This window comes from Anabrus simplex, chromosome 6 (assembly GCF_040414725.1).
Source record: "Anabrus simplex isolate iqAnaSimp1 chromosome 6, ASM4041472v1, whole genome shotgun sequence".
NCBI classification, from domain to species: domain Eukaryota; kingdom Metazoa; phylum Arthropoda; class Insecta; order Orthoptera; family Tettigoniidae; genus Anabrus; species Anabrus simplex.
In genome coordinates, this window is record NC_090270.1 from 49,523,680 (window position 1) to 50,012,814 (window position 489,135).

At 40.0% G+C, this 489,135-nt stretch overlaps 1 protein-coding gene across 2 annotated transcripts; it reads right to left on the reverse strand.

The window, feature by feature from the left end:
* Positions 1-150,320: 150,320 nt before the first annotated feature.
* LOC136875856 (uncharacterized) lies at positions 150,321-440,099 on the reverse strand. 2 transcript variants are annotated; one of them, XM_068228203.1, is made up of 17 exons: positions 439,803-440,099; positions 416,392-416,570; positions 415,792-416,302; positions 409,206-409,456; positions 397,072-397,247; positions 377,330-377,468; positions 363,641-363,870; positions 343,901-343,974; positions 319,195-319,412; positions 304,066-304,244; positions 286,351-286,480; positions 282,548-282,780; positions 260,661-260,770; positions 224,257-224,477; positions 220,360-220,541; positions 187,963-188,134; positions 150,321-152,216 (listed from the first exon to the last, which is right to left on the reverse strand). In XM_068228203.1, the coding sequence occupies exons 3-17, from the start codon at positions 416,283-416,285 to the stop codon at positions 151,990-151,992; spliced, it is 3,036 nt and encodes a 1,011-aa protein (XP_068084304.1). In that variant the 5' UTR covers positions 416,286-416,302; positions 416,392-416,570; positions 439,803-440,099; the 3' UTR covers positions 150,321-151,989. The 2 variants fall into 2 exon arrangements, with proteins under 2 accessions (XP_068084304.1, XP_068084305.1); XM_068228204.1 differs by lacking the exon at positions 439,803-440,099 and adding an exon at positions 425,769-425,896.
* Positions 440,100-489,135: the final 49,036 nt, after the last annotated feature.

Consider the following 489,135-nt stretch of genomic DNA (forward strand, 5'->3'; position numbering starts at 1 on the left):
CACTTCCTTTGATAGTTTATAAAATTATTGTGTGTCATTGTTTCTTCTCGTTCCTACTCGAACTAATAAAGGCAAATTCATCACTTCGGATCTCATTCGGCCTCTTGCTTTAGGTTTAATAATGTTATACAGACTTAAAAGTCTACCTACTTATTTGATCATAGCACTTCCAGGCGTAACAATGCAAATGTCGCCAGCTCTCGAAAAAGATTGGTGTTACTTGCATCGTTATATTTTATGACTCACACCAGAATCTACCAGTGTCCATAGTAAGAGACTATTTTAGATAGGACAACTATTACCACAGTTGTTAAGCTGGTATCAGTGGCCGCAATAAAGAGTCAACTTCTGACTTCAACAGATATGAAAATGTCAAGTCAAGAACTCCATAGGATGATGTAAAATCTGATGTTGACGTTTCAAAAGTAGCAAAGTCAAATAACAAGTTTTTCTGAAAGAAGGGATATCAACGAATTCTTAATAACTTTAAATGCACTTGACGGAGAAAGTGTTGGATTCCTTCCATTTTTCTCTCTGATTATTGTTATATATAGGATAATGTGCCGGCTTTCACCATAGCGAAGGAGAATGGAAAACAAACGACAGCCGATGGTGGAGACCAGCCCTTCTCCGTCTCCCGAATGCAGGGGTGTAGAGCCAGAGTAGAGTCTTGACCACCTGTCATCTACTCGGTTGGTCGGTTGGAGTGCAGAGCCTACTCTGCAACAGCCGACCTGATGAGTGTACGTCGTATCTTTGGCTCTATACGCTAGGCTTGACGCCTTGCGAGTACTGGAGCTCCGAAGTTGCCAAACTCTCTATGAGATGCATATTGAATAATAGAATGTAACGATTACAATTTCAACTCAAGAAGTACATTTAGAATAAAAACTACATTTTGTGAAAAGTTATGATTACAATAATATTTAGTAAGAAATTATTCATTACAAATATTTCGATTACTCTTACTCCATTACTTCGCAACTCTGACAACGATGTACGAATACGTATAAGTTCTGTTAGTGTTTCCATCTGCCCCGTATTATTAGTGTTCAGAAAAAATGTTTAAGCAGAACTTCATAAGGTATTTGATACAATGCGAAACTCTAAAATATATCCTGTCCTACGTTTCCTCTGAAGTCATCTTTGCAGCAAAGTTACAAGTGCTCAAAAACATTCGTCTTCCTTGTCTGGAAGGTATAGTCGAGAGGTTATGCATTTTTTTTCGGAGACATCCCTTCCAACTTACTGCAAAGTGGTGAAGATGTATCGCAGAAGTGTTTACAAAGCACAATGAAGTGCACAAATTAAAGTAACTTGTAAATCTGATGTGTTTTTTGCTTAGTAATCCAGATTCAAGTCAATTTGTCGAAAGTATATTTTCCTTGATGGCAAACAATTGAATTGATACGAGAAATAGATGTTCTGTGGCCCTAATAAAGAGTCAACTTCTGATTTCAACAAAATTCAAGTCAAGAATTCCATGAGATGATATCATCTTTTGCTGAAGTTTTAAAGGTAGCAAAGTCAAAAAACAAATTCTCTTGGATAAAGCAAGGTAATTTATTTGTGTTCTTAAATCATCGGTGTCCATATTTTCTCAGGATCTCCCGCACACTCATTGGCATGTTCATTATTTGGTAAGACGAAAGGTGGCAATTCTAAGTTCTGGAACGGAACATCTTTGCATGGTGAGGAATATTTCCTTTGTTGAGTGCCATGCGTGAACACGACGAGTAGATCTTTTGCAACTCTGATACATCAAACTGTCATCATAGCGTATTTTATGACTTCACAGTAAAATTTAATTTATAGCGTTGCAGGGGGACTACCAGCATATGTTACAAACACACGCCATTCGTTAGCATGTCATCATTTATGCTTTATGTTCACTGAAACCTACAGGGAATTAATATTTTTAAAGCAGACTGCAATTATTTAATATACCGCTGTTGTTTATTTATTTATTTATTTATTTATTTATTTATTTATTTATTTATTTATTTATTTATTTATTTATTTATTTATTTATTTATTTATTTATTTATTTATTTATTCATACATTTATTTCAAACTAGTGAAACGAAGTGATTATTTGAAGTTACAAATTGCACAAAGTACAAATCTTGTTTTGCAGAAGAGGGCTTTTATCTGGACTATTGTACAACATCCAACTTTGTCAAATTCAAGACTTGACAAGGTTTTTTAAATACCTACTTCACAGGTTATCTTGCCAAATTGCTTTCAATACTTGAGAAGTTCTGAGAAGTCTTCAGAAGTCTTGAAAGTGAATTAGAACGCTTTCTGATCGGTCAAAATATTGCCAAATCTTTGACAGAATTGACCAAGGAATTCCGGTATTAACGGTGCGCGCTAGGCCGCCTGGCATGCTGGGATTGCTTGAAATCGAAACAACACAAATGACTTCGTCTTCATGGCCACGGGTTGTTCTGTGTGTATTAATTGCTAAGTCAATGGCGTACGAGGAGATTGCAAGAGAAATATCTCATGATTACGGCGAACGTGGAGTCGCGACCACTCTAGTTCTAGGAAAGGTGATGACCACTGATCTCTGTACATGGATGGCTGGTAGCTTGGGTAGCAGTAAGCCGAATAGAAGATGACTGGCGTAGGAAGATGGCAGCGAGCGCACGGTGCAGTAGACCACGAGGAGCGCGCTTGCTTTGTTTATGCTTAAGTCAGTGACGCCAGGTCTCCCGACTGTAGTTCTACGGGTGTTCTGTGCTGTTTTATTGCAATACACCAGGCATTTACAAAGGAATTAAGATGAAATACACCAATGAAAAATCACTAGTTTAGATATATCATTCGCTGAATTGAAACCACATGTATTAAATTTGGATAAAAATCTGCTTTTCTTCAATCAAAGAGTAATGAAAGTGCACAGTACTAAATTCTTAGGACTGATTATAGATGAAAATCTGTCGTGGAGTAATCACGTGGAGACTATCTGTAATAAAATTATCCCTGTGATTGGTATCCTCAGTAGATTGCGATATAAGTTTTCTCGTGGGTTGTTGAAGGGTATTTACTATGCTCTTATTGAAAGCCACATCTCTTATATGATACATGTCTGGGCATGCTGTAATAAAGAATTATTTGGAAAGGTAGAGGTCCTTAGGAAGAGAGCACTAAAAATAATTTTCAAACTGCCCATTCTGACACCGACTAAAGATCTGTATAATATTGTAATATATTAACACTTCCAAACCTCCGCATAAAGGCTTCTATAATTATGATCTATAAAATTCAAAACAGTCCGCTCAAACACATCAGTAATTACCAATTCACAGATTCATAATTATGAAACAAGAATTATTTATAATATTCACTACAATCAGATTCATTCCACTAGTTATGGTCAAAACTCTCTTTGGCATTTTTCTATAACTATGTATAACTCGCTTCCAAAAAATATAAAAATGTTACCAACTTTATCTATCTTCAAAAGTAATGTAACTAAATACCTGAAGTAGTATGGTAATTATGGTTAGGAAGCTTTGTCCTATCTTATCTCTTACACCATGTTAAATTATATACTTACTGTATTTTATTTTGTAATCAGATTGTGAATATAGCTGCCATTGTCATTTATTTGTATTGCACCAAGAAGAGCCTTGGCTCAGGTGCCTATATTGAAATGAAATAAAAAAAATACTTCTGCATGTTAGTAAAATATAAACAAACAAGGGAGCCATGCTTGTACTGCTACGATTAACACAAATACGAATTCCTAAGTGTAAATAATACAAATACATAATATATTTAAACTATCAAAGTATACATGTGTGGCAGATATAAATTGAATACTATTTTGGAAGAGGTACAACATTCTCTCCGTCAGTTCAAATTACAATATTTCCTAACATAACGTAATTTTATTGATTACGTAGTGAACAAGTGACTGTCAGCAAATACGCCGCGAAATACTTGAATATCCAGCAAAAAACATAGTAAACTATCATTATACCGTTACAGGAGAAGTAGGTGTGGTTCTGGGCTTTTAAATGTCTTGCGGGCTCATATTAAATGGCTTCTACAAGCTTTAAACAAGCCAGAATTACTAAAATTAAAACATTTTCTGAAAGAGGAAGAATATGGCTTTTTTGTGTGAATAAAAAGAAAAACAGAATTTTTGGCTCAAAATACGAAAAATTCAGTCATACCTCCCCTTAAGAATGCATACTTTCGTGGCATATATGTATAAAATTTACAGCAATGTTTCCAGAAACTGTTTTTTCACTCGTATTGTATTACTGCTCGCTAACTGCATGTATTTAACACTTAAGTTAATGTTTGTCGGCCGTTATTATACACTCATTTTTATTGCTATCCCGGAGATTTACTGACCTCGGAATGACGTGTTGGTGTTCCCAATGTCCTTATGCTTTGAGTGAAGATGCCCCTATATTTTTAATTATTCCAATGCGCCATTAATTGCGATTTAAAATCAATTATATTATCATTGCTTCCCCATAAGGAGAGCTTTAGGGTGGGTACGCCAACATGGCGAACCGCGCGCTCAACTTGGCGTACTTTCTCCTGCAACGGAGAGCTGCCATCAGCGATCCATGTATAGAGATCAGTGGTGATGACACATGGTCATATTTTCTTAGACTGCATATATACCTCACACACGCATTTTGAGCGCGTTGTAGCCTTAGGGACAACAGTGGCCTCACATCATTGAAAACAACATCGCAATAATCGAAAAGTGGCATTACAAGAGCCTCGATTAATTTCTGCTTAAGTTTTATTGGAAATATATATTTATATAAAGAATGAAGAGCAGAGAAAACCTTTTGGCCGATATGTAATATATGCCCAGACCAAGTCATGCGTTCGCCCATGATAACGCCGAGGTTCTTCACTTCTGGTATAAAAGGAATTGCAACATTCTGAAGGATTACTCTCAGCAATTGACGTTTTATTAACACTTGCCATTTGATTTTGATGGCCAATAAGGATTACTTGTGACTTTGTAGGGTTCAGTTGCAGGCCGTGGGCAGCAGACCATTCACTAACAGTATGTATGTCAATGTTTAGTAAGTCTATATTTTCCTGAAGGTCTTGTGTTGTAGAGTCTATGTAGAGTTGAAGGTCGTCAGCGTGCATGTGGTATCTGCAATGCCTTAAATTCGATGATATGTCATTCACAAAGAGTGCGTAAAAGAGGTCCAAGTACATAGCCTTGAGGGACTCCTCTATTCACGTGGCGCCACGAGGAAACGATTCCACTATTACCTTTCACACATTGTTGACGTCCGTGAAGATGGGAATGCATCCAAGCAATCGACCTATGAGAAAAATGTAGAACCTTCAGTTTTACAAGTAATATGCCAATGTCTACCCTGTCAAAAGCTTTACTGTAATCTAGTAGTACTAGAACTGTGACTCGTTCTCTGTCTATTTCTTGTCGAACGTCCTCAGTCACTTTGAGTAAGGCTGTAGTTGTACTATGTCCTTGTCGGAAACCGGACTGGAAAGGTATTCTGACATTTGTGCATGGACTATATATTCTAAGATTCTAAGATTCTAAACACATTGGCAAACAATACATCTTGAAAACATGGCCTAGTCAAGCCATATGGTGTCAGTTCAAATCCATCGCCCTGACGCGGGTCGAACCCACGTGGCTTTTGAGTCTAGAGTTGGATGACAAGACACGCTGATTGAACCAAGGCTTGAGATGTATATAATTTTAGCCATTTGCCGTATGATCAGTCGTGCAACCATTAACGAATTATTCATTCACACTTGGAGTCCTCTTCATTTAGCACTGCATTAACAATCCCATGCCAATGATATATTGTGACTAGCGTTGAGAATGTTATATGTCTGTAAAGGACGCATTCCTCCTCATTTTTATCTGTTAAATTAGCTCGTGATAGGAGTTTCAGATTTTTGCACCTTGGAAGCTGGCGAACGGCTGCCGAGTCCTGTAGCAATCCTCTGGGGCAATGATTAATGACTGACAGATGAAATGAAATGAAATGATACTAGAGAGTGTTGATTGGAATGAAAAATGACAGGGAAATCCGGAGTACCCGAAGAAAATCCTGCCCCGCCTCCGCTTTGTCCAGCACAAATCTCACATGGAGGTTAGATAAGAGATATAGAACTAAAGAAGAACAAAAATCTAGCTACAATAGAGGATTCTGAAGGCGTTTAGTAAATTTACAGAGGCGTGCGGACTGAACATGAAAGGCAGCAGTCTATATTGAACATGAATGTACACTGACTGACAGAGCAAATGCAACACCAAGAAGGAGTGGTTCGAAAGGGATGAAAGTTGGGGAAAAAACAGAGACGGCACGGACGAATAATTGATGTTTATTTCAAACCGATATGCAGGTTACACAATGCGCACGGCATCGACTCACTAGGATGTAGGACCAACGCGAGCGGCGATGCACGCAGAAACACGTCGAGGTACAGAGTCAATAAGAGTGCGGATGGTGTCCTGAGGGATGGTTCTCCATTCTCTGTCAACCATTTGCCACAGTTGGTCGTCCGTACGAGGCTGGGGCAGAGTTTGCAAACGGCGTCCAATGAGATCCCACACGTGTTCGATTGGTGAGAGATCCGGAGAGTACGCTGGCCACGGAAGCATCTGTACACCTCGTAGAGCCTGTTGGGAGATGCGAGCAGTGTGTGGGCGGGCATTATCCTGCTGAAACAGAGCATTGGGCAGCCCCTGAAGGTACGGGAGTGCCACCGGCCGCTGCACATGCTGCACGTAGCGGTGGGCATTTAACGTGCCTTGAATACGCACTAGAGGTGACGTGGAATCATACGCAATAGCGCCCCAAACCATGATGCCGCGTTGTCTACCGGTAGGGCGCTCCACAGTTACTGCCGGATTTGACCTTTCTCCATGCCGACGCCAAACTCGTCTGCGGTGACTATCACTGACAGAACAGAAGCGTGACTCATCGGAGAACACGACGTTCCGCCATTCCCTCATCCAAGTCGCTCTAGCCCGGCACCATGCCAGGCGTGCACGTCTATGCTGTGGAGTCATTGGTAGTCTTCCGAGCGGACGCCGGGTGTGCAGGCCTCCTTCAACCAATCGACGGGAAATTGTTCTGGTCGATATTGGAACAGCCAGGGTGTCTTGCACATGCTGAAGAATGGCGGTTGACGTGGCGTGCGGGGCTGCCACCGCTTGGCGGCGGATGCGCCGATCCTCGCGTGCTGACGTCACTCGGGCTGCGCCTGGACCCCTCGCACGTGCCACATGTCCCTGCGCCAACCATCTTCGCCACAGGCGCTGCACCGTGGACACATCCCTATGGGTATCGGCTGCGATTTGACGAAGCGACCAACCTGCCCTCCTCAGCCCGATCACCATACCCCTCGTAAAGTCGTCTGTCTGCTGGAAATGCCTCCGTTGACGGTGGCCTGGCATTCTTAGCTATACACGTGTCCTGTGGCACACAACAACACGTTCTACAATGACTGTTGGCTGAGAAATCACGGTACGAAGTGGGCCATTCGCCAACGCCGTGTCCCATTTATCGTTCGCTACGTGCGCAGCACAGCGGCGCATTTCACATCATGAGCATACCTCAGTGACGTCAGTCTACCCTGCAATTGGCATAAAGTTCTGACCACTCCTTCTTGGTGTTGCATTTGCTCTGTCAGTCAGTGTATAACGATTTTGTAAAGCACAGTTGAGGATTGTCCGTTCAAAATGTGCTATTTCCACTTCCAAGAAATAAATCAGTATTTCGTCCAGATGCATTACACTAGTTGAATAATGATTCAAGGACGGGGTGATGCATTGTTCAAGATGCTCAATGGGGTTGACGTCAGGGGACTGGGGAATAGTATGAAGGTGTTTGAGAGTATTGTACAGTAGCCATATCTTGACATTGTGCGCCGTATGTTTGGGTCCATTATGCCATTAATGAAGTGAAGACGTCCTACGCCTGATGCTCTCATGCAGCCCCACGCACATGTGAATCCGTCCCATGTTTAACTGTTGGAATGAGATTCTGAACTTCCAATTAAGCATTCGTTTTTCGCCACACCTTTGGCCTTCCATCTGAACCAAACATATAAAATTTGATCTCGTCAGTCCATACAACCTCGTTTCAAAATTCCTCTCCCTTATACTGATATTTCATGGCAAATTCAAGTCGTTTCTTCCTATTCCTTTCTTTCACCAAGAACCTCCCACGTCCCACTCGAGCATGGTGTCCTGCGTTATTACATACTCCTCGCACAGTGCTGACTGAAGTAGACACACCCTTACTTTGTAGTTCAGCCACTATCTTCGGGGCACTGATTCTAGGGTCCTGGTTGATTGTTCGTACTATATATCGTTTATCGCGTGGTGTAAGAATTTGAGGCCGTCTACTCCGGGATCTATTTCGCACTGTTTTATCCCTGCCAAACTTATCTGTTATATCTATATATAAAATAACATGTACTAACTGAATGATTGAATGAATGAATGAATGAATGAATGAATGACTCATCATCGCCGAGCCAAAACTACTGGACATAAAGAAATGAAAATTTGAGGATACACTTATATTACATTGTAGGAGCTCACTAAGAGAGGATATTTGGATATTCCGTCGCTAAGGGGGAAGAAAAGGGATGTGATTTTTTTAAATGAGTGTATCTATATCTTAGACATTACACAGTTTAAAGACAAGAAAATTGGTATTTGGCATCTCCTGTAAAAGTAAAGGGACACGCATAATTTGTATTCTGAAAATCCACTTAAAGGCAAGTGTTAAAAGGGGTGAATTTTAAAAATGAGCATATCTACATTATACTGTATCTCAAAAACTTAATATATTACAGATGTGAACTATATAGTTGAGCGGGACTTACCAACAGTGCGAGCTAGCTCAGAAAGTGACTTTAGTTGATTATGTAGCCTAATAATCACCTTTCTTTTCTCTGGTGCGGTCTCCTGTTTCCGTCCCATTTTCTCTGATTGTTACTCACTGTACTGTGACTCGAGCACATTCAACGACTAAGCGCAAGCCTCAAGTCTCCACAGACATGTGTGGGGAACGACACACATTAATTTCAGTACCTGCTTCGTTGGGTCTACAAATACTTCACCTCACATTTTTTAAATGACACTGAATAACATGAGTACGAAACGTATTCTTATTCCTATAAAGCAAAGGATATTGAGATAAAATCTTTGGAAATGTATGTGGTCTGCCGCATATACATTTTCTACGCACAAGAATGGAAGTATTGACCATTTAACAAACCAACACCAAGTGTACGAATACTTTTCGTGTTGACTGTAACTCAGTTTCAGCTAGTCATAATTTAGTGATGTGTTTCAAGAACAAGCGGCCCTTATCTTCCAAAGAAATCGCAACCAATACCGCGTAATTATTATATACATACGTCTTCATTACATACTCGTACTATATTACCCTTCACCGTTCAGTCTGCAAGCCTCTGTGAATTAACTAAGTTTCTCCACAGTGCTCTATTTGCATCTAGCTCTGTCACTTCGTTTAGTTTCACACCTCTCATTACTAAATCATTAAAATGGATCTAGCCATCTTCGCCAAGGCTTTTTTCTACTTCTCTTACCCTCCTTACTTCTCCTAGGTAATCCTCCTTCATTTAGCACACATGATCCCACCATCGAAGCGTACGGCTTCTTCGATCTAGTTCATTCTTAATTCACCATATATCTCCTCAGTTCTAATATCATATTGCCATTGTTTCCATAACTTTGTAAGTTATCAGCAATCATTCCCATTACTGTAAGGTCTGTTATTTCCAGCCTATGAAATAATTAGACCTAGGTCTCTTAGGCTCTTAACGTTCAGGCACATAAAGTCTACAATATTATCAAACAGACCCTAAAAGTTCACCTTTAGGCCCTTAATATACAATTTTAGGCAGCTAAGACTGGATTTTACGGATATAAAACATGTTTCTAACCACTGCAATAGTTGTAATACAGTAATGCAATAAAATTATTTATTTATTTATTTATTTATTTATTTATTTATTTATTTATTTATTTATTTATTTATTTATTTATTTATTTATTTATTTATTTATTTATTTATTTATTTATTTATTTATTTATTTATTTATTTATTTATTTATTTATTTATTTATTTGAAAACCTACAACCTGTTTTCCAGTCAATGACCGGTTAAAGTTTGAAATGAATGAAGCCCCCAACTTGCGGTGTGGATAGGAATTGTGCCGGCTGCCGAGGCCTGTCGCACTCCTCTGGGGCAATGATTAATGACTGACAGATGAAATGAAATGATAGTGGAGAGTGTTGCTGGAATGAAAGATGACAGGGAAAACCGGAGTACCTGGAGAAAAACCTGTCCCGCCTACGATTTGTCCAGCACAAATCTCACATGGAGTTATCGGGATTTGAACCACGGTGTCCAGCGATGAGAGGCCGGCGCGCTGCCGCCTGATCCACGGAGGCCCTTTATTTATTTATTTATTTATTTATTTATTTATTTATTTATTTTTATTTATTTATTTATTTATTTATTTATTTATTTATTTATTTATTTATTTATTTATTTATTTATTTATTTATTTATTTATTTATTTATTTATTTATTTTATAGCACATTCATATTCAGACAACGCACCACACTACCCATCACCGCAGAAACACGCAATAGGGATTATATCCCTCTATATAGAGTTGACGCCAGAAAGGACATCCGGCCGTAAAACACGGCCAAATCCACACGTTGGACATAGTCCGAATCTGCAACCGCACAAAAGTGGGGAAATTGGGTAGAAGAAGATTTTTATTTTACTTTTTTACAAGTTCTTTACGTCGCACCGACACAGACAGGTCTTATGGCGACGATGGGATATAAAAGGGCTAGGAGTGGGAAGGAAGCGGCCGTGGCCGTAATTATGGTACAACCTCAGCTTTTTCCTGGTGTGAAAACTGGAAACCACGGAAAACCATCTTCAGGGCTGCCGACTGTGTGTTTCAAACCCGCTATCTTCAGAATGCAAGCTCACAGCTGCACGACCCTAACCGCAAGACCAGCTCACTCGGTAGAAGAAGATAGCACACACAGATTATTAATATTGAAAGGTTACGATAAATAGTGATGCAAACCGTAAGAAATTCGGACAGGCCTGCAAGTCGCACCGACAGAGATGGATTAGGAAAGGGCTAGGAGTGGGAAGGAAGCGACCGTGGCCTTAATTAAGGTACAGCACAAGCATTTTCCTCGTGCAAAAGTGAAAAACCACGGAAAAGCATCATTGAGGTTGCCGACTGTGGGTCTCGAAACCTCTATCTCCCGAATGCAAGCTCACAGCATCGTGGCTCCAATGGCATAGCCAATTCACTCGGTACATAGTTGTCTATAATGAATACGTACGTAGGCCTACGTAAATAACAACAATAAAGGGTAACTAAACACATATTAACAAGGGGACTATTTGTGTTTGACCAGATCGATTGCACCGAAACTTGTTAGAATGACCAATTAAATTGTCTCACCGTAAAAAAAAGACTATTAGGTCACAAAATATAGTTAATTAATCATCATAAATTCGTCGGCCTCATTGCCCTGTGGTTGTTGATATATTAATGGCAACATTAAACAAATCACGTGGCACTATAGCCCAGATAAGCCTTGGCCTACCAATCAACCACTCCTCAGCTTAAACATCAGAAGCTTTCGAGGTGATACGTGGTCAGCGTTTCGAATCCTCTCGGCCATCATTATTGTTTTCTTGACCGAGTCCGCTATCTGAAAGTCAAATGGCTCCTGAACTGTTCTCAGGTAGGCTGGGTAGTTCTTAAGTTAACCCTTAGATTAAGGTTAAAAACCCTAAAAACCCTTACGTTGCCACGAACCGAACCCGACTCCTCCAGGTCTAAGCGGGCTCACTACCCCTAGGAAGTTGCATGACGGAATGCTGTTTGCATATCAGCCAAAGGTAGACCTACATCAGAGTGAATGATACTTAGCGAATATTAAACAAGGCGTAAAGACAAACCACTGTTGGCTTGCAATGCTGTCCAACCTGTGGTGGTTTCACAAAGTTTCTAGTAGGAAGACTGACTGAATGGGTGACTATATTTCTAGAAAATAGAACTCAGAGAATCAGAAAAGGTGAAGTATTGAGGATTTCCTCAAGGCAGTATTATTTTTTTTTAATTTTTTTTTTTTTTTTTTGCTAGCTGCTTTACGTCGCACCGACACAGATAGGTCTTATGGCGACGATAGGACAGGTAAGGGCTAGGAGTGGGAAGGAAGCGGCCGTGGCCTTAATTAAGGTACAGCACCAGCATTTGCCTTGTGTGAAAATGGGAAACCACGGAAAACCATCTTCAGGGCTGGGGCTCGAACCCACGATCTCCCGGATGCAAGCTCACAGCCGCGCGCCTCTACGCGCACGGCCAACTCGCCCGGTAGGCAGTATTATTGGACCTCTATATTTTCTTATACATTGTATATAAAAGACATGATTAAAGAACTGGAATCAGAGATAAGGCCTTTCGTGGATGATGTTATGCTGTATGGAGTAATAAATAAGTTACAAGATCGTGAGCAACAGCAAAAAGACTTCAACAATATTGCGGGAGGGACAGCAAGCAATGATATGATGATAAACGGGGTTAAAAGTCATATTGTGAGTTTCACTAATAGGAAAAGTCCTCTCAGTTTTAATTATTTCCTTGATAGGGTGAAAGGTCCTTAAGTGGATCATTGTAAGTACATAGGTGTTAATTTTGTTTACTTCATTTTTTTTATAATTTGCGTTTCGTCGCATCGAGACAGATAAATCTTATGGCCACGAGGGGATAGGAATGGGAAGGAAGTGTTCGTAGCCTTAATTACGGTACAGCCCTAGCATTTGCCTGGTGTGAAAACGGAAAACCACGGAAAACCATCTTCAGTGTTGCCGACCGTGGGGCTCGAACCCACTATCTCCCGGATGCAAGCTCACAGCTGCGAACCACTAACCGCACGGCCAACTCGTCCGGTATAGGTATTAAGATAATTAAAGATGCATAAACGGGCTTGTAAATAAAAGGTACAGATCTCTGCACATGATTATGAGGGTATTTAGGGGTTGTACTAAAGATATAAAGGAGAGGGCATGTAAGTCTCTGGTAAGACCCTAATTAAAGTATGGTGCCAGGGTATGGGATCCTCACCAGGATTATTTGATTGGAGAACTGGAAAAAATCCAAAGAAAGGCAACTTGATTTGTTCTGGGTGATTTCCGACAAAAGAGTAGCGTTACGAAAATGTTGCAAAGTTTGAGCAGGGAAGACTTGGGAGAAAGGAGACGAACCGCTTGACTAGGTGGTATATTCCGAGCTGTCAGAGGAGAGATGGCGTAGCAAGAACTAACCGTTTGTGCCATAAAGCAAAGGGATTCTGATCGATAGTGTAACTCACTCGCGCTTTGATTTAAATACAGCGGTTTACGGTCTCTATGATGAATTCAATCACGGCAGTGAGGTTCACAACAACAACAACCGGGTTCGAATCGCGGCCGGGTCGCGATATTTTAATCACGCCTGGTTCCCTTCCGTTACTTGTAGAGTGAGTGCAGTTTTCTCCTTCTTTTCAATTCACCCTTATTCGTATACACACAGCACATCACAGTACCAAGCACTCGAGGAAAAAAAAAAAAAAGCACAAGTTCGTACATTACATCCACTTAGAGATGACGTCAGGAAGGAAATCAGACTGCAAAATAGAGGCAAGTCCACAGTTCGCATTTACGATCCTCTCAGAGTGTGGAAATAGTGCCAGAAGGCGAAGAAGATATGTATGAAAGCAAGTGGAATAAATATATTTGAAGTACCATACTAATCTACCCCACCAGGTGCCGAGGTTGCGGATAGCCAAAGCCTTTCCTTTTTACCTCTTTCACAGGCTCTTATGGCCTATACGGAGTTTATTACTTTAAATTTGGGCATACTTATCATAACCATAATTCAAATATTCGTAACTGTAACTTGTTTACTTTCTTTCTTACTAAATTTGAATTCACGACCAGGAGGTATGGAGACCGACACTGACCCATGAGAAAATAAAATAACAAAAAGTAAGAAGGTAACAGTCTGGGTTCGACCCAATGGACTGCAACTAAACTTGGTGAGGATAGATAGATAGATAGATAGATAGATAGATAGATAGATAGATAGATAGATAGATAGATAGATAGATAGATAGATAGATAGATAGATAGATAGATCTGGCATCTTACATTTAACCAACAGTTAAACATATTTCATAATTTATAGTAATATACACAGTAGAAAAATATTTATATTAAGTTAACTATGACCGATATTAAGCTAGGTGGTGATGTTGATGATAAAATGAGTTAATAACAATATAATTTCCATAATAGGCTAATAGATTTGTATGAACGAAGTAGAGCACGGAGTGAAGGATACATTTTTGGAATCGAAGAGTAGTCACAGGACAAGAAGAAGTTACTTATTGCCTTTCTGAACACTATTCTCGTGGAGGTATTTTGTACGAGCCCGCTGAAACTGTTCACGTACTGTATGATACCTTTCTGACCTCCAGAGGAAGGAGGTTCCATTCCCGGCTAGCGGTAACTGTGAAGGAGGACTTGAAATCTGACGATCTATATGCTGAAATGGCGATGTTACGCTCTGGTGTTCTTTTCATGGTGTTCAGAGAGGCTACAGAATTGTTCGAACAGGGACGATAGGGAGTGCAGTTTAAGCTTGCGGTGTAATTTCTCTTCAATTAAGAGTTCAGAAGATGACTTCACACAAATAGTTGTAACACATATTGTCAACAGCATGACAAAAAGTATGATTCTTAACAGGAAACCGGTATTTCCTTAGTTTGTGTCAATAAAAGGTTATATTAGTATAATTCACGTTTATATATGCATACACTAGATGACCAAGATTTCATACTTCATAATAGTTACCTCTAATTGTAAACGAAAGAGAAGTACTAAAACCCCAATGTGTTGATATATTTCTATACTTCACGTCCAGTTCCTTCGTTGAATAGTCAGGTTAGAGGCCTTGAGTTCGATTCCCGGCCACGTCGGGGTTTTTAAATAAGTGTATTTCATTCCTGTTTGCTCGGAGACTGGATATTCGTGTTCGCGTTAACACACTTCACTTCACCGACATACAACACACCACACCACACTACAAACCACAAGAGAAACACGCAATAGTGAGTACATCCCTGCACATCGGGTTGACGTCAGGAAGGGTAACCGTCCGTAAAACTGGGCTAAATCCAAACAGAGTACTAACTCCACATAAATGGGAAGAGTTCAGGATGAGATAAGATTCGTATTACTAAAGTAGGTTTGTAGAGCAAGAAATTATGTTTATATTGTCAAAATGCCATTTTTTAAAGGGTTTGATATAACTTGAAAACAGAACTATCAGTCTATTTCTGCTGTGCATACCCAAGATCATTCTATGTCAAAATCAGCTAACTGCTCCTAGGCACTCAACTACAACCAAACGAGTTCGCCGTGCGGTTAGGGGCGAGTAGTTGCGAGCTTGCATTCGGGAGATAGTGGGTTCGAACCCCACTGTCGGCAACCCTGAAGTTGGTTTTCCATCGTTTCCCATTTTTCACTTCAGGTAAAATACTGGGGCTGTACTTTGTTAAGACCACGGCTGCTTCCTTCCCACTCCTAGCCCTTTCTTTCGTTGCCATAAGACCTGTCTGTATATGTGCGACGTACAGAACATTAAAACTGCAATTTTTTATACGGAAAATGTATTAAATTTAGGATATGATAGGCTAACTGTTCAAACATCAGTCTGCAATGGTAAGAATCGAGAAGCACGAAAAAGAAGCAGAAGTCCAGAAAAAGAAGGAGACAACGCTGACATTTGTCCCCTATCCTTTTCAATGTGCCAAAGGAAATCAAAGTGGAATTCAGAAAGGCAATTGCAGTCCGAAGAGACGAGATCAAAACTCTCATATTTACCTATGATAATGTTATTTTATCTGAGTGTGCAGAAGATGTGGACAAATTGCTGAATGGTATGGACGTAGTCTGGAGAAGAAGTGCAAAATGAAAAAAATTCGAAAACAAAAGTAAAGGACTGCAGTCGAAAGACGTTAGGTGATGCAGGAAATATGCTACGAAATGAAGTCTTAAAGGAATTAGATGAATATTAACAAGCCTACTTGTATAGTAATATAACTAACTACGGCAGAATTATGGAGGACATAAAATGCAGACTAGCACAAGCAAGAAAGACCTTTCTTAAGAAAAGAAACATGCTTACTTCGAACATTGATACTGGAATTAGAAATATGCATTTGAAGACTTTCGTCTGTGGTGTGGTTTTGTATGGTAGTGAAACATGGACTATAACTAGCTCGGAAAGAAAGAGAGTGGAAGCTTTTGAAATGTGGTGTTACAGAAGAATGCTGAAGATAAGGCGGGTAGATCGAATCACAAATGAAGAGATATTGTAATAATAATGTTATTTTGCTTTGCGTTTTAAGGTTTTTGCAGACGCCGAAGGGCCGAAATTTTGTCCTGTGGGAGTTCTTTCACGTTCCACTAAATCTACTGACAGGAGGCTGACGTATTTGAGCACCTTCAACTACCACTGAACTAACCCAGGATCGAACCTGCCAAGTTGGGGTCAGAAGGTCAGCGCCTCAACCGTCTGAGCCACTCAGCATAACGAAGAGATATTGAATCGAATCTGTGAGAGGACAATGATTTAGAGAAATGTGATCAGAAGAAGAGAGAGAATGATAGGACTATGACACATCTTAAGACACGCAGGACTTGTGTAGTTGTTTTTAAAGAGAAGTGTAAGTGGTAAGAACGGTAGGGGTAGACCGAGGCATGAATATGGCAAACAGATTAGAGTAGATGTAGCATGTAGTAGTTACACAGAAATGAAAAGGTTAACACAGAATATGGTAGCATGGAGGGCTGCATCAAACCAGTCTTTGAACTGATGACCCAAACAACAACGATCCTTGGCTGAGTGGTCAACGTATTGGTCTTCGGTTAATAGGGTCATGGGTTCGATTCCCGACCGGGCCGGTGGTTTTAATTGCATATAGGTACTTTGCTCTGGCTCGGGGACTGGGTGTTCGTGTTAATACACTTCACTTCATCGACATACAACACACCACACTAGTAACCACCACAGAAACACGCTATGGTGAATATAATCCTCGGCGTAGGATAGGCGTAAGAAAAGGCATCCGTCCGTATTCAAACTTCCCTCACATAAAAATTAAGTTCCCAGAAAGAAACGATACTTTAATTTCATCGATTCCAAATGTTAAAAGCATTTAAGTGAGCCCACTGCTACGCTGGTGACTTCATGATTGAAAAGGCCTAAAGTGTTTGAATGTTTTTTCCTCAGATAGTTTCTTTGTTAATAAAATTAGCTTGGATGGCCAAAACAGGCAAATCAGGCACCATAAAATCTCTACCAAGTCCACTTCTGTGATGTAGTGGATAACGTGATTAACTGCCACACCCGGAGGTCCAGATTCGATTCCAGGCTATGCCACGAAATTTGGAAAGTTGTACGAGGGCTGGAACGGGGCCCACTCAGCCTCGGGCGGTCAACTGAGTAGAGGTGGGTTCGATTCCCACCTCAGCCATCCTCGAAGTGCTTTTCCATGGTTTCCCACTTGTCCTCCAGGCAAAAGACGGGGTGATACTTAACTTAAGGCTTCCTTCCCTCTTGCTTGTCTATCCCCTCTCCCCCCTCCAAGGCCGCTGTACAGCATAGTAGGTGAGGCCATCTGGGCGAGGTACTGGTCCATCTCCACAGTTATATATCCCGACCCAATGTTTCACGCTCCAGGACACTGCCTTTGAGGCGGTAGAGGTGGAATGCCTCGCTGAGTCCGGGCGAAAAACCAACTTCGGAGGGTAAACGGATTAGTAAAGGAAATGAAAAAGGAAGGAAAATCCCTACCAAAATATTCGTACTTTAAATAAAAGTTTAAAATACTTAACTAGTTTCTCTTTATCCCTGTAGGATAGAACTAGGCATTCGGATAGTCTGAAATAAAAGGTTTAGTAAGTGTGCATAGTATTCGTGCAGCCCGGTGACCCCCTCACCTGGCAGCTCAGGTGAACCGGGCTTGCCAACGCCTTTGCTACGTGACGTTTAAACAGTATGACGTCAGAATAACGTCGATTCGCTCACATCTGTAATATCAGGCCACAGGCGGTCAGTAATAGCTCACAATACAAAAGGCCTACTTACTAATTCTCGCTTGGACTTTTCACTAAATTTGTATTCATTACCCCCAACAAACTGTTTCTCTCATTAGTTACATGTATCATTATGAGTAAAGAGATCCCGGCAAGAGGTCACTTGGTTAGGAAGCAGAAAACGCGCCACTAACAAACAAATTATCGGAAAGTCTTATATAACTTAATGTTACTTACCTTTTGTTAATGGTTTGCTGGATCCTTTGTTGTTCACTTCCAAACAGCTGTGCACTTTGGTCACCAAAATTATCCTTCAAATATTGCTGATTTCTGGTTCCTTTTCGAGTATTATCTGAATATTCTACTTTCTAGCCTAGATCACCAGAAAATGTTTTAGGCTGTAAAATAAATATTCGAAATTCATATAGTTTAGATATTCTTCACAAATTACTTCGAAAAATTAGTTCAACCATTCCGACGCTAAGTTGAATTATAAGTATCGATTACTATTACACAGTAGTGTAATATTTAACATAGTATTTCTTTGCTATTTAGTATATTTTATTAATACATTTTGATGGAGATTTTATCATTGTCAAACCGAATAATTGTAAAAATTATTTTCTATTCAATTAGAAATTAAGTGTGTAGTTCATATATGCATCCGTAATTTTATATAAGGTCGTTGTGCATTAAATACTGTTTGTTTAAATCTGTCTGTAAAATCTGTATCTTGAAATCAATAACCAACTAATCCCATGGCACTACAGCCCTGAAGGGCCTTGGCCTACCAAGCGACCTCTGCTCAGCCCGAAAGCCTGCAGATTATGAGGTGTCGTTTGGTCAGCACGACGAATCCTCTTGGCCGTTATTCTTGGCTTTCTAGACCGGGGCCACTATCTCACAGTCAGATAGCTCCTCAGTTGTAATGACGTAGGCTGAGTGGACCTCGAACCAGCCCTCAGATCCTGGCCGGGAATCGAACCCGGCGTCTCAAGGTAAGAGGCAGGCACGCTACCCCTACACCTCGCGGCCGGCTCTTGGAATCAATAGTAATCTATAAAATAAGTCGAAGATAAAGTTGAAAACAAAACTCGCAGCACTGATAATCCACATTCCCTATTCTGCTAGTAAAGTTTCCCTTTCCGAACTCATCAACACGCTTGGAAGAAGATTACCTCTCTTTGAAAAGGTTTCCTTATCAATGTCAGAAATATTGAAACGAATGTTCAATTCTGTTAATGTCGATCAATAATATTAACATTCTAATGCTACTCTAATAGTAATTACGGCCACGAAATATGCGCAATACTTATTGTTCTACAGAAATATATTATTATCACGGTTTAGAAAATGTGTAAGTATGTGAAACAAAGAGTAGTACTATAAGCCCAACCCTATGAATTACCCAATTGCACACCGTATTTTTAAGTATCATTTTCGACGTAAATATTTAAGTTAGCCAACAATTGCCAACAATGCACTGAGAGGTCAGAAATATTTCCCGATATGTTCAGTAAGATGTCTTCATCAACGAACCCCACGGCGTAGACATCTCTTTAAACTTTCGGTTAGGCAATGGGAAAGGATCTAGAGGAAATTAGAAATAATTATGTTTATTGCAGAGGGATGTTTTATTTATTTTAATATCTGTTTGTAGGTACATAAGGGGCATTTTTATTGTTTGATTATTGCTTGTAGGTGTAATGAGGGGGATATTCTTGAAGAAGATTTTTAAATCAGTAATTTGAGATTAATTCACGTGATTTTTCGTTACAAATATTTAGCACGGTCTGGCATAAAGGGCCTACTCTGAATATTCAAAATAGTAATGAATAAAATTAAACATTTATAATTAGTAATTAAAATTTTATCAAGATTTGTACGTAAATGAAAATGAAATTTATAGAGAGTTACTTTATTAATTTATTTTTAAATTTTCCAGAGTAAAATTCTTCACAAGGAAATAATTCCAGAATGTTAGAACGAGAATTTGATTTATTAATCAGAAGCATTAATAATGGTAGGCTTATGTTCAGTAATTGCAGGTTAGAAAGGTAAGTTCTTTTTATTTTTTCAAAATGGCCGTATGAGTTTGAAATTACATTTAAAATTTTTATGTAATCAAGTTTTTCACTTTGAATGCTGAGTAATTAAATATCGCGAACCGCTAACATGTAAGTTTATCACGTAACTTAAAAGGCGTTTAAATTCACCAACACGGAACCTACAAGAAGTTCGACGATGGTCTCAAGAAGCTGGAAGGGTCCAGACACCTTCTTACCTGTATCCCGGGCGTGGAGACGCCGTCCGCCGAGACGCGAACTCACTCGAGTGACGACGGCGTTGCCCCCCGTTCAAACACGATGCTCTCTTGTTAGCCCGCACGACCGTCCCGCCATCTGCGCTATTTTCCACGAACTGATGTGTCTGGTCTTCGTACGGCCAGAGGGGCGGGTCGCACCGACACCACTACGCACGCACGGGGAGAAGGGGTAAGGGGCGGATGCGCCTGAATCTGACAACGGAAATTAGAAAATATACAACAGTTTACTACATCAGCCGCTCTGTTAAAGGACAAACATCTCTTCAATTTTAGCTTAAATGGCAGCAAGCGACAATTTAGTTTAAACTAGAGGGATGGTTTATAAGCCATTCTTACGATTAAAACAAGTGGCTTGCCTGATGCCCTCATACTTCAGCCACGAAGCTTGAGTACTCTTAAGCCCATTGTTAATTCTGTTATATGAATGACACCATTTAGAAACTAGCTATACACATATTTCAATAACTCGTTGTCAGCAAATGGGAACAATAAAACATGCTACAACTTCTATTTCAGTATTTCTAACAAGTTAGCAAATTATTTTTAATAATAATAATGTTATTTGTTTTACGTCCCACTAACTGCATTTTAAGGTCTTCGGAGACGCCGAGGTGCCGGAATTTAGTCCCGCAGGAGTTCTTTTACGTGCCAGTAAATCTACCGACACGGGGCTGTCGTATTTGAGCACCTTCAAATACCACCGGACTGAGCCAGGATCGAACCTGCCAAGTTGGGGTTAGAAGGCCAGCGCCTTAACCGTCTGAGCCACTCAGCCCGGCTAATTATTTTTACATCAGTTGATATGTTTAAATCAATCTCAAACATTCTTTCTTTCTAAATTTGCTTACCCTTCAAGGTTGGTTTTTCCATCGGACTCAGCGAGAGATCCCACCTCTACCGCCTCAAGGGCAGTGTCCTGGAGCGTGAGACATTGGGTCGGGGATTCAACTGGGGAGAATGACCAGTACCTCGTCCAGGCAGTCTCGCCTGCTATGCTGAACAGGGGCCTTGGAATCAATAGTAATCTATAAAATAAGTCGAAGATAAAGTTGAAAACAAAACTCGCAGCACTGATAATCCACTTTCCCTATTCTGCTAGTAAAGTTTCCCTTTCCGAACTCATCAACACGCTTGGAAGAAGATTGCGTCTCTTTGAAAAGGTTTCCTTATCAATGTCAGAAATATTGAAACGAATGTTCAATTCTGTTAATGTCAATCAATAATATTAACATTCTAATGCTACTCTACCCGGCACATTTGCTATCCTCGCCGCTAGTTGGGGGCTTCATTCATCCCATTCCTGACACGGTCGAATGATTGGAAACAGGCTGTGGATTTTTATTTTCATTTCACAAGTTTTGATCTGTTAAAATGGGAAAGACAAGTTTTGCTATGTAGACGTTTATTTTCATTTGTATTTCTTCTTAAAACAATAATCACGACCATTTATTTTCAACTACTTCTTTCTCCTTTACAATGATTTTCCGGCCCCCGGTCTAGAAGTAGCGTGCCTGCCTCTCGCCCGGAGGCCCAGAGTTCGATTTCCATCCAGTCAAAGACTTTTGCCTGGATATACGGGTTGGCTCGAGATCCACTCAGCCTACGTGATTAACAAATGAGCAGCTATCTGACGGTGAGAAGCCTTATCCCGCTCCAGATGACCAAGTGGTGGTGGTGGTGGTGATTATTGTTTTAAGAAAAGTACAACTAGGCAACCATCCTCTATATAACACTAATCAGAGAGAAAAAATGGAAGGGATCCGACACTTCGAAAAATGAAGGTATCGGCCAAAGGAATACAAGGGCCACGAAGGGCGTGAAAATGAAAGACTCCCTAGAACTTGAATGCTCTAATACCGTCGGGGTCGGAAAAGAACAAGTGTTCACCAAGGGAGGTCGGATAGGATAGATGAAAGTGAGGAGTCTGACACAAGTAAATGGATGCGATGCCAGGACTCAGCTAAGGCCCCCGTGGCCCGCCTGGTCACCATGATCGTTATAGGGTCACATCTACTGTACATGGTCTGGCACCGTAGTTGACTGACTCGAGTGCCGTTGCTGGAAAATTATTCACCATGAGTGTGTTGACCGGCAAGATAGGAGAGATGGTGGTACAGGCCTACAATTTCTAATCTTTAGATTGCGTGCCAAAAGTGTGTATTCATTTCCAAACTCCTGAGCAGTGCTCATATGAATTGAGGGCATATGGCGCTGTTGATAGTGATTCGTCAGTCGGATGAAGTTATGCCTTCACCAGGCCCCTTCGAGTTATTCGACAGAAGAAGGCATATTGCCGACAACGGGTTTCAACCTCTTCGTACATCCACATCCCACATCCACACGCGCAGGTTGCCCCTGGACGTCAAATAGATAGACCTGCACCAGGAGAGTAGAACATGTCCTCATACGATAAACAAAACAAATAAATAAATAAATAAATAAATAAATAAATAAATAAATAAATAAATAAATCTATATATTTAAAAATTTATGAAAACTAAAGTCAGTCAGTCCGGCCATTCTATCCGGTCGATTTCCTTCAATTTTTTTAACTGAAAGGTATTCATGCACAGATTTGTCATCGGGCACTATAAATCACTTAACTTTCGCCTTCCTCAAATTTTTGATTTTTTCAATTTTTTGTCTCTTTGAAGCTATCATATCATTGGCTCTAATTGAGGTACGGAGTGCTTTTTGACCTAAGAACACTCAGTGGATCAAGATATTTAATTTCAGCTCTTAACTATTCAAATTGGTTGATTCTGGGGACATTTTTTTTCTCATTGAAGCAATTAAATCTTTCGTTCTAATTGAGGTACGCGGTTCGTTTTGGTCTAAAAACACTCAATGGACCAAGCGCTTTCTTTTGAGGTAATAACTACTTAAATTTCTAGATTCTGTGAAAAGTTATGAGTACATTTGTCTCCATGACGAAGATCTCTCAAGGACTTTTCAACAATTCAGCGCGTAGTGTTGTTCCAAGGAACGTTTAATTCAATTTCTTTGTGTGATGTATTTTCAAGTGTTTTCTTGACACAATATTACATTCTATTACCGTAGCAGATCATGTGCTTTATTTCATTAAGTCGGAACTTTGCAAATACATCCGTGGGGAGGGTAACGAAAAACACCATACTTCGCACATTGCGGGCCGAGCCAGCGGGAAACTGCTAATCTATATATTTAAAAAATTTATGAAAACTAAAGTCAGTCAGTCCGGCCATTCTATCCAGTCGATTTCCTTCATTTTTGTTTTAACTTAAAGGTATCCATGCACAAATTTGTCATCAGGTACTATAAATCACTTAACTTCCACCTTCCTCAAATTATTTCATTTTTTCAATTTTGTTGTATCTTTGAAGCAATCATATCTTTTGTTCTAATTGAGGTACGGAGTTCGTTTTGGCCTAAAAACACTCGGTGGATCAGGTTATTTCATTTCAGCTCTTAACTATTCAAACTGGTTCATTCTGAGCAAAGTTATGAGTGCACATTAAATTTGACGTCTCATTTCTTCAACATTTTTTCTCATTGAACCAATCATATCTTTCGTTCTAATTGAGGTACGCAGTTCGTTTTGGTCTAAAAACGCCCAGTGAATCAAGCGCTTTCTTTTGAGGTAATAACTGCTTACATAGGTAGATTATGAGAATAGTTATGAGTACATTTGTCTCCATGACGAAGATCTTTGAAGGACTTTTTAATAGTTCGGCGCGTAGTGTTGTTCCAAGGAACGTTTAATTCAATTTCTTTGTGTGATGTATTTTCAAGTGTTTTCTTGACACAATATTACATTCTATTACCGCAGCAGATCATGTGCTTTATTTCATTAAGTCGGAACTTTGCAAATACATCCGTGAGGATAGTAACGAACAACACCATGCATTGTACATTGCGGGCGGAGCCAGCGGGAAACTGCTAGTAAATAAATAAATAAATAAATAAATAAATAAATATATAAATAAATAAATAAATAAATAGTCCGCTTCTGTGGTGTAGTGGTTAGTGTGATTAGCTGCCACCCCCGGAGGCCCCGGTTCGATTCCTGGCTCTGCCACGAAGTTTGAAAAGTCGTACGAGAGCTGGAACGGGGTCCACTCAGCCTCGGTAGGTCAAATGAGTAGATCTAGATTCGATTCCCACCTCAACCATTCTCGAAGTGGTTTTCCGTGGTTTTCCACTTCTCCCCCGGCAAATGCCTAGATGGTTCCCCCCAACAGACATGATGAACGTCATAAATGATAACTCCCCTATTGACTATATATGGATGAGGGAGTTCTTGTGAGTCAATAAGCAAGTTTTGAAGTGTCAATTATAATATTTTAAGCATGTTTTCGAACAGAACTGAGCTAGTATTGATGTGTTACACATGCAATACGTATTCAGGTCATTCTGGGATCAAGGAATAAAATGACGTCATAAAACGAATTTCGATTTGATAATGTTTACTATTTATTTACGATGTTTAAACTCTTATCTTTTTCAGGCTCTATTAGTGTTTCTTAAATTTGTATACTGGGTTCCACAGAGTGGAAAACTCAGGGAAGAGATTACAAATATATATAAGTAGGTTTTAAAAACTTTTATTTTGGGTGCGGTAAGGCGCATCGACCTCTGTGGTGTAGTGGTTAGTGTGATTAGCTGCCACTCCCGCAAGCCCGGGTTCGAATCCCGGCTCTGCCACGAAATTTGAAAAGTGGTACGAGGGCTGGAACGTGGTACACTCAGCCTCGGGAGGTCAACAGAGTTGAGAGGGGTTCGATTCCCTCCTCAGCCATCTTCGAAGTGGTTTTTCCGTGGTTTCTCACTTCTCCTCCAGACAAATACCGGGATGGTATCTAACTTAAGGCCACGGCCGCTTCCTTCCCTCTTCGTTGTCTATCCCTTGCTATCTTCGATCCCCCTACAAGGCCCCTGTTAAGCATAGCAGATGAGGCGTCCTGGGCGAGGTACTGGTCCTCCTTCCCAGTTGTATCCCCTGACCCAAAGCCTTACGATCCAGGAAACTGCCCTTGAGGTGGTTGAGGTGGGATCCATCGCTGAGTCCGAGAGAAAAGACAACCCTGGAGGGTAAACAGATTAAAGAAGAAAGAAAGAAAAATGTTTTTGAAGTTCTTTATGGTGAAGAAACTTATATGACTGGTCACCTGGCGACGCGGGTGGCTTATGTTTCAATACATTTTGTAATTTTCAGAATTTCGTAGATCATTTAACATCTCCCTAATTGTCCTAAGTCTATCGTACTGGCACCCTTATGTCGGGTGTATTATTATCTATTCAATAATAGGCTCGTCATTGTTCGGAATTTACATTCAGAAGTCGACATACCGAGAGAGTTGGCCGTATAGCTGTCGCATAGCTGTGAGCTGGCATTTGGGAGATGGTGGGTTTGAACTCCACTGTCGACAGCTCAGAATATTGTTTACCCTGGTTTTATTTCAAGTTCCCCTGTAGAGCGTCTTTTCAGCAAATGCGAAGATGTATTTTGGTTTGACGATGAGAATTTTAAGAACCAAATATTTTGTCAAGTTAATGAGGACTAATTCATCCGTTCTTCAGGAGCTGAAGATTTTTAAACGCCTTTCTTCTCGTATCAATGAAAGAATACTGCAATTCTTCGGACACCTTGCGAGATACCTGGAGAAAACCTAGAGAAGTTCATCATGGAAGGGAAGGTTGAGGGCAGTAGACAACGGGAAAGAACTGCAACCAGATAGACAGGACAAGCGAAGACTATCACCTTTTTATCTTTCTAATGTGCCCTGAGGAAAACTGAAGATCGTCCGGGATGGCTAAGCAGGGTTGTCAGATACCTGAAATCAAAATACGGGACAGTGGAAATCAACGGGCTCGTATTCTAAAAGTTGTAAACTTCGTTTCAAAATGATACGCTTATTATGTTGACATCATAGTGCATGTGATTAAATCATGGCTTAACATTTATACACAGGCTGAAACTTACAGTACTGATAAAGTTGGCTGCGCGGTTTGGGTCATGTATTTTACTTATGAGCTTGTATGCGAGAGACGATGGGTTCGAACCCCACTGTCGGCAGCTCTAAAGATGGTTTTTCCGTGATTTTCCATTTTACACCAGGCAAATGCTAGGGCTGTAGCCTGTTTTAAGGCCATGGTTGATTCCAATTCTAGCCCTTTTCTATTCCATCGTCATCGTAAGACCTGCCTCTGTCGGTGCGACGTAAAACAAATAGGAGGAAACTTAGTTTACTTAATTATTCATACCAGTTTTTTCAATTTCAATATATTTAAATTTCTCTAAAGTGCTGTTAACAGTTTCTTGTAATGCTTAGCAATTTTATAAAAATCTCTGCATGGCACTGAAGAAAAATTTTCAGAAATGAACAGCTCAGACCTAATCAAGCCAACAGAACATAATTATTTCTCACAGCTAACAGTTTCACACGAACATGTGGTAGCTGTTCTAGTTTCTTATTCACTAGGATGGACAACCCGAGAACTGCAAACAATAAAATAAAAAAACAATTTTAAAAATCTATGAACTCACACGAGATAAAGAAACCATGGAGTGAAGAAATCTATCCTCTTTGGAAGAAAGAGGAAAAGCTCTTGTTACTTGCAAGAGGTAAAAACTCTGGCATATTTCTCTCGAGGTTCAAAATACGAGACAGTTGCCATCCCGGATAGGAACTGTCCGGGTCGTGGGACATTTAACACGAATACGGTACTATCCCGTAAAAGTTTACGGGACGTCTGACAACCCAGTGGCGAAACTACAGCAGAGATGTAACCAGCAAAGCCAGAGGGGTCACGACATTCAGCAATCAGTAAATCGATTAGTGACGATGATGATGATGATGATGATGATGATGATGATGATAATGATGATGATGATGATGATACCCCTTTCACTCACCTCTTATAACAGGCAGGGGATACCGAGGGTGCATTCTATGAATCCCACTCACACGAGCAGGTGGTATCAGGAACTGTTTTAAGTGGAAGTAAAACTGGACAACCATACTCTATTAACACAAATCAGGGAGAAAATATGGAGGAGGTCCGAAACTTCAAAAATGAATGTACAGGCCAAAGAAAGGTGTGAAAATAAAAGGCTATGATACACAAAGTAATAATAATAATAATAATAATAATAATAATAATAATAATAATAATAATAATAATAGACAAGTGATTTACATAGCATTTGTAATAAATTTCTAGTCATAGGTGAATTGCTACTGAAAATGTTATAATAGTTCTTACAATCTAATCTTCAAGTAGTTTTTCTAATTCATATGCTTCCCCCCAATTTACAAACTCAAGTTTATGCGATTTCGGACGCTTGGTTATCATGGCTCTGACAGAGTTGTGATGCTTGATGCGTAGTAATTCCCCCTGAGGGCATTTCCCGAGCACGTGTGGAAGGGTTTCATACTCACTACAGTGTTTGCAATGCGCAAGGATCATTTTGGAAGTTCCAAGGTTTCATGTTTATTCTCCCTTAGTAATGATAGCCACGTATTGTATCTACCCTAAACCAAAGAGACCACATAAAATGAAGTAATGCCTTTTTTATGCTAACTTTGGTATCATTCCAGCCCCATCCGAAAAGAATGTCAGTGATCTCCGTTCCGCGATGTAATTTTACGGATTACTTGTTGTAAAAAGCAATTTGTAATTCAGTAAAATATTTCTCAGGTAACTGTAATTCAGTCAAATTACAAATTACAGTGAAACCGATATCTCGAATCACCTCTGGAGCTAAATTTTATTTCGAGTTATCGAAATTTCGAGATATAGAAGGTAAGGGTTATTCTGCCCGAAGGCAGGTCCGAACCTCCGCAGAGGTGTTCCTGAACCGAAGTTTACGTGCGGTAGGGTGGCCCGTTCCTTTCCGCTCCTCCATTCCCTTACCCCCACCAACAGCGCGTGGTAACCCATCCAACTCCTGACCACGCCCAATGTTGCTTAACTTCGGAGATCTCACGGGATCCGGTGTTTCAACACAGCTACGGCCGTTGGCTCGAGATATAGAGAATACCGTTTTTGAGCATGTATAGCACATAATTGAATCATATGTATCTAGGGGTCTTATACTGAATACTTTATTTTTAACAGTATTTAAAAATATGTCCGCCTCTGTGGTGTAGTGGTTAGCGTGATTAGCTGCCACCCCCGGAGGCCCGGGTTCGATTCCCGGCTCTGCCACGAAATTTGAAAAGTGGTACGAGGGCTGGAACGGGGTCCACTCAGCCTCGGGAGGTCAACTGAGTAGAGGTGGGTTCGATTCCCACCTCAGCCATCCTGGAAGTGGTTTTCCGTGGTTTCCCACTTCTCCTCCAGGCGAATGCCGGGATGGTACCTAACTTAAGGCCACGGCCGCTTCCTTCCCTCTTCCTTGCCTATCCCTTCCAATCTTCCCATCCCTCCACAAGGCCCCTGTTCAGCATAACAGGTGAGGCCGCCTGGGCGAGGTACTGGTCATACTTCCCAGTTGTATCCCCCGACCAAGAGTCTGAAGCTCCAGGACACTGCCCTTGAGGCGGTAGAGGTGGGATCCCTCACTAAGTCCGAGGGAAAAACCGAACCTGGAGGGTAAACAGATGATGATTTAAAAATATACAAACAAACTTTATTTTACGGCATCACTTTAATTATAACCGTTATTATAGTAACTTTTTATAAGACAGGACACAGTATATATACAATAGTGAAACAAGAAGTACTGTATCCCTCCGTTATCACCTTTGGCAGAAATATATTAGTATCTTCTGTTTGTTACTGTTAACCTTTACTCCCTTCACGTTGAAACTTCTCGTCAATATCACGCAGCCGAGATTCGTAAATGGAGCTTGTCATCCGCGACTTCGGGGTTTGCTTTCGTACGTGACCGGTAATTAATTCACACCCGAGAAACAGCGACCTATTTTCCGATCACTAGAAGTTTTAGTGTTTCGGTTCCCGTCGTATTAGCTCCCAGCGTCACTGTAACCCTTTCTTTACTTGCTAACTGTTCCTCACAAACCACAAATGCCGTATTACACAGTTAATGTTGCACAAAATTCGAGTTACAGAGAATTTTTTTTGCTTCAAGGGAGGAAATGTTTGCTTCGTGAAATCGAGAAATTCGTGTAACCGAATTTCGAGTAATAGGGAAATAAATACACGTCTAGAATAAGGACAAATGGCCGGGAAAGTTAAGTTACTTCTAGATACTGAAAATTCGAGTAATGGAGATTCGAGATATCGAGGTTCGACTGTACTTTTTTCTTGTACTCTTCCCATCAATGGTCTTGTCCCATCGTCGCTTTAAAGGCTCCCTCACATAGACGTGATATTCAGTTTGGCACTATATCTAATTACAATACACTAAATGGAAGCCCCATGCTGGTGCGGTGTTCCCGAGACTGCAATATTGTCGCAGTCGGTGATATCGCTAAGCAGTCATGGATCCATCTTTGGAGGAAGAAGTTTTACCCCTGACAGCCACTCTTCAATATTGATTGTCCTGCAAACTACCAGTTTGACATGTGCAGTGATGCATGTGAGAAAAACGTCATTCATTTCATCTCATTAACTCCTCTGATGAGGTTGACGTCAGGAAGGGCATCCGGTCATAAAAAACCGCCACGACAGATTCATCTCATCTCACCTCATACCCGACCCCGTAGAGAAATGGGACAAGTGTTGGACAAACACACACGTATGTGTGAAGATAGACTATAGTACTGTCTACTGCCACCAGACGGTGTTACTGCTTCCAATAGGTGGTGCACTGCAGCAGCACATGTTCTGGCTTGCGAGTATGCTGGTGGACATGGATAGGACAGCGGACAAACATGGGCAACGGTGGACAGTGTGGTTTCTCTGGAGGGAAGTAGTGACTGCTTCAGACATCCACAAGAGGTTAGCAGACATATGTGGGGAAACAGCACCAGGCCGCAGATCCGTGTTTCGTTGGGTATCAAGAGTTATGAGACAGCAGGGATGGTGCTGAAAAGCGCAAAAGCACTGGGCGTCCAGAGACTGTACGCAAACCAAACAATGCCCCAGGTTTCAATTACTTGATAATGGGACACAGGCGAATCACGTTTGATGGACTAGAGGATGCAACACGTCTATCATGCTAAACCCTCCACACCATCATCCATGAGAATTTGAAGATGAAAAAGGTGTGTACACAATGGGTGACCCATCCCCTCATCACTGCACAGAAACAGAATCATGTGAAGATATACCAACAGTTGGTGAAACAGTAGCCTACAGTGCAGATCCAGCGGAGTTCATGCTGTTGTCTATCAGGGCGCCGGAATACCTCCAAAGGATGGTTTGCTACGCAAATACGGAAGCAACCAGAGTGGTGGCAAATGTGCATACACATTGGCTGGAAATGCCTGTAATATAACAAGTATTCGTTTGTTCATTAAATGGTTCCTATGAACACGAAACAATCGTAGTGCCAATCATATCTGAACGCCCTAAGTAAATTTGCATAGATAGATTCGGTACGCTTGTATGTCTAAACATATTTCTAATTGCGCAGATTATGTATATGTTTTTGGGCTGGGGGTCTATATCTTTAACTTAATTTAACGCAGACAATTTACCGTAGACAGAAACCCGACACGCGGTAACCGCGCAACAAGTGTTCGTCATCTGTCTGTACTAAGACTTCGCCACCTTCTTCCTCGTGTTCCAGAACTCTACCGAGTTTCCACTGATCGTGACTGCCGTTTCGTCTGGGTCAGAGCAAAGTCCCTCACGCACGGTAACGTCACTGCAGGCAGAAGATTTTTTCTTACAATAAGTGTCTTGCGAATATTTGTGGCCAATAAAATTGTGTGCTCAATCAGCGATCATTTTGTTCCACGCAGATCTTGATAGGTGGTGCTATCTTGTGACATGGCATGGGAATGTTGCGAGCTGGACCAGTTGCCATATTGTTGGACGTAGATCTTGATAGGTGGGACTATCTTGTGACATGGCATGGGAATGTTGTGCTGGATCAGCTGCCATATTGTTGGAAGTAGATCACCATAGGTGGTGCTATCTTGTGACATGGCATGGGAATGTTGAGCGCTGGATCAGCTGCCATATTATTGGACGTAGATCAACATAGGTGGGGCTATCTTGTGACATGGCATGGGAATGTTGTGTTGGATCAGCTGCCATATTGTTGGACGTAGATCTTCATAGGTGGTGCTATCTTGTGACATGGCATGGGAATGCTGCGTGCTGGATCAGCTGCCATATTATTGGATGTAGATCATCATAGGTGGTGCTATCTTGTGACATGGCTTGGGAATGTTGTGCTGAATCAGCTACCATATTGTTGGACGTAGATCATCATAGGTGGGGCTATCTTGTTACACGGCATGAGAATGTTGTGTGCTGGACCAGTTGCCATATTGTTGGACGTAGATCTTCATAGGTGGGGCTATCTTGTGACATGGCATGAGAATGTTGTGTGCTGGACCAGTTGCCATATTGTTGGACGTAGATCATCATAGGTGGTGCTATCTTGTGACATGGCATGGGAATGTTGAGCGCTGGATCAGCTGCCATATTATTGGACGTAGATCAACATAGGTGGGGCTATCTTGTGACATGGCATGGGAATGTTGTGCTGGGCCAGCTGCCATATTGTTGGACGTAGATCATGATTGTACATATTTATTTCGATTTATTGGAACTCTTTTATCTCCCTTGGGGGTGAAGTGAAAGGAAAATGCTTTTAATAATGTTATGAAGTGAAAGGATGCATTATCTGTACCCCCTTCACGTCGTAAGATGCTACTAAAATGGGAACAACCAAAGAATCAGTACTCGCCCGCTCGTCTTCTAAGCCCGACAATATATCCATGATTATATGCGTTTCCGTGTAGCGGAGAAATGTAGATCTATTTCCTTTCTTTACATGAAGTTAGTTGTTTGTGGTGATCGTTATTTATGTTCTTACTACATGAAGAAAACTCGCTTCGCTTGGTTTTGTGTACATCCGTGCGGTTTTCTATATAATACAGAAGACGTGCATGAAACGACCACTCTCTTTCTGTTCCTTATGTTTTTTAAAGTCATTTCTTAAAAATACATTGAATTTGATGTCTTGTTGCCTGGCACATTCACAAACAGTTTTTTCTGCTTGTTCGATATGGGAGAAAGCAACGTTAAGCTGATCATGTGTGAAACAGGAATCCTTCAAATTAACTCCACAATTATTGTGGAACGTTTGACGCTGAGTCATATTGATAGTCATACTGTAAGTTAATCTCGCTGGAAATTGTAATCGTTTGAAACAAAGTGGCAAATCATTTGTGATCAATGGATTTCTTGGTATGAAAACAAAGCTTCCTCTTTCTCTGCCTGTTAGGATTATTGCCACAATGATATAGTTAAGGAGTTGTTTCAGTAAGTATCTGCTTTATATTCAAGAATTATTCAAGAAATATACTCAAGCAGTAAAGTGAGATCGCCATACCCCTGCCAGATGAATCTAATATGATATATAAAACAAAGGAGTAAATTCTCACTCCGATCCTTCCAGTACATTCTCGCTCATTTTAATACATTTAGTGACGAAGTCAGCCACTTTCAAGCTCCACATCTCCCACACCACCACACCTACCGACACGCAACCGCTATAGTGGACGATGGGAGACTCCAGGCTACTACCACATACAAACGCCAATGGTATGCGATGCGTAGTATGGCTGCAAGGTGTAAAATACGGACACAGATGTCTATATTTTGTATAGTCGGCCGCTTTCAACCCCCGCATCTCCCACACCACCACAGCTGCAGACACGCAACCACCATAGTGCACCATCGGAGACTCCAACCTGCTACCACACACAAACACCGGAGGTCTGCATCTGGAAGATGGGCCTACAAGGTGAAATATACGAACAAACGCATCTATATTTAGTTGGCCACTTTCAACCCCCCTCCCCCCATATCTACCACACCACCACACCTACCGACACGCAACCAAAATAGTGCACGATGGGAAACTCAATGCTACTACCACACACAAACACCAGTGGTCTGCGGCGAGTACTTGTGGCTCTAAGGTGGAAATATTCGGACACACACGTCTATTTTTGTATATAGTCGGCCACTTTAAACCCACACATCTACCACACCACTACACCTACCGATACGCAACCACCATAGTGCACGATGAGAAACTCGAGGCTACTGTCACACACAAACACCAGTGGTCTGCGGTAGATAGTTGTGACTGCAAGGAGAAATATTAGGACACACGCGTCTATTTTTATATGTAGTTGGCCACGTTCAACCGCCATATCTACCATACCACCAAAGCTACCGATACTCAACCACCATAGTGCACGATGGGAAACTCGAGGTTACTGCCACACACAAACACCAGTGGTCTGTGGTGGTTAGTTTCGCTGCAAGGTGAAATATACGGACACACACGTCTATTTTTGTATATAGTCGCCCACTTTAAATATATATATACTGTATATTATTTGGGTCTGTCATATAAACATGTATAGAGAGGAACTGGGAAAATTTCTCGACTCCTGAAGGATCAAAAGCTATTTTATATACACTTCAGAACGAATAATTAATATTTATTTGATGAATTTCTCAGAGCCAATAGAAGCTATATCCATTTTTCTGCTTCGTGGAAGTTCAGATTCTGAATGTCTTGAGTCACGACCATATGGTTATCAAATAGCCCCGAATGTGTGAGTAGTTCACTCGGTAAATAGCGATAATCGTCACGAATCTATATCGCCTCGAACTGATATCCCGTCAGTGTGTGGGAGCCACAAGACCCGTCTGCGCCAGTGCGATGTAAAAAGAAGAGCTTAAATTTTACATACAGGCCTTTGTAGAGTTTATGCCGTGGCCCTTTCTGTAGAGCTTCTGAAGTTCAACAATATTTCCGTGCTTACTAGGGGTCTATCGATGCAGATTTAGGCAACATCAACGAAGAAAGCGGTCTCATGACCGTTTTCTTCTTTGGCATCCTTCACAAAAAAACGCCTTTGCTCAGCTCCCTTTAGTTATAGATTAATATTCGAGACCTCTTAGAAAGAAAGAGCTGGTTATGATACATTTTGGTACTTCGGTAACTTTTTTCTTTTTTCTTTTTTCTTTCTTTCTTTCTTTCTTTCTTTCTTTCTTTCTTTCTTTCTTAATCCGTTTACCCTCCACGGTTGGGTTTTCCCTCTGACTCAGCGAAGGATCACACCTCTACCGCCTCAAGGGCAGTGTCCTGGAGCGTGAGACTTTGGGTCGGAGGGATGGAACGGAGGAGGAGGACCAGTACCTCGCCCAGACTGCGCTGCCTGCTATGCTGAACAAATGCCTTGTGGGGATGGGAAGATTGGGAGGGATAGACAAGGAAGAGGGAAGGAAGCGGCCATGGCGTTAAGTTAGGTACCATCCCGGGATTTGCCTGGAAGAGATGTGGTAAACCGCAGAAAACCGCTTCGAAGATGGCTAAATTGACCTACCGAGGCTGGGTGGACCCCGTTCCAGTCCTCGTACCACTTTTCGAATTTCGTGGAAGAACCGGGTATCGAACCCGGGTTTCCGGGGTTGGCAGCTAATCACACTAACCACTACACAACAGAGGCGGATACTTGGATCACTTTGAGAGATAAAAGCTGGATTTTACACATTTTACAACGTGGACTACTCTGGCAGAAAAAGCTGGAGTTGATGGAATTTGGCACTTACAGTAGATCACTTTACCCTGGCACCTTTCAGTTCGTTTCCTTTCAAATCCTTCTGAAAAATATTCTAGCTAAGAAACTGTTTTCCACAATGCGTACATTGAGCTTACTAAAAAGTGGGAAAACGTTTTTCCTAGTTCGTTAACTCTGTGAGACCGTTGCACGTGTTTGACGTTTGTATCTTGCGCTATTGTCAGCACTTGGGGAGGGAAGCTTAATATGGTTATTACTACTGGCGGAATTGTGTTATCAAGGCGCGACGCTGCGTAGAACGAGATAAAATAGAGAAGGACCAAGACGTTGGCAGAGGTGTCTCCTTTATACATAGGCTGTTATTCCAGGATAGTCATTTGAACAGTACGAAGCCTAAAGAGAGAGAATAATTTAAATAGGTTTATCACATGACTACCATGAAGAGTAACACGATATACAGGAAGGTCGTAAACAACGAGAACTGGGTATATGAGCGTTAGAGGATTGGTCAAAGTGATAAATAATTAGGAAAACATAATAGAGGGCCAAATACGGAAAAAGGGTGAAAGTGCCAGAAACATGTTTTCGAGTAATCGCCAATAATAGAGTTCCCGAGCACAATGACACTTTCACCGTTCTCCACCAGAGAAGACCAGGAATTAGTGATTACCTACGGCCTTTGAAATGCAAGTATAGTACATCCAATACATTTTATATAATTACATAACAATATTTAGCTTCTATAAATTTCATTTATTTAATTAAGTGGCTCAGAAATCAGAAAATACATGAGTGATAGCACACTGACATGATGGACAGCAGAGAAGAATTGCAGTGCAGTGCACCCATTGGAGGAAAAGATAATTTCTCCAGGGGAATGATACGGAAACGAACCTCCAAGCTGACAGGGTACGCTACAGTGACACTGGCTGAAACCCACGGTGTGTTTGTTTCTGATTTCTTGATATGGCTCTCAAGTAGGTCTAAGCCACCTGTAAATTTAGCAACACCGCCTCGTAAAGCCCATTTGAATTCGCCCGCGAAGCGATGTGATTGGCTAACTTCAGTTGCTGATGAAATGGCAACGGCGCGAGATATCATATTATATTTTTGAAATTATTTATCAGTATGACCATCCCTATAATGCTCATATAACACGATTCACGCTGCTTCCGACCATCCTGTTTTATACCAGCTAAAATATGACCCAAAAATCGAACGGAGCTGGGTCACGAACGCGGCCGCGAGTCTTGTCGTAAAATACGTTCCGCGTGGCAAGTACCTACGGTCGGAATAAAATACAACTTTTTTTGCTTTACGTCGCACCGACACAGGTAGGTCTTATGGCGACAATGGGATAGGAAAGGCCTAAGAATGGGAAGGGAGTGGTTGTGGCAATAATTTAGGAACAGCCCCAGCATTTGCCTGGTGTGAAGATGGGAAACCACGGAAAATCATCTACAGGGCTGCCAGCTACCTCCCGGATGCGTGCCCATGGCCGCACGCCCAAAACCGCACGGCTAACTCGCCCGGTGAATAAAGTACTTAGTCAGTATGCGTTTACCAACCTCCTTAATGTAATTTGCTACCGTTCCTCGGATGCCTGGACCTAGTTCAAGTTCCGTTGGTGGAAAAAATGTTCACCTTCAGAATGTTGGCCAGTAAGGTAGGAACGACGATGGCATAAAATAATCACTGGAACAGCTAGGACCTGTCTGGCCGAGACGGTAAAGGAGTTCTCGGTTCACCCGGAAGGACGTGGGTTTGATTCCCCGTCAGGAAGTCGAATAATTAAATAAACGATATTTCCACTTCCGGAGGTTCATATTGTACCCGACAGGGACATGAAACAAGGACTAGTGATCAAGTGAACGCACATTTCCTTGTCTGGGAGCGAGTTCACGGGAACTCGAAACTTGGAACGCCACGGGCGTGGCTAGAACGTATTTCCCCCAAGCAGAGCTAGGGAATCCCTGGATGAAACTAAGGAAGAAGTTATCCCCACCACAAGTTGTTGGTGAATGGGAGAGGTAAACGTTTTAGCATCGTAATCTTCAAACCATCCTCAAAACAGCTTGGCCAACTTCGTTTTCTGCGTTAAAGAAATTAACGACTTTAATAATACTGCCCTGTAGAACGATTCAAAAGAGCTGTCCGTGATTCGTGAATTTATTTTGAGTGTGTGTGACGTCCTTTATGGTGCTACTCTTCTGTTGAAAGAAGGAATATATGATTACATAACAGTGGAAAGTTACAGAGGCCATGTGTTAAATATCTTGACGCCCACTTGACAGGGGGAATCCCGTGAGCGAGCTGGAAATTGAAAATTGTTATTTATTCATTACTGGGGATTCTGCGATCACATTTCGTCCGGGCGAGTCGTAACCATACTATAAGATCACTGGTCACCAGATTATCGCACTAGTGTGCCTCTAATACACCGAGAATAGGGTGTATAGGAAATTTGAGAGTGGGAACTTCCCAGCTAATATAAGGTTTGGAAAGTGTCATCCCCAGGCAGTCTGTGTTTTTATCTCGCGAGGGACAGGCGTGTGTCAATCTCGGGCTAAAGTTTCCTTAGTGTGTGAACTTTTAATGCAGAGAATAGTCGAAACGACATAATTCAAGTGGTGTATGAGTAGAACTAAGATAGGGGATATAATTAAGTGCGCGGTGGAATTATTTAGACGATTTAGAACAATAAGTTGAACTCATAGAATTATTATAAGCATCACTATAATGAGCCGTGATACGGGGGTTAATTCGGATTCGTGCTATCAATAAGCTGTATGATACGACTAAAAGTACCCTGTATTAATATATATGATTGCGGGACATTGAATCAAAGATCGAATCGATTAGTGTGCGGTGACGCAGACGAACGGAACGGGTATTAAATGTGTGGGTATCAGTGCCCTAGATATTGAAGGTTTCCAGTGCCGAGGACTATGGAGTATTGCAGCAGCATTCGCAGCCATCAGACAGAATCCACAGCTATCAACATGGAGAGGAGTCAATACTAAAACCAGGATGGACGGCCCGTAGCTAACCGAGGTGTCATCGAGGGATAATAAGGCTGAGTAATACCATTCTGAGCCTCCCTGGCTCATGCAGCAGTGCGCCGGCCTCTCACCGCTGGATAGACTGGTTTAAATCCCGGTCACTCCATGTGAGATTTTTGCTGGAAAAAGCAGAGGCGGGACAGGTTTTTCTCCGGGTACTCCGGTTTTTTCCTGTCATTTTTCATTCCAGCAATACTATCCACTATCATTTCAATTCATCTGTCAGCCCATTCTATTATGCATGACGCGAATGGCACGGAGCATTCATATTAAAATTATGTAGCGAGTAACTGATAGAGATTCTTAGTTGTTAAATTGCAAATGTGCAAAGGCATGGCGCAGAGTTTATTTTAGTGACAAGTCTGAGTGACTTAATTTGTAGATATGGGAAAATTTGTTTGTGGGAATGTTTTCCTTTTCCATGTTATTTGGGGAGTACTGCTAGTATCCATTGTGGTTACTTTTCTGTGTAGCTTATTTGGATATAATGGTGAGTATCATTAGTTCTTGGGATCGGTTGTGTAGGGGAGCTGGTACTCAACCGGCTGACCTGTCATGAATGCCAAGTAATATTAGCCAAAGCGGCGACCTCCATTTCTTTGTGAATGACTTTAACATGTGTTTCCAATAACAGTAGGATCCTAATTACGAACGACTTTAACGTGTGTTTTCGATAACAGTAGGATCCTAATCACACTTTCAGTTGTGTTGAGTTACAGTTGTGCTTGTTTGTAATTAACGCGTGAGTTTCTATCGTCATGAAGCAAGTGTAAAGTAAGGAATTAGTGACCATGTAAGCCAGGTAGGCCCGCCAGGTAGAGAGTAGGCCCATTTTAAAGATTAATAATAATAATAATATTAATAGAAGCCGGTTTTTTTATATAGATTTCCGTGTCTGCTGGGTTACTACGGATCCAGCTGTGTGAAAGACTGTGTGGAAGAAAAGGAAATAATCTGCTGAAAAATGCGTCAGGCGACGATGCTAGAATGGAATTGAAATCAGGACTCACGGTGCAAATTTTCGAAGTCTGATTGTGGGTGGGCACATGTGAAGGCTTTTTGAAATGAGGAATAAGAAATGAATTATGAATCACCTCGCTGAAATGAGTGTGTTATTATGAGAAGCGAATTGATGGTAGAAAGTGATATTTAAAGGAACGAAATGATCTTCCCTTGACAGCGTAATGTTTTGTCCCGTTTTCCACGCCTCCAGCAGAGAGGGTGAGTGAAGGAAGGCTCGTCTCTAAGAGTGTGCTTTGTGTGTTTTTTGTGTGCGTCTCCGACCCCATACCGTTAAATCGCGGTCCGATTTGTGACATGTACAAGATTTCTAATATCGTTCCTGTGCGGAATGCTAATTGCTTCATTTCCTCAGCCGACATTAAATGTCAGAAATCAATAACCCGGTTCCTTTTTCTTAATTGTTTCCGTGTATGTAAAAATCATTAGTAGGGATTTCAGGCCCTCTGCAAACTTCGAAGATCCTGGGTTTGGCTCTGGGTGTGCAACTGGTAGACCCACAAATGTTGGGACTGGTGGTTAGTGTTCATCTGTGTTGTGTACATAATTTCTTTATGCCTTGAGTGCTTACGTGTTTATTGTATTGTAATGTAATTCAGGGTCGACATTTGTTTCAACCAGTGGTGCGACGGGTTCGTGTTTATATGGGTGGGGTTCGATTTGGACCCAAGGCATCTAAAGTTCGTGTTTGTTTATGTTGCAGTGGAAAATTTGTTAATGTTAGATTAGGTATCACTCAGATTTGTTTATCATCATGGTTTTGTCTGCCCAGTAAAACTGGGAGTAGCTTCAGTGATTAATAATATTCCGTAGGCCTACACGTGAGGTCATGAAATAGATTCTTCTTGAATGGTTATACTCGGTCTTATTACCAAAGCTTGAGCAATGCTGAAAGTGTCCAAAAATTTAATTTTGTGAAATGTGAAAATGTGTACTCTATGCGTGAGAAGTAAAAATCGGCGGACAAAGAAATCTTGTTCTGATTTTTGTGTTCACTTAAAATAGGTCACTTACACAATAATAAGTTAACCAGCGTCTCCAGTTAATATTGCTTCACGAACAACTTTAGTGGCCATTTTCCTCTTCAAGTCCTGTGCGTCGTATATTGCAGTTTGGCAGCGTGTTCTTGGAACAAGATTTCTTTGTCCGCCGATTTTTTCTTCTCGCGCATAGAGTCCACATTCCTTCGACATGCAGTGGCCTAGTTTCCTCCTCAACGTTGCCAGCAACACGCTTGATCTGCCGAACAAATATTAGCGCTGAGTTCGAAAGAGAAGCCCCTGTAACTTAGTACATGGAGTTTCAAAATTTCCATTGCTAAGTTCTTCAGGTAGGCACAGCGATCCAGTAGAGTTCCTATATTCGATTTGGAAATGATGTAGTTGTTTATGGATCCTACATTCATTGGTGTGAAAAATATCAATAATAATGTGTATGAGGTGTAACTAGGAAGATGTTACAAACTTTCAGCGAAGATAAAAAGACAAAGACACCTCCGTATAGGCTATGAAGGCCCTTGGACGAGCGGAAGGTAAAGGTTTCCACCATTGTTAACCGCGACACGTGATGGGGTAGAGTGGTTAGCTCTACGCTCGTCCGCCTTTGCCCCCAGGAATTAACCTGGTACTCATTTTTGGTGTAGGCTGAGTGAACCTCAGGGCCATATGCACCTCCGGAAGTGGAAATCTCGTTTTTTAAATTTTACGACTTCCTGACGGGATTCGAACCCACGTCCTTCCGGGCGAACCGAACACGCCTTTACCGCCTCGGCCAGGCAGCCCCTTTTCAGCGAAGATGGAGGACGGCAAATGGAACAATTTGAGATATGTATTCTTAGCGCATGTAGTATACAGTACAGTCGAAAGTACCAGACCGACCTTTGCTTTAACTTTTGCCTGCCGGCCTCAGTGGTGTAGTGGACACGGCGTTGGTCTGATAATCCCAAGTTAACGGGTTCCAACCCGACTGAGGTCGGTGGCTTTTAAGGGTGTTTAAAAGTGATAACTCCATGTTGTTGGCTTGCGGAACGTTAAAGAACTACCGTAGAATGAAATTCTGACACCGTGGCGCCTGTTAAGAACGGACGGACGTTAATCAACTTGGATTACTAATAACATTTGAATCGAACGTTTCTGGACTACGGTTCATCACGAATTGATCCATTTGCCGTCTTCCATCACACCCTGTATAGCAAAACTATAACGCACAGAATGTAGCGCGAACGCGAGTGGTCGTACGTGTATCAGAATGCCCCTGCCGATGGACGCTGATAATTTCTCCCTCCCTGTCCCTTCTCAAAGTCTCAGATACACGTGTCAATGCGCCCGTCCTTCTCACAAAGCTACATTTTAGTGATTTTCAATGGCCGTGGGCATTTTGCTCATAAAGCGACCACTGGCGGGTTAGGGTGTGAAAATGACAAACCACGGAAAAGCATCTTCAGGGCTGCCGACAGTGGGATTCGGACCCGATATCTCCCGAATATAAGCTGATGGCTACGTGACTAAAACCGCGCGACTACTCGCTCGGTGTATTATTAATTCTTCTGGCTCGGGGACTTGAAAGTTTCTGTTCTTCGTAGTACACATCTTCATGTACAGTAAATACAGCATATCACACTATCAACCGCCTCAGACACACTCAGTAGTGAACAGATCCTTCCTAATGGTTTAGGCGTCGGGAAGGGCAGCCGGCCGTAAGACAGGGCTTAATCCATACACCCCCAAGTAATTCGGTAAAATCCAGAAAGATGAAGAACATATTCGTGCCCTTATTCTGAAAGCAGATAATGCCAATGATAGATAGCAAAATGCTTCAAATCTGTTTATTCAAGCGGGATATTTTTACCCAATGTGTTTTCCTTGTAAACCCACGATACTTCTAATGCGTCGTGGGCCATACATGACCCGCGGGCAGCTATTTAGGCTCCTCGGGCCCCGCGTAACCTATTAGTTACCTAGGTTACAATATTTTTTCTCTCAGTCGCCAAGCAATATAGCCCGCTACTAATGATTCCAATACCATCTCAGAGAGTGCGGCACTGGCTACGCTGATGTTCAGAAATGTATCTCGCCACATTTGGTCACAATGAATATTTATAAAATGGAGTCCACTGATTATCGGCGGAAGTCACACTTTTCAAGTACACTTTTCAAATAATAATAATAATAAAAATAATAATAATAATAATAATAATAATAATAATAATAATAATAATAATAATAATAGTTGTAACGTTCTAAAAAGAACAGTGATGATTCTAGAAGATCACACATTCGTAATTCATGTATAATTTTGTAGGTATCATCAAAGTGTAACGAACATTGGTATCACAAAAGCAATTTTATTTAATAGAATCCACCTTTTCAATACATAATTGTTGCACATAAGTTATGTTACAACATTTTAATTATAATGGTACCGGTTTCGACACGTATACAATATCATCATCAGCCATAGATAAAACCAAGCAAGTGAATAGATTTGCATATAGCAACAAGACACATAGACTAGATAAAATTCGAAAATTGTCACAATTAAAATAGTTCATGTAAAATGTCTACACGTAGCTACGCGTTAGCAGCGTATTAGTCTTGTACATGAGCTGGAGCACTTTCTGTGAATTTTTGCTGTGATATGATAAAAAATTTGTGAACACGTTGCAACCGCTCCGGGTTAAACATTCTTTGCCCGATACCTCCATTTTCTAACTCGTCGTTGGGCAGCCTAGTTTGACGAAATGGAGTCGCTCAGCGGATACCTCAGGGTTTACTTGTGGCAAGTAGGACATGTAATCCTACTGTAGAATTCGCTTTACGTGAGTCCAAGAGAATTCCAACTCACGGGTGATAACCATCGTTACTCACGACATAATGATAATCATCGCCGACAACCTTATCAGAGTTTGACCTCGAGAAAACTTGCCATTGTTAAATGAATACTTAATTATACGGTATCTTTCTTAGCTATTAATTAACTTACAATCTAGACAGTAATTAAAGAACTCATGATACCGGCAATTAGAAAAATAACAAAATATTTATTAATAAAATATTAAATTACTAATTTCCAAATTATGCAACGCATTATTCAAATTAACTGAAAATACGTAATGAAAATGAGTCAGCGCTGGCTCGTATAATAAAATGAAATAATATTCAGTATTTAAATTATTTAAAATGATCAGTTCCTTTGTGAAGTTGGAGTTCAATATTTGGTCATTTACAATAATCACTGGACACATCTGTGGTCCACCACGCATTTGAAATGTAAGTATAACATCGACACAATTAACTCGTTCCGAAAGTTCACTTTCTTTAGTCTTATTTAAACCATCTCACTTGGATACAATATCCATCCGCAATGCGTCACAAATAGATTAATAAATTAAGTGTGAATTAATTGGAATACGTTAAGTAGTTCTGAGTGAATTATAGGAAAACGAAAATAGAACTGAGTATATTAAGTTAGGTTTTAATAAAATCCGAAGACATGATTTTGTTGCAACGATCTCGTTGTGCCTTGAAACTCCTTACGAACTAAGGCATTCTTTCCTAATGCCAGATAAATACGGCTCCTACTCTAGCCTTTCCCTAGCTGAAGTTCGTTAAAGAAATGTATGTTCAAAACGGAGAATATTAACCAATCTAGCTATCTATCTAACTTCAGCGTAATCTTTGGCTGTCTCACACATGCCCTTATAGGTTCAATGTCCCTTTTATTAGTTATCTTTCAATAACATTCAACCACAATGCAAGCTACTTAACTTTCTTGCAATTAACATGGAAGCGCTAAGTTGTGAGGTTCGGAAAACATAATCTCATATATATCGGTGTCGTAATGCTTCTGGTTAACTACAGCTATTCAAAGTCGTATTATTCTAAAGTTCATAATAAGTCATCTATACTGAGATACAATTACGTCACGAGCATACATCTATACTAATAAATCCAGTTCGTACCTTGGCTTATGTAGCTCCCGCGGTGTGGGCACTCTTACGCAAATAAATCATAAAACTAACTTGAAGTGTGGCATAATTAACTTGCAGGTACACTATGGTCCTGCGTCGCGTAAAACCTTCTCAAATCACTATACATAACTCGAAACTTCCATCCAATAACCATATTCATATTCTCATTACAACATAAATCTTATATAAACACCGTAGCCTCCATAAAAATATATCGCGTTTCCCAACTTGACGACTACGATAAAATACCACACTGATTCTTAATAATATTAACAAGTCGCAGATTCTCATAACCTACAGACGAAGTTCAATGCCCTCTCTATGAACCAAACAAATGCGTAATTCCATGTTTCTTTCAACACCGCGCACAACCATACGTGACGTCAACTTCATGCATTACTTCAATGAAATCTCTATAATCTCCCAGTATGTCATTTCAATCAGCTGTTTCATATTTCTCTACAAACCTCACGCTTCTTTCAAATGTTCAGGTCGATATAGCATAAACTATTGCTATATTATTAAATCGTAACTTCGAACTTAATTATCTTACACTTTGTTGGTAATCATCACTTGCATTGCTATATTATCGGTCTACAATTGCCATCAGCACATGCCTAAGGTACATGTGTAAGCAAACCAAAAATTATGCAATAAAATGTTATGAATGACTTAGCTCGCTCATGGTTGTCCCTGGTCCAGCTGTTCCATTCCCATTGGATGTAGATGGGTCTTCGGTTCGGTCACGGGTTAGACATCTGGAACGTCATCCGCTCCTTCGTTCTGGTAGTACAATCTGGTTACCCGTCGCCTTCTTTCGTCATGGCTCGGTCGGATGGTTACCCGTCGCCTTCCTCGTCATTTCCAGGTCGTATGGTAAGATGAATTGTTCCCAGGTCGGTCCATCATGTGAATTTAGCACATCATCTTGATCATCTTCTTGACAGTCTCAATGTTAAAGATAATATTCCAATATACTGCCATTTTAATATTCTTCTCTGACGTCGTTTATCCTTAATTTAATTTATTTTTATTTTTCTTCGTAGCTCTTCGTCGTATCCGCAATTTCTTACGTAACGACTTCAGTACGTTTATTTTCGTCACGACTGACTTTGAATTCTAGCGAAGACTTATATTTTATTCTTATTCAATCGTTGTATTCTTTCTTTTCTCATACGCAATCCTTTGCTCCTCCAAAAGAAATATTCCGATGACGGTAATTGCATCCGCTCTCGATGTCGTGAAAATTCTAGATGAAGATTATTTAATAATAATGTTTTTTCTATTTTTTTGAAAACAATACTGTAGACCGTCCACTGTCCGTTTTACTCGAATACATGACCATTCCGAGAAAAATATGGCCCTCTGAGACATCATAGCAGGTGACTATTCCTTGCTTGTTTTAGATTACAAGGCCCATACCTTCGGTCGGCGCCATTTTGTAATCTGTCGTGGACGTGCGAACGGGCACAACGTTAAAATCTTGTTCATAATACGGTACTGAGGAATAGTCCAGTCACTGTCTTGTTGCTATATGCAAATCTATTCGCTTGCTTGGTTTTATCTATGGCCGATGATGACATTGTATACGTGTCGAAACCGGTACCATTATAATTAAAATGTTGTAAGATAACCTATGTGCAACAGTTAAGTATTTAAAAGGTGGATTCTGTTATGTGAAATTACTTTCGTGATTCTCGGTTCAATACGGAACGGCCATGAAGTTTATAACTTTGGTACATCTTGCAACGATGTAGCCTTTAGGTTACCGTATACAATGTTTGTTTTTCTCTGTTATTTCAGGCCTCGATCCCAATGCGATTCTGGAAATTGTCAATGAAGATGTATCTGATATTTCAGACCTTTCTGACGACGACCGTTAACTTGACTAACTACAAAAGTTTTCATTCCATACCCTGACGGGGTAGGGCGGGCCTCTTAGAGGGTAAGGCCCACTCTCATGCCAGGGAGATTTGGGGCAGTGAAGAGGATATGTGGAGAAGGTGAGAGTGTTAGCGGTGGTGGCGTATGCTGTTTCACCTTACAGGAGAATTGAAAACCACGAAAATCCATTATCATGACAGACCCTCTTTTTCTCACGAATACTGAGTCGTGTCTTCTTGTTCTGCTACGCTCACTATTGAACTAACAATTTCAAGTTGAGATGGAAGAGGAAGATGATGATACGAACAAAACGACATTTGGAACGGTGCCCCGAAAACGGAAGGCAACAATATCTCTACATCCTGACAGTCTCCGCAAAAAAGAACACTGATCATCTGCCGAAAATCCTTGAATGTGAAACCTTCCCGCTACCGCCTACCAGGATGTGACAATCCAAAGTGTAGGGTCATGTGTTCCACTTGTAAGGTGTTTCTCTGTATGAACTGCTACAAACTTTTCTATGAGTTATGATTTGTTGTGTTCGGTTTGTGTACTTTTAGTGTGCTGTAAACTCATTTAACCTAAATCCGTAACAACTTTGTATGAAATAAATGTTTTAATCTATTTTATTTTGAGTTATAAATATAGTGAACTGACGTTTAACTTCAGTGCGTTTTGAAGTAACCAACAGCATTTCAAAGAAAATATCCCATACTTTTCCATCATAAACATTAAGTCCCACTGTAACCTATAGGTTACGTATGGTATTGGGGCAATAACTAGCTTCAAACTCGATGTCATATATTTTTCCTGAAAACCTAAAAATTGTATTCAAAACACTTTTACTTGAACCATGGGCCCGAGGAGGTTAAGCAGGGATGATTTAGAGGGTGAGCAATTTTCTTCTGTCGAACGGTTTACATAGCGAATGCTTATGGCACAGATTTAGTACTGTGAAGATGAAAAACAGTCAAATATAAAGAACGTTTGTGTTCAGTATGTAAATCACGTGCTGGCAGCTATCCTCTTTATCTCACATTTCCCAGATAGCAATTCCCTTCCTCTCTCTCCTGGCGCCGGGAGGACAAGTTACCCCCCTATCCAACCCTGCCCCAGGAGCTGATGACGTTGCCCACACGGTCACGTGATTTACGACTCTGCTCAGCTGTCGGAGAGAGGACTAAGTGCCGGACCCCAACCAACAGAGCTAACTAGGTGCCATTTGCAGGTGACTATTCATAGCCACCTAAACTATAGTATTTTATTTCCTCCTATTTGATAGGACGGCCATGTATGTCTACTGTAGCTTCTTCAGATGAATAGTGCTCCGGCGAAAGTGTAGTACTTCTGCTGATTTTCCCTTGTCTTCTGATTGGAAGGTATATCTACCGATGTATAAATAAGTACCATAGAACAGATAGAACATTACATATCACTGGTAGATAACCGTAAAAGTGATTTAATTTGTATTATTTATCAAGCAAACTGTGTGTAAACAGGCGGTCAGTGTTTCAAAGCTAACGAACTCAAAACACCGGAGTACGAATGATGAGATACTAAATCGAACTGATGGGAGAGGCCGAGGTCGATAGTTGCAGTAAATTAAGTGCGGCCAATATTTAGTATTCGGGAGACAGTTGGTTCGAACCCCATTGTCGGCAGCCCTGAAGATGCTTTTCCGTGGTTTACCATTTTCACACCAGGCAAATGCTGAGTCTGTAATACCTTAATTAAGGTCACGGCCACTTCCTCCCCACTTCTAGCCCCTTCCTGTCCCATCGTCGCTATAAGACCTATCTGTTTGGGTGCAACGTAGGTCTAAAGAAACTTGTAAGAAACATGTAAGAGGAGAACAAATTGGCGAAATTTGACCAGAGGATGAAATAGACACATATTAAGACACTCAGGACTTGCTCAGTTAGTTTATTAGGGAAGTGTAGGCGGTAAGAACGGTAGAGGTTGACCAACGCATGAATGTGACGAGCAAATTAGGATAGATGAAAGGTGCAGGAGTTAGGTAGAAATGAAAAGGTTAGCATATGACTGGGGTGGCATGGACGGCTGCATCAAACTGGTCTATGGACTGACGATCCAAGCAACAACAAACAACTGAAGATGAAAGAACTGCTCCTCCCGAAGTTATGTTGGCGATAGACAGTTCCATTCCCACCATCCTGAGAAAAGGTGCTCCCACAGGAATACTACTGCTTCCACACCGCTGACAACGGGTTCTGAACAAATCTGGGGACTGCATTGATGGACTGTAATAAAGAAACAGCCTCTGTATTTCCTTCTAATTATGGACATGGCACACACACACACACACACACACACACACACACACACACACACACACACACACACACACACATACACACATGCCTCCTTAATGTTGAAAACATGTCTTAGCAGACAAAGTAGGGGTCCCAATACTAGGAAAAACGTAAAATTAAGCAATTTCCTCAATTGTTCCAAAAATTGAAGGGCTAAGGGGCCCGGAAATGTTTCAAATTCCGAGTTTTGAGTATCTCTATTAAACTAAAAGAATCCATTTCGAAAATCACTTCCGGCCTAAATACAATTCCATAAAAACAGCCTAAAAACGCTTGCTCCTTTGCTCGTTTTCTTTTTTGTTCAAATCCTAGCCAAATTAACTTATTTACATAACAATTTCTGCAATGTGTTCCTTGGTTAATGCCCTCAGCATTTTTTATTTATCGAAAAATGTCCACACAGAATATAGTTATAAGGACGTACGGCACTGTCGGCAGCCCTGAAGATGGTTTTCCGTGGTTTCCCATTTTCACTCCAGGCAAATGCTGGGGCTGTACCTTAAGTAAGGGCACGGACGCTTCCTTCCCACTCCTAGCCCTTCCCAGTCCAATCGTCGCCATAAGACCTATCTGTATCAGTGCGACGTAAAGCAACTAGCAAAAAAAGGACTTACGTGACCTGTCTAGAAAGCCAAGAATAACGGCCGCGAAGGTTCGTCGTGCTGACCACACGTAATCTGCAGGCCTGAGGGCTGAGCAGCGATCGCTTGGTTGGCCAAGGCCCTTCAAGGGCTGTAGTACCATGGGGTTTGGTTTGGTTTGGTTTGGACGTACGTGAAACTCTGCATCTTCACACCAGGCAAATGCTGGGGCTGTACCTTAATTAAGGCCACGGCCGCTTCCTTCACACTCCTAACCCTTTTCTGTCCCATCGTCGCCGTAAGACCTATCTGTGTCGGTGCGACGTAAAACAAATAGCCAAAAAAAAAAAAAAAAAAAAAAAAACCACTCTGCATTGACTCACACTAGCGCTCGTAGTGGTAGTAGATGGTAAACTGTTAATCTAATCGACCAGATAACGATGATGAAGAAAAGGATTGTAACGATTATTCTCATACTTTATTATATTTTGTTTACCTAAAATTTGTAGCTCATATACCTAGTATGTTTAATCTATATAGACAATGCCGAATTACATTCCATAACGTTCTTCAAACTAATACGAAAGACTGAGTGAGTTGGCCGTGTGGTTAGGTTCGCGTAGCTGTGACCTTATATTAGGGAGATGATTTTCCGTGGTTTGCCATTTTCACACCAGACATTAATATTCCAATATTGTTGGTGTGGTTGACATCTCCGTTTATACGTGCCATTATTTTGGATATCTTGTCGGGGATTTCTTCGATGCCTTATGCTTGGTCCGTTTTAACGTCTCTAAGTCTGTTTTGTAAATGCTTACGTGGTATTTATCATCAAAGCTGTTTATTAAGGTCACGGCCACTTCCTTCCCAGTTCCCGCCCTATCCCATCCTTGCGTCGCTGAAACCCTCAATTTGTTAGTGCGGCGTTAAACTACTACTACCACCAATAATAATAATAATAATAAGGTGTGTGCCGGGCTGAGTGGCTCAGACGGTTGAGGCGCTGGCCTTCTGACCCCAACGTGGCAGGTTCGATCCTGGCTCAGTCCGATGGTATTTGAAGATGCCCAAATACGTCAGCCCCGCGTCGGTAGATTTACTGACACGTAAAAGAACTCCTGATGGACTAAATCCGGCACCACGGCGTCTCTGGAAACCGTAAAAGTAGTCTGAGCCACTCAGCCCGCCTGTTGAAATACAATGATCATCTCCAACTGGTCTTCTACCGTGGACAACATAGCTGGCCAAAATGTCATTAGATCCTTTCGCCTTTAACTTTCACGGTGGTATTATGAGAGGGTTACCTAACCCGGTGACGGTGGTCAGTTCAGTCCATTATAGATGCGTATTAGTCTACGAGACACAATGCGTAGTGCCCTGCGCGTATATACAAAATATTATCCGCTCCGCAACCACACTTCCTTCATCCGCTCCCGCGTCTGCGTTCAGGAATAGTTATCCGCGGATATTGTAAATATTTAACTATATTACACCCAAGGTATTGAAACGGATAGATTTGTTAACAAAATACATCAGGCCTGATACCTGGCACCAGACACCCTAGAGTCACAAGTTAATGACGGATGTCCTCTTCCGATAACTACAGACATACTGAGCGCGTCTCTTTCGGAACCTTCGTTCCTTCCAGTTAGGCTTAGACCAGATTTACGGCGTTATGTTCTCAAGGCCCTTTGTATATCTACATTCTCCCATACCAATGTCAAGTGTTCCCTAACCACAAGTAAATATAAGAGCATACCAGAGTGAAAATCAGTTTCATGATTTAAAAATTATCAGCAAAATTATCCGCAGTGCTATGCAATTTTCATCCGCCAAGACACTAACTTCGCGGGTATCCGCATCCATGCGTACATCCAGGCATGCACAGTTTTTCCACAGAGAATTTCCAGAACGTGTGTGGGGTCGTTCAGTTGGCCTATTAGTAGACCCGGTACTGTGCGCTAGACGCCAGGGTGTCTACATTGATTGTGCTGGCAGAAGACGGATGATAATGCCACAAGCGTGGTGGGAATGAGTGATGATCCTCATCCTCCTACACCAACTGAAGCTGAACGGTGTCATAAATTCTCCACTTTAAAGTTTAGCGACTTCTAAGCAGACGTACAGCCACTCGAAAAAAAAAAATCCGCGTATGGTATTGTATAAATTCCTCGTAGGTACACTTTTTTGAGAAACAATTGAACCTATACAATAGAAATCTATACTGAAATGTTTGTTGTGAGTATGCACAGGATTTGTATCTATATGAGAGATGCCGGGCTGTGTGGCTCAGACGGCTGACACGCTGGCTTTCTGGCCCCAACTTGGCAGGTTCGATCCTGGCTCAGTCCGGTGGTGCTCAAATACGTCAGCCTCGTGTCGGTAGATTTACTGGCACGTAAAAAGGACTCCTGCGGGACTAAATTCCGGCTCCTCGGCGTCTCCGAAAACCGTAAAAGTAGTTAGTGGGACGTAAAGCAAATAACATTATTATTATATGAGAGATGAATTTCTTCTTCTTCTTCTACCGATTTTCCCAAACCTGTGGGGTCGCGGGTGCGAACTCTGTCGCACATGTGAATCTGGCCTTGTTTTACTGCCACATGCCCTTCCTAACGCTGACGATATATGGAGGGAGGTACATAATCACTATTGCTTGTTTCTGTGGTGCTTGGTAGTGTAGTACGCTTTCTGAATATGAATAGGAGAGTGTTGGGACAAACACAAACACCCAGTCCCAGAGCCAGAAAAATTAATCAGACGCGATTAAAATCCCCGACCCGGCAGGAATCGAACCCAGGATTTTAATCTCAATTGGTTAATTACCTTTGCTCAAGAACTGGGTGTTTGTGCTGTCTCCAACATTCCTGCACACAAGACATACTTTTTATACACGGCAATTGCCGCCCATTGTCGCCGGAGAGTCCGCCTGACAAGAGCTGCACGAGACCAGCAATAGCCATACGATATGATTATTATTATTATTATTATTATTATTATTATTATTATTATTATTATTATTATTATTATTATTATTATTATTATTATTATTTCTTCTTTCTTAATCTGCTTACACTCCAGAGTCGGTTTTTCCCTCAGACTGAGCGAGGGATCCCACCTCTACCGCCTCAAGGGCAGTGTCCTGGAGCTTCAGACATTGGGTCGCGGGATACAACTGGGGAGGATGACCAGTACCTCGCCCAGGCAGCCTCATCTGTTATACTGAACAGGGGCCTTGCGGGGGACGGGAAGATGGGAAGAGATAGACAAGGAAGAGGGAAGGAAGCGGCCGTGGCCTTAAATCAGGTACCATCCCGGCATTTGCCTGGAGGAGAAGTGGGAAACCACAGAAAACCACTTCCAGGATGGCTGAGGTGGAAATCAAACCCACCTCTACTCAGTTGACCTCCCGAGGCTGAGTGTACCCCGTTCCAGCCGTCGTACAACTTTTAAAATTTCGTGGCAGAGCCTGGAATCGAACCCGGGCCTCCGGGGGTGGCAGCTAATCACACTAACCACTACACCACAGAGGCGGACATTATTATTATTATTATTATTATTATTATTATTATTATTATTATTATTATTATTATTATTATTATTATTATTATTATTATTATTCCACCCTTCTTCCCACATCTGTGGGGTCGCGGATGCGATCTGTCTTGCACATGTGTATTTGGCCCTGTTTTACGGCCGGATGCCCTCCCTGACGCCAACCCTATGTGGAGGGATGTAATTACTATTGCGTGTTTCTGTGGTGGTTGGTAGTGTGGTGTGTTGTCTGAATATGAAGAGGAGCTTGTTGGGACAAACGCAAACACCCAATCCCCGAGCCAGAAGAATTAATCAGACGTGATTAAAATCCCAAATGTGGCGAGGAACCGACCCCGGGACCTCTGAAGTGAAGGCCTCAACGCTGACCATTCAGCCAAAGAATCGGGCATGTGAGATGAATTATATTTTGATAAAATTAGGTCGGTATTCTCTGCTTGTCATAAGAGGTGACTAAAAGGGGCCCCAGAGGTTCTTAACCTGGGACCGTGAGGTGGCAACCATGGGCCTTTAGCCGAGTCCTGACATTGCTTCTACTTACGTGTGCCAGGCTTCTCACTTTCATCTGTCCTGACCTCCCTTGGTCAACTCTTCTTCTTTTCCGACCCCGACGGTATTAGATCATTCGAAGCCTAGGGAGACTTTCAATTTCACGTCTTTCATGGCTCTTGTCTTTCTTAGGCCCATACCTTCACTTTAAGTGTCAGACCCCTTCCATTTCGTCCCTTTGATTAGTGTTAATAAAGGATGTTTGCCTAGATGAACTTCCTCTTAAAACAATAATCACCTCAACCAGCTCCACCATCATAGATAAAATATTAATTGTGAGAAATGCGCAATACCTCTGAGCAACTATACATATTTCAGCATAAAATCATCCGTATCAGTCTAGTAAGAGAGAACCGACTGACATCAGTTGACTTACTAAATGGTTCCTTTTCTCTATTATTATTATTATTATTATTATTATTATTATTATTATTATTATTATTATTATTATTATTATTTTAAGATATGAATTGAAAAGTTAGTTATGCCAATTTTTTATTACTGTGATATAATTTACGTAGTCTGCCTGCTGTCATTTCTTTATGGATACAGTACTTTTGTATCCATATCTTGGCACAGGCCAGGGTAAAGTGTAGCTTCCACCGACGTCCCAGTCTCATCCATGGCTGTGACAGTATGGAAGCTGCTGGGGTATGGTTGGTGCTGGGTAATGACATTTGGAGCACAACTAGTGTCTGAGCGTTATGAAAGGTGTTGCTCATAGGGTCTGGTCCAGTGAAGAAAGCAATGGCAAACTACCTCACTCCTCGTTGTGCCTAGTACGCCTCATTTTAGTACTGCCATTGGTTTTTTGTGGTTTTCCTGTAACTGCATAGCCTATGGTTGTGCTATTTGAGGATCTAACCAGCCTTTGGGCTGATGGCCTAACAGACAGACAATTTACGTCGACTGCACTGATGAATCACTGCAGAAGTTACAGCGCACGCAAAATGCACGTGTGAAGTTCATCTGCAACATTAAATACACAGACTATGTGACATCGTCCTACACCAAAGCCGGAACGTTGCTGCAACGAACTTTAAATGCCAATTCTCTTCCTTATCTTAAAGAACATTTCTATAATCTCTCATTACACAACGATAAAAACACAAGAGCACAGAACATGCATATTCTTACCACACCCAGTCACAAGTCCTCAGAATATGGCAATTCTTTCACAATTACTGCATTCGTAAATGGAACAACCTGCCTCAAGATGTCATAGAGATATTAGCGTCCAAGGAATTTAAAAGTGCATGCACAACTTATCTGATGGAAAGGAACAAATAGCGAGGAAGCTAGGCATAATCACTTTCCTACTTCCACGTCCTCTTTTCTTTTTTAAATCCTCTCCCTTCTGTCTACTTTATCCTTCCCTTGTACCTTTCTTAAGTTGGATGAACGGGCGAGTTGGCCGTGCGGTTAGGGACGCGCGGCTGTGAGCTTGCATCCAGACAAATGCTGGGGCTGTATAAGGCCACGGCTGCTTCCTTCCAACTCCTAGGCATTTCCTATCCTATCGTCGCCGAAGACCTATCTGTGTCGGTGCGAAGTAAAGCAAAACAGCAATTAAATTGGATGGAAACTCACAGGAAAAGAGTTATATTTCGCAGATAATTCTATTTTGTTTAGTGATTTTACACAGTTTAAGTTTATGATAGGTTACTTTTTAATAATATGTCATTAGTTACCAACCTAATTTTGATACTGGTTAAGTGTAAGACAGGGACAGCCTGACCCTAAATTTGCCAAACCAAACCAATCCAAACCCCATGGCGCAACAGCCCTGACGCGCCATGCCCTACCAAGCGAGCGCTGTTCAGCCCGAAGGCCTGCAGATTACGAAGTGTCGTGTGGCCAGCACGACGGATCCTCTCGCATTTCTAGACCGGGGCCGTCATCTCACCGTCAGATTGCTCCTCAATTGTAATCACGTAGGCTAAGTGGACCTCTAACCAGCCCTCAGATGCAGTTAAAAATCCCTGACTGGCCGGTAATCGAACCCGGGGCCTCGCGGTAAGAGGCAGGCAGGCTACCCCTACACCTTGCCAAGATAAATAAATTATCTATTTATTATTATTATTATTATTATTATTATTATTATTATTATTATTATTATTATTATTATTATTATTATTATTATTATTATTATTATTATTATCATTATTGTACCGGGTGGTACGCCTCCACGCCGCTAATTCAAACTTTGCGCCAGTTGAAATTCCTCTACTGGAGGAAGTCTGAACTTTATCTACTGTGTTAATTCTCAAGTTTCTCAGAAGATGTCCCTACTTGTAAATTTTGAAGTTTCTGAACTGGGTCGTTTTCGATGTATTTTTGTTTTGCCTGTAGTAAGAAGTGTGGACATTCTCTTCCAGATGGCACTACTGAAGGACTACAATTATGCACCCTAGTGCGAAGTGAAAGAACTGTGTTTTTGGAGAAATTTTGAATTCATAAGTTTGTTCTTTGTTAAATTTCTTTCAGTTATTGTTTAAGTTGGCAATATTAACCCTTTCTTTCCGCCAGTTTTGAATTCGACCAATAAGGAATTTCTGTAATTAATTTTCCACCAATAATGTGTTTCTTCTTCATCTAGTGTAGGGGTTTTCGTTATTAGCCAATAAAGTGATTGTGGGGGGGTGTCCTCATTCCTGAAACGCCTCGAACATTCCACGAAGGTATATAAACTGCTGATTTTCGGGTCTCCGCACCACTTCAGTAACATCTTTCAGTGTGTAAAGTACGTAGCAGGGGGCGGGAAGCGCCTCTTTCTTCGGGCAGCAGTTCAACCACCAGGTAATGGCCGTTTAATAACTTCTTTTCTTGCTAGCTCAGCAGTTTAACTCTCGGGGCAGGTCCGAAGCCTTTTACCGTGTAATTTTCCCCTAAAATGTAAAGACACTTGGTATCAATTCTATCTTTTTAAACTACAAATTGGGATAGAGAGTGCTTAACCCTCTCGAGCTCCCACTCATATTGCTTTGAGGTGAACTTATTTTCACAACCGTTTCTCCCCTTCTAATGTAATGTAAATTGTCTCCTTCTATAAGTCACCTCTTTAGTATGGGATTAGCCCTTGCATTAGAGGCCTAGCGCCAAATAGGTTTAAATAAAGTGTAGTAGGAGTGCAAGATCGCCTCCTCTCAAGTTGGTATTTTAGAGGCCATGTAATTGACCTGTTTCTTTACTGAATAGGCCTCAGTAGGTTGGGTATTTTCACCCCTGTGTATATGTCCTTGGAGGACAGCTTGAAGGTGGAATTTGGTGTGGCCTTTGATAGGCTGGAACTTTGAGAGCGGTTTGCTCTTCCAAAAATTGTGATTTCTGTGTGCCTCGAGGAGGCTTTACTGTGTAATTGCGAGCAAGAGCTCCTGGGCATGATTGGGGTCTTCTGCCCCTTTGTTGAATCCTAAATATCGTAATGTTGGGCTTATAGCTCAAAAATTGTGTGTCTGGTTCTCGGAGCCCATATCCTGTAACACTGTAATTGTACACTCTCGAATTGGTTGCTTTGCTACTCTGTACCTGCCATTCTTGTTATTTCTCGATTTTCATAAGAAAATATAACCTTGTTAAATTTTATCTTAACTTTAATTTCGTATTTTGAGACCTGTTCACCCCCGCACCTTCTTTCACCTCTGCACATCCACAAAACTCGGTAACAACTATTATTATTATTATTATTATTATTATTATTATTATTATTATTATTATTATTATTATTATTATTATTATTATTACCGAGCAATTGACTGTGCGGTGTGGGTCACGTAGCTATCAGCTTGCATCCGGGCGATGGTGGGTTCGAACTCCACTGTCGGCAACCCTGAGGATGGTTTCTCATACCAGGCAAATGCTTGGGCTGTACCTTAATTAAGGCCATGGTCGCTTGCTTCTCACTCCTACCCCTTTCCTGTCCCGTCGTCGCCATAAGACCTATCTGTGTCGGTGCGACGTAGAGCAGATTGTATTATTATTATTATTATTATTATTATTATTATTATTATTATTATTATTATTATTATTATTATTATTGTTATTATTATTATTATTATTATTATTATTATTATTATTATTATTATTATTATTATAGTCCGACTCCGCGATTGAATGAACAGCGTAGTGTCCTCCAGTTCAGAGGGCCCCAGGTCCGATTGCCACTTGAGTCAGAGGTTTTAATTTCGTTTTCTCAGGGACTAGGTTCATACTAGACAACGCCCACCACAAAAACACGCAGTTTCCTATACACGGCAGACGTCGCCCGCTCTCGTCGGAAGTTCTGCATTACAATGGCCACACGAAATTATTATTTCTAGCGTACCCGTGCGAGAACTCTCGCATGTGGAAATCCTCCTCCCCACTCCCACCCCCACTTTCTCCTCACATCCGTATGAAGGATGAATTTATTTCTGACTTATTAAGCTTCTTTGCATACAATGTTTAATGTAGTATTATTGGCATCAAGTACCATTTAACCGTAACTAACCCGATGTATTATGCATACCTTATGCCTTAAAACAAACATGAGTCATTATTTCCATAAGAACATCAAACCGCACCAAACCAAGTATCGGTCAAATATTCGCGGACACTCAATCACAGGTCGAAAAACAAGGCGAACCACGGATTTTATTATTCCCCACCCCAAGTCCTCCCCTCTTAACCTATAATGGCTAAGTTTTGAAACACTCACTATGTTACCGTACTGCTGATAACACTCAATACAACATGATCAAGCTACGACTTGATTTTTTAAAAAACGTACGAGTATGCTTGAGCATACATCCATAACCTTGGTCATATTGGACATTCCGACTGGGGCTGAACTATGACTTTAAACGGTATCCAGAGTGTCACAGCTCCTCTCGGCGACCTTGAAAACTATTGACGTCAGAAAAGTTGGATGCCGCAGCCACGCGGTAGAATGTTGAAGCTGCAACATAGTGACTGGTGAGGTTTGTTTACATGGCGAAGCATTGACGTCGTGATGGAAACAGAAAGAAAATTGTCAAATTTGAGGAGGTACTGCTCTGTATGCGGTTGAAAATCGTATAAAACGGGTGCGAAATCTCTTTACTACTTTCCTGTACAAAAAATTCAGAGAGAAAGATGGGCTTCCGCGCTGTCAATTGGAAAACGCGTTACGCGATACATGACAGTGTGCAGTCTGCAGTCTCGTGAAGACGACTTCTTTCCACAGCGTAAGTACCGGTACTGCTTATTGTACTCATTGATAGTTATTGTCTCTAATTTGTATTCACAAAGTTTTAGCTACATCAAAAATACTGATAAACTTGTAGCCTAATACTTCTGTGCCGCACATAGAATGTAATCCGCTCTTTGTAAACGTCTTCATATATATAACAGCAGACAGTAAATTTATTATCTACATGTGAGTAATTAACTGGCAGTAATTAAGCACTGCATTTAAATTGCTCATAAAATACTTCTATCAATGAAAGAAAATATGTAGTATTTTGCCGTCATAAATTAGCTTTTATTGCTATTTGTTTTACGTCGCAACGACATAGATAGGTCTTATGGCGACGATGGGACAGGAAAGGTCTAGGAATGGGAAGGAATCGGCCGTGGCCTTAATTAAGGTACAGCCCCAGCATTTGCCTGGTGTGAAAATGGGAAACCTCGTAAAACCATCTTCATGGCTGCCGACAGCGGGGTTCGAACCCACTATCTCCCGGATGCGAGCTCACATCTGCACGCTCCTAACCGCACGGCCAACTCGCCCGGTCATCATAAATTAGAAGCCATAACCTAATTAGTTGGTAGGACTGGACAAACCACGTATTCTTCAACCCTGAACAGCTGTGACTGTAGAGGTTATAGTACTCTTAAATTATAATTTTCAAACTTTGCTCTGCATATTCTGTAGGTAGTTATAATTTTTATACTTACTATTGTCGGTTCTTAAGTTCTAACTTTTGTGCTGATGGTAAAAATAGAAGAACATTAAGATTATGTGGGCTGTTCCAACACAAGCCTGTATAAAGCCTAGGATTTATTTGCTTTATAACATTTACTTAGTAGAATTATTATTTTATTTCTTCCCCAAGATTACAGTTTACAAAACAGGTAACTCCCCCGTCACCTGACTAAGGCATTGGCATGGACCAAATCAACAAGAAATTACTCCATAACCTCTAATAGTGGAAAATTACAGTAGCTTAACTGTTAAGGTGAATTAGCGTGTCAACGGTGATATTTCTCTGACAAACCCGCTTTTGTAGAGTTGCACTTCACATTTTCACCCCCTTTGTTCAAGACAACATTAACTTTGTGGGGTTTTGAATCGATGTAGGATGATTGTAAACACAACGCTGCAACACCAGTTTCATTTTCTGTTTCAAACTTTTTACCTACACATATCAAGTAATTACGCTTGAATATTTCTTCCCCTTCCACTAATGGACGCGTGAGATCTCCGACAACTCTCAACAGTTGCGAATACGACAACAAAGACATTTTGAACACTTAATAAATCCTACAAACGCACACGCGATCACTGTCGTGTTTACTTCCCGTCACTATCTCGCCGCCATATTGGAAACAGCTAACCGTAAGCTCCTCCCCCGTTTCGGACGTCAATGGATTAGACATTAATATCCGGGTGCTAGGGGTTTCTTGCCCCACAGTCGTTTATTGTTTCAGATAATAAGTCGTATATGTACCAAGTTTGGTTGAGGAACATAGCTTCATCCGTAACCTCGACCATTTTGGACATATTCTTTTCCGCCCCTTCTCACTACCGTGTCAATGGGGCTGATCTTGGACTTAAATGATATCCGTAGTGTGACTATTCACCTCAGCGACCACAAAGACTATTGATTCTGCATAAGTACAGGTCGTTTTCTATTATTTTTATACTTCACCCCCTATCCATCCCCGCCCAAACGAGTCCTATGAGTCTCTTCACAACAATGAAGTCCAGGTGGTAAGTCATATGTTTACAAATTTTAGTTGGCAGCTATTCCCAAACGTACATGCACAATCTCGCTGCTGTAGAATCTTGGGGCTGACGTTGCCATGGTTACGGCAGTTCATTTCTTTATCCGATTCCTAGAGCAGGGGTAGTGTGGTGCCAATATCTCCATAACGGTTGGTTTTAGGACCTTTAAACATGGTTTCCGGGGCCGTAGGACTTACCGAGTTTTGTTCTTTGCGCCAAGGGGCTTAAAATGAGGTTTGTCTAGTCCTTGTACGACAAAATCGATATTTCACCTATATTAGCCTTGTATTTTTATATCCTCCTACTATCGCCCCCCCCCTTGAATTGTTCAAGAAATTCAAGATTTTCCATGTACTATTAAGACAATTGGAAGATTTTGGTACAAACCGCACCTTTTACCTCCTTCTGGTTTAAGAGCTTGAGTTTTGTGAAATATACAGATTAGCGTTTTATCTATTTATCTATAGATTATTCTTCTTTCTTCGATTTTAGCCATCTAAGGACCACGGAAGTAACCCTGTGCATTCATCTTAATCCTTCTATTCTTCAGTTCAAATAGTTTCTCATCCTTTCACTTTGCTGTTTCCTCCTCTCTTGTGTCGAGACGTTATTATTACCTTTCCTCTCTTCCTTCTCCTAGAAACCTTGAAATTTTGTATCAATATTCTAAATGTTGTTCTATCTTGTGTTATATCGTCTGTTATTCCAATCTCTGTCATTACTTTATTTATTTATTTATTTATTTATTTATTTATTTATTTATTTATATATATATATATTAATCCTTGGATCGACTGGTTGCCATTCTTGCTCTTGTGAACACGGTTAAACACTTGTTTTGTCAATCAACTGTTATCCACCCTCATTATGTGACAAAAAAATGTACTTCTCCTCTTTCTAATCGTGTGAAACAGCCTTTCATTTGCTTCATCCTTGTATATATCTTTATTCCTCCTAAGTCTAAACCCTCCTTCCTTCGTTTTCAATGGTTCCCAAATTTTCCTCAATATTTTCCTTTCATTTTTCTCTCTCTCTTCTGTTTCACCAGTTTTCATAGAGAACATGCATTATTTGGAATACAGACTCTCTGGTTTGATTACAGTGTTGTAGTGTTTGATCTTAGTTTTCCTTGAGAGATTCTTCTAATTGTAGGTATCTTCAGTGAGTTGGTATGTATTGAGGAAGAAGGTCTGCTATAATACGGTCGTGATAAGTGATCTGATGATCGTACAGGGAAGTATAATATGATATTAGCTATACCGTAGGAGCTCTGAGTACCAAAGTACAGTAGTGAGATAATATTATATGGATGATGATAATAATAATAATAATAATAATAATAATAATAAATGATATAAACCAAGGAAACGCGCAGTAAGAAATAGCTAGGCCAATAGGAAGTCCAAAAATTAACAATATGAATAGAATATATTTAACAATCAAACATTGTAACAAAATAAATAAATCGAAGAGAAATTTTAACAAATGGTGAAGATAAAAATACAAACTAGAGAAAAATCAGAAAAGTGTGCCACATTTACAAATTGAATTTGCGAAAAACCTATTGAACAAATACAAACGTACAGAAACTGAGTAAGAAAGTGGGAGTAAAGCCCTGAAAGAAAGAAGCGCGAAAGGGAGGGGAAAGGGAAGTGGGATAAGGATTAGAATGGGGAAAGGATTTTCTTCACCGGGTATTCCAGAATTTACAAATTGCATAGGTCTAGGAAGACATCTGAAATGATATTAAATAATTTTATATTGTCCGTAGCGCAATTCGTGTAGAGGTACAGTCTATGTTATGAGCAACGTATTAACTCTACGGAAGAAAAATATAGCGGGCAATAGCCCCGATGAAACTTTAAAGTCCAAATGAAGATAAATAACGATAAATCTTGCTCACCAAATAGCTTGAAGATATAGTCCAGATGGAATTGACATAATACAAGTAGGCACAGTATTTTGGTGCTCCACGACTCCGCGACGAAACCCGACTCAACTGTGGAGCAGCGGAGTGGGAAATATATAGTGGTGTAGAAAATTCCAGAAAAGGTGAGAAGGCTACAAGCCAGTGAGTTCAAGAAACATAACATCACGTGTTCACACAGCGCACAGGCAACGAAGAAGGCGAAGTGTTGCGAGGATGACGTAATAGTCACGTGATGAATGGCGCTGGCAGAGGACAGGTGAGCGGAGTAGTGGAATGCTTGATGCGGCGAGGACAAGATCGAGGCGAAGAGCAGTATGCAAGGTAGGGAATACGTGCTGTAAATACGGCGATCGTAACATATTCCTCACGTGCCGGCGAAAGCGAAGCGTCCAGATGATGAAGAGACGATGGCGTAGCATTCTTCACAACTGGCGCCAACTCGGAAGAGCGAAGATCGTGCACTAGAAGGAGAAAGCAGACGGGCGAGAAATGGTGTACCCAAATGAAGACAAAAAGGGCGGAGAAAGGAGATGGAGAATGGAGATGAGATGGAGATGAGGATGGAGATAAGGATGGACCGGTCCAAAAGAGGAAAAGGGAATAGGAGTGAGAAAAGAGGTTCAGAAAATTAAGCGGTGATAGATATATATACACGTTACATAAGTAGTACAATATAAAGTATAGAATACCAAAAAAAATGTATGTGGCACAGAAAAAGGTAATATAAGTGTAGTTGAGAATACATGAGTTACCAAATAAATTCCATGAGGGCAAAGTAAGAGAAAAGAAAGAAAATTATTTATCCTCTCATGGGGAGTCCGGGTCGAAACGGAGTGATGGAGACCACAGACTGATGAGCAAGAGATATGCAAGAAAAAGGTCGGAAATCCAAGGACCCCAAAACAAAGAAAACCTTAAATAACCGAACTGTGCTAGGACCAAAACAAGCCCCATAAAATATTGGTAATTGAAAGGAAACAATCATTCCGGGAAGAAAATCTTTTCCCAGTAAAAAAGGAAGGGGGAAAGGAGGGAGAGAGAGAGAAAAAATAGATTAATTATCAGAAGTGGGAGCATAGCATTTTTTAACTGGGAAATATGAACACGTTTGACATCAACAGGATCAGAAGTAGACTGTAAGAGGGCATTGGCAGGAGTAGGCAGGGAAATTATGCGAAATGGGCCTATCCACCGAGAAGCTAATTTAGCGGAAAACTGATCACTAGCAGAACTTTGGGGTGATTACGTAAGAGAACCATGTCACCAAGTTTAAAGGTAGAGGGTCGATGACGGGAATCATGTGTTTTCTTGGAAAGAAGTTGAACAGCACGAAGATGAGAAAGAGCTTCGGTCCAAAGAGATTGAAGAGATTTAGAATCATCAGAATCTGAAAAGGGGTGAAGATCCCAAGTAAGTGATAAAGAAGTATGAGGATCGCGGCCCAAAAACAGTTTAGCAGGGGTTTGTTGGGTAGAGGAATTTGTGCTCGAGTTTAAAGCAAGGACTAAAGCAGAAAGATTTAGATCCCAATCCTTATGGTAGGAGTTGTGGAAAATAGAGAGAGCGATTTTAAGGTTTCGGTGATAGCGTTCGACGTTGTTAGCCTGGGGATAATATGGAGAGGTATTTATCTTCTTAATTCCCAGTTGGAAACACACTTGAAAGAAAGCTTTGGAAGTAAAAATAGAGGCATTGTCGGAAACTAAATTAGAAGGCAAATCAATAAGGGGAAATATGACATTGGAGAGAAGATTGATAATAATGGAAGAAGAAATTTTGCGTAAAGGGTGAAGTACCAAATACTTGGAAAAACCGTCCAGTAAGGTAAAAATATAGGTGTTACCACGTGATGAACGAACAAGAGGTCCAACCAGGTCAATAAAAAATGTTTGAGCTGGAGAGGTGGGGGAAGAGCGGAATATAGACCGGCAGATTTAGAATTAAGAGGTTTAGCTAACTGACAAGGTTGGCAAGTAGAAACATACTGACGGATACCTTTACGCATGTTAGATCAGAAATAAAGAGAAGCAATGCGAGCATAAGTTTTGGCAAATCCAAAATGCCCGCCCACGGGAGAAGAATGATAACAAGAAAGTATCATGGGTTGAAGGATAGAAGAGACAACAAGTCTGGAAGAAGATTTAGGGGTAGGTTTAAAAAGAAGTAAACCTTTGGAAAACACAAAGGACCACGATAGGAAGGGTCAGAAAGCAAAGCCTTCGTCCGAATGCAAAATTTATCCTGAAGCTGATGAGACTGGCATGATTGAAAAGATAAAGGGAAATCAATGAATGAACAAATTAAATTATCCAAAGGCGGTGAATCAAAGGCGGGGAGCGATTGAAAAGTGGTAGTAGAAGGAGAAGCGTCAGAGGGTGAAAGATCAAAGAGACGAGACAGAGCATCTGCAACACAATTCTGGGTACAGGAGATGAATTTAATGGAAAATTTAAAGCGAGAAAGACGGAGCAACCAGCGGCCAGTTTTGCCAATTTTAGGAGCATTAGAGAGAATCCATGAAAGGGCTTGATTAACGGTTTTGACAAGAAATTCTTTATGATCGAGGTACTCAGAAAAATGTTCAAGGGTGGTGACTAAAGCCAATGCTTCTCGCTCATAGATGGAATAGTTACGTTCAGTAGGAGAAAGTAGTTTACTAAAATAAGCAATAGGCAGAGGGGTACCTTCAACAACTTGGTTAAGAACACCAGAAATAGCATGATCAGAGGCGTCAGTATGAACTTCGAAGGGTAAGGAGAAATCAGGGAACTGCAAAATTGGAGCTTTGATAAGAAGAGACTTAAGAGTAGAAAAAGAATGTTGTTGAGTAGGAGTCCAAAGAAATTTAACAGCCTTACGTTTGAGATAGTGCAATGGTTCAGTAATATGAGAGAAACTGGGAATAAAACGGTTATAAAAGGACACAATGCCAAGAAAGGTATGCAGTTGTTTGATGTTTTTAGGGGGAGAGAGTTGAGTAATAGCCGCAATACGATCAGGATCAACGGAAACACCTTGGGAGGAAATGATGTGACCTAAAAATTTAACGGAAGTTTGTGCAAGAGAAAGTTTCGAAGGGTTGATAGTGAGACCTGCCGTACGAAGACGAGAAAGTACTTCAGCAAGATGAATAATATGGGAGTCAAAATCAGGAGAAAAGATCAACAAATCGTCTACGTACGGATAAAGATATTTGTATTTAATATCGGAAAAAAGAGAATCAACAAGGAGTTGCATGACCTGGGTTCCAACATTAAGACCGAAAGGAAGCTTAGTAAATTGATAGAGACCATTAGGTGTAATAAAAGTAGTAAGTTTAGAACTAGCCGCATCTAAGGGAATTTGGTGAAAAGCGGAGTTACAGTCAAATACAGAAAAATATTTAGCATTAGCAAAAAATTCAAAAGCGTTTTGCAGCTTAGAAACGGGATAAGCATCATACTTAATCTTACTGTTGAGATGTCCGACTCGTTGGCTGAATTGTCAGCGTACTGGTCTTCGGTTCAGAGGGTCCCGGGTTCGATTCCCGGCCGGGTAGGGGATTTTTAACCTTCATTGGTTAATTCCAATGGCCCGGGGGCTGGGTGTTTGTGCTGTCCCCAACATCCCTGCAACTCACACACCACACATAACACTATCCTCCACCACAATAACACGCAGTTACCTACACATGGCAGATGCCGCCCACCCTCATCGGAGGGTCTGCCTTACAAGGGCTGCACTCGGCTAGAAATAGCCACACGAAATTATAATTATTATACTGTTGAGATGACGGTAATCAATGACAAAAGGCGTAGAATTATCAGGCTTATTGACCAGAAAAGCAGGTGAAGCATAATTCGAAGTAGAAGGGATAATGGTGCCATCAGCAAGCATTTGACATATGTGTTGCTCCAAAAGTTGCATACGAGGTGGACTAAGATGATAAGGGGGAGATCTGACGGGAGAGTAGTCCAAGAGATCAATATGAGCCTCATAACTGCGGACAGTACCAAGCTGTTCCGTAACCACGTCAGAAAATTTGTTAAGAAACGAGGTTAAAACTTCCTGCTGAGACTCGGTGACATAGACATGCGAGTTAGATAGATGTAATGAAGTAGGGTAATCAGAAGGATTGATCAAAGGAATGCTAGTCACAGCGTCAAAATGAAAAGATATAGAAGAGGTGTGAGTGTGGAGAATTAAGCCAGTATGTGAAAAGAATCATATCCGAGTATAAGGGGAATAGGAAGATCTTGAGCAACGTAAAAGAGAAAGGACCATGAAAATTTAGAAATCTTTACTGTAAGAATAAGTTGACCAAGAATGTTTAAAGGGTGACGTGAGACAGAAGTACATAATAAATCTGAAAAACGTAATTGAAGATGTGGATGCAATTGATGTAATTGCTGGAAAAAAGAGGAACTGAAAAGTGAAATAGAAGCCCCTGAGTCTAATAATGCAAGAGAGGGAATATTCTGAAGTACAGCAAGAATATAAGCAGATCGAGCCGGGCACGGAGCGGCAAGTGGCAGATTTTGCCCTATAGACCGAATGCTGCCTACATACGGAGGGAGAGAGCGTTTCCCGATCGTGGAGTTGGACAATTGCGAGCAATATGGCCTCGGCCTTGACAGCGAAAACAAGAGAGAGTGGAAGTAGGTGGATAAGGAGAAGAAGTAGGAGGAGAAGAGGGAGGTGGGATAGGAAAGGTGGGAGGAGGAGGGGGAACAGAAGCATAATATGAAGCATTACTATAAGAATTGAAAGTGTCCATTAGAGCCATATGATAGAGGTGATAAATAGATGTGGGAGGAGAAAAGGGTTAATTAATTGCCGAAACGGAGGAGCAGCTGAAAAACGCACGAGAGAGATGATTTCCTGAGGGTGTTCAGATATGGCAAGAACTTCAGAAAAATTAATAATAGAATCGAGAAAGTCATAAGTTGTTTCATCAGGACGTTGATGACGACGTAAGAAAACAGAGCTTAACTGTTGGCGAATTTCACAGGGAAGAAAGTAATTGTGTACAATAGAACGAAATTGAATCCAATCATGGCAATCAGACATGTGTTGTAACAGAAAATTATTAAAATGACCGGTAGTTTTAGAATACAAGAGGGAAAGTAATTGAGAAAATGGGGCCAAATTCAGATTTAAAAATTTACGAGCGGCAAACAAGCAGAGTGTAAGTACTTGTGGATGCGTCGAAGTGAGGTGGGGAACTAAGTCTAAAGATTTCTTCCGAGTACAAGATCGCAGCTACACGACCCGAACTGCGCAACTAAGTTGCTCGGAACTGCTCATGATTGCTTGAAAAATAAGGCTGAGGCTAGATGGGCGTTTTTATAACGTAAGAAATTTTAGGGAACTGAACGTAACGTCCAAACGTAACCTCCAATTCCGTTCACCCTGGCCAGACTACGTTAAATAACGCTATTGTTATGCGTTAAATGACGCAGGTTTGGGAACGCGCGGGTACACGATCTATTTTTAACGTTCTTTCCTTTATTTAGGGCCTCAGTGCTAGACCGTCGTGCATTTGACGTACGTGTTTTGTGAATAGTGGCAGAATTAAGAATTACAACAAAAGCGATTGTTTCGTTATTGGTTGTTAGACAACGATGTCTTACACAGAAACGACAGAGACATCCAATAATTGGTCTCAAAATACGAAATTAAAGTTAAGATAAAATTTAACAAGGTTATATTTTCTTTTCAAGATTAAGAAATAACAAATAGAACAGGTACTCAGTAGTAGGGATGGCAGTTTTTAAAAAAATACCGATATATCGATATTTCGATATATTGAAAACTTATTTTCGATAATCGATATTTATTGCGCATAATATATCGGTATATTCAAGCGATATCGATATATCGTAACCCAAGAGTAACTACAATATCATCACCAGACCTCAATGCATATACCGGTATATCAATATTGGTTTATTCTGCCTGTGCACGCGACTGGTTGGTTGAGTTTATCTTGCTACTGGAATTCGCGGTTTAATTATCCATGGAAATTATCCATCAACGGCTGCTTATTTCAGATAACCACTAGCCTGCACGGTTGCTAGGGTTATACTTCCATAACACAAATTTTCATTCACCCGCAGCCACAAGATAGCAGTCGAGGCATAGATCCTGAATAAATAGCTTTTTTAAGAGATAAATACACACGTAAAATAGAGTGAAAGAAGTAGTGTCAGTAATGCTTGATGAAGTTCATATAAACCTCGTAAATTAGTAGAAATGGCTGAAAATAGTTAAGAATATGATGCAGCATCTGCCGTGCAAGTATTTATGGTTTTATCATTGCATTGATAGGATAAACAAGGAAGAGGGAAGGAAGCGGCCGTGGCCTTAAGTTAGGAGAAGTGGGAAACCACGGAAAACCACTTCGAGGATGGCTGAGGTGGGAATCGAACCCACCTCTACTCATTTGACCTCCCGAGGCTGAGTGGACCCCGTTCCAGCCCTCGTACCACTTTTCAAATTTCGTGGCAGAGCCGGGATCGAACCCGGGCCTCCGAGGGTGGCAGCTAACCACACTAACCACTACACCACAGAGGTCTTACCACGCTTACGTCTCTTGGTGAACTGTTTTGTTGAAACATTCAAATTTACGTGCAAACCAGATTCAGAATGATATAAAATCAAATGAAATTTTCCAATCATTTAGTGATACATAGAAGCAGATTCGAACAAATCAAATCATTGTTGATGGCTTCAAGCATGCTGCACATTTTAGCGGACTTAAATTCTTAGCTGCCGCCTTACCTTATAAAGTAAGGAATCAATCAAATTCGGAATTATATACAAACAAATTAAAACTTTTAATCATTCAGTATTATGTACAGATAGATTCAAACAAATTAAATATTTATTGATGGCTTCAAACAAGTTGCATATTGTTAATAGATCCCCTTTTTATAGAACTTCAATATAATTTCAAATCCTTGTATTTTGGAAAAGAAATAATTTGATATCGAGATATATCGCTATTTTGTTTTGATAGTAGGATAATATCGGCATGTCGATATCGAATGAAATATCGATATTTATTATATCGGAACGTCCCTAGGTCTTATCGATGCCTACGAGATAAGTAAAGGCCTCAGCATGCACGGTCTCTTCAAGTACTAAATTGACAGAGTAGCAGCAGTTCAAATAGCGCCGCTGGATGTCAGGTTTTCCCTCTATTCCTCAGCACGATTCCAATTGGCATTACGATAATAACGTGCACATAAAAGCACATTACAAATATAAAACATTGCGTTTTGAGTAGGAAAGTGATATTTCTATGACATTTAATGAAGAAAAATAAATGTATCACCCAGTAATTCGAGATGAGCTCATACGAATCAGGTAGTATAATTGCAACCAGGAAATACACATCCTAATAAAAATGAAAATACTCCATAGTATATTTTAAAACACTGCCGTATTCACAAAGCCTACGTCGATGAATGCAGAGTGGGTCTCGGGCCACAAGTGGCCACGGCTGGTCCGTGGTCCAACAGCTCTGCACTCCGACCGGCCAACCGAGCAGAGGAAGGGTGGCTCTTCGTCTCTGTATTCGGGAGACTGGACAGGGCTGGACCTCACGGCTGGTCCCCACTGTCGGTTTTCCTGAGAATGGTCTTCCGTGGTTTTCCATTCTCCTGCAATAAGGCGAATGCTGGGAGGGTTCCTAGTATAGGCCACGGCCCCCAAACCCCTCACCATCTCCGAGCATCTCCTTCGCCTTAACAAATCTCCCGGCCTCAGAGACGGCGTCACCATCTAAAAGGCCCGCCTCCTCCTTCAGGGGAGGAATTAAAACATTTTAGTATTAGTACGTAACCTAGTCTTGCCATGCAAATACGATGGATACCCTGAAAAAAAGTGTTGGCATTGATTACGGCTAGTTTTAGTAGAAATGCTAAAACACGTGCTTTCAAAATGTTCGCTACATACTACAGACATCGTGGAAGGTTGCCACATGCTATTTTTCTCGTCAGCGCGACATGACATAATTAAGACCCATTTTTCTCGTAGTTCCACATTTGCTCGTGGAAATAAATGCCACTATCTTTCTGAAGTTTACTTTTGAAGAATGGTGCACAGCAATAAACCATTGTTTATCACGCGCAATAAACATTTGTGAATAGAATGTTTACAATAAATACTCTCTCGGCTCTTGTATATTTATCAATATGCACAAAACATTTTCTTAATGTAAATCCACAGCCTGTTTCACTGCCTTCGTAATGTCCAGGCCGCACTGTACCTCTGATGACGTCACGCTTTGGGGGGACTTGAAGGCGATACGCATACGCTCCGCTTGAATAACACACTCGTTTAAATTACTTAAAGAACTGTTAACACCTAATAAAACCAAAACCTATCCTCAAATATTTGTTAATTCTGACATACAATACATATCCTTCTCCGTAACGTTCTATTTCTCGCGTATATACGTTCGGTTGCGTGAGTACAGCCTAACACTTTGAGACATATTCTTGCGATTTTATCCATTTTCTGGTCAACTGGAACATTCACATCATACACACTGACAGAAAATATGCAGCCAATTACCATTACTATTTATTACAAATATAAATTATTTCAGTACCTCACTGTTTCCACTCCATGAACACTGCAGCTTTCCTGGACCTCTTACAGGAAGTTACACCAGTATGGAGTAGGTCTGCTCTCTTTGAAGCACTTTGTTGAATACACAAGTCGGTGTGAATTTTGGAAAAGTTATTTAAAAATATATTCACCCAAATATATATAGGCCTACACGGTCCGGCCAGGTCTTCCAATTTCTTCCCGCAGTCACAAATGACTAGGGAATCAGCCAACTGCATTGATTCCAAAGCCAGGGATTTTGTGACACACTTAGGATCGTCTGAATTTAGAAATACCATCTTATATATATATCTGACACCAACACACAAAATAATTTGTACACCTCAATTCCAAGTTCTATTAACATGTCTGATGGATACTTTGTCCGACTCGATGGCTGAACTGTCAGCGTACTGGCCTTCCGTTCAGAGCGTCCCGGGTTACATTCCCGGCCGGGTCGGGGATTATAACGTTAATTGGTTAATTCCAATGGCACGGGGGCTGGTGTAGGTGTTGTCTTCATCATCATTTCATCCTCATCACGACGCGCAGGTCGCCTACGGGAGTCAAATAGAAAGACCTGCACCTGGCGAGCCGAAGCACTAAAAGCCATACGACATTTCACTTCATTTCAGGGATACTTTAAGCCCCCTCGATTTAGGAAATTCAGATATCTTACTTCTGGAGACAGTTCATAAATAAGATCTGAATCTGTCAGAAGATAAGATTTACATAAATCACACTGCTGTTTGATACACAATTTTTTTCTATTTGCTTTTCGTCGCACCGACACAGATAGTCTTACGGTGAGGATGGGACAGGAAAGGTCTAGGAATGGGAAGGAAGCGGCCATGGCCTTAATTAAGGTAGAGCCCCAGCATTTGCCTGGCGTGAAAATGGGAAACCACGGAAAACCATCTTCAGGGCTGCCGACAGTGGGGTTCGAACCCATTGTCTGCCGAATACTGGATACTGGCCGCAGTTAAGCGAATGCAGTTTTCGAGCTCGGTGATACTCATAAATAAGACTTGCATTTTCAAATACACCAAATTCAGATAAGCCGTAGGTCTGATTACATAAAAATATAGGGCCTACCTAATGTTACCCATGTTTATGACATAATAAAAAAAAATTAACTCACCATCTGGACGGGACACTCTTATTTCTCTCAGGATGTGTTTTCATACAACTGTGTTGTGATTAACTATTAAATTCTCCCTGGGAATAGCCTTCTTCCATAACATAACTCGTTCTTCATCAGAAGGAAACACTAATACCGGAGTGTACTCTCCTTGTTTATAATTAGCTTTGCAGCCAGGCACACAGCAACTCTTAGGCATGGTGATTTCCCTCACTGATCATCTTAATTTAAGTATATACAATTCGTGGTTAATAATAAAACACAGAATGCACTAACTCAATTAATTTTACACTATAAATATAACTTTACACAAATAAACTACGAAATTAAATCACTGAAGAACGATCTTCTTAACCTATAGCTTCACATAAATACACGCTCACACTAAGTTTTCTTCACTAATTAACGACTTTCCACTTAATAATGCAGTCGATGATGACTCATTCTCACATATATCTGAGTGAACACGTGGCCATTGTTAAAAATTTCAATAAAACTGCGAAAATCTATGTTTAACTCTACTAACTCAAGTGCTAACTTCCCCCCTAACGATCAGCTGATTGCTTTCCCGCGCTCGTTACAGTACGGCCTGGACATCACGAAGGCAGTGCCTGTTTAGAGTCATTTGACCGGATCAGCAATGGAACGAATTAAGTCCCATCTAGCGGCGAGAATGAGAAATTTCCCGGCTGCCGAAGCCTGTCGCACTCCTCTGGGGCAATGATTAGTGACTGACAAATGAAATGATATTTGAGAGAGTTGCTGGAATGAAAGACGGCAGGGAAAACCGGAGTACCCGGAGAAAAACCGGTCCAGCACAAATCTCATATGGAGTGACCGGGATTTGAACCACGAAACCCAGCGGTGAGAGGTTGGCGCGCTGCCACCTGACTCGCGGGGGCTTCTATTTTCTTAACTTTACGTTTAAATATAAACCATGTACTCATCACAAGCTGAATACACAAATCAACGCCTTTTATAATGAATTTTAAGGCTTATCTCACCTAAAAACTCACTAACTTACCTTTTTCCTTCACAGTTTCTATATACGTCTGTGTTGTTAAACAGTGGAGGGCTAACACGAAGTCCAGCGGTGACTCTGGAACTAGAACGTATTTCGCGCTGTTCTCCAAAAACATAGTTCTTTCACTTCGCACTAGGGTGCACAATTGTAGTTCTTCAGTAGTGCCATCTCGAAGAGAATGTCCACACTTCTTACTACAGGCAAAACAAAAATACATCGAAAACGACCCAGTTCAGAAACTTCAAAATTTACAAGTAGGGACATCTTCTGAGAAACTTGAAAATTAACACAGTAGTAAAGTTCAGACTTCCTCCAGTAGAGGAGTTTCAACTGGCGCAAAGTTTGAATTAGCAGCGTGGGGGTGTACCACCCGGTACAGACCTCCCCCTCCCCAAAAGTTCCTCCAAGGGGTAACACAGAAGAAAATAAACTTTTGTTTCAAAATAAGGTCCAAGTTATGACGTTGATATAGAAGTTAATTGCGGAAGTATTTGCCAACAAGTTTTCTTAAAATGATTGGATCCAGTTTCAAAATTCTTTGTAGTTACTTTTAATGTAATGTCTTTATGCTTGTAGAAGTTGAATTCAGAAGGAAAACTTTTAATTCTTGAAAGTCGAAAAAAAATTTTTAAGTCCACCAGATATTGTCGTTGAATTCAAAAATAGTAGTAATGTTGATATTAAATGTCCATGTAGCTGATTACATATATCCAAGGTTGATTAAGTTAGACGGCCAGACCGGCCGCTGCTGCTTGTGTCCAGTGGAGGCCGCTCGGACCCCTCAAGTACCCTGAGATACCTCTCGCCCGCACTATGAGAGGAGCAGTGGAGTTGAAGCACGCCGCGCCCGCGGCAAACATGCAGGTCGCGGGCCAGTTACAGGCTGTGCGCCGCACATCATCCTTGGCCGGGAGGAGGACTCCGGCTCGCCGTACACTGGTTGGCCTCACTGGAGAAGGGCGGGCCCATACCCTACCTCAGTAGCGGTACGGCGCCGCGTCTGCGGGGGCACTGAAATATTAAAGCTCGGCGGCAGAATTTTGTTGGACCAGAATGATTTTAGGGTACATTCATTGTGGTGGAACTGAGGGGCCAGCGGCGTAGGAATATTTATTTCATTTGAAAGCCACTGTGTGTTGTTGCGCAGGAGACGGGAGCGTGGTAATGGCCGTGGTAAGGACAGGATGGCAATTTAACTGGTCGGGGAAGGTTTACAATAAATGGTTACACACAAAGGAAACAGATTCCAAGGGCAGAAGGCCTTAAAAGTGAAACCCCTCAAACAAAAATATAACCTTCATATTTCTTTCAAAATTATATGAAGCAAGTTAACACAGAAATTACACCGGTTTCACCTGTGACAGGTGAACCCTAAATATCCTCTCGGTGGCTGGATTGCTTAGCAATAAGGTAACGGGAGTAAGGAAATCGAGAATAGTACACGGCCCATGAAATCTGGGGGCAAGCTTGCCCGCGGGAACAAAATTCTTGACCATCACCTGGTCGCCTACCTTCAAATTGGTGGGTCTCCGTCCACGATCATATCTTTCCCTAACCTTTTCATGAGACACTTTAAGATTGGCTTTAGCCTTCTTCCAAAGATCTTTAATGTTATCGGGTAGAATGTCACTCAGAGACCAGAGGTTAGAGAGCGGCGTGTTGGGAACAAACTTGAACATCAACGAAGCTGGAGTAAATTTATGTGATTAATGAACAGCCGAGTTCAAAGCAAAAGCTAACCAATGCAGGGACGTGTCCCACCTAGAATGATCTTCATGATGATAGGCAATGAGCGCGGACCTGAGATTACGATTAACCCGTTCAGCCAGAGATGGTTGAGGGTAATAAGCAGAAGTTGTCACGTGAGAGATGGACAGGTCAAAACAGAATTTACGAAATAGATTAGATGTGAAAGCCCTAGCATTATCAGACACAATATATTGACACGGACCAAAAGAAGCAAAGATAGAATTTAGACAAGTAATGGTGGACTGAGCGGTAGCCAGCTTAGTCGGAAATAACCAGGAAAATCTTGTAAAACCATCTACACATACAAAGATGAACTTGTTGGCATGTCCCTTTGACTGGGGGAAGGGTCCTACATAATCAATATACAGGCGTTCCATTGGGCGCGAAGCCTGATGAGAAGACAAAAGGCCTACCTTGGTGGACATGGTGGGTTTACTAAGCAAGCAGGATTTACAAACCTTTACTAGTTCACGGATTTCACCGTCCATACCCTTCCAGATGAACCTTTCACGAATCTTTTCACGAGTTTTAAATATGCCTAGATACCCCCCTAATGGGGTCTCATGATAGTACTTAAAGATCATAGGTACAAGAACAGCTGGAACTACAACCTTCATCATCTTATCATGCCTCGAAGGGCAACATGAAACACCATTCCTCAGTACATAAGGGACAACATGTTCGCCAGAAGAAAGTGTTTCCATTATCGGAGCCAGCGTCGGATCTTCACGTTGATATTTCTCAATGTCCCTAAAGAGCATGGGAGCATCTGTTAAGATGGCATTAACCTCAGATAGTATGGACTCGGGAGGTGATGAACTGTCGACCGGTTCATGGGTCTCAACGTCGTTGGAAAACATACGGCTGAGTCCATCAGCAACAACATTTTCGGTACCTCTGATATGCCTAACATCAAATTGGAAGGCAGAAATTCGGATGGCCCAACGGGCTATACGACCAGTACGACGCGGCCTACCTAAGACCCAGCTTAAGGCTTGATTATCCGTCTCCAGGTAGAATATGACATGTTCCAGATAGAGACGGGACTTTTCTAAGGCAAATAAGACTGCCAAACCTTCGAGCTCATAGATGGAATACTTGGTTTCTTGAGCCGATAGAGTCCTAGATGCATAGGCGATGGGTCGCCTCCCTAGTTCAGTCTCTTGAAGAAGGACTGCAGCTACCGCCGACGACGATGCGTCGGTTTGGACGATGAATTTCTTCGAGAAATCTGGCATAGCAAATACAGGGGCATTACAGAGAGCTAATTTAAGATCTTCAAAAGCGGCTTGTTGAGAAGGTCCCCACTCAAATTTGATGCCTTTCCTACGAAGAAGGTTCAAGGGCGCCGCTCTATTAGCGAAGTTAGGAATAAACTTCCTGAAGAAATTCACCATACCAATGAACCTGGCGATACCTTTGATGTCCTTGGGAGGTTTAAAATCACGGATGGCCTGTGTTCTAGAATGATCGACTGCAACACCATCAGGTGACACAATATGCCCTAGGAATGACATGGAGGGCTTAGCAAAGGCAACCTTGGACAACTTCACAGTTAACCCGGCCTTACGAAGGCGATTGAGAACTTCTCGCAGATGATCTAGATGTTCTTCAAAAGTCTCCGAAAATACGACGACATCATCAAGATAGTGATATAAGTACTCGAATTTGATGTCGGCAAAGACCCTATCTAGCAGTCTAGTGAGTACAGCTGCTCCCGTGGGGAGCCCGAAAGGCACGCGGTTGTATTCATACAAATTCCAATCCGTGGCAAACGCTGTAAGGTGTTTAGACTCTTCGGCTAGGGGAATTTGATTATAAGCCTGATTCAAATCCAAGATGGTGAAGAACTTGGCCTTACGAAACCATGAAAAAACAAGAATGAAGGTCAGGAAGGGGCACAGATTGTAACACCACCTTCCGATTGAGAGCCCTATAATCAATGACAGGCCTGAAGCCACCTTGGGGTTTCGGGACTAGAAAAATCGGCGAAGAATACGCCGACTTAGAGGGCCTAATAATACCATCCTTCAACATTTGATCAATGATTTCTTTCAGAGCCTTCATTTTAGGTGGAGATAGCCTATAAGGTGGAAAACGGACAGGAACCGAATCCGTGACCTCAATTTTGTATTCAATAAGGTCAGTAACACCAAGAGTATCGGAGAACACCTCTGGAAACGACTGACACAACTTACGAATACTATCAGCCTGTTCCTCAGGTAGATGTCTAAGGTCTAACAACATCTCATCCTGGGTAGGTGAAATAGATGAACATGATACAGAATTACATTTTAACAAGGGGATTTTACAATTAGACGCAAATTTGAAAGTGCACGACCTACTCTGAAGATCGAGCACAAGACCAGTGTGAGAAATGAAGTCAGCTCCCAATATAATGGGGCAAGACAAGTGCTTGGCCACAAAGAATTTAACTTTCCAAGTAAATTTAAAAATACGAATTTTGGCTTTTAAGGAACCTAAAATTTCTAATGGAGAAGAATTAGCCGAAACATATTGAACAGGAGATGAGCAATAGTCAGGAAGTTTACAAATAGATTTCAATTTCGAATACCATTGAGCCGAAATAATTGAACAAACACTGCCTGAATCTAAAAGAGCTGTTACAGGTTCATTATTTAACTCAATTTTGAGGAAGGGCACAGGTGCGGGGGAATCCGCCGCAATCCTAAGACATTCTTTGGAGCATTCAAAAGATAAATCTGAAGACTGAGTTTTCCCTGAATTTTCGACCTGTTTACCAGGGGCTGAGCCTCGGGAAGATGGATTAGTCGACTCAGCCGAAGCCACTAGTCACTTTTTATTATTAGCATTGGTGGAATTTGCACCAGAAGTTGAGCAGGAGGGGGTGCTATTCGAATTTGGGCAATTCTTAGCGATATGTGAGAAAGCCCCACATTTAAAACAGCCTTGAGATGACCCTGCTCCATTCCTTGTCCCACTAGACTTGATTGATGGGCACTTGTTCCGAAGATGGTCAGGCGACCCGCAAGCATAACATCTACGGGGTGTGACTGGTCGGCGAGGTGGAGGCCGAGGATTACTAAAAGAAGGAGGGGGTTCTTTCGCGACACGCAAGGAATCGGCGTATCTAACTCCTTCAGCCGATACAGCCATAGCTACAAGCTCAGCGAAAGTTTGTGGACGCGACGCAAAACACAAGTATGATCGGTAAGGTGGTGAAATACCTTCTACAATAGCCTGTACAATCTGATCTTCAGGAAAATGAAGAGCAAGCACCCTGGTATAGAACTTAATATCTTGGATGAAATCTGCCAAGTTTTCATCCAACCGCTGTACACGATAATAGTACTTCTGAATCAGGGATGACCTCGCACGAGCAGGAATGAAATTTGCAAGAAGGTGTGCATGAAAATCTTCAATAGATGACTGTTCAGCTATTGCTCTAACAATTTTGTCTGAGAGAACACAATTGCATAGGGATAAATTATCTGCAAAATTTGACACGGAGAAAGAGAAAAAACAAGAGCATGGTCCTGAAACTCAACTAAAAACCGTAAAAATGCAATTACGTCACTGGTAGAGTTAACCGAAAACTTAGAGATACCTCTAAGCAACATAGCTAATGGATGGGGCAAACTGCTGAAACCCGGAGACGTAGTAGGAAGGGGCCTAAGTGGCGGAGAAGCAGATTCGGAAGGAGCATTATTTAACACAAAGGGTGGAATGGACTTGCGACGATCTGACATATTTTCTGATGGGGCAGATGTACGTTGTGTAGTCGCCTCAGTACTACTTCCTTCCTCTTTCGAGGAATCCTCCCCACTAACAATATTTACTACCATAGGTTGGTCGACTTTAGGGATAGCAGGTCCAGATAACAACTGACTAACTTTACTAGACATTTCGGACAAGTTTTCAGCTAGGGCACTAGCTTCCTTACCCTGAAGGTCATTTAACTTCAGAGAGAATAGATCACATACCCTATTATAAAAGTAGTACAACCTAGCCTGTACTCTTTTGAGTTGATTAGGAGATGGATCACTTACTTCAAAAAAACTAACTACAGATGCTAGCTCAGTAGTATTATTATTGATCGTGGAGAGAGCGTCGTCAATCTCTTTTTCTCCCAAAATCGGGATAGTAATAGGTAAGTCAAGGGAATCTTTTAGCTTATTGGAGTCGACTGCAACCGTGCCTCCAGATTGAACATTTCTAAGAGATAGTTCATAAATTAATTCCTCTTTACGCAAATAGAAAGGATGAAGAACCTCGCGAGGGCCGGACATGATGACAGAACAATTTTGAAAAAGGAAAAATCCAAAAAATTCCAGCAACAGAGAAAATTGTTAGAGTTCGAATCAAAGCAATGTTTAGCCGTCAAAAGGGGCTAAATTGAGACCCATTCAACCACGCTCTGCTACCACTTGTTACGGAGTATAGTGGACGTGCAGAGGTGAAAGAAGGTGCTGGAGTGAACAGGTCTCAAAATACGAAATTAAAGTTAATATAAAATTTAACAAGGTTATATTTTCTTTTCAAGATTAAGAAATAACAAATAGAACAGGTACTCAGTAGCCGAAACACAATTCGAAAATGTACAATTACAGTGTATACAGGATTTGGGCTCCGAGAGCCAGACACACAATTCTTGAGCTATAAGCCCAACCTTACGATATACAGAATTCAACAAAGGGGCAGAAGACCCCAATCATGCCCAGGAGCACTTGCTCCCAATTAGACAGTAAAGCCTCCTCGAGGCGCGCAGAAAACAAAATTTTAGAAAGAGCAACCTGCTCGTAAATTCGAGCCTATCAAAGGCCACACCAAACTCCACTTTCAAGTTGCCCTCCAAGGACATGAAAACAGGGGTAAAACTACCCAACCTACTGAGGCCTATTAAGTAAAGAAACAGGTCAATTTCATGGCCTCTAAAATACCAACTTGAGAGGAGGCGTTCTTGCACTCCTAATTCACTTTATATAAAACCTACTTGGCACTAGGCCGTTACTGCAAGGGCTAATCCCATACTAGAGAGGTGACTTATAGAAGAAGACAATTTACATTACATTAAGGAAGAAACGGTTGAGAAAATAAGTTCACCTCAACGCAATATGAGTGGGAGCTCGAGAGGGTTAAGCACTCTCTATCCCAATATGTAGTTTAAAAGATAGAATTGATACTAGGTGGATTTACATTTTAGGTGAAAAGTTACATGGTAGAAAGGCTTCGGACCTGCCCCAAGAGTTAAACTGCTGAGCTAGCAAGGAAAGAAGTTATTAAACGGCCATTACCTGGTGGCTGAACTGCTGCCCGAAGAAAGAGGCGCTTGTTCGTGTGTGTATAGGATGGTTTAAATATCGCAGAGTAATAGCGACCAGGACGCAGTGGAGACCCATCAAAATGGTCAAAAGTGAAGTGTTAATAATGGAAATTGAGAAATACAAATTGTACCGGGTGGTACACTCCCACGCCGCTAATTCAAACTTTGCGCCAGTTGAAACTCCTCTACTGGAGGAAGTCTGAACTTTACTAAGTTACTGTGTTAATTTTCAAGTTTCTCAGAAGAACTCCTGCGGGACTAAATTCCGCCAGCTCGACGTCTCCGAAAACCATAAAACTAGTTGGTGGGACGTAAAGCAAGTAACATCATTATTATTATTATTATTATTATTATTATTATTATTATTATTATTATTATTATTATTATTATTATATCAGATCCAGCGGTCTTTCACAGTGAGGCTGGAGAAAGGTACAGTAAGTCGAAGATGGGGTTGAATATGTATCTGTTTTTCAAAATTTCTGGCACTTCTTTCCAAGACAAGATATACTGTATACAGTTTGTGTTATTATTACAAGAAATTGGTGGAATCTATTCAACTCAAGAATGTCACAAGAGCAGCGGAAGAAAGACCATCTACTTCAGACATAAAGAAGAATGACGCAGACAGGCTGAAAAGAAAGCCGGCCCGGGATGAAATTTTGTTTCTATTTCTGCCAGGTGCAGCTACAGTACTTGAGAAGGGAAGAAAGGGATGGGTACTGTCGGTTGCTCAGTTTTGTTGCCGTGTTAGAAGGCGCATGCCATTTCCCGCGGGAAGAGAGGGACAGTCTACCTGCTTGCGTCAGTGCGACTACGAGCAGTTGGAATGTGATTAGGCGTACGGCGTATCGCTTGTGAATAAGCAGATAATGTTTTCCGATTGGACAGTACAACGCTTTCAGCATAGCATGAATACAGTGTGATGTGCTTTGCAGAGGTGTTTCGCTTTCCACACGGCCAATGATCCCTGCAACTAACGATAGTGATGGGCAGTACCACGCTTTCACCATAGCAGTAATACAGTGTGATGGGCTTGGCACAAGATGTTTACCTTTCCACACGGCCAATGATCCCTGCAACTAATGATAGTGATGGGCAGTACCATGCTTTCACCATAACAGGAATACAGTGTGATGTGCTTGGCACCAGGTGTTTACCTTTCCACACGGCCAATGATCCCTGCAACTAACGATAGTGATGGGCAGTACCATGCTTTCACCATAGCAGGAATACAGTGTGATGTGCTTGGCACCAGGTGTTTACCTTTCCACACGGCCAATGATCCCTGCAACTAACGATAGTGATGGGCAGTACCACGCTTTCACCATAACAGGATAACTGTGTGATGTGCTTGGCACCAGGTGTTTACCTTTCTACACGGCCAATGATCCCTGCAACTAACGATAGTGATGGTGTGTATCACGCTTCCATCATGGCAGGAATACAGTGTGATGTGCTTGCCACCAGGTGTTTACCTCTCCACACGGCCAGTGATCCCTGCAACTAACGATAGTGATTGGCAGTACCACGCTTTCACCATAACAGGATAACAGTGTGATGTGCTTGGCACCAGGTGTTTACCTTTCTACACGGCCAATGATCCCTGCAACTAACGATAGTGATTGGCAGTACCACGCTTTCACCATAACAGGATAACAGTGTGATGTGCTTGGCACCAGGTGTTTACCTTTCTACACGGCCAATGATCCCTGCAACTAACGATAGTGATGGTGTGTATCACGCTTCCATCATGGCAGGAATACAGTGTGATGTGCTTGCCACCAGGTGTTTACCTCTCCACACGGCCAGTGATCCCTGCAACTAACGATAGTGATTGGCAGTACCACGCTTTCACCATAACAGGATAACAGTGTGATGTGCTTGGCACCAGGTGTTTACCCCTCCACACGGCCAGTGCTCCCTGCAACTAACGATAGTGATGGGCAGTCTGAGACAGGGCTCGAAATTTGTCGAGATTAGCGCAAGTACTGTTTCTCTTGAGAAATGTGGGGAGATCACGGGAGCATTGTCCCCGCACTGTGCAACGGGCAGCTTGTCTTACGCCTACAGGAAGCCGGAGCTGAATATTGTTTGTGCCGAGTATGCGAATAGCCAACGACGAGACTTCTCCATTTCGTAAATACGTGTCAACAAGCGACAAGAGCGTTCATTTCTTTCTTTTCTACCGAGGTCTATTTTGACGCAGTATAACATAATTATAAATGATAAGCATCCTGGCACTGTATGCAGCTGTAGGTACACGAATTAGTGGGCTAAGTTCAAAAATTGACGGCTACTGTAGGTGTACACGCATACGCAGAAATGGTATCCCGACATAAACAATCATAACTGCCTCACTGCAGTACTAAAAAGGAGGGGAGGGAGTGAACGTGTAGTGCTGAAGGCACAGAGTGTGTGTCGCTATATATCCATCACTGTGCACATTTCAGTCACAACAGTCGTGTACCGGGCTGTCTACCTGCAGCAGTGTGTTAAGCGAGGAGGTGGAGGGACGCCATGCTTTATTTATATTGGGACACCATTTCTGTGCATGCGTGTACATCCTTATTGCTCGTAATTTATCAGACAACACGCTCAATATCCATTTGACCAGTGCTTGTGTTTATCGAGATTACGGTGACGAAGGGAATAATTCATTACAATATCATAGAGTATTCGCGTCATAATTCGTACTTTGGTATATGACAGTTCAATGTGTAATTGTGTCTAATTGTACGCGACAACTTTAAGACGATGTCCGAAACAAATACTTCTGGGATGATCCGGCACTTAAAACACATAATATCGCTGAAGGGGATTCGTCACAGGGAACACCTCAGGCCCAGCCTGCATCACTAGAAGCTACCATGTCGACAACAATTGCGAGGTATCCAGGTAGGTGAGCAGTATAATCCTATCTAGAGTTATTCACAAATTATGCAGGGTTATTCAGCTAAGATGTCCACCTCAAATAACTCGTGAACAGTTTAAGTTACTGACATTCTGCTTTCACTCTCGTTAAATGTATTAATGGGCTATAGTTAAACATGCAGTACTTTTCTAGACTTTTGACAAAACTGATCGGCACACACGTTTCCATATGAGAACGTTATTTCACTCAATGAAAAAAATGAAATGGCGTATGGCTTTTAGTGCCGGGAGTGTCCGAAGACAAGTTCGGCTCGCCAGGTGCAGGTCTTTCTATTCGACACCCGTAGGTGACCTGCGCGTCGTGATGAGGATGGAATGATGATGAAGACAGCACATACACCCAGCCCCCGTGCCATTGGAATTAACCAATTAAGGTTAAAATCCCCGACCCAGCCGGGAATCGAACCCGGGACCCTCTGAACCGAAGGCCAGTACGCTGACCGTTCAGTCAACGAGTCGGACATTTCACTCAATAATTGCTGATGATACACTATCAAGCTTACGCTCGTAGATACTGGGACGTCACACAGATCGCAGCACAGGAGAGTCGGTCTTGAGATTCTCGCAAGAGTCGCGGTATCTCTGACGTCAGTCTCGAGAGTCGAGAGAGAGGGAGCGAGGGAGAGAGGGAGAGAGGGAGAGAGGGAGAGAGGGAGAGAGAGAGTTGCCCATCATTAACTAATGACACGTTGCTTGTAAATTTGTCGCTGAATTTGTACACCTACCGTGGGGCAGACGACTCGATAACGCACGCAGCAGGATATTGACACAGGTCGCTCCGTGAGAACAGTTCACTAGTTTGTTGTCTCGACCGCCAGTTCGATATAAACCACACCGCCTGTCTTCAGCCTAACTCTTATAGGTTTTCGGCGACATTGGAAAGGAAAATTGCTAAACCTGAAGAGGTAGTGACTGTAGCTTTAATTAAAATATGGCTCAGACATTTGACTGGTTTGAAAATCAGAAACCTGGGAAGAATAGCAGGAGCAGTGTCTGATGTGTTCAGTCGCTGGTGCTGGGAAGTACAGTACACCGCCTACGCCCACAATCTCTGGATTATATCCCTGTGACTTCCACCTAATCTCTGGGATATGAGCAAGTGGCGGCGTGGTTTGGGACATGTAGCTGTAAGCTTCCATTCTGGAAATAGTGGGTTCGAACGCTACAGTTAGCACCCCTGAATATGGTTTTCCGTGGTTTCCCATTTTCAACGCCACGGTCGCTTTCTTCCCACTCCTAGCTCTTTCTTATCCTATCGTCGCCATAAGACCTGTCTGTGTCGGTGCGACGTAAAGCAAATTGTAAAAATAGAACACAACTTCTATCTGTGAAGAAGAAGAATAAGTAATCTCCTTCTTCAGTATCAAATCTCATATTTGTATTCCTTGCGTGATAATTTATTAAAAGCAGGATATTAAGGCGAAGTGTGTGGTGGAAGGTTAGAATCTAGATCTAGGGAGTAAATATGTTCTTGACCTCAGCCACCAACCAAGCAGTAAATAGCAAACTTAACTTCATGAATATTTAGATAATTCGCGCGCGCATCCTCTCCCTTGCTTGGGAGAAACCTCACACCGCTTGAGAGAGCATTTATTAATTATTTGATCATTAATTACATTATCTGCACTCCCGATCTAATTTTAGACACAATCTCCTTGGAACTTAATAATATTAACTTCTAATTTCATACCATTTCATTCCCAGGGCTCTCTGATTGCACTCGTGAAGATAAAAATGTGCTGTATGTCCTATAAATCAGGACAGAAAAAGCAGAAACTCTTGTGTGCTGTGTGAAAAGTATGCCTGCCAAGGCCATCCCAATACCGTGTATTGAGGTTTCCTCTACCATAAAACCGGAAAAGAGTAAAACAGACTAAACTTCAGTGTTCAAACCGTAATTAAGGGTGATCGATTTTTATCTTGAAGTCCACGAACCTACTACGTTGGCGTAGCAGGGAGAGAGGTGATACTCCCACGCGGCGCGTCCCAGGTGGCGGATAGAGGGGTCCTAACGGGCTTGCCGGCGGACTTGAGGGAAATAAAATACCTCTCGCCGACCAAACACACAACCCCCTGTGGGTGGGGGACGCAGACGAAGAATACACCCACCGTATCCCCTGCCTGTCGTAAGAGACGACCAAGGGATGATTGTATTAGAACCATGAAACTACATGTGATTAATACCACCACGCGAGGAATACCATGGGCCGCTTTTACTTGCACGTAGTACCATTGTGTTAGGTGCCAAATGGGTTTGTGATTAGTAGCAACAGAGTGCGTTGCCGGCTTCTACAGTACCTGTGATTAGTACCACTTTAGGAGCGACTCCATGGGTGAGCGACACCATCGTTCTGGCTTACCTATGATTAGTACCCACTATATGAGGAACACCACGGGATAGTGCGGGTCTCAGTGGTTAGTACACGTATGTGATGAACGCCATAGGTTTGCGTTGCCTGTAAATCGCGCTGCAACGTTCAAAACACCATAGGTCTGTATTTCATGTGCGAATTTCATTACCTGTGAGTAGTACCATATTGCGTGGCGTGCCGCGAGTCTATGCTACTTTTGATTAGTACTGCAACATGATAAATACCATGGTTCTACTTTCCTAGCGACAAGTACCATTATGAGGGGCCGATGATTTGGATTTTGGACCCCTTTAGACTAAAAGTATCATCGATTTAGTATTATGCTATAGACGCAGTCCCTTGGTCAGTAATACTTTTGTTTCACGTGAGTTTCTGTGAATGCAAGACATTACAGGTCGGATCCACTGATTGTTTTAAATTCATATCCATCCATTCATTCTCCGTCCTCACGTTTTGAATTCTGGGCAGTGGAGGAGTTTGGACTTCTACTTTGTCATTCCGTTTCGCATCATTTCGTACCATTAAGGGCCGATGACCTCTATTTTAGGCCCCTTTAAACAACAAGCATCATCATCATTATCATCTTGAAGTTATGTACGATATCTAGTTTCTGTATGGTGGATTTATTAATTGCAATACTACGAGTTATTTCAATTGGGTTCACTTCATTTATAGGGTCCTTACACAAAAACAACGTAAAAAGTACTTTTTTTTACATTCTGATGAATTTTCATGAAAGAATGGGAGCACTGGCGTGACAAAACTCTGCGCGAGAACTGAAGGGCTAAGGAGCGAATACCCAGTGTTGTGATAGTATCAAAATGATAGGCCTATGCTGTGTGTCATACTGTATGTTGTAACAAAGCACAGTAATAATAATGAACAAATCAGTGTACTACAGTATTACATGCGTCACTGTGGATAGCCGAGCGTCATGCGTAGGGAGATACAGGTAAGCTCTAAATATTATTTTTTTCCCGTGGTTTTCCCACTTCTTCTCCAGCAAATGACGGGATGGTACCTAACTTAAGTGGTAGCAGTTGCTGTTGTAAGGCAAAAACATCTATGTTTTGTGTAATGCGGGAACTTGTCTAATTCGGAAATTTCTTGATCCCTTGCGATTCTGCTTGGAGCAACTTTTACCGTATTATTATTATTATTATTATTATTATTATTATTATTATTATTATTATTATTATTATTATTATTATTATTATTATTATTGTATTTGGTCCGTTTACCCTCCAGAGTTGATTTCTTCCGCGGAACTCAGCGACAGATTCTACCTATACTGCTTCAAGGGCAGTGTCCTGGGGCATGAGACATTTGGTTGGGAATACAACTAGGGTGGAGGACCATTGCTTCGCCCAGGCGGCCTCATGCTGAACAAAGGCCTTGTGAGGGATGGGAAGATCGGAAGGGATAAGCAAGGGATAGGGAAGGGAACGGCTGTAGCCTTAAGTTAGATACCATCCCGGCATTTACTGGAGAAGAAGTGGGAACACCACGGAAAACCACTCGAGGATGGCTGAGGTGGGAATCGAACGCACTCTGCTCAGTTAACATCCTGAGGCTCAGTGGACCCCATTCCAGTCCTCGTAGCACTTTTCAAATTTCATGGCAGAGCCGGGAATCGAACCCGGCCCTTCGGCGGTGGCAGCTATTGACACTAACTACTACACCACAGAGGAGGACTCAAATTACTTTTCATATAGTAATTTCGTCTGCCGAAGGCAGACTTACATATTTGTAATATATAAATATTAAATACGCTTACCCTTCACACCATAACGTTATAATCAAAAATGGTTTATGGTTGCTATGAGAACACCAGTGTGTACGCATGCGCTATACGGCTGCTGTCCACGTGTAATTTATCAAGTAGGTCCTCAGTAAATGAAGTATTCTGCGTTAAAAATTTACACTCACACTCACTTAACAACTTTTTCAGAAATACCGTAAAATGGGGTGAAGAGGATCACTGGGGTGAATAAGATCATAAAGTGATAAAGTTATTGCCTTCACTTTTCAAGGAGTAAACGACTTTCTTTTTAAAGATTTCCATGTTTATACAATTATATGCTATTTTCTCCTTGGAATCCAGTAAATTTCATGTGTGGGGGTTGCCTGTCGTGACACCTGCACATTTTCCCGCCATTGGTGTCACTGTGACAATATATGGGAGTGAAATAACTTTGTCTGAATCTCAGAAGCTATTAGATTCCCCGAAATCACAGTTGGTATTTTGTATTCAAAATATCTTCCAGAATCATGTGTGAAATAGGCAATATTGTGCGTCTATTAGAGTTTCTGGAATTTAGGTTAACCTCGCTTTGTAATTTTTGTACGCTTGTTTGGGGTGAATAGGATCACCATGCCAAGACCTTTCAAACGAGATCCATATGCAAGGGCTTACAAGAACCATGATCCTGAGACCATACAATTAGCTAAGGATGCAATTAATAAGAAAGGTGTTAGCATAAGAGCTGCAAGTAAGCAGTTTGGGGAAGAGTTTTAAAAGTGTTGCCACTTCATGATGGGGTAAATGATCCTGATCACGTCAGAGAAGTGTTGGACGATTCTTTCAAGGCTTTTCTAATGAGCACCCGGCATGCGATATGAAGAGAACGTAGTGCGGAAGCAAAAGAAGAAGCTTGATGTTGCTCCAGACAAAAGCGTGACTTGTAGGTAAGAGTGACTCATCCTCAAATCCTAACGTGAGTGAATCTCAATGTGAAGTGGATGTTCCGGCAGCTAACAGTGATATTTCCGAACGTCGTTTGCATGAACGGAATTCAGAAGGGAATGCAAATAACACAATACAAGTTCCTGCTGATGAAGTTGAAAATGGGGACTGACTACTGATTTCCTTTCTGAACAGTATACCAGGCACTAGTTCCAGTATGAGTCACTCTTTTATTGGTCAAGTTCTAGAGAAGAAAGAGAAGGATCGATTTGTGGCCAATTTTGTGAGGCCGAATGTTACTCGAGATTATGCTGGTTACATTTACACTTTTCCTGATGTTGAGGACATGTGAATTTTCCTACACTCAGGTAATAGGAAAACTGGACAATCCACATATAATGAGAAGGGGCCAATTGAAATTCAATGTGCACTCTCAGACTCTGCTTTCATAGAATGTCATTCCTTGATAAAACAAAAACAAATGTTTCTCCTTCATATATGTTGTTGCCATTACATACACATTACAAGACATTTGAACTATGTACTATAAATAGCATTTTTTGTTATTATTTCATTTATGAAGGCACTATTCCTGCTACAATTTTCACAGATATTTTTTACATTGGCAACAATGTTTTTTTTACCCTAATCAGTTTTGTTTTAGTTACTTCAGAACATTAAACTGTAATAGAAAATGTATTTATGTGTTTTAACTATCAAATAAACAATCCCATTGACCCCAGTTTGATGTGAATCGAATAACTTTCATATTAATATGCCTGATCCTATTGACCCCAGTCAAGGGGTGAATAGGATCACTGAACAAATTGGTTAAAATCAAGGAAATATGAAGGAATTCTAGAATATTTGTGGATAAAGTTATAAAACATAGTAGGACTCATGTACTGAAACAAAAAAGTAGAATAATTCTGTATTCTTTCTGTTGGTAGGTTAATGTTCCTCGTGAAAGTGATGCTATTCACCCCATGTTACGGTACTTCAGTGGAAGTAGCTGATATTCGTGCCAAAAATCAAACTGTAATATTATTCTCAGACGGTGCAGCTTTCAAGTTTTTGCCATTCAGTATTCTGCGCTACGTCAATCGTGCGGAAAGCAGAAGAGACAAGAGAAGCAATCAGTAAATCTAAAGTGTTATTTACTAAACCCGTTCAGATGAAATAGAATGCAGGAAGTAGCTTCAATCACTAGAACTTTATTACATCTTATATTCTTCCTTTAACATTTAAAGTTCTTCTAGATATTCGTGAGGACAGCTAGTGAACCGTCACCTCTAAAACTGAAATGTAGAGTCAACAAGTGCTCAATATACTGCTATAAATAGTCAAGAGTTCCAAAGTTTAACTCAAGTAAATGGAGCGAGAGGATACCTCGAGTACGCAAAGCAAAATAGAGAATAAGGGCAAAGTTGTTCGAAGTTCCATAAAGAATGCTCCACTTCCAGTTTCCCATAGATGATGTATTATTATTATATATTTCCTTCTTTCTTTCTTAATCCGCTTATCGTCTAGGGTTGGTTTCTCCCTTGGACACAGCAAGGGTTACCTCCTCAACCACCTCAAGGACAGTGTCCTGGAGGGTGAGACTTTGGATTGGGGCATACAACTGGCAAGGGGAGAACTACTGCCTCACCCAGGCGGTCTAATAACGAACAAAAGCCTCGTGGGGAATGGGAAGATTGGAAGAGATAAGTAAGCCATAGAGAAGGACGCGACTGTGGCCTTAATTTACAGTAGGTACCATCCCGGAAATTGCTGGAGAAGAAGTGGGGAAAAGACGGAAAACCACTTCGAGGACGGATGAGGTGGGAATCGAACTCACTCTGCTCAGTTAACCTCCCGAGGCTCAGTGGACCACGTTCCAGTTCTCGTACCACTTTTCAAATTTCATGGCATTGCCGGGAATCGAACCCGGTCCTTTGTGGGTGGCAGCTATTCGCACTAACCTCTGCTATGCTGAACAGAGGCCTTGTCAGGGGATAGGAAGATTGGAAGGGATAGATAAGTAATAGGAAGGAAGCGGCCGTAGCCTTTAGTTCGGTACCATCCACGCACTTCCCTGGAGGAGAAGTGAGAAACCACAGAAAACAACTTCGAGGATGACTGAGGTGGGAATCGAACGCCCTCTACTCAGTTGACCTCCAGATGCTGAGTATACACCGTTCCAGACCTCTTGCTAATTTTCAAATTTCGTAGCAGAGCCTGGAATCGAACCCGGGTCTCTGGTTGTGGCAACTAATCACACTACCCACTACACCACACAGGCGGACATTATTATTATTATTATTATTATTATTATTATTATTATTATTATTATTATTATTATTATTATTATTATTATTGTACCGGAGGTACACCCACCCCGTACATCATGCGTACATTTAAATGAAGAGCCTTGGAGAATGCCATCTAAAATTTAAAACTCGCAACAACTAGCGCAAGAAGTTTGAACATTTCTCAACAGATGTCGCTACTATAAACTTATGTTATGCCCTCTGGTGTGAAGATGAAAATTGTAGAGTAATAATGTATGTTAAGATTTCCTGAAATGAATGTATTTTATTCTTTGTTTTTGGTGTGTTAAAGTTTACAACACTTCTATCTCTTCCCGCCAACTTAAGATGTTGGCCAATAGAAAATTTTGTGTATTCATTTTTCATCCTATCAAAATTTTCTGGTATTTATTTGATTATCCAATAAGAATTGGGGGTGTGTCGGGCCATAGCCCAGAGTTTTTTGGAACTTTCCCCTCGCGTATAAAAGCTGGCACATTTTTGGACGAGGTTGTATTTTTCATCGCTCCAGTCTTGTGTGTGTGTTTGCAAATGGGGCGGGGGTGCCTCGTGCATCTTCGAGAGGTCCACCAGCTCAAGGTAATGACAGTTCCAGTTTAAGTATGCGATAGTCTTTGAAAGCCAGTTCGAGGGGATGATTTCAAATTTTTAGCAATGTAACTTTATTTTCTAAAATGTAAACTTCAAACTTAAATGTAAATTTAAAACAAGCCGAAAGAACTTCACCGAAATTAGGGAATAGACAGTGAGGTACCCCGTCGCGTTCCCTCTCAACTTGATGTTGAGGTGACTTTGATTTTGTAACCTTTAAAATCTATCTTGTAATTCCTGTAACTTAAATATTTCTCTCCATCTAGTGACCTCAATAGTATAGGCTTAACCTCTGTAACGTCAGGCCATAAGCCCAAATAGGGTTTTAAGCTTTTCATTTCAATTTTCAAGGAGCGATATTGTCCGTCTCCTGGCCATTTTGATTGTTGGGCCAGTATCTTTAGCGTGTTATTTTCCACAAAGACCTGGTAAAATGGGTACTCGATACCCCTGTTAAACTCTATTTCATTCTTTTTATGTAAAGATGTTAGACTGATGAGCAGTCAAGACAGTGAATACTGTTTTATTTTGTAAAATGTAGGTTGTGCCTTTGATAGGCCTGTAAAATGTGAAATTTTGAATTTTGATTTCTCGTGTAAATTTGTAGAGGAGTGAGGCTCTTACCAGTTGTGTAAAAGAAATTGGGAGGTTCGTCTCCTTGACTAACGTTTTAAAGAAGCAGTAACGCTCAGGTGTAAATATTGTAATTGTGAGCTTCAAGCTCAGCCTGTAAGTTTGTTATCTGATTATTCTTGAACTCACTAAAAAATGTTTTTCAACCGTATGATCTAAGGTTCTGTAACTAATTGTTAATTGCTTGGCAAAGTATTAAGATTTGAAAATAAAAATATGAGAAGGTTAAGAAAAGAAATAAAATTGCCAACTTTTAATGTTTTAAATCAATCGATTTTTGCATATTCATCCATTCATGCCCGCACATTCTTTCATCTGTGTAAAGCACAGTATCCCCGTAACAGGTATTATTATTATTATTATTATTATTATTATTATTATTATTATTATTATTATTATTATTATTATTATTATTATTATTATTATTACACCTCTACGGCCTCTCCTCAGAGGTAGCCAACACCTTAAACGCCTAAATGTGAAGTCTCGTGGAGACAGACTGAACTTAATGAAAACCATATGGTTTTCAAGTTTATTAACAGATGTCACTACTTGTGATTTGGAGTGTCACCAAGGGGCTTGATATGAACTTTATTTCATAGAGAATTGTGACTGTTATGGGGTTGGCCAAAGATAGCACTAAGTTGCCAATACTGTAATTGTAACTTAAATCAACCAGTCATAACCCTGTCTGTCCCTATACATAGGAGTAATATTGGACCTTATGTGTCTATCTTGATCAGTGCTACTGACTGTGTGGTTCTCCTCACACAAGTCTATCGGCTAGCTGGGGCAGCTTTTAAGATAGGCGGCTAAAGAATTTAACATGTTAACTCACTTGCGTGTGGTGAGGGGAAGATACCAGCATGTAACCGTTAGGGTCGAGCCGCGTTTAGCTAATTCTAATTCTCTTAATCTGTGAAATGACGTGTGGCCTCCGGAGAGGCCTGGTGCAGGTCTTTTGATTTGACTCTCGTAGGCGACCTGCGCGCCATGATGAGGATGAAATGATAATGAAGACGGCACATCCACCCAGTCCCCGTACCAGCGGAATTAACCAATTATGGTTAAAATCCCCGAACCTGCCGGGAATCGAACCCGGAACCACTGTGACCACATGGAGCCGGACAACTTAATATGTAAAATGCAGGTTTCTAGGCTTTCTTGCTAAGAAGAGTCACCACCCGAGCGGGTACTATGTATTAAGGATGTACGAATGTCGACCCTCGTTACTCTTCACTTTTATGACTAAGGTTTTAAGAACTTGTCTTTTTCATTCTTGCTTTTCGGTTTATAAAGTTATTTTTCTCGGTTAGTCACAAATACAGTATGGCTTATCCTCTGTGCCAACGGGCCTTCTGTCTCATTAAGTTTTATTGTAAGACATGTCACAGAATAGCTTGAGTGGGTTCAGCATCCCAGTCAAATTCGTTTTCGGCCTTTACTATTAACCTTTAATTTTGTCATTTTCAGCCGTGTAGTATGAGCTTCTGCTCCTGTTTCTTATCGATCCTTGTGATCCATATATCGTGTTGTTGCTTCTCTGTTGAGTAAGGGCAGTGAGTATCAAATATGGTGAAACCTACTGAAAGGTACCTTGATGTGAGTTGTAGGCCCGTTTGGCCGACTATGGACCACATTAATTCAAATTCTGCTTCATCTGTTTCTGGGCTTCAATTCTTGACCAACACTCCTTCATTCTTTCACTCTGCAATCTCCTTCTTTCTTCTGTATATGGCGCTTTGGTTTCGGATCTAACTTTTTCTTGAAACCTCAGTAACCCTGATCAAGATACATACATAAGGTCCAAGATTGCCCCTATTTATAAGGACAGGCAGGGTGATGATTAGTTGATTTAAGTTGAAATCACAGTATTCGCTACTTAGAAACATAAGACATGTGCTATATTTTGCCAACCCCATAACAGTTACAATTCTCTACTATATAAAGTTCATACAAGCCCCTAGTTGACACTTCAAACCACAAGTAGTGGCATCTGTTAATAAACTTGAAAACTATGTGGTTTTCACTAAGTTCAGTCTGTTTCCGCGAGACTTCATATTTAGGCGTTCAAGGTGTTGCCTACTGCTAAGGAGAGGCCGTATAGATAATGTTAAATAATCTGTTACAATAATAATAATAATAATAATAATAATAATAATAATAATAATAATAATAATAATAATAATAATAATAATAATTGTACCGGGTGGTACACCTCCACGCCGCTAATTCAGACTTTGCGCCAGTTGAAACTCCTCTACTGGAGAGAGTCTGAACCTTATCTACTGTGTAAATTTTCAAGTTTCTCAGAAGATGTCACTACTTGTAAATTTTGAAGTTTCTGAACTGGGTCGTTTTCGATGTATTTTTGTTTTGCCTGTAGTAAGAAGTGTGGACATTCTCTTCCAGATGGCACCACTGAAGAACTACAATTATGCACCCTAGTGCGAAGTGAAAGAACTATGTTTTTGAAGAAATTTTGTGTTCATAAGTTCGTTCTTTGTTAAATTTCTTTCAGTTATTGTTTATGTTGGCAATATTAACCCCTTCCTTCCACCAGGTTTGAATTTAGCCAATCCCGAATTTCTTTAATTAATTTATGACCAATCAGGTGTATCTTCTTCAACTTGGATATGTTGCTTAATCCTAGCCAATAAAATTCTTGTGGGAGAGTGTTCTCATTCCTGAAACGCCTCGAACTTTCCGCGAGGGTTTATAAACTGCTGATTTTCGGGTCTCCAGGCCACTTCAGTAACGTCTATCAGTGCATAAAGTACGTAGCGGGGGGCGGGAAGCGCCTCTTTCTTCGGGCATCAGTTCAACCACAAGGTAATGGCCGTTTAATAACTTCGTTTCTTGCTAGCTCAGCAGTTTACCTCTATGGGGCAGGTCCGAAGCTTTTCCACCATGTAACTTTTCTCCTAAAATGTAAAGACACTTAGTATCTATTCTATCTTTTAAACTACATATTGGGATAGAGAGTGCTTAACCCTCTCGAGCTCCCACTCATATTGCATTGAGGTGAACTTATTTTCACAACCGTTTCTTCCTTAACGTAATGTAAATTGTTTCCTTCTAAAAGTCACCTCTTTAGTATGGGATTAGCCCTTGCAGTAACGGCCTAGTGCCAAGTAGGTTTTATATAAAGTGTATTAGAAGTGCAAGAACGCCTCCTCTCAAGTTGGTATTTTAGAGGCCATGCAATTAACCTTTCCTTACTTAATAGGCCTCAGTAGGTTGGGTATTTTACCCCTGTTTTCATGTCCTTGGAGGACAACTTGAAAGTGGAGTTTGGTGTGGCCTTGGATAGGCTCGTACTTAAGAGTAGGTTGCTCTTTCTAAAAATTTTGTTTTCTGCGCGCCTCGAGGAAGCTTTACTGTGTAATTGGGAGCAAGTGCTCCTGGGCGTGATAGGGGTCTTCTGCCCCTTTGTTGAATTGTGTATATCGTAAAGTTGGGCTTATAGCTCAAGAATTGTGTGTCTGGCTCTCGGAGCCCAAATCCTGTAATCACTGTAATTGTACATTTTCGAATTGTGTTTCGGCTACTGAGTACCTGTTCTACTTGTTATTTCTTAATCTTGAAAAGAAAATATAACCTTGTTAAATTTTATCTTAAATTTAATTTCTTATTTTGAGACCTGTTCACCCCCGCACCTTCTTTCACCTCTGCTGTTCCACAGATAGCTCGGAACAATAATAATAATAATGTCCGCCTCCGTGGTGTAGTGGTTAATGTGGTTAGTTGCCACCCCCAGAGACACAGAAACCTCCACGTGGCACTATTAACTTTCGAGTATTAAACGAGAATATCCCATACTACCCATCTTCACGTCCGGCTCCATGGCTAAATATTTAGCGTGCTGGCCTTTGGTAGCAGGTGTCCCGGGTTCGATTTCCGGCAGGGTTGGGAATTTTAACCATCGTTGGTTAATTTCCCTGGGTGTATGTGTTGTCTGCACCATCATTTCATCCTCATCACGACGCGCAGGTCGCTTACGAGCGTCAATTAAAAAGACCTGCACCTGGCGAGCCGAACCCGTCCTGGGATATCCCGGCACTAAAAGTCATATATTTCACTTACTTATCTTCACAACTGAATTTCCCAATCTCTTTCCACCAGAATAACACACGCTCCGGCAGCACACTTGCTATCCCTCTCAGTAGGTCAGCAGTATATAGCCATTCCTTTGTTGCGAATGAAGCTAGAATATGGAACTCTCTCCCCCCACCACATTACAGCCATAAAAAGCTTAAATTCCTTTAAGTCGTCACGCCGTAAACATCTCCTCGATATATGTGGTTAGACTGAATGAATCTTGTGGAGTGAATGTGTGCGTGAATCTGCTTATGTTATTTTGTATCATGTTACTTTTAGTTTGTATCATAAAATTACGAATATTTTTCTCAGATGTACACTGTTAAAGAAGTATATTTGAGTTTGAGAGGATCATGAGTCCCAACTTCGCCACTACAAATAAAGGCAAATATAATAATAATAACAATAATAATAATAATAATAATAATAATAATAATAATAATAATGTAATCCGCTTATGAGGCGTAGGGGTCAGCGTGATTAGCTGCCACCCACCGGAGGCCCGGGTTCGATTCCCAGCTCTGGCACGAAATTTGAAAAGTGGTACGAGGGCTGGAACCGGGTCCACTCAGCCTCTGAAGATCAAGTTCTCATCCTATCCCATATTCATTTCTGTGCGCAACCAAGGGTGCTATTTTCCGCAAAAGCTCTGATATTTCTCATAATTCTTGCAACGGTTTGTTTCCACGGTCTAGACCTGCCCTTATTGTGAGAATTGCACAGACTAACTTCTTCTTCCATGGCGGAGGGTTCGATTCCCACCTCAGCCATCCTCCACTCAGCCTCGGGTGATCAACCAAGCAGAAGAGGGTTCGATTCCCACCTCAGCCATCCCTGAAGTGGTTTTCCACTTCTCCTCCAGGCAAATGCCGGGATGGTCCCTAACTTGGCCACGACCGCTTTCTTCCCTCTTTCTTATCTATCCCTTCCAGTCCTCTCATCCCCCCAACAAGGCCCCTGTTCAGCATAGCAGATGAGGGCGCTTGGGCGAGCTACTGGTCCCCCTCGCCAGTTAAACCCCCCACCCCCCACCCTACGTCTGATGCTCCGGGACACTGCCCTTGAGGTGGTAGAGTTGGGATCACTCGCTGAATCACCGAACTCGATAGCTGCAGTCGCTTAAGTGCGACAAGTATCCAGTAATCGGGAGATAGTGGGTTCGAACACCACTGTCGGCAGCCCTGAAGATGGTTTTCCGTGCTTTCCCATTTTCACACATGGCAAATGCTGGGGCTGTACCTTAATTAAGGCCACGGCCGCTTCCTTTCCATTCCTAGGCCTTTCCTATCCCATTGTCGCCATAAGATATATCTGTGTCGGTGCAACCTAAAGCAAATAGCAAAAAAAAAAAAAAAAAAAAAAACTCGCTGAGTCTGAGGGAAAAGCCAAAAACCAACCATGGAGAATAAACGGATTAAGAAATAAATAATAATAATAATAATAATAATAATAATAATAATAATAATAATAATAATAATAATGACAATGGTTTTCCGTGATCCACAACTGGGAGAATACCGATCAGGGTTCGGTAAAGAATGCCCATGTGCCGAGCAAATTATGAATCTGAAATCTGTCCTCTAATATCTGAAACTAAGGAACAAGAATTTTGTGGTGACCTTCGTGACATCAAGAAGGCTTATAACTCGATTGATAGAATCACTCTTAATCAAGTCCTAAAGGAATTTGGCTTGGATAACAAACCCAAGGCTATCATCGAACGGACCCTAGCTAACACAACTTCCAGAATTAAGTTCAGAGGAAAAATTTCAGACGCTTTCAAAGTAAAGACAGGAGTTAAGCAGGGAGATGAGTTATCGTCCCTGCTGTTCAATTGCGTCCTTGAAAAAGACATCCGTGAGTGGTACAAATAAATTAACAACAATGGGCTCCAAACTGGTGTGAAACTGGGTTACAAGAACATGAAACTTTTCAATTGATTGCCTAGCTTTGGCAGATGATCTAGCAAATTTCACTGATTCTTTAGACATGGCTACAAAGCAATGTAATGACCTCAAGACACAGGCAGAAAAAATCAAGCCCAAAGATCTCTTTGGAGAAAACGCAATTCATAGCTAACATCAAGCCACCACCTAGAGAGCTAAAGTAAACTAAGGGGCAAACTAATGGACAGACAAGTTTAAATATCTTTGCGAGTGGATAGAACCAAACATTTCTGAAAAAGAAGCTTTCGCATTGTGAATAAAATGGAAATGGCTTATCAACTGACCAAAAGACGTTTACAACAATGCAAAACTCCGAAATCATTGCACCGTCATAAGACCAGAGGCTTTGTATGTAGCGGAATGCCTTGCTATGAACAAGAAAGACCTGATAGAAAAATTCGAAATGAAAGAAAGAAAGAAAGAAAGAAAGAAAGAAAGAAAGAAAGAAAGAAAGATAATAAGGAAAATTCTTAACCCAATTAATGAAAATGAATATAGACGTCGGCATAACTATGAGCTGTATACTAATGTCCAAAAGATCTCTGATGTCATGCGGAGAAGGAGAATTGCATTTTATGGCCACTTGCTAAGAATGAAACCCCCACGATTATCGAACCTAAACTAAAAGACCACCAGGGTTTTCAAGAAAGCTCAAAACTTGAAGACGGGAACGACGTACACGGAGGAAAGAAAAGAACAACACCGGCAAAGATCAAAGCCCAAAGAAGACAACAAGAACAAATGTAATGAGTGGCTCAAAGTGATTTCTTGCCGTAACTTCGTCCTAAACAAGAATTTTAATTTATTCACTAATTCGTTTCTTTTAATTGTGTAGTGATTTGCTTTTCTTTAACTGTGTTTGGAAATATTCGAATATGTATTGCACTTTTTTGTACTTCGAACAGGAAAAAAGGAGCAAAGGGACACTATAATTTCACGAATTCTCTGTAGACCGGGACAAATCTACGGAATGGCTCAAAGCAGTTAGCACGTTCATCTTAGTTTTCCGTTTCTATTTAGGGTATTTATCTTCTTTCTTTCTTAATCTGTTTACCCTCCCCCCAAGGTTGGTTTTTCCCTCGAAGAGATCTCATCTCTTCCCCCCTCAAGGCCAGTGCCCTGGAGCGTGAGATTTCGGGTCGGGGGATACAACTGGGAAGGCCAACCAGTGGGAAGATTGGAAGGGATAGACAAGGAAGAGAGAAAGAAGCGGCCGTGGCCCTAATTTAGGTACCATCCGTGCATTTGCCCGGAGGAGACGTGGGAAACTATGGAAAACCACTTCGAGGATGTCTGAAGTGGGAATCGATTCCCCCCCTCCCCCCTCTACTCACTTGACCTCCCGAGGCCGAGTCTTTCCATAAATGAAGATAAACCAACAATCAAAGTCAATATTAGGACGTCAGCTGGACTAATCCATCTCTCCGCAGTTCCATTTTACGACATTATTTTGGCAAATATCAACGAAAGTACTTTTAGGATTAATCATTTTAACAGTATTAACCTGCGTAACATTCTCCATACCTCTAAATTACGGTAAATCGGCAATCAAAGTCAGTGCATTTTCCATAGAGGAGTATGCATTTCTACCGTAAAAAGTTAGGTCGCCAGCGCCACGTGTCGAGCTATGAAACTACTCCGATTACAGTGCGTGGACTCGATTGTCAAGGCTGATAGGGAGCTAGCTACTTGAGCTAGCTAGAGCGACGCATTTAGTCGGCCGTGCTCACAGTAACAAACTCACATTCACGAACAGGAGGCCCTTGATTCTGGTGGGATAGAATCACTCATTTTCAATTGCATTATTGCAGGCTATATTATAGCGGTAAAGGGAGAGAAAGAGGTTTTGTCGAACACACAATTATTTTCCATTGTTCCATGTGTGCTTTCAACTGCCGCGCGATGTTCACTGAAAGAGGTAGACTTACTATTCGCACGTACTCAGCAAGTTGAGGAGACGTTAATTGAAAGTTAAACATTGTATACTGATTAGAAATCTTATAGAATAAATTGGAATTAAAAGAAAAAAGGGGAAAAGGTGCGTGAAGAATGCCTCTTGTCGCAACTAGAAACAAAATTTCACACTGTGATATCCTTCCGGACAGCTTTAATTTAGCCTAACATAAAAGGTGCGCACGTAAAAATCCTAACTCTGGTGACAATGAATATACAATAAAAAGTGTTGCCAACATTTTCGTTACTTTTGTCATGTCGTAATAGTAACGAACGTTTGTGAAATAAGGTAACTGAAGAATGTTTGTACTCCAAGGTTATATTGTTGCTGCTTTATGAGATTGTGCTACATCAGCGTAACGAAGTTTTCGCGATGACCGTAAAGGCAACTCAAGGACAATCTTTTTTTCTTTTACAATTTGCTTAACCTCTCACCGACACAGATAAGTCTTATAGCGACGATGGGACAGGAAAGCCCTAGGAGTGGGAAGGAAGTGGCCGTGGCCTTAATAAGATACAGCCCCAGCATGTGCCTGGTGTGAAGAGGGAAAATCACGGAAAACCATCTTCAAGGCTGGCGACAATCGCGCCCTTAACCGCACAGCTCAAGTACAATCACAGTATATTCTTAAAGAGAAATAAACATAAATATGTTTACTTTTCTGAATAATTGAGAGCGCTATTGATAGAATCTTAAGCTTTCATCCGGGAGATAGTGGGTTCGAACCCCACTGTTGGCAGCCCTGAAGATGGTTTTCCGTGGTTTCCCATTTTCACACCAGGGAAATGCTGGAACTGTACCTTAATTAAGGCCACCGCCGATTCCTTCCCGCTCCTAGCTCTTTCCTATCCTATCGTCGCTAAAAGACCTAGCTTTGTCGGTGCGACATAAAAGAAATTCGAAAGATAGAATCTGATGATGTTCTTTTAAGAACGAAACATGTCATCCTACTTTAACTAAATTGTTTATTTTTTAGATATAATTCTGTTACCATGTGTATTCTTTTGCTGGTAGTTTATATGTTTGTTAATCAAAATTAGTTTCAGCAGGCTGAAGGACTTGATAGTTATAAATTAGTAAATTAATTGAAAAGAGAAGGCTTCAGGTAATACAAAGTCGCATTTGAAATCAGTTCTGTCTCACTTAATGATAACGATAGTTATTTAATGTCGCTATGCTAAAAAAGAAAGGGCACAAAATGAAGTAATATTTTCTTTGCAAACTTTGCAAAGTTTGGTATCATTCCAACCCCGTGTGAAAAAATTCAATGATTTCCTTAAAACTCGCGTTCTGTGTAGTAATTGCAATTTTAATTTGACTGATTACTTGCTGAAAACGTAATTTACAATTATTGTAATTGAATAAAATATTTCTCACGTAATTCTATGAATTGTACTTGTACTTGTAATTGAATGGGTAAGAATAAAAAGGAAAAGATTCCACTTGTTGCTCAATTTAAACTAAGACAGCCATTGTGTAGCTTATACCCAGTCGCATCAAGATGTAGAAAGAAGGAAAAGAATGAAGTTATTTCTATGGCGCTATTGGAGGTTGAAGTTCAGAGCCAGGAATGTTTTCCTTCTTAAACTCAGCTTGTAACCAATTTGCTTTTTTTAACACCAGAAAAATATTTAAAGATAAAAATTTCATTGTTCCGTATTGAAATTATTGATGTTAAAAATTAAATAACTGGAGGTTCAACCTATTCAATACTCAAAAGAAAGAAACGTAGCAATCACATTTCTATTTAAATGGGACCGGTTTCGACCTTAGTCTAGGTCATCATCAGCCATAAAAAACATGTAAAATGTTTAAGAATGTTGGAGGTCAGTTTTTCACTGTTAGGCACAAAGACACGACATCACATTCTGTTCTGCACAAAGTCACAACATTAACAATCAACTTGCGAAGATCAAAAAGGCTTGAATTTGCAGACGAACAGATCTGTAGATGAAAGCCGCCAGCTCCCGGTGACTACGTGGCACACTCAAGGTCACGCGCTGCGGCCAAACACCAAAGCAGAGTGGAGAACGTTTCGAAGGTCCAGAACCTGTCACGGCTGCGGGAAGCCAAGTACGTATATAAAAATGTACGATGCCAATTAGTATTACCGAACGAGCACCGGGTGCTCGTTCGGTAATACTAATTGGCATCGTACATTTTTATATACGTACTTGGCTTCCCGCAGCCGTCGGGTGCTCGTTCGGTAATACTAATTGGCATCGTACATTTTTATATACGTACTTGGCTTCCCGCAGCCGTGACAGGTTCTGGACCTTCGAAACGTTCTCCACTCTGCTTTGGTGTTTGGCCGCAGCGCGTGACCTTGAGTGTGCCACGTAGTCACCGGGAGCTGGCGGCTTTCATCTACAGATCTGTTCGTCTGCAAATTCAAGCCTTTTTGATCTTCGCAAGTTGATTGTTAATGTTGTGACTTTGTGCAGAACAGAATGTGATGTCGTGTCTTTGTGCCTAACAGTGAAAAACTGACCTCCAACATTCTTAAACATTTTACATGTTTTTTATGGCTGATGATGACCTAGACTAAGGTCGAAACCGGTCCCATTTAAATAGAAATGTGATTGCTACGTTTCTTTCTTTTGAGTATTGAATAGGTTGAACCTCCAGTTATTTAATTTTTAACACCAGAAAAATATGACAAAATTACCACAGAGAAAAAAAAAGATATTCCATTTATTCTATGTTCACACAGTACTAAATGAAGAAATTAAGGACCACAAAATAAGGTGGCCTATTCCCTTCAAGAAGATGTCTAAGAGTTTACTCAGGTCTTGAAAAATCATTCAAAATAAGTAAGTACAAACATCTTACTTTCAAAATAGAGTATCCAGGGTATGTTGCAGTTAAGAAGTTAACTGATGGCTTGCTTACCGTAAACTTTAGACTCTTTAGAGGACATCTGAACCTTCCTTCGCAAAATACATATGATGGGAAAGTTCCCATTAAGAAAAAAATTAGATGTTGTCGCGAAAGTTATGCACTTATACCGGTCCCTGATTAACACAAACAGTTTTATGAGAACATTTTAACTTGTCTACCAACAAGTACTCTGGGCAATGATGACAGTGACTAGGGTTGCAAAAGATATACTAGACGTTCTTTGTATGAAATAAACAGTATAGCCCACTAACAAAATATTGTTTTACGTTATGAATATTTTAGAAAATGTTGACGGGTGCAAAAAGAAATGATAATATTGATGAAAAAAGTAAATTTCCAGATTAGATTAAATTTCAGTAGACCTTCGCATTTCCAATCCCAGTGAGATAAAAAAGGAAACACTGAGCCAGGGACGAGAATATCAATACTACTTAGTAATATAGATTACAGTGTAGTAACTAATGTACATACAAAAAATATGTAATTGTAGGTTTTTCAGTCTGAGTAATCATTTTGTATTAAAACAGGTTTTTTCTCGTTTTCCGAAAACTACTGCGAGTGGAATATTTTCCTTTCTAATATCACCCATTCAATTGTAATTGCACCGGGGTGACACAATAAATGCCGAGACTTATTGTGAGACCTTACGTTAACTCCGTCGTGCAATCCAAAACAAATGGCGTGGTATGCACAAAAGGGGGATTCTTCTGCTTCATGGCAATGCGCAACCTCACGCGGCTAACAACCCGAGGCCTCATCACTTCATTTGGTTGGTAACAATTTGATCATCCTCCATATAGTCATGACCTAGCACCTAGTGACTACCACTTGTTCCTGCATTTTAGGAGGTCAGCGCTTCGAGAATGATGATGACCTAAAACCGACCGTGCTGCAATAGGTGGCACATCAGGCGGCAGATTTCTATGAGGATGGATTTCGTAAGCTGGTTTCATGATATTACAAGTGCGTTAATATGCTTGGAACTTATGCTGAGAAGTAGTTTAAGGTACAGGCTTATATATTTTAAACAATTGTTAAAAAATTGCATTATATTTTTTATATCAAAACGACACTTACTTATAAAACATGCCTCGTAATTTTAGCCCAGTTCTTTCTTGTACGTTTCCCATCACTTATATTATGCAATGCAATATTTTTAAAAATTCTGTATTGCTTCGTCCTTACCTCATCTCGTTTATGTTACTACTCACATTCAACTTTCAGAATCAAGGTAAAGTTCACTGCTTTTCGCAGGCTGATTAATGTTCTGTATAAACCCCTACAGAATGTGCAACTACTATTTTGTCCATTCTTTGTACCATTCTCACTCTTATATCCAATATTTCTTCCGTCTTTTTTAAATGTAATGTGTCCTCCTAAGAATAAAGCCTCTTCCTAGGTAAAAAAAAAGGACGGATAACTTCCCGAACTCTGACGTCATACAACCATCCAATAAAGTTTTTAACCGAAACTTTTGTTATATTCTCGAGCAATAATTTTTATCTCGGGCAACAGGGAAGAGCTAACTTCCGCAACTTCCAAAGTGGCGCTTGCTTTCTAAAGCTCTCCGATACGTGCTGGCTAACACTTGAGCTGCAAAGAAAGGAATTTCCTTCTTCAATGTTACTCAAGGGATCTTTAGAAATCTTGGTCAACCTAATGTTGTACACTGACTTGTGAGTGTGTCGCTGGGATTACGATAATACAGATCAAAAATGGAAAAGTTGTCAGGAAATAATTTGATTTTTACAGATTTTGGTATGCTAGACAGAATAGCTGACGTTCCTAGCGTTTCAATTTCTAAGAAAACGTAAACACGCACCGTGATAATTTTTAAGGTCCTATAGCATTGCAGAGCTCTAGTCGACTCGCACTGAACAACAAATCTGCTCATATGAAAAATTACCTTGGTTCTGCCGACGATCAACCCGATTCTTTCTAATCTCCCGGGCTGAGTGGCTCAGACGGTTGCGTCGCTAGCTTTCTAATCCCATCTTGGTAGGTTCGATCCTGACTCAGTTCGGTGGTATTTGAAAGTGCTCAAATACGTCAGTCTCGTATCGGTATGACACGTAAAAGAACTCCTGCGGGACAAACTTCTGTCACCTCAGCGTCTCCGAAAACCGTCAAATAGTAGTTAGGGATACGTAGAAAACAATAACATTATATTATATTTTAAATTATTCAGCAACAAATTGACTTGTCTGCTTGGAGTCTCTTTTTTCATTTCGTCCACAAAATTTCCTCTGTGGGAGCTGTGATACTAAAATCTGACAAGGCCTACGGAGGGAGGAAATTTAGAAATGTCGCGTGATGTACTGTATGTAACCTTCGTTAGAGAAAAACGGGACATTTTACGTCCCGGTTTGACTTGGTAGGTACAACGGGACAAAACTGCTAAAAACGGAGGCAGGTGGTGAAATTCTAAGGATAGCATACGGCCACCAAATGAAAAATTAAAATGAGAATAACTGGGTGAGTAAACTATTAGATGACATAGGAATGGGGTACCACTGGGAAATAAATTTATTAGGGCTTGATATGGGATTGTGTAAGAAGATGGTACAAAGAGTCAAAGACATTGAAATACAAACAATAAGGACAGAACGTGAAAGCAAAAGAACATTAGTATAATAATTGTGTAAAATAATTTAAAAATATGCCAATAAGTACTAAAACGTTAACAAAGAGGCTGCAGAGAGGGACAATTTGTGGGCTCATGGAAATATGTAAGAATAAAGCCATACGGCAAAAAATAGGGAACTCAATGCATGTTTTGCAATAAAAGACTGCAAAGAAGGATGAGAGAGAAATATGTAGATGTTAAAGAGATAGATAAAGTAGAAAATGAACCTGAACTTTACACTCATGTTAACTTATTAAACAGAGAATGGAAGACAGCGGGTAGAATGGCAAATCTGTGCAATATTGTATGAGGAATGTGAGAAAATAAATCTAAAGAGGGTGAGATCAGAGAAGATTCAAGTAGCTTGGTGTACGCATCCGCATGTGGAAGGATCCTAGACTCAATGACTCAATTAAAGTAAAGGCTAAATTTATTTAATCATTAAAACTATGTCCAAGAAGTATTTATGGGACGTACAGTACATTAGCAAATTCTTTTGTAACAGTTTTTTAGTATTATTATGTTTAACACATTGCATTATAGAAAACTAACTGCATGTTTTAATAATAATAATAATAATAATAATAATAATAATAATAATAATAATAATAATAATTCATCATCATTATCATCACTGGTGGATTACAATAATGAATACCCTTACCCCAGTTGGTGGTCATCCGTCATTCATTCATATATCCCAAGTATAAGGGGAAAGGGCAGTCATTTTAACAGTATCATTAAATAACTAATTATTTCTTTCATTCTGTCATAATTCTTCGGATTGAAACTTGTACTTAGTCTGGTTATTCAGAAATTTCATGAAAAGAAAGTTTACAGCCAACTTTTAAAAACATGTTTTAGCGACGTTTTTCAATCTGTGATACTCATACCGTCCGTGGTACGTGAAAGATTGGTAGATAGTACACCAGAAAATTCACAGAAAAAGTATTAAAATAGGGTTTCGTTTCGAAAGTGCACCTAATCTGCAACTAGTTCGTGCCGTTAACGTCAATGTATCTGTATAAGTAGATAGACTGATATGATCTAATGGGGTAGGCCTACGAATATATTTTTGAGTCGGGCTGACTAGCTCAGGCGACAGAAGGCTGACCTGCTGAGCTCAAGTTGACGAGCTTGAAGGTGCTTAAATAAGCCAGCCTGGTGTCAGTATATTTACCGGAGCAAACTTCCAGCAGCTCGGTGTCTCCGTAAGCCATAAAAGCAGTTAGTGGGACGTACAATAGAATATCATTTCTATTAATATTTTCTGATTTAGTAACGTACTGGGTGCTTCATATACATACGCCGCAGTATGCTGGGTTGCCGCTTATGGTAGGCGCGGATTCCGCAGTATGTTGGGTTGCCGCTCCTGACAGCCACTCCACAGTATGTTGGGTTGCCGCTTCTGGTAGGCGTGGATTCCGCAGTATGTCGGGTTGCTGCTGCTGCTGGTAGGCGCGGATTCCGCAGTATGTTGGGTTGCCGCTTCCGATAGCCACACACTCCGCAATATGTTGTGTTGCCGCTTCTGGCAGGCGTGGATTCCACAGTATGTTGGGTTGCCGCTTCTGGTAGGCGCGGATTCCGCAGTATGTTGGGTTTCCGCTCCCGATAGCCACACATTCCGCAGTATGTTGGGTTGCCGCTTCTGATAGGCATGGATTCCGCAGTATGTTGGGTTGCCGCTTCTGGTAGGCGTGGATTCCGCAGTATGTTGGGTTGCCACTTCTGGTAGGCGTGGATTCCGCAGTATGTTGGGTTGCTGCTCCCGATAGCCACACACTCCGCAGTATGTTGGGTTGCCGCTTCTGATAGGCGTGAATTCCGCAGTATGTTGGGTTGCCGCTTCTGGTAGGCGTGGATTCCGCAGTATATTGGGTTGCCGCTCCCGATAGCCACACACTCCGCAGTATGTTGGGTTGCTGCTCCTGGTAGATGCATATTCCACAGCATGTTACGTTACCGCTCCTAGCAAGCGCATATTCCGCAGTATATTAGGTAGCCGCTCCTTGAAGGCGAATACTCCGCAGTATCTTCGATTGCCGCTACCAGTAGGCGCTTACCTCAGAGTATGTTAGGCTACCGCACCCAGCAGGTGCATATTCCACTGCATGTTGGGTTGCCGCTCCCGGTAGATGCATTGATGTGGGAAGGAAAGTGATAGGAAAATCACAATATGTATGAATGTTATTGCAGGTTTCATCACAGAATAGACTCCTCCCTGACCCATACAAAATACTATCCTTTACATCACTATTGTTAGCATTGCTTGTGTGATGATTACTGTTGCTACACACAAGAAGGTGAAGTTGCATAAGTTTGAATTGCACAAATAGCTCCACAAAAATGTCCATGGGAGCTAAATATTGGACTCGTAACGTAGTAAGCCAAAACAATACGAAATATAGCATACGCAAAATAAATTACTATATTCAAGTAACAACGTACTGTAATTTAAGATCAGGTGTGCGCTACTCATTTGCTCAGCGATCCACTCACATACATACAGAGTTCACCCAGAGAACCAGCCGTGGTGTAAACATGAGCACGTGCTTGGGTTAACGTTTATTAACGAACAGCCAACAGCGGAAAAAGTAATTGATTTTGTGAGTGATGATCCCGAATCGCCCGATCTTAAAGGAACAAAATTTCACAAGCTTCTTCGGAAAATAATTTTCGAATTTGTTAAAAGAAACTGGAAAGACCTTGGTTTTGATCGCGATGACATACTGCTTTAGCAGAGGATTATTTGGGGAAAATTCGTGCATTTAGGCAAGCTGGGCGTAAATTGATGAAGAGGAGAGATAGGAATCTGACTTGGAAGGAGTTCGTCCTTTATCAGATTCTGATTAGATAAAGTACTGCAATTTTTATTGTTTTAATATTGCCTTTTCTATGCTATAATTTTATTTTATTTTATTTTATTTTATTTTATTTTATTGGAATATTAAATGTGTGATGTTTTACTATATGCGCTGTTGTGATTGATTTATTACATATTTACGTTTCGGTCATAAATTCAAATCCACCTTTCTTTTCTGATATGTTAAATATTCAGATGTTGTTTGCCATTCGATTGTTGTTTACTTCTCGAGGGACAGTGAGTATAACTTGTCTCGTAATCTGCATCACAATTGCGTGTCAACTACACGTTGACATCAGTGGTATCCGGCAACGGTCTATGTAGAGCTAACTCTGATGTAATCGCCGCAATCAAGCGAAGTAACGACACTTTCAAGACAGCCCACATGGTTCTTGGCATGTGCTCGGGAATAGCCCAATGATTCTCCAATCAGCGTTCAGACCGCGGATGGATACATACGGACACACAATGTTCTTAGTTTACATCAGAATCGGTTCTCTCCGTCCTTACGTTCGTGATGCTTTTACCCTAAAAAGTACACAGAACACTCAGGCGGCGTTCCAGCAAATTGAATTCTTGGTTAGTCTGCAACCCGTTCAACATTCGGCATCTTGTCCGACATTAGGCCTACATTGTTGCGTTAGCTGCTTCAATCATTGCACAGAAAGCTCCTGCAGTGGATCAGGTAGAGTACCCATTCTACTGCCGAGTATATACTGAATCTGAAGCACACGGTACATTATTGATTCACATGCGAAGATAAATTAACATTTTTCTCATTTCCGTTCCTCCTAATTCCAAGCACTTCTTCTGACTAGCCTACTGTAAAGTCTAAGCATTCATTGTAAGTCAGTAAAATCCTGTATATAAGTATGTAAGTACTCATCCTGATGGATGGTTGGATCCTCAACAAATCTGCTGTCACAGATCCCAGGTTTTACTATAGAGGCGTACGTCTAACACGAGGAGTGAGGTAGTTACCCCATTGCTTTTCTCACTGAGAGTTGGTGCTACCTCCCGGTCTGGCAAGCACACTGAAATGAATGCACCAAACGACCCTATGATCGACATTTTCACACCGTTCGTAACAGGGAATGGCTGTATCATGAGTGACATAACCAGCATCGCTCATACCTCAGTCACTTCCCCCTTGTCATATCCAAGGATGAGACTGAAACAGGCCAATGAAAGAAACAAATTTGTTCTAGCCCATACCGGAAGACTCTCACCAGCGAAGTCATAGTAAAAGAGTAAGCCTGAAATAAAAATTAATAGAATTTGATTATTCCATTTATTTCCATTTTGGTGTAAATTATTCTTTACCTGATAGGTGATACTCCTGACATAAGCGCATTTGCTCAGTGGTACAAGGGAAAATGTTTTAAAAGGGGTATTTTTCTTTCTTTCTTAATCAGATTATCCTCCAGGGTTGATTTTTCCCTCGAACTTAGCGAGGTATCCCACCTCTACCGCCACAAGGGAAGTGTCCTGAAGCATGAGATTTTAGTTCGTGGGATACAACTGAGAAGGAGGACCAGTACCTCGCCCAGTTGGCTTCACCTGCTATGCTGAACAGGGGCCTTGTGGAGCGATGGGAATATTGGAAGGGATAGACAAGGAAGAGGGGAGGAAGCGGTTATGGCCCTAAGTTAGGTACCATCCCGGCATTTTCCCGGAGGAGAAGTAGGAAACCACAAAAAAAACCACTACGAGGATGGCTGAGGTGGCAATCGAACCCCACTATACTCAATTGACCTCCCTAGGCTGTGTGGACCCCGTTTCAGCCCTCGTAGGCCCCTACCATTTTTCAAATTTTCGTGGCAGAGCCAGGAATCGAACCCGGCTAAGCGGGGGGGGGGGGGGGTGGCAACTAATCACACAAACCACTACACCACGGAGGCGGACTAAAACGGGTGTTCTAAGGAAATAAATATTTTCCGGTACGATAGTCCAGTGCATCCTGGTCCAACTAAACCATTGTTTAAAATTATTTCAGAAACACCTTGCGTGGCCTATTAGAGCCTATAATTATGTTCTCATCTCGAATGCTGCCTTGTTATAAACCTCAGTGTCTGGTATGAGTAATAATAACTGCAGTCGATTGTATTCCCGCACCGTTCGCTCGCTCTTCATCTCTAGTGGCCGATTTGGAGACCGGAACATCTGTCGTGCTGATCGATGGTATAGTCAAACTTAAATCCAGAGCAAGGAACAGTTAAACGGGGAGAGAGAGGATCGTGATTGGCATACTTGTGTAATATGCATGACTCGAGCCAAATCTCACACAGGATATAACTCGGCGGCCATCAATAAAGAGATGAGCAGCTGGTTAGCGAACCACTTGACAATCAAATATAAATCATGAAACCCAGAAGCGCCGTTCAATGTGTTACGTCATTGATTAATCCTTAAAGTAGAAATGGATGGCATCCTAGTTACGCATGATACGTCTAATGCTACATAATATATCATCTAACGAATTCGTGGTTTCATTACCACCCAGAACAGTATGTTTTAAAAATGCACTCAGACGAAACCGCTTTCAATGGTGGTGGTGATTATTTTTAAGAGGAAGTACAACTAGGCCACCATCCTCTATATAACACTAATTAGAGAGAAAAAAAGGGAAGGGATCCGACACTTCGATAAATGAAGGCATCGGCCAAAGGGCATTTAAATTAAAGACTCCCTAGGCCTCCAGTGGTCTAATACCGTCGGGGTCGGCAAAGAACAAGAGTTGACCAAGGGAGGTCGGATAGGATAGATGAAAGTGAAAAGCCTGGCACAGTAAGTGGAAGCAATGCTAGGACTCAGCTGAGGGCTCCGTGGTTGCCACCCACGCTCCCAAGTTAAAACCCCTGGGGGGCCTTTTAGTCGCCTCTTATGACAGGTACGGGATAGCGTGGTTGTCATTCTACCGCTCCCACCCACAGGGGGAGCAACCGCTCTAAAATAGCTTACACAATTCATGCGTAAGGTAGTCCTATCCTATCACGATTTCATGAACGATTTGAAATTACAATAATTTCGCAGCTGTGTATCACACACGCGCACCGTGCGCATCTTTTTTTTTCAGAACATGCCCCTTCATTTGAGACTTCTGCGAGTCATTCTAAGTTTTAATATGGAAGCATAATTATCATAACAGCACAAAATAATTTATATAACAACGTGAACCACAGCAACATTGCAAATAGCACAGATTAGAATCTGTAAAATACGGTGACTTACGCGTGATAGAGGTGCAGTTATAAGATGCTGACCGGGACTTTTACGATATTTACAATGGTGTTTTCTAATGTTTGGTGATGGAATACCCAACCCTCTCAGAAGACTCCACATATGCTTGGTTACAATGCATCTACAACTGAATAACAAGCATTACAGACCGTCTGCCAGGACAAATACTGTCCAGAGTTCGTAGAAGTTCTTCTTTTCAGCGTCGATTTCGCTGACTTGTTTAACGTTCTTCTCAAAGCGGGACAAATATAGTTACAATACTGGCGATGCGACTGACCACGAATCGCAACGATGTCTGCTTTTCTTACAGACTCAATAGAAGATAGACAGTGAACTCATCCATGGGCTTGCCAATCTGATTCCCGCATTGCAGAGGCCAAAGCTGTCCTTAATTTGCGGTTGCGAACGTCCCTTTGCAAGTTTCCATTACGACAGAATCCTAACGGCATCAGCTCAGAATACCAGTCGATAAGCAGGCCTGGAGCACACTGCTTAACTGTCAGACCCCTCTTCTGAAAAAGAACGGTCTCGGAGATATACATGGGGGACATGAGTATTCATACAGCCTTATATATACAGTTCAGATCACCAAAACATAAACGGAGATGCTTCAACACAAAACGTCGTAAACGACACAAAGTGAATACATGGAAAAAGTTTGTAAATAATAACGAAATACGTAGTCTGGATTAAACCGGTGAAATAACTATTCATACACCTGGTTTGTACTTCAACTGTACAGGCAGTTGATACATCCCCCTCTCTATTCAGTGCCCAACAGTTGTTATCAAGACGTCGAAGAGCAGCACTGGTCTGGAGTACAAGCTGGTATTGTTATCCGAATGGTGTCCAAAACCAAGGAAACTACAGTTGCTGATAGAAAGATAATGGTATAGATTCATAATCAAAAATCATATTCTGAAGTCGCAGATGTATTATACAAACCGTGCTTCAGTCCAAAGTGTCATACGGCGAATTAAAAGAAACAGAACCCCTGTAAACAGCGAAAGCTCTTTTTTCTTGCTAGTTTCTTTACGTCGCACCGACTCAGATAGGTCTTATGGCGACGATGGGACAGGATAGGGCTAGGAGTGGGAAGGAATCGGCCGTGGCCTTAATTAAGGTACAGCCCCAGCATTTGCCTGGTGTGAAAATGGGAAACCACGGAAAACCATTTTCAGGGCTGCCGATAGTGGGGTTCGAACCTACTATCTCCCGAATACTGGATACTGGCCCCAATTAAGTGACTGCAGCTATCGAGCTCGGTACGAAAGCTCTGACCGACCATACAACCTGATGACTCGAGATAGAAGGATGGTAATGAAAACAGTCATGAAGAATCCTAAGATAATTGCGACGGAAATAAAAGCCCATGTAGAAGAATACTATGGTAAGCAAGTCATAAGTAATAACCATCAGAAGAATCCTTCAACGCGCGGAGTATAAAGCTAGTGTCCCCAGAAGAAAACCTTCATTAGTAAGAAAAATCAAGTAGCCAGATTGCAGTTTACCAATGAGTGTGTATGAAAAGATGGATTTTGGGACCGAGTTTTCTTAGTGACGACAGTAAATTTAATACACTGACTGACAGAGCAAATGCAACACCAAGAAGGAGTGGTCAGAACTTTATGCCAATTGCAGGGTAGACTGACGTCACTGAGGTATGCTCATGATGTGAAATGCGCCGCTGTGCTGCGCACGTAGCGAACGATAAATGGGACACGGCGTTGGCGAATGGCCCACTTCGTACCGTGATTTCTCAGCCGACAGTCATTGTAGAACGTGTTGTCGTGTGCCACAGGACACGTGTATAGCTAAGAATGCCAGGCCGCCGTCAACGGAGGCATTTCCAGCAGACAGACGACTTTACGAGGGGTATGGTGATCGGGCTGAGAAGGGCAGGTTGGTCGCTTCGTCAAATCGCAGCCGATACCCATAGGGATGTGTCCACGGTGCAGCGCCTGTGGCAAAGATGGTTGGCGCAGGGACATGTGGCACGTGCGAGGGGTCCAGGCGCAGCCCGAGTGACATCAGCACGCGAGGATCGGCGCATCCGCCGCCAAGCGGTGGCAGCCCCGCGCGCCACGTCAACCGCCATTCTTCAGCATGTGCAAGACACCCTGGCTGTTCCAATATCGACCAGAACAATTTCCCGTCGATTGGTTGAAGGAGGCCTGCACTCCCGGCGTCCGCTCAGAAGACTACCATTGACTCCACAGCATAGACGTGCACGCCTGGCATGGTGCCGGGCTAGAGCGACTTGGATGAGGGAATGGCGGAACGTCGTGTTCTCCGATGAGTCACGCTTCTGTTCTGTCAGTGATAGTCACCGCAGACGAGTGTGGCGTCGGCGTGGAGAAAGGTCAAATCCGGCAGTAACTGTGGAGCGCCCTACCGCTAGACAACGCGGCATCATGGTTTGGGGCGCTATTGCGTATGATTCCACGTCACCTCTAGTGCGTATTCAAGGCACGTTAAATGCCCACCGCTACGTGCAGCATGTGCTACGGCCGGTGGCACTCCCGTACCCTATTCGTCCGTGCCATCTCTGTTTTTTCCCCAACTTTCATCCCTTTCGAACCACTCCTTCTTGGTGTTGCATTTGCTCTGTCAGTCAGTGTACATTGCACAATGATGGGCGAGGGTTGGTCTGGAGAAATCCTAATACTGAGCTGGACATCAAAAATGTCCAGGCTACTGTGAAGTATGGAGCAGGTGGGGCAGTGGTATGGGGATTCATGGCAGCTTCAGGTGTTGGAAAACTCTGTAATTATGGATAGATTTGTTTACCTGAATATACTGAAGGAAAATTTGTAGAAGAGTGCCGACAAACTGGGCAATGGGAACACTTCCTATTTTCAGCATGATAATGACCCGAAACGTACTGCGGAAATTGTCCGTCTCTGGCAGCTCTATCATATACCACACACCCTGAAAAACCCAGCTCAGTCCCCAGACCTCAATCCATCGAGCATTTGTGGAACGACCTGGGGACAATAGTAAGGAAGCGTGACATTACCAGCATAGAAAGGTAAGTAACTGTTGCTACAGGAAAAGAACACAATTATTGGTTCCTATAAAAAAAAGTGAAATTGGTATATTCCATGCCAAAACGGCTTATACAAGTCATCCGTAACAAAGATATGCATATTAAGTATTGAAATGGCGTATGGCTATTAGGGCCGGGAGTGTCCAAGGACAAGTTCGGCTCGCCAGATGCAGGTCTTTTGATCTGACACCCGTAGGCGACCCGCACGTCGTGATGAGGATGAAATGATGATGAAGACGACTCATACACCCAGCCTCAGTGCTAGCGGAATTAACCAATTATGGTTAAAATTCTCGACCCTGCTGGGAATCGAACCCGGGGCCCCTGTAGCCAAAGGCCAGCACGCTAACCATTTAGCCATGGAGCCGGACATTACTAACTAAGTATTAAAAAACGATTTGGTGGAGGTGTTACTTACAGAAACAAAATAAGTATGTTCTTGTATGAATGCTTATGTCCTACGTAAAAATGATATTCCAATGAGTTGTATTTTTTATTTAACAAGGCATCATTTTGTGTTGATTTATGAATAAATATTTTTTAAGTCGAGATGTTAATAAACAAGTGTTCGTTAATTAATTACGTTCTATTGTATAATTAATTCTGACAAAATATTTTTTTTCTTTTCATATAAACCCATCTGTACGAATACTTATGTCCCTCACTGTAAATGATGTGTATTTTTGGACGACACCTCACACGTGAAATTCTCAAGCTTCAAAAAAAGTACTGCATACTGTTGAATTCCTTTAGCTTCATACGAATCAACAATGCAGCCGGGCTGAGTAGCTCAGACGGTTGAGGCGCTGGCCTTCTGACCCCAACTTGGCAGGTTCGATCCTGACTCAGTCCGGTGGTATTTGAAGGTGCTCAAATATGTCAGCCGCGTGTCAGTAGATTTACTGGTACGTAAAACAACTCCTGCGGGACTAAATTCCGGCACCTCGGCGTCTCCGAAATCCGTAAAAATAGTTAATGGTACGTAAAGCAAATACAGTATCATTATTCAACAGTATATACCACTCCCAAAAATAATCTACGGTCGTCTTTTAAAACGTCATCTTGTCACATCACTGATCATGGAAATATTTTCTAACAAAAAACTAAAAATATATCGTATCTGGAAGTAGTTTAAAACTTACGAGATTCCAAGAGAATGGAAAAGTTTAATACTTATAGCCATTCAAGAATCCCTATCAGCCGAGAAGAAAACACTTCGCCACAACTTAGTCCGGTCACCCTAGCGTAAGAAATGTGCGATTCAGACCAGTGACACACAACTCCACAGACACACCCGATGGTGGCATGCTACCTAGACGTCAAGCAATGGACACTTAACCTTTAGTTGGCATAGCATCTTACTACCTATTAACAGGTGTTGGTGGTATGTGGTGCCGCCCGCAATAGATTTCTGTATTACTTGACTGTAAACTTTCAAAACATGTTTAGTAGACTAGGAGGTGTCTAGGTGTTCTCTCCTGCGCTAGAAACGTTACTTTTAAACCAAACTATGGGCTTATAGTTAAACAAAATAATGTGTAAAATCTAGCCCAGAGCCCCTCAAACGCCCAAAATCTCACGCGTACAAACCGAGGCGCAGAAGCTCCATGCGCTGTGCATCGGTTCAACTCGGCTCAACTCGGCGTGACTCGGATGGTGTAGTGCGCTGAGAGCGACGACGCGTTCGGTGTTAGACGGCTTGTTTGTCGGTGAAATAGAAAAGCGCAAGACAATAAATAATGGAGCAACCTGTCTTGAAGAAAGCAAAGACTTTCGAAAGTCCATTTCAATCGCACTGGAAACTTTTGTAATTTTTTTTCTCAGTCGTGACGATAAAGCCAAATACTTAATCCGTGGGGTAATAATTACGTAATCACCAAAAAGATATATTTTTCTATACAAAGGCCTTGCTTGAATTCTACAATAATTTGTCGAAGGAAGATTTTCCTAAGCTGAATCGAGAAGCAGCTAAGTTTATTTCAATGTTTGGTTCCACATGCATATGTGAAGGGTTATTTTCTTCTGTTTTGACTTGTACGAAAACTAGATTGCGTGGGAGTATTTATGATTTAATTTAAAGTACGCTCTCAGAATTGCTGTCAGCCAGACAATACTGGTATAATTGCAAAGAAAAAGGAAAAGAAGAACTAGAGAAGATAAGTTATCTGTTCAAACCAAATTTGAAAGAAGAGTATTTTAACACCGGTAATATTGTCCTATACAACAGTGTGTGTCCGCTCATCACACATAACATTTCGCAGTGAGAGTAGAATCAGTGGAGAAGGTGAAGAAGGCGGAGACAGGCGGAACAGGTGGGACAGGTGTAGGGAAAGAGGAGTAGGGGTTTACACTCTGGTCAACCTAATGAAGTCGTGTCCTGCACCTTGCGCAGTGCAATGCACTGGCCCATGCACCCTGAGAGGCCCTGATCTAGCCAGTAAATCACCCTTTGGTGCTATACTTATGACCTAATGCTAAGCTACACTATACAATTACTGAGCAAAATGCCGAGAATATACCATTAACGCTACATAAACAATAAATATTTTTGAATTAATCAGACGCGATTAAAATCCCCGCGAATCGAACCCGGAGCCCTGAGTATTCTATATCTGCATTAAAGTAGAAAGTGCACTCGTGTCCTCGTCCCGAGATGATGCTGTTCTTTTCAGGCACACCCCTCAATGGCGTTGAGCTTGATGTACCATTTTAACCTCATACCAGCCCTCCTGCCAGTCTTAAATTCCTGGCAGTACTGGAAATTGTATCCAAGCCTCCGAGGACGGCACGAACCGTCAAACAACAGAGGTAGACTATCCCTGCTTTTAAATTGTCCATACGTGTTCGCTATAAATATCAGTCGGTCGCTACGAATCAAGAAGCGTACATTTTAATTGTCTATTGGAACTCAGTACTATATTCTCCAGTTTGCATACAGAGTATCATTTGATGTTGTATCACGAACATAAAACAGAGATGCGTGCATTTGCCACCGAGACCAGAAGCATGCTATTTGATTATTCATTAACCGATGATCCTCATCCTATCTAATCGAAGCTTCCAATTATACCTGACAACTTCACTCGTTATCAATATCTGTATTCACAGGTGAATTTTAGTAGACTATGTAATTTATGAGTCAGATTAAAAAGGTCTGTAAGTTACTGCGGATAATACAAAGGTATCGCGACGAGTTCCAGTCGTTAAACAGCAGTAGTTTCATAATGAACCCTTTTGGTCTCATGGGTTCAATATTTAACCTTCCAACTTCACTGATAGTTGCCTCGGTGGATCAGTGGTAGGGCCTAAGTTCGGGAGTCCGATATCTACAGAGATAGACAATTTTTGAAGGACGGTCAAAAATCTTGGCACCCTATCTCATTTTTGTTGGCAAAATGACGATCTATCCCGTGGTTCACTCACAAGGAAAGTATTTGTGTTCGAACGCTTCAATCTGCATGATTTTTTATTTTACTTCGTTTTTTTTTACAATTTGCTCTACGTCACACCAACACAGATAGGTCTTATGGCGACGATGGGATAGGAAAGGGCTAGTAGTGAAACGGAAGCGACCTTAATTAAGATACAGCCCCAGCATTTGCCTGATGATATAGAGACAAACAACGTAAAATCATCTTCAAGGCTGTTGACAGTGGGTTTCGAACCCACTATCTCCCGAAGGCAAGCAGCTACCTACGTGACTCAACCGCGCGGTGACTTGCTAGGTAAAATCGCATGGAAAATGGCAGGAAAGCTCAAATATGGTCGCTGAAAATGGCTGTATGGTTATTTTTCGTGTAAAATTACGCATTTGATCGAACGACTATCTTTAAGTAGTTGCGGTAAAAAATGACCGAAAAACATCCTACATAAATTAATCCTACTTTTACGTGCTCATGAGACTGGCATCCTTCTGGAAAACCCCTCCGCTATTTCCTGGAAGGTTCCATTGAGTCATGCTGAGAAGCTCCCGGCTGACCTAAAGACATGGAACACCCCTGCTTACATTGTACTTTTCATCGGGTATCTCCATGAATCTTCTAGAAGGTGAAACTATAACGTTCGTATTCTGACCGCACCCCGAAGATACTAGAACTGCATCACCAGGTACGGTACATAAAAGCAGGCTCGCCGCGAACAATGAATTGAATAGATCGTAGTTGAGTTACTGTTGTTGAGATGCGTTGTGTTATTGTCTTTTCGAGTGACATGCTCTGAGTGCGAAATAGTCACGTGAGTTGATTGTGCGAGTTATCGGTCTTGTCTGGAGGCGAGCCGAGTGAACAGCAGTCGTATGTTCTGATAACCGACGGACATACGTTTCAACCTGGCGACATTAAGCTGAGTAACGGTAGTGCGTGCGAAGTGAAGTGAAATGTGAGACCTGTCACTCGTGATCACGGACAAAATTTGAACTTGAATACCAACATTGATAAACAGGTCACCTAGCACCACTCCAGATGTTGTGCAGTTCGGTAGCCGAGTCCATGTTGTTATTATTATTATTATTATTTTTATTATTATTATTATTATTATTATTATTATTACTATTATTATTATTATTGAGTCGATATACCCAACTGAGGAGCGCGTTTGAAAGTATTAACATTTTTTTTCCTTCTTCTCTTTCCAATATCTCTTCATCCTCTCGTTGGGTTCCTTTTTACCTTGGTCAATCCATCTTGTATTTAGTCAGGCGGACTTTACAGAAAATTTGTGTTCGTGAATTAAGATTCTGAATTTTAATAATAATAAATAATGTTATTTGCTTTACGTCCCACTAACTACTCTTTTACGGTTTTCGGAGACGCCGAGGTGCCGGAATTTAGTCCCGCAGGAGTTCTTTTACGTGCCAGCAAATCTACCGACTCGAGGCTGACGTATTTGAGCACCTTCAAATACTACCGGACTGAGCCAGGATCGAACCTGCCAAGTTGGGGTCAGAAGGCCAGCGCCTCAACCGTCTGAGCCACTCAGCCCGGCATTTTGAATTTTATTCTATCTTGAATGCAGCAGTTAATGTGTGGATTGAGTAGCTCATTAACTGTTGTTGCCGGTCCCAAGCCCGGGTGAAGGAGGAGGTTTGACGTCAGAAAGAGCATCCGGTCGTAAAAATAACTGCCAAAAATCAAACCACAGCCAGAATACATCTTGAAGCACCCTCTAGGGCTCAAAACATTAGTTGTAATTTTGAGACCGACTACGATTGATCACCCCATAACCTTCAACTGATTATTATTATTATTATTATTATTATTATTATTATTATTATTATTATTATTATTATTATTATTATTGTTATTATTATTAAACCGATCGTCCGACTCGTTGGCTGAATGGTCAGCGTACTGTGCCTCGGTTCAGAGGGTCCCGGGTTCGATTCCCGGCCGGGTGGGGGAATTTAACCTTCATTGGTTAATTCCAGCGGCTCGGTGGCTGGGTATTTGTGCTGGCCCCAACATCCCTGCAAATCACACACCACATATAATACTATCCTCTACCACAATAACATGCAGTTACCTACACACTGCAAATGCCGCCCACCCTCATCGGAGGGTCTGCATTACAAGGGTTGCACCCGGCTAGAAATAGCCACACGAAATTATTATTATTATTATTATTATTATTATTATTATTATTATTATTATTATTATTATTATTATTATTATTATTATTATTATTATACCAATCGAGTTGCCCGTGCGGTTAGGGTCGCGTAGCCGTAAGCGGAGGGTTCGAAACCCACAATCGAAAGCCCCTGAAGATGGTTTTCCGTGGTTTCACATTTTTCACATCAGGCAGATGCTGGGGGCTGTACCTTAATTAAGATCCCGCTCGCTTCTTTCTCAATCCAAACCCTTTCCCATCCTTGAGTACCCAAAGACACTAGCAAAAATGCACAAAAGGGAAAATCACCTATAACTTGCACCCCAAATACTGTATTTCTGAGATGGGAGGTGCTATTGGTGTGCATTTTTCACAGAAATTAAGTGTAACCAAGGGCTTACAATTGTAATCCATGTACAGATTTTTAATAATTATTAGATTGTGTATTTATTTGAGAACAATGCCTATGTATTAGCAAAATAAAACTGAAGTAAATTGGAATGTCAATGGTGTCTTTTTCAGGATGCTCATACAAGTAGTTCACGAGCTATGGTAGTTTGAAAATTGTAAATACCGACAGTTGTTTGCTGCACGTGTCAGCACTAACTTAATAAAAAACATGAATAAACAAAATTCTTCGGATTCTGAAGGAGAAACAGAACTGTCCTTCAAATGTTACCTTCAGAATGACGACCGCCAGCTTCAGTTCAAGCTTCCAGTCTGCCATGTAAAGACTGATGCACACGTCCTAGCATTTCATCAGAAACGTCAGCGCAGGCAGCAGTAGAATGTCTTTTCATATCATCTGGTGTAGTAGGTATGTCCTTATAAGCAGTTTATTAAATTTCCTCCGAGAAAAATCCACAGTTCTAGACCTTCAGGCAAGCAATTCAATGTTGAAAACATCCCAAAGATATGATGTACGAATTGTAAGTAAATGAAATGTAATAAAGTATGAGAACGTATTCTTTATGTATTCCTAAAAATTATAATCCTTTTTTCTTAATCATCGTTATCCGGTCGATTAAATTAGCAGTTTGCCTTTTTCTACCACTCTGAACGGTAATGTGAGTCATGCATTGTTTCACTTAAGCACCACTACGAGCGCCAATGTTTAGCCAATGTGAGTCAATGCAGAGTTTCACTTAAGCCCTTCCACATTCGGTGTGGACATTTTTCAAAGAATCAAAAAACCGATTGAGGGTATTGAACCAACGAAAACATTACAGAAAAAATAGTGTAAATAAGTTCATTTGGCTGAGATTTGAATAAAAACGAGTAAAGAAACAAGCGATTCTAGGCTGTTTTCCAGGAACTGCATTTAGGCCTGTACATATGTTCTAAATTTATTTTTATTATGATAGAGCTATCCAATACTCACAATTTGACATTTTTTTGTTACGAGGTTCAGATTCTTTCGAGAATCTAGCTTTCCTTCTAATAAAAAAGATCCTATGAGTTAATGGTTCACTATTCTATATCACACGTCATTTAAACTCCATTCACACTGACGTTCCACCTGACGAATCCAATGGGGATTGTTTGGCCATGATTTGTAAATGTTTCTTTGTCAATAAACGAGATACATGATAAGTCTGATGTATCTTGTCTTAATTCCCAAGTACAAAAGTTAACACGATTCTTAAAATCGTTTCCATGCAGCTCTTGATTGAGAGGAACATGATACAGACTGAACTTACGACGGCGGAGACCGCAGAGTACACCTGCCTTATTCATGCCACTTCGTCGTGCGATTGCACGGAAAGTAACGTATGGGTCCATAGTAACAACAGCTAGAACATTAATTTCACCCTGTCCTCCAGTCACTCGTTTGATTCTGTTACGTTTTCTATGTGTTATGCTTCCAGTTTCATATAATTGGTTGAAGAGATTCACAAATATTTTCCAAGATGAGTGACGTCTATTCGAATATCGTTCCACGTACAGAGCACAAGAACGAAGAGCATTCATCTTACATTCTCCATAAAATGTCTACAGTCTGTTTACAGTCATTCGACCGGATCAGGCATGGAATGAATGAAGCCGCTTCTAGCGGCGAGAATAGGAATTTTGCCGTCAGCCGAAGCCTGTCACACTCCTCTGGGGCAATGATTAATGACTGATAGATGAAACGTTAGTGAAGAGTGTTGGTCGAATGAAGGATGACAGGGAAAACCGGAGTACTCGGAGAAAAACTTGTTCTACCTCAGCTTTGTCCAGCACAAATCTCGCATTGTGAGACCGGGATCTGAACCGCGGTACCCAGCGGTGAGAGGCCGGTGCGTTCCTTCTTGAGCCACGGAGTCTCACTTAGTACTGTAAATTAAACTTATTTAATATCACTACCGCGAATGTAAATTACTCTTATAGCTGTAAGTATAAGGAATGTAATTATGTAGTTGAGTACAATTACTATTCCAATTAAAGTGTATCTTCATGTATAGTAAAACATTATTTTTCCATGATTCCAAACATGCGGGATGGATACCAAAGCACCACTCAGTAATAACCACCATCACTAGACTATACGAAAATCTGATCTGGAGCTATACAGTCTCGAAATTCTTCACTGAACAAAACGCTGCAGGTATATTTTTTGTTTAGAATTTGGTTATGTTAATATTAAAGGAGCATTTCCGGATCTTTTTCTTTTCAGCCACTTGGATACGGTCGTAGTTTCCGTTGACTGTGACAACTGCCAGGCGCAAGCCGATTCCCATATCTCACAGCACACGAATTAACGAGCAGAATTAATCAGTCGTGGTGAGCGCTTTCATAACGCTCAGCTTTATGATGCATGATAATTGCATTAAATGGACCGAGCGTGTATCAACAATAGCCCGCTGTAAACACGCCAAGACTCGGAAAAGAATGCATGAGAGGTTTGTGCCTGCGTTCTTCCAAAATACTGCCATTATAAAGTACAATATATAATATATTTAAAATGGTGTACCTCAACAACAACAAAAATTCAGAAAGAGCTGCAGAATAGTAGTTGCTGCTGCTTGTACTGCGGCTGTTGGTCGTGTTCAGTCGTGCCCACATAATCCCTCAGGGTACTCCTCCTATCCTTATACCTTTCATGGTTTGTATTGAAACTATTATAATGAGAGCGACGGGCGATGTGTACATGTTTTAGAGCTAAAATCATATTATCATAATATAACAATATTACTTTCAAATCCACCTTCAAACGCACTACCTTTCAATGCAAGATCAATATCAATTTACTTTTCTAAAAATTTATTTTCCCCGACTTGGGGGAGCGGCCAAGGCCACTTTGCCCGACCCCCAAAACAAAATTATCCTCCTAGTTGTTAAGTCCCCTTAAAATGTGGAGTTTGGTAGTCTTCGAAGGCGTTAAGACGTTACGAAGGTGGTAGATGGTTTTATATCAAGCGGGTTCAAACCCGGCAGATGTAGTCGGATTTTTGAAGGGCGAAACTAAGTCCATTTGACACTCCATGTCGTACGGTATTGGCATGTAAAAGGTCTCTGGTGACACATTTGGCGTTTACCCGAAAAATTCATTAAATCTCAGCCACAGACGCCCAAGGGAGACTCGATTTACTCTCTCTGCCATCTAGTAGGCCTAAAGAAAAATGGAACGTCAAAATAGACGAGCAGACAGCCAGATGGCGTAAAACTAAAATATCTGCACATGGTAGCTGAGGCCAAACGATTATTATTATTATTATTATTATTATTATTATTATTATTATTATTATTATTATTATTATTATTATTATGTCAAGAAATGAGAATCGGAAGCGGGCATTTCTTCAGAGAACTATATTTCCCAATGGAGACTGTTCAGGCGGTATCATGAAATGAACAATAAACAGTAATAGTACATTTATTCAGAAAATGTACGGCATTTATGAAGCAAGTTCTATATTTTTTACTTGTGCTTATTTTTTATAGCTTTGTACATAAAGAATTTCTTCAAAGTGTTTATTTATCAATCAAGTTCTATTTTTATGTTTACTTGTGAATATTATTGAAAACCCCGTATTTCAGAAACAATCTATATTATTGTTCTGCTTTCATTTTCGGTTTGTTTGTGAATATTGCTAGTATACAGGAATGTTTTCATTAATAGTTGTTCCTCATTTTACATGCATGTGTTCGTGTTAATCATGTCCCACCAAAATTTACCCCAAGTTGGCGCGCCCGGTCGTGTTACTGCTCTTGTAGCTATTTGGGGATCGTGATGAGTAGAATCCGGAATTTTATGTAATACAGTCAAAACCGGTTATAATGACTCCGAAACGACCATCAATAACGGTACCTAGTTCAAATCAAATAAAAATAATTTATTTAAAACTGAGGTGTCTACCTCGGTGGCAAATGGTACACAAAAATGCATATCAAGCACTAAATTTTAAATTAACAAGAGAAGAAGGCGTTTTCCTAAAATACAATACTATAGAATTTACACTAATATTTTTCTATTAAACACAAAGCTCATCCTTTACAAATTTATATTATTTACAAAATTCTACTCATAATATCTTCTGTACTTATAAACATAATCAACTCAAATACAGCATGTTCAATAAATCTGCTATAAGATTAACATTTACATTGCATTTATTTGTTTATTTATTTTGTAGGCGATAGTAGTACAATCCGCTCTTTCTCTGTTGTTGATCAAAATGTTATAAATACTGTATCTAAGTTTTAGGCTGCGCATTTACACGGTTGATTAACAAAATAAGTTAAAACTTCAAAAAAAAAAAAAACATTAGTGAAATAAGTATTGTATTTGCAATACAGTATTTGTAAACAGTACAGCAAAATATACAATAATAAGTGAGGAAAAAGTAATAACAGTGTAAATTGATCAATACTGTCACACATAATCTTGGCTTAAATGACATGTTCTCTCTGCTCTTCCAAATCGTAGAAATCCTTGACTGATACGCCAATTCCTTCGCGATGCAGACGTTTGTGTTCCAATTTTCTAATTGCCATTTTCTAATGCGTGATCTTTCTTCCTTAATAAATATTTCCCCTTTATTTTCCGCCATATTCACAGCAATGCTTTCTTTGCCTATTTAACAGACAAACTGATTTCATGTCTACACCCTACTGAAAACAAAAGTTTGAAAATAAGCTTTACATTGTTGTCAGCAATCCCCGAAAGCGTTTCACGGGTATGAGGTGAGATGAATCTCTCGTGGTGGGTAGTAGTAAGTGGGTACGTTCATCGTATTTTCCATTTTCCGAAATTCCACTCATAACATCCCCGAAAATTGCCTGTTTCCCCAAAAATTATCCATTTTAGGTAAAACTGCGAAATATGAATTTTATAGAAAAGTGGAAAATACGCCAAACGTACCCATTTACAACAAATTAGGACTAAAAATCCCAGAAATCTATTTGAAAAGAAGATTAGGCGCTATCACTATTGCTATCGCTGTCATATAGGTCGGAAAATCACCTTACTTTACTTTCAACTAGGCTACCCCAATATCAACTACCTCTATTTTTGCGGGTTTCTTTAAAAGTTCTAACAAATACAAGTAAATAAACATTCAAAAATTTTCCGACTACTTTTTTCTCCGTAATAAATGGAAGTTGAAAACATACATTATAATGCAACAAATAAATACTCTATTACAGAGTTATTAGGCAATAAAACAAAACCAACCAACGAAAGATTTGAATTATGGCTACTTACAGAAAATTCAAATAACTCAAATCTTATTAAAAATATTGGAGATTTTAATTACACAAATGGTAAACAAAAATTACAAGTATTTAAACCAATTGCAGAACCATCTTGCGATAATATTATGGTTGTTAAAATTACATATTCTACAGATTACGAAGGAAACAACCAAGGAGAATTAGAAAACCGAAAATTTCTCATAAAAGAAGAGGCATGTGGTTCCTTTAATAGTTATCTAGATAACTCTGAGCACGTACCATCGATCCAATAGAGATCAGAGCTTTTCAGTACAGTAGTAGGAATTAAAGGACCCGCTTAAATCTTCCATACCATTAACACATACCGCTATAATAAGCCCGTATATCACAGTCGCATACTGTAGCGCGTTAATTGCTTTGTACTGCCATGCTAATAGTGAATCTAACTAGCACTAAGCCCGCATGGCCCTGTGATGATCATGAGTTTGTGATGGTCGATTGTGGAGAAGTGAAAATTGTGTTGGTCATATACCATGCTCGAGATTCCGAATTCTCCTTCAAAACAGTCATATTAGTAAGGAAGAGGATTAATTGAATAAACGCAACATTCCTCTAGGGATGGTAGGCACAATTGACACAATTTATCAGCGCAGTGTGTCATCAGGCAACAGCTGAGTTCTACCGTGCCTGGTCAACCAATCAGTGATCTGTATTTAGGGCTGTCGCCCAGATGGCAGATTCCCTATCGTTTGTTTTCTTAGCCTTTTCTTTAATGATTTCAAAGAAATTGGAAATGTATTGAACATCTCCCTTAGTAATTTATTCCAATCCTAACTCCCCTTCCTATAAACGAATATTTGCCCCAATTTGTCCTCTTGGATTACAAGTTTATCTTCATATTATGATCTTTCCTACTTTTAAAGATACCACTCAAACTTATTCGTCTACTAATGTCATTCCACGCCATCTCTCCTCTTACAGGTCGGAACATACCACTTAATCGAGCATCTCTTCTCCTTTCTCCCAAGTCTTCCCAGCCCAAACTTTGCAACATTTTTGTAACACTACTCCATTGTCGAAAATCACCCAGAACAAATCGAGCTGCTTTTCTTTGGATGTTTTCCAGTTCTTGAATCAAGTAATCCTGGTGTGGGTCCCATACACTGGAACCATACTCTACTTGGGGTCTTAGCAGAGAATTATATGCCCTCTCCTTTGCATCCTTACTACAACACCTAAACACCCCCATAACCATGTGCAGAGATCTGTACCCTTCATTTACAATTCCATTTATGTGATTACCCAAGATCCTTCCTTATATAAACACCTAGATACTTACAATGATCCCTGTTGTATACAAGATAAGGTATACTGGAACACAACATAAATTTATTGCTTCAATATGACTTTATACAATATATACATGAATTTAACTTAAACTTTCCTTGAAGCTGAGTAAATTCCCAAGTAATTAATCTTGATAGTAGACTGAGTGTCTGTAGAAATGTACACTTTATACACATTAACTTTATGCACACTCGAAGCTATCCTGATGAGATAGTTTGTAAAAAGGTAGAGTTCATGATAGTCGAAAACTATCGGTTTTATAAGCGTAACTTGCCATGAAAGTTCCTACTAACATAATGCAGTTATTTCTATTGGCTTGTCATGAAATGACATGAATATTCACAATTAGAGAATCTAATGTAGGTGTCGGAGCCTGAGTGAGGACTGAGGATGTGTAGAATACAGGCATCGGGGCTCGACGTGGCTTCAGGAACGGGAACTGAGGCAGTGGCCCGAGGTGAAACCTCATACAACCAGAATTCAGTCCACCTGGCCGAGACACGTGTTTAAGAGGGATAACCTCCGTGTTCGACGTTCAGTGTAATCTGGTGCTGAACACTGGGGAGTCCTACTAAGTGGCTGCCAGGTGCTCCTTTTATAGTGCAGACTGACGTCACAAGCAAGCGCACTGGAGTCGTCTCGTAGAGTCTCGCATAATCCAAGCTGCGGCGTGCGCGGTGCTGGCTGGCGCAGAGCTAGGAACGCGAAGGACACACAACAATCCCCAAAAGGAACTTTCACCCCATCAACGCAGTATTTAAAACTGAGAGGACTTTTGCTATTTGCGAAACTCACACTCTCTTGAATTCCAACTTTATCTCCATATTACGATCTTTTTTCTAATTGTAAAAGCTCTGCTTATGCTTATTCGTCGTTCCACCGGATCTCTCGACTGACAGCTTGGAACATACCACTTAGTCGAGTATCTCTTCTCCTAATTCCCAAGTCTTCCCAGCTCAAAGTTTGCAAGATTTTCGTAACACTACTCCTTTTTCGGAAATCGCTCACGACAAATCGAGCTGTTTTCCTGGGATTTTTTCCAGTTTTCGTATCAGGTAGTCCTGGTGTGGGTCCTATATACTGGAACTATACTCTAAATGAAGAGCCCAGCGCAAGAAACAGAAAGTTCCACTTTTTGTCCAATTTCGTTTCTTTTTTCTGTAAGCTATCATTAAAAATGCTCTATCTGCCGGTGTAAGAACTGTTCCGCTCCACTGATTTGGTGCTTAGTAAGAGTGTAAAGGGAGCTGTCGGGGTTGTTTTAACTGTTTCTGACGGGGCATGAACCCAGACAGCTCCTGGAGCTGTTAGTTTCTTGCAGCGGCTATAGTTCAATGTTCGACCACTGCGACCGGATCTTTGGTGTAATCGAGAAGGATAAACGAAAGTGAGAGAGAATATATTTGCCACAATATTATCGTAGCCTGGTATAGAACATTGTTCTTGATGTAACACGAACAATGTGTTTGGACTACATAACTTACTTCAAAACAAAGATCATTCGTAGTAAAGGTGAACGTTGACAGTGTCAGAATAGAGATACTTTGAATACAACAGCAATGGAAATTCATGCAGTGTCAATACACCATGGTAAGGGATGTCTTTGTTTTGGAGAAAGCAGGAGCTACTCTTTCCTTAACAAACGCTTCAAGTGTTCTACATCGCAGTATCTTAAAAGTCAATGCAAATAAGGCCAAGGATGTTCGAAATACGTTCTACCTGACTGTTTGTGGTTCTGCAAGTGATAGTTTCAACTGGGAGTGATGATGCACCCGGTGATGATGTTGGTGCTGAATAACGAACCTCATTTCCTTGGTGAATATAAATCTTGTAACGATATTTACTCTCATAGTAATCCTGTTGTATGTATCTTACATTGATAACTCAGGTAAACAGTACTGCTTATTGTATTATCCAGAGTAAAGATAGTTTACCAGCGCGTGAAACAAGACAGCTCCAGCGGTTGTGTAAATAAACTGAGAGGGGTCCAGAAACACAACCCGTATCATTTCCACTTCAATATGTATATTACTACTGATTCTAGCTAGTGTACGTAGATAATCCTTACTTTTTCAGCATATAATTATTTCATGAAGTTTCCTGTGTCTCCTGAAACGTTTTTTATTTTGGAGCTGTCTGGTGCTTGTACCGAGCTTTTCAATTGGGGTCTTTCCAGAGACGTAGACGGCCTCTCTTTTTCATCCTTATTGCAACACCTAAATACCCTCATAACAATGTGAACAGATCTGTAACGTTTCATAACAACCTCGTTAATATGAATATCCCAATAAAGATCATTCCTTACATTAACACCTAGGTACTTACAGTGATCCTCATGAGGTGCTATCAATCCATCAACAAAATAGTTAAACCTGGGAGGACTTTTCCTCTTGCTTAAACTTGCCCTGTGCCCCCTCCCCCCCCCCCCCCACCACCACCACCACCCTCTTAGTCATTACAGTATCAGAGAACATTTCACCTACATAATCTAATATTTGAGTTCTGTTTTCTAGAAATGTAGGCATTCATCCAACCACTCTTTTGTCTAGTCCAATAGCCGTCCTTTCCGTCAGTAATCTCCGATTATCTACCCTCCCAAAACATTTGGATGGGTCAATAGCGATACAGTACATTTGACCTCCTAAATCTAAAATATCTACTATATCTTGCTCGAATCCTACAAGCTGAGCCTCACTAGAATAAACTGTCCTAAACCCGAATTGTCGTCTATCAAACCAGTTAGTAATTTCGCGAACGTGTCTAATATAATCACAAGGAATGCTTTCCCAGAGCTTAGAAACAATACCAAGTGTATGCATAAGTCTTTTCCGGTTTCAATAAGAGATGGCGCCAGCGAGCAGTACGCAGCGTATGAATTTGACACATACGTCAGTTTGTTCGTCTAACATTAACCTACTAACACACACAAGTCAAGTCCGTCAAACACTAGCATCTGTGTTGTATCGTTCATTGATCATGTCGAAGTTTGTGCCTAAAAAGGACATTTGCGGCACGCATTGCTTTTCTTATTTAATCAAAAGTAAAAGGCTGTATATAGTCGTCGTTTGCTGGTAGAAACGTATGGTGAACACGCTCCATTAGAACATGTGAGACATGGTTTCGACAATTTAGGACCATGCTTTGTGTCTGGTGGGACTAGAGTGGTATTCTGTATTATGAACTCTTGAAGCCCGGGGAAACCGTTAATGCACAATGCTACCATCAACAAATAATTGATTTAAATTACGAGCGGAATGTACCCGAAGACATGGCAAAGTGATTTTGTTACACGACACCGTCTCACACAGCAAAACCAGTGGAAGACACCTTGAAATCGCTTGGATGGGACATCCTTCCACACCCGCCGTACTCACCCGACCTGGCGCCATCTAACTCTCATCTCTTTGCACCATTGGGGTACGCGCTCGCAGAAGCGCACTTCAGCCATTTCGAGAAAGTTGGGAAATGGCTCGACGAATGGTTTGCCGCAAGCAAGACAAGCAGTTTTTCTGGCATCGTATCCATAACTTACCTGAAAAATGGGCGAAATGTGTAGAAGCCGATGGCCAATATTTTGAATAAACAAAACATGAATTTCCCTTGAAAATTACGTGTTTTCTTTACAACAACCGGCAAAAACGTATGCATAGATCTGGCACATATCGAGCTGACTTGCCTGTAATTGTCCGCTTTATATTTATCACCCTTTCCCTACTACACTGGGGCTACTATTGCAACTCTCCATTCATTTGGTATTGCTCGTTCGTGCAAAAGGTAATCAAATAAGTACTTCAGATATTGCACTACATCCCAATCCATAGCCTTAATACACACTCAGAAATCCTTTCAATCAAGAAAAGATTCTAGGTTACATCATCAACTAGTGCATAGTCCCGACGGATGGCCAGACAAATTCCAACTCCAAGAAGAACTCATCCCATATTGGCAATACCGGGCAGACATATCTCTGAATAATTGTGTCCTGATGTATAGATCTCGCATCATTGTTGCCACGTCGATGAGTGAACGAACAGTCAATGACCTACATGCGAGACATCACGTTGCGCAAGACATTGTCTGGCGGCCGCAGAAATCAGCTCAGCTCAAGAATCTTGTAGAAAACTGCCGAGCCTGTGCAGAATTTAGAGCAAAGGAAGTAGAACCTCTGATACCCTCGGAATTTCCGGAAAGGCCGTGGCAGAAAGTTTGAACGGACTTGAAGTATGATGGTCATTGGTTTCTGGCAGTGGCCGATTACTATTCACACTACTTCGAGATGGCTAAGTTGCCAGATTGAAGAATGTCCACCATCGGGATGCATATCAAGTCAAAATTCGCGAGACATGGTGTTCCTGAAATTGTTCGAGCCGACTGACGACCACAGTTTGAATGCTCCGATTAAAACAACACTTCTGCGGATTACAACTTTAGACTCGTCACGTCTAGCCCTCACTTCCCACAAATCAATGGGTTTATCGAGGCGAAGTGAAAAACTTTAAATACCGGTACCACATGATGAAGAGCAAAGATTCTTACACAATGCTTCTGTTTCTAAGGTATACACCACTCGAAAATGGACTGAGTCCAGCTGAGCGGTTAATACGAGGTAAGCTGTGGGCTCATTTACCCACAGCATCTCAGAACTTACAGCCTGCGTTGGCTGATCGAAGCTACATTAGGCAAAGGGAGGAACATAGTATCGAGAGACAGAATAGTTGAGATTTCTCTGGCCACGCCTCGAGACTGTACACTAGATGATCGTCGACATGGAGCGCGACCGCTATGCCAACTGCCTATGGGAACATGTTTCTATCTCGGATGGGAAAGAAGAGGGTCAAGTCGTCACTCGGCATGAAGCTCCAAGATCGTACATCATAAGGACAGATGTCAGGCTCCATGGCTAAATGGTTAGCAGGCTGGCCTTTGGCCCAAGGGGTTCCGGGTTCGATTCCAGGCAGGGTCGGGAATTTTGGTTAATTCCGATTGCTCGGAGGCTGGATGTCTGTGTTGTCTTAAGCATTAGAAATCATCATAAGTAGCGCCCTACCCTCACAGACGGGCAGGTCGCCTATACGACGTCAAATCGAAAGACTTGCACCAGGCCTCTCCGGAGGCCACACGCCATTAACATTTAAATAAGGAATAATACAGACGTAACAGGTCCTGCCTTCACCCCTTGCGGTAGTCGTACTCTGATCCTACTTCAGATAACACTTAGGATCTGCCAGAGGAAACAACTCAACCGTCAAATAAAGATCAAATGGAGAGCACACATACCAGTGACGACTCCAGAACTCTGACGGTGACATCTCCGAAGAAGTACTCGGAAGCGGAGACCCGTCTAGGGCCTTGACCTTTAAAAGAGGGAAAATGTGTTGTGACCACACCATCACTTGTGCGAGCTATAGTTATGATCTCTTTGTAATGTAAATGATTGCTAGGACTCTAAGATGTTAAGATCGTAATGTTTATAAGAATTATGAATACGCGTTGTTTATTAATGTTTGTTCAACCCAGATTCCTTACAAATAATAGAGCAAATTGCCGTTTTTAGAACAACGAATTTTTGATCCCATTGAAACGGTGGGGAAGAAATGAGCACGTCTAATGTTCTATGCAGGATCCTCATGACTCAGTTCGTGTCGAAGATAAACTGTCAGAGAGAAGGGAACGCCATGGTACTGGAATTCTTCACCACTCTTTAACGCTCGAATTTCGAAATTTTAATCACTTATTAGAACGTTATGAGATAAATTCCCGCTTTCGGAACGTATTCCGGTACAATTTAGGGAGATGTATTTCAGGAATGATTTCGCTGAACATTCCCAAAACAATGCGTTTTGCCGAGATGAGTAGGTCTGGTGGTAGACCGCTGGCTTCTGAGCTTAAGTTGGTAGGTTCATACAGTTTTAGTCCGTAGTGTTTGAAGGTGCTCAAATACGTCAGCCTTGAGTCGGTAAATTTACTGCACGTTAGGAAACTTCTGCGGGACAAAATTACGGCACCTCCAAAACACCGTAAAAGTAGGCTAGTTAGTCAATTATTATTCAAGTCTGTAACATACGTCTACACACGCCCCCAGATGTTTCATATTGAACTAAGAATATCTCCTAGTACCCTGGGAGCAAAAATGGTGTCCTTTTCACCTAACTCTTACAAGTTACAGTAAAAATTAAAACCCCTAGAAGAATGTTTCATCCAGGCCAACTTCAGCCAAAGTTTCGTCAACGGGAGTTTTCAATTAGAGAAGACATTTTTCTCACCTTCGAAATTGACATAAGTCATCTCACACTTTAAAAATTGTTAACACAAAGTAGAACTTGGAATCTCTAAGTCCCTTTTAGGCTTAAAAGTGTTACGTCGTGTTTTAAGAAGGAACATAATATATATATTTTTAATTGGTAGATACTCAGTATTTTGAAAATGAATTTTGAATTTGGACTTAAGTTCCTTACAATTTTATAACTTTTACTTGGCAATTCAAGACTTGGTGAAAATTCCTTAAAATTACCTTCACTAATATTATATCAGGCCATACTTATTTTAAATCTCAAACCATCTAGCCACTCAATACGGCCATTTTGGTCTTGTGTTTTGTTTACGTATGTCTCCTCCACAGAAGACATGCACTTGTTCTTTGAACATTGACACAAACTCCTTTTGTACATTGAACTTCGGTGACGAAAATTTGAACCCAGAACATCATAATAATGCTATTTGCTTTACGTCCCACTAACTACTCTCTTACGGTTTTCGGAGACGCCGAGGTGCCGGAATTTAGTCCCGCAGGAGTTCTTTTACGTGGCAGTAAATGTACCGACACGAGGCTGGCGTATTTGAGCACCTTCAAATACCACCGGCCTGAGCCAGGATCGAACCTGCCAAGTTGGGGTCAGAAGGCCAGCGCCTCAACCGTCTGTCAGTCCGGCACCCAGAACATCAAGGTACTAGCAAGATTAAGCAGTAATTTAAGGAATGGTGTTACATTTTTATTCATTTTAAACTAGTGTTGTAAGAAGTGACCTCACACCACGCTTAATCATTTCAATCTCAACCCATTCAATCATTCACAAGATTATTATATATTCATGTGTACTGTGCATTGTTTTGTATGTTTATTTTAAATATGTCAATGTCTGTCTTCAAAGTGTTTTGGCTGAAGAAGACGCGGAATAACCGTTGAAACCGGTTCCATTTCATAATTAAATGCTGTAATTAATAGTATAGCATTGTTTTGTATTGAACAGGTGGACCCATTGTTTTGTTCCTATTTTAGTCAGTTATTATTAATGATGCGTGTTATTTCTAAACCTGCTTCTTTATTTTTACCGATTATGACAGTGTCGTCGGCGAACTCTTATAATATTGATAGGTTGTAACTGTCAACTGAAGTGGAATTGTCACTCAATATTCTGTGAGTAGACTTTCTTCAGTTCGTCTAAACATGAACGGTGGTGAGGTTGTACAGTGATGGTGAAAGAGGAGAGTCTTGCATAACGCCTCTTCTCAAAGGCATAGGTTTAAGTTTTACTTTGCATGTCACCACTTGTGACCGAGCGAGTTGGCCGTGCGGTTAGGGGCACGCTGCTGTGAGCTTGCTTTCGGTAAATAGTGGTTTCCAATTTTCACACCAGGCAAATGTTGGGGCTGTACCTTAATTAAGGCCACGGCCGCTTCCTTTCCTACTGCTAGCCCTTTCCTATCCTATCGTCGCCGTAAGACCTATTTGTGTCGATGCGTCGTAAAGAAAAGAGTTAAAAAAAGGTCCACCTGTGTCGTACTATCCGTTTAAAAATTGATTACCAAGTCACCTAGTTTCGACGGAATTCCTGCAGCCTTAAAGACCTGAATCCAAGTGTGAGTGTCCTGCGTTATCAAATGCGTTTTTAAGTCCATTTGTGACCTATCTAATTTGTTTTGTTTTGAAGTTTTAAAATTGCAGCAATAATGGCTGTATTAACGATGATTCCCGGCTATTATTCTACTTGAAGAAATATAGATATGATTTTATCGAGCAATAGTAATAATATTAATAATAATTTGTCGATCAATAACCTTCTTTAATATTATATTGTAATTATTTCCAAACTGAAAGGGATAATTCAGCTGGAATAGCATTCTCCACTTTGCGGTACCGGTGCTAATAATAATAATAATAATGAGATGTGGCTTCCAGATAGGTGACCTGCCCGTCTGCGAGGAAAAGGCCCTTCCTAGGATTATTTCTAATGCTTAAGACAACACACTCACCCAGCCCCCGAGCCATCGAAATTAACCAATTAAGGTCAAAATCCACGACCCTGCCGGGAATCGAACCCGAGACCCTTTGAACCAAAGGCCAGTATGCTAACCATTTAGCCATAGCGCCGGACCGTGCAAGTGCTAAGTAGGTAACCTTGTACTAAATGAACACAAAGGTATAATAGAACATCGACTCTTTTCAATTAGGAACTATGTGATGGAAATTTATGGAAGCTATTCATGTCAAATGACAGGAACCATCATTAGAATACAACAGCGATCGTTTCCATCCGCAACTTGGTTCTAATGCAATTATCTAATCCATTTCTGCTTTAACCATATTTCAATTTCATATTCGCAGAGAGGCAATTGCTTTTATCAGAGAGAAAAAAAAAGTATGTATCTGCCCTCGGTATGAAATATGGCTTTAACTAATGATGTATTTTATTGTTTCATTATTTCGTTTGACTCTGTTAACCCCGAGCAGAATGATTAATGCGTTTATCATTATAGTCCTCAGTAACGGTAATTTAGTGTCTGGGATAGTGTATCAGCACCAGGTCGTATCTAATATGCTTCTGAACAACAAAAATTAAAATACTCGAATTCAGTTTAATTCACATCATCCTTTCTTCCTTCCGGTCTCTCTAGCACATTTACTTACCAGCTCTGGGCGCGTGACATGTTCACTGGCACTTCACAAAAGCGGCCGCATTTCGAATTCCAGTTACGTCAGTCTTCATAGCTAAATGAGAATTCTCATTCCAGGACTAATTCCACGTAAATCTATAGGTATCATGACTGATAATCATCCCACTAACAGTCACGTAACCCCCAGTGGATGTGGGCAGTAGAATACATACAGAGTATTCCCCGCCTGTCGTATGAAGCGACTAAGAAAGGAACCCCAGGGTCTCTCAACTTGACAGTGTGCGCTGAAAACCAAGGGACTCCTAGAAGAACTTGTATTGCTTCCACGTACTTGTGTCAGACCCCACCCTTACATCCTTTCTATCTGACCTCCTATGGCCAACTTTTGTTCTTTTCCGACCCCGATGGTATTAGGTTTGCGAGGCCTATGGAGTATTTCATTTTCACGCCCTTCATGTCCCTCCGTATCATTCCGAACTAGTTCATGCGAGCGCTTAGGCCTACGTCATATGATTCTGTGCTGTTAAAATTCGTGAAGTTAAAGTCGGGAAAGGGTCATGATGCCACAGTCCAAATGTCTTTCCAGTTATACCAAACATTGTAATGTTTCTTGGTATTACTCGAAATTTTATATTCCATGTAACTTCTGCTCTACTTATCCTCAGTCAACTGCAGTGGTATGGTTATGTCGGGTGTAACATGCTCTATTCAATGATACACACGTCATGTGTTGAAATTTCCATTCGGAAATCGATATGAAGCAAATTATTCCCTCCAGACCCGATTCTTTGTGTGCTGTACAAAAAATTATTTCAGAACAGTCTTCCTACCATAATTTTCTACAGAATTTTATAAAATAATTATTTCCCCAAAAAGTGACATGGAAAATCTATTTTTTTCTACCTTCACCGCCTCAAGGGCAGTGTCCTGGAGGGTGACACTTTGGGTCGGGGGGATACAACTAGGAAGGAGGTTCAGTACCTCGCCAAAGCGGCCTCACCTGCTATGCTGAACAGGGGTCGTGTAGGGGGATGGGAAGATGGGAATGGATAGACAAGGATGAGGGAAGGAAGCTGCCGCAGCCTTAAGTTGGGTTTCATCCCGTCATTTCCGTGGAGGAGAAGTGGGAAACCACGGAAAACCACTTCGAGGATGGCTGAGGAGGGATATGAATCCCCGCTACTCAGTTGATCTCCCGAAGCTGAGTGGATCCCGTTCCAGCCCTCGTACCACTTTTCAAATTTCGTGGCAGAGCCGGGAGTCGAACCCGGGACTCCAGCTAATCACACTAACCACTACACAATAGAGCCGGACTATTTTTTAATGTGCATAATTATAATTTTAGTAGGATGAGTTTTGGTGCCATATATTAACATTTGATGTTTAGGTTATGCACAGCATATGCCACTTACACGATCATAGCAGTAACGACAAATTAAGCGGTTTTGTCTATTATAAAATAAAGCCTGTATGCTTACTACGACGAACTGAGCCATGGCCAACCATTTCTCCAACGTGTTGCTGTTCCGTATTATGAAGAGCACGTTTTGAGATTTCTAAATGATTTTCACAGCCAAACAAAAGCTTCAAATCCAAGTACATTATTATGCACGGAGGGTATGGAGGTGATAAGAAATTGCAGATGCGTAGCCCTTTGGGCTGTAGGGCAATCATTGTGGTACCATCACCTTGGATTTAGAGCGAGCTTTCTAACGGTACCGTACATGAGGATGCGGAATTGATATTTAAATGGTCTAAGAAAAAAATATTTAAAACAAGTTCTAACTCAAATTTTGGGCTCCTCCCTCGCCTTGTAATTCTGATAGGATTTGGACTACTTTGTTACGACAATGTAAGACATCAAATGCTCTATCCTTACACATCTTAATCTCCTTTACAGGTCTTCTGGTTTAGGAGTTCCTCTCGTATCCTACATTTCCAATCAGATAGTACCTCAATCATTAGTTCCGGAGTTGCAAGCCTAAAATGGAGCGTATGATTTTGTTATACTACAGTACGAATGCATGTAGCCTGATTTTACTGATGTCACGTTAAAATTATTACTGCACATCCGCCGTGTAATATGTATTTACTATTGCTTACCTGATACTCTCATCCTCAGGATGGGAAAACTACTCCTATTCTTCTTCTTTTATTTAATGTTTCTGATAGTATTTTTAATCACCATTTAAATTCTCGAAGTTTTCTCTTTTTGCTAATGGCTTTACGTCGAACCAACCCAGATAGGTCTTATGGCGACGATGGGATAGGAAAAGCGTAGGAGTTGGGAAGAAGCGGCCGTGGCCTCAATTAAGGTACAGCCTGGTGTGAAAATGGGAAACCATAGAAAACCATCTTCAGGGCTGTCGACAGTGGGATTCGAACCCACTATCTCCCGGATGCAAGCTCACATCCGCGCGCCCCTGACCGCACGACTAACTCGCCCGGTATTCTCGAAGTTTTAAAATGATGTGTTGTTTTTATTTGTGTCGCACAAAGAGTTAAATACACTGAGTGGCCAAAAGTCATGGGAAGACACTGAATGTGATGTTAATAACGGGTTGCTCCTCCGCAAGCCCTGAAAACGGCAGCAAAACGGCGAGGCATAGATTCTACAAGGTGTAGGAATCGTTCTGGATGGATCTGGACCCACGCATCTTGCATTGCAACCCACAATTGATCTTGTGTAGTTGGTGTGGGATTCGTAGAGCGTAGCATAGACAGCATCCCATAAATGTTCCACTGGATTAAGATCGGGGGATCTGGAGGGCCAATCCATGGTCGTAACTTCACTGGAGTGCTCCTCCAACCACTTGCGTACCACCATAAGCGGTGACAAGGCGCACTGTCCTGCTGAAACATGGCATCTGCATCAGGGTACACTAGCGCCAGAAAGGGATGCAGATGGTCCGAAAGAATGTCCACATAAGGTGCACTTGTCAGCACTCCCAGCAGCCGGACGGCTTGCTTGCTTGCTTGCAGAACCGAGACACCTCCCGCCTGGACATAATTTTTTTGAACACGCAGGATTCATAGCTTCATGAGACATACGCCGCACTCTTACGCGCCATCAGTTCGATACAAGTGGAACCGGGATTCACCGTACCATACCACATGCCGCCACTGTTCCATGATCCATTGCCGATGTTCGCGAGCCCAGGCACGTCGTTGAGCTCTGTGTCGAGGTGTCAGCAAAGGGACACGAGTTGGTCGTTGGCTGGTGAAGCCTATATGGTGCAGTTGCCTCCTTACAGACATGGTTGAAATAAGTTCCTGGCTCCCTACATTCAACTGGGCGGTGATCTGACTCACGGTAGCCCGTCGAATGCCCAGTATGGTTCTGCGGAGGCGACGAGATGTCCGTTCGTTAAACACCTGTGGTCTTCCCGAGCGTCGGTTTATGCGGGTGGTAACATTCCCTCTGCGATATTGGAGTTCTACACTCGACACTGTTGACTTAGGAAACCCGAACTTGCGTGTAATCTCCGCAATGCTATGACCCATGCGCCATGCACCGTGCGTCGATGATCATCCCACGTTCAAAGTCGGTTAACTCGCGGCGTGTTGCCATCTACACGACACAGGAGACTGTGACAGACTGCTCAGCTAAGTTGCAGCTAGCCGCAATGCTCAGGGGTCATACACACCACACTTTCTAATGGGACACCCCTTTCCGTGACTTTTGGCTACTCAGTGTATATCACAACAACGCATGCTGAAATACCTTGAAGTAGGATGGACTAACATTTTCCCAGAGCTCCTGAAAAGGTATTTGAGATATTCCATTCAGCATCATGTCTTTGATTTTATAGTAGCTGCAGAATGCAGGAACCTATTGCTACCTATTAGGTTTGTTGATTAAACAAGAAATTAAGGTTCATTCACAATCTTCAGTCACATTCTGGAATTTCTGTTCACATGATTAAAGATGTGTATTACAGCCATACTTTCTCCAGTTTATCTCACTTAACGTGGGAGGAAGTGAAAGTGCAGGAGTCCCACAGGAGTTGCCGTTCTTCCTGCATATCGCATGTTGGTAAACGAGAGCACGGTCGCCGCCACACCGTTTCTGTACGCCCGTAGAAAACCCAACAGCTTAGATGAGTGGGTAATCAAATAAATAGGTAAATAATGATTTATTTTTCCTGACAAGATAAAGGCCTTCAGTCCTAGCCCATCTAACAAGGCACAGAAACCAAGTGTTCTTCCAGCCCCGTACTTTCTACTTATAAGTGTCCTGCACGCACTAATGATGAATGGGATGCATAGTCACAAAGTGTTATACAGGATGTATCAGAGCTATACCGACAAATAAATCAGGGACGCTCTTCGTGTTATGTTAAGAACGATGGTGCAATCGGATAAGCGAAGAAAATTTTTCTCTTCGAGAAAGTGATGGTACTTGGTTACTTCTGGATGCGCGATTCAAACTGACGAACTCGCCATGTTTGCTATGCCAGAGAGCCAGCCACTCCCTGTTGCTGTACGTTAGAGGAGGGAGGGGAAGGAAAGTGGGAATGGGAAGACAGATGTTATGCTCGGTGTGAATGCACAAGTTTACCGTTCCTTTCGCACAGTCACTTCCATGCCCCAGTAGGCAAAGTACAGTTTGTTCTGCACTACTATGCGAAGCCCCTAGAAAGGGAAGATAACATGTACCAAGAATACAGGAAGCTTTACAGATCGTTCGCGACACACCACACATCCTGAACAGAGTTCAAAGGTCACTACTACATCATTGTGAACTGTGCATCGAAGCACGAGGGGGTCATATTGAACACCTACTGTAATCAAACTATTGGGCGTATTGTTTCTTTCGTTCAGCATTTCATTCCATTTACAATATTGTGAGTGAAGGAATACACAATCGTGAGGCGCCAGCGTTGCATCTACTACTACTAAAAACGTTTTCATTCCTCCCCTGAACAGGCAGGCGGGCCTCTTAGACGGTGACGCCGTCTCTCAGGCCGGGAGATTTGTTACGGTGAAGGAGATGCTCGGAGTAGGTGAGGGGGTTGGCGGCCGTGGCCTATACTAGGAACTGTCCCGGCATTCACCTTAGTGCAGAAGAATGGAAAACCACGGAAAACCATTCTCAGGACAGCCGACAGGTTGGGGCCAGCCCTGTCCCGTCTCCCGAACGCAGAAGTGTAGAGCCACGGTAGAGCCGTGGCCACCCATCCTCTGCTCGGTTGGCCGCTCAGAGTGCAGAGTTGTTGGACCGCGGACCAGACGTGACCGCTTACGGGTCGAAACCCACTCTGCATCTATCGACCCCATTGCAGCTTCGAGCATGTTAAATAATAAAGAACGTTACTGCGACCAATAGACGAGAGGGTAAATGATATGGTGCATTCCTTGATTGACAAGTGTGTCGTAATTCCAGTATGTTCTTGTCCTGTGCGTACAGTTATGTCTGTTTAATAAACGAACTGTGGATATTGCCTGTAAGATACAAGGACAATCCTGTGCGAGTCGAACAAGGAAACTTGTGCATTATCTCTGTCTCCATCATACACCCTACTTCCCCTCCCTCCCCTTCTCTTCCCTGAAGCATGGCAGAGTCTTGTGCTCTGGCATAGCAAATACGGCGAGTTAGTCAATTTGAATCGCGCGCCCGGAAGTAACAAATGAACCTCATTTTATCCACCAATCGAATTGCACCATCATTCTTAACATAACACAAAGAGCATCCCTAAATTTTTGTCGGTACAGTTCTGATACACCCTGTAATTTGAATGTGAAACAAGCAGCAGTCATTTCACTACACATTCTGTAACAGGGTGCATTTGCAAATACGCCAAAGGTGCAGAAAATAAAGTTTAATAATTCACTAATTTATACAAATACAGACATTCCACTCTACCAAAGAATTGCTTGTATGTAGCTAGAGTGATCCATTAACTCTTAATGCTGGGCATCAGAGGTAAACTATTGTAAATACAACTACGACAATTTTCAGGTTTTCACCGTATGTGACCGTTTGGTCGTGTCTTCTTATAGGTTCACTATTGTACAGTATGTGCATGTTCTGTAGGATTGAAGATAAGCTGAAGCTCACTGGACAAAAAAAAAATTAATCACCCCTGGCGAAATCATTACAAGCATCATTTAATACCATGTAACTCCACCTCTTTACCTGGAAACCACCTGGATGCTATTACAAAGTGAGTCCACAAGGTTGTGCAGGTACATCGCATCCAGGTTAAGCCACTCGCTGAGGATTTGATCGTACAATTATACCAAATTGCGGGAATAATAATGTCGGAATTTTACCGCCTGTTTTAACATGTCCCACAGATTTTTAATGGGGGGTCCAATTCAGGTGATTTTGCAGACCAATCGCGATGTAATAGGATGGGAGAGTGTTCATAAAACCAGTCACATTTGCTTCCAGCCCGATGAACTTGGCTGTTGTCATCTTGAAAAATCGGAGTATCAATAGCATACTTGTCATGCAAATTTTGACCTGGAAGGCAACACCAGATCATCCAGAATGTTTAAATAAACATGTGGTTGATATTAGTGGTCACCTCAGTGATACGAGAAACATCCCCAAAACTTCACAGACCCACTGTGACTTGAACCTGACCTTGCAAACATCCAGGATGAAATGCTTCATTTGGCTTTTAGTGCACTCGACGATGTGCGTCATTGGACTACAGGCAAACTATGTTTCGTCAGACCACATTACGTTCCGCCAGTCAGCTATTGTCTATGTTCGATGATTTCTAGCCCATTGAAGACGTGCAACTTTATGTGCCTGTGTAAACAATGGCCTCTTCCAAGGTGACCCACTCCAAATGTTCATTGCATGCAGTTCCCGTCCCAATGTTCTCTCGCTGAAGGGCTGGGATGGACCTTCATTCACTGATTTTGACTGATTTTGATTCACAAGCCATGAAACGCATCTCCAATCCCTCTTAGTCAAGGTTTTTTCCGACCACAATTCTGACGTCGGGTTTCGTGGCCACATGTAGTACACCAATGCTTGTAGACATGTTGAACAGTCCGCTGCAATACCCCAACAAATCCAGCAACTTCCGGCATCATATTGCCGTGGACATGGCCAAACACAATTGCCCCTTTTTGACACTGTCACATCCTTATATCTACCCATGTTTATCTATTTATTTAAGCATTGATATGAACATTATAGGTTTCCCCAATTACATTGATCACTACTTTTTAAAGTCCTGCTCCATGGCTAAATGGTTAGCGTGCTGGCCTTTGGTCATGGGGGTCCCGGGGTCGATTCCCGGCAGGGTCGGGAATTTTAACCATAATTGGTTAATTTCGCTGAAATGGGGCTGGGTGTATGTCTCGTCTTCGTCATCATTTCATCCTCATCACGACGCGCAGGTTACCTACGGGTTTCAAATAAAAAGACCTGCATCTGGCGAGCCGAAGTTGTCCTCGGACACTCCCGGCACTAAAAGCCATACGCTATTTCATTTTTTCACTACTTTTTAAATATTATCAGCAATAATACAGTAAAATAATGGTTTGAATGATTAATAGAAGTTAATTACAAAAGAAACAGATAGAGGAAAAGGAAATAATATTAATACTGGATACATCAAGATACCAATTTAACTTACAAAGACTGTAGCACTCTGTCACAGGATGTAGTAAACTGGTTTTCCGACATCCTAAAGATGTCTATATCAAGATGGTGTACTAGATTATACTGAGTGATAATTCTGTATAAAGGGGAGTTCTTGTGTGAGTCTGTGTTAGTTTTTGATATGAAGAATATATACTGGAATCTACTGGGAGTTAAATTTGGAACATAAATGTAAATTCTTTCTCTGATTTTACTATCATCAATTTTGCTACCTATTACTTTATGAAGGAAATACATACCCCGACAACTTCTTCTGTAAGTTAGTTCCCTAGCTTCAACAGCTTTGAGAATTAGGGCGTACGATTCATAGGATTTGTAGTAGGGATAATAACCAAACATCTTGTAATAAACATATCCGATAAATTTTCTTTGGACTTTTTCAATTAGATCAACAATGTGTAGAGATTCCAAATAATTGAGGCATATTCTAGTCCTGATCCTACAAGAGCATCATACAATATTATCAAGGTCCTATAAGAAAATCTTAAGGAATTCCTGATAACAAATCCCATACAATATTATCGATATGAGTTTTAAAATTTAGGTCACAGGTAAATGGAACACCTAGATCACATAAGGTACCGGTACTTCACTAACTACACGTAGTGGTTTAACCATCGATTTCGTATTGATTTTTTATACTAGATGTTCGCCGAGTGAAACACATTATTTTTTTTTATTTTTTTTACATTTATTAATATTGAAAGGTAGGTTATCATCTTTGGTCCACTTATGTAGTTCGCTCAAGTCCTTTTGAAGTTCGATGCAGTCATAATTACTTTTGATCGACGTAAATAACTTTACGTCGTCAGCAAACAATATAACTTCGGAAAATTTCACTCTTTCAGGAAGGTCATTCAAAAACAATAAAAATAATAATGGTCCCAAATTTGATCATTGTGGAACTCCTGAATAGTGGTGAACCTATAAGATAAGTGTATTTTATATTTTATGACTTGAGCTCTGCTCTTGAGATAAAACATCAGTAGTTTGACTGGTGATTCAGAAAAATTATACGTTGATAACTTCATTATTAAAACATCATGATCCACTTTATCAATATCTTTGCTGGTGATAACGAAACTACAAGTGGTCTATATTTGTCTATTTGAGCTGCGTTTTTGGTTTTTAATATTGGCGTTTCTTTTATATGTTTCCATTTGTTGGAAAAAGTACTGGTCGTAAGTATGAGATTATATGTTACCGTCAACAGTTTGCATAGATTCTCTACACATGCTTTAAAGATGTTGACGTGCACTGTCGGCTTGAAACATTGATGTATCACTGATCGCTACTGCCTTATGCTCATGTAGAGGCAGTGCGTGTGCAGTTGAGCACGGGACTGATTCGCTTGGCCATCTGTACAGGCTTAACGATCATCTGTGCGTGCGCACTAGGATGACTAACTTCTTTCCTGGTGAGCTGATGTACAAGGAGAACCCGGCAATAAACAATGGTAAGTGCCACAGTTCAACCTTATGCCGTCCGCTGCACTTCTTATCGTACAGTATTAGCTCTTGCAAGTTATAAATCCCATTCCGTATTGACGGTTGTCACTTTACAAATAAAAGTATTTATAAAATCCTCCTTATCAATACAAATCAACTCATCTGTTAGATGAAACAAAGTCTATACATGTTTCGGCCTATTCTCAAGGCCATTTTCAGTAGCAGAACAACTGAATGGATTATTCTTTGTTTTTGGTGTGTTAAAGTTTGCAACACTTTTCTCTTCCCACCAACTTAAGATGTTGGCCAATAGAAAATTTTGTATATTTACTTTTTAGCCGATCAACTGTGTCTTGTATTTATTTAATTACCCAATCAAAATTGGGGATGCGTTGGCCTTAGCCCAAAGTTTTCTGGAACTTTCCTCTCGGGTATACAAGCTGGCACATTTTCTCACCAGGCTGTCTTATTGATCGTTCCAGTCGACAGAGTATGTGTTAATAAAGGAGGAGACTTGTTCATCGTCAAAAAGTCCATCAGCTCAAGGTAAAGGCAGTCCTGGTTTAACTAAGTGATAGTCTTTAAAAGCTACCTCGAAGGGAAGGTTTCCAATATTTTACAACGTAACTTTAATGTAAATTCCAACTTTAAATGTAAATTTCAATCTTTTAATGTAAATTTCAATCTTTTAATGTAAATTTCAATCTTCTAATATAAATTTCAAACAAGTCAAAGGAACTTAACCAAAATCAGGGAATAGAGAGTATGCTACCCTCTTGTGTTCCCTATCTACTTAATTTTGAGGTGACTATGATTTTGTAACCTTTTTCAGTTTGTAATTTTAGTAACTTAAATATTTTCTCCATCTAGTCACCTCAGTAGTATAGGCTTACCCTCTGTAACTTCGGACCATAAGCCCAAATAGGGTTTAAAACTTTTCATTTCAATTTTCAAGGAGCACAAGTACCTGCCTCCTCACCATTTTGATTTGTGGGCCAGTAACATAACCTGTTGTTTTTCACAAACGCCTGGTAGAATAGGTACTCGATCATCATCATCATCATCATCATCATCATCATCATCATCATCATCATCATCAATGTCCCACTCCAGTCGCCCGGGTGTGGTTTACAAGCCTCCTCCACTCCTGTCTTTCCTTCCACTTTTCCTGCTCCATTACTTCCGCCACATCCAATCCCCCTGTTTGACACCGAGGTGTCATGTTTATTCGTCTTCCCCGTTTTGGTTGTGGGCTAATCGCCACTGAAATTTGTGTCAAACTATCTTCATTCCTTTTCTTTCCCGCTTCTGTTTAATTTAATACACATGTACTTTGAGCATCGCGCTCATTATCTTCATTGAACTTACGGGAAGTATAGCTCCTTGTACGTGCTGACCTCTACACGGAGTGTTCGTACCGCGATGCTCCCCCCCACCCCCAACCAATTAGAGCTCTCTGCTGGGAAAGTGATTCCTCGTCCATCCTTGCTAAGTGTTAGAGCGGCCATTATAGTGTTGTGAGTAGTAGGAGATGGACCTGTGCTCCGTGTGTCTCATGTATGAGAGGATTTGGGCATGTATCATGGACTACGGCTGAAGAAAACAGTGAGAGGGCTCCTTCTCTCGCCCTCAATATGTTTTTGAAGAAATCTTCATCTTGGGAGCATCACCAGACTGTATGTTTTTTTAAATTGTCCTTGTGATTTTATTATCAACTATGTGAGTATTAAAATGGCGCTATGGCGTCATCTCAATTCTGGATTCCTTCCGTCTCTTGGTGAAATGGAACTTCATGGGTATGAAGCTACTTTGAAAATTTATTGGATTATGTGGCGTGTGAGGCTCTAAATTGCTTTCAGTCTCCTCCTCTCGGCTTAACCTTTTAAAAAAAGTGTATTCTAAATATCATTCGGGTTCGTTGTAATAGAAGTGTTCATGGTATTGATTCTGTACTGAAAGTATTGTGATATCGATCTGGGGTGAAGCTGAATTATGATCTAAATTATTTTTTAAAAATTGGGCAGATACCAAACTATTTTTAATTATGTTTGTTACCAAGTCACTCCATTAGGTAAAGTTCTGAACCATTTGAGTTCTAACCAAGAGGACCATAATTTTAATTTAATTTTTCTCTGTATTTATTTTAACTTTCTTGATTCATTCTTGGTTCGTTTCTTGTAAAATTATGCTTTTCTCTTTCGTTGTTCGGATTTCTGTTCCCGTGGTAACCTTTGGTTATGCTTTGGCACATGGCTTTTGTGCATTGCTATGGCGACGGGTAATTATTGGGATTGTTGATTTAAAAAAGTAAAGTGAAGGAGGATGATGTTCTCTGCTTTCTCGGGGACTAGCTATCTTGTGTGACGATTCTATTTTATTGTATGATTTCCCCTTACATTTATGATATTTTTGACCTCGCATTGGAGCTACTTTTTTTTTAAAGGTGTTTATTGCTACCTGTGTGATGTGTCATCATGATAAATCTATCTGGACTGCCAGTAACCCTTCTTGTTGGTCAGAACTCCATGGTTGTGAAAGAAATTTAAAAGAATAATAATAATAATAAACAATGACTTGGCAGAAATAGGTATCAAGGAGGAGGATATAAAAGAAAGGACATCATTTAGGAAGGCGGTTGCAGGATTGAGGGATGCATCTAAAGAGCAACATGCGAAACCATGGAACATCTTGGTGGAAGAACGAGCAAGAAGAAGTCAAAGAATCTTTGGCGAGAGTGTAAAGAGAAGGGTATCAGTCTGCGTGACAGGAGGAAGATTGTGTAAACGTGGCCCACAGGTGGCCGTATCGATAAATAATAATAATAAAACAATATTATTATTTTATTCCCCCCTTTTCTCTGTTATGTTAAGGCCTAGCTTATGTTATGACTAGTTCATTTTTCCTTTTCTTTAAGCGTTGGTCGACCACGATTTATCATGTTAAACTTTTCCTTGGTATGTTAATTTAACTTAATTTGAACTGTTTCTTTTTTAATTTTCCTGTGTTGATGTTTTCCCTGTTAATATCTCAATTTATTTTATTTATTAAATAAATCCCATTCATTTCCTTTTCAAAAGATATGTTGTTCTTCTTTTAAATAGTTGGCAATTTGATACCAGGTACCTTTATTATTTTCCACAGGTTTTGATGAGACACTCTTCCATCAGTTCAGGTAAGTCTCTTTCTGGTTGTTTCGGTGATGTTTGAGGGTGTCTGATTACGCTTCCTGTTTTGCCTTTTGAACTAGCTCATTTGTGTACCAGCTAGTTTGTTTTCATTTATTTTACTGCCATTATCGTAGTGGTTACACGTTTGTCTACGTGACGGGACATGTTTAACTCTATTTCATTCGTTTTATGTAAATATGTTAGACTGTTGAACATATAAGACAGTGAATACTGCTTGAATTTGTAAAATGTAGGTTCTGCCTTTGATAGGACTGGATGTTTCTGGAAATAGGTCCCTAACTGCAAATTTTATAGAGCGTAGATGCTCTTTCTATTAATGTAGAGGTGTTAATGTAAATATTGAATGGTGCTTCGGAAGGCTGGAAAGGTGTAATGTTTGGAGAGTAGTCTCCTAGATAATTTTTCTGGAGCAAAGGTGCTCTTGTCACTTATTGTATTACTTCTATATCTCATTATTGTACCAGAAATCTTGATTTTGCTTAGCGAATTGTTTGTTAAAATTTAACATCTGAAAATAAACCAAAAATAGCAGAGAAAGAAATATAACTCTAATTTTAAAGTTTTAAATTAATCTTCTGATCGTCTTATATCGACCCATTCATGCCCACACCTTCTTTCATCTCTGTGATCCACACATACATGGTAACAGGAAGAAAGACTACGCATTGCAGGGTTGAAATGGTTTGGGCATGTGCAAACGATGGAAGAGACTAGAACCCCCAGACAATACTTGGAAATGGCAGTACCTGGAAGAAGACCTGTTGGACGTTCCAGAAGAAGGTGGCTGGACCAAATAAATGCAGACCTTATCGAAAAAGGAACAACACCGCAGGATGTGAAAGGAGAGGAACTGTATAATGACATGAACCGATGGAGGCATATTGTCAACAAAAGTCCTACCCGGCCTGCTGGAAGGATACCCAGATGATGATGAGGAGGAATATAAATATGAGGGTTGGCACATGGCAACTATTTTTTCCTCTCAAATTTGCACAGTGTTACCATACAATGCTTGTATGTCCTGGAAAGCATGACACTCATAGTACAGGGAGACAGCATGAGATGGCATTGCATTGGATAGGTACCTCACACAAGAAGATTGGACTGCATTAATGAGTCAGGCTCGGTGCAGAATGGATGTGAAGAGTAGGGCCCGAATTCTTATGTAATTAAATATTACATATTCCATTCCTTTACCTGTAGACAACTGAAAATGTCAGCAAATTTTAAATATATTTTTTCATATTCTTAGTTTGCTGGGCTGAGTGGCTCAGACAGTTGAGGCGCTGACCTTCTTACCCCAACTTGGTAGGTTCAATCCTGGCTCAGTCTGGTGGTATTTAAAGGTGCTCAGTACATCAGCCTTGTGTACGTAGATTTACTGACACGTAAAAGAACTATGGGACTATATTCTGGCACCTCAGCATTTCCAAGAACCGTTAAGAAAGTAGTTAGTGAGACGTAAAGCAAATAACATTAATTTTAACATATTCTTAGTAGTATTACATATTTTTACATATTATGTGAATGTAACATTTTTGTACATATCTAGGTAAATATTTTAAAAAATTACAAATGTGTCCGTTTGTTTAATTTTCAGACTGCAGTATAGGCCTAGTAAAATAACTGGCAAATTTCATCACATGTACAATATATTACAATTGGTAAATGTTGGCTTTAAAATTCATTTAGATTTGGGATTTCCCACCCTTTGTCTGTGAAATACAGTAGGTCTGAGTGCCTCAACTGCATTCAACAGCAATAATCCTTTCTCAGAATCTGGAATGGCTAGGTGCCTTTCATTGGTCAAAGTTTCTAACAAAGTCCATGCAGTTTTTTTTTAAATTGGCTTTATGTCACACCGACACAGATAGGTCTTATGGCGATGATGGGCTAGGAAAGAGCTAGGAATGGGAAGAAACTGGACATATGACCATTGTATGGTAACACTGTGCAAATTGGTGTGAAAATGGGAAACCACAGAAAACCATCTTCAGGGCTGCCGACGGTGGGGCTCGAACTCACTAACTCTCGGATGCAAGCTCATAGCTGCACGCCCCTAACTGCATAGCCAGCTCGCCCGGTACCGTGCAGTCTCGAAATGAAATCTAGGTTATTCAAACTCTCTATCTGTTTATAAGATCATCAGTGGTGAACACGAAAAGCCCTCAGAAGATATTTCACCCAGCTAGTTTTATCTCTTAAAATATCCATGTGTGATTTCCTGTGATGTTGAACTGTCCTCAGCCTACAAGAGAATTTTATCAGATCAGCACCAACACATCACAATTGAAAATATGGAGAAGTACTTGGTGACTCACTGCACATCACGATAAAGAAACATTACCGTACTATTTGTTACAACAATCCATTGTGTAATATACTCCATGATTTACAGTGCATAACAATATTTTTTAATATTTAAAGTATTTTTGATTATACCTTTAATTTGATTATTTAATACTGTCAAAATTAGAAAGTAGTACTCTGCATAAATTATCTAAAGCTACAAGGATGACTTCTGTCATAAAGTATAGAGATATTAAAAACATTTTTGTTGTCTCATATAATAACCGTAAGTTATAATAAAAGGAATATACAGTATGAATATTTTTGAAAATTTAGTGCTTCAATATTCTTATCTACCATCAAATCCTTGCTACAAGGAGAAATACCAGCTAGAGGAAATCAATATAGTGGGTCTGATGACTGGAGCAAGGGGAATCATTCCTGTTTTTGCCGCCAATTTTTAGAAACAGACGTCTCTGCCATCATAGTCTTAAGGGGTTCATTAATAATTCTAAGAAATCATTCTTACAATTAAGTTACCATCTAAATTCCTCAAGTATATCTATTTCTTCTGAAATTGAATGTAAAAGTATACTTTGTTGCAAGGCAGCCTCTGCATGAGAGGAAGTATTTCATAAAATAAATATGAATATTACATATTTCAGTGATATTTACTACATGTTTATGTACTTTGATATTACATACAAATCCGGGCTCTTAGTGATGGGGTAAGAACAGTATGTGTGCATACATCAAACTGGCCATTCCCTGGGGTTGCAGTGCCAAAGAATGTCATCTGTGGGGAAATAGTACCCTTCCATACAGAACCATTGCGAGACGGGCAGCAGCATTTCAGCACGGATGTGAAACAAGCAGTGACGCGCAGCAGCCTGGAAGACCTGTTAGTATCCAGACTGATGTATCACGTTCAGCATTTAACCAGTGCACGAATGTGGACAGAAGATGGATACTACTTGATTTTCAAGCTCAAACAATGTCCTACTCCATGACAACGCCAGACTGCATGCAGCAGAAGCTGTACGGAGGCAACTTCAGTTCTGTTCAGTATTGGAACAACTCACCAGACTATGTGATTTTGACCTCATCCCCAAAGTGAAAGGATATTGCGCGGGAGATGGTATGGGACATGAAAAAACATTGCCAATGTTGTGAAACATGAGTGAGGCAACTGGTAACCAATATCTCCTGCATTGTTGGCAACATGTAGGGGACTAATATAAAGGTTTGCTGTAAAGGTTACTCTACTCTCTAAAAAAAAACATTATGCAGTATTAGGATTTCATGGATGACAGTTTACATCCTACACCTGGTAAACCTACTCGGAATTATTCATACATTCCACAGCACCTAATGCTCCTCACTCCCATCTGTATCTGTATTTCCATTTGCTTGGTAGAACCTGCATTTATATGAAAAAGGAATAGTTACCATGACTTTTGCCCCAACCTGCATATGAAATTTCATTTAAACTGCTTCAACTGTTTTCCCATAAAGAGGTCATCAGCCCAGAGGCTGGTTGGATCCTCAAATAGCACCACCAAAGGCTGTGCACAAACCACAAGAACCAATGGTAGCACCAAAATGAGGCATACTAGGCAAGATGAGGAGTGAGGTAGTTTGCCATTGCTTTTTTTTTTTTTCCCAATTCGAGGTAATACACAGAGAAAATTTTTTTTTTTTAAATTATTATTATTGGTGCCAGTCATCATAAAATCTAATAGAAAATGCTTACATAAACTTATTTACAGTCAAAATAACCAACAGATAGAAAGATACTCAATTTTATTGACACAGGTAAGTTACTGCCATACTCCTCACCAAATAAATGTCAGCAAGAATCAGAGTATTTCCTTCTTACTTCGGAAATAAACTTTTGCTCTAAGTGTAGAGCGAAGAACTGGCATCTGTTTATCCCCATCCTGCGATTCAAAATCAAGAGCTACTCTGCGAGATGTCCGAGTCAGAATTTTTACCAAGTCGAGTGATTCATAACTTTTTGAAAGTTCGTCAGCAAGACTCTGAATGAAGCATGTGCCAGTCTCAGGATTCCTATAAGAAACAAAATCTGAAACAGAAACAGAATGAAACAAAGGTGAAGGTTTTGTTCAATCACAGAATTTAGCAATGATTTATATTTCATAATATTATTGCACTTGGAAAACATAACTGTGTGTCTTTTAAAACTGATGGTAGGAATGAGGTAGGGGAGTTTGCCCCCCACACCTCCTCTGCCACCCGTAATAAACTCAAAGAATTTAAACAGCATATAGGAGTTTATGAAAATTCAACCCATTAAATCAAAACTATTATATCAAGAATTAGGAAAATAAAACAGTTTAATTTAAAATATAAAACTGTACTCTATGATGATAACAAATTTACTGAAAAAATAATTTAAAATGTTGATTTTGGTAAGATCTGCATGATTTTCATTAAAAAAATAGAATCATTCAATTATTTATATTCCATATTACATTATTCTTGTCTAAAATGTTTTGCATGGGCCTCTTATTAGCATCATATAAATACAAAAACTGAAAACAAAACATATTTTCTTAATTTTACAAGGGGCATACTATACTGTTTTACACTTTATTTTTTGTATGTCCAGGTATGGTTCACATTTCACTTTTGAAGGTGGTAACATGTAACTAGCATCTTGTTCCACTGTTTGGTAGCAGCACACGCATGGGAGCAAACAAATGCACTCGTCATAGCCATTTCATAACAACACTGTCAGCATAGGAGCAGACAACATTGAAAGCAACCATCAGGGACAGCGCTATATGACTTGGTTCCTATGGAAAGAAGGCGTGACATTCATCGGTGCTTGGTAGCAGCCTGTGGAGAACATGAACTGTCACGGAAAACAGTTTACAACTGGGTGGAAAGCTGGAAAACAGGGTGCACATCGGTGGACAAGGGAACTAGTTCTGGAAGGAATGTGACAGTGTCAACACCAGCCAACATTGCCCGGGTCGAACAGGCCATCCAAGGAAACAAATGCATCACATTTACAGAAATGGAGGCAGCAATAGGAATTAGCCAAAACACCCTGCAGCGGATCATGCACGGCCACTTACAATTGGGAAAGATGTCATCCATGTGAGTGCCTAGACTCTTGTCTGCAAACGAAAAGCAGAGGCATGTGGACATGTGCAGAGAACTTTTGCAACTCCATGATCAAGATCCACCTAATTTCATGGCTAGGCTTGTGACTGGTAATGAGACATGGCTCCATTATCATGAGCCACAAACGAAACAATAAATGCAATAGAAGCATAAGGGCAGTCCACCGCCAAAGAAATGTAGAACAGTGCCATCAGTTGGCAAGCAAATGGCGACAGTATTCTGGGACACAAAGGGCATCATCCTCATTGACTGTCTGGAATTTGGGGCCACGATTAAGAGTGCTGCATTTTTTGGCAACCCTTAAGTGCTTATGTCGTGCCATTCAAACTAAGCTGCCAGGAAAATGGGCTAAAGGTGTGCTTCTGTAACATGACAATGCCCGGCCCCACATTAGCCGAGAGACCACCGCTGCCACTGATCTAATGGTATTCATGGTGCTGCCACACCCAGCATACTGTCCCGAGTTGGCACCAAGTGATTATCACCTGTTCGGAAGATGAAGAAACCTCTGCGTGGTCACCGTTTCACAGATTTTGCAGAACTGGACACAGCTGTCAAGGCATGGGTACGCAGCACTCTGAAAGAATGGTTTCAGGAAGGTCTGGAGAGACTGACACATCGATGGCAAAAGTGCATACAGTTACAAGGAGATTATGCTGAGAAGGTGGACGTAACAACTGATGTGTAATGTACTTCATTTGGGTAGAAAAAAATAAAATATAAAACAATATAGTATGCGCTTTGTATAATCCTCGAAATATGTATACACTATATTTGAATGGTTATAAGTCTAGAAACTCGATAAATTTTGCCTTCAGTTTTTGGCACATTTGTTACCAGTCCATGTGCATCATGTTTCAGCTATACTTAAGAGATGGTTCTATTTTCATGGCCTTTTTCTCAATTATCTGGGATCATCACTAATGTAAATTAATCCCTGTTTAACAGAGGGTGGATGCCTTTCCTGACACCAATCCTTAGAATAACTGAGTTTGTAACACCATTACCTGAGCTAGTTGATTAATAAAAGACCAATTCTCTTACTCAGAAGCACAAAAATGCTCACAAAAATAACCTCTATGTGGCACAGATTCAGAGCCAAAGAAAGTGGAGGAAAAACCAAAGAGATGTAGAGCATCTATTTCCAAGCATTCACATTTTAGTTGTTTTTTTTTGTTTCCCCATCTAAAGGGTCACTGATGCAGTAAATATACTGAAAAATGTAGCAAAGTTAGTTAGTCTAAAGCCATATTCAGAAATCATAAGTTTCACCATAGTATCGTTCTGATTTTGATTCTACTTCTTCACTGTACACATTTACTCAAAATATGATCTTGCGAGATATTTATTCTAACATTACAACACACCCGCAAGTTTTGTGAAAATGTATTTTAAACTACGGTATATGAATTGGTATTGTTACGGAACCACATTTATTCCATGGACTGCCGTGTCATATCTTACTGGCATATCTATGAACATTACAAGTGACACAATACTGTTTATCTTGTTTGTGTAATCTTTGGTTGTGGTGTAGATCATGGCGTACAATGTATCTCTTGGTCAGTGCAGTGAATTGTAAACTTGTTTTATGTAAATAAATTGGAGCATTTGTGTTAAATTGTGTTAACGTTACATTATAAGCACTTTTCTCAACATCTGGCGACCGTGACAGGACTAGTTTCCGCGTAAATATGGCAGAAATTACGAAATTGAAAAGTGAACGAACACAATTGCGCCGATTGTTTACACGTGCTGGCAATGACTTTGAACAGAAGTTAAATGCAGAACAACCCACAAGAGAAGAGGTCTCCGCAGGATTCAAGATCTTCGAGGACAAAGCTGAACGATTATTCGTGCTCGATGAAAAAATTCGTGATGTTTGGTACGCCGGAGAGCACGAAGAAGAAGAAGAAGAGATCGCTGCCGAATACGAAATCATGGAGGGATACCGCGAAAGGTGGTTAACCTTAAAGACCAGGTATGAGAATTTTTTGCATGATGGCACGCTCAGTGACAATGGGGCAAATAGTATTGCTAGTACTAGTTCTAGTAAATCCAGGAGTAAAAGAAATTTAAGATTGCCTAAATTAGAACTTAAACAGTTCGATGGAGATGTGCGTAACTGGATAGCCTTCTGGGGGCAGTTCAGAAAGATACATGAGGATGACGAAATCGAGGAAGAGGATAAATTCCAATACCTTTGCCAGGCTACTGTACCCGGGACGTCAGCTAGAGAGCTCGTGGAAAGTTTCCCACCCTCAGCTTCAAATTATCAGAAAGCTATAGAGCAATTAAAATCGAGGTTTGCAAGAGATGAACTTCTGATTGAGATTTACGTTCGTGAACTCTTGCAATTAGTACTTCAAAAGAGTAGCATGTTAAACGATATAAGTCTACGGAGTCTTTTTGATAAACTGGAGACCCAGTTAAGGGCACTAGAGTCACTAGGGGTTACTAGCGATAAATATGCGGCAATGCTCTACCCGCTTGTAGAATCAGCACTACCAGATGACATTTTGAAAGCATGGGAGCGGTCTCGTATGTCGCAGGCATGTAAGAAGGGTGACCAATCTAATTATCTCGAGACACTTTTGAGATTTTTGAGACAAGAGGTAGAAAGTGAAGAACGTCTCCTTCTGGCTCGTTCTAATTTCCTAGGTGGCTGTGGGAGTGCATCGCAAAACAACAAAGAAAAGCTACCGACAGCAGCAGTAATTTTCTCGAGTGAAGAGAAAAGGGGTGATAGGACATGTATTTGGTGCGATAAAGGGAACCACATGTCTCAGGACTGTTTTAAAGCTAGAGGTCTCACTACAGAGAAAAAACAAGAAGTTTTGAAAAAGAAAGGAGCATGTTTCCATTGCCTCAAGGTGGGCCATAGTGCAAAAAAGTGCAAAGTTGTGCTCAAGTGCTTGATTTGTTGCAAGGGGCATCACACTATTATGTGCAAGGGTTTAAAGGATATAATTCCAGTCGATAGCAGCAAGAAAAGTTCAGTTGAGAAAAGAAACGAACCAGGTAGAACAGAGAACTTACTGTCTCATCAAAAGGGTCAGACATTGTTGCAAACTTTGGTAGTTAAAGTGTCGGTGGACAAGGTTGTTAAGTTGGCAAGAGTGTTACTAGACTCGGGATCTCAAAGATCATACATCACGAAGGACAGTGTTCACAAGCTTGGGCTGAAGAAGATAGGGGAAGAGACGTTAATACATAATCTGTTTGGTGGAGTAGAGACAGGGCGAGAAGTGCATGGTATTTATGAAGTTACTCTTAGAAGTTTAGATGACAAATTTGAGTGCACCATTCCTATGTTGGACCAACAGAAAATTTGTGATTTTGTACCCCGGCTTGAGACACAGCGGTATTACCCAGTGCTTCGAAACCACAACATAATCTTATCAGATGTAGGCTATAATGTTCCTGAGGTAAAGATATTACTTGGGGCAGACGTAATGGGGCAACTGCTAACAGGCTGCAGATTAGTTTTAGATGACACGATGGTTGCTCTCGAAACTAAGCTGGGCTGGACGGTGATGGGGCAGCGTAGAATATTCAGCAACTGCAATACAGTAACTGACCTCTTTAGTATGGCAGGTTTTAATGTAGCTGATTTGTGGCGTCTGGAAGCCATAGGCATTAGCGACCCGGCAGATGTCAAAACCAAAGAAGTTCTAGAAGCAGAGACACTTGAATTCTTCGAGAAGACAGTGAAAGTTGACCAAGAAGGAAGATACGAGGTTTGCCTTCCCTGGAAAGAGGGACACCCGCAGCTGAGGGACAACTACGATCTAGCGGAGAAGAGATTGTTGAGTGTAAGCAAAAGACTAGAAACCATTGGCAAGTTGGAAGAGTATGATGAAATCTTTCGTGAATGGCTGCGGGAGGGCATAGTGGAAATGATACCCTCTGCCAGCAAGAATGATGGTCACTACCTCCCTCACCAGCCAGTAATAAAGGAATCTAGTATGACCACCAAAATTAGGCCTGTGTTCGATGCCTCAGCCCAAGATAAAAGAGGCAACTCACTTAACAGCTGTCTGGAAAAAGGGCCCAATTTGGTGGAATTAATACCCAAGCTGTTGATACAATTCAGAAAACATGCTATTGGAGTGACAGCTGATATCAGAAAGGCATTTTTACAAATCAAGCTAGCCCAAGGTGACAAGGATTTTTTAAGATTTCTTTGGTGGAAGGACTGTCGTAACAAAGAGGTGGCAATCCTCAGGCACTGCAGAGTTGTCTTTGGAGTGTCGTCTAGTCCATTTCTACTGGGTGCGACTATATCACATCACTTGAGACATGCGCCTGAGGAACTGAATAGTACTGCAGAGCGACTCAGAGACTCTTTCTACGTGGACAACTGTGTTACCAGTGTAGCCAATGAAGAACAGTTGCAGAAATTTGTGAGGGAAGCTACTGCACTGATGTCTACAGCACAGTTTGATCTTCGCGGATGGATCAGCAGCCCCGTTCATCAGGAAGACAGAGCTGCAATGCAAGATGGAGTTGTTCCAGTCCTGGGTCTCTTATGGGATGTCACTACAGATGAGCTTCTCTGTGATGTCAAAACCATTGCGATGACCACTTGTCGAGTTACCAAGAGGAATCTGTTGTCTGTGGCTCAGCGTGTTTTCGACCCAATTGGCTTCACATGTCCGTCTACCTTACTACCAAAGCTGATGCTGCAAGAAACATGGAAACACAAATTTCGATGGGATGAAGAGCTTCCGGATAGCATTACAAGTAAATTCAAGAACTGGGTGGAGCAGATGCAATGGTTAGCTAGATGTCGCCTTCCAAGGAGAATGGTACAAGTGGACTGGGGAGCGGAAGATATCAGTCTTCATGTATTTTGTGATGCGAGCAAACTTGCTTATGCAGCTTGTGTATTCTTAAGGGCAAGGAGAGGCGCAGAGGTATCGGTCCAGTTGGTCCAGGCTAAGGCGAGGATTGCTCCTGTCAAACATGTCACTATACCACGTTTGGAACTGTTGGCAGCAGTCATTGGTACCAGAATTTATACCCAAGTGAAAGAGGCATTGGGACTACAACGGTGCAGAACATTCTTTTGGAGCGACTCGTCAGTAGCCTTGACTTGGATAAAGCGGGCGGACAACTGGAGTACATTCGTGGGTAACCGTTGTCATGAAATACGACAGTACACCAATACTGAGGATTGGCGCCACCTACCGGGGACTCTGAACGCAGCAGATCTTCCATCAAGGGGATGCAGTCCAAAGGCACTCTTTGAGAGCAAATGGTGGGAAGGACCACGGTGGCTAAAGGATAATCCAGAGCAGTGGCCTTTTTATGAAATTGCCGCACCTGAAGACGAAGTCAATATTGAGAAACGGAAGACAGTTATATCGAGTGTGGCGTGTAGTTCACCTGACTTTTGCTCGCGTCTCTTGTATTTCTCAAGTTATGTCAAGATAGTCAGAATGATTGGTTGGATCATCAGATTCTTCCGCAACCTTACTAAGGCAAAACAAGCAAGAAGAGGTGAACTCACTGGTGAAGAAATGCAACAAGCCGAGAACACCTTGTTGAGAGTTGTGCAGCAGGAATGCTTTCGAGATCACGAGCAGGAACTTGAGAAGAAAGTCAGGGTATTCAAGGACGAAATGGGAGTTCTGAGGGTTGAAACAAAACTTACCTTTGGGGAAGAAAGTGAAGCATTCACGAAACCCGTCTTGTTGCCGTCAAACCATGCCATCGTGACCAGATTGGTTTGGGACGAACATCATCGGTCACAGCATGCAGGGCTACTGACGCTGTTAGCTAGACTCAGGGAAAGATTCTGGATTCTTGGAGTTAGGAAAGTGGCAGAAAGAGTTATTGCAAGATGTGTCAAATGTAAAAGGTACAAGGCTAGTCCTACAGCACCAGCTTTTGCTCCTTTGCCCAAGGATAGAGTGGGCTCAACAGCAGCTTTCGAGGTCTCGGGAGTGGATTATGCTGGACCGCTGTACCTAAAGTTTGGAGAAAAGGCGTGGGTTGTATTATTTACTTGTGCGGTGTATCGTGCGATACATCTGGAGCTGGTGCAGTCTTTGACAACTGATGCTTTCATTCTGGCGTTAAGAAGATTCATTGCCTGGCGTGGAAGAATTTCTGTGCTGTACTCAGACAACGGGACCAATTTCATAGGACTTAATAATGCCCTGAAAGCGTTGGATTGGGATGAGATTGTCACCCACTCGGCTGTGAGAAAGATTACTTGGAAATTTATCCCACCTACAGCAGCCTGGTGGGGAGGATGGTGGGAGAGACTAATCAGAACAGTGAAAGAACTACTGCGTCGAATCTTGGGACGAGCCTCTGTGTACTATGAAGAGTTATATACTGTGTTGTGTGATTGCGAGGCGACGATCAACTCTAGACCACTTACATACATTGCGGACCATTCGTCTGAACTAAAGCCTTTGACACCAGCAACATTTCTGCAGGGTATTGCTACAAATGAGACTCCAGATTTGGATGCAGTTGACAAGGTTGACTATGTTAAACGATGTAGGTACCTCCAGAAACTACGTGAGGACCTACGACAAAGATTCAGGAATGAATACTTGGCGCTCCTAGTTCACCACGGCCAGAGGAAGACCAACAGCATCAAGGTGGGAGATGTGGTATTGATAGGAGCAGATTCCACAAAACGTATCAACTGGCCCCTCGCGGTCGTCGTGGAAGTGTATCCAGGGAAGGATGAGGTAGCAAGAGTAGCCAAACTGAAGACATCTGAGGGAGAGCTGATCAGACCACTCCAGCGTCTCTATCCATTGGAGGTGCACACAACTCCAGAGGAGTGGAAGCAGCCTGAAACTGTGACTATCACTTCGCCTGAGACAAAGCCTCCACATGAAGAATTCAAATTGTCAAAAGGGGGGCGGAGAATTAAAGTGCCATCAAGACTTGATTTGTGAATACTCTTGATGTGACCTTGCTTTTGTGTTCATTTATTTATTGTGTTATGTGTTTTTGTTTCAGTTGTGGTACGGAGTATTTTGCAATTGAAAATAACAATTGCAAGGTGGGAGGATGTTACGGAACCACATTTATTCCATGGACTGCCGTGTCATATCTTACTGGCATATCTATGAACATTACAAGTGACACAATACTGTTTATCTTGTTTGTGTAATCTTTGGTTGTGGTGTAGATCATGGCGTACAATGTATCTCTTGGTCAGTGCAGTGAATTGTAAACTTGTTTTATGTAAATAAATTGGAGCATTTGTGTTAAATTGTGTTAACGTTACATTATAAGCACTTTTCTCAACAGGTATAATAAATGTTGTTATAATTTATACTGTATTTATTTGCATGAAGTGTTATACTGTAGTTTATTGGAGTGTAGGGATTATGTGCAATAAGATACATATTACATAAGTAGACATTAGGAAATTGTTAAATTTGCTCCATACTAATATTTTATACATTTATTTGTGCACAAAAGTGATGAAATATTAACCTTTTCTTACCAAAGTTTCTTCTATATGAACAGAAAGTATAATCTTTCCAATTTAAAAAGTGCATATTAGTGAATATATTCATACTTAAATCTCAAAATTTGTATGAACACATTATTGCTTACAATATTATGTTAAAAGATAATATTTGGTACCTACAAAAAAAAAGAGAGAAAACAAATTGTCCTCACCTACACATCAATTGATCAAATGATCGATCAATCAATCAATCAATCAATCAATCAATCAATCAATAATAATAACAATAATGGTGTGTAGCCTCCGGAGAGGCCTGGTGCAGGTCATTTTTATTTGACGTCCCGTAGGCGACCTGTGCGTCGTGATGAGGATGAAATGATTATGAAGATGGCACATACACCCAGTCCCCGTGCCATGAAAATTAACCAATTATGGTTTAAATTCTCGACCCTGCCAGGAATCGAACCCGGGACCCCTGTGACCAAAGACCAGCCCACGCTAACCATTTAGCCATGGAGCCGGACAATCAATCAATCAATCAATCAATCAATCATCTGCATTTAGGGCTGTCACCCAGATGGCAGATTCCCTATGAATTGTTTTACCTAGCAATTTCTTAAATGTTTTCAAAGAACTTCGAAATTTATTGAACATTTCCGTTGATAAATTATTCCAATCCCTTACTCCTAGTCCTATAAATGAATATTTGCTCCAATTTGTCCTCTTGATTTCCAACTTTATTTTCATATTAAACAGTAAACAGTAAAAGAAATGAAAATATAAACATCCTTGCACTGGAAACAGATTATGGTAGCTTAATACAAACAGAGGAAGGGATCAGGGATGAAATGAAGTACTTCAACATGCTGTTAAATGGAGATGGGGGCAACACCACCACCAATGATTGTAGTGTAGATGAAGCCAAAAGCAACAAATACTCATTAACATCGCTTGAGGTAGAAACAGCACTAAAGAGCATGCAAAATGGTAAGTCCCCAGGCTTTGATGATCTCAGCTCAGACATGATAAAGGCAGCTGGAATACCAGGCTTGAATTGGCTGTATAGAGTGTTATCAGTGATTTTGGAAAGTAACAAAATTCCAGAAGATTGGAGTAAAGGAGCATCCCGCTGTTCAAAAAGGGCAACTGACAGAAATGTGGAAATTACAGAGGCATCATGCTGTTGTCACACTCACTGAAGCTGCTGGAAAAGATCATAGAAACAAGACTTAGGAAGATAGTGGAACCTTTGCTTGAGGAAGAATAACAAGGGTTCAGGAAAGGTCAAAGTACTGTGGATCTTATCTTTGCAGTAAAGGTGCTGACAGAAAAGTACTGGGAATACGGAAGAAATCTTGTGACTGCATTTGTGAACATTGAAAAAGCATATAATAGTGTTCCTCGAAACAAGATATGGGAATGTCTGGAAGACCTAAAGGTGCCAAAGTACTTAACTGACAAAGTCAAGATGCTATACCAGAAGTGCTATAGCTGTGTCCAGATAGGCAACGGACGATCAAAATGGTTTGAAACAAAGAGAGGTGTCCAACAAAGAAGTGCTCTGTCACCACTCCTGTTCGTAATAGTAATGGACAAGGTCATCATATCTATCAAGAAAATGGACAGTGAACCAAACGCCCTGGTATTTGCTGATGATGTGCTTTTATGGGAAGAGACAGAAGCTGAAGTTCAGAAGAAACTTAATGAATGGAACAACACATTCAAAAATTTTGGACTGAAGATGAGCAAAACAAAGACAGTGGAAATGACCATCAACAGGGAAGGAACAAGCTCAAATATATTTCTATAAGGAGAAAAAATTGAATCAGCTTCCCACATCAAGTACCTCAGAAGCACAATATCGAAAGACAAAACTGTTAGGCAGGAAATACTCAGCAGGACACAGAAAGCATCAAACTTCTACAGTCAAGTCAGGAATCTCCTCTGGAACTGCAAAATACCACAGAAAGCAAAAACAATCATGTACCACACTTACTTCGCACCAATCCTCACGTATGGTTTAGAGACATGTACCCTACTAAACAAAGACTTCAGTAGAATCCAAGCAACTGAAATGAGATTCATTAGAACCATGAACCAAACAACCAGAAAGGACAAGATCAGAAATGAAGTGAATAAGAAAATAGCTGGTATTGAGATTCCTATTATCAGTGTCATAAAGAAACACAGACTTCAGTGGTATGGGCACATAATGAGAATGAACAGGGAAAGACCTGCCAGAAAATATTTCGACCTTAATCTCGTAGGAAGAAGACCACAGGGAAGACCAAGAAAATGTTGGATAGAGACTGTAAGATCAGATGTGGAGGAGAGAGGATACAAATGGGAGGATGTACTGGATCAGAAGATGTATGAAGACAGAAGGAGATGGCGAGCGCTTGTACACCACACCCGGGAAACTGGAGTTGGGAAATGATGATGATGATGATGATGATTTTCATATTATGATCTTTCCTACTTTTAAAAGCTCTGCTACAGCTTATTCATCTACTAATGTCATTCCATACCATCTCTCCACAGACAGCTCGGAACATACCACCACTTACTGTTGATATTACGCACTCCCGACCTGAGAGACCATTGGCTGCCACTGAATGATACAGTCCATTTGACCTCCTGAATTTAGAATATCTGCTATAACTTGCTGTAATCCTACAAGTTGAGCCTTACTGAAATAAGCTTTTCTAAACCTGAACTGTCTTCTATCAAACCAGTTAGTAATATTGCAAACGTGTCTAACATAATCACAAAGAATGCTTTCCCAGAGCTTATAAACAACACAGGTCAAGCTGACTGGCCTGTAATTATCCACTTTATGTTTATCACCCTTTCCCACACTGGGGCTAGCGAGAGAGATATGCCGGGCTGTATAGCTCAGATGGTTAAGGCACTGGCCTTCTGACCCCATCTTAGCAGATTCAATCCTGGTTCAGTCTGGAGGTATTTGAAGGTGCTCAGATACGTCAGCCTCATGTTGGGAGATATACTGGCATTAAAGTTAAAAATTAAATAATTGAAGTTCAACCTATTCAATACATAAAAGAAAGAAATGTAGTAATTACATTCTTATTTAATAGTAACTATAAATGGGACCGGTTTCGACCCTAGTCCAGGTCATCGTCAGCCGTAAAAACATGTAGAAATTGTGAGTCACTTAAAAGAAAATAGTACGTAATATTAAAAATGGTAGTATGGCACACGCAATGATAGGCGAAATCACACAAAGTTTATGAATATTGGAAAATGGCCAAATGGGTCAGTTTCACACTCTGTCAGGCACAAAGTCACAACACTATCAAATAATATATGAAGATCATAAATAACTTGAAGTCGCAGACGAATAGATTTGTAGAAGCAAACCGCCAGTTCCCGGTGATCAGCGCGGCACATTCAAGGTCATGCGCTGCGGTCTCGAACGCCAAATTAGAGAGGAGAATGTCTTGAAGGTCCAGTATTTGTCTCGGTTGCGGGAAGTTAAGTACGTATATAAAAATATACGACGCAAATCAGTATAATTGAATGAGTACTTGTGCTCCTGCTAAGTTATTGGAAAACAGTTGACTTGAAAAAACAATTGTAAAGAGAAAAAAATGTAGTAAAAAGCGCAATATTGGAAAACAAATGAAAACTTATATGCACAGTGCGCTATTTTTTAAATTGAAAAAATTATTAGGTCATGATTGAAGTAGTCGAAGTTGGCGCAAGACAAGAGTTAAAATTTGAAAGAGGAGAACCGAAGTGAAGGTCGATGTTTTTTTTTTTTTTTTTTTAATAGAGAAGGTAGAATAAATTAACAGAGGAAGAGTGATAGTGAAATAAGAGAAAGAATAAAAAAGATTGAAGTTAGATGGTATTGAGGAAGGATAAGATAGGGAAATGAAGGAGGGGTAGTTTAGGGTGGGTTAGGAGGGTGGGTTATTGGAAGTAGAAAATGTGGGTGGGAACTTTGTAAGGCATGGAAAATAGAATTGGGGTTTTGGAATTTGGAATTTTTTTGAGAAGAAGAATTAGGAAGTCAAAAAGGATATTGGGTTTTTCAGAAATGTCGTTTAAATTGAAATTAGGGTTGAAGTACTGGTCAAGGTGGATAAAGCAATTTTCAGTAATGTTTAAGAGGGGGCCTTTGTTAATGATTTTAAGTATATTCATGTCATTGTCAATACTGGTGAAACTATGCTTGGAGTCTTGTATGTGCTGTCCTATGGCAGAGAATCTGTTGTATTTAATGGCGTTGACATGTTCAGGGTACCTGATATTGAAGTTGCGGCCAGTTTGTCCGACGTAGGAGGAATTGCAGTTGTTGCATTTGAATCTGTATACACCAGATTTAGAAAAAGCATTAGACTTATTTAGAGATTTAGAGTTGTGTAAAATATCAAGATTTCTATTGTTAGTTCTAAAAGAAATTTTCATGTTATGTTTTTTAAAAATATTAGTTATTTTATAAGCATCCTGAGTGAAAGTGAAGGTGGAAAAAGCAGTTGGTTTTATTGTGTCTTTAGATAAAGTGGTTTTTGGACGGTGTTTGAATTTGTTGATGATGCGGTTAATGAAGGAGTTGTTAAAGCCATTAAATTTAGCAATGTTGCGGATGGTGTTTAATTCATTATTTAAATCTTTTTTGGACATAGGGGTGTTGAAGGCACGAAAAATTAAGCTGTTATAAGTAGCACGTTTATGAGCTTGGGGGTGCGAAGAATCTTGTCTTATTGTAGTTGCTGTTTGGGTTGGTTTTCTGAAAATTTTGTAAGATAAAGAAGAAGGATGTCTAGTAATAGTTAGGTCTAGAAAATTAAGAGTTTGGTTGTGTTCTGATTCGAGGGTGAATTTAATGTTAGAGTCTAAGTTGTTGAGATGAAGAAGTGTAGAGGCTGCGTTGGTTGATTCCTCATTTAATATTACTAATGTGTCATCGACATATCTCGCCCAAAAGAAGATGTTGGAGAAATTATTATTATTATTAATTTTTGTGTTTTCTAAGAAGTCGAGGTAAATTTCAGCAAGAATGCCAGAAGCTGGTGAGCCCATAGCCAAGCCATCTTGTTGATAAATGGTGTTGTCAAAGGTAAAATAATTATTGTTGAGAACTAATTTTAAAATAGACATGAAGTCTTGAATTTCAAGTTTACTTAGGTTACTTAATTTGTTTAGGTTGTTGTTTATAATGGGGAATAATTTTGAAATTGGAATACTAGGGTACATGTTCACAATGTCAAAAGAATGGAGAGAAAAATTTGGTTGGATTTCAAAATTCTTTAATTTGTTGATTAGATCAAAAGTGTTTTTGATAGATTTGTTGGATAAAAATCGATAATTTTTTAGTAAAAATGTTTGGATGAATTGAGAAGTGTTGTATAGGGGACTGGGTCTGTAATTGATTATTGGACGGATGGGAATGTTAGTTTTGTGAATACTGGCACGTAAAAGAACTCCTGTGGGACTAAATCCCAACACCTCGGAATCCCCAAAAACCGTAAATGTCATTAATGGGACGTAAAGCCAATAACATTATTATTACAGAGAGAGATAGAGATATTCAAGAAATGCAATTGGTATCACTGCTTCATGCATACAGTAATCAAATATTTCAGATATGGCACTACAGGGTCTCTCTTACAAACCCAGACCAAACTCAAGGTGTTTGTACTCTGCACTGCTGCAGCTGCCTCAGAAGATGCTGGAAGTGTCATCTTTCTTGGGTTACACAGGCATTGTATCTGGTAACCATATTCTGGCTGATGCAGGTGAGTTCTGCCGCTGTAATATTTCTGATTTCATTCAATTTTTCTTTCAGTTCCTCCAATGTGTGAGGATTTGTTCGTTCAATACACATTTTGTTTCAGTTTACCCCACAAGTAAAAATCACATACTGTTAGATCTGGAGAAAAGGGGGAAATAGACCAGCACTGATCACTCTGTCTGCAAACACTTCTGATTTTTCTTCTTGCATTAAATGATGGAAGAACGGCATCAAAATGTTATCTTGGTACCTCTCTGTATTTACTGTTGTCTCGAAAAGAAATAGGCCCAAATATTCATCTTGCACTAACAGCACACCAAACACCAATCTTCCTATAATAATGAGGGACTTCATAAACACCATTAGGATTTCCTGCACACCAATAGCGAGAGTTATGACTGTTCACACAACCATTAAGATGAAACCAGCACTTTTACATACAAAAATATGATGTTGCAATGATACCTGTCTCACTATGTTAACAGTTGAGATTCGAGACTAGTGACTCATGCTTGCCAGGTTGAACACGTGCAGGCTGCTTGCAATGTCAAGAACTATGTGCATGCCTCCCAGTAGCCCAGAATATGAACACCATAACCAGATCCCACACATTCCCAGCTATGTTAGTACCTATTCCTGCTTGCCTTACACTGTTGGTACCAGCATGGAAAATTATCACCTCCTCCTTACCTTCTATTTTCCTTTCATCTGTCTTAACCTAATTCCCAGATAACACTCTTCCCTCGTTCCCTTTCTTCAGCATACTTTCACCACATGCCTAACAATTGAATCACCCATGACCAGAACCTCAACCTGACCCTTCTTATTAGATCCCCTCCTCTCTGGATCTCTCTTAACTTGATGGCTCCTGGAGAACCTAATTCCTCCTCCCTTTTCACCTGCTCACTACCCTGTTCTACCTCCCTCTTTCTGTCATCTACTCTACATTTCCCATTCCTATTGCCTCACACCTCCTCTGTAACACTTACCTAATCTCCATCTTCCCTCTACTGATCTATCTGCAGTGATTCGTACCGTTCCTCACCAATATCTATTCCAGGTCCGCTCCCTGAGGAAACCCCTTAGTCCTCACTTTTCATTGCCTTCACCCATCTGTCTTTAACAGTTTCTCCCCTCTCTCCTGCCTACCTATCTGCTATATCCTGTACATTGGTTGAGGGAAACCTCTCTTCATTCTTGTCCTCCGTTACAAATCTGCTTATCTCCCTCAAACTTGCTATCTTTCCTCGTCTTTCTTAGTTCCCACTCACACCCACAGTCCTTACATCTTCCTCCCTCAGCCATTCTTTTATCTCTTCAAAGAAATGTGAAATAATAAGGAATTATCAAGAGAACTAAAATAGTGTATTCTATAAAGAAAAGTATACATGTCAGAGGAAGGAAATAATGTATACCACACACAGATTTCACAACACTAATGCAAACAAGAAACACCTTTATTCAGGAAATTGACCCTCGATGGGTTTGCCATAAGACACGATATTGTAAAATTTTATATCTTGGAATATAAATGGTTCCTTAAAAGAAGCAAGGAACCAAGCACAGCTGCCTTGGCAATCATGGATAGGTAGCTTTCCCTGAGGGTAAACCTCTTCCATAACTCAGCCATCATTCGCGGTATGGTACCTCTTGCACCCATTAACAATCCGTAAACGATGACGGAGTTTACATTATATTTCTCCATGATATAATTGGATATTGGAACATAGATTGCCTGCTGCTCAGAGTGCACATCGTGCAGCTGTTGTTCACCTGATTCTATATGTGCTGTTGGGTCCAATATTACAGAATGATATCTCTGTTTATTGATGGCTAGAATATCTACTCTTCTTGGCTTCCATTTTCAGCTAAGTGTGACGGCGAATATTCCTAAGCAATGAGCCGAATGGACAGTAGCCGAGAACATGTCCCAGAGTTTCAATCTGACCACAGCCACACCTGCAGTGGTTTTTCTCTTGGCTTCTACCATACAAGCTTATTAATGGAGCCACATCTGCCATCATTTTGATGCTTTCAATCCACTCTGCTGAAAGGCCTACCTTTTCTGTGAACCACTTATTTCCTTGAGAGTGTTGTGCGAACGGACAACCATTTTTTGAACTCCTCATTTCTTAGCCTTCCCCTGATAACTTTATTTGTTTTTCTTGTTTTTCCCGCAACACTGTTCAAATTACGGAAACAGTCGGCTTTTCCTTTCTCAGTATTTCTCCCACTGAGTACATATATGTTGTTAGATTTTTCCAGAATGTTTACCATGTTAAGATGTTGGATAAATGCTTCCCATTAGGCCTTAACTAATGCTAAACCTTTGTATTTTGTAGGTGAATAAATCATACCATTTGGAACATCAATAGGAAGTAAGAGAATCTCTTCGAGTGAACTCTTTAACAACTGGTCTATGTCCTTAGAGGATCCTTTTGGCACTGATCCAACAGAGCATTCTGTAATGGATACACAAGCGTTGGCCATATGTGGTTATTCAGTATCTTTAATTCTGATCAGCTTTCATAAGTGGAGTGACGATTAATTTCTGCTGTTTATCTTTTAGGTTATTAGTAACTTCATTAGAAAAATCTACCCCTAATATTTAATTGTTTCACCACTGCCAATGCTTTTGATCATTATTTTCTCTGATATATGGAGATTTGTTTCTTTAAGATTTCCTTTATCAATTATAATGCCTGAACTCTTGGATGCTTTCAAGCATTTTAATAGCGTTGAGTCCCAGTTCCTCAACAGATTCTTGATCTTTTGCTATCAACGCAATATAATCCGCAAAGCACATAATGGAAAGATTGTCAGTTCCAGGTACAAGCGAATATCTAAAGGCCTCCGTAACTGATTTTTCGCATAGTTCATCAATTATGAAATCGATTTACATTGGCGAAAGCGGTGCATCCTAAAAAAAGCCCCTCTGAAGATTGATATGTTTTGTTACACCCTTAATCGTCTGTATCCTAGTGCTGCTTTCAGACTGTGAATTTATAATTAATCTTCTTAATTTTGGTGATAAACAGGATGCTTCCAGTGTGGAACAAACATGTTATAACCGATATCATCATATACCTTTGTAATATCAAGAAATAATATTGCTGCATTACCATTTTCTTGTTTAACTTTCTCCCATACTGAACTAAAGATTGAAGTATTAATGTATGCACCAGGAAGTCTGATAAAACCTCTTTGATTTGGATTAAAGGAGATGACATCTTTTACCCGTTTATCTAATAACTTTTCAGTGATTCTTCTTAGGATTGAACATATTATTATTGGTCTCTATTCATTTATATCATTCACATCTCCATCTTTATGAATTAAAACGGTATGAACAACCTTGAAACATTCAGGAACCCATGTTTCTGTCAACATTATAGTTAGTATTTTTGCTATTATACTGGCTACTTGTGCACATTTAACAACCCTCATACGAACCTTGTCACGACCATGCGCTGCATCTATCACCATTTTTGCCATAGCATTCATTACTTCTTTAGAGCTTACTGTTATGTCTTCATAAGTAGAGGGTTCTGAATGTGGTGCTGGATAATTTTCTCTAACAGCACTGTTGGGGAGTAGAGGATTTCATACTGAATTCCTGATGAAAAAGGTTAGGATCAATCGTACAGGCATGCTTGTTATCCTTCAATATCATCCAACTAACTTTCTGCCTCTGATTATAAGAGATACTGTGCTTTTTCATGTTCATACTTCTCTCTTCGTATGTGTCTTTCCCTCTTGCCCTTTCTTGATGGATTACCTGGTACTTGATGATTTAAAATCATTTCCTTTCAATCTGTAGGTATTTGTCTTTCTTGCTTTGTAATACCTTGCTGCCGGATGTTTAGGTCCAAGAAGCATATCAATCGCATTTTCAAGATATTTATCGAATCCTTCACTTTTGATGTTAAAGATTTCTGCATTAGTTATATTATTGAATTCTTCTGACCATCTTTCTAAGCCTATGTTAAATTCATTCTTCTCTTCTTTGTGAGGCTTCCTAAGTAGATTTTTCCTTGTGTTTCCCCTGCCTTCTCCTGATTTAATATCTTTTGATATTTCAATAGAAATTTTTCTCTGTACTCTTGAAGATGAAATCTACTAATATGCTGGTTTACTCCTACAAACGTTTTTCCTCAAATGTAGCAAGTATTTTCTTTAAGAGACTTCAGAGATACTGTTTGAGTTCTGTGGGTGTCGCAGGTTGTACCAATATCTTCAATTTCATCTATACCTGTAGGTACTAATTGAGTCTCCTAATTTAAGGCGTCGCTTGCCCTTGAATCATTGTGATCATTATGAACCAGCCTTACATAGATGTGTAAACCCCTTTCTTAAAATCTTTGAAATGTATATGACATTTTAAAAAGTTTCTAGATGCAGACTGAAATTGTTCAATATACACTATGTAATCAAAAGTATCCGGACATCCCCAAAAACATACGTTTTTCATCTTAGGTGCATTGTGCTGCCACCTACTCCAGGTACTCCATAGCAGCATTCTCAGTAGTCATTAGACATCGTGAGAGAGCAGAATAGGTCACTCCGTGGAACTCACGGACTTCGAATGTGGTCAGGTGATTGGGTGTCACTTGTGTCAAAAGTCTGTACGCGAGATTTCCACACTCCTAAACATCCCTAGGTCCACTGTTTCTGATGTCATAGTGAAGTGGAAACATGAAGGGACATGTACAGCATGAAAGCATACAGGCCGACCTCGTCTGTTGACTGACAGACCGCCGACAGTTGAAGAGGGTAGTAAAGTGTAATAGGCAGGCAGGCAGGCATCTATCCAGACCATCACACAGGAATTCCAAACTGCATCAGGATCCACTCCGAGTACTATTACAGTTCGGCGGGAGGTGAGAAAACTTGGATTTCATGCTCGAGCGGTTGCCCATAAGCCACGCATCACGCAGGTCAATGCCAAACGACGCCTCGCTTGGTATAAGGAGCGTAAACATTGGACGATTGAACAGTGAAAAAATGTTGTGTGGAGTGACGAATCATGATACACAATGTGGCGATCAGATGGCAGGGTGTGGGTATGGCAAATGAACAGTGATATATAAGTAATAATAATAACAACGTAAACGTTTCCACCTTTTCAATACTAAAATATATTCACAAAATTATAAATTACATGTTTACGTTGTTATTATTATTACTTATATATTATTCTCAGTTCAATACGGACCAAAAACATGAAATTCATAACCATTAAAAATGAACAGTGAACGTCATCCGCCAGCATGTGTAGTGCCAACAGTAAAATTCGGAGGCAGTGGTGTTATGGTGTAGTCGTGCTTTTCACATGGAGGGGGCTTGCACCCCTGGTTGTTTTGCATGGCATTATCACAGCACAGTCCTACATTGATGTTTTAAGCACCTTCTTGCTTCTCGCTGCTGAAGAGCACTTCGGGGATGGCGACTGCATCTTTCAACATGATCGAGCACCTATTCATAATGCACGGCCTGTGGCGGAGTGGTTACATGACAATAACATCCCTGTCATGGACTGGCCTGCACAAAGTCCCGACCTGAATCCTATAGAACACCTTTGGGATGTTTTGGAACGCCGACTTCGTGCCAGACCTCACCAACCGACATCGCAACCTCTCCTCAGTGCAGCGCTCTGTGAAGAATGGGCTGCCATTCCCCAAGCAACCTTCCAGCATCTGATTGAACGTATGCCTGCGAGAGTGGAAACTGTCATCAAGGCTAAGGGTGGGCCGACACCATATTGAACTCCAGCATTACCGATTAGTGTTGGCTACTGAATGTATGATTCGAAGCAGTGTATCGATTCATTCAAGTGTCCGAGTGAATCGATTCACAGGAACGGCGAGCTCACGGCACATGATTCAGCTTACTCCCAGCGGACAGTGCTGAGTGGCGCACTCACTGGACGTTGCCGGGGAGCCGAGCTTCCGCTGCAGCGAGACAGTGAATCAGTGAATCATGGCACATCGAAAGAATCGTGAACGAGCGCGGCTCAGTGGGACACATGATACACACGGCTCCTTATCGGCTCACTGGACACGCGGAGAGCCGAGCTTCCGCTGCAGCGAGACATACAGTGAGCCATGGCACATCGAAAGAATCGTGAACGAGCGCGGCTCAGTGAGACACAAGATACACACGGCTCCTTATCGGCTCACTGCAGCGAGACATACAGTGAGCCATGCTACACTGAAAGAATCGTATGCTATAATGGACTCTCGAGCTAAGCTCATTTGAAAATAATACCCATTTGCATTCACTGTCCTCTTCTTACAGGGAGGTTTAAATAATAGATGGATTTATTTGCAGTGTTAAAAAGGTAGTCACAACATAATTCTGAAGTAGCTAGTAAGTAGGTAGGCTATTAGGTTATACTATTTATTAGTTTAATGAACCTTAGTATTATAACTTAGTTGACATTTGACAATTAAACTCGACTCTAGCCTGCCCTATGACTATGAGTCATGCTCATGACCACTCAAAAGTACCTGTTTTATATTGGGAAGAACGGCTCAGTATTCTCTCAGTTTACATGTCACATCGTTGCACAAGACTTCAATCATATGTGGACAGACGCAATAACAGTATGTTGAATCAGAAAACCAGCGGGCTACTGTACATCTCGGGTAGCCTATAAAAAATGTGACTATTAAAAAAATCCTCAGTTGATAGAAAAATACTTTTTTTTAAAATGACTGAGCGAGTTGTCGTGCGGTTAATATCGTGTGGCTATGCGCTTGCATTCGGGGGATGGTGGGTTCGAATCCCACCGTAGGCAGCCGTTAAGATGGTTTTTCCGTAGTTTCCCCATTTTCACACCAGGAAATGCTGGGACTGTACCTTAATTCAGGTCATGGCTGCTACCTTCCTAATCCTAACCTTTCCCACCCTGCGTCACCGGAAACCTTCGATGTATTAGAGTAACTAGCATTTTTTTCTAAGAAAGGAGTTCATAGTATGAAGACCAGATGGCAGCTGCGAGCACTAAATGCTGTTGCTGCTGTCTTACCAGCACATACTACACAGATGCAGTAGGAGCGGTGACCAATGAGCCGTGAATCGGATCACTGTATCGATTCAGTAACGTGAACGGAATCAAATGAATCGATTCAGTAAAATGAATCGAATGTCCCATCACTATTACCGATGGAGGGCGCCACGAACTTGTACGTCATGTTCAGCCAGGTGTCCGGATACTTTTGATCACATAGTGCATGCATCACTTGTATGTTCTAAACCAACACTAGTACCCATACACTGGTAGTTGGGGATATCTTTACTTCCTAACATGTTACCTGTAAGTGCTGCTGACTCTTTCAAATGTTCACCTTCGTCTTCATTATCACTAGGCAAAAGCTTCCGTTCTTGTGGTTTTATTCTGGTGTATTTTGTATCATGATTTGCAGCATCATAACTATTTACATACATTTATTTAACTCGAATCATAACCTAGCCTGGATATCTACAAGATTTTGGTCATCATAAAGTTAAACAGAATGGCAGCAATCTTTGCAGACTAATACAAAGTTGTATAAAAAATTAAAATGACATTAACATGAAGGAACTGTGCAGCATACATTGAGTATGTAAGCTCTAGACATGGAACATATATACTAAAAAAGGAAACAGACTGAAATGTCATATACCGGTACTACAATTATTCTACTTATCTTTATTTCTCAATCTGTCTTTTCTTGACTTTCCTATCATATATCTTAAGTATTTCATTTTGCTGGCTATAATTCTACTCTACTCTCTACCTGCCATTGTTCAGGTCTCAGCCACATAAGTCAATATGAGTGCATAATACATTTTGAACATTATCTCTTTACACTTCCTTGGTTTCTCCTTATTCCAGACAAGGTTTCTTACACTCTGGTAGTGTGCATTACCCTGTTGCACCCTCTTGCTAATCTCCATGTCCAGCCTCATATTCTGCTTTAATTCACTCTCTATGTACCTGAAACTATCAACAATTTCAAGGTTTTGACCACCAATTTTCACAATGCATTTCCCATGTCTTTCTCAGTCTTGCTTTTCTCTGTGCTGATTTTCAAACCATACTTTTCAATTTTCTTGTTCAGTGCATCAAGTTGCTCTTGTACTGCTTTACTGTTTGTTCACCAGACCATAACATCATGTGCAAATAGTAATAACTTCATCTCCCTATTCCTGAACAGTAACCAGAACAAATGGGGGACACATACATGAGCAGAGAGATTGAACAATATTTTTCTAACAGACATTGTTTTCCGTTATTTGAAGAGTATATTGCTTTATAGTTGTCAGTTTGTGTTTAACGGATGCCTACATTCTATTTTTTTTTTTTTTTTGCTATTTGTTTTACGTCGCACCGACACAGATAGGTCTTTTGGCGACGATGGGATAGGAAAGGCCAAGGAAGTGGAAGGAAGCGGCCGTGGCCTTAATTAAGGTACAGCCCCGGCATTTGCCTGGTGTGAAAATGGGAAACCACGGAAAACCATTTTTAGGGCTGCCGACAGTGGGGCTCGAACCCACTCTCTCCCGATTACTGGATACTGGCCGCAATTAAGCGACTGCAGCTATCGAGCTCGGTACATTCTATTTTGATTTGCAACCGATGACCTTCGATGTTAAACAACAATCATCATCATCATCATCATCATCATCATCATCATCATCATCATCATCATCATCATCGTCATGTATTTTGATTTAAAATACTGGTACAGTATATGTCACTTGAAATATCACTAATCTGTTACCTAATAAATAGGGAACAAGAAATGGAGTTTTCTTAAGGTGAGTTTAAACGTTTTGACACTAATGTATGTTTTTATACTCTTTACAGTACAGAAAGAAGGACTCTGGTGAAGTGAAGTTTACAAAATATACTCTCAGGTCACTCAGTCTGACGTAGGCTACAAATGACAGATCAAGACATTTCATAACTGATTAAAAATATTTAATACAATGTCTTCAGATCTAGAAGAACACATTATGTGCTTTAACCTCTCAGCATGCGATGACTTTCACTATCTGGCTACCCTGTGCTGTGGGAGGAGTAGAGCACCAAGCATACTGTGAGTTCAGGCTTTTAGTTCGGGCATAACTGACGAACGATTCAATGAATTTAATCAAAATTGTCATTTTGTTATAAATGCATAAAAACACAAACAGCATAAGTTACTGGAATTTCCTAAGGTCAATGAAGTGGAGTAATCTTGTAATGCTTTCAAATCGAACAAGGGATATGGCTGAACCAAATATAAGAGTAGCTAGTACCTGAATTTTTTTTCCTTTTTAAGAAATAAGATCTCAGTACAAGTTTCTGTACTATGCTCATTGACACATACAATGCAAAACTTCACACATTTCCTCCACAGTAACTGGTACCCGTTGATTTACCCTCGATCAAAATGGAAATAACATACCGTGTGACCACATGTGATGTTGAGCATTAATATCTACCTGTTCTACTGCCATCTTTACGAACTCGACAGTAAAAACTGAAAAATGTTCAAAGCATATAAGCAGTTCTTTGCAGAATTTTGAGGTCCATGATCTGCTGTAAACATTTCCCTATACCCTCTGTAATTATCCATGTCTTCCCACACAAACTCACCATCAATAATATTACAGACAATATTTTCCCGCATATCGAAAGCAACATCAATGTCATGATCACTAATTTCACTCTCAGATTCCGTATCCCAGTCCTCGTTTAACGAAACAAAATTTTCCGTATCATCATTCCGTAAAACAATTTTTGAATTTGCAATCACAAGAAAAGGTTTAGCTGCCATGATGTCAGCAACAGAACCTGTTGCTTTTTCACGTGTGATATATACATAATAGATAAAACATGATAGATATGCACATCAAATGAAAGATCAATGCTCATCTATAGTTCAAGAACTATTCACAAGATAGAAGCACAAAACACAAACTGCTATGTGCATGTAATGTACGTCACTTCGCGACAGAGAGCGTTTGGGGAGTCAGCATGCAGTGTACGGCACTCCACGTTGAGTGGTTAAGAGTATCTGTATTGAATTTGTTAAGCAATGGCATATGCTATTATTCTGTGTGGTTCTTTTTCTATGTTTTCTCTGACAATATCTCTTGTATGTGCAATAAAATTTTAGTAATGGCAACTTTTGACTATTTTTAGATAATTTACTTTTTATCAGATTTTACAATCTCTCAACTACTTATCCCCTTAGTTTCCATTTTTACTTCACTTCTCATAGCATGTGGTTAAGATTTTGTAAAAATTTACAACAGAAGTTTGTCACTTGCAGAGAAGACAATACCTTCCTGAATAGTTTTACTTCATTGTGGAAACGCCTGCCAGTGAATAAATCTCTTCAGATGTAGGAAGACGTAGTAGTCACAAGATGCAACGTTAGGGCTGTGGGAGGGGTGATTCAATAGCTGAAAACCAACAGATTTAATAAGAGCATTTAACAGAAGTACTGGGGACTGTATTGTCATGAAGCAACAAAACTACAGGAGAATGGACTGTGCTACAAATTAATTTTCAAGGACTGATGTTTGGCATGAAGTCCACCAGCAAAACACTGCATGTGTTTCCATATTTTTAGTAAGTTGAGAATGCCTGTTTCATAGGCAATGACATGTGTATCCATTCCAACAATTGCTGTTTGGATTCAGGAGTCATGTGAGGCACTCTTGTTTATTCATCTTCATCTTCCAGTAATAATTAATCAACTTCCTCATGGTATTGGGTCACACACACAAAAAAAAAAAAAAAAAAAAGCATTGGCACACATCTTCAGTTTATGTTTCTCGGAAAGCATCTTTGGAACTCATCAAGAATGGATCCCCCTCCGAGTCCAAGTTCTCTGACAATTTTGTAGAAAAGTGACCTTAACACTTGTGAGAAATGCAATGACTTTGTGGGAATTATGATTTGTCCATTTTCACTAATTTAGATATGCACTGCATGCACAAGATTGTCGAGTGTGGGTCATCTTACAGTTTCTCCCAACCTTCCTTGAATAAGCTCATCCATTTACAAACTTTGCCATGCCTCATGGCCTTGGGGATGAATACTTCACAGATCTAATAATGAATCTCTACCAATGTCACATCTCACTCCGTCAAGAATATGACATCTGACTTTATTAAACATTCATTCACACAGTACGTAAAGCACAATGGCTACCGGCATAGCTAAAATGGTGTCTGTTTGTGCGTCACGAGTGAATGAAAATGTGCAAAATTAGGAATTTGTAGACCTACAAAAGTTATTGGAAACAGTCCTTACTTACAAATAAAGGTCTTAATTCAATATCAATCAACCAATCAATTAATACTGATCTGCATTTAGGGCAGTCGCCCAGGTGGCAGATTCCCTATCTGTTGCTTTCCTAGCCTTTTCCTAAATGATTTCAAAGAAATTGGAAATTTATTGAACGTCTCCCTTGGTAAGTTATTCCAATCCCTAACTCCCCTTCCTATAAACAAATATTTGCCCCAGTTTGTCCTCTTGAATTCCAACTTTATCTTCATATTGTGATCTTTCCTACTTTTATAAATGCCATTCAAACTTATTTGTCTACTAATGTCATTCCACGCCATCTCTCCGCTGACAGCTCGGAACATACCACTTAGTCGAGCAGCTCTTCTTCTTTCTCTCAATTCTTCCCAACCCAAACTTTACAACATTTTTGTAACGCTACTCTTTTGTCGGAAATCACCCAGAACAAGTCGAGCTGCTTTTCTTTGGATTTTTTCCAGTTCTTGAATCAGGTAATCCTGGTGAGGGTCCCATACACTGGAACCATACTCTAGTTGGGGTCTTACCAGAGACTTATATGCCCTCTCCTTTACATCCTTACTACAACCCCTAAACAGCCTCATAACCATGTGCAGAGATCTGTACCCTTTATTTACAATCATACTTATGTGATTGCCCCAATGAAGATCTTTCCTTATATTAACACCTAGTTACTTACAATGATCCCCAAAAGGAACTTTCACCCCATCAACGCAATAATTAAAACTGAGAGGACTTTTCCTATTTGTGAAACTCACAACCTGACTTTTAACCCCGTTTATCAACATACCATTGCCTGCTGTCCATCTCACAACATTTTCGAGGTCACGTTGCAGTTGCTCACAATCTTGTAACTTATTTATCACTCTATAGAGAATAACATCATCCGCAAAAAGCCTTACCTCCGATTCCACTTCTTTACTCATATCATTTATACATATAAGAAAACATAAAGGTCTGATAATACTGCCTTGAGGAATTCCCCTCTTAATTATTACAGGGTCAGATAAAGCTTCACCTACTCTAATTCTCTGAGATCTATTTTCTAGAAATATAGCAACCCATTCAGTCACTCTTTTGTCTAGTCCAATTGCACTCATTTTTGCCAGTAGTCTCCCATGATCCACCCTATCAAATGCTTTAGACAGGTCAATCGCGATACAGTCCATTTGACCTCCTGAATCCAAGATATCTGCTATACCTTGCTGGAATCCTACAAGTTGAGCTTCAGTGGAATAACCTTTCCTAAAACCGAATTGCCTTCTATCGAACCAGTTATTAATTTCACAAACATGTCTAATATAATCAGAAAGAATGCCTTCCCAAAGCTTACATACAATGCATGTAAACATGTGCCCTTGTCCTAAGGTGGTACACCTCTTTTCAGGCACAACCGCAAAGGAGGTGAGCTGCAAGTACCATTATAACCACACACCAGCTCTCCTGCCATTCTTATATCTCTGGTAATACTGGGAATTGAACCCAGGCCTCCGAGGACAGCAGCTAATAGCACTAACCTTTACACTATGGAGGCAATAATGTACAACGGGTGATTGTTTAGTCTGCCCTGTCAATTACAATGGGTGATTGTTCTGCTCCGATAACCAAGAGTTCGTGGTCGTTTTCACTTCTTCGTCATCATTGTAGTGGTTGCCGCTGAGGTGATGTTTGAGGTGGTGGAACAGATGGTAATCGTTTGGCGCAAGGTCAGGGCTGTAGGGTGGGTGGTCTAAAACATCCCAGCCAAAAGTGTCCAATAAACCTCGGGTTTGAGCTGCAATGTGAGGCCTTGCATTGTCGTGGAGAAGGACAATTCCCTTTGTCAGTATGTCCCGTATTTTGTTTTGTATTACTCTGCGTAGCTTTCTCAAGGTTTGGCAGTAGGCTTCCACATTGATAGTGGTTCCTGGTTACATGAAGTCGACCAACAAAACACCATGCATATCCCAAACCACGGACGCCATGATCTTGCGCTGGGACAGAGTTTGTTTGGCCTTCACCTTTACAGGTGCATGTGTGTGTCTCCATACCATGCTCCGTTGCTTCAATTTGGGCATGACATACGAAACCCATGTTTCATTTTCCATTACGTTCTGGCTCAACATGTTGTCACCTTTTTCGGCATAACGAGTTAAAAACGTCATTGAACACTCACATCTTTTGTTTTTGTGGTCCTCCATTAGGAGTTTAGGGACCCAATGGGAGCACAGTTTCCTAAAGTTTAGGTTTTCAGAAACAATTTTGTAAAGCACTGACCCAGACACATCAACAAAGGCATTTGAGAGAGCTGTTATTGTGAAGCATCCGTCCTCATGAATCTTCGCTTCAACTGAAGCCACCAAATCGTCTGTGATCAGAGATGGGTGACCAGAGCAGGCCTCATCATGGATGTTGTCACGGCCGTCTTTGAAGTCTCATACCCACTTACACACTTTGCCTTCACTCATAGCATTAGCACTGTACACTTCCAAATCTGTCGGTGAATGTCTGCAGCAGAGAGGTTCCTTGCCAACAAAAACTGTATCACTGACTGAACCTCGCATGGGGCGGGCGAGTCAATAATCTTGAACATTTGAGCAAGCACAGAACAGAACCATACAGGTGAGCAACAGAGCTGCAACTGAGCGCAAACTACCAGTGTCTACAACAAAACGGCCCTTACTTAAAAAACACGCCTCATAAAAGTGGTCGAGCTCCAACTTAATTCTGCCACCAACAGAGAACACCACACAAACCAAACAAGAAATGATTTTAGTAGTGATATAACTCCATCTGCCTCTTTGTACCTTGATGTGGTTTAATACTTTTCAAGAATGACTGATTCCAAAGTGATATCAAGTGACTCTAATGAGACTGAGGTTTATGACAAATGTTTTTAATTTATTTTAAAAAATTGTATAACAAGAGACTTTGAATTCTTCTCTCAGACTCAAAGGATGCTTACAGACACCTGCACTATGATTTGAGAGTATCTTATTGGTATGTGATTTTCTGTTTTAACCTTGGTTGCCCCCTCCCTCCTGTTCCTTCTCCTTCCCTTCTCAAGCATAGTCTTTGTAGCTGGTTGTGTCCAGCGTTTGAGTCTCATTATTTATTTGTCGCTATATCTGAGCATCTACTTTGGGGTTCCTTCCCAACCCAAGGCTGCTGGGCTGCGAGCATCGGAGCGTAAGTCGTGACTGAATGTTGCATATATATATATTGAGTGAAAGGTCAATGCTTGTGGCAGCGAATGGGTGTGTAATTGGGTAAGAGTTGTGCTTCTGTGTGTGCTGTGCTGTGTGGACATGCCGGGCTCGTAACCCAGGAGGCCTGTGGGCCAGTTGAAGGCCGTTTCATTTTTGTAATATATATTTCTTTAGTGTTACATTCTGGTAATTCTTCTATTACTTTTATATTACCTTTTGAGAATAGATTTTCTGTTCTCATGTGATGAATGTACGACGCCAATAGAAGTTTATTGGTTTATTATTGGAAGGGTGCTTCAGTTATGATATTGCAAATATTTTGTTACCTTTGAATAAAGGACAGATGAATTTATGGATGGAAAACTCCCTGACCTCGGTTCACCCCACTTCCCCTCTGGGTAGGTTCCTTTTTCCTCGGCCCTAATGCTAGCACCTTCTCAGGTGGTAGTATTATTGCATGGTTTACATCTGTAAATTCAATCTTGTCTATTATTCTTATTTAAAGGGGTAAATATGCCTAATCCTAGTAAAGATGCACAAGGGTCAATTGGACCTGTTAATGAAGATAAGATACGCGACTGTTTCTGTCTCGAATTGCTATGAACCGAAGATCTGGGATATGAACTGAGTATTAAGGGTGTTTCTCCTGCTGGCACATTAGACAATAACATTAGATTACTTCATTCCTCATTAAGTAACCCTGTTAGTTTATCAAGCTGTCAACCTTCCATTGTTCTAAGAGTGCGTTAGGTCATATCGGCTTTTCTCCGTCTCAAATAGAGTCCACGCAGGACGAGTTTAGTCATGGCCAAGGTAATGTCACACGAAAGCAGATTCATCGTATTAAAGCTTGCCTGCTTCATTACAGGAACCGTGTGTCTGATCTCCAGGTATTATTTGGTGATAGTATGGGTGATGATGTGAAAACCTTATTAGTTTTGTGGTCTGGTAAAATTGAGTCACTTTTGAGAATGGGAGATAGTCTGTTTTCTGTCTCTGTTGAAAATAAGCCTGCTGAAGTTTCTGAACAGGAGACTTCGCAAGCACCGCCTGTTCACCCCGTTTCATGCGGCGGTGATTCATGTACGACCGAGAATGTTTCCTCAGTCGTTAATTTCACAAAGCTACTGCATCCGCTGCAATTACTTATTAAAGGGATGATGTCTTATTCTATAAACTGTATCGAACAAGTTATTGAGTTCTTGTGCACTCTAATTGAATTTCTTTAGCACAGTGCTGTATATGGTGTCAAAGATGATCTGATTTTTCAAATTATTTATCCGCATGCTTCTGGAAACTTAGCCAGTCTGAACATGATTCTCTTGGGGATTTCCATGCAAAATTATTATGTGAATGTATTTGTACCAGAGCACGATCTTCTCTAGTGCAGCGACATTTCTTTCGAGTACAAAGAAGTAATGAATCACTTTCAGAGTATGTTAGGGACATTAAAACGTATTTGAGAGTCTTCTGCTTGAAATATTCGGAAAGTGAGATTGTGAGTTCAATTGTTGAAGGTCTGACGCCTGAGAATAGGTCTTAATTGTCATTTTCATTAAGGCCTAATTTTTTCCTTGAGCTAGAAAACACTTGCATTGCTTCAGAAGGAGTGAAGTATGTGGACTCACTCCATAATATTGATAGACCATCATCTAGTAGTGCTTCTGTCTCTGTCTCGCCTTCTGTAGACAAAACACGACATTGTTTTCCACGTAAATCAGCAGACCATCTATGAAATGCTTGCCCTCGACGGCAGTTTTCTAAACCTAGCAGTGGTAACTCCGGTTCTCAGCCCGCAGAACGTAAGTGTTACAAGTGTGGGTCTGCCACACATTTATGTCCTCACTGTCCTGTACTTAAACAAAATCGTACCCAATCATCTAGCGGTGATCGCAGCAATAGGAGTTGACTAGGAAAGCTATCATGTAACAGAGTGGCAGAAGGAGTGCCAGATGCACTCGATGTTAATCCGCCAATGTTCATTCTTGAAAATGAAGGTTGTTCTGATCTTTCAAGTTTGTTTGAATGCCATTTGTTTGGGTCTCCTAGTAATTTGTGACACTGGACTCGGGTAAAGGCCATTTAATGCTTTATTAAGAGAATGTTTTGGTAACTGATGTTCTAGGTACCAACTGATGAGCCCACCCTAGCACACGAGGGCGGAACGCTGGCAACCAAGAGTGAGCTAGCTGGAAAATTTATAATGTCCAATAACGGACCATTTATATTGGTATTATAAATTTGCTCATTCAGGACAAATATTTCAGATTCCCTATGGGAATCAACATCTATATCATCTGATGGCCAAGCAGGCATCAATTTTTAGTGATGAGACAAAGTCTCTTAGTGCATTGGCACTGCCGGTGGCTCCAGTTAGCCTACGCAGTGGCCTCCACGGTATGCACTAGCCAGTGTATTGGTAGGTGTGCTAGGTACCAACTGATGAGCCCACCCTAGCACACGAGGGCGAAACGCTGGCAACCAAGAGTGAGCTAGCTGGAAAATTTATAATGTCCAATAACGGACCATTCATATAGGTATTATAAATTTGCTCATTCAGGACAAATATTTCAGATTCCCTATGGGAATCAACATCTATATCATCTGATGGCCAAGCAGGCATCAATTTTTAGTGATGAGACAAAGTCTCTTAGTGCATTGGCACTGCCGGTGGCTCCAGTTAGCCTACGCAGTGGCCTCCACGGTATGCACTAGCCAGCGTATTGGTAGGTGTGCTAGGTACCAACTGATGAGCCCACCCTAGCACACGAGGGCGAAACGCTGGCAACCAAGAGTGAGCTAGCTGGAAAATTTATAATGTCCAATAACGGACCATTTATATTGGTATTATTAACTGATGTTCTCACCGAGTTTCAGTAATATACTATTGGTCTCTTGGTAATGTCTAAGTTTTGAGGTGTTCTGACTTTTAATATAGTAACTTATTCAGAAAGTGATGACTGTATGTCTGGCCAATATTAGGATATGTATTATTCTGTTTCCCTAAATTTATGCCTGGAGCTATGATTTGTCAGGTCATATTTAGGATATTGTAGAGGTTATTTCCAGGTTACTTATTATTGTAAGTTCTGTATATATATATTTTCTCAGTTCGACATGTCAATTCTTTATTTTGAGGCCTCATATTAGAGTAAGTATATGTACTGTGTGTGTAATGTTCCGTCGTTCACTAGTTTGCTACATTTGAGAAGTATTCCTTGTTCCCCAATCCTTTTACCTAATTTTGGTGCCGCCTTTCTGCTGTGTTTGATTTATTATTACAAGATATTAGAATCATTCCGTATTGACGGTTTTCACTTTACAATGCGGCCTTCCGACCCCTCTATAATACGCAAAACACCAGCCAACATTATGAAACAATAATGAAGAAAGGGACCGCTAGATTGAGAAGATATTGAGAATGCTGCTATTTCTAAAGCCTTAAATTTCATGGTGTTTTTTTCTCCTTATCACAGGCTTTTCACCTGCAGGTTAATTCAGGCTTGGTTTCTCTCAAAATGTTTGCTCCCGCTCTCCTCCTGACCAATTTGATGTGATGGGTTTCCACTAGGATGATTTTGACAGCGATTTCAAACTGTTTTGTCATTTTTATAAACCAATAATTTGTAAACTATGAGGTCCACAACCTCACCATGTGCTACTATTATTCATTTCTATCTGCATCATTTGTTTTCTCATTCCCTTGTTTCTTAGGTTAACGCAGTTTTTAGTATCAATTATTATTTCAAATTAACACCTGTTTCACTGAATTTTGTCGCAATAAGTTGTTTTTTGCTCTGCATATTGATGTAAATATTGTATATTTGTGCTAATTTTGTTTCCGTATAGGCTCTCTTTTGTTTGTTTTTTCATTTGCGCTTTCATTATGTTTTTTAGCATTTTTTCAACTCATATTATGTAAATTATTCCAACCCCCCTAATTTTTTCACTGAAGATGGCTCAAACGAGCTGAAACATGTCTGAACTTGTTTACTCCGTCTAATGACGGAATATATGATGTATTGAATAGGAAGATACTTTCATTTTTCGCCATTGTAAAGTGTTTGATTTATGTCGCAGGAATTCGTCTGGGAGTAATTGTGGTGTTAACGAGACTTTGGAGAATCCTCAAATCCAATCCTAATGGTTCGAGATGGCCAGTCGATCCACTAGGAGAAGTTTGATGCCTCCCTCTTTGGGGCTTGGTGCTGTGCTATGTGATGTTGGGGCATCATTATTCTATACCTGTTACCCACTGCCTCATCGGGGATATGCTATATGCTGTCCTGAGACACTGTTTGTCACCAGTGTGGTCTAGTCTGCTGTCCAGCTGTTGGAGACTTAAGTCTCCTCTGTGCAGAGTGTGCTACCCGCTCTGTTTACCTGACCTTCTATGAACTCGTATCGGCTCTCGGCACACCTGGCGTTGTGTGTGTGTTTGTCGCATGCTGGAAAACCGGTTGAGTGAGTGACCTCGTCAATTCACTGCTACAAGTCTAGCTACATGTTATATTGACAGCTACAGTGTGAAGTGTTAGTACTATATTCAGTGCCACGCACATGTGTGTATTGTATCCCCAATGGTCCAGGGATAAAACTGTGTGAAGTGAATTGTATGGGCTTGGCAAAGTCTCAGGCGCAGAGGATATCACAGATGTTTTTCATTTATTTTAAAAAATTATATAACAAGAGAATGCGAATTGTTCTCTCAGACTCTCAGATGCTATGATTTGAGAGTATCTTTTTATCTTTTTGGTATGTAATTTTCTGTTTCAACATTGGTTGCCACCCCCCCCCTCCTCCTCTCCTGTTCCTTCCCCTTCCTTTCTCAATAATAATTTGTTTTGTTTTGTTATTTGTTTTACGTCCCACTAACTACTCTTTACGGTTTTCGGAGACGCCGAGGTGCCAGAATTTTATCCCGCAGGATTTCTTTTACGTGCCAGTAAATCTACCGACACGAGGCTGACGTATTTGAGCACCTTCAAATACCACCGGACTGAGCCAGGATCGAACCTGCCAAGTTGGGGTCAGAAGGCCAGCGCCTCAACCGTCTGACCCACTCAGCCCGGCCTTCCTTTCTCAAGCGCAGTCTTGGTGGCTGGTGGTGTCCAGCATTTGAGTCTTATTATTTATTTGCTGCTCTATCTGAGCATCTACTTTGGGGATCCTTTCGAAGCCGAGGCTACTGGAATGCGAGCATCGGAGCGTAAGTCATGAGTGAATGATGCATGTATATATTGAGTGAAAGGTTAATGCTTGTGGCAGCGAATGGGTGTGTAATTGGGTAAGAGTTGTGCTTCTGTGTGTGCTGTGCTGTGTGGGTGTGCCAGGCTCGTAGCTCAGGGGCCTATGGGCCAGCTGAAGGCCGTTTCATTTCTGTAATTTCTTTAATGTTACATTCTGGTAATACTTCTATTACTTTTATATTACCTTTTAATAATAGATTTTCTATTCTCTTGTGATGAATGTACGAGGCCAATAGAAGTTTATTGGTTTACTATTGAAAGGGTGCTTCAGTTATGATATTGTGAATATTTTGTTACCTTTGAATAAAGGACAGGTGAATTTATGGATGGAAAACTCCCTGACCTCGGTTCACCCCATTTCCCCTCTGGGTAGGTTCCTTTCTCCTCGGCCCTCATGCTAGCACCTTCTCAGGATTCAGATTTTCACATTACTGCAGGTCAAGTTAATTTACATAAATATTTTCTTAGTATCATAGAGATTTCTTTTTTTTTTTTTTTTTTTTTTTTTTTTTTTTAAGGTGTTCACAAATTTCAGTTGTGTTGACAACAATGGAAAATGCAGGTTTCTTTCTGAATTTACTGCAAATAATCAGGGCAAAAGAAAGCATACTCGAAGCAAAAAGAGTGAAAGAAACGTAGACACGTATGAACAAAATATTGGGAAAAGAAAACCTGAAGTATATAAATCATAATTATTTTTTAATTTGTACATTAGATATCAGTACTGATGCAGGTAATGCTTCAAATGACAGAGAAAGACATCCCAAAACAGCAGAAACTGTTACTGATGGTTGTGGAAACAGAAAGACTGCAAATATTCAGGGTAAAAGAAAGTACACTTGAAGCAAAAAGGGTGAAAAATCTGTAGACATGTATGAACAAAATATTCAGAAAAGAAAAAGAAACACTGGGAGTTGTACTCAACAAAAACTGGTAAAACAATTTCCACCAAAACATTTCAAAAATATGGACTGCAAGTGTGTGCCTAAATGTTCAAATAAAATTTCAGGTGATAAGAGAAAGAATTTTCATGTCAATTTCTGGGCCATGGGTGATCTTGATTGGCAAAACAGTTACCTTAATGGTTTATGTGCCTACTATTCATTTAAACACCGACCAAAAAATGGTTCTGGTTCTCAGAAAGGTTGTATTTTTAATACTGAGTAATTTAATTTAATGTCATTTAATGATATTTTGTGTTCTAAAAAAGAATGTGGTATGGAACATGTTCTGTTTTACAGTTTGATGGAATGATATTTGTGTTTTAAATAAAAATTATGTCCTACAATGCAAGTTAATGATATTTTGTGTTCTAAAAAGGGATTCTGTCACTTTAACTATAATACAATCAATTTTCATTGCAGAAAAATTCTTGTTCATCTCCAATGTGAATTTATTTTATTTTTGCAATGGTACATCTCCTCTGGCCCACCTTTTTGGGGAATATTCCACTGATATGTAATTAATGAAAGCCATAGATAGAAAGGTCAGTCTCTTGTAACAAGTTATGGACTTCAATTATATTTCAGGTACCTCACATACAGAATATTCACCATTCATTTATATTCAAGCCTCTAGCTCAAAATGAACTAAATACAAGTTGTACCACTATTAAAATAAGGCCTTCAAATTATCCTTCATAATATGAATACCAGTACATTTTAATTCAAGTTATTCTGAAATTAAAATCTGTATTTTAGTATTTGCACATTGTTAAACTTACCTAAACTGCAACTGAAAAATACAAGGGTATCAGATGGTAAACAACCATTTGGAATATGACTTAAAAGATCCTTCTCATCTTTTTTAGGATCCTTCCCAGGGTTACTGCCTCCAGAATACTTCTCCTTCTTTTGAAGTATCATACCAGAATCAATACGGTCACCTCGACAGGCCTAGTAAAAATTAAAACAAGAATACATTTGAAAAACATAGCTTCAGTAAATAATAAACAAATACTATTATATTCATTATGTTTTTCAAGTTGCTTTACATCACTCCAACACAGATAGGTCTTTGGCAACAATGGGATAGGAAAGGGCTAAGAGTGGAACAGAAGTGACCATGGATTTATTTATTTACATAGTTTACGCCCACATTGGAGCACTTAAATCAAATCCAAATACATTTACGTTAACAAAGAATTAACTGAAGATTTAGCTTGCATCATCTTCTTCCTTTGCCAAAACCTCTTCATTCTGGCTGACCTGGCTGCCCTTTCTTCATCAGATATGACATATTGTTCGTGTTGTACAGTTTTTAATGACAATCTTATTTGTTTGTTCTTGAGAATCCTTTTTTCTTCTCTATTTTCAATTTGCTTCATTGTAATATTCAGCTCTTCTAAATCATTCTGAACTTCTTTAAACCAATTATTTTTTGTTTTACTTTTACAAAAGTAATTAAATAGTTGTTTTATTATCTTATTATCATTTAATGTAGAAAGATAACAGAAAAAGGCAATTCTTCTTTTTCTCATCGTATCTATTATAAATTCACTTTCCCTATAAACTACTGCATTAGGCAATAATCTCCATTGTCCATCCACCTGATGTTTTTTATTAATGATTGTTCTGAGTATCCTTCTGTCAACCTTTTGCAGTGTATCAGTTGTTGCTTTGGTGTTCAATTTAAATAGTGTTTCACAAGCATAAGTCGCTTCAGGTTTAATGACGGAACAGTAATGTTGAAGTTTAGCATTTATTGAAAGAGATTTTTTCTTGTACGTTGGCCATGTAATTCGTTGTGCTTTTTTAAACTTAAATGTTCTGTTTTCTATTGATGATTTTTCATTGGTGTTCCACATTATAATTTCACCAAGATATTTAAACTTATTCACAATTTTAATTTGTTTGGTATTGGCTAAGGTAATGGTTGGTGCTGTAACAGGGAAGGTTGGCATTATTTCTGTTTTATCATATGAAATTTGCAATCCAACTTTTCTTGCTATGTTATCAAGTTCTTCTATTTGCAATTTAGGTAGCTTCTTCCATATCATTAGCAAGTAGTGCAAGATCATCAGCGAATGCTAAACAATTGAGTCTTATTTTTCTGCCAATCTTGATGTTAGGTTGACACATCTTATTCCATTCCCGCATGATTTTTTCCAACACACAATTAAACAATAATGGCGAGAGTCCATCTCCCTGCCGAAGTCCAGTATTAATGTCAAATGGCTTTGAGAGTTCATTTCTAATAAATCTGACTTTAGATTTAGTGTTCTTAAGGGTAATTCCGATAAGGCAAATAAGTTTTGGATGTAAACCAAATTCTTTTAGGATATTCAATAATGACTCACGATGGATACTATCATACGCCTTTTTAAAATCAACAAAAGTGATAACTAACTTTTTGTTTCTAACCCTATGATGCTTCATAATCCACTTTAAACTGATAATTTGATCTGGACAACTTCTCCCTGGATGAAAGCCTCCTTGGTATTCTCCAAGTTCACAGTCAAGTTGTTCTTGAATTCTCATGTATAATAACTTTGAAAAATTTTTGTAAGTGATATCCAGCAATGATATCCCCCAATAATTGTTGGGATCTGATCTATCACCTTTTTTTATGTAAAGGGTGTATTATCACCATATTCCACTCTTCGGGCATTTTTTCAGTATTCCAAATGTCTATGAGGTATTTATGTAAATTCTGAATGGTTTGTGTATTAGCATTCTTCCATATTTCTGCAGTTAGTTGATTCTCCCCTGAAGCTTTGTAATTTTTAAGTGAATTGATGGCTTTCAACACTTCTTTGTAATCTGGTGGTATAACCTTTTCTATTGGTGTTTTATTTTTTGAATGGAGGTCATACTCTAGATATTGTGTTGGTTCTTCGCTATTAAGTAATTCCTGAAAGTATTGAGCTAAAATTTCTGCATTCTCTTGGTTACTATGTGCCAGTTTTCCATTTGTATTTCTCATCATAAGTGTTGGTGGATTATAGTTTGATTGGTATTGTCGAAACGTTTTATAAAAATCCCTCGTCTTATGTTGTATGAATGCTTCATCTATGGCGTTTAATGATTCTTTGTGATAATTTCTCTTAACCCTTCTGATTTCTTTGGCTGTTTGTTTTCTAGCATTATTTAATTCTTCACAGGACTTTTCTGTTCTCTTTTGTTGATCATTCAACCATGCTTTGTGCCTGTTTTTTGAATCGCTGTGTCACACTCCACATTCCACCAAGCATGTTTCTTTCATTTTTTAACAGGAGCAATTTCTTCAGCTATGGTTTTTAATTTTTCAATTACCGTCCCCAAATTGTCGCTTAGAGGGTTTTTAGACCTTTCAAAAATACAGTTTATTATTAATTTAACTAGGGTCATACTTCTTCCTCCTATTGGATTTGGATATTTTGTTGTTCTTATTTGGCGTTAATTTTATATTAATCTTGGAAATATAGTGATCTGAATCTATGTCTACCCCACAGAGTACTTTCACATTATAAATTTCTTTGTGATAATTCTTGTCCATGGCCACATGGTCAATCTGGAACTCCCCCAATTTAGTATTAGGGCATTTCCAAGTCATTAGTTTGTGTGGTCTTCTTTTAAACCTTGTAGATTCCAAAATTAATCCATGATCTATACAATGATCAATTAATCTTTGACCATTTTTATTTGTAAATTTATGCGCTGGCCATTTACCCACTACTGTACGAAATCGTTTTTCTTTTCCTATTTTAGCATTAAAGTCACCAAGTAAAATTTTAATATGTGTATCAGAGATACCTGAAATCAACTGGTCCAATTCTTCCCAAAAAATTTCTGTTTCTTCCTTTTCTTTGTTATTTTTTGTCATTTGTTGGGGCATGGACATTTATCAATGTGTATGTTTTATTCTCTACTTTAACTGTTAGGAGTGCCATTCTTGGGGAGGTCGAAGAAAAAGATTCAATTGAATCTAATATGCTGTTATGGACCAAGAATCCTACTCCAAATTGAGGAACATTCTTCATCACTCTTTTCCCTGGAGGACCTTTGTAAAGGAGATATCCTCCTGATTCTAATGGGTCCTGATCTGTATTGCGCAATTCTTGAAGAGCTGTTATTACTATCTTATGCTGGTCCAATACATCTGTTAAATGTTTTAACTTGCCAACTTTCATAATTGAATTGATATTTCATGTTGCAAAAAATGAAAATTGTCCTGGTTTATTGAATTTCAGTCTTTTCTTAACCGGATGTGTCTGCATGTCATCTGTTGGGCTTCCAGGCGCTCCGAATCGCCTTGATCTTCTACGTGACACCCCACCGTATCCGAGTGGTGTCTTTGTTTGGACCTGCTGATTTTGTATGTCCAAACCGGTGGATTTATTCGTGAGAAGACTAATCATATTTGGCTGATTATCTGATCAATGATCAATGTTTCTGACTGTAGTCAGGGTTTACCATTCCAGATGTGATCTGGAAGGATGATTAATGAAATATGGATTGATGAATGATGAATTTGTGGAGTGGAAAAAAATTGAAGGGATCCAACACTTCGAAAAATGAAGATATCGGCCATAAGAAGACAAGGTCCACGAAGGGCGTGAAAATGAAAGACTCCCTAGCCCTCGCAAACCTAATAGCGTAGGGGTCGGAAAAGAACAAGAGTTGACCAAGAGAGGTCAGATAGGATAGATGAAAGTGAGGAGCCCGGCACAAGTAAGTGGAAGCAATACCAGGACTCAGCTAAAGGCCCCGTGGCTGCCAACCCACACTCCAATGTTCAGAGCCCATGGGACCCCTTTTAGTCGCCTCTTATGACAGGCAGGGGATACCGTGGGTGTTATTCTACTACCCCCACCCACAGGCTTTAATAAAGGTACAGTCCCAACATTTGCCTAGTGAGCAAATGGGAGACCATGGAAAACCTATTTTAGGCCTGCCAACAGTGGGGTTCAAACCCAGTATCTCCTGAATACAAGCTCACAGTCCTAACCGCATGGCCAACTCACTTGATACAAATAAATTCAATAAATATCATTTCTGATAATGTCTAAGAGTAATTTATGCTTGTCTGTAAGATTCAATTGATTGAGAGATTTATTTATTTTTACAATTTGTTTAACATCGCACCAACACAGATAGGTCTCATGGCGACGATGGGAGAGGAAAGGCCTAGGAGTGGGAAGTAAGCAGCCATGGCCTCAATTATGGTACAGCTTCAGCATTTGCCTGGTGTAAAAATGGGAAACCACAGAAAACCATCTTCAGGGCTGCCAACAGCGGGGATTGATTCCAGTGTCTCCCGGATGCAAGCTCACAGCTGTGCACCCCTAACTTCATGGCCAACTCGCCCAGTAATTGAGAAATGTAAGTCCACTTTTTTCAATACAATACAATTGGTGAATATTAGATCAATAAAACATCAAACACATTAAAAAGAGTAGTACATGTTTAATTCCATGATTTGGAAAGTCTTCAGCTACATATGATATGGGATTAATTGGTACATGATTAAAATTGACCTTAAACTACAAAATGATTTGGAATTTTAGTCCCAGTATGTTCCCTATACACAGGTAACAATATGTATTAATGTTGTTGTTACAAAGTGGTATTAAAACACTGTATTTTTGATGAATTAAAATACACTGGACGACATTTGAGAACCACAGCTTAAGTACATAATTATTGTACCGGGCGGTACAGCTCCACGCCGCTAATTTAAAATGTGCGCCAGTTGAAACTCCTCTGCTGGAGGAAGTCTGAACTTCATCGACGGTATTAATTTTCAAGTTTCTCAGAAGATGTCACTACTTGGAAAGTTTGGAGTTTTTGAACTGTGCCACTTTTGATGTATTTTTGTTTTACCAGTAGTAAGAAGTGTGAACTTTCTCTTCTAGAGGACACTACTGAAAAACTACAATGGTGCACCCTAGTGCGATGTGAAAGAACTGTTTTTTTGGAGAAATTTTTATTTCAAAAGTTTGTTTCTTGTTAAATTTCTTTCTGTTATTGTTTAAGTTGGCTGTATACCCCTCTCTTTCCCCTTGTTTTGTATTTAGCCAATCCCGAATTTCTTTAATTAATTTCTGACAAATCTGATGTATCTTCCCCCAACTTGAATATGTTGCTGTACCCTAGCCAATAAAGTGATTGTGGGCGGGTGTTCTCTTCCCTAAAACGCCTCAAACTTTCCGCGAGAGTATATAAACTGCTGATTTTTGGATCTCTGGGCCACTTCTGTACCATCTTTCAGTGTGTAAAGTACATAGCAGGGGGCGGGAAGCGCCTCTTTCTTCGGCAGCGGTCAACAACAAGGTAATGGCCGATTAATAACTTCTTTCTTTGCTAGCTCAGCAGTTTAACTCTCGGGGCGGGTCCGAAGCTTTTCCATAATGTAACCTTCCTTAAAATGTAAAGACCCTTGGTATCTATCCTATCTTTAAACTGCATATCGGGATAGAGAGTGCTTAACCCTCTCGAGCTCCCACTCATATTGTTTTGAGGTGAACTTATTTTTTTCCTCAACCTATTCTTCTTTAACGTAATGTAAATTGTTTCTTTCTTAAGTCACCTCTTTAGTATGGGATTAGCCCTTGTATTAACGGCCTAGTGCCAAGTAGGTTTTAAACAAGCGTATTAGGAGCGCAAGTTCGCCTCCTCTCAAACTGTTATTTTAGAGGTCATGTAATTAATCTTTTTCTCACTTAATAGACCTCAGTAGGTTGGGTATTTTACCCCTGTGTCTATGTCCTGAGAGGACAACTTGAAGGTGGAGTTTGGTGTGGCCTTTGAGAGGCTTAAAGTTTGAGAGCGAGTGGCTCTTTGAGTGTTGTATGCCTCGAGGAGGCTTTTCTGTGTAATTTGGAGCAAGTGCTCCTGAGCATGAATGGGGTTTTCTGCCCCTCTGTTAAAACTTATTTTGAAGTAAGGTTGGGCTGATTGCCCAAGAATTGTGAAGTAGGGGCGCTGAGCCCAAATCCGGTAAATATTGTAACTACATTTTGTTGACTTGCTACTCTGTACCTGCCATGCTTGTTATTTCTTCATTTTAAAAAGAAAATATAACCTTGTTAATTTTACATGAACTCTAATTTCGTAGCTTGAGACCCGTTCACACCCGCACCTTCTTTCACCTCTAACTACCGCAAAACTCGGTAACAAGTGGTAGCAGAGCGTGGTTGAATGGGTCTCAATTTAGCCCCTTTTGACGGCTAAACATTGCTTTGATTCAAACTCTAACAATTTTCTCAGTTGCTGGAATTTTTGATCTTTCCTGTTTCAAAATTGTTCTGTCATCATGCCCGGCCCTCGCGATGTTCTCCATCTTAACTATTTGCGCAAGGAGGAGTTGATCTATGAGTTAACTATCAGAAATGTACAATCTGGAGGCACGGTTGCGATAGACACCAACAAGCTTAGAGAGTCCCTTGATTTGCCCATTTCCATCCCCAATTTGGGAGAGAAAGAAATTGATGACTCTCTTTCCACGATCACCGAGAATACTACTGGGCTAGCATCGGTAGTTAGTTTTTTTGACGAAAATGATCCTTCTCCTAATCAAATTAAGCGTGTGCAAGCCAGGCTATATCATTTTTCAAATAGGGTTAACGATCTGTTGTCTCTGAAGTTGAATGACGTTCAGAGGAAGGAAGCTAGTACGTTGCTTGAAAGTATTTCTGAATTATCTAGCAAGGTCACTCAATTGCTAACTGGGGAAGTTCCTCCCAAAATTGATCAACCCACCACGATGAATGTAGGTAGCGAGGAAGAGCCTCCTAAGGGAGAAGCTAATAGGATAACCGTTGCTGCTCAAACTATCTCTGCCCCATTGGACAACGAGTCTGAACGTCGTGCATCGTTGAATAATATACGTTCGGAATTAACTTCCTTGCCACTGAAACCTTTACCTACTATGTCACCCGGGTTTAGCAGCTTGCCTCATCCATTGGCAATGTTGCTCAGAGGTATCTCTAAGTTTTCCGTTAATACCACCAGTGACGTAATTTCATTTTTAAGATTTTTAGTTGAATTTCAGGATCATGCCCTTGTGTTTTCTCTTTCCCCATGTCAGATTTTGCAAATCATCTATCCTTATGCTATTGGTATTCTCTCTGACAAAATAGTAAGAGCCATAGCTGAACAGTCATCTATTGAAGATTTTCATGCACACTTGCTTGCAAATTTTATTCCTGCCCGCGCGAGGTCATCTCTGATTCAGAAGTACTATTATCGTGTACAGAGATTGGACGAAAATCTGGCGGATTTCATACAAGACATTAAGTTTTATACTAGGGTTTTTGCTCTTCATTTTCCTGAAGATCAGATCGTACAGGCTATTGTAGAAGGAATTTCACCATCCTATAGGTCATATTTATGTTTCGCGGCGTGCCCGCAGACTTTCTCTGAACTTGAAGCATTGGCCGTCTCAGTGGAAGGAGTTAGATACGCCGATTCCTTGCGTGTCGCGAAAGAACCCCCTCCTTCGTTTAGTAATCCTCGACCTCCACCTCGCCGACCAGTCGCACCCCGTAAATGTTATGCTTGCGGGTCGCCTGACCATCTTCGCAACAAGTGTCCATTGATCAAATCTAGTAGGGCAAATAATGGGGCTGGTTCATCACAAGGCTGTTTTAAATGTGGGGCTTTCTCACGTATCACCAAGAATTGCCCAAATTCAAATAGCACCCCCTCCTGCTCAACTTCTGGTGCAACTTCCACCAACGTCACTAATAATAAGTGACTAGCGGCTTCGGCTGAGTCGACTAATCCATCTTTCCGAGGCTCAGACCCTGGTAAACAGATCGAAACTTCAGGGAACGTTCCATTTGCAAATCCATCTTTTGTATGCCCCAAAGAGTGTCTTAGGATTGCGGCGGATACCCCCGCACCTGTTCCTTTTCTTAAAATTGAGTTAAATAATGAGCCTATAACAGCCCTATTAGATTCAGGCAGTGTTTGTTCTATTATTTCGGACCAATGGTATTCTAAATTGAAATCTGTTTGTAAACTACCTGACTATGACTCATCTCCTGTTCAATATCTTTCGGCTAATTCATCTCCATTGGAAATCCTAGGTTCTGTAAATGTCAAAATTCGTATTTTTAAATTTACATGGAAAATCAAATTGTTTGTGGCTAAGCACCTGTCTTGCCCCATCATATTGGGAGCTGACTTCATTTCTCACACTGGTCTGGTGCTCGATCTTCAGAGTAAGTCGTGCACATTCAAATTTGCGTCCAATTGTAAAATTTCCTTGTTAAAGTGTAATTCTGTATCATGTTCATCTATTTCGCCTACCCAGGATGAGATGTTGTTAGACCTTAGACATCTACCTGAGGAGCAGGCTGATAGTATTCGTAAATTATGTCAGTCATTTCCAGAGGTGTTCTCTGATACTCTCGGTGTTACTGACCTTATTGAATACAAAATTGAGGTCACGGATTCAATTCCTGTCCGTTTTCCACCTTACAGGCTATCTCCACCTAAAATGAAGGCTCTGAAAGAAATCATCGATCAGATGTTGAAGGATGGTATTATTAGGCCCTCTAAGTCGGCGTATTCGTCACCTATTTTTCTAGTCCCGAAACCCCAAGGGGGCTTCAGGCCTGTCATTGATTATAGGGCTCTCAATCGGAAGGTGGTGTTACAATCTGTGCCCCTTCCCGACCTTCATTCTTGTTTTTCATGGTTCCGTAAGGCCAAGTTCTTCACCATCTTGGATATGAATCAAGCCTACAATCAAATTGCCCTTGCGGAAGAGTCTAAACATCTTACAGCGTTTGCCACGGACTGGAATTAAATACTAATACAACCGCGTGCCTTTCGGGCTCCCCACGGGAGCAGCTGTACTCACTAGGCTGCTAGATAGGGTCTTCTCCGACATCAAATTTGAGTACTTGTATCACTACTTGGATGATGTCGTCGTATTTTCGGAGACCTTTGAAGAACATCTAGATCATCTGCGAGAAGTTCTCAATCGCCTTCGTAAGGCTGGGTTAACTGTCAAGATGTCCAAGGTTGCCTTTGCTAAGCCCTCTATGTCATTCCTAGGGCATATTGTGTCACCTGATGGTGTTGCAGTCGATCATTCTAGAACACAGGCCATCCGTGATTTTAAACCTCCCAAGGACATCAAAGGTATCGCCAGGTTCATTGGTATGGTGAATTTCTTCAGGAAGTTCATTCCTAACTTCGCTAATAGAGCGGCGCCCTTGAACCTTCTTCATAGGAAAGGCATCAAATTCGAGTGGGGACCTTCTCAACAAGCCGCTTTTGAAGATCTTAAATTAGCTCTCTGTAATGCCCCTGTACTTGCTATGCCTGATTTCTCGAAGAAATTCATCGTCCAAACCGACGCGTCGTCGTCAGCAGTAGCTGCAGTCCTTCTTCAAGAGACTGAACTAGGGAGGCGACCCATCGCCTATGCATCTAGGACATTGTCGGCTCAAGAAGCCAAGTATTCCATCTATGAGCTCGAAGGGTTGGCAGTCTTATTCGCCTTAGAAAAGTTCCGTCTCTATCTGGAACATGTCAAATTCGACCTGGAGACAGATAATCAAGCCTTAAGCTGGGTCTTAGGTAGGCCGCGTCGTACTGGTCGTATAGCCCGTTGGGCCATCCGAATTTCTGCCTTCCAATTCGATGTCAGGCACATTAGAGGTACCGAAAATGTTGTTGCTGATGGACTCAGCCATATGTTTTCCAACGACGTCGAGGCCCACGAACCGGTCGACAGTTCATCGCCTCCCGAGTCCATACTATCTGGTGTTAATGCCATCTTAACAGATGCTCCCATGCTCTTTAGGGATATCGAGAAATACCAATGTGAAGATCCGACGCTGGCTCCGATAATGGAAACCCTTTCTTCTGGGGAACATGTTGTCCCTTATGTTCTGTGGAATGGTGTTCTATGTTGCCCTTCGAGGCATGATAAGATGATGAAGGTTGTCGTTCCAGCTGTTCTTGTGCCTATGATCTTCAAGTACTATCATGAGACCCCATTAGGGGGGCATCTTGGAATCTTTAAAACTCGTGAAAAGATTCGTGAAAGGTTCATCTGGAAGGGTATGGACGGTGAAATCCGTGAACTAGTAAAAGCTTGTAAATCTTGTTTGCTCAGTAAACCCACCATGTCCACCAAGGTAGGCCTTTTGTCTTCGCATCAAGCATCGCGCCCCATGGAACGCCTGTATATTGATTATGTAGGACCCTTCCCCCAGTCAAAGGGAAATGCCAACAAGTTCATCTTTGTATGCGTAGATGGTTTTACAAGATTTTCCTGGTTATTTCCGACTAAGCTGGCTACCGCTCAGTCCACCATTACTTGCCTTAAATCTATTTTCGCTTCTTTTGGTCCGTGCCAATATATTGTGTCTGATAATGCTAAGGCGTTCACATCAAATCTTTTTCGTAAATTCTGTTTTGACTTGTCCATCTCTCATGTAACTACTTCTGCTTATTACCCTCAACCATCTCTGGCTGAACGGGTTAACCGTAATCTCAGGTCCGCGCTTATTGCCTATCATCATGAAGATCATTCCAGGCGGGACACGTCCCTGCATTGGTTAGCTTTTGCTTTGAATTCGGCGGTTCATGAATCACATAAATTTACTCCAGCCTCTTTGATGTTCAAGTTTGTTCCCAACACGCCGCTCTCTAACCTCTGGTCTCTGAGTGACATTCTACCTGAGACAATAGATCCGGACAACATTAAAGATCTTTGGAAGAAGGCTAAAGCCAATCTTAAAGTGTCTCATGAAAATGTTAGGGAAAGGTATGATCGTGGACGGAGACCCACCCATTTGAAGGTAGGTGACCAGGTAATGGTCAAGAATTTTGTTCCCGCGGGCAACCTTGCCCCCAGATTTCATGGGCCGTGTGTCATTCTCGATTTCCTTACGCCGGTTACGTTGTTATTGAGTAATCCAGCCACCGAGAGGATATTTAGGGTTCACCTGTCACAGGTGAAACCAGTGTAAATTTTGTGTTAACTTGCTTCATATAATTTGAAGGAAATATGAAGGTTATATTTTTTTTTTTTGAGTTTCACTTTTAAGGCTTTCTGCCCCTTCTATAATATTTTGTTTTATATGCGAGCATTTTTATAAAACCTGCCCCGAACCGTTAAACTGCCATCCTGTCCTTCCCACGGCCATTACCACGCTCCCGTCTCCTGCTCCACTCTACACAGTGGCTTATTTAATGCCATGGATATCTGCACGCCGCTGGCCCCTCAACCTCTCCACAAGCCTGTGCCCTCAAAAAAAAAGATGATGGTCCAACAAATTCTGCCGCCTAGCTTTAATGTTTCAGTGCCCCCGCAGCCGCGCGGCGCCGCGCGGCGCCGTGCAGCGACTGGGATAGAGGAAGGGCCCTCTCGACCCCAGCGAGGACGACATGTGCACGGCGAGCCGGAGCTCTCCTCCCGGCCAAGGCTGATGTGCGGCGCACGACCTGCTACTGGCCCGCAGCCTGTATATGTTCACCGCGGGCGCGGCGTGCTTCTACACCTCTGCTCCCCTCATAGTGCGGGCGAGCGGTATCTCAGGGTACTTGAGGGGCCCGGGCGGCCTCCTTTGAACGTAAACAGTGGCGGCTGGTCTGGCCGTTAAAATCATCAACGTTTGAAGTACATATCCAGCTATATGGGCATTCCAGTTCAACCTTACTACCTTTTCTTAGGTATTCTACTGCAATATTTGGTGGACTTAGAAAATTTTCCTCAACCTTAAAAACTAAAGTTTTACTTCTGAATTCAACTTCTACAAACATAAAAACTTTACTTCACCAGTTACAACAAAAATTTTGAAACTGAATCAAACCAAATTAAGAAAATCTTATAAATACTTCTGCAATTAATCTCCATATCAACATCAAAACTTGGACCTTATTTTCAAACAAAAGTTTATGTCCTTCTGTTACCCCTTGGAGGAACTTTTGGGGGGGGAGGTCTGTACCGGGCGGTACACCTCCACGCCGCTAATTTAAAATGTGCACCAGTTGAAACTCCTCTGCTGGAGGAAGTCTGAACTTTATCGACGGTATTAATTTTCAAGTTTCTCAGAAGATGTCACTACTTGGAAAGTTTGGAGTTTTTGAACTGTGCCACTTTTGATGTATTTTTGTTTTACCGGTAGTAAGAAGTGTGAACTTTCTCTTCTAGAGGACACTACTGAAAAACTACAATGGTGCACCCTAGTGCGATGTGAAAGAACTGTTTTTTTGGAGAAATTTTTATTTCAAAAGTTTGTTTCTTGTTAAATTTCTTTCTGTTATTGTTTAAGTTGGCTGTATACCCCTCTCTTTCCCCTTGTTTTGTATTTAGCCAATCCCGAATTTCTTTAATTAATTTCTGACCAATCTGATGTATCTTCCCCCAACTTGAATATGTTGCTGTACCCTAGCCAATAAAGTGATTGTAGGCGGGTGTTCTCTTCCCTAAAACGCCTCAAACTTTCCGCGAGAGTATATAAACTGCTGATTTTTGGGTCTCTGGGCCACTTCTGTACCATCTTTCAGTGTGTAAAGTACATAGCAGGGGGCGGGAAGCGCCTCTTTCTTCGGCAGCGGTCAACAACAAGGTAATGGCCGATTAATAACTTCTTTCTTTGCTAGCTCAGCAGTTTAACTCTCGGGGCGGGTCCGAAGCTTTTCCATAATGTAACCTTCCTTAAAATGTAAAGACCCTTGGTATCTATCCTATCTTTAAACTGCATATCGGGATAGAGAGTGCTTAACCCTCTCGAGCTCCTACTCATATTGTTTTGAGGTGAACTTATTTTTTTCCTCAAACTATTCTTCTTTAACGTAATGTAAATTGTTTCTTTCTTAAGTCACCTCTTTAGTATGGGATTAGCCCTTGTATTAACGGCCTAGTGCCAAGTAGGTTTTAAACAAGCGTATTAGGAGTGCAAGTTCGCCTCCTCTCAAATTGTTATTTTAGAGGTCATGTAATTAATCTTTTTCTCACTTAATAGACCTCAGTAGGTTGGGTATTTTACCCCTGTGTCTATGTCCTGAGAGGACAACTTGAAGGTGGAGTTTGGTGTGGCCTTTGAGAGGCTTAAAGTTTGAGAGCGAGTGGCTCTTTGAGTGTTGTATGCCTCGAGGAGGCTTTTCTGTGTAATTTGGAGCAAGTGCTCCTGCGCACGAATGGGGTTTTCTGCCCCTCTGTTAAAACTTATTTTGAAGTAAGGTTGGGCTGATTGCCCAAGAATTGTGAAGTATGTAACTACATTTTGTTGACTTGCTACTCTGTACCTGCCATGCTTGTTATTTCTTCATTTTAAAAAGAAAACATAACCTTGTTAATTTTACATGAACTCTAATTTCGCAGCTTGAGACCCGTTCACACCCGCACCTTCTTTCACCTCTAACTACCGCAAAACTCGGTAACAATTATAATCAGCCTTACAGGTTGTGTGATTTGGTGATACTTTGAAGAACTAAAATATTATACAATGCACTGTTGTTTATCTGTGTCATGAAAACTTTGTTGGAAACTTATAAGGATAGAATTTAAAAACATCATTCATCAATTTAATGTTTGGCATTTGACAAAGCATTTTTCCAAGAATCTAAAAGCAGATGCAAAATGCTGCCCTACACTTCTTTCATGAAGAAACAGTTCAGTAAACCATCTTTGGTGGTCTTCGGATAGTTGTGTAGGGGATAAAAAATGAGCTATAAGACAGATTTACATCTGCTTTGTATCATATCTACAACATCCATGAATGTAAACAAGGAAATTATTTTGCAAAATGTGAGCATGGCGCTAGAGATTGTGACAAAGAGTGGATAACTCAAATTCCTGCAAATTTGAAACTTTGAAATTAATTCATGACAAATACTCAATTTATAAATGATTTAAAAGAGACCAGTCATTTAGTCATACCAGCATGTTGTAATCCTTTCATAACAAGAGACTGAAATATACACCCAGACGAACACATTTCCCATCTAAAGGAATGGTGACCTCAGGAATGTTAGCAATTCTCTATCACAACAGCAACAATGTACATCATGAACAGATAGGAACAAAGTTGCAGTTTTCTAAAAACATGAAACAATGGGTCACAAACAAGGTACATAAATTCAAAATAAATACTTGGAGGGAAGAACTGCACAACAACATCATAGCAGTTGCCAAAGGGTCTGCTTTACCACCACTGAGGATCCTTGTGTGTTAGAAGTTTTGCCCAATATTGTCACAGTACCTTCCTTCTCATTTCAGATGTGAAGATACAGAAAGTTCAGATTTGGATTAGTCACTTCCAGATACATTAATAAGATTGTTGCAGAAGAAATAACAATCACTTATTTTTAGTCAAAATAAGTCATGTCTCCATATGCATTTGGTTTAAATCAGCATAATTCTTGTCTACTTCTGGAAGACGCTGTCATACTATTTTCATCATGCAAGTTGGTATGATCTTTCTTTTATTTTCCCCTAAGGTGTTGCACAAATTTATCCAATAAACAAATTGTTTATAAGCAATGTGATGCAATGTGTTGCATTAGTGCCCAGTCACACTTTTCGTTGTTGTTTCCTTGTTTGTGTCTGGTTGTATCAACTGTATCCAAAGTATTAAGGATTTTTTGAAGGTAAATGCCACCTTCAAAATACTTAAAATTGTATTCCTTTCCAGAACAGCATCAAAGGGCCATGTTTTGTCTTACTGTAGGAGACATCTTCAGCCAATGAGCAAAAATATAGGTACCGGTACACATGAATTTCTAATAACTGCTATATCTTAAATAACATGCCTAAACTTCTTTCTTTATACACGAGGAACTCAAGTCAAATGCCACAATCAAAATATATACACTTTGCTAGATCTGCTTATGTTAAAATCAAAAAGGCATATCTATATAAATAAAATTGTCTCTGTTTGTCTGTTTGTCTGTCTGTTTGTCTGTTCCACCATCACGTCGAAACGGCTGGATAGATCTCAACCAAACTTCATATTTAGAGTATACTGACCCCGGGGAAGGTTTCGATATGCATATCATTTTAAAATCTTTGAAAAGACGGGGGTTTTATAGGAAAAACGGTTTTCCTCCATTTTCTCTTATACTATTATAGGCAAAATATCGAATTTGTCGTATAAGGATGAGACAAAGCTCAATTTAATCCTCTTGACGCAAAGAACAAAACTCGGTAAGCCCTATGGGCCCGAAAACCATGTTTTAAGGCCCTAAAACCAACCGTTACGGAGATATTGGCACCACACTACCCCTGCTCTAGGAATCGGATAAAGAAATGAACTGCCGTAACCATGGCAACGTCAGCTCCAGGATTCTAGAGCAGTGAGATTATGCATGTACGTTTGGGCATAGCTGTCAACCAAAATAGGTACAAATAAGACTTAATATCTGGGAAAAAAATATACTGTTGTGTAAGGCACTCATAGGACTCCTTTGGGTGGGGATGGAAAGGGGGTGAAGAACGAGTGTAAAAATCTATATAAATAAAATTCTTTCTGTTTGTCTGTCTGTTTGTCTGTTCCACCATCACGTCGAAACGGCTGGATAGATCTCAACCAAACTTCATATTTAGAGTATACTCATCCCGGGGAAGGTTTCGATATGCATATCATTTTAAAATCTTTGAATACACGGGGGGTTTATAAGAAAACCTGAATGGTTTTTCCACCATCACGTCGAAACGGCTGGATAGATCTCAACCAAACTTCATATTTAGAGTATACTCCTCCCGGGGAAGGTTTCGATATGCATATCATTTTAAAATCTTTGAATACACGGGGGGTTTATAGGAAAACCAGAATGATTTTTCCACCATCACGTCGAAACGGCTGGATAGATCTCAACCAAATTTCATATTTAGAGTATACTCATCCCGGGGAAAGTTTCGATATGCATATCATTTTAAAATCTTTGAATAGACGGGGGTTTATAGGAAAACCACAATGGTTTTTCCACCATCACGTCGAAACGGCTGGATAGATCTCAACCAAACTTCATATTTAGAGTATACTCCTCCCGGGGAAGGTTTTGATGTGCATATCATTTTAAACTCCTTGAAAACACGTTGGGGTTATAGGAAAACCAAAATGGTTTTTCCACCATCACGTCGAAACGGCTGGATAGATGTCAACCAAATATCATATTTAGAGTATACTCCTCCCGGGGAAGGTTTCGATATGCATATCATTTTAAAATCTTTGAATACACGGGGGGTTTATCGGAAAACCAGAATGGTTTTTCCACCATCACGTCGAAACGGCTCGATAGATCTCAACCAAATTTCATATATACAGTATACTCATCCCGGGGAAGGTTTCGATATGCATGTCATTTTAAAATCTTTGAATACACGGGGGGTTTATAGGAAAACCAGAATGGTTTTTCCACCATCACGTCGAAACGGCTGGATAGATCTCAACCAAACTTCATATTTAGAGTATACTCATCCCGGGGAAGGTTTCGATATGCATATCATTTTAAAATCTTTGAATACACGGGGGGTTTATAGGAAAACCAGAATGGTTTTTCCACCATCACGTCGAAACGGCTGGATAGATTTCAACCAAATTTCATATTTAGAGTATACTCATCCCGGGGAAGGTTTCGATATGCATATCATTTTAAAATCTTTGAATACACGGGGGGTTTATACGGAAACCAGTATGGTTTTTCCACCATCACGTCGAAACGGCTGGATAGATCTCAACCAAACTTCATATTTAGAGTATACTCTTCCCGGGGAAGGTTTCGATACGTATATCATTTTAAAATCTTTGAATACACGGGGGTTTATAGGAAAACCAGAATGGTTTTTCCACCATCACGTCGAAACGGCTGGATAGATCTCAACCAAATTTCAAATTTAGAGTATACTCATCCCGGGGAAGGTTTCGATATGCATATCATTTTAAAATCTTTGAATACACGGGGGTTTATAGGAAAACCAGAATGGTTTTACCACCATCACGTCGAAACGGCTGGATAGATCTCAACCAAACTTCATATTTAGAGTATACTCATCCCGGGGAAGGTTTCGATATGCATATCATTTTAAAATCTTTGAATAGACGGGGGTTTATAGGAAAACCAGAATGGTTTTTCCACCATCACGTCGAAACGGCTCGATAGATCTCAAACAAATTTCATATTTAGAGTATACTCATCCCGGGGAAGGTTTCGATATGCATATCATTTTAAAATCTTTGAATACACGGGGGGTTTATAGGAAAACCAGAATGGTTTTTCCACCATCACGTCGAAACGGCTGGATAGATCTCAACGAAAGTTCATATTTAGAGTATACTCATCCCGGGGAAGGTTTCGATATGCATATCATTTTAAAATCTTTGAATAGACGGGGGTTTATAGGAAAACCAGAATGGTCTTTCCACCATCACGTCGAAACGGCTCGATAGATCTCAACTAAACTTCATATTTAGAGTGTATTCATCCCATGGAAGGTTTCAATATGCATATCATTTTAAAATCTTTCAATAGACGGGGGGTTTATAGGGAAACCAGAATGGTTTTCCTCCATTTTCTCTTATACTATTGATTTTCTGTAAGCTTCGTTTACCGTACGTGAAACGTCTCTTCATTATAAACAACTTTCGTTATGTTCATAGTTTACCTTACTCTTTACATGACGGAGAAATTTACAATTTTCTGCTGGTACCATGCTCTGCATTGAGTAACCGACAGACCGACAACGAACCTACAGGTTACCATGGCAACGTCTCTGACTGCATGCCAGCAGGGAAGTAACGTTTTGCCATTTTCCTCACCATGCTTTTAAATTCGTGGTTGTTCCTTAGGTAGAAGGCAGGAGAGGCGTCAATTGGCCTATCTGCGGGATATTGGCGGAATATCGTTGGATGTTATAACCGCCTTCGAATAGATTAAGTAATAACACCATTAGTCATCTTCTTATTTTTTGTTTACCTAGGAATCACTGGACCTAAATTTCTCCTCTGTTACCGCTTTATTATATCCATAACTCACACTAGCATAATTTATTGAGGGTCATTTGATTTTCCAATACATTAACTAGGCATTTACATATTTGTCGTTTTCCGGCTGTCCTCAGTTATAATCCATTTTCTATTACTTTCAACTCTCTTAACTGTACTATTTTCTTCCTTAATTACGCCGTATGTACGCGAATGCTACAAACTACTGGCTGTATTCCCACCAATACTCATATTTAGAATACACCTGTCCTTGATAGGTTTTAGGGCAAATATTGTTTCTAAATCCCTGAACTGACTGGGGGTTTATACGAAACCGAAACAGTGATTTTGCACTTCCACAAAATATACACAACCAACGTTAATTTAAATCTACCTGCCTTGGTAGAAATTTTTTTCTAAACCTTTTTTCTCATGTGCATCATTTCGATATGAGGATTAATAAGGGAGATATCATTAACGGACTGTTTTTCTGTACAAGTCCCAACGGACTTAACTCTCGAGCGGGTGCGTGTAAAGCGTATTCCTTACAACTTGAAAACTACTGAAGACATTCGAACCAAAATTCATATTTAGCATCCACCTGTCCAAAGGTAGGTTTTAAACGTAAATAACATTTCATGTTCCGGAATGGACTGGCGGTTTATAGGGAATCGAAATGGTGATTTTACTCTTCCACAATATATACAGAACAAGACCAACCTGACTGGAAATCGACCAAACGTGATGGAATTCTACCTCTAAACCTTTTTTTCATGTGCATTTTTTCGTCAGGAGGATTAATAAGGGAGATATCATGAATGGTCAGTTTTGCAGGTTAAGTCCAGCGGACATAGCCCAAAAGGTGTTTTACATGGAGCAGATTCCTTATCTACATAAATCAAATCGTAACGACTGTGTGCCTCTACACTGACTATTTTGGCGAAATTTTCGTACAGCTTTCCGTTTAAGGGGTAATATTGACCATCTGCATAATTTTTGGTTTAGTTTCCTGAAAGTCCTAATTTTTACCCGCCTCGCCCAAAATCCAGATTGCGGCATAATCTGCCAGAAGAAAAAGAAGATAATTGAAATTTGACAAAATTATACGTTTTAGCCTGTAACGAACGGAAAACATCCTAGATCATTAAATTTTTCACTTTTTATCCGCGAAGAATATAGAAATATGCAGGCAATTTTAATGATGGTGCAGACCTTCGGAAATTCCTATCACATAACTGATTGCACAATATTCGTTCAATTTGGAATGATCTACAACCTTGGTCTTATGACTTTTTGCCGTATCTGTATCCCTTTTACGTTTGATTTTTCTCTATTAATGGATGTTAAGTCAATTTGGAATTTTCACATGCATAATTCATACCTTCGATTACTTATATGAAATACAGAATCATCAAACTCTTCACGAAAATTGGCCCACCCAGTAGCCATATATCAGCCAAATGCTATGTATGTAGCTGTCACATAATTATCCGAAAAGTAATGTAATGTGAGATAATCTTACAAGAACGTTACCCTGTTCCACGTTTCTAACTCAATCTGACCCAAGAATAGATGACATATCATAGGACCAGGCATTTAGGCCACTAAATCCGGCGTGTCTTATGGTATAATCCTTTGTCGATATGACGTACGTTTAGTAGCAGTTAATCTGTAAATGAAGGTCTTCAATATTGTAAACACGCATATACTTTCGTATGTTGATTTGTAGTGATCGAGAAAGGGTTGGTCTGCTATTGTAATCAGTACTCCCCACACCGACTTTGTGTGTCATACTTTGACTGGCAGTATGAAAGGGTTCCTTCTCCAACTCCTGTGTAACTGTCATTAGTAAGGAAGGTCTACAATTGTAATGAATAGTTCACTTCTCGATTTGACTTGCAGAAGGCAAGTGAGCATGCAGTTTTGTTTAAAACTCCCCTACCCGATTGTGTTTGGCAGTAGGCAAGGGTGCCCGCCATTATAAAGAAATGTCCTCATGTAAAATGTGACTGGCATTAGGCATAGTTGCCTGCTATTTTGATGGAAACTCACCAACTTGGTGTGACTGGCAGTAAGCTGGCTGGAAGTAGGAAAATGGGCCTGGCATTATAATGATAACTGCACAACTCAGTTTCGAGTGATAGTAGGGTAATTGCCTGCCATTATAATAAAAACTGTAATCTGTCTGGAAGTAGGAAAGGGGGGCAGCCATTTTAACGAAAACTCCCCAAATCGATTCTGTGCGCATAGTAGGCAATGGGGCCTGCAATTATAATGTAAACTTCCCAACTCGATTGTGAATGGCAGTAGGCAAGTGAGCCTGTCGTTATATCACAAATCCATAACAAACACTTTACATTGGAAACAACGTACGGGGACCTCCCCATGCTCTTTCTCGGATAACGCTAAGAGACATGCAATTTTAAAACAATCTTATTTACTACATGCACACTATTTACTTCGATATTCGAATACAATGTAGAATACCATAGCGAAGCACGGGTACATTCGCTAGTTTATAATTAAAAAGACATAATGTTGGATCTTCAAAGAAGATCATAAAGTTAAAATGAGACTATGAGGTTTAAAATTGGCTGTATTGTTTTTTGGATCATAATAATAATTATTTTTTAGACCTTGTAAATACTCAGTTAAGAACACTGGATGATAGTCCAACACTTAGATGACAAGTTATTATTCTTGATATTGTAATGTTAAGTTTAAAACTAGGCTTAAATTAGGTGGAACTTCTCTCAAAACATACAGGCTGAAATGCTGGGTTGGTCTAACTGATGACCCCGTGCATTATATAGAGAAGTTATAGGGTAAGATAAGTCTAAAAAAAGAATTAGACTGGGCAAGTTGGCCATGCGGTTAGGGTCACACAGCTGTGAGCTTGCATTCGGGAGATAGTGTGTTCGAACCCCACTGTTGTCAACCCTGAACATGATTTTCCATGGTTTCCCATTTTTGCACCAGGCAAATGCTGGGGCTGTACCTTAATTATGGTCACGGCCGCTTCGTTCCCACTCCTAAGCGTTTCCTGTCCCATTGTCTACATAAGACCTATCTGTGTCGGCGCAACGTAAAACAATTAGAAAAAAAAATTAGAAAAGTCAAAGTTTGCCAGGCATTAAGGAGTATGAGGGAGGAGTTGGAGAGTTTGAGGGAGATAATTAGAATTCTCTCAGAAGACAGGAAGGAAGGTAGGCCTCCCTCAATAAATGTAAAGGATACAGTAGGTATAAAAGAGGGATGGAAAGGAAAGGAGGGAATTGTAGAAGACAGGTGGTCGAATGTTCTAAGGGGAAGTAGATTGCAGGCTAAGGGCTCTATTCAGTATCAGAATTCAGGACAGGTGCCTGTGAGAAATCGGTACAAGTCACTGCAAGTAGAACAACGGAAGGAGGATGAGGAACAGGGAACTGTTGCTGAGAAGTGTGGAAGTAGGAGAAAAGAAAAGGTAGGAAAGGGAAATGTAGAGTAGAGTATAGGAATAGACAGGTGGAAGGTGGGGGGGGGGGGAAGAGAAAAGAGAGAAGGAAGTAGCTTCTGCAGCTGTCAGGAAAGATAGGGCTGACTGTTGTATGTCCGGCGCTCCCTTCTCGCTCTGCCAGCCAGCTACACGCGCGCCAGGTGTCATTCTTCTAGCCTCGACGCGCAGCCCTCAGTGCGCGTGCCTGGACCGTCGTGTGTGTACTATAAATGGAACTCCCAGCCTGTCCAGATGCCCACTTGCCCCGGTGTCCAGCTCCAGAATACATCCTACGTCGAGCACGGAGGCTACTCCTCTTGAAAATGTGCTTCGGCCAGGTGGACTGAATTTCTGGCAGTACGAGGTCTCACCTCTGGTCACCGCTCCTCTTGCCTATTCCGCTGCCCATTTCCAGTCATACTATTACATACCGTTATATTTCCCTAATTAATGCAAGCTCCCTTGGTTTCGCTAAGTAAGAATTCTTCCAACATTGAACTTGCTTTTATGAACTCAGCAAGGAAGGACTTTCCAAAACATTTATGTCAGTACTTCTGATAGTTTTCGACTATCGACTTTTCTTATCACAAGGACTATCTTTTCGAGATAGTAGTGGATGTAAATACTGCAAACTTGTATATAGTGTACAAAAGATAGACTCTTTCTCAAGATTCCTAATTCATTTTGCTTCAAGTTAAATTTCAGTTTTATTTGTGTAAATAGTGTATTTTGCAATTGAAGCGAATAAAGAAGTTGTGTTTTGTAAATCTCAACCTTGGTTACAACACTGACCAAGAGGGGAGAGGATCAAATGAGGTGGGTAGGGTTGAGGCTCTGGTCATGGGGGATTCCATTGTTAGACATGTGGGGAAAGTGTGTGTGGAGGAAAGGGAACCAGGATAGAGTGTTATGCAGGAATTAGGTTGAGGCAGATGTTGAAGAAAGTAGAAAAGATGGAGGAGGGAAAGGAAATGGTGGTAGTGTTTCACGTTGGTACCAACAACTTGAGGCAGGCAGGTATAAGTACTAACATAGTTGGGGATGTGTGGGATCTGGTAAATGCAGCACGGGTGAAGTTTAAGGAATAGGAGATTGTTAACAGTGGAATACTGTGTAGGAGGGATACTGACTGAAGGGTGATTGGGTATCTAAATGAGACTATGGAGTGGGTATGCGGAAAACTGGGAATGAGATTTCTAGATCCTAATGGGTGGATAGGAGATAGGGATCTGCACTCAGAAGGCCTTCACTTAAACTGCAGTGCTACATATAAGTTAGGAAATTTGTTTAGAAGGGTTATAGGGAGGTACATTCAGGGAAACGAAGTGGTCAAAGGAGCGGTGATAAGGGTACAGAGATCTGAAAATCAAGTAGGGATGACATAAAAATGTTAGTGTTGAACTGTAGAAGTATTGTAAAGAAAAGAATAGAATTAAGTCATTTAATAGACATATACTTACCAGATATTGTAATAGGAGTTCAATCATGGCTGAGAAATGATATGATGGATGCAGAAATTTTCTCACATAACTGGAGTGTGTATCATAGAGAGAGGATAGGAATGATAGGAGGAGGAGTATTCATTCTGGTGAAAGAAGAATTTGTAAGCTACAAAAAGTTAAAGGTGACAAGTATTAAATTCTAGGTGTAAGGCTCATTTTTAAAGATAACAGGCAACTCTATGTCTTTGGAGTGTACAGACCAGGAAAGGGTAGCGCTGACGCTGATTCAGAATTATTTGATAAGGTAATCAGCTACTGTATGTGGGAAATGAGATGAAAAGGAATGTGATTGTAGCAGGAAATCTCAATTTAACAAATGTCAATTGGGAAGGTAATGCAAATGACAGGAAGCATGACCAACAAATGGCAAATAAGTTAATATGGGAAGGACAGCTAATTCCGAAAGTGATGGAACCAACTAGAGGGAAGAATATACTGGACGTGGTGCTGGTAAAACCAGATGAGTTCTATACAGAAACTGAAGCATTAGTGATCACGAAGCTGTTTTTGTCATAGTTAAAAATAAATGTGCTAGAAAGGAAGGTCTTAAAAGTAGGACTATTAGGCAGTACCATATGGCTGATAAAGCAGGCATGAGGAGGTTTCTTAAAAGTAACTGTGATCAGTAGAAAACGATAAATTAAAAAAACAGCCTCTGGGGTGGGTTTAAAGCAATTGTTGAGGAATGTGAAAACAGGTTTGTAGCTTTAAAGGTGGTAAGAAATGGTAAAGACCCATTTTATTATAACAAAGAAATAAAGAGGCTAAGATTGAGCTGCATATTGGAAAGAGAGTTAGAAATGGCTGTGGAAGCAAGGAGATATTCAAGGAACTTATTAGGAAATTGAATCTAGCAAAGAAGTTAGCTAAGGATAACATGATGGCAAGGATAATTGGTTGTTATACAAATTTTAGTGAAAAATAGAAGGGTATGTACAGGTACTTTAAGGCAGAAACAGGTTCCAAGAAGGACATTCCAGGAATCATTAATGAACAAGGGGAGTGTGTATGTGAGGATCTTCAAAAGGCAGAAGTATTCAGTCAGCAGTATGTAAAGATTGTTGGTTACAAGGATAATGTCCAGATAGAGGACGTGACTAATGCTAAAGAAGTATTAAAATTTACCTATGATAACAATGACATTTACAATAAGAAACAAAAGTTGAAAACTAGAAATACAGGTGGAATTGATAAGATTTCTGGGGATATACTAAAGACAATGTGTTGGGATATAATAACATATCTGAAGTACTTATTAATTCAATTTAATTTCACACAATGTGCATAAGTAGAGGATATACTATTAAGCACTTTCACAGAATTTTGTCAGAGATATTTCTCTGCGCTTACATGTCATTACGTGATATCTGACACATGGGTTATCACATTTTTGCATACGCATAGTATATCCGGATGATGGTAGATGTCTCTCGTGCAGATACGGTGGTGAAAGCCATGAACAGCAAAATGCGTCATGAAGTGTTTCAATGCATAATTGGCTTTTATCCATTCTCTGTTGATCATAGCATCTGTAGCATAAATTTCAGGAAATATTTCTTCTCTTTTTCCTTGCATTTCTTGAAGTAGACTCTGGTATTCTTCTGTTGATGGCAGGGATAGGTCATATCTCAAATCCTCAATGTAGAAGGATTCTCTGGCGAGAACATATGCCAGGCGTGAGGGTGTATACTTTGAAATACACAAGGCCTTTTTCAGGAATCTTGCTTTTAATTTTTCAATTTCCTTGAGGTTCTTCCTTCATAGTTTGTCCCAGATTAATGTCAAAACATATGTCACTATTGGGGTGATTTTTAACTTTAAAATTTTTAACACAGTATTTAATGATAACTTCTGTAAATTCTGTATACTGTTCATAGTTGATAAAGCAGTGATAACTCTCTCCTGAACATGGATACTGTATACATTTCTGTGAGTGAGTCTGTAATATGATTCCCAATTATTTGTAATGTATTACAATCGATACTGTGTCTCTTTTATAAATTATAACATCGTTAGCTGCCAGTTTGTCTCCTTTTCTGAAAGTCATTGACACAGTTTTGTTTTCATTTAATTGAAGTTTGTTCTTGGTTGAGCATACTGTAAGTTTGTTGAAAGTCTCCTGGGGATTTGTTAATTTAGTCGATACAAGCAATATGTTGTCCACATATGCATACAATTTGCAATTTGACATTTTCTGTTCTAATGCTCTGAGTTATGTCTGCCGTTACTATGTTAAATAGGAGCGGGCTAAGCGGATCACCTTGTAAAACTCTGTTTGTTTGTTCTATTGGATCTGATATATCAATGTTGTCATCTTATTTGCATGAAATTTTTGTTCAGAATGTTCCTTAAAATCCTCGTGATGTAATTTTTCTCAATTAGTTTTTCCAGTTTATGAATTGCTATATTTCTATTTACGAGGTCGAAGGCCTTAGTGTAGTCTATAAAGACAGAGTGTAATTTTTTCTCTGTGGAATTTTTATGCATCTTCTATATCCCTTTGTAAACATTTTACTGCTTGGAGAGTGGATTTACCCTCATGAATCCAAATTGCTCTTCCGGTATTTATTCTTCAACCAAGCTGTATAGACATTTTTTTATAAGGCTTGTCAATATTTTTAGGGCAGTACATTCGAGAGCTATTCCACGATATGCGTTTCGATCTCTAATGTCTCTTTTCCCTTTGTACAAGATTTTAAGAGTAGAAAGTCTCCAGTTATGAGGTACTTTTCCTTGCTTTATGCATTGTATAGGTCTGTTTATATTTTCTTGAGGTATGTTGCTGTACCTTTAAGATTTTCATAGTATATTCCATCTGGACCACATGCCTTTTTGTCTTTTGTTGTGTTTATTATATGTTCTACTTCTTCTACCGTAAAAGGATTGAAATTAATCATAGGATACTTGTCTTCAGTTAGCTCTTCTGGTCGAGTTTCTTTTGCCTGAAAGACTGCTAAAATGTTCTTTCCATATTTTAATCGGGATGTTGCTCGGAAAATGTGGTTGTTTGGGCAGTACTGCTTTGTACCATTGTTGTTCTGCCTCTTCTATTTGTTCTTGCTCTTCTTTGTCTTGAAACATGACTTTTGCTTTTCTGACTGTTGTTTTATATTCATTTCTTGTGTCATTATATTTCCGTAGGGATGTTTCTGTTGTCATTATTCTCGCGCATCTCAGTGCCTTCAGTGTGTCTTTCCTTACTTTATAGCAGTTGTGATTAAACCAGGGTTTCGCTTGTCAATTTTGTTGATTGCTATATATGACAATATCTTTGATACATCTTTCTAAATTGGCAATGGCATTATTACATTTTCTTCACAATTTTTTTCTGTTATTGCATCTGTGTCCATTTCAGCTAATCTAATTAGGTCAACCCTTCTCCCCCTCTTGGGTTTTTCTTTTTCATTTTCGGTCTTTGGCAACTCTTCCAGTTTTATGACAGTGTCCACAGGTAGGTGCTTCCTTGCAACTATGTTTGATAGAACCTTCTGTTGCATTGACCTTACATTGCTGAAGACTAGATCAATTTTGCTGCAACCATTTACACATATATATGTTTTAGAGTCTCTTTTATTTACCATTATCAAGCCTTCACTTTCTAAATACTCGACTACGTTCTCCAATTTATTTTGACTAATGTCGACTCTGCAGTTTAAATCTCCCGTTAATATGGTTACTTTGTTCCGATGTATCATATTTATTGCTGTGGCCAGCTCATCGATGATATCTTCTTTATATTCAGGCTGAAAGTAAACAGCGATTATTATGCATAGTTTTGCTTTTACCATTAGAATGGTATCGGTTTTCATCATGACACTGAATGGGGACAGTCTGGCTTTTAATAGCAAGGTGATTCCGCCTTTAGGTCTGCCACATAGACCTTATGTTGCGCGAGAATGTATGGAGTAAAGGTTTCTGGTGTTCCATTCTACGGTGAGGAATGTTTCAGTTAAGATTATTGCATCATGTGGTTGGAATAAGTTTTCTGGTATCAAATCCAGGGTGCTTTTGAATCCTTCAATGTTCCAAAGTAGTGTCTTTAATAAATCTGGGGTGCAATTTTTATTAACTTTTATGTATCAATTTTTGCATTTTTGTTGACGTTCTTATTTTTTATTTTGCATTGGTTTTATCTTCACATGTAAGTTTCCAGGTTGATTCCCTGAGTTGGCCTGTTTCTGTGTCGACGTTGGAAATGAAAAGACCTCACAATCACTCCTTTAGGCTAAAATCTTGGGTCTTCTGTTGCTTTTAGCTGCCTATATGGGAATCCTATTTTGAATAATTTAAAAAGTGCCCGGTGAGTTTAACTCCTCACATATTACATTTTCTTCTATTCCTTTCTGTTGAAGGAAGTTTTTGACGCCTTCTGTTGTGGTGCTTTTGGATAGTTTTCCCAAGTACAGCCATGCATTCCTTTCTATTCCTTGAATTGTGTTGTCTATAGAGATTCCTATGATGACTGGTTGGTAGCGCCTACTTCTTCTTTTGTTAATTATTTCTTTATAACTGTTATGTTCATCTTCATTCTATGTTTGAGTCGTGGATAGTAGTTTTTTTTCCCCTGATGACAGGTTGCTCTATTGATTTTGGTCTTTTCTCTGTCATTTGGTTTGCCTTTGCCTTCCGAGGGCTGTAATCAAACTCTACATTGATTTTGTCTCGTTGTTCACTTTTCTTTTTGAGGCATTGTACACTTAGCTTGGAAAGTGCTTTGGCCATTTCATTTATTTTCATAGTTAGTTCCACAAACATGTCTTCCAGTGCTCTCTGCATGTTCTTTCCTGCTTTATATAGGGTGAAATCTTGTTCACAGCTAATACATAACCATAGAAGTTTTGACTTCCTTTTATTGGTTGTTTTAAGAGCATTAAATTGACCTTGTTGTAGCTCTGCACATGAGAGGTGGTGCCATCACTGGCATAACCCATCTCAGATCATAGCTCCATCATTTTCTTCAACTCTTTTGTCGCATATTGAGCAGATATCATGCTTATAGATTTCCTCGCTAGGTGTCGCAGTATGCTGGTTGCTTTCTTTTGGCATGCCTGGTTAGTATATCTGTGTTTTCTATGTTCTTTGTGAAGCAGGCTCCAAGATGGCAGATCCTGTAGAAATTGTGCCTAGTGCTCTTTTTGAAATAGGAATTGTCTATTCTACACTAGGATTATCGAAGATTACACTTCCTAACACAAATATCACTAACAACACTTCACTTAGACAGATATCACTTACTTTTGTGAATTGTATCACTGTTTTATTTTGTATTTGAAAGACAGCAAGCTTTGGGAAAACATTCTTTCTGATTATATTAGACATTTTTGCAAAATTAATAACTGGTTTGGTAGAAGGCAGCTAGGGTTTAGGAAAGGTTATTCCACTGAAGCTCAACTTGGAGGATTCCAGCAAGATATAACAGATATCTTGGATTCAGAAGGTCAAATGGACTGTATCACAATTGACCTGTCTAAGGCATTTGATATGGTGGATCATGGGAGACTACTGGCAAAAATGGGTGCAACTAGACTAGACAAAAGAGTGACTGAATGGGATGCTATATTTCTAGAAAATAGATCTCAGAGAATTAGAGTAGGCAGAGCTTTATCTGACCCTCTAATATTAAGAGGGGAATTCCTCAAAGCAGTATTATTGGACCTTTATCTTTTCTCATATACATAAATGAGATAAGTAAAGAGGTGGAATCAGAGATAAGGGCATTTGCAGATGATGTTATTCTGTATAGAGTAATAAATAAGTTACAAGATTGTGAGCAACTGCAAAATGAACTCGATAATGTTGTGAGATGGAAATCTAGCAATGGTATGGTGATAAACAGGGTTAAAAGTCAGGTTGTGAATTTCACAAGTAGGAAGAGTCCTCTCAGTGTTACTTACTGTGTTGATGGGGTGAAAGTTCCTTATGGAGATCATTGTAAGTACCTGGGTAAGGGGAGACCCTACTGAGTTTTAATTTTTCTACAATTCTTATCTGATTTTCACCAAATTTTGGTAGTACATTGAGATAACTAAGTTTAAGCTAATTATAACATTTGAATGAATTTGAATGGATATTTTTCAATTTATAACAATTTTTTGAAAAAAAGTACATCATTTTCAAAATGTCCCATGCACAATATTTTTGAAAATATTTTCTTGAAACTTTCTTACAATAGTCACAACACATATTTTAATAATAATTGGTATTCATTTCAAAAACAATCCATTGGTTATCCAATTATTTCCATTTTTCTCGCTTCACCTCATAACCATGTTAAAACCTATGAAAATTTTGGATTTCACACCCAATATCTCTGAAAATTATAATTACATTTTAAAACGGATACTAAGTTTCATGAACCTTATAATGTAGAGTGTGTGGACACAGTTTGAAGGTAATCGTGCAAAAACTGTTGTGCAAGGAATGTTTTAAACATCTGAAATTGTTAGTTCTGAGAAAAAGATCGTTTTATAAATAAACATCTGTCAAGTAATAATACCTTCATCAGAACTTCCCAGCACCTATGTTTCTCCTTCCTTAGCCCTTTTTCTCTCTTCAGCAACTGATTTTGACTGCTTCTGCTTCTTGCTAACAGTTTTTTTTGTCTTCTTTACTATCCATGGCACTTTTCTGCTTCCTGTCTCTGTCACGTTCATGACCCACTGCCATTTTGACCTTTTGACAGGCTACGGAACCCATATTGAACTCCCCCACAGCATTTACAACAGCCATGTCCACCCTTGCTTTGGAAATAAAGGTATGTTTAGGGCATTTATGCCAAACAGATTGTAAACTCTCATTTGGATTTTGAGTTTTTTCCCTAATATACCTCTTCAACAAATCATCAAAAATAAGATAACAGATGGCAGCACTAGGCCATTCCTAAACATCATGCTCAAGAATCAAGTTGAAACACAAAAGAATCTTTGAGCTATGCCACTTTATCTGCAGGGAAGTGGGCGTGTCCATTCAAACTGAAGTGCACGTGTCATTTTAACGCCCCCGCAGAGCATTTAAAAATGGCCGTACAAGCAAAAAAATTATAATTCGGGTTAAAATACTGATCTAATGATATAAAACATTGTTCCGTTATGTCACTCGGCTCCCGCATTCCTTTAAATATAAGATCTATAGAAAACAAACACACACCGCTACAACTATTCATAAGGACTCCATACACCCACCCAGCCAAAAGCGAGCAACCTATAATAGTATGATACACCGAGCTTTTAGCATTCCCATGTCAAAATCAGACTTAAATAGAGAACTAAAAACAATACGTAGTATTGCAGCCCATAACGGCTATAATCGTAGTTTCATAGAACGAATAATTTATAAGTTCAAGCACAGACCGAAATCAAACCTACAAAAAGAAATAATTAGACCAAAAGTCTACTCAACATTCACATTTAACCCTAATGTCTATAGAATCACAAACATTTTGAAGAATAAGATTAGCATCTCTTTTAAAACCAACAACAGAAATCTCGACATATTTCATAACGCTAAACTGGTCAACGCACCAAACCCATATGATAAATCGGGCGTATACAGATTTCACTGTAACAGCTGTAATAGTACATACATTGGACAAACAGGGAGATCCTTTAAGGTTAGGTACAATGAGCACGTCAACGCCATTAAATATAGGAGATTTTCAGCTATAGGACAACACATCAATGACTATAAACACAGTTTTCATGACATCAACCATGATATTGACGTCGTAGAAATAATGGAAAAAGGGCCCTTACTTGACATAACGGAACAATGTTTTATATCATTAGATCAGTATTTTAACCCGAATTATAATCTGAATGAGGTTTCCGAAAAACCCACGATATTGTTTGATACGCTCATTTCAGTGATCAACAGTCTAAAAAGACCAATAAATCAACCAGTACACAAAATGGTGCGCAATATGCTCATATACCATCCCCTCCGTAATCCACGCCCTCCCGACCAATAACCTCGCATTATCGCGATCCCCCTTCCCCTACATAACATGCTCCGCCCCTCTTCTAATACTCGTAGTCTGCTTTCTGCCTTTCCGGTAGACAGTTCCTCATCGGCTTCATTCTCGACAACACAGTGCTTAGGGTGAGTTTCTACTTAAACGAAAATAATGCCTATTAAACTTAGTTATTCTTACGCTAATACATAGTATATATATTCTTTCTTCTTAGGTCCGTCTTGGATCGAGATATTTCTAGAACCTCAAAGACCTTGAATGTTATGGTCCAAGAAAATTTGGTTCACCAGTCCACTTCGACCAAGTCGATCTACATTTTATAACATTAGCATAAATGACGGAATATTACATTACGATCATTGCTGAACGACATTACATTACGAAATAAGAAATTTATTCAATCCAAAATCCACCGAAAATAGAGTGAACCTGCAATCGATTCTAAGAGGAACTGCTTTGCTCACTATATATCTTCACTGAAAAAGGGACCTCTACAATGGACAATTAATATTTTAAAGTTTAAAATATCAGCCGAATTTATCATTTTATTCGACTTGTTATTAAATAACCAAACTATATTAACGCAAGTTATAGAATTACTACAGACTTATAATGTAACTTATCTCCATACCTAGTACAAATAGGTCACTGTTTCCCATCTGACAGTAGGCGATTTCATTTTAATGCATGTCAATTTAGTACTATCGACCAAACAAATGTACTATTATCTTTAACGCCTAGGAGTTATAAAAGTTTTTAAAGATTGAAAATTGTTATCTGGATGCTCTTTTAACATTTGGTAATATTTAGAAAAACTGACAATAAGCTTTAACTTTAGTCAAATAATTGTATAAAGTCATAATATATCGCATAAAATATGCTACCAATTTTAATATAAGGTTTTATGGTGTACACCAAAAATTTTTTAATAGTCATTGTAAGAATATGTTCATTTTTATATATACATATATGTATGTTGTAAGTTATGTTAATATTGTACTTAGGCCTTGTCACTAAGCGTACACGTACATGTCGAACCGGCTTGAGCGGTTAAGAAATATAGGGTTGTTGAGCCTTCAAAACCCACTATGTGATGCTACTGTAGGATAAATACTGACCCGCAGCACATACAGTATATCATTGAGAGCGATAATTCTTTGAATTTACTCGCACAATATTGAACCTTAGATGACAGAACCTTACTGGCCAAAGTTCTAAGCTGAAATATTTCATATAGCTGTTTTGGCAGGTGCAACGACAACAGACTGAAATATGGTCCAGTCAAACTTGATATATCTTACCTGAATGAAGAACATCTTTGGCTTCCCTTGAAGAGAACAGTTTTCCTTCATAAAAGGTTTCCACAAGTCGTCAGCATAGTATGTGACATCAGAAGCCCAAATCACATCATCATCATGTTTACATCCATGGGTGAGTACAAACACTACCAAGCAGTCGGTATCAGAATGATCAAGTTTGACCTCTGAAACAAAAGAAAACAGATCTAGAATTGTCCATGGGAAGCAACTGTTCATCAGTGAATTCTACAGCAGCACAGGGTAATAAAACTCTTTAAAAATCTAGTTGTCTATCTACTGACAGATAGTATAGACCTAAAAATGATATAAAATATACAAGAAGTAAGCCCTCTGGTGTAGGGGTAGCGCATTTGTCTCTTAACTGGAGCAGCCGGCTTCAATTCCCAACTGATCTAAAGATTTTAATTCTGGACTGAAGGCTGGAATGAAGTTTATTAAGTCTAATCAAGAAATCCAAACAACATGGCTGAGAATGTCGTCAGTCTGAAACCATGGCACTCCAGTATCAGCAGTCTGTTTGGCTGAACAGCAGTCATTTTGGCAGGCCAAAACTCTTAATGAGCTGAATGTGCAGCAGGATGTTAAATTGATGAAAGGTACCTCTATAAATAAAAATACAAATACGAGCGAGCACCAAAGTGCTCTTTAAATAATATTTGGTGATGCCATAATGTGAGTTAAAAAGAAATCACAAACATGAACTTATCTGAGACCTTTATCCTGTGTTCTAAGAAAATGAACCATTATTTAACATAGTTCATAACTTAATTCAATTCAGTGTGAACTTAATCAGAAATCTCAAGTTTACTCAAGAGAATAACACAGGCCGAGCGAGTTGGGCAGGCAGTTAGGGTCACGTAGCTGTGAGCTTGCATTTGGGAAATGGTCAGTTCGAATCCCACAGTTGACAGCTCTGAAGATGATTTTGTGTGGTTTGCCATTTTCCCACCAAGAAAATCTTGGCTAGATGGCCACAACAGTACAATCTAGCAGTATTAACTCTTGCATTGCTTGATAGTACTCATTGCAGCAAAAAGAATGTGCCACAATCTGTTTACTAGCACTTAACACTAAAATCCTAAGGCACTCACCGTTCTACTGTAGGATGTGTGTGAAATAATTGTGAGTTATCGGAGAGTTATTAAAAATGAAGCTGTTTTCTTCACGAACTGGGAAGATAATGATGCTAGTCCTTCATTGACTTGGCCTTCAATGGGCGACTTAAAAAACGCACTCTACAGTGTGATGGCAGTAGTGCCAGACCTGTAGCTTAGATCCTTTCCAACAGAACAAAGATGGCCTAGGCCACCGTAGGTCAATTGGTAGAGCAACCGACATGAAATCGAGAGGTTGTGGGTTTGGATTCCACTGGTGTCCAGTTGGCCATTTTTGTTCTGTACTTAACATCTCTTCAACATCAAAATATACAAAATTTCTTTGAATTATAACTTATTATATCTTGCACCAGAGTGCATGAACATAGTTTTTAGTGGTATCCTCTGTGGAAGAATGTCCAAACTTCTTGACGAATGTCAAACAAAACAAGTAGAAATTCACTCAGGTTAGGAAACAGTACAATAACAAAACTACTCAATATTTTAGTGGTTACATCTTCTGAGAAAACTTCTAAGTGGGTATAGTTTCAGTTTCACTGTTTTACCAATAGGAGAGTTCTTTTAGGCGCTAATTTTGAATGTGCGGTGTAGAGGTGTACCTCCCGCTACACTTTGAAAAGAAGAAATTCATAGCCTTCTGGGGAAGCAGTATATACCAAAGTGTTCTAAATACTGTGGAGGTTTCGTCCCAAATGTTTGATTACGTTCAGGATGACTTACCTGTGTGAGGAAGCTTTCTCATGTATGAAATACCTCAAGAACAAAGCATGATTAAGATTCCAGTTCATATCTGGAAAACTGTTTGTGTGTAACTACAAGCAACTTCTCCTTAAACATCAGCAAAATTCTGAGTAACATTCAAACTTCATTCATTCATTGATCAACTGATTGATTTACTAGAGCTATTCCATTTCATGGTGCTTGCATACTTAGTATTACATGTGAGTGGTGCCCACAATTTTAAAACGACTGAGAACCCTTGCTTCACAGCATTCAAAGTCTCTGACAACATACAAAACCCCTCGTGCAGTCATAGACTGTGTACTGGTCAATCCAATTATAGGTGGTATGTAGCCTTGGTGATACCACTCTAAGGAGTAAGCAAAATAATTACTTTTACGAATACGGAATGGTGTAATATTCCAGAAACCTTCCAAGCTGTCTGCTGTCTGGCTTTACCCTTCCCACGTCAAGACTGTCAAGATGGCCTCTGAATAAATGTTGATGCCTGTCCTCCTGATGAATCTTGGAATAATAATTAAACCAATGTCGTAATGGTCCACCTTTCCAATACTATATAATGCAATGTTAAAATTACATGCTCAATCGAGGTACTAGTTTTGGCCTTGGCTGGCCATCATCAGCCTTAATGCAATACTGTACAAACACATACAATAACTAAAACCAATGTACAAACACAATGTCCAACAAAGGAACTTTTCAGCATTTTCATGATATTTTAACCACTTGCTTAATCATTCATAATAATGATAGGGTTCTCACTGTAACTGAAGGATAAAACACACTTTAATAGAGGAATTTTCAAGGGGCAGAAAACAAATGTTGTTGACATGATACAGGCTTTTGGGTTTATGCCATGTCAAGAAAACAAGGTGAAACGCTTTACATTTTGCAGAGAACTTTCCTCCGCATCTTCAGAAAAGAATCTTGATTGTTCATGAGGAAGACTTCTACAGTAATGAGGGTTTGAATTTTAGAATGCTTTACCGTTGGTCGTTGTAGTGGTACGCTCATTCGACACCAGATGTCTCGCTGTATGCTGGCACAGCGCTAGCATTCCAAGCGGGAGCTGATGACAACATTAAGCTCCAATAAGATGTTCTTATCACACCATGTGTCATCAGAGGACATCAGACGAATCAGGGACAAATGTGATAGACGAAATAAATAGAAAATAATAAAATAAAATAAAGTGCAACAAAAGACACCCAGGGTAGAATATAACAGAGCTGAAGAATGGAAAGAAAGTGTGTGGAGGAAACCAGAGGATGATAATAATGTGAGATGATGTGGGGGGGGTAAACTGGTGTACACTCATTATGAAAGTATGACACTTAACACATAGCTTGAAATGAACCATCTGGTGATGAGAAACATACAAAACTGTTTTTACAACGAGATTCTCGTTATATGCCGTACTTGCTATAGCAGACTTCTACTGGACATAACAGGAAAAACACAATGACAGGTCAAAGTGGGAAAGGAATACTTTCTTCTTTTCATTACTCCTACCTTTTTATATATGACTAGACTTGCACTTGTTTGTTCCTCTCCATTACTTATCTTGTATCCATTAAGTTATTTTACTCTGTCCTTTGTTCCTTTCTTTTATCACCCTTTATTTTTTTTACTTTCTTCTAATTCTACATTTTCCACATCAAGAACGAAGATATGTCAAGATGGCTCTTTCCTCAATGAGTGTTGAAGCCTGCTCCCGTGATGAAACTGAGATTGTTGATGAGAGAGCCAATCTAGATGAAGACAGCAGTATATGAAGATGTGGAGATTACCCTTGTCCCTTTCTCCCTTTTCCTATACTGATCTGCCATTGCCTTTTTCCCTGCCTTCCTTTGGATGTTCCTATCTTTCTTTACATGACTTCGCCTGACAGTGTGTTTAACCTGTTATATATTAATATACTTGCTACTAACTTACAATGTGATTCATCACTCATTTCATCCTTTCCATAAATAGAAGTGATATCTTTAATGTGTCAATGATTATTGAAGTAAAATATTCTTACCTTCATCCAGTGTAGCCACAATTTCAGAAAATTCTGGGTTATTTTTTATTATGAGTTCAAATCCCAGACATCTTAAAACCTCTTCCAACTTCTCTACATCCTTCTCAGTTCCTTTTCTCTCTCCTGCCTGATTAAAATAATAGGTTTTATGATTGAAGATAATGGCACGACCTCGTTTCGTGGAGTTCATCGAGTACTCCCATCTTATATTTATCGAGAATCTGTAACCACAAATCAAATTACTCAAGATACATTTCACATAAATTATTAATTAATAAGCCCCGTAATTTCAGATCAATCAAAGTAGAGACTGCGGTCATGAAATTATAAGATAAATTTTGCTCCATCAAAATGCTATGATGACTATGTCCTCAATCTGGAAGAGCAGAAATATCACATCAGCTACCAAATACAGATCAGTCCATGTGATCATCTTCCTACTGTGGATATAAGGGCTGGACATTGAAACAAGCAGATAAGAGAAAGATCAAACCTTTTGAGCTCTGATGTTGGCAAAGACTCTTACGAACACCATGGGCTGCAAAAAGTCACCAATGAGGCAGTTTTAGAGCACGTCAAGCCATACAAAAGGCAGTTCAAGTTTAGGAAAAGTTATTCTAGTGAGGCTCAACATATGTGATTCCATCAAGATTATAGCAGATACTTTAGATTCAGATGGTCAACTGGACTGAATCGCTATTGATACATATAAGACTTTGGATAAGGTTCATCATGAAAATATAGTGAGTTCTGGTGTAGGCAAAGATTCTTACGTATATCATGGACTGAAAATGTCACCAATAAAACAGATTTAGAGCACATCAAGCCACAAAGAAGGCAGTTTGAACTTAGGAAAAATTATTCCAGTGAGGCTGAACTTGTAGGATGAGGAAAACTGGACTACTTAAAAGAGTAACAAACTGGGTAGCTACATTTCTAGAAAATAGAACAGAGGATTAGAGTAGGTGAAGCATTATCTGATCCTGTAACAGTTAAGAGGGGAGAAAGAAGATGAGCTGCTCACCAAAGTGGTATGTTCTGAGCTGTCAACGGAGAGATGGTGTGGAATGACATTAGTAGACGAATAAGTTTGAGTGGTGTCTTTAAAAGTAGGAATGACCACAATATGAAGATAAAGTTGAAATTCAAGAGGACAAATTGACGCAAATATTCATTTATAGGAAGGGGAGTTAGGGATTGGAATAACTTACCAAGGGAGATGTTCAATAAATATTGAATTTCTTTGAAATCATTTAAGAAAAGACTAGGAAAACAACAGATAGGGAATCTGCCACCTGGGTGACTGTCCTAAATGCAGATCAGTATTGATTGAACAATTGTAGATCTAACATTCTAAAGGGGCTAAATGCCAAAAACTATAATGTGATGTACAGTATTGTGTTTAATATCACGTTGGATCCCAGGTGGGCGAGTAATGGACTGAAACTCAGTGAGCAACATGCTGAAAGGTGAGTCGGTGGCTACTGCAGCAGTCTTTATGCTGGCCTGTTCGATAGAGGCTACAGATGCCTTAACGTGTAGGCCGGTGGTGCCGTCGAGGAGGCATCTGTTACGGCAGTCAGGGAGTAAGTTATAGTAAGCCAGAAAATCAGAACCAATGATGGCTGTGCTAACATCAGCAATGACAAATTGCCAGCGGAAGTCACGACGTAAACCAAGGTTGAGGTTCATGGGAAGGCTACCATATGTCCTGATTGTACTACCATTTGCAGCACTCAGCTCATACCCAGAAGGTTTGCAAGTGCTTCCCAGCAGCTTACGCGGGAAACAGCAAAGGTCAGATCCGGTGTCAATCAGAAATTTTGCTTTGGTATTCTGATCAAAAATAAACAGACGGCGGCCCGATGTAGAACAGACAGTTGCCGTCTTCACTGGCTGTTCGTTCCGTTTTCCGCCTGCCAGGAACAGGGGCTAGTACATTTTACAGCTTTATCTTGGAACTTCTTGTGGTACCAACAAAGCCGGCTCTGGGGCGTAAGGGAACGGTCACGGCTTTTAGATCTCCTCTTACTGTGACTCCTGCCTCGGGGCTGGTTACGGGCCAGGGCATCGACTTTACGTGTCAATTCCTCCATCTGGGCAGCTAAAGTGTTCGGTGCAGCTGTAGCATGTACGGCTAAGTGGCTATATGGTGGTGTGACAGTAGGTGAAAGTTCCAAGATCTTGTCTGCGAGCTCTGCTATATCAGCTAGAGGCATTAACTGGGCTGCTAATATAGCCTGCAAGTGCTGTGGTAGTCGACGCATGAAAAGTTGTTTTAATATACTTTCGTCATGAAGTGAGCTACCGGCTAATGACTTTAAGTGACGTAAAAACTGTGATGGTTTCCTATCACCGAGTTCTTCGTCACCAAGAAGTTGGCGAACTCGTTGCTCTTCGGATACGGAAAGACGCCGGACTAGTTCAGATTTTAGTTTTTCGTAACGTCCTGTGGCAGGGGGGTTAATGACAATGTCTTCTACCTTGACTATGACCTTGGTGTCAAGCTGTGAAATTACATTATCAAATTTAGTCTGGTCGGCCGTGATGCCTGCGAGCCTGAATTGAGTCTCAACCTGGGCGAACCAAACAGTTGGTCTGTCATACCAAAACGGTGGTAGCTTTGCAGAGATTTTGGCAACTTGGCCCACATTGCTAGATGTAGCATCGGTACCAGTCGACTCATGCTCCTGGAGTCGGGCTAGTAATGCTTCGTTCTGCTCTCGCAAAGGCTTCGTCAAAGCAATAAGTTGTTGGAGTTGGTTCTGCAAGTTGTTGTTTTGTTCCTCTAAAGCTTTTAATCGATCCTCCGCCATAATCAAGATGGGTACACAACACAGGGGCAAGGAGAAAAAGAATTCTGAAAATACCGGACAAGATGACAAAGAAGTAGTCAGAGGTACGATGTGTAGTTGTGTGTGTAAGTGAATGAAGATGTGAGGATGAGCAACACAAGCACAAATTTACAAATAGTTTGAAACAATCTTATAGGTTAGCTGGGAACTAAATATTATGCAGGTAGGCCTAGCATATGATAAGAGATTCACAAACATATAAACTAAGTTAACAAAATAATCTTGCAGATATTACACACTGATTTTGGTTATATATGAAAATATTAAGCATAAACCATGGGTTCCAATGTCCATTTTAAGTCTTGAGGAATGTCCATATAATGCAACTGTATATTATACCTATGTCACAACTTTATATATATACACAAGTATATAATAAAAGTACAACAATTCAATCAGTTGTAATGCATGAGTAGGTTATTCTGAAGTAATTTTACTTGTGTGAACAGCAAATAAGGTAGGCCTATATTGTAGAGTAGTCTGTATCTTAGGCCTTAATTAGCAAAAAGAGAAAGAAAATTGCACAGAAGATTGCTGGATTACGTACATCAATTTAACACCAAGATTGTAATTGTGGTGAGAAAACTAGGTACTGTCCATTGTAGGCCTATACATTTCTTTGTGATGTTCGTACAACTTCACAACAAATTTATGTTGTGAATAATTTGCAATATTCCGGAACAAGTAAAACGTAGGTTATATACATACAAGTTTTTAGATGAAATGTTGCGTTCTTGAAGTGTAGTAGATGCGGCGTAACGAAGAGAAGCGGCGTAAAGTTGCTGCGTGTGGACTGAAGCGATGAGTATCACCGACGACCGTTAGGATTCTGGCGACTGTTTTTGTCGTTTGTCGAATTGGTTTCATACTCGGAAGACGTGGTAGTTCCAATGAAGTAAACAGTCTAATGCCTCTTTGAAATAAAGTGTGGTAACATACCGTGATCTGTGGTGAAGCACGTGGTCCAAGATAGGTTATGGTATGAGCGTGTTCTCCATACTCGGGGCCACCATTTATGGAGTCTTGGTTGTAGGCGGCTCCACATCGTTCATAAATAAACCAGCCCTCATGGATAATAAGATTTATTTACACCACACACAGTTTTAGTACACCTGTGCATGTAAGATAGGTCATACTGATTACACCAACAAGACACAAACGGGCGTGATGCTCATGTTCACTCCACGCAGCCGAATGACGCTAGTTTAGCAAGCTATACCCTGATGCAATGTTGCATCGTGCACAAGGGTGTGTTCTGTATGTGGGGCGAGTTCATTCTTTCTGATGCCACCACATACTGATGAAAACATTACCAAATGCTCCAATTAAATGGTTTCGCTGGTTTTTTTGTGTGTGACAAACCCATCATTGATTGACATATACAAACAACCATGTATATAATAAGGTGCTATATTTATGAGATCTCTTCGAAAATACAAAAGAAGAAAAGGAAAACTGAAGAAGGGGCTATGACTAATACATTATTCATTCTATATAGGCTCCATCACGTAGGCCTACACATCTACAGCTACCGCATCTAACAAAATTAAATGTGAATAACATTAATTTCAGTTCAAACTTTCTGAAATAATAATAATAATAATAATAATAATAATAATAATAATAATAATAATAATAATAATAACTGTTACGTGGTTACCCGTGGAACAGCAGAGGTGAAAGAAGGTGCGGGCTGGAATGGGTCTAACTACAAAGCTGAGATATGAATTAAAATTGCATTAAAGGTTATATTTTCGAAAATAGCAAAACTTAACAAGTTTCACATAGAATTTCAGAGTTTAACAAATAACAACAAGTTAACAAATCAGGTACAAGACCAGGAAAAACCAAGATATAGAGATAATTTAACAAACTGGGCTACAAGCCATACTTTATACAATTTCTGAGCTCTCCGCTCACAACCACATATTTACCAAAGGGCAGAAAACCCCTAATAACATGGAGCACTTGCTCCCAACTAGCAATGTCAGGCCTCCTAGAGGCACATATCCAAATACTAGAAAGAGCTGACCCGTTCTCAATTTTTCCAGCCTATTAAAGGCAATACCAAACTTTTACACTAAATTGCCATCAAGGCACAGCTTACACCAAATGAAATGGGGGTATCTCGTACCCAACCTACTGGGCCTCAGTGGAAGAAGAACAGATCAAGTAAATGGCCCAAAATACCAAGATGAATGGAGGCATTGCTTGCACTCCTACATGAAGCCTTTTAAAACCTAAGAGGCACTAGGCCGATGAAACAGGGGCTATTCCCAAACTATGGAGGTGACTCGTATAAGAAAAATTTAAGACATTACAGCAAGGAAGAAAACCAGTTACAAAACGTAGTCACCTCAAACTAGTATGAAGGGGAGCTCGAGAGAGTAAAGCACTCTCTATCCCCGAATTACAGTTAAAGATATTTGAAGTTTTACAAAAACGATGGGAGATTACATGTTTATTACATAGCAAAGGTTTTGGACATTCCCCGCGGATTAAACTGCTGAGCTAGCAAGAAATAAAGATGTTAAGTGGCCATTACCTTGTACAAGAGCTGCTGCCGGATGAAAGAGGCGCTTCCCACCTCCTGCTACACTTCCATACACTAGGCTAGATGTTGCTCGAGTGGCCCAGAGACAAGAAAATCAGCAGTTTTATACCCTCGTGGAAGATTCGAGACCTTTCATGAATAATCAAGCCACACCCTCTTTCTTTATTGGTCCGTCTTGAAAATACACTCAAAGTCGAAGAAGAAATACATGATTGGTCAAAAATTAATTACAGAAATTCTGGATTGGCTCAATTCAAAACAGGCGGAAAGAAAAGATTAATATTGCCAACCCACAAAGGAAAGAATGAAATTTAGTAAGGAGAAAACATGAATACAAAATTTCTTCAAAAGGTTCCTTAACTTCACACCAGGGTGCACAATCATAGTTTTTTAGTAGAGACATCTATAAGAGAATGTCCACACTTCTTGATCAATGGAAAACAAAACAAGTTGAACTGCACACAGTATTGACAACTTGGTAATCACAAAATTTACTGTAGTGACATATTCTGAGAAACTAATGAGTTGATCCAGTTTTGTAAAGTTCAGAGTTTCTCCTGTAGAGAAGTACTTATTGGCGCAATATTTACACTTGCGGTGTAGAGGTGTACCTTCCGGTATAATAATAATAATAATAATAATAATAATAATAATAATAATAATAATAATAATAATAATAATAATAATAATAATAATAATAATAATTTTTTTAAATTTTTTTTTTTTTTTGCGAGGGATTATGGAAAATCTTTCATAAGACACTTGTGAGGGTCCGCACTCAACAAGTGTGTGGAGATTCTTACCCACTAAAAACCACACTCCCTTTTCCCATTATGTTTATCTCCGCCCCGGAAACCGTTCTCGCATTACTTCAGGACGGATGTCGTGCTTAATGCATCTTGTGCTTCATCTTCCTTCTTCTGCTTTACTGTCTGTCGTAATCATCCAGGTCCTTCTTCTTCTGATGCAGAATATTTTCTACAAAAAACTGCCACCTGGTCCCAAGATTCTTGACTTCGTAGCATTACTGACACGATCCCTTCTGGCGTCATTTCTCCCTGCATAACTTCTAAGCATCTTCTTTGTGGCAGCCAATGAACACACACAAAGAAAGTATGTAATACGTCATCGATATCACCGCAGTATATGCACGCCGGACTAGTTGCTAGCCCTAGTCTATGAAGAAATTTTCGGAAGTATCCATGACCTGTCAAGAACTGTGTGAGATAGTAGTTCACCTCACCATGATTTCGGCCAACCCATACGCCCAGAGAAGGTATCAATCTTTTAGTCCATTTCCCTCTGAAATCATCTTCCCATCTTGTTTGCCATCGTTGCATTCTGCGACTAAGAGCCAAAGCCTTTGCCCTTTTCCTTCCTAGCTCTTCTTCTGTGAGCCAAATTTCTTGTCTTTCGAAGGCCAACAAGTCAATAGGAGCTACTGCTGCTACTACTAGAATCGCAGGTTCTGATACTGTACAATATGCACAAGCAATTCGTAAAGCTGCTCTCCGTTGTACAGCCGCAATTCTTTTCCGATATTTTGCAATTTTTAACGATTCAGCCCAAATTTCCGAACAGTATAGCAGTATCGATTGAACAGTCGACATGAGAAGCAGCCTTTTACTAGATTTCGGCCCCTTGATATTTCCCATGAGTCTACTAAGTGCAGTCATGGTTTTTGCTGCCTTATCTGTTACCCGTTGGATGTGGTCCCAATACGTAAGCTTAGTATCAAGCGTTACACCAAGATATTTTGTGCTCCCAGTTGTTTCGATGGCTATCTGCCCGATCTGCATCGGTACAACAGTATTAATCCTTTTCCTCGTCAGGAGGATAATTTTCGTTTTATGATCTGCGAGTTCTAATAATAATACCAAATTAATCTAGAAGCACTGTGAGCAGAATAACATCATTGCAATACAACAGAAAGGATGCCAATGCGGTTCGAAAGGATGTAGGCTACAACTCATCATTGATGCAGTTGTATGCGGACAGGCCAATACTATGCATCGCAACCTGTGCATGGCATACATAGATTATAAGAAAGCTTTTGATTCCATGCCACATACCTGGCTACTAAAAGTGCTGGAGATTTATAGGGTTGATCCACAACTCATCAGTTTCCTGTCTCATGCCATGCTAACTTGGAGCACAAGAATGCATCTCAATAAATCTACAGAACACATTGAAACAGATACCATAAGCATACAGCGTGGAACATTCCAACGAGACTCCTTAAGTCCATTGTGGTTTGTCCTGGCAATGAATCCATTGTCAAGGATATTGAACTCCACTCAATTTGGCTATTCCATCAAGTCCAAATTACGAAGCCAGTAGCAATTGTGTCATCTTTTGTACATGGATGACATCAAACTGTATACAGCCAACCAGCAACAGCTTGAACTACTGAGAATCACAGAGAACTTCTCGAAGGACATTTGTGTGGACTTTGGGATTGAAAAATGCCAAATGGTTAGTACAGTCAAAGGTAAATTATGTAAAGAAGATTCCTTTGAGCTGTGAGATGGGCGATCAATCAAAACAATGATTTCAAACTAGCCTTACAAGTACTTGGGTATCAAGCAAACATCGCGTACAGAACACACAATGGTTAAGTACAAATTGGTTGAAGAATTTGTTAGACAGATCTGGTTAATCCTGAAATCAGGCCTGAACAGCAAAAATATGACTAAAGCAAGCAACACCTATGCGATACCAGTTCTTAGCTACTCCTTCAGAGTTATCAAGTAGAGCAAGACTGACATCGAAAATCTTGAAAACTGTGCTGCCTGATGACCAAGGAACAAAAACACCACCCAAAGTCAGCAGTTAAGCGAGTGACTCTGCCACGCAGTCTGGGTGGTTGTGGTATTTGTGGACATTGAGCTCAGCTAACACAGCAATTAGTGTCACTGAGGGACTATTTTCACACATCAGCTGAAAACTCAGACCTCTACTGAATGATATGTGAAGTGGATGATATAACTCCGTTACTTCTTAACCACCGAGACTTAGAGTGAGAAGTAAGAACTGATTTCCAAAAGCTGAACGCATGGCTAGCAAAACCACTACATGGGAAGTATCCCTACTCAGTTAGAGAAGAAAATTGTCAATTTAGAAGCATCAAACTCTTCGCTGACTGCAGGGCAAATGTTCCCTGAAACAGAAGGTTTTATGTTGACTATACATGACTAAGTCATTCCAACCAGAAGCTACCTGAAAAACGTAGTGAGAGACCCAACAGTCATAAGGGACTCATGCTGATATGGCTGCCAAATGCAAGAAACCATCCATCATGTTACTTCTGGATGCTCGCACTTCTCAGGAAGGGAGTGTAAGGAACGCCACGATTTGGTTGCCAAGATTTTGTACCAAAAACTTGCCATTAAATACAGGCTGGTTGATGAAAGACTTCCCTATTTTAAGCATAGCCCTCAAACTGTACTCGAAAATGATGAGATTAAACTGTACTGGGACAGAAAAATTATCAGGGATAAGATGACTATCACAACAGACAGGGTATAGTGGTGGAATGAAATGTGCTTCTCTGATCAACATAGCTGTCCTGAACACCGGAAAACTCCATGAAAAGTATACTGAGAAAATCAACAAGTATACACCACTGGCAGAACATATTAAAAAATTATGGCATTGTGAAGAGGTGATAATTGTACCAATCATCCTTTCAAGTACAACTGCTATACCTAAAACTCTGGTGGAAGGACTGAAGAAGTTGGATGTCAACACGCAACATCTACAAGACCATGCAGAAGATGGTGGTCAATGCCACGACTGGAATTGTACGGAAATTTATGGGTTCGAATTCTACGTAAAAATGTAGTGTAAATTAAGGTTTGTTGTGCTTTGAAATCCTAAAATCTGTACAATTGCTTCAATATCATTACTATGAAAGTGTGAATAATAATAATAATAATAATAATAATAATAATAATAATAATAATAATAATAATAATAATAATAATAATAATAATAATAATAATAATAATTTTTTTACGAGGGATTGTGGAAAATCTTCAAAAGACACTTGTGAAGGGTCCACACTCCACAGGCGTGTGGGATTCTTACCCACTAAAAACCACACACCCTTTTCCCACGATGTGTGTCATCACTCCGGAACCGCTCTCGCATTACTTCAGAGTGATATCGTGCTTTGTCTTTCAGACGTCTTGTTTCTTCATTTCTCCTTTACGAACGTTCGTATGCTTCCAAAACCTTCTTCTTCTGACGAAGGACGTTCTCCATGTACACTGCCATGCGATCCCAGGATTCCTGGTTTCACAGCATCACCGAAATAATATTATCTGTTGTCAATTCTCCTAGTTCAGTTTCCACACATCTTCTCTGAATTGTCCAATGGCCGCATACAAAAAAGGTGTGAAATACGTCGTCAATGTCATCACAGTATATGCATGCTGCGTCACTTGCTCTGCCCACTTTATGTAGGAATTTCCGGAAATATCCATGCCCTGTTAGAAGCTGTGTGAGGTAGTAATTTACTTCACCATGGGCCCTTTCAACCCAGATATCCAAGCGTGGTATCAGTTGCTTGGTCCATTTGCCTCGAGGGTTACTTTCCCATCTGAGTTGCCTTCGCCTCATCCGTTGACTGAAGGCACGCTTCTTTGCACATTTCTTTCCCAGCTCTCCTTGGGTACGCCAGATTTCATGTCGCTCCAATGTAAGTAGGTCTATTGGGGCTATTGCTGCCACCGTGAGGATTGTAGGTTCGGAAACCGTGCGGTATGCACATGCAATATGTAAAGCCGCTCTCCGTTGTATGGCAGCTATCCTTCTCCGATACCAAGCAAATCTCAAGGATTCAGCCCAGATTTCAGAGCCATATAAGAGCACTGACTGAACCGTCGACATGAGAAGACGTCATTCACTGGATTTCGGACCTTTAATATTTCCCATTAGTCTGCTAAGTGCAGTCATGTATTTTAATGCCTTGTCTGTCGCTCTCTGAATATGATTCCAGAATGTGAGCTTGGAGTCAAGTGTCACTCCTAGATATTTTGTGCTCGCAGATGTTTCAATCACTAACTCTCCAACAGTCATTGGTACAAGAGTTTCGATCCTTTTCCTCATCAGAAGAACTATCTCCGTTTTGTGTTCGGCTAATGTTAGACTGTGGCTCATCATCCATTCTTTTATGCGCCGCATCACCTGGTTCAGTTTGATTTGAGCCATTTCAACATTACAAGCTACTATCAGGGCGGCCACATCATCAGCGTAGCCCACAAGCTTCGTGTCCTCTGGCATCTCCAAACGTAACAAGCCATCATACATTATGTTCCAAAGATCTGGACCAAGGATCGATCCCTGCGCTGCACCAGCCGTCAGGCATTTTGTCTTTTCTCCATCTTCCGTATCATACAACAGAGTGCGATCTTTGAAGTAATCTCTCATTATGCGCATAAGATATTGTGGTAGCTTGAAAGTTTCCTCAAGAGCTACGAACATGTCGCTCCATCTTGCTGAATGGAAGGCATTCTTCACATCCAGGGTCACAAGAAGTGTCAATTTACGGGAATGATGGTTGCCCATTTGTGCCCTTTCTGCTGTATTCACCACCTCCCACACTGCATCTAGCGTCAAGTGCCCTCTCCGAAATCCATGTTGGCGAACAGATAGATCCCCTGCTAGTTGAACTGCTGAGAGGATTCTGGGCTGCAGAAGTTTCTCCAGGCCTTTTCCAGCTGTGTCCAGCATCATAAAGGTCTATAACCACCAAGTTTTCCTTTGCTGATCAGAACCAAACGAGCCATTTTCCATCGGGGACTAAAAACACCCATTTGCAGGCAATGATTGTACATATTCAGCAACAGTTCTGGACATAGTTCTGCTATTATCTTTAGCACTTCTGTAGGTATACCATCTGGTCCTGGAGTTTTCTTGTTTCTAAGAGGGCTAATAGCTCTATTCAGCTCTTCTACAGTGAAGAGGGGTATATCATCCAGTTCTTTTTTGTCGTCAGAGTCAATCCTCTCTGGATGGTCTGGGAATAGTGTATCCACAATTTGTTTAACTGTTTGCAGATCCGCACTCAGGGTTGAAAATGTCCCGAGTTTCTTCACTACAATCTTATAACCTTGTCCCCATGGATCATCTTTTACTTCTTTAGCCAGTGCCCACCATTTATCGGCTTTGCAGAAAATTCTTTCTAAGTTCAGCAATCTCTTCGGTCCACCAGTACGCTGGGCGCTTGCTATTTCGCGGTCTCCTTCAGGGCATTGAGGCGTTGCATGCTTGATGGATTAGCTGCATAGTGAGTTCAACACATACACCAGCTGCTTCTTTCCCTCTATGAGCAAAACATTTTTCAGTTATGTTCTCCATTCCATTCCGTATTACATCAATGAACATTTCCTTGTTGATAGCGGCTACGTTCCACTGTGCTGGCCTGCACAAGATGTTTCTTTCTTGAGGAGATTCTTGGAGCAGTCGAAAGATGATATATTGGTGATCGCTCCCCGTGTAGTTCTCAATCACTTGCCATTCAGAAATCTTAGGCGTAATATCCTCTGATGAAAAGGTTACATCCGGTATTGTTCCCTGACATCCTGGCCGTCGAAATGTTGGCACATCTCCAATGTTGTTAACCATCAAACCCGTTCTGGCTGCCATCTCCATTATACGACGTTCTCTGGAGTCTGTTTGTGGCATGCCCCATTCCAACGCTTGAGCATTTACATCACCAGCGACCACTAGTTTTTTTTTCATTCGGCGTATTACATCTTCAAGACCATCAAGTTTCATCTGAAAGTTGGAAACAGATTCATTTGGCGTAAAATAACAGCTTACAATAGTGATTCCCCCAGTCTGTACCCAAACAAAACCGTCATCGCATCCATGCTGTGTTACTGGGACTTTTCCTAGATCTGGTATCCAAATTGCAGCTGTTTCGAGGTTATCCACAAACCACCCTGGATGGTCCCTCTCTTGATATGGTTCATTAATAATAACGATGTCTACTTCTTTCTCGTAAATCAGCTGTGTCATAAGATCATTAGCTGTTTGACTCCTGTGTATGTTTGCTTGAAGTATTCGCATCATTTACTGTGATTTTTTGCCTTCTCCAGAGCTTCACGAAATATTGCACATGCTCCCGATCCAGGAATGTGATTTCGTTTAGCTTCATTGACACCCTTGTCTGTACAAAGCATACATCGTGGATTGTTCTTTTTACAGTCTACTCCCTTGTGGCCAGATTCTCCACACTTAAAACGGAGCTTACTTCTGTCAGGGCCTGTGCAGTTTCTTGCCAGGTAACCATATGATAGGCATCGGAAGCAGTGAGGTAACATAGTTCTAGCTCTTACTGTAAAATAATAATAATAATAATAATAATAATAATAATAATAATTGTTACGGAGTTATCCATGGTAGTTAGAGGTGAAAGAAGGTGCTGGGATGAACAGGACTCAATCTACGAAATTAAAGTTAATTTAAAATTTAACAAGGTTATATTTTTCTTTTCAAGAACAAGAAATAACAAATATAACAGGTACTCAGTAGCCTAACAACAAATCGAGAATGTACAATTACAGTGTTACAGATTTTGGGCTCCGAGAGCCAGACACATAATTCTTGAGCAATTAGCCCAACTTTAGCCAGATACCAGGTTTGACAAAGGGGCAGAAAACCCCAATCATGCCCAGGAGCTCTTGCTCCCAATTACACAGTAAAGCCTCCTAGAGGCACGCAGAAACAAATTTTTTTGGAAGAGCAACCCGCTCTCAAAGTTGCAGCCTATCAAAGGCCACACCAAACTCCACCTTCAAGCTGTCCTCCAAGGACATAGACACAGGGGGAAAAAAAAAAAAAAATACCCAACCAACGGAGGCCTATTTACCAAAGAAACAGAACAATTACATGGCCCCAAAATACAAACTTGAGAGGAGGCGTCCTTGCACTCCTAATACACTTTATTTAAAACCTACTTGGCACTAGGCCGTTAATGCAAGGGCTAATCCCATCCTAAAGAGGTGACTTATATGAGAAAACGATTTACATTACATTAGAAGGGAAGAAACGGTTGTGAAAATAAGTTCACTTCAAAGCAATATGAGTGGGAGCTCGAGAGGGTTAAGCACTCTCTATCCCCATATGTAGTTACAGAGGCAGAATTTAAATCAAGAGTCTTTTACATTTTAGAGGACAGTTACATGGTAAAAGGTTTCGAACCCGCCCCGAGGGTTAAACTGCTGAGCTGGCAAGAAAATAAGTTATAAAACGGCCATTACCTGTTGGAAGAACTGCTGCCCGAAGAAAGAGGCGCTTCCCGCCCCCTGCTACATAATTTACACAATGATAGGTGTTACTGAAGTGGCGCCGAGACCCGAAAATCAGCAGTTTATATACCCTCGAGACCTTTCAGGAATGAGAACACCCGCCCACAAGCCTTTTATTGGACGACCAAAAGATTACATGTCAGAAGTGAAGAAGAAAACCAGGATTGGTGGAAAATTACAGAAATTACTCATTGGTCGAATTCAAAACTGGCGGAAAGTGAAGGGTTATACAGCCAACCTAAACAATGACTGAAAGAAATTTAACAAAGAACAAACTTATGAACACAAAATTTCTCCAAAAACACAGTTCTTTCACTTCGCACTAGGGTGCATAATTGTAGTCCTTCAGTAGTGCCATCTAGAAGAGAATGTTCACACTTCTTACTACAGGCAAAACAAAAATACATCGAAAACAACACCGTTTCTCTTCTGAGAAACTTGAGAATTAACACGATAGTTAAAGTTCAGGTTTCCTCCAGTAGAGGAGTTTCAACTGGCGCAATGTTTGAATTAGCGGAGCGGAGGTGTACCGCCCGGTACAATAATAATATTTAATAATAATAATAATAATAATAATAATAATAATAATAATAATAATAAATCTGCGGCCACATCCTCAAACTTAAAAACAATAGGACCTCTGGAGAAGATGGCATCATTGCGGAACTTCTGAAAAATCTTGGACCTAACTCCCTCAAGGAGCTCACTCAAATCATCACAGATACCTGGCAATCGGAAGAATTACCTCAGGACTGGAAGTGCGCCCTCATCCACCCATTACACAAAAAGGGAGATAAGACCGACGTAAACAATTACAGGGGCATTTCTCTTCTCCAAGTGACTTACAAAATTCTTTCAGCTTGCCTTTTGAAGAGAACGCAAGAACAACTTGAACAAAGTATTGGCGAATATCAAGCAGGCTTCCGCCCTGGTCGCTCGTGTGCAGAACAAATATTCAACTTGAAGACAACACTTAAATACAAAGCATTGAGGAACAAACCGGTCATCTGCATTTTTGTTGACTTCAGGAAAGCGTACGACTCGGTTGATCGACAGTCTCTCTTCGTTATTCTTGAGGAACTGGGGCTTGATTCCAAGACCCTCAACCTCATCAAGGCAACACTCACTGACACTATCTCCAAAGTTAAATTCATGGGGGAGATCTCTGAACCATTCCCGATTAAAACTGGCGTCCGACAAGGTGACGGCTTATCTCGGCTTCTTTTCAACCTCGTCCTAGACAAAGTCATCCGCGAGTGGGAAAAGGTATTGAAAGACATGGGATACTGGTGCCCCATATGACTAGGACGACCCAAAGACGGTATTGAGATATCATGCCTCGCTTTTGCAGATGACCTGGCCATACTTACAGATGATGTATTCACAGCCGTTAAACAAATTGAAACCCTTAGCGAATGTGCTGGAAAGGTTGGCCTACAAATTTCCTTTGAAAAGACCAAGTTCTTCTGCTCAAAACTTGACATCCAAACTTTGAACACGACACATGGGCAAATCAACCGAGTACCACACTTCAAGTACTTGGGAGAAATACTTGAACCAACGGGAGGCGAGAAGGTTGCCCAGAAAATTCGCCTACAAAAATTTCGGAAAGCCTACGGTAGGGTTCACAACATATACAATAAAAAGTGCTTGTCCCGCCATGCAAAGATCAGACACTATAATACAGTAATAAAGCCCGAAGTCTTATATGCCAGTGAGACCCTTACACTAAACGGGAAAGGTGACCTAGAAAATATTTTAAAAGAAGAATGGAGAATCCTGAGGAAAATTCTCGGCCCCCGAAAAACAGAAGATGGATATAGACTGAGGTTACGCAGAGAGACAGAAGATCATTCCAACATTGCAGCAGACATCCGTAAAAGACGTCTGAAATTCTATGGGCACGTCCACAGATTGCCGGCAAGTAGACTGACACACAAGATTCTCACCTACATAGAACATCTAAAAAATATTCCATGGGTACTAGAAGTGAAGAAGGATCTGGAAAAAGCCCAGATAAACCCAAATGACACCGCGGACAGAAACCTTTATAGGCAAAATATTAATGGATGGAAAGTGCAACCAGAGAACGAAGTGAAAAAGAAGACTGGAGCAAAGTGGACAGAAGAACGAAAAAGGATCCACGGAGAAAGGATGAGAGCTGTTTGGCAACTCAGAAAACAGAATCATTAGAGCTTTGCGTGATCCATTGGGTCCATACGCACATAATAATAATAATAATAATAATAATAATAATAATAATAATAATAATAATATATATATATATTTTTTTTTTTTACGAGGGAAGTGTGGGAAATCTTTCATTAGACACTTGTGAGGGTCCACGCTCCACAAGCGTGTGAGATTCCTACTCACTAAAACCCACACACCCTTTTCCCATGACATATATCTCCGCCCTGGAACCGCTCTCGCATTACTTCAGGGCGGTGTCGTGCTAATTTCTTAGGTTTCTTCTTCCTTATTTCTCCTTACTCCCATTCATGAGCATTCATATCTCTCTTTTTTTGATGCAGGATGCCTTCTACATATACTGCTATCTGATCCCAAGATTCTTGGTTTCGTAGCATCGCCTGCACAATAGTTTCTGGCATCAACTCTCCTTGCTCAGTATATAAACATCTTCTCTGAGTTGACCAATGACAGCATATGAAAAATGTGTGAAATACATCGTCTATATCATTGCAATAAATACACGCCGAGTCGCTCACTCTACCTACTCTATGTAGAAATTTCCGGAAGTATCCGTGACCCGTCAATAGTTGCGTAATGTAAAAGTTAACCTCGCCATGAGCTCGGGCAACCCAATCAGCTAGGCATGGTATCAGCCGCTTAGTCCATTTTCCTCGAGGATCTACCTCCCATCTTTGCTGCCACCGCTCTATTCGTTGCCTATAAGCTAGCTCCTTAGCGCGCTTCTTTCCGAGCTCTCCTTGAGTTCGCCAGACTTCCTGTCTCTCTAAGGCAAGTAAATCAATCGGTGCTACCGCTGCTATCGTAAGGACCGCAGGTTGGGATACTATGCGATATGCGCTTGTAATATGCAAAGCTGATCTCCGCTGTACCGCAGCTATCCTTCGCCGGTATTTTTCAAACTTCAGAGATTCAGCCCAGACTTTGATACCATACCGAAGTGTCGAGTGAACTATCGACATCAGAAGTCGTCATTTGCTGGACTTCGGACCTTTAACGTTGCTCTTAATCTACTCAGCACAATCGTTGTTTTCACCGCCTTATCTGTCACCCATTTGATATGATCCCAAAAAGTAAGTTTGGTATCAAGTGTCACTCCGAGATACTTTATACTTCTAGATGTTTCGATTTCTGTTTGTCCAATATACATTGGAATGATGGTCGTGATCCTTTTTCTTGTCAAGAGAACAATCTCTATTATGATCTGCAAGCTGTAATCTGTGATTCGCCATCCAATCTTTCACCCGTTGCATTACTTCATTTAGCTTAAACTGAGCCAACTCCAAATTTTGAGCAACTATCAAAACAGCTATATCATCAGCATAGCCCACTAGTATTGTGTCTTCCAGCATCTCTAACCTCAACAATCCATCATACACTATATTCCACAGATTTGGGCCAAGGATGGACCCTTGTGCTGCACCAGCTGTGAGCCGTTTCACTCTCTGCTCATCTTCTGTGTGATATACTAGAGTACGATCTTCCAAATAATTTCTCATTATGCGCACGAGATACTCCGGTAGTTTGAAAGTATTTTGAAGCTCTTCCAATATGTCACTCCAACTGATCGAGTTGAAAGCATTCTTAACATCAAGGGTCACAAGGAGTGTCACTTTTCGAGAGTGTTGATTACCCATTTGTGTCCTTTTAACTGTATTCAACACTTCCCATACTGCATCGATTGTCGAATGCCCTCCTCGAAAACCATGTCGACGATCAGAGAGGTCCCCAGCTAGTTGAACTGATGAAAGTATTCTTGGCTGCAAAAGTTTCTCTAATCCTTTACCAGCAGTATCCAGCATACATAAAGGCCTTTGCTTATTAAAACTAGCCGAGCTGTTTTCCAGCGAACACTGAACACCCCCAATAGCAGGCAGCTATTGTACATTTTCAGCAATAGTTGTGGACAGAAATCTGCTATCAGCTTTAATATCTCTGCTGGAATACTATCTGGTCCTGGGGCCTTTTTATTTCTAAGGGACCTAATCGCTCTCGTGAATTCTTCTCGTGTAAAAAGTGGCACATCATCTATGAAGTCATCATCATCAACATCAGCAGACCTCTCAGGATGATCTGGGAATAATGTATCCACAATATCCTTCATTGCATTTGAGTCCATGATCGGGTTCGAGAAACTTCCAAGTTTCTTCATAACGATCTTGTATCCTAAACCCCATGGATCGTCATCCACTTCTTTAGCCATTTTCCACCATTTGTCGACTTTACTCTTTTTGATAGCATTTCTCAATTCTTTCTTCGCCGACTTATACTCAGCTGTGAGTGAGGTGTCTTCTTGGCTGACTCGTACTCTCTGTGCCTTCCGTCTAAGTTGCAGACAACGTCTTCTCTGATCAGCAATATCTTTGATCCACCAGTACGCTGAACGCCTCTTCTTTCATGATGTTTTACGAGTCATGGAAAGATCACATGCTCTCCGAATAAGCTCCATAGTGAGCTCAACACATTTCTCAGCAGCTTCTTTCCTTTTATAACAACATATTTGTTCTGTTATACTATCCCTTTCATTTCTTAGGATAGCAAGAAATTTCTCTTTGTCCATACTTTCTATATTCCACCGCGTTGGTTCATACGATGTAATATTAATCTGTGAAGTTTCAGGAAGAATACAAAAAGTAATGTACTGGTGATCACTTCCCGTGTATTCTTCAATCACCCACCAGTCATTGATATTCGACACGATGTCCTCAGATACAAAAGTCACGTCCGGTATGGTTCCTCTACAGCCCGGTCATCGAAAAGTTGGCACATTTCCAATATTAGTGACCGTCAAACCCAGCCTAGCGGCCATCTCCATAGTTCGGCGCCCTCTAGAGTCATACTGTGGCATACCCCATTCTAGTGCTTGGGCATTGAAATCACCAGCCACGATTAAACCGTTGTCAAAACCTAGTAATACTTCCTCTAGGCCGTCCATCTTAGCCAAATTGAAATACTGACTCATTTGGCATAAAGTAACAGCTCACTAAAGTATATCTACCAGTGCGGACCCAAACAAAACAGTCTCCGCATCCTTGGTTTGATACTGGGCATCTACCCAAATCTTGTATCCAAATTGCAGCTGTCCCACAATTATCCACGAACCATACTGGGTGGTCTCTGTCTTGATAAGGTTCACTGAGAAGAAATACGTCTACTCCTATCTCAAAGGTCATCTGTGTCAAAAGATCATTGGCAGTTCTACTCCTGTGCATATTTGCCTGAATAACCTTCATCATTTACTGCTAGTTTTAGCCTTAATATATAAGTAATAATAATAACAACGTAAACGTTTCCACCTTTTCAATACTAAAATATATTCACAAAATTATAAATTACACGGTACTAGTTTCGACCCATCTTTGCTTCAATACGGCTGATGATGACCCCTAGATGGGTCGAAACTAGTACCGTGTAATTTATAATTTTGTGGATATATTTTAGTATTGAAAAGGTGGAAACGTTTACGTTGTTATTATTATTACTTATATATTATTCTCAGTTCAATACGGACCAAAAACATGAAATTCATAACCATTAATAGTTTTAGCCTTTTCGAGAGCTTCATGAAACGCTGTGCAGGCTTTTGAGCCAAGTACATGACTTCGATTAGCTTCGTCGACGTTAATGTCTGTGCAAATTATGCATCTCGGATTTGCTTTGCAACCTACCGCCCTATGCCCGGCTTCTCCGCACTTAAAACAAATTTTGCTTCCATCTGCACCTTTGCAGTTTCGTGCATGGTGTCCATACGAAAGACATCGAAAGCAGCGAGATACCACGATCCTTTTTCGGATTCTACAATCCAACCATCCTATTTTAATTTTACCCATATCTAAAAGTTTCTGGGCCTCCTTATCTTCTATCTCATTGATAGCAAGTTTTTGCCCTCTGCTGTTCGGATTATTAATTGAGACTTTCAGTTCTCCTTCGAAATTCTGAAGATCTTGTCTTACAGCTTCCTCTACATCTAAAGCAGTGGTGATACTGTCCATGTCCCAAATTTCCAAGGTAGTGCGGGGAGTTAAAGTCTTCACATCGCCATCCGTTCCAAGGACATCCCTTAAAGATTTATTAAAATTGTCCCTGTTCTCGTTTTGAAGGGTATTCGGAGTAAAATAAAACCGGAAGACAACGGTGTGAGTATTCAATCTATTCGTAAAACTCAGACCGGGGCGATTCTTCTCGCTTTTAAATAATAATAATAATAATAATAATAATAATAATAATAATAATAATAATAATAATAATAATAATAATAATAATAATAATAATCATCATCATCATCATCATCATCATCATCATCATAATAATAATAATAACCACTTCCGTCCAAAATCTTAATTCACTACATGAACACATCTTTATTTTCTTTCCTTACTGCACAAATCAACATAAAACTGGCAATGTTCGTACAGGAGATATTGAATCATTGCTTCCAGATCCTTTATTTTTTCAAAAGATATCTTGTGATCATAATCACATGCTGTTAAATGTATGCTCATGGTATTACTAATGGTTTGCCTCTTTTAAAGACAATTTCTCTTTGCCAGTCTTCTATGTATGAATGTGATCTTTTAATGTATAGTACACAATATCAGGATGAGTAATCTCAATACTTGAAGCAGAACTTATGTTTAACTTTGGAATATTTAACGTACTATCAGTTGCAGCTTGAAATTAATGAAATTACCTGACGACATCCTATTTATCATATGTTATCAATTTCATTTCCGCATTGATAATTCAACAATTCACAATTGTAGGTTTGGGGTTCTCCACCTAATCAATACTTGTATAGTGTCAATTATACGTATTTACCTTTGAAAGTATATTATGAGTGCACAAGTAGTTTTGATCCTCTGTTGGGATCATCTTCAGGTGCTAAATATATCATGAATATAAATATATCAAGATAGCAATACATTAAAATAAAAACATTACACTATTTAAGATAAGTGGAGTTCAAATTATGGTGATAATAACTCATGTTAATGTCTTCATCACATATCAGAGATCGTACAAGATTCATTTTCACACCTACACACACTAGTTGCAGCGGTTTACACAGAGCATTGTTTATTCAAAATTCACATGCACAGATCTGTGTCTAAATGTTAATAATCACAATAGCACTTGTCATCATTTGGTGAGCGGGGAGGGTAGGAGGGGTAGAGGTGAAGTTTGGAGGGGTAGAGTGGAGGGGACGACGTGTGTCTTGAGGGGTTCTGTGTACGTGTTTCTGTTGTTATTTAATTATGACCTTCATATAATGGTTTTTGATTAGGGGAATGGTAGCATCATAAATGTTAGTTTTTTATGTGATTTCATTGAGATTGTGGGTTGGGTTGTCATATTGATCCAGATGTATGGAATATTCTTCAATAATGTTGAGCATGTAAAAGAACTCCTGTCGGACAAAATTTCAGTACCTCGGCGTCTCTGAAAACCATAAGAGTAGTTAGTGGGACATAAAGCCAATAGCATTATTATTATTGCCGGCCCCACGGTGTAGGGGTAGCATGCCTGCCTCTTACCCAGAGGCTCCAGGTTTGATTCCTGGCCAGGTGAGGGATTTTTACCTGGAGCTGAGGGCTGGTTCGAGGTCCACTCAGTCTATGTGATTACAATTGAAGAGCCATCTGACAGTGAGATGGCGGCCACGGTCTAGAAAGCCAAGAATACCGGCCGAGAGGATTCGTTGTGCTGACCACATGTCACCTCTTAATCTGCAGTGGTTGCTTGGTAGGACATGGCCCTTCGGGGCTGTTGCGCCATGGGGTTTGGTTTTATCATTATTTTTTTTTTTTTTTTGCTATTTGCTTTACGCCGCCCAACACAGATAGGTCTTATGGCTATGATGGGACAGGAAAGGCCTAGGAATGGGAAGGAAGCGGCCATGGCCTTAATTAAGGTACAGCACCAGCATTTTCCTGGTGTGAAAATGGGAAACCACGGAAAACCATTTTCAGGGCTGCCGACAGTGGGGTTCAAACCCACTATCTCTCAGATGCGAGCTCACAGCTTTGCACTCCTAACCGCACAGCCAACTCGCCCGGTACTACTACTACTACTACTACTGTGACTTCCCCTCTTGGAGAACAATCATTGAACGAGAAATGCAACCATGCAAGCTAAGGGCGCCAATCTTTAAGTTGATGACTTAAAGATAAAAATTTATAATCAAGCTTGGACGGACTCTTATCACAGGGGTGGGGTGAAAGTGCACTAATCATTAAGCAGGAGAATTAGAAATCAAAAGGCTAATTAAGGCAGATTGATTAAAGTGAACTAGAAAAATACTATTTATTATATTGAATATAAATGACGACGGTTTAACGAGAACTGAATTTAAAATAGAAAATGAATTTAACAAAAAGTTGAATGACTCTACTTCGCGAAAACTTGCAATATTTTTAACTCGCTTGCTCACCATGTAGTCTTGTTCTGCTGGTCCTTGGAGAGCTTCCATCCTTGTAGCTGGAACATCACCGGTCGTCTTTGAGATATCTTCATCTGCAGCTAAGTACCATTCCTGCCTTGCTAAGTGCACCGACCACTAATTGGAAGATGGCTTCGACACTAACACTCCCTATTATGCTCTATCCCATATATTGGAGATGATCCCTAAGTCATAGTTAGAAAAACCTCCTTGGGTTATGTGGAGAGGATACTCAATTAATAATCCTTCCAACTTTACTGAAAATGTGCCCTAAAGTTTCATTTCTACCTAGTTTAATACTACCTATTGTCTTAGACTGGTACAAACCGGTCTAGTAGCCGAGCTATACGTACTTCCTGATGAGAGTGGCTATACACCCCTCATTCAGAAATTCCTAAGTACCACGTCGTTTTAACGAAGTAATTAATGTAGAAGTGATAAACTATCACACTAGTCCACTATGGTACAACAACCATAAGACAAGTTCTCAGACCTACAGCGAAATACAAGATCGAAGAATCAAGAAGATTAATGATGCCAAGAGCTCCAACACGCCCTTTTATAACCTTCACTGGCTCTAATTACAGGTCGCTACACGTGGTCCAATCAGTTGACACGTCTCTCCAAACTCCAGATATTAGAGTTGATGGATCCCAACCAAGATATCAACTGTTCTTCTATTAGCCCTTTCACTCAGTATCCATGGCAACATGACGCTCCTTTGAAAATATAGGCGGTGATCAGTTTGAATTATTCTGGTCGAAATACGGTAGCTATCGTTACAACGCTTGAACACGTGATCGCTTTTCCCAGAATTTGATGTCTAAATTTGTCCTTCCTTCTTCCTCGGTGATGTGGCAAGATAGAGGAAATCTACTGCAAGTTAAATTTAAACGAATGTCGCAAGAATCTAAGTGAATATTAGGATATTCAGCCCTCGTTTACAAGTCGTAGTTACAAAGTAATGAAATGATAGTGAGCAAATGATCAACCATGAATTATAATACAATTACATACCAAGATAAATATCATGACGTTAAATTCCTGAATTAATCACACATAATAAAATTAACATAATTACACTGTGACGTCTGGAACGTTACACTACTACACCAAAAAGAAACTGTTGTTTCCTGACCAGGACACATAGGGTATGTGTTAGGATGGCAGTTTTCCAACAAATAACAAATAACAAATCAGAATGCATGCAAAGGACTTCTCTGTGTTAGGATTGGAACTGCATGGTGGCCATAATCTTTATGACATCAAATCTATATAGTCTGACACTGATGTTAGTTGGTTCAGGTCCTGTTGGTTAAAAAAAAATTCACCATCAGATTGTTGAATGGCAGGGTAGGAAAGATGGTGGTATGCACACTGCATGCTGAAAGCCTGGGTTTAATTCCAAACTTCTCCATAGTGTTCATATGGAGCGAGGGCATACGATGCTGTTAATGACAATTTGTCCATCGGATGGAGAAGTTAAGCCTTGAACTGATCCCTTGGTGTTATTTGACAGGAGTAGGCTACGTGCCGACACCAGGTTTCACTCTCTCCGTACCTCCTTATGAACATCATCACCCATGGCCATCAACTAGAAAGACCTGCACCAGGGTTCTACGGAGACCACATGAGAGCTCATCACACCTGCATGCATTTATACTAAATAATGCAGTGCTGCGAGCTGTGCTCATCAGATGAGGTACCGGTATATGCCATTACAATTTGTTGCAACCACAGCTCATCAAATTGGCTATGGCTTAATACTTCATTTTCCTCTTCACCTCTTGCTCAAACATAATAAAGCAATTCCTAGCATTTTTAATTCCATTATGGTCTGTAACTCAGGCAAATCAACTTTCTTCTTTCTACAAACTCTACTAATAGGGTGTTCAATATACAGGGTGAAGCGTAATTCGCACACTCGGGCGTCGCAGCACGACTCCTCACATGCCAGCAATAAAAAAATGTCTGTCTCTTTCAAAGTTTCGCCTTGCGAGTATATCCGGCAGAAAAACGACGTTGAAGAGTAGCAATCTGGCAACACTGTAACCACATGTAGGGTAACTACCTCTGTCAGCAGAAGTTAGTCGTACTGTACAGTTGGTGCAGTGGATAGAGTTTTGTGTTAGCATGCAGGAGGTCGAGTGGTCGATCCTGGATTGAGGCGTATGTTTTTTATTTCGTAAATGTAGTCCAGGTGGTATGGTATCTGGCATCTTGATCGTCAACAGCGATTGCAGTGGGTCCTCTAGAAACCATTTGCACTTACATACTACGATCCTAGAAATGGACGAACAAACGTTTTCATTGGTCAGCTTTGAAAGGCGCCCTTTCCACGTCGTGGGCGTGAATTTATTCGCACCACTTCATCTACTAGATGTGAAACCTGTTTGTTTCAGCTGTCTATTTCTTATTAGTCTAAACAGGTATTTGTTGTTTCAGCATTACAAAATGGTGTAAATGTAGGATACATGTGATCTCAGAAACGGTGTCTTACTGTATTACAGTAGGTAATATCAGATGGAAATTAGCAAATAAAATATGCGCCTCAACCCAGGATCGAACCATCGACCTCCTGCATGCCAACCAAAAACTCTACCCACTGCACCAACTGTACAGCATGACGAGAAGGTGCTGACAGCGGTAGTTACCCTACATATGGTTACAGTGTTGTCAGATTGCTACTCTTCAACATCCGTTTTCTACCGGATATACTCGCAAGACGGAAATTTGTAAGAGACATTTTTTTATTGCTGGCATGTGAGGAGTTGCGCTGCGACACCCGAGCTTCACCCTGTATAATCCAACATATTTTATTTCTCGGCCAATTTCAGTTTTTTAAAAAATGGAATTTTGTTTCAGATATCTTTGAAGATTCCCACTTCACCTTGTAGAGTTTAATTATTTTCCGATACGTGGCAGTGCTATAACTAGTCATCAAAATGGAATCTATAATGGAGGTGCATACCAAACAGAGAACAGTTATTGAGTTTCTTTTGGCGGAAAACCAGAGCATCACAGATATTCATAGGCGCTTGCAGAATGTCTACGGAGACCTGGCAGTGGACAAAAGCATGGTGAGTCGTTGGGCAAGGCGAGTTTCATCATCACAACAAGGTCGAGCAAACCTGTCTGATCTCCCGCGTGCCGGCCGGCCACGTACAGCTGTGACGACTGCGAAGTTGGAATGTGCAGACACCCTTACTCAAGGTGATCAAAGGATCACAGTCAAACACCTCACTGCTGAACTTGACATTTCTGTTGGTAGTGCTGATACACTTATCCACCAGTTGGAGTATTCAAAGCTTTGTTTCCGCTGGGTTCCACAACACTTAACGGAAGACCATAAAGAGCAAAGAAGAAACATTAGTGCGGAATTGCTTGCTTGTCACAAGGCTGAAGGTGACAATTTCTTGTCAAACATTGTCACAGGTGATGAAACGTGGATTCATCACTTCGAACTGGAAACAAAATGGCAATCCATGGAATGGTACCACACCAACTCTCCCACAAAGGAAAGTCCAAAACTGTACCCTCAGCTGGTAAAGTCATGGCTACGGTCTTCTGGGACTCTGAAGGGGTTACTCAGTTCGATGTCCTCCCTCATGGTGAAAGGATCAACTCTGAAGTGTATAGCGCTACACTAACGAAATTGAAGAAACAACTTCAGCGTGTTCATAGCCACAAAAACGCAAACAAACTTCTCCTTCTCCATGACAACCCAAGACCTCACACAAGTCTGCGTACCCGACAGGAGCTTAAAAAACTTCAGTGGAGTGTTCTTCCTCACCCACCCTACAGCCTGCATCTTGTGTCTTCTGACTTCCATCTGTTTGGCCCAATGAAGGATGCACTCACGGAAAGCACTATGTGGATGATGGAGAAGTTATTTATGCAGCACGACGTTGGCTCTGACATCGACCAGTCGAATGGTACAATGCAGGCATACAGGCCTTCACATTACGGTGGCATAAGGCCGTAGCATTGAACAGAAATTATGATGAATGAGAGGGCATTGTAGCAAAAAGATTGGGGTGTTCGGTCTATTTGAATCCTCAATAAAACCAACCTGCTTTTAGAAAGAAAAAAAAGTGTTGTATTATATATTGAACTCCCTTCGAAGACAGCAGCCCACTGAAGGTTTGTTTGCTAGGCTGTTTGTGAAGAATGCTTATTCTGTCATAAAGAAGTAAGATACTTCATTTCCTTCAGTCCAAAGCGTACTGAACACATAGTTAATGGGATATGATATCATCTTCATTTTGGTCTGTATTTATACAATTACAACACGGTACATAATTTATTCTGTAATTAATTATACATCACAGTGTGGTACGGGACCAGTTTTGATGAAGCATTGATCATATTCAGCCATCCATAGTAAAAATTTGATGAAGTATTAATCCTATTGTATATAAACAATGATGAAACGTGTACCTAAAAACATTTTTGTGCACTTATTAAACATATGGTGACATATGATGTTAAAACATTAAAAGGTAGGATTTCTGCATCTTAATGACCTTAACAACTATAACAATTAAAAATAAGATGCGTATTTTGACATCATGTTTGTATAAAAATATTTGCTGGGTTCTTTCTGCTTAATTGATGAGTCTTGATGATATATAAATATGTGTGTTGATATTTATAATTTGTGATTTTAGTGGCACTTAATTGCTTGGTCAAATGCTGCAAAGTGATTTGGTAGAACATAAATTCTTGTGATGCTGATGAAATATAAATTTGTCCTTAAGAGCACAATGGAGTCGAATGTTTGTGTTAAAGCTTTATTATCATATAACCTCTTTAAGAGGTTAAAGTCAATATTTGTTGTGGTATTAAACCAATTGGTAATGTAGGATCTCGTAATTACGTTGTGATTCTGATGGTGTTACATCTAAAAAAGAAAGGAAAAGATTGACTACGTACCTTGTGAGTTGAACTGGGTCAAGAAATAAAAGTAGCATGTGTGCAAGACTCACTTCGTGTAGAACTATCACCTGCTAGTCATACACAGATAGACTCACAACTAACCGCTGCAGGAATGCATTAGAGGGAAGAGGTGTAGGGGAGTTAAGGAGGTGAAGTGTTCTTAAGGCAGAACATGTGGGTGCAGTGGAGTGGGGGGTTTTGGGGAAGGTGTGTGGGGATTATTGTGTTGGTGGGAGTAATTTTTGTTTTTACTGTATTCGTCATATGTAGGAATGATGATGTCAAATAAAGTATTGGGTTTTCCTGAGATTTCATTTAAATTAAAGTTTCGGTTGGAATACTGCTCTAAATGTATATAAATATTCTCCATTAATGTTCAAGAGAGCCCCTTTATCCATTACCTTAATGATTTTCATGTCTAGTTCAACGCTTGTGAACTCGTGCCCAGTTCCAGTTCTGTGTTGGCCCACGGCCGAATATCTGTTGTATTTATTCACAATCAGATGTTCATTGTATCTAACTGGAATACTCCAACCTGTCTGTCCATTCATTGTCTGTGATCAATCAATCAATACTGATCTGCATTTAGGGCAGTCGCCCAGGTGGCAGATTCCCTATCTGTTGCTTTCCTAGCCTTTTCCGAAATCATTTCAAAGAAATTGGAAATTTATTGAACATCTCCCTTGGTAAGTTATTCCAATCCCTAACTCCCCTTCCTATAAATGAATATTTGCCCCAGTTTGTCCTCTTGAATTCCAACTTTATCTTCATATTGTGATCTTTCCTACTTTTATAGACGCCATTCAAACCTATTCGTCTACTAATGTCAATCCACGCCATCTCTCCGCTGACAGCTCGGAACATGCCACTTAGTCGAGCAGCTCTTCTTCTTTCTCTCAATTCTTCCCAACCCAAACATTGCAACATTTTAGTAACGCTACTCTTTTGTCGGAAATCACCCAGAACAAATCGAGCTGCTTTTCTTTGGATTTTTTCCCGTTCTTGAATCAGGTAATCCTGGTGATGGTCCCATACACTGGAACCATACTCTAGTTGAGGTCTTACCAGAGACTTATATGCACTCTCCTTTACATCCTTACTACAACCCCTAAATACCCTCATAACCATGTGCAGAGATCGGTACCCTTTATTTACAATCCCATTTATGTGATTACCCCAGTGAAGATCTTTCCTTATATTAACACCTAGATACTTACAATGATCCCCAAAAGGAACTTTCACCCCATCAACGCAGTAATTAAAACTGAGAGGACTTTTCCTATTTGTGAAACTCACAACCTGACTTTTAGCCCCGTTTATCAACATACCATTGCCTGCTGTCCATTTCACAATATTTTCGAGGTCACGTTGCAGTTGCTCACAATCTTGTAACTTATTTATCACTCTATAGAGAATAACATCATCCGCAAAAAGCCTTACCTCCGATTCCACTCCTTTACTCATATCATTTATATATATAAGAAAATATAAAGGTCCGATAACACTGCCCTGAGGAACTCCCCTCTCAACTATTACAGGGTCAGACAAAGCTTCACCTACTCTGACTCTCTGAGATCTATTTTCTGGAAATATAGCAACCCATTCAGTCACTCTTTTGTCTAGTCCAATTGCACTCATTTTCGCCAGTAGTCTCCCATGATCCACCCTATCAAATGCTTTAGACATGTCAATCGCGATACAGTCCATTTGACCTCCAGAATCCAAGATATCTGCTATATCTTGCTGGAATCCTACAAGTTGAGCTTCAGTGGAATAACCTTTCCTAAAACCGAATTGCCTTCTATCGAACCAGTTATTAATTTCACAAACATGTCTAATATATTCAGAAAGAATGCCTTCCCAAAGCTTACATACAATGCATGTCAAACTTACTGGCCTGTAATTTTCAGCTTTATGTCTATCACCCTTTCCTTTATACACAGGGGCTACTATAGCAACTCTCCATTCATCTGGTATAGCTCCTTCGGCCAAACAATAATCAAATAAGTACTTCAGATATGGTACTATATCCCAACCCATTGTCTTTAGTATATCCCCAGAAATCTGATCAATTCCAGCCGCTTTTCTAGTTTTCAACTTTTGTATCTTATTGTAAATGTCATTGTTATCATATGTAAATTTTATTACTTCTTTGGCCTTAGTCTCTTCCTCTATCTCGACATTATCCTTGTAACCAACAATCTTTACATACTGCTGACTGAATACTTCTGCCTTTTGAAGATCCTCACATACATACTCCCCTTGTTCATTAATGATTCCTGGAATGTCCTTCTTGGAACCTGTTTCTGCCTTAAAATACCTATACATACCCTTCCATTTTTCCCTAAAATTTGTATGACTGCCAATAATGCTTGCCATCATGTTATCCTTAGCTGCCTTCTTTGCTAGATTCAATTTTCTAGTAAGTTCCTTCAATTTCTCCTTACTTCCACAGCCATTTCTAACTCTATTTCTTTCCAGTCTGCACCTCCTTCTTAGTCTCTTTATTTCTCTGTTATAATAAGGTGGGTCTTTACCATTCCTTACCACCCTTAAAGGTACAAACCTGTTTTCGCATTCCTCAACAATTTCTTTAAACCCATCCCAGAGTATGTTTACATTTTTATTTACCGTTTTCCACTGATCATAGTTACTTTTTAGAAACTGCCTCATACCTGCTTTATCAGCCATATGGTACTGCCTAACAGTCCTACTTTTAAGACCTTCCTTTCTATCACATTTATTTTTAACTACCACAAAAACAGCTTCATGATCACTAATACCATCTATTACTTCAGTTTCCCTATAGAGCTCATCTGGTTTTATCAGCACCACATCCAAAATATTTTTCTCTCTGGTTGGTTCCATCACTTTCTGAATCAGCTGTCCTTCCCATATTAACTTATTTGCCATTTGTTGGTCATGCTTCCTGTCGTTCGCATTTCCTTCCCAATTGACATCTGGCAAATTCAGATCTCCCGCTACAATCACATTTCTTTCCATGTCGTTTCCCACATAGCTGACTATCCTATCAAATAATTCCGAATCCGCATCAGTGCTACCCTTTCCCGATCTGTACACTCCAAATATATCAAGTTGCCTATTATCTTTAGAAATGAGCCTTACACCTAGAATTTCATGTGTCTCATCTTTAACTTTTTCATAGCTTACAAATTCTTCTTTCACCAGAATGAAAACTCCCCCTCCCACCTTTCCTATCCTATCTCTACGATACACACTCCAGTGCCGTGAGAAAATTTCTGCATCCATTATATCATTTCTCAGCCATGATTCAACTCCTATTACAATATCTGGTAAATATATATCTATTATATTACTTAATTCTATTCCTTTCTTTACAATACTTCTACAGTTCAACACTAACAATTTTATGTCATCCCTACTTGATTTCCAGTTCCCTGTTCCCTTATCACCGCTCCCTAGGCCATCCCGTTTCCCTGAATGTACCTCCCTATTACCCTTCCAAACAAATTTCCTAACTTATACGCACCACTGCGGTTTAAATGAAGGCCATCTGAGCGCAGATCCCTATCTCCTACCCACCCATTAGGATCTAGAAATTTCACTCCCAGTTTCCCACATACCCACTCCATAGTCTCATTTAAATCCCCAATCACCCTCCAGTCAGTATCCCTCCTACACAGTATTCCACTAATAACAATCTCCGCTTTCTTAAACTTCACCCGTGCTGCATTTACCAGATCCCACACACTATTGCACTGTAGTTTATAAACACCTGGCTTAGTGTATCTGTTGTTGTAACTGACATAGTGAGTGTTGTAGAAATTGACTGCATTGCCATTGTTGGTTCTATAGACTATATTCTGGCAGTGTTTTTTACAGATATTTGACACTTGGTGTATGTTGGCGTTGTTGTTGTTGTTAAAGGTGAAAACAGAGGTCGGGGTTTTAACTGCTTTTCCTCTAGTCAGAGTTGTGTGGATATTGTATTTGAATTTATTGACTATCTTTTCTAAGAATGCTGTATTGTAGCCATTGGATTTAGCAATATATCAGATGGTATTAAGTTCTGTTCGGTGATCTCTGTTGGATAAGGTTATTTTGAACGCCCAATAACAATATTTTGATAAGCTGCTTTTTTTTTGGGATTGGGAGTGTACTAAGTCGTTGATTATGGTGTTACAGTAATTATTTGGGTTGGTTTTGTATAAATATGAGTGGCTGAAGATGAACAATACTTGGTCAAAACTAGTCCCACACCACACTGAGATGTATAATTAATCAAGAATAAATTATGTATTGATTAGGTGGTAACGTACTGTAATAGTTACGGTAATGAGAATTATGAATATTTGCACGGTTCAGTCGAATTCAGATAAAAGAGAAAGCTGTTGAGAATAAGTAATTTAGTCAAAATACTGTATACTGGGAAGAAATCTCTGAAAACTTTCATTTTATAATGAAAAGAGTCATGCCCTTCCACAGAATAACAAGATAAATAAAAAAATTAAAGTTCTCAGTGGAAGCGCTTTTTTTTTAACCAATACGAAATCACAGATTCACCAAATATTGCCAAACCATTCAGCTTTACATACAACAGCTTTTTAAATAATAGTTTTTGATGGATTTTGTTTAATTCAAAAAATGAATGAAGTATCTGCTTTGGATCGTGAATGAAACTGATGTATCCTATATTGACCAGGCATTATTTCCTTATGTGGACCAGTAAAACCCAAAGAATGTAAGTCACATTTGTGTAAGATTTAATAGTTCTCTTTAACAGAGCCAACTGTGTAAATTCACTGCCAATAATTCATTTATAAAATACGAGTAATAGTGTCCCCATCCACAATAACAACAGAATTTGTATGACATATAAGACAAACTGACTTCTCTGGTTGAAGCCACTTTTATTAACAACTAGATGTAGTACCCGGCATTGCCTGGATAGTTTTTGGATGTTTACCTTTAGTATTTGTATTACCAGTTAGTTAAGTGTGAAGTGAATGCGTATTGAATTCTTTTTGAGATGTTGATATTATGACCTATTATGTAGTTTTAGAGTTATTTAGATGTATCTGATTTCAAGTTTTAAATTATTTAATTTTCGAGTAAAACCTTGTCCTTGTGGAAGCCGGAATTGACTGGGAGTTATTTGATTCTTTCCAATAAAAACAAAGTAATAAATATATGTATTTACCCGTCGCACTATACATAATGATGCATACGATTTTGGCCATCATTGAGAATGTCACAATCAGCCTAGTGACCCTAAAGCAGTGTATTCAACACTAATCTCGGTCATTTTATACTATATACTTTTAAGCCCTTCTCAGCTCCTGTCTCAATGGAGACTGAACGTAGACTTAAACGGTATCAAGACCGCCACAGTTCGTATCAGAGACACGTAAACAATGGCTTTCGACATTAATATCTGTTATTTTCCATCATTTTTGCATGTCAGCCCCTCTCTTTCCCCACCCCCATCAGAGGCTGTGATTTTTCATCTCCATAGTATTTTTTCTAATATGGTAAGTCATATGTGTACCAAGTTTCATTGAGAGTATTCTGGAACATACCCAGATACAGTACATCCATACTATCCGTTATATTTACATTCATTTTCAACCACTCGCATCCATACTGACTGCAGCTGAAGTATGACTTAACCATCCAGTGTGTCACAGATTGATTCTGTGAACTCGATATTAATATCAGTATAATTTGTTTATTGTTATATTTCACCATCTCCCCTACGAGTGCTAGGTTTTTTTTTACCCCAACAGTAATTTTTTCAGATACGTGTACCAATTTTATATGAGGGTTATGCTGGATGAAAAACACATGCATCCGTATTTTAGGTCATTTAGAACATTTTCCTTTCCGCCCCTTCTAATATCCATGCCAATAGAGGGTGAACAACGACAACTGGACAACCTCAGCGACCTCGAAAACTATGGACTGTACATGAATATTTGTCGTTAACTATTATTTTTTATATTTCACCTGTCTTTCTGATAATTCACCCTTGCCCCTAGGGGTGCTAGGTGTATCTGACCCCCACAGTAATGTTTTCTATATAGTAAGTCATGTGTATACCAAGTTTGGTTGAGAGGTATGCTAAAATATACACACATACATCTTTAAACTCTGTCCATTTGGACGTTTTCTTTTCATTACCAGTTCTAACCCGACTGCCGATTAGGACTGAACTTAACCTTAAACGGCATCCAGAGTGTCACAGTTCATCTCAGCAACCCCAAAAACTATGGATTAAACACCGATATCTGTCGTTTTCGGTTAATGTTTACATTTCAGCTCTATTTTAGAGGCTAGGGGTCTCTTACCCCAAAGGCAGACAGTAGGTCCAATTTTGGTTGAGAGTTATGCTGGAATATACATATACATCCATTATCTCGGTCATTTTGAAAATTTTGTTTTTCACTTCTTCTCACCGCTATGCGAAAGGAGGCAGAACTTGGACTTCTAAAAAATTCAGAGCGTTACTATTCATCAGAGTGACCCCAAAAAGAATGGATTTGACACTATATTCCATTATTTCTACATCTGACCCCCACGTTGGTGTGCTAGCGTTGTCATACCTCCAAGCACTTTTTCTCCTGATAAATAAGTCATAAGTGACTAAGTGTGTTTGAAATCACTCCCGTAGTCTCGAAAAGTATGGATTCAACACTGATACTGTTATATTTTGTCCCCTTGTCTAAGGCTTCTAGGGGTGTTTTTTCCCCCACAGTATTTTTTTCTAGATAGTAGGTAATATTTGTACCAAGTTCAGCTGACAATTACTGTATATTGGAACGTACACACAAACATCCTTAATCCCGGTCATTTGGATATTTTCTTTTCTTCACTTCTTCTCACCCGCCTGCCAACTGGGGATCAACTTGGACTTAAACGACAACCGGAGTGTCACTATTAATTTCAGCGACCCAGAAAACCATTTTGATGTGACCCTATTTTTGATTATTTTTAAATCTCACCCTTTCCAACACCTACCCCTAGGGGTGCTAATTTATCATAATCCCACGCAGTTTATCTCTTGATAGTAATTCATAAGTGTACCAGGTTTTGTTTGAATCACTCCAGTAGTCCAGAAAAATATTATTGTTCGCTTATCATAAACAGTAGTTTCTCCAGATAGTAAGTCATACTTGTATCACTTTTGGTTGAAAGCTATGCTGTAACATACATAGGCTATGGTACATACATTATTTCGGTCCTTTTTAACAATTTCTGTTTTACCCCTTCTCCCCTATGCCAAAGGGGGATGAAATAGGATTTATAAAAAATCCAGAGTATCATTATTAATCTCAGGGACCCCAAAATTATGGATTCGACACTATTTTTGTTTATTTTTATTTATCACTTCGCCCGCGCCCCCTCACCGTGAAGGGGACTGAAATTGGACTTATAAATATTTTCAGAATAAGACGAATTATCTCAGTGCCCACAAAAACTACCGATTCAACAATATTTCAGATTATTTTATATATCACTCTCCCCTCTTCCCCACCTCGAAGGGGGCTGAACTTGGACTTTAAAAATCCGGAGTGTCACTATTCACCTCAGTGACCCCGTGAAGTATGGATTCAACACTACTTTCATGATTTTTATATCTCATCCCCCTCGACCCCCTTCCCCTAAGGGTACCTGTGGTGTCTAAACCCACGTGGTATGTCTCATGATACTAAAAATTCGGAGTACCGCTATTCATCTCAGCGACCCCGAAAAATGTGGATTCGACACTATTTTCGACTATTTTTATGTATCACTCCCCCTCACCCCCACCCTAAAAGAGCAAAATTTGGACTTACAAAAAATCCGGAGTCTCACTATTCATTTCACCGACCCCGAAAACTATGGATTCGACACTATTTTCGATTATTTTTATATATCACTCCCCCATCGCCCTCACCACAAAGAGGGCTAAACATGGACATTAAAAAATTATGGAGTGTCACTATTCATCTCAGTGACCCCGAAAAGTGTGGATTTGACACTATTTTCGATGATATTAATATCTCACCCCCCTCACCCCACCGCCCCTAATGGTTTCTGGGGTGCCTTACACCCACGCGGTTTTTCTCCTGATACTAAAAATCCGGAGTGCCACTATTCGCCTTGGCGACCCCGAAAACAATGTATTTGACACTATTTTCGATTAATTTTATATATCACTCCCCCCCGCCCCCACCCCAAAGGGGGCTGAACTTCGATTTTTTTTTTTTAATCAGATTGTCACTATTCATCTCCGCAACCACAAGAAGTATGGATTCAACACTATTTTTGAATATTTTATATGTCACCCCCTTGCCCCCCGGTACATGGGGTGTTTTACCCCCACGTAGTTTGTCAAAAGAAATCCGGAGTGTCACTATTCATCTCAGCGACCCCGAAAAGGATGGATTTGACACTATTTTCGGTCATTTTGATATATCACTCCCCCCTCGCCCCCACCCCAAAGGGGGCTGAACTTGGACTTTTTAAAAATCCGGAGTGTCACTACTAATCTTAGTGACCCCGAAAAGTATGGATTCGACACTATTTTCGATCATTTTCTTATATCATTCCCCCCTCACCCCCCACCCCAAAGGGGGCTGAATTTGGACTTTAGAAAATTCTGGAGTATCACTATTCATCTCAGCGAATCCGAAAACTATAGATTGGACACTATTTTCATATAGTTTTATATGTCACCCCCCTCAAACCCCCTGCTCCTTAGGGTACTTGGGGTGTCTTACCCCCATGCGGTTTGTCTCCTGATACTAAATCGTAACTGTATCAAGTTTGGTGTAAATCGCTCCAGTGGTTTAGGAGGAGATGTAATACATACACACATACATACATAGATATTCAGAATATTAACAAGGTAACTCAACTTATCTGATTCTTACCGGGGACTGTTTTGTATTCTTGAATAACATGGAAGTAAAATAGGCTATTTCTTCAATATTATGACAAAATGACTTATCTTGTTAGTGTCAAATTATAGAGAGCATTGACTTTAGTAGATAATTGCAAAAATTTTAAAAAATAAAAAAATTGACTTATCTGACTTTTCCTTGGGATATTCAATATTTCCCTACCTGCTCGTTTGAGGTTCCAGAGTTGATGTTATCTCCTTAATGAGATATTCATTCTTTACACCAACAGAATCACTGGCTGAACTTTCCTCAACAGGGGCTGTCAGAGCCAGCTGAAATTCATTTGAAACTCTTTTAGAATTCTGTAGTGAAACAGAATAACAAATATTTTATTACTGAAGTATTTGCAAAATATTTCACCATACTGAACTATTTTTGGAAACAATATTCAAGTTTTACTAATTTTATTTTCAAATTTATTTCATTTCATACAGGAAGCTGGCTTCCATAAAACAGAATTATTTTTAGTGTACTGTTCTGGACAAATATAAACATAAACTTACCAAATCCAACAATAACCATTCTTAAACCCTTACTGCATAGTGTTGCCATCAGGCAACATATAATTTTTCACCTCTGTAAATGGATTACAGACTATGAATCTCATTGTTGAATCCATATTGACAGCTGAACTACTTACAAAATCTTACAAAAACTATTTTAATCTTCCTAGTCAATACTAGGTATATATTTCTTACGTCCAATTACAACAAAAGTTCACACATAAATAGACATGTTTCGAAAGTTTAATTACGCTGACAGTAATATTTTTATTCTGTTAGCAATTTCATAGTGTGTATAACAGTTTTCAGCAATAAGTGCTGCCAAAGCAGCAGATTTCCTGGGTGAAATGTCTTTTCTCTTCCCTACTTGCTTCACTTTCTTTTGCAAGCTTACAGATTTCTCTTCATATTAAACACAGTCAAGTTTACAGGCTTTATAATGCCTTGATAATGTAGCAAGAGGTATACAAAATGAAAACCAAGCCTAGGTTTACCACAAAAACATAAAATAACACTGTAAATAGAATTGAAAAGCATATGCTCTTCAAGCCTACACTAACACAATTTGGAGGGAAACTGACAACTGTTGCCAACTGTGAAAAATACTGTGAGTTGCCTGAAAGGGAAATCTCTGAGTATCAATCAAGAATGAGGTAACCAGTAAAAACAACCAGGTATTATATTTTTCTTTCCTATTTTTATAGCATAGAACTTAGGAGTAATAAAAATATACATACGTACATCATATATCATCATTATAGACTGTTATGCCTTTCACTGTTCAGTCTGCAAGCCTCTGTGAATTTACTAAATGTCGCCATAACCCCCTATTTGCAACTAGTGATGTGGGCTCATTAAGTTCTATACCTCTTATCTTTAAATCACTAGAAACTGAGTCTAACCATTGTTGTCTTGGTCTCGCTCTACTTCTCCTACCCTCCATAACATAGTCCATTATTCTCCTAGGTGATCTAGCCTCCTCCATCCACCTCACATGACCCAACCACCAAAGCCAGTTTATCCATACAGCTTCATCCATCCAGTTCATTCCTAACTTAGCCTTTATCTCCCCCATTCCGAGTGTCCTCCTGCCATAGTTTCCACCGGCTTGTAACAGCAATCATTCTCGCTGCTCTCATGTCTGTTACTTCTAACTTATGAATAAGATATACTGAGTCCAACCAGCTTTCACTCCTGCAAAGCAAAGCTGGTCTGGAAACAGACCGATGTAAAGATAGTTTTTACCGGGAGCTGACTTCCTTCTCTTACAGAATATTGTTGATCGCAACTGCAAGCTCACTGCATTAGCCTTACTGTACCTTGATTCAATCTCACTTGAAATTATCTACCTGTTCCTGCTTTGTATCACCAATCTGGCATCAATTTAGTTTTCAAAAGGCTAATTTTCATACCATACTCATTGCACTTATTTTCAAGTTTCAATATAATAGACTGCAGGCTTTCGGCACAATCAGCCATTAAGACCAAGACGTCAGCAGGCCAGAGTGCTTACTACATTTCCACCTAACTGAATCCCTCCTTGCCACTTTATACCTTTCAGCAGATGATCCATGGAAACTACGAATAACAAAGGTGAAAGATTACAGCCTTGTCTAACCCCTATAAGTACCCTGAACCAAAAAATCCTTCTACTCTTCAACTCTCACTGCAACCCAATTGTCAACATAAATGCCTTTGATTGATTTTAATAATCTACCCTAAATCCCATAGTCCCCCAGTATGGCGAACATCTTTTCCCTCTCTCGTGTACCGATGGCTCGAACCGGCGGACTGTCAGATGAACGGCAGCCGAGATTCGATTTCAGGGTATGAAGGGAAGCAGGCTAGTGTAAGAATATTAACCAGTAATACGGAACATCTTGTAGTGCCAGAGCATTTGTGTATTAATTATATTGAGAGTTTAATAATTGGAAGGAAGAAGAAACATTTTGTAAGTTAAAAGTAGTGGAGAGTCTTAGTCAGGCAGAGCGTTTGCGAAACACACCTACAATAACACGTTTACAGCAAAGGATGTTTGCTTATTGACAAGCAGAGTCTAATAGCTGGTACTAGAGCACTTGGCTCGCCGACAAAGAGATCAAAGCCAGTACAGTTGCACTCTAGCAATGACAGAGAGACAAAAGTACAAAGAAAAAGATAGAGATAGTAGTGCCCAGAGAGCAGCACCTACTGGGACAAATAGCTCATAATAGTAATTAAGGGTGCCACCTAGCAAGGCGAATAGATAGGTAACGCCCATGGACTAACCACTACGGTAGTGGGAAGGGACCGACCTTTGCTTGAAGGAGAGCAGATATAAACCCTAAGCCAAGATGGCGCGGGGTTCTCTCTCGATCAGTGATCGGTGCTCTCTTGACCAGGCTCTTTTGAGCAGTCATTCGTGACAATGAAGTTGTACATACGTGCCGCAGGGCAGAATTCGGACTTAGTGCATAGCAGTAGGCTAGGCTCATGAAGCAAGCTCTCGTCAGACCAACATATTCAGAACCTGTACATATATTTGTACATAGTGTGTATAGTCATCCTGAGTAATAAAGGACAGTGATTTTACTTCATCTATTATTTTGGGAGTTGCGGGACAGAGTTTGTACCTACATTTTACCTCCCTACATAACCGCTCGGCAAGACAGGTAATACGCCAACATCAACGGTCGGTGACCAACCTACTAGAACGTCTCACAGGACAGGTAGGTCACAACAGGCCTAATTATTGTTGTCAGGTAGTGCAGGGTCCCAAGTTCGATTCTCAAACAGAGTCAACTCACCGAAATAACGTGAGAGAACCGCGACTTTGTAGAAGATTGTCCATGTGAGAAAACCGTGACTTCGCAGAAGATTGTCCGAACCGCGCTACCGCGTCGCTTTAGTTCGAGTGCTGTGTATCACAGAAGAGGAGCATCACTACCGCAGCCTACTAAGCCAGCCCAGAAGAGGGGTAGCAGTCCAGCAGCAGACAACACCATCCAGTGGATGAAGCAGCACTATAGCCAACTACTCATCAAGCCCAGGAGTGAAGCAGCATTGAAGACATAAGGTAAGCTGAACATTAATTCAAATGGCATGACGAAATAGTTCAGTACCAGCAGATCAAGGCACTGAGATGCTTGGGGACGAAGAATCAGTAAGTATGAGTGGGCCTTTTTTAAAAGTAGCAGAAGGACATCGCCTCATTGGACGAGAGTTTGATGGCAGTCAGCCAGACAGATTGCATGAGTTTACAGCAAATGTAGATGCTGCTGTTCATATGATTAAGGATGAGGATCAAGAGTTATTTTTTAAGTATATATTAATAAAGATTACGGGTAAGGCCAGAGATAAATTATTGGTCAGACGTGTTATACTTAATTGGGAGAGAGCTAAGCGGGCATTAACAGAATATTATGGCCAGCAGGGCACACCAGATTTGTACATATGTCAAATGTTCCAAACAGCGCAGGACCCGTGAGAAACAGTCAGAAATTGGGCACATAAAATAGAGACATTGTCAGCTTCTTTTAGAGAGGCAATACTTGAAGATGAACTGGAAGATCGCAACACACAATTAAGAATTACGAGAAAAATATGTGTACCTAGTTTCATACAAGGGTTAGCCAATCCTCGAATACAAGCCAGAGTACAGTCATGTAAGGGCATCACTTTTGAAAAAGCAGTTGCAGTAGCACGACACGAAGAAACCGTAATATTGTCAAAGAAGGCACGAGAAGGCCTACAACACAATTGTAGCTCAGGGTTTAGCAAGCGCAGGCCAGAACAGGAGCGATGTGTAGCACCAAAGTGGCCTACCAAGCCAACACATGCTGCTACAACTGTAATAAAGAAGGCCACATAGCAAGGAATTGTAAGAACACTGGAATGCTCACACCACACAGGCTGCTAGATCCAACACAGCTACAGGGGTCACAACCAATAAGCTAAAACGTCGCTATTGTGGGAAGCCAAGGCACACTGAACGTGAATGTAGGAAGAAACAAAGAGACAAGGAAACCGAGGTACACATGACCAAAAACAGGGTCAGGTGAAAACAGAACGTGTTATCGCTGCGGCCGCAAAGGGCACATACAGGTGAACTGTCGACAAGGTGCACACATCCTGGTGATGTGAGCGGATAGCCGTAGGTGCTATTAATGTGGCCAACAGGGCCATATTCAAAGAAATTGCTGGAGAGCCCAAAGCAAGTCCACGGGCAGCAGGGCCATGAAAGGCCAAACTCAAAGTGAACGCATAGGGGCAGGGCCGTAAAATACCGAGCCCAATGTGAATATTGTGATAGGTGGTCACACCAAACTCAAGACTGTTGGTTCAGAATGGGGGGCGCGGCAGTACGCATGCCACAAAAGCCACAGAGTCAGCAAACTAGAACAGGCCCGTAGCAAAGGGACAGTTATGGAGGCGCACAGACAAAAAGGTCCCAAGAGTTCTGATGTGGAAGGCACAGTATTAATCCAGGTTGTGAACCAAGAAGGGCTGTTGAGATTCTTGATAGATACTGCGTCCGATGTCAGCCTGGTAAAGAGGCAATCGGTACCCAAGGACAACCTGATTGTCAGGATTGAACCAACTGAATTAATGGGCATAAGTAAAGGGAAAATTTACAGCCAGGGTACTGTACGATTTGCTGTTCGAAATACAAGTCACACATTTTATGTCGTAGGGAATGACTTTCAATTAACACAGGATGGTATAGTTGGATGAGACATCCTGACAGATAGCATGATTGATTATAAAGAAGGCCATGTCACCATAAGAGGGCAACTATCCTATGGGGGCACGAGAGACGAAGCTAATCTGTCTCGAACCAAGGACCCAGAAGGTCGTTGTCATAGAAGTAGACAGAAATCTACCATTGGGGATTATTGAGAAGGAAGAGGTAATACCAGAGGTGTACCTCGCAGGGTGCCTGACCAATTTTTTTTTTTTGCTGTTTGTTTTACGTTGCACCGACACAGATATGTCTTACGGCGATGATGGGACTGGAAAGGCCTAGGAATGGGAAGGAAGCGTTTGTGGCCTTAGTTAAGGTACAGCCCCAGCATTTGCCAGGTGTGAAAATGGGAAACCACGGAAAACCATGTTCAGGGCTGCCGTCAGTGGGGTTCGAACCCACTTTCTCCCAAATACTGGATACTGGCCGCACTTAAGCGACTGCAGCTATCGAGCTTGGTGTTGACCAAATCAAAGCACAATGAAGCGGTGGTTAGCATGATGAATACCACTGAACAAGAGATGACTTTATGCAGTCCATGAGTGCACATACAGGAGGTAGATAAGACCTGCCTAGCACAAGTGCAGAAGGTAGAGCAGAACAGTAGAGTGGCAAATGGGGAACCGGACACTCAGAAGTCCCGACCACAACGAGTAATAGACTGTCTGCGAGTTGATTACCTCACGCAGGTAGATAAAGAAGGGATATGCGCCATCTATGCCGAGTACAATGATATCTTCCATCTTGAGGGAGACAAACTGACTTACACTGATGTACTACAGCATGAAATCACTACACCCCAAAATCAACCCCTGATTAATGTAAGACCATATAGACTTCCCAAAGCACAAAAAGGGGAAATACAAGCCCGGATAGACAAGATGCTAAGTGATGAGATAATCACACCTAGCGTATCTGGTTGGAATGCACCTTTGCTCTTAATACCAAAGAAATTAGACATCTCAGGGAAACAGAAATGGAGGGTCATGATAGATATTAGAAAATTGAACGAGATAATGATAGGAACCAATTATCCCCTCCCGATAATTTTGGAACTATTAAATGCCCTTGGCAAGGCAAGATATTTTTCAACTCTAGATCTCGCGAGTGGCTATCACCAGGTGCTACTGAAACCTGAAGGCAGGCCAAAGACGGCATTCTTTGCACTAGGGTGCAAGTATGAATTAAAAAAAATGACAATGGGTTTGAAAGACGTGCCAGCCACGTTTACAAGGCTGATGAATGCTGTACTAACAGGACTAATAGGTATCAAATGTTTATGTTACCTGGATGACGTCATTGTGTACGGTAGCTCAATCCAGGAGCACAACGCGTAGTTGGATGTATTTCAAAGACTGAGAGAGAACACGTTGAAACTCCAGCCAGATAAGTGTGAATTCCTAAGAACCAAGGTAGCGTTCCTAGGACATATGATTACTGATGAAGGTGTTTTACCAGACCCACGTAAGGTACAGGCTGTTAAGGATTTTCCGAGGCTGACTACTAGCCGCCATATCAAGCAGTTCTGCAGACTGAGTGGATATTATAGGAAATTCATACCTAACTACAGTAAAATCGTGAAACCACTATATCAGTTAGTGAAGAAGGATGCTCCCTTTGTGTGGGGAGATGATCAGGAACAAGCATTCCAAACACTGAAGCAAAAGTTAACTAAGAAACCTATACTACAGTATATGGACTTTGAAAAACCATTCATTGTTACCACTGATGCAGCAATGAAGCGGTTGGGGCAGTAGTGTCACAAGGAGCTATTGGGAAAGATCTTCAATTGCCTATGCTAATATAATGCTTAATAAGGCAGAAATAAATTACAGCATAACTGAGAAAGAATTGTTGGCAATAGTGGGGGCAGTGAAATACTTCAGGCCGTACTTGTTTGGGAGAAAATTTACTGTTGTGATCGACCACAAGCCGTTGAAGTGGGTTTTCAACATACAGGATCCATTTTCACGCCTGCTAAAGTTCAGGCTGAAGCTAGCAGATTACGATTTCAAGGTGGTGGTGGTGGTGGTGATTTTTGTTTTAAGAGGAAGTACAACGAGGTAATCATCCTCTCTGAACAAATAAGTGGAAATGAAATTTAAAATATAAAACAAAATTATTTATTCAACAATCAAATTTGGAAACGCAGTACAAAATAAAACAAAAAACAATTATAGAATTAGGCCGAAAAGGTTACTAATGTATCAAAAGGGAACATACTTTCCCTAAGTAACAGTACACTTGTAATTTATATGCCCTTGATAAGTCCACTGTCGCACATAAAGTGGATGACGAGATCAGCAGTAGTCGCGTCATCATCTAGTATGCGTTTGAGTATTTCCTGCAGGCCGAGGCTCCGTCTTAGGCCAGAGAGATCAGTGCACTCTGCGAGGATGTGGGCCACGGTGAAGTCGGCACCACAAGAACACACTGGGGGGTCTTCCCTCTTCAGGAGATAAGAGTGCGTGAATTGTAAATGACCTATCCTCAGCCTGCACAGTACTATGGCCTCTCTCCGTGAAGGTCGGAAAGAGGACCGCCACACGGTAGTTGTCTTCTTAATTGCTCTCAGCTTGTTGGGATTTCGGATATCTAGCCACTCCGATTCCCAAGACGCCAAGATGGTTCGACGTAGCTGAGAACAAATATCCTTAGCAGGTACATTGACTGGTCTTGGAGGTAAAAATACAGCATCCTTTGCAGCTTCATCGGCAAGTTCGTTTCCCGCAATCCCAACGTGGCTTGGTAGCCACACGAAAGTGATTCTGGCGCCAGCATCCATTAACCTGGCTAGAAGGTCATGTATCTGCTGTACCAGTGGGTGTTGTGAGAAACACGTTTCAACAGACTGCAGAGAGCTTAATGAATCGGTACAGATAAGAAAGTGGCTTCTTTCGTCACGCAGTGCAAACTACAGAGCCTCTAAGATGGCATAAAGCTCTGCAGTATACACGCTACATACTTTAGGAAGTGAGATCTTTGTGCTCATATCATCAACGACGAAAGAGCAACCAACATTATCTCTGATTTTAGAACCATCCATGAAGGTCAGTCTCGCAGCCGGATATTGGTGAACGAAGTCCTGGAAATACCTCCGATAAACGGAGGAATCCGTGTTCACCTTGGGTCCACAGAGCAGATCTAGACATATATCCGGTTGCGGAACCAACCACGGAGGTACCTCGCTAAGAGTTTGTTCAAGACAACCACCGATATTGATATTCAAATCATGACACAAGCTATCAATCTGAAACCCAACCGGCCGTGTGGCATTCGGCCGGTCTTGGCACCGCTGGTGATATTCGGTACGATAGATGCATTGATACCTTGGATGTAGCGGCATGTCACGAATATGGCAGCGTACGTGAGGAGTAACTGCTGCCTCCTTATCCGTAAAGATGGAACTCCTGCTTTAGTGAGTAGGCTGGGAATGGGGCTAGTATGGAAATCTCAAGGTCATATACAGGCAGGGCAAGTGGAACTGCAATGCTAATGCTCTAAGTAGGAATCCCACTGAACCCAAATGCCAAACGTGAGTGGTTAACTCGGCTAAACACAGGTATCATCAGAAGACAACAGGAGAAAGTCAGACCTCAGACGAGAGTAGAGAGGAGGTACTGTCTTCAAAACCCGAGGACGCTATGGCAGAGGGACTTGAAGCAGATAGTAGCGAGGTTTCCGAGGACACTAACGCTAGCGCTATGTATGCACATGTCCCTCCTGCCAAAAGAATAAGGGGACCAGACCAGATGTCACGGTCTTTGAGAAGATATCCCTAGACGTAGTTGGACCTCTTCCGGTGATGGAGGCTGGAAACAGGTACATTCTGACATGCGAAGATCAGCTATCGAAGTACCCAGTTGTGAGTGCCATGCCCAACCAAGAGGCATAAACTGTGGCACGGGCGCTAATTAATAATGTGAAAAGTATCTATGGAATACCAGAGCAGATTCTCACTGACCAGGGCAGTAATTTCATGAGTGATATGTTCAAGGCGCTGTGTAAAACACTGCGCATTAGGAAAATGCATACTACGGCCTTTAGGCCGCATTACATGTTATAAAGCTCATTTTAGGTGAATAACAGTTATAACACCAGACTCAGAGCCAACAGACGGGCAGCAACCAACTCAACAGTAGATAACAAATAACAACTTCCACTTACAAAAAACTTATTTCTGCATCTACTGACATTTTCTGGCAAGGTTTCAGCCATTTTATTACCTACCGGTGCTAACGGCCACTTACAATTTTTCAATAGACGCTTCTGCCTCACTTGCTGACGAATTTCATCAGCAGCCTTGAAAAGATTGTATTCATGACAACCAAGTTTATGCTTGTGTTCACGCCCTCATGTCGTTGGCTTTATATTATTACCACTTTGATTTTCCAATAATATTTTATATGAACTGTTTTAATTAGAATATTAATAGAAGAAGTTTTAGTCTCCGACAAGATTATAGTTTAATCATAAGACAGTTTTCTATTAGCATCTTTATATTTTATCTCTTTTCACATTTTTATGTTCCGAATTTTAATAACGGACTAAACTTTTAACTTCCACTTTTTATTTTAGTTGTAGATTGTATTTAACTTCCACTTTTAATTTAGTTGTATTTTTGATGATTGTATTTAGGCTGAAGATGCCCTTAATTGAGGACGAAACATGTCCCATGTAACTAAGAATCTAATTATGTAACCACTATAAGTGAAAATATAAGTATTGAATAGGTGGAATAAATAAAAACACCTTTATTATTGTTGAACCTTTAGGCCGCACTTGAACGGTAGTGTAGAAAGATCCCATAAGGTGCTCACAAAGTACCTAAGGCATTATGTCTGGTCATGCCCTGGTACCGTTATAGTCAGAAAAGAACAAGAGCTGACCAAGGGAGGTCAGATAGGATAGATGAAAGCGAGAAGCCTGACAAAAGTAAGTGGAAGCAAAGGCAGGACTCGGCTAAGGGCCCCATGGTCACCAACCCATGCTCCCAAGCTCAGAGCCCCTGGAGCCCCTTTTATTTCCCTTTTATAACCATGGGTGTTATTCTACTGCCCCCACCTACAGGGGTAGCCATCTAAGAACCCAAAAAAACTCATCAAGGGGCGATAGCCCATCATCATCAGTCTACGTGAAGGATTAAGATGGGAGAGTTCTCACTTTAGACACTGAAATAGTGAAAAGGTGAAGACTATTTTGAGAAATTTATGAATGAAGGAATTCAGCAAGAATACAAAGAGGAAGAAGACTGCCAGGAGGAAATGGAGGAGTTCTCAGAGGATGAGGTAGAGAAGGAGCTAAGAAAAATGGGCAGTGGTAAACCACCAGTCCAGACAACATACCAGTCAAGACCTTTAAATTATTTGGCTCACTTAACGTGCAGTTCATGACTGCATTTTGAGCAAGCAGAAGATACCAGATGCCTGGAGGAAAAGTGTAACAGTGCTAGTATATAAGACAAGGCTGTGCACAATCTACAGTCCATTCAAGCTCATGAGTCACTGTATGAAGTAGGTAGAGAGACTCGAAGAGGGCCAGCTTCACAAAAGGCTGGAGACAAGAGATTACAGAAAACCAACTGGGGTTCACAAAAAGCTGGGGAACAACAGATGGGATTGTTATGAACTGTGCAAGAGGTACATTGCGAGTTCCAGAAACCCCTGGATTCCGTTTTCATTGACCTTGAGGAGGCCTATGATCACATTCCATGTCTCACCTGGGAAAGCCTCAAGAAACAGAAAGTACCACATCGTCACATTGCAATCATTCAAGGTATATACGAGGGTAGCAACATGAGAGTGAGAAGAGCAGCTGGAGTGATTGACCTGTTCACCATATGGAATGGCCTCCATAAGGTGTCAAGCCCTGTTACCATTACTTTTTAACCTCATCATGGAAATCATGATGTGACGAATCCAGTGTCAAGCACCAACAAGTTTACTCTTTGTAGATGACATCATGCTTGTCTCAAAGACCAGAAGAGAAACCCAGGAGAGCTAAAAAAGTGGGTGGAAGCATTGGAATGTGAAGGTCGGAAAGTAAATGAAAGGAAAATTGAGTGCATGGAATGCAACAGGCATGAGGATGGCATAGGTGACGCTGACCTTGTTACAAATGAGAAGTACCTCAGGAGTGTGCTCAACCAGAATGGTGGAAGCAAGAAGAATGTCAAAGCAAGAATCCAGGCATGTTGGGGTAAATTTAGAGAGATGTCAAGTTTGTTTGCAGACAAAAACTATCTAAAAAAAATAAGGAGAAAGGTGTATAAACAAGTTGTAAGATCAAGCATAATGTATGGCTCAGTGTGCTGGGCATTAAGAAACAAGGAAGAGAAGATGTTCCACTCCGCAGAAATGAGAATGCTTAGGAGAATAGCAGGTGTCACCCTTGCAGATTGTATAAGGAATGAGGACGTTTAAGTAAAAACGAAATCCACAAGCATTATCAACAAGGTATGGTATGGCCATGTGCAAAGAAGGAAGAGTAATGCAGGAGCAGAGGGAGGAAGAAGAGGCCGTGGAACTGTCGAGTCACCGATCCCACAAAAGGGAAGAATTCTTTTCACCAGCTCTCATTGCATCAGCAACTGTATACCATATACACCTTCCTTCTGAGTCTGTGGAGTTATCTAGTGAAACTTACATATTATTTTGTATCAAAGTATCCTAAATATTACAAATCAAATCTGGTGACTATAGTTTTGTCAAGATGCAGACTCATTAAAGAAAGTAGAAATATGCACATGTGCATTTTGTACAAAGGCCATAATGAAATAAATGAGCAACAATTCTTTAATCAATATTCATCGAAATATGATACCTAAGCACATCATTGCAAGTTTACAGACTACCATAACATTCCGAAGTCTTCTTGTTCCTAGCATTTTACCACTGGCATAGGGTCCACTGTTCTAATCTTGGCTGACCATTTTACAAGATCTTGGGCATCATGTGGTCTTAAGTCCAGACTCTTCATATCAGCATTCACTGTGTCATGCCAGCGCTGCTTTGGACTTCTGCATGTTTGTTGCCCATTAATTTCAAAGGTGTGGGTGAAATTGACAACTATTTCAGGTGCAGCACGCAGGACGTGACCGTACCATTGGAGACGTTTTTCCCGTGCCTTCTCAGTGACGGGTGCAATGCCCATTTGCTGGCAGACGGTCTCGTTTTTGACATGATGCAGGAGTGTGATGCCCATCAACCAACGGAGCATGTGCATTTCTATGGTGAATAATTGGTGCTCTGTAGCTCTGTCAGCTGGTCGACATTCAACACACCATATAAAGCAACAGGACGTACTATCATGCGGTATATTTTCGACTTCAGACGTAGTAGCATCCTTCTGTCACAGAGTACACCTGTAACTTCCCACCATCTCATCCATGCTGCCTTTATCCTACTTCACATATCCCACCATCAGTCTGTAGGCAAGATCCTTGATACCTGAAGTTTACGGTCTTCGTTAAGGTCTCTCCATCAACTTGGGTGGAGCATTTGCTTGGGATGGTTTCTAGATATTCGGTCTTCTTTTCACCCGACTAAGACCGTATTGTGAGAGACGGCTGTTACAATATCCAACTTGACACTGCAATCCATTTCTAGTGGTATCAGTAAGTGCAACATCATCTGCGTATAAGACAGTCCAACAGACACTCTTCTGCAGGGCCCGTGTAACTGCGACCATGATGAGAACAAAGAGCAATGAGGACAATGAGGGCACAACATTCTGAAGTACTGTGACACTGCCATTGATGCTTTCATGGCCCATACTTATAGACATTATACAGGCTTTTGGGCTGATGCCGTGTCAAGAAAATAAGGTGAAATTCTTTATGTTTCACAGGGAACTTGCTCTACATCTTCAGAAGAAAATCTCGACTGTTCATGAGAAAGGCTTCTCAAAGAATGAGGTTTGAATTTAGATGTTATAACAGAAGTGGAAGTGGTACGTTCATTCATCACCAGATGGCTCACAGGATGTGGTACAGTGCTAGTGTTCGAAGCAGAAACTGACAGAACCATCAGAATCAGTCTGAGAGGGAGTCACGTAACATAACAGCAGTACACACATATGAAAGTATGACATAGATTCAAGCCTGAAATGAAACATCTGGCGATGAGGAACATACAAATTTGGAAAACACCGAAACAAAACAACAATAGTGAAAGGACAGGGAAGGAAATTACCAATGGCTGGCAACCACATATTACTTAATTGATAGCTAGTATCCCTGTTGAAACTGTTAGGATTTTATATGTATTTCCACAGCTTCCCGTATAATCCTGGACCTGTAGTGTATAGTGTGGGCAAGAGCTTGAGCATCTTGGAACACGACAACATGACCCGATGATAGAGCGTGCTTAGCTATTGTTGATTTGTATGGCTGGTTGAGATGAAAATTTCGTTCATGATCCTTGATAGGAGTATCAATGGACTGGCATGTTTGGCCAATGTATACTTGCCGCAAGTACAGGGAGTTTCATAAACCCAGGATGTAAAATTGGGGACAATTTGTTCTCTGCAAAACGAAAAGAATTTCATCTTATTTTCTTGACATGGCATAAGACCAAAAGCCTATGTCATGTCTACTGTGACATTATTAGCTTCCATCACATGAGCACAGGCAGTTAACACAAAATAACTGAAATGACTTGAATATTATTTTGGGAACATGCTGTAATTGAATTACTTGTTAAAGAGGAAACTCCTGCTATTAAACTTCACCACAGATTTCAGTGTGCATATGGAGATATGTACCATACATACTAGCATGTTGGGCGATGGATAAAACATTTCAAAGATAGAAAAACAAGCATCCAAGATCAGAATCATGGTAGTCAGAATTATTTGACATTATTAACATTATTAACAGATACAAGTACCAACAGCAGATCAATACCTTCAAGGGCTTTCGAGAAGAAGAACAGCAGGACAGTGGTGGGTGGAGAGAAGAAAGGAGACAGAGAGAGAGAGAATGCAATGATACTGGGCTGCAAACAAAGCTTCTAAAAATGTGCAACAGTTGCTTATTGTGGTCTCTAATGGCAAAAAAATAAGTATAATAAAAAAAGTATCACTGTGGATATAAGGCAGCAAAACTTGCAGCAGAACAAAATGCGGTACATTCATCAGGTTGTGCTGCAAGAAGATTGCTACAATGATATGAACACCATTAATCTCACCATTAAGTGATAAATGCCCCAGAAATAAGATCATACTTCAACACGAGCATACTCGCCCTCACTCTGCTCAGTTCACCATGGGGAAACTGAAATAAAATTGGGGGGAAGAGCGTTCTGCCACACGCTGTCTACTGTCCCGACATGGCACCCTCCAACTATTATCATCTTGGTTTTGCAAAGTAAGGCCAAAGTTATGAGGTAATGGAGAACCTGCTGATACCAATGAATTAGTGACTGGAGGCTGCTGGGGCAGAGTTTCAATGCAAGGGCATTTTCAAGCTTGCAGAATGTTGGAAAGAAAGGATGCCAAGAATTGGAGATAAGATTGAAAAGTGAAGAAAAATCAATTTCAATAAGAAAACTCTGGTTTGTGAAAAGTTATTGTTCATTAGCTTCAGTGCACCCTCAGCCCTCATATATAAATACAGGCTCAAGCATGTCTGAATCAGCCAGACAAATCTGCCTTCATAGGGCAATTATGTCTATAGCATACCTTTCATTGAAACAAAGGAAATCATGCATGAATCATTAGGCCTAAGCACAGACATACACAATGTGACAAAAATTACACATCCTTCAAAATAGCTTGAACAAGGAAGATAAATTATATTTCAGAATGGCCTAGGTTCTTTTAATCTCCATACTGCCAGCTTCCATTTCCAGTATGATTGCTTCATTCCAAATGTCCTGATGAATCCATCCTAAATTACTAGGTACTCTAAAATCTCTGATAAAGCTGAAACTGACAACATTTTGCCCTGCAAACTTAGGGATTTTATATGCTTTCATATTAAGATCTAAGGTGCAAAATTTATCAGCAAAGCTACTAACAACATCAAATGACTGTACTATTAATGTAGATTTAACTTAGTTTTTACAAATTTTCACCAGAATATTAGCTTCCCCTGCAGATCAGTGATATATTAAGTTCATATTTCATATTTATTTATTTATCTATTTATTTATTTATTTATTTATTTATTTATTTACTAGCAAATGTACCCGTGCTTCGCTACGGTATTCTGCGATGTACACGGATATCGAAGTAAATTGCTGTACATGAAGTGAATAAGACTTTTAAATTGCACGTCTCTTGGCGTTATCCGAGAAAAAGCATAGGGAGGTCCGCAGACGTTATTTCCAATGTAAAGTGCGAGTTACAGAATTGTGATGATAACAACAGGTCCACTTGTCTGCTGCAATTCACTATGCGTAACGCCAGTCACATTTTGATGGGTAAATTTGTTTATAATCGGGGGCACCTATACCTAATGTTATAGAGGTAAAGGTAAAGGCAAGGGTTTTTCTGCCCAAAGGCAGGTCTGAACCTCCGCAGAGGTGTTCCTGAGCCGGAGTTTACGTGCGGTAGGGTGGCCAGTTCCTTTCCGCTCCTCCATTCCCTTACCCCCCACCAACAGCGCGTGGCAACCCATCCAACTCCTGACCACGCCCAATGTTGCTTAACTTCAGAGATCTCACGGGATCCGGTGTTTCAACACGGCTACGGCCATTGGCCTAATGTTATAGAGAATCAGTTAAAAGAGTTTTTTTAAATTGCACGCTCCCTTGCCTTCTGCTAGTCAAATCAAGAAGGGAATTATACATTACAACGGTACACAGGCGCTGGAGAAGGACCCCATTCCTATTCCTAGTTAAAGTCGATGTGGGGAGTACTGATTACAACAGCAGATGCCCTCCTGCTGAGAGTCACTATTGATTTGTAAAGTATTAATTACAATGTAGGACACACCCCTTTCTAGATCACTACAAATCGACTTAAATTAATAAATGTAGATCGAAGTACGGAAGTATACGCATGTTCACCTTTATTTACAGAATAACTGCTGCTAAACGGTGCATTCATATTGAAAAACGGATTGTATAAAAAGACGACACTGGCCTCATTTAGCTATCTAAACAGCTGGCCCTATGATATTTCCTCATATCTCATCTATTTAAAGGTAAGATTATTTTAGAAATGTTGAATAGGGTGAAATTTGTGTAAGGTTTTCACACAGTGAATTACTTTTCAGAAACTTATGCGACAGCTTCAAACATAAAATTTGGCTGGGTGGGCCAATATTCGTGTAGAATCTGATGATCCCATCTTTCCTATAAGTGAATCAAACCATCAATTATATGTGTACAAAATGCAAAATTTAGGTAAATCCAGAAATAGAGCCAAATTTAACATAAGGGATAGAGATACGACAAAAGTCATAGGACCAAAGTTGTAGATCACTCCAAATTCAACAGAGATTGTGCCATCCGTTTTGTGATACGACTTACCGTTTAGCCACCAAATACCTCGAAAGGAAGGTCTGCACCGTCATTAAAATTGCCTCCATATTTCGATATTTTTGGGGGGTAAAATTTTTTTTAACATCTCGTAAATTTTCCTTCGGTTGCAGGCAAAAAGCTATAATTTTGCCAAATTTCTATTTTGTAACTCGTCTGGGGGATTGTGCTGCCATCTAGATATGGGGAGGGGGTTAAAAATGAGGACTTTCAGGAAACTTTTAAGCCCATGAAACCTATAGGTTATCGTTCAGGATAAATTTCACCGACTGTGTTCTTATGCAGATTTGAAACTCCCAACGTGTCCCTCTCAGAAAATTTTGAGAATTTTAGATTTTTCTAGGGATCCCGAAGTCATCAAGTTGTCTGGTACCAAGTTTTAAGTTTCTAGGATGCCTAGAATGGTCTCATTAATTCACGTCTGTTTTAATTTTTATGCCTTAATTTATGTATGTATAGTACAGTATATATAGATCGCGCCAAACTGAATTCTGTTTATTAATGTGGATTATATATTTCACCCGCTTCCAAAGTGGTTCTAGGGGCGTCTTACTCCCACAGTATGCTTTCCAAGTAGTAAGTCATACTTGAAAGTCATACTGGAACATACACACGTCTGTTACCTTGGGCATTCTTGACCATTTATTTTTTCACCCTTTCTCACCCTGGACTGGAAGCTGGACTTTAAAAATCCGGAATGTTAATATTCATCTCAGCAACCCGGAAAACTATGGATTAGGCAGTATATTCGATTATTATTATTATATCTCACTCCCCCTCCCCCTAAAGGGGGTTAAACTTTGAGTTTTAAAAATCAGGAGTGTTACTATTCATCTCAGCGATCCCGAAAACTATGGCTTCGACACTATTTTCGATTATTTTAAAATCTGAATCCCCCTCACCCCCCACCAGAAAGGGGGATGAACTTGGACTTGTAAAATATCCAGGGTCTCACCATTCATCTCAGCGACCCCGAAAACTATGGATTCAACATTATTTTCGTTTATTTTTATATATCACTCTCCAATTGCCACCCACCACGAAGGGGACTGAACTTTAAAAAATTCCGGAGTGCCATTATTCATCTCAGCGACCCCGATAAGTATGGATTCAACACTACTTTTGATGATTTTTATATCACAGCCCCTTCTCCCCCCCCCCCCGCCCCTAAGTGTTCCTGGGGTGTCCTACCCCCACGTGGTTTGTCTCCTGATACTAAAATTTCCAAGTGTATAATTCACCTCGGCGAAATCGAAAACTATGGATTCGACACTATTTTCGATTATTTTTAGATATCATTCTCCCATTTCCCCCACTACGATGGGGCCTGAAATTGGACTTTAAAAAATTCCGGAGTGTGACTATTCATCTCAGTGACCCCAAAAAATATGGATTTGACACTACATTCGATGATTTGTGTATCTCAGCACCTCGCCCCCCGCCCCTAATGTTTCCTCGGGTGTATTACCCCCATGTGGTTTGTCTCTTGATATTAAAATTCCGGAGTGTCACTGTTCATCTCAGCGACCCCAAAGACTACGTATTCGACAGTATTTTCTACTATTTCTATATATCACTCCCCCATCACCCCCAACGAAGAGGGCTGAACTTGGACATTAAAAAATTCCGGAGTGCTGCTATTCATTTCAGCGAGCCCGAAAAGTATTGATTCGACACTACTTTCGATGATATATGTCTCACCCCCTCACCCCCCTGCCTCTAAGCGTTCCTGGGGTGTCCTACCCCCACGTGGTTTGTCACCTGATACTAAAAATCCAAAGCATACAATTAACCTCGGCGACCACGAAAACTATATATTCGACACTATTTTTGATTAATTTTATATATCACTCCCCCTTCCCCCCAAAAAGGGGGATGAACTTATAAAATATCTGGAGTCTCACTATTCATCTCAGCAACCCCGACAACTATGGATTCGACACTCTTTCCAATTATTTTCATATATCACTCTCCCATCGCCCCCTACTACGAAGGGGGCTGAACTTGGACTTAAAAAAATACCGGAGTGTGACTATTCATCTCAGCGACCACAAAAAGTACGGATTCAACACTACTTTTGATGATTTTTGTATCTGAGCCCCCTTGCCCCCCCCGCCTCTAACTTTTCTTGGGGTGTATTAACCCCACGTGGTTTGTCTCCTTATACTAAAAATCCGGAGTGTCACTATTCATCCCAGCGACCCCGAAAAGTATGGATTCCACACTATTTTCATTAATTTGTATATCTGACCCCCTCACCCACCGCCCCTAAGGGTTCCTGTGCTGTCTTACCCCCACGTGGTTTATCTCCTGATACTAAAAATCCGAAGTGTACAATTCACCTCGGCGACCCTGAAAACTATGTTATCGACACTATTTTCTTTTTCTTTTTATATATCAATCCCCCTCACCCCCCCCCCCAAAGGGGACTGAAATTGGACTTAAAAAAAACCGAAGTGTCACCATTCATCTCAGCGACCCCGAAAAGTACGGATTCGACACTATTTTCGTTAATTTGTATATCTGACCCCCTTGCCCCCCCGCCCCTAATGTTTCCTGGGCTGTCTTATCCCCACATGGTTTGTCTCCTGATACTAAAAATCTGGAGTGTACAATTCACCTCGACGACCTCGAAAACTATGTATTCGACACTATTTTCCTTTAATTTTATATATCAGTCCCCCCTCGCCCCCACCCAAATTTGACTTTTTAAAAATCGGGAGTGTCACTATTCACCTCAGCGACCCCAAAAACTATGGATTCGACACTGTTTTCGATTTTTTTACCTGACCCCCTAACTCCCCACCCCTAAGGGGGCTAGAGGTGGCTTACCCCCACAGAGCTCGCCTCCAGATAGCAAACAATAAGTTTCAAAATTTGATTGAAATTGCTCCAGTGGTTTTAAGAGGGGGTGTGTCATTTACACACATACACCCATTATCAGTCCCCCTCGTCCCCCACCCAAATGGGAGCAGAAATTTGACTTTTTAAAAATCGGGAGTGCCACTATTCACCTCAGCGACCCCAAAAACTATGGATTCGACACTATTTTCGATTATGTTTTTACCTGAACCCCCTAATCCCACACCTAAGGGGGCTAGTGGTGGCTTACTCCCACAGTGCTCGTCTTCAGATGGCAAATAATATGCATTCAAAATTTGATTCAAATTGCCCCAGTGGTTTAGGAGGAGATGGGTCATTTACAGACATACATCCATCATCAGTCCCCCCTCGCCCCCCACCCAAATGTGAGCAGAAATTTGACTTTTAAAAAGTCGGGAGTGTCACTATTCACCTCAGCGACCCCAAAACTACGGATTCGACACTATTCTCGATTATTTTTTTACCTGACCCCCCTAACCACCAACTCCTAAGGGGGCTAGAGGTGGCTTACCCCCACAGTGCTCATCTCCGGATAGCAAATAATAAGTGTTCAAAATTTGACTGAAATTGCTCCAGTGGTTTAGGAGGAGACGGGTCATTTACAGACATACATCCATCATCAGTCCCCCCTCGCCCCCCACCCAAATGGGAGCTGAACTTGGACTTTAAAAGACCCGGAGTGTCACTATTCACCTCAGCGACCCCAAAAACTATGGATTCGTCACTATTTTCAATTACTTTTTTACCTGACCCCCCTAACCCCCCACCCCTAAGGGGGCTAGAGGTGGCTTACCCCCACAGTGCTCGTCTTCAGATAGCAAAGAATAAGTTTCTAAATTTGATTGAAATTACTCCAGTGGTTTAGGAGGAGGTGTGTCATTTACACACATACATCCATCATCAGTCCCCCCCTCGCCCCCCACCCAAATGGGAGCAGAAATTTGACTTTTAAAAAATCGGGAGTGCCACTATTCACCTCACTGACCCCAAAAACTATGGATTCGACACTATTTTTGATTATTTTTTTACCTGACCCCCTAACCCCCCACTCCTAAGGGGGCTAGAGGTGGCTTACCCCCACAGTGCTCGTCTCCGGATAGCAAATAATAAGTGTTCAAAATTTGATTGAAATTGCTCCAGTGGTTTAGGAGGAGATGTGTCATTTACATACAAACATACAAACATACAAACATTCATTTTTATATATATATATATATAGATTTATTTATTTATTTATTTATTTATTTATTTATTTATTTATTTATTTATTTATTTATTTATTTATTTATCTAATGCCTTTACAAGTGGTGAAGTTAGGACTCCTGCATCTGTCTTACTCTTAACTATGGCATTTATTACAAATTGGGCACAGCACCAGTAACTGCCTGGTGTGAATACGGGAAACCACGGAAAACCATTTCAGGGCCACCAGCAGTGGGGTTCGAACCCACTATCTCCCGAACACTGGATGATGATGATGATGATGATGATGATGATGATAATAATAATAATAATAATAATAATAATAATAATAATAATAATAATAATAATAATAACAACAACAATAATAATAATAATGGTGGCAAAGACAAAGATGAGGTTTAAACATTCAATCTCTAGTAAAAATAGGGAAACTAACAGGGTGTTGGCTGGCTTAATTCTAGCTGCAACTAGACGACTATAGGAAATAATGGTGATAGGGTACTGATGATAACATAACAAGCGCTACGGGTTCTAGTTTTTTTGTAAGTGATGGATGACCTAAGTGACTGAGTAGTTGCTAATATTAGTACAAATTAATGGAAATACTTGAATACTATGTTATTCATTCTCACTTTCACTCAAGCATTTGAAATCCTAGCAAGATCTTTCAAAAGAACTCTGGTGACAATATCAGAGTTTATGCAATAAAAATTAAAATTCAGCAAGTAGAGTTCAGGTTTTTCTACTAACCAGTACAGTAAAACAGAATTACAGCACATGATATCCAACTCATTGGCTGAATGGTCAGCGTACTGACCTTCGGTTCAGAGGGTCCCGGGTTCGATTCCTACCTGGGTCGGGGATTTTAACCTTCATTGGTTAATTCCAATGGCTCGGGGGCTGGGAGTTTGTGCTGTAACTAACATCCCTGCAACTCACATACCACACATAACTATCCTCCAACACAATAACACAAAGTTACTTATACATGGCAGATGCCGCCCACCCTCATCGGAGGGTCTGCCTTACAAGGGCTGCACCCGGCTAGAAATAGTCACACAAAAGAAAAGAAAACTGCACACGATATTATGGGCTATAGATCATCATCATCATCATCATCATCATCATCATCATCACCATCACCACCACCATCACCATCATCATCATGATCATAATTCATAAGGAGTCACAATAGTATGCTACTGATGCTCTTGGCCACCCTAGTAGAAACTGAAATTTTCTTGTCCTTACCTCTCTTGAGAAGATGAAATCCCTTGTAAGAGTAGAATATATGGAAGGTATCTGCATCATTGCATGCTGAAGAGGTAAGTGAGGTGTATTGGACTCAAAATCAATAGCCGCTCGTTGACATACTCTTGTTAGCACATCAATAAACCTGAACTTTTCATTTTGTCGCATCATCTCAGCATAAAAACTCTTGATAAACCATGATCCAGCTGTAGTATTTCTCCAGGATGCAAAACCTTTAAATTACAAAGCATTTCATGTAAATAATTTGTGTTCCGTATAATGAACTCCACAATCCTTCACTAATACTTATATATCTATTTATCTGAAAATATGGTAAAATACTCAGATGTGTTTACAGAAAGAGGTATGTATTGAGATAAACACAAACATCCAGTCTCTAAGCCAGAAGAATAGCTGGTTAAGCTGTGGCTAAAATACCCAACCTGGCCAGGTCTGAAGCCAGAAACATGTGAATTGAAAGCTGTTAACCATTCAGGCAAGGATCTGGAGCAGTATCAGACCAGACAGCAACATTGTCCAGGAATTAGCATGGAAATTTCATATACACAAGGTTATGAGCTCAATCCTGGCAAAGATCGGCAGACTTTTGAAGAAGATAGCATGCCATGTTATTCATGTTGGCATGTAAAAGAAACTTGATTAACATATTAGAAGTCAATCAGGCACAAATTTTCTCATCATTCTAACATCCACATAGAAGTCTCACTATTATTATGCAAAGGGCTGTCTGTATTTAACCCAACAGGGACTGAGCGTTGTGCATGACTCATCATGCAGCAATCATCTACTAGTGCATGGTGATGAAGTGATGTTCTAAGCATGCCACATGCTCCACCTTGAATGAGCTTCAACTCGTGTCCTCATCCTGAGATGGTGCAGCTCTCTTCAGGCACACACCCAATAGAGGTGAGCTGTCTGTAGCATCACATACCAACCCTCCTGCCTTCTACAATTTCTGGAAGTACCGGGAAACAAACCTGGGCCTCTGATGATAGCAGCTAATAACACTAACTGTTATGCTATGTAGACAGACATCATCAGATAAAATGTCAATATTCCTTCGGCTAAGGCACATGGACCTACTGTATTTCACAGACAAAGGGTTCGAAATCCCAACGTGAAAGGTATTTTAAATCCAACTTTAAACTAACTAACCCCATGGTACTACAGACCTTGAAGGGCCTTGGCCTACCAAGTGACCGCAGCTCAGCCTGAAGGCCTGCAGATTACGAGGTGTCGTGAGGTCAGCACGATGAATCATCTTGGCTGTTATTCTTGGCTTTCTAGACGGGTCTGCTATGTCACCTTCAGATAGCTCCTCAATTCTAATCACGTAAGCTGAGTGGACCTCAAACCAGCCCTCAGATGCAGGTAAAAATCCCTGACCTGATCGGGTAAGAGGCAGGCATGCTACCCCTATGCTATGGGGCCACCAGGCGAGTTGGCTGTGCACGTAGAGGCGCGCGGCTGTGAGCTTGCATCCGGGAGATAGTAGGTTTGAATCCCACTATCGGCAGCCCTGAGGATGGTTTTCCGTGGTTTCCCATTTTCACACCAGGCAAATGCTGGGGCTGTACCTTAATTAAGGCCACGGCCGCTTCCTTCCAACTCCTAGACCTTTCCTATCCCATCGTCGCCATAAGACCTATCTGTGTCGGTGCGACGTAAAGCCCCTAGCAAAAAAAAAAAAAAAAAAAATCCTATGGGGCTGGCTTAAATCTAACTTTAGCAACTAAAATATATTCTATATGAGATGAAATTTGCCTATTATTTTACTATAGTCTGACAATTAAACAAATAATTACCTAGACATGTACAAACATATTACATTCCTCACATTATATACACTTAAGAAAATGGAAATTGCAACACCATGAAGGCATTGGTTGTTTGTGTTGATTTTCAAGATATGGGACGATGCCATGTAGGTATGTAAACGATCAAAGTTTCAGACCCATTGGATTGTTGCTACAGGTCTCCCCACGTGATTGGTCGTGGAGGAATCAATTCCAGTGTTCGGACTCTGGTGTAGCGTAGTTGACTTGCAGTCTGTGCAGTGAAGTGTTCCCCATCAAACATGCCTCGATGACAGAGAAGAGCACGCTATCAACAACTGTTGCCGTTTGAGAGGGCTCGGATAACTGGGCTGTGTGAGGCTGGATTATCGCTAAGGACTGTCGTTGCACGTGTTGGCCGACAGGCATCTACGGTACAACGTGTATGGCAGCAGTGGTCAAATGAAGGTACCCACACTCGTAGACCTGGTACAGGCCCAGCTCGACAGACAACTGTGAGAGAGGATCGCCGCATCATTCGGATGGCCCGGATGGAACCCCGTGCAACAGCAGCGCAAATTCGAGCAGCTGTGACACCCCACATTACACAACAAACAGTTGGTAATTGCCTGCGTGCAGCTGGCTTACGAGCCCGCGACCCTGCAGAAGGTGTTCCATTGACCCCACAACAGCGACGTGTAAGGCTGGCCTGGTGTCGAGAAAGGTCGACTTGGGTCGACGAATGGCATAGGGTCGTCTTTAGTGATGAACTGCGCTTCTGTCTTGCCCGCAGTGATCGCCAGAATCGTGTGCGCCGACGAACCGGGGAGAGGGGCCACCCTGATCTTATTGTCGAGAGGCACACAGGGCCAACACAAAGCATTATGGTCCAGGGAGTTGTTGGCTTTTATGTGAAATCACAATTAGTGCTTGTTGAGAGCACTATGACTGCTCGACAGTATGTTGATAGGGTACTCAATCCAGTGGTTGTCCCTATGATGGCGAACATTGCTAATGGGATGTTTCAGCAGGACAATGCCCGGGTTCACACTGCACGCATCTCCACAGAAGCTCTGCACAACATCACAACCTTAGAATGGCCCGCCAGATCCCCGGACCTCAGTCCTATTGAGGATGTGTGGGACATGATGGGTCGACAACTGGCCAACCGTCCTCAGCCACCTACAACTCTGGAACAACTGACCCATGCAATGCAGCAAGCATGGGCCACAATTCCTCAGGAAGCAATCCAGGGCCTTATTGACTCCATGCCTCGACAAATTCATCAATGTATTGCAGCTCGTGGTGGGCATATCCTGTATAGATTGTTGTCCAAACTTGCAGGCAGAGGGACCTAAAAGTGTAATCATCGAATCACAACCGAACACTCGTCCTGCATGTTCAATTGCAGGAATGAAGCACCACTCTTTATGGGTGTTGCAATTTCCATTTTCTTCAGTGTAATATTTTAAAATATGTAATATTACTGAGAATATGTAAAAATATATAAAATGAAACACAGGTATAACCATATCAGAACCACAATTTGCTGACATTTTTCATTTTCAGTTGTCTACAAGTAGGGAAATGAAATATGTAATTGCATAAGAATCCGGGCCCTAGTTATGACATCAATGATGGAAATCGATTGCAAACCAGGAATGGGACATCACTACACAGAGTTCAGCATTTTAATGTCAAGTATGGAGAGGTAGTTCGATTGGACCTGAAGAATTCATCCAGCTGAACAAATGAGTATCTGAAGCATTATGTAGAGATTTACAAATGCTCTACTGGGAAGTATATGGGAGATAAAATTTATGCCAATAAATGTATCGCAGTAGTCATGCTTCTTTGATGTAGTGAAGCTGCCTGCAAGAAGAAACTTTAAAAAATTATAAATCTCAGTATCTGGATTGCCAGCAATACACTATCATATTCCCGCTGTATAGGTGCCAGAAAGTAAAGAGACATAATGATAATATTGAAGAAGATAACATACAGTACCTTCAAATGTGCTGTGTACTATAAGAAAGTCTGCATGAGAAGGTATTCTATAAGATATACTTGAATCCGAGTCACGCACAGCTTTGGTCTTCAATGCTACTCCAGGGTCAAATTCCATTCCCCGGCAAGCCTGAAATAAGAAATGTAAGGCTCATATCTGTGTAGGAAGTACATTAAGCTACAGAAACAATGAATCACATAACAACAGTATGCCTCTATCAAGTATAAAATAGGCTGACAACACAATATGATCTTCAAAATACACATAAAATATTTCTGAAAGATAGATACTGTGACAGTTTCCTTCTTGCGGGAATTACATTCTCTGGTTCTTATGAGAGCTATATCTAACACTGTGTTTGCCAGACACGTGTTTTTATTTATTTCTGTGTATATTTTTATAACCTGCTTGGGAACAGTGAATCCAGTCTTGAACAGATATAATACGACCTTCAGGACAGCTGAGTCTCGGTTTAAAATGTAGAAGAATTATGTTGATGGAAATTACTTGAATGCTGCAAGACATACACCAGCACTGCCTGGAATTAGTTATGCGTGTAATTACCAACATTAATGTGTGCTACTCTAGCCCGCCTGGTGGCCATGATTGTTAAGGTGTTGAAGTCCAAATGGTCTGTTGCTGTGGTTAGCTGGTTCGAGTCCCATTGGTCAAAAAAAAATTCCCCATCAGAATGTTGGCTGGCAGGGGGTAGGGGAGGTGATGGTATACAGCCTAAACACTAGATTGCATGCCAAAAGCCTGGATTAAATTCGAAACCTCTCCACAGTGCTCATATGGAGTGAGGGCATATGACGCTGTTGATGGTGATTCGTCTGCTGGATGGAGACATTAAGCTTTGAGCAGACCCCTTGGTGCTATTCAACAGGAATAGGCTATGTGCCAGCACCGGGTTTCATCCTCTTCTTTCCTACTATCATATATCACGTCATTCATTTCATCTCATTAACTCCACTGATGGAGTTGATGTCAGGAAGGGCATCTGGTCATGAAAACCTCCCTCAACAGATTAATCTCACCTCAGACTCGACCCCACAGAGAAATGGATCAAGGGTTGGACAAACAAACAATATGCTAATTCATCATCATCATCAGCCAATTCTATCATTAATGATGTGGCCTCTTTAAGTCATGAACTCAAGTAAGTCTTTAGCAGAACTCTCCAGGTGGAACGGTCTTGAGCAAATCGGTAGCACCAGCTATTCTCTTGATGTCTTTGTGCCATCTGTCTGGCGGTCCTCCTCTAGGCTGCTGATGATCTCTTGGACTCCATTCTAACACTAGCTTTGTCCATCTGTCATCTTCCCTACGAGCAATATGTCCAGCCCATTGCCATTTTAAGGTGGCTACTCTCTCAAGAATGTCATTAACTTTAGAGACTGATCTGATGTCATCTGCTCTCTTCTTATCTTTTCTTGTAAAACACAGCATTGACCTTTACATGCCTCTCTGTGCTGTCCTAAGTTTCCCTTTTGTAAATTCGTTCAGTGTCCAGGTCTCACAGCCATTAAGTCAGCTCAAGTAGAATGCACTGATCATAAACTATTTTCTTCAGATTTACTGTTATATTTTATCTGAAGACAGTTGTTGAGTTTCTTCCATATGCCTGCCATTCTAGCTTAGTGCATCGAAAAGTTTCTGGTCTTATATCACCTTTCATATTCATCAACTGGCCCAGATAGATATATTCACACCGGGCGAGATGGCTGTGCATTTAGCAGTGCGCAGCTGTGAGCTCGCATCCAAGAGATAGTGGGTTTAAACCCCACTGTCGGCAGCCCTGAATATGGTTTTCTGTGGTTTCCTCATATTCAAACCAGACAAATGATGGGGCTGTACCTTAATTAAGGCCATGGCCACTTCCTTCCCATTTCTAGGCCTTTCCTGTCCCATCGTCGCCATAAGACTTTTCTGTGTCGGTGCGACATAAAGCAACTATCAAAAAAAAAAATATAATAATTGTATTCATTGACCTTCTCCAACAGAGTGTTGTTGATTTTTCACATTTCCTGATGTGACCCACTTGTTGGACATGACTTTCGTTTTGGAAAAGTTCATCTTCAAGCCAACTGACTCACATTCCATGGCCAGATCAGTAACTAATGTCTGGAGTTCGTCACTGTCGTTTGCCAGTAATGCAATGTCATCAGCAAATCTCAAGTTGTTAAGCCTTCCGCCATTGATCTCTATATCCTTTCCTTCCCAATTTAACTTCGACATAGCTAACTCCAAAAGAGCTGAGTATAGCTTTGGAGAGATTGAATCACCTTGTTTAACACCTCTTTCGACAGGGAATTCTGAAGTTGCTTCACCGATATTAACAAAAGCTTAAGAGGTCTTGTAGATGTTATTGAGAATTCAGATATAAGCCACTTCAATGCCCTGCTCACCTAAGGCTTGTAAAATAGCTGAATAGCCGATTGAATCAAATGCCTTTTCAAAGTCGACAAGGGCTATGCACAGAAGCATCTGGTAATCATTTGCTCTGCTAATCCTTCACGCAGAGCCAGAATGGGGCCCATTGTGCTAAAGCTGCTGCGGAATCCTGCTCGTTCAACCGGCTGGGCTGAAGGTAGAGCTGATTCTGTATAACAAGGTCTTCATAAAAAGTTTGTACAAAAGAGACAGCAAGCTTATAGAGCAATAGTTTTGGATATTGAGGATACTTCCTTTTTTAATGCACCAATACTATCTTTGCTTTATTCCATGAAGCTGGGATTGAAGCATTGTGTAAACAAGAGGTGAAGATTTTAGCCAAGTAGTTTACTGCTTCATCACCTGTAAGCTTCAGAATATCATCAGAGAGATCATCATTACCAGCACGAGTTCCTTTCTTCATGTTTTCTATAGCATATCTATCTGGCCTTCCGAAGGAAGTATATCTGGAACTTTAGTTACACTTTTTAGGTCAAGCGCTATCAAAGTTTCCTTTGTTTTACTATACAGATTGCTATAAAAGTCTCTAATAAAATTCAAAATCTCCTTCTTTTCAGTAATTTGACCATTCTCTCCATCAATTGCTATTACCTGTTTTTCACCAATTGTGAGCTTATGTTTAGCTGCCTTTAACCTTGTCTTGTTCTCTACACCTGTTCCTAAGGTTTCTTCAATGAACTTCTGTACATCAGCTTTCATTTCTCTTATTAAGGTCTTACATAGCTCAGAATATTCTATTGTGTCCCGATCAGCTCGAATTTTCATTTCTCTTCTCCTCTGTAGCAGGGCTTTGGTTTTGTCACTGAATTTATTTGGTTGGTCGTTACTCTTACATAAGCCACCTACTTCTTGTGCATTTACAACTAACATATTTGCTAGGTCTTCTTTCTTTGTTAACTGAAACTTTCTTTGGATGACTTTTTGGAATACCATACCTGTTTGTTTTCTTCTAAATTTTGGAGATTGATTATGTTTCTCTTCCTTTTTAAGAGTTTTCTCTTTCATCTCTTACACTGATTTCAATTCTTGCTCTTACAAGTTGATGATCACTGTCAGTATTGAATTTGTTTAAATATCAGGCATATTTGACAGAATAAAATCTATCTCATTTTTAACACTGAAGTTGGGGCTTCTCCATGTCCATTTCCGGTTAGGATGCTTTTTGAAGAATGTGTTCATTATTGGCATGGTGGTATATTTTGCAAATAGGACTAGTCTCTCTCTGCGGTCGTTCCTGTGATCAATCCCGTAGTTGCCGACCACTGAGTTGCTAATTTAATAGGTGCCGACTGTTACATTAAAATCACCAATAACCAGTTGGAAACAACAATCTCCTCTTTTTCATAGATTTTTTCAAGACTCTCATAAAAGGACTCAACTTCTTCATCTGAATGGCTTGAAGTGGGAGCATAAACTTGTATAATTGACCCATTCAGAACCAATATAGTTGGTCTGTTATTGGACATTATAAATTTTCCAGCTAACTCATCCCAGGTTGCCAGCGTTTTGCTCCAGTGTGTTGAGTTGGGCTCATCAATTGGCAAATAGCACACCTACCAAGATGCATCGCTAGTGCATACCATGGAGGCCATTGCATAGGCTACTTGGAGCTGCTGGCAGTGCCAATGAACCATAAGAGACTTTGTCTCATTTTCAAAAGTCTCTCAGATCCAGACATAGAAAGGGAAGATAAATTCCAGTACCTCATTCAAGCTACTGCAGAGGGCAGCAGGGTGAGATATGTTGTAAATCACCCATGTTTCTGCCTACAGCTAATAATTACAAAAAAGCAATGCAGTGCTTACAGAGTAGGGTTCAGAAGAGAAGAATTATTGGTGGAGTTTTATGTTCGTGAACTGTTATGGTTAATTATTCAGAATTTCACAGTGACTCAGAAACTCACTCCTCTGCAACTCGATTAGGGCTGCATCTTAGGTCACTAGAACTACTGGGAATGACCAGTGATAAATTCTCCCTAGTTGAACCATCATTTTGTATCATCATTCCCAGAAGACCTGCTAAGAGTGTGGTTAAGAGTTGCCATTTCTTCGCCTATCAGTGAAACGAAAGAGAATCTTTATTGTGCAAAACTGTCACAGTTATAACTTTTTCTGAAGAACGAAGTGGAAAGAGAACAGAGAATCTCTCTCACCCAAAGTGGACACCATGTATCATCACAGAAACTGGGAAAGCACAAGAGCAAGTCATCTCAACCTGAACCTATACCTAATGTTAGTAATCTGTTTGCTGGAGAAGCAAGAGGTACATCAAATGGAAGCAATTGTGTCTTCGATAAGAGAAACCGATGCGAAAGATTGTTTCAAGGTGCAGAATATGACTCTGTCTCAGAAGAAGAGTATATTGATGAAAACGGGGTGCTGCTACCAGTGTCTGAAACAATATGGTTAAGGCTTATAAAGCGACTGTGCGGTGTCAGGTATGTGGGAACAGACATCGTGTTCTTATGTGTCCAAACTTGTCATTGATGGAGTTAATTGAAGAACAGATGAAGGAGGAGCCAAATATAGAGATACACAGGGCGAAGTTGAGCAGTCAAAGCTGTGGTCAGGAGGTTTTCCTTCAAACCCTAATGGGGAAGATCCTATCTGAAAGACAAGAATGCATCATCAGGGCTTTGATTCACAGTGGATCTCAGCGATCTTATTTACTGGAATGAACTGCTGTCTCTGTTGGACTTCAATCCTCGGGTATGGAGACCTTAACTCATGCTTTGTTTGGAGATGCTGAAACTGACAGGTAGTTGCATTTGACCTACCAGTTGAAGATCTACAGTATGGATAGGAAGTATTGTTGTGAGAACCCTGTGATGTGTGGTGAAATGCCTAGGCTTCAGAGGGGTCCCTAGATGAAGGAACTGCAACAAAACAACATTTTTGTTTCTGATTGTGGTCCCAGTAGACCTGAAATAAAACTGCTTCTGGAAGCTGACGTGTATGGGCCGTTACCGACTGGGAGAATTAAAACATTTAACTGTGGACCAGTGGCTATAGAAACTTGTTTGGGAAGGGTTGTTATGGGAAATTTTGTGGTTCGTCATTCTCCTTGTAGCGCTAAAATGTTTGTAACATCCCTGCTGACATTGAATTCATTGAATTATAGTGTGACTGAACTGTGGAAATTAGACTGTCTTGGAGTCAAAGATCCTGTGGAAAAGAAGTTCCGAGAAGAAAAGGAAATTGGCACATTTGACAATTTCAAGAATAAAATAATAATTGTTAAATTAATGTTGTATGGTTCACCTTTATCAATACTATATTATGCAATATTATTGAATTACATTACTAATGTAGTAATGTACTTGAAGAAGTGAATAACAAATGAGACTACTTACCACACTGGGGAGTGTTTAAAAATTCCACTACATCCATCAGGCCTGTATTCGATGCCTCCAGCCAGAGTAAGAGATTTCCATCTTTGAATGAGTGCCTAGAAAAGGGTCCAATTACTGGAGCAAATTCCACAAATTCTGACAAGATTTTGCCATGGGATAATATGCGTAGTTTCTGACATCAGGAAGGCCTTTGTTCAAATTTCTGTTGGTCCACCTGATAAAGACTTTCTAAGGTTTTTGTGGCAGGAGGATTTTGCCCAGGGAAAATTCAAGGTTTCTGGGCATAGACCAGTAGTGTTTGGACTTAATTGTAGCCCCTTTTCGTTGAGCACTTTGCTTAACATTCAATGTAGTAATGTAGTAATGTAATTCAATAATACTGCTTCATATAATATTGAAAAGGGTGGACCATACGGCATTAATTTAAAAATTATTATTGTGATCACAATTCAATACGGATCAAAACCATGAAGTTTATATCCTATGATTACGTGTTTCAAGAATACCATTTCTATTAACCACAAATTATAAATTTCATGTTTCAGTATTGACAGCTACACTAATATTCTTTAAATTACTATAACAATGATTTATTATTGAACAGTATCCTCCTTATTCAATATGTTACGGGGTTACCCATGGAAGGCAGAGGTGAAAGAAGGTGCGGGCTGTAATGGGTCTAACTACAAGGTTGAAAGATGAATTAAAATTTCAATAAAGGTTATATTTTCATAAGTAGAAAAACTTAACAAATTTTACATAGAATTTAAACAGATAACAACAACTCAACCACTATCCACTAATCAGGTACAAGGTATAATTTTTACAAACGAACGCCCGAGTTTCGGGGTCCTTAAAAGTTCTGGGCTTCAAGCCCCATTTACACAATCGTTGAGCTATTAGCCCAACTTTCCCAAGGTTCACTCATTTGTTCAAAGGGCAGAAAACCCCTTCATTCAAGGAACATAAGCTCCAAAAAAAAAACATGTCAGGCCTCCTAGAGGCACTTTTACCACAAATAAAAGAGCTAACCCCCTCTCAATTTTTCAAGCTTATAAGGGTAATACCAGACTTTACAATCACTTGCCATCAAGGCACAACTTACAAGAACTAAACAGGGGTATCTCGTACCCAGCCTATAGGGCCTTAAAAGAAAAAGAAAAATAATAGGTTAATGTAAATGGCCCTAAATGCAAGAAAGGAAAGGAGGCGTGAATTAGCACTCCTAAATACACATTTTAAAACCTCAGAGGCACTAGGCCTCCCAAGCTAGGGAGGTGACTCGTATGAGAAAACTTTAAGACATTACAGAAGGGAAGAAACAGTTACAAAACGTAGGCACCTCAAACCAAAAATGAAGGGGAGCTCAAGAGGGTAAAGCACTCTCTATCCCCGTTTTACAGTTAAAGATATGTGAAGTTTTACAAAAGCGACGGCAAATTACATGTTTCAAGATAGGTTACATAGTAAAGGTTTCGGATCTTCCCCGCGGTTTAGACTGCTGAGCTAGCGAGAAATAAAGATGTTAAGTGGCCATTACCTTGCAGAAGAGCTGCTGCCGGATGAAAGAGGCGCTTCCCACCTCCTGCTACACTTCCATACACTAGGCTAGATGTTGTTCGAGTGGCCAGGAGCCATGAAAATCAGCAGTTTTTATACACTCAGGGAAGATTCGAGACCTTTCATGAATAATTAAGACATACCCACTCAACTTTATTGGCTGGCTAAAAGTTGCACATCAAGATAGAAGAAGAAACCTAGGATTGGTTGGAAATTAATTGCAGAAATTACTGATTGGCTAAGTTCAAAACTGGCAGAAAGAAAGATTAATATTGCCAACCCACAAATGAAAGAACAAAATTTAGTAAAGACAAAAACTTCTGAATACAAAATTTCTTCAAGAACGTTCATTCATTTCGCACCAGGGTGCATGATCCCAGTTTTACAGTAGAGACATCTATGAGAGAATGTCCACACTTCTTGATCAATAGAAAACAAAATACGTTGAAATCCACACAGTACTGACAACTTCGTAATCACAAAATTTCCTGTAGTGACATCTTCTGAGAAACTTATAAATTGATACAGTTGTTAAAGTTCAGAGTTTCTCCTGTAGAGGAGTACTTTAAGGTGGAAAATTCAAATGTGCGGCGTAGAGGTGTACCGACCAGTACACAATACATTATAGTTATTGTGAATTTAAAATACTTAAATTTCACACTTGTCATATCTAAACATGTTTCGATCCTAAATGGATCATCTTCAGTAGATTACTAAAACTGACATTAACTTACTTATTGTAGTTAAAAATATTTAACATTGAAGCAAACATTATGTTATGAATGTTAAAATGATTTTACAAAGAAAAAATTCATGCTTTTACAAGGTCATGTTAAAATCTTCAGTATGCACCGTAAAAACATACTGTTTGATAATAAAACATTGTTATAGTGATTTAAAGAATATTAGTTTCTATTAATAGTGAAGGGCACTATGAGTTCAGCTTACCTTGGAAAGAAGAGGTTCGAGGATCTGCAAGAAAACCTAGAGTTGCTGAGCAGAGGAGCAGGAGCAGGTCTACTTCAGTGAAACTGATCAGCGAAAGAAAGGATGTTGATTATGACAAGGTATTTGGTTACTAGCCCAAGTCAAGGCTTGGAAGTGGAGGCCTCGCCCACACATGCTAGAGAGACATCCATGGTTCCTCCACATGGGTGATACGGTGGTTCAGGTGAAGTGGGGCTGGTGATTGAGGTGAAGGCTCACTGCGGGGTGCTGGAACCACCACATCACATTGCTCTACATAGCCTGAACGAGCTGCGGCTTGGGAAAGGGGCGATCGCAACCTACGGGGAAAGTCGTGGCTGTGAACTCAGTCATGATAATGCCAAGTGGAGACCATGTGAGTAGGCCTACTGAAGGGGGAACCAACCTGTCTAGGTTCGGGCCAGGGGTGGACCGCTGGATGGATGACTGAGGAGTGTGGTCTCTGCTACGGAGAGCCTGAGTTGCGGGAGGACAATGTTTGGCTGTATGTCTCACCATGGATGGTGAGAACGACGCTCAGGACTCTAAAAGGGGCTAAAGCCCTATGATTGATTGAAATATGGATGCTTATAAAGAACCAATTTCAAAAACTTCGACATCAAGGGAAGCCACGTGGAAGCTCCAGTTGAACAGATCCAGAAGCAAGCCCAAGATGAAAAATGGGACAGAAGTCCCAATTGGACAGGCTGTCGCCAACTCAAAACAAGAAATGGCAACAGAAGCTACAGTAGATCAGACTGCTACCACAAGCAAACCAGGAACGTCCGTAGAGACAGAACTGAAGATTTCTGCATCAAAAATCAACAGATTTCATATTGACAGACTACCTTGCAACAGTGCATATTACAAGAAAAGGAAGAGAGCGAGGAGGGAAGGCAAAATAGTGGCTGGAACTTGGACGGAGCAGAAGCCAAGGAACAGGGATCGGCGAGAGGCTATCCCTCTGACAACGTTCAAAAGGTCAAGATCGGAGGTTAGTACGCCATCAAGTTCGGCTACAAAACCGCCCACCAAGAAACAGAAATAAGGGACAGTCGTGTCCTTTTTGGAAAGACTAACTTCAGTCAAGGTAGCAATAATATCTAAAACCTTTCCAGACAGGAAACTGAAGGAGAAAGACGTGAAGGAACTTTCATCTGCACTGATAGCGCAAATGAAACCGCTGTTGGATGGATGCCTTCTAGGCTTCCTTGAGTCTCCAAGGCTGGAAAGTGGAGCAATGGTACTGATCTGTGCAAATCCAGAAACTAAAAGCTAGCTGGAACAGATAGTGTATATTGCAACCCTTGGAAAGGGGAGAATTTGGAGGTGGCAGAAGCCAAGAAGGTGCTGAATACCACAAACGTCATCACCAAGTTTCCTCCTCCATTTGACAAGATGAAGGTTGATGATGTGCTTGTCGGGATACATCAGCATGACTCTAAACTTCCGGCAAAAGAGTGGAGAGTGCTGAATGCAACAACTACTGATGACACAGGAAAGACAATTGTTTTGGCCCTTAATGAAAGAGATTTTGAAGAGCTCAAGAAGAGAGGATTTAAGGCCAAGCTTGGACTTGAGCAGATCAAATTTCAAGTAATTAAGGGAAAAACAAAACCTAGCACTGGCAAGGATGGTACTGACAGGTCTACAGGCCAACCTACAACATAAAAAATCAGCTGTGGCCAATTTCATCAGGAAGTTCAAGTCCGAGCTATGGGTAGTTAAGGGCAGAGTAGCAGGACTGGCGGAATCTGGAGGTAAGCTAATGTACAATACTATATCGAATATGCCTAGAACATGTTTACTTGTGAGCTGAAAACTAAAATGCTTCTGTTGCAGGAACATTATTCAAAGGACTTAGTGGTGGTCTGCATACCTCCCATATGACTCAACTAATCTTCGCCCTTCAGAAGAAGTTGAGAACCTAATTTGCAATGCAAGGAGGAGTCCTTGGAGCAGATGCAAATTCACACCACAGGGCATGGGGCAGTACTAACTGCAATGCAAGAGGTGAGTCTTTACTAGAGTTTATTTTTGGAACTGAGTTGACGATACTGAACATAGGAAACAAGCACACATTTATAAATAAAAATTGTAGGGAGGTAATAGACATTACATTAAGCACTATGCATACTGCAAACTTTATTACAAACTGGAAGGTGCTGGAGGAACCATCATTGGCAGACCACCAGCACATCCAATTTGCAATAGATGTGAGACTATGTGCGACTGAGATGTACAGAGACCCAAAAAGAACTAATTGGGATAGATACAGAGAAGCTCTATGGAAGGCTGTACAAAAAATTCCAACTAATGTGAGAGGACAGAAAGAATTGGATGAGGCAGTGGAACTATTAGAAGAGGCCATTATAGACTCATTCCATGACAACTGTCCTCTCAAAAGAAAAGAAAAATACCAAAAATGTAAGGTGGTGGAACAACAAACTAGCCAAAATGAAAAAAGAGGTTAGGATGTTGTACAGAATATCATCTAAAAATGGTATGTGGCATGTATATCATAGAAAACTCACTGAGTATAACATAGAGATACGGAAAGCAAAAAGAAAATCTTGGAGACTGTTCTGTGACAAAGTAGAATCACACACTGAAACAGCAAGGCTCCAGAAGGTTCTTAAAGCAACCCATATAAATTAGGTGGGGACACTGGAGAAACAAGATGGATCGTTTACTCAGGAGGGGAAGGACACGCTGGAGATGCTAATGGTGTGTCACTTTCTTGAGGATGAGGAGATGACAGAAGAAGAAACAGTTGGAACAGAGACCGGAGCTCGAAGAGCAAACTGGAACTGTGCTAACAGAATAATAAGACACAACCATGTAAAATGGTCAATCGACACGTTTCACCCTATAAAAGCTCCGGGGCCAGATGAGATACTTCCGATACTCCTACAGGAAGGACGGGAGATACTCGTCAATGCTCTGATGGACCTCTTCAGAACTAGTCTAGCTTTAGGGTATGTGCCGAAATCATGTTCTGAAGCTAAATCAGTATTCATACCTAAGCCTGGAAGGGCAAACTATGCCCAGACCAAAGCATACAGACCATTATGTTTAACCTCCTTCATGCTGAAAGCAATCGAGAAAATTCTGGATAAATATATCAGAAGAACGGTGCAACTAAACTCAATGTTAGACGAAAATCAGTTTGCATATAGACCTGGCAGATCCACTGAAGTAGTACACCACTCGCTGGTTTGTAAACTAGAGGAAAGTCTAGAATATAAAGAAATTGCACAGGCAGCATTTCTAGATACAGAAGGACCCTTCAGCAATACAACCTATGACTCTATGATCAAAGCATTGGAAAAGAGCAAGGTGAGTAAAACCGTCGTCAAATGGATTAAATCCATGTTAGACGGAAGGAAGATAAAAGCAACCCTGTTTGAAGAAATGCTGACAGTTAGGGCCACCGAGGCTGTGCTCAGGGAGGAGTTCTTTCACCTCTGCTGTGGAACCTTGTGATGAACAAAATCATAACTATGCTCAACAAACAGGGTTTCTATAAACAAGAATACGCAGATGACCTAGTGATTGTGGTATGAGGTAAGGTGATGAGTGTTATCCAGGACCTCATGCAAAAATCACTCAACCTTGTGGAGAATTGGTGTCAGGAAGAACAACTATCAGTCAACCAGAACAAGATAACTCTGGTCCCTTTTACAAAAAGGAGAAAATTAGAGGGAAAGAGATCACTGAAGCTCTTTGGGCAAGATATATATGGAAGAATAGGCACTGCACCTATGTGTAGTGTTAGACGAAAATCTAACCTGGAATCCACATATAGAAAAGAACATAGCCCGGGCCAAGAACTTGCTGTATGCATGTAAAAGAGCTGTTGGGAAGACATGGGGCCTAAGACCATCAATGGTAATGTGGATATACACAATGATCATTAGACCATTGATGGCCTATGCTGCAATCATCTGGTGGCAGAAATTAAGTCAAGGAAAAGTCGGCAGTAGATTGGATAGCCAACAGATGATAGCATGCATAGCCATAACTGAGGCTATGAGAATTACATGACAGAAGCCTTCAGTACTTTACTAGACCTCCCATCACTATGCAATTTCATAAAAGGTCAGGCTAGAATGAGTTCATATAGATTGGCACAATCAGAGTGCTGGAATGCACAAAGACCCAATCTAGGACACTGTAAAATTAACAGAGTAATAACAGAGGAATTCTACTCATGCCTTCTGATCATATGATTCCAAAGTACAACTTTGAAAAACCGTCTGAGACCCAGATAATAAAAAAAGAAGACTGGGATATCAACAAATGGAATACTGAAAAAGATAATAAAAGATAATAAAAAAAGAATACTGGGATATCAACAAATGGAATACTGAAAAAGAAGATATAGTGTGGTGGACTGATGGCTCAAAGACTGTGGATGGCACAGGAGGAGGGATCAACAGGGGAAGACCTGAGAGATCAATCCAGATGAGCCTGGGCAGACACACTATAGTCTTTCAAGCTGTAATGATAGCTATCACAACATGTCTTGAGGAAAATCTGAAAATGAACTATAGGAATAAAAACATTTTCATTTTTACGGACCGCCAAGCAGCCATTAAGGCACTAGAGGCAGTCTGGATAATATCTGGAATTGTCTGGTATTGCCACTCACTTCTCCTGAAACTCTCAAAGTACAACACTGTCAAAATAATATGGGTATCAGGGCATGCAGGTATAGAAGGAAATGAAAAAGCAGGTAAAACTGGCCAGGAAAGGGGCAGAAACACATTTTGTAGGCCCAGAACCTGTATGCAGGATTTGCTATGGACAGGGCCGATACTACATTGGAAAATGGGTACAAAAGAAACCAATGGAAAACTGGAAAAATACTCCAGGATGCAGGCTTGCAAAGGAACTGATAAAAGAACCAAACAAGAAGCATACTAAAGAACTGTTGAAACACAGCAGAGAAAATATAAGATGGGTAGTAGGACTGTTGCCGGGACACTGCCATCTGATAAAAACACCTTCACAGAATTGGAGTAGTAAGGGACAACATATGTAGGAAATGCAATGAAGCAGAGGAATCAGCTGAACACATACTTTTCAAATGTGAGGCACTGGGTAGAATCAGACTCTCCACTCTAGGACTACCAGGTGAAGAGAGAGAAAAAATCCGAGAAGACACAATAAGAACAACCTGCAGCTTTCTGAAGGGCAAGGTACATCTAGGTGGGAATGAAGGAAAAACATGGTAGCAAAAGATCTTAGAGATCGACGCTAATTAGGAACTAATATTTAGAGGCCCCATGAAGAAAAGAAGAAGAGGAGATACACAATGTTATGGAGAATCATCGAAAAATTATTAATACAATGTGCAACTTATTAAAAATTATTCAAAATAGTATTATGGTTAAATCCACCTCGTCAATACACTTTCTGTTAATGAAACTATTTATTCATCGTATGTGTTTCGAGATCAATAAATATTCTCTTTTTTTTTTTGCTAGTTGCTTTACGTCGCACCGACACAGATAGGTCTTATGGCGATGATGGGACAGGAAAAGTCTAGGAATGGGAAGGAAGCGGCCGTGGCCTTAATTAAGGTACAGCCCCAGCATTTGCCTGGTGTGAAAATGGGAAACCACGGAAAACCATCTTCAGGGCTGCCGACAGTGGGGTTCGAACCCGCTACCTCCCGAATACTGGATACTGGCCGCACTTAAGCGACTGCAGCTATCGAGCTCGGTAATATTCTCTTCATCAGTAATCAGGAAAGTCTAACTTAATTACAACATCAAAGAATAAAAACAATATAACAATATTCATTTGTTTAGCCTAAATTTAAAGAACTACTAGTGGACCCATACTGCTCTGCAGCATTCGTTATATGTACGTCAGATAACTTGTCCCGATATGCTTGTCATAGACATACTGTTTTGCCTGCCCTTTTCAATAGTTTTATGAACATTTAAGACCAGCATTCATTAATAATGTAGTTTATAACACTTTTTTCAATATAATAATCACTGTGCTTCAATCATTTCGGTGTATCTTGACCTTAAAATGTTCAAATAATCTTGCCCGAAATAGTGCAACATACAATTGGCCGTAACTGGTTCGGGTAAGTAGACACCCACTTTTTCAAGAGTCTGTACCTGCGTGTTATTAATGGTCGTGCAGAAGGCTAGTCGACTTGATACCTTCCCGTCTGTGCGTATGTCAACTTCTTTCTCTTGGCAGCATGTAAGTTATTAGGAACATTCTGTTATCTGTTAGCTGGGGAAGGTCAAAGAATCAAAGAGTATCAAGCAGAGAATAGTATTCTTCCATGATCAGAGGAAATTAATACTGTCCGGCTTGACAGGTAGTTATCAAACATGGCTGCATGCAATTACATTACTAAGGATGAAAATCACGTACATCAGAATATTAATGAAAGTGATAGTCGCTTATCAACCTGCTAAGTACAGAATGTATTGCGGATTAGAGTAAGACTTTGCCTGCAATTTTAGGAGTGGTCATTAATGATTTGATTTTATGATTATTCAAAGCTGGCTGAACTTACAGACCTATCAATATCTCATGATTCACCGGCAGGTAATTCCAGAGAGAATAAAACAGAAATGGAGCAAATCGGTCCAATAGAACAGGCAGACGGATTTGCCAAATCTGTTTTCAGTAAACTCTTTTAATAAGCATATTATATCGCAATTTGTAATATCAATGAATAAACAATTATTAATGGTACATTAGAAAATTACTATCACATAAAATATTCAATATTAAGATGATATTAAATTAGAATCTTAAATAAACTCTTCTCACTCTGCTGTTCTCTGGGTGGTGTGCTGATGGCCGATTGTTTTACAAGGATTCAAAATATAACAAATGAATAGTGCATTAACAAAGGTGTGGATGAACAACAAAAAGAATCATGATGCCTCAAGAGGAGACATAGGCTCTGCTTACTCTGGTTACTGTTAACTGTCAATGTCAAAATTATTGCTAGAGAAGGTTTAATCACTGTTAGTGATAAAATTACAAATAAATAGTGATGGTCAGATGCCTAAAAGCACTGTATGTGAAGAAAATCACAAAATGCACCTTTTACGTCCATCAGCAGCTTTCCTCTCCTCCTACACTTTTCACGTCAAAAAAAAAGATGCATCAAGATGGTCCCTCAATGAGTGTTAATGCCCGCCCTCCAGATGAAGCAGAAATGAGGTCACAGAGGGCTGAGAAGATGTGGATTTAGAAGAACTAGGATGGATGAGGAGAAAGCCCATCTATTTGAACTTCTTACAAATTGTACAGATTGTGTTAATTATCCTCCTAGTGAATATTTAATATTACATCCAATTAAGATGAAATGTCAGACAGACATATTTCGACCCAACATAGGGACATCCTCAGTAAAATACATATAATAAACTAGAAAACCATTAGACACACAATATTAAGTGCTTGTTAAAAAGTTTTTCCTTAAAAAAACATTACAAAAATTAAAAATATGAGGTGACGGTCGTTAAAACAGTTTTTGAGCAGGAGGTCTTTTTGTTGTAATATTCTCGTTGTCCCCTGATACCGTTCAAATGTATCTGTACACTTTTGACTTAATTATTGTATTTTGTGGACAATAAAAACTCAAGACATTTCCAGAATTACAGCACGTGAAATAACGTTCATGCGCAGAACAGCAGGCTATACAAAATGGGATCGTATAAGAAATGAAGATGTGCTTAAGGGACTGAATGTGAAACCAATAATCAATTATATCTCTGATTACCAAGTAAACTGCAAACATCACGTTCAAAGGATGGAATCTGGAAGACTACCAAAGGAGATCCTACGCTATCAACCAAGAGGACAGAGATATATAGGACGTGCAATGAAGCGATGGAAAGAAAATGCAAGACATGGTTCAATACTTGGAAGGATGATGATGATGATGATGATGATGATGATGATGATGATGATGATGACATAACCTCTCCTGCCCAAATGCCAACCTCACCTTCACCGGATGAACAAACCTGTTCCCACAGATGAGGTTCTGTTGACCGAGTCACGGCGGTATAACCGTTGCATCAATAACGAAGGAAATGCTGTAACTTCAGCTATTATATAAGCTGAGAGGTTGTATCCCCACCAATGGTCTTACTTCCTTCAGACTAGCAACCCATCGGAAGAACATTTTATTGCTTTCAAGTCTTGCAAAAAGAAAAATGAAATACCGTAACGGAACACACGGCCAAATACCTGGAAGGAAGATGATGATGATGATGATGATGTATGATAACTGAAGAGCACCAAGGAGTAGGCAGGAGGAGAACAACATGCCTTAAGATTATTAAAGATTGGACAGGCATAAAAGGCACTGAAAAATTCTACCGTGTTGCTGAAGACAGGAAAGCACTCTCCACATTGATCGCCAACGTCTAGGAGACTGGGCAGGGCACATAGAAGAAGAAGAGTCATAGACTGACATTATGTAAGTTGAACTGTCTGTTTTCTAGTCTGTAAAGTGGATAATAAAAATCAAATTACGAATTACACAGAACGTAACTGACAGGAAACATTTAAGGTAAGTTATGATGAATGAAATTAACTTACGTTACATGGCCCACTTGTACTTCTCGTGAATTCTTAATCTGGAGTCCATTTCTCAACTGACGTTCTCCCGCAGTCAAAATGTGCGACATGTTGTTGGGAGGAGGTGGAGTGGGGAAATGGGGCAGGACTTGCGGGAGTACGCAGGATTATGGGGGTGTGGTAACTGAAACTAAGTATGATCTTGTTTTTTTTACTAAAATTAATCAGAATGAAAGTTTCCCATATTATGTTCTTTTTTCATTTAAGTCATTTAAGTTGAGAGCTGGATTCTTGTTACTGATCCATATTAATGTAAAGATTCTCTAAGATGTTGAGTTGTGAACTTTTTTGTTCATGTTGCAGAATTTTTAGATCATGATCTATTGTGGTATAATTATGATTATAGTGTTTATGGCGGTTGCTCATGGCCGAGAAACAATTATATTTTAAAGCATTGCGGTGTTCTGTATATCTTATGAAGAAATTCCTGCCAGTTTGTCCAACGTGAGTTGAACTGCATAATTAACAAAATCTGTACATTTTTTAAGAAGTTCAACCATCAATATGGATCTAACATGAGATTTATAGTCCGTAGATATTTGAAGATGCAGTGTATGAGGATGGAGAGATTGTTCTTGATCTTTTGTGTGTTCATGTTTATCACTGTCTCCTCTTTTATTGCTCCCTCTACCCACAGAGACTTGTTAATTCTATTATGTGCTCCTTTTCATGTTTCAATCTCTATACAACTTGATTTGACCCTTCTTATTTCTTTCCTGTTTTTATGATTAATAAATTACTTTACCTGGATAAGAAATATTTTAGGTTTTCCAGCCAAAGAAGGACAGTTTTCTCCTAAAAATGGACTCCATAACATCTCCTCTGGATAAGGATTGTCTGCACCATATAAAACACCTGCTTTTAGTCCATGGGTAAGGACAACCACAATCAAGCAGTCTTCATCACTATGATCCATCTGGGCCACTGAAAAACAGGAAAAAACACAAAATTTCATTTCAACAAATTAGCTTATTTCTCATCATCACATAAAGAGTTAATTTGGGAGGGAGGATTTACACAAGTAGTACAAGAACCGACTCGTCTCAATAACTTACTAGATGTATTCTTGGTTAAACCATGGGAAATTGTTGATAAAACTGAGGTAATTGAAGGAATAGGTGACCATAAGGCTGTAATAATGGATGTAGGACTGGTACCAAAAAGGCTTAATAAGAGGGTCACACAAGACAAGAAATTATACAGAAAAACTAAAGTTGATGAATTTGGGACTTACCTTAAATCACAATTCAGTTGTTGGATAAGTGAAGGGAGTAATGTGGATACACTTTGGGCTAAATTTAAAGGAATCATTTGGGACGGAGAAAAGAGATTTGTACCTGTTAAGAAGGGTAAAATGACCTCAGACCCTGTTTATTATACAAGGGAAATAAGAAAATTAAAAAGGAAATGTAGAATAGTAAACAGGAAAATCAAAGAGGGTAGGGAGAATAGAGAAACTAGAAAACAGCTAATGAGGGAACTGAATAGAGTGAAAAAGGAAGCAAAAGAGAATTATATAAATGGCATTCTTCAAGAGGGTAATGGCCACAAAGGGAAATGGAAAAAGCTGTATTCATATATTAGGAATCAAAAAGGAAAAGGAATCCAAATTCCTACAATGGTGGGAGAAGGGGGTGAACACCATTTAACAGATACTGAGAAAGCAAACCTCTTCAGTAGGGAATTCAGAGATTCAGTAGAAGATTGTCAGGACTTGGAAACCATAACAGAAGATAGAGAGGGAGAGACACATAGGGAAACAAGAAGCTTCTCATTCACAAATGAAGATATTTTCAGAGAAATCCAACTGCTTCAGCAAGGAAAAGCAGCAGGAAGTGATCAAATTACTGGGGAGGTATTAAAGACAATGGGGTGGTATATAGTGCCTTATTTAAAATTTCTCTTTGACTATGTCATAAATAATAGTGTAATACCAAAGGAATGGAAGGAATCTATAATAATACCAATTTATAAAGGAAAGGGTGATAAAAAGAAACCAGAGAACTACAGACCAATCAGCCTGACCAGTATAGTTTGTAAAATACTGGAGAGTTTAATAGCAAAGTACATCAGAGGGATATGTGATGATAAAAGTTGGTTCATGAGGAGCCAGTATGGATTTAGAAAGAAATTTTCTTGCGAGGCACAACTGGTGGGATTTCAGCAGGACATATCAGATCAGTTGGATTCAGGAGGCCAGTTAGATTGCATAGCCATAGATCTTTCCAAAGCCTTTGATAGAGTGGAACATGGAATATTATTAAAGAAATTGGAGGGAATAGGATTGGACGTAAGGGTTATACGTTGGATAAGAACATTTCTAAATTCAAGGGTTCAGAAAGTCAAAGTAGGAAATAATATATCTCAGGAAGAGAAAGTTTGGAAGGGAATTGCACAGGGTAGTATAATCGGTCCGTTACTTTTCTTAATATACGCAAATGATTTAGGGAACAATATAACATCGAAAATAAGATTGTATGCAGATGACATAATTGTTTATAGGGAAATAAATAACATTGAGGATTGCTCAGAATTACAAAGGGACCTTGAGAGTATCCAAGAATGGGTTGAAGAAAATAATATGAAGATTAATGGAGGCAAATCAACTGTTACAACATTTACAAACAGGAGCTTTAAAACTGAATTTGAATATACTTTGGATGAGGTAGTTATCCCTAAAGATGGCAAGTGCAAATACTTAGGTGTGAGATTTGAAAGTAATTTGCACTGGAAGGGTCATGTTGATGACATTGTTGGGAAAGCATACAGATCGTTACATGTCATAATGAGGCTACTTAAAAGATGCAACAAAGAATTAAAAGAAAAAAAGTTACTTAAGTATGGTTCGTCCATTATTGGAATATGCAAACAGTGTTTGGGATCCTCACCAAGAATACCTAATAAAAGAACTAGATGGTGTGCAGAGGAAAGCAGCAAGGTTTGTAACAGGGGATTTCAGGAGAAAGAGTAGTGTATCAGAAATGTTAAAGGAACTTGGTTGGGAAACTTTAAGTAAGAGAAGGGAGAAAACTAGACTTATAGGATTATATAGAGCCTATACAGGAGAAGAAGCAGGGAGAGATATCCATGAGAGGCTTCAGTTGGAAAATAATTATTTTGGTAGAACTGACCACAAGTACAAAATTAGAAGGAATTTTAGCAGAAGTGACTGGGGTAAATTTTCATTCATTGGGAAGGGCGTGAAGGAGTGGAACAGTTTACCAGGGGTAGTGTTTGATCCTTTTCCAAAATCTGTACAGATATTCAAGAAGAGAATAAACAACAACAGAGAAAATAAATGAAATGTTAGAGGGCATTCGACCAGTGCAGAATATTGTAAAAAAAAATGTGTGTGATTAAATTAATTCCATCCCGTGGTCTATGGAGTTTGGACAGCCCAAGTAGGGGACTGCCTGTACGGGTGAAGTACAGTGGGGACTTCGAGGGCCCTGGGACCGCTACGGTAGCTGTGAAGGCCCTTCAGGAACTCTGAAAAGTGGTGGCAAAAGGGGCTCTGGTTAAGACGCAGCAGGTCGTTATGCTACTTAGGTTCCAAAATTGGTAAAATATAAATATGTAAATAAATTCAATGTTAATTTTAATCCTATACCAGTTGTATATTATTATTAGAAGTAATTTCACATACTGTATATGAGTTGACTATGTTTGTAAGATATTATAAGTAGAATTTTGTAAACAATATAAATGTATTAAGGATGATGTGTGTGTTTAATAGAACAAATTATTAGTGTAAATTGTATAATATTGTATTCTAGGAAAATTTTCTTCGTCTCTTGTTAATTTAAAATTTAGTGCTTGACAATAATGTATTTTAGTGTACCATTTGCCACCGAGGTAGACACCTCATTTGCAAATAAAGAGATTTTGATTGATTTGATTTTGATTTTAAAGAGTTCAGAATGAATGATAATAATGTTATTGTTTTTATGTCCTATTAAATATTTTTTGACAGTTTTTTGGAGACATTGAGGTACCAAAATTTTGTCCCATGGGACTTCTTTTACGTGCTAGTGTGCCACACCAAGCTTGCCTTGGTGCTGCACCATTCATAAACATCATATCTCTGTGGCTATGCCATCGATATCATTGTTGGTATGTTCTCGAACGTGACGTGTAACATACTTTTCATTGACAGATGGCGCTCTTGGCTATCTGTTTTTGAGATTCATTGTCTCTAGGTCTCTTCCTTGAGAGGAGTCTGTCTGATAGGAAGGCCAAAAATGGACGTCCTTGGGAAGATGGACAAAAAGGGATTTGAAATTATTGTAATGAATTATAAGTGGTCCCTAACTTGGATTTATCTTCTCCTGTACCCGACTCTCATTCTAGAGTCGATGTTCCTGATTATGTAGAGCGTCTATGTTCTACCTCTGCATAATACAGGTATTTATTTGTTTGTTTGCCGTAGTTGCGCGGATGCTACATTATGAGATTTTTGTTCTGCAGATCTTTTACTTTTGTTTACTGCAGACCTTTGTCTTCTGCTTTGAGTGTTTTGTTTTCCTTTGTACTTTACATACATGTGAGAACAGAGGATAGTATTTGTCCGTTTGCTTGGTTGATGTACTTGCTTGTGACTTTACATTGAGACCTACCATTGTTGTTGTTCATTGTCTCTGTTCATGTTATATGTTATGTTATATAAATGTAGGCTCTGTTCATGTTATATGTTATGTTATATAAATGTAGGCTAAGTTTTTCAGTCCAACATGGAATGGAATTTATATAACATTACCACCTAATTATGTACCTGTAACAAAAGTATTGGAAGACGCTGAGTACAACAACAACACAGCTATTTTGCCCTTTAGTGACACCATACAGAGGAGTAGTTTTATGCATCCAACAAGATTTTAATGTGTACACCAAGTTTTTATCACATCCATAACCTAGCACTTGAAAGTGCCTCATCTAAAGAAGACTATTACAGGATCAACATGTTGTAAAAATACATCACCACACTTGAATGTACGACATTCACACAAGACTTTTATGAGTGCATACGCATTGCAAAAACACGCCAATATTTTATAAAAACCTCAACTTTTTAAATGTGAAACTGTTTTCAAAAAGTTTTAAGTGTCACTATGTTTATACATTGTTATCATAAAGTATTGTGTATCTTGCTAGATTTGTAATTTAGGCTGATGATGAGGCTTCTGAAATGCGTCAAAACCAGACCCTTGAATAAAAACATGTTGTAAATACTATCCTGTACAGCATACACTTTTAATTTAAAAGGTGGAACCCTCACTGAAATTTCAACTTTTGTGATCTCAGTTCAATACAGAACCATAATGAAGTTTATAACTTTAAACCAAGGGGTCTGCTCAAGGAATAACATCCCCATCCGATGGATGAATCACCTACAACAGCGTCATATGCCGTAGTTTCACATGAACACTACAGAGAGGTTTGGAATTGAATTCAGGCTTTTGGCACTCTATCTAGTGATTATAACTTGTATTTTACCACCTCTCCTAACCTGATGGCCAAAATTCTGGCGGTGAAAATTTATCAACCAATGGGATTCAAACCGCTAACCACAATGTTAGATCATATATACTTGATGATGTATAAGGTCTCCTTGAGGTGCATCATAGGCAATGTTCTTTAGCAGAACAGTTTTACTTGATACTGAGCATACACAAATCTATTAATACAGTACTTTATATCTCAGGATATGGAGGAGTTTCATTAATAACACTAAAGCAGCTCCACCACACCAAGTGTTCTTAGGAATTAATACTGTCAGCAACAATTCACACTACCCGACTGGAATCAGCCAACAGAAGGAACTCTAGCACAAACTTTAAACCTTCACCTGTCTGGAAGACCCTTGACAGAATAAGAATTTATATTCTGAGAACCAAGGCTACATTCAAAAGATGGGCTTAAATACAGAATGCTAATGTGACTGTTGTCTTGAGTATCTGTTACACTGTCCAACTGCTGTGTGGAAACTCAATGTGAAGACTTTATTACAGTTGTGAAGTGTTATTCAGCTGCTTCAAAGGGGCGATCTCTTAACATGACAGTTACAGCTTACTTATATGCTATTAAAGCCCAAAAACAGATATTAAAGATAAAAAGTTCATTAAAAGCAGAGTTTTGACCTAAGAATTGAGCCAAAATGATGAAGCTGTGGATCAATGTATATAAATAAAAAAAATAGTAGAATCTAATATGACCAATAGGCAGTACCATATGGCTGATAAAGCAGGCATGAGGGAGGTTTTAAAAAGTAACTATGATTGATGGAAAACAATAAATAAAAATGTAAACAGATTCTGGGATGGGTTTTAAGCAACTGTTGAGGAATGTGAAAAATGGTTTGTACCATTAAAGGTTGTAAGGAATGGTAAAGACCCGCTTTATTATAACGGAGAAATAAAGAGACTAAGAAGGAGGTGCAGATTGGAGAGAAATGGAAATGGCTGTGAGAGTAAGGAGAAATTAAGGGAACTTACTTGAAAATTGAATCTTGCAAAGAAGTCAGCTAAGGACAACATGACGGCAAGCATAATTGGCAGTTGAACAAATTTTAGTGAAAAATGGAAGGGTATGTATAGGTAATTTAAGGCAGAAACAGGTTCCAAGAAGGACATTTCAGGAATCATTAATGAACAAGGGGAGTGTGTATGTGAGGATATTCAAATGGCAGAAGTATTCAGTCAGCAGTATGTAAATATTGTGGGTTACAAGGATAATGTCCAGATAGAGGAGGTGACTACTGCTAAAGAAGTATTAAATTTTACATATGATAACAATGACATTTACAATAAGATACAAAAGTTGAAAACTAGAAAAGCAGCTGGAATTTATAAGATTTCTGGGGATATACTAAAGACACTGGGTTGGAATATAGTACCATATCTGAAGTACTTATCTGATTATTGTTTGCATGAAGGAGCTATACCAAATGAATGGAGAGTTGCTATAGTAGCCCCTGTATATAAAGAAAGGGTGATAGACATAAAGCTGAAAATTACAGGCCAGTAAGTTTGACATGTGTTGTATGTGAGTTTTGGGAAAGCATTCTTTCTGATTATATTAGACATGTTTGCAAAATTAATAACTGGTTCGATAGAAGGCAGTTCAGGTTTAGGAAAGGTTATTCTACCGAAGCTCAGCTTGTAGAATTCCAGCGAGATATAGCAGATATCTTGGATTCAGGAGGTCAAATGGACTGCATTGCGACTGACCTGTCTAAGGCATTTGATAGGTGGATCATGGGAGACTACTGGCAAAAATGAGTGCAATAGTCTAGACAAAAGGGACTGAATGGGTTACTATATTTCTAGAAAATAGATATCAGAAATTAGAGTAGGCGAAGCTTTATCTGACTCGGTAATAATTAAGAGGAGAATTCCTAAAGGCAGTATTATTGGACCTTTATATTTTCTTATACATGAATGATATGAGTAAAGAAGTGGATTCAGAGATAAGACTTTTTTCAGATGATGTTATTCTGTATAGAGTAATAAATAAGTTACAAGATTGTGAACAACTGCAAAATGACCTCGATAATGTTGTGAGATGGTCAGTAGGCAATGGTATGATGATAAACGGGGTTAAAAGTCAGGTTGTGAGTTTACCAAACAGGAAAAGTCCCCTCAGTTTTAATTACTGCATTGATGGGGTGAAAGTTCCTTATGGGGATCACTGTAAGTACCTAGGTGTTAATATAAGGAAAGATCTTCATTGGGGTAATCACATAAATGGGATTGTAAATAAAGGGTACAGATCTCTGCACATGTTTATGAGGATGTTTAGGGGTTGTAGTAAGGATGTAAAGGAGACCAACTCGTTCCCGGGGGGGGGGGGGGGGGGGAGTCAGGGATTTTAATATATTCTGATTAATTTTTCTGGCTCGGGTAACTGGGTGTATTTGTTCATCACAACACTCTTCTCTTCATATTCAGGCAACATACCACACTACCAACCACCCCAGAAACACGCAATTATGATTACATCCCTCCATATAGGGTTGGCATCAGGAAGGGAATCCGGCCGTAAAACAGGGCCAAATCCACATGTGCGACCCAGTTTGCACCCGCAACCCCACAGGTGTGGGAAAAAGTGGTAGCAGAAAAAGAAGAAGAAGTAAGGATGTAAAGGAGAGGACATACAAGTCTCTGGTAAGAGAAGACGAGCTGCTTGACTAAGTGTATGTTCCGAGCTGTCAGTGGAGGGATGGCATGGAATGACGTAAGTAGACAAATAAGTCTGAGTGGTGTCTTTAAAAGTAGGAAAGATCACAATATGAAGATAAAGTTGGAATTCAAGAGGACAAATTAGGGCAAATATTCGTTTATAGAATGGGGAGTTAGAGATTGGAGTAACTTACCAAGTGAGATGTTCAATAAATTTCCAATTTCTTTGAAATCATTCAAGAAAAGGCTAGGAAAACAACAGATAGAGAATCTGCCACATGGGTGACTGCCCTGAAAGCAGATCAGAAGTGATTGATGGATTGAAAGAAGACGAAAATAAGTTAAGACATGCAATCACTCAAGGACAGTATTTACACATTACACGAGGAATGCAAAACTTTTGTACATACCTAAGTAATTATTCAAAAATGTTTAAAAACAGTGTTAGATCATTTAATTTTCAGCTAGTTTCTTTGTCAAAAGAGTGAAGCAATCAAGATAGCCAAAGCATTCACACAAAAAGGAGATTCAAACTACCATAATATCATGTATGTATTAAACAAATAAACAGAATAACATAATTAAATAGATTTATTCAAGGACATTTGAATCTACAGTATGAAAAATTTGGGCTCCAAAGGAAAACACATACTATCAAAATTAACAAAAATACATTAAGCTATGAAACAGATCAAACACTGTGCAGAATAATTGTTTCAAATATTAAATTACCAAAACAGAGAAAGTCTTAGCAGAAAGGTAATCAGAGCATGAGCACAATTTGAACATCAATAGAAGGAATCATTTACGAGAAATAAACCTTTCAAGTTACTAATACAATCTTGACTTTACCTGGCATTAAAAACTAAGGGAGGGAGGGAGGGAGAGAGAGAGAGAGACACACACACACACATGTACACTCTCTCTCTATGGATGAATAAAACAGTTAAACCTAAATTTTTGACTAGAATACAATCATTGCGAGTACCATGAAAGATAACAGGGAAGGCATCAAGAACAAACAACCTTTATGGATAAAGGTATTGTGGACATTTGAATTGTGACAGTCTCCAAGTGGCTATACTCTCCTTGATAGTTTTCATTCTTAGGAAGGTGAAAATCATGCAAAAATGATGTGAAATGATACCCAAAGTATATGAGAGGAGAGAATCTTCTTTTATACATGCCAGAGACCCACCAAACCAACCCTTGAAGAACAATTAAATCCAACACTACAACAATCTGTGTCTGACTCATTGGCTGAATGGTCAGCGTTGAAGGCCTCCGGTTCAGAGGGTCCCGGATTCGATTCCTGGCTGGGTCGGGGATTTTAATCGCCTCTTGATTAATTTGTCTGGCCCAGGGACTGGGTGTTTGTGTTTGTCCCAACACTTTCCTCTTCATATTCACACAACACACTACACTACCAACCACCACAGAAGCACGCAATAGTGATTACATCCCTCCATATAGGGTTGGCGTCAGGAAAGGCATCCAGCCATTAAACAGGGCCAAATCCACGTGTGCGACACAGTTCGCACCCGCAACCCCGCAGAGGTGGGAAAAGCGGTAGAAGAAGAAGAAGAATACAACAATCTGTGATGTGGAGCCATTTCCTGTGTTGCTATTGGCTACAGGGCAGTTCGTATTGCGTCCAATAGAGCTTGCATCACATCTTTCCCACTGCTACCACAGTCAGTGAAAACAATGAAACCAGAGTGTTAGAAAGTGACGAGTCATGGTGTGCGACGGTTGTAATTACACTATATGCGAGGTGAGACATAAGTTATACGTAGGGCCCAGCTTCTTATATTCCATTCCATCACCTGTAAACAATTAAAACTGGTGGCAAATTGTGGTTCTGTGTTTCATTTGACAGATTTATATATATTCTTAGTAAATTACATATTTTTACATATTATATGAAGAATTTTTGTACATATCTAAGTAATTATTCAAAAATGTTTAAAAATTGTGTCAGCTCATTTAATTTTCAGACTATAGTAAAATAACTGACGAATTTCATTTCATATGAAAATGAAAATCCACAGCCTGTTTCCAGTCTATTGACCAGGTCAGGAATGGAATGAATGAAGCCCCCATCTTGTGGCAAGGATAGGAATTGTGCCGGCTGCCGAAGCCTGTTGCACTCCTCTGGGGCAATGATTACTGACTGATAGATGAAATGAAATTATATTGGAGAATGTTGCTGGAATGAAAGATGACAGGGAAAACCTGAGTACCCAGAGAAAAACCTGTCCCATCTCCGCTTTGTCCAGTACAAATCTCACACTCAGTGACCGGGATTTGAACCACGGAACCCAGCGGTGAGAGGCCGGCGTGCTGCCACCTGAGCCAAGGAGGCTTTCCGAATTTCATCTCGTAAATAATATATTTCAATTGCTAAAGTTGGCTTTATAAATTCCTTTCAAATTGGGATTTCTAACCCTTTGACTGAGAAATACAGTAGGGCCAAGTGCCTCAACAGCAATAATCCTTTCTTAGAATCTGGGATTGCTAGGTGCCTTTCATTGGTCAGAGTTTCTAACAAGCTCCATGCTGTCTTGAAACAAAATCTGGATTATTCAAGCTCTCTATCTGTTTGCAAGAACATTAGTGGTGAACAAGAAGAGCTCTCAGAATATATTCCACCCAGTTGTTTTTTTTTTTTTCTTTTAAAATATACATTGGTGACTTCCTGCGACACTGAATGGTCCTTCTCAGCCTACAAGAGAATGTTATCAGATCAGCGCCAAAACATCACAATGAAAAATATGGAGAAGTACTTGGTGACACACTGTGCATCACGATAAAGAAGTTGCTGTACTATTTGCGTTACTTTATAGGGGTTTAAAGACAGCTTATATATTAACTTTATATGTAGTACCTTTTTGTTTCATTTTCAGGGCATGAGAGTAACAGGAAATTAGCTACAACAATACCAGCCTTGTGGTCTTGTCATTAACTGGGTACTGTTACAGGGGATACTAGAGGCCTGTGGGCCACTTTGCGGGCTAATGCCCCAGACCCCTCTTGCTTGCCCCCACCCCAGTGGTCTTTTCAAAAGCTGGACCATCGAGCTCGATAGCTGCAGTCACTTAAGTGCGGCCAGTATCCAATTTTCGGTAGATAGTAGGTTCGAACCCCACTGTCGGCAGCCCTGAAGATGGTTTTCCGTGGTTTCCCATTTTCACACCAGGCAAATGCTGGGGCTGTACCTTAATTAAAGCCACAGCTGCTTCCTTCCCACTCCCAACCCTTCCCTGTCCCATCATCACCATAAGACCTATCTGTGTCGATGCGACGTAAAGCAACTAGCAAAAAAAAAAAAAGAAGCTGGACCAAACCAATCCATCCCAATGGTCTTAATACTAGCCGGACCTAACCTAAACAATCCAGACCTATGGTCTTGTAATTAACCGGGTTCTGTTACAGGGGATACTAGAGGCCTGTGGGCCACTTCGCGGGCAATGCCCCAGACCCCTCTTGCTTGCCCCCAGCCCAATGGTCATGTCAAAAGCTGGACCTAACCTAACCAATCCAGCCCAATGGTCTTAACACTAGCTGGACCTAACGTAACCAATCCAGACCAATGGTCTTGTCACTAACCAGACTTAAACAAACCAAACAAAGGGTCTTGTCATTAACCAGACCTAATCAATCCAGATCAATGGCCTTTTCACTACCCAATTCTTTGTCAATAGCTTGACCTAAGTTTGTAATTTGGCATCTGTATGTACTCTGCTATGACGTCATGTAGCCACGCCACGTTGCTTTCTTAACCTCTCTTTTTCAAACTAGTTAGTAACGATTCACTCTCCAAGTAACTAATAACACAGCAAAGTAAGCATGATACAATTAATCAAACAAATACCACAGAAAAGGAGTAAAGTGGCTGAGCCAAACACTAAAGCCATCAGCATGTACCAGATGGGCAAACATACCAGAGCACCCACTCTCACTCAACAGCAAAATCATATGTGTTCTATCTGTGCTCACGAGCAGCCAAAGTATTCATTCTAATTAAGCAAAATCCTAAGTGTATACACTGTAATGAACCTCACCCTTCCCTCATTTATAAGTGCAAGGTAGAACCAGAACAAGCTGGACTGAGTGGTTCAGGTGGTAGAGTGCTAGCCTCCTGATCTCAAGTTGGCAAGTTTGATCATGACTCAGTTAGATGATATTCAAAGGTGCTGAAATATGTCAGCTGATTAAAAGGGCAAAAACTGAACGGCTGGGTGATCAGTGTAAAGACACAGAAGAATGTGAATCTAAGCATGACACTTTTAACGCGCACAAAATGGTTACATACTAGGACAAATGGACTCTTATATAACAATCAAGGGAAGGACATCATCGAACATGAAGAAAACCTGAAAAGCTGGAAAGTCTATGTGACTGATCTTTTCCATAATAATAAGGTACCATGTTCTTCTGTTTGTGATACAAATGAAGGACCGTTAATAACTCACCAAGAAGTGGAATATGCACTCAAGAACTGCAAAAACAGAAAAGCACTGGACCTGATGGTATACCTGTAGAAATATTAAAAAAGACCAATCACTGGATATCCTGATAGTACTATTCAGTCCAGCATACACCAATGGATCAATCTGTTCTGACTGGTTGACATCACCTTTCATCCCTATTCCAAAGAAAACAATGTCTAATTCTCATGGAGATTACAGAATCATAAGCCTAATGAGCCATGTTCTCAAAACATTCCCAAAAATTAATAGATGCAAGAATACAGAAAATGTGAATCATACATACGTAGCACCCAGTTTGGATTTTGATACTAATTTGGCACCGGAAGAATTGTTGGGGATGCAGGGTTTGATGCAAAGATGCACAGATATGTCTGTAGATGTTTAGATGTATACACCTGTTTTATCGATTACAAGAAAAGCTTTCAAACATGTGAAACATGAAACATTCCCAAATATCTTTCATGATATTTGCCTGGATGGTACAGACATCTAAATTATTGCCAACCTGTACTGGAATCAAGAGCTGGCCCCACGGTGTAGGGGTAGCATGCCTGCCTCTTACCTGGAGGCCCTGGGTTTGATTCCCAGCCAGGTCAGAGATTTTTACCTGCATCTAAGGGCTAGTTCAGGGTCCACTCAGCCTATGTGATTACAACTGAGGAGCTATCTGACGGTGAGAGAGCAGCCCCGGTCTAGAAAGCCAAGAATAACAGCTGAGAGGATCTGTCAAGCTGACCATATGACACTTCGTAATCTGCAGGCCTTCGAGCTGAGCAGCGGCTGCTTGGTAGGCCATGGCCCTTCAGGGCTGTTGTGCCATGGGTTTTTTTTGTATTGGAATCAGACTGCATCAGTTGAGGTTATAACACAAACACTTGCGCTACTGAATTAAAGCAAGGATTGAGGCAAGGTTGTGTTCTATCTCCACTATGAAAGGGTATTTTCTGAAGCATTGGAAGAAAAACAACAGGGCATCATTGTTAATGGGATCACAATAAATTATCTGTGATATGCAGATGATACTGTTCTACTTCAAACAAGTACTGAAGATCTACAAACAATACTAAACTGTGTGCTCAAACAAAGTGCTGCAGAAGGTCTGCATTTAAACATGAAAAAGACCAAAGTAATGGCCATGGTTGTAAGCAAACATGTCATTCAACCTGTCAACTTGACAGTAGCTGGCACATCTCTGGAGCAAGTCCAATGCTTCAACTATCTCGACTATGTACTTGGTCACAGCTGGAACAATACTGTTGAAATTAGGTCCCAGATTGAACAGGCAAAGGCTGCATTCAGAAGAATGAGCAAACTCCTCTGTAACAGGGACTTTAATATTAATCTCTCTCTCTGTTTACTTTAGTGTTATGCATTCTCTGTCTTAATTTATGTGGCTGAGACTTGGACACTAACAGAGAACACTACCAAAAAAACTTTGATCCTTCGAGATGTGGTGCTACTGGCGCAAGCTCAGAATATCACGGGTTGATAGAATACATAATGCTGAAGAATTTCAATACCTAAACAAAGAGCTAGAAGTCATGCACAACATAAAAAAAGAAGAAACTTGAGAACTGTGGGTATTGTAGCCATATCATTTGAAATGATAAACATCGATTCCATCAGCTTATCTTAAAATGTAAAATTGAAGGAAGGAGAAGCAGGGGATGAAGGAGAATATCTTGACTAAGGAATCTACAAGAATGGTATGGACTCAGTACCTCCACTTTTACGGAGTTGCTGGGAATAAGAATCAGGTCGCCTTGATATCTGATGAGGGTATGATAGCAGAAGAAGAAGAAGAAGAAGAAGAAGAAGAAGAAGAAGAAGAAGAAGAAGAAGAAGAAGAAGAAGAAGAAGAAGAAGAAGAAAAAATATATTACCCATCCAAAACTGCACCCCTCCTAAAGAATTAAAGTTACAACAACTAGCACATAACCTGTATCATGAGTATATTAGAACACGAGAACATAGCACTCTTTCCCAACACTAAAACCTATTTTGTATCGCTGTACCAGGTATGAATAAATTGATTGATTGATTGATTGATTGATTGATTGATTGATTGATTGATTGATTGATTGATTGATTGATTGATTGATTGATTGATTGATTGATTGATCACTTAGAAGAAGTAAGTTCTATAAGAGGCCCATTCTGCCCAGTGGAAATTGTATAAATGAAATATTCCAGTGAGAGTATTCATCATCATCATCATCACCACTAGTATTGAAAAAAATGAAACATGTTCTATCCTTTGTTATAACCTGTTTATATAGAACAATCTTTTTTTTACAATTGGCTTTACGTCGCAACGACACAGATGTGTCTTATGGCGACGAAGGGATAGGAAAGACCTAGGAGTGGGAAGGAAGCGACCGTGGCCTTAATTAAGGTACATTTGCCTGATGTGAAAATGAAAAACCACGGAAAACCATTTTCAGGGCTGCCGACAATAGGATTCGAACCCACTATTTCCCAGATGCGAGCTCACAGCCGGGTGTCCCTAACCACATGGCCAATCGCCCGATGTATAGAACACAATACCCTAATCCAGTGCATTTGATGATGACCAGAAATATCAAATTAAAATTTAGAATTACTTAAATTACTCTAGATATTCTCTACAAATATAACACATTACTTACAGTCTCACAGAACATGATGAATCTTGTACGAATTCAGATTAGAATAAATATGTGTCTTTAGCCACTCAGCTACTCTTACTGCTCTGAATACAGATTTACCAGAAGACAAAGTAGAGAGTGGCGAAAGGTGTCATATATACATAGATGGTGACATAATATGTCCTTGGGAGAAGATGCGCAGCAGAGAAATGAAGCTTCTTAAAAGTTCTTGATGCAGTTGTGCAGAGTGGAGAAGACAGTAGAAGCTTGCTGTCACACAGACAGTGATAAAGCTATTGTACCTGCTTCATACTGGAGCACTTTCGACATCTGGGGATACTTTGTTACAATCATTACCACCACCACCACCACCACCACCATCATAATTAGTATTGAAAAAAAAAAAATTAAATGTGTTCTAACCTTTGTTATAACCTGTTTATATAGAACACATTACCCTAATCCAGTGCATTTGATGATGACCAGAAATATCAAATTAAAATTTAAAAATAAAAATAAAATAAATAAAATAAAATCCATCAATAGATATTCTCTACAAATATAAAACATTACTTACAGTCTAACAGAACATGATGAATCTCGTAAGACTTCAGATTAGAATAAATCTGAGTCTTAAAATTAAACATTAGAAAAACTTTCTGTAATGAAGATGCATCCAAATTTGATCCAACACGTTTCTGCAAGTTGTGTGATTCAAATACTTCATGGTCGAAAATAATTGCAAAGCCTCTCTCACAATGATCCATATTGTAACGTGCAAGTTTGTGATGAATTCTGAAACAAAATATTTAAGTGTATTATTTCCCATTTCCCATAACTGAAAAGGACCCTACCCCATTTTGAACTTGGGAAAGAATAATTTTGTTCATATTGTTGAAAGCACCACACGATATTAGCTGCTAATGACAACATCGATCACAGTAGAACAATGAAAAGTTTACCTCTGGATGGTGCAGAAAGCATGTGCCTCTGAACAGGAAGATGATATTTGGAGCTACACTTCATAGTGCTCATTATCAGAGCTCATAAAATGAAGTATGTGTGTTCTATTTTTATTTTTTTTACGAGTTGCGTTACGTTGCACCGACAAACCTAGGTAGATATGTCTTATAGTGACTTGGGATAGGAAAGAACCACGAGTGGGAAGGAAGCAACTGTGGTCTTAATTAAGGTACAGGTACAGCCCCAGCATATGCCTGGTGTGAAAATGGGAAACCACGGAAAACCATCTTCAGAACTGCCAACAGTGGGGTTCAAACCCATTAACTCCTGAATGCAAGCTGAGAGTCACGTGACCCAAAACCTTGCAACCATGTGCCCTAATGCTGTGGCACTTGGATATGATCCACTGGCCATGATAATGGACAGATTGCGATCTTCACTTGTGAGCACATCTTTCGTCATGGCGTTAGTTACTCCTTGCCTCAGAGGTGAAGATCATTATACGAGGGTATGTGTTTTGTGTCCAGTGTGATCTGTCCATGTTCCATGTTATGTGCTGTGTAGTGTTTGATAAAGATTATAACATGGTAGGAAGAGGGTGAAACCTGCACAAAGCCTACACCTGTCAAATGGCACCAAGAGGTATGCTTAAGGCTTAATATCCCCAACCAATGGGTGACCCGTCATCAGCAGCATTCTTTGCCTTTACTCCAAATGATGAGCAGTACAGAGTGGTCTGAAATTAAATTCAGGCTTTTGGCAAACATTCTAGTGATTAGATATTCTATACCACCACCTTTCCTGCCTACCAGAGGGTGGTTTTTTTTTTTTTTTTTTTTTTTTTTTTTTCCACCAGCAGGACTCAAGCCAGCTAACCATGGTGTCGGACCCTTAATACTTGAAGCCTTAACAATCATGGTCACCAGATGGGCTCATAAAACAATCAAAGCAGCCTTTCAATTCGCATCTTGTGCAGTAAAAGAAAGAACAAGTCAATGCACTAAAGTTGACTCCATTTAAATCAAATGGATGTCCAACCATTCAAGATGAGCAAATATCATCCCCACTATGGCAAACTAGCAAAAGTGACAAACTAGGGAACCTGTAATTCTAAAGTTTTGGTCTAGAATTTAGGAAAGAGAATTCTAAGAAATAAACACTTGTGATTCAAACTTATAACATTTGAAAGAAGAAAGTACACCATTACTGACAACCAAAGGGCAGCCAGGTCCGACAGGATGAAGAAGTTTTGGGAGTGGAAGAAGAAGCTGAAAAGCTGACTCTATTTAATACTATTAGACTTTAATGCATATGACTGATTAAAGTGCTCCAATGGGGGCGTAAACTATGTAAAAAAGATAATTATATAATGTCTACCCTCTGACAAAGTCTCACATCTGCAGCTCATATTGTATGGCTAACACATAAAACCATTCATTAAATATAAAAACTGATTTGACATGAGTAATCACAATGATGTAGATGAAGCCAAAAGCAACAAACACCCATTAACATGGCTTGAGGTAGAAACAGCACTAAAGAGCATGCGAAATGGGAAGTCTTTGATGATCTCAGTTCAGACATGATAAAGGCAGCTGGAATACCAGGCTTGAATTGGCTATATAGAGTGTTATCAGTGATTTGGGAAAGTAACAAAATTCCAGAAGATTGGAGTAAAGGGGTCATCATCCCACTGTTCAAAAAGGGCAACCGACGGAAATGTGGAAATTACAGAGGCATCACGCTGTTGTCACACTCACTGAAGCTCCTGGAAAAGATCATAGAAACAAGACTTAGGAAGATAGTGGAACCTTTGCTTGAGGAAGAACAACACGGGTTCAGGAAAGGTCGAAGTACTGTGGATCTTATCTTTGCAGTAAAGATGTTGACAGAAAAGTACTGGGAATACGGAAGAAATCTTGTGATTGCATTTTTGGACGTTGAAAAAGCACATGACATTGTTCCTCGAAACAAGATATGGGAATGTCTGGAAGATCTAAAGGTGCCAAAGTACTTAATTGACAAAGTCAAGATGCTATACCAGAAGTGCTACAGCTGTGTCCAGATAGGCAACGGACGATCAAAATGGTTTGAAACAAAGAGAGGTGTCCAACAAGGAAGTGCTCTGTCACCACTCCTGTTCGTAATAGTAATGGACAAGGTCATCAAATCTGTCAAGAAAATGGACAGTGAACCAAACGCCTTGGTATTTGCTGATGATGTGCTTTTATGAGGAGAGACAGAAGCTGAAGTTCAGAAGAAACTTAATGAATGGAACAACACATTCAAATATTTTGGACTGAAGATGAGCAAAACAAAGACAGTGGAAATGACTGTCAACAGGGAAGGAACAAGCTCAAATATATTTCTGGAAGGAGAAAAAATTGAATCAGCTTCCCACTTCAAGTACCTCAGAAGCACAATATCGAAAGACAACACTGCTAGGCAGGAAATATTCAGTAGGACACAGAAAGCATCGAACTTCTACAGTCGAGTCATATCTCCTCTGGGACTGAAAAATACTACAGAAAGCGAAAACAATCATATACCACACTTACTTCGTACCAATCCTCACGTACGGTTTAGAGACATGTACCCTACTAAACAAAGACTTCAGTAGAATCCAAGCAACTGAAATGAGATTCATTAGAACCATGAACCAAACAAGCAGAAAGGACAAGATCAGAAATGAAGTGAATAGAAAAGTAGCTGGTATTGAGGTTCCTATTACCAGTGTCATAAAGAAATGCAGACTTCAGTGGTATGGGCACATAATGAGAATGAACAGGGAAAGACCTACCAGAAAATATTTCGACCTTAATCTCGTAGGAAGAAGACCACTGGGAAGACCAATAAAACGTTGGATAGAGACTGTAAGGTCAGATGTGGAGGAGAGAGGATACAAATGGGAGGATGTACTGGATCAGAAGATGTATGAAGACAGAAGGAGATGGCGAGCACTTGTACACCACACCCGGGAAACTGGAGTTGGGAAATGATGATAAAATGATGATGATGAATCACAACTTCTTTCAGCTCTCCTAATATTTTGACAATTTGCACATTTGTTAGTTTGCCAGAGAGAGGACGATATGTAATCAGTCTGGGAAACTGGCAACTTTTGACCAGAATATATAGTTTGCTAGGATACAACTTGAGACACCTAGGACTTGTTCAATTAGTTTTTGAGAGAAGTAGACAGAGGCCAAGGCATGAACATGGTGAGCAGATTTGAGTCAATGTAGGATGAATTAGTTACAGTATGTAAAGTATGAAGAGGATAGGATATCACAGAGAGCTGCATAAAACCAGTCCCTGGACTCATGACCCACACAATAACCAAATTCTAGTCTGATTTTGATTTTGATTCCACTTCATCACCTGTTGTCCATATATGTCCTCACATAGCTCTCTCACTCTTTCCTAGCATTTATCCCAAAGTATGGGGTCCGCTGTTTTGCTACATCTCCTCCATTTCGTCCTATTGCTGACATCTTCAGGTCTTGAAGCAACATCGTGCATGTCGGCGTTGATATTGTCTGTCCACCGCTTTAAAGGCCTTCCACGTGGTCATATTCCTCCTGGATCAACTTGGAGAGCTGTTTTAGCAACTGAGCCGTCCTGCCTTCTCATAACATGAATGTCTCAGCGGAGATGTGCTTCCCTCACTTTCTCCACAACTGGAGCGACGCCAAGCCCTTGTCGAACATCTGCATTTCTTATATGGTCACATTGAGTCAGTCCAAGAGTCCATCGAAGCATCTTCATTTCCAATGAATGAAGAGTCTGCTCATGCTTTTTTGTCACTGGATGACATTCTGCTCCGTAAATAGCTGATGGGCATACCACGGTCTTGAAAAATTGTTCCTTTAGATGGTGAGGCATCTTTTTATCATACAGGACTCCGGTGACTTGTCTCCACTTGAGCCAAGCTGCATTTACCCTCACTCAGGTATCAAAAGTTGCATCACAGTTTGAAGTGACAACTGACCATAGGTATTTGAAATGCACAGTTTTCTGCAAGTCTTGATTACTGATCCTCATGGTTCCACTAGTTTGGGGGCCATATTCTAGGTATTCGGTTTTCTGGGTGTTGAGGCACAGACCATCCTCAGCTAATTTGTCGCTCCACATTTGTGTCTGGCGTTGGAGTCCAAGGCATGTTTGTTGGGCAAGTACCACATCATCCACATAAAGAACGGTCCAGGGATGCAATGTTTGTATGTCAGCCATTGCTGTATCCAAGCAGAGGATGAATAATAATGATGATAGAGCTGAGCCCTGATATACACCCACGGTGATATCAAAAGGCGGGGAGATTACAGCTCACACAACTACAGCACTTAAAATGGATTGCTCTAACCACAGCTATCCTTTTCTTTACCCAATACATTTCGGTAATCAATTTCCTCATACTTTTACTTTGGGGATACAATATGGAATGAAAATATGAAAACACCATCATTGTATATTTCTAACACTCCCAACGACTTTCAATATTAGGTATTACTTATACTAAATATGGGCTCCACCCTTGATCTACCACACCTAAAGCTGATCTGTTCCGTTTTCATCTTTCCTTCTTCTTCCTCTTAGTACTCTTTCATAATTTTGGGCAACGGAGGATAAACTGTGGTTCCTGTATAATTATTACATACATTCTCAGCTTATTCCTTAAATATAAGATTTACTTGACAGTCGGGTATTTATATTAAAGACTGTACTACAGATACTTATACTAAAGATTACAAGAAAGAATAGAAAGAACATATAAAATAGATGAAGGAAGGCCTATAGCAAGAGGTGGCGATGTTAAGTTTTTTTGAAATCAGAAATTTAGCATTTTGATTTGTACATTTAGCATTATGTAAGTGTTTATACGTTTGTAATTTATTGTTTTCCAGAATTTAGAAGAAAACATAGAATTTGACTTAATTCTCATAAACAGATGATGTCTTTTGATAATATTAATGAAAAATTAAAATTGCATTTGCACAGAGTAAATAGTAAAATAAAAATGCGTAACATATAACAAAATTGTACATGTATTTCAAACTGGTATAGGCTGAAGAAAAACAGAAAAAAAAGTATCTTTTATTGCAAAATCAAACTAATATAGTGCTCAAAAAATGTTTTGCATAGGACAATTAAGGAATGTTCTTTCAAAACTCGATAAATGCATAAAATTTCAAAATTGAGTTATGCATGCTAATCTTATCAGTTTGACCTTGCTCACCATCCTGTGCAATCATCCTTTGCATAAGTCAATATTTGCCGTGTATAGAAGTGGTTGAAATCACTAGGTTTTGGCAAAAGTCGATATATGCTCTAGGAAAGTTAAAGCAAAACTCGATAAATGCGGTTAACTATTAATCACGTGGCATTCTCATGGATAATCAGAAGTGTTATTCTGTGGAACAATGGAACGCCGGCCTCTTTTATTGAAAGGATGTATTCTTGGAACTGCATGCCACATGTTCACGCGATTAGCCCTCATTGTCATCGACAGAATAAAACTCACTTCTTGAGAAGTTTTAAGCAAGTTACTGTGTGAGGAACTATTTCGCTCTACAACAGTATGAATAATGAATCTGAAGATTCTGAAACTGGCGCGCCGGTTCAGGAATGTGTCGGTGGTAAAAAGTCTAGATACAAGAAGACAGTACCTGGAAAGCTGGCTAGAACTAAAAATGAACCTAATATTAAATGCATTCATGGACTCAAAGACTTGCCCACAAGTACAGAAACTAAATCAATGAAACAATGCAAAGCTGCTGAACACTGCTATGAAGATATCACAGAATTCCATCATCATGTGACTTCTTTAAACAAGGTCGATCAAGACAAGTTTCTATTGAAGTATATGCACATTTCCACACCTCAGCGCAGGGTAGTGAACGCTGAAAGTGCTAGGAAGAAGAAAACTGTTTCCATGAAGTACAGCATTAGGAAGAAAACTGGTGAAATACTTCCTGTCTGTGCTGCAACTTTTCAAGGAATTTCTGGCATGTCAAAGGACAGATTATCTTATCTGGCTAGTAGGTTTCATCATACTGGGAAGTTACCTAAGGAAAACTGAGGTGGTGACAGAACAGGCAAGGAACACAAGGACATAATGGTTGCCATTAAGAATCACATCAAAAGGTATAAATGCAGAGAGAGCCATCATGGCAGAGGAAAGTCTAAGAGAGGATATTTACCATCATATCTCTCAGTCAATAAGATGTGGAAGACATTCTGTGAAGAAAGGAAAAGTTCTGGATTGAAACTGTGCTCGCTGTCAAAATACAAGTATATATTCTATAAGTGTTTCAATCTGTCATTCAAAACTCCTCACACTGATACCTGCTCCACTTGTGAAATTAGTCTGATGAAAATAAAGACAGAAACATGCCTACAAAAGAAGAATGAACTGAGGACAAGATATAGATTGCATAAACTTCGTGCAAAGCTGTTTTATCAACTAATGAAAGAAGAAAACCCAGGTGTCATCAAGATATGTTTTGACATGAAACAGAATAAACCAATTCTGAAGTTATCAGTGAGTGAGGTTTTCTATGCTAGACAAGTGTGGTTATACAATCTCTGCATCATGATTCACTCAAAGGAGCAGAGAAAGGAAGACATATTTTTCTATACTTGGCTAGAAACAGAATCTTCAAGAGGTTGCAACCAAGTTGCTTTGGCTTTATTGGACTTTCTTTTTAACCTGGAAAAGAAACTGCACAAAGATGGCCCTACCATGATACATTTATTCTCAGACTCTTGTAGCAGCCAAAACAAAAACAGTGCCATCCTGGCCACACTTACTGCTTTCTTCGAAAAAAGCACATTATTCAGTAATATTCTACATTTCTTCCCTATTCAGGGACACAGCTACATTGCTCCAGACAGAGTGTTCGGTAGAAATGAGAAATCGTACAGAAGACGGGAAAACATATTGTCTCCCAAACAATACTATGATATCTTAGAGAAGCATGGCACCCTTAAAATTCTGAGCAGGGACTGGGAAATCAAAGATCTAAAAGAGAGTTCACAGAAGGTACTACGAGCTAGGTTGCCATTTAAAATAATTAGTCAATGTGTTATCACATATAATAAGACATAAAAGAGTCTCCGTATCAGTACAGGATACCTACTTCGCATATCCAGTAGAACAGTTAAAATTGAAATAATAAATAAAGAGGTTCAACCTATTCAATACCAAAGAATAAGAAATGCAGTGATTACATTCTTATTTAATAATAAGTAGAAGTGGTACCGGTTTCGACCCTAGTCCAGGTCATCATCAGCCGATTAAAACATGAAAAATAATGCATACGAAAAAATAAAATAAAAGATCAAGTTCACTCCGGATCAGTAGAAGAGGCGATATAAAAAATGACGGGGGTAGACACTGTAAAATTCAGAAGTAAAATGTAAGTCACTTAAAAGAAACAGTGCGTCATTTTCTGAGCGGCAGTATGGCTCACGCAGTGTTAGGCAAAGTCTTATAATATTTATGAAAAGCGGAGAACGGTTAAATGAGCTAGCTTGTATACACTGTTAGGCACAAAGTCATAACACAATGGAACACATATGGAGATCCATAGTCGTGCTGAAGCTGAAGATGAGTAGATCAATTGAAGTAACTTGCCAGCTCTCGGTGATCAGCACGATATATTCAACATCAGGCAATGTGGTTTCAAACGCCAATGTAAAATGAAGAATAGCTTAAAGATCCAGTATTTGCTTCGGTTGCGGGAATGTAGGTATATATAGATACGTGTAATAAAATTCAATATAATTGAATAAGTAATTGTGATCCTGTGACATCAACTGTTCCAAAAATTCTACAGGATCACAATTACTTATTCAGTTATATTGAATTTTATTACATGTATCCATATATACCTACATTCCCGCAACCGAAGCAAATACTGGATCTTTAAGCTATTCTTCATTTTACATTGGCATTTGAAACCACATTGCCTGATGTTGAATATATCGTGCTGATCACTGGGAGCTGACAAGTTACTTCAATTGATCTACTCATCTTCAGCTTCAGCACGACTATGGATCTTCATATGTGTTCCATTGTGTTATGACTTTGTGCCTAACAGTGTATACAAGCTAGCTCATTTAACCGTTCTCCGCTTTTCATAAACATTATAAGACTTTGCCTAACACTGCGTGTGCCATACTGCCGTTCAGAAAATTACGCACTGTTTCTTTTAAGTGACTTACATTTTACTTCTGAATTTTACAGTATCTACCCTCGTCATTTTTTATATCGCCTCTTTTACTGATCCGGAGTGAACTTGATCTTTGATTTTCTTTTTCCTATGCATTGTTTTTCATGTTTTAATCGGCTGATGATGACCTGGACTAGGGTCGAAACCGGTACCACTTCTACTTATTATTAAATAAGAATGTAATCACTGCATTTCTTATTCTTTGGTATTGAATAGGTTGAACCTCTTTATTTATTATTTCAATTTAAACTGTGATACTTTTCAATACGGAACAATGACATTTTTATCTTTAAATATCCAGTGGAAGTTGAAGTGCTGAAAATGAAATCCAGCCATGAAGTATTGCTAAAATCCTCTGTTTTACCAAAGAAAAATATGGTGAGCAAAGAAAAGAAGGATGATGTTCAAGCCCTGTAAATTTTTTTGAAATACCGGATGATGCTGTGGATTTCTACAGGGTCGTGTTAGAAGACAAGTAACAGCCTTCTGATGGCTATGTGTTTTGATGAGTTCTTAAATATTAATTGAGTAGACTTTATTTTGTAAGACTTAACTTTAATTTAACCTGTGTGATATTAATGTGTTCATTCATTACAATAGGATTGATATTATAGGTTAATACCTTATTTTGTTTTATGTTACACTGCTTGATGCTAAGTATATTAGAATCTAATAATATTATGTAATCTTACAATACCAAGTAGCCTCTATTAAAAAATGTATGACAATGGAGCTCAAAAATAAATAAATAAATTTTCAAAAAATATTATTCACAAAATAACAAAAATAAAAATGAGTAAATAATTCCATAAACAAAAGTATATCATTCAGTTAGAGTATTAATGTGAAGTTCCATTTTACCAGAATATTTGCATATATCGACTTTTGAAAAAACTTGAGAAAATTATCTTCTAATCTTACCTTATCCACCTTAAGTTTCAACAAGTTCTATTCAGGTATCATGCTTGTCTCTATTGGAACTAACATGGACAAAAATTTGAAATGTTTCATGCATATGCTTCTAAGTGGAAATAAAAAAACACATTTTCTGAAAAATGATGTTTGCTGCATATGCCGAGTTTTGAAAAAACGCTCCTCAATTTTACTTGCTATACATTACAATACTGCAAACATATTTACAGTAAGCATTGTAGGCCAAAAATGTCTGATACACATACTGTAGTGATATTAAACCCAGATCTGGTTCAATATTTGTCCTAAAAGAAGCTTAATCCTTAAACATAAGATTTTTTTTTTTTTTTTTTTTGCTAGGGTCTTTACGTCACACTGACACAGATAGGTCTTATGACAACGATGGGATAGGAAAGGCCTAGGAGTTGGAAGGAAGCGGCCGTGGCTTTAATTAAGGTACAGCCCCAGCATTTGCCTGGTGTGAAAATGGGAAACCACGGAAAACCATTTTCAGGGCTGCCGATAGTGGGATTCGAACCTACTATCTCCCGGATGCAAGCTCACAGCCGCGCGCGCGCCTCTACGTGCACGGCCAACTCGCCCGGTATAAGATTTATTTGACACCCAGGTATTTATATTAAAGACTGTACTATAGATACTTATACTAAACACAAATATATACATGAAAGAATAGAAAGTGCAAATAAAATAGATGAAAGAAGGCCTATAGCAAGGGGTGGTGATGTTTAGCATTTTGAAATCAGAATCATGTCAGTTTACCAACATCAGTTGTAAGAATAGTGGTATATATACAGCACGTGTATCAATGAGATTAACTTAGCAAGAAACCCATTTCAGCTACTGGGCGCATTTGAACTGTGATAATGCTGCAAGAAGGATAACAACAAGATGATGTTGACATGAGTGTTGGAGTGAGTCAGAGTGATATCTCCAGAGTTTGGAAAAAGTTCAGAGAGACTCAAATGGTCGCTGACTGAAAATGAACAGGATACCCACAAAAAAAAAAAAAAAAAAAAAAAAAAACTTGCAGGAAGGATCAGAATGTGCTCCTTTCAGCTGATTATAGGCCCACTGCTACTACCACCTAATTCCACCAGAATCTTTGGTGAGCCTCCGCTGCAAGAAGGAGGAGTGATACCAAAGAGGCCTGTTACAAAAGCTATCCTCTTAAACCACACCATAGGCCACCTCATGTGAGTTGGGCTACAACTCATAGCCCACAGCAGCATGAACAGTGGTAGCATGAGCTCTTTTCTGAGGAGGTCACCATAATAGTGTTGGCTACGGAGTGTATGATTCGAAGCAATGTATCGATTCATTCAAGTGTACAAGTGAACTGATTCACAGCAACGACAAGCTCACGGCACACGATTCAGCAGATTCGTAGCAGACAGTGCTGAGTGGCACAAGCCACAGATCAGTGAGACACAACACCCACACGGTTCATTATCGTTAACCAACATCTATATCACACTGGTCAATGGCGGGGAGCCAAACTTCTACTGCGGGCAAGACATACAGAGCCATGGTTCAGTGAAAGAATCATACCTATGCTACAACGGACTCTTGCTCTCAGCTCATTGCATTCATCTACTTGCATTCTGTCCTTTTCTTACAGGGAGGTTTAAATAATAGACAGATTTATTTGCAGCGTTAAAAAGGTAGTCAAAATGTAATTCCAAAGTACCTAGCTTGTAAGTAGGTAAATATTAGGTTATTCTGTTTATTAGTTTTTCTAACTTAGTTGACATTCGACAATTAACTCAGCTCAGCTCTCTAGCCTAACTTATAAGTCATGCTCATGACAACTCAAAATTGTCTGTTTTATATTGGGAAGAACCACTCGATATTATCTCAGTTCGTATGTTGCATCATTGCACAATACTTCAATAATCGAATCACGAGATCACTGGTGTACGTGAACAGAGAGTACGTGAGTTGATTGACGCAATAGCTTAAATAAAAATATGCTGAATCAGAAAACCAATGGGCTACTGTACATCTTGGGTAGACTACACAAAATATGAAAATTTTAAAAATCCACTGCTGATTAAAAAAGATATTTTCGAAGATGACCGAGCGAGCTGGCCGTGTGGTTAAGGTCGCGTAGCTATGAGCTGCATTAGGGGGATTGTGGGTTTGAGTCCTACCACTGGCAGCCATTAAGATGGTTTTCTGTGGTTGCCCAGCAAATGCTGGTGCTTTACCTTAATTAAGGCCATGGCCGTTTCCTTCCCCCTCCTAGCTCTTTCCTCTCCCATCATCACCATAAGACCTACCTGTGTCGGTGCGATGTAAAGCAACTTATTTGATTTATATTTAATATGTAGGCTACTTATTGTGAACACAGGTATTTTTACATCTAATTCTGTGTATATAACAGAGTTGTGACTTTCATAGAACTGTGGAAAACCGTAAGTTAGTGTATAAAATTTGAGTTATGTCAGTTATTATTATTAATCAGCATGTAATTTTTGTACTGCAATTTAATAAGGGAGTACTGATGTACCAGAGAGGTAATTTTACCGGCCAATAGCACTACTCAGTGTTACAATGAAGCTTATGGAAAGGCTGATATATAACAGGATTTTTGCGACAATAAACCAGCATATTCCAGTCGAGCAAGCTGGATTTAGACCTGGACGAGGATGTGAAGAACAGGTTTTAGCACTAGTTACCCATATTGAAAATGGATTTGAGAACAAAATGGTAAGCACGGCCGTCTTCTTAGATCTGACAGCTGCATATGACACCGTGTGGCAAGATAAGCTCCTTCTCAAATTTATCAGCATCATCCCTTGTCTGAAACTCTCCACATTACTCAGTAACATGCTGAGTAATAGGTACTTCCAGATTTTTTCCGAAGACTCCAGAAGTAAAGTACATAAGATAAATGGCGGACTCCCTCAGGGCTCTGTATTGGCCCCTCTTCTATTCAACCTGTACACTCATGACCTTCCTGTAACGAAATCCAGAAAATTCATCTACGCAGATGACATCGCATTGGTTGCCCAACATCAACGCTTCGATGAGTCTGAGTCGATGCTTACATCAGACTTAAAGATTCTAGACAGTTACTTTTATCACAACAACCTTAGACCAAACCCCAAGAAAACTGTTGTGTCTACCTTCCATTTGCGGAATAGAAGTGCTGGGTACAAACCAACCATACCATTCAAAGGAGAGAATCTACAGTATTGTAGTAACCCAAAATACCTGGGAGTCACCCTGGACAGGTCCTTGACCTACAAGAATCACCTCTATAATGTGTCAGCCAAGATCAAGACCAGAAACAACATCCTCCAAAAGCTGGCAGGTACATCCTGGGGTGCTAATGCCCAAGTCCTAAGATCCACTGTTCTTGCACTCTCTTATTCCGTCGCTGAATATTGCTGCTCTACCTGGCTTAACAGTGCTCACACTGGATTAGTAGACACCCAGCTGAACCAAGCAATGCGTATCATTACAGGATGCATCCGACCAACTAACACACACTGGCTTCCCACCCTAAGCCACATACCACCTCCATCCCTAAGAAGATCACAGTCACTGCTTAACTTGTGGAAGAAAATTGAAAACAATCCTCACCTTCCTATTCATTCTGACATAGCAGCTTCCCCAGCTAAATGACTGAAATCCAGACACCCTTCTTGGCATACTGCAATGAATTTACAGGACACCTCCTTTAATGTATCGGACGCCTGGAAAGAACAATGGCAACAGCAATCCGCATTACCACATCACCACATCACCACATCATTGAGAACCCATGCAAGTGCCCAGATGGTTTTTCTCTTCCCAGACGGCAGTGGAGGATGCTAAATCGAATTAGGACCGGCCAAGGTAGATGTGGAGCCACTCTCTTCAAATGGGGATGGAAGACATCACTGCAATGTGACTGCGGACAAGGGGAACAGACAGTGGAACACCTTGCATTTGAGTGTCCTTTGCGTAGTTACAGAGGCTCTATTGAGGACTTAAACTGTGTCTCAAACGAAGCTCTTCTCTGGCTATTAAATTTTGACATGGAACTTTAGTTACGAGCTTGAGATGGTAGTTGTATATATTGTAAATAATATTGTATTCATCATACGCTAAATAAATAAATTTTTAACACTTGTTTCATGTTAATATCTGGGCTACTTATTGTAAACACAGACATTTTTACACCTAATTCTCTATATTTAGTGGAGTTGTTACTTTCTGAGAACTATGAAATTCACAAGTCTGTGAGGATTTTTTTTTTTTTTTTTTTACAAGCGAAAGGACCACTAAGGATCACACTACAACTTCATTTCTTTCTCTTCGTGCGGAGTTTTCTCTGTGTCCAATACTCCTTCATGCGTTCGCTGGCCTGCTTCTGTTGTTCATCTGTCCAGGCTCTTCCGGTCTTCCTAGTTCTTCCTGCGGCTTGAACACCTTCCAAATTCTTCAGTGTGTTCCTAAACGTATTCCTTTCTAACAGCTGGTCTTCCAAGATGTTTAACCTTTCCATATCCTTCTTCGTTTCCTTAATCCATGCTGTAGTGGTCTTTTTTCTCCAGAAGTAATCAAATATCTGTTTGGTAAGTCTGTTTGCGTTCATTCTGTATAGATGTCCAAGAAACGCCAGCCTCCTTTTCTTCATCATCTCTGAGATTCATCCACCTTCCGGTATTCTTACTCCGAAGTTTCCATTCACTTTCAGTTTGGACAGCTCCCATAATTTTTCTGAGGATTCTTCTTTCCAGGACCTCTAGCTTCTCCAGCTTGATGTTCATGGACAGGCATTCACTGGCATACAGGCATTCTGTTTTGACCACGGTTTTGTAATGTTTTAATTTGGAATTCCAGGATAAGCACTTCTTACTGTAGATGTTTTTTGTCAAGCCATATGCTCTCTCCATTTTTGAGATCCGATCTTCCCCTGCAGCTTTTTCTAGTCCATTCTCCTGTATCGTCTCACCAAGGTATCTGAATTTCTTGACCCTTTCTATCCGTCCTATCTCTGCCAGGAATTTTGGTCCATCTTTGACGTTCGTCATGAATTTGGTCTTTTCTACTGAGGTCCTAAGTCCTGTTTGGCTGGCGATTCTTTCCAAGAGGTTAATCTGGATGGTTGCATCCTCTAGACTTTCTGATAGAATAGCAAAGTCGTCAGCAAAAGCCAAGCAGTTGACTTTAATCCCACCTGATTTTCTCCCTAGACAGATTGGGATTATCCCTTGATGTTCAAGTTCTGAGTTCCATATTCTCACTATCTTTTCTAAGACACAGTTGAATAGGAGTGGGGATAGTTCATCCCCTTGCCTCACACCTGTCTTGATTTCAAATGATTGTGAGAGATGCCCGAAGAATTTTACCTTGGAGGTTGTGCCTGTTAGGGTCTCTTTGATTATATTTGCCAGTTTGGTTTTGACTCCAAATTCCCTAATGATCTTGTCCAAAGTCTTTCTGTCCACTGAATCGAAGGCTTTTTTGAAGTCTATAAATGACACCACAATTTTCTTACCACTCAACATTCTGTGGCGGGGTATTGACTTCAGGTTGAATATTTGTTCGATACAGGAGCGGCCTTTCCTAAACCCTGCTTGGTATTCCCCTAGTTGTTGGTCCAGATTTGCTTCTATTCTATTAAGAAGCAGTTTTGAGAGAATTTTATAGGTGATCGGGAGGAGGGATATGCCCCTATAGTTGTTGACATCCTGCTTGTCCCCTTTCTTATGCAGCGGATGGATAAGTGCTGTTTTCCATTCTTCTGGGACTGTCTCCTTCTCCCAGATTTCCTTGATGATTTGGTGAAGATCATCTAAGATTTCCAGTTCTGCCCATTTCAACATCTCTGCCGTTATTGAGTCCTTTCCACTTGCCCTGTTGTTTTTGAGGTTTTCAAGAGCTTCCTTGACTTCTTCCTTTGTTCGTGGTTCATCATCTTCTGAGTTCTCTGGTATATCTGGAAATTCTAGTTTAGAGGTTGGGTAAGGACAATTCAAGAGAGTGTGGAAGTATCTGGCTAATATCTCATAGTTTTCTTGGTTGTTCAGTCCGATTTTACCCTGTTCGTTTCTGAAGCTCAAACTTGGTGCTTGGTATCCTCTGAGTTTTCTCTTGAATATCTGATAAAAGTCTCTGGAATTGTTCTTGACAAATTCAGTCTGGATCTCTTCATGCTGAGCTCTTTCAAATGATCATTTAGTCCTTTGAAATATCCTGGATGTTTCTTTCCTCTGTTGCCTGAATTGTTCCATGTGTTCCTTTTCTCTTGAGCATTTCCATTTTCTCCATTTCTCGGACCTCTCCCTGAGAGCTTCCTCGCACTCTTCATTCCACCATATTCCTCTTTTCCTCCTAGCCTGTCCGAGTGTTTTCTTTGCAGCTTCATTGATTCCCATGGATAGTTCTTGCCAGTTCCCCTTTCTGCTGGTCCGGATTTCGTCCCTGAAATTTCTAATGATGTCTTCAGTGATGTTCATTTTATTTGTGTTGTATCTCATTATTTTAGGTGGGTCTCTCTTTTGTCCTATTGGGAGAAAACGGATTTTAACCTTGGAGAGATAGTGGTCTGAATCGAATTCACCGTTCCTAATCACTTTGACGTTCATCACCTCCATTGAGTTTTTCCTTGTTATCGCTACGTGATCCAATTGGAATTCCCTTAGTTCGGGATTCAGAGATACCCATGTCTTTGATTTTCTTGGGAGTTTCTTGAAGTGTGTCGACATAAGTTTCAACTGAAAAGCTTTGCAGAGTCCAATGAGCCTTTCCCCATTCTTGTTTGTCCTCTTATGTGCTGGATATTCCCCTACAATGTCTCTGTACTTTCATTCCTTCCCAATCTGTGCGATGAAGTCTCCCAGCAGGATTTTTACGTTGCTCTTGGGTATCCGGGTGATTTCAGTTTCCAGAAGATCCCAGAAGTCATCAACTTTCTGTGGGTTCTTCTTGTTGTCTTCGTTGATCGGGGCATGACAGTTGATGAGAGTGTACCTCTTATTCTTGCATTTAATAGTTAGTAGAGACAATCTTTTAGATTTTGATGTGAAGTCTGTGACATTGTTTACTACCTTCTTGTTTATGTAGAACCAGGTTCTGAGTAGAGGCATGTTGGTGGCTGTTCTAATCACCAGCTTTCTTTTGAATATTCTGTATTGGTTGATGTCTATGATGTTTTCTTCCAGGAATCTTGTCTCTTGTACAGCTAGGATCTGGATTTGATTTTTTTCCAAAAGCTTTTCTAGTTCTGTTTGTTTTCCGACTCTGGTATCTGATTTGACATTTATTGTTCCAATGAAATAGTTCTTCTTGAATTTGACTTTGAAAGGTGATTCAAGACGCTCCGACTCATCTTTCTCGTAGATGTTGGGACTCCCCAGAATCCTAGGTCCCGTTGCATTGCATAGTGCAATGGTGGATTTCTCTGCCGAGCTGCCACCTGGGGTAGTGCTTTCTTTCAGCGACATTTCCATCTTGCGAATGAAGTTGTGATTTGTGAACGAAGGAATTAGCTTCCAAAGTAAGATCGGATTGTTAGTCCGAAATGATTATTTTTTTGTGGTTTACTCCACTAGGTTCTTCTGCTCTCATTGCCGTTGGGAGTTAAGATTCCTCTTCCGCCTTTGAGACCGTTGACCGAGCACCTTGCAGCCGCCCCTCATACTATTCCCTGAGTACTGGGCTGCCTCTTCCGCAATCTCCAGCGTTCTGAAGTTCAACTTCTCCGCTGTAGATTCCGTTGAGGTCTTCACTCATAACCCTGAGCTGGGACCCTTACCAGATGATACACACTGGGTCAGTGTGCTCTGGGACTCACATAGGCAGGGGTGCCACTCCCTGGGTAGGGCTGCCTCCAAAGAGGGTCCCTACCTGCTACCTGTATTATTATTATTGTGTAGTAGTAGTAGTAGTAGTAGTAGTAGTAGTAGTAGTAGTAGTAGTAGTAGTAGTAGTAGTAGTAGTAGTAGTAGTAGTAGTAGTAGTAGTAGTAGTAGTAGTAGTAGTAGTAGTAGTAGTAGTAGTAGTAGTAGTAGTAGTAGTAGTAGTAGTAGTAGTAGTAGTAGTAGTAGTAGTAGTAGTAGTAGTAGTAGTAGTAGTAGTAGTAGTAGTAGTAGTAGTAGTAGTAGTAGTAGTAGTAGTAGTAGTAGTAGTAGTAGTAGTAGTAGTAGTAGTAGTAGTAGTAGTAGTAGTAGTAGTAGTAGTAGTAGTAGTAGTAGTAGTAGTAGTAGTAGTAGTAGTAGTAGTAGTAGTAGTAGTAGTAGTAGTAGTAGTAGTAGTAGTAGTAGTAGTAGTAGTAGTAGTAGTAGTAGTAGTAGTAGTAGTAGTAGTAGTAGTAGTAGTAGTAGTAGTAGTAGTAGTAGTAGTAGTAGTAGTAGTAGTAGTAGTAGTAGTAGTAGTAGTAGTAGTAGTAGTAGTAGTAGTAGTAGTAGTAGTAGTAGTAGTAGTAGTAGTAGTAGTAGTAACCTATGGCTTTATTGGGAAGTGACTCTAATACAAAATTGATATCTCAAATTGATATACAAATGACATTAATAAAGTACACATGTATTAGGTAACAGGGTCTTGGTTTCATCTTGTTTCTGACTGCTAAATCAGTAAAATGAATCGAATATCCCATCACTTCACCATAAGCTTGCACCCATACAACCAGAGAATTAGTGTCTAGAGATGATCCAGTGAAAAATGGAACCTGTCCTTTATCTTGGAGCACCATCAGCAGCAAAGAGGTTCCATCACGTTTTGGGGTGGCATCATATGTAGTTACAGCATTTGCTGCCATTGTGAGTGAGAGCTTTACATTTGTGTGTGATAATGCTCGTGCCCCAACTAATACGAAGAATGGTGTGGCCAGCATATTCTGTGAACGTGAAATATGTTGAACTTGTATGGCATGAACTGAAGAGAACAACTGCCCACTGTCCTAATCCTCTTGCTGACTGAAGCTGCTATCCAAGAGTGGGATAATGTGCCTCAAAGCAAGTTGGATTCTTTGCTGCAAGGTATGCTTCACCATGTTCAAGCATACTACAGGACCCAAAGTGATGATCTGCCAAAGAATGAACAAGAATCTTGTGTTCAAAATCCCACATTACCAACATTGTACTTTTGTTCTGTTTCTGTCTCTTATGAATAGCTGACAATGTTGTTTTTCTTTGTATTCACCCTTTGTAATGAATAATGTAAACATACAGACATAGCAATACAAAAAATGCACTAAACCAGAATATGCAAAACTTTACAGAGCACTGTAATTTAAAAATATACAAAATTAAGTTTTCATATGCAGGAAACAGTGACACTATTGAATGAAATCACAGAACAAACTGAACATTTTGGTCTTGTCATTCATGATCTCGTATCACTTAAAATCAGATTGTGTACACTGTGAACTAACTTGCAACATCTAATGCAATCTTGGTAGGACCCCAAGTACATTACAAAGCTGCTTGGGTAAACTCTGCATATCTGAGCTTAATAGCCAATAGCATTTTCAGCCAGTCCAAGGGTGCACAAACTCTTTGTTTAAAGTTTTCCAAGAATAAGAAGTATAAATAAAGTTCTATTTGAAAAACTTGTCAGTTTTACATTTATGTAAGTTTTGTATTTTGACTAGATTTTGCATTTTATTTTTTTAAAGACATGAATAATGGTTTACACGTTGTGATAAAGGAAAATTCAAATGTGAAAGTCTTTACAAGCAGCTTACTCCCTCACTTTCAAACTGTGTGCCTGCTATAATCATAGATGTCCATCTTCTTTTCTCATTTCTACAGTAACTCAGTCTATTCTCAGAGTTTTCTCCACTTTCATCCGCCATAGCAAACCTCGCTTATACATCATGAAAATAATCGTTATTGAGTGAGTTCACTACACGTTCAGACTACGTAGCTATTAGCTTACATTTGGGAGATGGTAGATTTAAGTTGCATCCGGTAGATAGGGGGTTCGAATCCCACTGTCGGCAGCCCTGAAGATGGTTTTCCGTGGTTTCTCATTTTCACACCAGGCAAATGCTGGGGCTGTACCTTAATTAAGGCCACGGCCACTTCCTTCTAACTCCTAGGGCTATCCTATCCCATCGTCGCCATAAGACCTATCTGTGTCAGTGCGATGCAAAAAAAAAAAAAAAAAACACAAAAAAACTGGTCCTGTATACTCTGTGCGTGTGTGTGTGTGTGTGTGTGTGTGTGTGTGTGTGTGTGTGTGTGTGTGTATTGATAATTTAAGCACACAAGTATGAAGGATGAGTTTTCCACCTAATCAATACTTTATTTTACAAAATATTTAGAATTATTTACATTAAAACAGTACCGGTTTCGACCTGTAAATAGATCATCATCAGCTGTCGGTGAACCTGCTTAATAGCGATTGTACATAATAAAAAACATTACTAAAAACTAATTAATTAAACAAGAAACCCTGCCATCCTGTGCCCAATGTGTGGGAAGCCAGGCTCTGTCTGTCACAAGCCAGAACAAACTGGGGAGTGATAGAGGAGTAACACCTCTTTAAAAAACCTTGGTCCAGCTGGCCTGGCTATTAGTACCTTGTGAGGGTCCCTACCAGGGTTACGGTGAAGATAGTCAATGGTTTGGAAGGGGTAAGACGACAACCAAGTCCCAACGGCGGATAAAGCGGATGAACTATCTTCATTTAGCAGCGTCTGTTCTTCAGTGAAGTGGCTGCGAAAGGCGTCTGACTCCAGAGGAGCAGCCTATTGTTGTTCTCCAGGGCTTACAACCTTGGTTCTACTACCGGGAAGGAGTTTTCCAACCCATACTGGTTTGAACAACCAAGCATCATGGAATGTCGTCATAAAAAGGACACTACCCCAGGTAGTACCTCATTGAGGGAATCTACCGCTCCTAAGAGCGCAATCAGGCCTGTGGATTCTGGGAAGCATGAACCAAGATGCTTTGAGGACATTACTACACGTACAAAATTCAAGACAAAACAGAAATACTACTTTGGGACGCTGAATGTCAATTCACTACTGAAAGTGGGAAAACACAAAGAATTGACGATGATGATGGACAAACATAACATAACCATCTTAGCCATCTGAGAAACAAGATACCTAGATGAAGACATAATGGACATTGAGGGGTATAGGCTTTATAAAGGCAAAAGGCTATGAAAATAGGTAAGAACATGCCTTTACTTGGCACAGCTTTTGTTGTTCATAAGAAGGTTGTCAGTTCAACCGTGGACTTCTTCAGCCCCTCTGAGAGACTTTCTGTTCTAACTCTCAGCTACAGTAACAAAGGATACACACTGATCAATGTGCATGCACCGATCAATGAGGACAACAAGCGTAATCCTGAGAAAGTCGAACAGTTTTGGGACCTTCTTGAAGAACAGTTGGAGGAAATACCATCTAAGAACATCAAGATTAGGCGACTTTAACGCTCAGCTGGGAATAGAACCACAATTCAGATCAACAATTGGAAACTATCCTGCTCACAAAGTGACTAATAGAAATGGTATAAGACTCGTCAATCTGTGTCGTACCTTCAATCTTCAGATAATATCAACATTCTACAAACACAAGCCAAGCAAACAAAAAACTTGGCGATCACCAGGCAATGTGTGTGGAGAGAAACAGATTGATCATGTAGCAATATCCAGGAGAGCGATTAAGGAAATAATGAACGTTAAAGTGCAGAGAGGTGCCCAGTTCGATTCAGATCATCACCTCTCCAAGATCAAAATTAATTTCATTCCTCTCAATAAGGCTCTGAAACCAGGAAACAGGATTTATAAATACGACCTTGAAAAGTTAAAAATCAATCAAAATGTCCTAGAACAATACCACCAGCAACTGACATTTGAATCTCATAAATGGACAAACATCGCCTCCAAGATCCAACAAGCAGCTAATACTGCAATCCTGACAGCTAAAAAGAGAAAGCATAGGTGGTGGAATGAGGTCTGTGATGAAGTGCTGACCCAAAGAACAAATGCCAGGAAAAAGTAGAATTCAACCCGAAGATCTGAAGATTTTGATGTGTTCCGTGAAGCTCAAAAAGAAGCAGCCAGAACTTTCCGAAGGGCCAAGCGACTATATGAGAAACAGCAGTTAGAACAGATTGATCAGAATTTCTGGAAAAACAATTCCAGACACTTCTATCAAACATTCAAGACTAATTTGAGAGAGTACCAAGCCGCCAGCCTTTGTTTTAGAGATGAAAATGGAAAGCTGGGCTTGACCAACAAAGAAAACTGTACAATCATATCTCGGTACTTTGAAAACCTTCTTAATTTTGATGAACCAAAAGAAAGATTCCCTGTGTGTGACCTGATCCACAAACTACCCAACGCAACCCCTCCTTGAAAAGAGGAGATCAAACAGATTATAAACAGCTTAAAGAATAATAAGGCAGCTGGTGAAGATTCGATAGTGGCGGAACTACTGAAGCTGGCAAATGATGAAACTCTAGATGTACTAGTCAAGCTTTTTGAAGATATCTAGAGAACTAGGATGATACCAACTGAATGGCTGTCAGCACTAAACCACCCTTTGCACAAGAAAGGTGATAAGAAGAATGTCAACAACTATAGGGGCATCTCATTAGTATCTGTTCCCTATAAGATTTTCTCCAAAGCAGTTCAGAACAGAATAGAAGCTCACCTTGACCAACAGATTGGGGAATATCAGGCTGACTTCAGAAAAAGCTGTCCGTGCCCAGAACAGATATTTAACCTGAAGAGCATCATCAGGTACAAGAAGATAGGAGGACACAGCTACGTGGTTGTGTTTGTTGACTTTCAGAAAGCATATGACTCCACTGACCGCGAGTCATTACTGAATATTTTGGAAGAGTTTGGAGTGGACAATATGTCAAGAAATTTGATCAAACAAACTCTAACCAACACAGTGTCAAAAGTAAAATTTATGGGCGAGATCTCAGAACCGTTTACAATCAGAATGGGTGTCAGACAGGGAGATGGACTATCCCCACTCCTCTTCAACTGTGTTTTGGAAAAAGTCATTCAAGAGTGGAGGAAGTTGTTAGACCAAGAAGAAACAAAGGAAGATCAGTTCAAATTTGGTCCTAAGCACAAAGGGGTGTATGTTGACTGCCTGGCCTTTGTGGATGATCTGGCCATTTTTACTAACAACATAGATTCAGCACTCAACAAGATCAATAGGCTGTCAGGAGTTGCTGAAAAGGTAGGACTCCAGATTTCTATTCCGAAGACAAAATATATGACAAACACCTGTGATGGACCTGAATGGATGATCACTTGGAAAAATCAGTCATGTCAAGAATTTCAGATATCTTGGTGAAGTCATCCAGCAGAATGGATTAGAAGAGGAAACAATTAATGTCAGGATGAGGAAGTTAGACCAAATGACAACGAATATCTATCATAAAAATTCTATGAGTGTAGGGGCCAAGTTCCGACACTATAACACAGTTGTAAAACCTGAGGGATTATATGCGTCTGAAACTTTGACCTTAAGTAGTAAAGGTCAATCAAGGTGCATTGTTGGACCGCAATTTGTGGGGAACGTTGCGTTCAGTAGATTGAAGTTCTATCGCTTGTTTAACAGGTACTCTGATCATTCTTAGTCTATATTGTTGCTGATACATGCTAGTTTTCAGGATCCTTGTTGAGAAATATCATGCTATGTATGACATATTGAAATTAAAGAAATTAGATTGATAGAGCTCCCCTCCCCTCAGGTAAATTCAAAAATGTGTGGGCTGGATATGTCCTTAAGTATAGTCGGGAGTGTGCTGCACACTGCACATGGAAAATATGAACTTTCAAAATTAGAAACAGAAATAATATCACAATTTAACTCTTATGAAATACCTCAGCATCTCAATGCATAAGTCCAAGGGAGTAAGCATAGAAAATATAACACACGTATGTCCATTAGTTAAGAAGTTATCTATGCTGGACGTAAACGTGACACTTAGGATAATTGTCACCACTATCTCTTACTCTATCAACACACAGTCACCCAGTTATGTCACAATCACTGCTTTGATCTTCATCTGAGTGAATATAATAATCAGAAACACTTATACTGTTAATGAATTTAGTCAAATTATCATCAACAAAATAACCTGTCTTGCATCTCACAATACTGCAGGGAAGTCACATGGCCTGAAACGAACATGAAGTTAAAAAATTTGCTGTGCAGTAACTTTCTTTTTTACAATTTACTTTACGTCACGCCGACACACAGGTAGGTCTTACGGCAATGATGATATAGGAAAGGGCTAAGAGCAGGAAGGAAAACCATCTTCAGGGCTGCCGATGGTGGGGTTCGAACCTACTATCTCCTCAATGGAAGCTCACAGCTGCACGACCCTAACCGCATGGCCAACTCGCTCGGTGTGTGGTAACAAACGAACCTATTTGCTCCCCAGTAACATAATTATAAGCTACATTCTTTCCTCTATGGAAATGACACACAAGATGATGCCATCCATCTGATAGAATTACATTAAAGGCACACCGTTCAAACAATGATAACATATATCACCGTCCATGATCTAAGGATTAATTTGCCCCTAAATTAATATCCAAGAACGTGTCAGATTAGGTGTTAAACATGTACAATATATTGCATTAATGGAAAGGAACAACCTAGTACCAACTCAAGTCATGTAGGAGGGCTAGGAACAGCAAAGGAAATACTTCACAGAATCAAAATAATGGCAGGTCAGTGTGGCAAGAAGGACTAATGCAAAGAGGAGATAAGGGTAAATATAACAACACCAAAGGACAAGAACCATCTCCACATCTTGATACACTGTCACCTTCAAATAGATGAGCTCTCTCCTTTCTTCTCCGTCCCCAGTGAGTTCATTTCAGCTTCACAGCCTCATCAAGAAGGTGGACATATCACTCACTGCACTTACTGAGGGGTCATCTTGGCTGGGAAAGTGTAGGAAAGAAAGAGGATAAACGCAGGAAGATGGAAGTAACATAAGATAAAGATGAATAAATGTTGTAAAAGACTAGTAGCACAGGACAAATACAAAAGAAGAAAAGGATCCCAACAGCCCAATACAGGTAATGGAAAGGGACACACAAGAGTCAAATCCAAGTCATGAACCAGAAAACAAGTACAGTCAAAGGACCGAGGAGAAATGGAAAGGCAGAAAGAGAGGGCAAGGCAGTAGGAGTACACGTGATGAAGTAATTATGGTGACTCACCTAGAAAATTCAGCTGAAAACTCTTTATACTCAGAGATTTGATCAGTTTCAGTCAGTTGTTGTCCCTCAGGTACCTGAAATTTTTGGCATAAATTTATTGAAGACAGGAAGCCTTTGTTTGCTGTTATAACAAAACCTCAGAACTCCATGAACTAACACAACAGAATAGAGAAATAATGATCCCAAATGATTTATATAACTTCAAAAGAAAATTTTCTTTTGACCTTCACCAATTACGCATCTTTTTTTGCTTATCCCAGATATTTCTGGGATTACAGGAAACACCCAGACTCACTTTGGTTTTGTGGTGGTGGTGATCATTGTTTTAAAAGAAAGTACAACTAGGCAATCATCCTCTATATAACACTAATCAGAGAGAAAAAGTAGAAGGGATCCGATACTTCATAAAATGAAGGTATCAGCCAAAGAAAGACATGGGCAACAAAGGGCGTAAAAATGAAAGACTCCCTAGGCCTCCATACGTAATACTGTCAGGGTCATAAAGGAACAAGAGTTGACCAAGGGAGGTCGGATAGGATAGATGAAGATAAGGACTGGGTGTTTTAGGCCAGATACCCTTCCTGACACCAAATGCTTTTTAAATGAAAATCTCAACCCAGAAAATACCAGAGTTCAGCCTTCTTTGAGACATGCCAGTAACTATGCTGCCAAGCTAATCATTCCCCGCTTTGACTTTCACCAAAGACAAAATAAAAATCAGTCATGCTAAACTACTGTATTGATACAGCAATCCCTGATGCCTTATTGTCAGCTACTTAATTAATATAAAATCTTATTCACCCAAAATGTACCTCAATTGAGAATCACGCTGACAAGAAATGACATATCGATCCTCCTTCTGCCGTCCTGAAAAATTAAGCAGTAACAGTAGTAATAGTACACGCTATTAAGTAGAAAGCTGCCTTTAATGGAAAACTGTCCCAGTTCCTTGACTTGGGCATAAAATGTAATGCAAATCACCCTTTAATCTAACACTAACTAATATAATGAGGAAGTAATTAAAATTATCTCTGAACTGAAAAACACTGCCAGTAAAGCTGATGATGGTGTAAACAATATTCTCGTGAAGAAATGTAAATTTAGTCTTGTTAGTGCTTTGATTGGTCTACTTAATCTATCTCTCTCTCTTGTGGCAAGAAACCGGAAAAATAAACAAAATTGCCAAAGTAGTGCCAGTCCTTAAATGTAATGACCTGTATAATCCTCAAAGCTACAGACCATGAAGTATTACAATCATCAGCATTGTCAAAAATGCCTGAAATAGTAGTTAAGGACAGACTTCTTTTGCTAAGACTCTAACTGTTGCAACTGGATGTGTTGGCAACACTGCATATGATGCACTTCATAAATTTGATATTAAACAGTTGGCAATCTGCTGCTGCACCTTGGATATACAGGGTCTCTCTTATAAACCAACAAAATAGCCAATAGCCTCAACGCAACTTACGTCGCACGCAGCCGCTCTGCTTTAAGTGTGTATACTATCTTACATGAATTCCTACCTTATAAAAGATGGTGGAAGTGTCATTCTTCATAATGAGGGACTTCATAAACACTGTTAGGATTTTCTGCACACCAATAGCAAGAGTTATGACTGTTCACAAGACTATTAAGATGAAATCAGGTCTCATCCAAAAAGAACACAAGCTGGGAGTTGAATAAACGATCATTCAATGATGCAAGATACCACTCACAATATCTCACTCTTGTGGCTGGATCAGCAGGTTTTAAACAATGGGCCCGTGTAACAGCTTTGTAGCTCTGTGTGCAGAAGAAACCAAAACCCCTACTTGTGCTAATTTTGTGAGTGATTTATTTGGTGACCGTCAAGATTCGCACCAACTGTGTGTGCACGCATGCTTTTATTGAGCACGGAGCCAGTAGTTTCAGATTTATTTACAATTATATGAATCTGTGCTCATGAAGGTGGCACTTCATCAGGAAATTCCTGAATAAATTGGATCACGTCCCCATCCAGCCGACTCATACTTAAAATAACTTTTACATACGAAAATATGGTGTTGCAATGATAACTATCTGACCATGTTAACAGCTGAGAATCAGACTAGCTATTGATGCTAGGTCGAATATGTGCATGTTCCTTGCAAGGTCAAGAACTATGCATGTGCCTCCAGTATAGCTGCTTAGGTCTCGGAGAGTAGAAACGCAGCTGGACGTTCTGGGTTTATAAGAGAGACTCTGTAGAATTGACAGAGAAAAGATGGCTATTAGCAGCAGTGGATGTGTTTTCGTACTTCTAAGGTTTCACTTGTAAATTGGTGTACATATGTGCTGTTCATACATTTAATTACATAGAATAAATGCCTTGAATCATGTCAGTGAGTGATGTGTTTATGTCTGTCAGTGTAGGGCAGTCTGGTCCTACAAATTAACATAGTATGGAAATATGAGTCTGTATGTGCGTCTGGTATGTTGGTCCATGGATCACAGCACTAACAATGTATTAACCCTCTTGCACTCAGCGTGCTGATCTATTGGCGCGAAAAGTTAAGGTGAGAACACTCACAGTGCAGATACATCGTTTCTGTCTATTTAGGGATTGTGGTCATTTGTGCGGCTGTTAAACGGTAACAGATCATCGTGACAGTAATTTAAAGTGTTGAATTTGCATTTTACTCAACAGATATAATTTTATTTTCGACAAGTGAAATCTGTTAACCAAGAATGTTTATGTTGTGGTTGTTCAAAGTTGTTATTACATGGATCGGTTTTTGGTTAGCTTATGAATACAACAATTTTATCTTGCTATTAGTTTAGTTTAGAGTTTATTTCGTTTTTTGGTATATTGTGTGTTCATTGTAGTTCCCGAACTATAATTATACATCTTCCCATTATACCGCTGTTGCATGTGCTTGCGTCATCTTTTTCTCATAATGACTGGGCCATGTTCAAGGCCCAATATCCTTGAATTTTCAGTTGATTTAGACAGTTATAGACACTTTTTAAAATCAAAAGTGGTTCCCATTATGTGGGAGGTGACAATTTTGCACCTGAGGATATTCGCGCAGTTACAGCTGCTCACCGTGCCTCGGACCATGAAGAACCTGACATCAATGACAGTTATGTGTACAGTGAATAACTTTGTGTCATATTGCATGAGTGAACTGCAGCACACACATCATGCTCATATAAAATTATTTAGAATTAAATGTTATTTCTTTCAAGTTTAAGAATAAAGAATAAAAACACAATAATGTCTGAACTTTCTGTCATTGAAAACCACTATCTATTTTTCAATAATCATTTTCAAAGTTTAATAACTTTTTTTGGCTTTACCAATAGTAATAGTTTCATGGTAATTCATTTCTGAAATGGTCATAGTTTCCTATATTAGTGTAATTTATTTTATTTAAATATGTGTTCATGTGTTGATTTTTTGTAATTTGGTTGCAAAATCACAAATATTAGTTTGAGTTGATTCGAGCATACCCCTGCATATAGGCTAAGTGCAATGAAGCCATCAACAGTATGGCTTTTGAAGGAAATCAAGTACAGAAAGAACTGAAATAGATGCAATAATATCAATTCAGCGTTCTCTTGACTGTGGAAAATTAGCAGCTGGACTATTCATTGACCTAAAGAAAGCTTTCAACATGGTGGATCTCCATATTCTATTAGTAAAATAACAATAAGTAGGAGTTAGAGGTCTTGCTCTTATATGGTTTCACAGTTACCTTGAAGGAAGGAGTGAATATGTTATGGTTAATGGAGTAAAAAGTGATAGCTAACTATTAAAACAGGTGTTCCTCAAGGCTCTATATTAGGACCACGTCTGTTCCTTATTTTTGTTAACAATACTGTAAATATAGAACTTAATGGAAAATGTACCTTTTTCCTGATATTATTTTATGAAGTATTTTATGAAGTAACTTCATTCAAAATGATACTGAAACTCTATCTCACTGGCTGAAGGGAAATAGGCTATCATTAAATATTTCAAAAAATAAGTACAGTACATGATGTTCTGCAAAAACAAGTCAATCATTCAACACAGAATACAATCTGAATTGGAGTAAGGGTCAATGACAGAGTTAACCGTTACCAGTACTTCGGTTGAACTAAACCGGTCCAAGCATATAGATAATATAACTACTAAAATTACACCCGCACTGGCTGCGATGTGAAGACTGTCATTAAAACTTACATGCATCCTTAAGAAAATGCATTTATTATTCTTTAATACAGCCACACTTGGAACATATTATGAGGATTTTGCACCAAAGAAAATTTCAATTGGTTAGATGTTAAAATTTAAAAAAATCTAACTTTGCAATATATTTGACCTACCATTCTATTTACCTTCAAGAGTTACTTATCAAATAGCTGACGTATTACCAGTCTTCGAAGGCATTAAGCTCTCTATAGCGATTTTCCTCCAAAAGGTAACTCAGATTGTGTCACTCAAGCACCATTTTATCTCTAAACTCTAATATTCATCATTTTACTACCAGACAGGGTCAAATTTTCCAAGTCCAATCTACCAGAACCACAAAATATTGTATAAAAACACTATTTATCTTCAGGTATCAACATGTATAACAATCTACCTATTACTATCATAGGGTAGAGAAGTTTCCACCTATTCAATACCATTAACTTGTACAGTGTCTTACATAATATACTCCTGCGCCCTCTCAACAGTCAATCTGGTATTGGTGTCCATACCAAATGCACATAATTTATGGAGAACATAGAGACATTCACTTCGAAACAAAATTAAACAATAGATCACTACATCCGAAGAAAAGGTATACCTATTCAAATTATGAATGTTCCCCTTCAACAAACCATTACCCATATTACTTTGTACAAATGATAATTTATAAACCAAGTGACTCATCTATGCAGACGGGGAATGCCAACTCCCAGATCAACTCAGGAACATTTGGTTGCTGTAGGAACGACGACATAGTTCAGCACCAACGGCAATAGTTTTGAAGTGTCATTCGATTTCAATTTTGGATGTGTTGTTCGAACTTCATCAATGTTTTAAAATTTGGATTGTAAATTGAGACATACCAGGTTGTTTAATTTATAATGTGTTGTATGTGAGCATATATTTTTCCAATTGGATCGTGGCTGAAGATGACCCAGAGTATATGGAGTCGAAACTAGTATTGAATAGGTGGACCCTTCTCTACCCTTTGAGAGTGATCAATTGTCAATATGGACGAAATTAAATTCATACCCTATGATCTACCTATTACATAAAATCAATAACTAATATGTACAAATTTTAAAATTCTGTAAAATTACTTACATAGAAAGCATATTTAGAGTCATAATCTTTGTTGAGAATTTATCTGCATTGTAAAATAAGCTCATTGGACAAAAGAATTAGTCACCCTAGTGCACACACACAGATGGATCATTAGGCAGCGAATGAGTCCCATGCTCAACCGCATGCGCACTGCCTCTATGTAAGCATAAGGCAGTAGCGATCTGTGAGACTTTGATGTTTCAAGTGGACAGTGTACATCAACAAGGATAGACTATCAAAGGGTAGAGAAAGGTCCACCTATTCAATACCAATTAGATTAATGTTGTTTTCTACTCTTTGATTGTGTTCATTTGTCACAACGGATCATAATGAAATTCATAACTTACGAACATGGGTAAATGTAAGGATGTGACAGAGTGGCAAAAAGGGACAATTGTATTTGGCCATGACCATGGACATACAGTGCACGAAGTTGCTGGATTTGTTGGCGTTTCGCAGCGGACTATTCAGCGAGTATACAAGCAGTGGTGTACTACACGTCGACATGAAATACAACATCTGAATTGTGGTCAGAAAAAGATCCTGACTGAGAGGGACCGGAGACGCATTTCACAGCTTGTGAATCAAAATTGCTTCCAATTGCAGCAGTCAGTAAATGAAGGTCCATCCTAACCTGTTAGTGAGAGTACAGTGTGACAGAAACTGCATGCGATGAACATTTGGAGTCAGTCACCTCTCAAGAGGCCATTGCTCACACAGGCATATAAAGCTGCGCGTCTTCAATGGGCTAGATATCATCGAATGTGGACAGTACCTGACTGGCAGAACATAATGTGGTCTAACGAATCAGGTTTTTTTCTTCCCCCCCCTGTATTCCAATGACACATGTCGTCGAGTACACCAAAGGCCAAATGAAGCATGTGTGCAAGGTCAGCTTCAAGCCGGACGTGGGTGTGTTTTGGGGGTACTTATGTATCATGGATTGGGCCTTCTCACTGAGATGACCACTAATATGAACCAGCAAATTTATTTAAACACTGTGATTGATCAGGTGTTGCCTTTCAGTCAACATCTGCATGATGTGTATGCTGTTGATACCCCGATTTTTCAAGGTAAAGACATCAAAGTTTATTGGGCTAGACGCATACGTAACTGGTTTTATGAACACTCCCCCTCCCCCCCCCATTACATCTCGATTGACCTGTAAAATCACCTGGCTTGAACCCCACTGAAAATATGCGGGACATGTTGGAACAGTGGGTAAAACACCAACATCAGCAATTTGGTGGAACTGTGCAATTAAATCCTCAGCAAGTGGCTCAACCTGGATGTGACGTGCCTGCACAACCTTGTGGACTCATTTCCTAACCAAATTCAGGCAGTTATCAAGTCCAGAGGCAGAGTTACATGGTATAAAATGATGCTTGTAATGTTTTCTCCAGGAGTGACTAATGTTTTGTTTCTTGATTTCGATAGCCTCACGGATTTTCCTTTCCAGATTCCTTGTCAAATTATATTCCGTGTCTTGTTTCATACAAATGCTTAGCTACAGCTGAATATCTGTGTTTTTGTTCTTGGTGTGACGGATGTGTTCTCTCAGGCGGGTAGAGATCAGATGTTTTGTTTCACCAACATAGTATGTTCTGCACCTATATTCAATATGGTATACTCCAGGAGCCTATAGTTCTATTGTGTCTTTTACTGGTGGTAGATAACGGGCTAGTTTCCGGTGTAGTTTATAGATGGTTTTTATGTTGCATTTATTCAGTATCTTGCCGATCCTGTCTGTAGTGTTACTAATGTATGGAAGTATCACTGTTTTCGGGCAGGTCAGTTCTTCCTTCCCGTTGTTTTCTTCTACAGCGGCCTTTCCTTTGTTTTCTTTTGATTTTCTAAAGCCTCATTGGATGTTATTGAGCGAGTAGCCATTTTTCCTGAGGGTTCTTGTGAGGTGCTCTTTCTCTTTTTTGAGGTGTTCCGCGTCTGATATTGCTATGGCCCTGTTAACCAGTGATGTTAGAACAGCCTGCTTTTCTGATGGGTGGTGATGAGAAGAGGTGTGCAGGTACCTGTCTGTGCATGTATGTTTCTTGTATACTGCGTGACTCAGAGTCTCATTGAGGTTGCGTTTTACTAGGGCATCCAGGAACAGTAGTTTTCCGTTTACCTCGATTTCCATAGTGAACCCCACTGAAAATATGTGGGACATGTTGGAACAGTGGGTAAAAATATTTACCTCACACCACAGAGCTATACTATCCAGATCCGATTGGAATTGTTCAATATCATCACTGTTTTTCGTGGCTCTGTAAATGACTGTGTCATCGGCATACTGCGCCATGGTTGAATTTTAACAATACAATTATATTTTGTAGTGATTACAATCTACGAGGACGGTTTGAAAAGTTCTCTGAATCACCGCTAGATGTCAGTGCTAGAGCAACAAGGTTCCCGCGCAATAATCACACATCCTTTGTGAGTGAACACGTGGCGCGTCAGAGCTCTAGCTGCAGGAGTGTGGTAATGACGACTCTTTGTTGTTGTTCCCGTGTAGTGATTTGTGACAATGGAAAAAACTGAGATTCGAGCAGTGATTAAATACTTTGTAAAGAAAGCTATGAAAGCAAAGGAAATTCATGCTGACTTTCAGAACACACTGGGGGACTCTGCTCCTTCATTTTCAACTGTTGCCAAGTGGACAGGGCGAGTTTAAATTTGGTCGGGAGTGGACGGTCAAAAAGTGTTACGACCCCAGAATTTATTGCAAAAGTGCATAAAATGGTCATGGAGGATCGTCGACTGAAAGTGCAGGAGAATGCTGAAGCTGTAGGGATGTCTTCTGAATGGGTATATTATATTTTACCTGAAGAATAGGGTATGAAAAAATTATCCGCAAGATGGGTGCCGCGGCTGTTGACATTGGACAATAAACGCACCAGATTGGAAATGTCCGAACAAAGTCTGGCCCGTTTTCAGTGCAACCAACAAGAATTTTTGCGCTGGTTTGTGACTACAGATGAAACTTGGGTCCACTACTATACCCCAGAGACAAAACAGCAGTCAAAGCAGTGGAAACATGCTGCTTCACCACCACCAAAGAAAGCAAAGGCAGTGCGTTTGGCCGGAAAGGTCATGGCCTCAGTTTTCTGGGATGCAAAAGGCATTCTGCTGATAGATTATCTTCCTACTGGCCAAACAATTACGGGGCAATACTATGCAAACCTCCTAGACCAACTACAGGAAAAGATACGCGAAACAAGGCCTGGTTTGGCAAGGAAAAAGGTCAGCTTTCATCAGGACAACGCTCCGCCGCACACAAGTGTTATTGCCATGGCAAAACTTCATGAAATGGAGCATGAATTGTTGCCACATCCACCTTATTCACCTGATTTGGCACCATCAGACTTTCATCTATTCCCCAAGCTGAAAATTTTCCTCGGTGGAGGAAGGGAAGAACTGACAGCCGAATTGGAGAGGTATTTTGCAGGCCTGGAGGAATCTCATTTTCGAGATGGGATCAAGGCATTGGAACATCGCTGGACCAAATGCGTTAGTCTACAGGGAGACTATGTTGAAAAATAAAAGCAGTTCAACCGAGGTAAGATACTTAATTCTAGTACATTCCGAGAACTTTTCAAAGCACCTACGTACATGAAAAATAAACACTAGTTAGGGACATGTTTCCCCTAGTTTTGTGCATCTTCAGCTTAATACTAATCTTAAGGTCACGCCTATTACATATTTACATAGTTTACAATATGTACATTAACTAAATGCCAGAATTTGAGAACAAGGGAGCAATAAAATATTTTATTTTACATGACTAGAAAAACGTCTGAGATGGTCGATCGACTTTAACCATGGTAATACCAATATAAATGGTCCGTTATTGGACGTTATAAATTTTCCAGCTAACTCATTCCTGGTTGCCAGCGTTTCGCCCTCGTGTGCTAGGCTGGGCTCATCAGTTGGTACCTAGCACACCTACCAAGACGCTGGCTAGTGCATACCATGGAGGTGTTCGTTTCCAAGTTTTCATTCCCCACCCTGAAGGGGTGGGGCGGGCCACCTAGAGGGTGTCGCCCTCTCTCTGGCCAGGAGAGATGACGGGGTTGAGAAGATGTGAGAAAAGAGGGAGGTGGGTAATTTGATGTATGGAATTAGGAGGTGTGTGCGGATAGTATTTAATGATCGGAGATGTGTGTAAGGATTAAATATTCAGAGGAGAGTGCAATGATTGACAAGTTTTAGATGAGAGGGCTAGGATGGAATTGAAGAGTTAGAAGGTGTAATGTTGCGGTTATATTGCATAATGAGGTGGTGAGGAGTCTGAGGAGTTCAAGTTACAGAGGAGGTTGATAGAAGAAGTTAGGTGGAGGTAGGGGTGGACAGACGGGTTGACATGGTTGAAATGAAGGACTGGCTGGCCGGGGGCGACGAAAGGGAGTGTTGGAAGTATGGCGAAAAGGTTGGGGTGGGGAATGTGAGGGCTCCACTTTGAAGCGACGTTGAAAGATGTAGGCACCAGTGTTGATAAGTTGTTCCACATCATTGGCGGTGGGAAGGTGAATTCGGACCATAAAAGTAGGGCCGGAGGCGTTATAAATCCTGAACGCACGACGAGCGGGGATGCCTGCTTCCTGGAGTTCTTGGAGAATTTCCCGTTCTGAGATGGTAGGTTCTATGCCGAGGATGACACAGCTTGACATAGTGTCCAGAGGTGGTGGTTGCGACCGTTGCGATGATGTTGCGGCAGCTGTTGCAGTGTCGTCTGGTGGTGACACGGCGGGGGAGTCTAGGATGTTGTCGGGAATTTGCTGGGGACGAGGTTGTGCAGAAGTCAGGGTAGAAGAGAGGGAGGATATCATTACAGGGAAAGGATGGCATGACGTAACGGTAGTAACAGGAATATGGTGGCGAGTAGTGGCTGTCATCGTAGTGGTCGCGGTGGTAGTAGTGGGTGGTGTGTGATGAGGGGGAAAGGGGGACGATGTTTGTTGTAGCAGAGGCTTGTGGTGAGGCGCGTTGACGACAGGCAATGTGGTGGGATCTGCTGTAAGCTGGGCTAATATGGGCTGGCTGGTAGGCTCCACTAGGTAGTATCGGTCGTGAATAGACACTCCCGTGTCAAGGAGGCACTTCCAGTCATCCAATGTAGGTAGATAAAGAAGAACCTGCGATGATGATGATGAAGTTGAGGCATCCAACATCCGGTGGGCATCGTGGACTGGGTAGCCAGCGGTGCGGAGGGCGTAGCAAATCTCTTCTTCGGATATGGCAGGATGAACATCGGGGATGACACAGGTGCGCATGGTGTTGGGACGGCCGACTTCCAACACGGTGTCAGGCCTATATGATTTAGAGTCCGGAGGGGAGCTGAGTTAAAGATGTAGAGCCACCCGGCCGGCAACAAAAAATGATGAGGAGAGTCTTCAGAGATTTTTGAAATCAGAGCTCCTCGAGAATGCAGAGGTAAGATGGGGCAACGTTTCTGGGAGATTCTCCCATGGAGGCCACTGTGTAGGCTACTTGGAGCCACTGGCAGTGCCAATGCACTATGAGAGACTTTGTCTCTTTACCAAAAATTGATGCCTGCTTGGCTATCAGATGATATAGATGTTGATTCCCATAGGGATTCTGAAATATTTGTCCCAAATGAGTAAATTTATAATACCAATATAAATGGTCTGTTATTGGACATTATAAATTTTCCAGCTAACTCATTCCTGGTTGCCAGCGTTTCGCCCTCGTGTGCTAACTCATTTATTTTCTACAGAATATTGAAGGTGTTATTATCCTTTTGGGGCTTCATTTTCTTTAACGTTATGGATTTATTCTGTTTCTCATAACTTTTATTCTTGCTATTATTTGTTGTTGCATCATCTTATAATGGTTATGTCATTGTTGTGAAAAGGTGATGTGTATTGATAAGACAAGAATTGATATGTGTTGCATCTCCGTTTCGAGTTGTGATTGTCTTTCAAGAAGCATTGTGGATCAGACGCTTGAGTAGGTAGATGTAAAGTCTTCGATCGATGATGACTGTGGTTAATTGTACCTCATATTAAGTAACATTTTAGAGGTCATTTAAGAAATGAGATCTTTACGATATTTCTTCGGTTTTATTTGTGATGTGATTTGTGAAATTTATTATTTTTGGTGTGAATATGCTGTGTTTAGGAATGTTGCCAACTTGTAAATTTTCAATTTTCCTCTTTCGCCTTTTGCCATTCATGGTGTTTTGAATTTGTTTGTTGGGATGTTTCACCTTCCTTCTGGTTAAATTTATTTATTTTATTTTGTGTGGCCTTTGAATGGAATTGTTATTATTATGCACTTCAATATTCTAGGAGGAAATTTTGTCTACTAAAAGGGGTACCATTTTATCTTTTTCTTTTTTTAATTGTAGTTATTGAGAACTCTCAAACTGGTAAAGTCATATGACCATCAATTAAAAGGATTTATAAAAAAAGGAACTACAGCTCTTGTGTAGAATTTAAAAAAAAATTAAATGATTTGTGATTAAGTCATCAAGTGCTACATTTTAAACTTTGGTAATTGGTATCCAAAATACATGTTTTAACTATTATTTTGGAAGATTTCTTCTTTTAAAATTGTTTTAGTGAAAGAATTGGTTTCTTCTTATTCTCTATTTAATTTATTTAGTTTAATTTTGTTGTTTTTTATTTTATTAACTTTTTACTCTCCTTTTTTTCAATATTGCTATTTATTAAATTTTTATGTGGTTTAAACTATTTATGGTGTTTCTCATGAATTGTTCTATCCTATTCCCCTGGATCCACCCTCTGTTATGGTTCTTTGGACCTTTGGTTTTTCCCAGATTTCATCGCTTCCCTGTCCTGTGTGTTGTGTTTTGATTGAGGCCTACCCTAAGTAGTTGGCGTGATTTTGCGCTGGGATGGCCTCTAGTCTCTCTTGTGATAGTACTGGCAATCAAAATGAGTGTTTGCGGTGTTGTGCCATCAGTTGTTCTGTCGTCCTTATGTTTGATTGTTGGTACGTCACACTTGAAACAATCCCTCATACTATTTCCTTTCAACTTTTCTAAATCCTATCTCCTTTCATTCCTTCCTTCAATTTCTTCAACTTCAGATGGCATTTCATGTTGTGGTTAGTGTCCATGTCTACTCCTGGGAAAGTCTTACAAGCCACCACCTAGTTTCTGAATCTCTGCCTAATCATAATCCAGTTTATTTGATATCTTCCAGTGTCTCCTAGTCTCATCTATATATATATAAAAGAATATGTACCGACCGACTGACCGATTCATCATTGCCGAGCCAAAACTACTGGACATAAAGAAATGAAATTCTGAGGATATATTTATAGTACAATGTAGGTGCTCGTTAAGGGAGGATTTTTGGATATTCCATCGCTAAGGGGGTGAAAAGGTGGGTGAAATTTTAAAATGCGTGTATCTATATCTCAAAACTTAACAAGTTTACAGATGTAAAAATTGGTATTTAGAATCTCCTTTAAAAATAAGGAAACACATATTTTTCTGTTTTCAGAAAATCCCAATACGAGGGGTGAAAAAGGGTGAAAAAGGGTTGAATGCATTTAATGAGGATACTTATATCTCAGGAACTTAAGATATTACAGTCCTGAAAATTGGTATTTGGGATCTCCTTTAAAAATAAAGAAACATATTTTTTGTTTTTGGAAATCCACTTAAAGGGGGATGGGGGGGATTGAAAATTTATTTGAATTGTTTGTATGAGGATACTATTATCTCAAAAACAAAAGATTCTGCAGATGTGAAAATGGGTATGTTTAATCTGCTTTAAAAGTAAAGAAAAGTAAAGAAAGAAACCAATGAAAGGGGGAGAGATGTGCAAGAATTGGAAAATTAATTGAATTAACTAGGCCTATATGAGGATACTTACATCTAATATAATCTGAAGTTGTTACAGATGTGAATATTGATATTTGGATCTCCTTTAAAAACAAAGGAAAAAGCGTTTTGGGAGGGGGGAATCATCTTGGGGGTGGGGGTGAAAAGGAGTTGAATTCCTTTTATGAGGACACATATCTCAAAAACTGAAGATGTTAGAGTCGTGATAATTGGTATTTAGAAGATCTTTTACTGTTAAAGAAACAAGTATTTTTTGCCGGAAAATTCACTTAGTGGAGGGGGGGGGGGAGTGTGAAAGGAAGGGGAAAAAAGTGATTTCTTTTTATGGGGATACTTATATCTCAGAACTGAAGGTAACGGATGTGAACATTGGTATTTGGGATCTCCTTTAAACATAAAGAAGCACGCCTTCTTATTTTTGGGTGGGGGTGGGGGGTAAATCAATTTAGCGGCGGTGGGGTGAAAAAGGAGTTGAGACGAATTGATTTTACAATCCATAATGTACTTATTCTGAGCTTAAACTGATAATTTTTTTATCTTTCCTGGGTTCGTTTTCAAGAGCCATCTTTTCCTTTGGAGAAATAAAGTTAGATTACAGTAGATTTTCCCAGCATACAAATAAAAATTTTAACACATTTGAAATCAACCATAGGAATGATATTGATCGTGAAATTGTTCACCTCTATAATAATGTCAATAATGTACAGAAGTATATCATTCGTATTACAAGTTGTCCATTTCATGACCGTATCGATGTTTAATCAAGAAGTAAGTATAAATAACCACCTAATCGATACTTTATTAATGCCTCAGGCAAAATTGAATAAAATTAAAACTTACAGGACATGTTTCGACCACTTAGTGGTCCTCTTCAGCTGTATAAATAAAGAACTGAAAAGAAAAACATTGACAATAAGCACAAATAAAAGTTCTTTGGAGACTCCTTTGATAAAAATGGAGGTCATCAGAATAGGTCACCTTGCCTCTCGTTCTTGTTTGGAAAAGATGTTTATTCTGCGCTGTCTAGAGGGTCTGTCTTTGAGCGCCAGAAATCTCGCGCACTTGCCTACGCGCGACGATGGTGCCGATCAGATTGTCAGCAATGACAATGGTGGCAGATGTAATTTACCTCCAAGTAACAGTCTTGCATCTTGCTGTGGGGTCCATAATAATAATAATAATAATAATAATAATAATAATAATAATAATAATAATAATAATAATAACAATAATAATAATAATAATGTACTGGACCGTCATCAAAATGTGCGGACCACACTGGAAAAGGGTCCTGACCGGGCAATGACTACGACTGCAATCTGCCGCAGGTTCAGCACCGCCAAGGTACCCAAGACGGCACCACGCCAAATCTTCTCAAGGATTTGATCCATATTAAAAATGCTTATAGGAAAAGAAGGCAAAGGTTTAGGGACCCAGACGACTGGGTGGAATACCTGGACCTAGCCCAGGAAGTACGAAATCGATTGCTGGAAAGGAAGATTGAAAAATGGGAGGAACTTTGCCGTAATCTCTCAGAAAACGAGTCAGATCATGAACTTTGGCGGATTATCTCAGAAAACGAGTGAGATCGTAAATTTCCGCGGATTATATATTATATATAAAACGTTAAGTATTCAATTATAAATTTCATTATAATACCGTAGCAAAGCACGGGTATCTTGCTAGTCCATCTATACAGCTGTTGTTTGCAGTGTTTGAACCAAGTATTAGCAAGGACTAAATTATGATCAGTGCAGAATTCAACCAGCTGACTTCCTCTTTTATTCCCTTTACCATTATCACTACTGATCTGCATTTAGGGCAGTCGCTCAGGTGACAGATTCCCTACTTGTTGTTTTCCTAGCCTTTTCTTAAATGATTTCAATGACATTGGAAATTTATTGAACATCTCCTTTGGTAAGTTATTCCAATCCCTAACTCCCCTTCCTATAAACAAATATTTGCCCCAATTTGTCCTCTTGAATTCCAACTTTATCTTCATATTGTGATCTTTCCTACTTTTAAAGACACCACTCAAACTTATTCGTCTACTGATGTCCTCCCACACCATCTCTCCACTGACAGCTCGGAACATACCACTTAATCGAGCAGCTCGTCTCCTTTCTCCCAAGTCTTCCCAGACCAAACTTTGCAACACTGCCTTGAGGAATTCCCCTCTTAATTATTACAGGGTCAGATAAAGCTTCGCCTACTCTAATTCTCCGAGTTCTATTTTCTAGAAATATAGCCACCCATTCAGTCACTCTTTTTTCTAGTGCAATAGCACTCATTTTTGCCAGTACTCTTCCATGATCTACCCTATCAAATGCCTTAGATAGGTCAATCACAACACGGTCCATTTGGCCTCGTGAATCCAGGATATCTGCTATATCTTGCTTAAATCCTACAAACTGAGCTTCAGTGGAATAACCTTTCCTAAATCCAAAATGCCTTCTGTCATACCAGTTATTAATTTTGCAAACATGCCTAATATAATCAGAAAGAATGCTTTCCCAAAGCTTACATGCAATGCGTGTCAAACTGACTGGCCTGTAATTTTCAGTTTTATGTCTATCACCCTTTCCTTTATACAGGGAGGCTACTATAGCAACTCTCCATTCATTTGGTATAGCTCCTTCAACCAAACAATAATGAAATAAGTATTTAAGATATGGTACTATATCCCAACCCATTGCCTTTAGTATATCCCCAGAAATCTTATCAATTTCAGCTGCTTTTCTAGTTTTCAAATTTTGTATCTTACTGTAAATATCATTGTTATGATAGGTAAATTTTAATACTTCTTTAGTATTACTCACCTCCCCTATCTGGATATTATCCTTGTAACCAACAATACATACTGCTGACTGAATACTTCTGCCTTTTGTAGATCTTCACATACACACTCCCCTTGTTCATTAATGATTCCTGGAATGTCCTTCTTTGAACCTATTTCTGCCTTAAAGTACCTATACATACCCTTCCATTTTTCACTAAAATTTGTATGATCACCAATTATGCTTGCCACCATGTTATCCTTAGCTGACTTCTTTGCTAGATTCAATTTCCTAGTAAGTTCCTTCAATTTCTCCTTACTTCCATAACCCTTGTCCCAGTCTGAATTATCTTACTGTGCTTTCCATCTCTTCCTTGGCCTACCACTGCATTCTACTCTCCCATCACAATTAGATTTTCATCACCTTGTATTAAATCTTTTATCTCTTCATATATTCTTTTGATTTCTTCACCGTCCGCCGAACTAGAAGGCATATAAATCTGCACTATTGTGGTGGGCATTCACAAAGCTGGTAAAAGTAGCTTACCTGCTGCCCTATTTTCTTGTTCATTATTAAACCAACTCCTGCATTTCCTCTGTTTGATTTTTTTGTTGATAATTCTGTAGTTGCCTGACCAAAAATCCTGCTCTTCCTGCCAACGTACTTCACTTATACCAAATACATGTAACTTTAAGTCTATCCATCTCCCTTTTCAGACTTTCTAAATTATCACAATGCTTAAACTTCTAACATTCCATGCTCCGACTTGCAGAATGTCATAGTCCCAACCCAGAAATCCGAATAGGGGTATATTTTACCTTGGAGGAAGCCATCATCAGTACATCATTCATACAATGTGTCCATCTAACTGCGCTGAAGATGATATTTTTCATGCAACACAGAATGCACTTGATGTTGCTGGGTTCTAGTCGAGATTGGTATGAAGTGCTTTGATTTTTATCTATGTTATATTTTGTTATGTTTGTTATGATATGCAAAATTGAACTTTGTAAATGATATTTCTGATGTGAGAATAACAATTCATAGAGAGAAAGCTGCATGTTCTCAGGAGTTAGTTATGGCTGTCATTTCCCGTTGCTTTCAACCTTATTGCAGTATCCACACAGCTAAGCAATATTATGTATTATTAAAAGGCCATATCAGTCAATCTCTAGATCAGTAGTTCCCAACCTTTTAGCAACTACGCACCACTTGAAATATTTAGAAATTTTGGTGTACCAACTGTCCTACATTTTTTAGAAACATATTTACTGTCGGAGAGTGCCCAATGGCGTATTATTTAATTAAATTACTGAAAATAACTTTATAATGAATTATTAACGGACTTGTATTTCAGTTTTTCAACCCTCCAAGTCAGCACTGAATTTCACAGTGAATTCACAATAAATTCACAGTGAGTTCACATGTGAAACAGATGTGAATTACTTGTGTTTCACATGTGCTTCACAATTGTGCCTCATTATGATGCAAATGATTTTGCAGTGAGTTATTTTGTAACTCACAATGAACTTGCAGAAAAGTTTTTGAGTTTCAACGAATTTAATTTCTTTACAGCTCAGTCAGCACTGAAATTCACAGTGAACTCACAGTGAATTCATTGTGAAATTCAATGCTGACTGGTCTTTATCAAGACAACAATAAATATATATATATAGGTTTTATCAAAATGTTCTTGCTAATACTTATTTAAAAATATGTAGATTATATATAGCCTACAGTATATTATTAACATTTTTATAATAAAGGAAAAATAAAACGGTTACTGCAAATTACAGTTTTTTATTACTCATACGACTAAAAACATACAATTTTATGTAATTAGTAGAAACTAAGAAAAAAAAAAGAAAAATCATCATCATCAAAAATTAACTTTTAGGCTCCTTTCACACGGTCCACTTGCTTTCCACTTACTTTCCACTTACTTTCCACGCCACGCCACGCCACGCCACGCCACGCCACGCCACGCCACGCCACGCCACGCCACGCCACGCCACGCCACGCCACGCCACGCCACGCCACGCCACGCCACTTCTCAGACACTTGCTGTCCACTTCCGTCAACTTGCCGGCAACTTCTAGTCCCACCACATATTTTGCGTCTCGGTTTGAATCTGGTCCATGGACGTGAACGTTATCCTTGGGGTTTATATTCTTACGAAAAGAAGGTTAAGGTAAAAGAAGAGTACTAAGGTTCATTGAGTCCATACATTGAATTCATATCACCTAGAACGAGAAGGTTATCGTTCTTCTAGATGAACGCACCAGTGATCCAAAAATGGTCTTTAATTACTTTCGTATGAGTGAGAATTTGTTTGAATTGACGTCAATCCGTGAAGCAAGTTTACAGTGTCAGGACACTAACATGAGAACATGTATTCCGAAACAAAAACTTCGAACTTGTGATGCACACAATGCTCACCGTTTGAACGACTGATTTAGTGAGCTACCAGTATGGCCTTGCTACCTACACCTAACTTCTGTAAATAAAACCCTGGTAGTTCTCACGAATAAGATTTTTTTTTACAAGTTGCTGCATGTCGCACCGACACAGATAGGTGTTAGTGCGACGATGGGACAGGGAAGGGCTAGGAGTGGGAAGGAAGCGGCCATGGCCTTAATTAAGGTACAGCCACAGCATTTACCTGGTGTGAAAATGGAAAACCACGGAAAACTGTCTTCAAGGCTGCCGACAGTTGGGTTCGAACCCACTATCTCCCAAATACTGGATAATGACTGCACTTAAGCGACTGCAGCTATCGTACTCAGTCCAAATAAGAAAATGTTATTATGTAATTTAATTGGAAGCAGTTCTTTTGAAATGAAGACTGCTAAAAAACTTTGATTAATTATTTTTCAATAACCCATGTTATTGTAATATCGAATAAATAGTTAACATATAACACATATAGCCTATTACTGTAGTTATCAACTTCTCTGTCTTTGGAGTTATCCAGTTCGGCAAAATTTGGAATCACTTCGTGGGAAACTTCATTCCACATATGAAGCCTTTAATTTTATTTGAGTAGTCTGTCGTTCGTTAATCCCACAGACAAGGGCGATTTTGTATTTCTATTATTAACTTTTCAGTATCTATGAATGGAACCATCATTTTGAAATGAAATCTTCGAACTTGTGGCTCATATGTTGACCACCTGAAGGAGCTAATCTGATTTAGTGAGCTTCCGGTCGCCCAGAGTGGAAGACACTTCAGGCCGGTTGACATCAGCCTGCTGTTGACAAGAGTGGACGGAGATTGAGCCACACGAAGTGTCTTATGTGAACGCTACCGGCCTTTCCCTACACCTCTGATGGAGTGGAGTGGAGTGGAGTGGCGTGGAAAGCAGTGAATTGTGTGAAAGGGCCCTTAGTGCCAATCGCTCGTATCCATTTGTAGACATTTTAGATTAAAAAAAATTTTTTTTTTTTTTTTTACAATTTTTCATCTGTATTATCACTATGCTTGTATCACCCATGCATACCACCTGAAACGTTCCCGCGTACCACCGGTTGGGAACCCCTGATCTAGACTTTCACCTTTGCAACTTCTGAAAAGCTGCTCACCTATTTTCTATTAACCATTCATTAGTCTGGTCTCTCGACAGATACTCATCCAATAGGGTTGCTCCTATGGCTTCACTGGGATGCACTGCGCAGCAAGGTCACATGGTTACTTAATATTCTATCTATAATAAATCTTATTTCATGAACTTCAGCATATATTTAAAAAAATCTTGATTTATTGTGAGGGAAAGATATGACCTTTTAAAAAAAGAAGATGTAAAATCAATCAAATATATGACTAACCTCTGGTTTTAAATAGATTTTCCTGGTAAGTGTAGAGCGTATGGAAGGGACTTGTTTGCATCTACTTGTGTTACTATCCAAAGATAATGATTCATATTCCAAAGCCACTTTCCCAGAGACCTGGTGAAGCAGAGTAAGCAAATCTTCAGAGCCATCACTTTGTAAGAGCACGTCACTCAGTGCAGTAATAAACCATGCACCATCTAACCTCTTTCTCCATGAACAGAAACCTGCAATAAGGAACACATTTGCTCTTACAAACAGAAGTATATAGGAATAAATAAAGCATGCATATCTATACTGGCCAACAAAAGAAGTGGATCACTTTGTAAAAATGAAATCAGAAATAAATGAACACCAACATACAGAGGCAGAGAACTAGAGTAGGCAATCATTGTGAGGGGAATTCCTCAAGGCAGTATTATTGGACCTTTATATTTTCTTATATATATAAATGATATGAGTAAAGAACTGGAATCAAATATAAGGCTTTCTGGGTATGATGTTACTCTGTATAGAATAATAAATAAGTTACAAGATCATGAGAAACTGCAAAATGACCTCGATAATGTTGTGAGATGGACAGTAGGCAATGGTATGATGATAAACGGGCTTAAAAGCCAGGTAGTGAGTTTCACAAACAGGAAAAGTTCTCTCAGTTTTAATTACTGCATTGATGGGGTGGAAGGTCTTTACAGCAATCATTTTAAGTACCTAGGTGTTAATATAAGGAAAGATCTTCATTGGGATAATCACATAAATTGGGTTGTAAATAATGGGTATAGATCTCTGCACATGGTTATGAGGGTATTTAGGGTTGCAGTAAAGGTGTATAATTGTCTGGTGAGTTAAATCTGCTATGGTAATGGAGAAAACCATACAGCCAGTGTCTCCACGCTGAGTGTTGGGCGGCGGTAAATAGCCTGACCCACTATAAGGACCAACGGCTACGGGTGGAGGAGTCCTTATAGAAGAAAAATGGGCCCCCAGTGGAGGAAATGCCACTGAAACCCCATATCAACTGTAGTGCCTGCACTCCTGAGGAGCGGCTACAAAAGACGTCTGTTCTCCATGTTAGGAGCGGCCTACAAGTTTCGGCTGGCAGTAGTTATAAAATGCCTTTGGACGTGGCAAACCAATTGTAAAAAAAAGTCTATATGATGACAAGTGTACTGAAGCCTCGGAAAATGATAAGGCATTCCCCATAAGCGACGTGCAAAATGCTTGGGCGTTTCCCACAAGCGACGTGCAGTTCTTGTGATGCTGGAAGAAATATGAGTAATGGGCGACCAGCAACCAAATATATCAAGATAGCAACCATCAATGTAGTGACACTAACAAGGAGAGTGGAAGAAATTGTGTATTTTATTGATGACAAAGATACAGCATTGCTGGGAAACAGTGAGAAAAAATGGAAAAGAAAAGGAGAGAGGAAACTAAAGAAAGGATACACCTTATACTATAGTGGAGGAAGAGAAGTCAAAAATGGCATAGGTCTCATAATTAGGAAAGACCTAAGGAAATACCTAGAATTGATGGAAAACATAAATGACAGGTTATAAGGTCAGACTGAGACTTGAAACTGGTGTTGCAGATAAAATTCAAGGGTATGCTCCACAAACAGGCAATACAGATACATATCTAGAAGAATACCTTGAATATATGGAAGGCCATATACAGGACAAACGAGCTGTGATCATACAAGAAATGAATGCCCAAGTAGGTCAGGAAAGAAAAAGGAGATGAAGAGATTATAGAACTATTTGGATATGGGAAGAGAAACAAGGCTGGAGATATTTCGGTAAACTTTTGTAGAAGACATAAGCTGATGATTGGTAACACATGGTCTTGAAAGAAAAACAGTTGGAAGATAACAAGATATAGCTGGGATAACAAAATCAAAACTCTGATAGATTACATTTTGGTCGTGAAAGGTAACAGGAAAATGATGGTAGATGTAACAGCCCTCCTGAGTGCATCTTTTGAAGGCGATCACAGAGTTGTGATAGCTAAGTTAAAGATGGGAAAGATACAAAAGATGACTGAGATTAGGCAGAGAAAGCTAAGGGTGTGGAAATTGCAGAAGAAGGAAATAAATGAAGATTTCCAGACACACATTAAAACAAGTAACCTAAGGAAGACATCAAAAGGGTTGAAGAAGAATGGGCGTACTTTAAAACAGTCATGGCGAAATCTGCAGAAATGACCTGTGGAAGAGTATCAGGGAGGAAGAAAGATAAAGAAATACCCTGGTGGAATGGTAGGGTAATAGATACAGTTAAATGGAAGAAACAAGCTAGGAAAAAATGGCTGAGAAACAGAACAACAGAATGCAAAACAGAATACAGGCACTGCAGGAGGGAGTGCTCCACGGTGGTTCAAGAAGAGAAAAAGAAATGGTGGCAAAAATTCACTGATTCTCTGCAAGAAGATACAACTGGAAGCAAAAAGATCTTATTCCAGTGGGTAAAAAATAAGAAAAATCCAGGTGAATGTGCTAACTTCGTTAAAAATGAACAGGAGGAAGTGATGACACAGAAGCAGAATGTATTGCAGAGGTGGGGAAAATACTTTGAACCGATTTACGAGGTGCAAAATACCTCAATACAAGGAGAAATTGAAGAACCAGATTTAGTGCAGATGGAAGATAAGAAAAACAAGATGACCATGGCAGAGATTGAGTGGGGCACTAAAAGGATGAAACGAGGCAAGGCAGCTGGAATTGACAGTCACCATAGAAATGATAATAGCAGCAGAAGCAACTGGTCTACAGTAGTTGTATAGACTCTTCAGAGTGATATGGAGAGAAAAGACTATTCCAAAAGAGTGGACAAAAGGGGTCATTATACCAATTTTCAAGAAAGGAGACAGGAAGGAATGTGAAAATTACAGAAGAGTGACATTGATATCTCATACAGATAAGATCCTTGAAAGAATCTTGGATAAACCAATAAGAGACAGAGTAGAGAGAAAATTGCCAGAACACCAGTATGGATTCAGAAAGAAGAGGCGGGTCCACATTTGACCCAATGTTTACATTGCATCAAATGATGGAAAGGTAATGGAAATATGGAAAGGACATTGTAGTAATGTTTCTAGATATTGAAAAGGCATATGACAGTGTCCCAAGGAATTTGGTATGGAAAACAATGACAGAGGCACAGATTGGGAATGAAACAATGTAGATGGTAATAGCATTGTATCAAAATTGCAAAAGCTGTGTTAGAACCAAAGTGGGTCAAACTGAATGGTTCAGAGTTGAGACAGGCTTAAGACAGGGAAGTGTATTGTCTCCCATATTCTTCATTATCATCATGGATAGAATTCTACATAATGTCAAAGAGAAGATGATGGGCGAGCAAGTAAAGTATATACTCTTTGCTGATGACATTGTAGTTTGAGGAGATAATGAAAAGGAAGTACAGACACTATTTATTTATGGAATGAAGAGATAAGAAATTTTGGAATGAAGATCAGTACTGAAAAAAGCAACACTTTGATCATAACAAGAGGTAACAGAAAATCCAGGGGAGTCATAAAAATAGAAAATGAACCTCTTGAAGTAGTGAAATTTTTTAAATATTTCAGCAGCATGATGTCACAAGATGGAAATTTGTATGGAGAAATTGATTTAAGAATACAGCAGTCTGCAAGTTTCTACCAGTGTGTAAGAGACATTGTATGGAACAAACATGTGCCAATGAAATGCAAGAAGGTTTTATACTCATCCTATTATAAACCTATACTGACTTATGCTTCAGCAGCCTGGACATTGACTAAGTGGAACCAAAGTAAGATACAAGCAGCTGAAATGAGGTTCTTGATGAGCATACAGGCAGAGACAAGATAAGATAGAATATGAAATGAGGAAATAAGGGGAAGTGTGGGAATGTGTAAACTTCAAGAAGAGGTTGGTATAGCAAAAATTAAAATGGTTTGGACACATGATGAGAATGCCAGGAGAGAGAATACCAAAGAGAAGATTCATGGATACAGAGACTACAAAGAGGCCTAGGGGACAGCCTAGAATGAGATGGAGGAGCTCTGTTGTGAACTGTATTGCAAATAGAGAAGTCGATAGCAATAAAGTACTAGAAGAGGAGTGGTGGAAAGATCGAGTAAGGTGGAGGGCTTTGGCACACTACCCTACCCAGAGAGAATCTGGAAAAGGGAATGGATGAAGAAGAAGAGAAGAAGGATGTATAGGATGTATAGGAAAGGGCATATAAGTCTCTGAAAACACCCCAACTAGAGTATGGTTCCAGTGTATCAGACCCTCACCAGGATTACTTGATTCAAGAACTGGAAAAAATCCAAAGAAAAGCAGCTCAATTTGTTCTGAGTGATTTCCAACAAAGGAGTAGCATTACAAAAATGTTGCAAAGTTTGGGCTGGGAAGACTTGGGAGAAAGGAAACGAGCTTTTCGACTAAGTGGTATATATTACAAGTAATAAATTTCATCTTGATCCGTGGTGTAGTTATTATATATAACAAATTCCAACTTGCATGTGTGGGAAGTTCCACTTTTCCACCACTTTAAAATCTTATGATTTTTCTTAGATTAAAATAATTTAATTTATTTGAAAACTAGATGACCCAGTGAACTTTGTACCACCTAACATGGATTTGATTGTAACTCTACATAAGCGATTATTAATCCTAATCAACCTTCCAACTCCAATTCATTGCGATTGATAATATTAGCCATATCTTGTACGGTTTGAGTTTTGTTTGGTTATTAAATGATGATTGGAAAAAGGGAATAATAATACCTCTCTTCAAAAAAGGAAGCCGGAAGAAATGTAGCAATCATGGTTTGAAAATATTTGAGAAAATACTTGAAAAAAGGCTAAGGAAAATAATAGAACCACAACTACAGGAAGAACAATATGGATTCAGAGAACACCGATCAACTACCGATCTCATATTTGCACTTAGAATACTGTTAGAAAAGCATTGGGAGAAGGGCAAAGACTTAACACTAGTGTTTTTGGATCTCGAAAAAGCATTTGATAGTGTTCCAAGGAAGACTATATGGGAATGTTTAAGAAAGAAGAATGTACCCAAAGGGCTTATCCAGAAAGTTAAAATGCTTTACGAAGACTGCTGCAGTTGCGTACAGATAGGAAACGGTAATTCTGATTGGTTCCAAAGCACTAAAGGAGTGCAACAAGGCAGTACCCTTTCACCATTACTTTTTATCACTGTCATGGATGAAGTCATGAAAGAAATTAAGCAGAAGAACAATATGGACATCAATGCATTTGCATTTGCAGATGATGTAGTAATTTGGGGAAATACAGAGAAGGAAGTCCAAGAGAGGCTGAACACCTGGAATGAACATTTGAAAGCACACGGATTAACAATAAATAAATCGAAAACTGTTACTATGTCTGTCAACAGGCAGAAGAAGAAAGGAAAAATAATGCTGGAAGATACACAACTGGAAACAGTAGACCAATATAAATATCTTGGGTGCATCATTTCAAGTGATAACAGAATACAGCATGAGATTAACAACCGCATTAAAATATCAGATCAGTTTTACCATCAAGTTCGGAACCTCCTCTGGAATGAACAAGTTCCCTTAAGATCAAAGCAGATTCTATTCCAATCATACTTCACCCCCATAATAACATATGGCCTAGAAACCTGCACAACAACCCAACAAGTGGACAGCAAACTACAAGCCGCAGAAATGAAGTTCCTACGAACTATGGTACAGATCATTCCATGTTAAGGAAACAGTATTGCTCTTATGACAACAAGGTTGCCATATTGAACGGTCCTGCTAAGCTGCTCACAGTATTACGGGAAAATAGTGGCGCATATATTGGTGAAACTCAGTTCTTAATTTCAAGATAAAAGGAGGAAGAAATGTAGCTGCAGATTAATTTTAGAAACTCAAGGGGTGTTTTAGAGGGGACTCATTTCAGTCATAAATCTGCTAGTTGAACAATTGAATGGAAATTTAAGGAGGTCTCAATTAGTCAAAACTATCAAGGTTAAGGGAAGAGTTACTCAAGGAAGACCTATGCCCTCTTGTCTGTTTAATATGGCTACTGAAAATACATTAAATGACCTTTCTGAGCATGATGTTTCTGTTATTCAGGGTTTCTCAGTAATCAACAGATTACAAAAACTGTTTTGTTTAACTTTTGCTGATGACAAAGCCCTGATAGCAAAAGACAACCCCAGTATAAGCAGCCTTATCTTCAAAACAGAAAACTTTCTAACACCAATTGGCCTAAGAATCACTCCAGTTAAAAACAAATTAATTTTCATTAGAATTGAAATACTATCTCCTGCTAAAATCCTTGCCACAGACATGTCCATTATATGTTCACTGATGTCTAATAAAGAACATATTAAATATCTTGGAGTTAATTTTAATGATGAGATAGTGTTTGACAAGGCAGATTTAATAACAAATATTACAAAGTTATGCATCTCCTTTGCTGAAACTGGATCAAAAGAAAACCATCATCAATCAGTACAGATAGACCCGCCTTATATACCCTCTTCAATGCGTGCCACTAGCTAAAATAAAAAATAGCTTTCTGAAAGATATTGATAAGCTGTTAAAAGGTGCAGTCAAAGAAATTATTGGTCTCTCTCATGACTGTCCAGATGGGATGATATGTGCTACTAAATATTTCTGAGGCTGATGTACTATGCGAGCCAAGTGGGAAGGTCCTATACAGAACTTCGATAATTGCAGCCATCTTCTTCATGTTAGAGATGATCATCTTCATGCTGTGGGCACACAGGAAGTCAGTATTGGAGAAACTGATATTGGTGAAATTAATAATTCATTGACTGGTTGGTGAACTGGGAAACTACTATGGGAAAAAAGCTTCCACAATTGCACATTACACACTTGAATATGGAAAGGCATTGAAATTTATGCTGATCACCCTAAAGCATACTTCTTGATAAGTAACCAGGAAGGACTGTAAAATTCTGTATGGCAAAACACTCTCAAAATGTCATGCAACATCTCAGCAGTTTGAGCAGTTCCTACCGAGCAAGTGGCCATGCAGTTAGGGTTGCACACCTGTGAGCTTGCATTCAGGAGATGGTGGGTTGGCAGCCCTGAAGATGGTTTTCCATGGTCTTCCATTTTCATATCAGGCAAATGCTAGAGCTGTACCTTAATTAAGACCAGAGCCACCTCCTTTCCACTGTTAGGCCTTTCCTGTCCCATCGTCACCATAAGACCTATCGGTGTCGGTGCAATGTAAATCAAACTGAAAAAAAAAATTAGCAGTTCCTGGTAATTCCAGGATAATTGGTCAATTATTAAAAAAATAAAAATTTTCCAGCTAATTCATACTTGGCTGTCAGCGTTTCACCCCAGTGTACAAATCTGGCCTCATCAGTTGGTAACAAGTTCCCAATGGGAATCGAAATCTACATCAGTTCCTGATAGATGTCCTGGCACAATCCGATGTCGTCATCCAGACCGTGGTGAGAATGAAACCCTTGGTCATGTGTTAACATACTGCCACAAAGAAGAACTGCTTAAAAACACCCACTATCACAGAAGGAAAGCAATCTTAGCATCTGCACTAAAAGATTTAAACTGGAGAGTTTTTGTTTTTTTTACGTCGCATTTGCCTGGTGTGAAAATGGGAAACAACCAAAAACCATCTTCAGGGCTGCCAACAGTGGAAATCGAACCCACTATCTCCCAGATGCGAGCTCACAGCTGTGCGCCCCTAATCACACGTCCAACTCTCCCAGTTGGAGAGTTCATGAAGAAGTACATTGTATATCTCTTCAATGGGATTGAACAGAAAAGGAGATATTGTTGTCATCCACCAGCAGATCCAGGATGAGTTGGCCATGCGGTTAGGGGTGTGCAGCTTTGAGCTTGTATCTGGGAGACAATGGGTTTGAACCCCATTGTCAGCAGCCCTGAAGATGGTTTTCATGGTTTTCCATTTTTACACCAGGCAAATGCTGGGGTTGTACCTTAATTAAGGCCATGGCTGCTTCCTTCCCACTCCAAGACCTTTCCTACCCCATCATCACTGTAAGTCCTATCTGTGTCGGTGAGACGTAACGCAAATTATAAAAAAAAAAATTATAGCCGATATTTTTTTGAAAAGGCTGACTGAATATTCTGAAGAAGACCATGATTACCAAAAAAATTACGAAAATAGACAATTTTTAAACCAATTTAGGTATTGGTTTTTGGAAAATGGAGAAAAAATATCAAAGTGATGGTTAATTTCTTCAGAAAAATCAGATTCTGTCTATTGTTTCTGTTGTAGATTGTTTAATCCCTCATCAAAGTCTCATTTTGGTCAAGCAATGGGTTTTTAACACTGGAAAACTTTGGTAGACCATTTAAAATCCCATGAGTTGTCACCAGATTATTTCAAAAATATGGCTACAGGTACATAGTTTGAAGCAGAAAAAAGAATTAAAGGAGACACATCAATCAACCAGCACATCATGAAGCAAACTGAAACTGAGGCTCAGCGTTCAGAACAAGTATTGCGTCGGTTAGTGGAAATTACTTTATATCTAGCAGAGCACAATATGGCTTTACATGGGTCATCTTCCAAAGTTTTCACAAAAAATAATGGAAACTTTCTTGGATTTGTGCAACTTTTAGGAATATTTGATAGAGTATTAATGGAACACTTAAGACATATAACTAACAAAGAAACACAGTTTCTTTTATTAAGTGTGTCAATACAAAATGAGCTAATAACTATACTAGGTGACTCACTAAAGCAAAGTATCTTGACAAAAATAAAGGAAGCCAGATATTTTTCCATTATCGTCGATTGTACTCAAGACATTAGTCACAAGGAGCAAGTTTCATTAACGATTCGCTACGTCACTGAAGATGATGATGGGAAGATCAAAGTTGAAGAAAGCCTTATAGCCTATTGAATTGCCAAAGAAACCACTGGAGAAGCTCTCGCTGACTTGCTGTTCAAAGAAATTGAACAGTGTGGTTTGAACATGACAAACTGTCATGGTCAAGGATACGATAACAGCGCCAACATGGCAGGTGTACATAAAGGAGTTCAAGCCGGTGTATTGGCCAACTTCCCTTTGGCTGTGTTCATTCCTTGTGGGCACCATAGCTTAAACCTAGTAATTGCTGATGGAGCGAAATCATCAGTTAAGTCTACATCTTTATTTGGTATTTTACAATGCCTCTTTACCATCTTTTCTAGTTCAACGAAGCACTGGTGTGTAATAAGCGAACATTCTAAAGCACTTACTTTACAGCAAGTGTGTGAAACCCATTGGGAATCTCGCATAAGTGCTGTTCAGGCTGTTAGATACCAATACGCGGAGGTTAGGAATGCATCGGTTAAGTTAGGCGACAAATTGATGAGCCCCAAACAGCGTCTGAAGCTCAATCTTTGACTAATCAGATGAAAGACTTTTCCTTCATTGTAACTTTGATCTTGTGGAATGACATACTTTTTGAAGTTAATCTGATCAGTAAAAGCATTCAAGGGAAAGAGGTTGACATCAGTGACTGTTCTGAAAAGTTCAGTAAGTGTTTCGAGTTTTTAAACAGATTTAGAGAGAATGGATATGTGGATGCAGTAATCTCCTCTAAAGAAATAGCTGCTGAACTTGGTATCGAACCTGTTTTTCCCAAGAAAAGGATTCATAAACGAAAAAGTTTTTTTTTTTTTTTTTTGTATGAGTCTTCTGAGGAAGTGCAATCGTCACCTGAAGAAACCTTTATGAGAGAAGTTTTTTATCCATTAGTGGATAAAGTTTTGAACTCACTTAAGAAGAAGTCAACTGCGTTGAAAGAACATCAACAAGTGTGGGGATTTTTGGGTAATGTTGCTCAACTTCCAGGAAAAGAAGATCTATAACAAAGTTGTTTGGACCTTGAAAGACATTTAACTGGCAAAACAACCAAAGTGTCTGATATCAACGGCATTGAACTGTATCTTGAACTTTTACATGTAAGTTTGATTTTGGATCATAGAAAGAACAAAGTCACACCAAAAGTCTTGTGTATGATCAAAAACACAAACAGTAAAGATTTGTTTACAAACTTGTGGGTTGAATTAAGAGTGTTACTAACAATACCCGTGACAGTTGCTAGTGCTGAATGAAGCTTTAGTAAGCTTAAGCTTATAAAACTTATTTGCTCTCTACAGTGGCACAAGAAAGGCCAAACTCTCTCACCATTCTAGCAATAGCAAATGACACTGCAAAAATCTTAGACTTTAGAGAAATTATGACAACATTTGCTCATGCAAAAGCCAGGCAAATGCCTTTCAATGTTTGAAGTTTGTATATAGACGACAAAAAAGAGCACCAAAGACAAGAACAAATAATGAAAAATCAAAGACTGTATTTTGTATATAAATAAATTCAATCTTAGTATGTGTGTATAAAATATGTAGTGGAGGGTGGGTGGTCCGTAATGCTGTTATCTATAATAGCTGCTGGGTTTTCCAGTCCGGAACACGGCAGGTCCATATGAGGTGCATAATGGAGTGGCTCTAAAGAGCTAGGGTATCATCCCCCTGAACCAAAACTGGAATGAACAAAATTACCAGTTTTACTGGGGGGTGGGGGGCGTCGATTTAAGCCTTGCCTTGGGCGCCTACATACTATGCGACGGCCCTGAATCCACTGTCAGCTCATCTACTCCTGTGGCCTTCCTGCCTTGCATCTGTTTTTAACGTATATTAGTTAATCCTCTGGCTCAGGGGCTGGGTGTTTGTCCTGTCTTCAGCATCAGAATACATCTTAGGTAGGATCCCATTTTCCCAGATGTGCAGGTCACCTATACGGCATTAACTCGAAAGACCTGCACCACGCTGCTTTGGAGGCCATACACTGTTGTTATTATTTATACCAGTTTCATTAGTGCTCTGATAAATATATTCAATGAATTGAATAAAAATCTTGTAAGACATTATTTTTATTGACAAATAACAACCTAAAACAATTCTCAAATGCATTATATTCAGTTCTGCCCATCTTGAAAAATGTTGATCAAGGATTTAACATTGATGGGATAGAATCCATGTATACTACAAAATGCAGAGGTGAGAGATTACAGCCTAGTCTAACCTCTATAACTACTCTGAATTGAGAACTCATTCTACTATCAACTTTCACTGCAGCCCAATTGTCAATATAAATGTCTTTGATTGCCTGTAATAACCTACTGCTAATCCCAGAATTCCTCAGTAAGTCTAAGATCGTTACACTTGATAATCTGTCATAAGCCATCTAGAGATCTACAAAACATAAATAACTGTCTTTTCCTTTTGTATCATTTTTCAGTTACCTGATGGTTACTGAAAATCTGGTCTTGACAGTCCCTCTGCAGTCTAATATCACACTGCACACTGCACCATTGACTGCATCATCCTGTTTCTTTGCTTATACATAGGTAGGGTTGCCCCCTATCACGTACTGCATGGAACATCCCGTATTTGAGGTGAAAATTTTGCATCCTGTATTATGATCTGTTGTCTCGTGAAAACGAGCTTTTGTCTTTTCTTGTCTCTAAATGTTTTAAAATCCGTACTTTATTTGAGTGCCATTCAAGTTCAAAGTAGCTCCATTTTTTTTTTCTTTGGAGCATCAGAAGAAGGAAATCTCGTGATGTCTTGCCATTTGCTGGTAAAGCTGAGCATGCTGCGTTATTTACCTTGTCTTCCGCCGCTTACTTCCATACGTCTTCCATCCCAATTTCTAACATGATTGTTCATGCTGTTTGAGATAAATCTACGTAAACTGTGAATTCATCAATCCCTCCATTTAACTGAAATAACTGATACGGAGGAACTGTATGAAGAGTTTTGTCTTATTGGAAACATTCCTGCTGGTATTTCGGAGAGTTCAGAAGGTGCTTCAAACAAGTGGTTGTCAGTGTTTACTAGTCATGAAGGACAACAGAAACTAACAGAATTATAAAATACTTGTGTCTTTTGTAATGAGTGTTCTTGGGTCAAATTAATTTGCTGAACACATTTTCTCATTAATGTCTAACAAGTAGTCAGACAACAGAAGCAGGTGTTCAGTAGATCTGATTAAAAGTGAACTACTACCGTATTTGCATGAATAATCCCCGCACTTTAAAAAAAAAAAAAAAAAAAAAAAAAAAAAATGGGGTAAGAAATTGGGATGCGGGTTTTATTTGCATCAAGCTTGAATCTAGCGGGAAATATCATTGCTATTAAATACGATTTTGATTATCAGTATAGTACTGACAACCCTACATATACATTAGTAAACGAGACTTTGTATTTTAATGTTAATGGAAATAAAAAGTCTTCATAATGATGCAACATGGCTTTATTTCTTATTTTCCTGAAAACAGGAAATTAGGAAATTAGAATCTTTCCGGTGTAATCATCTGTTTCGCTTTCCGCGATTCTACTTCAGATGACAGGGTGGCCACTGCCTCAGCCAGAAGCATGCTATAGCTAGTTGCTAGTTGCTTTACGTTGCACCGACACAGATAGGTCTTATGGTGACGATGGGACAGGAAAGGCCTAGGAATGGAAAGGAAGCGGCCGCGGCCTTAATTGTCTGGTGTGAAAATGGGAAACCACGGAAAACCATATTCAGGGCTGCTGATAGAGGGGTTCGAACCCACTACCTCCCAGATGCGAGCTCACAACTGCGTGCTCCGAACCGCACGGCCAACTCGCCCGGTGAAGCATGTCATAAATGGTCCCCGTCTCAGTGACCTGTCAACAGGTGATGACAGCACTTCCCGTCTGGCATGTCGCTAGCCGGCCTTTACCCTCCAGGCAGCGCCGTCTAGAATGTCAAAGCGTCTGGAAATCGTGGAACGCACCTATCTTGCATGGGTCGTAGTGTTATTCTTTTGTGTGCGACAGTTGAAGTGAATCACGTGTTCGAGATTGCAACTAAAGGTACACGCTATAGGTCTTTCATCGCCAAAGAAAAGCTGCAGATTATAAAAGACGATGAAGAAATCAGAAATCGTGCAGCAGGAAGAAAACACGACGTAGACGAGAGCTGTATTCGTAACTGGCAAAAAAATAAATTACAGCTTCAGCAAACTAGTAGTAATCGCCAGGCTTTTCGTGGACAGAAAGCAAAGTTTCCTGAGATTGAAGCAAGATTATGTGTGCATATTGACGAAAAGAGACAATTCGGATGTGCCATTACCAGTGAAATGTGCCAACTTAAAACCCAATTGATTGCAAAAGAGCTAGGTGTTATGGGATTCAAAGCTAGCCGTGGATGGCTTTCATGATTTTATGTTTATCACGGCTATAGTTTTTGAAGAAAAACTGCCATCGCACAGCGTCTTCCAACAGATTATGAAGATAAAATTCTGAATTTTCACAAATATGTGATCAATTTATGCTAGAAAAACTCTTATATACTTTCACAAATAGGCGACGCAGACCAGACATCAATTTTCTTCAAAATGCCGCTTGATTGTACCATAAACAAAAAAGGTGTGTCCAATGTCATGGTTAGAATTGGCGGGAATGAGAAGCAATGATGTACAGTTATGCTTTGTGTAACCGCAGATGGAAGAAAACTGCCCCCATACGTCATATTTAAATGAAAATATGGTAATTCCTACTTACTTTTCTACAGCATAAGATTTCACAGAAGAAGAAAAAGGAAAGAAAAACACAAATGTTCTAATTGGAAAACAGAGTCAGAGTATATTAAACCGTACTTACCTTCAACGTAACTGTTCATTATAATGAGATCTGCATAGGAGGGAATGTGGTAACGCTCTGTATGTATGCTATGTCCAGAATCAGACACCATACGAGAAGGCACATCTATTCCACGATCAAATTTGTCACCTTTAGAAGCCTAGGGAAATAATGAGAATTTGTCACCATCAACATCAGCAACAGGAGCAACAGAAAGGGAAAATACTTAATTTTAAGATAATAACAGACTCCCGTGTACTTTCATGTGGTGCTGCAGTATTGTAATAAATGAGATGCCATATTCTTCAGATTCATGAGTAGGATAGTATTTATACCATTTAAGTGTATAAGTATAGAATAAGTCAGGTGCTTTTAAGTGCATGTGAGAATTTCATGAAATGACCAGCGACAAATAAGCTGAAAGGATACACAGCATATGATGCTGTGAAACATTGGAGCAATGTAGCTGAAAAGATAACAATACCCAAGTGTCAAGTGGTTTAAAATACCAAATCTACAATAATTTGATTAACACTACATGTTGCATACATACAGGGTGGTGGGAAACAACATGAACCAGGTATATAAGTTTCAGAGGGTTGGTCATGATAATACATAATTTGAAATAATTAATTCGATATCATGCACCATTGTCATCTTATCAGCTGTTGACTTTAGCCAATCAGATCAGTTAATGGGCAAATTCAAATGGGTATTGCGAGATGGTGTTGCTAAATCTGCATGTGACTTAGACTGGCTTGAGAGCATGGTACTTGGTACTTGGTACTTAGCACACCCACCAAGATGCATGGCTAGTGCATACCATGGAGGCCACTGCGTAGGCTATTCGGAGCCACTGGCAGTGCCAATGCACTATGAGAGACTTTGTCTCATTACCAAAAATTGATGCCTGCTTGGCCAACTGATGAACCCAACTTAGCTCACAGGGGTGAAACACTGGCAAGCAGGAATGAGTTAGCTGGAAAATTTATAATGTCCAATAACGAACCATTTATATTGGTATTATAACTTTACTCATTCGGGACAAATATTTCAGGTTCCCTATGGAAATCAACATCTATATCACTTGAGAGCATCAATCGAAGAAAAGCAACTTTTCAGGGAAGAGATTTGAACATGGGCCTCCAAGTTGACAGGATCATGCCTTAGCAAGTACGCCATGGTGATGTCGGCTAAACCCACCATGTGTTTGTGTTTGATGCTGATTTCTTGGCTTTCAAGCTGGTTGTGAGCCACATGCAGATTTATCAACACTGCCTCACAAAACCCATTTAAATTCATCCGCTTAGCGATCTGATTGGGTAACTTGAATAGATGATAAAATTATAATGGTGCAAGATTTCAATTTTTTTTTAATTATTCATCAGTATGTCCAATCCTCTTACGCACATATAGTTTGTGAACTTATACATTTCTCCACTCTGTTAAAACATGAAATATAAGACTTAGAACAAGACCGGCTCAAAAAAAATGAGTAGCCAAGTTCAATGATTTTAAGATAAAAGTGAACAAAACAAAAACTGTTGCCATGAAAATGATTAGAGAATACACTGGTTGCCAAATACAACTTGATGGACAACACATTATAACAGTACAAGAATTAATGTACCTTGGTAGCATGATCTCAAATAATGGTGGAGCAGGGCAAGAAGTACTGTAAAGAGTGGCCAGTGGGTCTAAATATTATACTCTCATACGTACCCTGATCTGGAACATTTACCCCTACAAACCAAGATGTCCTGTGAAATTAAATTTCTTAGGAATGCCTTGCAGAAAGTACGGCACAATCATCTGAGAAATGGATCAGATCATCTTTGGTAGTGGAGCACCCTCTGCAAGAAAGACTAAAGACTAAAGTCTGCAAGACTTAAATGGTCCAGGCATTCAAGGAGAATGCCAGGCACTTGAAAACCACATGTATACATGAAACAGTCAGTGGAGGGAGACCTACTGGATGACCAAGGAAACAATGGCTGGACCAACTGAAGACAGACATCAAAGAGCGGTCATGGAGGGAGAGATCTACATCAACAGACAATGCAAACGAGAGCTCATTCAATGTCACCCTACCCAGCAAGCTGGAAGGGTTACATGATGATGATGATGATGATTTTTTTATTTATTTTAATTTCGTATGGCTATTTCTAGCCGAGTGCAGCCCTTGTAAGGCAAACCCTCCAATTAGGGAGGGCAGCATCTGCCATGTGTAGGTAAATGCATGTTACTGTGGTGGAGGATAGTGTTATGTGTAGCGTGTGAGTTACAGGAGTGTTGGGGACAGCACAAACACCTAGCCCCCGAGCCATTGGAATTAACCAATAAAGATTAAAATCCCAAACCCGGCCGGGAATCAAACCCGGGACCTTCTGAACAGAAGGCAAGTATGCTGACCATTCAGACAACGAGTCGGACATGATGATGATGATGATGATGATGATGATGATGAATGCTAAAATTTTAACATGAAATGTTGGAGCACTGTAGATAAGAAAATAACAGTACCCTATGTGTCAATAACATAGTTTCAAGTGGATATTTTTGTAGAATAGAACATGCCATTCTCTTACTAATATTCTTCTTATTTTGTGAGTAGTGTTCTAAGTGTTACATTTCATGTTTCAACAGACTGGAAAAACTTGTAAGTTATACATACATATAAAACAAACAAAAAAGGTGGAATGCTATAACATTTCATTTGTGTATTTCATTAAAAATAGGTATAAAACATAGAACAAATAATTTGTATACGGCATCTCTTTATCTAAGAGACAGCTTTTATTTCTGGACAGTACTTTCAATTCTATAAATAAATAAATAAATAAATAAATAAATAAATAAATAAATAAATCATCATTTGGTTTGGTCTTTTAAGGAACAGAAGATGTCTCCAAACAAGACAAAACCTGTATTCCATAAAATAATACTGTACATAATTAAATGTATGATATAAAATGGTGTTGAATAGGTGGACCTTTTCACTTGACAATTGGATAGTTTGTCAACATAGATACTGGAATAAGATGAAATTCATCAATTGTAGTACTTGTAGTTTTTGGAGACATGAAGGTGCCAGAATTTAGTCTCGTAAGAGTTCTTTTAGGTGCCAGTAAATCTACCTTCACAAGGCTGGTGTATCTGGGCACAATCAAATACCACCAGACTGAGCCAGGATCAAACCTACCAAGTTGGTTCAGTAGGCCAGGATCTCAACCGTCTTTGGCCATTCAGCCCAACGTTTTTTCCTCTAAAGCAACCTCTTCAAACTGTAGGTTTCATACCGATGGCACTCTGCCAGTGTTCAGAATCTGAGGGACATAGTCGTCCATTAAAGGACACCGAGATTGAATAATAAGGGTGGCGGCGATTACGATGCCAGATGCCATGAATCCGTGTGGCTTCTCTCTCAGTGCCATTTGCTGCCCCACGGGCTAGGTGCATATTAGCCTTTTCATTGTTGGTGTACTGAAACGGAGCCATTCTCACGAATTTCTACTGCAAACTTAGTAGATATTATATGCAGAAAAAGAAAACACTGCCTCCTGGGCTGGGAAGAAACTTTGTGAAACGAACGGGAAACTTGTGCATTAACACCGAATATTATCTCAGTCTCCATCTATCATATACCCCGCTTCCCCTGCCTTCCCTTCCATCCTCTGAAACATAGCAACAGGCAGCAGCTTGTGCTCTGGCACAGAAAATACAGCAAGTTTATCAATTTGAATTGTGTGCCCAGAAGTAGCCTCATTTTCTCAATATGAAAAATTTTCTCTCACAATCCAATTGCGCCTTCATTGTTTACATAACACCAAGAGCATCCCCAATTTTTTCTTTTTGTCAGTATAATTAACTTACATTCTGTTTCTCATCTGATTTTATCAGCACCACGTCTAGAATATTTTCCCCTCTAGTTGGTTCCATCATTTTCTAATTCAGCTGTCCTAGCCAGATTAAATTATTCACAATTTGTTGGTCATGCTTTATCATTCGTACTACCCTTCCAGTTAATATTTGGTAAAATGAAATACCTACTACCATAACATTCCTATCTGTGTCATTCCCAACATAGCTGATTATTTTACTAAATAATTCTGCATTAGCGTCAATCTCACCCTACCCTAGTCTGTACACCCTAAAAACAGCAAGTTTCAGGTATGAGCCTTACACCTAGAATTTCATGTATCTCATCCCTTTTTTTTAGCTTATAAATTCTTTCATCAGTATGATTGCTCCCCTTCCTATTGTTCCTATCCTGTCTCTATGATAAACACTCATGTTCCCTAAGAACATTTCCACATTCATAATATCACTTCTCAGCCATGATTCAACACCTATTACAACATGTGGTAAATACATATCTATTGAACTACTTAATTCTATTCCTTTCTGTACAATATTTCTACAGTTCAACACTAACAATATTATGTCATCCTTACTTGACTTCCTGCTTCCTACACTCTCATCAACACTCCCTAGTCCACCTCATTTCTCTGAATGTACCTCTCACTTACACCTCTAAACAAACACCCTAGATTATATGCATACCATTGCAGTTCAAATGAAGGCCACCTGAATGTAGACCCTATCTCCTACCCACCCATTAGAATCCACAAATCTCACTACCAGTTTCCCACATAGCCATCCCATCGGCTCATTTAAGTGCCTGATCACCCTCCAATCAGAATCCCTCCTGCACATTATCATACTGATAATAATCTCTAACCCATTAAACTTCTCCCGCACTGTCATAACCAGATCCCACACATCCTATTCCTGCCTGCCTTACATTGTTGGTACCAACATGGAAAATTACTACCTTCTCCTTATACTCCTCCTTCCCTTCTACTCTCCTCAACATCTACCTTAACCTAATTACTGAATAACACGATCTACACTGGTTCCCTTTCCTCCACACACTTTCCCCACATGCCGAACAACAGAGTCATCTATGACCAGAGCCTCACTCCCACCCACCTCATTGGATCCCCTCCTCTCATGGTCTCCCTTAACTTCCCTGATGGCTACAGAACCTATTTTCTGCTCCCTTCACTCCCTCTCATGACCATGTTCCACCTCCTTCCTCTCCTATACTCAACGTTTCTCTTTCCTACCAATCCCTTTATGCTTGCCCCACCCCTCTTCTCTAATACTTCCCCATTCTCATTTTCCCTCTGCTGTTCTATCTGCAGCGACTTATAACGATTCCTCACTGACACTTCTCCTGAACTCGCTTCCTGATGAGTACCATTATCCCTCATTCCTTGCTCTCATGCCCACCCATCCTCCACAACTTCCCCCATTCCTTCCCCTTCCTCTTGCCTACCAACTGTGCCCTGTATACTGATTGAGGGAGACCTATCTTCACTGGGCTGAGTGGCTCAGACGGTTCAGGCACTGGCCATCTGACTCCACATTGGTGGTTTCGATTCTGGCTCGGTCCGGTGGTATTTGAAAGTGCTCAAATACGTCAGTCTTGTGTTAGTAGATTTACTGGCGCATAAAAGAACTCCTATGAGACTAAATTGCAGCACCTCAAAGTCTCCAAAAACCATAAAAGTAGTTAGTGGGGCAAATTTTTCTTTAAAAAAAAACAAGACCTATCTTCATTCCTGTTCTCCGTTGAAAGCCTTATCATCTCCCTCAAACTTGCTCTCGCATTCCTTGTTCTCCTTAATTCCCTCTCACACCTGCAGTCCCTACACCTACCATCATTATTTTACCTTCTTTCCAGAAATATGAAATAATATGAAAATATCAACAGAAATAAAATAATGTATTCTGTGAATAAGTACATATGTCAGAGGAAAGAAATACTGGGTAGTACTCAATAATTTCACGACAATATATCCAACAAGACACTAACTGATAAAATAATTACACTACAATTCTACTTAGGCATAACTTAATTATAAAATAATGGGAATAACAGATAAAATAATAACAGCTAACTATAGAAATGTGAAGTTACACTAAATATGCCCATATATAGACATCATATTATTATTATTATTATTATTATTATTATTATTATTATTATTATTATTATTATTATTATTATTATTATTATTATTATTATTAGCGTATTCTCCCAATAATGGAAGACGTTAAGCAAACAACTCAATCAAGCTTTCTTTGGGTTCTTCTTGTTCTTTTCAATAGGCTTTCATTCTCTCTGAGAAGGCTTGTTTATGTTCTTCCGACCATTTCGGTCTGCACTGTTTTTGCTTTGGTTGCTCTGATGTAACTTCCCACTTGTTGACTTTGTGTCTGAAGGTATCTCTTTCTAAAATGTCTGTTGCACATATGTTTGCGTTTTTGAGGTCCTTTCGAAGTTCGTCCAGCCAAGGTGTTGAATTCTTAAGTGAGCTAACATAATTTAATTTTTTTTTTTTTGACAGTCGATTTTCTGGTAATCTTGTGAGGTGTCCAAAGAATTCTTTTCTTAATGTCAATTTCAATGTTTGAAACTTTTTCTGTTGTTTTGATTGATTGTAGCCTGTAACCATCTTGGGTATATCTTGCTCCTAGGATTTTCCTGATGATCTTCCTCTCTTGCTTTTTTATTTCTTCTAATTCTTGTTTACTATTAAGTGACAATGTTTCACTTGCGTAAAGGACTGTTGGTTTTATGACTGTGTTGTAATGCCAAATTTTTGTCTGTCTTGACATGCATTTTTTGTTGTAGATGTCTTGAACTAACCCTAATGCCTTCCTGACTTTTTGGAGACGGTTTTGCTGTGAGATCTTCTCAAGGCCTGTCGGTTCGATGAATTCTTTGAGGTATTTAAAGTACGAGACCCGGTCGATTTTACCATATTTTGTTCTCAGGCTCGTGATATCTGTCTTTGAACAGAATAATTTAGTTTTTTCAAATGAAATCTGTAGTCCCACTTTTTCTGCAGATTCCTTAAGTATCTCAACCTGCTTGATGGCAGTCTCCTCATCCTCTGTTAAAATCGCCAGATGGTCCGCAAACGCGAGGTATGGTACGTAGAGGTTGTTTTTGGGAAAGCCCAATCGGATCGGTTTCCAAGATTCACGTTTCTTGAGTTCCTTCTCCCATTCTTCCATAACCTTGTCTAGGACGACATTGAACAGAATAGGAGAGAGTCCATCACCTTGTCTCACACCTGTTTGAATGTCGAAGGGTTCTGAAATTTCTCCCATAAATTTCACTTTAGATTTTGTGCCCGTTAGTGTTTGTTTTATGAGTTCTAGGGTTTTGGGATCTAGTCCTCTCTCCTCTAGAATTTGGAATAGTGAGGGTCTGTCTATCAAATCATATGCCTTTTTGAAATCTACAAATGTGCATACTGTAGGCTTTTGTCTGAGGGCTCGTAGTTTAAGTATGGTTTTGAGGTTGAAGATTTGTTCTGGGCATGACCTGTTTGGTCTGAATCCTGCTTGAAATTCTGATAATTTGGGTTCTAATTGTTGTTGTGTTCTATGCAAGAGACAGGCTGATAGTATTTTGTATGTGACTGATACAAGTGAGATTCCTCTGTAATTGTTTACGTCTAACTTGCTGCCTTTTTTATGTAGTGGATGGATTAGAGCAATCTTCCAGTCATCCAGGAGCTTTTCGGTTTGCCAAATGTTTTGGATTATTTGTGTAATTTCTCTGAGTGAATTTGGGCCTAACTTTTTCAGACGTTCAGCTACAATTCTGTCTTCCCCTGATGCTTTGTTGTCTTTAAGTTTCTTGATATGTGAATAAATTTCTTCCTGAGTTGGTGGTGACGAATTTTCCGGTATGATTTCTGGCTGTACTTTCGGGAATCTCTTTTTGGGTTCTGGACAATTTAAAAGCTGTGAAAAATATGTAGCTAATTCTTGGCAGTTTTCCTTATTTATCAAGGCTAGTTTACCATCTTGTTTCCGAAAGCAAAGGCTCTGTGGGGAATATCCTTTAATTTGGTTCGCAAAGGTCTTGTAGAAATCGTGTGTGTTGTAATTTTTGAAGTTGTCTTCAATTGACTTCAGTTGGTCATGGACATATTTCCGTTTATTTTGTCTTAAAATCTTGGATACATGCTTGCGAACTTCGAAGAATTATTATTATTAATAATAATAATAATACTAATGTTATTTGCTTTACGTCCCACTAACTACTTTTTTTAAGGTCTTCCGAGACGCCGAGGTGCCGGAATTTAGTCCCGCAGGAGTTCTTTTACGTCCCAGTAAATCTACCGACACAGGGCTGTCGTATTTGAGCACCTTCAAATACCATCAGACTGAGCCAGAATCGAATCTGCCAAGTTGGGGTTTAGAGGGCCAGCGCCTTAACCGTCTGAGCCACTCAGACCGGCATTTTCTTCTTCTTCTTCTTCTTCTTCTTCTTCTTCTTCTTCTTCTTCTTCTTCTTCTTATTATTATTATTATTATTATTATTATTATTATTATTATTATTATTATTATTATTATTATTATTATTCATATCATTTTTGCCCTTATGGACAGTGTTTGAACTCGAATATCTCATGATGACACAATTTTCACTTCTTTCTCTTCTTCCTCTTCTCTTCCCAAAATCTCTTCATCCTTTAGCTGTGCTCCTGTTTCCTTTGTTCTGTCCACAATGTTCCTGTCTTCTTCCTCTTCTCATTTACTACAAATTTTGTATTCCTAATTTTGTTTCTGAATTCTTTTCTGTCTCCTATCATTTGTCTGTTGATCCCCACCTTCCTCTATTTCATGATACCAATTTGTTTTCTTGCTTGAACTGTTTACTACATCAAAGATTTTCTTTGTAAGTCTGTTGCTGTCCATTCTCTGTATGTGCCCATAAAAAGTTAGTCTGCATTTCCTGATCATGTCTGTGAGTCTGTCAGTGTGCTGGCACAGCTCTTCAGTAGGTCGTTTCATCCATATGCCATCCCTGTGTATTGGTCCAAATATTTTTCTGAGAATTTTCATCATCATCATTATCATCATCATCATCATCATCATCATCATCATCATCATCATCATCATCATCATCATCATCATCATTTCCCTTTATCCAGCTGTATCCGGGTAGGAGCAAATATGGTTCCTCTCCACTTTCTTCGGTCTTTCCACCACTCCTCCTCCAACACTGTGTCCCAGTCCAGGTTTCTTTCTATAATGCTGCGTTGGATGGTATCCTTCCATCTCAATCGCGGTCATCCATGGCCTTTCCTTCCTTGGATTTGCATTTCCATCACCTTTTTTGGATTCTTTCGTCGCTCATTCGCTTTATGTGCCCAAACCATCTTAGTCGGCTGTTCTCTATTCTATCATTCATTTTTTCCACTCCAATTTCTTCCCGGATTTTCTCATTCCTTATCATACTCTTCAAGAACTTCATTTTGGCTGACTGTATTCGACTCTCATCCTACTTTGTCAATGTCCAAGTTTCTGCTCCGTAAGTTGTTATGGGTACGTAATACATCTTGTACATAGTATCCTTTGCTTCCGTTGGCACATCTTTGTCCCATAACATGTTTCTTACACTATGATAGAAACAACTTCCAGCTTGAATCCTTTTACTAATCTCAGCATCCAGTCGAGCATTCTCCATTAATTCACTCCCCAAGTATTTAAACGTTTCCACTACTTCCAGGGGCTTGTCTGCAAGTCTAATCTGACCTTTCCCTTCTTTCTCCCCTCTAGTCATAACAAGAGTTTTACTCTTTTCTACACTTATTTTCAATCCACATTCTTCGATCTTCGCATTCACCACATTCAACTGTTCTTGAACCTTCCTGTCGTCTTCTCCCCAAATCACAATATCACCTGCAAATAACATCATGTTCATTTCTCTTCTTCCATATGCTGCTTTTGCTGTTCTCATGATGTCATCTATTACTATTGTAAACAGGATTGGTGATAGAACACTTCCCTGTCTCAGCCCACTAGTTATTTTGAACCAACTTGTCCTGCCAACTTGTGTTTGCATGCAACTACAACATTCCTTATACAATGCCATGATCATTTTTATTAATCCCTGTCCAATTCCTTTTTGCACCAGACTGTCCCAAACTTTCGTCCTGGGGACACTGTCATATGCCTTTTCAATGTCAATGAATGTCATCACCATATCATTCCCGTACTCCCAATGATTTTCCATTAGTTGTCTCATAATGAAAATGGGCTCTATTGTTGACCTTCCACTTCTGAGAATTTTACGTTCTATTTTTTCTGTCTCTATGATGCCTGATGCTCCAATTGTGGTCATTTCTGATGCATACAATGCTTCTGGTAATACGACTGTTTTGTAGTGTCTAAGTTTGGCCTGTCTAGATATGCTTTTCTTATTATAATATGACCATGTGAGTGTGTATGCTTTCTGGAGTTTTTCCGTTCGTTCTATGTTAGACGCCTTGTTTGATCCTAATATTTGTATATTCCCCTAAATATTTAAATTTTTCTACTCTTTTTACGGATCCATATACAGTATGCATGGTGTGCACATTGTTGTTCTGTCGTTCCATGTATTGGGTCTTCTCGTAAGATATCTGTAGACCTGTTTTGGCAGCTATTTCATGCAAGCTTTCCAGTGCTTCCTTTGTCTCCTGTGTATTACTGGTAAGTATGGCTATGTCATCTGCAAATCCCAGACATTTTATGATTGTTTTTGTTTCACGTGTTCTTCCCAGCTGTATTTCTTTAACTTGTTCCTCCCACTACTTGATTTTGTCCAACACCATGTTGAACAAGATTGGTAAGAGCCCGTCTCCTTGTCGGACACCTGTGTGTATCTGGAAGGGTTCCGAAATTTCTCCCATGAACTTGATCTTGGAGATGGTGTCTGTAAGTGTCTGTTGTATAAGTGGTCTGGTTTTTCTGTCAATGCCATATTCTTCCAGAACGTCAAAGAGCGTCTGTCTGTCTATGGAGTCGTATGCTTTTTTAAAGTCCACAAAGGTAATTACAGTGTATCTTGTTTGTCTGACTTTCAAAAGTGTTCTCAAGTTCCAGATCTGTTCGATGCATGATCTCCCTTTTCTGAAGCCTGCCTGGTATTCACCTATTTGTGGATCTGCTTGTGGTTCTAGCCTGTTTAATAGCACCTTAGAGAAAATTTTGTACGCAACTGGTACTAGCGAAATACCTCTGTAATTATTTGGATCTAACTTATCACCCTTTTTATGTAATGGATGGATTAATGCACATTTCCATTCTGCTGGCACTTTCTCTGTGACCCAAATATCTGTGATAATCTTATGGACATTTTTGGTGATGTTTTCATCTTGGAGCTTCCAGATCTCGGTGATAATACCATCCTCTCCTGCTGGTCTGTTATTTTTCATTTGTTTTATGATTTCCTATATTTCTCCTATTGCGGGTGGATTGGAATTGGGGTTGGATATAGTTTTTTGGAATGTTAGTTTTTCTGTGGGTTTCTTGCAATTAAGAAGTTCATCAAAGTAATGCTTGAGAGTTTTACAGTTTTCTTTCGTGTTTGTTTCCAGGGAACCATCTGTTCTTCGGAAGCAGAGGCTAGGAGGTTGATAGCCTTTAATATTTTCTTTGAAAGTTCTGTAAAAATTTCTTGTGTTATTTCTCTTGAAATCTTCCTCAATTTCTTTTAGCCTGTTATTGTTGTATGCTCGTTTTTCTCTTCTGATTTCCTTCAATGATTGTTTCTGAACTAAGTGAAATTCCTTCCATGTTTCTGATGTTCTGTTACTGCTGAACTTCTCCCATGCTTGTTTTCTTCTCTCAATGGCTTGATCACAACTTACATTCCACCATCTATGTTTTCGTTTTCTAGGAGGTTGTCCCCAGCGCATTGCCTTCTGAACTGTCTTCGCAAGATCTGTCCAAGTGTCTGTTGAATGCCTATGAATTTCTTCAACGATTTTTTCCCTGTTTATCTTCAAGTAATCCGGATCAGGTTTGACTATTTTGTTTTGTGCTGTCTTTTTCTGTCTTGGGATTGGCCTAATCTTAACTTGTAGCAAATAACGATCAGACTCGAGGAATCCTTTACGCGTTCTGACACTTAAAATTTCCCTCATATTTTTCTTGGAAATGGCCACATGATCAATTTGGAATTCTCCCCACACTGTGTTAGGTGCTTTCCATGTTGTAAGTTTTCGTCTTGGCTTTTGAAATTGCGTTGACATAATTTTGAGGTAAAAATTTTGATAATATTTTATGAGGTGTTCCCCATTTTTGTTTGTGCGAATGTGTGCCGAGTACGGGCCTGTTATTTGTCTGTATTTTCTCTCCTTACCTAATTGCGAATTGAAGTCACACATTAAAATTTTCACATGTCTTTCTGGTACGTTGTTGGTTACTTCTTCCATGTCTTCCCAGAAGTCTTCAATTTCTTGTGGGTTCTTTCTGCTATGGTCATTTGTAGGTGCATGTGCATTGATAATTGTGTATGCTTTATTACCTGATTTGAAGGAGAGTGTGGAGATACGTTCTGATATGGAACTGAAGTCTATCATGTTATCCACGACTGATTTGTGTACTGCAAATCCCGTACCAAACAATAATGGTATGCCTCTTCTGACAGCAGGTTTGCCTTTGTAAATCCTGTAATTTTCTGTGTCGAAATGGTTTTCATCTATAAAGCGTGTCTCTTGAACGGCAAGAATTTTGATGTGAAATTTTTCTAGCATGTTTGTAAGTTGTTTTAGTTTTCCAAGTTTGAAGAGAGTGTTTGCATTGAGAGTGCCAATGTAGTGTTTGCGAAGAGATTTTGAGAAGCTCCGACTCTTCTCCTCATGATGTTCCTGGTCCCCCAGAATCCGATGACCAGGAAAGTCCAGTTCGTTAACTGGGGCCTGGGGTAGCGGATTTCTTTCTTTTTGTTCCATCATGATTACTTCAAGTTGAAGTTGGTTGTGGTGATCTTTAATAAAGATCACAGTAATTACAGACTTGATTGTTGAGATCAAGCCATATTTCACTGCCACACCAACTAGGTGAACAGACGCAGACCACTAGTTGCTGGATACCAGAACAGACACTAGCGGACTTCTTGATGTTGTGTGTTTGGTCCGCGAGAGCTATTTCATTTTGCTCAAGTCCGCCGGCAAGCCAGTGAGGACCCTCCTATCCTCCACCTGGGACGCGTAACGTCAGAGTATCACCTCTCCGCCTGCTACGACACCGTAGTAGGTTCGTGGATTATTATTATTATTATTATTATTATTATTATTATTATTATTATTACACACAAATAGAAATTATACTTAATGTTATTGTTTTTACATCCCACTAACTACTTCTGATGGTTTTTGGTAATACCGAGGTGCTAGAATTTTGTCCCACAGGAGTTCTTTTACATACCAGTAAATGTACCGACACGAGGCTGATGTACTTGAGCACCTTCAAATATCACCGGACTGAGCCAGGATCGAACCTGCCAAGTTGAGATCATAAGACCAGAGCCTCAACCATCTGAGCCAATCAGCCTGGCAACATAAATTAAAATAGATGTTAATTGTTGAAATATCAAAAGGGCTACACAAGGATTATACAACAATAAAGAAAGAAACTACCTAACAAAAAAGCTATACTACAATTATTCTAAACTGTGCTTAAGCCTATCTTAATTATAACAGGCTAACTGAAACAATAAAACTGTAGTCAGAATTAAACACCTAGAGATATTTTTCCTGTATTATACAACGATTACACAATAATAAACCAAGCCATTTCAATTTCCAACTTCGGGCAGGACATGATACAGATGTTGGTTCCCATAGGGAACCTGTAATATTTGTCCCGAACGAATAACTTTATAATACCAATATAGTTGGTCCGTGGAGCAGTGACGTCACCATCAGGCCCATCCACCCACTCTCTATTCGTCCGTGGCAGCATGGGAGCCAAATGGAAATTACGAGAATGATTAACCTGGAGTCTTCTACATCGCAAGGTTTTCTGGATATATCCAACATACGGACTGTTCTGGAACGATTGGCCTAGCTATATAAGTCAGGTGTGACCTGCGGGTTCAGTTCAGTGTGAGTTCAGTATCAGCTCAGTCAGTTAACAATTGACTGCGAGTTACAGCCTGAGTTGAGGAGGCAGTCTGTTGGAGTGTACATTCGTAGACCACATGGTTCATTCTGTGTGTCTGTTGCCGAGAAGTTGTCTCTCAAGCCAGCTGCTGTGAAAGAACATTGCATGTTCTGGTGCAGCGTGGAAGAGATCACTGAGTATCGTCATGGGACAGTGAACATTGTTCTACTGGAGTGAATAGGCAGCGTACAGCTGAGAGACTGTCATGTGTGGGCTGTGAACCAAGGACATTGAAAGTACCTGTGTGACTGAGTGAGACTGTAACACTAGTGAATGAACAGCTTATAAATCTCATATTTATTCCGTATTGGCTCAGCACAACTAAGGTTAAGTTATGAGTAGGTTCCCACCTTCCAATACTTATCAATTTCTATATAATAGGCTTATTAATTACATAATATAAACCATATAATCTCTAGTACATGTTTCGTTCCGATTATGGAACATCTTCAGCTAAAATTTGATAAAATGGCAAGACAATTAAAAAACATTGATGTTGTGATGATACAAAAGCTAAAAGATATGATAAAATGGCTCGAAGATTAAAAACATATGATAATGATGATGAGATAAAGTTCATTCATGTTGGTTAAAAATTCAACAAGTCAGTGTTCAAATGACGAATTAAAAACGGCGATAAGGTTCTTCTTCATGTTGGAGACGTGTACATTTTGTTGATCTTGAAGATAAATTGAAGAAATACAAGATTTTCTTATATGTATTTATCGGGGGAACTCTTGATAAAATAACCGTAGTTGAAGTTGAGTTTTGGTAGGATTATTGAAATGAGTCTTATAGTCAGTCTTGTCGTATTTAACGTCCTCCCTTATGCCGTATTGAATGAACTTTATCTCATCATCATTATCATATGTTTTTAATCTTCGAGCCATTTTATCATATCTTTTAGCTTTTGTATCATCACAACATCAATGTTTTTTAATTGTCTTGCCATTTTATCAAATTTTAGCTGAAGATGTTCCATAATCGGAACGAAACATGTACTAGAGATTATATGGTTTATATTATGTAATTAATAAGCCTATTATATAGAAATTGATAAGTATTGGAAGGTGGGAACCTACTCATAACTTAACCTTAGTTAGCTAGTGAATGAAAACCAAGTGCGAATTAGTGTGATGAACAGTGAGAATTGAGAGAGAGCACAAACAGCGTAACTGTGCGATCTTTACTGTGACGTGTAAGTAGTGGTCCTGGTATACCTGTGCGTGTGTTAATGTGTAGATTAAATAGTTGATTAATAAAATCTTAGAGGTTAAACGCTACCAATTTCTGTGTTCATTTATCTACACAGCCAATGCATAACAACTGGTGTCAGAAGTGGGATAAAATTGTGGGATAAACTGGTATGTCAAAACTGGCATCAGAAACTTGAGTTACTGGTAGCGTACTTCATATTTGTTAGAAATCTCTAGTGGGTGACAAAATGGATGCAGTTCCAGGTTGTTCTCTGGCAACTTGAGAGGAAAATCATAAGTGAAATCAAATCCAGCTATGAACAACTCGAGCATAAGATAATGGGCGAACTTAAACCTAGCCAGGACCAACTCAGAAGTGAACTGGAAGTGATTCAGGGAGAATATAAGAGCAAAATGAAAACAGAATTAAGTGAACTGAAGAAAGGATAGCTGAAGTTAGAAAACTAAGTACACTCTCTCGAAACTGAGGTGAAGGGTGATTTCGTGCAGAACAAGGACAAACTGGACGAGAAGCAGTCCAAAATAATGCCCGCTGTTGTAGATTCTGGAGTTTGAGACCTGATGGCAGAAGTGAGTGCCCTGCATGAGAGGACGCCGACTGTGGAGACCCGATTAGAGCCCATCAGTAGTGATAGTGGCTCCGGCAGTGGGCAGGTGGGAACCCCATGGTTACGAAGGGACCACTTCCTGGGGAACATATCAGACTCAATATGAGACCATCTGTGTGGACAATGGATTGACATCAGAGAAGAGCCAATATAGTTGGTCCGTTATTTGACATTATAAATTATCCAGCTAACTCATTCCTGGTTGCCAGCATTTCACCCCAGTGTGCTAAGTTGGGCTCATGAATTGGTAAATAGCACACCTACCAAGACGCATGGCTAGTGTATACCGTGGAGGCCACTGTGTAGGCTACTTGGAGCCACCAGCAGTGCCAATGCACTATGAGAGACTGTCTCATTTTCAAAAATTGATGCCTGCCTGGCCATCAGATGATAAAGATGTTGATTCCCAAATTTTTGAAAATGAGACAAAGTCTTTCATAGTGCATTGGCACTGCCGGTGGCTCCAAGTAGCCTACGCAGTGGCCTCCACCCAGCCATGCATCTTGGTAGGTGTGCTATTTACCAACTGATGAACCCAACTTAGCAACTGGGGCGAAATGCTGGCAACCACCAGGAATGAGTTAGCTGGATAATTTATAATATCCAATAACGGACCAACTATATTGGTAATATAAATGTACTCATTCGGAACAAATATTTCAGGTTCCTTATGGGAATCAACATTTTTATCAGAAAAGAGAGCGAAAAACCCTATTGCCGGAATAGGTGGACAGAAGACAGAATATAGAAGTACTATACAGCCCCCAGCCAGGTTCGACCTACAAGGAGGTTGTGGGAGTACTTGACGGGCACTGCGGCGACCACAAGCCGAGAGCCACCTACTGTGTTCAACTGCAGAAGACTCAGTGTGCTGATAGAACATCACGGGTATTCGACAATGAGTTCAAGCGACCAGCCGATGTGACTCCGCATAGACCTCTCCGAGAAGACACCCAGTGCACGCAGGCTGACACCTGTGATAAGCTCTGTGACACCAAGATCCAACTAGGGAGAATGCTCAACAGGAAGCAGAAACTTGAGGGGATTCAGACAATATTCCTGGAGATGGAGGCAGTGATCGTAACAGCTCGGCTGGAGGGAGCCTCAATAAAATAATAATTACATTGGCCTAATGTCCCACTAACTATTTTTATGGTTTACAGAGAGGACGAGGTGCTGAAATTTTGTCCTGCAGGAGTTCTTTCACCTGCCAGTAAATCTACTGACATGAGGCTAACATATTTGAGCACCTTCAAATACCACCGGACTGAGCCAGGATTGAACCTGAGCCACTCAGCCCAGCCAGAGAGAGCCTCATTAGAAGACAGCACACTAATGGAGACCAAACTGACGATCGACAAACGAGAAAGCCACCTGACCAGGATGCTTGGCCCGGCATGAAGCTACGTGCTAGTATGAACCTCAAGTTCGGCACCTCGGGAGAAGAGGAAGCTCAGTGGGATCAAGTCTTGGACATGCGTCGCACTGGTAGACTACAAAGGCTCTCAAGCATTGGAAGTAACAGAGGTGTAAACAATGAGAAAGCCAGCAGAGCTTCTAGCATCATACGAGGACCTGTGGATTGTTGCCAACTGGAACGAGGCCGTCGCCAACCTGACCCAGCAGATCCCTATGGGAAGGCGATAGCCACCCGATCAAATCATCCAGCGCTATGTCATGGATGGCCTCCATGTCCACCATTTCAATCTCCAACAATTTCTTCGTCATTGTTACCTTTGTACCAGTGGGAAGATAGCAGTTTAAATTAATTGGAACTCTCATTTATTTTGCTGTAAAACATTTTATAACTTGATTTGGTGTTGTCAAAATTTGTTGGTCTGAACTTCTGGACTTCTGAAACATACAGTAGTTCAGGAAGCATTATTTCTGATTTCATAAGCCTGGACTTTTCTGCGTCAGCAAGAAAAAAGATAAATTTATTTGGTTAAAATAAATATGTTTTCTACTGGGTAATATCCGACTCATTGGCTGAATGGTCAGCATACTGACCTTCAGTTCAGAGGGTCCAGGGTTTGATTCCTGGCCAGGTCAGGGATTTTAACCTTCATTGGTTAATTCCAATGGCCCAGGGGCTGGATGTTTGTGCTGTCCCCAACATCCCTGCAACTCACACATCACACATCACACTATCCTCCACCACATTAACACGCAGTTACCTACACATGGCAGATGCCGCCCACCCTCATCGGAGGGTCTCCCTTACAAGGGCTGCACTCGGCTAGAAATAGCCACACAAAATTTTTTTTTTTTAAATTACTGAGTAATGTTAAGTCCTGAGGGTTAACTCTGCATTCTCATTGGTCTCCTTTTGCGCCTACACCATTTCCTGTCTCTCGAACTCCGCTGCTCTTCGGTGGGAGTAAGGGAGTGTCTGTTGTCTTTTCTGGTTGACCGTCTTAGCGAGTAGATGTGCTCGCGCCGAGCCTCCATCTCATGGGAACCTGCCTATCCTAGGGTAAGCAATCTTGTTTCTTTCATGTTTTGTTGTATTTTCACTTAAATTTTAAATGTAACACTTTTCTTTAAATATGCAGGAGTTCACCCTCGGATCTTACGTTTACCGCTAACTTTAATTCTGTGATGAGTTAGTTTTTCAGCTAAACTCACTTTCAACTTTATTTATTTTTAACCTTTTCATTTGTATTAATTTTAAATTATCCATTGGGTTTGCCATCCATTAGTTCTGTTTCACCTTACGTATGTAAATTCATTTTAATGTTCATCTTTTAAGTGATGACCTAACCTTGTTTTCTTTTACATCTTTGTTTTTGTAAATTTTGAGTCACTCTTGGATTGTGTAGAATGGGAGTAGCCCTCTGTTTCAGGATGTTTTCATTCAGCTACCAAGGCACATGTAACTTGTGAATAATTTGTTGTAGCACACTGTGCATGTGTTTTGTTAGGGTATGTTCAATGAATAGTTTACTTAATTCTCACCAATCATGTTAAGAGTCTTGCTTTTTCTTTTGAGTTTTGAATACATTATGTTACAATAAACCTTGACTCATACAAAAGTTATCTCTTCCAAATTTTTGGCCGTGAAAGGCTACGTTTCACTACCTCACAGGGCTCCTGCCACTTCCCACATCATACCTGTAGTTGTCGTGTTTTTAACCTAGTTTAATGTTTATTTTATGGTGTGATTTTAATGATTTTAAACTCATTTTCATTTTTAAAATTCCTTTCTTTTAATTGTTTTACGCATTAAGTGCTCAAGGGCAGTTACATTTCCTCTAAAGAAGCAACAGTCCACCATGAGATCTTTTATTGATTTGGTAGTAATCTCATGCTCATGGACCCACACAGTAGTCCAACATCCCAAAGACATACAATATACCATTCATCATCATCATCATCATCATCATCATCATCATCATCATCATCTGGAGCAGTTTCCAACCACAGACTGGGTCTGCTTAATATACCATTCATAATAAGTATAAGGAGTGTAAAGAGGGGAGTGGAGGGGTAGTCATTGATGGAGCCATTGAGATCTCTCAAGTTAAACAAACTGTGCATGATCACTTGGCCATCTTACTGCAAGAAAACTCTAACTCAAGATGCCTGATTAGTGGCCTCTCGTCTAACTGAGAACAATGAAGTTCAGGTTTGTATAAGACCCTTGATTGTAATAGGAGACATTCAATAAGGATCAGTGCATGGAGAAAGGAAGAGTGTACAATCCTAAACCACCAGCCTAGTCCTGAACTGAGCCAGAGTCCTCTACTTGCCCCAAATTAACATGAGAAGGTAGTGTTCGAAATAAATACACTGGCCGATTGAGATATAAATGGACTTCCTGCACACACTGTATGTTGGTGAACTTTTCATTTTTACAAAAGAATGTCATGATTAATTTGACAAAATAATCAGTGTTTTAATGAAGACTTACCTCTATGAAGAACAGTTTTGGTTTTCCTGCCAAAGAAGGACATTTATTCCCAATAAATGGGGTCCATAAGTTTTCAGGGTTGTATGGTTTATCTGCAGCCATTAGAAAACCTTTCTCTCCAGATGTGCTAATGGCAATAACTAAACAATCTTCTTCATGATGATCTTGACCAGCCACTAGGAAAGAATAATTATACAAGTCAATGAAAAATTACTTTCCTTACAGCAGTTTTAATTCAAGTGGCTAACTTCATTTCGCTGAAGGCCATCTGGAATTCAATTATACCTAATTATGTAAGAATTTTCAGTATTTAAAGAAAATTGTATGTAAAAAAAACTTGCATATGAAAGTGTCCTGTCCAGAGAAAATAAGATATAAGAACTATAAAATACAAATTATGAACAAATAGATTAGAGTAACAGAAAGCAATTATGTACTAAAAGTGCTCCAAACTACATTCACAAGCATTAAATCAGAACTGTCCAAAGAGTATTCCCAGAGCAGCAGTATGCAAGAGCTGCACAGGTTATTCTAACCCCCTCTGTCTCCTCCTTGCTTACCTCACATCTGATCAGCGCTTGTGATAGGCTGATTTTAATTGTCGCAAGTCTTGAAAAGAAGTTAAGTCATCAATATTGCAACAGGAGTGGGAGGTGGCTTTATCTGTTGTTGTTTGTTGTTTGAGTCATTAGCCCAAAGACTGGTTTGATACAGCTCTCCATGCCACCCTAACCTGTGCTAACCTTTTCATTTCTACATTACTACTACATCCCACATCTGCTCTAATCTGTCTGTCATACTTGTATCTTGGTCTACCCCTACCGTTCATACCACCTACACTTCCCTCAAAAACTAACTGTTCAAGTCTTGGCTGTCTTAAGATGTGCCCTATCATTCTATCTCTTCTTCTAGTCAAATTCAGCCAAGCACACAAGTACGAAGGATGAGTTCTCCACCTAATCAATACTTTATTTTACATAATGTCAATATTATTTACGTCAAATATAGAATTCTATAGAATAGTGGCATTCATGTTTATTTTAATGGCATTCTTGTTTAGTTTTAATTTTATTAGTATTTATTTTGTACAGTCACTATTAAGCAGGTTCTTCAACAGCTGAAGATGAGCTATTTACAGGTTGAAACTGGTAGTCTTTTTATGTAAATAATATTGACACTATGTAAAATAAAGTATTGCTTAGGTGGAGAACTCATCCTTCATACTTGTGTGCTTGAACTATCAATATGGACTATGAAGCTAATAGAAAATAGTGAATTCAGCCAAATCGATCTCTCACCAATTCCATTCAGTATCTCTTCATTCATGATTCTATCTACCCATCTAACCTTCAGCTTCCTCCTGTAACACCACATTTCAAAAGCTTATATTCTCTTTCTTTCTGACCTAGTTATCATCCATGTCTCACTTTCACACAATGCCACACTCCAGACAAAAGTCTTTGAAAACATCCTTCTAATTCCTATATCAATGTTCGAGGTGAACACATTTTTTTTTTTTTTCTTAAGAAAGGCCTTCCTTGCGCTAGCCTGCATTTTATGTCCTCCTTACTTCTATTATCATTACTTATTTTCCTACCCAAGTAACAATATACATCTACTTCCTTTAAGACTTCATTCCTAATCTAATATTTCCTGCATCACCTGACCTTGTTTGACCGCACACCATTACTTTTGTTTTGGACTTTTTTTTCATCTTGTATTCCTTCTCCAAGACTGTCCATACCATTGAGCAATTTCTCCAGATCTTTTGCTGAGTCAGATAAAATAATATCATCAGAAAATCTCAGGGTTTTGATTTCCTCTCCTTGGACTTTGATTTCCTTTGTTGCCTGTTCTATGTAAACATTGAAAAGGAGAGGGGACAAACTGCTGCCTTGCATAACTCCTTTCTGGATTACTGCCTCTTTTTCAAAGCCCTCGATTCTTATCACTGCAGACTGATTTTTGTATAGATTGCAGATAATTCTCCTTTCTCGGTATCTGATCCCGATCACCTTCAGAATCTCAAACAGCTTGGTCCAGTCAACATTATCAAATGTCTACGATCTACAAAATTCATGTACGTGGGCTTGTCTTTCTTAATTCAGTTCTCTAAGATCAGATGTAAAGTCAGGATTGCTTCATGTGTTCCCACATTTATTCTGAAACCAAATTGATCTTCCTCCAACTCAGTTTCAACTTGTCTTTCCATTCTTCTATAATAATAATACGTGTTAAAAATTGCAGGCTTGAGATACTAAACTAATGGTACAGTAGTTTTTACACTTGTCAGCACTGGCTTTCTCGAGAATAGGTATATACCTATTCCATGTCATCAGCATCAACAGCCTTTTCTTGTTCCAGAACCCTATCATCTATTTCTTTGCCTTGATACAACCATTAGACATGTTCCTGCCATTTTTCTGACTCATCTTCTTTCCCTAAAAGTGGTTTTCCATCTGAGCTTTTAATATTCATACACCTAGTTTTCCTTTCTCCAGAGGTTTCCTTGATTTTCCTGTATGCAGCATCTACCTTTCCTAAGACCATACAACCTTACACATCCTTGCAATTCTCTTTCAGCCATTCATCCTTAGTTGTCCTACACTTTCTATCTACTTCATTCTTTATTCACCTGTATTCTTTTCTGCCCTCCTCATTTTTTGCATTCTTGTACTTTCGTCGTTCATCAATCAGGTCTAGTATCCATCATTTCTTAGTTGTTCCTCCCTTCCTAACTTCTCTTCAGCAGCCTTACTGATCTCATTCTTCATGACTGTCCATTCTTCTTCTGCTGTGTTTCCTTCAGCCTTTTCATTTACTCCTTGTGTTACATGCTCCTCAAAACAATTCCTCACACTCTTTTCTTTCAACTTGTCTACATCCCATCACCTTGCATTCCCTACTTTCTTCAACATCTTCAATTTCAGATGGTATTTCATGACCAACAGGCTGTGGTCAGAGTCCATATCTGCTCCTGGGAAAGTCTTGCAATCCAACACCAGGTTTCTGAATATCTGCCTAGTCATAATGATGTCTATTTGATAACCTCCAGTATCTCCAGGTCTCGTCTATGAATACAGCTGTTGTTTGTGGTGTTTGAACCAAGTGTTAGCAATTATGGATACTGACATCAGTGCAGAATTCAACCAGCTGGCTTCCTCTTTCATTCCTTTGTCCCAATCTGAATTCTCCTAGTAAGTTATCTTTTCTTCCTTGGCTCTACCACTGCATTCCAGTCTCCCATCACAATTAGATTCCCGTCACCTTTTACATATTGTATTAAATCTTCTATCTCTTTGTATATTCTTTCGATTTCTTCATCATACGCTGAACTAGTAGGCATATAGACCTGCACTATTGTGGTGGGCATTGGCTTGGTGTCTAACTTGACAATAATAATCCTTTCACTATGCTGGTCGTAGTAGCTTACCCGGTGCCCTATTTTCTTATTCATTACTAAATCAACTCCAGCATTTCCCCTGTTTGATTTTGTCCTGCTCTTCCTGCTAATGTATTTCACTTATACAAACTACATCTGACTTTAGTCTATCCATCTCCATTTTCAGATTCTCTAACGTACCACAACGATTCAAACTTCTAACATTCCACGCTCCGACTCACAGAATGTCAGTATCCATCTTCCTGATGATTGCCCCCTCTCGAGTAGTCCCTACCCAGAGATCCGAATGGGGGACCATTTTATGTCCGGAATATTTTACCCAGGAGGAAGCCATCATCAATACATCATTCATACGGAGAGAGCTGCATGACCTCACAGTTAGTTACAGCTGTAGTTTCCCATTGCTTTCAGCCATGTAGCAGTATCAACATAGCTAACTGAATATCCTAATGGTTAGTTATGGCTGTAGTTTTCCGTTGCTTTCAGCCGTGTAGCAGTATCAACATAGGTAAGCCATGTCAAGTAATATTACAAGACCATATCAATCAATCATCTAGACTGCCACCCATGCAACTTCCGAAAGGCTGCTGCCCACCTTTCGATGAACCATTCGTTAATCTGGTCTCTCAATAGATACCCATCCGATATGGATGTACCTACGGCTCAGCTACCTGCTTCAATGGGACACACAAGCCTCCCGACCGCAGCAAGGTCACATGGTTCAGAGGGGAGGGCTTTATATATATGTATAAAATAAGAGAGTTTTGTCTGTACATTGCTCAGAATTTAAAAAGAATGGTGTTTCTGTATTGGTTGTATCCACAGTAACAATGAAATGCACTTTTTAATTTTCCGTCAAGTCTGTCTGTATATATGTATGGGCATCATGAGAAAATGGATACATACATACATTCATACATACATCATTACAGACCGTTATGCTTTTCAGCGTTCAGTCTGCAAGCCTCTGTGAATTTACTAAACATCACCATTGCTGTGGCCTCATTTAGTTCTATACCTCTTATCTTTAAATCGTTAGAAACTGAGTCTAGCCATCATTGCCTTGGTCTCCCTCTACTTTTCTTACCAGCCATAAGAGTCCATTATTCTCCTAGGTAACCTATCCTCCTCTATTCGCCTCACATGACCCCACCACCAGAGCCGGTTTATGCCTACAGCATCGTCCATCGAGTTAATTCCTAACTTAGCCTTTATCTCCTCATTCCAAGTACCCTCCTACCACTGTTCCCACCTGTTTGTACCAGCAATCATTCTTGCTACTTTCATGTCTGTTACTTCTAACTTATGAATAAGATATCATGAGTCCTCCCAGCTTTCGCTCCCATAATTCAAAGTTGCTCTGAAAACAGACCGATGTAAAGATAGTTTTGTCCGGGAGCTGACTTCATTCTTACAGAATACTGTTGATTGCAACAGTGACCTCATTGTGTTAGCTTTACTGCACCTTGTTTCAATCTCACTTCCTATACTACCATCCTGGGAGAACACACATCCTAAATACTTGAAATTATCTACCTTTTCCAGCTTTGTATCACCAATCTGGCATTCAATTCTCTTGGATTTCTTACCTACTGACATCAATTTAGTATTTGAAAGGCTAATTCTCAAACCACACTTATTGCACCTATTTTCAAATTCCAAGATATTAGACTACAGGTCTCCGCACAATCTGCTATTAAGACCAAGTCGTCAGCATAAGCCAGACTGCTTACTACATTTCCACCTAACTGAATCCCTTCCTGCCACTTTATACCTGTCAGCAGTTCATCCATGTAAACTACGAACAACAAAGGTGAAAGTTCACAGCCTTATCTAACCCCTGTAAGTACCCTGAAAAAAGAACTCACGCTACCATCGATTCTTACTGCAGCCCAATTGTCAACATAAATGCCTTTGACTGATTTTAATAATCTACCCTTAATCCCATAGTCGCCCAGTATGGTGAACATCTTTTCCCTCAGTACCCTGTAATATGCTTTCTGTAGATCTACGAAACATAAACACAACTGTCTATTCCTCTCGTAGCATGTTTCAGTTACTTGGCGGATACTGAAAACCTGACAACCCCTCTGTGGTCTGAAAGCACACTGGTTTTCATGCAGCTTCCTCTCAACCAGTGATCGCACCCTACCTTCCAAGATGCCAGTGAATACAATGAGATACCTTCCTGTTCCCTTGCTTATAGCTAGGTGCAATTACTGCTTTTGGCCAATCTGAAGGTATCTTATCAATATTCCATGCTAATCTTACTACTCTATGAAGCCATTTCATCCCTGCTTCCCACTATACTTCACCATTTCAGGTCTAATTTCATTTACTCCTGCTGCTTTATGACAATTGAGTTTATTTACCACATTTTCCACTTCCTCAAGCATAATTTTACCAACATTATTTTCCTCCTCCCCATGAGCTCAGTTGTTCCCAACACCACCAGGAAGATTTCCTTTTACATTGAGAAGATTTTCAAAATATTCCCTCCACCTCTCCAGTGATTCCCTGGGATCTATTATGAGTTCCCCTGAATTACCCAAAACACTGCTCCCTTCCTATGATTCTTTATTACTGTCCAGAACGGTTTCCCTGCAGCATGACCCAGCCTTTCCAGGTTATTACCAAAATCTTCCCAAGATTTCCTTTTGGATTCAACAACTATTTGGTTCACTCAGTTACTTCCATCGATGTCCAATTCCCTGTCTGCATCAGCCCTTGTTTGGAGCCATTTCTGATAAGCCTTCTTATCACACTTACAAGCTGCTCTCACTTCATCATTCCACCAACATGTTAACTTTTTCCCATTTTTACACACAGTTGTTACTATGCATTCCCATGCTGTTTCTACTACAGCATTCCTATAAGCCACCCATTCCCTTTCTATATGCTGAGCATGCTTACTGTCCACTGTTCAGAACTTCTCACTCACTGATCATATCCATGTACTTCTGTCTAATTACCTCATCCTAGAAATTTTCTATCCTTAATCATTTGCAGACTGATTTCACTTTCTCTATCCTAGGCCTAGAGATACTTAGTTCACTAAAGATCATATAGTAGTCTGTATAATTGAAGAAAACCCGGAAAACCTGTACATTCTTAATAGATTTCCTGAATTCGAAGTTGGTTAAGATATATCTATTATGGATCTGGTATACATACCCTCTCATATGTAGCGGTGAATAATCTTATGCTTGAAGAATGTATTCGTAACTGCTAAACCCTTACTAGCACAAAAGTCCAGCAAATGCTTCCCATTCCTATTAGCTTCCATATCTTCCCCAATTTACCAATCACCCTTTTGTATCCTTCAGTTCCATTTCCAACTCTCGCATTGAAATCGCCCCTTAGCACTACCCTATCCTTGCTGTTTACCCCGACTATGATGTCACTCAATGCTTCATAAAGCTTGTGAAATTCATCCTCTACTGCACCCTGCACCCTCACATAGTGAATGCACTGAAACAATTTTTGTCCTAATTCCTCCAACTGCCAAATCTACCCACATCATTTGCTCATTTACGTGCTTAATAGAAACTATGTTGCGTGCAATAGTATTCTTGATGAGCAGCCCTACCCCACACTCTGCCCTTACCTTTCTAACACCTGTCAAGTACACTCTATAATCTCCTATCTCTTCCTCGTTATCTCCTCTTACCCAAGTATCACTTACTCCTAGCACATCCAGATGCATCCTCTTTGTTGACTCAGCCAGTTCTACATTCTTTCTTCCATAAGCCCCATTAACATTGACAGCTCCCCATCAAACTCCATTTCGTTCGCCAAGTTGTTTCCAAAGATTCCCTCGCCTGTAAAATGGGAGTGGGACTCTGTTACTCCCATAGGTCTGAGGCTTGCTTAAAATATTCTGAGCTCTGTAAATTCTTAAAGCAGGATGCTACCCTACTTACACATAGTACAAGTAAGGATCTGTCCTCTAACGGATAAGGATCATGGTGGATTGTATAGTCCTAGCCGCCTGAGCACAAGGAGGGCCATGACTCAGAATGCCCTCTCCCATTCCGTAGCAACTGGTATCCCGACTCTCAAGACCACTTACTAGACCACTCAGCCATTGCCGATGGTTCACAATCTACGACGTGACTACAGTAACTCACATCATGAAAATGGCTAAAGAGAATTGAATGAATATCGGTATGTAAGGTCATGGAATGATGCACTACAATCTCGGCTATAAATAATTTTATTCATGGTGAATGAAATGGTCCTTTAGGGGAAGGTACCTAAAATTTACTTTTTATAATACCTATGTTATTGGCTGTATCAAAAAGTATTACATACTGTAACAAATGTTATAGAGAACACAAGTTCCAGTCAGTTTTACCATACCGACTATGATAACAGAATAGTGAATTTCAAATTTTGTAGCGTACTCCATATCAATACCAAGCATTGTTAACATGGAAATGTTGTTTAATAGTGTTAACTGGCGATGGTTTTTGTCATGATTGTCTTAAGGTGTAAAACCGCATGGTCATTGGTCCGTATCAACAAGGAAAAATACCCAGAACTGATGTGGAGAGTGAGGAAGTGGAATAGGACATGTTCAAGGGGGCATTTATAAGCTGTGCAGAGAGGGCTTGTGTCAGAATAGCTGAAAGAGTGAAAGATAAAAGAGACACCAGGGTGGAATGAGAGGGTGAAGGAGGCAATGAAAAAATAAAATAAAAAGGCTTGGTAGGTATGGAGTAGGAACAAAATGGAAGAAAGTATAGGGAAGTGTCAGAAAATGAAAAGAAGGTCCAAGAAAGTGAACAAAATACAGAAAGTGGCGATGCTATATGGATTGGTTGCCTGGTTTCCATGGTGTTGGTTTTCTGTCCATGCTAAATTGTGTATGCTAAATTAATGACACTAATTCCAGATAGACCCCCAGCCCGAATACATAATGTTAAAATATGGTGACAGCGAACTGTAGGTAATGCTGTTTGCAGCAGATATTGTGAAAGGGAGGGGCGGGGGGCAAACAGAGGGGAAATACAAGGGCAACTCGACAAGTTGAGTGACATTATTCGAAATTATGGAAAGGAAATCAGCATGGGGAAAAGTAAGACAGTGGTGTTGACTAGAGGATGGAGGGAAGGCAAGGGAATTTTAAAAATAAGGGGACAAAACCTTGAAATTGTAAAGAGCATCAAGTATTTTGGAAGCGAACTGATGCAGGAAGCAGAGCTGGGCATGAAGGTCATAAAAGTATTCGTTAGAGAAATGCATTCTGCCAGAGTGTGAGAAAGTACCAGTGAAGCATAAGGAGGTGCTGTATAAGATGTACTACTGTCCAATATGCAGTGGAGATGTGGGCATTGACAAAAAGACGGGGGAATAAAATGCAGGCCAGTGAAATTAAATTTTTAAGAAGTATGGCAAGAAAGACAAGAATGGACAGAGTAAGAAATGAAGACATCAGGAATGATTTTGGAGTGGAAAAGCTTTACAATAGCAACAGAATGGAGAGAGACAGAGGTAGACTTTGATGGTTTCAACATGTTAAGAGGATGGAAGAGTGAAGGATGCTGAAGTGGACAATGAAGTTGAAAAAAGAAAAAAAGAGAGCACACACACACACACTCTCTCTCTCTCTCTCTCTCTGGCGATTAGGAAATGATGAAGGATAGTATAATTAGAAAATACCTGTAGTTGAGAAATTGTAAAAAAAGTGTTTCTGTGTGTATTGTATTCTTCTGAGTATTATGTAATGCTATTCATTAAGTCATATTTTGAATTTTATAGGTCATATTTTTATGGTTTTTTAGGTCAGATATACATACATACAAATTTCATACATTTTTAGGTCATAGAAATCCGCCCTCTACTTATTGGCAACCTTAATATTCCGTAACTTCTTTATGTTTGGTTAGAACAGTCTTACTAAATAGCCTGAGAACTTAATGTGTTTTAAAAATTTTAATCTTCTTTGTAATTCTATCAATTTTAATATTTGAGGCGGTCCGTTCCAAAACTCGCCTTGTCCATTCTTTAAAAAAATGAGTTAGAGGTAGCATTGCCTTCTTGGTGATGTTTGTGATAGTCCTAACACAAAATTAAGCACCAAAACGCGCCTTTTCCTATAGAAATCTGTCACCAAACTTAGGCTATTGTTCCATAACTCGCCTTATCCACGGCGCTTGTCATTCCAAAACTCGCCATATACAATCAACAAATAGGAATGGATAATTTCAGCACGTGACTCACGCTACAATTTACCCGCGTTTTATGCCAGTCTTTCCCCTCTTTGACTTGTTCTTGAACTGTGTTAGTCTTTCATGCAGTTTTGTGCTGTGAATAGAGTGTATTAAGATGACCGAAAATATTGCTCTTGTTGTGGAAGGTATATAAAACTTGCTAATACAGAACAGTTTCACATTCAGGTCTGCCAAAAGACATTCTTGAATGTATTGCATGTCAGGAAAGATCGGGTTCAGAGGATTGCCAGAAATCCCTTCACGACAGGGAAACTTCCAACAGAAAAGAGGGGAGGAGCTAGGATAAAACCAGAGTACACTGAAAAGAAGCACTCCGTGAAACGTTTCATTGAAAGTTTGCAGTGTTGTGAAAGTCGCTATTGCCGCGGAAAGTCACCGGTCAGGCAGTATATACCTGGAAATTTAAGCATCGCTAGGCTTTACGAAATGTATAACAACAAGTCGCCTGAAGAACTCAGGGTGAAGCGGTGGTTCTTCCGTGAAATTTTTACGCGTTGCTACAACATAGGATTCGGAACACCAGTTACTGACGCTTGCTCAAAGTGCATAGAGTTCGAGGAGAAAATTAAACTTGAAAGTTCGAACGTAGCACTGAAGAATGATTTAATCTTGGAACTTCTAACTAAGGGCTGCAGCTTTTTTCAGAATGCTCCAAGAATAAAGGGATAGCATGGCAATATTTTCATTTGACTGCCAAAAGAATCTTGTGAATCCAAAAGTTCCAGATCAGGTTGCCTATTACAGTCGCCAATTGTACACCTATAATTTTACCATTGTGAGGGGTACCTCACATGCCAAGTTGACAAAGGAGAATGTTTTTACATACACATGGATGGAGCATGAATTCAACAAGGGGTCTAATGAAACGACATCTGCAGTTTACCATCGATTATCACAAACTGATTTCTCAAACTTCACTACTATACGAATTCGTGCGAGAACCGCAAATCTACAATGATTGCAATATGCTCATATTTCTTGACACACACAGCTCCGCCTAATATAGAAAGTGTTGAATTGGTCTTTCCTATGACAGGCCACTCATTTCTGCCCTCTGACAGGGTATTTACTCAAGTGGAGAGAGAGAGATATGGAAATGCTCTATAATCTGTAATCCAGCAGAATATGAAGACATCTTTAGCAAACATGCTGAAGTCTTCAAGTTTGGCAGAGACTCCTCGGTGAACAATTGGAAAATGGTTTCTGAAAATATAATGAAAATGCCTGCATCTTGGCACTGTGAATTTTCTTCAGTGAAACGATTTGTTATTAGCAAAGACTCGCTGGGAAATGCCACCCTTAGAGGAGAACCTCCTTACAACTCAGACATCGGTTTAGGAAAATCGGTAATGAAAAAGGGAAAACGCCTGACGAGATATGCTAATGCCACCTGAATTATTGCCGGGAGTAAACTTGAATCCCACCAAAGTAAAGGACGTAAAACGTTTGCTTGAAAAGCATTTTAGAATATATTGGGATAGGAATGTGTTGCTTTCTTTTTATAAGAATCTGTTCACCTCAATTTCTGTAGACGAAAACAATCTTGTTGTAGAAACAGAAATTCTTTATGATGGACCTCAAGAGGAGGGAACAGATTTGAGAGTTTGATTAACAACAAAGTGATGTTTTATTGTTCAAGTTACTTCTATTGTGAGTGCAATGTAGCCTATAAAGGAAGAATTCTCTCCAAATACTATGGATAGGATGTAAATATGATAAATCACACTGCTGTGTTTAATTTATTTGTGAATATCATTATACTGATAGCAAAAAGGTACATGAGTGTAGTGGTGAGTTATATTACAACATTATATTCTCAATCCTTTCATTTTTCTTATTTAAAAATAAGTTGTGTGAGGTAATATATTTTGAATTTTTTTGGGTGCTCCAAAACTCGTCTTATCCAAAATACAAATGTAATTGATTGACGTTCTAATAATTATATTTATAATTCTTCAGTAAGACGACCCTATGACATTGGACTTGAACGCGTCGTAATACATTTAAACAAGTGAGACTTATATTACAAAAATTACAGGTTTTTCGCTTTTCCTGAAAAATCACTTATGATGGATAAGACGAGTTTTGGAACGGACCGCCTCATTTACCACTTTAAGTGATTATGTATTTGTTTTATTTTAAGTTTATATGTTAATAAAACCTTTTTTAAAAATAAAATGCTGATTGGTATTATACATACAACAGTCAAATACCTATAATCCAGCAAAATAAATGACTGATCACAATTACCCCAATTTATGGGGTAACATCAATCAATGATATTTTTTTCTTTTTGCAATATTCAAATTCATTATTATAACAAATAAATGCTAAAGAATTATAAATCAGACTTATTTTATTTCTCAAGTACTACCTAAATAACGCAGAATGTATCCAAATAAACATTACAAAATGATCAGTTTTATCCCATTTGATGGTATCCAATGATTACATATAGAATAATTTAGTATTTCACCTGTGAAAATGATACTTACAATTACTGAGTATTTCAATAATTTCGTGATATTTCTTGTCCATATAGACTTCTGTAGTGAAGTTGAACCTCCTGAAAGTATGAAGTAGTTTTTGTGCATCAATATCTGCATTGTCTCTTTCATTCAAATTAAGATGTTCCAAGAAATTTTTATGGCTAAAAATGAGTGCATAGCCTCTTCTAGGATGATTCATGTCGTAATCACTGCAATAGGTGATACTTTCATCACCATATTCTTCTGTAGTTGAATCTCTGTAAAAACACAAACATTGTATTGATGCATGTATGTATATGCCGAGTGCTTAGCCCAAAGGCTGGTTGGGTCCTCAACAGCTCCAACATCAGTTAGGTGGCCTAGGCATCACTGAAGAGGTATACCAGGGAAATGAGGTTTGAGATCATTTCCTGCTGCTTTCCTCAATGAGTCAGAAGTTGCTATTTCATACAATGAATGAACCCTGTATAAGCAACATAGATTTTTATTACTAATTAAATCATTTGTCACTATTTCACCACCTGACAACAGAGCATAAGCTCTGAAACATGTTGTGGGATACGAATTAATAAATATTGCGACTGGTAACAATCTGAATTATTTTATAATGAATTAATTCACAGTCATGGATAAGGCCTACATTAAAACATGGTTATGTTTAAAACCATTTTATTAAAAATGAACTTTAACAGTTATAAAAATATATAACCATCTTACTAACAAAAAAATCCTTACACAGTTATTAATATTTGTATAGATATACAATAAATAAACCCTGTATAAGTGATGCAGATTTTTCTTACTAATAAAAGTGGTATAGGCACTGAATTATTATACTGCAAGCATGACGACTAGAATACCTATTGAGATCATTCACCGAGTTCAAGCACACTCCTGCAGAGCAGCGCTAGTGGAGCCAACCATCAACGCTACACGGTCAACTGTTTCAGTGGAAGTTATACTGATATGCAAATAACCAGATACAACACCCCAAAAATATAAATTTCAAACAGAGCACATTAAACATTCTGTGTTCTTAATCTGCCCCTGTAGGAAATTAATCCTAGCTATGACTGAGGAAAGAGACATTTACCTTGCATTAAATTATGAGTTGTGTACTTTAGTCGCCTTCTGAGAGACACTATTGACTTTTGGGCATCGGTAAGAGAACTAGACTGGCCATGAATTTGACTACAACTAGGCTGACCTTGAACCTTACCTCTCATTCTTGCCATCACTGCTTCACTCACATAGTGATTCTTGTTCCTTATTCTCCTCACACTGTCTTCATTCCTTTTCCTACTGGGTACCTTTTGCAATTTTACCTCAGTGGATAGGTATATTGGCAAATTTGGAAAAATATGATGCACCGCTCCAGGTTTTAATTTCCATCACACATGAGGAAGTTCAATGTTTTTACTGTTCACAACGAAAACAGTCCCCCATTTTAAGTTAATTAAATCTACCAAAAAATGCAGGTCAGATATTCTGCTTTTGGTCAACAATTCCCTATCTTTCTAAGATAAAATTCTAAAAGTAGATATTTAAAGTCAATATGGAACCAGAATGAATTTCATTACTTCCCTATCTTTCTGTGAAATAGCTCTCATCCACTTCTCAAACAGATTATGTTCTTTTGGCGGTATAAAAAAATAGTCTACCATCAGGCTTCTTTAGGTAACCCAATTTACAACCAGGAATGAAACAGCAGTGTTCTCCCTAGCACATTTTTAATGAGTGGACCGCCCTGCTGTTTTTAAAGACTGCACAGCTAATTTAACTTAGATATGTGCTAATTACATAATATTAATACATATTTGAGTCACTGGGTGCTCCAAATTAACATGTTAATACTGTAAAACTGTTAATTTAAATGATAAATAATTATTGTCAGCATAACTGCATCAATTACATCGGAGATCAAAAGTTTAGCTTGATCACCACATAGTGTCAGTGGATTAGTGTGGAATTGCATGCGAGTCCTCTATTCCTCTATTCTACTCCGTTATGTCTTGTTTGTGATAACACTTAAAAAGTTCAATTTTTCAATTTACCTGTCTGATATTATTGTTAATGCCCTGAGGGTAATGAATTTAATTTTTTTCATATTGAATAAAATAAAATATTGTAATGAACAATTCAACCAGTTTTATTGATTATATGACTTGCAACTTTAACAAAGTTTGGAAATATTTTATTTTAAATGTCCTATCATACAATAATGTTTTTAATGTGTCTTTTTCCAATTTAATAATGTAATTTTGGTATTCTGATATATTATTGTAGTTTATTATAGCTGATGATGTCCCTCAGGGGACAAAACATGTACTAAATGTAATAAATTATATATGTATTGAACAGGTGGACCACTTAAATATAATATTTAAGTTAAAAATATTTGCTATCTGAGAAGCAACAGTGGCAATAACAAAGGCCAAATCTTCATCTGAGTCCATTGTCCTTGTTTGAAAATGCAAGACACCACCTGAACGTATTAACACAAACTGATATGATGAACTAGCGGTGTATAAACAAAAGAAGCCAAGTTTAACATGTTTATAAGCGTGGATACACTGTTAAAAGCAACAGTATTTAACATTTAACAGTTAATATGTTGATGGTGCCACCAGTTAACCTTTCACAGTTTTAACATTTAACATGTTGTTTTTAAATATTAATCAGTGGAGACTGGCCTTTAGAGCCAAACTCTTTGAGAAGCTGTGTGGTAGCATTAATAAACTTTATATATCAAAAAGGCAGTGGCAACACAAAGTGAAAGACAACAGGCAATCGACTGATGTCTGACAATATTTTTGCAGCTTGCACATGTAATGAATGCCACAAAATACAGTAAATGGAAAAGCCTATGAAAAGGTTGAGAGCTCCTAACTGGGATAGCATGGAAAAGGTAAGCAAGTGTAATTTGTAAACATGTGCTAAACTAGAGAGTTATACCAATTACAGCTAAAGTTCAGCAGCAATAGTATTTCATGCCTGTGAGTGATATGTGAAGAAAATCATTTTCTTTCTTTACTTTTCTGAATTTGTTGAAAGAAATTATAACGAATTATACAGCAATAATAGAATGTAAAATGATGGACACCAACACAAATAAATCCAACATGACTGCTTGGAATATAGTTTGTAAGAAGTGAGCATTAAAATATATTTCTTCTAATACAGTATTGTACAGAATGTTCCAGGAGAAAACATCATTATGAAGCATGTACCATAGTATTGTAATTTCTGAATCTTTGTTATTGTAATTTTTTACTCTTCCATATCTGCTCTGTTTTATTTGAATATTTATGGGCTCAGCCAATGTGAAAGATGTCTGGCTGAATTGAAACAGCAGTGGTGATGCATAAATCTAGAAGCAAAGAGAGCTATGTCAGAACATGCCAAGCTGTATCCCAAATAGAGGGTGGGCCAAAACCTCCTAATCCCAGTAAAGGCATCCTTGAGGTTGTGGAAATGATATCTCTTGAGTTCCAAGAGGATACTAGTGTAATGAGTTCAACTGCAACAGTCTGCTTCCTGAGAGGCTACTTCATTTATTTCTCTCTCTCTTTCTTCTCAAAAGATTTAACTAATTTCAGTGAATACTATTTTAATGACCTTGCAGTTCCCGGTAGTATATCACAGCCACTGCTTTCTTTATATACTCCTGACATGCCCAGGGATAAAGAGACACTGGAGGAATCTTGCTAGATCAGAAGTAATGGTATGAAATGCAGGGCTAAAAAAAAAAACACCTCATCAACCTCCTCCATTGGAAAAGGAAACCCATTGCCTGTGGAATGTGAGGGAACAGCACAAGAACAACTTGATGCACTGAACAAGAAAACTAAAAACTATGGTATGAAAATCAGTGCAGAGAAAAGCAAGACTATGACAATATCAAGAGGGAAAAGACATTGTAAAAATTAGGGGTCAAAGCCTTGATATTATTGACAGTTTAAAATACCTAGGGAGTGAATTAATGCAGAATACAAGGCTGAACATGGAGATTAGCAAGAGGGTGAAGATAAAGTTGGAATTCAAGGGGACAAACTGGGGCAAATATTCATTTATAGGAAGGGGAGTTAGGGATTGGAATAGCTTACCAAGGGAGATGTTCAATAAATTTCCAATTTCTTTGAAATCATTTCGGAAAAGGCTAGGAAAGCAACAGATAGGGAATCTGCCACCTGGGCGACTGCCCTAAATGCAGATCAGTATTGATTGATTGATTGATTGGAAGATACAAAGGAAAGAGGCAGCTACTGAAAATAAGTGTACAGTAAAAACAAAGCAAAACCTTAACATTTCTCAGCTTTTTAGGCCTAGATTTACGAAACGAGCACTATGGTCGTTGACAAATTGTTTTTCCACTTTGTATATGGATCATTTTCATTCTCCTTCACCACACTTGCTTTCCCTCCTTCCATATACTTTAAATTTGTGTGATTTACCTTACATTAAGTACTGCAGTCCCACAAAGTAATAAATTACCCAGTTAGAATGTGTGTCTTAATCCTTCTTCCTACGATGATCCATCTTATCCATCTTATTCACCCTCCCTTGCCTTTTTTAATGTAGTACTTAAGTTGAACAAAACATTATGGTAATCATAACATACTTTTCGTTCTAGGAATGGGAAGATTACAAGGTCTCTATTAAAAAGATCACAGAGGAAAAATAAGCTATTCTCATAAAGCAGCAGGAAGAACAATATTCATTAAAAATAAAGTATTTGCAGCAGGAGATGGAAATGAGGTTGAAAGAGCATCAAGCATATATGAAGAATTTGGAGGAGAAAAGAGGGCAGAAGTAAAGATAACATGATGTAAAAATGGAGATTCTCCTTTTAAAGAAAAAATGCCTACTAAACCAGCTATAAATGTATTGTTCTAAATGTCTTATAATAAGTTAAAAGAATGACTGAATAAATCAAACATTTTCAATTTAAATCCATTGAAGTTTTGCACAATTTTCTTCAAAATCAGTCATTAATAAAAGTTGCTCAGACAAAAATGCCTGCTAAACCAGCTATAAATGTTTTTTCTTTTTTTTTTTTTTTAATATCTCATACGTTACTGGGTAACAAACAGCACAAGAACAACTTGATGCACTGAACAAGAAAACTAAAAACTATGGTATGAAAATCAGTGCAGAGAAAAGCAAGACTATGACAATATCAAGAGGGAAAAGACATTGTAAAAATTAGGGGTCAAAGCCTTGATATTATTGACAGTTTCAAATACCTAGGGAGTGAATTAATGCAGAATACAAGGCTGAACATGGAGATTAGCAAGAGGGTGGAACAGGGCATTCTACCAGAGTGTACAAAGCGTTGTCTGGAATGAGGAAGTCCAACGAAGTGTAAAGAGATAACGTAAAAAAATGTATTATGCAACCATATGCAGTTGAGACCTGGACAATGACAAGTAGGGAGGAGAGTAGAATTCAAGTCAGTGAAATGAAATATCTAAGAGGTATGATAGGAAAGACAAGGAAAGACAGACTGAGAAACGATGATGTGAGAAAGGAGGTCTGAATGGGTAACTCAAATGAAAGAACTGATAGGAGTAACCTAAGATAGTTTGGACATATAAAGAGGATGGAGGAGGAAAGAATACAAAAGCAGATGATGGAGATGTAGTTTGAGGGAAAGAGGGTGAGTGGGAGACCTAGAACAAGGTGGATCAATTCAATAAAGAGGAGTGCAAGAAGAAGAAACCTGGACTGGGACAAAATGATGGAAGAGGAATGGTGAGAGGAGAGTGGAAGGTTGTGAAGTGCCATAAATGCCTCAACCCGGCAGGAGCTGGATAAGGGGAAAGGAGGAGGATGATGATCTTATAAAATCATATTCTGTGTAGAATTCATCTGGCTGTGCACCCCGTGTGGTTAGCAGTCGAAGCAATATGGCCTCTGCACTAAAATCCCTGAGTGTAAACAAACAAAGTAATTTGGCAGGGATATTGAGTAAAGGCTCTTGTTTTGCGTTGAAAGTGAAGACGAAAGCGATTATTATGCTTCCAAATCAAGTGATGTTCTCCACGATGACAGACACGAATTGGAAGGAATTGAAGATGTTCAGACTGACTGGGCTGTGTTTGGAGGGCCACGCAACAGATTCAATTTTACCGGCAATAGTGGGATTCATGCTAACTTTGAGGATAATTCCGAACCATTGACAATATTTGAACATTTTCTTAGTGATGAAAAGTTATCTGATGTAAAAAAAAAAAAGAATGCACAACACATGGAAAATTAATGCTCAGTTAGTGGGTTAAATAACTGCTCCTTTTTACCATTCTCTTATCTATCTGTGCCCTCCACTCACTTAACCTCATACAGCACATACTTGCCACTATTGACATCTACCATTATTATTCTATCTTCCACTGATGAAAGCTTCAGCCAAAAATTTTGGACCCATGTCTTTCTTTTATGTGTACTCTATCCATGCGGTCTTACGTGGTAAATTGCTGTTCTCCAAAAGTTTCCTAGGCTTATATAATATCTCTTTGTAAAGGTAATTTTTTTATTTGGAGGACATTATCAAGAAAGTGAAATGATATAAATTACCCAAAAAAGATCTTACCCAGTTTTCTTAAACTCATTTATCGATGTTGACGAATTTGAAAGTGTTGAATCTTTGATAACTGGCTTCATCAGTTCAAAATTATTCTCCATTTCAGACATTTTATTCACTCCACTGTCGGTGGTAGAAAGGTTTGATTCTTCATCAAAGTCATGGGTTTTGGCTGCCATAGATGGCTCTTGCTCCTCAGCATTCTTTTTAGCCTGAGACAAAGGATGAACAAATGGAGGATGTTCAAAAAACTGCATTCCACTCACATATGAGGATCCATTGCAGCACTGGTGTTCAGATAGGAGGCATATTGGAGTTTTGTTACTGTGAGTATCATTTCTACCATCATCTGTGCTTGTTGTTGACAGTATAGCATTTACTTTATTCATAAATGAAGGATCCTTCATGACCTCTTCCTGAAGCTCTTGTAAGAGCTTTGTTCGATGTTCAATTGAAGAAGACATGTCTGACTGTTGATCTTCATAACATTCTCTACTCGCCATCCTTCGCAAAATGTTCTCTGCAAACAAACATATAAATAAATGTAAATAAACAGATACACAGATACATAAATAGCACTTAATCCTGTTCAGATCATAAGTAACTTACTTGAGTTTGCACCCTTATGTTTCAAGATTTCATTTCTACTCTGGAAAACCTGCTGTTATCAATGTACTTCCAGGGTGCTTATTTGCAGAATAGCCCTTTACTGCATTTATACGGGAAGGATTCTTCTTAATTCATTCTTACACATCTTGTAAGGCCTTCCTCTAATGTAGGGTTGCATTCTGTAAACATGAGACATGCAATCTTACAAAAAGATATTATTTGCAAATAATAATATGCGAGGGGCGTACTATATTGTTTTACACTTTATTTTTTGTATGTCCAGATATGGTTCACATTTCACTTTTGAAGGTGGTGACATGTAACTAGTGTCTTGTTCCACCGTTTGGTAGCAGCACATGCACAGGGGCCAGCGAATGGACTCATCATAGCCATTTCATAACAACACTGTTAGCGTAGGAGCAGACAACACGGAAAGCAACCGTTAAGGAGAGCGCTATATGCTATGGAAAGGAGGCGTGACCACTGCAGAAATTCATCGGCACTTGGTGGCAGTCTGTGGAGAATATGAACCGTCACAGAAAACAATTTTCAACTGGGTGGAAGGCTGGAAAACAGGGCGCATTTTGGTTGACAAGGGAACCAGTTCTGGAAAGAATGTGACAGTGTCAACACCAGCCAACATTGCCCAGGTTGAACAGGCCATCCAAGGAAACAACTGCATCATATTTATGGGAATGGAGGCAGCCACAGGAATTAGCCAAACAACCTGCAGAGAATCGTGCATGGCCACTTACAGTTGGGGAAGGTGTCATCCACGTGGGTGCCTAGACTCTTGTCTGCAGACGAAAAGCAGAGGCGTGTGGACATGTGCAGAGAACTTTTGCAACGCCATGATCAAGATCCAGCCAACTTCATGGCTAGGCTTGTGACTGGTGATGAGACATGGCTCCATTACCATGAGCCACAAATGACACAACAATCGATGCAATGGAAGCCAAAGAGGTCGCACCAAGTGATTATCACCTGTTCGGGAACATGAAGAAACCTCTGCGTGATCGCCGTTTTGTGGATTTTGCACAACTGGACTCAGCTGTCAAGGCATGGGTATGCAGCACTCCGAAAAATGGTTTCAGGATAGTCTGCAGAGACTGACACATCGATGGCAAAAGTGTATACAGTTACAAGAAGATTTTGTTGAGAAGGTGGGTGTAACAACTGACGTGTAATGTACTTCATTTGGGTAGAAAAAAATAAAGTGTAAAACAATATAGTACATACTTCGAAGTTTGCATCTATTGCCACCAATATAAGATCACAGAGAAAAAAAAAATATCAGGTTAGGTAGAATTTCCTAGAATTCTAAAATACATTGAAAATCCCCAGCCTGTTTCCAGTCATTTGACCGAATCAGAAATGGAATTTATGAAGCCCCCATCCAGCAGCGAGGACAGGAATTGTGTCGGCTGACAAAGTCTGTCACAATCCTCTGGGGCAATGATTAATGACTGACAGATAAAGTGTGTTGCTGGAATGAAAGATGACAGGGAAAACCAGAGTGCCCGGAGAAAAACATTTTCTGCCTCCACTTCGTCCAGCACAAACTCGCATGGAGTGACCAGGATTTGAACCACGAAACCTTGCGTGAGAGGCTGGTGTACTGCCGCTCGAGCCACGGAGATTATTTAAAATGCAATATGGTGTCAAAAAAACTATATAATCCAACATGTTGTCTAGTTTGGTTTAATGGTTAATTATATGATGTAGTATGAAATTATTTTCTTGGTCACAACAAAGGCCACATCCTGTCTTTCTAGGAAAATGTCCAGTACTTATCAGGATTTTCCCTAGCAGAATACTTAATTTTTGAATGCTTGACCTTCAGTATGTCTTATCATTTAGCTTTATTTAGCCTGGTCTGGATCAAACTGTGGACAATTAGAGCATTATGCAAAGGAACTTATTGACACCATTTATTTTTTTATATATGAAGCAGAATATTAGTACTCCCCAAAATGCAACAGAACTTTATTTAGACCTGTATAATACCAAAAATGAAACAGATCAGCCAGTCTTAACAAATATGATTTACATTAAAATACTATAATGTGAAAGTTTCTCAAAGACAGGCTTTTGCCTTTGGACTACACAACATTTTCAGAGCCCGTAAATCCTCAAACTTCACCCTTGCAATCTTTAATGGCCCTATTTATTTAATCATGTCAGAAGCTACATCAGTCTTAAAAGTACAATATTAGCATAATAAATACAATATAAGAGGTAAATATTTAGTTGGTACTATACACAGTCACATCATAACCGTCAACGATAGGTTATAAAAACTCTATATAGAGAACCTGCATTAGATCAGTATTTTGCCACATCATATGCTTCAGGTATTGCCTACATCAAAACTTTCAAATATACTTCGATGGACATAACTGCAAGCAAGGTGGTGATCCATGGTTTGTTCTTCCCTGCACTTGCACATGGTGGTGTCAGAAGTATATCCCAAGTTTTTCAAATCTCAACCTGTTCAGCATTTTTCATGAAAACCATCCATTGTCATGTCATAAAGGTAAAGATTCACAAGGAATAAGCTAGTCTTCAAAAACTTTAACTCTCCTTTTCCACGATGCTACTCTGATTTTTCAGGGCAGTACCGTAAGACTTTTCGTAGAACAAAGGAAACGTTTCCTTGACTCGAACCTTAGATTGATGGTTTCTATACATACAGAGGATGATTTTCTGAGTTGTCTGCCTTTGCTATTTCAATTCTGGCTGCCACTTATTGGCTGATATCTGGTAGAGAAACTTCGGCTAAGCAGTAAACTTTCTCTACAGGCATAGTTCTTAGGTAACCAGTGATAAGTCGGCAGGTATCATTCAGAGCGATGCCTACTTGCTTTGAATGACTAGATGTATTCCAGACAGGGCATGCATATTCTACAGTAGAGTTGTAGAGGGCCAAGGCAGTTGTTCTAAGCATGTTAGATTGTGTCCCCCATTTGTACTAAAGAATGTATGCAACATATTTTTCCTAGCTGCAGGTAGCAGGTAGGGACCCTCTTTGGAAGAAGCCCTGCCCCACGGAGTGGTGGCCCTGCCTATGTGAGTCCCAGAGCACACTGAGTCAGTGTGTAACATCTGGTAAGGGTCACAGCTCAGGGTTACGAGTGAAGACCTCAGCAGCATCTACAGCAGAGAAGTTGGACTTCGCTATGGTGGAGATAGCCGAAAGGGCAGCCCTGTACTTGGGAATTAATATGAATACAACCTGCTGCCTTGCAGTTGGATACGGGACTATCAAAGGCTAAGGGAGAACACCTGAACAGAAACATCCTGCAGGCCTGCAAAGAGAGACATTGGAATTGCTTTCAAACTAAAAAGAGCCTAGGATACCATAATAAAATCCTGAATGAGACTTCATCTTTGCATGGCTCGGTGAAGCGTTATTTAATTATGTTATGTCATATACTTTGGGCGAATAATTGCATTCTGCTATGGACCCTGTATTCGCAACCTAGTGTCTGTACGGAGCTGTGATATTACCACGATTATGAGATTGGAATTCTACTATATTTGAAGTATTGGATGAATAAAACCTTGTATCTGGTGGACTCTGATAATTTAGTGCAGGAGCACTTTGAACTGTTAACCTGCTGGTCATCTACTCTGTTTATATGGGGCGCAGTGGACCTTTCTTCACGTAGTTATAATGTGTGTTATTACCTCTAAATGGTATTATCGTACGGTGGATGGCTACACGAACTTCTACGCCACCTATGAGACTATATTGCTACTACAGTATGTGTTTTGACAGCGCCCACCAGGGCGAGTATCAGGTCTATTCCGTGTCGCTCCTAGAGGGGAACTTGGAAGTGAGTCAGTTTGCGCTTGAAGGTTTGGAAAGCAGACACTGTCTCGAACATGGCTTACGTTCCCACTGCAAATACAATGCATTCGCAGACTGGTATAGGGTGATGCCCTTAAAATCTTCCCACCTGGGGAATTATGTTTTGAACATGTAGTTTGTACTATAGTTCTTTTAGTGTAAATATGTAGATATGTAGTTTGGTTTTATTTTGGTACTTGTGAAGTGATAGTGTTGGGTCAAATACGAGGTGAGTTATCTAGGCATATGGTTTCCTGAAAATATGTTTAATTAATTATTTCTGTTAAAATTATTTTCCGCTGGTGGATTTATATTCTATTTGGTGTTTATATATGGGCGTAATGGATATCTCAGTATGGTGATACGGAGTTCTGGCTTCGAGTGTGTGTGTCGTATGTAATGGATGGCCATTATTGCTCTTAGATAATCCTTTAAATTCTCCGTTGCCTTGTTTTTAAATTTGTCATTCTCTTCGTCTGGCCTTATTTTTCAGTGTATTTGCGGGTGATTTTCTATGCTATGTCCTTATACGTGTGCCGTTATCCCTTGAAATTTAGTAAATTATTTGTCTCTTCTATCGTTGACGTATTGTGGGCTCATATTCATGTTCATTTTTGTGGTTACTCTCTTGGGTGTGATTCGTGCTTCTGGTCGTGTGTTTTGGCTTTCGTGTGCCCATAATTGACCTAACACTACACTTACACTTGTCTCTAATTTTTTTTTTAAATTTACATTATTATTATTATTATTAATTTGTTTTGTTAATTTAAAAAAATTCTCTCTCTCTCTCTCTCTCTCTGGGAATATTTATTTAGATTTAGTTTATTTTCATCCCTATTGCGGGCTTTTAATGAGATCCTTGTTCTAATTTTGTAAACCCGCATTTATGTTAACGTTTGTCAACAATGCCATTGTAACGTGTTCATTTAATCGAGGGCTTAGACATCCCTAGTGCGAAAGATATGAGCCTGTCCTTATCTTATTGATCCTGATTGTTGTTTTATCTCTTCGTGCCTGACGGTAACGTAACTTTATTATTAGGGATATTGTGAATTGTCGCTGGCGCGATAGCAGCATCTTGTGGATTGCCCCGTGAATGCTATTAAGACTTGTTTCCTTCTAAATCTGTGTGTTTGTTTTTGGTCTCGGTGATGTTATGTGAACTGGATCTATCCTGTAAATTATGTTTTGGTGTCTTATTTATCGTCTGTCCATAACATGACCTTGTGGTCTTAAAATTTGGTTTTATCCAGGTTGTATTTTTATTTTCTGGGTGTGTCTGCTGTGGGGACATTATGGTTGGTATTTGCTGTGTTCTGTGTTAATGGTGATATGTTGGGTTTCTTCATTAAAATGTGATTTGGTGGGATTTTAGCTTCCACTGGGGTGCTGTCAAAGGCCCTCGATTTGCCATCCAACCCATTTTTCCTGTGTTAATCTTAAATTTGATTTAATGTAGATATTTTCAAAAATGTGTAATGTAAGGGGCTGGTGCACCAGGGTAGCTTGGAGAATGTAATGAATTTATTTACTTCAGAATTAACCTTATTTACATGTAGATTATTTATTTAATGAACATTTATTAGACTTCCTACTATTTTATTATTATTTCTCAGATTTTTTCTTTCTTTTTATAATGTAATGTAAATTATTATTTATTAATTTTTTTTTTTTTTTTTTGAAAATATTGGTGTCATTTTGATGTTGTATTGCCTCGTAGTTCCAGCACTCTTCCTTGCTACATTTTAGTTTGGTGTATTATTTTCTGATTTGATTTAATTTGCTCCTTGTTTAAATTTTATCTTGTGTGCACACGTCCCTATGATGCACATCATTAATTATCATTGTTAGGGAGTGTTGCATCGGCTAGGAATGACAATCAGCAGCTTGGTGTTAAACAGAGCCTTGTCATGCCATGCGATATCTTGACTGAAAAGCTTCAATGGTTTCATGTTGACTGGTCTGTGAGTGTATCTGTTCTTTCTTGTAAACAATACGGCTTGGCACTTGTAAACATTGACCTTGATGCGCTATTTTGTTAGCCACGGCTCGAGAGTCAACTGTTCTAAAAATTCTACAATAACCTAGTTACATATTTCAATTATATTGAATTGTATTATATGTATATATATTTATATGTACATTTTCGCAACCGAAGCAAATACTGGATCATTAAGCTATTCATCAAGTTCAGTCAGCATTTGAAAGCACAGTGCATGACGTTGAATATGTCATGCTGATCTTTGGGAGCTGGCAATTTACTTCAATTGAGGTACTCGTCTTCGGCTTCTGCACGATTTTGGATCTTCACATTTGTTGGATTGTGTTGTGACTTTGCGCCTGATAGTGTATGCAAGCTGGCTCATTTAACTGTTCTCCACTTCTCGTAAACATTATGAGACTATGCCGAACTTTGCGTGTGCTATGCTGCTGTTCAGAAGATTGCACTTTGCTTCTTTTAAGTGACTTACCTTCTACTTCTTCTGAATTTTACAGTGCCTATCCCCGTTGTCTTATTTTGCCTCTTCAACTGTTTTTGTGGGGACTTGATCTTTAATTTCTTTCTTGCCTATGCATTGTTTTTTGCGTTTTATTTGGCTGAGATGACCCGGATTGGGGTCGAAACCGGTACCGCTTCTGCTTATAATTAAATAGGAATGTAACACTACATTTCGTATTTGTTTTTATTGAATAGGTTGAACTACCTTATTTATTATTTCAATTTCATTGTGATACATTTCAATATGGAACATTATGAAATTTTTATCTTTAAATGTAGAACGATTGCCGTCCTGAATTCCCAGCTGTAAAACACTCACGATGCTGTAGTGAGTGAGAAACATGATTCATGAAGGTGATGGATGATACACTTGCCAAATAAATACAATTGAAAATGAGGTTGCGTAAATTACACAAGCACACAATAATTTATCCTAGGGGAAGAGTATAGGCCGTACCAAGGTTATATTGATCAAAAATAGGAAGAAATAAAAATAAATTGAAGTGTAGGCAGGTATGCATATATATAAGCTCAGGTAGGAGCACAGATTACAATTATGGCACTACAAACGTGAGACAGACTGAGAAAGTGACTGCATGGTTTGGGTCGCATAGCTGTCAGCTTGCATTCAGGAAATAGTGGGTTTGAACCCTATTGTCGGCAGCCTAAAGATGGTTTTCCGTGATTTCCCCATTTTCACACCAGGTAAATGCTGGGGCCGTACCTTAATTAAGGCCATGGTCTCTTCCTCCTTACTCCTAGCCCTTCCCTAACCCATCATTGCCATATGAACTATCTGTGTTGGAACAACATAAAGAAAATTGTAAAATTGTTCATCACAGTTCATCATAGTTGTACGAGGATGTACATCATACTGCATTACCTTCAGCAAGTGAAACAGGTCTACCCAGTGTTGACTACTACAGGAGCTGCCACCCACGCTGTTCGATCTTTTCTCATCGTAACACACTTGCACCGTCAGGCCATGTGCTCATTGAAAATGTGAACATAAACGCGAAAGCTTTGCTGCATTGTGCATCATTCTGGTCAACATACGCACATGTCGCAGTGGAACGGAGTTCCCTCTCTTCTTCCCTTTACTGTGCTGCAAGCCAGACAGTTCCAAGTGTCTCAGAAAGAACATAGCAATTGATGGCAAGGTTCATAAATGTGGGATACGCTGGTGACAGAAATGTCTCAGAGGCATGTGTTTGAGAGAGTTCATTACAAAATATGAGAAAGCAGTCAGGAACGGGGGAGATCAGTTATCATAATTTGTAATATTTGAAGCCATCTCTTATCATTTTTGACTCAGTTAATTTTTCAGGTAGTTTATAAATTTATTTACTCAAAGTTAGTTTCAGCAGACTAAAGAGCCTAACAGTTATATGAGGGGCATTCAACATATAATGCAACATATTTTATTTCTCGGCCAATTTCCATTTTAAAAAATTGAAATTTTTGAGACATCTTTGAATATTCCCACTTCATCTCATAGAATTTCACTAATTTCTGATAGGTGGAAGCGCTATAACAATGCTTCAAAATGGCATCTGTAATGGAGGTGTGTAGCAAACAGAGAGCAGTTATTGAGTTTCTTGTGGCAGAAAACAAGCACATCACAGATATTCACAGGTGCTTGCAGGATGCCTACGGAGACTTGGCAGTGGACAAAAGCAAGGTGAGCCTTTCCACGACAATGCAAGACCTCACACAAATCTGCGCACCCGACAGGAGCTCATAAAACTTCAGTGGGCAGTTCTTCCTTATCCACCCTACAGCCTGGATCTCGTGCCTTCTGACTTCCATCTGTTCAGCTCAATGAGGGATGCGCTCCATGGGAAGCACTACGTGGATGTCGGGGAAGTTATCAATGCAGCACGATGTTGGCTCCGACATCGACCAGTCGAGTGGTACCATGCAGGTATATAGGCCCTAACATTGCGGTGGCGTAAGGCCATAGCATTGAAAGGAATTTATGTTGAAAAATAGGGTATTGTAGCAAAAGGATTGGGGAATAACATGGTGTATTTGAATCCTCATTAAAACCAACCTGCTTTTAGGAAAAAAATGTTATATATTGAACTCCCTTCGTAAAATAAATAAAACAAGGTCAGTTACTGGGCATGAAGGACATTTGAAACACAAGAAGATGTTCTCGACTTAATGCATGCCAATTCTTCTATGAACACTCATTAGGCAGCTCTAATCAGCATATCAGAAAGTATGACCACAAGTGGCCATAGAATTCACAAGGCCCTAAGCAAAGTTAATTTTGAGGCTCCTTAAAATTGTTTTAGTGATAAATAGTCAGCAGTGCTTGACAACTGTAAATGTATTGATCAAATATAGCAAGAGACAGTAAATTGAACAATTTTACAAGCATTCAGAAACTGACCTAAAAAACTGTTCTCCAGCTTTTAGAAGCACTGAATGTATCATTTACAGGCTAGAAGTCCAGTTCTGCTGAACCAAATCTCTCACAAGATTGAAAGCTAAATCTTTTTCATTCATATTCTTCAGTGAGTTAGTAATTTGTCATTTCTGATACAATACTTTCATACATCCTCCCTAAAGCCTTTCAGCAACTATACAGAAGTACGATGTACCTGAGAGCATGGATGGACAACAGTATCACTGCACTGCCGATGAACTTTTTTTTCTCAATATTAAAGTTGTTGTTATTTGCATATCTGTCAATTTACTTGAATATAATTGTGTAGTCTTTACAGAGCATAAATTTATATTGATGCAGAAGTGTATTCATTGGCATGTAGGATATTTTGACATATATAACGTTTTATCATTGTAGTAAACTATATGGAGTATATCTGAATCTGTATATTCTAATGTATTATGACAAAGGCTATTGCACTTGTTGTTTAATGCCAAATAAATGATTCAATGATTCAATGACCTCCAAAACATACAGTAAGTACTTCTTTAAGAGTATCAATGATGGAGAAGTTCTTCATCAAATTTTCTCTTCAAAGATTTAATCTTGTACAGAAAGCCAAAGTTTACCTCACAATTTACCATACACATGCTTTGCTAATCATGTCAACCACTATGTAAATGTAGTCTGTTCTGTAAACCTTTTCTTCTCTCAGGGCACTTAATTCAATTCATTTTTCATATCTTCCTACAATGAACTTTCTTTAACCCCTTGGTAATGTCAAGATTATCAGCTATTTTATTTGATGTGATCTCTGCAGAGATAAATCCTCTTTATCTATAGTCTGATAGCCAAGAGAGAAACTACTTCAAGCAAAAGATAACTGATACACACACACAAAGGAGACTTTTCAAGGCACTCTGCAGTTTCCTTCAACTGATACCGTATACTCTTAACACATTCCATTCAGCATTCTCATCTTGTTTCAGATAAAGGCTTCAGAGATATGTTGACCCTTTTCTCCATCTCTATGAGGATGCTGAGACACAATTTTGTGAAGTTCTGAAAAATAAGTGTCCCTTTGGGCATAATGCTTCATTACAAAGCAGGAAGTTCCAGCTATCATACTCACAAGGAGATAAGAAACTTAAATTAATTTTTACAGTTTTATGGTTTTAATGCCACTGTACTCTCCTGTCATGTTGTAATCAATGTTACTGTAACTGAAATAATAATAAACTGGAATAACCAGTTTTTGCAGAAATTCTCTGTAAGCCACCTTCTTCACCATAACGTGGATTAAGCCTAGTTATAACAACCAGGTGACTTTCCTACCACTTTTCACTGTTGCATGTCTCTGAAGTGGTTTGTAGTGTAACATGTTGAATGTAAATGAGGATATGTATTAAGACGAACAAATTATGCAGACTCGGCCTCTGAACCGAAGACAACAACACTGACCATTCAGCCAGAGTGTACCAACTGAATGGTCAGCATTATTTGAGAACTGTTGAGGACTGCACAAAATAACAAGGAGTCAATAAATGGGAGCTTATACAAGAATCAAATGTATGCATGTTTTGCCTCAAGACAAATGTCATCTAAACAACTAGTTAAGTGGTTGCAGAAGACAGATTCCTCAATAAATCTGCCCTTAAGTGCTCAGTTATATTTCAGATACCGGTATCTGTTTTAACTTAGCAGTTTGACATGTTTGATGAAAGGCAAGGTACATTAGGCTAACTGAGAAAGCTGGCCTTTCAACAGAGTCCGACCCTGGAAACTACCGACCCATCTCAATACCACCTGAATTATCTAAAATCTTAGAAACTGTTGTCAAAGTTAGGCTTATTAGTTACCTCGAAAAATGCAATTATTTTTCCAGATTTCAATATGGCTTCAGAGAAAAGGCTGGGGTGAATCCTGCCTTAATGGACATTATAATTGAGCTTCAAAATTATATTGATAAAGGTTACAAGACTGCTGGGCTGTTTATTGATTTAAAAAAGGCTTTTGATACTGTTAGCCATGAGCTTATGATATACAAACTGGATGTTGAAAATATCTTCATTTCTGCTCGCTTACACCGCGTTTAGGGCAAAACTTATACCATTGAAACACCAGCTTCATGACACATCCATTTATTACGAGCTGTTGACTACAACTGACTGACACACACACGCACATAGCAATTCAAAATGTCCAAAGACTATAACAAATGAAGATAAACCACTTGACTAAATTAATATGAATTACCAACACATAACCTCAATGTGTATTCCTAAAATATGTACAAGATATGATACATGACATTTTATTTTTTATGAGAAAACTTCAACATTCCAACACTCCCCCCTTTTCTCAAAAAAAATAAAAATACAACACCTCAATCAATTGTCCTCTCATCGCAAACCTATAAGCTTATACAAACTCTTAAGCTTGTTGCTTGATAAATTCTTTGTGAGCAAGTCTGCAGCATTTCTCTCTGATGCTACATATACAAACTCAATTAACCCCTTTTCTACCAGTTCTCTACATACATGGTACATGATGTCAATATGTTTTGACCTTTCACTCACAAAATCATTTTTACTCAATTTAATTGCTGCTGCATTGTCAGCAAAAACTTTACAAGGTATATCCATAAAGCTTTCCAGCCCTAGCTCTGATAGCAAATCTTTCATCCAAGTTACTTCTCGAGATACCTCTGCCATTGCCATGTATTCAGCATCCATGGTAGATCTAGCAATACAACTCTGTTTCTTACTATACCATGATACTGCTCCCCCTGCCACAGTGGTTACATAACCACTCACTGATCTTCTAGACTTAGTATCTCCTGCCCAATCTGCATCACAGAACACTTGTACTGACTCCTCACAATTTTGAAACACAACTTTAAATCTCTAGTACCACATAAATATCTCATGATATGCTTCACTTCTTTCCAATCTTTAATCTTAGGTTTTTGACAATTCTGACTAACTTTACTTACCGCAAATGCAATGTCAGGTCTAGTATTATTTGACAAATATAGCAAACTTCCTACTGCACTGCGATAAATGGTACAATCAAATTCCTGCTCATCATTTTCAGCTGCTGAATACCCACTTGGTAAAACAGTCCTACTCGGTTTACAGTCCCTCATGGAAAAATCAGCAAGTAATTTGTCAATGTATAAACTTTGACTCAACATAACCCCTTCTTTTGTCTGTTCTATTTTTATTGACAATAAGTTTGTTGCTTTCCCTAGATCTTTAATCTCTAACTCATCTGCCAACCTTATTTTAACCAACTTAACAACCTCTTTGTCACCTACTGCAATAATGTCATCAACATACAAGCCAATAATACAACACTCCTTTACATACACACATGGTTCTTTGATACATCTCTTAAAATCTAGACTTCTAATTATAGCATCAACACAAGCATTCCAGTCTTTACTCGAATTAGGTAGTCCATAGATGCTTTTCTTCAATTTACATACATAGTTTTGGACATCCTTTTCTACAAACAATTCTGGTTGCTCCATGTATACAGTACAACTGATTTCACTATTTAAGTAAGCACTAGTTACATCTAGATGTTCTACAGTCCAGCCTCTACGTACTGCAATACCTATTAACAGTCTCATTGTTTTCCTCTTTATAACAGGACTAAATGTTTCATCAAAACTAAGGTTCATCTGTCTCTTAAAACCTTGGGCAACCAACCTGGCTTTATATTTCTGAATGTTACCCTCACTGTCATATTTCAATGAAAACACCCACTTAGAACTAATTATCTTGACATTTTCTGGTCTTTTTACAATTTCCCAAACATCCTTCTTTCTCATCTCATTGATCTCCACTTTCATGGCCTCCATCCAGTTACCAGATTCTTGGCTTGACATAGCCTCCTCAACTGTTCTAGGTTCTACTATATTTGCATGCCTAACTTCCATCACTGCCTTACAATCTGCACAAGTCTTACCTTTCCTCTGTCTTATTGACCTTCTCAGACTATTACCTGGCTCTTGTATTGCTATAGACTCAACCTCTAGTTGTTCCTCTCCGGTCGTTGGCTCAACAGCCAATGTTTCCTCTCCGTCCTCTGTGTCTAACTCAGTCCCTAATTTTATCTCTGGATCTTCAGTGCACAGTATGTCAAAGTATGTTTCACTACCCTCTGCCTTTGGTACATTTATCTTTTCCTTGATATCAATTCCAGGACTTTTCACCTTAAAGGGAAATATCTGCTCCTCAAATACGACACTTCTCCTCACTATTACTCTTTCCCTTTCAAGACTCCATAACCTATATCCATCTTTAGTACCTGCCTCGTACCCTATCATAACACATGGCTCTGCTCTGGGATCTAACTTCCTGCTGTCTGCCCTCACAGCCCATGCCTGACATCCAAATACTTTCAATCTACCTATTTCTTCCTGATCCAACTTCCTATTGAACCACAGTTCATACGGTATCTGAAAATTTATTGCTGAGGATGGGCACCTATTTCTCAAGTACACTGCTGTCATTACCGCTTCTCCCCAGAATTCCTTTGGTAACCCTGACTGGATCAATAGACATCTAACAGTATCAAACATCGTTCTATTCTGCCTCTCTGCTAATCCATTTTGTTGTGGAGTGTACGGAACTGACCTCCTATGAGTAATACCACATTTTTGCAATTGTGCTTCAAACCTGCTACATGTATACTCTGTACCATTGTCAGATTGCACCACCTTAATTCCTACACCATGTAACTTTTCTGCATTTGCCTGATACCTATTAAATACCTCTAATACTTCACCCTTATTTTTCATACATACAGCCACATTAAATCTGGAGTATTCATCAATCATGGTTACAACATATTGAGCTTTCCCAAGTGATGGTGGACTAATTTTTCCAATTACATCAGTGTGCACAACATCAAGTGGTTTTTCTACCTTACGCTCACAAGACTTAGGTACTCCCTTGTTAGTTAGTTTCCCCTGAATGCATACAGAACAAGTATTAATGTCATTACTCCTTTTCAATTCTAACATAGGCAATTTAAACAAGGCTTCAGAATGTGCATGTCCGTATCTCTCATGCCACAACCTAACCTGCCCAACACTTTTAAATACTACATTGTTATTACATTCTTGATCTATCATTTGATCACAGTCACTCACAGCTACAATATCATTTCTCCCCTCTATTTGTACTACATACACATCATTCCTCCTGTTTGCAACAAACAATGTTTCATCTCCATTCTTATCTACAACCACTGCTTTCTCACCTGCAAATCCTACTTTGAAACCTTTGCTGGTTAACTTACCAACTGATATTAAATTTGCACCTAAGTTTGGTACATACAACACGTCTGTAAATGTAATTGTCCATCCTGTGGACATTTTTACTTTTACCTTACCTATACCTTTAATATCCAGCTTACTGTTATCTCCTATTTCTACATTCCCAGTTACATTTGTTAACATGTCTGTAAACATCTCCTTTGTTGGACACATATGATGGGACGCACCTGAATCGAACAACCAATCTTTAATTTTCTCAGCTCCCATAGAAACGACCATGCTCATCGCCTTATCTACTACATGTATAATTTCTGAGCTTACCAGTTTTCCACTCGCATTCACTGATTTACTCTCCTGCGATGGTTCGTCACTCTTCATTGTTGGACATACTTTTGAATAATGTCCTGACTTACCACAATTGAAGCACTTTTGGGTACTGCGACAATATTTAGATACATGCCCCTGTTTACCGCAATTGTAGCAACTATATTTTCCTCGTCCCACGTCTTCTTTCTTGATATCTCGCTTCTGTTGAACAACCATGGCTTGAGCTTCATCCTCCTCACGTTTTCCAGTGTCATAAGCCTTTCCTCCATTTTGCTGAAGTTTCCTTCTGCTTTCCTCCGTGAGTAATCTCGCCTTCACCTTCGAGATAGTCAGTTTCGCCAAATCAGCTTCCAAGGAAGGTATACAAGCTGCATATTCCTCTGTAAGATTTCCGATGATCATTCCTGCAACTTGTTGATCTGTGAATTCGTATCCGGCTTTACTAGTTCTCCTCCAAAGTTGATTTATTTTTGCGAAGTATTCTTGAACACTCATGTCCTTCGGCTTCACAAAATGAGTTAACTGTTTCAAGGTCATAGCACCATTCACTAGCCCTCCGTCATTGCACAACTCGTCCAGTTTTTCCCATGCCCTTTTCGCTGATTCAATATCTGCAATGTCACTTTCAAAATCTTCTCCGACATATTTGAAAATAACCGCTAACGCGATCACATTGTTTCGCGCTCGTCGTCTCGTTTCTGTCTGAGGCAGTTGACAACCTGGCGTATCCTCATACCCTATTACTGATTCCCATACATCTTTCAACAACAGCTCTTGTTTCACCTTTAATGCCCACGAAAAATAGTTCTCCACTGTAAGCTTGGCCACATTCCTATTCAGTGTTTCTTCACCGGTCCACGAGGTCGCCATTTTTACCGTCAATAATGTCACAACTTGCTTCGTCCGACGTTAATTCACGTTGCTCCATTTCCACTTATATTGACCGAAATTTACTGCGGCGTTTTGGCACTCTGGAGCTCTGGGCCCATAACCTGTTGAAAATATCTTCATTTCTGCTCGCTTACACCGCGTTTAGGGCAAAACTTATACCATTGAAACACCAGCTTCATGACACATCCATTTATTACGAGCTGTTGACTACAACTGACTGACACACACACGCACATAGCAATTCAAAATGTCCAAAGACTATAACAAATGAAGATAAACCACTTGACTAAATTAATATGAATTACCAACACATAACCTCAATGTGTATTCCTAAAATATGTACAAGATATGATACATGACATTTTATTTTTTATGAGAAAACTTCAACATTCCAACACTGGAAAAGGCAGGTGTGCGAGGTCCCTCGCTGCTCTGGTTTAAGGATTTCTTATCAAATCGACAACAATATGTTCAGATTGGCATGAATAAAAGTGAGCTACGAAAGATCTGCTTTGGTGTACCACAAGGTTCCATATTGGGTCCAATTTTGTTTCTTATATATATTAATGACAAAGCCCTGTGTACTTTTAAGGGTAAAATATCACTTTTGGCAGATGATACTTCACTGTTCTATTCATCAAATTCTGAAGATGAAATAGTTGCAGATATCCAGCATGACTGTTATATCTTAGATGAATGGCTGAGAAAAAATCTGCTAACAGCCAATTACTCAAAAACTGTGTGTATGATGTTCGATAAATCACAAAATGACCTAAATGCAACTACAAATATATTATTTGGCACTACGAAGTTGCAATGGGTTAAAGAAGTTAAATATCTTGGACTAATAATTGATAGTGCCCTCTCCTGGATACCTCATATATTAAACGTAAAAAATAAAATCTCTGTCTTGGTTGGTATCATTGGCAAGATTAAGTACCTACTAACAATTGACACTCTTCGTCTAATTTATTTCACAATGATACAATCTCGACTTTCTTACTTGTGTTTCATTTGGGGCAAAGCAACCCAAAATAACTTAAATACTTTGGAGGTCTTACAAAACAGGGTTATTAGATTTATGTATGGATTTCATCAACTATATTCTCGAAATAAAATGTACTCTGAAACAAATATATTACCTCTTACGAAATTAATCTCATTAAACGCATCACTTCTTATTCATAAAGTCTTGCATAACAAAATGTTCACCAACTCTGAATTTCCTAAAGTCACTGACATCCATTCATATAAGACAAGGCAAAAAAATAAATTACATGTTCATCAAAATTTTACAACAAGGTTTGGCACTAAGGGAGTGCAACACTTACTAATATCTGAATATAACAGCATTCCTGACAACATAGCAATCATCTCTAAAACTGTGCCATTTCGTAATAAGCTTAAGAAGTACCTGTTAGGCACTATAAATGTGTAACAGTTATTTCTCTGATATTTTCATTTCCAAATCTTAAAAGTCAAAAAGTTGTTCCTCCTGTATTGTTACTCTGATGATAATCCACTTAATATAATCCTATCCATTAGGTAAATTGTGATAGTTAAAGTATATGTAAAACCACTATTATTACTCTCTCACTTTTAGACCTTATGCGTTAATCCGCCATTGTTGTGATTATCTATGTATTGTTCCTCTTGACAGAGCTCTTGCTCTCTGGAACCCTATTTATCAATCAAATAAAAAAAAAAAATTAACACCGAAGTGGACTAAAAACATAAAAGTGGTGGCAGACATCGCTCCAGTACATAACTCTTTTGGCAGGAGTTATGGGAACAGCTAATCAACCACTGTGGTGGGAATAAAACCTGACACAAGTCCTTGGATGCTGCCTGTTTGGCTCATCACTTACAGTTAGAAATGCACACTATCATACAGTATGAGGTCATATTGCCAATGCTTTACACAATGAAGAATAGTAGGTATATAAAGTCTAGCTTCAGGAGGAAGTACAAGAAAGAGCTATTATACTAGCTGCTGATCAGTGAAAAACAACGCACTAATTTTCGACCCATCAAAGCAACTAGAATTCAGTGAAGAACAGCCACAAGACATCTATTTCAAAAATGGCTACTTGCAGGGTCCTCATACAACAAGGAAAAATATCAGGTGAGATCCATTATCGTTTATGATTCATTAGTTGGTGCAAGAAGAACTCTACCAAAACTGATATCTGGAATACATTTCAATTAAAAGAGAGCTTCCTTCTGACAATTACTGAGACTGTGATAAGAGAGTCAGTCCTCCAGAGTTACTATACGGTAAGAAGGCTATTACAGGGACATTGTTTTATCTAAGACAGGGATTGTCACTTTCCTAGTGCCAGCACTGTGAGCTTGTCTCCCGCCAAGCACTTTGCCATGATGCACTTCTCGGTGCCACAAGTTCCCCTCCTTTGCAGTCTACTGAGAGCCTTATCAGCGTAAGGTTCAGCTGACCCAATTGTTCATATGTTTTGTGCTCAGTATGTTGTTCCAATGCCATTTTCATAACATGAGCATGTATGTATACATAATACCTTCATAAAGTACAGGAAATCTTGTGTGAAAACATGATGGAAATTCTGTAAGAAATTTTCAAACAGAGCCAGCCTAGCATCAATACAATAAAAAATCTAGCTAAAAGTTCAAACATATAGGTTCAGTAAATGATTGTAAAAGACAAAGAAGATTGGAGAGAGACTAGAGCACACCCCGCAAAAAAAAAAGTCTTAGATGTTTGTAGGAGTTTTGCTAATAAAGCAGTAAAATGACTTAAATTAAAGACATACATTTCAGCGGTACAAGAGTTAAGGAAATATGACCCCAAATAAGAGGTTAGATTTTTATAATTGGATTTTACAGAGAGTTAATTCTGGAGAAATGAATCTGAAATTGATTATTCTTTTTCTGCTGAAGCATGGTTTCATCTGCACGGGCACATCTGTTCTCAGAGTAGTAGGTATTATAGTAGGAGACACACTCATTTTGTACTCAAAACACCTTTGTACGGTGGAAAAATTGGAGCCTGGTGTGCACTTAATGGACACAGAATTATTGGGCCTACTTTATATAAGAGCACAATTAACAGTGAGCGTTAGGTGTATGAGATCCTTGACCACTTTCTTCATGAACTGACATATGTAGAGCATTTGTCAGCTAACTTTCAACAAGATTCCACCACTGCTCCCACTATAAATGGTCCGTTATTGGACATTATAAATTTTCCAGCCAACTCATTCCTGCTTGCCAGTGTTTCGCCCCTGTGTGCTAAGTTGGGCTCATCAGTTGGTTCTTAGCACACCCACCAAGACACATGGCTAGTGCATACCGTGGAAACCACTGTGTAGGCTATTTGGAGCCATTGGCAGTGCCAATGCACTATGAGAGACATTGTCTCATTACCAAAAATTGATGCCTGCTTGGCCATCAGATGATATATATGTTGATTCCAATGGGGAACCTGAAATATTTGTCCTAAATGAGTAAATTTATAATACCAATATAAATGGTCCATTATTGGTACCAACTGATAGCCTGCCTGGTGGCCATGATCGTTAAGGTGCTGAAGTCTAAATGGTCTGACACTGAGGTTAGCCGGTTCGAGTCCCGTTGGTTGAAAAGATTTTCACCATCAGAATGTTGGCCAGCAGGGTAGGAGAGGTGGTGGTATACAATTTCTAATCACTAGATTGCGTGCCAAAAGCCTGGATTAAATTCCAAACCTCTCCGCAGTGCTCATATGGAGTGAGGGCATATGACACTGTTGATGGTGATTCGTCCGTCAGATGGGGACGTTAAGCGTTGAGCAGACCCCTCGGTGCTATTCAACAGGAGTAGGCTATTGCCGGCACCGGGTTTCACCCTCTTCCTACTACAATGTATCACGTCATTCATTTCATCTCATTATCTCCTCTGATGAAGTTGATGTCAGGAAGGGGATCCGGCCATAAAAAAAAAATTAAAAAGCCATTACAGATTCATCTCGCCTCATACCCGACCCCGTAGGGAAACGAGACATGGGTTGGACAAACACTGGTGCCAACTGATGAGCCCAACTTAGTCCACGGGGGCGAAACGCTGGCAACCAGGAATAAGTTAGCTGGAAAATTTATAATGTCCAATAATGGACCATTTATATTGATATTATAAATTTATTCATTCGGGACAAATATTTCAGGTTCCTTATGGGAATCAACATCTATATCAACTGTTCCCACTGCTGAAGCATCTATGACAGAATTGCGTCAGATTTTTGGTACGAAGGGACGTGTGGCCCACGCGAAGCCTAGATTTATCACCATGCAACTTTAATCTATTGGGGGACTCTTAAAAATAGGGTGTATGCGAGAAACCCTCACACTATAAATGAGCTTAAAGATTATACAAGAGCTGAAATTGAGTCAATCAGTACTGAGGAAATTCTCAAAGTAAATAACAATTTCATAAGGAGGTGCTAGCAATGTGTAGCAGTGAAGGGCAAACATTTTCAGCACCAGCTGTGAACTAGGTTAAATACAAATACTTCTATACTCAATGACTCAGTGCCGTGCAAGCGTTGCCTGATTTATGGCAAAGTGCTCGGCAGGAGGCAGGTTCACAGCAGAAGCGACCAGGTCAGTAACAATCCCCGTCATAGATAAAACAATGTCCCTGTATCTTTATGGCAAGTCTGTTATGGTGTTCCTGTAATAATGAATTATACATGGGATATTGGTATTCATTGGTTATTCCATACTTCTCAGACCTGCTCATAGGAATTTAATGTATCACATTGCAATTTCCTTTTGTTTGAAATGTAAGACAAAATACATTTCTAAAGACCTAAGTTCTTATAAAATATATTTGCCTAAAACTGGCTTTAAAAGATAGATCCTGTTAAAAAGTGGTCATTTCTGAACAGAATTACTTGGCTGAGAGACAGAGTGTGTTACTTAGAAAGCTTAAAATGTTAATATAAAAGGCGGAGATGACCCTTCACCCGTCTTTACGACATAATTACCTTTTCTTTTATCTATTTACCATACCTATTGCCTACTAAAGGCCTAATAATAATGAAATGAAATGGTATATGGCTTTTAATGCCGGGAGTGTCTGAAGACAAGTTCGGCTTGCTAGATGCAGCTCTTTTGAATTGATGGCCGTAGGTGACTTGCGCGTCAAGATGAGGATGAAATTATGATGAAGGTGACACAAACACACAGCCCCCATGCCAGCACATTGAACCAATTATGGTTAACATTCCCGACCCTCCCGAAAATCGAACCTGGGACCCCTGTGACCAAGGGCCCCGCATACTAACCATTTAGCTATGGAGCCGAACATAATAATAATAATAATAATAATAATAATAATAATAATAATATTGAACAGACTGACACCGCAAATTGACCACAAGTTGGGAGAGTATCAGGGTGGCTTCAGGAGAGGGCGCTCTTGTCAGGACCATATCTTGAGTCTAAAAATGATAATCAAATATTACAATGCGCGGCCAAAGAACATCTTCATCTCTTTCGTTGACTTTCAAAAAGCATACAATTCAATAGATAGAGACACATTGATGGAAATTTTGAGAGAATATGGCATCGATCAAAAAACACTCAACTTACTTAGGTTAACATTAACAAACACCATATCCAATGTGAAATTTCGAGGAGAGATCAGCAAACCCTTCCAGATAAAAACAGGTCTGAGACAGGGTGACAGCTTATCCCCAACACTCTTCAACGTGGTTCTAGATAAGGTCATGAAAACACTGTGGAAACATAATGAATCAGGTGCTATAATAGGTAGTAAAAATAAACATGTCAAACCCAAGTGTTTGGCCTTTGCTGATGATTTGGCACTCTTCGCTGAGACAGAACAGGAAGCAATAACACAGATAAATGAACTACAGGAGATAGCTGAGAAAACAGGTTTAAAAATCTCCTTCACGAAAACAGAGATGATGAGCACGGACAGGAATTATGTGAAGAGAACAATGAAGACGAAATATGGCGAAGTGAAGGTCACAAAGCAGTTTAAATACCTGGGAGAAATTATCAGCAGCAACGGGATGGATAAAGAGGCCATGGAAAATAGAAGACTTAAGTTGGAAAGGCTAAACATTGCCACCAAAGCCATTTACAACAAAAATAATCTTTCCATCAATGCGAAACTAAGACATTATGATGCTGTGGTAAAACCAGTGATTCTGTATGGGGTGGAAACAGCAACACTAACGAACCTGGAAAAACTACTAAAGATTGAAAGGAGAATATTGAGGAGGATTTATGGCCCAAGGGTGGTAGAGGGAAACTACAGATTACGCTCAAATAAGGAGATATACAAAAGAACAGAAGACCTGGAAACAACAATAAGGAAAAGACGGCTGCGATTCTATGGACACAGGGTCAGAACGGATCCAACAAGGTTAAATAAACAAATTTGTAATAAAATATACTACTTGAAGAGCCAGGGGGGATATGCCGAGCAGATGAAGGAAGAACTCAGGAGGTTAGGAATTGCAGATGAAGAATGTCATGATAGAGACCAATTCAGGAAAAGACTTTCCAACATAAAAGTTCTGGTTGAAGAAAAGAAAGAGCGCAGAGGGGGAAGATGGACTGAAGAGAGAAGAGCGCAACATTCTGAAAGAATGAAGGCACTGTGGAGAAAGAGGAAGGAAGAAGGGATGATTAGAAGGAAGTGAAGTGGTATTGGCGTGGTCCTAAGTTTGGCTGGTTCGCAAGAAAGAAAGAAATAATAATAATAATAATAATAATAATAATAATAATAATAATAATAATAATAATAATAATAATATCACACGACTTTTCACATTTCTTTCGAATTTATTTGACTCTCCAAAAGTATCTTAATTTACGTTTTAGAGCGTTCCATTTCCCACCCCCACTTCCGCTAAGTACCGGTACATTTTAGCCATTCATTTTATAGGTTTCGATGATAAAAACTCTGAACAACATAGGTTATCAGACTGATATCCATTGTAACTATACAGAGAGAACTGTCCCTATCATGTCAATGCATCACTTGTTCAAAACAAATATATATATATATACTTGCAGTGTCTCTATTAGCAAAATATGGTTTGAATTCCTGCATCATCGAGTCACTGTCTAAACATCTGACTGGAAAGTTCTCTTGTGACTTGCGTCTTCATACTTACAATCAACAAGGAGATAGATATCAAGCCTTGAACAAACCATATTTTTAAGACAAACAAAATTGTGTTTATTTCTGATGTTATTTGCTTTGTGTCGCACCGACACAAATAGGTCTTATGGCGACGATGGGATAGGAAAGGCAAGGCCTAGGAATGGGCAGGAAGCGGCCGTGGTCTTAGTTAAGGTACATTTGCCTGGTGTGAAAATGGGAAACCACGGAAAACCATCTTCAGGGCTGCCGACAGTGGGGTTCGAACCTACTATTTCCCGGATGCAAGCTCACAACTGCGCGCCTCTAACCGCACGGCCAACTCGCCCGGTATTTCTGATGTCAAACATATTGTATGCAAATATGTGCTTTACTTAGGTAACCAACCCTCTTTGCAAAATTTCGTGTAGTTTGCGATTGGAATTCATTTCTACATAACATGCTAACGATGGGCCTACCGGTTTTTCGTCAGAAACATAATTTCAGCGGTTTAACCCGCGACCCCACAGGTGTGGAAAAAGCCGCATTCAGCGCACTTGTCAACCAAGGAACGCCGAATTAAGTTAAATAACTTGATAAGTGTCTACAGAAAACAGATTCCTCAATAAATCTACTCATTAGGTCCCATTTTTCAAACCACCTATCCATATACTTATTTTATCCTTACAAGTCAACGCTCGCTGGGATACAGATGAATGGCCGCGCGTTAACGCGCTACGCGTAAGTAGCCAAGCTCTGCCTGCATTCAGGAAACAAGTGGGTTCGGCTTTCCTGAGAATGGCTTTCTGTTGTTTCCCATTTTCACTTCCAGGTAAATGCCTGGACAGTTCTTATTCATAGGCCACAGCCGATTCCTTCCATCTCCTAACCCCGTTCACTATAATTCATTTCATCATCATTACTTGAACTGAGGATGGCATCAGGAAGGGCGTCCGCCCGTAAAAACATGTCACATATCTTCATCTAATCCCCGACCCCATAGCAGGTAACAAAAGGGTAGACATACCGTACATAAATACAGTTAAAGCTTGTTGCGAGTAGGTGCCAATAATCAAAAGCTTTGATATAGGCCTAGGTACCGGTACCAATTTACTCGATAGATGGAGCTACAGACTAATCTCCTAACGTCTGTGTCTTCACTGTCTTGTATTAAACGATGCGATATCACCTACATTTAATTGTTTTTAAATGGCTACTTTTCTACTTGCGTCAAACACCATACACTACTATGCACCGCAAAATAATAGTCAAGAAGCACCCGTACACACGCCTCGCACTGATCAAAGCTGTGCAGATACTGATTACTGATTGCTCCTGAGTAAGAGGCCTGATTAAACTACACGTCAAATAAGATAAAACGAAGTTCGCGTGCTTTTTCCTCATGACGTAATACCACGTCTTGCTTATCCAGCAAGTTGAGATCCAGCTGTATACGTTGTGACGCCAGTTCACGAGAAATTTGGCGAGCCGACTCGCATTCGAATGGCCCTCGTACTTAGCCTACCCTGCGTGCGGTGAACGAAAACTCCTTTAAGCGCATTCATAGTATCCACTAGCCTATCCAGAGTACACTTTGCTTGCATACCGTACTTCCAGTGGTATAAGCAGTTCTAACGGTGAAAGCCCGTAGCGGAGATTAGGGGGGGGGGGGGGCGGTTGCCCCCACAAATTTTGGAGAAAATATTACAATTTTATTCTATTTTAGCCGAATGAAACTAGGAATTATTAAAAAAAGCCATTTGTACAAGCCCTGTTCTTTTCTTTAATCATTAACAAAATGATTAGCGGAAATACGCACAAAATGTCCTTCGTTCCGGCTAACCGATATGTATAGGGCCACAGCAAAATGGTGGAGAGTTTGCCTGTGCTGTGAGAAAGGGTACCAGGGCTATATATATTTGCTAAGGTCATAGACACTGAGGTATGATTCACCACCTTGCCGCGTGCATTCGTCAGTCTCTGTTAGTTTCTTAGTGTGTAGTCAAATACTAAATTATGTTAATTGTATAATCACACCGTATTTCTTGTTAATTGTAATGCATCTGCAAAACTGTTTCTTTGGTGAAAGTTTTATTGTATAGTATTAAATCAATCTCAAAAGCTATTATTATCGCATTTAAGTTGGTAAACTCTTTACCTCTGTGTCCAAATTCGCCGAGCGAACATAAAAACTTACCATTTTGTGGCTTTTTTTAGTTTCGATGTATATACCCCCTCCCCCGCTCCTATATCACACAAACCCGGGTACTGCTTGCCACCTGTATAATTTTTTACCCCCGCACTTTTATTTCCCAATCGCCAATACTGGTGAAAGCTGTTGCTGCTGCTTACTTGTAATGTAATAAATTAATCAATAATCAGTGTATAGTGTTTAATAATGTTATTGCCTTTACGCCCCACTACTACATTTTTACGGTTTTCGGGGACACCGAGATGCCCACAGGAGTTCTTTTACGTGCCACTAAATCTACCGACACGAGGCTGGCATATCTGAGCACCTTCAAATACCACCGGACTGAGCCAGGATCGAATCTGCCAAGTTGGGGTCAGAATGCCAGCGCCTCAACCGTCTGGGCCACTCAGTCCGGAAGTATATATAATGTAAGGGTCCATTCGTGCTGTAGGGAAGGAGGAGCTGACTGTTGTAGCGGAATGACGTACGTGCCTCTCGCTCCGCTTTCCCTCTCCTTGCCAGGCGCTCTGTACTTTTTAAGTGCTAGTCAGGCAGCTGTACTTATTAGTACAACTTCGAAAGAGCTTTTGTCAGAGCTGAGCACTTCTCAGTGCTCGTTTTTCTCTTTTCACTTTCAGGAAATTCACTTTCAGAAGGACTGGGATGACAACGAGGGCGAACGCATGGTTTACGTCGGACAGCCAGCCAGCGGCGGACATCAGGACAACTACGACGGACAACGAGACGGACTGGGACGCCTACAGGGATGGGTGCGACCCCCCTGACGGCTTCGTGTTCCGAGAGAGCTCCGCCACCCCGGTGGACTAGGCTCTCCTCGTGTAATACAGGCTGGGGGAGGACGCAGCCACTGAGCGGGACATGGTCCTGCACATGATGCGTCACCCCGTATCCAAGGGGGCCAGGATCTCTCCTACGCAGAGCGTCGAGAGTTTCCTCCCGGGAGGCTTAATCATCAGGGACCCCAGGCAGGAGCGCCTGGACAATATCGCGAGGGATCTCTCTCAGATATACCAGGTCATCCGGCTACCAGACAGAGACGACGCACCACGGATGTTCGACGCCTACATCTGGAACCGCCTTACCAGTAAGGCCGCCACCCAGACGGACAGGAAGGACCGATGGACGAGGAATAAGGCGGTTAATACCAACTTAGTCCTCCCGTCCACGCCGGAGACCAGCGACGCCACCACGGAGGTGGAGCATACTACCCCCTGGCGCCGCGACTGTGCGACCCAGGCTGAGCGGCTCGGCACTTCGAAGTGGACGCAGACCGCTTCTCCAAGGACCACCTCTGCGAGAGGGACGCAGACCACGGCCTGCCAGGAAGGGCCTATCACCAGGGCGCAATCCAGGAAGGCGCCCCTGACGGCGGATGGCAGCACAGCAGTGGAGGAGGAAGCCCCATGGCGTTTGGAGGCTGCTATTCAGGCCCAGCCTGCCAGCGTGTCCGTCGAGCTGCAGACCTCGATGTGTGCCCCACAGGACAGGGAATGCAGTCGAGTGTTAGCACAGACCGACCCCACTAACGCCATCCAGGAGTTGGGAGAGGACGGCGATGCAGTGGAGCCACCCGCTACCCCGAAGTCGCCAGGCCGGGAGGAGAGCCACCAGGACGAGGCCTCTTCCCCTGCCGAGAAGCGATCCCCGAGAAGAGGACGCCGCCCCCGGATCAGGAAGAAGAAGAAGACGCCGGCCCACCAGAAGAGGGCCGCCCAGCCGCAACCCAGAACTGCTTCCAGGACAGCAGTCTACCGAGGAGCCCTCAGGAGAGGACCTCAGCGGGTGGCGGCGGTCAGGCCCGTCAGGAGAGGGCCACCCAGCCGCAACCCAGGACTGCTCCCAGGCCAACAGTGTACCGAGGAGCCAATCAAGAGAGGACATCAGCGGGTAGCGGCAGTCAGGTAAGATTAAAACGTTCCCCTCAACAGCTATTGCAGTGTTTCCGCTGTTTGAGGTGGTGCCACCGGCAGGAGAGGTGTGGGCTCTAAGTGAAGTGCAACCGTTGTGGTGGTAATCACCACAACACGGCCTGCGCAGCACTTAAGTTGGCGCCGATGTGCACCAACTGCGCGGGGGGCCACTCGGTCTCCCATCGCAGTTGCCCTGTTTACTGGGCCATGGCGCGGGCAGAGAGGAAGGAGGCCCGGCGTCATGACCCACCCCCTTCCAGGAGGCCCCCGCCTCGGCGGGCTTGGCCTCATTCTCCGGGATCGGAGACTGGGCACGAGGGACCCCAAGGAGATGGCGCTGTGCGGCGGGCCCTAGTGGTACTCGACGCATGGCTCCGCAGCCGGGAAAGCCCGCGCTAGTCACGGCAGTGCCCAGACGGACTGATCCCCTGGCAGATGGAATGGCAAGGAATGAGTTTATGACTTGTGCATGATACCTGTTCCCAACTAACACTACCATTGCACTTTTCCAGCCCACATCCTTGCATATGCTATCACAAGATGTCAGGTTTTAAATGTAGGCTATTTCTCTTTTCTGCCTATGTGGTTTTTTCCTGACCCTTCAATACCACACCTTAAACACTATCCAACCAATATAACCTCGCCTGATAGCGTGCCTGACAAGGAAACAGGCAGATACTTCTTGTATCATTTCCCACTCTTCCCTGCTATCTCTTGTAACGTGTTCAGATCGCTTACCTTATTTTTCTTCTACGCTCAAACCCAACGCAGCGTCTCGCTACACGAACTGTCTGCCTTCACGCCTGCCGCTTGACTGCTTGGACTGTTTCATCGCTCCACGCGAGGCCCTCTGACGTCATCGCTTCTAGCATGTTCCACGGCGACCTCGGTTCCGTATATATACAGGCTGCGTGTGCTTGTTGGAGGTTCAGGTGTGGATCAAATGTTGTAACAGGCAGTGGAAGCTCTGGAAGTGTGCACGGCTGGCCCGTGTACATACTGGTTTTAAATTTCTCCGTTCTACGTACTGGGTGAGCAGACTTCATGTTTCTTCTCATATTAACATTCATTCTATTTTGCCCTTTTTCTTCGGCTTGTTAATTGGAATCCGAACTTTAGTCCTTTTTTAAAGTGCATTACGAAATTGACACTGTGGTAAAATTCAAACTCTGAACTCGAGATAGAAAGGTGAATCGAGAATGTGGACTGGACTCGCGATGTGTGATGTGTGATGTGTGAACTTTGCCTTCCATTCATGTGATGTGGGAGCTTCGCGGCCTGATCAGCACTTTGTCTCCTTATCCCTCCTAATTTTTTCTTCTTTCTTCGCCTCATTGCCCTCCTTTGCCTTTCTCTTCCTTTATTATTTTTATCCTTTTGTTTACTTTTGTTATTTAAGATGGTGTATCGCGGTCTGCTAACCCTTTAATGATGTATCTACACTAGCTATGTTCGATGTTCATATGTTAGGTACAATTTTAGAAAATGTCATGAAGTTACACACTAGTGACCTGAGCTTACCAATCCCCTTTTAGAAGAGATCAAAATGAAAGGTCGATTCCACTATATCGCCGAGCGTTAATAGAAACGGCTTTTGCAAGCATCAACTCAATATCGATGCGTAAGCGGCAGAATGCTCCAGTAGACAAGTTCTGACTCACAAGGCAATAAACTCAGCAGAGCGGAGCGCTGAGGAAGGTATAATACACAAAGCCGTACTTCGGAACATTAAAATATATATATATATATATATATATATATTAATGGTGGGCCATACCCAAGATGAGTTATCGTGGTAAGTGCATGTTAAATCGTAGGAAAGGAATACTAGAAAAGAGAACTCCCAAAGCACAGAATTCTTTTTTTTAAAGATAACATATATATTGAATAAAGTTTTCAAAACAACAAGATATAGATCCACAAAAGACAGTTAAAACAGATCACGGGGGACTATTTCAATGGTCAATAATCTAGTTTAGATAGGCACACACTGTTACAACAAAGGGTAAAAACGACCCGTAAAAATCAACATTATCTTTGGTTACAACAACGGATAAAAGCCCCGTGAATTAAAACTCTTTGAGGTACAACCAAAGGGGTAAATCCCCCGTGAATTACAAATATCTTGACTCGTACAAATTCGAGTGAAAAGGTTAAACCAGAGCAAATCAATGTTATTATTTACATACAAGCTCCCATAAGAGGGCCATTTGAAGAACCGGAATAAGATAGTTAAAAAAAAAAACAATTGGCAGTAATTTTAATTGAAAAGAGGTTACAATACGAAAAAAGGAGTACTTTGCAAGATACTACCACAATCCCCCAGATTCGTGGTTCAGCTTAGACAATATAGGGAAACATATGAACATCGAACATAGCTAGTGTAGATACATCATTAAAGGGTTAGCAGACCGCGATACACCATCTTAAATAACAAAAGTAAACAAAAGGATAAAAATAATAAAGGAAGAGAAAGGCAAAGGAGGGCAATGAGGCGAAGAAAGAAGAAAAATTTAGGAGGGATAAGGAGACAAAGTGCTGATCAGGCCGCGAAGCTCCCACATCACATGAATGGAAGGCAAAGTTCACACATCACACATCGCGAGTCCAGTCCACATTCTCGATTCACCTTTCTATCTCGAGTTCAGAGTTTGAATTTTACCACAGTGTCAATTTCGTAATGCTCTTAAAAAAGGACTAAAGTTCGGATTCCAATTAACAAGCCGAAGAAAAAGGGCAAAATAGAATGAATGTTAATATGAGAAGAAACATGAAGTCTGCTCACTCAGTACGTAGAACGGAGAAATTTAAAACCAGTATGTACACGGGCCAGCCGTGCACACTTCCAGAGCTTCCACTGCCTGTTACAACATTTGATCCACACCTGAACCTCCAACAAGCACACGCAGCCCGTATATATACGGAACCGAGGTCGCCGTGGAACATGCTAGAAGCGATGACGTCAGAGGGCCTCGCGTGGAGCGATGAAACGGTCCAAGCAGTCAAGCGGCAGGCGTGAAGGCAGACAGTTCGTGTAGCGAGACGCTGCGTTGGGTTTGAGCGTAGAAGAAAAATAAGGTAAGCGATCTGAACACGTTACATTCTTTCTTACTAGAAATTAATAGTATGTCGGAGGCTATGTAGATTGAGTCAATGGTCACGCGGGGGGAGCGGGTTTCGCCTCCCCCCCTCCCGGAAAAAGTGCTGTAAGGGGAGGACGAACCTGACTGCGCTAGCGAGAACACGTACGTGCCTCTCGCTCCGTTCTCCCTCTCCTCGCCAGGTGATCTGTACTTTCTAACTACGAGCCAGGCAACTGTACTTGATAGTGCACCTTCCGAAAGAGCTTTGTCTACTGTTTGTACTTTTAAGTACGCAGTACGAGCATTGTCAGGAAGCACTTTTTTGTGCTATTTCTCTTTCAGGTTTTTATTTCAGGAAGCAACAGGAATAATGAAACTGCGAGACGACCTACCAGAGAACTTGAAGGAAGCAGTAGGGGAGATTATTCTGTGGGTCGACCACAGGACCGTCCCACTGAACTAGGCCGTCCCTGCTCTGTTGGTGCAGTACCGACCGGGGCACACTTACAGGGAGGCCTACCTCATTATCGAGCTCCTCACTAGGCTCGAGGGGGCCGCAGGGAAGGAGCTCTCTACCGACGCCATCGAGAACATCGAGAACTGGGCGATAATCATTCGCCCCACGGACCCAGGCCAGATCAGCCACTACGAGAGGAGCTTCTCTGCTTACTTTCAGGTCACCCGAATACCAGCCCACAGGAACTGCCCTACCGGCATCGGCAGCCAGGAGACAGCCAACCAGACGTCTACAGTCGGGACGCAGACAGCCAGGAGGCAGAGGCACAAGCAGGTGGGAACGGACCCACGCTTCTTGGCTGCTCTGGAGCCGAGGACCGAGGACGACGGCGGCGGCGCTCCCGAGCGCTGCGACGATGCGACCCAAGTTAATCTGCTGTATTTCACGAAGTACACGCAAAACAACTAGGCCGCCAACCAGGAACGTCCACCATCTGCCAGGGCCACCCAGGGAAGGCCCACCAGCCGTAGCAGACCAGGAAGGCGACCCAGACGGCGGAATGCGGCACGGACGTGGACGCCCTCGGGCGTTCAGAGGCCGCTACCCAGGCCCGGCCTGCTAGCCACTCGTTCACGATGCAGACATCAATATGCACCCTACAGGACAGAGATCGCACGGAGATGCCAGCTGCGAGTGACGCCGCCGCCAGCCAGGATGAGGAAGATGACGGCGACGTAGTGGGGCCACCCGCTATCCCAAGGTCACCAGGCCGGGAGGAGAGCCACCAGGACGAGGCATCTTGCCCTGCCGAGAAGAGACCCCCCGGGAACGAGACGCCGTCCCAGGACCAGGAGGAGGAAGAAGAAGAAGAAGAAGAAGACGACGACGACGGTCCACCAGGAGAGGACTGCTCCCAGGACAGCAGTTGACCGAGGAGCCAATCAGGAGAGGACCTCAGCGGGTAGCGGCAATTAGGTGAGATTGAAACGTCCTCCTCAACAGGCATTGCAGTGTTTCCGCTGTTTAAGGTGGGGCCATCGTCAGATCAATTGTGGGCTCCAAGTGTGGTGCAACCGCTGTGGTGGTGATCATCATTACAAGGCCTGCGCTACACTTGTAGAGGCGCCAGTGTGCGCCAACTGCGCGGGGGCCACCCGGCCTCCCATCACAGTTGCCCTGTATACCGGGCCATGGCGCGGGCAGAGAAGAAGGAGGCAAAGCGTCATGACTCACCCCCTTCCAGGAGGCTCCCGCCTCGGTGTACTTGGCCTCATTCTCCGGGATCGGAAACTAGGTACGAGGGACTCCAAGGAGGTGGCGCTGTGCGGCAGGCCCTAGTGGCACTCGACGCATGGCTCCGCAGCTGGCAAGGCCCGCGCTAGCCACAGCAGTGCCCAGAAGGGCTGATCCCCTGAATAACTGGACTGGCGTGGAATAGGCCAATGACTTGATCATGATACCTATTCCCAACTAACGCAATTACCTGGACTTCTCCAGAACCACATCCTTGCATGTGCTATCTACAAAATGTTAGGTTTTACATGTAGGCATCTTTCTATTTCCGCCTATGTGGTTTTGTCCTGACCCTTATTACCCGATTACACCACTATTGATACCCACCACCATATCTGGCCTGATAGCATGCTGAGCATGGGGTCAGGCAGATACTTCTGTAGTATAACACTTCCACTCCTCCCTGCTATCTTTCTCTTCCTAGAACTGTTTTTTTTTTGCTAGGGGCTTTACGTCGCGCCGACACAGATAGGTCTTATGGCGACGATGGGATAGGAAAGGCCTAGAAGTTGGAAGGAAGCGGCCGTGGCCTTAATTAAGGTACAGCCCCAGCATTTGCCTGGTGTGAAAATGGGAAACCACGGAAAACCATTTTCAGGGCTGCCGATAGTGGGATTCGAACCTACTATCTCCCGGATGCAAGCTCACAGCCGCGCGCCTTACGCGCACGGCAAACTCGCCCGGTATTTCCTAGAACTAATAGCATGTCGGAGGCTATGTAGATTGAGTCGATGGTCACGCGGGAGGAGCGGGCTTCGAACCCCCCCCCCGAAAAAAAGTGCTGTAGGGGTAGAGGGTCTGCCCCTTAGCTGGAGGTTCGATTCCCGGCTCGTCTGTACTACATTAACGAGGAAAGGATGCGAAGTCGAACGGCGAATTTCGATTTTATGTTTACTTATTCGTGAAGGTCTCTTTAATCAGAAACAGGTAGTGTGGGTCTAATTTTTTGCAAGTCCTTTTTTTAAAGAGGGGATTTTGAAGCTCGAAGTTCACCCTTCGCGCTCTGAAAAGTACAGTAGGCCTACATGTCGGTGCGCACCGACGCCCGCAACCAGCGGCTCTTTCTTCTCTCCTTACGTTCCATTCTCCACCACATACGGCTGTCTACAGTTGTGTACAGGGGATGGCGAGTCCTACTATACACCGCCAAGTTCTTCACGACGGATGGCTGTTCCACATACAGTTGAGCAAACTGGACTCGTTGCTTTTTATGGCCGCTTGCAGCATCACTGCAGCTCTTGTTATTTATTGGTTTATTACCTACTTTGTACACGATTTCTTGCGCTTGGCCCCCAACAGGTCTTCCGGATACTCTGGAGGATTTCGGTGTTGAACTCAACATGCACAGATTTCTATATTAGTGTTCAAAAGTTAAGCATAAGTTACGAGTAAGCAGGGCAACACGAAATAGACCGCAAATCGCACGACATATGCACCTACCAACCTTACACGTTCGTTCTGTACAGGAAAGGAGTGTTCCCTGAAAATGGTTTTCCGTGGTTTCCCATTTTCACACCAGGCAAATGCTGGGGCTATACCTTAATTAAGGCCACGGCCGCTTCCTTCCAATTCCTAGGCCTTTCCTATCCCATCGTCGCCATAAGACCTATCTGTGCCGGTGCGACATAAAGCCCCTAGCAAAAAAAAAATGGAGTGTTCCCTGCTTTGACTAGCGGCTTAACCGCAAGGTAAACAGAGCCAGTGCTTTCGCCCCATATTCCTTCAGTCGTGTTTGTCCTGTTATAATGTGCGGAGTGTAGCCTTGTGGTGAACATGACAACATAATGGCACAACGACGCCATTTGGACCCCGTTTTGCAGGGCAGAATACTCGGCCGCCTGGAAGCAGGCCAGACACAGACCGAAGTCGCCGTATCCTTGAATGTACCATAAAGTGTCATTTCCAGGCTTTGGAGATGATTTCGAGACACAGGAGATGTTAGTCGTAGGCCAGTACCAGGTCGACCAAGGGTAACCACCCTACAGCAGGACCGATATCTGGCCTTAACCGCCCGACGAAATCGGAGTGCGCATGCAAGACAATTGTCGGCGGAGCTTGCAGCCGACTCAGGCAAAAACACAGTTTCCCGGCAAACTGTCTACCAGAGGCTCAGAACAGGGCTCTTTTCCCCTTCACTCCGTTTACTTTGGAGCCGTCAACATCGAAACTGGACCATGAATGAATGGAGGCATGTGCTCTTCACAGATGAATTCCGCTGCAGTTTACAGAACGATTCCCATCGCACATTAATCTGGAGAGAACCGGGTAGCCGATACAACCACAGGAACATCGTGGAACGGGACCAGTATGGCGGTGGTTGCGTCATGCTGTGAGGCGGTATCCGGCAATGAGTTAGCTGGAAAATTTATAATGTCCAATAACGGACCATTTATATTGGTATTATCATGTTGAATGACCGTACGGACCTGCACATCTTCATGTGTGGTCCGAGTAACACTGTTAACGCTCGGAGATACTGGGATGAGGTACTGAGACCACATGTTCGACTCTTCAGAGGTACGGTTGGTCCAGACTTCCTCTTAATGGACGATGATGCCCGACCGCACCGTGCTGCTCTGGTGGATGAATTTCTGGCTGGGGAAGACATTCATCTCATGAACTGGCCAGCGAGTTCTGCGGATCTGAATCCTATAGAACATGCCTGGGATGCACTGGGGAGGCGAACTGCATCCCGTCAGCCTCCACCAAGGACCCTCCAAGACCTCTGCATTGCCCTTTTGGAGGAATGGGATCGACTGCCACAAGAGCTCTTGGACCATCTGATAGAGAGCATGCCACGTCACTGCAAAGCATGTGTGGCCATTAGGGGTAACCATACACCCTATCAATAGCATATTTTGTTGTGGAACACATTGCCAAGTTTTGTTAGTTGTTGTCAAAGGTGTACCTTAGATATCAGAACCTTTTTGATACTGTTTTTTTGGGGCAAGTTGTGTGACATATGGTGTGTGAGTCAGCTTCCGTTTGTTCAGCAATCCGCCTGACATTCCTATCAGGCGTATGGGCTCATTTAGTGATTATGCTTAACTTTTGGACACTAGTGTATATTATTACATATGTAAATAAACAACAGCAATCTGCAGGTGGCTTACACTACACAGCAAACCAAACATTGAACACAGCACCGTACAAGGGGACAACAGGCGTAGAGTGCTGTTGGAACGCTCTCCCTCTGTGCTGCCATGCACGAGTACACAAGCAGTTAGCGCCTATTTGCGATAAATGCCTATTTCAGGGCCTAAAACATTTTTCCTTCGGCAACCCTACTGGTATATCTCATTAGTCGGCCAGGAACACGCTATGGCCCCAGGCAATCCGTCCAGGCAGTGGCGTATGCTGGGATCAAGACATGGTCTACCACTAGACTTAGGTTACTCCTTTTCGATAATTGGTTTAGTGAACGTCAAGCCCTAAGCATTTTGAGCTGCAGCCAATAGCCAACAGAGTAACCTGCTGTGTTGTCAGTGCTGTTTCACAAGCTATTGCCCTGGCTTCTGCTACGGTCAATAATCCACACCTTATCAGTGGAGATGGTAGCCTAAGGTTTAGCAAATTAAACTCTGGCTTTGTGGCAAAATGGATAGAATGCTTGCCTTTGGTCCAATGGGCCCGGTTCAATTCTCAGAATCAACCCCCTCGTACTCTTAATTCCCCTGACTTGAGGACTCTATGTTTATCACGTCTTCGCCATTCATTTCATACTCACTAGGTCAACACCAAGCCTATACCATTATCATTATTAGGGTCAGGATTCATATGCACTAAAAACTCCAAAAATATACAAGCACATATGCACTAAAAATGTTGAAAATATGCACTAAAAATAAAACAAAATGCATTTACCAAACGCATTATTTAATTTCAACTGTGTTAAACTGATAAACATGTTTCATTCCTTGCAAATAATGCATGGCAGTAGGTTATCTACAGTTTTTTTTTATGTTTTCAGGGATCAATGACTTTCTGTTGTCGGACAGAATTAATTTATATACTAAAAATTGTTCTACGTCGACGGACGTAACTGGGCAATACTTGTACACTGGCAATGACAGCTCAGAATATTCTTCTGGAAAAGACTGCCTGATTCCAGTTATGTAGTTGCTTATGGATTGAATCTTTTTCAGTCCTGGGTTTGAGTCCAATACCGCACTGTTTCCTTTTAACTTTTTCTACAGTTTCACCACGGACACCATTTAAAGAACTACTGGGTGTTTTGAATTAACTGAAGGGATTCGTGAAGCGGTGCACTGCAAGTTTCTAGGCCCTTAATCGCCTTCGAAAGTGACGAATCATGCACATGGATGAGAGTCATATATTTGTATACAAATGCGCACTTTGCTTCACGAACACACGCAGTATGACTCTTATCAATAATTTTACACCTTTCACTTGATTAAAAGTTCTGCTGGTAGAACGACATTGCGGATAACCAAGTTCCCCATATTGTTAGAACAGGTTCCGGTGGAAGAGAAACCTGAGGCAGATGAGTTTTGTACAACTGTACATGAGCTGCTGTTTTTAGGAACAGATTTTTTCCTATTTGAAAATACTTTGTTGACTTTCTGCAATACGATGTCATCCACAGGCCAAATATGTGACATTGATGCGATTTGGAAAAAATACTCAAATACTCAAAGTTTTTATCATATCCGAAGCTGCATCTGTGACTAAAAGGCACACATTGTAACAATCACTCTCCGATTCACTAGGCCACGGAAGTCGCAGGGAATCTTTAACAAATCCTGCAACTGTAGCGTGGTTGGATTTTTCTAGCACTTTTCATGAAAGTAAATGAGGTTTTCCAGATTCTTCTGGACATAATTTACCCACTATGAAGTTCGCAATGTATCGACTGCACAAATCCGTTGTTTCATCTTCCGATATCCAGACACAGTTCTCTCATATATCAGATTGTATTGAAACCACGACAGAAGCGTGCACTGAAAGTAAATAGTTCTTCCTAAGGGTAGATTCATCTGGTATCCTCTGATTAGCACAATACTTTTCCAGACTGGTTCTCCCCTAGTTTGCCAGGTTTGGTACTGGCCGCCTGACCCTCGGCCAGACAGTCGTGGCTAGTACCGTCTACTGTCACATAGGGTAGCAGGGTGATCCTGACTTGACAACGGCTACGGGCGGATGAGCTCTCCCTTAGTAGGTTTGATGAAGCCTTTGTGTAGGAAATGACACATAAAATCATCAAGTTCAGGCCACTCTCTTGCCCTTGGGGTGGAAAACTTTCCCTAAAGGCGGATGAACCATATTTGGTCAACGGCATAGAAAGTCCTCAACGGTGGACCAGGCGTAAGGACAGTAAGTCCCTCCTCGGCTGGAATGGCGGACGAAGGCTGCAGTGACTAGGAACCCTTCAATCATCTTGCATCGGCTTGCCATTGAAAACAGTTCTTAAGTCATCAAGTACAGTGCGTTAGTTGAAGTGCAGCAACACTCTCACTCTAAAAGAATCTCACGCACAGCAGTCTTCCAACAACAGACTGACTCTTCCAAAAGTCCTGTGGCGATCAGGAAGTTGCGACGGGGGCAGGATTGTGATGTCTGGAAGCCTCTAGTGATAACTTGGCACGTAGGCGGTAGATGTGTGATTAGTCGTCTTGCTTAGGATTGTGGCTGTAGAGCAATTTGGTTGCTGCATCTATGACTCAGCAGTCCTATTTAGGGTCCACTCTGCTCACCTCACATGGGGAAGGGGCTAGAAAAGGTGCCCTAAACACAGTCAACCACTTCTAGTACAGATTGGATAGTCGCATCCAATGGTATCACCTCAATGCGGTCGAACAAGAAAGAAATTATATTTTGCTACATGGAACATAAGAACACTTAATGATGACCCTTCAAATAAGAGACCCAAAAGGAGAACAGCCCTTGTGGGTAGAGAGTTACGAAGATACAATATCGACATAGCAGCACTCCAGGAGACCCGTCTTGCTGAAGAATGTCAGTCGAATTAAAACAGAGCAGGATACACTTTCTTCTGGAAGGGTAAACCTACCAGTGAACACCAAACACATGGAGTAGGCTTTGCTATCAAGAATAAGCTTCTCAGAGACCTGCTGGAGCTTCCCACTGGACGTAATGAACGCATCATGACATTAAAACTTTGATTAAATCGCGACCAGCATGCCACAGTAATTTGCGCATATGATCCACATTAGACTCTGATGATGACATCAAAGAAACATTCTATTCAGATCTGGATAACATCCTATCAAACATCAATTGCCTAGATAAAATCATCTTGCTTGGTGATTTTAATGCCAGAGTGGGAAAGGACCATAAAGTATGGAATGGTGTCATTGGCAAGGAGGGAGTTGGCAGTGAAAACTCCAATAGTATTAGACTCCTCTCAAAACGTGCTGAGCATGGGTTGATAATCACCAACACCATCCTTCGCCAAAGGGATCGCTTCAAAACATCATGGCAGCATCCTAGATCGAAACACTGGCACCTCATTGAGAATGTAATCATCCGCAAGCAAGATCTACGCGATGTTCTCATCACCAAAGCAATGACGGGAGCTGATGACTGTTGGGCAGATCACCGACTTATTAGATCAGTGATGCATTTGTTACTGTCCACCCAGAGGAGGAAACAACAGAAGAGCTTCAGACATACTTTTGACATCGAGAAGTTTGGCAATACAGAAATTACTTCAAAATACAGAGAGCTCCTTCATCGGACTTTGCCGAAGGAATATCAACCTGATGTAACGCAACACTGGGAGAGTCTGAAGACCACTATTCAAGATGCTCGCAAAGAAACAGTAGGATATAAGACCAGAAACCATCAGGACTGATTTGATGAAAATGATGAAGAAAGTGAAACATTGATCTCAGAGAAGAGAAAAGCCTTGCAAGCATGGCGAAGGGACATGAACTCCCATTCTAAGAAACAACCCGTAAGTATTGCCAAAGCAAATGTCCAAAGAAAAACCCGTGAGCTCAAGAATGCATGGCGGACAGCAAAGACAAAAGAGTTGGAATATCTAGCAGATAAAGATTCATGACAGTTCTTTTAAGCAACAAAAGCAGTTTATGGTCCCACCACCTTTGGGAGGAATCCTCTTTAGTCCAGCAATAAGAGTACATTTTTAAAAGATCAGTACTCCATCATGAATAGGTGGAAAGAGCACTTTGAAGACCTCTTGAACCAGGATTCGATTACTGATGAACAGGTGTATGATATATTAAAACAAGCTCCCTTCAATGAAGAACTTGGCTCCCCACCAACACTAGATGAAATTAAGCATGCTGTCAATCAAGCAAAGCGTCACAAAGCCTCTGATCCTGATGGTATACCAGTGGAAGCTCTCAAAGAAGGAGGTCAGGAACTAATAAGACATACATGAACTGATTGTCAAAATTTGGAGCACAGAAGAAATGCCTCCTGATTTCAGAGACAGTCTGGTAGTTCCCATATTTAAGAAAGGGGATTGAACAAACTGCAATAACTATCGGGGAATATCCTTATTGTCGTGCCTGGGAAAGCTTATTGCTCGAATCTTGGCAAATCGTATTGTACCCCTGGTGGAGAAAATACTTCTAGAGAGTCAGTGTGGCTTCAGGCCTTCTAGAGGAACCACAGATATGATATTCACAGCTCGTCAACTCCAGGAAAACTGTAGAGAAAGACCTCCTTATATTGCCTTTATTGTTGTTACTAAGGCATTTGACTCTGTGTACTGAGAAGCTTTGTGGAAAATTTTAGCTCTATATGGCTTTCCGCAGAAATTTACTGCCATCTTGAAAATGCTGTACACTGATATGATGGCAGCTGTCATTCGCAACGACTCTATTGGAGAGCCATTCCATATCAATACCGGTGTTAAGCAAGGCTGTGTGATAGCCCCCACTTTGTTTTCCTTGTATGTTGCTGTTGTCATGGAACTTGTATGTTGCTGTTGTCATGGAACTTGTTAGAGATGATCTCCCTCCAGGAATTCATATAACTTACAGGATAGATGGTAAACTTTTTAATTTGAGCCGTTTAAAGGCAGGAACTTTGACATCGTCCACAGCATTAGTTGAGTTACAGTATGCTGATGATAATGCTGTCGTAGCTCAGACACAAGAAGAGCTTGTGATAATCCTGAATGCTTTTTCTGCTGCGTACAACAACATCGGACTCAAACTGAATACCAGCAAAACACAGATCCTATACCAACCAGCCCCTGGGGAAGGTCAAAGAGATATCAATGTCACAATTGATGGAGTGAGCCTTCAAGATGTAAACACCTTCCCATATCGTGGCAGCACCCTCTCATCAAGCGCAAATATAGATTCAGAAATCCAACACAGAATTAACCGTGCAGGAGCATTCTTCGCTAAGTTAAGATCTCGAGTTTTTGACAATCATGATGTCAATATCACAACAAAGATTGTTGTGTACAATTCTGTTGTAGTTCCAACTTTACTCTATGGATCTGAATCCTGGACATGCTACAGTCAACACCTTAAGAAGCTGGAACAGTATCATCAACGTTGCTTGAGGAGAATACTGCAAATAACTTGGCAAGACAGGCGCACAAATATCAGCGTTCTTGAAGAGGCACACATCACCAGTATAGAATTGATGGTTTTAAGACACCAGCTACGATGAACAGAGCATGTAGTTCACATGCCCAATAATCGCATTCCCAAACAAGTGTTTTACTCTGAACTAACAGTAGGTAAACGCTGTGTTGGCAGTCAGAGGAAGCAATTTAAAGATGTAATCAAGGCTAACTTGAAGAGATGTAACATTGATGTTGATAACTGTGAGAACTTAGCCCTTGACCGTTCGTCCTGGAGATCGCTAGTCCATTACAGCACACTGTCTTTTGAAGAAAACTGCCGACGTACAGTGAATGACAAGAGGCAACATAGGAAAGAAAAAGAAGTGCTGAGGAGACGTAGAAATAACATGACTGCTACACCTGGGACTACCTGTCATCACTGTGGCAAATTGTGTAACTCCCGCATTGGACTGTATAGTCACCTCCGAACGCATAGATGAAGAGGCATCCTGCCTGGAAGACAAACCTACTCGATTACAAGTGTTTGCTATCATCATCATCACTTTTTAAGAAACGAGCGTAGATGTGGATTATTCAACCTTCATACAAAAGTTTTAAAAATATCAGTTGCATGATTTGTTAACGATTCCCTGTGACTTCTGTGGCCTAGTGAATCGGAGAGTGACTGTTACAATATGCGCCTTTTAGTCACAGAGGCAGTTTCGTATATGATGAAAGCTGGTCAGTCTCTTCGAGTATTTTTTCCAAATCGCATCAATGTCACATGTTTGGCCCATGGATGGCATCATATTGCAGAAAAGATATGTACTCTCTTTCCATCTGTCAACAAAGTATTTTCAAGTAGGAAAAAATCTGTTCCTAAAAACACCAGCTTGTGTAGAGTTGTACAAAACTCATCTGCCTCAGGTTTCTCTTCCGCCGGAACCTGTTCCAACAAGATGGGGAACTTGGTTATCCGCAATATCGTTCTACCAGGAGAACTTTAATCAAGTGAAAGGTGTAGTTAAAAGTATTGATAACAGTCATACTGCATGTGTTCGTGAAGCAATGTGCGCATTTGAATCTGAAACTGTATACAAATATATCACTTTCATCCATGTGCATGATTCGTCACTTTCTAAAAGTGGTGTTGCGTATTCTTACTCAGCTCTTTTGATCTGAGATGTGAAGTTGTTTTCAAGTGCTGTTCAGTCTGAATTTTTTTAATAGCATTTTACACTCTTAAGTAAAACTCTTTCAAGATAAAATTATTGTGTCCACCTTTTCAATACAAATATATATAATATATAAATATTGTATCTTCAATATGGAACAAACTTAGATTAGTTACTTGTAATTTTACACTCTTGTCGCACACTTGGCAGTACACTATTTCACCCTCGCTTGTATAGTCGCTATTGCCTGATATCCACAGTTTAATTTAAAAAGACCTAGAGCTCTTATCTTTAGGCATTTTTACATTTTAATTTCATAAAAACACTGCAATAGACGAAGAACAAGTTAACAGATGAACGCACTTGTTTAAGCTATCCTTCGGAGGCTAATGTAAGGAGGAAGTAATGTCAGAAAGAAGGAAATATCTGTTGTGAAAAGGATCATTACCCGTATACCTGCTTGTATTATGACAATGAGCACATTTTCCTTCATCAGGGAAGGCTTCTTGTGTTGCCAAGGGATGTACAACATTTATAGAGTTCATTAGATTTTCATTTCGTTCAGAAATCTTAGATAATCAATCACACTTAAGAGGAAAATATATCTGTATAGGCACTAACGTTCAAAATATGCATTTGCATATGTGCATATGCATTTTTAAATAATCTGGGCCTTAATCATTATATATATATATATATATATTCGTTTACGGCCATTAGAGACCACGTTAGATAACAATTACATGTTTCTGGAAGCCTTCCTCACAGCCCAGAACTTCAGCATCCTCTCTCTGGCAGCCTGTCTTCTTTCGTCCGTCCACCCACGGTTAAGTTTTGGTTCGTCATGGAATCCCTGAAATCTGTCGATCACTGACCTAAACTTTGTTCGGTTTGAGATGTCTTCCGAATTTAGTCCTACCTGTCTGAGATCCTTTCTCACCTCCCTGAACCAGTAGTTGTGCCCATCGTTGACTGGTTTATTACCTCAGGTGATCAGTGGTGGTGTATGACCCATGATCACAGGTTCAATTCCAACCAACCAAAGAGAATACTAAACCTGAAAGATTGCATTTCATTTGAGCAGATCTGCCTATAAAAACGGAAAACTACAGTGTCGTTTTAGAAGGATGTAGAAGTAAATGGGAGTGTAATATCACCACTCTGTTATCTACATAAGTAAGTCAGAAGTATGAGGCGAGGAAGTATATCGGTATACGATGAGGAATGCATATATCAATTAGGAAACTTCCGGAGAACTTCGAGTCTTTGAGCTATCTCTCCTTCATTAGCAGTGGCGATCTGACGGACTGAAGCCTAGCACACCTATACCAGCGGTCCCCGCACCTATTGGGCATTCAGAAGCAAGCCATGCGAGGTGAGGTGCGGCAAGGGAAGAGGGATGCAGTGCCTGGGCTGCAATATCTTTCTCCGATGCCTTGCACTGAGAAATACGAGCAACGTTTTATCTCATTACGTTCAAGTTTTGTAAATGGGACAATGTGCCAGATGCATATAATGTGCTTATTTCCATCTTTCTCATTTGAAAATATCTTCTGAAACACCAGATAAAAGGCACCTGATGACTCTTACATTAGACATCCTGTATATATACTGGTATATTTAGCCTATAATGTCACTCTGCAGAAGGTCAGATCACAAGAGTTTGTTTTGTAGAATTGGTTGAAATAGTTTGCTTTTGCAATCTGAATTTGTATGTAGAGGAATTGTCATGTGGTTGCATCAGGCAGCTGTTATTTTAGTTAGTTTTTTTACAATTTGTTTTACATCACACCGACCAGATAGGTCTCATGGCGACAACGGGATCAGAAAGGTTTAGGAGTGTGAAGGAAGAGGCTGTGTCCTTAATTAAGGTACAGCCCTAGCATTTGCCTCGTGTAAAAATGGAAAACCACGGAAAACCACCTTCAGAGCTGCCAACAGTGGGCTTCGAATCCACTATCACCCGGATGCAAGCTCACAGCTGCGCGCCCCTCTATGCACAGCCAACTCAACTCGCCCGGTGTGTTACTGTTCTGAGCAAGGCCGTACCCAGGATTTTTTTCCGTGGAGGGGTGTACGATTTTCTGAGGACTTTCAAACACAAACATTGTAGGAGCAAATAAAAACGCTAAATTTTTACTTTCAAACAGATTTTAGAGAATAAAAGACATTTGAAACATTTTTAGAGCAGTAACTTTACAAAGCATTCTGCCTCATTTTGGCACCGCTGTTGGGTTTTGTGGTTTTCCCTACTTCAGGATCCAACCAGCCTCCAGACTGATGACCTTATTAAACTATTTAGACTGCTTCTACTAAACTGTTCTGCCCATTTCCATGCAGAGTGACATTAGGCTACATTATTACACCAGGAGGACTAGGGAGCAGTGATGCGATTACAGTATAGGAAGCAGGAAGTCAAGTAAGAATGACATAAAATTGTTAGTGTTAAACTGTAGAAGTATTACAATGAAAGGAATATAATTAATAAATACAGGTATAATATATTTACAGCTGGTCCACGGTGTAGGGATAGTGTGCCTGCCTCTTATCCCCTCTTATCCAGAGGCCCCAGGTTCGATTCCCGGGACTTTTACTTGCATCTGAGGGCTGGTTCAAGGTTTACTCAGCATACATGATTACAACTGAGGAGCTATCTGACGGTGAGATGCGGCCCCGGTCTAGAAAGCCAAGAATAACAGCCGATAGGATCCATCATGCTGATCACATAACACCTCACAATCTGCAGGCTTGGTAGGTCATGGCCCTTTGGGGCTGTTGCAACATGGGTTTGGTTTTTTTTTTAAATAATATATTTACCAGCTACTGAAATAGGAATTGAATCATGGCTGTGAAGTGATATTATGGATGCAGAAATTTTCTCCTGGAACTGGAGTAATAATAATCGTATGGCTTCAGCTACCATGTGTAGACATTTCGATTTGACATCATCTGGCTGTCTGCTCGTCAATTTCGACGTTCCGTTTTGCTCTAGGTCCGCTAGATGGCAGACAGAGTAAACCAGATCTCTCTTGGGCGTCTATGGCTGAGATTTTAATTAATTTTGTTGGGTAAATACCAAATGTATCACCAGAGATCTTTTACATGCCAACATCGTACGACATGGAGTGTCGAATGGACTTTTTTCCACCCTTCAAAAATCCGACTACCTCTGCCGGGTTTGAACCCGCGATCTTGGGATCCAGAGGCCGACACTCTACCACGGACCCACAGAGGCAGCTAAGAACTGGAGTGTTGAACAGAGATACAGGTTAGGAACGATAGGAGGGGGAGTATTCATACTAGTGAAAGCCTTATCTCCAGAGATAATAGGCAACTTGTCCGGCTAAATGGCCAAATAGTTAGCGTGCTGGCCTTTGGTCACAGGAGTCCCGGGTTCGATTCCCGGCAGGGTCGGGAATTTTAACCATAATTGGTTAATTTCTCTGGCATGGGGGCTGAGTGTATGTGTCGTCTCCATCATCATTTCATCCTCATCACGACGCGCAGGTCGCCTACGGACGTCAAATCAAAAGACCTGCATCTGGTGAGCCGAACTTGTCTTCAGACACTCCTGGCACTAAAAAAGCCATACGCCATTTCATTTCACAGGCAATTTGATGTTTTTGGGGTGTATAGTCCTGGCAAGTCTGGTCCTGATGCTGCCGTAGAATTATTTGATAAGATAATTCATCATGTGGTGAACAACACAGAAAGGGATATAATTTAGTGGGTGTTCTAAATTTAGCAAATGTTAACTGGGAAGGGAATGCAAACAACAGAAAGAATGACCAACACATGGTGAATAATTTAACATGAGAAGAAACAGAAAGTGATGGAACCAACTTGAGGGAAAAAAAATTCTAGATGTGCTGCTGATAAAATCAGATGAGCTCTATAGAGAAACTGAAGTGACAGATGGTATAAGTGATCATTAAGCTGTTTTTATTGTACCAAAATGTCATAGAAAGGAAGGTTTTGATAATATGACTATTAAACAATACCATATGGTTGATTAGAAAGCTATGGGGGATTTTTACAAAGCAATTATGATCAACGGAAAACAAAACAAAACAAAAAATAAATAAATAAACAGTCTTTGGGATGGATTTAAATCAATTGTTGAGGAGTGTGAAAGTGCTAATGAGTGGTAACGGCCCATTATATTATAACAAGGAAATATATAGATTAAGAAGGAGGTGCAGATTAGAAGGAAATAGGGTTAGGAATGGTTGTAGACATAAGAACAGATAGAAGGTGCTTACTAGAAAATTGAATTTAGCCAAAAAGTGAGCTAAGGATAACATGACAGCAAATATAAAATTGGCAGTCATATAAATTTTAGGGAGCAATTGAAGGTTATGTATAGATACTTTAAGGCAAAAACAGGTTCCAGGAAGGACTTCCAGAGATCATTACTGAACAAGGACAGTGTATATGCGAGGACTTACAGAAAACAGAAATATTCAGTCAGCAGTAAGTAAAGGTAGTAAGGATATTGGCCAGATTGAGGAGACTAAATCTGGTGAATTACTGAAATTTGCCTATGATGATAAAGATATTTACAAAAAAAATACAAAAGTTGGAAGCTAGGAAAGCAGCTGGGATAAGTAAGATTTCTGGGGATATATTAAATGCAATGGGTTGGGATATATCTGAAATACTTATTTGATTACTGTTTGCATGAAGGAACAATACCAAATTATTACTGCTATTGATAAATACATCACAACTGGGATATATCGCAGAATGGAGAGTTGCAATATTAGCCACAGTATACAAGGGAAAGTACAAGGACTTCCAGGTATCATTAATGAACAAGCAAATAATTACAGGCCAATAAGCTTGATGTTTGTTGTTTGTTAGCTCTGGGAAAGTATTCTTTGTGATTATATTAGAAATTTCTGCAAAATTACGACGAGGCAGTTTGGGTTTAGAAAAGATTATTGTAGTGAGGCTCAACTTGTAGGATTCCAACAAGATATAGCAGATATTTTTGATCCAGGAGGTCAAATGGACTGTACTGCCATTGACCTATCGTACTCTTTTTATAGGGTTAATATGGGAGATTACTGATGAAAGTGAGGCTATTGGACCAGACAAAAGAGCAGTTGAATGGATGGCTTAATTTCTAGAAAACAGAGCTCAGACAATTAGAATATGTGAAGTGTTGTGTGATCCTGTATTGATTAAGAGGAGGGGTCCAACAGGGCAGTATTATTGGACCTATGTTTTGGTATATATATACAGTAAAACCTGCCTTAACGGACACCTCTCACCGGCGGACACCCCTCATTGGGGGATGATTTTCTAGGTCCGTAATCAAATACCATGTTGAACATGAGTAATTTATCCCTCTTATGGCCGGTTTCTGGTACACCACAGTTACCTGTGAGTTACCTAAATGCACTTGTAACTTTAACTGCGCTGTTAACTTTAATGAGTTTCCGGAAACTTAAATCAAGATTTATAAGCCCTGGTAATAAACAGTACAGTTCCCGTCATGTTTAGTATCTCTCGTCCTCCAATAGATGTCTCTACGCAAATGTTTTAGGGTTATTTTGATAATATCTAGTTACTTTTACTAGCAGAAGTTTTCTATAATGAAAATTGGTTTGCAAACATGTACATAGACATGCGATTATAAAAAGTCAGTGAATGATAGCTATTTGGTGCGACACAATACGGAAATGTCGGATAATTCTAAACGTGCGAAAAATTTCAGTCCTTTTGAGAGGAACTTGTTAATAGACCTCGTTCTTCAAAGAAAAGAAGTGATTGAGAATAAGAAGACTGATGGGGCAACAGTAGCTCAGAAAAAAAGTTCTTGGGAGGACTTATGTAAAGTCTTCAATGCATCCAGCCAGACAGGAGGACGGACTGCAAAACAGTTAAAAGAACTGTATTTCGTTATGAAGAGGAAAAGCAAGCAAGCACAAAAACGAAGACAGGGTAAGTACTGATATATCCTCTAACTGGTAACGTGCACTGGTGACGTGCACTGGTGACGTGAGGTCTCTGAGACTTGTGACAAAAATAAGAGTTCAATGAGAAACATTCGGCATCTTATACAAGTACTACTTTTATTTTATCGGATTCAGCATGTAATAATCTCTCATAATATGAATATATGTAGTACCTAATAATGCAAAATTTACATATATATTCCCTTCTTTGTTACTCACAGTACGTAGACATCCTTGTAAATTTCACCTTGATTGTTGTCGTCACTAAAAATGTTCTTCAAATTACCAAACAGATCACTTTTCACTGATCCAAAACAAAAGGAGCGTAAACAAATATAATCCTATAAATGAAAATGCGTAGCACACTTTGGAACCTATCATTCCGGCACTGATGATGTGACACTCATTCGTCCTTGATGTAACTGGTGCAAATTTTTTAGTACACTGCGAACAAACTGGCAACTCGCACTTTTCTTTTACATGTAATTTTACTTGATAAGCTCCCAAACCCTTCAAGAAGTCCACTTTATCCGGTCTTTCAGGCTGCAATTTGAACAACACGAAAGCCTTACAAAATGCAATCTACAATAGCCGAAAGAAATTAGCCTTATCACTACACTGTTCATAGTAGTTCCCTAATATACTCCCCGAACTGAGGATTTGTAATATTAATAACTGCAATGGACCAGCCATTTGATATGTTTTACTTCTGCGGGCCACGCAACATGCATTGAAAAAAATACTCTCCTAACTGGTGACGTGAGCTCTGGATGTCCACTTGAGAATTTTAATCGTAGTGAGCTAACCCTGACCTTGGGTATGAAATGTGTTGATACAGATAAGAAGGTAACATAAACTACAGCTCCCTGCAAGATTTATAATTAAAGAAGTCCAGATGTTTTATATTTTGTGGGAGTATATGAGACCTCACATCACCTTTAAATGATATAATAAAATTAAAAGAGCAATGAAAAATCTGTATTTATTATTCAGCAGGCTTATATTAAATGCATACCAGTAACTAAGATGTTGATTATTTAGCATAAATGTAAATATTAATGGTGAACGTTCTTTAATTTCAGATTGGGTGTTCATTAACTGGTGGTGGGACTCATGAAACAAAGGCTGATGAAATAGATCTTAAGATTACAGGTGCACTGAAAGATCAATTTGAACCAGATGAAAATCCATTTGATTCCAGTTCTATTTTGTTTAATGATTCAGGTCCCGTATTCGAAGATACGTCTACAGTAGAGGCGTCATGTACCGAGGAGGTTGTAAGTGAAACAGCTAGGACAGATGACACCATCCAAGTGGAATCAGTGACTGAAGCCAATGATAAGGTGGATGTAAATGTAGTGAATGGAATGTTTTCGACTGCAGCACTCCGTAGGCCTAAACCAGCACCTAAAAGAAAATCAGATTATGTCCACAGCGTCAGTGAAAGCATTGTAAATAGAAAGAAAGCCAAAACTGATATAGATGAAGAACTTGCGATAATTAAAAAGAAGGAATTTGAAATGAAGGAAGTAAAACATAATAAAAAATGTGAAATATTAGACAATCAAAAGAAGAATGCTCTTAAGGAGTTGGAAAAACAAGAATATGAATTTAAAATTAAGGAACTTGATTACAAAATAAAGTTAAAACAATTTAAAATGATGTAAGAACAATCTAAAACAAATACTATTTTCCTTTTTTGCGTGTCATATTAATCTGAAAATTAGCTTATGTTAATACATTATAATTTGTGATAAACTATAGTCTAATATATCAATGTATATTAGAATATAAATGTTTCATATTTACATTATGTGAAAATGCTTTCCACAATTGCGGCACGAACAGCATTACCCCCATTATCAAGTAGGTTTTCTGTGGGTACTGGGTCGTCGTAATCTGCATCCATTTCCATGACCGGCATATCCTCTTTTTCTTCTATCGCTAAGTTGTGTAATATAGCAGCTGCTACTATTGCTGTTAAAGTTGTTTGTCGTTTGGTGTGAAATCCCAAAGCCAGGATAGGGAAATGTCTCTTAAGAACTCCAAAGCACCGTTCAATGCAATTTCTTGTTCGTGTATGTGCTGAATTGTATCGTTCTTGCGCATTATTTTGAGGGTTTAGAATCGGCGTAAGAATGAATTTCTTCTGCTGGTATGCACTGTCAGCAAGCAAAAAAGAGTTTGGAAATTCTCCTCGAACAAATCTGAGATTCAGTGCAGGTGTACTGAAGATTGTGCTGTCATGGGTTGAACCTGGCCAGCGAGCAACAATATCCATGATGCGCAGATTTTTATCGCAGACTACTTGAACGTTATAGGAAAAGTAGGATTTTCTATTTCTATACCGTTCCGCATTTTCACCACCCGCAGACTGAATCTTCACGTGTGTCCCATCAATGCATCCTATTACAGAGGGAAAGCCAGAAATGGCATGGAAGGTTCTTTTCGTTTCTGCAATTTCCACTGGGTTTCTTGGCATGTAAATAAATTCGTCCCGCAAAGCAGCAATTTGAGGGTGCACCTTCTGCAATATGTGACATGTCATTGATTTAGTAGGTTAATGTCATCACCTAATAAAATCTGGAAGGCTCCTGTTGCTAGAAATTTTAGGGTAATCAGAATTTGATTTAATGAACTTACAGATTGGTTTCGGTGTGTTTCAGGTCTAATATTTTGACCAATTTGATGTTCTAACCTCATCACTGTCTGTTTTCTTAACCTGTACCTCATCTGAAATTCGGTTTCATTAAAGTGATCAAATGGATTTTTTGAAGCCCTGAACACTCGTGGCATTGGTAGAGCACCCAAAACAGCCAAATCTTCTTCGTCTGACGACACAGAATTTGATGATGACGAGGAAGACGAAGATAATAATAATTCCATTTTGCTGATATGAACTAGTATCGTAAAACCACCTACAGTACAATACTATAAACGCAGGCTATCTACCGTAATGTAGAAAAGAAAACACGTAAACACTACAATGAATGACTGAATATATTATAATCAGATTATTATCACTTACTAATGTTTACGAAACTAATACAAGACCTTGTACGAAACAGTAATGAAGTGGCGCTGCACATCGGTATTTGTTAGAATCAGTTCTAACATAGAGGTAACCACAGCTTTAGCTACAGTTACCAGTCACTGCGCAGTTAACTGTGAAGAAGACGGTAACTGTTGTTTCGGAAATTCATTTTGAACATATCATCCGTCATCTTAAGTCACTGATAACTACGCATCTACAGGTAACTCTCGTTCCAGAAACCGGCCATTATACAGACACCCTTTATTACGGATGCGGACACACCATAGCCATGAGAAACTCCAATTAAACCTCTCCTAACGGACACGTTCTTTTTAAAAAAATACTGTATTTGTGTCCTGTACAGTATGTATTCGCTTACATTTTGCACAGGTCGTACTTCCAAGGATCGCAGACACCGTAACTTTTGGTCCAGGCTGTACACATTCTTGGAAGGCAACACTAAGCTACGCTGTCGCTTCCAGAAGTTGTGTTCTGACATGCTCGACAGCGCTGGAATTCCTACCTTCACTGTCAGGTTACTTTTCATTAACTTGTGTGTGGGCTTTTGATGTGTTCAGTTTTACATTAGTAAGTTGATGTAAACATGGCTCCGAGGAAGTTTTTAACTCTAAAAGAAAAGGTAGGCATAACAGACTATCATAAACATGAGAAGTGTGGTGTGCGTAAACTGTCCGAAGTGTTCAAGATTGGAAGGACACAGGCACATGTAATTGGGAAAAAGCAAGAGGAACTAGTGAAAGAATGGCATTTAAATGGCAACGAACAGCGCATTAAACTGTTTCAAAGTGGTAGTGGAGCTCTCATTGACAAGGCAACGCTAGAGTGGTTCGCTAAAATAAGATGTCAGAATGTCCCTGTGTCAGGACCAATGACACAAGCAAAAGCATTAGAATTTGCAGCAGAATTAGGTATTGGAGATTTCAAAGCCTCAAATGGCTGACTAGAAAGATTCAGAAAGTGACATGGTATCAACTTCAGAGTAATTTGCGGAGAATCATCTAGTGTTATTATGGAGATTGTTGAAAAACTGGCAAGAAAAAGTACCTTCAACCACAGACGGGTATGCTCCGAAAAATATTTTGAATGCTGATGAAACTGGATTATTTCTCCGTGCTTTACCTGGCAAAACTTTGTGTTTCAAAGGAAATTGTTGTACTGGTGGAAAAGTTGCAAAAGAACATCTTACGGTCTTGTTATGTGCAAGTATGAGTGGAGAACGGGAGAAGCCCCAGCTGCACAACCAGGGTGTTTTAAGAATATAGACGTTACGAAGTTTGGCACTGAATGGAAAGCAAATAGGAAAGCATGGATGACCAAAGAAATAGTGACAGAGTGGCTAGGACAATTGGACAGAAAAAATGATACACCAGAAGTGAAAAGTGTTGTTATTCCTCGATAATGCAGCATAGCATCCGGATAAAATTAAGTTGCAAAATGTGAAGATCGTCTTTTTCCCACCAAATATAACATCAGTTTCTCAGCCGCTTGACCAAGGAGTGATCCAGAACTTCAAGCTTATGTACAGACAGTTAGTGATGAAGCACATAGTATCAGAACTTAACGGGAATGAAGTAACACTTCAAACACTGACAAAGGGACTGAATGTTCTCCAAGCAATTTCGTTGATAACCAATGCATGGAAAAACGTTACCGCCTCAACAATTCGTAACTGCTTTCTGAAAGCTGGGTTTCCCACTGGCGGTGGACATCCCGAAATAGAATCGGATACCCTTCCTGACAGCATGGAAACAACACAACAGTTGATTAATGCAGCAGGTTACAGTGTACAAGTGAACACCTATATCGAAACTGATTCAGATATTCCAACAGAGTGTGAGAGTGGAGACACGAAAACGATTCTTCAGTCAATCCAAGGGAAGAAGGACAAAAATGAAGATTCTGATGAAAGTGGGAGTGAAGGTGATGCTAATGATGATGGTGAAAAAAATATAGAAATTAATGTGCTGCCAACAACCTCGTACAGTGAGGCTCTTGCCTTTGTTAAGCGACTGAAAGAATTCTATTATAAACAAAATGATGAAAAAGGTGTAAATCTGACCCAGGATATAATTGCATATAGTGAAAATATCACTGCTAAACCAAAATGGACAAAACAAACAAAAATTAAAGATTTTTTTCAAGTGCTAATGTTTGACTGTACTGTGCTAGAGATTGCTACATCTACATATTGATTTAAAGTTTCTTAATTTTAACATGATGAACAGTAATAGTGTACAGTGTGCTCAATAGAGGTTTTCACAGAAGTGTTTTTGTCTCTTTAACACTGTACATCGCAGCTGCAGCAGCCCATCTACAACTTTCTCATGTGAGTACAGCACAGTATACTGTACAATACTCTATACAGTATACAATTAAAAGCACATTTGCGAGAATTGTTAACACATACAATACATGGGTTATTGTTATGTTCTGAACACTCTACTAAATATACTTATCCAGTACTTAACATTATTTTATTAGGATATGCTTTTGTTGCACAGCATGGCGTAACTCTTCATTACAATGAAAGTTCCAATGAGAAGAACAGCTGTTCTCTCCAGAGAGTATACATCTCAGTGTCGTTAAGCTGTTGTTACTAGCGCACTCACTGTATTTTTTTTTTAATACACTACAGTCTCCCCCACTTAGAAATGTGTTATACACTGAATTTTAAATAAAAACTTTGAAGCTGTGAACTTATCAGCTAAGGAACATAGACGAATTAAAAAAAAAAAAAAAAAAAAAGGAGAACAGATCATCTATGGAATTTTGAAAGCCGGGCTGAGTGGCTCAGATGGTTAAGGCGATGGCCTTCTAACCCCAACTTGGCAGGTTCGATCCTGGCTCAGTCCGGTGGTATTTGAAGGTGCTCAAATACGACAGCCTCGTGTTGGTAGATTTACTGGCACGTAAAAGAACTCCTGCGGGATTAAATTCCGGCACCTCAGCGTCTCCGAAGACCATAAAAGTAGTTAGTGGGATGTAAAGCAAATAACATTATTATTATTATTATTATGAATTTTGAAAAAGGTACTTCACTTCTCACAGAACAGTCGGGCTGAGTTGGTTCACACAACAAAATCACGGAGCCACACAGGCAGTCGAGTATGTCTCGATGATCTACGGACACGTACATTTGTTGGAACATTGGGATTCTGTCGTGGTGTCACTGCTGTATCGGGGGTTGATGGATTTTCTACTAGAACAGCTGGACCTTGGCGTGGTGATACTGTTAAATCAGAATTAACCGAGACATGGCAATCTGGAGCTCTAGGTACGTCGCATGACTGGGCTGGTTCAAATGTAACTGATTTAGGTTGAATCAGTGTCCCACACATTTGGTCAATATGGCGTTTCAATGTCCTTCCTGATTCATCCAAAATAACTAGGTAGTGTCGCTGACCATACTTCTTTACAACCTTTCCAAATTTCCAAGTGTACTTGTTATTGCAGAAGAAGCACACCTGGACTCTCTCCCCCACTTGAAACGATTGTCCCGGTTTGGCTACGGATAATGAAAAAAGGGAAAAAAGCATCAAGGCGAATCCTCATTTTTCGGTTCAGGTATAGCTCTGCTGGTGACTTTCCACATGCAAGAGGTGTAGCACGCTATCGAAACAGAATCTTTTGTGCTTTCTCGTTTATTGGGACATTATCATCTGAGGCAGAACGGAGACGATTCTTCAATATTTGAACATGTCGTTCTACTAAGCCATTAGTGGCTGGGTGACCAGGTGCAATGAATTTTTGAAAAATTCCATTTGTCGAAAAATAGATGCGAAATTTATCGCTTTGAAAAATGGCTGCATTATCTGAGACAATGCTTGCTGGAAATCCATGAGAAGCAAATATACGGTTTAGCAACACGATTGTGGAGGTACTTGTTGAAGTATCTCGTAAAATTTGCACTTCTGCCCATTTCGATTTGGCGTCCACACAAATCAGAAAGTTGCAGTTCTCAAAAGGTCCTGCATAATCAATATGCACTCTTTCCCAGTTCTCTTTTGGTTCGTCCCATGGATGCACTGGTGATTTTGGTGGATTTGCTCTTGTCGATGCACATGTTTGACATCCTTTTACTAGGCGTTCAATGTCTCGATAAATTCCAGGCCAACAGACGTAGCGACGAGCCAGTTGTTTCATCTTCATGATGTCGAAATGAGTTTCGTGAAGTTCATTTAAAACCTGATTTCTTAGTCTGGAAGGGATAACAACTCTATCTTGTCTAAACAGCACACCCTCATTCAGAGTATATTCTAAAACCATCCGTTCATTCTGTAAATCCAAAACAAGTTTACTCAGTTTATGATCTTTACGTGTTTCATCCTGGATGGTGCGAAATGTGATTCGTTCGCTTGAAATTTGAAAAATTAGGTGTGTAAATAACTGGTTAACTTCATCTCCAATGGAGATATCTGTTGAAAAATGGACTTGCTGTAGGGAAGCCCACGATAAACAGTCAACATTTTGGTTCTCTGCACCCTTCTTAAATTGAACTGTGTAATCGAATCCTAACAAGAACGAAGCATATCGTAGTAGACGAGCAGATGTCATCTGTGGTAGAGCTTTGTTTTGCTGAAAAATACGAGTTAGCGGTTCATTGGCAGTCACTAGTGTGAAGTGCCTGCCAAAAACATAGGTGTAAAAGTGGTTGACAGCAAACATAATTGCCAAAGCCTCCCTGTCTAGTTGGCTATAGTTCTGTTCTGATACAGTCAGTGATCGTAATGCATACGCAATCGGCCTTTCTTCTCCATCAATTAGATGGCTAAGGACAGCGGTAACATATGTTTGACTTGCATCTGACGTCAGAACTATTGGTAATTTTTGATCATAGGGCGTTAAGACCCTATCGCTACACAACTCTGCTTTTAACTTGAGGAGTGCGGTTTCACATTCCGACGTCCATATGTAACGTTGGCCTTTGCGGAGGAGGTGCTGTAATGGATATGACATGCTGGAGAAATCTGGTATAAACCTGAAGTAGTATGTGATTAGTCCCAAAAATCTGCGTAGTTCATCAACGTTTGTAGGATGAGGCATATCATTAACAGCTCAAACTTTTTCTGGAGACTTACTAATGGTATTATGCTGGATAACATGGCCCAAATATTCAATTCTCTCTTCAAAGAAAGAACACTTAGCTCGGTTGATATGCAGATCAAAATCAGATAATCTCTTCAGACATAACCGCAAATTGTGTGTGCATTCCTCCAGAGCTGATCCATGTACGATTAAGTCGTCAAAATAGGCTTCTGTTTTTGGAAGTCCCCTGAGGATTTGTGAAATGATTTGGTTAAATTCGGACGGCGCTGTTTTAATTCCAAAACTTAGACGATTCATTCTATATGTTCCACGATGTGTAGATATAGTCTGGATTGTAGCACTTTCATAATCAACTGCCAAGTGTAGAAATGCTTTGAACAAGTCCAATTTACAAAAATATTTGGAATCACGTAGGCTGTTCAACACATTATCAATTCGCCTTATGGGGTAATTTGCAGCAACAAGTTTCTCATTTACACCACATTTGTAATCAACACATAATCTAACTCCTCCATCTGGCTTTGGAATGACGACCAACGGTGACCCCCAATCACTTGATGATACAGGAGGTATGACCCCAGCTGCTTCTAGTGAGTCCAGCTATCTTTCAACTCGTTCACGAAGTGCATAGGGAACATCCCGTTCTCGTGTAAATACTGGTTTAGTTCCTTCACGTAACTGTAACTTTACTTCAAATTTTGGAACACGTCCAATTCTCTCTTCAAAAACATCAGGAAATTCATTAATTATGTCATCAACTGAAAAGATAGCGTTAACTGGATATGACATGAGTGGAGTTTCCTTGCTAGCATCTATTTCCTTTAATTCAATACCAGGTCTCCTAATCCACAATCTTCCAAGTAACGCCGAATAGCCCTTAGGGACAATATATATCATCTTGGATTTCGTTGTCTTTATACACAGCTGAGACTGTCACCTTTCCCATAGGTGTGATAATATTGCCTGAATATGAACGAAAGGCAATTCCAGATTGTTGTATGGGTAAACCTAGATCCAATTCATTAAATAGATCTTCAGGAAGCAGAGTAAAACATGCACCAGAGTCAACTTCAAAACACTGTGTCTTATTGTTTAGTGATACAGAAACTATATATTTATCAGAGTCATGAGTAACTTCAAATAATTCTACATGTGATGGAGAGAAAGTAAGTTCTGCTTTACTCACACCGTATAAATGATCCTGGGCATCACATGGGATAACTGAAATTGATTTAGTTGAGCTGGAACTATCTGCTGCTTTTGATTTGGAATTTCGCATTAGGCTGGTGATACACACCTTGGCGAGATGACCTTCTCTTCCACAAGATTCACATCTAATATCATACCTACTAACTCGGTATTCTGACACATGATGATTCGGCTTAGCACATCGGAAACAGAGGTTATCAATTCCTAACCTTCTGAAATCAGGTCTGATTCTTCCACTAGAGAGAGAACGTTGACCATACCGGATACTTAGATTCAGTGAACGTGTGTTGAAATGATGGTCAGGGCTCAACAAATCGTTACTCTTGTTATAACTGGGGCTCGGAGAACGATAACGAAAACTGTGATCCCGTCTAGATCGGTGATCTGAACCAGCAGTAACCTTATATGTATCGCTGTTGTCGAATTCAGATGCCGACGAAGAGGCTTGTCTGGTAAATTCCCTACTTTCGATTCTAGACGTTTCCAATAATGTTGGCTTAGCTAGGATTTTATCAAGAGTGGTGATATTAGATTGCAGTAACTGTTCGCGTAACCAGTTGTCTCGTAAATCTCTTATGAATTGGGCTCTTAGAAATACATCCGAAATTGAAACTGTACGTTGACATTGGCATTTGAGTGTGAATTCACACTCAGCTAAATTGCGTTGAAGAGTTGCGACAAAATCGGCGATAGACTGTCCCTCTTTCTGATATACATTTAAAAAATAATGCTGAGAAATAATGGCACTTTTCTTGGGAACAAGCATTTGGCTGAACAGTTTAACCAGATCTGTAAATAACCGAGTTCTGATCGATTTTTCTGGGCCTAGAAATGCAGATAAGACTGTTGTAATGCCCAGAACCTATAGAGACGCAGAGTAGCTGTGCTTTCTTTTCCTGCTTTTCATTGCTACGTAATTCTCAAACCTCTCCATATAGCATGCAAATTTTTCCTTCTTAGAATCAAAATTTTCAAATGGTTGTATGCTTGAACAGTTACCAGAATGCGAGACTTCTCTTCCTGATTCTCTTTGGAATGTTGTTATAAACTGAGTAAGCAGGGCTTGTTGTTGTCGGTTGAATGCATCTAATAGTTTAGCAAATTGTTCTGAATCCATTCTTCTCAGTGGTAATCTAATTGTGTCAAAACAGTGGTAAATATTTTCGGTGGTCAATTGATAGTACTGTGCAGGATATTAGCAATACTTATTTATACTTTCACCTCGTCGCCAACTGTTATGTTCTGAACACTCTACTAAATATACTTATCCAGTACTTAACATTATTTTATTAGGATATGCTTTTGTTGCACAGCATGGCATTACTCTTCATTACAATGAAAGTTCCAATGAGAAGAACACCTGTTCTCTCCAGAGAGTATACATCTCTGTGTCGTTAAGCTGTTGTTACTAGTGCACTCACTGTATTATTTTTTTTAAATACACTACAGTTATTGTATTCCAACTTATATTTAATGGTACCAGTTTCATAACCTCTCTCGGTCAGTCAACCCTTCATAACGGACATTTTTTTCGGTCCCGAAGGTGTCCATTATAGAGAGGTTTTACTGTATATATATACTGTATGCATTAAGATAGCATCAGCGAGACTATCAGTTCATTGTGGAAGAGAGAAATGAGGGGTTTGGGAGTAAATGATGGTAACGGACATAGCAACCACAAGTGAATCACGTTGATAAGTTTGTGGTTCCTATTAAACATGCCTTACCATTATTTACTCCCAAGCCCCTCAAATATAAGACCAGCAGGCACATGGAGACTAACATCAAAGAAGAGTTCTGGATAGAACTTCGAAATCAGTACAAGAGCTGGGGAAATTGGAGCAGGAAGAGATCAAGGATATTTCCCATATTTGGACTAAGGCTAAAGAAGTTACAAAAAAATACAGAAGTTGGAAGCTAGGAAAACAGCTGGGATAAATAAGATTTCTGGGAATATATTAAAGGCAATGGGTTGGGATATATCTGAAATACTTATCTGATTACTGTTTGCATGAAGGAACACCTGACTGGTTTCACAAGGCACTTGTAATTTAATGGAAAAGAGAAGAATAGTTAAAACCAAGAAAAATGCTGCTAAAACACAAGATGCTTGAAAAAAAAAAAAAAAAAGAGGACCCACAAGAAATACACTGCCATCAATCGATCAGTGAAGCTTTGTTTTCACAGAGATAAAAGGATGTTTGTTAATAAGCTATCCACAGAAGCAGAGAATGCAGTAGAAGTAGGAGATTTAAGAACTGTCTATATCATCATAAGACAATTGACCGACAAGAAATTTTATGTTAGTAAGCCAATTGAGAATAAAAAGGCAACCTTCTTATCTCCGAGGAAGAGCAGATTGAAAGATAGAGAGAGTATTCTACGGCAGTCCTGAACTGGACTACAGAATAAACTAAGAAGCCAGAACAGGAGGATGAAAAGATACAAGAACATCGAAGGATCAGCAGTGATCCACCTATAAAACAAGAAATAGTAAAAGCCATCAAACACCTAAAGAATCGCAAAGTTCCAGGACTGTATAATGTCATATCTGAAACTCTAAAAAGCAAATCAAGACATATCAGCAGATTTGCTGCTTCCACTAATTTCTGCTACCTGAGAAAAGGAGACTTTTCTAAAAGAATGGAACTAAGGGCTGCTTATCAAACTTTTGAAGAGAGGGGACCTGTCAGTTTGAAACAACTGGTGTGGTATTACGCTTTTCTCTGTGCCTATCAAGGTTCTTTCACAAGTCATCCTTGACAGGATTAAAGCTTATGTGGACAGTAGGCTGAGAAAAGAGTAGGCTGGGTTCCGAGAAGATCACTCCTTTGTCTATCAGATCAATACCTTATGGATAAATGCAGAGCAATCAGCAGAATATCAGTCACCTTTGTATATGCTCTTTAATAACTTTGAGGAGGGCTTCAATAGCATTTTTAAGGCTAAGTAAGATCTGGAGAGCAATGAAGATCTTCGGCATCCCCAACAAGATCATCAGTTTAAGTGCATGTATGATAAGTACACATGGCAGGTGGAACATAAAGGATGTTTGATGTACCCAATAGAAGTTAAGACCGGTGTAAAACAAGGATGTCTACTTTTACCCATACTGTTCCTTATGACTCTTGATGTTGTCATGAAAAGTGCAATTAATCATGGATTGGTAAGACTGGAACTGAGTTCATAACAATGGTGCTGTTGCCATGGTTTATGTGTAATAGTGGTAATCTTTTAACATCACATCATCTATACTAATATACATAAAAAGAGAATGTAGGTTTATGAACACGTATATGTGATAGGAAATTTCTTTCACCACTTTAAGATAATATCATTCCGGGTAACATATGCTATGTATCATCCTGGATTATCAGAAGTTCCCGTCAGAACTGTGATATGCGCCCTTTGACACATTAGCATAGGCTAACATAGACAAAGTATCGGATTTGTCATACAAGGATGAGGCAAAGCTCATTTTAAGCCTCACGACATGAAGAACAAAATTCGGTAAACCACATTTTGAGGCCCTAAAACCAACCATTTGAAACACTGGCAGCGCGCTCCCCTGGTGTATGAATCGGACGAAGAAATGACCTGCTGTGACAATGGCAAAGTCAGCTCGAGGGTTCTAGAATACAGGCCTGGTGTTCGAAGTAAGCACGTGCATGAGTATAGGCAAGGAGAGATTCTGTTTAAACATTTTGATCTGCAAGATACTTATTGTTTCTGGATCCACCCATACTCTTGTTAGCATAATGATTGTGAATAGCACCAACGTGCTTTCACTATTTACAAGGTCGATTTCTAACTAGTACAAATCTGCTGAGATACTTTATGATTATTGGATCCACATTTCCATACTCTTATCATCATAATGATTTTCAATAGCACCAAAGTGTTATTTAGCTATTTACAAGAGATTCTATTTAAATATTTTAAAACTCATAAACAGAGCTAATCTGTCGAGATATTCTTATGGTTACTGGATCCACATTTCCATACTGTTATCACAATAATGACTGTGAATAGCACTAAAGTGTTGCTTTAGTTATTTATAAGAAACTCTGTTTAGGCCTATATTTTTTAAATTTACAGACAGCGTTATTCTGCCAAGATATTTATGGTTACTGGATGCACATTTTCATACTCTTATCACCATAATGATTGTGAACAGCACCAAAGAGTTGCTTTCACTATTTACAAGGATGAGAAATGAAAGTAATATCCTCAACAAAACCTGGTCTTAGCCTAGGCCATTGCCCTCTTCATGCAATGAAATATTTTCAAGTACCATGCTATATCAAACATTATCACAGTCACAGAACCCTTGGTAAAATTTATAAATTCCTTCTGTAGAAGTAATGAATTAATGTATATATCAGAGCTTTATTGTGTGTTGTTGCACTTCATTGCCCTTTTAGTAGAAGCAGCATTTGTCTCATTTATAGCAATATGATCAGACATGTTTCTGTGTTCTATCACAGCATCATACTGATCATTTAACTAATTTTCATACTTTTCTAAAGACTATGTCTTCTCGCTGCAATTTGTTTCATATGTGCATAACCCCGGCACCCAACGATCTCTGCTAACTCTTCTAGGATCTTCTTGTGTGGTTTTCCTCTACACTTCTTACCCAGAACTTTGCCTTCAAATATATTCTGCAGGAAATTGTTGTGCCAGAGAAGAGTACCAAATACTGATGTCCCAGCTTGTTCTCGTTACCCTCCTACATAGCCACAGTTACGCTGCCTGTAGCCATTTCTCATCCTCCTTCTGGAGAGTTGAGTTTTCACAGCCACAGAGTAGCACACTCCAAATGAATGCCTTAATGAATTTCTTCTTTTTGTTCAGTGATCACTGATTTATTCACTAAGAGCTGTTTCCTGTCTTGACAGGCCTTTAAAAAAATGCTATTCTTCTTTCTATTTCTGCAGTACATCTGTTGTCATCCATTATAACTGACCCTAGGTAGCAGAACTTCTGCACTTGCTCTATTTTCCTTTTTCCATTTCTGAGATGTGTTGTTGTCACTTTTGATTTACTTACAATCAGAATATAAGATTTCTTTTCACATTAATATTCAGTTTAAAATCTTTTAAGATAGTAATTAGTTTATTCAGCATAATCTGCATATTTTTTTGGCTGTCAGCCAAAAGTGCAATATTATCAGCAAATCTAATACAATGTATAGTTGCTCCATTTAGTTTATTCCAGGTGTTTGTGACTTAAAGATTTTAATGGTAGCTTCAATGTACAGATTACACAGAAATGGTGTTAAGGAACAGCTCTGCCGCACCACTTTGCTGACTTTGACCTTGCAATTTGTTTCATTATTCTGAATAATCCTCTAGGTAATATAGAGATTAAGTATTACTCTTCTGTCTTTCCAATCCAAATGTACAAGTTCCACAATTCTGAACAGTTTTCTGTTTCCATTGGGCACTGCCAAAAGCTTTTTCAAAGTCAACAAAAACTATGTAGGTATTTCTGTTCAGCTTTGTTCTCCTCTCCAAAATAGTTTTCACTGCAATGATGGCTTCTCTGGTTCCTACACCTATCCCAAATCCAGATCTTGAACATACGAATACTGAATTTGTCTCAGCCTGTTTTGATCTTCTTCTCTCTGTTAGATCATTTCTACTTTAATTATATCCATATGGCCCTGTGACATCATTTTGAAGTCTGTACATATAACTGGACAAGTTATGTGCCTTTTTAAATCTGGCAAAGGATTTCAGAAAATTTGGAGCCATTGTAATCGTTACACTGAGCGAAGATGAGGCGGGCAGCTATTTAAATTATAAAGTAAGTGCAATTCCATTACCAAATGTAACCTTGAACCAGCTAACAAAATGAAATATATTAAGATAAAGAAAGGTATGTATGTATGTATGTCTAATGCCTGTTTCATTTCTCCACGGGGTTGGGTATGTAGTGAGATTATCGTTGTAGCAAGATTTTACAACTGGATGCCCTTCCTGACATCAACCTCATCAGAGGAGTTAATGAAATGAAATGTAATGAATGACGTGATATATGACAGTTATAAGGTGCCAGCACATAGCGCACTCCTGTCGAATAGCATGAAAGGGTCTGCTCAAAGCTTTACGTCCCCATCATATCGACGAATCACCATTAACAGCGTCATATCCCTTCACTCGATAGAGCACTGCAGAGAGGTTTGAAATTGAATCCAGGCTTTTGGCACATAAACTAGTGATTATTATTTATTTATTTCGCATATGGCTTTACAGGTACAACACACAATGATTTTGAAGAACAAACTATATATTCATATCCAGGTTATTTATATAGCTAACTGTCTCTGGAAGCGCATGAGCAAAGTCACCGATATCGCCACTGTACTTTCCTTTTGGACATTTGCTGATAATGTGCAGGATGGTCTGCTTAGAGGCACCACAGTCGCAGTTAGGCATAGGAATTCTTTGCCACTTGTAGCGGAAATCTGCACAGTTACCATGGCCCGACCGTATCCTGTTAAGTGTAGACCAGGTTTTCCGAGGAAGCTCAAATGCAGGTGGCAGTGACGATCCTATGTGTGGCAAAGTTGACTCAGGCCTAGTACCTTGTCTTCCCTGTCATTCCTTAGCAATATTGAAGTTGGTATTCTTCAGTTCTATTGCAGTTCTTATTGGTGGATTTTGGGACCTTAGATGATTCAGATGAACATTGGCGATGTCGTCACGTATTGGTAATTGGGGATTATTTATTAATTTCTTAAATTCCCTGAGGAGAGCATTTTTACGTCAAAGATCTGGTGGGGAGATATGGCTGAGAATAGGTAGACAATATGTGGGTGTAGTCCTTATTGTGCCAGTGAGGAGACGCATCGTGGTGTTGAGCTGCGTATCTATGAGGTTGGTGTGAGGGCTATTCAGCCAAACAGGAGCGCAGTACTCAGCAGCCGAGAACACAAGTCCCAAAGCAGTGCATTGGAGTAAAGTTGCTGTTGAACCACAAGTTGTACCACATAATTTCTGGATTATGTTGTTGCGAGTTATTACTTTGGATTGGACGTTACGAAGGTGTTGTCTAAAGGAGAGTATTCTATCTAAGGTAACTGCTAGGTATTTAGGGAATCTATTGAAATGAAATGTCGTATGGCTTGTAGTGCCGGGATATCCCAGGACGGGTTCGGCTCGCCAGGTGCAGGTCTTTCTATTTGACGCCCGTAGGCGACCTGTGCGTTGTGATGAGGATGAAATGATGATGAAGACAACACATACACCCAGCCCCCTGCCATTGGAATTAACCAATTAAGGTTAAAATCCCCGACACGGCCGGGAATCGAACGCGGGACCTCTGGACCGAAGGCCAGTACGCTGACCGTTTAGCCAACGAGTCGGACAGGGAATCTATTATGTCTCAATAACTGATTTCCAATGTACACCTGCAATTGTTTGTTAGCCATCTTTCTGTTTAGATGGAAGCAGCATACTTCTGTTTTATTGGCATTAGGTGTAAGTCTCCACAATTTAAAGTACTGTACCAACACTTTTATGTCGTCTGTTAAGGTCATCTCGGATTTCTCGAATGTTGTATCTCTAGTAGCAATAGCCCAATCATAGGCATATCCAAATTTTCTTGAAAATGTGGCAGGCATGTCCGAGATATATAGGCTAAATAAGATTGGAGCAAGAACAGAACCCTGAGGAAGTTCATTATTTAGTGATCTTTTTGTGCTCACAGTATTCCCCATATGTACGTGGAAAAGTCTTTGGCTTAGCATATTATTCAAGAGCCGGGCAGTCGTCTTACATGGTATCACTTTCAGAAACTTGAAGAGTAGGCCATCCTTCCAGACTGTATCATAGGCTACTGTCAGATCAATAAAAGCCACTGATGTCTTAAGCTTTCTCTGATAGCCTGCTTCTATGTAAGTTGTAAGAGATATTATTTGGTCTGTAGTGCTTCCGTTCAGTCTGAATCCCGCCTGCTCCACTGGGATTTTCTCGAGGATCTCTGGGCCAATTCTATTGAGAAGGAGCCTTTCTAGTAATTTATATGTCACACTAAGCAGGGCAATAGGTCAATAGCTCTCTCGTTTATCGCTGGCTTTGTCTTTCTTCAAGATGGCTATGATCTTTGTTTGTTTGAATAGCTTTGGCAATTGCCCACTCTGTAGGATGTTCGTGAAGAAGGTGGACAACCATACTCTATCCCACAATGAGTGATAAATTCTGGGTGAATACCATCCACATCTGGTGCCTTGCCTGGCTTGATATCAGCAATTGCAATAGCTATCTCATTCTCAGTAAAAGGTCTGGAGTACTCCGATATATCTGGGACACTGTCCTTCAGGATTTTCAGATTCTTCTTTATTTGTTTCGTGAATACTTTATCCCTGCTACTTTTGGATGTCGTGACTATATGAGATGTAATTTTGTTTGGGTGAATTTCTGAATTCATTCATGTAATGGGTTTTCCATCCCCCAGTTCCTAAGAAAAGACCAAGCTTCACGACTGGATTTTGTAAAGTCAAGAGATTCAACTTTCGAAATCCACTTTTGCCTTCTTGCAGAATCTAAGCTAACTAGTGATTAGAAATTACATACCACCGCCTTTCCTCCCTGCTGGCCAACATTCTGATGATAAATTTCTTTTCGACCAACGGGACTTAAACCGGCTAACCACAGTGTCAGACCACATAGACTTCATGTCTTACTGATCATGTTCACCAGGCAGGCTTAGGTAGGAGAGGTAATCAAACAAAATCGCACAAATTAAAAATGACAACTAATTAAAAGCAAGGATGTGGAAGGGGAAAGGTAGTACAAGGAGTAGTTCACAGCCATTTATGCACAAAGGGTTCAAAGAAAGTAACAATCTACAATTGAAGACCTCAGGGGAAAATAATGATAAGCCTCATCTTGTAAGTTCTGAGATACAATGAAATTAATTTTCACAAAATATTTACTGCGAACATATTTTATCTTTGAAACACATTACTCATGACAGTGGTACATGTAGTCCTTCTTTATAACATCCAGGAGAAATAATGCATAAATAACCAGTATTATAGGGAATTTGAGTATATTAAACACTTAATGTGCCTATCAATTTGAGGGTTATAATTGTTTACATGATGGGAATGATATGGTGATGACACTCATTGACTTTGAAAAGGCATATGACAGTGTCCCCAGGACGAAAGTTTGGGACAGTCTGGTGCAAAAAGGAATTGGACAGGGATTAATAAAAATGATCATGGCATTGTATAAGGAATGTTGTAGTTGCGTGCAAACACAAGTTGGCAGGACAAGTTGGTTCAAAATAACTAGTGGGCTGAGACAGGGAAGTGTTCTATCACCAATCCTGTTTACAATAGTAATGGATGACATCATGAGAACAGCAAAAGCAGCATATGGAAGAAGAGAAATGAACATGATGTTATTTGCAGGTGATATTGTGATTTGGGGAGAAGACAATAGGAAGGTTCAAGAACAGTTGAATGTGGTGAATGGGAAGATCGAAGAATGTGGATTGAAAATAAGTGTAGGAAAGAGTAAAACTCTTGTTATGACTAGAGGGGAGAAAGAAGGGAAAGGTCAGATTAGACTTGCAGACAAGCCCCTGGAAGTAGTAGAAACGTTTAAATACCTGGTGAGTGAATTAATGGAGAATGCTCGACTGGATGCTGAGATTAGTAAAAGGATTTAAGCTGGCAGTTGTTTCTATCATAGTGTAAGAAACATGTTATGGGACAAAGATGTGCCAACGGAAGCAAAGGATACTATGTACAAGATGTATTACGTACCCATAACAACTTACGGAGCAGAAACTTGGACAATGACAAAGAAGGATGAGAGTCGAATACAGGCAGCCGAAATGAAGTTCTTGAGGAGTATGGTACAGAAGAGTAGAAGAGACAAAATAAGGAATGAGAAAATCCGGGAAGAAAAAGGAGTGGAAAAATTGAATGATAGAATAGAGAAGAGCCGACTAAGATGGTTTGGGCACATAAAGCGAATGAGCGACGAAAGAATGCCAAAAAAGGTAATGGAAATGCAAATCCAAGGAAGGAGAGGCCGTGGACGACCACAATTGAGATGGAAGGATACCATCCAACGTAGCATTATAGAAAGAAACCTGGACTGGGTCACAGTGTTGGAGGAGGAGTGGTGGAAAGACCAAAAAAAGTGAAGAGGAATCATATTTGCCCCTACCCGGCTACAACTGGATAAAGGGAAATGATGATGATGATGATGATGATGATGATGATGAATTGTTTACATGCAATATGGATCAAGTAGTGAAGAATTGACAATAAAATAAAACATCTCTATGAAATATACGAAAATAGGTGCAGAAAGAAACAAGTTAGTAACACAATTATAATAATTATTATTATTATCTAACTCTCATCATCATCCTCATCAATGAACATGTCTGGACTGTATGTACCACTGCACTTCAAACTACACTAGAGTCCTGTTAATCCGAAAGTCCTGTTAATCCGAACTGAAATATTCAATTTTTAAAAAATTTTCCTTATTGAAATGAAAGAACATATTATAGAATAAAGATTTACTTGCATTTTATTAGTCATATTTTACTAGAATAACTTAATGTAAACATAATTACACATCATAAACCATCAATCACTGGTTGTTTATCTATACAAAGTCTGTTAGTTTCTTTTGTCGTAGTGACTGGAACTTACTCGAAGATGCAGTGTTAAACTAGCGTTTCATAAACATCACATCAGTTGGCGTAGCAGCGGAGTGTTGCTCAACGTAGCGTACGGCAAGTTCTAAGGTGGCCGTGGCATCAGAATGTGACACTAATTGTTCTTTGTGGTCTTCTTCGTCGTCACTCTGTTCCTCATCAACTCCAGATTCTTTCTTCACCATAGCTACAATTTCTTGGTCTGTTTGTAATTGATGACAGTCAGCTTCCATCCACTCGCTAATGTCATTTTCATTGTCGTTTTCTCCTTTACGGGTTCTTAACTACCCTACTGTAATTTATACAGTATTTTATTAATGTAACTGCTAAAGAATGGACATTTCAAATTACAGTATGTACTGTACTATATTGTAGAAACTATTTTCCTCAGACGGTTGAAGCGCTGGCCTTCTGACCCCAACATGGCAGTCTGGCTCAGTCTCAGTCTGGTGCTATTTGAATGTGCTCAAATACGTCAGCCTCGTGTAAGTAGATTTACTGGCATGTAAAAGAACTCCTGCGAGAGAAAATCCCGGCACATAGGCGTCTCCGGAAACTGTAAAAGTAGTTAGCGGGACGTAAAAACAATAACATTATTATTAGAAAAAATTTTCTGGTTAATCCAAAAATTTCGGAATCCGAACAGACTCTGGTCCCAATTAGTTCGGATTAACGAGACTCTACTGTACCATTAAATTCAGAGTAGTACCCACTGAAGCGCTTTCCTTACCGCCCTAGGAAAGGAAAAAAAAGCTGAATGTAGACTTATGATTAATAAAATGAACTAAGTTAAAGAAAAATAATTTAAATATGTTATTGCTTTTACGTATCACTAACTACTTTTACGGTCTTCGGGTATGCTGAGATGCTGAAATTTTGTTCCGCAGAAGTTTTTTAACGTGTCGGTAAATCTACCAACACAAAGCTGACATATCTGAGCACCTTCAAATACCATCGCACTGAACCTAGATTGAACCCGCTAATTTGAGGTCAGAAAGCTAGCACTCTACCGCCCCGGCATGTTAAAGAAACTTCCGTACATTTTTTAAAATTTCACATGCTGCATATACTCAATTGTTTTAAAGAAAATAACAGGTAAACTAATTATTATAACCTACATAGCACCGGTACATCAACAAGTGAAAAAAGTTATAACCCACATAGTCGCATAAAGGGCGTGTAAAGAGCGGTTATGTTCATAAAATTTCAGTACAATGGCAGTAGTTAATAGTAAATTTTAGCATAATGTAATAATAATAATGAATGCTAATACTTTTGCAAAAAGTATTTTATATCACAGCATGTAAATAGTTACAACCAACATTCAAAACCACATGGTAAACAAAGCTGCTAGCCATCTCGAAAACGTATTTGTTCACTACTTCTGGATGAACTTTCATCATATTCCTGGGTTTGAACATAATCTGCATCCTTTAAACTGTCATCTCCATCCATAAACTCCTCAACTTCATTGTTTTCTGTATCATAAATGACATTTTCTTTGGCAGAAAGCAAATCATCAGAAACATGATTTGCCATCTTGGAAATGTGGATTGTCACTATTTACTGCAGAGACATGTGGCTTGTTATAAAAATGAAGCTGAATTATGCTGCTATCTCTAGTTTCTTGATAAAAAAGAAACTTCATGTTGGATAGAACTGTTTACTAAAAAGAAAAAAGGTGAAAAATTTTAAATTTGAGGGTTATCACTATTTATCCCCGAGATCTTCAACTATAAATGTTTGAAAATGAATCAGTCAAAACAAATAAAAATATTTGTCAGGTCCACTATGTAGAGTGGATTAAAGTAAAATATGTGCTAGGTCAACTTAATCTGAGAACCTAATGAAGATTCCTCTTCTAATGAAGCCTGGGCTCATCCCGTTATGAGTACAAATTACAAACAGAAGTTAATAAAGTTTTACAAGTTAAAAAGATTAGCTAATTCCTTTGCAACTTTGAAAGACAACAGTGTAACAATTTTGCCATCGAAAATTCTTTACTATGCAAAAACACATTTTATATATAGAAACAGAAAATTGAAATTATATAGAACTACAGAGTACAAGCATTTTGAACATGTTACTTTCAAAATTACAAAGGGTTAGGAAAAGAATTGCCTCTACACAAAGTGAGGATGGCAATAACTGACAAACTACTCCATTATAAACTTTCTTTTAGCACAATGAGGTTAAAAATAAGCATCAGTGGGGAAACTCCTGCACATAATAAGTCACGTTAACTTCGATGAATTTAAAAGTTAAGACCAAAATGTAGCAAGTGCTTACTCCCCACGTGAGTGGAGCTCTCAACCCACATGTCCGACCACAAGAACAATCAACCAGAAAGTGATGTCACGCTTCCATGCATTCCCAGTGGGAAACATGTGGTCATAATGAAACAGGAAATATGCAAGCAGAAATACCTAACCAATATGAGTGCAGGATGTTCTACTAACCAATCACATAGTACATTTTAATTTTTACTGGTACTTTCCTTCATGAATAGTTTCTAGAAACATCACAATAGCTTGTAACTAGAAATACGGTAATGCAGGGTTTGGCACGAGGCCTACATGGTGTCAGACAATTCTTGACAATTTAAATGAATTTGAATGAAGCACACAAACCACATATCACACCAAATATGTTTATTTTAAATAGCTTAACAAACCTTTTAAATATAGGGTAAGTAAAAGCATCCAGTTTGATTATTTTGTGGAATTTACATAACCCTCACACCATGTGTTTGTGAACATTACTGTGGTGCATTTGGGGTTACAAATGTTGGTAAAATGGCATACTGCATTCTAAGGTACCAAGTCATTTTACCTGAGCACAGTTTAATTTCATTTTCCTCCATCAACATGCTTTCAAAATCATTGGTAGTTTTCTCAATGTTTTTATTTTATTTTGACAAATTAGTACTTGTTCTTGCACAGAATGACATCCATCCTGTAACGATTTACAATGAAGGTGAGTCTGCTTTCTCCACAGTTCAGAGGCCCCAAAAAGTTCTAGCTTTTAAAAGTAAGAAACTATTTGGTTTTGTGATGAGGTCTGAAAGGGGACAGTAGGCAATGGTAGTGTGATGTATGAGCTCTACTGGCATTTGCGTTCTACCCACAATAACATTTGCAGGAAAAAAAATTAAAAAACAATATTTTTGATGGAGCACCTACAGGAACATTGGCTCTTATAAATGAAATGGGTTAGATGATGAGGAGAACAGTTTTTTCAATGGCTGATACACTTACATCATCATTTCAATTCATCTGAAGACCAGAAAGTGCTGCCCCTACTCGATGGCCATGCTAGTCATAAACACGCTGATGTGCTAACAGATACTAAGGTCAATGGTATCACCATGATCTCATTTCCTCCTCAATACATTCATCGGCTTCAGCCTTGGGATGTGGCAATCTTTGAAACATTATAATGCATTATAATCAAGAAATATCCAAATGGCTCAGAGCTCATCCAGGAAGAGTTGTTACCCAGTACCAAAGGGCCAGTTTGTTTTCACTAGTCTACAGGAAAGCAGCTTCCATTCACAGCGCTGCCAGTGTGTTTGCCAAAACTGGCAGATCATGCCTTCTCTGCAGTAGCAGTTAATGAAAGATCTATACAATATGAGCAGCATCAGGAAGATCAAAACAAGAAAAATGGTGAAATATTGGAAAAGGCTGCAACACCTCTTCAAGATTCTATAATTCCCTCCAGTTCCTCATGTGAAAAACCATCATCTACTACATCATATTTAACTGAGAAGTTGTTTCCTGACTGTTCAATGTCCTCATATATCAGACAAGTTCATATTTCCAACTCCTTCTGCATCACAAACTGGATATGTCTCAATAAAAAGGAGATATGAAGGGTCTCAAATCCTGACTAACAGTCTATACCTCAATGAAATAACAAATAAGGCTGCAGGAAAGAAACAGCTGGGATCAAGATGTGCTGCTCAACAGGCAAGAAAGAAGCTCTCTTTATAGTCCTCTCCGTGTAAGGACGTACCCTAAGGGTGCAACCTTACCCTTTCTCCCCTGTAATATTAAGGTATCGATTTATAGTTACTTTTCTTGCTGTTGGGTCTTTTTCAGTGTCGGTAACCATACAGTTTAGAGACCCTACTTGCCGATACGACGTCTTACATTAACCATTAATCTGGCACGTTGGCAACGTTCAATCACTGTTCTAGCATGAATTGCGTGTTGCCACCGCATCGCCGTTAAAGCCACTAGTGATACATTTGCGAGAATATTTAAAGCATATTTTCTTTTCCTGTGGGATTGTAAATCTATTTGGCTAATACCAGGTAAGTAGAATTATGGCATGTTCAGATAATGCATTTAATAACATTGTTTGTGTGAAATGATTAAAGTGCTCAAATACGCCAGTCTCGTGTCTAGATCTACCGGTACATGAAATAACTCTTGCGGGACGAAATTTTGGCAGTAGAACTTATAACATTATTATTTTCAAATCCGCAGTGAACTTGAAAGCTGACCTAATTTCCGTTCACGGAGCTTGGCACATTAGTATTCCTATATGTTTCCTGATAAGCTTGAAGATATAACCAGCCTGCAGGCTGAAAATATGCCCAATAATCTCTCTCCTTACTGGTTACCGGTATCGAAGAGAGAAGGAAATGTTCGCGCAAAAGAAAGGGAAGTCGTTGGATGTCTGGAACTTTCGAAAATCACACTGCAAAGACTTATTAAATAAATTGCATCATTTAACACGCCCCTCTTTTCAAGAATATGGTTATAGTACGCCTACTGTATATCAAAATAAAGACAGATAATTTGAGTTAATTTAATTTCGTGTGGCTATTTCTAGCCGAGTGCAGCCCTTGTAAGGCAGACCCTCCGATGATGGTAGGCGGCATCTGCCATGTGTAGGTAACTGCGTGTTATTGTGGTGGAGGACAGTGTTATGTGTGGTGTGAGAGTTGCAGGGATGTTGGGGACAGCACAAACACCCAGCCCCCTGGCCATTGGAATTAACCAATGAAGGTTAAAATCCACGACCCGGCCGGGAATCGAACCCGGGACCCTCTGAACCGAAGGCCAGTACGCTGACCATTGTCAACGAGTCGGACAGATAATTTGAGTGAGAAAGTGTGTTTATTTCCTTAATTCCTCATTGAGCGTGGAAATCAATGAGATATTCATAATTATCTTGATTTATTTCATCTTATCTTTTATGATTTACTAGGGTAGGGAAACATTCATTATCGGTGTTTACATTGAGGTTAGTTTGTTATGGTTATGTCTGGTGATTTTAATATGTAACCAGGCAGGTTGGCAGCAGTGATCAGCCATTACATAAAAAGAGAAAAGAAGAGCATCGGGCGGCGATATTTACTTTCTGGGGTATTTCTTTACGTGGCAATTACTATAGGTGCTGACAACGATGACGATATGGATATTGATGTTGATGACAATCATGTACCATGTCTCTACTGTAATGACATATTCATGGTCAAAGTATACAAAGTGTGCACAAAATGAGTGTGCTGGACTCTTAGAAAGATCAATTTATTTGTGACTTGTGTGAGTAAAAACTTGTTTTACTAGGGATATTACCCAAGTGCCTCAGATAAAATGATATAGTATTGTGTTTTTAAAAATAACTTATTCAAATTAAGAGAGACAGAAATATGATATCAATACTTTTATTATGCCAAAATAGTGTTCTTTTCTAGTGTTATTAATGTGCAG

Bases quoted from the DNA above. Each gene is read 5' to 3' on its own strand.
- LOC136875856 (XM_068228203.1), bottom strand. From the start codon at position 416,285: ATGGCGAGTAGAGAATGTTATGAAGATCAACAGTCAGACATGTCTTCT. The intron at 409,457-415,791 runs GTAAGATCTTTT...GTGTTTTTACAG, and splicing joins AATGAGTTTAAGAAAACTGG to AGATTCAACTACAGAAGAAT. The intron at 260,771-282,547 runs GTAAGGACAAGA...AATGAATTTCAG, and splicing joins ATTTCATCTTCTCAAGAGAG to CTGGCTCTGACAGCCCCTGT.